Here is a 416630-nt window from a genome sequence, read left to right on the forward strand (position 1 = left end):
CCTCCTGGGAGTTAAGAATTTTCCTGTGAGCAGGGCTTGCCAACGGCATAGGAACACGCAAGACAGAGAAAAATGTTCCTCTGTGGCGCGTGTTTCTGGGGAAGGACGACGCCAGATTCTGCGTCTCTCGCTGACCTTCACCCCTTCGCCCCCTCCTCCCCGGTCCCCGTTTCTTCTCTGTTGTTTTGCTCACAGACCCACGGTTAGAGTAGGAAGGGCCAGCCCTGGAGGAGTCTGTCGGGTGCTGCTCAGCCCACCCGGCCCGGTGACAGCTGGCTTTCCCGTGATGTGGGAGCGCAGAGCCGCTTCGCGGTTTTTCAGATTACGAAGATAAACTTCACTCCTCCTGTGACTTGAGCACAGGGCTGGGTGTGGCAGGAGCCTGGGCCCCCAGCTGCTGTGTCCACCTGTCTGCTCGGGGCCCTGGGCTGCGCGCCCACCCCGCGGACCTGGCCACCTCTGGGGTTTCCTGTGTCTTTTCCCAGATGTCGTGTCACACGGTGAGGGCAAGACACGGTCCAGGCACGTACAGGAAAGTTAGAAACAGCAGACAGACTTAACTGGGGGATTCGCCCCAGGAGGACCCTGTGAGCCAGACCGAAGGCTCCTGTACACTAAGTCAGTTTTCCTCTAACCTCAGACTCACTGTTGCATGAGGTGTTGGGGACAGGACTGCATCCCCGTCCCAGAGCGCGGAGGCTGCAGACCCCACCTGGGGACAGCCCCAGACCCAGGTGGCCGGGGCGCGAAGTCCGCTTGGGAAGGACCAGGTGCCCTTCCCCCCGCTGGGGCCACCGAGGCGGCCCTCTGCACCCCAGGCGCCCTTGGCCTGTCCCTGCTTCTGGGGCAGCGGCCCCTCCGCCGCTTTGGACGGGGTCTCCTTCCCCCTGCCGTGACGACGGGGTGCAGAGCGCCCGCAGCCCTGGCCCGGCCGCACTAGCCATGAGGACGCACTGGGACCCCCCGCCCAGGGCGCAGGGCCCACCGTCCCCCGCACTTCCCCTGGCTCCCCCACAACTGTGCTTTTTCACATTTGAAGAGACCCCAGTGAATGCTGGAAGACTGCTTAGAAACATCACGTGAGAATGATGTTCGGGTCCGTCCCACACTGCGGGCTCCCGGCGCCTGCTGCGCCTGCAGCAGCAGATGCACTGCGGTCACCGCGCACGGGCCAGGGCGTGGCACCTCACAGGCCGTGGTCCACCTGGCTCAGCAGAATGGGGTGCCTTCACGCCTGCTGCGTTCGCCACTGTGTCACCCGGGGTGTCGCCTTCCCATCTGCGAGGTGAGCTGGTTGAGGAGAGGACACAGGTCTTCCTCCTGGCTCGGCGCCCTGACTCTCGGGCCCCAGCCTCCTGTGGCACCTCGTTGCGGGGGGGAGCACTCACTGGATTAAAGCTGCTAAACCGCAGACTCAGGGCTCTTCCCGCTTCAGGTCCGACGTGTGACTCCGTGGGCTTTCAACCCTCAGCGTCCAGGGCCGGGACACATTCATTCAGGTCGTCACGGGATGTAAGCCCAAAGTGCAATCATGGTTGCAGAGTTGGGAGACAGAAAAGCCATCCCACAGCTTTGTGGCTGAAACCCAAGAACGTGACCCTTTTTTTCTGATTTTCGGTCACCCTCCCTTCTCCCTTCTGTGCCTCGCCCTTGGCCTCGACGTTTAGTTCTCGGGTCTCCCTTGAGCAAAAGCAGAAATGACACAGAGCTGGGCTTTACCAGGCCTTTGCCTTGCGTGTCCAAATTGATGTTCACAGCAGCCACGCAGGTGAGTGGGGGGTGGTGGTGTTTCATCTTTTTCTCGTTCTGATAGAAGAGCCAGTGGAGTCGTGCAAAGCTCACGCTGCTAGGAAGTGGCAGAATTCCGATTCAGACCTGGGATCCTTCCACTGGACCTGAAGCCTTCCCTTTGAGCCAGTGGTTCTCAGTCCCGGCCACGCAGTGGGGTCCCCCGGGGAGCTGTTTGAAACACTGAGGCCCGGGCTTCGGCTCACACCAATTAAGCCCCAGTCTCTGCAGGTGCCTGTCAGTGTGTTTTGAAAGCTCCCCAGGTGATCCTCAGGCGCACGGGGGCTGAGAACTGCGCTGTGTCCCGAACCCTGTCCCTCAGGGGACGTGCGGGGGAGACACAGCCGCTTGTGCGGACGGACGCACGGACAGCCAGGGGCCTGTGGGCCTGCCTCGGCTCCTCGGCCTCCCGGCCGCTGTGCACGTCTGTACGTGACTGGGCCGCAGGGACCCTCCTTCCTCGTCATCCTCCTGCGTACGCCAGCGCCGTGCTTCCTTACATGCAAGGCCTTGGCTCGCACAGGCTGGGCTAAGTCCACTTGGTCTTGCCTCACCTCAGGTGTGGTGAAGCCGGCACCACGGCTGCCCTTGAGCAGGGAAGAACTCAGAGGTCACTGAGGCCAGCGTCCTCCAAACTTCGGTTAAAAAGTTTACCTGTAAAGAGAAGAAAGCAGGTGAACTGGATACCTGGGCCCTGGACCCCCTCCCGGCTCTGCCCCAGCGGCCCGGGGGCACACTCCGGGCTGTCCTCAGCCAGGGGCCGGACGTGACGGGGGGCACGTGGGGGTGGACGGCGTGGTCTGGAGGCCAGCATTGGAGGTCTTGTTTTACTCTGGAAGAAAATGAGCGCAAGAAACGGATTGCACGCCAAGCGGAGGGGCCGAGCCCTGACCCGAGGCCTCTTGACCTGCTCTCCGCCGCCTCTCGGCCTGCGCGCCGTGGCTCGTGGCGGTGTGGCTGACATCACACCCCTCCTGTGGGCGGTTGTGCTGGTGGGCTGCCAAGCCAGAGTCAGAACATGAACCTTGGCTCCCAGCGGGGACCCTGAGCCTGACTTGGGGAGCAGGTTGCCCCAGGGAGCAAATTTCCTTCCACTGCACACTCTGCCTCTTGTTTCCTCCACCTCCAGGGATCCACCCCCGGGACCCTCCTGGCGCTGGGCTGAGAGGGAGGCTGTGTTTGTGCCGTGACGCAGGTGAGCCTGGGGCTTGGGAGTTGCTGACTCTATAGGCGATTAATTGGATCTCCGTCGAAATCTCATTTTTTTGTCTCCTTACGTGATGCTAAGAAAGTCGCATCATTTCTCAGATATCAAATGCTTGAAAAATACCCGTCCTGGGCTCGCCCCTTTCAGAGAAGCTTTTCGGTCTGTCGCTTGGCCGGCTTGTATTCTGTGGGCAGTGCCGACAAGTTACGTTTCCACGGCAGAGCGTGAGCGAGGGCCCGGGAGCCCCCACAAGCCGCGCAGGGAGACGGCTGCTGAGGCTCACATGGCAGCTCGCTGGCTGCTGGGATGGTCTAGTACTGCCGCTGCAGCGTGTTGCTATCTGTTCGCATACTTGAAGATACCTTGTATTTACTTCTCACAGCCCAGCTTTTCCCTAAGGTGTACGTGGAAGTTAACTCGCTAAATGAAACTAGTCTGGCCTGAAAAAAATAATAAGCTAATAGTGCATTTTTTAAAAACTTAGAGCATGAACCACTGTACGTCTGCCGGACCACCTGAAGTGCGGGGGGAGGTGCTGGGGGCTGAGAATGGCAGGAATAAACAAACGGAAGGACACAAAGAAGCAAAGTCTTAGGCTCCTGTGCAGAAAAGCCCCCGCCCACCTGCCAGCACGAGATGGAGCAAGTCCTCGTCCACAGGCGATGGCACGGGTCTCAGGGTTTCTCAGTTACGGGACAAACAGTCGTCCTTTACACTGTTCGGTCCACTCTGTCTCCAGTGGCGTCTGTCTGCCCCGACAAGCGGCCGCCCGTGGGGGAGGAGCCTCCACCTGCCTCTCCTGTCGAGGCCACAAGGCCTGCAGGAGAGCAGAGGAGGGAGCCCGTGGTTTCTATCAAAACACAGTTTTTAAAAGTGTCATTACCTTGGAGGAAATGCCTTTTGTTATTAACCGACTTTGAGTTAAGAAGCCGTGAGTTTTAAGAAGAACATAACCCTACCGTTCCTGAGCCTGGACGTGTTGTGCTGACCTCCAGCAAGAGTGTGTTCGCTCTGAGCATTTATCCTTGGCTCTGTTCTGATAAAAATCCAAAAGGTAGCAGACCATAAAATTAAGCCGATAAGGGAGACTCCGGATCGGCCCTGTCCAACAGGAGTTTAACGTGAGCCACGAAACTGTGTGTGTGACGTGACCTGTCTTGCCAACAGTAAATGGAATCAAACTAAACAGGTGGAATTCATTTTAGTGCTACCTCTGACCTATAACGTCATGTCAGTGGGCAACCAGCACACATTCATTGACGAGATACTCTGTGTCCGTCCTTTGTGCCGTCATGAAATCCGGTGTGTATTCTACATTTATCGTGCGTCCCAGCTTAAGCTGACCGGGTGTGGCGTGCGCAGGCGCCCGTGTGGCCGTGTCCTGGCACGCTGGACTGCAGGGCAGCAGGTGGTCCAGGCAGCGAAAGTCCCTCATCCAGCTCTTCCCGGGCCTGTGCTCTGTCTGGGTGTGCGGCGATTTTGTTTAAGGAGAGTGAGCTCTGCCTGCACTGAGGACCTAGAGTGGTGCTGAGAGCGTGCGTTGGGGACTTAGCTTGCCGGGGTTCAAGTCCAGCTCTGCTGTATTCTCGAGTTCCTGACCTTGGCCGGCTGCGTGGCATCTCTGTGCCTCGTGTTTGCTTCTGCACAGTCAGCGTTAGGGCGCGCCTGCCGTGCAGCGAGGAGCTCATCACGGCGCACGGTGGCCTCTAGTTTCAGGTCATTGGACACGTATCTTCCTTTCTCCAGAAATGAGCCACAGTGCATCAGAAAAGGAGACAGGAAGTGTGACTGACGGAAAGTAACACTGCAGTGATCGTGTTCGGGGAAGCTCTCGAAGGGGACAGGGAGACGCTCCAGCAAGAGCCCGCGTTGCCAGGAGCCGCGCACGTCGGACCCGAGGGCTTCGCCTCCAGTGTGCGCAGCTGCACGGCTGGAACCGAGCTGCCGGGTTAGCCTGTCTATTGAGGTTTCAGTTCCATTGTTACTCTTTCCACAGAAACGTATCGCTGTTCTTCTGTTTGAAAGCGCTAATGTCGATGCAGAGATAACGACGACTTTGTGTGTCTGAAGACTGAAATAATCACTCGGTAACTGGAATATTCGTGTAAGGTAGAGCCAGCTCCCTGACGTGCTAGTAGCTGAAGCCCAGTTGTGGGGTCCCGAGGCTCTCAGAGGTCGCCCCGTCTGTTGCCCTCCGCGTACAAACGGGAAGGTCACTTCCGAAGTATGCTGTCATTTTCTCATCCGCAGTAAACAGATGTTCCATAGTCTTAGGCAGACTTAAAAAGAAAGGTTGGGAGGGACCCACGCTACTTAACGATCCTGTGAGGCCCTAAGTTCTGAGCGTTTGTGTAAGTTCTGCGCTGGGGCCTGGATGCTGGCTCCACGGGGTGTAACAAAGGTGTGAAGGATAGTGGACCGAGTAACTCAGTCATTTTCCCCAGCGTTTTAAAATGCAATAGTCTGTTTTGACAAACCTGAAATCGTGTAAACGTCTTCCGATTCGTTGAGGTTTTTAGAAAGAAAAATCTTGATTAAAACCAAATCGGAGCAAGGGCAATTTTACGTGAGAGGCGTGTGCGGCGTGCGCGCGTCAGCTGGCTGTGCCTGCGACTCGGGTGCAGAGACGGCCTCGTCTGCCCCGCCCGAGCCGGGACCCTCCAGGGCCATCAGAGCCGCCAGAACGCTGACCGACGGCTCACAGCGGCTTGTGCGACCCAGGCAGAAGCCGGAGTTGCCGGCACTTTCGGTCACACCCCCCAAGGCCTGAAATTCTCCTAAGTGTCTTCTAATGGCTTCTTGGTTTTATTTTTCCCGTTTATTAGAAATCACCAGGCACTTGATACCTGCTCCACTCCCTTTAAAAGTGTATCTATATTTTATTGATCTTGAATGCTCTCAAATGGCCTCCTCCTTTCAATGATGATTACATTGTCTTGAAAGAGTCGCCAGTACCATCTGCAGAAGGCTGTTTCTGCTCTTGGGCCAAAGCCAGCCCGCAAGCCCTAGGGCTCAGGGCCGACGGGTTAGAGGGTCTGAGAAGCGGGAGGGCGACCTGGAGACGCAGGGCGAGGCCCTGAGTCAGGACGAGCTGGTCTGGACGCCTAGCTGCGCGTCTCAGCGAGTGGCGTAGCGCCTTGAGCGAGTGGGAACAGAATGGCCTTTCCTGCCTTGGAGGAGTGAATGGCCCGGCCGCCGCAGGGCACTCGGCTTCCCGGGAGGTGCTCAGCAACAGGAGGGGCCGCCTGCAATCGCCCTGCTATTAGAACGGAGGCCCTGCTCTGGCCGCACCCCGCCCCGGAGGGAGGGAGAGAGGGAGTGTGCTGCTGGGCAGGCGGGGGCCGGGCGGGAGGGCATCTCAGGCGGAGGGAGAAATCCGTGCAGAGCGGGGCGCGTACGTCTCGTTTCGTGTCTCCTCCCACAGAGCTGCTAAGATGGGAGTGAATCAGGTCGGGGGTTACAAAAGTGAACTCACGTTCCCAAGGGGTCCTTTTCCTCAGGCAGCCTGGAAGACAGGAAAATGCCAGAAACTTCCTTCTTCCCCCGTTCCTTCTTTCTGTACTCTTATCATTAAAAAAAATATTTTCATTGCTGAGTTAGTCCTGTCTGGCCTTCCGTGAGCGATCTGTGAGATCCTCGTTTGACCCGGCAGCACTGCTGGGTGTATTTAAGCCCAGATGCGCGCCCTGCCCTGCGGCCCAGGACCTTCTGTGGATGGCGGACTGCCCCCTGACAAGCAGGCGGCGCCCTGGGCGTCTGAGCTCATCTCTGAGTCAGCTCCCTTTGTTGGTGTCTTTGCAGGGAGGCCAGGGACCTAGGGACTGACTCAAGTTTCACACACCTGCCCTCGTTCCTTAGTTTTTACTAAAGAACAGACTTCTGTTTTGAAAGCACTGCCCCTTGGATGACACACGGCAGGGACGTGTAGGGCCAGGCCTCTTCCCCGGCTGCGGGGCAATGAGTGTAAATGCATGTGTGCACAGCCTCCGCTAATTTAAGGAGAACAGTTTACACGTGGGGATACCATGCGTCCTCATCGAGTCGAGGGCCAGCCTCAGTTCCACTAACCCCTTGTCCTGCTCTCTCTCACATGCAGAGAAGCCCAGTCGGAGGCGGAGCCGGAGTGCACGCAGCTGCCGTCTGGACACCTGTCTGCTCCACGTGGACCCCTGAGGAGTCGCCGAGCATGGTAGGTTAACATAGCGGGGCTGTGGTCCACTAGGACCGCATGGTCACCTGAAACAAGCAGACCTCGCAGTGCAGGGACGCCTGCTGCTAGATCAGGCCCCTGGAGAAAGGGTCTTTTCTACCGGTGTGTCCTGTTGTTTGGCTCTTTAGATGCTTCGATTTCATGCTTTGTTTAGTTGATCAAATAGACCTGGGTTAACTGGTACATCAGCCATGACTCATTTGGAAATCGTTACATCTACAGAGCCTCGCACGTAACGCAGATATTTCAGAAACGAACCGAATCAAGCCAAGGGCACCGACCAAGCAGCGTATCCACATCTCTGCACGGTGGGTCTAATCTCTTCACTTCTTGTTCCTGACACTCACGTGGGGTCTGCAGATCTCAGACGGCTTCCGACTCTTCCATGCGGCCTCATGACAAGTCTTAAAATGGACTGGTGGGGAGTCCTGACTGAGCCTGTCCTGGAGCGCACAGGTCCTGGCACCCACTTTGTCTTTCCAGTGGGCGTGTGGCAGACTTACAGTAGGGGGCAAGGGGGATGTTTGTTCAAATGTCATTCTTCTGTCAGACCCCTCTTGACCGCTGACCCGCACACGGAGAGGGAGACTGTTCACGGCCGGCTCGTGCTGCCAGCGTCCTTGCGCTTTGTGAGCCTCCTCCAGTCTGTTTCAGTCCTCACCGCGCTCTCCGAAAGGAGGGAGCCTCTCCTCCTGGCAGACGTGAGGACCCTGGGCCGGGCGAGCTGGATGGCCAGCCCGGTCACACTGATTTCGAGGAATCCGCCCGGAGTTTCCGCCCTGAGTTTCTTTTCCCCGGGGTGGTGCATCCTAGGGGGTCATTTGTATGCCTTTCCACATCTATCCTGAGATGTAATTTCATTAATTTCCACCTCTGTAACGGGGAGCATTTCCTGACCAGAGCGTGTTGGCGACCTCTGCCCTGACCTGTGACCTTGAGGCAAACCCAAGACTTTCCCTACTTTCCCCTCGGACCATGAGTGGGGGCGTAGGGGGCTGAGAAATGCTTCTCTTACAAACAAGACAGCTTCAATCCCCTTCAAGGCTGTGAGACATGAACCTGTGTTCTCCATTTACCAAACGATTCGCTTTTAATTGTTCAAAAATGGCGCATTTTCCAGTTCGTCTGTCTGTCCTCTCCCTCGCGTTTTTGTGGCATCGTCGGAATCCCGTCTTCAGAATGTTGGCCTTCCTGCTGACACTGAACTGCCAGCGAAGGAGGCTTAACTTTTGTTTTCTTTACCTGATTAAGATACGCTCATTGTAGAAAAATTAAAATATTAGAATGCAGCCATATAATAAAAAAGTTAACACCCTGAAAAAAACAGAATTCAGCGAAAACCACAGCCAGTGCGACTGTTTCCTGGTTTAAGACGGATCATCCGTACACCTTGTTCTTTCCTCCTTTTCACTTGGCGGATCGTGTGCTGACATGTATCTAATCTTCTGCTGTCGCTTTATCAGTCGGCGTTTTAAAATTCTGCTTTCCAAAGAAAGCTGTAATGGCCAACATTTGACCTTCACTTTCGCACGCTGTCACGTCCTCACGTCAGTTCACAGCACAGTGGCTTAGCCAGAGGACGTGCACCTTCTAAGGCGCCTGAGAAGGACATGCTTTCAAGGTGCGCCCTCTCTGCGCGTGTGGCTGTGCTTCCAAACGTAGCCAGTGTCTGTGTTTCCATGATCTGCCGCTCTGCACGCAACTTCTATGAGTTTGACTTTAAGAAAAAGTAATCTCGTCGTATGAGAGAAAAAAGGCTGACGTTTTATTTCTACATGATTACAAATTCCCGACAGCTCAGCTCCAGATCCTACACTTTCATTCTCTTGTTCGTTGACGGACTCGTCATTTGAAGTCCCTGCTGTGCGTGAGACGCAGCGAGGACACCACTGATCAGTCAGTGGACAGGGCACAGCCCTTCTGTCGAGGCTCCGCCCTCGCCCTGGGTGCCTGAGCGGGAAGCGCTGCCGTGAAGTCGCTCTGAGAGCGCAGTCTCGTCGTCAGCTTTTGCGCTGGTGACCGCGGCTGTTCTCCGGGCCTCACTTGGGGTTCTCTGAGGTCCACGCCCATCAGGGCGCGTCTCCTCGCGTGCATCGCACTGCGCTGCAGGCTGTCCCGTCCGACCTCTCTGTCCCCACCCAGCCCCAAGGGGAGCTTTTCTGCTGCGCTGTGAGTGTTCCCCGGAAGGGCCAGCCTGCTCCCGGGCGAGGTGGCCCGTTCCGCTGTGGGGCTGTGCGAAGGGCTGGGGCAGTATTCACGGTATTCCCGAGGTGAAATTACTGTTTGGAATTTTATATTATGTACCTGCTGTTCCGAATTTCAGCCTCTGGGGAGATAGAGAATCAGTTCCCTTCAGTTCAATCCAATTCAAGGGATTTATGTTAAGAACCTGCTCTGGTCAGGAACCACTCTAGCTGTAAGGGACTGACTTCTGTTCCATGTGATAGCGTTTTGAGCATTTGATGACACTTACTATGTTTTCCTAAATGTACAAGTTAAGTGACTTGCCCTATTCAAGGTGATGAAGTGCCGCCGTACCAAGCCCGCCGCATTTCTCGGCCTCACCTGTCGGCTGTGCTCATAGCCGGTGGGAGGGGCTCCCTCGTAGGGCGTGAGGACAGCCATGCTCCCTGCCCCCATGCAGGTTCCCGGAGTTTTGTTAAAAAGTAAGCAAAGGCACTTGCCCTGAGCTTTTGTAGCTGTGCCGTGAGAAGCTGCCGTGTGCACAGATCGGAGGAAGAGACAGGCCTGAAGGGAACGGGGGGAAAGCTCGGAGCATGTGCCCCACGTCCGCCTTTTCCAGCCCCTCCACCTCCTGGGGCCTCGCTCTCTTTGCCTCCAAGACGGAGGACAGTGTAGCGTCCGCGGGGCTCTAACCTCAGACCCGTGGGACGGCTTCCCACGCCGGAAGCGCCCACGCCTCTCAGGCTGGGGGTCTGTTTTCCGGAAGCTTCCGCTCACTCAGGCCGCACGCCCGTGGCACAGTCACGGACACGTCTGTGGAGGGACGGTGTCCTGCCAGGCCGACGACTCCGCCAGGTAGGGAATATCGCCGTCGCACTTCAAAGAGGGGAACGTTGAGGCAGAGGATGTGTGGGGCGCCCCAGGCCGAGTGGGGGGCAGAGGCTGGTCGGGGGCACGGAGTAGGGCTCCCCGCCCATGCACCGCACCACGGGGTCGGGAGGCACTCGCTGCTCCGGGTCCGCCCTCGTTTCTCGGCCACCCGGTTGTCTTAGAGGTGAAGAGCGGCACCCAGGCTGATGACGTGTGCGGGTGTGGGAGCGACGACAAACGCGCATCCGTCTATAAACACGCGACCCGTGCAGCCCAGGTGTGGGGGCGACGTGTCGCCAGCGCCTTTAAGGCTGGTTCCCGGAAACGGCCAAAGCTGCGGTCCGGTGGGGTCTCTCTTGCCTGCTTAAACCCCCCTGTGGGAAGAGAACCTTCTTCGCAGGTTCGCACTTGAGACCGTGGACGTGTTCGGTTGCTCGTGAATCTCGTGTTACCTCTAAAGCTTTCTGACCGGTTCTGTCATTTTTCACTTTCCCCCTTTTCTCATCCTTCTTTTTGCTGCTGCTTATCTCCTAACTCTTTCGGATTCCGTGTAATCTTGCCGTCAGCGTGCGATCGCTTCTCCCGGGGTCCCTTTGTCTGGGTCTGTCGGCTGGTGGGCTTTGAGCTGAGTGCAGGGCCTCCCTGTCTCTCTCTGTCTCTGTCTGTGAGGGGTTTTGTTTATATTGTCAAACGGGCAGAAGCTGGACACACATTTCCTTTCCTCACTTTTCTCAGAAGCTGTACTTGATTAGTGCGGTTTCTCCTAAAGAAGCAGAGTCAAGCATGGAGCCAAGTGAGGGATGGGATCGGAGGTCGTGGATGCGGGACTGTTGTGACGACGTCGCGTGGTTGTGACGGGGCGTAAGCGTGGGGGCTCTGTGTTCCTCACACGTAGACGGCAGTCGCATTCGGGAGCAGCCCTGCAGGATAGGAACAGCCCGCACCGTTGGCCCTTACAACTTCCCAAAGCACAGAACAGACTTTTGTCATCCGTGCCCAGACCAGAAGCCCGTGGGGGGTCCACGGTGTCACAGCTCTCAAGACACTATGAACCAGTCAAGCACTGGACAGGCCTGAAAAGGAAGAGTCACTTGGGAGGGACCTTCTGAGATACCCCCTCTGTCTTCACCACCGCATGTAAGTGTCTGGGGTCAGAGATGATGGCTGAGATGGTCCCGAGTCCCGTCCCCCAGTGACACTCGAGTCACAGTGATGCAGAGTTGGGGGAGGCAGAGGGGGCCAGGGAGCCCGGCAAGTGGCCAGCACAGCCCCACGGCCCCCACGCTGGGCCAGGAGGAACCGTGGTGGACGAGCCCAGGCCGTGGGCACGTTGCTGAGACAGTTAGAACGAGGGCCGGAGAGGTGCCCAGCCAGGAGCGGCTCACATGCAGCAGGGCCCCTGCACGCGCCCCCGTGGCTGCGTCGTCAGCTCTGACGGGGCCGGAACGCGCCTGCTTACTTCTCATGTGGAATTTCCTTTATCGCAGCCCCACGTGGGAGAAGCCCTTGGTTTTGTGTGAAGAGCTTTCTGGAATCAATAGTCACCTTTTCTATTTTACAATCAAAAGCTGGATCGATTTAATAATTAGTGACATTCCTGTGACTTGTAATACTGAATGCATTTTGAAAAGTATTTCACGGAACGACATAAAAATGGACATTGACACTTGCTGGGGCTAGAGTATGAGTTTTTCCCTTCAGCGCACTGGAGCTCAGTGGATTTGTAGGTTAGGTTAGCCACAGTCCAGACTGTATCTTGGATATTTAATTGCTTTTTATTTCTTTTTCTTTCCTGGTGCAGAGGGTAAATGACTACATTTTTTTCTGTAAATACAATCCCTGAGTTGCACTTCTGTCCTCGCCCGGCACTTGGGCGGTGGTAACTTTGCAGACGCGTACTTAAATTAATGCTCTTTTCCACGTTGCTGAACACCCAGCCCACAGCTGTTCTAAGGACGGGATCAGCACTGGGAATTTGGACAAGTGCTATTTTCTAGAGAACACACTTTCACTGATAGACTGAGTAGAGGCTTGCGGGCGTGGACGTGTGTGTCGCCGTGGTGTGCACCGTTCTCTGCCCTGACTGTCCATCCTCCGCGTGTGGTCTGCTTGTCCCTTCCCTTCACCCCGGGATGACCTGTACACCCCCCGGAGCCCAGCCGTCCTTTCAGTGGAGGAAAGACGGCAGGAGTGCTTCCCACAGGGTCTGTCTTGGAGTGGCTGCTTTGTGCAAATCCCTGAGCTGGATAAGAAGACGGGCGGAGACTGAGCGTCCTCGAAAGTGCCTTATGACTTAGAGGGGAACAGGAATAGTGAATGCTGGGTGCCACGGGCAGTGCTTAGGCAGCTCCAGGGGAGGGATGTCCACTCTGATGGGCAGAGCTGGGAGGGCTTCCTGGAGGGGGTGGCATCGAGCGTGGAGGACGGGAACAGTCAGGAAGAAGAGACAAAGCGGGGAAACGTGGTCTGTGAGTGGCGTTTGTTGTGAACGTCTGTGGGGGGTGAGAGTCCGTCCACTGTCAGCCTAAAATGAGTAGATGGTCATGTGGAGGTCCGCCTTCTCAAAGCCTCTCCTGTGGCTCTTGCTGCAGGAGGAGCCCCAGCCTCAGAAGCGTGCGGAGCGGGATGCTGTCAAGGTGAGCAGTGGAAGTGGCCGCTGGTGGGCAGCGCAGAGATGACCGGGGTCCCCCGCGTCCCTCCTGCCCCCCAGTCTCGTCCTCAGAGCTGTGCGGTCGCCTCTGTGTGTGCTTGCAAAGGGAGTTTTCAAAGTACCCAACACATTGGTGAAAGCCCCAGACGGCCCGAGCCACATTGGTCTGTTACGTGGTCAGGGTCACCTGGTTCCCCGGCCCGCCTGTTCACGGTGGGTGAGGCGAGCAGGTCTGCAGGGCCGGCTCTGGGGCCCCGTGCACAGGTGCCGCGTGGGCGCGGCAGGTGTGTGCACTGCTTAAGACCACGTTCTGTGTGGCTCTCGGCACGACGGTCGCGTCTTCCTAACTTCAACCATCGACACCGTCCAGGAAGACAACACCCATTCTCTTTAAAGGCAGCCTGACACGGCGTGTCTCACAGATGCTGAGGACCTCCTGCAGCCCAGTGAGGTGAAGGGGGAGGACGCCCGGCCACCTTTGGAGACCTGGGGACCTCGGGGAGGAGCACGTGCGTTTCCAAGACGTCACCTCAGCACAGGAGGCGCGCCCTGTCCCAGCTGTCCCAGCCGCCCCACCGGCCTGTCCCCAAGGAGACCACTCAGCCCCTCGCACTTGGTGGTCCTCAACCCAAAGGCTGGGCCGGCACCCCAGATCGGAGGACAGATTCTCGAGGCATCACACGGACAGAAAGTCAGCTCCCTGGGACCAGAGGGAGCCCAGAGGGCAGAGCCACTACCAGATGGCAGAGTGGAGCTGAAAGCAATTAACCGCACAGTGTCTGGAGCCCACTGACTCTTCAGGATGGAATTTCTTGATGTTCCTGTGTACTTAATGTCCCCAAACACGTGGTTAACTTGCACCTCCCTGCTGTACAACACACACACGTGTGCACACAGCACACAGCACACCCCCCCACTACACAGACGCATACGCACATGCACATACATGTCATGTGCTTACATGCTCCCCCTGACATGAATACACTCTCACGCACATCTTTATACCCTTTTTAAATTCCCTTTCCAAATGCATCCCCCCCGTGGGGCCCCAGGCATCCTTAGCGCCCACTCGTGGGGACACCACCTCCAGGGCCCCAACTCTGTGCCCCACCCTGTCTGCGTGGTGCCATCGCACAGCCCCGAGACGTACTGACCTTGTCTCAGTGAACTTGCATGGTGACCGGCTTCCTTGTTCAGGCCGCCTCGTGGTGCACAGTGGGGTCACAGCCTGGCCGCCGGCCCCCAGCGTCTGATGCAAGGACCGCGGCACAGCGGGCGCTCTGGCTGAGTCTGCCGCGGATGACACCGTGGGCACCACGGACAAGGCTGCATTTACCACGGTGACTGAGGGCTTTGGTGAGACCGTGGTCATAAGGAGACAGACACACAGACACGCCATGACGTCACCGCAGACGTCGCGCACCACAGCTTTGTAGACAGAGTGAGCATTTACTGTTTATTTAAAAACACACTTTAATTGCACTAGACCTTCCTTCTCATCACACTCCCCCTTTGTCTCAGAATTTCTGTTATGAAAAATACTGAGCGCAAACCTCCTAGCGCATAGACACCCACAACTCAGGGCCACTGAGACCAGAAGCCGGGAGTTCGCGCTGTAAGAGTTCTCCCAAACGGTTTTGGAAGAAAATTACATTTTCCCTGCAATTAAATTGTGACATTTGAGGACTTTGAATGCGTGAGTCGGTCTTTATATCGTATTTTTATTTTAATGGAAAAGGCCAAAGGTTCAGAAGCCCCCGAAGAGCATGAACACTGACTCCCCCACAGTGGTGCTCCTGTGGGGGATGAAGGCAGCCAGTTCCGGTTCTGGGTGGCAGCTGCCTTTCCCGGCATTTTCCTTCTTGTAACCCAGACCCTCCCTAGTCATCTTGCAGACTCGCAGTGCCTTAGAGCTCGCGTGGCCGGGGCAGGTTGCAGCACGGCTGGTCCAGGGCGGGTGTTTGCCGCGAGCCCCGACGTCCCGCCTCCCCCCAGCACCTGGCATGGGTCTGGCTCCAACGGGCCGGAAAAGACCGATCCTCAGAAGCATTGCTTTCTGGGTGGATGAAGGCTCCCCGATGAAGCCTGGAGTCTTTCTGGCAGGAACCCCTTAAAAAGCTTGAAAACAGCGCAGCCCCACACCCCACAGGGAAGCGAGCGCCTGTCCGACACCCCACTTTCCGTGCCGGCCGCTGGTGTTTCCAGAAGTTGTGTTCATCAGTCGTCATCTTTACGTGTTTTTAATCCTTGTGTGAAATCTCTCTTTTTATTATTTTTCCTGTCGTTTATTTGACATTTTCCTCAGTGCTGAATATTACCCACTTCATACAATTCGGTTTATTTTGCTCAAAACATGATCACATGAACTCCAAGGTTAGCGCAGCAAGTAAAACAAACCCTTGCCTTTTAGGAAAGAACATCTTAGTGTGTATGTTTGGGAGGGCAGACAATAGCGAACAGATAAAGACACACTGTTGGACAGAAGCCGGAAAGAGGAAGCTCAGAGCTGGGGCTGGAAAAAGCCAGGGCTCCTCTGTATGTGGCAGTTTGGAAGGTCTGGCTGGTAGGAGAGTTACAAAGCAACGAGACAGGGAGCATCCCAGCCGACAAAACTGGTGCAAAGGCCCTGGGGCAGGACCCCGCAAGGGGACTGCCAGGGGCAGCATGGGGAGAGGGGGTGAGGCCAGGCCAGGGGAGGGGCGGGTACTGTGTGGAACGCTGCAGATGGGTGGTGGGCGGAGAGCACTGAGGAGCCACCCTTGGCCCTGGTCACGTCCAGCTCATTGGCACCTGGGACCACAGTCTGGCTGTGGGGATGAGGCTGCCCTGCTGGGGAGAGAGAAGGAATGAGAGGACCTGCACACAGCGAGCGCCGACAGCCCCTGAAGGAGGCGGGCGCTGGGGCAGGAGCTGCAGGCAGATCCAGGCTCCAGGAGGCTTGTTTTTACTGTGTTTTGAAGGCGGGAAGTAACAGCCTGTGAGCATGAGTGGGAAGAGCAGCAGAGACAGGAGAATGAGTGACGCGTGCAGCGGGAGGACCTGGGAGCTACTTCCTTGAGTCACGGATGAGAAAGGCAGCCGGCGCCCGAGCAGAGTGGTGCCTCAGAGGGGGCCCAGGGGGCCCACGAGGTGTCGGGGGGCGTCCTGGGTGCTGAGTTCTCAGGGACTGGGTGCCTCCATGGATGGAGAGAGGAACAGAAGAGACGAGACAAGACCTTAGACGGGGGACGCGGTCCAGCCTGGGGGGCCGAGCCTGGGGACAGCAGGGCAGGAGGGCCGGGGCTGGTGGCCCCGGGGGAAGGAGCTTGAGATGCAGGAGGAGGAGTGAGCTAAGAGGTGGCAGCGGGAAACAGATGAGGCAAAGATCCAGCTGTGGCTGTTGAGGGGGTTCAAGTGTGACAACGGGAGGCGAGTAAGCATGTCGTGGAGATGCCCAGGCTCCGGGGGGCGAGGAAACATCCGCACGGAGAGTGTGGCTGGGCGTCCAGAGGAGCCGAGAGGTGGCCGAGCCCAGGGGCATGAGGCCCAGAGGCGCCAGGCTTTATCACCTCAAGATGGAGACGCAAGGGTCTGCAGGCAGTGGGGAAAGTGAAGACACCCACCCCGCAGGGCGGGAGGGACCTCCCAGGGCAGCCCGACTTCAGGTCCGGTGAGAGGAGGGCGAGGAGGGGGATGGGTGGTGAGACCCTGAGCCCAGAGGGCAGCCGGGGGACAGGAAGGTGTGCCAGGGCGGGCGGTGCTGGGCAGGCTGGGGGTGGCCTGGCCACACCTGCCTTCGGGCGGGAAGGGGTCGCTGCCCTCTGCCAAGAGCCAGGAGGCCGGGCAGGGCCTTGCCAGGACCCCTCGAACGCAGCACCGACGGTGCACCCGGCAGCACCGTGAGTGCCGGGACCCGAGCTGTGGGCGGACTCTTGCTCCCACCTCCGGATGGCTTTGTGTTTCGATGCCTCCCTTTAAAGTGGACACCGTGTCCCCCCAGTTAGTGGGACCGTTGCAGATAACAGACTGAACCGTGTCCCTCAGATCAGTACATTGAAGCTCCAGCCCCCGAGGAGAGTGGCTGTGGAGGCTGAGGCCTTCGGGGTGATCGAGGTTAAACGGGGTCACACGGATGGGGCCCTGAGCCACAGGACTCGCATCCTCACAGGAAGAGAAAGAGACCCCGGAGGTTTCTGTGCACACGGGAGGCCAGGGAGGACCCAGAGGGCCGTCCGTGCGGTCGCAGGAGGGGCCTGGCCGGAAACCTGAGCTCCTGCCCCCCATCTCAGACTCGGCCTCCAGACCTGAGAAGGCAAACGTCTGCCGTTCCCGGCCCGGCACCTGGGAGGCTCAGGGCTGCGCACACGTGCCTGAGCGCGCGACCTGGCGGGGGCCTCCGGTGGCCCTGAGTGAGTGAATGAATGAATGATTTTTTTTAAAGGGAAGGGCATGTGGTTGAGGGAAAGCGTTTGATGTACTTGCAACGTTTTATTTCTTGATCTGGGTAGTGATTACAATAGTTGTTACAATTATTCATTAAAATGCTCACGTTTTATGTGAAAAACAATAAAGCCCCACGAGCTGCAGTGCGATTCCTCGTGCTCATGCGGGCCGGGGCCCTTCCCGCTCGCCGGGCTCCCGGGTCCTGTGGTTCCTCACCTGCGCGCCTCGTCTTAGCGGCACAGGGTGCCGCGTTCGTGGCCCGGAGCGCGCGCATCTAGACGGAGCGCCCGGGCGGAGGCCTCAGGGCTCTCGCTCCGTGTTGGTCACGGACTCTTCACATCTTTTTTAATTGAAATACAGTTGATTCACAGTGTTGTGTTGGTGTCTCAGGAACAGCATAGTGATTCAGTTACACATATACATTACTTCCTATTATAGGTGATTGCAAGGTGTTGACTACAGCTCCCTGTGCTGTGCAGCAGGGCCTGGTGGTTCATCTATTTCGTATACAGCAGTGTGTGTCTGCAAACCCCAGACTCCTGGTGTACCCCTCCCCCTCCCCCCAGGTGACCGTAGTCAGCGCTCTGTGTCTTGAGTCTGTTTCTGAAGAGCCCCCCGAAGTTCTACATCGGAAATCCACATTCTAGGGCCTGTGTTCACTTGGGACCTGAATAAGGACGGGGAAATAAAACAAAACCGAAAGAGGTCAGCTGTTCATACCCGGCTGCAGGTCAGAACCCTTCACGTGGGATCTGGCCTCCGGTGGCGCAAACCCTTAAGCAGACACGTGCACACAGGCCGGCCGGGGTCCCCGGGTGATGCTTCCCGACCTGACCCCGGGATGGTGGCCACCTCTAGGGGGCCGAGGCCTCAGGAACCTGGGTGTCTGTCCTGACAAGTCACCAGGTGACCCAGTAGGGCAGAGACATGAAAAGGGGTTCGCTTCAGCTCGTTTTCAGACGAGGAGGGTCGTTGTTAGCAGGACCCTCGGGGGCCTGTCCCATGCTCAGCGCATCTCCGCAGCCTCTGAGCTGGCCTGGAGGGTGTGAGGCGTGGAGTCACGGTGCAGCTCCGGCCGGGCTTCAGGCCCTCAGCAGGCCGCACCCTCCCTTCTTTGTTAACTGCTTGTGCGTGATCGCACATCATCTGTGATGTCCTTTCATTGCTCTGCTTAAAGAAGTTCCGTGTACATTGAGAACCAATTAGGGAGACTGCTTGTCACCTCCCCTGCGCCTTTGTCACCTCTGGGGCCGACCCCCGATGTGACAGAGCTGACTCAATGACAGCTCTTCCCTCCCCGCCTCCTTACTCTGTCCCCGTGTGCGCTGCCTGGTCGGGGCCGGGAAACATCCTTTGGAAGGGAGTGGATCATTGCGTGTGAATACAGAGGTGCGGCCCTACCCGTGGAAGGCATGGGGTGAAGAAGACTCCAGAAGCTCACTGGCTGCTACTGTCTGCACACATGCGGGCTTCTAACACATGCTGACGTGCAACGTCTCGTGTTGGATGGAAAGCCGCAAGGGCCTTTGCAGGAGCTGATGAAGGACTGTGTGACCTGGGGGTAGCAGGAGACGGCGCTGGCTGAGGGAGCCAAAGAGAACTGAGCTCCTGCAGGTGGAGGAGGCGTCCGGACAGCAGGTGCTGTGGGGCTGGGGGGCGGAGGTCGGCCGGAAGCCACAGGGTCACTCGTTCAAGATGATGGGGCTGTGGGGCAGAGGAAGAGGAGCAAGGGGATGGAGTGTTCAGTGTTGAGGAGCTCTGAAGGCCAGGCTAGGCTGGGGGACTTACCTGGGGTCACTGGGGATCGCCCAGCCGAGGTCTGAGAGGACAGAGCGGAGATCAGAACAGGGGATCTGTCAGGACCCCCGTGGGAGCTCGAAGGCAAAAGCTGCTGGAGATACAGTCCCGTGAGAAGTAAGAGATGCAGAGGAAGAACCAACTGGGGTGGCGATGACCCGACCCCTGCCTGGACGCAACGCGCTCACATCATGGTCTCACTTAACCCTCCCAGCACCAGTGGGGAGGAGGGTGTTTGTTCCTCATTGTAGAGAGGGAGGAGGTGGAGCGAGCATGTAGCCAACCGCCCAGGCTGCCGTCTCAGCCCAGGCAGGGTCACCCGTGCCGAAAGCCAGAACGCCAGTCTTGAAACGCCTGTGGCCACCCGGGGGCGTTCAAGGGCATGGCCATTTTTTCAGAAATTCTTTTGATTGTATTTTACAAAATACCTGGACTGGAATTATTTTTAGTCTTATCCTTCACCTCCGGACAGTTTGGGACGTACCCAGCAGTATTCCTGGGGCAGGACCGCATTGCTGCCCGTGGCGGAGCTAATGTGCTGGTCACTGGGCCCAGACCCCTTGTCGTCCTGACGGCAGGGAGCACAGCTAGGAGTTCCCACGCCTCCTGCCTAACGTGGGAGCACCGCGGGTCGCCCTGCACTCCGGGCGTGGTTGGGCTATTTGTTCCCCTCCCCCGCCCTCCAGATGCATCTCCATAATTACGTTCCACTTAGGCTAATAATTAAACGAGTGTGAATTCCCTAAACATACACCGCCTGGTTTCAAGGCCGAGGTGACGTTAAAATGTTGAGAAGGGAAGCCAGTCCGAGACCCAGCTGCAAGGTGTCCTCAGGCTGAAGCATGCGTCGTGGGGAGCGGACGCCACACGCCGGGAATCAATGACAAAGGGCCTTCCTGTCACGATTTCCCAGCAGGACTCGGGGACCGTTGGTTTCCACTTGCCAATGCATTATTCACCCTCATGTTCTCCAAACTTCTTGAAAAGTATTTGTGTTAGTGTTAAGCAGTAGTTTTTGTTAGACCTCTGGCTATTTTTTGAGTTAAAACGTTCAAGAGCTGTTTTCACTGGCCTTGGCTTGGCCTAAATGCGGGAAATCAGGCCCTGAAGTCATACATCCTGTGTTTCAGTCACAGGCGTTTCCCACCCCATGTTTTTCCCACTGCTTCTCACTTTTTTGCTGCCTCCTCTGTGTGGGCAACTGGTCACCTTCACGTGTGAATTGACAGCGACCTCAGTCCCCTCACCTCTCTGGTCATTTACGCAAAATGTATGGAAGCTGAATGTCTGTGTTTCGGAGATCGATTACTTTTCCCCATACTTTCGTTACCTTTTATTCTTAGTTAATAATGACAGAGAAACTGATTATTTGCAGTTCAGAAAATAAAGTAGTTCCGTCCAAGTAGGCGCACACATGGACCAACATACACGGGCTTTTGGGAAATTAGAAAATGCCCTCGATTTAAACTCAGCAACATGCTTCACATGTCTGTGTCTGTGTCTGGCATTTTGGAATTCCCATCCGCTCTCCCGCAACAAATCTCATCCTTTATTAATAGTGATTAGAAGCCTGACTCTTAAGCGAATTTTCAAGTCAGACCTTCAGAGCAAGTATTGGATTGACGAACGTACAGGGCACTGAGTGTGGTGGGATCTGTGGATGCTGTTCTGACCCCTCTGTCCTTGGTCCTCGTCCTGTCTTGTCTCCTCATGCTCGCTTTGAGGGTGGTGTCCACTCCACAGTTTCAGCTCTCATCTTGGCAGCTCCCTGTCCGAGCTCATGGGATGCAGACACTCGCATGTAACCCTCGGCGGGACACTCCACCCCGTGGACAGCTTGAGCTCAGCGCATGCCCTTGCACCCAGACACCTCCCCCCGAACCTCTTCCTCGGGTGAGTTCACACTTGCTGGGCTGCGTCTTCCTTCTCCAGCTGGTCGGGTGTGGCGCACGGGGCCTTTGGGGCTTCCAGATGGGACCCCGCTGAGCCCCTTAGGCTCTTGGGCGCGTTCGTCTTTACTGCACAGTCTGTAAATATTGAGGTCTTACCGTGTGAAACCACCTGGCGTCCTGAAGGAGGGTGCGCTGGCTTCCTGTTGCACACAGGCGGACGGTTCCTGTGGGGAGCCCGGTCGTGTTTCAGGGCAAGCACAGACACTGGAGTTAGATCTGAGTCTCACGCCTTCTCTGCCGTGCGCTGACTCTGCGGCTTCCCTGAGGACCACTTGGTTAACCTGTGAAGTGGGTGCAACCCGAGTACCTGCCTTTGGAGCTGCCGGGAGGTGAACTGTGCCGCTGCTTGTCAGCCTCTTAAGGTGATTGCTGAGACGCGCCCAGGCTGTGAGGGCGGGGCTGCGTCAGGGTCCCGCCTGGCCTGCGAGACGCTCTCCGGAAGCCCAGCACAGCCCCGCCTGGAGCCGGCCCCCCGCCCGGCCCCACTGAGGGCTCTTGATGAGCCACTCCCTGTGCTTCAGCTGCGGATCTCACGCCCTCCGGCTTTCCACTCCCTCTACCCACCAGCGCCTTCGTGAGGTGCTCCCCTTCCTGTCCGTCCCCACCGTGGTCAGAAGAGAGTCCGGTTGCTTTCTGTGCACCGTGGGCTGTTCTGTGCGTCTCACTCTCACTCAGCATGGTGCTTGCACCCCCATGAGCTGCAGGCCCTCACGGCCACTAGCCCACAGAAAAGGGAGCCTCCCTTAGAGGTGGAGTCACTCGTCCGCAGTCAGGGAGCCGTGCAGCCTGTGCTCTTGAGTGAGGACCTCCTTCAGATGGTGAACTTGTGCTGCCTGGAGCCGCCCGGAGCCCCGGCTGCACTTAGGGATGTGGGCCCAGCTGGGCCCCCACAGGGCGCACCGGGCCCGCTGGGAGCGCGCACTGTGCGCCGCTTCGAGTGCCCTCAGGCATTTCTCCACGCGCCGCGGACTCTCTGTTGCTGAAGTAACAAAAGCTCCCATACACTGTATTTCCTTTGTATCAGGCAACATACTAGGTGTCCCACTTCACCCTAATGACGACTTTAAAAGGAGACGTCATTATTCTTATTTTCAAATAAGCTGAATTCTAGCTGCCCAAGATTTTATTGTCGTTAAGTTGTAGAGCAGGAATTTGAACCCAAGTCTGACGCCCTACAGATTTCATGATTTTAGTATCTTTTTTCTCATCTTTGTGCCCCTTCTGGCATCTGGCCTGGTTTCTTGCACATCAGAAATGACTTTAAAAACAGTTTGCCAGCTTAGTTTGGGCCCCCTGGGTTCTGCTGTGCATCATTCTCCCCGCCTTCACCACAGAGCTCGAAGCTCCACCAGCCCTTTGGTGACTCACCGCCACCTGACGTCTGTGCTTGCAGCGACATCCAAGGCTGGGCTTCACCGTGTCACCCAAGCACCCCACTTCGCAGGGTTCCTGGAGGCATGGGCCGCAGCCCAAGCATCACCAGTCCATTCAAGGAAATGATCTCCAACCCCTCCATGGTCTCTGGTCAGTGTCATGAGGAATCTGGACCTGAGCCCTTGAAGATCAGCCACAGCAGAAGCACTGCGTGATCCACAGCAGAAGTGCCACGTGATCCACAGCAGAAGTGCCACGTGATCCACAGCAGAAGCGCTGCGTGATGGTTTCCTAGGCTGATGGTTTCACTAGGTTATAAGAGCGCTGGGTGTGCCCTGATGGTCCAGCGCTCTTCACTCTATAAAGCAGCATTATCATTCAGTACAAAGAATGATTCTTGTTCGCCTGGGGATCACTGGGTGTTTGAGGGGAAGTGGGGGGGATGCTCCTTTCAGTGTCCCAGCCACTGTTAGACGTGAATAGAGAAGAAGGAATCAGACCCTGGGCGTTCAGGGCTCTGGGTGTGGTGGTGGAGGTGGGCAGCAGGGACACTGGATCTGCACACCAGGGTAGCTGGAGGGAGGGCACAGTGTGCCAGGCAGGCTGGGATGGGTCCAAATCCAACACAGGACAAGTGCACAGGACTCCACGTGCGGGGGTGGAATCCCAACGTTGTGCGGGGATGGCTCTGGGCTTCTGGATTGACTGGATCCAGGTTCGGATTCTGACCTTACTGCCCACCAGCCAGGGGGCTTTGGTCAACCAAGTTAACCTCCTTGAGCCTCAATTTTTTCAAGTAAGAAACAAGGATATAAAATTTATGTCACAAAATTGTCACAAGGATGAAATCACACAGGGTACACACGGTGCACAGCCTAATGCTCAACAAACTGGGAGCAGGTGCAGATACTGCTCCCCTGAGGTGTGGCTTCCTAGGACTCAGGCGCCTTTGAGAACCTGGGAGATCTAGGCAGGAACAAAGGACTTGGAGTCAGGATCAAGTTAAAGGGTGGAGGGGTCTCCTGGCCGCGCCCGCCGGGGCTCTGGGATGTGAGCTGCTGTCTGCTCGAGGGTCTGCATGTAAACCCACTCTGCTGCGCGTCCCGCTGCCAGCCAGCTGCCCACTGTGCACGCCCATGCTCTGTGCGCGCCCACGGCCTGCACGTGCCCACGCTCTGCGTGCAAGCAGCCTTTTCAGAAGCAGAGCTCACACCACGGACAAAAGTTCATCTGCACCACGCAGCGTGGTGTTCACCCGTTTTACGTCGGGAGGGTCCTGCCGTCCTGAAGCTCCTTCTGGGATGGATTTGCATGTGCACGGTGGCCCCGCTGTCTCAGAGCTGAGTCAAGGCCAGTGTGGGTCTTCGAACTGGGTGGGACGTGTGCTCCAGGCTGGCGCCTCAAGCTGGCAAGATCCTGCTTCTCTTTCATTTTCAAGATGCGTGTAAACGCGCTATCTGAAATACTGAAGGAGGGAGGGTTCATGGGAACAATCACTTAATTAGCCAAAAAAAGAGCTGTGCTGGTCGTTCAGGGAAGAATAAATGTCTCCACCCTTTCCAAGGGCAATGGCGATTCTCAATTAGGAGTTACTAGTTTCAGTTTGTTTTCTGTTTAAAAAAATTAAGTTGTGCTTTCCACGTTGCCTTTTGAGAAAAAGAATTACACTTTTTATGCTGTTCTCAGTTGAAGAGATGGATTATTTATTGCTTATGATGTATGTGTTTGTGCCTGTCATATAGGTAGGACCTCGAAATACTTTCCAATTCACTAAAAATAAAAAAACCTCTGCCCATAGCATAACCAATGAAGAAAAAATCTTGTGTACTAAAGAAGTGTCTATTTGGATTTGAGCAGAAAACTTATTTTGTCATTTAATTTGCTAGAAAATTCGAGTCAGTAGCAAAGAAACTCAGATCAACTGTTACAGTTGCAGCTCATAATTATTAATGAAAAAGTTTTATTTGGGAAGATATGAAAGCAAATCGGGAGGTTTATAAAGAATCTCAAAACGTCAGAGTATCTGGGAAATGCGTGAGGCACTGGAGGCATTTGTTCATGATTTTCCCCAAAGCTCACTCTCCCTCCCTCCCCTCCTTCCTTCCGCAAAACAATTTATTCAGTGCCTACTGTGCGCCAGAAAGCGTCTGTTCCAGGTGTTGGGATTCAAGAATGAAGGGAAGAACAAAAAACAGCCCAGCCCTCAGTCTCCTGCTGTGGCTGCAGCGCAGGCCCAGCCCTCAGCGGGCCACAGAGTTGTCAGTGCCCCACGTTGAGCTGGCCCCATGTCGTCACGTGGCGACGTTACTCAAAACCACTCTTGGAGGAGAACAAATATTGGCGGGATGTGTCCCAAAGGCTGTGTGTGAGTCTGTGCGCTCGAATTTGATCTCATTCCAGTTTGTTTCCGTGTGAATTTTGTTGAATTTATTTTTATTCTTTTAAGGCATAAAAGGGGTTCTCCATGCATACTCCTTCTGGCTGGCCCCAGAGGAGATTATGATAACATCTAGCATAAATTTCCCGAAGTCGGTTTCCTTTCTGTCTCATTTTACCAGAGTGCACCGTAATCCAGCCACTCCCTGCACCGGTGACGGTGTCACCGACCTCCGTGACTCCCTCACGTCTTTAACTGTGGGTTGTGCTGGTGCCTGCACAGCTCTCTTCTTCATTTAGTTTTAGTTTGCTTCACCACAAACATGCTCTGTACCTCGTTCTGCTTTCTGCCTCATTGGCCAAATCCGAGGTTCCTCATCAGCCAACGCCCACTGGTGAACTTTTTGAGGGCTAGGCAATGGGAGGCGATTCCGTTTCATACCCATCCGGGAGGGGGGACCAGGATGTGGCTCTTGCAGGCACTTGTTAATTCCTGTCTTGTTCCAGTCAAATGACTCTGTGCCTGCTGAACAGTAGGAGATGCTGGGGTCATGGTCCCAACCGCTGATACTCCTTCGCCTTCTGATCTGTCTAAAAGACTGTAATCAGATTTATAATGAAAATAAGCAAAGATACCAAAAGACATGTGTCTACCTGCATTAGAAACGTAGTTTTCTGTTTTGACAGTTTCCAAGAACAATGAAATGGGAAGGCATTGCAAAAAGCTGTGTTCAAATAATTAAAATGAAAACAATAAAAAAAAATGAGCAAAACACCAAAACTGAAAGAAGAGTGGGAGACGCCTGCAAGATGTGTTTTGGAGAGACCAAGAAACAAACACACACACACATCCGGGGAGACGGGCGGGGAAGTGAGGGAGGGTCACTGAACAGGGCGAATGTCGCTCTGCCAAGATCTCCTGAGACCAGACGCCAAGAAGGCCAGTTACTGTGAGTCACATAAGTACTTGGAGCTGGGAAGCAAGATGAGTTCCTAGAATGATAGACTGAAATTTTGGAGAATCACGTTGTAACAGCAGATCAGGGAAGGCTCCTGGGAGCAGCGTGTGTTAGTGTTTGGCGCAATTTCCCCTGAGAACTGATGTCCCTGAGGTTGTTAAAGTGACACCACAAAACAGAACGAGTCCTCCTCCTCCTGCACTGGGTCAGGTGAGTGATCTGGTGACAATCTCATTTCTGGTTCTGAAGAAACTCAGCGGATAGTTGCACCATTTAGATGGGAGAACAGGTTTCCGTTGTGAATTAGGAACTGTTAAAAGGAAACCTAAAGGTGTTTCTTTTAGGCAATTTCAGTAGCCGCGTGTAATGTAGTAAAAAAAATAATAAAAATTCTGCTCATTAAGCTTCTGGAAGATAGAAACATGGAAGAAGATAACAAAAAATAAATTCCCGAATCCTTCCACCTGGACAGAGGACGTGGGCTGGACCGCAGGATGACTCTGTGTTCATCATTCAAACTTAGAAGCATGAACAATGCGAAGCGGTGGAGGTAAGTCACAGGCATCGCCTTCGCTTTCCGGTTCTAAGCTGCGGCTCTTTGTGAGCCCTGTCGATTGCACTTGCCACACAGCAGCGTTTCTTAGCGACGTCTTCCAGCAGCTCGCGCCGAGGTCCGCACACGCCTCGAGAACGTCGCTGTTCCACCCACAGGCGTGACCTAGTTCAACCCTCGGGAGCAGAGCGGACGTCTTCAGGGCTCCCCAAACGCCCGCCTTGTAGGTGGGGTCACCGAGGCCACCGAGGCCACCGAGGCCAGAGCTGGACAGTCGTTTCCTGGGTCCCTTGTTGACGAAGGAGCAGCCCCCGTCTGTGAGCCCCATCCCCGCCCCTCATCGCACGCTCGCTCCTGCCGGTGGAGCAGGCTGGGGCGCCCGGGGAGGGGCTGGGCCCGGAGTGCGTGGGGAAGCAGCGCGCGGGGCTCGTGCCGAGGGCGGAGGGAGCGCCGCGCTGGCCCCGGCTGGTCCCAGGCATTTTCCTCATCGGTTGACTCCTGGCACCTTTCAAACAGCCCTTGACAATGTTACTGACAGTTTTTTCTTGAGAAAGGAAGCTGGGGCTCTCGGAGGTGGACGCCCTTGACCGAGCGCAGCGGCCAGGGACGGGCGGGCGCGGGACGACGGTCCCAGGGACCCCGGCTCGGAGGCGCCGGCCCAGCCCTCTGCTGTGATCGGGAGCACGACTAGACGGGTTTCCCACAAGGCGAGCGGTGGGTCTGGATGTGGAGCGATCTCCCACTGGTTCTGACGTCCTAGAGGCTTTCAGAGGGCTGAAGTCCCACTGAGGGCGCGCGTGCCCGACCCGTAGCCTTGTGAATATGACACCTCAGCACGAACGTCCGCCCCTCGAATCTCCAGCCTCGCGGTGGCGCAGCTCCTGACGGCTGGTGCTTCTCTCCAGGACTCACTCCTCCTTTCTGGCTGGGACTTCTTTCCTGCTCTCCTCACGAATGTGCCCTTAGACGGCACAGGAATCGCTGGGTCTTCCAGGCCAAAAAGGCCACAGAAGCCTGCAAGTCCAGGAGGTGGCCTCCTGCAAATTATAGTGCAAAACAGCTAGAAAGAAGAAATGTCACTGTGCAGGGGGGGCGAGCGTCTTTCTGTAGATTGTTTTTCTGATGCAAAGGTCTCCTGTGATACGTTGATTTTCACGTAGGAAGACTGGTTCTGCATTTCTGAAGAGGGCGCCTCTCTGGAGGTCTTTCAGGTATTTTTCAGTGGGCTCTTGAGCCTGAAAAAGAAATTCAAAACCATAAATTGTTTCAGTTACTGAGGAGACCACCTGACGCAATCTTGTGTAAAGATGTGCAATTTCTTACTGATTCAAACCATTTTGATTTTGCAACTATTTCTTTACCATCCCTATGGGCTGCAAATCAGGAGTCAATCAACAAACACAACTTCAGATCTGATTTGAGATCTGATCAGTGCTCTGACATTAATCAGAGAAGAAATAAACATCAAAGAACATGAGGATTTTATCTCAGCAGGAGCAGAGCATCAAAGGAAGGTGTTACTTTTTCTCATTAGATTAATCAGTAATGTTTTCATTTATACCAACTTCAAAAAGTTTGATCTGTGTGAAGCATACTTTGGAAATGCTTCCAAACTGAGAAGTTAGTTTTCTTAAGAAACGAAATTATGTAAAGCTATGGAAATAAGTCATGAGTACAAGGTGCAAAGAAATTTTAGTGCAATGAATTTATGTGTTTTTTCTAACATTTTGTAGAAATCCTGGATCTGTCATCATATAACTTGTTTCATGCAAAACCTACGTTTTAGAGTCAGTCTAATCTGCTGGATGTCACATACAGGATTTTGGCAACATGGCACCCACAGGGTATCCACGCAGACCAAGACAGAGCCACGGGCGTGGCATGGACGTAGACAGCAGACCCGGAAAGGATCTGAAGTCCCTTAAGGCTGACCTTCCCATCTTCAGCCATGAAGAGAAACTGAACAACTGTTGGTTAAAATATAAGCCCCCAAGTCAGAGTCGTAACCACAGATCACAGGGGCTGCTTTTCACCTGGATGAGTCCCTGCTCTGTAGGAAGCATCAGGAGGGTTTACTAACTTAGTAACTGTGGCTGTTCTTTTAAGCAGTGTTCTCAGCAGGGTGCTGAAATCAGTAGGAATAGCGGGGAACTTGTTAGAAAAGCGTATTCTGGGCCCCACCGCAAATCTGCAGATGCAGAAACTCTGGGGCTGGGGCCTGGCCATCTGCATTGTGATCATCCGTCCAGGTGAAGCAAGGTGAGGTGTGAAAGTCACGGCTCTTCAGTAAGGCTGGGGAGGCAGCAATGTGTGCACGTGTGGTTGCATGCATATTGGTGAGTGCGTGCTTGTGTTTGTGGACGTGTGCATGAAGTTGCACAGGCATGCACACGCACACCCATGAACAGACACTAACAGAAGGTGCCTGCGCATCCCCTCGGCTCTTTCTCCCCGTCAGGTCCTCAGACGTCTGTCACTCCTGGCGCAGGGTGCTATGCCTTTGTTTCTTACTACGGCTTTGACTGCTCACATCGGCGTTACCTGGCCATACAGTGCATTTGTTTCTCTCTGGCTTTTTAAAAATGCAATTTTCACTGTCATGCAAATCACAAATGCTGTTTATTGTCTGGGGCTCAGCCTCTCTGTGTTCCCTTTATGCTGTGTTCTCAAGGCTACAGCCTCTCTCTGGGCTGTTTCTTAAAGAATGACCAAAAGCAGGAGTTAGCAAACTTTGTAAAGAGTGAGGTAGTAAATATTTTCCACTTTGGGGCCATGTGGTCCCTGTCACAACTATTCAGCTCTGTAATTATGATGCTAAGCAGCACAGAACATATGAAATTGATGGGTGGGTCTGTTTCAAAATCTTTATGTACAATGCCAGGCAACGCCCAGTGTGACCTGTGGTTGTGATCTGCCAGCCCCACTGATCTAAACCCCTACTCACTTTCCTAAGAAACCCCGATCTGTCTACTGGGACAAAAAAATGTTACTTTTCATGCATGACCTTCAAGGTGGCCATGGGGGCCTGGGGTCTGCAGGCCAGCTTGGCCTCTCATCCCTCTGAAGGTCAGCTCTCCCTCAGGCAGGCTCCACTGCATTTAGGATACTCCAAGTCCAGCTGCCTTCGGAAACCCATCTGCCCACTCCTGTGTTTTGTCTTTGACCAGAGGAGTTAGAGAGGGTCAAAGAGGTGATCACCAAAAATCTTGACATCCAGAGACACCAGGAGGATGCTCTCTTAGAAGACAAACTGACCTCTTGCCCTGATATGTCTCCCTCTTTCATGAGTCTCCCCAGTTGCAGAAAAGTGTCGGGGAGCAAAGCTGTGCTTTTGTCATGAATTAATACACAGTCAGTAAAGTAAAGGATGTCCACAACTTCTGACACAGCAGCTGGCGCTCCTCCCCGTGTGTGGCCGCCACTGCTCAGAGCCCAGACGAAGGGCCTTTCCCACCATGGGCAGATAAATACACTGCAGCCCCGGGAACAGCTCCCCGGAACAGGGCTTCCTAACTGGCAGCGGCCCCTGCAGCACAGTGACAGGTCTCACGCGGGTGAACCAGTTTCTTTGCACGTCCTGGTGGCACCTGCGTGGGTGTGTGCTACAAATAACTACAAAAACTGGAAAACTGACCCGGTCTTAGTTCTGAACATCTCTTTTGCTCAGAAGATTCATATTGGGGAAAATAAAATTCTCAATTAAAATCTTGAATTTCCAGTAACGCATGGGGACTGACTTCATTATTGCTTCCAGAGTGATTTGAATTTCCCATGGAAGCAGCAGAATTCCCTTCCTTGTCTGGCTCCTCTCCTTCCCACCCTGGGGCACAGCTGCCCTTTCCCCGAGCAGGGGACGTGTGTGAGGAGACCTCTGGCTGGGCAGAAAGGTGGAACTTGTGCTTGAAAATAATTAACCCCCAGTACATCCTCTTGACAGTTGCATCACGCGGACTAAGTAGCCGTGGATGAGCGCTGGGGGTTGGAGGGGTTACAGGTCACCAGGAGGCAGGGCTGCCTGGAGGCTGCAGGGAGGAGGGGACATGGGGCGAGCCATCGATGGAGGCAGTAGAGGGAAGGGCGTCCTATGTTTAGGAGAATAAAGACTTTAAATGCGTCACCGTTGTTTCCCTGCAAACTTCTCTCTCACCCTAGCCGTTTCCCTTTGATCTTTTATTAATGATGAATTGTTCGCATCCCTCACTTCAAGTTGGCTCACGTGTTTCCTGAAAGTAGATGAGTTAAAAGTCATCACAAAGAACACTGAATTGGAAATGCAGAAGCAGGCAAGGGCGGGCATGTGGAGACTGGAGCAGTGGGAGGGAGAACCTGGAGCGGCAGGTCGAGGCCCCCAGCAAGGGGAGAGATGCCGGCAGGAGTCAGGCGGAGGGCGGGGGGGGGGGGGCCACTTCCTGAGGCAGAGGAGGAAGCTGTGCTTTTTGTAGCGATGGCTAACCTTTCTTAAGCAAAAACCGAAGCAGGAGATGCCAGTCAGCATTTTCACTGAAAACCTGAGAATTTCTCATCCTGGCGTTTTGCTTTGTAATTCTGTACCTGTATCACTTCTGTGGGAGTTTCAGCCGAAATAATCCCTTAATGATAGTAATGGCGCTGCGATTCATTGATGCAAGTGCCCTGAGGGCTCTCAGGATTGTCTGCGTGTCAGTTCATCTCACCCTCAGGACATCGCCGTTTCCGGACGGGGAAGCCGAGGTCGCCGGCCCCGGGGTCAGCGCGCAGCGGCCCGCCCGCACCCTCGTCCCGCGGCCCCGCCCGCGGCGCCCCCAGCCGCCCCCACGCCTCCCGCAGGGCCCGGCCGACCGGGCGGAAGCGCGGTTTCCCGCGACCCGCTGACGGGCTCTAACTCAAACCCTGCCGTCTGCTCAGCCGTCGGGCTCGTGCCTTCGGGCAAACACGTGCAGAACTGTGCGCGGGGGTGCGCACTCGAGCAAAGGGGGCCGCACGTGCTGTGAAACGCACGCAGCAGGGACCCGCGGAGGAAGGACCCGGGGGAGCGGACGGCCAGCCTGAAGCGAAGGCGGCGCCCCGCCCGCCTCCCGCTGCCTGCGGACCCCGGCCGCCGTCCCCGCCCCCCCCCACCGCCAGGCCCCCGGGCCCCGCGTGAGCCCCACCCCTCTCTCCTGCTGCCCCGCGGCTGCTTCCCCTGCGCGTCCGGCGGCCGCGGGGTTTGGCAAGCTCCCGCCCAGTCCTCCGTTAGCGGAGTCCGCTCGCCCCACGGGGCGCCGGGCGTGGCGGGCCGTCACCCGAGGAGCCCCCGCGTGGCGCTGGCCTTGGCGGTGGTTCAGGGGTCCCAGGGGCCCACTCAGCCCGAAGTCGGGGGCGAAGGGGCAGCTCTCACCCTGCAGCCAGCGCCGTCGTGGCCCCTCCTTCACGGGGTGCCGGCCCTCCCTCCCAGTTACCGCGCAGCGCGGTGCGTCCTCGGGGAGGCGGCGGTGACAGGGCCAGGGCGCCAGCCAGAGCCGCAGCCCCGGGGCGGGAGGCTGCCTCTGGAGTGCGGTGTCCTACGGCTTTCTTCATTTCCTCCTCCCTCCCTCCCTCCCTCCTTCCTTCCTTCCTTCCTCCCTCCCTCCTTCCTTCCTTCCTCCCTCCTTCCTCCCTCCCTCCTTCCTCCTTTCCTCCTCCCTCCCTCCTTCCTTCCTCTCCCTCCCTCCTTCCTCCTTGCCTCCCTCCCCCTCCCTCCCTTCTCCCTCCCTCCCTCCTTCCTTCCTCCCTCCCTCCTTCCTTCCTTCCTCCCTCCCTCCCCCTCCCTCCTTCCTCCCTCCCTCCTTCCTCCCTCCCTCCTTCCTCCCTCCTCCCTCCCTCCTTCCTCCCTCCCTCCCTCCTCCCTCCCTCCTTCCTCCCTCCCTCCTTCCTCCTTTCCTCCTCCCTCCCTCCTTCCTTCTTTCCTCCTCCCTCCCTCCTTCCTTCCTCTCCCTCCCTCCTTCCTTCCTCTCCCTCCCTCCTTCCTCCTTTCCTCCTCCCTCCCTCCTTCCTTCCTCTCCCTCTCTCCTTCCTTCTTCCCTCCCTCCCCCTCCCTCCTTCCTCCCTCCCTCCTTCCTCCCTCCTCCCTCCCTCCTTCCTTCTTTCCTTCTCCCTCCCTCCTTCCTCCTTCCTTCCTTCCTCCCTCCCTCCTTCCTTCCTCCCTCCCTCCCTCTTCCCTCCCTCCTTCCTCCCTCCCTCCTTCCTCCTTTCCTCCTCCCTCCCTCCTTCCTTCCTTCCTCTCCCTCCCTCCTTCCTTCCTCTCCCTCCCTCCTTCCTTCCTCTCCCTCCCTCCTTCCTCCTTTCCTCCTCCCTCCTTCCTTCTTCCCTCCCTCCCCCTCCCTCCCTCCTTCCTCCCTCCCTCCTTCCTTACTTCCTCCCTCCCTCCTCCCTCCCTCCTTCCTCCCTCCCTCCCTCCTTCCCTCCTTCCTCCCTCCCTCCTTCCTTCCTCTCCCTCCCTCCTTCCTTCCCCTCCCTCCCTCCTTCCTCCTTTCCTCCTTCCTTCCTCCCTCCCTCCTCCCTCCCTCCTTCCTTCCTACCTCCCTCCCTCCTCCCTCCCTCCTTCCCTCCTTCCTCCCTCCCTCCTTCCTCCCTCCTTCCTCCCTCCCTCCTTCCTCCCTCCCTCCTCCCTCCCTCCTTCCTCCTTCCTTCCTTCCTCCCTCCCTCCCTCCCTCCTTCCTTCCTCCCTCCCTCCTTCCTCCCTCCCTCCTTCCTCCTTTCCTCCTCCCTCCCTCCTTCCTCTCCCTCCCTCCTTCCTCCCTCCCTCCTTCCTCCCTCCCTCCCTCCTCCCTTCCTCCCTCCCTCCTTCCTTCCTTCCTTCCTCCTTCTTCCTTCCTTCCTCCCTCCCTCCACCCTCCCTCCTTCCTCCCTCCCTCCTTCCTTCCTTCCTCCCTCCCTCCTCCCTCCCTCCTTCCCTCCTCCCTCCCTCCTTCCTCCCTCCCTCCTTCCTCCCTCCCTCCTTCCTCCCTCCCTCCTTCCTCCTTTCCTCCTCCCTCCCTCCTTCCTCTCCCTCCCTCCTTCCTGCCCTCCTTTTTTTCTTTCTCTTTCTTTGGTGCCATAGTAGCACTAGCCAGGCTATTTTTATAAATTACTCTCTTTGACTCTAAAAAAGTTGCAGAAAAAGTTACCTTTTAAACTAAGGTGTGGAAATTTGATTTAAATACATACATGATTTTTATTTTAAAACTTTAAAAGACATTTCTTTGTACGTAGAAATGAGAATTTAGGACATGAGCATTAAGAATTTGTCCTGAAGAAGGGAATGATCTGGTATGTGAATTGTTTAAGCAGCAAAATGTTCTAGAAAGATTCAGATAGAGGAGGGATAAAAGCAAATTTTGGAAGCTAGGGCACTGCACAGAGCACACTCAGAAGCCCCCCTGGGGGGTGGGGGACAAACAGAAGGGAGAGGGGCTCTTCCTTTGTCCTGAGGACACGACACTGGTGAGCTGGGGGTGTGGACAGGACCTCGCCCCGTTCCCAGCTCCTGTCCCTCCTCCTCACTCCCATCCAGTCTGCCCACAGAACACCTGCCCTATAATGCGTGCTCTCGTATTTAAGAAGCTAGGAATCAGTTTTAAGAGATACGGCACTGGCCCCCAGGCTGCAAAGCTGAGGAGATGCCCGGTGTCTCCTGGAGCTAAAAACACCGCCCGCCCCTGCAAGCTCACCAAGGGCTGTGAGCGTGGACGGCTGAGAAATCACTCGGGTTCAGAAAGAGGCCCTGGAAGGGGTGAGCCTTCACCTGGAATCTGCAGCTTGGGCCGGAGGGAGAGGGAACAGGCTGCCCTGACGAACAGTGAGGTGACAGGAGGTGGGAGAGGACGGCAGACCCTTTGGTCCGGGACAGGGAAGAGGGAGCCAGAACGGTGAGCCGGTGGGGGCTGGGGTCCGTCTTCCTCCCAGCCATCCGACACGGGGATGAAGTGCCGATAACAAAAGGGGCTGAGCCTTAGTTTACATTTTGCCCCTAACTGAGACTGGGGTAACTTCAGACAAACCTCTTTTCATGTCTTGGGTTCATTGAGTACCTACTATTTTCACCAAATGCTCAGAAGAAGCTCTCGAATCAGTCGCGGGTCAGTTTGCTGTGAGGATAAGGCGTTCTAGAAAACGCTCTCAGACCCTGGTCACACAGCTTTCATCCTTGGGCCAGCTGTTCGCTGGTGGCTCGGGTGGTCCAGTTGCACGTGCGTTTCTTGGCCCTGATGGAGACACAGTGCATCTCGGCTGGCCGAGGTGCACCTCTCCTTCACTTCTGCGTTTCTCCCGAGTGCCCTGCTTGCAATGACTGGACTTTACAAGAAGGAACAGAGAATGCTGGTCTGGGGAGGTGGGGTCACCACCCGACGGCAGGCTCCCTCTGTGGTTGGAGGTATGGTGCGGGCCTCCTCGCCTGGTGACACTGGCGTCCACGGGGCAGACACTGAAGGGGCTGCCGGAGGGACGTCCATCACAGGGCAAGAGGCAAGCCGCATGCGGAGTGAAGCCTGAAACATCAGGCATATTTCTATTTCTGGTGCATTTAAAATGTTTTACTTGGTCTTTGATAACAAATATAGGCCCATTGTAAGCAAATTATAGTAAATAAGGAAAACAGAAGAGAAAAATAAGAACCGCCTCTGGTTTCACTATTTCTAACATCTATAAACATCTACTAGGTTTTGTTTTGTTTTGTTTTGTTCTTGTTTTCATTTTTAATTGAAGTAGAGTCAGTTTACAACGTTGTGTCAGTTTCTGGAGCACAGCATCATGGCTCAGTCATACGTGTGCATATGTATGTTCGTTTTCATGTTCTTTTTCACCACAGGTTACTACGAGATACTGAAAATACTTCCCTGTGCTGTACAGAAGTAGTTTGTTTTCTATCTACTACATATAGTAGTTAATATTTGCAAATCTCGAACTCCCATTTACCCCTTCCCACCCTCTTTCCCCCTGGTAACCGTGAGTCTGTTTCTCTTTTGTAGATGAGTTCATCAGTGTCTCTTTTTCCCTTTTTTTAGATTCCACGCATGAGTGATACCATGTGGTATTTTTCTTTCTCTTTCTGGCTTACTTCAGAGTGAGGATCGACAGTTCCATCCATGTTGCTGCAAATGGCATTACTTCATTCTTTTTTGTGGCTGAGTAGTATTCCATTGTATAACTATACCACAACTTCTTTATCCAGTCCTCTGTCGATGGGCATTTAGGTTGCTTCCACGTCTTGGCTGTTGTAAATAGTGCTGCTATGAACTTCGGGGTGCGTGTATCTTTTAGAATTACAGTTTGCTCTGGATATATGCCCAGGAGTGGGGCTGCTGGATCATATGGTAACTTTATTTCTAGTTTTTTGAGGAATCTCCATGCTGTTTTCCACAGTGACTGCAACCTACTAGGTTTTGATGCCTCACTTTGTTATGTTCCTTCCTGGTGGCATTGAAGTCCTCCCTAAACACTATTTTAAGAGTCTGTACGATGCTTTATTTAGTAAACTTATCCTAACTTCCTTAACTATTTTCTAAATTAAAACATTAGATCAGTTAAGAGTTTTCAATGGTAAATAAAACTATGACTTACATTTTTCTTCGCATTTTTGTCCTGGGTGCCAGTGTTTTCTTTGTAGAGTGGGATGTTTAGGGGAAAACGTGCTAGCGATGCTATGGATGAATGACTTTTGAAAAGGTCACAGCAACAATCCTGCCCCCTTGGGAAGCGTGTGGGGTTGTCCGAGTTGGACAAACCTTTGCTGAGTCACAGACTGTCCCCCAGACACACCCCGGCCTCTTGGGGCCACCAGCGGCCCCCTCACCCTTGGGAGTAACCACATGGGCCAGAGCTCAGGCCCTCGGGCTGCCGAGCCTGCCGTCAGTCCGGGTACGCAGCTTTCGCCTGCAGCGGTAACTCGAGTTGGGCAGTTTGTAAAAACCCATCAACCCTCACCTGGCAGAAGAGCTCAAGCTCCTTCTGGCTGATTCCCACGCAGGCACCGTGATCGCTCACGTAAATACACGGGAACACTGATGACGACTGAAGGAGGCAAAAAGCCCGGAAAGCCCAGCACGGTGGGCTCCCTGTAGGAGGCGCCCGATGTTCGGGGGTCAGCTCTGCGTAGTCGGGCAGCACCTGGGACGTCGGAAGGGAGGCGGGAGACAGGCTCCCAGACTCGTGCTCTGAGGCTTGGGAAGTTTCCCTCTCCATCCACCCCTGGAAGGAGGGGTCCTCTCCGCAGACCTTGTGCACACCCGGTCCTGTGCCCGCCAGTCCGGCCCCAGCGCCGCTCCATCCACCTCTGGGAGGAAACAGAGAAAGCTGGGGCGGGGCCTGTGCGGGAGGGGCTCCTGCAGGCGGGGACCCTGGCAGATGCAGGACAGGCCTCCCTCCTGAGGCTTGATGGTTCCGCCCTCGGGATGTCAGCGTTTCCAGGAGCCTGCTGCACTCATTGCCACCGCGGTCTCTCTTCCTGCCTCTTCCCTAGATGCTCAAGTTGCGCAGAAGTAAGCCAGGCGCTGCAGGTGGATGTGGCTGCATGAGGTCTGCGAGAAGCCAGGGATTCATTCGGGCGTCGTCCCCAGGGCTGCTGTAGCAAAGTAACGTGCTTAATGACCAACACAGTGACCTTGCCGCTCCGTGGCTGGGAAGTCCAACACGAGCCCACGCGGACGGAAGCCGCGGTGGGTGGGCTCCTCCTGGAGGCTCGGGAGGCTCCGCCTTTGCCTCTCCAGCTCCTGGGGCGCCTGTGCTCCTCGGGCTGCAGTCCCTCCTCCAGTCTCAGTCGGCAGCATCTCCCGCCTCCCTCAGTCTCTTCTAAAGCCCCTTGTGATGGCACTGGCCGAGCGGGGTGACCCAGAGAAACCGCCCCATCTCCTGCCACGTGAGGTTCCGGGGATCGGGGTGTGGACAGCTCTGGGGGCCGCTGTTCTGCCCTGTCATCTCCGCAGACCCTGTGTGTCAAGAGCACAGTGTGTCAAACAGACATGTTCATCAGATTGGAAGATGATGTCAAGAGTTCAAAGATAATTCTTGTTTTTCCTGTAGCAAGCTTTCTACCTTCATCTTTATTGGGTCTATTTCTTCACGGCGTGTTTCAGGACTTTTTTAACGGTAAAATGTCGAAGTCCAAGGACACGCGTTGTCAGAATAAAGCGGGACGGCCCACCCCACAGAGCACCAGGAGGGCAGACCGCTGCCCTCGTGTGTTTACGAGGGTTTTCTTTCCTCCTCTTACGAGTCCGCCAACCAAGTCTGGCAAATGTTTACTGTTTAGTTTTGCAAATGGAAACAAAAACCTGAAGGCTGTTGATGGGTCTTTGGGAAACCGCCCTTTCCGCAACAGAACCGCAGCTTTTCCCAGCTTTGCCTTTCCGTAGACGTCTGTGTGCATGTGTGTGCATGTGTGTGCGTGTGTAGTCTGATGCATACGCGGGATTGAATGAGCTTGAATGTTTTCTTAAGTACTGAATACACAATACCATGAATAGCAGCATATCTGAAATGACTGTCTCCAAGGTTCTGCGAGTGTTTTATTATGAAAACCGCATTTAATTGCTCTCGGGCGTGTCCGAAATTTAGTTATTCAAAAAACTGAGTCTGCTGGGAGGTACTGTGGGTCTTGCACGTAGCCGTTCTGCTGAAGCAGCTGCTAACAAGGTTGCCAATTAGGGTGACTTTTTCTGTGATGTGAGCATTTTCTCACCAGAAACTAACTTGAGAGGCATAGTTATTCCACATCCTGAAGCCCGTGGTGTGACTGCTGCTTACAGCTCCCACCAGAGTCCAGAAAACAACTGAATTCCGCTTAATCTCCTTCCAAAAGTGGAAGGGTGGTCATTCGTACAAGAAAGATGCGATCTGGGTTCCTGCATGCTCCCCCCCGCGGCCTGGTGCGGCCTGTGGACAGAGACCGGCGGCGGAGCGTCCGCTCGCACCAGCCTTCCTCCACTCGCCCCACTGGCTCTTTGAAACTAGACACGCCAAGTACAGGTTCAAATGTTCTGCTCTGCATCGTACGTAACTGGTCACCAGGGACGTGGTGACTTCCCATGACGTTTGTCCGCCGCCGGCTTTAAACAATAATTTTGCCAAGTCTGTAAGTCTGTGCTTCTCGGTCCCTGTGTCTGTGTCTGTGTCTGTGACTGTGTGTCTGTCTTTCTAGCCCTGAGTCCCGCTGTCCTGATCGTGGACTAGGTTATGTGAGGCCGTGGTCAGATCTAAGCAATCTTAAGATAGGTTTGTGCAGCAGATAAAAGAACATCACAGTGGGAGCTGCTCTCATCGCTGATTTTAGAGACCAGGAAGCAGGCACAGGGAGCACTGATGCCTGAGTCACCCCCCACCTCGTCCAGGGCTTTTCCACGCCCTGTCTCCCCACCCTCTGGCAGCCCAAATCTCAAAGACCAAGATGAAGGTCAGCTCCGGCTCCAGGCAGACTGGGATGCACATGGCTCTGGGCCTCTGGGTGGGGCTCGCTTTGTCCTGTCTGCTCTGGGAGCACCACACGTGCAGCCTGGGCGTGGAAGTGTTGCATCTGCAAACAGTCTGTGCATCAGGGCATCTCTGAGGATCTTTAACACGGCGCTCTGACCCAGTGATCCAAAGCCTGGAACCTTCGGGTACATGCAATGCATGGCTTCTGTCCAGGGCTATGATTTTCCTTGAAGATGCTAAGCCCTCTGCTCCCCCAGTTGCAAGGGAGGGGACCCCCATAAGGAAAGTGACGGTCCCCCTCATGTGTGAGCACACACGCTGATTTCAGACACTTGGTAAACACTCATCTTCGGAAGCCTTTTCAGCAAGTGTGGGCTGAAGCCTGATGCGGGTTGCAGGTGAACCGGTTCCTGCACTGGCACATCATGTGGGCTGCCCGCCTCCACCCCTTCCCGGCCAGAGGGCGGGCATCTCCCTGGGGCCTGACGCCGCACCCTGCAGGTCAGAGACTGAAGTCCGCGGACACACAGCCACGGGTGTTCTGGCAAGGGCGCCCTTAGCACCAGTGGGTCTTGGCCTTGATTGACCTTTGCTCCTTTAAGACAAATGCAGCAAATTTGATTTTCCCCGTGTTCCACGGTCCAGAGGAAAACCCGGGGTCCAGTGATGTGGGGAACAGTCCAACTAAGAACCCACAAAACGTGCTTCCTTCCACATGCAATGTCCTCATCTTTTTCTTGCAGAGAAATCATAACACAGCTTTTGGTCAGAAGGACCTGAAACAGGGAAATAAAAGTCTGCGGACGTTTGCCTCCATGCCGTGTTCTTTAAACTCATAGCTGTCGAGGTGGGGTGACCAGCGGGGCTTTGTCCAGACAGCAGGGTTCCCCGGGACACCCTATCCGACAAGGTGGGACCTAGCTTTAAAAGTAACCCCTGCCACTCACAGACTCCACCTGTGTGACTCCGGGAAACAGCTTCAGCTCCTAGGCCTCCCTGTCTGTCTTCGGGGAAGGACTTTCCGTCCACCCAGGTGCTGTGAGGAGCTGGCTCGCCGAGGGCTGGGCGCGGGGACCTCAGTCGTGTCCACTTGTCACTGCACCTCACAGACACTGCCTTCTGAAGGGAGGCCGCTTCTCCTTGACCTTCTGTGGGCATTCAGAATAAAGGGGTCGTGGAGAGAAGGTTTAGTAAAAGGGGACCTGCAGGGTCACAGTTCAAAGCACTTACCCAAGTGACTGTGGAGAGGAAGGAAGGCAGTGTTTGAGGGACTGGACTGCAGACCTCGCCCCGCTGCCCTCATCCAACTGCCCACACGGTGACGGGGGAAGTCTGGGCACTGGCTGTAGAGGGGGGCCCTTTCTGCCCTGGTCTCGCCCTGGCTTCTGTGTGACAGTGACGTTTGGGCGGACGGCATTCCTCCTGACAGGTTCCAGCCGGCTCCCTTGTGCCGTGGTAACAGCTTGGTTTGCGGTTCGGTGGGGCCATTCCAAGGCTTCAGGTGGAACTGGGTGGGGCTGTGGGAGTGAAGCAAGGCTTGGAGGAAAGGAAGAAAGCCAGGGAAGGGTTTGGGGACAGGGCAGGGAGCAGGGGCAGAGGATCTAAGAAGGGGCCTGTGGCACGGGACTATGCCGGCACCTCCTTCCAAAGTACCTCCGTTTAGAGACGGGAAAGCCCATGAGTCTTCAGCAGCTTAAAGAGGCCGCAGGACAGTTCTGAGATGGCCGCAGGGATGTCGCGCTGCAGGGAACCTGCGGGTTCTTGGGTCCTGAGGGATGTGGAGGCGTTAACGGTGCATCGGGCGGGTTCACTCCGCAAATTCAAGTGCAAGGCACACAAGTGATTGGTCCTTCTCCGCGGAAGAGAGTCTCTGCTTCTGTCCCACAAGCAGGGAAGTCCGTCCACGGCGGCTGGCCGTGAGAGGGAAATCTTATTTCATTTAGAAGGAAGGCTATTTGCTGGGGGCACAGGGAGGCACCTTGTAAAAAATACGTAAGTTAAACAGTGTGAACTTACGATTTCCTCATTAACAAGCTGGTTTTCTGAGGTTTCGGTGGGTCGCCTGGACGGGATGGATTTCGGTGCGGAAGCGGAGGGGCCGGCGAAGGCCGCGCTCTGACCACGCCCGCCGGGCCGACCGGGTCGTGGCTCGACGGTGCGGAGCCCCCAAAGCCCGCTTGAAAGACGGTCTAGACTGGGGTCCTGAGCCCTCCAGCCTCCCCCGCCCGGCTGGGCGAGCGCCCGCCACCTTCTCCCAGAGACCTCAGCCTCAGGAGAGCCTCCCTGGTTCAGGCCAGGACGTTCCTTTAAAGTCACTGCTTCTTGGAATCCACTGACCTGTGCGTCCTGGAGTTCCAGGTGAAGCAGACCCTTGAGGAACGAGGTCCCGCACACTCTGTGCACAGGGCACAGGAGCGCCACCAGCCCCAGCACCAGAAGGTCCCTGCCAGGCTGGCTTTCTCCTCGGGCCGAGTCCTTTCGTCTCAAGTGCTAACAAGCAGCCAGTGTGTATAGTGTGGATCCAGAAATAATCTCTAAAGCTCTTCAAGATTCGCCCCCTTGAGGACGTGCTGCCTGAGGCACCTGCGGGACAGCCGAGAGCCTGGTGCTCGGTCCCCTGTGTGCCCCTCTGTCTTCTCCACCTGCAGACTGTCATCGGGGCCCCTTCCTGGATTTATGATCTTCAGAGCAGGAAAGCCAAGATGGGTATGAAATTGTAAGCTCATCCAGCACTATTACTTTTAATTGAAACGCCCTGGAAAACAGCATTGTGTGTGAGCTGTGCTCGTTCCCTGCTCTGTGCCGAATTCCAATTTGTAATGAGCAGAATGATGTGAGCCCATTAAAGTGACAAAGATGCCCTTGCATTTCACAAATCTTGCTTCTTGACCTGATAAATACAAGCAAGCTGCCACTTAGCACGTACAGAATAGGTTTCCCTGGCAGATTGATTTCACAGTTTATTATAGAAAGAACATGTGGACTTCTGTAAGGGCTACGAGCCTGGTTATGAGATTGGTGCCTTTGCACACCCAACTCCATCCCAGCCTCATGCAAAAGACAAACTCTCCAGAACAAAAAACATTTCTGAGCAGGGATGGTTTCTGGCTGCTATTTAATATTTAATACAACAAAGTGCCAAATTATTAGCATGCTAAACCAGTATCACTCTGGACCCCTCCTCGCAGCCTGCTATGGACTTTTTTCTGTTCGAGGCAGTTGCTAAAACTAATTTCTAATCACCCAAGAGCTCTGTCTTTTGGGTTCATGTGATACAAACAGGAACTGTGACTCTGAGGAGTTCATTCTATTGGGTGTGCCAAAGGCTACCACTTTTTCTGCTTCTTACCTGCCACGTGCACATCAGTGGTCTCAGGCGCCAGTGGCCATCCAGCCAGAGGCCAGTCTGCACTAGTGTGCGGACACCACCAGGCAAAGGGAATGCCCGTGGTGGCACCACAACGCAGTGACTCCTGAGGTGATAACTCCGCGGACACCACAAAGTTCTCAGAGCGTGTGGTGTGGGCTCACAACCCCAAGAGCAAGGCAGGACATTGTTCCTGCGCCCCAGTCATTGCTGTCCTGGAATCCTGGCCATTCCCTTTGCTTGTCTCCCCCTGGGACCCCCACTTGCTTTTGCCTTGCTAGGGTTGGGTGTGGGGGCTGCTTGTATGCCCAGTATGACCCTCGACCTGAGCAAGTTTCAATTCTTAAGTGACCCAAGAAGAGAAAGATTGCATACCTCCACGTCAATGTCTGATTGCCTTTCATTCTTTTTAACGTCTGCTTCAACTCAAACACAAAATGAGAAATTCCAGTGAGAACAACACTGAACCAGGAGCTGGAACTGGTCTGGTCCTAACACTCACACTGAATGACCTTGAGAAAGCTCAGCTCTGTAAAATAGTTTCTCCAAGGTTTCCAAGACATGAGATGTGAGGACTTTTTAAAATCACTATTCACTCATTCATTCAAAAAATATTCATTGATCACTTAGTACATTTAGGGAATGAGTGAGTGATATTTAGTGAGCACCCGATGTATGGTTGTGCGAACATTGTCCAGCCCAGTCAGCCCAGTGGTTCTGCAGACTAACTGTATAGCTGTCTGTTCCACAGAGGCACCCTGAAGGGCCAAAGGCATGGGAATTACGGCTTAGGTGGGAGTGTTGGTCCAGATGATACAGAGACAAGGAAAAGAGGAGGAACTAGGCTTTGAGAGGTTAAACCTGCAAGGTCACAGTGACAGCAGGAGACCTCAGGTCCACATCTGCCTGCCCCGCGGTCCTGCCTCTTCTTCATTGCACAGCACCACATCCTGTTTCAAACACGTGTCATCTTCCTTAAACTTCAACAAAGGTGCTGACTCTCCCTAAAGTCGTCACATCTCCCAGGAAGTCACTTTGTCCAATGAGTAGAACCAAGAACTGTTTCCCTTCCTCGGACGGGCACAGTGACACTGCTCTCAGCACTTAGCTCTGCGCCCCGTGTGGTGCTTGTAGCTCAGAAGACCCTCCCAGCAACCCCAGGAAGTAGCCGTTATGCGCGTTTCACAGGTGCACCTACTGGACCGAGAGAAGTCATGGGGGAGATGGAGGCGGGGTCTGCAAGTCCAGCGCTCCTTGCACCAGGGAACCCTGGCTGGAAAGTAAAACCAGGACTTGTACCCGCAGGGCGCTGTGACTGCTTCCTCCCGTCTGCTGCCACCACACCAGCTGGGACCCGCGCTCGCCCGCAGTGAGGGGGCTGCTCCCAGCAGGGCGAGTCTGTCACCCACGCCTTCCCTCTCCTTGACGCCAGTTCCCCCTCCTCCCTTAACGCACGTTTCTCCACTGCTGAGTGCACCCTCCCCGTGCCCTTTCATGAAGGAGTCTAGCCATCATCGATTTACATCTTACGTGCGTTTGGCACTGTCTTCTCTTCCCTGGGGAGGCCAGTGTCAAGCCTGGGCGGTCACTGTGGAGGGAAAGCCTCCCTCTGTTGCTGAGTGGATTTGCAGCACACATTTTCAGGTGTTCCTGGTTCAGACAGAACTTGTGTGTGTCTCTGAAAAGAGCCGTCAGAACCAGTTGCTTATTCCCGTTACTTTAAAGATCAAATCAAACTAGAATATAAAGGACAAAAAAAAGACTGGATGTGAGACTCGGCGTGATCAGAGGAGGTAATTAGCAATGCAGTTGTGCGGATCCCCAAACCCACTGTCAGTGTTTGGGCGTGGTTTTATTTTTATTGTTTTTCCCCAACGAGCCTTGAACATCTTGAGTAATGACTTAGTCAACCTGTAAAAGTTTATTGAATTAGTCAATGGAAAATGGAGAGATGGAGATAGAGAAATACGTAGAGATACTGAGAGAAACGGAGATGGAAGAGAGAGGAACAGGGAGGCAGAGAGAGAGGTGAGCGGATGGGAGGTGAAGAGTGGACGGCTCTCCACCGCGCTCCCTCCAGCCCAGCTCACCACAGCATGCACATGGCTGGGGATCAAAGGCAAGTTGGAGAAGGGCTTCCGGAGGATCCTTCAGCGCAGGGAGCCCGAGCCCCAGCCGCATCCAGCTGTCAGCCTCGCTGCCTGGAGGCCGCTGGCGCCCCATCGGCAGCCGCTCAGCGCGGCATCTGGGCCGGCAGCTGGCTCCCGTCACGTGTCACCTCGCGGGCCCTGGGATCGCCGATGGAGGTGGACACAGCTCAGGGAGTCTCCCGGGGCTGCCAGCACAGCGCGGTTAGCACGGCCCAGACAGTCCTCTGACCGCACGCCTGCGCTCCGGGGACCTGAGGGCAGCTTGGCAGGTACGTCGCAGGGAGGGGGAGAAACGCAGTGCTCAGCGCACACGCTCGTGAGTTACCCTCAGAACTGGGGCAGCAAGTTGGGTCCCTGCCGCGCCGGGCCATGTCCCTGGGTGCTGGAGAGTCAGGCCACTGGGGGTGCGGCGGCCGCGCCGGCCTCCCATCACCGCAGACGGCTCCTCCTCCCCGCCGCCGCACCCACGGCCTTCAGCTGCCTGGTTGCTCACGTTGAGAAATCACCGCTCGCTGTATGGAAGCACGAGACGCGGGGCTCCCTCTGTGACAGGTCGCCGTGCAGTGCCAGACGCCCTTCGGATGGAGGAGCACTGTGAAGTCAAAGCCACGTGAGGCAAACAAACAAAACCAAACCAAAGGTCGGGTCCACGTCCACGCTAAATAACTCCAGTGTTCCGGAAAAACGTGTTACAGCTCGGTTGTGACAGCAACCTGGATCCAGGCGAGAGACCAAGCAACACTCGGAGAGCTGGAAAACTCAGGTTTATTACGCCAGCGAGCCCAAACGAGTTGATACTTCAAACTCTGGACCCCCTCTGCAGCTTTACACAGGCCTTTTATAGGCTGCTAGTTTTACACTTTGTAACATCGTATGCACATAAAGTACAACCAGGAACAAACTTTGTAGAAATAGACCAATCAGGAGTGAGCTCCATGCAAGTACAGTACTACAAATGGACCAATCAGAACTTAGGGAAGTAGACCAATCAAAAGTGAGAGTAATAACCAATCAGAAGTGGGAGTAAAAACCAATCAGGAGTGAGAGTAGTAACCAATCAGAAGTGAGCGCAGGGAACCAATAGAATTCTAGGTGTAAGTTAGCCGCTGTAGAGGCTAAAAGTGAGAGAAAGCCGCTGGGTCAGGGAACCGGTCGGTGCTGGGAGGAGCGGAGCGTTGCTACCTAAGGGTCCTGCCGGTCTTTTTATGGAGCTTCCCGCCTCACGAGGACTGTAAAGCAAGTTGCTTTTCTCCAGAGAGCTCTGAACTCATACGTTTGTAAGCCCGTTCTTCCTGTTTGAACTGAGATGAGCTATCATGTTGCTGGGGGAAGACGAGGGTTCCGGAGGCAGGGGAGCTTGGGCCCAGAGTCGGATCCTCTCTCCTCAGCCGGGCGACGGGAGGTACCTTGGCTCCCACGTGAGCCGGACGTGGGACTAGGTGTGCACACCTGGCTGGGCTGGTGTGGGGTTCAGGGAGGGTGCAGATAAAATGGTGAACACAGCGCCTTGCCGGTGTGAGCACCATTCCTCCCATAGAAGCTCCTTATCCGGCTACCACCATGCACAGAGCACAAGGATTTGGGTGTCTAGTTCCTGCTTGTGGGAGTGCAAGCTGGTGCCACCTTTTCACTGATAAATTTGGCAAAGTCAACCAAACAGTAAATGTGATTGCCCTTTGACCTGGCAATTTCATTGTTCCACTGACAAAAACGTATCCTCTGGAAACAGCTTCACTTCACGACATCCAAGGGTACGCGGCTAAGGATGCTCACTGTGCTCCGTTTGCGGTGGCGAAACCACGGAAACCGGCGCAGTGTCCCCGTGGAGGGAAGGGTGACTGAGTATGGATCCAGATTGGGGGTGGGGGGTGCTGTGCATTTAGAAACATGGAGAGATCTAGAGATGCTAATAGAGACCCACTGCCACAGGTCTGCGTCGTGAGTCCATTTTACTGGAAGATGGTCGTGTTAAATGTGTGTCACGGCCTGCGTCTAACAGAGACCCACATGCGTGTATACTTATGTTTTCACGTGTGTACATACAGACACATTTGCAAAGGCTCAGAACCTCCCTAGCCGACTTCCCAAAAGCTGTTTTCTGCACAGAGATGGGACTGAGAAACCCCATCGGGTCCTCGAGAAGGTTTCTGCGTTTTACTTTGCTCTCCTACCTGTTGCTTAAGTTCTTGTTGTAGCTTGCACTTGTCCTACAGTTCTTAAAATTGCATAGTTGTTATGTACAAAGACATAGCACACCTTTCCTGTAACGTGCTACTGTCATTAGTGTTCCTGAAGATCGACGTAACTTGCCTGTGTTGGTTGAGTAAATATTCAATCGTTATCCGTTACCTTCAAAAGAAAAGGCTAAAATGACACGATATTATGTCAATTGTAAGGTGTTTGGTGGAAGATGATATGACGTATTTACAACTCATCTAGGTAGCGTTAAGGCTGAAACCTTTTCTGTGCTAAGGAAATTACATTTATGAAGGCAATTTTAATGTTTTATAGACGCATGTGTTTCTAGACTGTACGGTATATTCTTAGCTTAAAAAGGTTTAAATTTTTTTCAACTCAAAAAGATTTATGTAACGATAAATAACTTATCTGTAAAATAAGATTTACCCAAAAAAAATCTCTAAGCTCCTTCCAATTTTGAAATTCTCTATATTTGCGATTTGGGCAAGAAATCCTATGCTGATGAGTAGCAGAATCGAAAATGTTTGGTATCATTGAGCCAAGACCCACGCTCACGGGATGGGAGTTTTCTCCTCCACTTGACTGTGTTGAAAATCTAACTCAGTGGCGACCTAACTGTGTCGCTGGTTAAGTCATTGTTTTAAACCTGTTGCAGAGATTTTAAATGTATCCCCTTTGATGATTTGGAAGCTTTACGGCGGACTTCTGCATGATTATACCCCCAACGAATTCCGAGGCTGGAGTCCCTGCCGGGCGTCACCTGTCGGAGTGCGGGCTGCGCCCCTTCCCCATCGCTGACACTGTGCTGGCTGTGGTCGCCAGTCCTTGCTCGGGGAGGTACCAGGTGTGAGCATCAGTGCCCTGGTGTCCAGTCCCAAGTGCTTGCTGGTCCTGATGAGTGATGTGACGCTGGGCAGTTAGCTGATGTTTCTCAGTGCCCATTTCCTCAGTTGCAAGATGGGGTCAATAGCATATGCCTCCGGAACATCTGGGGGATTAAATGAACAAATATGTGAATCAGAGAGCACAGGATCTGACGAACAGTCGTGGTTCAATGATTTTTGTTCTGAATGGCAAAAATTATTTTAAATAATTGAGTGCGATGTTCTTGTAGAAAGTATGTGATGCTGAATTTTAACTTCGTGGGTAGCCTCATGTTTTGAGATTATTTCAGCCAGTTTTAAATCAACAGTGCTATGGATTATTGTTGAAATCCTATCCCCTCAAAGGAAAGCGTCTTTTCCTTTGCTCGAACAAGCAAGCCAGTGAGGGGCAGTGGACTGGGAGCCTCCTTAGCGGGTGGCCCGGCTGACTCCCCAGGTGAGCCTGTGTGCCCCCGGGCAGGCGGGGGAGAGGTGAGGTCCTGTGTGGGCTCCTCCTGGAGGCACTGGCTGGCCAGCACCGTCTGTACTGGACCCTTGATGGGCTTCTCAGTCCAACATCTCCCCGGCCTGGCAGCCGGTCCAGGAGGCACACGTTTGTGGGAAACCCAAGGGGCTGCAATGTGGACAGAGAGATGCCAGAGACATCCTAAGTGGAGACGCCAAGCGGGGAGTTGAGGTCGAGGCACATGTCAGTCTGGAATGATGCTTCTGGGGTCATGGGTGTAGAGACAGCCCTCGATGCTGGAAGACTGGATGAGAGCGGGAAAAAAGAAAACAGAGAAGGGAAAAGTCCTGAGCCCTGAGGCCGGCAGCACTGCAGAGTCCGCACTGCAAGGAGGGCCCAGTCCAGACCCCTGGGAAGGAGCTCCCCTTCAGGTGGGGGGACACCCGAGTGGTGGTGCCCGGCGTCAGGAGAGGAGGGTGTTTCCGGGAGGAAGGCGTGAGCTGCTGCTGAGTCAGTTGCTGGGAATCAAACTGGTGAAGCACGAGGAAGGCGAGGGTACCTGTCCCTGAGAATAATTCCAAGGCAAAGCGGGCGCTGAGTGGAAGAACAAAGTATAAGCGTCATTTTTACTAAATGTGGAGAGGGCATTCCTTCCTGCTCTCCAGGAAGACGCAAGGCGTTACAGTAGGACCTGGAAGTCCGCCTCTACCCGCAGAGTGTCAGGGAGACTGTTTCAGAAAAAGAGATCCAGTTCCACCAAGACAGAGGCGGTGGGAGAGGAGGGGCGTGCAGCAGGTTGACGCTCCGGGTTGAGCCGGGCACAGGGCAGCTGCTGCCAGAGAGACAGAGGTCCCACCGCGGAGGGCTGGGGAGCCCATGGGAGCTGCACTCCGCCCTGGGTGTTGGGGGAACACTGGAGTCGGAAAGGTCACAGGCAGGATCGCCTGGGGCACACTGCCTTCCGGAGAACAAGAGGGCATTAGCTGGAAGTGCCCAGAGGCGGTGGGTGCAGCACTGTGGCTGTTATGAGGACATTTGAGTTGGACGCTTTGAATGGGTGCATTTTGTTGCAGGTAAATTGTAGGTCATTCACCTACCTTTTATCTTTTATTATATAATTAATACATTTTATTACTCATTATTTATGATGTTTAAAAGGCACTGACAGAGGTGCCCCTGGCTAGTCTTGACTTTCAGAAGTGATGGACAAACTGACACATCGATGACCGTACAAACAGCCCTCACTAGTGTGACTGAGTGTAACGCGTCCCGGCAGTGGGCTCTGGCGCCTACTTAGAGCTCTTCCTGCACCGCAGCCTCCAGGTCCCAGCTCATGGATGACCCTCAGGAAGACTCAAGGCTGACGGGACCAGAAGTGGACACAGTGGTCAGTCCCACTACCTCTCGCCTCCTCATAACTTAATGCACGAACTTGGGCTCTGGAGCCAGACCAGCCCCGGGTCAGGGCCCGGTCCATCCTCACCCTCGGGCCGTGCAGGCTGCGAACCTCTCGGGCATGCAGCTTTCCCACCTGCAGGATGGAGAACTCCGACCTCTCGATTTGTCATGGGGACCAGCGGAGCCCAGACGGGCGCGGAGGCGAGCACCACGGAAGGCTGGAGACGCACACGTGCGCCTTCCTTTCGGTTTCAGAGACTTAACTCCTCCTCGCGCTGCTCTTTGGGGATGCTTTTCCCTCTCAAGCCTCCCATGATACGCCTTTAGTTTTTAATCCGTATTCCTAGTCAATACATGCTGGTCAAGCAGCCGTGCCGGACTTGGCCTCCATGGGGGACCTTAGCCTGAGAAGCAAGTTCCTGTTTGTTGGGGAGCGGCTGAGCTGGAGAAGAGGGTCCAGCATCAAAGACCGGGTGAGCGTGTGCACCGATCAGCGGCTGGGAGGTGGGGCGTGCCGGCTGCTGACCCCGGCCCCGAACCCAGAGGCTGCAGAACACCTGTTACCCGCTCAGGGGTGGCGGGCACAGAGCACCCGCTGGACTCACACAGGCGGGTGGGGCGCCCGCTAAACTAGGATCCTCCTGTCTCTCACCTCCCCCTCCGCCCCTCCCTCCAACCCCCGCTCTCCTCCTCCACCGAGCAGAAGGGAATCAGCTATTTGGGTGACTTCAGGGGTCCCGGGGAGGAAATACAGCACGGTGGGAAGTGAAGAAATCCCCAAGGTTACCTGAAACTGCAGTCGCCGCACCGCTGGCTGGGAAGGCGCCGGGCTCCGCGTGTGTCACCTTCTCATGGAAACTAAATCCAGGGGCGCTAGTGTGGGCGCGGTGCTGTGCACACCCTCCTGTCCCCACCCCGCGCCCCCTCCTGTCCCCGCCCCGCGCCCCTCGGGCCCCGGGGCGCCCCACTGTGCAGAGCCTTGGCGGCAGGGCCGTCCCCAGCAGCTTTCAGGGCTGCTGAACGCCGTGGAAGGCAGGCTCGTCGTGGATGGTGTGAGGACCGTTCTGGTTTGGTCTGTGCGTGGAGAGGCTTCGTTTATTCCCGCCACTGAGCGCCTGCTCTGCACGTGGTGGGACCGTCAACACAGGGACCCAGGCCTGTCAGGACAAGCGTTCTCTTTCCTCGCTCCTGGTGATGTACTGGGGAGCTTACTGGGTCCTCCTTCCAGAGCTGTGCCCCGTAGACCCCGGTGACGTTGACATCCTCCTGGTCGGAGCCTCAAGTCCCCTTACTCAGTAGGACGGCTCTGCCTCCACATGGGGCGTGGCTGGTGCAGGGAACCCCGCTGCAGGGCTGCTCTCCTTCCAAATCCATGCGCCACCCCAGGGCTCTGGAGCCCGACTTCCTCCAGCACTGGGGTCCCGCCAGCCCTCCTTTCCTCTCCAGTCTGCAGAATTCTCTCAGATGTGTCTGTGGAAGTGCCTTCATGCCAGCAGTGTGGGAACACTCGGGGTGTGTTACGGGATGTGAACGTGTGTGCGCCAGGTGTACGTGTGTGGTGGCGAGAGGGGTGGCCGGGAGAAATAGTACCAGCACCGTCACTGACCACTGACCTGTGCTTGAGCACAACCATCGGTAGTAGATGCTGGCTGGGGCCGGGCCCCCACAGCCCAGGAGCTCACCCTTCTGGTGAATGGACAGCTGTTTCCCCTGAGATCAGACTGATCCCTTTCTTGGGGTTCCATGAGAAAGCTGGGCACTGTGTCCTGCTACCCCAAAGACCAGGCAGCATGGAATGAGGGTGTCATTTTTCACAGTATCTTTGCTTGAATTATGGAGAATGAATTGGGGGCAGCAATGCTGGAGTTTCCAGGGTCTTGGACTAGCCCCTCATGGCATGAGGGCGAGCGACCTGGCGGCTGCTGGTGGGGGCAGAGCTCTCAGTCAAGAAGGGAGAGGAGGATGGATTGGAGGCAGGTGCACAATGTGTTACCTTTGAGCTTTCAAAAGGGGGAGACTGCCGATTCCCACCCCCACCTGTGACTCAGACACTCGCGGTGAGCATGGGAGGGTAATTACGACCCTCCCTGGGCTGATGACCACTGATTTACCGGGGAACTGGAGAAGGTGGCTCTGATGAGGCGAGGGAGTGAGGGAAGGTGAAGGCAAGGGCAGATTCGGGGCTGAGTTGGCTCACCATCCAGAGGGCAGGTCTGATTAGCAGCAAGGAGATGGGGAAAAACCTTTTAACTGTATCAAAAAGCGCATCTCTCTAAAGGTGGCTGCCTGAGCCAGGACCAGCTGCGTGGTTTTCAGGGCCCAGTACAAAATGAAAATGCGGGGCCTCTTGCTCCAACATTATTAAGAATCCCGAGCCCGCAGCAGCAGGACCATAAACCAGGAGCGGGGCCCTTCTGCGCACCGGCCTTCTGACTGTCCGGGTCACACGCCTGTGAGCCAGGTGCTCTAAGACCTTTCTCAGGGGTCCTTATTTATTTTCCTAGTGCAAAAAATAGATCGAAGCTGCTCCACTTTCCTTCTCACCTGCAAACACTTAAAATTAGGGAAGAGCAGTGTCGGAGTCACCTAATGGCCTCTCCGTCTCTCAGGGACGTTGACTTTGCACAGTTAACACCGAGCCACCAACCCTCATCCGTTGCTGTCTGTCAGAGACCCTCAGCTGCGCTCCTGTCCCAGGCGGCCATCGGTTGCTATTACGCTTCTATTTTTAAATAAGGGGGCGCACAGGAGGCTCCTGGGGAGGCGAGGAGGGAGAAAGGTTTTCGCAGGTGCTCCCTTACAGTGAGGGCGGAGGACGCAGCTCACCGGACACCGGTCTGTTCTCCATGGGCGGCTTGTCTTCGCTCGTCATCCTTCCTTCCTGGCAGCGGGTTTAGATGAGTTTCTTTTAGATGGTACGAGAGCATCACCTCTCAACACAAAGCAACAGGAGAGTCTGCTGGTGTCCCAGCATCCTTGACCTTGACCTCCCCATGAGGTCACTCTGTGTCCCCCGTCACTGACCCACTTGGAGTAGGCTGGTGGTGCATGGCTTCAACTGTGAGCTCGTTTTTTCACACAGAGCCCTCCTGTGTTTGCAAAGCTTTTGCTGAAAATTCTTTTTTCTTTTCCTTTTAGGAAACATTTGCACTTCTTTTCCTTTTAGGAAAAGAAAAAAGAAAACATTTTAAAATGAAAATGAATAAAATTATCATTATAAAACATGGTATCTTTCCCATCTGAAGGCTAAGTGCAAAACAGACTTTTGGACTTTGAACTTTCAATTACCTTTTTGAATCTAATCTTATAAAAACAGGAATTGGCCTATGCATTCTTGTGAAAATGTATAAAAGCAAATGGTGAAGGAAATCATTTCAAAATTAAAAATTTCCTGCCACCTAATAAATCAGCTATGTTTAGAAATGCCTAATGCCACATGTTACCAGAGAACCAATCAATAATTAAATTTTTATTTTTAAAACCACAAAAAGGTGGCCACTCTTTGTAGAAAGAATTTTGTGAAAGTTTATGAATCTGACTTCATTTGTGCCTGATTTGACTCTGAAATAAATAAATTCACTCAAATTATTTTTTAACTTTCTTTTTTTTAACTTGTTATTTTAGTCTTTTTATCTTATTAATGTACAATTGACACATAAATTGTATATATATTTTTTCAGTTTCTGTTTATTTTATTCATTTGCTGGAATTTAAGAACCATTTTAGATTTTTGATTGTTACTTTTTTGTATACATGGTCTTTATTTTTATTTATTTTTAAAAATTCTTTTACATTTTTTATTGAGTTATAGTCATTTTACAATTGTGTCGAATTCCAGTGTAGAGCACAATTTTTCAGTTATATATGAACATATAGCACAAGGAAATATATACAAGATCTTGCAGCTCACAGTGAAAAAAATGTGACAATGAATATATGTATGTTCATGTATAAACTGTGTATTTTTGAAGTGTGTCACTTCATGTTCTGATTTATGGATTCACTGTGAAATGATTACCACAATGAAGCTAGTTACCATATTCATCACCTCAGTCACCTCTTTCTTCCCTCCCTGCTTTCCTCCCTCGCTCCTTTCTTTTTTTCCAATAGTTTTATTTTTATTTTTGTATTTTTGCCATTATTCTTTTTTTTACGTTTTTTTACTGAGTTTAGTCATTTTACAACGTTGTGTCAAATCCCAGTGCAGAGCACGATTTTTCAGCCACACGTGAACATGTGCACGTTCATTGTCGCACATTCTCGCTGTGAGCCATCACCAGAGCCTGTATACATTTCCCTGGCTGTACAGTGCGGTCTTGTTTATCTGCTCCAAACGTGCCTGTCAGCATGAACGTCCTTTAACAGAGAGGCCACCTGCAAACGGCCTGCAGGGGGCCGTTAGTCTGCAGGGCGTGGAGGGGCTGATGCTGGGCTTGCTCCGCGCTCCCAGTCTTACTTTCATTACTGACGTGTAGCTAATTTGCAATGTTTTGGGTGTACAGCAAAGTGATTTAGTTATATACATACATGTTCTTTTTCAGATTCTTTTCCCTCATAGGTTATACAAGATACTGAATGTAGTTCCCTGTGCTCTGCAGTAGGGCCTTGTGTTTATCTGTTTAATATACAATAATATGCCTCTATTCTAATACTTTCATTCATTATCGCTTTCGCTTGTCTTGATCCAGAAAGGGGCTGACTCAGGTCTGGCTTTCAGAGGTGACACAGGTGGAGGCAGGACGCCCAAGGCCATCTCTCACCCGCAGCTGCCTCACTGGGAGGGAAGGGAAGGGAAGGGAAGGCCACATCCACCACGCGCACTGCGGGCATGGGGGGCGCAGGGAACGCCCCCTCGCGGGCTGACAGAGGACAGAGAGGACGCCCACTCTTTGTATGCAGCGAGAGCTACGTCTTCTAGATTCTATCTCTCATTACGGTACTTTTTCTTTCAAGTCTGTTTTATAATAATTTCCAGTACCGTTTTTGAAGTGTCAATTGTAGGAATTATTTTGTGGGAAAAAAACTAAAGTTTTACATTCTCTTGCCATTACATCAGATTAGGACCTCGTCATGACCAACTGAAAGTTACACTTTGAAGTATCAGCAGGTATTGTGGAATTAAAGATCCCTCCTCTCAGGGCAGGAGAACAGCTATGAAAGCTGGGTGTGTACGTCTGGGCAAGACTCACCTCACACCCCCCGCCAAACGTCTTCATGAACCAAGAAGGGATCAGCTCTCTACTCTTTCCTTACAAACATCTGTTTAAAAACACTCAACCCTACAGATGTTCATGAATCCACAACTTGAGAAAAATGTAGGAGACAGAAACGTATTTCTAGAAAGACACTGAGCTCTTCCTCATTGAGCTTGGAGGCTCCAAAGTGTATTATGATCCTGTGTGTCCTATATATTGAATACAAAATATTCTATTAAAACAGATGTATAACTTTAAATATTATATAAAAATATAAAAGTACATGTTCTATACATACATGCATGCACGTGTATTTCATGGCTCCGAGGTGCAATAGCCCCTAAAGCACAGCAGGAAGGAAACGTGCGTCTATCCGTGAACGCTGGGAACAAGCATGTGCAATTAACAAGACAGCGCGTAGTGTCGGTTGGTTGACTACAGACAAGGTTGGAAGCCCCAGGGTTTCTGCCTCGCTTACTTCTCTGCGGGGGAGGGGCTGTGTGTGTGCTCCTCGGTGCTTCCTGCTGCAGCCCTGGCTTGTAAGGCAGCATCCACAAGAACCACTGTGTATTCTACAAAAGGATTCTAATGCTTTCACCCAGGAAGTGTGTCTTTAAATCGGCACTCTTTTGGAAGTTCGAAGCTTTTTTCTCTAAACTCTCTTCTTTGACGCAAATCTCTCTAAGCTGTTCCTGTTTCAAGGTGTGTCTGTTTTGATCAGACACAGTCTCACTGCAGCTCGGCTAACAGAGGAGGACAGGCCATAGGCTGCACTTGCAGAGACAGAGCTCCGGTACTGCAGACAAGGAGCCCGGTGTCTGCCTCTGGGGGGGGAATCTGGTCCTTGCATTCTCTCTCGCTCTCATGTTATTCAGTAGCAGTATTTTGTGCCCTTTCCTATGACTTTTTTCTCAGTGGCTGTGGATGGACACGGTGGCTATGGGACAGGCTGGTCCCTAAACAGGGACCTCAGACACATCCTGCACCTGTCATAAGCCCTTAACAGTCTCTCTCTCCACCCAAATCAGATTTCTGGTGCCAGTCCTTATGACAATATTGAACCTAAATTTTTTGTTTTGCATTTTAACAAATATATAAATATGTATTTATTCATTGAATAGAAACATTTTCTTAGTTATTTGGATGTAAATAATGTTTATACATTTTATTAACTATAAACTTTAAGTGGTAAATGTTCTAACCACTCAGGTAAATGCTGTGTATATGCAAGACATTTGAATTTTTGACAGAGACATCTTTTACATAAACATATACAAATAACATCAGAATCACTCTAAAGATGTTGATATTAATCCGGACATCCTTAAAATTCTGAGTGGGGATGAATATGTCATAAACTAGTCAATTGAACCTAAATTTATTAAGCTAGAAAAAGTCAGCAGGCTCACACTGATAATTCACCATCAAGGAAGTCTAAGAGATTCACACACCCAACCTGTGACAGTCTGTCCTCCTTGGGGGATTATGACTTAGTCCCCAGTCCTTCAGGAAACGTCTGACGTGTCTCTACTGTTGCTTGAAAAAGAAAAAACCCTCAGAGCTTTAATGAACATCTCTGGAAAGAAGCAGTTTAGCAGAAGAAAAGTGAGGGTGGGAGGTGTTTACCAAAAACACGTATTCTAAGGCACACACTTCCATGGCTGGCTCTGCTAACAGGTGTCTATCCAGTCACTCTCTTTTTATCATGTCTGTTCTCTTCTTCAAATTCCTTCCTCTCCTTCCTCTCAACACTGTCCTTGTTGAGGTCATCATGGCCGACTGGCGCTGTCCTTGGTACTGGAGATAACCTGCACTTCCATTTTCTCTTTTCTGTGCCCCCCTCTCACCACTGGCCCACTGACAGGCACTGTCCCCTGCCCTGTGTCCCTTCATGTCGGGGCTGGCCTTGAGTGGGACAATCAGATCACATTCTGCAAGGGAGTGACGGCTGGAGGCAAAGTGTCTTTTGCACAAATTATGGAGAAATCCCACTTTGCAATTCTAAGTCTTTCTCCTAGTGCTGTAACCCAGGTCCTGTGCTAAACTGCGTATGGGATTAGCTGCTGACTACATAAAGAACTTCTGCCCAGAGTTTTCTCTAGTACCCTGGGAATGAGAAGACACCAAGCACCGTGGCTCACCAAGCCAAACCGTAAGACGGTTTCCACTGCCCTCAACCTCTGCATTTACCAGCCACTCTTCCCAGTGAGACAGCATCCTCCTCACTCAGACTCCCCTCTTTCCATTAAGACAGGAGATGTCACTTCCCCTTTACCAAATGTATCCACTCGTGCAGATGTTGTCTCTCAGGTAGTCAAGTTTGTATGCTCTTTGTTTCACATGGTGGAATGAAAGACCCTGCCTCTTGATCTCCAAATTCACCTGAGCTCTTACAGACGATGAACATTAGAGACGCGGGGACCCCATCACTGTGTGCTCATGCCGAGCCCCGCACCACATGTCTCAGGTCCTCGGAAGGACAGGAGGGACAGACTCTGCAGATAAAGTCGAGTGCACTGGCTTTTTCCTCTGCTTGAACAACTCTTCTTGTTGTTTTAACAGATCAATTAAGTTGCAATTGATGTAACATAAACTCCCTACGTTTAAAGTATGTAATTTTAAAACTTCTGACGTATGTGCACCCCTGTCCAGCACCACGGTCAGGATGGTGACCGCAGCACCACCCCAGTTTCCTCAACTTCTCCAGAGCCCCCTCAGTGTCCTCCTGTCCCCATCCCCAGGGATCCCCTGAACTGCTTTCTGTCACCAGAGATGAGCTTGCATTTCCTAGGGTTTTGTGTACATTGTATCATACAGCAAGTGCTTTCTTGTAAGTTCTTCCCTGAACAGTGGAGTTTTGAGATTCATCCGTGTTGTTGTGCATTTCAACAGTGTATCAATAGTGCACTGACTTTTACTGCCACGTAGTATTCCATGGCATGGATGTTACACAATCTTTTTATCAAATCACCTTTTAATGAGTATTTGGGTCATTTCCAATTTTTGACAGTTTCAAATTAAGCTGCCATAAAACATGATGTAAAATCTGTGTGTGGAGAAAGCTCTCACTCCTCTTGGGTAAATACCTGGCAGGGGACGACTGGGTTGTGCCGTCGGTGTAAGTTAACAATCTGAACGCTGTTTTCCAAAGTGTATCATTCCACATTCCCATCAGCAGTGTAAGCGCACTCTGATTCCTCCACATCTTCTCCAAGACTTTGCACGGTCAGCCTTTTTATTATTAGCCTTCTAACTCGCGTGTAGGGCATCACATCAGGGTTCTAATTTACATTTCCCTAACGTCTAGTGATGTTGAAGATCTTTTCATGTTCTTATTTGCTGTACGTGCCTTCTTTGGGGAAGACTTGGCTCAAATCATTTGCCCATTTTTTTGAAAATAGCTGGGGTATGTGCTAGTTATTACTGAGTTAAGAGCCACTTGTGTGTTCTAGATACACATCTTTTGTTTTCTCTTGAATACTTCCTTGCAGATTGTGGTTTATCTTTTCAATCTCACAAGTGTGCCTTTTGAAAAACCAAACCTTTTTAATTTTAGTGAAGTTCAAATTGATAATGTATTTTTAATAAATTGTGTGTTTTATGTTGTATCTAAAAAATATCTGCTGACTAGTCATTAAGATCTTTGGTGTTTTCTTCTAGAATTTTTGGTGTTTCATTTTTTGCTATTGGTTTATAATCTGTTTTAATTTCAATATGGTGGGAGATATGGATCAAAGTTTACTTATTTTACTTTTATTATGGATTTCCAATTGTTCCAGCCCTGTTTGTTGAAGAGTATCCTTTCTCCATTAACTGCCTTTTGACCTGAGTCAAAAATCAGTTGCCATGTATGCGTGGGTCTGTTTATGCCCTCTCAGTTCTGTTCTGCTGGTCAGCACGGGTGTCTTTATGTCAGTACGGTGCTGCGTTGATTTCTGTAGCTGTATAGTAAGTACTGAAATCAGGCGTGTTAGTTATTTGACTCTGTTCTTCTGCAAATTTGCTTTGGCCAACCTGGTCCTTTCCTTTCCCACGTGAACTTGAGAGTTGGCTTGCCAGTTTCTTTAGCAAATGGTGGGGAGGCTTTTGACTGAGGCTGCCCTGAAACCGTAACTGGAACAATTGGGAAGACCTGCTGTGTTAAAATACTGGATCTTCTGAACCACAGCATGGTATGTGTCTCCGTGTCCAGGTCCTCTTTAATTGCTCTAGAAGAGGTTGAAAAAATTTTTCAGTGTATGGATCCTGCAGAAAACTGTCTATTTTCTACTTATGCAGTCAATATTTTTGATGCTGTGATAGTTTTATCTTTAATTTCAGTTTCTGAATGTTTATTGCTAGTGTAGAGAACTAAAATTGACTTTGAATGTTGAAATTATATCCTGAAGGATAATTTACTTATTTGTCCCAGTATCTTTTTTGTGGATTCCATCATATTTCTACATGTACCACAATGGCATCTACACATACAGTTTTCCTTTTTCTTTGTCAGTTCAGCTCAATGTCTAGTATAATGTTGATTAGAAGTGGTAACGGAAGCCATCCTGTCTTGTTCATAATCTTAGGGATAAATTAAGCTACGGATTTTATGTAGATGCACTTTATCGAGTTGAAGAAGTCCCATTTTATTCCTGATTTGCTGAGTGTTTAAATCAGAAATGCATGTTGGATATTTCCACATGATTTTTCTGCATTTGTTGAGATGATAACATGCATTTTTTTTCTTTCTTGGTTCATGTGTGGTGAACTACTTTGGTTGCCTTTTAAATGTTGAACTAATTTTAATCAAATTCCTCTTGGTCATGGCATACGGTACCTTATTCACATGGATTTCCTTTGTAATTTTTTTTTTTAGAATTTTTGCATCTATTTGTGATGCTCTGTATTTCTCTTAACTTGTAATATTTTATCTGTTTTTTTTTATGTGAGAAATGCTGAATCATAGAATGAGTTGGGAGGTATTCCCTTCTCTTAAAATTCCTGGGAAAATTTGTAAATAATTGGTACTATTTCTTTCTTAAATGTCGGTACAAGTCACCAGTGAAGCCGTCTGGACCTGAGCTTTCTTCGTGGGCGGACTCTTAGCACCTTTCCTTCTAGATACAGGCTGTCCGAGACATCCACCTCGTTGAATGAGCTTGGCAGTGCGTGTCTTTCAAGGAGATGCTTCCATTCCATCTAAGTTGCTGAATTTATTGGCCAAGGTTGTCCGCATGCTCCTTTATTATACTTCACTGTATGTGTACTCGGTATTGATCTTCCCTCCCTTTATCCATTTAATTATCTCCCCACCCCCAGTCCCTCTCTCCGTCTCTCCCCTTCCCACCCCCTCCCCCCCACGACAAGCCTGATTGGAGATTCATCCATTTTATTGATCTCTCTAAGGACAAGCTTTTGATTTCATTGATTATTCTCCATTTATTTCCTCTTCTGTATTTCACTGATTTCTGCTCTCATCTTCATACTTTCTTTTCTTCCACTGACTTTGCGTTTATTTAGTTTGCTCCTCTTTTTCTTGTTGCTTAACATGGAAGCTGAAGTCTTTTCGCCTGTACTCTCTTCTGGCATAAGCTCTTAGAGTGCCTGGTCCCCGCTAAGCACTGCTCCGGTGGCGATGCGCACCCTGATGTGGGGGGATGGTTTTTTCATTTTTCATTCAGTTCAAAGTGTTTTCAGCTTTTTAATTTCTTCTTTGACCCATTGGTTATTTAAGTTCCAAATATTTGGAGATTTCACAAAGAAACTTTCTATTACTGACTTCTCTTTAATTCCACTGTGGTCAGAGAATATGCTTACATAAGCTGAATCTTTTTAACATTTTTTGAGACTTGTTTTATGCCCCAGAGCTTGATTTACCTTGTCAGTGGTCAGTGTGCATTTGAAAGAAAATTTACTCTTCTGTTGTTGGATGGAGTGTTCTGTAAATGTCAGTCATGTCTGGTTGGTGATGGTGCTGTTCAAAACGACGCCCTTACTGATTTCCTGTCTCCTTGTTCCGCCAGTCACTGAGCAACGAGGTTGAAATGGCAGTGGGTTTGTCTGTGCAGCAGTGGAGTTCTTCCAGTCCCTGCTTCACGCAGTTCATAGCTCGGTTCCTGGGTGCGTTCGTGTTTGAGAGTGTTTTCTCGTTACTCGCGTGCTGTGACGAAGTGGTCCTCTTCAGCCCTGATAACGACAGGTGCTTTGCCTGCTTTCTTCTCACTGGTGTTAACACCTGTGTCATTTTCATCCTTCTATTTTAAACTGTTTTTTCTTTATACATAAATTGTGTTTCCATAGATAGAATATAGTTGGGTCTTTTATAGACTCTAATTCAGCAGCTTCTTTTCAGTTTGCTCTTTAGACTGTTTAGGCTTAACGTGGTTACTACTGCGGTCAGATCTAAGCCCACCGTCTTGCTGTATGTTTTCATTTATCCTGTCTGTCTTTTATTCTGTTTGTCCTAGTTTTTGCCTTGCTTGGACTGAGCTTTTGTATGTAACTCCATTCACTTCCTTTTGGCTTCTTAACTGTTGTATTCGTTGTGGCTTTGGGTTTATAAAATACATTATTTTACCGTTTACAATTTGCCATCAAATGACACCATCCCACCTTCATACAGCACAGGAGTCTTAGCGTGTATTCTCCCACGCCTTCACATGTGACCTTGGTGCCATCGCCATAAAGTTTAGTTTTGCCCGTGTTATAAATGGCACACTACATTATTATTTTGTCTAAACTGTCATTTATTTTTCAAGAGCTTTGCATAATGGGAAAACTATGTATATATACACACACACACAAATATACGTAGAAAACCTGCCATTTCTGACGTTCTTTGTCACTTTGTGAGGATCCATGGTTGGTATGGCTTGAATAATTTCTTTAATATTCCAGCAGGTCCAGTCTGCTGATGATAAATATTATTTCAGCTTTTACATGTCTGAACAAGTCTTTATTTTTGAAAGGTACTTTCCCTGGGTAACGAACTGTCGGTTCCAGGTTTATTTTTCCTTTAAGGACTTGGCGATGGTGATCTCTTGTCTTCTTGCATGTGTTTTTCTGATGCTAAATGTGGTCTTCCTTATCTTTCTTACTTATAGCATGTGTTTTTTCCCATTGTCTGCTTTTACCATTTCCCATTTACCCCTGGTGTGAGCAGTCTGATTAGTATCTGCTGGTATTCTCTCCATGGTTCTCATCCTTGGGTTTTGTTGAGTCATTTTGGATCTGTGGGTTTGAAGTTGTCATCACATCTGGACAATGTTAAGTCATCAGCTTCATAGTTTTTGGCCCCCTGTCTCTCTCCTTTCCCTTAGTTACTCAGTTACATGTGTATTAAGCCACCAGAGGTGTTCATGTTTTTAAACTCTTTTTTCCCTGTGTGTTTCATTTTGGATGGTTTCCATTGCTAAGTCTTCAAATCTACTAACCTTTCATTCTTCAAGACCCAGTCTGTCATCTGTCCCATCCTGTGCATTCTTCATCTCTGACATGGTAGCTGGCACTTGAGAAGGAGGACTCGGGGTTTTGTAATCCCCTGCCTCCACTTCCCCCTTTGAGTGTGGGCTAAGCTGTAACTGCTGTTTCTCACCCCCGTCTGGTAGCTCTGACGCCTGTGTTGGCTCGGCAGCAGTTTGACTTGCCTGATTCTTCTCGTCACTGTGAGTTCATTGTCCTACTTCCTTCCATGCTTGGTGACTTTTAACAGGACCCCAGATGTTGTGAATTTTGCCTTTTTGAGTGCTGGGTACATTTTCATTGCTAGAAGTATTTTGGAGCTTTGGTCTTGGAAGCAGTGAAGTTGCCGACTGATCCGCCGCAGTCTAGCTTTTGAAGTTTGTCGGGCAGCGTCTAGAAGCTGTTGGTCTCCTTGCTGTTGCGTTGGCGTTTTTCTGAGTACTCAACCCAGTGCCTGTGAGTTACGAGTCTGACACCGGGCTGATGGGGCCGGCGTCATCCCTGCCCTACGTGGGTGCTGCCTCCGGCTCTGCAGGTGTTTTCAAGGGGTGCCTCCCCGGCCTTAGGGAGCTTCTGCTGTGCTGACTGTCACCCTAGTGGGCACTCCTGGCGACCCTCGGCAGACCTCCAGGGCTCGCTCTGTGTGGGGCTCTCCTCTCTCCAGTGTCCCGACCGCTCTGACCTTTCTGGTGCCCTGGACTCTCAGCCCTGTCTCCTCAACTCTGGGGTCCGCTGGGATCTTCGTGGGTCCCTCCTCCTGCTCCCCATCCTGGAAGCTCTCTCAAAGCAGACAGTCAGTCTGTGTCTTGCTCCCATCTCTCAGGGATCACTTCCTTCACTGCCGATGTCTAGTGTCTTGGACCGTTGTTTCATGGGATTTGTCTGTTTCTTTGCTCTTGGTTGTTCCTGGTTGTGCGAGAAGGCCAGTTGGGTCACTGTTACTCCACTGGAAGCAGGAGCCCCACTTTAATTCATCTGTTTCAGTTCTTCCATCCCAAAGTCTCCAGCTGGTGAGAGTACAAAGCCCACTCTCCTGCTGTTCCCCACTCCCCTTTGCCATATGTGTTTCCCTTTATTCCTTCACGAAAATGGGATGATCAGCCGACTGTGACTCTTGGAGCAGGGAGACAGTGGACACCTGCCCGGGGACCTCTGCTTCCCCGGGCAGTCCAGCCAGGGCCCCCAGAGAGTGCAGATAACGTCCTCAAGGTCTAGGATGGAGGGTGTGGAACTCGAGCTTTGGAAGAAGAAAGGGACATTGGCCCTTTGGTGGAGAATTTCAAATTCTTTGTGTTTTAAACTTTGTTGACCTGAAAAAAAAGTTTGTTGACCTGTGTATGACAGTGACTACAACCAGAGAATACAGTACATGATACTAGAGGAATGTTAACTGTTAAGACTAATTATAGATGATGGGGAAGTTAGAAAGCGAGGAGGGAAAAGATGCATATCTGACTTACCCAACAATGATATTACTAATTAATGCTAATTCCATCCATGCAACTGAATGGTTATCTTTGCTAAGCAACAGAGCAATTTTGGAAATTAAAATCAAAATGTATGCATGTGTACTGTTTCATATACAGACACATAATTATGTAAACAAAATGTGTTATTTTTACGTATATAATTTGCTACTTTAATTATTAATCATGACTTTTACTCATAACTTAAGAAACAGTGGGTCTCAGCTGGGCACTAGCTAATCCTCCTGAATTATAAACTGATCCTGGGTGATAGGTTAAGCCATCTTGAGGGGGTCTGAACCCTAGCGTGGGAACCTAGGACTGGGCTTCAGAGACATGCCCGTGTCTCAGGATTCACGAGCTGTTGGGATGTAGGAGAGATGTCTGAACTTGGCTGTATTAAGAGGGATGACTGCAGTAAGTCCCCCTGGATGGGCACAGCCCCGCACCTTCCCCAGACCGGACACGTCACGACGCCACCAGAGGTCAGCGCACCGTGCGCAGTGCTCCGCAGACTCGGCGAGCAGCGCGGATCGTGGCCTTGGAGCCGGGAGCCTCACACTTCCGCCGGCCACCGGCATGTGCTCCGTGGTGCGCTTTCGGAGGGTCTCAGTGAGCGGACCTGTGCCCTGTACTGCAGTGTCTTGTGATGGAATGGGACACTGACACGAAAGTCCCTTGTACCCCAAAGGTGTCTGCTTGGTTTTATAGTCGGGTTCTTAAGGTTGTCAGCCTTAAAAAAGGTGAGCGAAGTTGTTCTTTTGTACAAGGACACATGCTCCAGATTTGAAGTTTACGGTACCAGGACAGTGGCTAAATAAGCACAGAACCCGCAGGTGTTTGGGGGAAATCAGTGCGTCTGATTGTGCTTGAAAGTGAAGATGACATTCTAGCACTTAGTGAGACTCCCTTAGAAGGAAGCCTGTCCTGTGAAGGGGGCATTTGAAAACGGAAGCTTAGGACCGTTGTCTTTGTCGTGTGATTTGTAAATTTTTGCTGGAAGTGATGCATGAAACGAATTAAAAACTGAGATTTACCCACTTTGCAAACAAAAATGCTTAAGCGATTTTCTAAAAACTGACAAAATAAATGATTTCAGTGGGTTTTGAATCCAATCATTTAAATATATATATTTCAGACCTTCTGATTGGTTTGCAGGAGCAACTCAAGGCATTTGGGACCAATGGAGACTTAGTAGCCCAGTTTCAGTAGGAACCTCAGCATCCTGTAGAAATCACTGAAAAGCAAGCCTCTGGAGAGAGCTGGTCTTCTCTCATTTTACGTGAATTCTTCTTTGTGATGTAGCTTTTCAATTGTGACAGGTTTGAAAAGCAGGTATCAATATAAATTTAAAAAATAAGTCATATTTAAAGATAATTTCTCTCACTTTAAATATAATAAGCACTTTAAATTTATTTTTCATTTTTATTGTTGTGTGTATTCCACAATTATTATATGTCAGTACATAATTATACACACACACACACACACACACACACATATACAGTGTAAAGGTCATTCCCTTTTGTAAAGTTTTTTGCTGAAAAGATACCTGAGCAGTGAGTGAGGTCGGGAAGGCTGCTGCAGATGGACCATATGACGGAGCGCCAGCTGCCCCGGGGCTGGCCTGGACGGTGACGCCTGGACCGTGACCGGCCTTGTCTGAGCACGTGGTCCTGTGTGGTCCTCACCCCAGGGCTGAGGACAAGCACCACCATGACGTCTCACCAGAAACCTTGGCTCCTTAAGAGATGCAGCTGAGCCCACACCGACGGCAAGTGCAGGGCTGGGGCTCGCTCAGACCCCGGTCGGCGGCCGCAGGGTGCCTGCCCTGAGCCACGCACCCTTCCTCCCGGGGAGGATGGCGTGTCAACAGCGAGACGGACGGGGAGAGGCCTGCGTAGACTGGCGACGCGTCTGTGCCTCTCCTGCAGAGGGGGCCCTGGCCTCACAGCAGTGCACGCGGATGGTGAAACTGTCCAGTCCACTGGGGCAGTGGGGCGCAGTCGGAGTGGACAGCGGGAAGCTCGAGGGGGCAGATGGTAGGGGTGTCTGGGGCAGGCAGGGCCAGAGCGCGACATCCTCCGCGTGGGGGCCAGGTGCCCCCCACTCGAATCCCGGTCACCACGGCTCCTGGTCTAGGATTCAGGTATTTTCAGGGAAAATGGACATGCTTCAGAAAGTGTACGGTCCTTCGAAAAATGGATGTGAAGCTGTGTGGGTCTGTGCACGCACGTGTTCTCCATGAGGAAGCCCGTGGCCTTTACCAGTTCCTGGGAGAAGCAGGGCCCAGAACCGCCTCATGGCAGAGCCTGCCACCACTGGCAGCAGCTCTTGGTGGGGCTGACGGTGCCGCCCGAGGCTCCCTGCTGCGCAAAGCAGACGGGCCGCGTTCTGTCCGGGCTGGGAGAGGAGCGGCGCTGGCACATTGGATGGATGTGTGCTCAGAGCAGAGGAGAAGACGCCGTGCTGAACTGTCAGCTGTACTGCACAGGACCAACCCAGCGCAAGCCTGGCCCGGGCTCAGGCGGCCACCCTAGGACATTCCAAGACGTCTTTCTCCTCGACCACCAGAAAGATGGGCAGCAAAGGGCCACAAACGCTCCTCCACGTGAGTGAGCTGGGCTTGAAGCAGGGAAGGGCTCACTGCGTTCTCCTCCGTGTGAGTCCGCAGGGCATGGCTGCCGCTTGCTGTCCACAGCTGCTGCGTTTGTGCAGCGTGGTTGCGCACGCTCGCTCGGATTCTGAGCCACTGCTCCTGAGGGAGACAGGCTTCGGTTCCGGGGAGCCTCTGGTCAGTTTCATCAGTCAGTCAGTCCACAACCTTGGTTTCTGTGTGTGTTTCTGTGTAAAGTGTGTGTGCTGATTCAGTAACACTGAGCTCACACCAGCAGCACGGAGCTTGGTCCTGAAGGAAGCTTCCCGCCCATCACAGCCCCGCACACTCAGGACTCCGGACGGCACTGCGGCCCCGGGCTTGGGGCCAACTTCCCAGAGAAGTCACGATCAAAAGCATAACGATGTGAAACAACGTGACACTGCTATGGCAGCAGAAAGGGCACGTATTTGCAGCATGAGGGCCGGAAGGAGAAGGCAGGGTGTCGCCTGAGTCGGCCTCAGCGGGGACGGTGAACTTCAGGTGACTCAAATTTTTTGTGGTTCCGTTCATGCCCACGAGGGACGGAGAAAGCACAGAGAGTGCTGAACTTGAGGTTACAAGTGAACTCGAGGGAGAGCGGCCCAGGCAGCGGAGTAGAAGGCCACTCGCAGCTCGCCCTCCCCCACAAATACACCAAGGCTTACATCCACGGACCCACCCAGCCAACCAGAGCGCCTGCCGAACTCCAACAGAACATCGCCCTCTTCAAAAGACAAAGACGCCACGAATCTGGTAGGAGAAAAGGAAAAAAGAAGACACGGCAAAACAGTGCGGGACAGGTCCCATGGGGAGGAAGCGGCGGAGGAGGACTGGCGTTCGTTCGCCGGGTCCCCCCTCCAACGGAGAGGTCAGCGGGACGGAGGGGGAGCCTCGGAGGCTCGGATCTGCCCGTAGCAGCCCTTGACTGACAGAACTAAGTTAAACGGGCACAGAGGGTCCCCACGACACCCAGCCTGAGACGCGAGCTGGCAGCTGGGGCCGGGACAGGCTGCCGGAGCCGGGCAGAGGACGGGGGCGGCTGCACTGAGGCAGCCCCAGGGGACTGCAGGAGGCTGCGCGCCGTGGATGAGTGGGTGCACAGGGCGGAACAAGCTGGGCCTTCCATGAAACAGCACGGCTGAGGTCCCCTGGGGGAGAGGGTGCATACCCCCGTCTCTGAAAACCTGCCTAACCAGGTTTTGGAAGAAGAGAGGCAGGGCTCAGCCACGGTCGCCATATTCTCCAGTGCTCGAGCAAGTCAGCGAATTCACAGACGTGGAGTCACGAATAACGAGCACCAGCTGTATACTTACTCTAGCAGCTCTGTGTGGGGGGGGGGGGTATCAGAGAGGCAGCGCGGCCTACCGTGCATACTGAAGGATGAACCAAGCAACGTTCTGCTTTTTCTCTTACCGTGTTGCCGTGTTTTAATTTGGTTCCTGAGTTTCTGCAACATTCCAGACACTGTATCCAGTGATGAGGCAGGAAGATCTGGGAGACACAGTCCTGCCCCTTAGCTGCTTGCACCCCAGGGAGGGACAGACAGATAAATAAACTCAGTGCCGTGTGAAGGTGGACTGAGATGTGGACCCAATAACCCTTGGGTTTCCTCTCTGATCCCACAGAAGTGGCACCAAGAGAGCTTCCACACGGGCTGGTCTTGGCAGACGGCTACGGCTTCCTTAGGTAAACAGCAAGGGCAGGAGAAGGGGATGGTGCAGACAGCTGTACACAGACGTGCGCTGTGCACAGACGTGAGGATACGGCTCAGCCGAGAGTGTTTCGGAAGCCACAAGGCCATGGCCCTGGCTGTGACGCGGAGCACTAGGTGGGGACGGAGGTGCTAGTGACCAGAGCATCGGCGAGAACCAAGTCAAAAGGCTGCGCTGACCACCGAAGGGTTCCGGACACTGCCCTAGAGGTGGGGTGGGGGTGGAGATGCATCATTGAGAACGTGCTTCAGGAGGTAGAGCCCAGTGGCACGGAGCAGAGGGGAGAGAGGTCCGGGGCGCGAGCAGTACTGGGGTCGGGGCTCCAGAAGGGCTGGTCTTGCCTTTGTCCAGTGACGCAGGGGGACACCTGAGCTAAGGGCATGGCTGCCAGTGGACAGAGGGAGAGAGACGTCTCACACAGGCCGCGCTGGAAGCGGACGGTCTAGAGATCCGAGAACCAGTACCATTCAGTTTGGATTCTCCATTCCATGCACCACGTGCTTCGTTCAGTCTTTCCCCGCCTTTTTTTATGAAAAACAGACCTGAAAGAATTTAGGGAACATTAACGACCTGTAATTTACTTGAATCAAAAAAGAGGTAGGTTAAGATTTGCTTAAGTTTCACGTGGTAAGAAATGAACAAAATACAAGTGAAGAACAAGAGAGACAACTGTGGTGTGCAGGCCCCGCTTCTGCCTTGTTTACACGCTTGGTCGCTCTGGCTGCTCGCTCCCCTAGGAAGCGCTGTTTCTTGCTTCTCAAGTGATGCCTGCACGCCGTTAGACAGGCTGCAGGGGGTGGTCGTGGAGGCTGTTGGTATTTTCCACACCTAAAAGTTAGTTTGTCATCAGTGGTAAACTACCGAGTAAGGACTTTAGCTTAACATACCACTAAAAGTTTAAATTTGCTTAAAGTTAAAAAAAAAACAACTAACCATTGATGGCAAACATGCAAGATTGTTAGAGTTTAGATCGTGGTCAAGTTGGAGAAATGAGCTGGACCATCTGGACGGCAGGCTCACTCTCCGCCTGTCCTGAGCAGTCCCCCGGGAGCAGCTGGCCAAGTCGGGTCCCTGGACCCAGGTCGCAGCATCCAGTAACTGCGTCTGCCCAGCTTTGTCAGCGGGGTGCTGGCGCGCCTGCTTCACCACACCCGCACCGCCTTTGTCTCACAGTCAGCTCTTTTCAGAATTTGGATCTACTTTCTCTGCCTCGGTAACTGGACTGACCCTGGGTCCAACTTACTTTAGGTCACTCACAGGGGCTCAGGGTGTTCGTGTGCAGAGCACGACCTGCCGTATCTTACCGACTGAATGTCAGTGTGCTCTGCTGACGTCTCCAGAGCACACTGGCCTTGAGTGGGTCCCCCCTGGTGGGAATCAGCCGGGCCAAGGCGGGGACTGAGCACACCTGACACACGGAAACCAGCTGGCCTTTCCCCTACGGCTCAGCGCGAGAGGGCTGAGTTCACTGACACCCCAGCTCTCGGCCCGGCCAGCACAGGGGCCACCTCACTCCCCTTGGCTGTTGCTGGTGTTTGAGGAATCCCCTCTCTGGACGAAGCATCGCTGTCGCTGGACAGACATGCCCACAGAAAGCCCGGCCTCTCCGCCCCGTCCAATGGTCCACTCCCCCGGCCACATATTACACGCATGTGCAGTGTAGACGTGTGAGCGGGGCAGGAAGGGCGGTGGCTCCCGAAGCTGCCCACATCCTGATCCCCAGCACCTCACACCACAGGAGGGACTTTGCAGACGTGATCCAGCTAAGGATCGCGAGGTGGAGACATTACCCTGCGTCACTGGATGGACCCAGTGAGCTGTCAAGTTCTTGTGAGAGGGAGGCAGGAGGGACGGAGCCCGGCGGGGCCGTGGTGATGGATGCAGAGGGAGGAGTGGCGTGAGGAGGGACCGGGAGCCCAGGAGCGTAGGGGAAACAAGGAAATGGATCCCCGGAGACGGAGGAGCACGGCAGCCCTGGGCTCCTGACCTCCAGGACTGCATGATGATAGACTTCTGTTGTTTCCAGCCACTAAACTCACACTGAGTTGCTGCAGCAGCCGCGTGAGCCTAACACATTGGCGGGTGCTGGCCCCCTCGGTCCGTCTCGTCAGCTGGAGACGATCGCTGCCTGCCCTTCCTGGGCGCCCCTGTGGGAGCTGAGCCACAGCGTCCAGAAGTGCACGTCGTAAACCGTAAAACCCGACACAGGCGTGAGGGCTCGGCCTACGTGAAGGCGCAGCCCGGGGGGAAGAGCGTGGGAGCCGCGTTTGCCTGGTGGTGAAGCCAGAGAGCTGCACGGTGACACCGTGGGTGGGAAGTGACATCCTCTGAGTGTCCTCTGACTTCTGGGAGGCCCGCTGAATGCCCCTGCGCCGCCAGCCCGTCGGAGGGGCCCCGCGGGGCTGAAGCGTGTCTGCCTTGCCTGCTCCTCCTGTGGCCGGGGACTCGGCAGGCGGTGACGTTCCTCACTGGACAGCTCCCGGGGGGAGGGGAGCAGTGCTTTAGAGGGAGGAGGGCGCGGGGTCAGAGAAGGGGCTGGGTAAAGGGAACCGCGCCGAGTGCTTCGGTGACGGGGAGGGGGTTCTGCCCCACATAGCCACTCTGGGTCCTGCACTCCTCCCCTCCGTGGCCCCACCGTTCTCCGTGGACCCGGGGATGGCACCCTGGAGACGCTGGGGAGCTGGCTGGACACGCGGCCCTTCACTCCCGCAGCAGCCTCTGCTCAGCCGGTCCAGGACCACACCCGCCGCGGTCAGCTGTGTGGCCGGAGGACGTGGAGGGCCCAAGGTGGCAGTCTGTTATGCTCCTCCATCTGCTCTGAGGCACCGTTTCCCTGAAAACGCCGTTACCTTGAGAACTTGGCATTTCAAAATATCTCACATCACAAAGGGTATTTGCTTTTCAAAGCAAAGGCTGAGCACCTTATGAGTAGCAGGCCCAGAGCTGGCTTTGCTGTTGAGGGCACTGTTTGCAGAGAGCTCGCTGTTGTGACCTCCCCTAGCTCTCACCCGGCTCAAGTCACCCGGCTCTTTATAATCCGGGTGAAAAGCCCTTCTTCTGTGAAGACTAAGTGGCCCCCTGCGCACCCGCCTCTCTATTCTCTAACTGATGGGTTGCTCGTCCCTTTTCTAAGGTCTTTTTCCTTTTCTGTCTTGTTTCATAGTCATTTCTACACTTGTATTTACCGCTTTGTACAAGTGACGAATTAAAGAAACATACTTCGTCATTTAGCTCATAGTAGCTGACCCTTAAGTACTGAAGAGATCGTGGTTGAAAGGGTTTGATAAGTCGTTTTCTCTTCCAGCCTCAGTCTCCTCATGGCTAAGACGACAGTTCAGGCTGCATGACTGTGTCTCAGGCACACCGTTCGTCAGACCCGCTGCACGCAGTTCTGACAACACGGTCACACCTGCCGGCCAGGATTGCTAACTCCGTGATGACCAAGTTAGACCTCGGTGTCCGTATTTTTACGAGTCTGTAGGAGACTGTGTGCGCTGGCATTCGCATTGTCCTCACCCTTCTGGGGACACCCTGAGCCGAGCATCTAAGGCGGGGCTGCTGACAGCCGCGCGTGGCTGGGGGTGGTGCCTGGGGCTTGGGTCTAGGCTGAGCTTTCACAGCTCAGCGTGTAACAGGGCGCGCTCTCCAGTTTGCTGTGGCTCTGTATTTTTTCCACCACTTGCATGAGTTTCTTCTCAAATTTATTTGAATTTAGGACTTTATACTCTTCATTTTTACCTCCATTAGCTTGTCAGTTATACCTCCTTCGACTGTGCTTCACTGGTCACTGAAGTCACTGTGCGTCTTGACCCACTAACCGCGGTAACTGTTGTAGTTTCACTTCTTTCTGCAAACTCCGCAACCTCACGGATACTTTAACTGCATCTCTGCTCACCTAGTTCACCTTGTAGGGGAGGTAATGTATGTAGCGTATAAATACGTGTCATACATAATATTTTTTTATGAACACAGTAACTCCTAAAATGTATTGTTATTATCTTACAGTCAGTGATCACTTAGATTTCTTCACACATTCACTGTTTTGATTGATCTTCATTTCTTCATTAATCTCTGAGCTGCAATCAGATTTTCTTCTGACTAAAGAATCTTCTAACATTTTCCTTAATCTGAATCTGCTGATAAAAGTCCCTTTATTTTTCACTTGTCTGAGAATGTCTTTTCTTCACCTTCACTTTTGAAGGACCTTTTTTACAAAATTGGTGTTTACTTCCATTAAGCGTTTTTCATATAGAATTCCATTGTCTTCTGAATCCAGTGCTTCTGTTAAGAACTTAGCTGCAAGTACCTGCTGGCGATTGAACTGCTTTTCCTTGGTGTGGTTTCCAGCGGCTCTGCCTGGAGGCGCCGGGCGCAGGTGTCCTTGTGTTCATCCCTCTGGGGGTTCTGGTGCTTCTTGAGTTTGTGGGTGGGTGTCTTTCATCACTTTGGAAAATTCTTCCTCTTGATTTTAAAAATATTGTTTTATTAACTTAATGTTATTTTTTCTCTCTGTATATTAATTATGATGTTGTCTTAAGACCTACTTTCCAGTCCGCTAATTTTCTCTTCATCCAGGCAAATTCTATTAAAACCATCAGTTGAATCTCTTATTTCTATTGTTATCATTTCCACTATAAAACTTCCATTTGATTTTTAGAATTTTTATTTATCTCCTGAAGTCCAACATTGTGTTAAATTCCTTAGGCATTTTCATGATAACCAATTTAAATTATTGTCAGGTAATTCCAACATACTTGTTTCTATTTTTTGTTATTTCTCCCCCCTGGGTTTTGGTGAACCTACCTTGTTGAATGCCTCTCATATTTTGTTTTAATTACAGACATTGTAGATAAAAATTGTAGTTCTGTGTTGAGACTGTATGTTGTGTTATCTTCCTCCAGAAGGTATTTGCTTTTGCTCCCTCCAAGCATGTAGATTAGGGAAGATCTCTCCAATCAAATCAGGGCTTGAGATGGTTCTCCAGTACCCATGACAACTATTTCCAGTTTACCTTTGCTCCTGGGGTGCGACCCTAAAGGGTCATGATTGGAGATCTGTGGTGTGGACCAGGAAACTTCCTCTCAGCGCGCCTTGGGCTCCGTCATGCAGTATCATCAGCCTCTCCTTTCAGGTACTCAGATCCCTGTGGGTTACTCTAGCTATCAGTAAATGTCTCAAGGTAGACAAGTGGTACTAAATATGGGCCCCATCTCTCTGGCCTCTTTCTGCCTGGAATCTTGGCTGTGCAAATTATGATCACTCTCCAACGCCTCCAAGCAGATTATATACATAGAGTCTAGTCTTTATGGTTGTTACTGGCAAGGGAGTTATTCTGAAACAAGATTGCACACCATTTCCCCAATCAGAACCACTCAGTTCTTCATCTACCCTACGTGATTGTGTTAGTTACCTTTGAAAACCATCCACTGGGGTAGATGATTTCCAGGATCCTTTCCAGCATCGAAGTTCTAACATTCCATAGGTGAGTGTCCTGTGAGGAAGGTGACAGTAATAATATTCCACGTCACAGTGTCCATTTACCCCTTTTAAAAACTAACAACACAGTTCTTAGAGTTGTTGGTACAGAATTGAGGAGAAGGTCTGGTCTGGTTGGAAGACCTCTTCACAGCCAGCCAGGACAGCTGTGGAGCAGCTGGACAGACGCCAGCCTCCTGGGGCACCGTGCACGGAGGCTTCTCCCTCCCAGTCCTGATGAAGTAGGCGGGGCAAGTGGCAGTTACAAGTAGTCACTGTAGTCACAGCCTGGTCTCCACCAGCAGCACAGCCTGTTCCAGCAGAAGGATCACCGTGTGGCTTGTTTGCCTGCCTCCCTACTTCCCTGTATAATGTTACAAAGCAGTTTAACTGTAAATTTCGGTTTCAAAGTGATGCAAAAGTTCTCGGCATTGAGAAGTTTCTGAAATGTTCTAACGGAAGATAGAGCATGATTAACAACAACAAAATGCCAATCATTAATCTTACGGATCATTGGGGAAAACATTATTAATAAATGAAAGAAAAAAATTAAAATCAGTATAATGGTTCAGAGAACCAAAATAAACCTTTCATTATAAATCATTTTATATACATGACACTCGAATCTTTGACTCTAAGTCATGAGTATGAAGTATAACTCTGGCCTTCTTCATATTCCGAGAAACCCCTCCACCTCAAATGGCATCCAGAGGCGGGATCCACTCACAAATCTCTAGAACCGCCTCCACAGCCTGGGGCTCACCATCTTCTTGTCCAAACATTGACCTATTCAACCCTGCTTCTGTTTCCACATCTGACGGCATCACGGCCTTGAGTGATGCAGCACCCAACTGCCCATTAGTTTATTTAAGTTCTTACTCTTTCGTCTTTCTTCAGACCTTGCCAGATGTGAAGAGAAGACCAAAGATTATAAACTGTATGGGTGATGTTCCAAACCCAGCACAGATTGGTAACACATCCTGAAGCTTCACAGATGGGGATATGCGGAAAAGCTTCATGTGTTTGTCCCATTTCATCAAGTTAAGAAGCGAAACTACACGAGCTGTGTGTGGTGGAGTGTGCCGCAGCACCAGGAGGGGGCCCTCTGGGTACATCATTTCACTGTGTTTTCAGACATTCAGGCATTTTCATGATTATTAATAATTGAATCTTTTTGGCAAAGGCATTGCTTTCATTCTTGAAGTCCAGAGAGACTTAAAGATTTTTCCAGTCCAGACACTGACTTGAGCACCTGAAGATGGTGGGAGGATGTGTCTCTTGGGGTGAAACTGGCCGTTGTGACTTTATGAAAGCAGGCTTCCCCAGTGCATTTGTGTGACCCGTGCACTTCCGTGTCTCCCTAGTCAGGGGTCTTGAGTGGCCCACTGTGTCTTTATATGCAGCTGGTGTTACACCTGTTCACTGACGTGGACGCTGGCCGGTTCCCCTCACACTGAAGCAGTGGGCACCGCCCGCCCAGCCCCGACTCTCGTCAGCACCGTTTTCTCTTTGCTCCAGAGACACGGAGGTCTCCACCTCCGGCAGAGGGCGAGGAACTTGCTTTACGACCATCAGTGTGGGCAGCTTTGGGTTGGCACGCCCTTTGTTTAGTTAGATTAAAAGTACATCACAGGATGATCTCACGTATTTTTCATAAGGGACAGGATTCTGCCATTTTCCCAGGGTCCCTAATCCCAGTGAAAGCAGATGGTATTTACGTGGCAAACTCAGACCTGACCTGCTAGTTTGATCCTTTCCTGTGACCCGTTCTTTACAATCTGGCACCTAAAAGGCACCCGAGACGCACAAGGTTCTGGGGCTCCCTCATGTTCGTCCTTTCTCCATCCTGGATCACAGGGGAACATTCCCTCAGCTCCCAGGGTTTCCAGAAGCCTCCATGGCAGGACACAGCCTCCAGTCACCTAGGAAGACCTCACTGAAACGTACTAGACAAATAGGAATCTGCCAAATACTTGAATATGGACAAAGAAGCTTCCAAACACTGATGGTAGTGGTCTCTCCTGAGATGTCACAACCCTTTATCTGGTCCATTCACCTACACGCTCGTTTATCAGATCCTCACAAGTGCCTCCCATATGCCAGACACCGTGAAGACAGCAAGGAATGTTACATGAGTCCTGGTCTTCAGTGAACTTTCTTCCCATAAGAGAAGAGAAAAATAAATAACCAATTAAAAATTGGATTATAAATCAATAAAAAATGTTTTAAAAAAAGACTAAAAAAATTAAAAATCGAGGTCCTGAATAAGGTAAAATTGCAGGGCTGTTGCAGAGAATGAGGCATTAGCTTTAACGAGGAAGAGGTAACATGTGGGTGTGGAAAGAGTGTTCCTGGCAGAAGAAACAGCATGTGCAAAGGCCCCGAGGCGCAAAGACTTCAGTATGTGCGTAAGTGCGACAAACTGCAAAATCAGTGCTTTTGGTCAGTGATTCTCAAGGGTGTGGTTCCAAGGGCCTGGTACACAATTCACATTCTGAGGCCTCACAGAGATTCCATTTATGAGAGTTATTTACATTTACCATGTTAAAAATTAAAATTGAGACTTCTTACCATGCATCTATTTAACTCACAATTAAAAGAAAACATTATGCATTATTAATATCATTTTATGAAAAGTAACCATATTTTCTATGAAAAAGAAAAATCATCAAAACAGAGTCACTGTTTCACACTTAGCAAATCCCTTTGGGGACAGCTGAACTCTCTTCTGCATCTGCAGTCAACATCTGGCATTAAACTGCTTTGACTGAAGCATGTGAAGATGGCTGGATGAGGGAGGACCTCACAGACTCCCTGCAAGGGCCTAAGGAACCCCTAGGGTTCTTTGAAAGCCACTTTGAGAACTGCTGCAGTAGACCATCGTAAGGAACCTGAGAGTTACGAGAGGTAAGAAGGGTTAGTTCTCATGACACCCTGTAGGTTTCGAGCCTGTGATGCACTAGGGAGCCACTGAAGATCCTGGGTGGGGAGCAGAGCCGTCTAATTTAATCTGTAGGGAGATCGTCTTGCCTCTGCTGGGAGGGAGGATGTGGAGCGACCAGTGAGGGTTTGCCTGTTGTACCTAGAGTACGATCTGACAAGACACCCTCTTCGTATTTGTGTCTTGACTGCTGGCGAGCACAGAGGCCACAGCTGAGATTTATTTTCTCCGTCGTGGTTTCCAGTCGTTAACGTGTTTGCTTTCAGGCGTGTGTAACAGAATCTGCACTTCCCAGGTCTTCAGTAGCCAAGGAAACGGGAGGAATTCGAGGTCCATCTGGGGCAGAGCAAGGCTTTTATCTTTTCATTGACCTTGGAGATGGATTACAAGAATCACATCACTCCGAGGTCTGCCCACTGCGCCCCACAACGTGACCAGCTCATTGGCAAGAAAGCTTCCCTCTCATTTCCTTAGGCTCCTACCATTGACACCCCCCCCCACAAACAATGATCCAGGAGAACTGGGCATCTGGCCACCGCAGTCCCAGGAGAATGAAAGTCTGGAACAAGACGGATGGGCAGGGATTTGTGGAACCTGGGATTTCCTGTCCTGATGGAGCCCAGTCCAGGCACATGGGGGCTGCTTCTCTAGGTCATTTAGAACAGCAGGAAACGTGAGCCCCTTAGAGGAATTCAGCTCTGTAGTGCTCCTGAGTGACTCCAGCCTGCGGGGTGTGTGCCTCTGGTGAGCACTTCCGAGCTCCCTCCCAGGCTGACTGGGCGCTGGACGTGTGGACCCCTACCCCCACAGGACTGCACCCCACCCCGTGTCCAAGTGGAATCTTCTTTAGAGCCTTGAACATGGGAGCTCTGAGTCATGCTCTCTTGTGGAGCCGTCAGTTTTGCAATGAAATTTTGGTAATACTAAGGAATACTAAGGTAATACTAAGGAATATTTTGTGTTTAGTTTATACATAAGTATGTGTTTTGACATAGGACGTGTGCGTGTGTGCACAGACGCACAATTCTTACCAGTAAATAGAACGTTTGTTTTGACTGCATAGGCTCTATTCAAAGATGGTTAGGCTTGCAATTAAATGTCAATATCCCAGTCTCTAGAGGACATTTTGAACTGAACTTTGATATTTTCATGTGGACAGAAGCAAAGTGTATAATACAAATATTATACACATATGATACCTAGACGGATGAGTTGGGAACTTATTTTAGAATGCTCTCGAGTTGACTGCAGAAAATTAGGAGTAAAAACAAAGAATGTACTCAGGATATTGGAGCTGGGGCAGGGGTCTGTGGGGAATGTTGCTTGGAAAGACAGGTTGCCAGGGAGCCAGCAGCTCTGTCCGGAGCAGGTGCACCTGCGTTGACTTGAGCGCCCGGCGAGCCGGTAGTTACTGGCGGGGCCGTGCTTCAGCTGGTTCTCAGGTACTCAGCCCCCTCCCTTTCGAAGTTATTTTTATTCCCCGGAGCATGTCCCCTCTGCCTGTTCCTTTTCATGGGGCCAAGCTGGCTTCCTCTCTCTGCGGTCCATCAATACAGAGCTGATTTGGAGCTGAGCTGTGTCATAATCAGCCTTTCAGCAGCCAGCCCCACGCTCGCCTTGTAATTAAGGCCTGATGGGTGTGTTGACGGCAAATGAAAGAAAATGGCTTTGTTCTCCGTCCGCGGGCTTGATTGCAGTTCTCGCTCTCACCTGAATTCGACCCGCTCCGCGTTGGGCCTGATTGCTGCGGCGCCAGTAATGGCCGTCCTGGACGGTGACATTTCCATGAAGCGCGCTGGGCACGGCTCCAGAGGGAACGGGCAGGATTGATGGCGGGGCGAGCTCATCAAACGTGGATTTAGGAAATGCCTGTGAGAGAGGGGAGCCCGCGACCAAATACCAGAGCTTTTCCTCTGACATTTGCTTTGACATGAAGGACTTGTGCCTGCAACCTGTTCTGCCTTCTGTCTCTGTCCAGAAACACGGTAGATTCTGTGATTAGGGGTTTGCTCTCTGGGGGCATTAAGGCCAAGTCTGGGTAATACCTTTAAAAAAAATCTTCCTTCCTTGTTTCTCAAAAGAGGGAGGATCGGGAGCAAATAAAAATAAATTCAATAGAAGGGGACTTTCCAGACAGGAAAAGACACACTTTGTTTTGTCTATCAGGTGCATCGCTTAAAATGTGCGCATAACTTTAAACGAACTTAGCCAAGTGCCACTGTGCGGATTAGAGCTCGCTGTGGAGAGGGGTGCTTCAGCTGCAGCCCTCCGCAGTCTCGGGCTGGCAGGGCCACGGAGGCCACCCAGCTGAGCCTGGTATTTAAGCATGATCAGAGTTGCCCCTGGACTGGAGCTTTGTCCAAGGTCATAAAGTTCGCGAGGAACAGAGCCAGAGCAGATCAGGGAGTGCGAGGATCCTCCATGTCACGTCTTCCAGACGCCGGCTGACTCCAGCATCACCTGCATCCCTGTGCCGTGTAGATAGTCGTCCCATGCGGTTCAGCGTTTCCTTGCATGCGTGCCGTACCTGCTGGGCCCACATTCCATCACTGCTGTTGTCACATGCACAGTCAGGCAGCCCTTCATCTCCCAGTGGCTCGCTGTGAGCACACGTCACCGTGGATGCGCTGAGCACACGGTGGAAGGGACTTAACGTCCTGAGACCTGGGTCAGAGCCTGCTGTGTGGCCTTGGATGGGTCACTTGTCTGTCCTCACTTTCAATTTTTTTTCCACCACAAAGAAACTTTAAGTGTATGACGGTACAAACTGGTTGTCGTTTCTTTAACTTTTTTCATTTTTATACAAATACACTCAAAAGGTTGACACGTGTCCATTGGGTTTTACTGTACAAATGGGCATTAACAATGGCTGCGTGACGTATAAGACAAGGTTCTTCACAAGCTTATTTACCAACAAATAGGTTGACATACCGGTGTGCCTCTGACGTGACTGCTGTGACTGCACACACCCTCCCTTGCTTCCACACCGGTGACCTGGAGGCGCAGTCCACAGGGCACACACTAACACACGGCAAACGGTTGTGAGGCAGACCAAAGTGGATCCCTGCTCAGGGACGCCAATTTCAGAGGAGCCAGAGGATGCTGTGACGAGGCTCCTCAGAGCCCACGTCCCCCCTTGCCCTGCCCCGACCACCCGCTGTGCCTCCGTGGCTCCAGGACAGGTGCACACGGGTCCCCCCCAGAACCCCGACCCGGCTGGGCCAGGCGAATCCTCCCTCGGGAGGAAGCCGGTCGCTCAGGCCTGCCGTGCCTCATGCCCCGCCTGTGCCTGAGTGCTCAGCGAACGCCCTCCTCGTTGTTCCCGTGAGAGCCACGGAGGCTGGCTGCTTCTGTGCGGCTGCTTTTCTGTTGGATTTAACCTACGAGCCAATAGAAGAATGAAGCAAATCACCTTACTAGCACCTGCCTGTTCTTCCCCTCAGAGTAGTTTCGGATTATTTTAAGTAAATCACCTAGACATTCAAATGCGGGCGGAACGGCTGTTTTTGCCAAGTTGTTTTGGTGGAAAGGTCTTTGCTGTGGGCGGGCTTTACCTCATTCGAGTTGGAGATCTTTTTATCGACTAGTGAAGAGCGAGGTGGAGGTCCGTTTGCGCTACAGGTACTGATGCTAACTTGTAACTGGAAGTTTACAGTGTCTCAGAACTGGAATGTACGAGTTTAATTGCTCCCTGTAGAATTGTATAGCAATCTGTTCATTGTAGATTTTGCTTCTGTGATATTGATGCAAATGTCCTGTGAGATGTGAAAAGGAGAGACCTGAGGCTCCTCAAGGACTAAGAGGAAGGGAGGGGGCGGTGGGCAGGTCCCGTGACGAGCGCGATGGGGCTCCAGCTGTGAATGCGACCCTCAGACAGGCTCGCGGGACTTGCCCCACGTCTGTCCGTCAGGATTCATACTTCTCGGGCGTTGTGCTACCTTGGCTTCAAAGGCTGATGGGAAATTCCTCTCCAGGAAGGAAAGTGGGGTTCAGGTTCAGGGAGGCCTGGCTCATCCCTCCCACGGTGGCACCAGTCACATGAATACATTTGCACACAATACAATTTATTCTGAGTCATTCACGTTGTACAGAGCTTTTAAAATACGAAGAAGTTTTAAAAAGGCATAAAGAACCGAACAACTAGTAAATTTTAATGAAGTAATTCCTGGGTATGATAGAAACTCTGCGTGTTCAAAATGCCCGAATCCCCCCCCAACTCACCTTCTGTCCCTCTGCGATCATTATTTTCTGAAGTCATACGTTTTATAAGGAGCCTTATAAGGGTGACATGCTCACTGGCCACTGCTATGGCCTGAATGTCCCCCAAGTGCATCTATTGAAACTGCAACCCCCTGTGTGGTAGCATTTGGAGATGAGCCCTTGAGGGGTGATGGGGTCAGGAGGGTGGGGCCCTTGTGTCGGGATTACTGCCCTGACAACAACACAGGAGCACTCGCTTCCTCCTGCTCCCCTCTGCATGCGGATCCACCGAGAGGACAGCCATTCAGCCCACTGTGGGATTTTTGTCACAGCGGCCTGAGCTGACTGAGACAGAAATGGATACAAAATGCTTATTGGATGCCTGTAAGACAGTTTCCGGGAAAGCTGACTGGATGGCAGGGACCCCTAAATGCTGCAGCTGTGCTGTCTCACGTGATCCTTCTTGTGGCCCTTCTAAGGCAAATGCAATCACCAGCACCATTCCCATTTCACAGATGACAAAATGCAAAGTCACCAGGTGGTGACAGGCAGGCTGTGACCCGTGTGTCCGTCGCTAGGCCTCTCACTGCAGTGCTGAGCCATGCCATCTCCCTCGGGTCCCTCTGGCATCCCGTGGACCTCAGGTGCGGGGCTGCGTGGTGAGGACTTGCCCTCTGAGTCAGGCTGGGAGTCCTGTGATCACAGCTGCGGGGGAGGGGTGGGCTATGTCATCACAAGGAGAGAGCCCAGCCTCCCGCCAGCGGCTGAGGAAGCCCCGCAGGGCCTGGTGGGCGGCCCGGTCCCGGCACGGCTCACATCTGCATGGTGGGTGGGGTGCGGGCAGCAGCCCCGTGTCTCGCTGCCTGGAGGAGGTGAGCCCGGGTCTGCACCCAGGAGGTCGGCTAAATTGGAGTGTCTGGAGATTCCCTGTTTGTAAAAGTATTCTTCCAGACAACTTCAAATTTTTTAAGTTAAAAGACATACTACTTTGCCACCTAGACTCTCCGTTTAAAAATGAATAATTTCAAACGTGCCTTTTCGTAAAAATAAACACCAGCGGGGTGGAGTCCCGTTTCCTCCTGCCCTCCGTCAGCAAGCTGCTCGCTTTCATCATCTGCTCGCTCTCACTGTCTCGGCTTCTGTTCTGTGCTCGACTCGCCATGTCTTTTGAGCACTTACGTGTGCTTCCTCTGCAAATGTATCTATCGCTTTGTTTACCGTTATTAGTAATTTTATATTTGATGGTATCAAAACACAGTGACTTATGGGGTCCTCCTGTAGGTGGGTAACAGCAGTGTTCTCCAAGTTTTCAAAATGTGAACGTGTTTAGCTCGACCAATATTGTTCAGATTGTTTCCTTCCCTCCCCCCCTCTCTCCTTCCTGCCTTCCTCATTTCCTTCTTTTCCACTTCTTTGCTCTTACCCCAAAAAGTGAAATTATTCAGCAAAGATATAACATCCATAGACATTTTTAAATTGAAATTTATAAAAAAAAGGAGTCTCGTTCCTCAGTGCGCGCCTCCCCAGTCCCCAGATGAGCGGCTGTGAGTTCCAGGGACCGGGGAGCACCCCCAGCCCTGGGCACTCCTCTGGGAAGACGCAGCACGTCCACTCTGCCGTCTGTCAAGAGCGAGGTGCACGATGCCGGCCCCTCAAGGTCAGAGTTCCCAGCTGGAACGTGCAGCCGTGGTTCAGGTTGAACTGATGATGTATTTATTTATTCATTTTTAAAATTTCTTTTCCATTTATTTTTTTCTTCCTATTTTTTGGTGGGAGGAGGTAATTAGGTTTATTTATTTATTCTTAGAGGAGGTACTGAGGATTGAATTCAGGACTCCACGCATTTTTAAGCATGCGCTTTACCACGTGAACTACACCCTCCCCCCGAACTAACGACGTGTGTAAGTCACGCTCTACAGTCGTAACCTGTGACAGACGGTGACTCGCGTGCATCCTGAGAGGGGCATGCTGCTGCAGTTCTGGCTTCTACCCAGGACCCCTGGCACATTTTACAGAGCTCAGTGAGCAATTAATAGCGTCCTTCAGTCCACGGAGACACCGGGAGTGAGGAGGGCGACGGCGAGTGGGCGCACACGCCTGCAGCATGTTATCTCCCTGACACACGCGCTCACTCCCGAGACAGGCAGCAGGTCCGGGTGGGTTTGTGCTCCGTCCACGCCTTCCAGGACACAGGTGGTTGCTTTGTTCCCCCCCGCCCCAGTTCACGGGTTGAAATCCTAACCCCCGAGGTGATGGCATCACCTTTGGAAGGTGATGAGGTCATGAGCATGTAGCCTTTATAATGGGATTGAAGTGCCCCGATGAGCGACCCCAGAGAGCTCCCGGCCCCTTCCGTCCCGCAAGGACACGGGGAAGAGTCTGCAAGTCAGAGACGCCCTCACCCAGTGCTGCACCCCGATCCCAGCCTTCCGGCCTCCGGGGCGTGGGAAATAAGCCTCAGGTGTTGGTAGCCTCCCCGCCCCTTACGGTGTTTTGTTACAGCAGCTCAGACTAAGACAGATGGCTTGTGTTTTCCCAGCTGATCAGGAGACGGTTCAGGCGTATGCAATACGTGCTGAGTGCTTGCTGTATAAACATGAGGAGGTCACAGGATAGTAACTGTCTCCGGTGTCACCACAAGCCCAGTCTATACTTATTTCTGTTGTCATTAAAATTCATTCGCTTCACAAATCCCCTCTCTTCTGACCGCTGGTGATTCACAGATGAACGACGGGATCCCTGCCTTCAGGGAACATACCGTCTTTTATAACAGGAACAACAGCTCTCGCTGACTGAAGTCCACCGTCCTCACCTGAGAAATGGACAGAATCTACGTGTTTGTGCGTGAAGCGCTTCTGACTTTGAGCTGGGACACGCGTGTCAGACACTATGACGACAAGAGCTGTTGTGGCTGTCGAGCAGACTTGTGACGGAGCAGTGGTCTGACGTGATGGAAGCCAAGGTCAGGGATCTTTGCACACGGCGGGAGGAGGCGCAGGATGGAGGAGGAGCTGGGGGTGACTGGGATGTGGAGCCGGGGGTTCTGAGGAGACAAGCCGAGGTGGGCTGATGTCTGGGAGCCCATGGCTGGGGGTTACGGGGGCTTGGCCTCTTGGGTAGATTTGATTTCAGTGCCACCTCCAGTTTCCCTGGTGGGCAGCAGACACAAGCCTGAAAACCTTGGGGGACGGATGTAACCCGTGCTGGGGCGAAATCCTCCAGCGGCCTGCGGGGCTGTGCACATGAGGGCTCGGTCCCAGTTTCCCGAATTCACTCCCGAGGCCTCCTGACAAGTGACACTGAGGGATGTGAAGCCTGCTCTGTGGTGGAGCTGGTCCCTGCGTACCTGCCGCACAAACAGCTTGTCCGGGTGCCCTGAACACTAAGCCTGCATTGCTGATAAAGATTAACAGAAACACATTCTTAGATTTCCCTAAGACAGTTTCTGTAAGTGGGGGCCTGTCCTGGACCCCCGACTATTCCCATGTAATTCTGGGCTGATAACTCAGCTTATAGATTTCAGGGTCCCTTCCGAAAATGGAGGGGCTAAGTGATCAACAAGGCTACGTTCAGTTGTGTCCGGTGAGGCCAAGAGCTGTTGTACCTTTGGCGATAAATTCACGGTCCCCACGAGTGGCCTCAGGCTCGCAGCTGACCTGCGTGGTGGCCGAGGCTGCAGGGGTCCCCCTGGCCCCGCCCTGGGGCCCGGGCACCGCGGTCAGAGCAGCCCCTCCTTCCTGACACAGCCCTGACGGCCTTTGTTTTAACTGTCTCCGTGTTTAATTGCTTTTCTGTATTATTTTGCTTAATCTGGAAGAATTCCCCTAATGGGCTAGAATGATCTAATTGGACTAAATGTGATTTGCTTGTGGCCTTGTTTATTGGTGCAGAAACAGCCAGAGATGTGTGCTGCGAGGGGCGAGCAGGCTGGGTTTGCGGAGGGTGCAAGTTGCTTGTAGTTACTGTGTGACTTTGGAAGCATAATTTTTTAACTTGAGTCTGTGCATCATTTTACAGCAATTGATACATAACTTTTGAAAATCATAATTGCTGAAATAATTATCATTTTCTTCTAGTTTTTGGTTACATAAAATGTATCAGTTTGCTTTGGCAGCAAAGCATTAAACAGAATTACTCAAGTCAAAAGGTGAAAGTCCTTCTTAGTCCTCAAAGTCCACTGCTTTTCCCGAAGATAATCCCTGTTATCCATTGGGGCTGTGCCCACTCTGAATGCTCGTCCATGCTGTGACCAGTGTCCACATGTGAACGTACCACATGTGTCCATGTGGGAACGTAAAGTCTGTAACCAGGCCCTTGACTCGCACTGTTGTGCGTGGATGGGGTGAGCCGCACCTGCTGCTCTGAGACAGCTCCTGTATCACTTTGCTCTGCCTTGTGGTGGCCCTGGCCCGTCAACACACACAGGCCAGCCTCAGTTGTCTATGACAGTGATCTAACCGGTCCACCACCGATGGGTTTTCATTTTTGACTATACACAATACAGCATCGAACTGCATCTCTGTGTGCATGGGACCGGAACGTGTCTGGGGGACACCAGGAGCGGGGGTGGTCAGGCTGGAGCCTGCGTGACCGAACGTGCCTGGGGGACACCAGGAGCGGGGGTGGTCAGGCTGGAGCCTGCGTGACCGAACGTGCCTGGGGGACACCAGGAGCGGGGGTGGTCAGGCTGGAGCCTGCGTGAACGAACGTGCCTGGGGGACACCAGAAGCGGGGGTGGTCAGGCTGGAGCCTGCGTGACCAGAACGTGCCTGGGGGACACCAGGAGTGGGGGTGGTTAGGCTGGAGCCTGCGTGACCGAACGTGTCTGGGGGACGCCAGGAGCGGGGGTGGTCAGGCTGGAGCCTGCGTGAACGAATGTGCCTGGGGGACACCAGGAGCGGGGGTGGTCAGGCTGGAGCCTGCGTGACCAGAACGTGCCTGGGGGACACCAGGAGTGGGGGTGGTTAGGCTGGAGCCTGCGTGACCGAACGTGTCTGGGGGACGCCAGGAGCGGGGGTGGTCAGGCTGGAGCCTGCGTGAACGAATGTGCCTGGGGGACACCAGGAGCGGGGGTGGTCAGGCTGGAGCCTGCGTGACCAGAACGTGCCTGGGGGACACCAGGAGTGGGGGTGGTTAGGCTGGAGCCTGCGTGACCGAACGTGTCTGGGGGACGCCAGGAGCGGGGGTGGTCAGGCTGGAGCCTGCGTGAACGAATGTGCCTGGGGGACACCAGGAGCGGGGGTGGTCAGGCTGGAGCCTGCGTGACCAGAACGTGTTTGGGGGACACCAGGAGCGGAGGTGGTCAGGCTGGAGCCTGCGTGACCAAACGTGCCTGGGGGACACCAGGAGCGGGGGTGGTCAGGCTGGAGCCTGCGTGTCTGAAGCTCATCACACTGCCCGGCTCCTCACAAGCCGGCAGGGTCGGCTCCCCTGCCCGTCACCGTGGCAGGCTGCAGCCTCCAGGTCCTCTCCCCTGGTTGGGGTCCTGCCAGCTCTCCCTGCAAGCCACCGTGGGGAACATGGTTAGTTTTGAGAACCACGAACTGCCCGCTGTAGCTCTTGGTCCAGGCTTGGGGTGGCCAGCGACAGGAGGAGGCTGCGGCCTGCAGCACGCGGGCGACGTGTTGTCTGCAAAGGCCCCAGACTGCAGCCGCGTTTTCTGGGGCACTTCCGCGTTGCCCGGGAAGCGGCTGGGATCGACGGCCCCTGGCCGAGAGGTTCAGCTGAAGGCCGCGCTCTGCGGGGAGATACCGCGCGGCAGATCTCGGAGGAACGCGAGCCTGGGAAGTCCGGGTCCGGGGCGGAGAGCGGACCTTCTTAACTGTCAGAAATGCACCCCAGCCCTCTGGGCGATGGAAGTCGTCGGAGCAACGTGTGTGGGTTAGACGCGAGCCGCACACACGAGAAACCTGTGTGTGTGGAAAATGAAGAGTGGCCTCAACGTCTGCACCCTCTCTGCCGACTTGGGTCATTTCTTCTGAGGCGTCCTCACTCATCCTCTTCCCTTAGTACACGTTTCCTCTTCATCTTCCTTGTCATCTCGGCCTCATGAAAGGCTCATTTCTCTTCACTCTGAAAAACCGGAAGTGGACGTCTTCTCGGCTCCCCAGCCAAGCAGGAGCCCAGTTATCCCCTCGTGAGCACGATCTGAGACGAAGCTCGCTTGCGGGGAGGGGCCCTGAAGGACCAGGGAAAGCCCTCTCTAGGGAAGCAGGAGAGAGGGACGGGGACCCCCTGCAGACACGCGACGCGTCATCCCTACCTGGTCTCTGAGCAGGGGACCCGGCGTCCACGCTGCCCATGGGGCACCGGTGGAGACCAGGTGAGGGCGAGGGCCGGGCCCCCCAGCATGGGGGCTGTGACACGCCATGGTGCATCCCTGAGGTGCCCGCCAAGCTGCGCAGAAACCTTCAGGAGCATCTCCCCATCCAGACAGCCCGGGGGCAGGGGGCAGAGAGCCGCACGGCCGGTCAGGGGCCTTGGATGCCGTCCGGGAGGCCCACCTGAGGCGCCCAGTCAGCTCCCCAGGGAGGGTCTCCTTCCAGCCGAGCGGGGCGGGGCTGTCTGGCTCTCGGGGCTCAGTGTTAGAAGTCTGAGGAAGAGGCACTGTCAAAACATCTCTCATCTTTTAGCCAATCTCCCGGAGAACTTTTAGGGGCGGAAAAAATAAGCCAGAAACACTGCCGCCGGCAGATGAGCCCACAGCAGTGACTCAGGCTGCCGGGAGGGCGCATGCCGGTGCCCTCTGAGCAGAGTTTAGTCAATCAGAAGTCCCTCTGACTGCAAGGCCCTCGGGAAAGCACTGACAGCGGGGAGGTGACGTCCACAGCTCCGCGTGCCAAAGCGGGCCGGGCGGGTCACCAGGAGCCAGCCCTCCTGCCCCGGGGCCAGCGGGGCAGAGCGTGGAGCAGACAGACGACACTGCCCCCGTCTCCAGCGGGGTCCTGCCGGCCCCAGGAGCCCTTCTGGGAAAAAAAGGCATTCGTAGAGGAATTCCTAGTGTCACTTAGCCCACATTACCTGCACTGATGGTGGGAAGGGAGTTTGGTGCGGTCATTATGGAAAACTGGAGATGCCTCAAAAAACTAAACATAGACTTGCCATACAATCCGGAAATCCCAGTCCTGGGCATACATCCAGAGAAAACTAATTTGAAAAGATATGTTCACCCCAGTGTTTACAGCAGCACTATATACAGTAGACAAGACATGGAAGCCACCTAAATCTGTCCACCAGCAAGTGACCAGATAAAGGAGCTGTGGTATATTTATACAATGGAATACTACTCAGCCATAAAAAAGAATGAAATAATGCCATCTGCAGCAACATGGATGGACCTGGAGATGGTCATTCTAAATGAAGTAAGTCAGACAGGACAAACATATGACATCACTTATATGTGGAATCTAAAAGAAAATTATACAGATTCTATTTACAAACCAAAAACAGATTCACAGACATAGAAAATAAATTCTGGTTACCAAAGGGAAAATGGTGGGAAAAGATAAACTAGGACTTTGGGATTAATAGACACACTACTATACATGAAATAAATAAACAAGGACCTACTGTGTAGCACAGGGAATGATATTCAATTTCTTGTAACAACTTCTAATGGAAGATTCTGAAAATACATGTGTGTGTATATGTATAACTGAATCACTTGGCTGTACACCTGAAACTAATGTCATAAATCAACTACACTTCAATAAAAACTAAAATTAAAAAAAAATAAAAGCACACCTGGCATATAAACAAACACAGAGGAGAGCTGAGCGTTCACAAGGTGGTGGGGCACACTGCCCATGCACACCGCCGTGTACACTGCCGTGCACACCGCCCGTGCACACCACCCACTGGCAGGGAGCTCACCCTCAGCGCCACAGCACTGGGCGCTCTCGGCTTTTTGGTATTGGGAGCTAAAGGAAGTATCTCACATTTGTAGTCCAGCCCCATCATTGTCAGAGAACTGAACTTCAGAGAGGCTCATGACCCCAAAAATGTTCCCACCAGTGCTGCCTAGGGAGGGTCTCACTAATCTAGTAATAATGCATGAACTTGGGAGCCCATGTGTTTAATAATAGTTCGAGAAAAGAGTAGTTTTGGTTTTAAGCCACTATATTACGATTTCGAAATCAATCATGTCAAGTCTGTACGTAACCTCCTTAACAGAATCTGGAGGAGAAAGCAAGGTCGGGTTTCAGGGCTAAAACAACGGGGGCCGATGCAGTGACGCCACCTTCACCAGCCGTAGCTCCAGGCTGGCACCCTCGGGGGGTGCGCACACGCCTCCGTCTCGCAAGGGCTGGGCTCTGACTCCAAGCGCGGGGGGTCAGAGTGTGGGACCAAGGCTGTGGAAGGCAGTGGTGTCATCCCACTCTGAGTCTAGACGGTTTGTGGGAGCCGAGCCTGACGTGAGGATGAGTGGGGACATTTCCTCTGTCACGTAAGAGTTAAGTTTCCAAACCACACTGTCCGCAAGAGAATCCCCAGGGCTGAGAAGAGTTTCCAGCACGTGTGCGTATGCATGTGAGCGTGTGTGTGTCCGTGTGTGTGCGTGTTGAGTATTGGCAGACAGAAAATGGCCACAAAACATGCTGTCCTCAGGACTTTTCAGTCTCAGTGGCTGTGTTCTGCTCTAAATGAAACCATAAATCGTAATTTTTGTTGAAAGCATAATAGATTAAAATTTGGAACTAGCAGATAAAAACTGCTATATACGAAATAGATACCAGGGTCCTACTGTACAGCACAGGAAACTATAGTCAATAGCTTGAGATAACCTGCGATGAAAAAGAACATAGATGTGTGACTGGATCACTGTGCTGTACACTAGAAACTAACACAACATGGTGGACCAACTCGACTTCAATGAAAAAAAGCTACAAAGTAACTCCAAATGAGCGATCCTAGATGCAGATACACAAAAAGTGTACCCATTCTCATGCTACTTTTCAAACTTGATTTTTCGGGGTAAATGTAAAACCTTTCTAGCTCCGTGTGTGTACTTTTTGAATTGTTCCGTTCTTTATGTGTTTGGATCTTCTTAGGGAAAGTAATAAAATCTGTTACGGTTGCATTTCATAGGCTGCCTGTGTGTTTCATAGGAAGCGGTGTGCTGTCTTACTTCAAATCCCGCTTGCAAAGCAGCCTGAGTGTTTCCTCTACTTCGAGGTTCCTTGCAGGAAGCGGGGGTGGAGTCTTTTAGAGGATTTACAGTAATGGGGGCTGTGGTTGTCCGTGCCACATGGAGCCCCTCGGGGTCTCTTCCTCTGCTGACACACTTCACTGCTGCCCATTAACACTTCCTCTGCTGAGGCTCGGTTTAATGAGCGTCTCTGGACCTGGAGGTTTGCTCCAGAAACAAGAGCTTCGGCAGCTGAGACACCCGGCTCTCTCCACTGCCCGATGCTCTGGTTCAGCCTTTCTTTCTTTTTCTTTCCCCAAGATTTTCATCCTGTATTTATTTATGTATTTGTGTATGATCAATTTTTTTCCTTTGGGGGGTAATTGGGCTTATTTATTTATTTATTTATAATTTTATTTTATTGAGTTACAGTCAGTTTACAATGTTGTGTCAATTTCCAGTGTAGAGCACAATTTTTCAGTTTTACATGAACATACATATATTCATTGTTGCATTCTTTTTCACTGTGAGCGACCACAAGATCTTGTATATATTTCTCTGTGCTGTACAGTATAGTCTTGTTTATCTATTCTACTTATGCCTGTCAGTATCTACAAATTTTGAACTCCCAATCTGTCCCTTCCCACCCCACATCCCCCTTGGCAACCACAAGTTTGTATTCTATGTCTATGAGTCTGTTTCTGTTTTGTATTTATGTTCATTTGTCTTTTTCTTTCTTTTTTTTTTTTATATTCCACATTTGTACGACCTCATATGGTATTTTTATTTCTCTTTCTGGCTTACTTCACTTAGAATGACATTCTCCAGGAGCATCCATGTTGCTGCAAATGGTGTTATGTTGTCGGTTTTTATGGCTGAGTAGTATTCCATTGTATAAATATACCACCTCTTCTTTATCCAGTCATCCGCTGACGGACATTTAGGCTGTTTCCATGTCTTGGCTACTGTACATAGTGCTGCTATGAACATTGGGGTGCAGGTGTCATTTTGAAGAAGGGTTGCTTCTGGATATATGCCCAGGAGCGGGATTCCTGGGTCATACGATAAGTCTATTCCTAGTCTTTTGAGGAATCTCCACACTGTTTTCCATAGTGGCTGCACCAAACTGCATTCCCACCAGCAGTGTAGGAGGGTTCCCCTTTCTCCACAGCCTCTCCAGCATTTGTCATTTGTTGACTTTTGAATGACGGCCATTCTGACTAGTGTGAGGTGATACCTCATCATAGTTTTGATTTGCTTTTCTCTGATAATGAGTGCTACTAAACATTTTTTCATGTTCCTATTGATCATTTGTATGTCTTCCTTGGAGAATTGCTTGTTTAGGTCTTCTGCCCAAATCAATGGAGCTAGAACACTCCCTTACACCATACACAAAAATAAACTCAAAATGGATCAAAGACTTAAACATAAGACAAGATACAATAAACCTCCTAGAAGAAAACTTAGGCAAAACATTATCTCACATACATCTCAGCGGTGTTCTCCTAGGGCAGTCTACCCAAGCAATAGAAATAAAAACAAGAATAAACAAATGGACCTAATTAAACTTACAAGCTTGTGCACAGCAAAGGAAACCATAAGTAAAACAAAAAAACAACCTACAGAATGGGAGAAAATATTTGCAAATGAAACCAACAAAGGCTTGATCTCCAGAATATATAAGCAGCTCATACGACTTAAGAAAAAAAAAACCAACCCAGCATTTTTTTCTTGAACAAAATACATTCTCTCCTTGACAGTAGGATTATTCTGAAATAACCTTGGTTCTTTTAGTCAGTAGTTCCTAATACTGAGACAATCGTGCAGAAGCCTTGATAGAATGCTGATAAATTCCAAATTGACATTAATATAGAAATTGTCTCTCGTTGTTCTCCTAAAATAGAAGTGAGCTGGCATTTAGAAACACCCTTGTCATCAACAGACTGTATTTTGTTATGAATGAAATCACGTTATTTCTAGGAAATAGTTACACATCTAAAGTATTCCAGACTTACCAAGTTGTTTCATAATTGCATCAAAGTGTTAAAGAAGGCAGTGATCTTACAAATTGGTGGCAGTTGATTAATATAAATATTAAGTGCACTTCGTTTTACCTTCAAACCTAGACATGTATTTAAACTTGTTAGATATCTTGGATTTCAAAGTAACTTAACCAAACATGTAAAAGCACATTCTACTTGTCCGTTCTGACCCTTCCTATCCGTGTTTCTGAGTAAAACCATGTACACATTCCTTGGGGAGGAGTTGCCTGTTTGTACAGCTAAGTCCCCGCTGGAAGTGTAAGCTCACAGAGAAGCGGGTTCCTGTCCTCCCCCACCCAGGTACTTACGTGCTGTGTTATCTTCTTGTCCTTCAGAAAATGGTGAAGCCACGTCCAGTGGGCATCTCGGAACGCTGACCGACTGAGGGAGAAAGTCGGCTCCAAAGAGCAACCCCGGGCGACTGATTTCAGGTACCTGCCGTCCGCTCCCTGGGGGCTGAGGACAAGGGTCCTCTCGCCCCAAGCCCCCAACGTCCACTGGCACGCCCTCCCATCTCGGCCTCCCGCTGCTTCCAGACCTCCGGGAGGCAGTCAGCACCCTGTGCTGCGTCCCCTCCAGACAGACAGCTTATGCTAAAAAGAGTCATTTTCAGTTAAGTTAGGTGATGCTCATTGTTCCTGCTACTAAAGCTGTGTAGTGCGGGACCAGCCTGCAGCCTTCTGGGCGCCGTGAGGGGTGCTGGGATCGCTGGTGCGGAGTGCGGGACACTGGGACCTTGGATGGAAAGGCGTAATTGTTGCCCCCAACCCCACACCGGCTGCAGAAGTAGCTGGTCAGAGAGGGTCACTAATTATGCCTCGGAGAGCTGGGGGGAGGTCGGCAAAGACCAGATGATCGCCGCCCAGGCAGCACAGGTTTTAGGGACTCTCACAGGCTGGCATCCGCTTGGCCGTCCTGTGACTCAGTTCCCACCTCCGCAAAGCTCAGCCTCTGACCGTGGGCAGGACACGGACCAGAAGCTCCAGTGGTGTCTTCTCCAGACCCACCTGCAGGGTCCACCCGGCACAGGCTGCTCGCTGGGGGGAAACAGGAAGGCTCTGGGGCACCGGTACCTGCTTAGGACGCCACGCGAGGAGGCCTTTCCAGGTTCACTGTGCCAGTCATTTCTCTGTCTGCCAGCTGCCCTGCTTGCCCGCGTGATGGCAGAGTTGCTCGCCGTCACGTGGGTGGGACCTAGGGCTCGGCCTCTGCCGCGAGCCGCGCCGTGCGCGCTGCAGGCTTTGGGAGCTTTAGGAGCCGGCCCAGCGGGTCACACCTGCTCCAGTCATTCTCTTGTCTGGATCCCGACACTTTTCAAAGACGTCTCCTCCTTGGTTGGGGTTGGGGAAGCCATTATGTTTGTCATTTCCCTGGAGCTTGGGGAAAAAGAAAAAAAAAACTGCATGCTGAGTGCTCAGCTGGCAGCTGACTTTAAAGTAGTTAAAGTTTCTGACACGTGGCTGTTTCCTCACGTGCAGGCGGTCGCTTCGTCCAGCCTCGCTGAGTTTTAGTCATAAATGGGTTGTGTTCTGTGGGTCTGAACTGACATGTCTGGCGCGGGTTACGTGCCCCATGTCTGAGTGGTGGCTGGTCACGCGGTGTCCCGCGCAGCGTCTGAATGCAGCTCTCGTCGGAGTTCAACACACACACGTTCCTACGTGTGTGAGCCAGCGTCCAAAGGAAAAGCCACGTTCACGCCTGACAAACCTGGCCTTGAGCAGGCGTCTCACTTGAGGCAGAGCATTTGATTTCGAGAGATGTGTATTCTCAAGGCGGGCGGTTGGACTTATTCAGAATAGATGAAAAACATTCCAAGGTGCCAGCAGGCCCGCATCTGGTGCCGCAGCCCACCGGTCCTCCCACCGTGTGTCTGTCACAGCCCTGGGGACGGTAGGCTCTTCTGGGGGGAAGATGAGCTGAGGGCCTCCAGGTTGATCGGGTAATAGTTACAACACAAGAGCCCAACCACACCTGCGATGGTCTCACCCCATGGTCACCGTGCACCTGCCGCCCCCCTGCGGGCTCTGGTGACGGCGCTGTGGCACCAGGGGCAGGGAGCGCAGCTCGCACCCGACTTCTGGGTGTCTTTACCCATTCTCCTGTCCTTCCAAGACCCGTGCTTGGCCCTCAGGGGATAATCAGTACATATCTGCTGTAAGCATGTCGTGAACACTTTGGTCCTGGGAGAGGAAACAGAACAGCAGATGAAAGCAAAGGGCTTAGCGCCTTGACGTGGGGAGTCTCCAGTGCCACAACCCTAGCTCCCGGGATGAAGGCCAGGCCTTCACGTGGTCACCTGTGAGAGACTGTGTGAGGGTCAGATCGCTGAGACCCGGTGGGCCCGCGTCTCCTTGCAGGGGTCCGGCAGTAAGTGTCTTGGTCTCCCTGAGGCCTCCCCGGGAAAGCAGCCGGGACTCCCGTGGACGAGTGCACGTGACCGTGTTCCAGGAAGACTTCACCCGCGAGGCCGCAGCACGGGGTCTGGCCCTCAGGTGGCAGTTTGCCAGTCAGCGGTGGACATCTAAATGAAGCGTCCTAAACAGCCCCCATCGTTTTTGGAAAATAGAATAAAACTCTCACTCTTTTCTCAAACTGTTACTTGCAGACTCGCCCAGTGGGCTCTACAGTTATGGCCCCAGGAAGTCGCTCCCAGCCTGGCTGGCGCTTGGCCAGTGCGGGCGCTGAGCAGCCGGGATGGGGCCCAGCCAGGAGCCATGGCGGCCAAGACACCTGCGAAGGCAGGGCGGGCCCACGGAACTCGTGAGGTCTAAACAGGAGCAAATAGCAAATTTTCTTAACGACTCTGCCTTTACCAACCTGCTTGCCAAGAAATATCCTGCAATCATCCTGAAAGTGGTGTCAGAATAAAATCAGATTAAAACCAACACCCAGAGGTGTCACTCCCCCTGTCCACACACGGAGTAGCACGTGCCAAGCCCCAGTGCCGAGGGGGAGCTCTTCCAGGGACTCGGACTCCAGTCAGCGATGCGGACGCTGGTCACCAGGGCCCCGGGGTAGGGGCGGGGCTTCGGTGCGGGCGACACCGTGGACTTCAGTAAAATGTGATCCATTCAGTCTGTTTCTCCAAATACTCTGCAACTCCAAAATGCATGTACACATAATGTGGAACATAGGGATTAAGACGCTGAGTACAGAAGGATGACTTTGAATTGCAGCGGAAGCTTTGGATAAAGGGGTTAATCCTGGAACACACTGTAGATTCTTTTCTAAAAGGCTAGTTTGTGAACGTCTCAACCTTTCTGCCTTATTTGGGATGTGAATTAGTAGTGTAACTCACTTAGTTAAAATGCAGAACATTGCCTGATACTTTCAACTGAAATTATTTTTTTTTAGGATATGTGTACCTTTAAAACCGCATTTTGACAGCAAGTTATTTCAGAGCAGATCTGAATGGGAGAAAGCGGGCTGAGGAAGCGCAGCCTGCATGACACCCTAAGTGTTTAGAGAAGAGTGCCCAGCTGGGCCCGCAGCGGCTTGACGCCATGTCCGAGTCTGAGGAGCAACTGGCAGGCTTCCAGGCAGGGAGCAGATCCCAATTCTGCCGCAGGATCTGCGTGACTTTAGAGAAGTTGTTTAACTCCTGGGCTCTGAGCCTCGGTTTCCCCATCAGTTAAACGGGCATAGTAAGTTCTTAACAGAAGTGCTGTAAGGATTAAGTGAGATACAGAACGTGCAAAGCACTAAATTCGGTCATTGAAACACAGAAGCTATTTTAGCGTTTACGCAGCTGTGCTGCGTCTGAGACGGGCAGTGGGCTGCCCGTAAGTCTCAGACAGACGCATCCGATTCCCTTCCAGACTGCAGCTCCCCGAGGAACAGCAGGGCCAGGCGATGCCCCGTTCCTGGGCCACGGGACTAGCGTGAGAAAGGGTGAAGGCGAATCTCCCTCCCTGTTTCTTGGAAGACGCAGCTCTTGGAAAGGGAGAGGAGCTGGTAGGCAGTGCGTCCATGAGCAGTCCAGACACGCCACTCCTGGCTTAGAAGTGGCACCTGTTCAGGGTCCTCCCTCTCCACCTCGGCGTCTTCTACCCAACGCTCTTTGGTGTCCGCTTGGCATCCAGAGGACGGGGGCTCCCGAGGACAGGGGTGCTGTCCTGCTCGTGCTCCCAGTCCTCAGCGCAGCCGGGCGGCGCGCACCGGGATGCAGCTGTTGGTCTCATCCGTGAATGAACGCACCTTCGTGCCAAGTGAAGGTCTGTGACGTAGAGCCGATTCGCAGTGACCTCTGCGGAACGTGACTGAGGGTGAAAGGGAGGGACAGAACTTTCTTTTTCCTTGTGTCTCGACATCTATGTAACAAAGGTGTGCATGTATTTTTTCTGCCAAAGGTGGCAGGAGTGTTTACTTTTCACTTTATGCCACTGCTTCCACTCGATTTCCTGGCACGTGTGTCACTGTATCACGTGCAGTGAGACGCACTCACCCCTCCACCCACCGGCCTTTCCCCTCAGACACCCCACTTCCGTGGCGCCTTCTCAAACGTCCATCTTTACTCGTGGCCCCACCCCTCCTGCAAAGTGTGGATGTCATAAATCCGCAAACACTAACCCCACTGATTGGAGGCTGTTTTCTTGAGGGTCTCTGAGGCTATGTTTCTTACAGGTACCATGAAGGGAGGATTTTTAACCTACATTTAAAGGAAACAAATGCCTATTAAAACAAAACAAGTTATTAAGTAAATTGCTGCAAACCTCATCTATACACTTAAAGGTATAACCATGTGCATTTCTGGAGCATTGTTTTGAATCAGCTGCTACCCACCAGACATCGTAGATACACACACACACACACAAATGGAATTAGAGAATTGTGCCATAGACCAGTTCACATTTAACCATTTAACGGGGAGGAGGCATGTATACCCCCAAAACCCACGCACTGAAAAGGGCTAGAAAAGGGGTGTGGGTAAGGCGATCGGGTGCCACGCACCCTAAGCGTGGGGGAGTCTGAGCGTTCCTGGGGAAGGCGGCGGGAGTCCTGGGTAGTCACCGCCAGGCCGCCCTCCATGGGCACCTCCACGTTTTTCAGACAGATGTGGGTATTTCAGACGTGGCACTAGCATCTGGAAAGACCCCGCAGCGTGAGGGTGGGAGCAGGAGGGGACGCCAGGCACAGCACGTTCAGAGTAAGTGCTGTAGATGGGGAGGAAACGGGGTGAGTTTAAACAAGGGAGACCCGAGCTGCCCCTTCCTTCATAGGACGGTTGAAGGGCAGCCTCCCCGGATGGTCCAGCCGAGGCTGACGGTCTCAGGGAGGGAGGAGCGGGCGGTGTGGAGGCAGGAAGGATGGATGGGGTCAAACCCAGGTGAGACAGACTTTGTCACCCAACCAGCTGGGAAGAGTGGTCGCGAAGCACTTAAAACAACACGTGTGACACACGGAGCTGAGTGTCTGGGGCACGGCTCGGTCTCTACATCACGGCTACGACTGTGATTCATGAGGAACCGGGACTTGCCCACCCCGCCAGCAAAGGCGGAGGCGACCTGGCTCACATCCGCGTGGCGCCGCTGCTCCCCGCGCAGCTGTGGGCGGAGCGCGGCCGCTCCGCTCCCTGGGCACCGGCGTCAGGAGCTTTCAAGGATACTTTGTTGAAGGAAAAAGCAAGATACACAAGGGAAGCAGAAGCAGGACCCACACCTGTACTTGCCTGTATTTGCATGAAAGCTTCTGGAAGGGAGGGCGGGGCTGACAGTTGTCTGCGTGTCGTCACCGTGCAGAGCAGGCGGGGACAGGCGGGAGCTCTCGGTGCGTTTATTCGCCCTTTATTCAGTTTTACTTATTTTTGCACCAGGCGAATGTAAAGGAAGGAAGGGAAGGAGGGACGGGAGAGGAGGAGGGACGCCAAGGCTCGAAGGAAGAAAGCGGTCGGGCGGGAGGAGGCGGGCGAGGAGGCGGCGCGGCACTGTCCCATCAGCGTCCCCCCGCGCGGTCACCCCCGAGCAGCTTCCGGGCTCCCCGCGTGTCTCGTGAGCGACATGTGCCCTTCTTTCCAAGATCTTCTAGTTTAAAATTTGTCTTACAAAGTCTGAAACCAGAAGCCGCAGCACTGTTCATCCACTTCCTCCGTAGTAGTTATCGTTTTAAGAACGACTTTTCAAAATAATTAAAAGAATGTGTTTTCTCCAGTAACAGTCAGGAAATGCCGGTCGGTGACAAACAGTGGGAAGAAATGGCAGTGGTCAAACGCTACAGAAATCCTTCAGAATCCGGAAGGAGAGTGGTTTTATGTCTTAGTCATGTTTTTTTTTAACACAGCAAAAGAGTACAAAGAAGATGTTATGTACCAGTGGGGGAGACGTGAACATGGCCTGTTTCCTGACATGATGGAAGCAGTAGGAAGTACCTTTTTTGTTAAAATCACACTTCGATTATGCAGAATTTTTTCTCCCTTAGGAGATGAACGCTGAAGGGTTTATTTAGGTGTGAGGAGCGGTGATACCTACAGCGTACTTTCCAAAGGTTCAGAAGGACGTGTGAGCGTGTGGCGTGTGTGTGAGAGCAGTGTGGGGTGTGTATCACATATGCCTGTGCGTGCGTGTGTGTGTGTGAGATTCGTGTGCCCGCCGGTAGTAGGCGGCGTGGACAGTGTGGTCCAGGAAGGCGCAAGGCAACCTTCCTGCATCTCTTTTTCTTAAGTATTTATTTCCTAAACGTTCATTTCTGAAACATCCTTATACATGTTACAGATTGAGAGTAGGAGTCACAACTCCTTCCCCATTTAGGTGAAGATCAACTGTCTCCTGGGTGCAGTTTCCTGAGCCCCGCTCCCAGCACCCGGGACAGCTGGCTCCCCTCCATCAGAGGCGTCCTGGCATCACCCGATGAGCAGTGACGGCCCTTTCGTTTACAGAGGAGGAGGAAACTCCCCTCCTCGTGGAAAGACTTTTCTGAGGCCAAAGCGTTTATTCATGACGGAGCTGCAAATGAACTCTGACTTCAGGGCACCTTCCAGCCTCTCACACTGCAGTGGCTTGCTTGCATCGGATTAATTAAAATAGACTTTCTCCCAAGACACTCAGTATGAAACGTGTGTACGTGGGAGTGTGATTGTGAATGCAGGAAATCCCTCCTTCTGAGAAACAGGGTGTATGCGCTCCTGAGAATTTCATCCATCATCTGTAAACAGCTTATCTCTTTCCTTCACATGCTCCGAAATCACTAAGCAAAATGTCAGATTTTGTAAACACCGTCTTTCTTTCAATTCATCCTCACGCAGAAAACAGAAGGGACTGTTTGTCACTGAGCTCTTCTCCCTAGAGCCGCTATGCTGGGTGCCCATTACAGAAGAGGAAATAACGCAGAAGAAGAACTCGGTCACCCCAGAGTCGGGGGCAGGGGTCTCGGGGAGCCCGGCCCTGCGCCGATGCCGCGATGGCCGGGTGCTCGGCTCCGTGGGGCCCCGGCCAGCTGCAGCCAGGCAGGGTGTGGAAGGGCCTGTGCCAGCCTGGAGGGGCGTCTGTTCCAGGGTCTAAAGAGCAAACCTCTGGAAGGAAGGAATGAAAGCGGGGGGAGGACGAGAAAAGAGCAAAATTCGAACCTAGTTCTGTAAGAATTAAAACGAACAAAACCGTCCACCTGCCCAGCCTCCAGGCTCAGTCGGTGTCACTGCGCCATGACGATAAGGTGAAACGATGGCCCTAGCTGACCACGCTTACCAGGACGGCTAAGTTGTGTTCGCTCTCCTCTGTCCGCACCCAGAAGGAAGCTGTGTTTACATAGAGTGTGCACGTGTATCTTTAGCTTATAAGAGTATGTGCATTGCTGCAGAGATCGCACTGAGGTCATCTTTGCTCCGTTAAATGCTGGCCCGCCTGTGAGAATCCGTGAGGGGAAGTTCACGCCTCTCCGTGAACAAGACGAGCAACCGGGCCTTTCTCCCCCACACGCACCGGGAAGTGCACGCCCGGCCACACCGTCTTTGTCGCGCTTTTCGGCTGATCCCTTGGCAGGTTGCGCCCGAGGATGGCCGCCCAGGACGAGAGTCGGTTGGTTTGTTGGTGGTGTTTGGTGTTTTACTTTTCACGACCACAAGCAGAAAAATAAGTTCCATTTCAGTTATAAATCTTCAAAATGCTTTGTCAGACACTTTCAACTAATGATCTGCTTTTATGGAAAATGGAAATAAATGGCACCCGGGCAGGCCGCCGACTGCCTCAGAGCGGGGGTGCTCACGAGGCCCCGCCTCCAGAGCTCCAGCAAACCAGGTCACCCCGAGCGCCCATCGAGTGGAAGCTCGCAGCACAGCCCGAGGCCACAGGAGGCTCCAGGTGTCTGTGCGGGGCCCTGTCGCCTGCGTCAGGCAGGATGCACTGGGCTGTTTAACAAGTGAACTCGGAAATAAACCCAGGATGCTCAGCACGCAGAAGTTTTCTTCTTGGTCACCTCACAGCCCTGATGCAGGCTGGGCGGCCCCTCCAGTTGGTGCCTCTGCCGTCTGGAACCCAGGGTCCTCTGGAAGGAGCGGCGCCTAGAGACGTGCAGGATGAGGGGGGCCAGGTGAAGCCTCCCATTACTCGGAGATCGGATTTCAGGTCCCAGCCCTGCCGGAGGGAAGCTGGCAAGTACAGCCCTCGGTGGGGAATGCAGCCCTGTGCCCTCCCTCCCAGGTGCATCAGCGGGGCCGTGGGGACCGTGGGCCACCCGTGCCTACACCCGCGTCCCACCAGCTCCCCTCACCTTGCTCTGTTCTGCCCCGTAAACGTCGTGGGCACAGTGGGGCCCCGGGTCTGCCTCCCGGGGAGGGACGTGGACTCAGGTTCCAGTGTCACTGCTCTTTCCCGCAGACACACTCAGAAGCGGCTGTGGGCCCGGATCGTGCACTGTGACCTTCGCGGCTGGCCAGGCTGCCTCGTGTGCATGCGCACTCGGGCTCGCTTCCCCAAACATGGGTTACTTTGAAGCAAATCCGAGTCAGTGTGAAATTTTATCAAAGATACTCCAGCATGAATTCCTAACATAGGAAGTTTCTCTTCTGTGAAACCATAGCCACCCATCAACCCTTTAATTATCACCAGACATCCAGGCCCAGCTCAGAGTCCCCAGACTGTTGCACAGATTTATTTTCATAGTTTGTTTGGATCAGAATCCAAACAGCATCTGCAGGGCTCCCTGCTGACGGGACTTGACCCTCTCCCGGACCTACGTCGGTTCCCTCCCGCCTCCGCCTTCACCCCTGCCTCTTGTGCCCGCTGGCGCTGAAGCGGGGTCCCTCGTGCTCTAAAGGGTCCCGCAGTCTGGACTTGGCTGGTTTCCCCCCTGGGGTGTCACCTACCGTGTTCCTCCGGCCCCTGAGTTTCCTGCAAACTGGCAGTTGGATCAGAGGCCTCACCGATTCAGAGGTGACCTGTGTCTTCCTACGTCATCACAATGCAGGGGACGCACAGAGGTCTGCTCTCCCCTCAGTCATGGTGCTGTTGGTCAGAGTCACCAGCCACCCCATCTGTTAGAAAGTCACCCATCAACCTTTCCAGTCAGGGATGCTCGTTACCTAGACCCGACACCTCCTCAGCCTTACGAGGTGGCGTCCTCCTTCCTCCCTCACCGACGAGCAGATGGGTCATGAAGCAGCAGCTCCTGCTGCACACAGGACCGCAGGGCAGCAGGACAGCAGGACCGCAGGACAGCAGGACCTCAGGACCCAGGACAGCAGGGTAGGAGGACCTCAGGACCGCAGGACCGCAGGACAGCTGGACCGCAGGACAGCAGGGTAGGAGGACCTCAGGACCACAGGACCGCAGGACAGCTGGACCGCAGGACAGCAGGGTAGCAGGGCCTCAGGACCGCAGGACCGCAGGACCAGTACTTCGTGCCGCCCACCCCTTTCCCAAGCAGGGATGTCCATTCTCTTTCGATGAGGACTGTGGGTTCTAAGAAGTGAAAAGGCGTTTATTGGAGGGAACAAGTGGTGTCTCTTGAGGTTTCCCTTGTGTTTGCTGAGCGCACAGTCTGTCTTTTGTGCCCGTTAACACTGGTGACGTCAGGAATAAGAGCTTTCAGTGAGCACGAACAGCCCTTGTGCTGTGGGATTGGCACGTGCGTTCCCTCTGGTCAGTTTCTCAGGGCCTGGAAGTCGATGCCCTGATGATTTCTGCCTGCGGTAGGAGCCCGAGGTGTGCAGAGGGGTGGGCGGTGTCTTGCCCATGGTCACCCACGAAATGGTCACCTGTAAGATGGTAGCCTGGGTTACCTGGGCCCTGTGACTGGTGGTCCAGCCTCTGAGCGCATCGCAGGCAGCTTCCCACGTGTTCATGGTGCAGGCAGAGGACAAGGAGGCGGCACACGGAAGGGCCTTCCAAAGAAACGCAAGTTCTCAGCCACTTTGTGTGAAGAGCATAGCAGGTGGTGGGCCAGGGGGTTAAGGTCATCTAGGCGGGGGTTAGGTCATCTGGTTGGTTAGCGGAGCTGAGGGCTGCTGGGGGGTCAAGTCCAGAGGTCGCCCCTGGCTTTTCCGTCCTACACGGGCAGACCTGGAGCCCGCAGCTTTGCGCAGGTCCGTCAGCCCCACGCTGACTGCCCGCCAGCCTCCCCACGCGCTTCCCAAGGTGGATGTGCTGGATGCTGGCTTTGCCTGGCGTTGGGGGCAGAGGGCTCAGAGCACCTGCAGTCCCCACCCTGGCCATCTGCTCCAGTGACTTCCCCTTGGGGATCTGAGACGCAAGCAGCAGGATTCCTTTCGTGGTAAAAAGGAGCTCTTTCAGCTGTTAGGTGACCTTTCTTCCACTGCAAATGCTATTTATTTCCCTGGCCGCGGTCCCAGGACAGCCTGGAGGTAAGGGGACACTCGCGAGACCTTCAGCTCCCAACGCCCTCTGCACCCACCCTTCCACAGAGCAGCTCCCTGGCCCCACCTGCTCCATCCTGCTGTCACGGGGAGACCCAGGTGACGACTCGCCACCACATCTGCCTGTCCCTCCACATTGATGTCGGTGCCTTATATGTGGTTTCAAGTGTGCGTGTGCACGCATGTTTGCACACCTGTGCATGCCTGTGTGTCTGCACGTGCACACCTGTGTGTGTGCGTGTGCGTGTGTGATGCGAGGACAGTGGGAAGGAGAGGGGAAAGCAGAGCCCTAGGGGAGGAGGGAGCCGGTGTGTCCTCACACGAATTCCAGTTCGACTCAGCACAGTGCCCAAGCCCGGCCGAGGGTGTGCACGCCGGACGCGCGCGGGGAGGAGCGGGGCGCCAGGAGCCCCCTTTGACAGGCCCTGCGGGCTTTGCGGGGAGCAGCCCTGAGGACAGCCTGGAACATGAGGTGACTCGTGCCAAGAGCTGTCTCACAGCTCCCTGTGAATCCGCCAGGCGTTTCCTTGTTGCATTTTTTTCTAGGAAACAGCGGCAGGGAATCAGAAGCCTTTTTTAAAAATCTGCCTGGCAAGAGCCGAAGCTCGTTTAAGATGTGGCTCACTGATTCCGCCCAAACCCCCGGCGGGGGCGTGCTGTGCTCCGGGCCAGGTGCTCGCTGCTTGGCTGACGGGACTGACGGGACGGAGAGAGAGCTTCTGAGACCAGAAGCAGCCAGGTGCGGGCGTCAGAGCGGCCGGTCCGCCCCGACTGTGAAGATGGCTCCACGGGAACGTTGCAGAGTGGCGAGGCCAGGGGCCCGGAGTGAGGACGTGGCTGTGAAGTGCGCTCGGGGCTCCGTGTGCGACTCGAGTCTGCAGCTGCATGACCCTAGAGGTGCGTCCTCTGTCGGCTGTAGTTCAAGTTGAGGGAAGTGAACCCACCGTGCTCCTCAGAGAGGCCCTGCTGCTGCTGACAAAGCCTCAGGCTCGCCGGGGGCACAGTCTTGGCATGGAAATGTGTTTCCAGAGCAACAGGCACTTCCTCTTAGTGAGAGCCGAGCAACGCAACCCCCTCCTCCAGGAAGAGCAGGTGCAGTTGGGGGGGGGGAGTGGCACTTTGCTCACGTCGTGGTGCTCCCAGCCGCCATCCGGTGTCTCGCCTCGTCGGCCCAACACAGAGGTCGTCTGAGCTGCTCATGGGCCTCCGACTTGGTTAATACAAACATATTAAAAATAGCGTTTTTTGTGAAAATGGTAGTGGAACCGAAACAAGAACCATTAGATGAGGATGAACTGGAGCTCCCTTCCATCCCCGCCGTTTCCCTGAAAAGTGGCAGGAGACTCTTTTGGAATAAGAGACAAGGCCGTCGGACGGCTGACCTGTGGAAGCCCAGCCCCTGAGCGATTCGGGTTTGCCTAATCACCTGGTGAGACTGTGAGCCACCTGACCTGCTCTTGTCAAACTAAGGACGCAAAGTCACGAGTAATAAGCGTGCTTCCCGCGTTTGCACGCCGCGGCTCCCCGTGCCTCCGCTCCCGCGTCGCTGCGTGGTTCCCTGCTGTACCTTTAAGGGCCGAGATAAGGCCCGAACTCAGTCATTGTTCTCACCACCTGAGACAGTGCGTGCGCTGATCTGCTCTGTTTTGTTATTTTACGAAAGGGTCCCTGAGCCCCTCGTTCCTAAGTGAGTAAGTAACCAGAGCGACGTCAGCGGAGCAGCTGCTTCAGCTCTTCAGCGGAACACGTGTTTTGCCAGCCCAGCTGTGCCGCGATCGAAAGTCTGTCCTTGGTGGACTTGAACGAAATGGCCAGATTTTCCCCCAAACTGACGGAAACGAATGGGGAAGAAAAGCAGCTTTGCTTTCATTAGAAACCTTGACAAAGTTCAGTTAGAACCTCTTGTTTTCGCTAATCTCCCCAGGACGGTTCTGCTGCCCTCATGTCTCAGCAGGGACCTCCTGGCTCAGGCCAGGACCACCTGCTCCACCCAAACTGGGTCCCTCCTGTGACGTCAGCCTCTCCCACGGCCCAGAAGCCACCTCCGATACCGCGTCACCTCGCCCCATCACCTTGGCCAAGTGAGGGGCAGGTGTGAAGGGAGGAGAAGCAGCCTCGTGCCGCTCTGGGAAGGACGGAGCACTGGAACGGCTCCGGTGAATCCAGCTAAACCCGCGGTGAACCTCTAGTCTACGTTTCCGCGTGATCGGCAACTCGAACGTAGTGCGCAGAGAAGTCTAACGAGTAAACTAGACTTTTTCCCACACTTGCTCATGAGAACTGAATGGTCCGAGTTCTGCTGAAAGTATTTTACATAAAAATAGGTGATGCTCGGTGTGTTTGCATGCGGCGTGTGAGCTTTTGGGGAGTAGGTTCCTCTTTCCTGTCTGGTGGTGTCCGGAACAGCAGAAGGCCAAGTCCTGAGGAAACCAGATTCCCGTCCGGTGAGTGGGCGCTTTGCGCTGTCCCGGCCCGTGGGGAGCTGGGTGCTGAGCGCCCCGAGGTGGAGCCCCACGCCGTATTTCCGCCCGCACTGGCAGGGGCCGAGGCACCACTGCCCTTTCAGTCTCGCTCCCGGGGAGCCCCCCGCTCAGCCCACTTCCCTCCAGACTGGAGCTGAGACTCGGAGGCCCGGGGGTGCGCACGGCGCCACACGACCAGACAGATGTCCATGAGCTGACCTTCACACACAGCCCCCGGGAATGCTTTCTGGCCTGGTTATTCCAAATCAGCTTTTTAAAATCACATTAACAGGTTTTATTGTGCAGTTTATAAATCCACCTTGTACTAAGGAGCGACACATTGGAAATAACATGTAAGTTGTGTCTGTGCACCTAACCTCTGCTCCAGACGCCTGCCGAGTGGTGTGATGCTTGGCCCCGCCTGATCACTAGACCTGGTGTCGTCTGTTTCTTGTAAACGAGGAACGTGAGGGGGAGAGAAGCCACGTGGTCACACAGCGCATAGCGAAACGAGGTTTGAACCACCGGATACCTGACACCAGCGTCACGGACAGAAGTGAGAAACGATACGGACAGAAAATGAATGAAAGTGTAAACAGTTGCCATCAGAGCTTAGGAATCAGGCAGTTTGGGATCACGGAGAAAAAGTGCAGAAGCCCCCAGCCAGCCCCGTGGGGAGCCCTCGCTCTGCAGCACGGCCGGCGACGTGCCAGCGGCCCCGAGTAGGTGCTCAGTGCGTGGTGCTCCGTGTGTGCCAAAGCCTGGAGACGGAAGGCCGCGGACTGCCCTGGGGAGACCAAGCGCGCTGCGGCCACGCAGGCCTGGGCCCAAACCTGCGTCTCGGGCAGACTGGTGTGGGCGAGGCTGACCCAGCCTGCCGTGGGGTGGCTGAGGGTAAATGAGGCAGCATGTGCCCTCCTGGCTTGTGTCCACACAGCGGCCTGTCAGGCAGTGGTGGAAAGGTGCTTGCATCTTGCATTCTTGCCTTAACAACAGGACTTCACGAGGACGTGTGGGTTCTGTCTAAGTGTCTGAAGGTCAGAGACTCCTCTCTTGTCGTCAGTAAGTCCCATCCATGTTACCCAAGGGCTTCTAGCACCTGATGGTGACGTTGGACCATTTCCAGGAGAGAAGGGACCGGCCTCAGATGCTGCGGATACACAGTGATTACAATGCAGATTATTTTTCAATTTACCAGTTATAAACATCCAGCCCAGTGCTTTTTGGAGAAAGTCACCCCAAGTTACGAGTTACTCATCCGACTGCACTACTCACTTCATTCTTCAGGGAGTAAATCGAAGCCTCATTAATTTCAAGCACCAGAATGGGTTATTTTTAATTTTCCTGGCTGTCAAGTTAATAAATCCTGATTAATCTAAGCATTACTTAGCAGAGCAGCTCACCCAGCAGGTGGCGAGTGGTCTCACCCCGGGGCTGAGAAATGCACACCTGGGGAGACTTCCTCCCCGACGGTCTGACCAGCATCAGCCCTGCCACGGAGGCACGTTCGCAGAAGGCAGAACATAGTCCTCAGACAGGGGCGTCCGTGAAGCTCTGATGCCCCCACCGCACGTGCCTACAGTGGAGCGTGGACAGCGGGACAGTGTTCCAGGCCCTCCCAGGGTGCAGTCCACCTTCACAGGCGGTCCCAGAGCCTCCCGTCTCTGCTGCTCTGACCACCTCTCCCGTCCTCTCTCACCGACGCCATCCCACCTCCCGCCCTGCCTCTCCCGACCTGATGCTTCTCACCCACTGCTCCCTCTGCGTGTCCTCATGTCCCTCGTCCACCTGTTCTCCGTCTGCCCCAGGTGCCGGCGCTGAGGGAGGCCACTTCACAGCCTCCTCAAAAGGTGGGCTTCACGCCCTCACTTCCTGCTGGCTTACCCACCTCTCCAAAATGTCGCTAGCTGAGTTGTGATTTCCAAATCCAACTCACATTTTAAAACCCCATCCTGCTGGGCTCTGAAGCGCATCTGACATCGCTGGGCACATTCAGAGAGACCGCTCCCTTCTTCCCTCTCCGCTCCTCACATCCGGGTGTCCTGCCCTCCACCTGCGGCTCCCAGGTCTGTGTGCTCGCCCTTCCCATCCTGCCGAGGTCCCACCGCCACGTGCTGAGGACCCTCGAGCCGGCACCCAGCTCGGACGGTTTATCGAAGACTGTCTTGGCCTCGCTGCTGCCCGAGCAGCCCTGAGCCCTGAGCGTGGTCGTCCTCCCCGCGGAAGCCCCGTCCTCCGTATCCTGCTCGTTCCCAGCTACACGCTAGCATCACAGACGCGCCTCCCCCTCTAGTCTGTGTTCCTCCGTCCTGGGACTGTCATGCCCTTCTGACATCAGGTCCAAACCCCTCCTCTCCACCCCCGCTTCCTGCCGTCCACACCTCGAACAGAGGTTTATCATCGCTCAGCTGGACCACGCCAAGGGCCTCCTGCCCGGCCTTCTTGGCTGTAGCTCTGTGCCCCCCACATCCACCCTCCACACGGCCTTTATAATCGTCTGCATGAAATCTGGACACACCCGTGCCACCCCTCCTCCACGTGAAGCCTTTCGTAGCCCTCCCATCCCTGTGGGGTGCATTCCTCCAGGTGCTACAGTTACTGGTCCCCCTCCCACCCGTCCGGCTGCCCCTGCGCACCATGGGCTGACACGTCGGGCTCGGCCACCCGGAACACCCCCGGAGAGCCCCGACGTGGCTCCATGTGCCTCTGCGCGCGGTCTCTGTCTCCTGCCTGAAAGACGTCTTTTGTTTGTTTGCTTACCCATCTGTCTGGACTTGCCGTTCAGCCCTCAGCGCCCCCTCCAGGCCCCACCCCTCTGTCCGCCCACCGCTCGGCCTGGGTCTGCTCTCAGCAGTCGTCTTCTTCCTCAGCACGTACTTCAAGTAACAGAGCACATTTCCTCTAGGATCTTTCACTTGCCTCTTTTGATCCTAGATCCAGGTCTTCAGGGTAAAGGAGAAATCTTATTTTCAGTGTTTACCCCAGGGCGTGCCTGGTGCCGAGTGCTGAGTACTGAGTACTGGATGTACTCGGAGCGCCGACTCCACGGGGAGAGGCTCCCCGGCCGTCCTCCCTCTGGCGAAGCCAGTGTACACGGCGGGCACCACTGGCGGGCTCCGCGGCGGCTCCTCCTCTGGTCCTATTCAGGAGAGAGGACTTCCTGAGTCCAGTGTTCAGAAAAGCAATGGTGTGTTCTCTCTTTGGGGTTTTGGGGCTCTGTACAAAAGTCTTAATTTTTCTGAACGACAACTGGTTTAGGCATTGAGTTCAATGAGAAACACTCGAGCTGGTTAAGCTGTAATTTCTTTGAACATCTTCAAACAATAATTTCTCCTGCGTTGTCTTAGATAGACTAAACCTTTCTATCTTCAGTTTACTTGCCTTATGAGTGTGAAGGAGGGTGCAGTACAATGCTCTCTCCCCTCGCAGGTGTCCAGCATCCTGCCTGACACCAGCCTCAGAGCGGCCCTCAGAGGCCCTGGGACTGCCTCCCTCCTCCCTCCTCCCTCCCTCCCTTCCCATCTTCCTCCCTCCCTCCCCCTTCCTTCCTTCCTCCCTTCCTTCCTTGACGGCACCTCCCCCACATCAGAAGCCTGGTCGCACATCTTGCATCTTTGAGGGAAAGTAAGACGGCAAGTGTGAAGCCCCTGGGATGACTCAGGGAACCTGAGGTGTTGGAAGGAACAGACACTTCGATGTTTTAGGTTAACGTTCAAAACAAGTGCGCATCACCTGTGATGTGATTTCTAAGAAAAACTTCAACTGTATCAAACCCTTGTGGGGAAGAGGCCAGTGTCACCAGGACAGAGGAGGGACAGCTCTGTGAGGGACGCCTCCAAGCCGCACTTTGCAAGTCAAATACCGGCGTGTTTTCTCAAGTCCCCCCACTTGCCGCAGTAGAGGGACACCTAAGACCTGAATTGAATTTTCTTACCAGTACGAGGGATGACTCCACTTGCTTTGGTTTAAAATACGTCAAAAAGCTAAGCTGAATCCTAAGTTATCAGCAGGGGGAAGTGTCGGCTTGTCTGTTTCCTGAGCGTTTTCTCCACTTCCTGCAGGAATGAGCTGGTCTGAGAGCAACATGCTCTCTGGGAATCCTTACAACACTAGCCTCGCATCTTCCTTGAGATGGCAGTGCCCGACGGCTGCTTCCGTCCCGCTCCCTTCCCCCAGGGTGAGGGCGCGCCTTGCCCCAGTAAGGGGGTGGGCAGGGAGCAGAGAGAGGAGAGGAAAAGTGCAGGCAGGCAGGCAGCGGGCGTGAACTCGGGCTGTCACCATCCAGGCCTGGATGCTGCAGAGGCTGAGTTCATGGCGGCGGACAGCCGGCGCGGCCTGGGAGGCAGACCCCTGGGTGTGAGCTGGTGACACAGCAAACCCACGCCGTGAACTTGGAGGTGGGCAGTGTGGGCAGGTCTCTGGCATGGAGACATGGGGGGAGGGGGTCTGTAGCACGATCTGGGCTCAAATCTCAGCCCTCTGCCAACAGCTGAGTGTCCTGCCCGAGTCTAGCACCGCCCTCTCCTGGAGCCCTCTGCAGCTCCTTCCGCAAACGGGGGAGGTGACACCTCTCCCGTGGGAATGTTGGAGGCAGGAGCGACGTAGCTCACAGCTCATGTGGAGAGCCCCGCAGGGAGGCCAGCGGAGGGCCGGGCACAGAGCAAGTCACTGGACGGATGCAGTTTCAGGCCCCCTCCCCGAGGTCTGACGGACTTCCCATGAGGGACTGGGGCGCTGTTCCCCCGAGCGATGCCGATGGCACTGCAGAGCCTGACATGGAGACGGCGTTCAAGTGACGTCCGAGCCACGCAGGCCGACGTGCCCTCCGCGCAGGAACCCGCTCGCTCCGCCTTCAAGCCCCACTGTGCTGTCGGTCCACGTGCGCAGCACGGCACGGGGCCCGGGGTGGGGGGACCAGATCCACGCCTCCCCTCCTGTTTTGTAGACACTGTCCCCCACACTCACCCAGCCTTACTGGCAGCTCTGGGGTAATTCCCTGTGATTTTGACATGTTGCTGCATTCGCTCTGCTCAAGGATATAACTGGGAAACAAGGAAGGGAAGGCAGAGCAAGAGGGAGGGAGGAAGGGAAAATAAACCTGCAGAGCACAAACCCAGGGAGATGGTCGGTGGGACTGGCCCCACAGGTCACGCAGCCTCAGGACGCAGCGAATCCTAGAGGGAGCGTGTGGCTCATACCAGCTAGTGGAGCTGAGTGGACCAGGCAGGAGACGGCTTCCCGGCCAGTCTGTGACTCCGAGGGACACAGGACATTGTCCCAGGAACACACGTGCCACCAGGCAGCTCGCGGGGACTGTCTGGCCACACCGCATCCCCGACGTCTCTCTGTGGTTTCATTCAGGAACCAAGGGAAGCGCCCGCTCTTTTCAAGCCTTTTCTTTGTGTCTTCGGTAAAGAAGCCGTTAGCAGACATCTCTGCCAGGCTCCTCGGTGCTCCAGAGAGCTGATCCAGGCCCTGTGCACCGTGGGACGGGGGGCCCCGGGTGTGGGCGGCGGGAGGGGTGCCCTGCGTCCTCTCAGACTAGAGGCGTGCTCTCCACTGAGGTGGCCGCTCGCTAACTGCTTCGGACAGATTTTCTCTCCGGCTCTTAAACCCAGAGACTGCGCTGGAGTCTGAAGCCTGTGGTGTCTGTGTTTCTTGAAGGGAGACTGAAAGGCAGAGTGTGTTAAAATTCAAAATGGGAAAGGCTCTGGTAGCTGGAGACAGGGCAGCAGGTGGACGCGCGTCTCTGAGTGACAGTGATCTGCTGTCTGGCGCGGGCTCCCAGGTGGGCAGGGCGACCTGCCGTGTGCCCCAGCTGTCCTCGCAGGGGACGCGGCCATCCCAAGGCCCTCGCAGCGCTCAGAAGAGGCCGGCAGCCTGTCTGCAGGCCGTCAGCCCTGAACCACACGCCCCCTAGTCCTCTGGGAGGGAAGAACTTAGGCTGCTGGGGAGTCACTCTGAGGCCACGAGCCGAAATTTCCAGGGCAGAGTAGGTGGCTCCTGCCGGAAAGGGCTTGTACCCGAGCAGACTTGGCTGTAGCTTCTCGTGACTCACTCACCCTTCAGATTCCACAAGGACAGCCCCAGCCTGGGGCACCGCTGAAACGGCTCGCAGTGGGGATTCCATCCTCTGCGGCCGCCGGCCCCCCTCCACTCCTCTGGAGCGTACCGGCCCCAGGACGTCACTGGCCGGCAGGTGCCACTGTGCACTACGCAGGGACGCAGCCTGAGTCCTGCCAGGGTTTCGTGTGACACTGACAGTGTGCAGACTGAACGCGCCAGGCTGAAGTGCTGTCTGATTGTGCTCTTCATCAGCAGCAGAAGGGGCGTTTCCGTGGAACGTGATTTGGTCGTGGTACGCTCATCTCCAGAATGCCTGTCGGAGCGATTTGCAAGGCGCCGGCTCTTTTCAAGCCCGCCGGCAGCTGGAGTTCAGCTGCAGCTTCGGATGGGCTCTGAATGCTGATAACTGCAGCACCCACGTGTCGCCAAGTCCTACTGCTGAGAACCGCCATCGTGAAGCCGTCACTGGGCTGAGATGGCTTCGGATGGGGAGTCGCAGACACCCCCGGCACTTCCCTTCCTGCTCTGTGCGGCCCGCTAAGAGCCATACGTTTCGTGCCGGTGTCTGTGCAGGAAGCTCAGGGTCCCCCGGGCGGTGTCTGGGGCTTTGGTGCAGAGGCACCAGAGGAAACCACTGCAGTGGCCGCGTGTGTAACGTGGTGGCTGTCTGGGTGGGTGTCAGTTCCTTGATTAATGGAGGACAGAGGCAGGAGGGAATTAAGAGAAAGCCTGGGGCAGTGGGAAGACGGTACTGCTCAGATGCGCTGTTCTGCTGGTGGGGTCAGAGCCTCCTGAATCTGGCCACAGCTCTGGGACCCATGGAGCCAGGCTTGGATACGGGCAGCCCACGGCATTTAGGGATGTGCCTTTTTGCCCGTCTGGCTCCTGAGGTCCCGTGTGCCTCCTGGGCAGGTGAGCAGGTGCCGTGCTGGGTGTGGCAGGTCAGCTGACCCCCCTCATCACCGTCACCCTGGGGAGAGCGGGGCTGCGGTCCACGCCGTGCGCTCCTGTTAGCACGTGTGGCCGGCGGGTGACAGGGCAGTGCTGTCACTCTGACGCTGGCACACCCGTCACGCCCACTTCCTCGATGTTGAAAGGAAAAGGGTGCGCTAGTCTCTAAGCCAAGCTGCAGGACACTTTCCAAACATGACTGGGAAAAGCATAACGTGCACTCTCCACGTGCTCACTTAGGCTACGGCCCTCCGCGCCCCGGCGCACCTCAGGCCAGGGAGCAGGGCCAGCGCAGGCGCTGCCCGGTCCCCCGTCATGGTGCCAGCCAGGGCGGTGCCAACGCAGGAAAAGAAGCTGGTAAACGTTCCAAACGGTCACCATTCGTGGTGGGACTGGGCATGACGTCAGGTGTCCTTAGTTTCCAAGTAGAAAGGACGGAAGTTCCCTAGACAGCGATTCATTTTTTGAAATGACCATTTTATAAAATCCTTTCAGGGCTTTTAACGTTCCCAGGTCACTGTCAGTCTTAAGCCTGTTTATGTAATTAATGCATATTTATCAGACCCTTATATTAAGTTTTATATACTTAGGATATATACACATTGAATTTACATATTGTACATAATTAGATAAATGTTGGCATAGTATTGTGTTACGTTGTATTAAATAATTTCTGCGCACTTACCCAAGTATTTTTAAAAATTTACCCAAACCGCCATTGGAAGCCTGCCTTTCTGACAATATATGTATTTTTTTTTTCAACTGGGAGACTGAAGGCCTCTTTCCTGTCTGTGTCGTCTGCCCTTTCCGTTTTAAACCTGCCTCAGCCTCCCTGACCTTCCTACTTGAATCCGGCCCCACAGAAACCCACTTTCTCCGGCCGGTGCTCCAGACCGGCCTCTCAGGAGTGACAGAAGGGAGGCCGTGAGGACAGGGCTGTTGCTGTGATCTGCCTTCTCCCTGCTCCACACACAGGGCCGGCCTGCCGGGAGGGCTGCTCAGCCCCGTCAGACGAGGACGTGCTGTCGGTCCTCACCCCCAGCACCCTGCCCGCGGCCGGGGCCACAGCAGCCTCCCCAAAGGCCGTCTGTCCAGGTCGCAGGGTGGCTGTGTGTGCGGGAGGCCACACCGGCAGCTCCGTGAAGTGGCTTCAGGGGCCACACCCCGGGGGACGCCTCACAGGTCCTCGCCCTGTACGTCGAGTGCCTCTGGGTGTGTGTGTACGTTTCTAAGACAGAAAATACTACGGTGACTGCGCTCCGAGGTCTCACCCTCACATGCTTACTGTGTTTTCTATCCAGCACATTTTCTTACTGTTTCCAGAGAAAATTCAGGCGTGATTATATACTGAAAGGTGCAGTTCACGGCGACGTTCTTCAGAGTCTGCAGACCCTGAGAAGCGCACGTGTCACTGGGGCTGTGACTGCCTGCACCCCGCTGGCCTCAGCACAAGACGCCGGCTCGCCCGGGACAGTCACAAATGCAGAACGTTAAAGCGCTTTGTAAATGTTCTCCCTCCCTCGGCCCTTGAAAAATTATTCCAGCGACTGTAGCGCCGAAAACGGGGCCTTCCCAGCCCTCGGCGGTCGAGGTGGGGCGGGGCGAGCTCGTGGGGAGGCGGCGTCTGGAGATGGTGAGGTCGCTCAGAGGCTCCCAGGCGGCAGCCTCGCCCTGCCCGCCCGCAACTCGCGTCGCTTCCCGCAGCTCAGTCCTGCTGGGCCAGGGTCCCACTCTCCAGTCCCGCTGTTCACCGGCACTTGCTTACGTAATTACGGACCACGCCTTCGCTTGCACAGGAGCAAGAAGCTCTTCGTTTATTTATGGCTGCAAAGTACACAGTGTCCTTGAGGCACGGAACTGGGCCCGTCCGGACAGACCCAGACGGCAGGGCAGCTGCCCGACAGGCGGAAGGAAGCCTGGGACGGCGAGGCTGAGGGTGAATCCCCTTTGCAGCTTCCCCTCCCTTGAGAGGGTGGGGTCCGGTGGTGGTCGGGGTGTCGGCGCTGGCAGAGGGGCTGAGAAAGATGCTCCCACGTGCGGGGCTGAGTCCCGGGCCTTCGGGGAGGAGGAGCGGCAGGAGGGAGCCCCGCCCGCTGGTCCCCGCATCCTCACCCACAAAGCCAGGCAGGCTGCAGGGTCACGACAGCGAGTTCAAGGTGGACTGATCTGTTAGGCACCCCCACCCCACGCTGCCCCCCTGCTCCTTCCTCCCCAAACCTTCCCCCTCGACATGACTGACCTTGGACCCCACATCGCCCTCAGCCCAGCGCGTCGTTGCAGGAGAACCGTCCCTCACTGTCTGGCGCATGAGAGCGTGGCTGAGGCCTGGGAGAGGGCCTGAGACCCTTTGGGGGAGCTGTCCTGTCCAGGGGCTCCTCAGTGTGAGGCAGACGTGGACTGTGTCAGGAGCCGTTCTTCTGGCCCTTGCCATGGGGGGGTCTGTCCCCAAGCCCGTCCTTCCCCCATCTCCCCAGCAACATCTGGTTTTCTACCTTCAGAATCCACAAGTTGTTGAAAAGCGATGAGATTCTTAGGTTGCTGCTGTGTGAACATGAGCTTGCAAAGCGGTGGGAAGGGGGTCCCCAGCTCTCTGGCGCAGGTCGGGTTTCTGAGCGAGTTTGCTCACATAATGGAGCACATGGGGCAGTGGGTTCCCCACCCCCGACGTGCTGCGAGTCCCTGATCTGCCTGGGGCATCTGCACTTCACGCCCACGCCTCCCCTGTGACCGCCGTCCAGCAGAAGTGCCCCATTCAAGTGTCTGCGGGGTGAGTGGTCTGCTTGGATGTCTGGCCCGTTGCAGTCATGAGCCAGGAGTGACAAGGAAGGTGGTTCACGGAGAAGAGCACGTTAGCGCACGGCACTGCCTCCAAGCGCCCGTGTCCCTCCACATCTGAGGTCGCTGACTTGGCTCTTTGGGCTAGGTGACTGCAGGTGACAGCACAAGGCGACATCTGAATCCAGCAGGGCAGTCACATCGCCGTGAGACAAATCCTGAAGCAGGCGACGGAGAGACACCGCCATCACGTCAGGCTGTGTGCTGTGCAAAGAAGGCAGAAACGATGTTAACTCTGAACTTTCAAGAAAAAAATAGACAAAGATATTTTTCAGGAAAGACGTTATTTTCCTGTATCGCCTGGGAGAAGAATCACTGCACTTCACAGGGGAGTAAAACCTCAGAATTCAAAACAGCAGATGAAGCCACACGTAGGCTTTTTCTTACACTTTTTAAATCCTCCAGCGTGAGTCCCTGGCTCTCCCTTTCCAGGAGTCCTGCAGTGCCCTAAAGTTTCCCTGCGGCCCTTCCAGAGTCAACAGGCCTCTGAAGTCAGATCTCACCCTGGGTCACAGTGCACTTTCCAGCGTTTGACTCAAAATCCTGGTGCTTGGTTCCAGCTCTCAACTCACTGGACTGTCTTGGCCCCTGTGACTTACGGCTGTTTGTGAAAATCAAACAAAATGCGAAAATCCTCAAAGACTAAGGATTCGTGACGTTCCAATGGATATAATTAGCCCTGAGGGGTTTTTAAAAACCATTCTACGAAGCTGTCCCATCTCCTGATGTCAGGGCTTTGGTCGGCGTGCCCCCTCTGGGGAGAGGCTTGTGTTGTCCATCAACATTAAGAAACAGGACATCCCAGGAGAACATGACCCAGCAGCCCGAATGCTGAACCGTGTCCCAGCGAGATTCTAGAATGCGTATGTAAACATGGGAAAGGGGGGCGCACTGATTTGAAAAGGGGGGAGGGGGCGTCCTGAGCATCTTAGGAAACAGATTGGCTATGGAGCAGGCATTAAATGTGAAAATAAGTTTAAATTAAATTGATTGACATAAAAAAACACCTGTACACGTTTCTAATGGAAAGTCAAGTTACAGAGCATAGCCACGTGTGATCATTTACATATAAATATGTATTTCCATGCACACGAGTGCCTGTGTGTGTGTGTGTGTGTGTGTACACGAGGGGGTGAATGCAGCCACGCCCTTGAAATTAGAACAGCAGTTACCGCCTCGTGGACGCGACCTCACTGACTGTGGTCCTCCTCCCGACGCTTCTGCACCGTGCTTGGTGTCTTACAGGGACACGCCTCACGTTTACACAGAAAGCAAGTGGTCCTAAAACAACATAAAGGTTTCTGAGATTTTTGGGGGGAAACTAGAAGTTGTATAAACACATAAATTTTGGTTAATTTAGAAAAATGCATTTGATAATCTATTCCAACGTGGAATTGCCTGATTCTGGACACACAAAAACGGCATTCAGAGACATCGGTTCATCAGCGTCCTGGCTTGAACTAAGCAGAAAGAGCAAACGCGCACGAAGGTAGAGCAAGGGGACGACTGTCTTCGGCCGTCCTGCACGTGGGCGGCGTTGCCCTTCAGAAGTGCCTTGTCAGTTCCTCGTGACCTGGATTAGGTCGCCGCGTGTCTGAGGATGGTCTGCAGGCGTTTATCTAATCCCCGTCAGAGACGGTTTTACACCTAGGCAGCACTTTCCCATCCTGAAGGCACTGGAGGAGTCTCTCAGAGCAGAGATGCGGGCCTGCAGGTGTGCCTGTGCCGCAGCAGATGCGTGAGCGCTGGGAAGGAAATACGGCAGCTGAGGGAACACCGTGCTGTGGGAGGCCCCTCCTTCCGCCAGTGTATGTGGCACTGCACCTTGCACTGTATAATCTGCACCATGTGATGCACAAGTTTGACTGGTCCTGGCTCCCTGGTGTGAAATGCTACACTTAAAAACAGAACAAACTCAGAAGAAACCAACAAACCTGAGCCGGTTCAAACACAGGCTTCCTTCTTGAGAAGACAAGTGACTTCAATCAGGAAAACATTTTTCCGTCCTGGTGATAGAGGGATGGACGGTCCTTTCCGACGGTCCCCCCGCTCTGTCTTTACCCGTGGCGCTGCGGCAGTCTCCTCTTCCGTGCGTGCGCGTGTGTGCGGGGGCTCTGCCGTCCCACCCGCACCTGCTGGTTTACACACGCAGATTCTCACCTGCGGTCTTGGCTCCGCTGGCTACTGTGAATAATGACAATGAAATTTTAGGGCTAAAATTAAGACTGTAGAATCCACATCTCCCCTTCCCGGCAGTGGCCTTGACTGGCCTGGACACACATGAGAACAGACACCCTGGAGCGCCCTCTGGCGCAGGAAGTCCTCCCGGACCCCCACGCCCTCCTGGGGGCAGACGGGACGCTTCTCTCTGGCGCATCCTGACACCTGGCCTGCAGCTACCTCCCACTAGAACCCGAGCTCCTGGTGACAGCAGTGTGGAGACTTCCACATGCTGCACCCAGCCCGGGTCCCAGCAGATGGAGCGAAGGCATGACCGGCCCGCAGGCGCAGAGCCGTGCGTAAGCCCTGCCGTCCAGGCTGCAGGAGGCTCGGGGAGGCGGGTCTGGTTTCTGATTGGCCTGTAAGCAGCAGACAATGCGTTAGAGGTGTCTCTGGGCGCGGCGGAAAACCTAAACTGAAAATTACGCCGATCTGCTACAACTGAAGGTTTCATGACCAAAAATGAATAGAGAGCGAGCACGTATTGATTTTAAACCAGCAAATAAGCCGGGGACGCCAATAGACGGGGTTCCCCCATGACGACTGGCGGGGTCCTGGGAGGGAGGAGTCGGCCCCATCTCCTCACCTCTCGGCAGATGTTCCTTAGAGCCGAGAAGTGCATTCGCCTGTCAAGAAAATTCTCAGCCTGGGTTTGAAGAATTTAACAGTTTCCTGGATATCAGACGCGATCTGGTTGGCGAAAAGTGGAAGAATTTAGATTCTCCACTCTCTGGTAACACGTTAACTCTTTCAAGTCGCAGAGCCATCTGAACCCAGCAAAGCGCAGCTTTGGAAATGGTTGCAGAGACGTGAAGCAGCCAGTTGCTTTCTGGAGCAAAGAGGCCACTCTCTGAGGCTCCGTGGGCACATTCGTCCCGCTAGGGTCAGATTGGAGGCCGCAGGAACTGGGAGCCAGCAAGCAGCCTGGAGAGGACCAGGCCTGTGGGGCCCTCACGGCTGCTGCCAGTGCAGTAAAAGAGGACTTACCTCTTTCATTCTGGACCCTTCATAGCTTACCGATGACAACTTGCTGTCACTGCCACGTTATACAAGTAAAGCTTTCCCCACAGAGTAAGAGACCCAGCATCCTTATCTATGCATCCAGCCTTCCATCCATCCATCCGTTAGTCCACCCATCCATCTGTCCATCCATCTGTCCGTCTGTCCATCTGTCTATCCATCCATCCATCCATCCGTTAGTCCACCCATCCATCTGTCCATCCATCCATCTGTCCATCTGTCTATCCATCCATCCATTAGTCCACCCATCCATCTGTCCATCTGTCCATCTGTCTATCCATCCATCCATCCATCTGTCCACCCATCCATCTGTCCATCCATCCATCTGTCCATCTGTCTGTCCGTCCGTCCATCCATCCATCCTTCTCCTTTGTGTATTCATTCATTCATCCATCCATCCACCCATTCATTCCTGTATTCAATCAACAAACACATTTTAGGACTTGTGTCCTACTTGGGAGAGAATGGTAGGCAGAACGGGAAAGCCCTACCAAGGTAACGAGTTCGTAGATCACACAGACATCTCGATAAATAGAACAAACCCACAAATGCTACACCAAGGGGAGAGCAGGTGCTGTGAGGACGTGGGTGGAGGGAACTTGACTCGGTCTGGTGGACCGGAGACGTTCTAGGAATTATGTGTGGAGACTAGAAAGCAGGAGAGCTGATGGCCCCTTTGAAGACATGCAAGAGGTCGGCCCCGGCCAGATGGCTGCTGTGATGGGGATGGTGAAGAGCGAGGTGGGAGAGGTGCCCCCTGGAAATCCACGCTGAGGAGTTTGGACTCTTCGCCCAGCATGAGGGAAGACGTGGCTGATTTTCATTAATTCATAACACTCCAGCTTCCCTCTGGGGAAGTGGACCTGAGGATGCAGACTGGAGGTGGGGGCCCCTGGGGGACGTGCAGCGCTTCGGACGGTATTCAAAGGTGGTCTTGACCAGGTACAGCAGGGAAGGCGGAGATGCCATCTGATGGCGGACGTTTAAGGGACACTGAACATTGTGGTGTGGAGGTGAGGAGAGAGGCAGGATTCCCAGGTCTGAGCACCCAAGGTGAGGTGAGCCCTGCACCGATGAGGCACACAGAGGCGAACGGATTCTCGGGAAACAGCAGTCAGTTTAGTTTTGGAAATGCCGACTCTGTGTCTTGTTGTTACACAAATAACAGGCCCCCCAACTCGGGCTGAGGGTCTAGGTGGGGTGCAGAGTTTGGAGGGGAGCAGCCAGCCCTTTCCAGAAGAATTGAAACTTCGACTTGACTACAAAGCGAGGAATATTGTGATGCAAAATTTAAAGAAAGTCTTCTCATTTTTTTTAACTCTTAAAGCATTTGTTTTGTGCTTGTCCAGTAGGGGTGTGTCCGTAAGCCCAGCTGCCTAGTGGGGGTTCAGGAGTGGGGGCGCCGGACCCCAGGGCCCTGGTGGGGTCGGAGTCCCTCCTGGACACCGGGCATCCCTGCTTCTTTCACTAAACCAGACGAGCACCACGTCAGGACACTCAAAAATCGAGGTGTGCTGTGGTTTTGCAGATTCGCTGAAAAGGCCATCAGCACTCTGCCGTTTAAAATGCATGTTGAGATGTGAGGGAGGGACTGGCCCAGGAAAGGTGCTGGGGCGTGGTGTGTTTGTGGGCTGCTGGTTCGAGGAAATTCATTCCCGTGGGATTTAACCAAGGGAAGTGACTTAGAATCAACAACGTGAAAGATAAGCACCTGTGAAAATTTTGGGGGAACCGCCTTTGTTTCAGCTGCATTTTCCCCTTTTCTTTCTGCTCAGTTCTCTGCTTTGTTACGTACCTCATTCCACCTTTTTTCCCCTAATTTGTGAGTGTTGAGTGAAGCCGGGCTCGGTTAGTATTACCTGGATGTAGGAGGGTCACGCACTAAGCTGTAATGAGCCCGCTCGAGACGTCACTTTATGCCACATGCTGTGATCTGCGGAAGCTCACGGGAGCGCCTCTGGAGATCAGCCCAGTTGGGTGAGAGTCACGCTCTTCCTCAACCTTCAGAATCGCCGTCTTCTCACGCGTGGACTCCGCCCCAAAGAGACAGGAATCCCAGGAGAAGCAGGAAGAGACGAGAATGCCTCTCCCCTGTCAGGACATTTTTCATGATTTAGCGATTGTTGATAGATATGGAGAAAGAGAGTTGTGGCCAAGAAGACGGACATCGGATTCCTTCTGAGCTGAGTTATCAAGAGACCCACTAAGTCTCCAGCCACTGTGAGCACTTCTGATGACGGTAAATGTCTTGAAGGGACTTTTTTTTTAGTTCATGTATTTGTAGACTTAGCCTCTTAGTCTCATCCGCATAGACTGGCTCCTCAGAGGCCCCTCGGCTGTGCATAAAAATGGCAGACGACCGCAGAGCCCCATTCCAAATCGGAGGTGCCCTGCCTTCTGCAGGGGACATGGCGTCTCAGCTGACAGTTCTCACGCAGGAAGCTAGGGAGCCTGGCCCTCGACATCCCGGCTCGGTGGCGGCTCCAGTTTCACAGTTGACTCTGGCAGCCACTGCCGCTGACGGTCGCGCCGTTGTCCCCTTTCAGGGGAGGCAGCTGCTCACGAGTGCGCTCCATCCCCCACACGCCCCACGTCACAGGCTGGGCGTGCGTCAGCCCGGCTGGGAGCCTTGTCACCTCTGCGTCCACCAGCCTGAAGGCTGACGGCGAGGCCCACGTGTGTAAATCAAATCAGCCCGCAAATAAATTCTCTGTAGCTCCTCCACCAATAAAACGTTGTCTTTCATAAAAAAGCAATTTTGAAACGACAAGGCGAGGTCTATGCTGCCGATTATGAATCTGCCTGAGTTTGCTCACTGCGATCTGGTAGCCGCTAGCCGAACTCTGCCCTAAGTGCTGGGTCACAGGCCGTTGGTTCATGCGCACCCGTGCGCCGAGCGCGTCTGCTAAACCGTGTGCGCTCAGCCCGCCGCCGGCCTCCTGCCCGCTGCCCCCCCACCCCGCCGCCCGGCGGCCAGGCTGCCTGGCCCCGCACTCGCCCGGGCAGGGCAGGAGCGCGGAGCAGCCCTGCCCTCGTCATGCGCTGTGCTCGCCAAAGCCACTGCCCTCCACTCACACAAGGCTGCCCCCACGCAGATCACACCCCTACAAGCTCAGGCTTCAAAGGATGTTGAGAAGTGAGACATTTTCCCCTTTAAATGTGGAACACTCCTTTTTAGCATTTTTAATATTGAAATTTCCGATTGGACTCCTAAACATTAATGAAACCTGCTTTAAAGATTTTTCTTCTACCTGAATTTGTTCTTTTGAATTTGCAAAACTATGATTATAAGAAACCAAGGAAACAAAAGCGTATAAAGACAAAGTTAATGCCATTCTCCTCACTCTGCCCCAAAGTTCAGATTTCATCGCATCCGCTCACAAAGGTATGTAGGCTGATAGAAAACGGTGTTTCCTCGTCAAGGGTCGCATTACCACAAAGCTGTTCTCCTACTTACTTTCCTCTCTTGCTTAATCCTGTGTCGTGGACGTCCGTCTGATCAGAACAGCTTGGTCTACTGCTTGTTTAAATAGCACTAGAATGTTCCACGGTGTGGTTTAGCCTTAACTTACTCTCCCGCTCCTGGGCCAGCAGACATTTGGGGTGATCCCAGGCTTTCCCTCCAGAAAGTGCCATCATGGGCATCCTGTGCACTTGTCCCTGCACACCTGTGCTTTTACGTCTGTAGGAGAGGGTCCCATCTGTTGGGCAGCTGGGCTGATGGAGCACCATTCAGAGTTTGAATCCATGATGTCAGCCTTCTGCAACCACATCAGAGGGATCTCCAGTCTTGCGAGCTCCTGCCAGGGTCCGCGGTGAAACTGCTGCCTCACTTCAACACACGTGCACCCGACTGCCTTGCAGGAACTTCGGCTCCTCGTGCTGACACGTGTGACTTGTCTCCTGTCTTCACCCTTTCTCTACCTGTTTATCTTTGTTTTCAAATTTCAGCTCTTTAGATTCGACAGAATATCCACTCTTTTCCTGTCATATATTGTAAATACTTTCTCCGAGTCTATCAATTGCTCACTCCACTTGTAGAGCCATATGGGAATTTTACATTTTTATGTAGGCAAGTCTGCTCATTTTGTGGCTGTTTATTTTCTACATGATTTAAGAAGCTCTGCCCCATTTTAAACTAAGAGCCACGTAATCTCTTCCAGTGCTCTCACAGCTCTGCAAGGACGCAGGTCTCTATTCAGCGTGACGGTCACACGTGTGCCCACTGCACGCTGGTCCCGTGTCCACTCCCATGGGGCGCAGACTTGGCGGGCGCCCTGCTTTGCGGAGCCGCTTTTCTCTGAGGGGGGCGGCTGTCTTTGTCTCCTGTTACTTGCTGTAGTTTCTAAGCTCTTTGTTCCTTTTAGATGATCTGGTTTTTTTTCCAGTTCTGTGTCAGTAACACACTGGTTTGATGACTTTAGCTTTACAGTGAGTTTTCATTATCAGGAGGGCCTGAGCTTTACCCCATCGTTCAACGAGTATCGCATGTTCGTTTTTCCAAGTGAACTTTGAAGTAAATTTGTCACACACTGCACCTCCCCGGGTTAGCCTCCCTGGGGTGGAGGGAACCGCCCTGACCTGCACTTCCAAGTTCCGTCGTCTTCAGTCACCTCCCCTCCGGGAGCTGCTGCGTCTGTCTGCGCACCAGGACCTTCTTCACTCCCGTTCCACTATTCTGCCTTCGGTGTCTGTGTCAACGTGCTGACTGCTGATAACACGAAAGCTCTTAACTGCAGCACATTTTCTCAAATCTCACTGCCTTATTGAGTTCTTATTAATTCTAATATTCCTTAGAAAAGTTTCTCCTGTTTCCTTGGAATGAAATCCTTTCATCTGCGAATAAACATCCCCTTTCAATATTTGTGCACGTAACGTGGGCAATTATCTCCCGTGCTGGGAGTCGCCTCCTGGGTGACGCTGACTGCAAGTGGTGGTGGTGCCGCCTTTTCCTGGTCTTAGTTCGGGGCTGCTGACGCTCTGCCGTTGAATCTGGCCCACGCTGTTGAATGCTGGTGGCCACTGTGTGTATTTTAAATTGAAAACTGCTAGAGGATTTTACCTGTTGCTTTTCCATCTATAAATATATATCTTTTTTAATTTTTAAAATATTGTAAGTTCTCTTTCTCCATTTTATTTTTATTTATTTACCTATTTTTGGTCAGGGGGAAGTAATTGGGTTTATTTATTTATTTTTAAAGGAGGCACTGGGGATTGAACCCAGGACCTCATGCAGCTGAGCACACACTCGACCACATTAGATGTTTTTTGCACAGAATAATCCTCACCCACTGACTGTACTTTAACAACTGCTTTTATAAATTATGTCCACGTGGATTCTTGCTGGAATCCCTAAAGTCAGGCACTGTGGGTAATACTCTATTTTGAAGGTGAAGGTTTAGAGGCAAAGAGATTTTTCTGAAATGTCACGTCTAGAGAACTGGGGTCAAATCCCAGACCTGCTGATTTTTCTGGTTTCTGTTACTGTCCTCTAAACCTCCAGAAAGGATAGATTTATTTTTGGGTTTTTTTCTTTTTAATAACTAGCAGTTTTATGATACTTTTCTATTAAAGCCAATTTCATGTATTAATTGATTAATCCAATTAGCACAGTGAATCTCTTAGGTAGAATTATTAATACAATTATTTTGGAAAGACTCAGGATTAGTAATTTACTTAATACTCATGAAACTTGTAAGTGGAAAAACCAGATTTAAACTCCGTTCTCTGACTCAGAATCCCAAGATCTCCCCGGGACACTGCTCAGCGGGCGCAGGTTGTACCGTGGGTGCAGGAAGAGTAACCGAGGGCCCGGCCTGACCCTGGGACCTGCAGGCGGCGTGCCTTCCCCTTGTCCCCGCGCTCCGCCCGGTGCGGGTCCCCCGGCGGAGACCCACGCGAGGGCCCCGCCGAAGACAGCCCGGTCCCACAGAGGTTACGCCGAGGGAAAGAAACAGGGCACACAGCACGTGTGTGGTGCGCCTCCGTCACGTGAAGTTCCGAGCCGAAGGCCTGGACGCCAGGGGAGTCCGGCGGGCTTGGGCAGGAACATGCTGGGATGCGGACAGGGCCCTTTCTGGCTGGAGGCTCCCCGGACTGCGCTGGTGGTGATACGGGCACCACACGTGCAAAACTTCGTCACTTGTAGGCGTGTGTCAGGTCACGTTACCCAGTGTACCACTCGGATGCTAAGTCCAGGCAAAAGAGTCCAAACAATGACTTGCTTTGTAATCAAATGAAAGGCCTGCCTTCAGTGAGGGGCCCCGCGACCGGCCGCGAAGGAGCGATCCCTGTGGCGCGTGTGCGCTGACGGCGGGCTCAGTGCGCGCGGCATTCAGGCAGAACCGCTCGCCCGGGTACCGTCGCGCTCCGCGGCAGCTCGGCCCCTTCGAAGCGCGTGGACGCGGGGGCGGGCGGGGCGGAGGACGCGAGGCCGCTGCGCGGAGCGCGGGCGGCGGGCGTGGAGGTGGCGCCGCGCCCCAGCTGCCAACGCTCCGGGCGGCGAAGCGCCGTGAGCCACCGCGGGACCGGAAGCCAGGCCAGACACAGCCGGTTCCAGAGGGAGGAAGATTTGCAGCGCGAAGTGAGAGCTCACTGTCCTCGTCGCGGGGCACAGCCGTGGGAGCGGGGACCCGGACTCGCCGTCCTGCTGCGCGGCCCCGGAGGGGAGCGCCCGGCGCCTGCGGCTGCGGCGGGCGGACCCCGGCGCCGCCCCCCGGAACCCGGCCGCTTTCCCTCCGGGGAGTTTACGGGGAGACTTGATAAAAGTGAGTGTCCAGCCCCGTTGTTCTTAATGCCAATAATTTCTGAAGAATTAGGTTGTAACCTGAGAAGACCCTGACAGTCGGTCGGTCGGACTTGAGCGGAGGCGATTTTCCTTTCCCCGTTTCTTCGCTGGAGTGGAGGCAGTTTGCAGCGCGGGGCGCCCGGTGCTGGGCCGGACGTGCGCGCACGTGCTTCTGTCCGGACTCTTCTCCGCCGGGTGTTGCTGCCGGGTCCTGAATGCAGTGCTGTGCGTTCTGCTGAAGGACCTTGTCTGTTTTGTGTGTTTCGTACAGCGTGTGTCTGCAAATCTCAGACTCACAGACATGCGGAACAAACTTACGGCCACCAGCGGCGAAGGCGGGTGGGAAGGGGAAGTTGGGTGTGTGAGATTCGCAGATCAGAGGCAGCTCAACTTCCGAAATAAACCACTCCGTGTGGGTCCCCGTGTCACCGCCGCCTGGCTGGACGTGGCTGTTGCCGCCACCTGGTGGCTGAGGGTCTGCAGTCCAGCAGTCAGAGCTGACTTCAGGTCGACTCTGCAAGAGGGATGGATGGATGACGACCCCAGCAGGCAGGGCAGGTGAGCCGCGGGGATTCACAGACCACCCGTGAGCTGGGCCCTCGCTCTTCAGTAAGAAGGGGTAGGAGCGCTCCGCGTGAGAGAGAGAGAGACGCGGTCTCGTCCACGTGCAGGGAGGGCAGCCGTAGCGGCCGCAGCGCACCGATTCCCCAGGTTCTAGATGGCCAGCACATTTGTTGGCGCTCCAGCCTGACCTGCGTTTGTGAGGACACTGCCTGAAGCCCCCCACTTCTTCTCCAGGCTAAGCCCCTGCCTTCAGGGCCTGATAATTCCGGTTTAAGAGAGTGAGACGGAGAGCAGATGCTATACTTTACAACTATTTTATAAAATAAGAATCAATAACAAAGGCCTTAGTGGAAAGTTTAATGTAATAGAAAGAGGAGAAGAGCAGAGAGGCAGGTGCTCGTTTTCTGAACCAAGTTAAGTTACAGGCGAGCCATTGGGCGTGTTACCAGCAGGAAGTGATCTAAGCCTCATCACTCAGAGACACGGGGCCCCAGGTGTCCAGGATGCTGCCGGCAGTAAACGGCTGACCGTGGCCTACCTGAGCTGGGCTTGCAGGTGCACGGACCGCACACCGACGGGGACCAGGTGAGGAAAGCAGGGAGCGTGGCAACCAGCATCTGTTCCTCGTAGGAAACAGGCCTATGGAATTGAATTTGACTACAAGCGAAATCACATTTTAGTCTAATTAGAAAAGATACGTGCACCCCAGTGTTCACAACAGCACTATTTACAACAGCCAAGACATGGAAACAACCTAAATGGCCATCAGCAGGTGACTGGATAAAGATGTGGTATATTTATACAATGGAATACTACTTAGCCATAAAAAAGAATAAAATAATGCCATTTGCAGCAATATGGATGGACCTGGAGATCCTCATTCTAAGTGAAGTGAGCCAGAAAGAGAAAGAAAAATACCATATAATATCACTTATATGTGGAATCTAAAAAAATGACATAAATGAATTTATGTACAAAACAGGGACAGACTTATGGACATAGAAAACAAACTTGTGGTTACCGGTGGGGGGAGGATAAACTGGGAGCTTGGGATTTGCAGATACACACCACTACATATAAATTAAACAACAAGGTGCTACTGTACAGCACGGGGAACTATTTGATGGCTTGTAATGACCTATAATGAAAAATAATACAAAAAGGAATATATATATATGTGTGTGTATATATATATGTATATATAAAAACTGAATCACTGTGCTGTACGCCAGAAACTAATGCAACATTCTAAACCAACTAGACTTCAATAAAAAAAATTCTAAACTAACTAGACTTCAATTAAAAAAAAAAGAGAGAGAATTAGGAATCTAGCAGACCCAATCACACTCATGGAGCAGACGCCTCGGCCCGCGTGCGCAGGGCTGCGTCCAGGCCTGATCTGTGAGGAGCAGGGCGGCCCCACAGACTCACCTGCACTGTCCTCCCCTGTGGGACGAGCCCCTCGAGGTTCTCCTTCTTCCCCTGGATACACACGTGCACACACACACACTTCTCTAGTCTGCAGGCACTAATCGTTCCCCTAAAGTGACCAAAATAGTCATGATTTTTTCAAATGCACACTTTATGGTCAACACGTGTAAAAGGCAACGTAGGTCAGCTTGCACACTAGAAATAGTTCACCATGAGAGGAAAGAAAACGCACGTGTAAAAGTGTACATCCTCCAGTCTCATCCCAACATGGTGAGACTGGTATCAGGTGTCCTGGGGTCCTGCTCCTTTCAGTGTTGACCCTGGTCACCAGCAAGGGACACAGGAGTGGACGGACCAGTCTGAGCCCAGGCTGGCCTGGACTCGGGGCCCGACCCCCAGTGCCGCTCCATGCTGGGCTGGGGAGCCTTTTCTTACAGTGTGGAAAGATGGTCATTGAATCCCCGAAACACGTTTTGGAATTCAAAGACATAATCCAGTGTCCTGCTCCGAGATAGATTTTTAATATCTCCATTACACAAAGGCTGGATTTTTAGTTGCCCTTAATTGCTTGGTGCCTAACGACTTCCAAAGAAGAGGAGCTATTTAGCAGTTTTCCCCTCACACCACATCTTTCACACATTGCTATTTGTCTCTGGTAAGCATGAATCCCTAAGTGTCTTTACGTGGGTAAAAAGCACTGTGTGATATTAAAGCACTGTATTATCACGACTGTTGTCTCTGCCTACTGCGTTGCTCTTACAATCCTCACTCCTTTACATCTGGCCATGTCCAACACCCCTTCTACACCATGGGAAGCTGTGTGTGATCGTTTCCTGTTGGCGTGAGCTGGGACTCCGGGTTAGCAAAGCCTCCATGGTGGTGCACTCTCACCTCTTGGTGGGTATATCGAATTCTTTTCTTTAAATTTTTAAATTTTTATTGAAGTAGAGTCAGTTTACAATGTTGTGTCAGTTTCTGGAGCACAGCATCGTGTTTCAGTCGTACGTGTACACACATATTTCTTTTCATGTTCTTTTTCACCAGAGGTTACTACAAGATATTGAACGTAGTTCCCTGTGCTGTGCAGTGTAAATTTGTTGTTTACCTATTTTATATATAGTAGTTAGTATCTGAAAATCTCAAACTCCCAGTTTATTGCCTCCCACCCCTCCCCACTGGTAACCACAAGTTTGTTTTCTATGTCTGTGAGTCTGCTTCTGTTTTGTAAATAGCTCCATTTGTGTTTTTTGTTTTTTATTTCTTTTTAATTCCACATATGAGTGATATCATATGGTATTTTTCTTTCTCTGTCTGACTTACTTCACTTAGAATGGTCTCCAGTTCCATCCATGTTGTTGCAAAGGGCATCGTCACATTCTTTTTCATGGCTGAGTAGTATTTCACTGTGTGCAGGCATCACACCTTCTCTCTCCAACCTCCCATGGAGGACACGCAGGCTCACTCCTCTGAGCACTGGGCTCGCCCTCTAATTCTTGTCTCCACCTCAGGACTGACTGTCTAACCTGATGGACACACTGGCAAGAAAACTGGGGGCAACTCAGAGCCATGACACGTGCTTCTGACTGTACACAGGTCTCCGCATTCACTCACCTCTCTCCCCGAAGGTGACTCGTCTTCCTGTTTACCTTCTTTTGCTTTGTTGTGGAAATGCCAGTGTTCTCAACCTGACACAGCTGTTGTAGAATATGTATTTGAAGGTGTTTTTTGCAGTTTATTTTCAGTGGGGGGCAGTGGGAGCTGACTAACGATCAATAAATTCAGATCATTTTACCTTTTTTCATAGCAATTCAAATTTCATTTAAAAAAAACTCCAGGAGAAATGGTGGCATTATTTTACATTGGCTGATAGTACCTGGGGGCTGGGCTTAACCGAATTTGTTTTTATTTCGTTGTAGCATTTAAAATCCGAGGAATTTGCAGGTATTTCCCATGGCCGCCCACCGTAAGGCCGATTTGCAACCTTTTTCATTTAAATCAGGGCCTCCTTATGGGTGGTAAGGCCACCAGACACCGGGTGGAGCTTCTCTGGGAATTTCCTGAGTCACTGATTTTAATCCCTTTACCCAGCCTTCCTTAACCTTCCTCATAACAGGAAGAAATAGATCGTGTCAGTTTTCACGTCAATTATTTCGCTTAATTTACCTGCAGTCAGGCCTGCAGGTTCGGCTATGATTATCTCAGTGCTTTACCGATTAATATAGTTGAACACATTCTGAGCAACTCTTCACATTCAGCGTCTTGCCTGTGGACACCGTGCCGGGCCCCTTTCCAGCTTCCTCTGGCCTCGCTCAGTGGCGGGGGTGCTTCTGCGCCCTGAAACGTCTGTTCTGACTCTCCACATGGCCTCGGTGTGACAGACACTCGGACATCACTGTAACTGACCGGACACAGACAAGGAACAAAAGCCTGACAGTCCACGATTATGCCAACCCTCCCGCGCGTGTGTCTCGATGAGTCACGTGTGTGTGTCTGTGGACGCAAGTATAACATCTGGTCACCGTGTCAGGTTCCTGCTCCAAACACAAGCAAAATAATGGTGACGAGCATCAAAAGATGAGAATCATTTGTTACTTTCAAACTGTCCACGTTCCCCACGTGACACTTCTCCATCGTCTGGGGAATGGTCACCACTGTCTGGGTTTCAGCACTGCCCCCATCATGCTCTGGCTCTGAATTCCAGTGTGTTTAGTGTTTTTTTACTTTTTATCCACTGATCCTCTTCCAGTCATGATTTTCTCATTCAGTTCAGTTCATATAATTGACTAAGAGTAATTAAGGATTAAGGAAAGTCCGCATCCACAGGAGTGCCCACAAGTCGTGCTTGTGCGTCTGAGGGTGCTGATCGTGTCCTGCCAGGGACTCAGGCAGGCGGAGCCTCCCCTCAGCCCTCTCGGGATTTGGGTCTCTCCAGGGCCTCCGTCTGCGTCCAGCCGTGCTCACGGGGGCCTGTGGGCTCCCGGGACGGGGCTCCAGGGATGGGGAGCTCTGGGCCCACTTCTCCACTGCAGACAACTGGATCTGGTTTATTTCCTCATGATGGTTCATCACGTCTTTTACCAAAAGCATTTGTTTTTGTTTTAAAGCCGCAGGATGGTCACACCTTGTGCTGTGAAGATAGTGGCTGTGTTTCACCTGGACCAGAGGTAGAAAGCGCTGTGATGCCGGCTGCTCAGAGGGAGTCTAGGGGCTTCGGTGCAGGTCCAGGCAGGGGAATGGAAGGCAGGCTGTGAGGAGCACTGCAGAGGGAGGGGGTCTGGGGTCTGCTGCAAGGGAAAGTGAGGGGAGTCCACCCAAACGTAGTGGCCCCCACGGCCTCCTGCTCTCTCACGGTCCTGCGGGCCCGCCACCCCCTGCGGGTGGGTCTCCCGTGCAGCTGCGCCTGCCTTGCTGACAAGTGGCGGATGTGGCGAGGTCACCTGAAGGTGCCTGGCTCCACGTCCAAGGGCCCCCTTTACTCAACGTGTGTCCGGCCGCTAAGCTGGGGAGCGGTGACCGGCAAGGGGTGGCTGCAGCCCTGTCTCCACGTGGCCTTTCCGCACGGCTGTCCTGGGCTTCCTCAGGGCGGGGGCTCTGGATAACCAGACACTTCACCTGCCCTGGATTCCTTGGGAGCAGCTATTCCGTGTGGACCCACCTGGAGGCAGCAAGACGTCATGTGACCTAGGGCTGGAAGCCACGCAGCGTCAATCCGCGGCATCGTACTCATCAAGAGAGGATCCGTGACTGGCACAGACCCAGGAGGGGGCTACACAGGGCAGGCAAGGCTCATGGGGACCCGCCTTTGAAGTCTGGTTAGGTGGTCTGCAGAGGAGTTGCGTACGGAAGAGAGGGGATGGCATGTGACTCAAGGACAGCTGGCCTGGAGAACTCAAGCCATCGCCAGGGCTGAGGTCTCCCGGAGACCAAGGACCAAGAGTGAAGGACACGGGTTTGAGGAACATGCCCACATTTGAGGAAAGGGCATGAATGGGAATAAAATAAAGATTTCTTCTGGAAAGTAAGTAAGATGGACTTGGGAGAGCTCCGAAACCTGAGGTCCAGTCAGCTTGGAGATGGCAGCTGAGGGCAGTCTCCTCCACTGGAGTCTTGGTCCCTGGTGGCCCCGAGCTGACCCAGTCCTGCCCCCACCCCAGCCCGAGGCCGCCGGGAAGGGAGGCAGCCCGTGCACGCTGCACTGAACAGCTGTGCAGGTGGGTCTGGGCCCTCGGGCCCCTCCAGCGCTCACTGGCTTGGCGTGACACACCGGCTTCTCCAGGTTTTTTCAGGGCGGATGCTCTCAGGGCAGCCCTCAAGTCGTGGTCCACACAGACCCCAGGCTTGTCTTCTAATGTCACCACACACAGGCCCGCGAGCTGCAGGAGACGCCCTGGCTTCTCCTTACGCTTACTCAGCCCATCACCCGGGGCCCGCTGCTGGTGGGCACTCAATGAACATTGGGCAAAATGAACAGAATCGGCCTCTTCGGTGTAGGTTTAAATATTGGGCAGGAGTTGCAGCCTCTGCAGCGCCTCCGTTCCCCGAGTCCTGGGACCGCCGGTGTCGAGGTACAGGCCTCTGGGCTGAGCCCCTGGCTGTGTGACGGGTTTATTTGGGACTGGAGGACCCCGCCCCTGCCCTGATGGTGCGAAAGCATTGCCGTAGAGCTTCTGTACGTCAATTTCTTAAGAACGAACACATTTAACACCTACTATGTGCTGTCTGTTCTGGGTGCCCGGGAGACTTCAGGGACAAACTGGCAAAAACAGGGCTTTCCTGGAACTTACACCCAGTGACACTCAGACAATGGCGGGATAAATGGCTAAATCCCTCTGCATTTTAGAAAGGTTTCAGTGCGGAGAAGTGTGACGGAGTGCTGGCCGAGGGGGCCTGGTGTGGGACTGTGGGACAGTCAGGCCGGCTCGCAGGGGGAGCTGGAGCAAAGCCAGCCCCGTGTCACCCGGAGACGCGTGTTCCAGAGGGGACGGGCCGGACAGAGACCTCGAAGCCCCATGTGTGTGAAGAAGGGAAAGAGGGAAGAGACCACACATATGCTGACTTAAAAAAAAATAAAAAGATGAAACAGAAAGAGGTCTGGGACTCCAGGAGGACAAAGAAGCAAACAGCTGGGGGGTGGAAACCGTGGGGCTGTACGCACGCGACGTGGGAGGCCGCGTGTTGCCCAGCGGCTGGGCTGCGGCTCCCTGGCCTCTGCGCCTGTTCCTCGGCAAGACTGGCGCCCTGGGCACACACGCCACCCACCCACCCACCCACGCGAGGAGCACTCGCGGGGCTCGTCTGCAGTTTCAGACTGGGCGGAGGACGGTGGTCTCGACGCGTGGCCCCTGCTGTAAGAACCTCTGGATCTCCTGAGTGTGGCCGGGCGAGAAGGGAGGAAGGTGAGCGGAGCCAGGGCTGCAGGAGCCCGTCCAGAGTGGGTGAGGGTCCGCGCTCCCCGCGGGGGCGGCGGCACCTTTGCTGGCATCACCCGGACCTCCGGGGAGCAGGGCGGCAGTCTCGCAGTGACCTTGGGACCCACCGGCTTTCTCTGGTTGGGGAGGATGTTCTGAGATGAAAGTCAGCACAAATGTTCCCTGTTTCTGTCTACACTGAGAAGGGGCACTCGCATTTTAGGAAGAAATGACGTTCGCCCCACGTGTGCTACACGCCGAGTCCCAGGAGGCCATGCACGTGGACATGCCCCTGAGAACTCCGAGCGTCTCCTCCTCGTCTGAGTATTTGAGGCGATAATGATTCTATACCTTTCATGAAGGTTCAACGGAACAGTGCCTGAAACCACCCAACCCAGAACATCGAGCAGCTTTTCAGCCTGACACGGGCCAGAACTTGGGTTCTTACCAGCACTTACGAGGGGACTGTGGGGGTGCGGCCGGCCAGGCTGGGGTGCCCACATCCCTCCCACCTCACGTTACATGGGGCGCTCCTGCTGGGAAGCTCGTGCAGGTGGAGAGCCGCCTCGCTGCCCGGGAAGGCGGAGGAGTGGGTGCGATTTGGAGAAGCCACCCTCGCCGACGGGGGTGACACAGCGGGCTTCCGGGGGCAGGTGTTGCCCTGCAGGCGTCAGTTTGAATTCTTGGAGCGTTAGGACGGGTCTAGCTCCTAATCTAAAAGGGAGACAGGGAAGTCATTCTCCAGGTCTGCTCCAAAGACGGAGCAGCATCCGTCTCCCCCGTGTCTCGTCTGCCTGTCATTCGGGTGCAAACCCAGGAGGAGGGCTCGAGACAGCAGCTCCTGGCTCCCTCAGTCCCCACGGGAGAGGACTTCATCACGCCGTCCCCGCCGTGACCACCATGGGGACAGGGCAGCCACACAGCCACAGCCTGTGTGCACTGCGTGGCGCAGGCCGTCCAGGCACCATCCAGGGTGACCGCGTCAGCCCCGAGCAGCAGGCAGGCACCACACACGGTCTGTGGAGGACAAGACGTGGTCCGAGCGACATGGTGCAGCTCCCGGAGCTCCAGTCACCTTGTTCCTGATGCAGCTGCTCTGGGAAGACAGCCCCCGTGCTCACCCTGCACAGACGCCTGTGGAGTACGCCTGGCAGGGTACGCGGGTCTGCTCAGCCCCCGTGCAGCCCTCAGGGCTCAGGCCCTGCCGCTCAGCCCGGTTCCTCCACCGACTTGCTGTCTTCCCCCTGGATGGTGCGTCTGTCAGATTCTCTCTGACGGCGACGCGCTCACCCCTCATGCAACCGGAGAGAAACAGGGTCCCCGAGTTCACATGCTTCAGGGAACGTTCCAGAGCAGGCTTCCAGATGGGAAGGGGGCACTCCTGCAGTGGCGTTTCACACGACAGAGCTGACCAAGTGAGGAACTCCCAGCCCGGCCCAGCATCCCGGCAGCTAGGAAGGAGTGTGTCCCCTCGCAGCCCCACGGGCCGGCTCTGAAGCCCAGGCCAACGCGCTTCCCCAGGTCTAGCTTTGACGTTCCCAGACATTCACCCACAAGTGTGCATGAAGGGTGCGCACCCACATGGCCCCGCTCATCTGGGCCGTCCCTACTCAGGGCTGCTCTCCGTTCCGGTGGGTCCCAGCGCGTCCCTGGGCGACGCACAGTCCCGAGCCCCCCGGGAAGGCATGTGGGGCGCTCACCACGGGCACAGCTCCTCGTGGTTAGGAGTTCTCCACATGTCTCAGAAGCGATGCCTGGACGTGGCTCCCGACTTCTAGGAGGCACTGCGCCAGGCTCCCCCCCCCACCCCTCCCCTCATCGTGGATTTGCTGAATCCGCCTCTGGGAGGGGGCCTGGGTGTGGGGGCGCGGGGAGGTGGGAGGGACGCTCCGCTGGGCTCCGTCCAGGTGAGGACGCCAGGGGGCAGCTGTCCACCAAGGGCAGGAGCTCTGTGCCGGGCAGAAGCCTAGGTACCCAGCTTAGGCTCATTTTCCTGTCGGTGTGACTCACAGCCACGGTCCTGGGTGCATCCCTGCGGGAGGGGACACACAGCACTGGGCCCCGGTGCTGCACCAGCTGCCAGGAGTGCGGGCTGCTCAAGGCTCACAGCGTGTCCCCCAAGGGACACGTCCTTGGTCAAGGGACATCCCCCAGGGTTGTGCCCCACCCCCCGGGGGGGCCACGGTGGGTGGGTGGGCGCTGGGTGAGTCTCCTCCCCGGCCAGCGTGTGCTGCTCCGGGTGTGGACGGTCCTGGGGCACCATCCGGAAACAGACGTTTCCTGCCGCAAACCCCCCCGCGATGGGGCTGGCGGGGCCGGGCCTGAAAGCACTCACAGATTGCAAGGACTCACTCTTTGTAATTAGGACTTTGCAATCAAAGCTTCCCCACGCTTATCCGTGATTATTATAATTACCCCAGAGGGGCAGTCAACATCGGTGGAGTGGAATCCGCAGACTTCCGGCGATTAGGGGTTGACCGGTTAGAGCCGCCCCCTTCGCCCTTGATGTGATCACTCCGTGAACAGACGAGGAACCGTCAGATGCTGGCAGGACGGGGGGAGAGGCACACGCTGTGTCAGAAAGCGCGTGCATTTAATAATCAGAGCAGGACCGCGGTGACTGGTGATGCCCAGTGTCGCCAGGAGTGTGGCAGGTGCGCAGACACACCCCCGGGTCTAGACAACAGAATAGGTGGTCGACATCCATGAAGAAAGAACAATGCTGCAAAGGGTATAAAATCAGATGGCTCAGACATTTAGATAAAGCAAAATTAAAATGGCGATGACGGACGTGAGAAGCAGTAAGAAGAGACGTGTTGAGTTTGTCTCGCGATCTTTGTGGTGACTTCGGGTCATGAGAGGGCGGCAGTGCCGCTGCGGATGCCTCTGCCGGGAGTGGCTTCTGCTGCCCTTGTTGTCGCCGCTGTGGTTGGGGAAGGCGGGGCGTGGCAGCTGCCGGCCCCACGGGGCTCTCTGGGTGGAGGGGGAGACGGTCCTGCCAGGAGAACCCGAGTACACAGGAGGTGGTTGGGATGGGGGTGCCCGACAGAGGAAAGTGTGCGGAGAATCCGGTGGTGTTTTGTTTGCCGTGACCCCACACAGGCACCTTGCTGAGCTGAAGCCTGGCTGCTGAGTCTGTTCCGAAAAACCTGTTAACCTCCGGTGGTGCTGAAGGAAGCGGCAGGCGGTGGAGCCAGGCTCTGTCCCTCCCCTGCAGGCCTCCCCGTCGGGCAGGCAGCACTGGGGTGCGGGCTTCATCCCCCCGCCCGGGCCTTCTGAGCTCCGGGCTTCGCCCTTCGGAGTTTGCTGCTGAAACATCGGAGGCTCTTCCCTTATCCGCTTCCTGAGCATCCGGGCGACAAGCCAGCGTGCTGGTCACCTGGGCAGGAACGAGGCTCACCTGGTGTTGGACGGGCTTACGGCACCGTCTTCCACACGGAGCTCAGGGTCGGACCCTGAGAACCTTTCAGATGCCGTGACTCAGGTCGGGTGGCGCCTCGGGAGGCCTGGTCCGGGCGGGTGTTTCCTGTTCTTCCACATGTGGGGGCGCAGCTGCCTTCACTCTCCATCCTCACCACGGCTTCCAGTCTGCTCTGAGCACCCCTCTTCCTTCCAAACTAGAGATAAATGAAACATGGGCCTTTATTTGCTGAAAACTGGCTTTAATCCTATGGAGCTAGAAGACACTGTTACTGCAGTTGCTGTCGTTCACAACGGGGGCAAAAAATTAAGAACCGCCAAGAAGACCCCGCAGATTAAAGCTCTTCTGAGCGTCCCGAGGTCAAGGGCTCGGCAGCTGTTCTGGGCGTTTGGGATGCTCAGCTCTTCTCAGAGGCGGCAGACCTCCCTTCAGTGGGTCAGACGGAAGTGTCTCGAGCCCTGCAAGTCAGATGGCCTCCATGGCAGCTGCTCACCTCTGCCATCACAGTGCCCAGTCAGTGCGTCAGTGCCTGGCGCGGCTGTGTGCCAGTAAGGCTCTATTCACAGAAGGAGGCTGTGGGGCGGCTGTGGCCCATTGACCACCATCCGCGGGCCCCTGCAGGACTGCACGCAAGGTGGACGGCGTTTCGCATCGCTGGTGGGGCTTCGTGGTGACGGCCCTGCCGAGGCTGCACTGCCATCTTCGACCTCCAAGTTGCGTTTATGATTCGTTTCCTTCTTTGCTGGCACCGGCTGTTCCCAAGGTGGGCGTCAGGTCCTGGGCTGTGCTTCCCACGCTTTGTTTGTGGCTCTCAGCACAGCTGGGGGAGGTCGGTGTCCTGCGCTCTGCTTCGCAGACGAGGCACCTCGGGCTCCCAGAGGCCAGCTACCCAGCCAGGGCCACGGCGGGGCCGACCCAGCGCAGCTGCCCCACGCCTGCCCTGCCCTTCCCCGCAGCCTCGCTCTCAGCCACCCCGGCGGACGTCTGGGCAGGCAGGCTCCTCCTGACACCAGGAGAAGCCCCCAGCTGCAGGAGACGGGGCAGGCTTGGGGGCACATAGTAAACCAACGCTTGGGCATCCTGAGTTTGAAATGTCTGTGCAACCTCTGGTGCTTCACTGTGTGTGTGTGTGTGTGTGTGTGTGTGTTTTAAGACACTGAGTGGGCATGTCCGCGTGCGTGAGTGTAGCTGTGTAAGCCATGGACGTGGTAGCTTTCACTCCTGGGGTGGATTTTATCTCCATCAGGGTCTTGTTTGTAGAAGCAACACTGAATGTACCACCCAGTGTAAAGGGGAAAAAGGCAGCCGGTCGTGGTGAGATCTTTGTCTGGCTCCCTCCAGCATATTTCCCTGCAAAAACAAACCAGAAACTACATATTAAAATGGATAAACAAGTTTCTACTGTATGACACAGGGAACTGTATTCAATATCCTGTAGTACCCCATAGCAAGAAGAACATGAAAACGCATGTATGTACGTGCATGTGCGACTGAAACATGATGCTGTGCACCAGGAACTGACACACGGTAACTGACTGTACTTCAATTAAAAGAAAAAAGTGAAGGTTTCTGAAGGAAGCAGGTGCACACACGGTGCTCGCTCAGGGCTTCACACCAGCCCTGCAGGGGTGTAGACTGGCTCCCCCCCGTGTGCCGTCCATGTGGAGTGTCACACCTCTGGGCAGGTCGAAGCCCGTTCAGGTCCCAGAACTGGCTCTCAGCTGGAAGGCGCCGACTTTGGCTTCAATCAGCAGTTGCTGTAAAGAAACACACGGTCCCTCGTTATCTTAATGAGTCCTCCCGTCCTCGGCACAAAAATGCATCCGGCATCTTTCCCCTAATCTTTTTATTGAAATTCATTAAGGTGTTGGCTTGTCTCCCCTGAAGCGAGCCACGGGAGGCACACAAGCCCCGTCTTATTCCGCGTTACTTCGTAAGGTGATTGGCTGTATCCCTCGGCTCTGGCAGTAGTCTCTGAATAATTTACCTCGCCAAACAACTATTCATTTTGCAAATGTGCCGAAGTACTGAAGTGGTTCATAAGGAATTCTTGAGAGCATATCATACCTTCCTGTTAAAAAGGTTTGAAAACCCTGTAAGCAACATGCTGTCCAATCTCTATTAAGTCTGCTCCCACTAGTGCAGTCCTGCTTAAAAAGAAATAACATCCTGTCACAAGAAAAAAATTCCAAAAATAAGAACATAGTGAACATAGAAAGAACACACCTGTCCATGCGCCACAGGTGGAAATGAAGAGGAGGAAAAGCAGAGAGTCAACAAAGGGTTCTTATTCCCCCAAAGTTCAGGGTAACAGACGAGGGAGAAGGCGGCGTCACCCACCCTGGAGCAGCTGAGGTTTTGTTTTCTCGTCTCCTCTCGCCGTGCGTGGCGGCGGCAGTTCCTGGTGCGGAAGGTAAGCCCCCCTCGTGAGCTCTCTGAGGCCCTGGTCTGGGTGGCCCACGGAGCCCGGAGCTTCAGACCCGCCGCCGCCCGCGGCGACGCACATTGCCTTCAGCTGGCAGCGCACGGGAGCTTTGCAAAACTACCCCAGAAGATCGCATTTTCTGAAGATTAGTTGAGTCATTCTTGTCTCAGGCATAAAGTAAATGAAAGTAGATGATGCTGCAGAGCATGCGAAAACAAGCAGCTAACTTCCCAGTTATGGAAAGGGCTGCAGCTGCGACACAGTGGACTGGTTTTCAGTGCCTGCAGTGGCGGGTTCTGAAGTCGGGCTGAATGCCCTGCGGCTCTGCTCTGGAGGGGAGGATCGCTCCTCTGAGGAGGGTGATGGTGGCTGCGGGCTGAGAACTTTGGTGGGGTAAGGAGCCTTATTGATTCTCCAGGCGCAGGGTCACAGACCTGCCCCCTGCCCTCCCCCCCCGGCCCAGAGGACCCTCAGAGCTCCAGCCAGGCAGGCCCTGGCCTGGGGAGAACGGGGCCCAGCGGAAGAGGATGGGGTGGGTGCCTCTCAGGTCACACTCAAAGGCTTTGCTGTTGTGGCTGCAGGAGGACGACCTGAAACTGGACAAACCGTGAAAAGCAGCCGGTGTCAAATACGTAACAGAGTGCAAAGACCTGGCATGTCTGTGGGGTCCGCTCGGGTCCGCAGCAGCCGGACAGTGTCAGTGCCGCTGCGGGGGAGGGGTGGCCGCCTGCAGCACCGCTGGGACGTCCTGGCCACTTGGGTGTACGTGGTGGCGCTCACTCGCTAGGATGCCAGTGTTTGACTTTCCCTTCCAGTCCCTCCTTGAGCGTGTGACTTGACTCCTGTCTGAAGCTTTCACTCTGATTCCATCCCTAACACAGTGGCTGGTCCGTCCCTTGGTATGACTTGGGACGGAGTTCTTTCCACCTTCAAAGATGTGACTGTAGACGGAGGACCGCGCCTCGTGGGTGTCACTGCACTTCGGGGCCAGGCTGACTCATTTCCGTCCCTGGCTGTTTCTCCCGTTTTGAGCTTATGCTTTGCCCCGGGGCTGCTCTCTACCATTTGCCGCTTTGGAGGACGCGACGAGGTTTCAGGCAACTCCAACAGCGCAGTTGGTTTCCGTGTTTGTCATTTAATATGAAGCCCATCAATGACTGGCAGGTGGTGTCAGGTCAGAGGTTCTAGCCTCTCTTGAGAGGAGACGCACACCTACTTGAAACAGACTGTCAGAGGGCAGGGGTCACCCCATCCTGTCCCTCTGCCCTGGGCTGAGGAGCCAGGAACCCATTTCCCACAGGCACAGGGTGGGGCGGTTACGTGGAAATGTCACGTCAACCACTGGGCCCACCCCCTCGCTGCCCCTTCGCTTCACCTGAAATCCAGTGTGCGATCTCCTTCTGTTCCCCTGGTGGGAGGAAGCCCAGGGTCTGCAGAACGTGTGCCCCCAGGGGAAGGGGGGACAGGAGGGGACGGCCGGCAAGGCGGGGCCGGTGCGGCCTGGGCTCACAGCCTCCGTGTCTGGATGCTGGGGACGCACTCGCGCACCGCGGACCCCACCCAGCACAGGGGAGGCTGCGGACGGCTGTGATGGGGACGGCAGGTCACTTACCATAACGGGTCCATTTCAGCCAATAAGGCAGCATTCAGAGTATCAGCCGTGCCCCGACGTCTCGCTGGCCCGCGGCCAGGCCATCACTCGGAGGCGTCCCCGCCGCCCCGGCCTCAGGCTGACTCAGAGCTCTGGGCTAGCATCCTCTTTTGGGGAGGAGGAGGCGGCGCTGCCGGGGTTGGGGGGCTGCCACTGCTTCATTTTATCTCACAGGGTCTGCCGCAGCGACTGCGAGGACCGCAAGGGTGTAGCCCTGCAGGGGGCCCTGGCACAGGCGGGGACAAGCTCATTCTGGCTGGCGAGGGGCGATGAATGTTTTAAATTTGGGTCCTTGTGGAGGACATGGTAAATATATTTGTCTCGTGGCTGCTTTGATGCGGTGGTGGGTGAGCTTTCTTTCCACCCCAAACATCGAAATCCTCACATGTAAGTCACCACATGCAGAGATTTCTCTGAGAATTAAAGGGGAAATATGCACACTGGTGAGCGTGTGGAGGAATTTCTAAGCCTCCTCGTGGGGGTGGTGTCCATAGCAACCACAGGCCGTGCTGCGGAGGAATCTCAATTAGCACCGAACACACGGCTGCTGCGTGCGCGTTTCCATGCACAGCCTCCATTTTCACAGGGATCTTAAGATGCTGTATGCTTTATGCAGTTGTATGATATCAGTACAATTTATTTTTAGGCTGTCTACGTTTATTAGGGGCTGATGCACAGTCAGTCAGCTGGAGAGCCACCTGAGGTGCTGTAACTGGGTCTGGACTGAGGCTAGAAGCAGAGCAGGGACAAGAGCTCCTACTGAGATGAAAGAAACCTGGGCTCCGCTGTGACCCTGGGCAGTTGGCTTAGCCTCCCTAGGACGCGGTGCTGGAGGGCGCAATTAGTTAGATGATCTGTATTCCAAGATGCACTGTCAGGCGAAGAGTGCAAACCGGGAACAGTGTGTAGCAGACAGGCCACCATTTCTGCGACGGAAGGAGGGGGTGGGAGCCTTTTGTGTTTGCGTCTGCAGAGAATGTCGGAGGATCCCTAGGAAACCCGGAACGACGACGTTTGTAAGAGCGGGAGGGCTGAGAACCGGGCAGACGACAGGAGACCAGAAAGCAGGGAGGGGTCCCAGGCGCTCCCGCCACCGCCTGGTCTTCAAGCCCGTAAACGGCTTGCCTACGAACACGTAATTTAAGAAGAAAACACACATGCGCGTCGTCAGTGGCTCAGGATAATCAGCAAGTGGCAACTCTCGGCATGGTCCTGAGGCGTCACCGCGTCCTCTCTGGACCGTGGACTGCGCAGCTGGCCCTCTGCCAGGCTTGTGCAGCGACAAGTAAGCGTTCCCGTGGGGAAGGTCAGGGAGGCGGCAGCAGGCACAGACGCAACTGCAGACCAGTTCCCGCAGGGGTGGTGTGGTCCCAGCCTCCGGGGATTCAGACGAGCTCAAATGACAGCCACGGTCAGGGAAGGGGAAGGTTCCTTAGGCATGCGATCTGGGAAGGGACCCCCGAGGTGAAGAAACTGTGCTCAATTTGTCCGGAGTCAGGAACCACCCAGTGTCCGGAATGGAGAAGCTCCGTCTCAGATCCTGTGTTTCTCGGAAGGTTATGACTGGTGACCCCTCTCAGGTCCAGTCACACAGGAATAGCTGCCACTTCACAATTTACAGAACAGACACAGCCCCAAGGGCAACGCAGGGAGCACTTTGAGTGCATGATCTCCTTTCAACTTTAAACAACCCCATCAGCTGACGGACGGGTGGACGGATGGGTGGACGGGTGGACGGATGGGTGGGTGGGTGGACGGGTGGGGGTGGACGGATGGGTGGGTGGGTGGACGGGTGGACGGATGGGTGGATGGGTGAGTGGATGGGTGGATGGGTGGACGGGTGGATGGACTTAATGCTTGGGAAAACTCACAGCTGCTTTATTAAAGTTTTGTTTTACCGATATTAAAACTGGGCCTTAGAGGGGAGAAGCAACCAGGATGTGGTACAAGAATCTCGCCCAGTGGAGGAGGACTGGGTCCTTGACGCAAAGCCTCATACCCGACCACCAGAAAAGTGCATGCTAGCCTCTCACCCTGCCAGTGGGTGAGAGAGAATGTTTATTGTATACACGTAGCCTTTCTAAAACCTCCGATGTGGAAGTTGCTTCCTCTCCAGATCTATCCAGAGACCTGTACACAGTGTATAAAATGCCGATCAGATTTAATCAGGAGTTATTTACGGTAGCGATGGCTCTACGTCCAGCCCTTCCCTGAGATGAACGCCTGAGAGGCCCAGTCTCCCGAGTGACGGAGGGCTTGGTTTGGGTTAGGAGCAAGGGGGCCTTTAGACCCACTCAGCAGATCTGCTGTTTCTTACTGATCAGAGGTCTTTCCAACGCCCCTCGGCTCCCAGACTTCCTGTCCTCGCTAACGGGCAGCTTGCCAGTCAGTTTCTGGAAGGAAATACAATGGAATGACTGAAGTAGATGCGCGAAGGTCCCTGGTCTGACTGAGATTCCAGGTGGGTTGCAAAGCCCCCAGCATCAGCTGCAGCCCCTCACACGTGTAGCTGCCTTGCAGGGAGGTGGCCTTGACCTTGGCCGGCTGTCTGGTGACCTGGGGTTGTTGCAGACAAAGGCTGCACTATGTTCGCTCTTTGTCGGGGTATTTTAATCAGCGCTTGAAGTGAAACAAGATGGGTTTTGGTGAGTAGCCGTCTGTGCGCTACCTTCCCACCACTTCAGAGAACAATTAGCTCCTAAGCCTGGATGTGGACAAGCGCGGTGCTAACCCCCCGTGTGCAGAGACGTGCCGGACCCCCCCGTATAGGAAGCCCGGGTTTCTTTGCACTAATTCTCCAAAGGAGATTCCCTTTTGAGACCTGTTTGCCTTGAACTTTTCATAGGCTTTTGTGCATTATTAGCCAATGGTTTCCTAATTTCTTTTATCATGTATCTTTTTCTTTTTTTTCAAAACTGAGCAAAAACAAGTGGGTTCAAATTGAAGCCTCAAATCCCCCGTCAGGCCTGCAAGTGAAATATTCAGCTTTATTTTGTGATGGACAGAGCTGGTTCCCTGATAAACAGGTCCTGGTCTGCGACACACGGGAAGGTCATGAGAATCTAGGACAATGAAACAGGCAGGGCTGTCGGCCGCGTGGCGACAGGAACTTAAGCCACGGGAGTGGTCGTTTCAGCCAAAGGACCGTGTTGTTGGGGAGAAAAGGGAAGTGAACCAAGGAAGCAGGCTGAGACCTTTGGCAGGAGCAGGGCTGCTCTGCGGCGACCGTCTGTGTTTCCAGACTGATACGCCTCTAATCAGCTGCCCGGTGGGGCTTGCGCTAGAGTCCCTGGTCCCTGCTGGGCTGCCTCTGTTCTGCGGAGCCAGATCCTGTGTCTCTGCCCCACCCCTGGGGGGCTGCTGGGGGCGAGGCCTTCGGTGGGTGGCCCAGCACCCGGTGCCCTCGCTGCAGACCCCGCCACCTCCCGTTAGAAGCTTCCAGTGTTTTCGGCGCAGCGTGGAGGCGCAGACAGAGGCAGGTGCGAAGCCTGCTTCCCCGCTGCCTGGGCTCTGATGCGGTGGGCGTCCCGACCGCAGCAAGCCAGACCTCAGACCAAGACTCTGCTCTGGTTCTTCTTGCTTGTTTGTTTCCACAAAGGCTGGCACGTGTTGTGCCGTGAGGCTGATGGGCCAGGTGAGTCTGTGGCGGAAGCTGTGCTGGGCTGTGTAGGGTGCTAGCAGAGGTCTTGGCTGCTACCCAGCAGATCTCAGAAGCCCCCCACCCTGACGTAACACCGTAACATCTCTAGGTGCTGCTGCGTGCTCCTTGGGAAGCGCAGCCACCCCCGGGCCTGGGACGCGGCAGAACTCAGGGTGCGGGATGGTCTGATGCAGTAGCTTATCTGAACTCTGCCTTGATCACATGACTTGGGACGGGCACAGACATGGGGTCGGTCTCCACATCACATTCTTTTACACCCTGTTGTTGAGGTCAGAGGCACAGCCTCACTCAGGTCAATGATGCTCTAACGGAGTGAACATACGCCGTGCCTTTCCTAACAGTACCTCCAGAACTCACTGCCACGTGTTAAGTCGGACCTGCTCTAACTGCAGATGGGACGCGGCATCCTTGCCCCCACCGGACTCTGTATACCTCTTCCCTGATCCCGAAACCGGGGTGTCCGTGGACCAGGTGGGGTGTTGCATGTGTGGAGCTGACCGCTCCCCTAGCCATGCCCAGGCTGCAGCCGCTGCGAGCTTAGCGTCCTGAACATGGACTCGGAGCTGGGACCGTGGATCACACGGCAGAATCTTCTAAAATAGCATTCTTGACTGTGATTCTTTCTCTTGGTTTTTATGTGGAACTTTCTCAGGGGACAGAGTCTTGCGATGGTCCAGCTGCCTTTCCCGTTGGCTCCTGACCTGGTTTCCTGGTGCGTTTTTCCCCTGCCTTCCAGAAAAATTGTGGTCATTCATCACTTTACCTTGTGGGGAGCCCCTGCTGGAAAAGGCCAGTCTTCCCACAGAGGGCTTCCCCCTCTGGTCTCGCGACTCTCAGGCTGCATGTGGCTCTGACCTTTGTCACAATAAGTCATGTTTATTCACCGCTCGCCACAGGCTGGCCGGCTCCCCCAGGTGTGTTCAGGCCCTTTATTTCTTGTTCACTCTTCATAACCCTCCTGAAAGTAAGATGTTTCCACCTGCATGTTTTGGAGTAGAAACGAAAGGTCAGGAAAGCCGACCAACTTGACCTTGGTCACGAAGCTGGGATGCGGCCAAAGCAAGGTTCCAGGACCACGCAGGCCTGTCTTCAGAGCATCGTGGTTTCCATGGTGACACACTCCCACCGCATGTTGAGTGTTTAAAAGCCACCGTTTCAGACTCATTTCGGACTCCACAGTTTTCCTCTCCTCCTTTCCTTCGACTCACTTCACTTGCTGTCGCTTTTTCCGGAGAGGCACCAGTTTACCAGGTAAACGGCTCGTGCTTGTATGGTAGGAATGATGCCCAGTTCGCTGGCACATTTAGGAAAAACCAGGACCAGTAAACAGGTATCAGCTTTTATTCAGCATCAAGCCCTGTGCTGCACAGTCTTCAGACAGTTGAAAAGCTAACCTGTACGCGGCTTTGCTGTTAATTAAGGAAAAACTCGGTTTGCACCACACCCTCGGGAACCACGGATGAACCTGCAGACCCAGCTGACCGTGGTGATGCCCACCTTCCCCCTTTACCTGCGGCCCCCAGCCCTTCCCCAGTGATGAGGAAATTCCGAGCAGAATGGAGGGAAGACGGTAGTGCCAGCAGGAGCCAGGTCGGACCACGGAGCCGTGTCTGGATGGGGCGGAGGGGCAGGGACCCGCTTGGAAGGGGTCAGCTTCCCCTCTCAGTGCCCTTCTGCCCCCGCGGGGACGTGGTCCCGGCGAGGAGGGGGCTGCTCGGCGAGGCGGGCTCAGTGTGTGCTGTGCAGGCGTCCGGGAGCTCCAGTCTCACTCCCAGCCGTGGGACGATCCTCCCCGTCCCTGTGCGAAACCCCTGGAGAGGCCGCCTGGCCTTCTGGAAGGTGAAAACCAGCCTTCCCTGGGCGAACGTGCTCCGCGAGCCGCTCTGTGACAAACCACGGAGTTGCTTCCGGAGCCCTGGCTTCTCGCAGCCTGACTGCTGGGTCTTCTGTGCCAGCAAAGCACCTTCACCTGGTAGTTTCACTATAAACGCTAGGACGGTACAGACGACGCAGGGTGGGGACTGTTCACTTCCTGTGATTAGTTCTGAAATAATTTCTGAACGATTTCTGAAAAAAACCTTGACGAATGGCCGCGGAGCACTGGTCAGCCTTCTGGTGAGTCCTGGGTTAGCTGGAGATGCTGGTGACCGAGGTGGTTTCCTGCAGAATCTTTGCTGACGTAAAACTTGAAAAAAGTACGTGAATGGACCGACAAACGGCTAATGGAAGACCCGCTTGGTTCTGAGCCCGAGTGTGGTCCTGAGTCCACCGTGGTCACATCTGCGCTGTCAGGGAAGCGCTTTGTCCGGCCGCCGGGGGTCGCGCCGTTTCCCTGGGGGGCACAGTGGGCCTGGGGGGCAGAACCACTGCCCCTCCTGGAGCGTTTTTGTGGCCACCGATGCAGTTTAGAGTTGAAATTGAAGACACCACCGACAGGAGAAGGAGCCCACTTCCGCTTGCTCCACAGCGGAAACCCGCCGTTTTAGGCCGCTGCTGAGAACTGTTGAGTGGTGGTACATTCACCCACTGAGAGTATGCAATCCGATGATTTTTAGTGAATCCACAGAGCTGTGCACCTCTCACCACAGTCTAGCACAAGAGCTTCTCAACTCTCCAAAAAGCAGCCCCTGCCCTCAGCCTCACTCCCTCCGCTCGTCCCCCTGCCCTCGGTAGCCGCCTGGGGCTCGGCCTCTTCTCCACATCTCACGTAAATGGGATCACACGGTGTGAGACGTTGGGTGACGGGCTCGGTGTCATTCAGCATGGTTTCCAAGGTTCATTCGTGGCCCAGCCCGCACCAGGACGTCATTCCTCTTTCTGCCTGAATGGCATTCCCTGAGACGCGTATGCCACCTTCACTTACGCCCTCATCAGCCGATGGAAACTGGAGTTCTCCCCACAGTATTGGAAATTATGAATAATGCTTCTGTGAACGTCTGTGTGCAAGATTCTGTGTGGTTACGTTTTCATTTCTCTTGGGTAGAAGTGACATTGCTGTCATGCTTCCATTCTGTGTTTAGCATTTTTTGGAGCTGCCAAAGGCTTGACCAAAGTAGCTACAATATTTTACATCCCCGCCCCCAATGCATGAGGGTTCCTGCTGCTTCACATCTTTGCCACCACTTGTTCCCTTTGTCTTTTTCCTCTCTTTATTGTATACAATAGCCTTTCTAACGGGTGTGAAGGGCTGTCTCACTGTGGATTGGGTTTGCATTTCTCTGGTGGCAGATGGTGTCCAGCATCCTCTCGTGTGATCTTTGGCCGTTTTTCTGTCTTCTCCGGAGAAATGTCAGTTCGAATCCTTTGCTCATGTTTAAATGGCTGGCTGTCTTTTCACAAAAGGATTATTTCCATTTTCCAGATACAAGTCCCTTGTCTGATTACGACTTGCAAATACTTCTTCCCAGTCTTCGTGTTTCTTCTTCACTTTCTTGATGGGGTTTGAGGTAGTTCAACTTACATTTCTGTTTTTGTGTTGCTTGTATTTTGATGTAGTTTGAAGCCCTGCCGCCCCCAGGTCATGAAGATTTACTTGTGTGTTTCTTCTAGGAGCTTTAAAGTATTAGCGCTGCATTTAGATATGCGACCCATTCTGAGCTCATTGTTGTGCTTGGTGGGATGTTAGGGTCCAGCTCCACTCTTTTGCACGTGGATGTCCAGTGAGCTGTTTCACACCGTTCGTTGACGACTGTTCTTCCCCAGTAACCAGCTCTGGAGCCCTCGTTAAAAACAAATCACCCGTCAATGTTGTGATTTATTTCTCAATTCTCAGTGCTTTTCCACAGACCTACACGTCTGTCCTTAAACCCGGCACCACGCTGTCTTGTTGCTGCTTCAGTTTTCTTCGTAGTTGTTTTTGAAGTTAGAGAATTTGACTCCTCCAACTTTGCTCTTCCTTTTCCAGATTGTTTTGCTTTTTCTGAATCCTTGCATTTCTGTATGAATTTTGCAATCAACTGAATCATTTCATTTTGAAAAACAGCTGGGCTTTTGATGGGGTCTGCACTGAATCTGCAGATCAATTTTGGGAGGATTGATGTCTTAATAATATTACATCTTCTGATCCATGAACATGGGATGTCTTTCCATTTACTTAGATCTTTAATTTCTTGAAACAATGTTTTGTAGTTTTTAGTGTACTGTCCTTGCACTCTTCTGTTAAATTCTATACACTCTGTATACCCTGCACTGGGTGGCCACTGAATTCTTTGCTGTCTTTTTTTTTTACATTCTTGGGATTCTTTTGTTTGTTTATTCTTACATTTGTTTTTATACCTGTCTTCCTAGGCGTCACACCTGGTCAGTATGAATTATCAGTCAGGACAGGATGGCCCAGATTTTCCTAAATATATGGTGTGAATGTCTTCCACTCCCTGCCAAGGGGTCTGTGCGAGAAGTCACCCCATCAAGCTTCAGCCCTTTTACAAAACATGTTAATTCTGTCAGAGAGGGAGAGTTTCACCCTCTGCCCATCTTGAGTTCTTGTGGCTGGATTAGTAGCAAAATTGACACCAGGCAGATTAACAGGAGAAAAAACAAACAGATTTTAATTTGTGTGCACAGAGGTGTCATAGAAATGGGACCCAAAGTGGCCAAAGCAGACAACTTTTATACTTTTTAGACAAAGAAACAATAAACTTGAGGAACTGACAGGACAAAGATTGGGTGCTCCGTTAGTGAAAGCTAAACAGAGCTAGGGCTTGGGGCAGTGAATTAAAGGCGTGACAAGCTTTGTTTTATACACGCTTCTAGGCTGAGTCCCAGTCTGGCGACAAGGGTGGAGGCAGGGAGGGCACCTTTCCCAGCGGAGATTGAATTCCTGCTTTTCAGGGAGACAGAAAGGAGTGTCCCTCTTGCGTTAGTCATTTCTTAAGTAACTTTAACCCAAAGTAATCAGTATGCCAGCAAGGCACATTTCAGGCCAGCCGGCCCTGGGCCCCCGCGTCTCGCCCCCTGTGTGCAAGGCCCCCGGTCACCACAGGCGTGACGGAAGCGTCCCGTTGCCTCCTCACTCCTAGGCGTGCACGCAGCCTCCCAGAGCCCTGGGGCCTGCCGGAGCTTCCCGGAGGTCACGGTTCTCCCCCAGCTCGCTAGGGTCTCTCACAGACGGCCTTTTACGCTCCCAGCCGGGCTCCTGCTGGCCCGCCTGCGATCACAGCCTCAGGCAGCGGAGCTTTGCCGGCATTTGTGGTGGTTCTGGTGACAGCCCGAAGGCAAGCCTCCCCACCACTGCACTCAAGAGCAGAGCTGCCCGCAGCAACGCGGTGGACCTGGAGGTCATCATTCTAAGAGAAATGAGCCAGACAGAGAAAGAAAAACACCATATGATATCACTTACATGTGGCATCTAAGAAAAAGACACAAAGGAACTTACTTACAGGACAGAAGCAGAGCCACAGACACAGGACACAAACATGGTTACCGGGGGAAAGCGGGTGGGAAAGGACAAGTGGGGAGTTCGAAATTTGCAGATCCTGACTGCTCGACATAAAACAGATACACAGCAAGCCTGTCCTGCACAGCAGAAGGAACTATATTCAGCCTTGTAATAGCCTGTAACGAGAAAGAAAATGAATGTATCTATGTGTATGTGTGTGAACATCGTGCTGTGCACCAGAAGTTGACACCAACGTGGTAACCTGACTGCGCTTCAATTTAAAAAAATAAAAGGGCGGGGAAGGAGCAGAGCTTCCGCAGGGAACGGCACATTCATACGAAGTGCTGACCGTGCCCTAAGCGGGGGCTTGCGGCGGAACCTCGAGGCTCGCCAAGTCTCCGCGTCATCCTCGCCTGCTCCGGGCCGCTGCTCGCACGCCGAGCCGGGAGGCGGCGTGGGGGCGGCCCCGGTGAAGACGTCACAGACTCTCACTCTCTTACCGAAATGCGGTGCTTCCTCTTGGTTAGTGGGGCAGTTCTCAGTTTGTTCTGTGGCTTCGGTGAACTGCCGTGGCTCTGAATGGTTGCCCTTATTGTTGCGTCAACCCACCGATTTTTAAATCTCCAGGATTTCACTACTTCTAACAGTGTTGTTCATAGAACAGCTCCAGCTGCCGTTTGAATCACGTGTGGCTGGATAACTGAGGCACTTGCCTCTCCTAGAGTTCGTACAGTTTGCCTCTTACGACCCGGTGCCTGAGGTCCCACTGCCTTGCACTTCTCCTCATGGCGATGGAACCCGTCTTTCCCCACCAGACGGAGCTTTCCTCGTGAACCTGGTTCCCACCTAACCGTCCCCTCTCACTCCTACAGCCTTGGCTGGAGAGTCTTAATCTGGGAGAATGTTGCCCCCAGGTGGCTGTGGATTCTCTGGGATCATCTGCACGGTCCAAGGCGATGTCCTGTGAATACTGTGTATCCATCCGTCGAGACACTCTGGTCTTGTCATATTTTCAAAATAAGTGACCCACAAAAGGTTAAAATCCTCTGATAGAACTTCTGCATTAGAAAAATATTCTTCCTTTCTTTGTATCTCCTCTTCTCCAAAACAGCCAAGAACTTTAGCATCTCACAGACGGCCTCCCACCCCGGCCCCTCCTTCCTCCCCCCGGCCTGTGCCCTGACACAGCTTCCACCCTGAACACACCAACCCTGGACGGGGCTGAGAATGTGGACTCTTGGCCCAACTGGCCTGGTTTGAAACCAAGGCCTGGTTCTGCCGCTTAGAGCCCACGTGGTCCCGGGCACGTCCTTAACCTCATAGCGCCTTAGCTTGCTCAGCTGCAAGGTTGGGAGCCCTCGATGGTGCTGTTGTCAAAATTAAATAAGGTCATGCCAGTCACAGGACGGATGCTCGGTGAAGGTCAGGTCCGAGTATCAGGTCGCCTCAGAGTTCAGGCCGCCAAGTGCCCCTCACAGCCGCCTGCGTGAATGGAAATTGGTCCGACTGCCTCCTTGTGCGCGCAGTTAGAGGCCTGTGCCTTTTCTGTCTACACCGCTTCCTGGGCCCAGTTTAGCCGTCTTAGCCCAGGGCCCCTGAGCTTCACGTCCGCCTCTCTGCCTTTGTTTTCCACGTTCCCTCCAACGGGGCTGACAGCGTGTTTCTCTCTCACTTCTGACCTCAATTGATCCACCCCGTGGATCCCTCCACGCCTTCCTGAAGTTCTGTCTGTGGTTGACACTGCTTCCTCTGGGTTCGTCTCGAACGTGGTCTTTCCCACTCCTCTTGCAGAGCAGTTACTTAATGAAGGCGTGAGCATGTCCCACGCACGTGGCAATCTGCCCGAAGCCACGGGGGCTGTGACTTCTAGGGCGGCTGATAGAAAACTTCAGGAGAGTGTTTGTTATTTCTATTGATTAAGACTGAATAGGCACAATTCAAAGGAAAGACCTTTTGTGTGAAGCTAAAAATACAATAGTTGGCATGTTTTATACAAAAAAAATTGGTTAAGAGGAAGAATTGTGAACTGACTCAGGTTACAGAAGGTGAGAGAGATTTCTATCATGGTTCAAAGAAACATTTTCCAGTCACCCACAGAACAAGTGAAATGATTAAGAAACTGGTTTATTCTATTTCTGTTGCTGTTAAGCTTTTCAAACCGAGTAAGGTTTCTTTTTCATCTTTTTTAATTGAAGCATAGTCAGTTTGCAATTTTGTGTCAATCGCCGGTGTACGGCATAATAGCCCAGGCTTACATATGCGTACATATATTCCTTTCCATATTCTTTTCCATTATAGGTGACTGCAGGATATTGAATATGGTTCCCTGTGCTATAGAGTATAAAATTGTTGTTTGTTTTATGTATAGTAATTAGTAGGTCTGCCAATCTTGAACTCCCAGTTTATCCCTTCCAACCCTCTTCCCACCTCCAGTAACCTTAAGTTTGTTTTCTGTGTCTGTGAGTCCGTTTCTGTTCTGTAAATAAGTTCATCTGTGTCATTTTTTTAGATTCCACATATAAGTGGTATCACATGAGATTTGTCTTTTTCTGTCTGATTTACTTCATTTAGAATGATAATCTCCAGGTCCATCCATGTTGCTGCAAATAGCATTAATTTATTATTTTTAATGGCTGAGTAGTATTCCATTGTATAAATAAACCACAACTTTTAGGTTTAGACATTTAGGTTGTTTCCATGTCTTGGCTGTTGTAAATAATGCTGCTATGATCATTGGGGTGCATGTATCTTTTCGAATTAAAGTTCCCTCTGGATATTTGCCCAGGAATGGGATTCCTGGATTACATGGTAAGTCTATTTTCAGTTTTTAAAGGACCCTCCATACTGTTTTCCACAGTGGCTGCACCAAACTACATTCCCACCAGCAGCGTAGGAGGGTTCCCTTTTCTCCACAGCCTCTCCAGCATTTGTCATTTGTGGACTTTTGAATGATGGCCATTCGGACTGGTGTGAGGTGATACCTACTTGTAGTTTTGATTTGCATTTCAGAATAGAGTTTAATAAACATTCACTGAGTGATTTCTTCTCATTAAGCCTGCGTCTTGCTTGGAGCTGAAAGCTACCACGTTGTCGGGACCTTAAAGCTCATGTGGATAAGCTGTGTAATTACTATAGAAGGTGAGCAGACGCAAGTCAGGAGGGCGGAGCTGCAGGAGCGCAGAAAGCAGCCCTGCCCTCTGCCCATGAGGATCGGGGAGACGGAGAGGAAGGCTTTCCTGGACATGGAGATGACACCTCAGCTCAGTGCCGAAGGATGATTAGATAAAAGGGAGAAGGACGGAACATTCCAGGAGGAAGGAAAACGTGGCGAGTGTGGAACCAAAGTGTGGAACAACAGGGAGTGTCCAGCGGAGTCACTGACATATGTTGTCTGAGACGGTGGAGGCTGCAGGTGGGGACTGAGAAGTGGCTTTGGTCACACGTGGAGAAGCCTGGATCATGAGCGTGGGTTGATTGATCAATCGATTGATTGACTTTTGTAGTCAGTGGGAACCCAGTAAGGGGGTTTAGGAGAGGACAACCATGTTGATGACTGTGCTGGCTGTGCGGAAGGGGGTGAGCAGGAAGGCCAGGTGGGCACTGAGGTGAGAAAGTGCGGCCTGGACCACGGCAGGAGGGAGGGAGTGAGGAGATGGGTGGCTTGGAGAACCGTCAGTTTGAGCAGGAGTGTGAGGAGGAGAAGGACCTGTCTCCAGTGTCTCGAGAGGCTGGCCCTTCGCAGGTCCGAGGGCAGGAGGAGGACCCTCTGCAGAAAAGGCCACGGGCCTGACCAGCTCAGCCTTGGACCTGAGGGCGCCGGGAACATTCCAGGAGATAGTTCTGGACGTTTGGATCCACAAACGTGGAGCTCACTGAAGTGCTTGGGACACACTCGCGAGTTGTCAGCACATCAGTGGCAGCAAAACTCTGAGAGGCGGCGCTGCTGCCCAGGGAGGCTGAGAAGACCCCCGGCAACCACCCGAGGGGCTGGGTGCGCACGGGTGGGGGGTGGCGCCGAAAACACATCAAAGGGGAGTGGCCAGCACGGGGGGAGCCTGGAGAGTGGCCTCTGGCTGACCATCTTCCAAGCTGACCATGCTCATCTTCCAAGGGAAGCTTGACACACTTGTTTGGAGGACAGTGACGCCCGATGGTGCGACGGGAAACCCGAACATTAGCATCTGCATCTGCGACTCTGTATCCGTCTTCCAACCGCACGTCTCCGCCTGGACACCCCAGCTTCATCTCAGAACCAAGCACAAGCGAAACAGTTGAAACCCTAACCTGCGACTCTGGCGTTTCCGGTCCCTGCGAATCTCTAGCCCCAGTTTGCGGTCCCGATTGCCTCCTGCCTGGGACACTGGAATAACCTCCAGGTTAGTCTGCCTCCCTCTGGACTCACTTCCCTTGTCAGACTTTCACATTCCAGCCAAAGTGAACTTCAGACACTGCAGAGTCTCTGCCCTAGGCAGAGACTTGAGAAGCTGCCCGCTCAGTCTGACTTGCGTCAGGACGGCGGCCGCGCGCCCGCCCCGCCGCCGTGCTGGCTTATTCCGGGGCTGCCTTCTGTGGGAAGCGCCCCCACCCCCGAGCTGAGGAGCCTGTCCTTGCAGCCTGTGCCCCAGCGGCCTGTGCTCCTGGGCCGCAACGCTGTGGTTTCGTGTGCGGCGACCTGTTTGGTTGCCAGCAGTGCACACTGGACCGCACGCTCGCTGAGGACGGGCTCCGTTCCTTGTCTCTGAGCTGATAACGCACAGGAACTTTCAGTGGATACTTGGCTGAAGGAACGCCTCCTGATGGCTAAACATTATCCTGGTCTAGCTGTGGATGGAGACCCGCGGCACAGTTCTATTAACCAGTGGCTCCTGTTACTATATGCATTTTAAAGTCAGAACTACATTCCCTTTAAAACCGTTCAGACATTCAAATTGGCTTTCCCCCAATTAGCCAGGATTTGTGAGGTTTTACTGCATATTAACATTTTTATTTGCGCGGCATAAATCAGAACGCCACCAGAGGATCAGGGTTTATCTGTGCGTTGCATTCTGAAGCACCGCTCTGCTCTTTTTTCACGCTTTAGCCGCGTCTCCTTTTCCCACTGGCGTTGTGACTGCTCCACTGCTGGTGTTAATCGTCCCTCCATTTGTATCGGGGTCATTTCATACTTTCTAAAGCTTCTTTTATCATTTCTGCCTCATTCTGATCTTCAAAATAATTCATTAGGAATGCAGGTTAAGTATAATTGTAGACATTTACCGCATGGATATTCAAATAGGTGTCAAATGACTTTTCCTGGGACACCCAAAACACAGCCGTGAGGGAGGACCCGAGACACCCCGGGCTCAGTCCACTCACGTCATCTTTGTCTTTTTCTTAAAATCAACATTTGCATCATTGATTTCTTACTTACTTGCAAGCTGATAAATTGTCATAACTGCCGTTTGACACCTTGACGTCTTAGATTTGTGAGTGGTGCTTCAGATTTGACCCACACGAGCAGACGTGAATGCACGTGTGGTGCCAACACAGTCTCAGTTCTTTATCTTGCTCCCCAGGGTAAACTGAATTGAATCTACATCAAATCCCAGAAAGAGACTGCAAGAAAAGTACAGTCCTTCCATATCCAGCCAGACTTCTCTCAGAACCGCCTCAGTGTCCTCTCATCACTTCAGGCGCTTAATTCCCAACCAGGCTGTGAGCTCCCTGGGGGGCAGGACTGGACTTGGATTCTGAGCCCTGGTACCTGTCCCTCCGCATACAGGGGTGGGAGGCGAAACCAGAAAAGGTTGGACAGAGAAATGGGTGGGGTGGTGGGTGGGTGGATGGATGGGTGGACAAACTGATGAGAAAAGGACAGATGGATCCCTGTGAAGGGAACTGTGAACTTTCTTTCTGGGACTAGTAAAGAAGGATGAACTTACTATTAAGGCCGGTACCTCTCACTCAAATTAGCGTTTCCTGCTTCTCTTAAAAGACACAGAGACGGACCAGCAGGGTGTGTAAGAGGGGCTTTAAATCTGAAGGGAGGCCTTCTCCTCCGAACCACAAGGCGGGTGGTGATAGTCGGCGACTGCGGCTCTCATTCTCTCTGTCTCTGTCTTCCTTTCTGTCTCACACACACATCAGAAAAGGGAGAAAGAACACAGGTGCTTGTCTCCAAAACGAAAAACAGGCTCAGTGTTTGACCATAAGAGGCCAGCCGTAATCTCTGAGATGTGGTGTGTTCGGCCCGTGTGGCAGCATTTCAGGAATATCTTCTTCCCACAAGGAAATGAAACGAGGAGGGAAGACAAAAGCCAAGAGCTTCCAGACAAGCATCAGAGTCAGGCCCCTTCCTACAGGGCACCCTGTCGGCGCTGACATCGGCTGGAGCTTCTGCCTGGTGAGCGCCCAGCCCTTGAGCCCTGGGGGCTCCCGAGAGCATCCTCAGAAAGCGCTGGGCTCCCCCCTGCTCACCCAAGCTGACCGAGTCACAGAGCCCTAGGGGTCTCATCCGCCCTGTGTCCAGGGATCTGGCCTTTTTTTCTTAAGGCTATATATTTATTGAATTTTTTTATTTGTTTTTTGTTTTGGGTTTTGTTTTCTTACAAGCCACCCTTTGTTTGGGAGGCAAAATACTTGGAGCTCTGACTTTATAGGCAACTTTATTAACACATCCTTTTAGTGGATTTGTAGACCGGAGAACTGATTGGAAATCACCACCTGAAACTTGTCTGAGAATTAGAAACATCCTCTGGCTGAGCCCGTTTTCTTGATAAATGCAGTTCTTTTCCAGTTTCCCACTGGCGTCTCATTTCCACCTTCCCCTCTTACTGTCTGCTCGAGATGACGACTTTCTTCCACGAAACCAGCGGGGGTTGCGTCTGGGAGGAGAGGTCCCAGCAGCCAGACGTGACGGAGCCGCCCGTTGCTGCGTGTCCTGTGTCAGGACAGGTGGAGGTGGAAGAGGGGCTCTCCGGCTTCTGAGTCAGCTGGGTCCCCTCAGGAGTGTCTGCACTTGATCAGCAACTTGTCAAACATGGACGTGATCGTGCTCTGAGTTACTGTTTGGCCGAGTGTTGTGTCCGTTGGCATTCCTGCTTTAACCCAAAATGTGTGTTCCTTTTAACCAAATACGTTTGAAGATGAGAATATAATTTTCATCTTCAGGTTATTTTTATGATTTTGTAGTGTTTTAGATGACAGGAAATACTGTTACCTTTCAGCCATTTACTTTAAGGTAAACTGTCCTGGAATATGTTTATTTATAGAGCAAGGAATGCATTAAATTTATGTTTGTTGAAAACACAGTGCTCACACTTCAGGATTTTGTCACTATGGAAACCTCCAGGAAAGGCTGTTTCTTTCTTTCAGTGAACACCCCCCTGGAAGCACAGGAGTGGACTGTGTGGAGATAGGGTGTCCGGAGGCTGGTGGCGGGTCGCCGCCCTGCTGTGCTGACCCGCTCTGTGACTTGGGCCCGGTGCCGGCTTCGGTCTGCTCATCTCCGCAGGGCATATGTTTTCACAGATGAGTGCTCAGGTGTTTTAGCTGGGGGACTCCCCTTTCTAACAGGGGAAGCTCTTGCTCTGCAGGCAGGAGTGGGGTCCTCACGGGACCCACACTCACCACCCCTTCTCCGTGTGGTGGCTCCTGAAATCTCCCCTCCAAGCCACTGGGGCGTCAGAGATCACGGTGCGAGGTTCGCTGGGCCAGGTGACTCTGAGACCCGTTCAGGTTTCAGCGTCCTCTGATGCTCGTCTCTGGATACAAAGTTAAGCCTCTAAGAAGCTGCTGGCTGTCGTCTTCCCAACCCTTGGCTTTGCCAGGCTTTCGAAAACCCGCCGTCGGGTGGTGGAAGAATTGTGTCTCATCTCTGCGTATCTTTGATAAATAGCTAACAGCCTTGCGTGTGTTCATGACGAACGCATTCCCTCTTTGGCAAGACGCTTGTTAACGTTGGCTGGCAGTCTCTCAGTGCGCTCAGTGTGCTGCTCTTAGTTTTAGTTCTGTATGCTCTTTATGCAAATCAAGGACACAGCATCTTCCCTGAGGTTGTGATCTGACTTCCCACTTCCGTCAAGGTGTCTTCTGATAACAAGGTCTTAATTTCATATTGTCGCATTCATCCATCTCTTCTTTTGTTGTCGATGCTTTTGACGTCTTGCTTAACTTCTTTCTTACTCAAGATCTAAGGATATAGTCGTTTGTATTTCTCAGGAAGAGTTTTAAGGTTTTGTTTTTAATATTTCACTCTTCAGTCCACCTTGAATTTGCTTTGTCTAAGACGTAAAGCTCCAAATTCAGCCCCTGGATAATCATTTTCTTGGTTGGTTCTATTCATTGGTGCGTGTTCCTCCTTCCTCCTCTGGCAAGACGTCTCTGTTCCAACGTCCCACCACATGACGTGCACCGGCCTGTTTGCAGCTCTGTCCTGTTTCGTGGGGTGATTTGCCAAACCCCCATCCACGCCGCACAGGCTGAGGCGCCACAGCTCAGGGCTCGTCCTGAGGGGGGCTAGCAGTCTTCCCCTCCCTGCTTCTCTTCTACACGAGGGTCTCGGATATCCTTGACCCATTACTGTCCTGTATAAAAGCTTCGAGTTTCTTACAAACCCCACTTGGCGTGTTGGTGGGAACTGCGCGACCCCTCGCTCCGAGGGGTCCTGACATCGTCGCGGTCGCAGCGCGGCTCGTCTCTCCATCAGTGCAGAGCTCTGTGACTGTCTCTTAATGAAGCGTTACTGTGTTCCCTGGGGACGCGTGGCGCAGCTCTCGTGACATTTGTCGGCCACTTTACGTTCTCTCACGCGGATATAAACACGCGTCTGAACCAGACTCCCGAGAGCAGCTCGGTGCACACGCGGCGCCTCGCTGAGCTCTGCATGTGCGTCTGCCGCTTCTCCTGAGGCCGGTGGCGCTGGGGGCGAGACCAGGTCTCCAGTGGCTCCTTCTCTGCTTCCTCCTCCCTCGGCTGGGAGGGCTGCCCCCGACCCTAGGCCAGACCACCCACACCGGCCATTTCTGGATCCCCCCTCCCCAGCTGACTGCATTTCTTGCTGACGTCCCTGTGTCCTCCTGGACTTGGTCCTGCTGTAGACACAGTGGTCTTTCTAGTTCAGCATTTTGGTAAAAATGGGAACTAAGCATTGTTTACATTCACAGTAAAGGTAGAGACTGTTTACGGACAACTGTTTTGACAATGAGGAAGCTGAGATTCAGAGAGGTGGTGTCCTGCGGCTGCGGGCACGCAGCAGGTGAACGGCAGAGCCCCCTTCGGGGTCTGCCCTGTGGGGTGAGGTTCCAGCAGCCCCTGCCTCGGGGGCCGAGGCTGGCCTGAGTTGCTTTATAAATTACCTAGAACGTGCCTGGGACTTCGTGTGTGGCCTTCTGTCATCATCAACATCTCTATTACTCTGCACCAACTTTGACCACAAGTACCAGCTTAACAAGAGAAACAGGATGTCGATCGAGCCCTGGTACGAGGTGTAATTCTGGTGTTGGGGGAAAGTTTAAAAGTGTTTTGGGATTTAAAAACTATAGGTTACATTTGGGGGAACTGAAAGAAGGTCTTTGAGGGAAAGTGGCTTTGAGCTGGGCTTCCTTAAGTGAGCAGAACTTAAACTGGTGACTTTAATGGAAAGGGGATGAATTTACAGAAGAGATTGGTTTGAAAAAAACACGAGGCAAGGAAGCAGAGGAAGCACTTGTTTTGCAAAGGAATAGCGTGTTCCCTTGAAACAAAGAACCTGAGCTCTCTTGCAGGTCTTTGAGCCTAAAACCTTCCCGCTGTTGTAACGTCCAGCTGGGGCTCTAGATTTGTATGTGTGCAGGTGTGCAAAAGAGTCAGTTTGATAAACCTTGGCAAATTCTTAAGGTCTGAAAGAAGCGGCATTTTTATAAGTTCATTAAAAACCAGTGCCGACTGTGCAATTAGGTAAATGAATACAGCCTCTCGCTGGAATGGAGTGGAGCAGGGAGCTTGCCTCGCGGATGTCAGCTCACTGAGAGGAAACAAGACGTTGCGCTCTGGTGAGCCCTCCCCTAAGGGCTAGTGCAGGACCCGTGCACGATTACGGGGCTCAGAAAATTCAAGCTGGGGGACGGTGACTGGAACCCAGGCCAGCCTGGAGGGACACCCAGCATGAATAGCTTTTCAGTGCCAGGCAGGTTGAGGCAGGTGACCAACCAAACGGCAGTTCTCTAGGAGGGACGGACTCCCTGAAAGGGTTACCGCAGACAGGGGGCGGGGGCTGTGGAGGTTTGCCCTGAATGTCTCTCTGACTCGGCACACGTGTAGCTCTGAGTTTTGAGGATCATACGCATTTCTTGTTCATCATGTATTTGAATGTCGTAGCTGTTACGGCAATTTGATGAGTTTTGAGAAGTCTGTTTCTTTACTAATTTTGATTTTATGACTGCCCACCGCCAAATATTTTCATCTAGAATCCTCTGATGTTTTTATAGTGAAAGACAATGGGGGAAATTCTCCAACTGAAAACATTTACTTTTCAACAAGCTTCTCTGAAATGTGTCTATTTTACTACGAAAGAAATAGCTGTATCTCCATCTACCTGAGCTCTATCAGGTGTCTGGTGTGTTCTGTAACATGGCCAGTGATTTTCCTTAAAAAGGTTCATGGTTATTGAGAGCTGAGGTTACGTTTGATTTCAGGATTTTAAGAGGTTATTCTGGTGGAACAGAGATGGCGATCCACAGTCCAGCACGCGCTTCTGCTAGAACACGTCCCGCCCTCCCGCAGCCGCGACAGCAGCGCTCTCTCCCCGCTGCTTTTTTATAATAATATACTTATTATCAAAATGCATAAAAGGATGTCATGCGCTTTAACTAAAAAAGTTAAAGCTGAGTTTCCACGCAGCTGGTCCCACCTAAGAAATTGGCACCAACAGTGGCCATGGTTATGCAGTAGATACATACATGGAAGGTTTTTCTGAAAATGAAATAAAACTCAGCTGGAGGTGATGTGAGGAGTCATTATCACAGTAATAAATACATATATGAGATCTAAGTCCTGAAACATTAGCTAAGTATAAACCAGGAAGCTGAGTAACGCCAGACAGTTCGCCCGCCACCAAGAAGGGAACACGCCCCCCGTGGCGACACTCCTAAGGGTGAGGTGACCAGGAGGGTCTGGTGAAGGAATGAAGGATGGGACTTGGGAGCCGACCGAGCACCCCCCACCCCCGCCTCTCGTCCCCTTTGCAGCTGAGGGTTCCTTGCCATCACCCACAGGGATTTAAAGGTCGGCCCCCACCCGGCACACCCCCAGCTCTGCCTGAGTAACAGGGCCATTCAGCAGCGGCATCGGAGCCCGGATCTTACACAGGCGGCCCCAGAGAGCCCTGGGAGAGGCCCCCACTCGGCTCCTCAAACAGGCCTCAGGTTTCCTCATAAACTGGGAAACACATCGGGCCTCAATTCATGGTGGGGAGATGGTGGTCTGGAGAGTTCAGCTCAGTGAGCTGCCGGAGAAAAAGGCCCTTGTCTCCTGGTCCCTATGCTAAAATCAGAATGCTTTCTTTTCCTCACACACCCGAATTCAAATTTCTGGGGAAAAAATTCATTTCTGATACGTTATTCTGCAAGCCTGTGCCATCCCTGTCCCAAATTCCCATTCGGAATTCATGCTCCCCAGATCAGTGCCCCCGAGGTGCTCACTGTGCCGGGGACGTGTCCTCTGCTGTCACTGACTTCATCAGACCCCCAGGGGACCAAGGCGCCGGGCTCCGGGGACACCCTCACCTGCGCGGGGTCCTCAGCACTGGCAGAAGGCAGCCTTCTCTGTCTGACTCCAAGCACAAGCCTCAGACTCCTTCCAGTCCCAGCCTTTCGCCACACTTTGCTTCTCCCTGACGGGCTCCCAGAAATGCAGAGTGGGAGCAATCGTCACCTCCCACAGGATGCGCGTCTCCATCCAGGCTGTGGTGTGGGGGGTCCCCAGGAGGCGACCAGGCGCAAGGACAGCACGCCTGGAAGTTAAATACCGGCGAGCATCAAGACTGACGTCATCTGTACTTTCTCTGAAGCCAGCACTGAACAGAGTCGGGGACACTCGGGTGTCACTTCTAAACGCCTGCTGAAGCCCTGCAGACGGGGGGTGTCTGGGGGACGTTCTCCGAAGAATCTTCAAGGGATAGAAGACAGCGGAGTAAAACCTCCCAGCCTCTGCGGGAGAATTATTCCCAGCTAGATGCTTTGCTCAGACAAGTATTATGGAAATAGGAAAAAAAAAATCTCCCAAAACCTTTCTTCAGGATGCAGAGGCAGGGAGTGGCTTGGAGCTTCGTCTCGGGAGTCAGAAAAGCAGTTACAATGTGTCAGGTCAGGACAGAGACGGTTTGGGCACCAAAGTCCAGGGAACCGCAGAAGAGCCCAGGAGACAGGGGCCCGAGGGGCTGCGAGGGAGGCCAGGCTCGCGCTGTGCCTCCCAGCTCTGCACCTCGCAGCTGCTTAAGTGTTGCCGAGCTGTTCTTGGTGGATTACTTTCCAAAGCTACAGATCCAAGCCCCAGCTTCCCCCTGAGGAAGCTCATGTTCGATCCTGTGAGAACAGCCCCGGGCGGGGCGGGAGGGGAAGGAGAGGAACCACACCCAAGGCAGATGCATGAGGGAAACCAGCGAAGCGACCGGAGAGGCGCAGGAAGAGGGCGCTAGAAGGGAGGACACTGTTGCCTCTGTCCTCTGAGCGCAGTTCTGTACAGAGAGGGTGATAGGTGTTCAGTTAAAAACGGCAAATTCAAGCACGTTAGCTTCTGCTCCCTCCCGAAACCCACGGAAATGACAGGAGAGTAACACTTACTTAGAAAAAGAAAAAGGACGGAGAGGGGACGTGGGCAACACCACCTGAGAGCCGGAGGCAGAGGTGACCACGTGACACAGCGCAGCCCAGGGAGGTGGACAGACGGAGGGAACCGGACGCCGAGATTCATGCTCGGCACCCTCACGGTCCCAGGATGGGCAGGGTCAGGCCCCCGGGAGGGGAGGTGACCTGGACTGAAAACTGGAGAATTGGTTGAAAGGTTAAAAGCCACTTAGACCCCAGATCTCCCTTCTTTTCAGCCGAAAACTCCAGGTTTACTCTTGGGGGGGAAAGCAGAGAGTCTCTTGGGGGCGGACAGACCGGGCGGAGCAGGTACGGACAGCAGGGGTGAGGAAAAGCAGACCCAGGATCCTCCCCTACCCGCCTCCTGGGTGCCCCTCCAGGTGACAGAGCAGTGTTTTCCCCGTGATGGTTCATCAGCTGACTTACCCTGGAAACACTTCTCTCTGCGTATCAGGCACAATGGCACCGCGCTTCCATAAACATCTTTATAAACTCACCCGCGTAACCACTTTACAAATGAGGAAACTGATGCAGAGAAAAGATTCAGTAACTTGCCAGAACACCCAGGCAACGAGTGTAGAGGTTGGAATCCAAGCCCACCCTGTCTGGCTGCAGAGGCCACTTCTCACCCGCCACGCCCGGCCACCGCCCCGGGAGGAGCCCAGCCAGCGCCCAGCACAGCAGCCCGAGGGCTGGACGCGCCGCCGCAGGAGCGGGGCTTCCGAGGGACTTCCTGATGCCGCCCCCGGGAGTCTGAGCAACCGCCGAGCATCCCCAGAGGTCTGAGAAAGTCCTGTAGTGTGAAAGAGACCAACACAAGCAAACAAACAAAATGGAAAAGGGATAAACTCAAATTGGAAGGAACAGGAGCTGTACCAGAAGGAAAAGGAACCTGCCACGAACGTCCCCAGGTGACGGGGCCGCTGCTGCGTTCACCAGACAAGAACAAGTGCTGTTTTAAGCAGAAGGGAGAGAAGAGGATTCAGATAACACGAGCGCACTTTGAACGGTAGAGGGTGGGTGTTGGGATTTAAACTTTAAAACGTGTCCCTAGGAGGGCGAGAAGGTACAGCAGAGCAAACTGGATCAGGACAAAAGGACGGGGAGGTGGAAACTGGACGAGAGAGGCCCAGAGGCCGCGCGGGGAACAGCAGCGGTCCCTGGAAGAGCCGGCGGAGGAAGAGACCCGGGGAAGGAGGAGAAGAGAGGGTTCCGGAAGCTCTGCGGGCGCCCAGCGCCACCCTGGAAACAGACCCTGCTCCCGCCCGTGGGGGGACATCCAGACGCGCTGGGAGAGCCCTGTCTTCCCGGGCCTGCGCGTCTGGGGGTGAGGGCTCGACGAAGAATCCTCAGGAGGCAGGAGACAGTGGAGTGAAACCTCCCAACCTGTGAGGGGCAGTGACTCCCAGCTAGACTTTTTCACTCAGACGAGTATCATGGAAATAGTAAGAGCCCCCAAGAAGCTGTCTCTAGGAAGCCATGGACGATGCCTCCATCCAAGGAAGAGGAAGGCACGGTGCATCAGCAGGAGACGGAGGACCACACAGCTAGGGCAGTGGACAAGGAGCCGGCTGACGCCTTCAGGGGACCTGGCGTGGCCCGGATGGGACGGGGGCACATGGACCGGCGCTCTGCGGAGACCTCGTCCAGAGCCCAGGCTGACACCCAGTGTGTCTGCTGCAGTAAGAGGAGACTTCTTGGTTGGGAGAGTTTGGGGCTAAATTCATGAGAAGCACACAGGCCAGCATACAGGGGCCTCAGCCCAGCTGCCGGCTGCGGGGAGGAGGGCAAGACGGCGGTCCCCCCCGTCCACAGCACTGTCATAGTTACCACAAGGAAACGCTCATCTAACACGAAGTCCCACGTGCCTGCACTGGGGGCAGGGAGCGTGCGAGGCCGCAGGGCACGGTGTGCGCTGTCAGGGAGCATCGTGCAGCCCTCCCCGGTGCGGGGTGACGGCGCGGTGTCCCCGCGAGAAGCGTGCACTAGGGGAGGCCGGGCTGTTTGTTGAGGTAAATGTCAGAAGACACGGCTAAAGAGGCTAAAATCCTTTCCCTCCGGGGAACTAGAAACAGGATGGGGGCGGTATTTGGGGAACAGTTTTCCCGACAAGCCACATACCTGACCCTTCAACTGTGTGTCTGTGTAACTTTGGTGAGAGCACATACTACGTTTCTTTAAGTCTAGTCTCTGCTTCCTGTTCGTCACCGAGAGGGCTGGTACCTGCAGCCACCAGCCCGCGAACGGTCTGGAGTCTGCAGTCGGAGGCTGGAGGCTCTCAGGTTCTGGAATCGGGGAGGTGCTTCCCGGAGCCCAGATGTGAACAGAAGGCGTTTTCCTGGCCCTCCCTGGATGGGAGCGTGGGCGAGCTCCCACCTCCCTCCTCCCCGCTCCCCTCTGCCGACAGCACATTTGGGGACTGACAAACGCTCACCCCTTGATGACAGCGTGTTCCCACAATAGCTGACGGATTCCCAGGGGTTTTCAAGGTCGCAGGGGGTCCGCATTAGCAAAGCCCTGAACACAGCCACAGCTGTTTCAATGTCTATATTTAAAACTGGTCAAACAAAGATACTCTAGGTTGCCAACAGAAGTGTTCTGTGGGGCTTCAAATGGGCTCTGCTTTGCTGGAGGTTCAGGGATCCCTGGGGGTCCCCAGGGGTATTCAGAGCCGCCTGCCACCTTCTTCCCACAGCCACGGGACTGGAGGGGCCAGGCTGCCTGGCTGACGCTCCTTTAATGTGCAGCCATGTACTGTTTAAGCCATAGGTCCACAGTGAGCCGTTAGTAAAAACAAGAAGTGCAAGGAACACTGATAACAAAATGCAAATTAGCAAAGAGCAGCCTGGCCTCAACACGGTCTGGGCCAGCTCCACAGGCCACATGAGCAGGGCCAGAGTTCTCGTGTTGCCCTCACAGTCTGTCTGATATTCTTTTAAAAATGTTGAAAGGAGCGGGGAGGGTACGGCTCCAGTGGTAGAGCAGAGCGCATGCTTAGCAGGCACGAGGTCCTGGTTCCAACCCCAGTCCCTCCTCTAAAGAGAAATAAACCTCATTACCTCCCCCTACCCGACAAAATAAAATAATTAAATAATACAATAGCAAATAAATATTTTTTAAATAATAAAATGTTAAAAGGAAAAACAACATGGAGGGAAAATTATACCAAAGTAGGTTTTTACCTCCGTCACACGTATAAGGAGACTAAAGACACCTGCTTGTAACATTACACACGAAGGACTTACGAGCGTCAGGCTGGCGTACTCTCTCGCACCTCATCATTTGGAAACACATTTTAAAAAGAGCAAAAGAAAGGAGGGAGGGGGAGGGACGAAGCAAAGACTCTTTGCACTTTGCACTTTGGCCCTAAATGCAGCCATTTCAAACAGAAGATCGTTTATCTTTATTTTTCATGACAAGATGTATTACTCAATTTCAGTCTTCCTCAATATGTAATCAGTCTCAAAACCAAACATGAAGGAATCAATCATTCTTGAACTGGGGACAAACAGTGCTTTTTATTCACTGCATAACTAATCTAAAAACTAAACAATATGCACTCTTGTTAAATGTGGAAAGTCAAAATCAGTCTTCTTACGTCATGCGTGTTAATAAAGTTTAAATGAGTCTTACAATGCAAGCTCTTAGAAGGCGCCAATCTAAAACTGAGTTTTCACTTAAAATCACTTCTTTACTATATACTGTGTTAAACTGAAGAAGTGGTGTGGGTTCCTGAGAACTCATCAGCCCCAAACTGAAGCCCGGCTCGGGCGCAACCCCCGGCAGCCCCGTCCTCACCGCCGCCTGCCAGCCCTGTGCCTGGCTCTGGCCGTGGGCGGGGAGGTGCTGGGCAGAGATGTGTCTGCTAGTTTGGCTCGCCGGTGCTTCGCTGTAACATCTAGGAGGTTCTGCTCGGCACGTGCCCTGTGTCTCCATGGCTCTGCTCTGGGGTGCGGAGCTCTGCAGCCCTGGTCCCCGCCCTAAAGACGCACAGCAAAGTCAGGGGGCCCGGGAGGAATTCTCCAGAACAGCTCCTGCGGTGAGTTCTGGGGGCAGTCGAGAGAAAGCCCCACCTCGAAGGGGCTGCAGCCCCAAAACTTTCTGGAAAATGTGCCTGTTTCTGGTGAGAACCGTCAGCCCAACAATATTCCTCTAAAGACAGTGCCGTCCGCTCTGTGCTTCGGCTGTTTTCTTCCTTTCTTTCTTTTCAACTGCAACGGTTTTGAAAGGAAGAGCCTAACACGTTATCAAGAATTTCGGGAAAGAGGCTTTTCAGAAACGCCATCCACCCGGCGAGTGCCCGGGGAGCCGCAGACCCCGGTTTCTTTCTCTCCCCGTGGGAGGTCCCCCTGTACTCACTGTCCACGCGGAGCAGAGGCCAGAGCCCCCCAGCACGGAGTGCTGCCGGAGGCGCCAGAAGGTTCTAGGCCTTCACACACTAATGGGAAGGAAGCCGGGGGCCTCTCAGGACAAGATACCAGGTGCGTTATAAAGAGGCCCCTGAGAATAACACAGCGACTGCTCCCAGGGCGGTGTTGTCCCCTCAGTGTCCTCCCGACAGTGAGGAGCTGGGCCCGGGGCACACGCTGTCCCCGCCACTACGCCGGGAGCCCCTGTTGCAGAGCACGGGGTCCAAGCCCACACTCAGCGATGGCACCGATCTCCTGGGGATAGCAGGGGCAATGTCAGCGAGATGAGGTGGCTCTCGCCTCCGGACGTGGCCCGGCGTCTGTGAGCTTGTGCGACCTGTGATCAAGCTGATGGTGGTTTCGGTTCGTGTCCCACTTGTAGGTTGTTAAGTTCCACAGCTCTGTTACGCCTGGAGGAGTCGGCACCGCCTGTTCCTCCTCGGTCACCTTAAACGTAACGGGAATACAGAGCAGCAGCCCTGAAGGCACACTGGGGCCCCACTGACCACGTGCCTCAGACCGTCTGCAGCTCATCTCTCAAGCAGCTGCAGGACACCTGACCCGCCCCCTCCCCGGGAGTCGCGGAACTTGAACGTGCAGCATACAGAGCACATGCGGAACGTGGATATGCCGTTATTTACTGTCCTCATTCCCAAGTGCTAGAAAGAAGGCTTATTTAAAATAACTTCACACAATCAGCTTTTATTTATGTATGTATTCATTTCACACATGTCTGTTGAGCACCTGCTGGGGCCCGGGCACCGTTCTAGACTTCGGGACTCAGAAGTAGGTTACGTAGCGAAGTCTCTGCCCTAAAGGAGTGTCATTTTTCAGTGGAGGAAGACAGAAAATAAATGCAGAAACAAATTTATGACCCATAAAGGGAAGTTTGATAAATTAGACTTCAGAAAAATTAAAACCTGTGCTGCTAATATACCCTCAGGCATAAAAGACGAGCCACTAAACGGGAAAAATGCCTGCAAACCACATTTTCAGCAGAAGGCCAGTGTCTAAAATGTACCTGAGCTCTCAGAATTGAACAATAAAGAAAAAACCCAGTTAGAAAAGGGGCAAAAGACACACATTGACTGCAGAGGACACACAGACGGCAAATAGCACATGAACAGATGTTGAGCACAGAGGATGCACGGACAACAAACAGCACATGGACAGATGCTGGCGTCGTTGCCCGTCAGGGGAAGAAGGTGGGTTCAAACCACAATGAGGCACCACCACGTACCTATTAGAATGGCAAAAGCGAAGATGGTGACAACGAATGTTTATAGCAGCTTTGTTCGTAACAGCCCCAAACTGCAAACAGCGCCGATGCCCTTCAGCAGATGAACGGTCAAAAAGTGTGGTCCGTTGCATCGCGGAAACCCTCAGCAATAAACGCACCGAGTGTTGACACACATGACAACCTGGTTGGCCCTTCAAAGAATTAGTCTGAGTGAGAAAAGCCAACCCACGCAAGGTTGCAGACTGCATGGTTGCATTTAGAAGCCGTTCTTATTGTTACTGAGATGTCATACAACGCTACGCAAGCTTCAGGTGTGATGTTATAATGCTTGTGTACCTGTACGCTGCAAAATGATCACCGCAGTCAGTCGAGTGAACATCGTCACCAGAGTTACAAATTTCTGCGTGTGTGATGAGCTCTTAAGGTCCACTCACCTAGCAACTTTCAGGTATACAATACAGCGTTAGAAATTACGGCCACCATGTTGATTATGACATGCCCACGACTTACATATCTTACAGCTGAAGTTTGGAGTTTTTGACCCCCTCACTCATCTGGCTAACCCTCCTCCATCCCCACCCCGCCTCTGGAAACCAGCAGGCTGTTCTCTGTGCTGTAGAACATTCTCAAAATGACAACATTATAGAAACGGAGGGCAGATTGGTGGCTGCAGGGAGCAAGTGGACGTGGTTACACACGGGCAGCGTGGCCCTCGTGGTGATGGGCATTCTGTGTCTTGGCTCTGGCGGGGCACGCGTGGACACACCCAGCAATGAAATCACCTGCAGGTAAACACACACAAGCACATGAGGACAAGCAAACCCGGGCGGTCTGAGCAAGGTCAGTGGGGTGAGTTGTGAGTCGGTGTCAATGTCCTGGTTGTGATGATCCATGTCTTGGAGTCTGGGGAGACGTTGGTACTGGAGGTTCTGGTTCAAGGGCACGGAAGGTCTCTTCTTTCTTCCAGCTGCATGTGCATCACACTTAACCTCAAAAGGAACAGCTTAAAGCAAAGAAACACGTGTAACATGACTTCACAGAGTGACAGATGTCACACAGCACGCCCTGTGGGTTCCCTGAGTGACGGTGGGTGAGAGGGTGCCAGCAGAGCTGTAGGTGAGGACGGCATGTGGGTGTGGCTCCCGCTCTGCCTGTGTCATCTCTGTGATTTGTGCTTTGCAACTAAGCTACCCGCTAAACACTCCATTTAAGAGCTCATCCTGGGAATTCCATTATCAATCATCACAAGCAGTGTATGTGGTAGGAAGCTGTAAGCAGCCAGAACAACAGGCACGTAACCCTCCGTCCGGTACCCGAGCAACCGGGACAAGATCATGTCACTGGCGGGGCTCACCCGCCAGGAGGTGGTTCTGTGAGCTCCTGCAGAGTGAGAGGTGCTTCGTGAAAAGAACAATCTGCTCAGTTTCTTTCATTTTATTTTTTTAAATTCTGCCTTAAAGAAGAAACTTCTTTTTTACATCTCAGTTATCTTAAATCAGAATATATATACATTTAGTAAGGAACATCAGATACCCTTCAAGGGCACGTGGTCTGCAATCCGTGTGACAGTGAGTTTTAATCCACGTCTGATAAATGACTCCAGGGTGAAAATTCCTCTCGCAGAAGAGGCGTGTTTCTTGCTGACAGTCTCCCTAACGTCCTGTCTTCCAAGACGGGGCAGAGCTCTCGCGCTGGTGGGCGTGCCCGCCCCCGTGCTGAGGGAGGCGGGATAGGGTCCGCCCCCTGTCAGGGCGCAGGGGAGGGCAGACACGGCGGTATTTGGAGGAGCAGCTTCCTGTCCACAAAGCTCTATTTTCCAGCCCCTTCTCACCCGAATGGGAGCCTGTCACCCTCCTGCCTGTTTGCAGCCGTGTCTGTCGTGGCCGCACCACAGCCCACCCCTCGGGGCGAGCCCCAGGGTCGTGCTCCTCCCCACCGGCCAGGGCCCTGGAGGACTCCCCAGAACGAAGGCGAACCATGCGATGAGTCCATGGAACTTTGTGGAATGCCTCAAGTGACAGAGGTGGATTCCTAGGATGACAGAAGAGCAAAACATTGTGTAAATGAATATTGCAACATTTCATTAACATGATTTTTTAGCAGAGTGTTGGCAGTACCTCGGATGGAGGGGCTTTGATCATTAAGATCTGATCCTGTTCGTGTATTTTTCAGTCACTTAATTGTTTTGCTTTGCGTGGGTTTATTTATAAGATTTATTTAAGTTTTTCTATTTGATGTTCTTCATATGAGAATTAAGATGCATTTTCATAAAACCACTATATTGAATACCGTCCAGGCCATTCTTAGCCAATTTAGGAATATAATGTCTCAGAACATACTCAGCATAACTGTACCCACTATGTAAATACTCATCACAGAAGATCAGGCATAAAGGCCATTTTAAGCACTACATTTGGTTGTTGCTCGGTAGTTACAACAAATAAAAATTTTTGATTATTACTTAAGAGATTGTCTTTTGTTTTCCTTTTTTTTACATTTTTTATGGAGTTATAGTCATTTTACAATGTTGTGTCTAATTCCAGTGTAGAGCACAGTTTTTCAGTTATATGTGAACATACATGTATTCATTGTCACATTTTTTTTCGCTGTGAGCCACCACAAGATCTTGTATATATTTCCCTGTGCTACACCATGTAATCTCGTTTATCTGTTCTAGATATGCCTGTCAGTACCTGCAAATTTTGAAATCCCAGTCTGTCCCTTCCCACCCCCCGCCCCCTTGGCAACCACAAGTTGTATTCTATGTCTATGAGTCTGTTTCTGTTTTGTATTTTGTTCTTTTTTTTAAATTGGCAAATAGCATGTCCTTGTAAACCTTTCATACGGAAAGGACTATAGCTTAGTCACTGTCCTTTGACAGAGAAGGACAGACTGAAAACACACATGACAGTCGATGACGGTACAACCTACCTACAGATGTGTGGATGCACTATACGTGCCTCGCTAATTACCTTCTAAGTATTTCATGCTGTCAGTATTTTTCAGATGTGATCAAAACAGCGCTTGCACTTTGTTTTGTGAGAATGTATTTACAGTTTTGTGTAATCTTGTATCACAAGCAGCCGTTTAGTTTTCTAAAGGGAGTTTTGTCCGAGGGGTCGTCGATCAGTCACTGATCAGGAGTCATAGGTCAGAAATCAGTCAGCTGTGGTATTGTCTCCATGTCCCTCCCTGGAGTGTCTCCGAGAGTCCGCGCCCCCAGCCGGGGTGTCACTACCCCTCTCTCCTCAAGGGCGCACCTCCCTGGTGGCCACACCCCTCAGGTGGGACCTGCACAGTATGGAAGCCAACCTCGCGTCTTTCCCTTTTGTTCTTCTCTAGAGCGGCTGCATCTCGTGGAAGAGGGAAAAACATGTAGTCGTCAAATCCAGCCAAGTGTTTGTGTCTCTGACATTGTCAACGGCGTTGGGTCAAGAGAGGTTCTGGGCGGTCCCCAGACGGATGGCTGTCCAAGGAGCAACTTAAAGGTAAGGTCTGTGTCACACTGTAGGCTCTCGGTGCAGACATACGGTTTCCATATTTCCTTAGCATGTATTTGCAAAAGCATAAAGACAGGTTTGTCAACGGAGGGTTTTGTATTTGATAAAGAGGACAACTTCCCTTAATTTTAATAAACACACAGCGTGAAGTCAGAATTTATCATCTGTTACTAAACACGGGCTCAAGTAGTCTTCTCTTATCCAATTGCATGACCCCCAGAATAAGCTCATGGCCACATTCATCTCTGGCAGTTGTACAGACCTGCTTCGTTCGTACTAACTCCTTTAAAGTCAGACATCTGTTTCTACTGCTGGTCTGTTTAGGGACTCTGTCTTTAAGGAAATTAAGCGCGTTTTTCATCAGGACTCATTTGCATAGCCCAAGGTCCTCCCAGGTTGCTGTCAATTACTTGGGTAAGCCTCCCTCCAGGACCTCCAGAGCCACGCTCCTTGCAAACCTCAGGTTATAGCTGATTTTATTTTCCAAGAATTTCAAAAATTCTGCTAAAATATATGCAGCATAAAACTTACCACCTTCACCATTTTTAAGCCTACAGTTCTGTAACATCAAGTACACTTACATAGCCGTGTGGCCGGCCTCACCACCCATCTCCAGAACTGCCTTCATCTTCCAAAATTACAGCTCTGTACCTTAAGCAGTCACTCTCCACGTCCCCCCACCCGCCCCAGCTTCAGGCAACCATGATCCCACTTTCTGTCTCTATGAATTTGACTGTGCCAGGCATCTCACATGAGTGGACTCATACAGTATTTGTCCTTTAATGACCGGCTTATTGCACAAGCATAGTGTCGTCAAGGTTCATCTGTGTTGTGGCAGGTGCTGGAATTTCCTTCCTTTTTGAGATCAAATAACATTCCATGATATGTCTAGACCACATTTTCTTTATCCACTTTCCATAAATGGCCACCTCTGGGCTGTTGTGAATGCTGTGCTGTGAACACCGCGATGAACATGGGTGTGCAAATATGTTTTTGAATCCCCACATTGAGTTCTACTGAATATACCCAGATGTGGAATTGTGTGATCCTGTGTTACCTCTAATTTTTTAAGGAACCTCCATGCTGTTGTCAGTCATGGCTGCACCGCCTTACATTTCCACCAACGCTGCACAAGGGTTTCCGTTTCTCCGCGTCCTCACCAACACTCGTTCATGTTCAGTAACAGCCGTCCAAATGAGGGTGGAGTGGGATCGTATTGTGGTTTTGGCTTGTATTTCTCTAGCGATCAGTGATGTCGAGTGGCTTTTCATGTACTTATTGGCCATTTGTGTGTCTTCTTTGGATAATCGTCTGTTCAAGCCCATTGCCTTAACCCAGTTGTCTTATTGGCATTGTTGGGCTGTAGGGGTTGTTCATATATCCTGGATATTAAGCCCTTATTAGGTAAGTGATCTGCAAGTATTTTCTCCTACTCTGTGGTTTATCTTTTCATTTGGTTGCTAGTGTCCTTTGATGCACAAAAGTTCTTAATTTTGACATAGTCTCGTTTATCTATTTTCCCTTTGTTGCCTGTGTTTTGGGTATCATATCCAAGAAATTGTTGCCAAATCAAATATCATAAAGATTTTTCTATGTATTTTCTTCTAAGAGTTGTATAGCTTTAGCTCTTATGTTTAGTTCTGAGTTTTGGTCCATTTTGTGTTACTTTTTGTATATGGTATAAGTTAAGGTTCCAACTTCATTCTTCTGCATGTAGATACAGTTTTCCCAGCACCATTTGTGAAAAGGCTACCTTTTCTCTGTTGAATGCTCATGGTGCCCTTGTCAGAAATGATTTGACCATATATGCAAGGGTTTATTCAGAGGCTGTCTTCTATTCCACTTGGTCTGCATATCTGCCTTCATGCCAGTGCTGTGCCGTTTTGATTCCTGTAGCTTTGTAGTGAGTTTTGAAATCAAGATTTATGAAACTTTCAAATTTGTTTTAATTTTTCAAGATTGTTTTGTCTGTTGGAGGGGGTTTCTTGAGATTCCATATAAATTTTAGGATGGATCTTTCTATTTCTGCAAAAAACGGCCATGAGGTTTTGATGGGGATTGTATTGAATCTATAATTGCATGGCTAAGGTTCTTAAACAAGAAGAGAGATTTCCATGCTTTATTGTAGTGAGTTCCCCTATCCAATATGAGCATGTACCATTACTTTAAATAATTTTTTTCAGTGTGAAAAAATTCAGAGTTTATTTTATCTTTTCTGATCCTGGTTTGGTGAAAAATAAGCAATTATATAGGAATGTTAAATACACAGCTTCACAAAAATCTGCACTGAGGATGAAGATACAGTTTCTGTTGAATTTCTTAAAACTAAGAATTCAGAAATCAGAAGTTCCTTAGTAGAAGACCACCAGTGTCACCCAAGGTCAGCTTGTCTGGCAGTCAGAAGTTCTTTATGCATCACGAGAGGCTAGAAGACAGAAAACCTTAGGTATCGTGGGGCATCCTCCAAGACCACAGTCAGTATTAATGACGTGGAGACACACAGCATGTTTGAATGTGTGATTGATCAGCCTCCAGCGTCATTTCTGAAATAACAGAACTTACCGATGATTGAACCCTGCCAAACACGCCAGCACCGGGCAAGAGCTAAATTCCTCCCAGCGCCGCAGGTCTGCGTGATTATTCTTCCCACTTCACGGCGCAGTAAAGGGAGGGTGAGACAACTTGAGATGCTGTCTGCGCTGTGACAAGCTACGCTGAGATGCTAGGATGACGTAATTAATAAGACAGAGGTGGCCTTCAGTGGGACAGAAAGGAACTTTGTCTAGAGATCTACATTTGACACAAGTCACTAATTCCAAGGAGCCTTCAAATTTCCGTCCTTAATCCAAGTCTATTTCCAAGCCGCATAAAACTACTCAGAAGTTAGCAGAAGAGACACGGCAGCAAAGTGCCCATAGGGGAGGCTTTGTCCACAGCTGCCCCTTCCTGCCATCAGCACCAAGGAATAAATGTGTGCAAGTCAGTTTTTCCATCCTCTTCCCTTTTGTTCAACACTGTTGAGTATCTGTTTTGTGCCATGAACTCTTCTAGACCCTGGAGGTATAAAATGAGTGAGGCACGGGGTCACTGTCCCTAAAGGGTCCCCAAGGTGTGGTAAGGACCGTGGGGAAATAGGCCCATAAGGTCCTCTCTTCAGCGCAGAGCACGTGCGCGGCTCCTCTCGGTGTTCCAGAGCTGAGCCAGCTCCCTGGCCCCGGTAAGCGGCTCATTCACTTCTCCCAGTATCAGCAGAGGTCTGGGGAAAATGATTTAGGAAGAGAAAGAAGAGATGGTAACTCTGATTTGAGAGGGCAGAGGTGTCTTTGAGAGGAAGTGACCCCAGGGTAGTGCATTAAATGGACAGAGCTGGGAACAGCTTCGCATAGTAACACGGGGAAAAACATGAAACCCAGAGACAAACTCAAGGCACAGACACAGACGACAGCCACTCGGCAGGTGCGGCTGCTCACTAGGACAAGGGACTCACTCCTCCCAGCTTGGGGTTCATGTTCCCAAAACAAGCATGACTCCTGAGGTCCAGGAGAGACTGTCAGGCGGCGCCACCCCCGACCCTTCCTGATGGAGTGTGTGGCCTGGTCCAGCCCGGGCTCTCTGTCCCAGGGATCGGTTGCCAATGCTCTCACCGTCTGCCCACCACCTTGCTGCCCCCCGTGGCCCCCATGACTGTGGTCGACTGTCCAGACCCTGCCTCGGCTGCTGCTCTGCAGGCATCTGAACTAAAGATCCCAGGACTGCTCCTCTGCTGGTTCCACCCTTTGGATGACAACTCGAAGCCAGAAGGAGGCAGTGGACGGGAGCGCAGCACCGTCGGCCAAGGCTGGACACGCAGGGCTGAACACAGCCCTGTCCTGCAGCTCTTCCTCCCCCATGAGCCCCCCGGCCCCCGTGAGCCGTACTTCCTGTCCGCAGCCCCTGGCTTCCCTTAGCATCCCCAGTGAAGAAGGACTTCGGGGCTTGCTCTGCAGGAGAATAAAAGTGCCGTAGAACGGGACTTCACTTTGGGGCACCTTCTGTCCCGGTGTGTCCCACTTAGCTGCCGTGACGCCAGGCCTGAGCACCTGTGGCGTCCCTGAGATGGCCCTCAAGGAGATCCAGTTTCCCCTGAACCAGAGCCAAGGAGAAACTCACACTGCCATCCAATCCCCACGCTAAAGAGCTCACTCAAAATAAAATCAGTGTCTGTTTCCCGAAAACTTTGCGAATTGTGTTCTGAATGGGGACCATTTTAAAGAAAAGTGTGTCCTGTGCCCAGGAGGAATCTGCTGAAGCGGCTCCAACTGCATAAATCCGTGTTCTTTGACCCTTTGAAACGGATTTATTTAAAACAGCTGACAAATACCATTAGTTTCGATCTAGCCCTGCCAATTACCACTTATATCCCTTTGGGCAAATCCCCTCAAAGTCTTAACTTCCATGTTCTGTAAAACAGGGATAAAGGGCTCGATAAAATGGGATGGATTACAGGAAAATAATGTAAACCACAAATGGCGGTGACAGTAGCTAAGCGTTAAATCGAGGGTCCACGACACACCCGCCCCGCCCCCACCCCCAGCAAGTCCCCAGAACACCCTGTGTTCTGCGTCTTGTCCAGATAGTTACCTGTAACGTGCATCAGAGGAAACGAGTCTGCAGGGAAGGTGGGTAAGTCGTCCAGCGTTGCGCAGTGAATGGCACGGACGGAATTCACACCTGGGCGGGCGTTTTGGCTCCTGGCAGCACCCTTCAGCTCGGGGTGCTTCTGCCACGTCCCCAGGGCTGTGCGCACATCACACGTGGCCCTCCTGTGTCTCTTCCACGTACATTCACCGCGGATATCATCTATGTGTGCATGTGAAGTATTGTGCATCTATGCACACGGACACACCGAGAATTCGCCAACCTCCCGGATCGCCCCTAAACCTCAGGGTTTTGCCTAAAGGTGCCGGGCCGCGAATACAATCCTGCTGTTGGCACGCTGGTACAGCCTCCCCCGGAAAACAGCCCGCCGTTCTGAGTCGTGTCTTGTCAAGATCGCCCCCAACTCAGGACGTAATGCGTGAGCCATCAGTGTGGCTTAAGTCATCATTACAACTCGGTTTACCTGCCCTGGTAGCGATGTTTATTCAGTGTGATGTTATAAAATGGTATGGATAGTGAAAAATGAATAAATGAAAGGGTTTGAGCCTTTTGATTTTTTTTCTGTAATTTAGCTCAAGAAATAGTGGAAATTTGCATTTTTCATGACTCATCTCGAAGGCTTGGATCACTGCTCTCTTGGAAAGTGAGATACAAATTACTAACCCCTCTCTCCTCCCCGAGGGTGTGAAGGAAACTGCAAAGCGTGGCATTTCCTCCCTCCCAGCAGAGAAGCACCACCTCAGTCGGGGGCGTTCTGATTGCAGCAAAGCTGGGAAGTAGGTGAGGCCGTGTGGGACCCTGGTTACCCCGGTGACATGGAGGGCCCAGCGTGCCAGATGCTGGGAAGGCCCCTGGGGGGACGGAGCTCGCCGGAGAGGAGCGGCTCTTGGCTCAGGGGAGGGTCCTGCTGCCGTGAGTGAGGTCGGCCCCACGGCCACCTGCACCGTGACCTGCCGCCCTCACTCGTGGGTGACCGTGAGGCGGAAGGCCCCAGCAGTACCTGAAACCCCAGGTCCGTGAAGGCTTCAGGGCGACGTTTCAGAGTTGGAATGCCCTTTCCTCTGGTTCCCCTGGGAGCAGGACTAGCGAAGCTTCACGAGCCAAAGATGCCGAGAGAGCACAGTGCTTCGCTGAAGGCGTCTGGTCAACCCCGGGCAGCTCCGGCAGCCCCGACCCCATCAGGACCGCGTTGTAAGTTTCGAGGCGGGAGGGTCGCAGTAGTGAGGCGCTGAAGTCGCCACTGAGGTGACTGGTACCAAGAGTTCTGACCGTTGGTGCACGCCCCCGCGGCCGAGTGTGCTCGGGACAACCTCGCGCTCACAGCAGGGACCCGGGCAGACTCCCTGCGGAGGCGCAAAGTGCGGCGTCAGCTGAAAGTCTGTGCCTGGTGAGAGGTGTGTCCCGACGTCGTGCTGTGGGGAGGTTTTGGCTGAATGCTGACTTTGTTTACCATTTTCATATTTCCTCCTTAATAATAGTTTACGTTCTTTCCTTGGGTCCAAGTGTGTGTTTGACAAAAAGGCCGTGCACCATTATGTTTATAACAACCTGCCGTCATTGGTACGTTTGGAGCCGCACATTCTGCTGAAATAACTAGTAACGTCTCCCACTTAAGCTTCGATCATTAAACCTCTTCATCTGCTGACGTCAACAGTTCCTTCTACGTGGCGTCAGTGGAATTTTTATCATAAGAAAGTAGCATGTTGACCTGTTAAATTTCCTTCCAAACAGTGGAAACCTGTCGCGTGACTCAGTAGATCAGCCTTGCGCAGCGTCTGCCGGAGCAGCGGTATTTAGTGGTGCATCATCTTTGTCCTCGCGCCTAGAAGAGTGATCTCAAGCAGCCACATTGCGTGGAAGCTTCTAGGACAGCTGTTGGAAGCAGGTGTATTTTTTCCTCTCCGGAGAGGAAATACAGTTATTAGCCTTGTGACGTATTCTCGTCTGACCGAGCACGTGGCGAGCGTGGCCTCTGCAGAGAGGCCGCAGGTCCTGTGACCAGGGTGACCGCGGACCAGCCGTCGTCTCTGTGGGCCTCCGTTTCCCTCTCTGGCGCCAGGAATAATCACACGGTCTTTACCTTGGGGGGTCGAGGTGAGGACCGGAAGCATGAAGTGGCGTCTGTCACATAGTAAGCGTCCGAGGAGAGCGGGCTGTGGCCAGACCGCAGCACGTCGGTGAGCGGAACAAAAAGAACATTTCTGCCCTCTCCTCTTTGACTTGAAGCGGCACGCTAAGGCTCACCGTGGCTTCTTAGGAAAAAAAATACAAAAAACACACATTATAGGCTTGTTTGTAAGAGCAGGATTTGGGAAACAACTTAACTCTTCGTCCATTAAAGACCGGCTGAATAAATTATGTTGTATTCCTGCAATAGAACACTATAAATTATCTCTTTTCAAAGAGGGAGCTTGTATGAACTTGGCCCAGCACGTGCTGTGAAATGAGAACTCACAGGGTACAGAGTCACATGTGCCGCGTCACCATCTGTATATTCCGAAGGCACGTTTACGTTCAGGTGCTTGTCAGTGTGTGGAACAGCAGAGGGAGGGCGGTGAGGGTTGCCCGGAGTTAGAAGTTAGATTTCTCCTCCTGATCGGCCTTCAGATGCCTTAAGAAGGCGCCTGGTCCCATGGGTAGGTGCGTCCCCTTTGAAACTGCTGATGGAGGCTTACATTCACCTGATACTGGTGGAGAGCCTGTTGGGGGGGGTGACACCCTGGTGCAGGTTCCATGTGTCCCTTGGGAGGTCGGCAGAGTGGACCCGGGACGGATTCCCGGGAAAGGAGTGGGCAGAATGATCGACATCAGTGTCAAACTCAGAGGGAGAAGGGAGGGGTCCTGGAGACCAGACAATCCCACGGATTTGAGAGGCTGGTGGAGACGGAGTCCCCCACACCAGCATGAGCAAAGGCACTGCAGCAGGAAACACGGGTCCCCTCTGAGAAAGGGGCGGTCTGTCCAGTTTCCGCACAGCCACCTGTGCAGGGGACGGGACAGTTGGGGCAGTTACTTGCCAGGAACATGTTTTAAATGCTTTGCCCGCTGTCCTCAGAGAACATGTGAAACTGCGGGGAAGAGGACTCCATCCACATGACGTGGATTATCCACTTCATTTGGCCCCGTGCATCGTGAGCGGGGCGGGCGCCGCCCTGAGTTACTCGGCACGCTCGCAGATCTGCGGTCTTGCCCCCTTGCTGCTCGCAGGAGCCCTGCTCCTCCCAAGGCCTCTCAGGCGCCTGCTGCTTCAGCACTTTAGGAAAAGGCAACAGAACAGATCGCAGCCGAGCAGCCTGCCCGCTAGAAGCCGGCCCGGAAACCGTGTCTGCGCCGTGATGGATGAAGCCCGTCTCCCGTCGTTTCACGGGAGATTTACACGCATAGCTCTCATTAGTGCTAATGGGGTTCTTGCATAAATCTTACACGCGCGGAGGTTGGAGAAGACGGCCTTTCTTTCATTCCTTCTGGGTTTCCTTGCTCCGGGCTGCCTTCCTGCAGTCGGGGGCCGGCCCTGCCATCCTGCCAGGAGCCTTGCACTTAAGCTGCGGGCGTTCCTCGTCTACGTGGAAGTGGACCCCAAGCAGGGCCCTGAACTCCTGTGTTTAAACACCGCCTACTTGAGCCATCACCCTCCCATTACAGACACCCAATTAGTGCTGCCGAGCCAACGGCTCTGCATGTGTCAGCTGTACCTGCTGTGAATGTCACTCTGTGCTGTGATGACAGGGCTCGCGTCCCAAAATAGAGGTGGGGGGAGAGGGAACAGAACGCTGGGTCCTTGTTGCGAACAGAATTGTTTTCAAAGTGACTGCAGACACCAGTGCTGTTGGAAAGCCAGCCTGTGCGTGGAGCTAGGACTGGGTTCCCGGGGAGGGAGGGAGGCTGGACTGGCCCCTGTCGCTCAGCTGCTGCCCTTCCCTCAAGTCTGTGAAGTCAGGGGTCCGTTTATAATGTCAAGGCCGGTACTTGCCGGAGCCCGAGGGTCGTTCCCAAGGGGACGAGGAAGCGACGAGCATGGGCTTAGTGTCCCCCGACATTCACTGGACACGCCGGCACGTTTCTAAGCCTGTTGAATGTTTTGTCATTATTCTGATCGTCGGCCACTCGCCCTCATGTCCACACTCGGGGCTGCCGTCGGGAGGGAGGAGACGCCGCGGGCGACTTCGACCTTACGTAGGTTCGCTGTATTTGTGTTCCGACAGGTGCGTGTGTGGCTACTGACCGAAGGCGGCCCTGACCATCCCAGGTACCTCCGGTCCTGATGGCGCTGTGGGTGCGGTGGCTTGTGGTGTAAAACCTTGTCACTGTAGCTGACGTGGCGTGTGACCTACAGACAGGTATTAGCAGGCGATGCTGTCTCGCTGTTGTATAAATGGGTAACACGCTAACGCTTAGGAACGACGTGGGTCCGCGCAAGGCAGAGGAGTAGGAGGCCTATGTGTCTTCGCAGAAGAGAGATCATGAAAGAGCAACTTTAAAATTTTCATCCAGAAAACCAGTATTTCAATTAATCAAGTTAACAGTGGGATAAAAGTGCCTTCCTGGGCTTTTTCTCTTCGTTAGTCCATTTTCTAGAACAAAAGCCTGCTTGATGGACTTGTTCTGTTGACCAGAGCGGTACCAGGTGTGTCTGCCTCACTGGTCAAGTTCAAGCCAGACTTTGGCCTTATCTTTGGCAGAGGTTCATTTTAAGCGGATGCGCGCAGGCACCATGTGGATGGCTGGATCCTCTCCGGGGCCACGTTCACGCCTCCGCTCACTCAGCGCGCACAGCTGAGCGCCTGTGAAGTGCCGGGACGTGACGGGGGGCAGGGCTGAGCCCCCGGCTCCGGCGAGCTCACCTGCAGGAGGACAGGTGCCGGGCAGAGAGGGATGCGGGGCACGTGGGAGACCTTCTGGGGTCTCCCGAGCAGGAGGGGAGTGGGACCTCCCACGCACAGGTCCCGTCGCACCTCCAGGCGGGAGGAGGCAGCGCCAGGGCTGGGGCGTCGGGAAGCGGGCCTTCTCTGATGGTTCCATCTTCTTGCTGCTGCGGGGAGTCGGGGTGTCTGTGGGGTGAGAAGCAGGAATGGTGCAGGGAGGGCCCCGGTGAGAGGCGAGCCCACATGCCCTGGGCTGCGTCCTCCCTTCCAGCCGCACTCGGCTGAGCTCACAGAGCCAAACAAACTGAGGACTGGACTTGCCGGGGGAGGAACTCACGTGAGAGGCAGGCAGGTGGTTCCTGGAGCAGAAGGAGCCGGAGCGTCACCCTGCCCCGCCCGTGTCAGAGCACGGGAGGCCGCGAGGACGCGAGCAGGGTCAGGGAGGACACAGAGGGGCCGGCGGGTCCCACGCTGGGCCCTGTGCGGTTGTTCAGGGGGTGGCTGGAGGCAGGGAGGCAGAGGGAGGAGCTGGGAAGCGCCCGGGAGCAGGAGAGGGGAGGCTGCAGAGCCGGGGCTGGAGCAGGAAGAGGTGGTCAGAGAGTCAAACGGCCAGGATTTGGGCAGACGGGTGACAGGTGACATGCCAGCCAGGCAGAGAGCCCCCGGCGATCGCTGAGGGGTGAGATGAGGTCCCAGGGTCTTGGTGACGTCGGGGCATCTCTGAGTCTCGGGTGAACTGGGCCCTGAGCTGGAGGAGTCGCAGGGACGGAGGAGCTTGGTGGCAGAGCAGGGGGACGTGCAGGGCTGCCAGACCCTGCTTCCAGGGAAGTGGGGGCGCGGGATGAGGCTGCCTGGCCTCCCAACTCCAGAGGCCGCCACTGGGAGGATTTCAAAAGTGAGGAGTAAGGGATGTGGTCAGGAAGGGGACAACGCCCAGCGTGGGAGGCTCAGGGACTGAGTGAGGGTCACTCGACAGCCTGGGCGGCTCATGGTCATGGATCCTCAGGGAGAAGCTCGCAGGAGGCGCCGACCCCCAGGACCCCGCGGGGTGAGGCCGGAGGAGCGGAGGTGGGGGAGGGTCTGCAATGTCCCGAGACCCTTGTCTCCTTCCGCCAGCGGTGTCATGGATGGGGAATGACAAGCAATTTCATGGGGCCCTCTGATTTAGCAGGAATTGCAGGTAATACATGGAAGCTGGGCTCCTAAGATGGTAGGAGGGTCAGTCTGAACAAACATGATTAGTGCAACATCGTGACTGAGCACAGAGAGCACACGCAGCGTGCATGACCACACAGGTTATTTCGAGTGTTTGCCCTCCGGGTGTCCCACAGGGCTGACACACGATTCAGCACAGCCACCTCGAAGCTAAGTCCACAAGTCAGGTTGACGTCAGCGAAGGCTATTTGGTGACAGGGCGGAGAGGAGCTTCATGAAACCGTTTCCTTGTAAGAGCTTAGATAAGCAAAATACGTCTGCGGTGCAATCTCCCCGAAGGGAGACCTTTCCTCTGCAGAGAACCCTCGGGGTCTGCTACCACACACAATGGTTAAAGTAGGAACACGGTCGTGAAGACAGATTCTGGCTGGACACGGCTGCCGAGGAGTCACTTCGAAACCATCTCCTTCAGCTGCAAGACGCAGGCACCAGCAGCCGGTCCCCTCCTCCCAGAGCGCCCAGAGGGACGGCGTGGGGAGGTCGCAGCGGCTCAGCCGCAGAGGGGAAGGACCACGGCGCCTGGGGGTCCAGCCGCTGAATGGCAGCCGCTCTGAGGGCTCCTGCTGCTGGGGGTGACACCCCAGTGCTCTGCCCCGGAGCGTGAGGACTCAAGTCTGGCGGAGGAACCACTTGATAAAGGACAACAGATATGTTTGTAAAATTGAAAGCAGTCACCGCGTGGTCCAATCAGCACGATCCTGTTGGCTTTCCACGCAGAGCTCCAGTCCGCGAGCAGAGCGCTGCCCGAGGTTCTCCCTCTGGCGCCCGAGCCCTGCAGGTGTGCTTGCCCCGGGGTCCGGCATCCACACCCATCAGCCCCACCCACAGGGAGTCCGTGCGTGTACCCTAACTCCTACCTTTCTTCAAAGCTTTAGCTTCGTTAAGAGGATCAAGTTACCAGCAACAAAGTCAGCACGACGGTCGTGAAGTCTTAGATTCACTTGCTGGGTGACATCTGTGCAGAATGAAACCCCAGGCAGTTTGCATTTTCAGAGAACCACACTTTCACGAGCAGACGAGGCCTCCAGAGAGGGTGGTGCAGTCGGCATCATGCTAGTCTTCACCGAGACTTACCCCGTTTCTGCTTTTGCCTTTTCTGACTGTCCCCGTTTCTTCCCCCTTTCTCAGATGTTAGTGGCAGTGGAGATGCTGAAAGCATTAGTGATTCAACAGATGCAATAAAAATCAGCTGATCGTTGAAAGGTTTTGGCCTGAAACTGACAGAGTGACAGGTGAAAGAGAAGAAGAAATTTACATCTGACAGGAAAATTTCACTTCAGGGTTGCAAATAACTACCTGCGACGTGGCCACCCCCACAAGTGACTTATTCTCTAGGAGCTGACAGAAAATAAAGTGACATTGATATTTGTCCCCAAACGACTACCGCACATTTCAGTGCTCTCTGAGAGAGGCCGAGTGACTCTGTACAGGAGCGTGTTTCACGTGCCTCCTGGAACTTGAAAATGTGAGTTAACAATGTGTTTGCATCACTTGTCCTGCCTGAGGACACACAGCCGCACCTGATAAACAGCTCCCTGCTGGGGCGGGAGGGCGTCCCCGAGGGGCCGAAGTCAGCATTGCCCTGGACCCACTGACGGGGGGAGGTGGGCTCCTCACAGAGCCAGGTGCTGAAGAGTCCTCACGGGGCTCCGTCCCTGGCCCTTCCTCCTTCCGTCTCCCCATCCCTCCCGCCACCCAGGGGAACATTGTTCTCGGGACGTGTTGGATGGACAAGGAACGTTCAGTGAGCGTATTGGGCGCCCGTGGAAATTCACTCACTCGCCGAGAGTCCAGAGGACTCAGATTAAGGGCTAAAGGAGATGGTCACGCTGCTGATGGGTCCCGGACCGCCACGCACACCGCCCAGCGGGGACCGTTCCCCCCGGAGACCAGGACAAATGCAGTGAGACTGGGGTGGCCCCAGCTTGTACTGCAGACAGGGCGCCCTGCAGAGTCCACACACGCACACACTCACATGTGGACACACCAGACACACACACGGTCATGTGCACACCAGATGCACTGACACACACACACCCTCAAACGTGCACACACAGATACACTTGCACACGTGCACACCAGACACACACTCACACGTGTGCGCATACACTCACACAACTCACATACACCCACACACACACTCAAACGTGCACACACACACATATGCACACACACATGTGCACACCAGGCACACACACACACACACATGTACATAAGTAACAACAGCCTGGCTGAGCCGTCCTCGTGCTCCACGCGTGCAGCCCTCCTGGGGAACAGACCTCCCGGTCCTCCCTCACGTCTCCGGCACTGCCCTCGTGACGGGGAGGTTTAGGAAGCGTGAGCAGCTTCCAGCGCCCCACTCTTCGCCCAAATGCACCTTCTCTCTCTGCAGAGCTCGCAGCATCCTGGAGAGCTCCCGTCTCTGGAGCATCCACGGGTCCAAAGCCCCGCCTGTTGCTTAGTGGTTATCAGGCTCATCCTGAACGACTCACGTCCACAAATTCACTCCAACCTTCCTTCAGCTGCTGCACCGCCCACTCTGTAGCAGGAAGTGCAGATTCTAAGTGACTGACGTACGTAACTGAGAGTTTGTCCAAACTTGCAGATTCGCACCAGACAGCTGCTGCGATGCCGTGAGCATCCAAGCCACGGCGTTTGGGGGAGAGAGTGTGAGGACTCACCACAGCTGTGACTTACTAACGCTCAGTGAAACGGTGTTCTCTCGGCCAGCCTTCAGGGCCGCCGTCCACATGCGGTCCCAGGCTGTGAGGACGAACGGGACGCGCAAAGGGGAGGCTCCCGTGGGCGGGGGTGGGGGTGGATGACAGCATCAAGCACTGAGGGCGGGGTGGTCACAAGGTGCGTCTAACAGGTGAGCATGGATCCGGTGTGCAGGTGGGAACAGTGGTGCCCGAGCGTCAGCCCCAGGAAGCAGGTCACAGAGGGGCCGTGTGTGGTCAGTGGAAACAGGGAGCTAGTGACTCCGGGCAGCTGGTGTGTCTTGGGAAGGAGGCTGGTCTGAGTGGGAGCTGAACCTCACCACGAGTGACCCTGCGGGACACGTCAGCGTTTGAATTTTGCTGTGAAGGCTGCAGGAGCGTGCACCTGGTCATCCCGGTGACTGACGCCACCGCAGGCCAGACCTATGAGAAGGAGATGTAAAGATGTCAGGGCCCACCACTAGGAGACACCACGGGGACAGAGTCAGGGAGACATGGCGCCCTGACCCAGCCTGCAGGCGCACAGACAGATGGGCACTGGGGGGACGGGACGCCAGGGAGCCCAGCCGCACGACAGGCCACTGTGGAAGGGCGGACGGAGGCTGGATGGAGGAGGGGAGAGCAGGGCCCACTGAGGGGCGACAGCCCCTCCTCCAGCACCGGCTCCTGCACCGGGGAAAAGTCACCGAATGGAGTCTTCCCTTTTCCTAGTGGTTTTCAAAAAGGTGACCAGTCGGATCCAGTCGGATCAGTCTCGAGTGCCTCTCCCAGGGCCTTCCTGGCTGCTCTGAAGTCTCGAGTATTTGGAGAACCCCCAGCACTGGTGCCCAGATCTCCGTGAGGCTGACAGGCCCCGAAAGCTATGACAACATAAACTTAATTTGTAAAACTAAAGGTGTTTGTTGGAAATTAGTGGACAAGACATGCTGTTTTTTGGGGCTGGTGATGAAAGGTTCATAAATTCAAAAAGTAAGTTATACAAATACTCAGTACGAAGCCAAAATAGTTAAGTAAGAGCTGTGTCCACACACGACGTGTCTTCACGATGCGACACTCATGCTTTGGTCAGAACTTAATTCAGACCTTACAAATCTGATTTACTTTTGGAAAGTGAAAACACTTGGGCCACGCATACACAAGCCCCCAGTTGTACAGTCACTCTCGTTAGAAGTCAAACAGACACACGTCTTAAGACCCACTGAATGGACAACTGCACTGCTGCACAAATCGTGCCGGTTCAGATGCGACGGGGCTTCCCAGTGACTCACACTAGATTCTCGGAGACAGCACTGTGAACTCACCAACGTTCACCTCTGCGTACTTCAGGAGGAATCTCCGTTTGTAACTCCTGCATGATCTCCAGGGAGATCCATTCAGCTTACAAATACATACATGTTATAAAGCTAAAACGAAAATGTCTGAAATTGACATTCTATTTGTCTAAATTTCAGTGAAGTCAGTTGCTCTCTCACTCACTGTCGTGATCTCCAGCATCCAGAACCACCGCTGGCAGGTACTCGCGTTCGGTTTGTATCGACAGAGGGAGAGGGAGCATCGCTGAGTGAGGAGGCACCAGAGGGCATGGTCAGGCCTCTGGAAACCGAGCCTGCAGGTGCACGCTCCCAGGGACGCCAACCTGTGCTTTAGCAAATGGTTGCGGTGGCTGGCACTCCACTGAGAACCCTTGCCTTCGAGGGAAGAAGTGAGTAACTTATGAAACCTGCAGATAAGCGTGGTTAAATGTCAACTAAGCAATTAGTAAGTCGTGGTGAGACGGTGTGTGTGTGTGTCTGTGGCTTCCATCCAAATGTGTGTGCGGTCAGTATGTATTGACTCGCCCACCATTGTCCAATGCTGGTGATTCCTGGATTACATGTGACCTCTTCAGTTGGCAGTTTTGAAGATAATTGATTAGACTTTTTAATGAAATACGGCCTGGATAATTTTATGCACATGAAGGTGATTCCAACTCCAAACCACACCGTGAATGGAGAACCAGCTCAGAGAAGCTGGACCATGCTCGAATGTGTGTGTGCGTGTAGGTGCTCACACGAGTGTGTGTGTGCATGCATGCACGTCTGTGCATCCACACATGGGTGCGATCTGGGCGTGGACATGCATGTCAACCATGATGGGATGTATGTCACTTTAGCCTGAAGTGGAAAGGGCCGCCTGTGTAATTACAGGTCAATGCAACGTCGCCGTCTCTTTGTGGCACATTTAGAGTAGGACCCTCCATTCTGAGTTACTGAACAGCAAGAAGGTTTCTAAAAGTTCTAGACTTTTAGAGCTGGAAAGAAATTTTAAAAGCATAAGTTCTAAAACTCCATTTTATGGATAAGGAGACTGAGGCTCAAAGAGACTTGCCCAAAAAGACCCCGTTTCTTCACTCTCAGAAGGCGTCCCTGACGCACACACCCCATTTTTCTGGTTCAGGTGTCCCTATTTGGTGCTCCTTGAACAGAGCAGTTTGGCTTTTGTCTCTCGTTGGACTGTGGGTTGCTTGCAGGTTTCAGTGCTCTGCCCCACGTCCCCAGTAGCTGCCGTGGTCCTGCCACCACTGGGGCTCTGGTAGAAGTTGTGGAAGGAAAGAAAGAAGGTTCCGTGAACAAGCCCAAGGTTGGGAGCGGGCCTCAGAGCCACGCCTCGTCTCTGGATTACGCCACAGGTCTTACAAGAGCACATTCTGGAGCCAGGTGCTAACTTTTCTTCAGCTACCGACAAAATATTCCTTCCGTCGGAAAAAAAATTGTCTAGAGGGCAGACCTTGGATAAGACCGTTTCAGTGGTCCTGCCTGACCTTCCTCTTCTTTTTCTGCTTGTCACGCAGCCCAGATTTACAGCCTCCTTTTCATCACCTTCTGATCTCCGCATGATTGGACCTGCTGGATCTGTCTTCCAGCCCCTTCGATTCTGCCCCATAAATTGTAATCTGGCAGAGCTGCCCACGGTCACTGCGGTGCGCAGCCCATGTCCCCCCAGGGCGCCTGCCCCTCTCAGCCCCGGCCCCCCGCAGGGTCTCACACCGGCCTCACCTCCCTCCAGGCCGACAGGTTCATTCTTCTCATGCTCAGAGAGGTTGCTGTGTCTGGACCCGGAGCAGCGTGGAGATGTGGGTCTCAGGCCGAGGCCCTGGGCCGAGCGCTGCGGGGGGTTGTCAGGAAAGGACTGTCCTGCCTAACTCAGAACCCGGTGTTGTGACCCCAGAGATGAGAGGTGCTCGGCTCCCTAAGACAAGGAGATTGGCTACAAGGAATGAGCCAAACAGTAATGCCGCTGCTACGCTCTTCCGTTTTCACGTTTGCTTTTGGTTCCCGAGCTCGGACCGCGTGTCCCCTGGGCAGCTGCGGGAGCCTGGCTTCCCCGGGAGCCTCCCAGGCTCAGACCCGTTTCTCTTCCTGACGGTGTCCTTCCGGGTCGGCCTCGCCAGCCCCTGGCCAGCAGTGTCACCTACCTGGGGTCGTCCCACAGCTGCGGGAGCTCTGGGCTGGCTACTGTGGACGGTTCTGTGAACCAGCCTCTGACCAGCGCTGCTGGCGACCCTGCGGTAATTCCCGGACATGGCGTTACTTTCTCGCTCCTCCTTCTCGTAGACTGACCTAGTCAGTGCCGATCTGACAGCTGCTGCTCGTTCTGTAATCCTAACAGAACCATTCGACAAGTTGGCCGAGTTCGCAGAAGCTACCTTAGTTTGCCCTCTGCACCAGCATGCGAACGGCTGCTACCTGTCACGCACCACCTGTGTTTCCACAACCAGGAGCCTGACCCCATCTTGGTGCTAGTAGGGGGCGGGTCTGTGTAACCTACAGACGTGCTCCCTCCCTCCCACCCCGCCTCCCGGGTCTGGGTTCTCCTTGCTCTGCTGGTGCCAGCTGGACCGTTCGTGCTCCGTGAAAGCCACGTGCCATCCCAGAATAAACCCACAAAGGCCGATTCTCCCCTTCCTAAGAGGTCAGGGGAGGGGGCTTCCTCAGAGCCCACCCTTGGCTGGGCCAGCCCAGATCTGTGATGGCTAAGAGCATTCCGTCTGGGACCCCCCTGAGGGCAGTGGGTGGGGGCGGACAGTCGACACCAGACCGACCCCCAGCAGCAGGACAGCACAGAGACCCCCACCTCGGCCTCAGGTCAGGAAAGGCTGATGTGGATGATCAGCGGTGACCCAGCCAGGGCACCTGACCCTGGGACAGAAGAGGGACCCCAGGAGCTGCCCCTGGGAGGCCAGGGAGAAGCTGCTTTTCCACTAAGGCCCCGAGCTTTCAGGGGGTGGTGAGAAATTAACCACTGGGGTCGCTCAGGATGGGCTCCCGCGTACCTGCCCTAAACCCACCCCTTCCTGACCTTCCCAGTCAGGTCAGGGCTGGACCGCCGAGCCCCTCCTGTCCCCTCCTCCAGCTCAGCTGGGGCCGGGTCCACGTCCCTGAGGAGCAGGCTCGCCCGGCCCTCCCCGACCTGGGAGACCTGCGACCCGGCCAGGAGAGCCACAGGGGAAGCAGAGTGATCTAATGCAGCTGAGCCTCGACAGGGCCGACCGAGATGGGCGGATGGAGGACAGCCGCCCCTGTGCAGCCTCTGCTGGGGGTGAGGCTGGAAGCCATACGTTACAGTCAGACGCACAGCCCAGCTCGCCGGGCGCCCCGCGAGCCTCTGAGGACAGGGAGCCAGCCTTCCAGCCCGGGTGCCAGAGGACTCCCTCCCGCCCGCCTCTCTGCTTCTCCCTGGCGCTCTGCCTGTCTTTGTCCCGATCAGGCATGTGATTGATTGGTTTAGATTTTTGTTTCGCTTCACGGGTCTTGTTCTGAATACTGGGTCTGAAAATAACCGCCGCAGGTCACCCTTCCTTCTTAAAACGAGTGTCCCGAGCGCAGGTCTGCAAGTGAGTGCCGGGAGTGTTGTATGCAAATGTATGCTAATGTATGCTGATACATGCTAATGTCCCTTGCAGCCGGAAGGTGAGTGAGGCTTCTGTCACATCCTCACAGGCTAGTCCTCGGGGACCCCCAGCCCTGCCAGCTCAGGACGACCGCGGCATATTTATCTCCCCGTTGAAAACAACGCGGTAGCTTTGCTCAGGTCTCAGAGTCCCCCCAGACTATTTCCGTTGACGAGAAGAACTGCGTCCGCGATCTTCCAAGTTACCTGCGCCTTTTTATATAGAAACCAGCCTGGATGTTCTCATCTGTGCTGCTTTTTAAGCCAGTTTCAAACCAGTGAAAACCATCGGGCACGTTTCTGAGTGAAACCCTGTGCTGGGTGCATGAAACGCAGCCCTCGCGTTCCGGGACCTCGCGGCTTAGTGGTCAGCCCTGCCCCAGCGTCGGAACTCAGATCCCCCGACGAGAAGCACCCGCTGAGGGGAAGCACCCTGGGTTCCGAGCAGGCAGGACGGCGGTCCGCTGCACTCCGCTAAGCCCGGAGCTTCTGGGGTGCCAAGGCTGACTCGCAGAGCAGGAAGAACCAAGCAGTCAGGACCATGTCCCTCAGCCCACTTCATCCCCCGGGATCTACCTTCCATCCACCTTACATGTGGGGTTTCTGCGTAAGATGTAGAAAGCAACACATTTCCGTGGTGTGACCGACCACGGCACACAGGCTGGCTGGGCTGTAGACAGACCCAGGGGAAGTGCTGCGGGAGCCCAGACTCAGGTGGTCGTGCTGAGAACCTCGGTCCTCCCCGCGCTCAGACAGAGGGACTTCCAAACCTTGCCGCTGCTGCAAGACTGAAGGGGGAGGACCGTCAGAGGTGACTTCCTGCTCAAGGAAAGCGGGCTGAGATGGCACCGATGGCGCCGAGGAAGCGGGAGTCAGGATTGGTTGGGGGCAGGACGAGGCACCACTGGATGCCTGGGCGGGGAAACGTGGCAGATGCTAGAAATGCAGGAGAAATGTGATGCAGAAACAGGCTTGGAGGTGAAGCTGGATGAGCTGCTTAATTAGAGGTAAAAGTTAAACTCACGCAGTGAACGGAATTGCCCAGATGAGACTAGAGGCTCAGGAACAGACTCTTGGGAACGCCCTACTTTGGGGGGAGAAGCAGCAGCTTGAAAGTTAGGAAGCAAATTGCAGGAGAAGAAGGGGCGTCAGAGCAGCGGGAGGACCGATGGTGCCAAACGCTGCCCGAGAAGGCGCTCGGGATCCGGCGGGGCCATGACAGCGATCCTCACGAGAGCCAGGGCAGCATGTAGACGCAGTGTGTTCATCTTTGTTCATTACAGCCAAGATCGAAGCTTCCAGAATTATTCAAAGCCGGCATTGGTTTTGAGGGAAATATTTTTAAATCCATGTAAAATATCTACTCAGAAGAGTGTCCAACTTTTCCAGAGACAAAGCAAGCAGGCAGGCGAGAAAACGCCTGCCCTGAGTTTTCTTCTAATTAAGAGACTGTAAAACAACCAGGTCCTACCGTACGGCACAGGGAACTGTATTCAACACCTTGTGACGGCCTCTAATGAAACGAATACGAAGAGGAATATGTGTGCGCGTAACTGCTGTTCCGGAAACTAATACCACGCTGTAAATCGACTGTACTTCAGTGAAAAGAAGGAAGAAAAGGGAGACTTTAAAATTAGGCGGTTTCAAAGATACCTACGGCAGCAAAGCCTGTTCAATTTCGTCACCACTTTATGTTTCTCTTCAAAGGAAGGTCTGACTTCAGGAAATATGTTCCACATTGATTTTAATGTTTGTGGTTCAAAGAGTGAGTTGCCGTGAGCCTGACCGTCCTCTGTGTCAGAGGCGGCCGGTCGCAGGACCTCGGAGGAGGAGACGCCAGCTGAGTGGGGGGGCTCCCTCTGCAGCCCCCACCTCCTCCTGATCCACTGTCTGGAAAAAAACAAAAAACAAAAAAACAAAAGAAAACAAAGCCTTGGGTCTTCACGGCAGGACCGACTCGGCCAGGGTCGCCACTGGACAGTGAAGGTGGAGGCCCTCTGAGCTGGGTGCTGGGAACGCCTTCCACGCCCTGGGGGTCTGGAGCACCGCCCCCACTGGAGAGGGCTTTCTGCACCTGCCAGAACTGATGACAGTGGGAAGACCGTGCACGTGGTTTTGCACGGAGTTCAGCGAGGTCCTGGCCTGCAGGCCTCTGGGGGTGGAATCCACAGGCCGGAGCCGGCAGCCCTGGTGAGACACCCTTTCTCTTAGCAGAAGCCGTGTGCACAGCGGAGACCCTAGCAGCCCCCAGGATGCTGGCGGCATGGTCCAGCCTGTCCTGGGGGCCATAGTTGGCGCCTCCTGCAGTGCCCCAGGCCCCACGCTTCCTCGCCAGGCCCCCCACTGCCCTTCTTTTCTGCCCAGCGGCGACCTGCACCTGTCTCCCCCACTCCCTCATGCAGGTTTGAAACCACCCCGCTCACTTTCTGTCCCGCTCTCAGCTCGTTTCTTCCGCGTCCTCCCTCGTGAGACTCGAGGACGTACTGCAGGGGTCAGGACACCTGACGGTGGACTGGTTCATCGTCATCCCGGATTCCAGCTGGAGCGATCTTGGTCCTCCCTCGGGTTGCGGGGCAGGCTCAGGTGGCATCCCAGGAAATGTGGAAAAGAAAGATTAGAAGATGATGTTCCAACATAGTTACTGTTCATTGTCACATCCCACTTTGCCACAGGGGCAGCTGGACAGTGTCTGGGGCCTGATCTGAAGGGCAGGGGCAGTTTGAAATGGGCCCTGGGAGGCTGAACCAGGGTGAGGGCCTCGCGGTTGGCATTGGCTGTGACCCTGGACCTCCTGCCTCATCCAGATGAACAGCCCTCAGAGAGGCTGTTGTCAGCGTTGAAGTTAGAGTCAGGAGGGGAGTGAGGGGTGGGACAAGAGCCCCTCCCAGGGACCCCCAGTGTAAACACTCGACCCCTCGGGCTGGCCGGGGGCAGAGCCTCGGGGAGGACAGAGGCACAAGGTTCGAGTGACAGCAGTGCAGACCAGGCTTCACCGAGATCCCTGTCTCGGGGGCTGGAGGGTGGACTCAGCGCCCAGGTGTGGGTGGGGCTGCTTCCTTCAGAAGCCCCCCCTGCCTGCCTCCCGTTCCCCGGGGTGTGCTGGCAACCTCAGTTCACAGGAGCATCACCCGCCCCTGAATAGTGGTCACAAGACACACTCCCTGCCAGCATTCTTGCATCCGAAGGTCCCCTTTGTGTAGGGACACAGTGACACCAGATTAGGCCCACCCTGTCTGTATGACCTCACCCTGTCTTCTTTATCTGCAAGGCTCCAGTTACAATAAGGTCACATTCTGAGGCCCCGGGGGCCAGGACTCTAACCTTCGACTTGTTGAGAGACAGTTCACCTGTCACCATTAGGTCGTGAAACGGCGTTTACTGGTGGCCCCGCTTTCACAGCACAGGAGCCAGTCCCGGGCGGCTGTGGGGCTGCGTCCCTTCCAGGAGGTGGGGAAACCACGGGTTCGTAGGTCACCCCCGGGAGCCCTGGGCGTGCGTGACATTGGAGCGTGCTCCTGTCGGTCCGTGTTGTCAGCTCTCGACAGCAGCAGTGCTTGAAGATGGAATGTCCCAGTCACTCTGGTCACACGTGAGCGAACGACCTATCTTCTGTCACCTTTGCCCCATTTGACCATGTCAGCTTGCGGGCTGAAAAATGGTACTTTGGGATCTAGAAATCAGGATGGATGTCACCCTAATGCATCAACACTTTGCATCTGGTTCTAACCCCGGAGAAGGTCTGATAGATTTCACAAGAGGCAGAGGGAAGATTGCAGAGTCTCCCAGACAAGCTCGAGCATCTTTGACCTGGTTGAACATGTGTTTCTCTTTATCTAAAATTATTTCAAATGAATGCTCTGGAACTTTGAGTCTGACAAAGAAACTGCTTTTCCATTAAATAAAGGGCATTTAAATTTATATGAGAGGACATTAACCAACCAAGAGCTTACCCATGGTTTCAGACCACCTGGAGGTGGGTGTCGGGGCTCGGGGTGGGAGCCGGGGGGCAGGCCCCCCTCCTGTCTAGAGAGAAGGCTCCCAGCTCGTGGTCCGACGCGGGCAGACCCGCATGTTCTCGGGGGGCTGTGCTGTGACCCTGTTAACCAGCACTCTGAAGCTGTTCTGTCTAGTACCAGAGCTCTGTGCAGGGCTGGAACACCTGCAGGGTGTCTCCCTCGCAACACCCAGCCCTGAGGCAGGAGCCCAGCTCCTGTCTGCGGAGGCTTAGAGAGTTTCTGGAAGTACGATTGTGTGGCCCTCTGCTCTCAGGATCTCAGGATATGGACATCCTCAAACACACATGTCCAAGCCGTATTCCCAGTCCCCCGAGGTTCTGTCCGCAGGTCTCAGAGGAAGGGCCTATTTCCCAGGAGGGAGTCCCATCTGCTGTCCCCCGACTCTGATGCCAGACGGAGCACCGACAACCAGGCACAAGGGGCCGGGTCCGAACTTAACTGGATCGCGTGACCCCCGCCTTGAACCCAAGGACCGTCCGCCATGCTCGGCACAGGACCCGCTCTGTCGGGAGGGCATCAGGGGCCCCTGAGGACCTGGCCTGCCTGCGTTGTCCCTCTGACCCCCGCCTCCTTCCCTTGCTGGCCTGGGCGCCCCTCGCCCCTCAGTCCTCAGCCAGCTGCCTCTTCCCTTGGGTTGGACCCCACACGGCCTTCCTTGGGGGAGCAGAGCCCCAACCTGGAAAGGGCCCCCCACCCCCCACTGCCCGAGAGCCCTGGCCGCTTCCCTCCAGGCACTCATCCCCTCCACCCCCGTTGTCCACCTTCACTCAGACCTTGTCCTGCACACGGGGTGCCTCCAGCACCAGGCGGGGCTCTCACAGGCTCCTGAAGCCGGTCGTCATCCAAGGCCAGCTGCTCCAGGCAGCAGTGGTCCTTGGACTGAGGCACATGCTCACAGACATGAGCTGGGAGGGCTCAGGAAACACCCCGGAGTGCGTGCTTCACCTCCGAGTTGGGGGCCCTCTGAGACGCGGCAGGGAAAATGGAAGTTTCACCAGGAGAGGATGATGAGTGTAACCACGTCCAGAGCTAGAACAGGCACCAGGAACGTTTGCAAACAGGGCTGAAGACCAGGGAGAGCCTGGGGAGAAGCGTTTGCTGAGTGTACAACATGGAAAGCACAGATATCCAGAATACACGTAAACACGGCAGGGGAGGGCACAGCGCAGCGGTGCAGCATGTGCTTCGCACACACGAGGTCCTAGGTTCAGTCCCAGCACCTCCGTTACAATAAATAAGTAAATAACTAAACCTAATTATCTACCCCCCCAAAAAAAACCCGAATAATAATTGTCTTAAAAACCAAGCCAAAAATAAACAAAAAGAATTATTTTAAAAATTTTTAATTAAAATATAATCCAGAAGGTAAAGGGTATAGTCAGCTAAATCACAGAAGACGAGAGAGACATGCATGGAGAGATGGACTCCAGTCATCTGTCAAACACAAGCCAAGCGGGGCAACACCAAGCGCTGCGAAGGTGGGGGGTGCGACACCAACTGATTGTGGACGGATTCAGCCACTTCAACGTGCAAGTTGCCGGTATCTGTTAAAATCTTAAATGTTGAGAAGTGCAGGTGCACGTGCCTGAGGAGGAGATGCAGTCAAGACCGTTTGTCAGAGCATCATTTAGCGAAGCACAGGAAACAAGCTGAACTCACGTGAAGACCTTTGTCAGGCTCGCAGGTTACGTGGAGCCGTGTTGTGGAGCAATTACCCCAGTTACGGGATTTGAGGGAGAGCTTATTGCACTCACGTGGAAATGTTTCCGACTCTAACCAAAACGAAAAGTTTGTAGAAGGTGTAAAACGTGATAGCATTTATGTTTAACAGTGAGTAATTCTGTGCATTTACATATGTGATAGGGCCAATCCTATCTGGGTAAGTTGTGTGTTGTGTGCATGTGTTTAGATGAACCTGGACGTTCCAGCAGATACAAGCAAAGCTGATACATGTGTCTGTCTCAGCCGATGGACTGGGAGAAAAATATTTGCAACAATGCGACTGACAAGGGCTTACCTTCCAGAATATACAAACAGCTCATACAGCTTAATAATAATAATAATTTTAAAAACCCAATCCAAAAATGGGCAGAAGACGTAAACAAGCAATTCTCCAATGAAGACGTACAGATGACCCATAAGCACATGAAAAAATGCTCAGTATTGCTAATTATCAGAGAAATGCAAATCAAAACTACAGTGAGGTAGGTATCACCTCACACCAGTCAGAATGGCCATCATTAAAAAGTCCATGAATGATAAATGCTGGAGAGGGTGTGGAGAAAAGGGAACCCTCCTACACTGCTGGTGGGAATGCAGTCTGGTGCAGCCATTAAGGAGAACAGTATGGAAATTCTTCAAAAGACTAAAAATAGGCCCTGTGACCCAGCAATCCCACTCCTGAGCATATATCCAGAGGGAACTCTAATTTGAAAAGACACCTACACCCCAGTGTTCACAGCAGCACTATTTACAATAGCCAAGACATGGAAACAGCCTAAATGCCCACTGACAGATGACTGGATAAAGAAGCTGTGATATATTTATACAATGGAATACTACTCAGCCATAAAAAAGAGCAAAATAATGCCACTTGCAGCAACATGGATGGACCTGGAGATGCTAAGTCAGAGGAGAAAGACAAATATCATATAATATCACTTATATGAGGAATTCTTTTAAAATGACAGATAAACATATCTGTCTCAGTGGAAGGGCCTGAAATGGGAGGTCCAGTCTACAGGAACTGATGATGTCTGAACTCCTCCCACTGGTAACATATTCACATATCCCTTTAGAGCCATGGACTCGGGGTCAGAACCCCTGGGCTTGGACATCAAACCTGAGTGACCTTGGGCATGGGACCTGACCTTGCCTAAGTCCCCAGAATCAGTTCCTTTGTGGGAGAAGTGGAGATAATAAAACTGACTTCCTACTGAAGGCAGAGTTGAATATTGGGCTAAAGTAGGTTGATATTTCTAACCCAACTCAAAACCCATCCTCACCACCATCTGAGCAACACATCAGGGGCTCCTCCGGACACTCGTTCCCACACCCAGCACGTGCAGACGTGCTGCGAGCAGCACCCACCCCAGGAGGTGTCCTCTCTCTGCAACTCAACTTCCAAAATGCAGAAAGCCTTGGGAACCCTTCCCAGCCGCCTGCAGGTGGGCTCATCTTCAGGCGAACAGTAGGTGACAGGAGGGTCCGTCTGCCCACGCTGTTGGCAGGGGTGCAGTCCAGGCTCCAGGGAGACTTTGCTCTGGCCTCCTTCCTACTTCTTGAGGGTTTGAAGGACAAATAATTAGGCATTAACTCTGCGCACATAACAAAAGGTGTGTGGCAGAAAAGTGTGGAGCAGGTACACTGTCTGCTAGACCTAATCTGAGCCGATGTGTCTAAGCTTTTCTTGTACCGAAAATTAAAACGACAGTTTTAAAACAACCTGGCCCTGGTCTGTCCGCCCCAGAGCCTCCCCAGGTGGAAGGGTGACTCCCCATCCAGCCCAGCGGTCCTTGTACGACTAGTGACTCATTTGGGTCTAATTTCCATCTCCTGCCCAAAGTAAGTCCTCATTAATGGGAAGTTAAACAGAACAAAACAAAAATCTCCAATATTGTCGTGAAAGACAGTCAGCCTAGCCAAAGACAGGTCTCCTTTTGTGCTCAGAATTTATTTATTAAAATGAATATAAGTTTATAAAACTTTATTAGCCAGAATATGCGTTTAATGTTTGAGGGGCTACCTGGCCACCCCACTAGCAGGTCGGGGATGCGTTGCCACAGTAGGGAGAGTTTGGAAGCTAAAAAGTGTTCCCAAATCCCCACCCCCGTCACAGGTATTATCAACATATGGACTCACGTCCTGCCAAAATCTGTTCATTTCCATTGCTTTTTGGACAAGAGCTTATCATAATTTTGCAACTTAATATTTATTTCCAAGTTACACCGTAAGCCCTTCGAACGTTGCTGCGAAGCCCCGTCATCACCCGCTTTGCCCGGAGAAAGGCCTCCTGCGCGGGCGCCGTTACGTGCGGGGATTCGGCGCGTGGCCTCGTTCCACACGCCCACCACCGAACCGGCGGGAACGAGCCCCCATCGGGAGGGCGTCTGGGACTCAGCAGCCGGGCCACACAGAAGAGAGCGGGCCGATCAAGGCAGAACCCAGGCCCGCTTGACAAGCGCGGGCGGCCTCCCCACTCACCCGGGCTGTGGGCACGCCGCGCCCCGAGGAGCCGGCCCCCGGCCGCTGCCCTCGCCCCGTCGCGGGTGACGCGGGCCGCACGGGCGTGGGGGGCGAGCCGGAGGAGGAGGGCCGTCCCTGGCGGGTGCTCGGGAGCCGGGGCCTCAGCTGTGCGGGAGGAGGCTGAGGGAGGCCCCCAAGGTGGCCGCCCTGGGGCCTGGGAGCCTCGGAGCCTCGGAGCAAGGCAGCCCCCAGCCCACCCTGCGACCCCCGCTCCGCTCCGGCTGCTGGGGCCGGGTCGGGGGCTCCGCTGTCGGACGCGGTGCTCAGCCGCTGTGCCGCGGCCGCCTCCGGACCGCAGTGCACGCGGCTGGGTGCTGGCTGGCGGCGCCCGGGCGGTGCGGGTCGGCTTCAGCCGCTGTGAGCGCGCGCGGCCGTCCCGCAGCCGAGCAGAGCTCCCCGGCAGCAAGCCCGCTCCGCCTGCGGGCCCCCGCCCTCCGGCCTCTGGGCGCCGAGCAGCCCTCCGTCCTGCGTGTCTCCGCCGGCACCAGAGGGGGCGGACGGGGCGGCGGAGACTCTAGGCTTCCCGCGGCCGGTACGGCCCGCCCCCGGCGCCTCTCGCGCGGAGGAGCAGCGCGGGGACCCGGCAGGAGTCCCCCCGCCCGGCCCCGCCGGCCGCGCCCCACGTGCGCCGTGAGCGCGGGACGCGAAAGGAGAGCGCGAGCCCCGCTTTGGACGGACCAGGAGGCGGGGCCGCGGTGCACGGGGTAACGTGCTTTCTGTCTGAAATGAGGGAAGACATGAATGGAACGGATTCATGTGAACAAATACGACAGGCTTTGATAAAAAGCAGCACAAGGCGTGTAGCAACGTGGAGGAGGGGCTGAGCCAGCCGGGGGGGCTGGGGTGCCCCTCAGCTTCTCCCAGAGGTGACGGGGACAGAGTCAGAGGGAGAGACATGGTCCCCCAGAGGGCTGTGTGCGGACACACCTGGGGAAGAAGCCCGGGCAGTGCCACCTGGTGTGACAGTGCGGTGGGGACCATCGCCAGGTGGGCTCCGCAGGTGGGCCGGAGCCCCGACTGGAGACCTGAGGGATCCACCCGAGAGCCTCACCCTGGTTTGACGGAGGTGGGGCAACACTGAAGGCTTACCAGCGAGAGGAAGCTCTGGCCATCTGACCGGCGCTGATTTGAGTCGCATCTTAGTGTAGAGAGTGGACGGATTCGAGCTGGGAGCCCTTACGGGCATCAGGGAAGACGCCGTCAGGCCGGGTCGCGGTCACGTGTGTGGGCTAAGGCGACACGGGAGGAGTGGAACACGCTTGGACAGACATTTGAGAGCTGGACTTAAGTGACCCCTAATCATCTGGGTGGGGGACCAGGGGAAGTTGCAGGGAAGCGTGACTGACGGTGCCACGCGCGACATAGGGAACAGGGTCAATGGGTGTTTAGTAAGTTATCCTCCAACCTGGTGATTTTTTTAATGCTTTGTCTGGAAGATCTAGAAAAATCCAAAAGGCATCAGGAATGAAATGTGAGGCTGAGCTGATAGGTGTAAGCTAGGGTCATCGATGTGAGTGGTCCTGTCACGTGTATGGTAGTGTGAAAATCGGTCAAGCCTGAAACAGGGGTGAGGCACTCGAGAAGAAGGGGTTCACATTTTGGAGCCATGGTGCCTTTACTTTGGGGTGGCGTGGAGGCCTAGGTGGGTTCGCAGGGCTGGAGTCCAATATTATTCCTGAAAACCGTTCTTCTAGAGTGTCTGTGACTGCGAGTGCTCCCTCCCTCCCTCCTTCCTTCATTATCAACCAAATGCTGACCCAATGCCTGTTACGTGCCCCGTGGTCTGCGAGACGTTGGTGCCTCAGCTGTGAGACATGCTCTTTACCCTCTTGCTCAAAGGCACATAATCACCAAGGTCAACGCAGGTGTGTAACTGTGACAGAAACTGATCTGGGCCCACAAGATAAGATTCTTGAAATTGTAAACTATGATTGAAGAACTCAAAGATTAATTTCAGAAACCTTCCAAAAGCTGGAGAAGAAAGAAAAAGAATAATATGTATATGTGAAAGCTGTAGGGTCCACTTATCAGCAGGATAAATTTAGACAATTCAAGTCCATTTAGTAGATATTAAAAAAAAAACAGTAAAGAGAAGAAGAAGGGAGAAGTTATCCAGAGAAGGGAGAAGAGCGTTCTCAGGGGACGGCGGGCTTCAGGGTGCGCGGCCGCCCTGGTCTAGCAGTAAGAATGAGGCCAGATTCCCGCACCGACACACAGCAGCCCCAGGGAGCCGGGAGGAGGAAGGTGCCGAGAGCCGTTTGGGGAGGACCTTGCTCCGAGGAGAGCAGAGCAGACTGGCCTCAGTGGTGGAGGCTCCAGAGGAAGCGTTGCCCCTCGTCTTGGCGAGACAGCTTACGCCTCAGAAGTGGCAGGAGAGGGTAAAGTGAGGTACGTTCCACCTGCAGGCTCGCGCAGGGACCTTTCCTTGCAGGTCCTCGTTCTGAAAAGACGCCTGGGCTGAGTCTACGAAGTGGAGAGGAAATCCAGCAGGGAGGCTGTTCCGGGACCCTGAGAGCAGACCGCCCTGCCCCGGCACCTCTTCCGCTCCAGAGGGAGGAGGGCAGCCAGGCCGGCGATCCCGCCGTGAGCCGCCAGCACCCAGCTGGTCTCTCTTCCTTTCAAGTTCTCAGACACTTTTGATGCACGTTCTTCAAAATCAAATGAAAAAAAAAAAAATAGGTCTGAGACCTTGATTTCCTAAAATAAATATCCCAGAGAGAATTTCTGCCAGTGACTTTTTTTTGATTGAAGTATAGTCGGTTTACAGTGTTGGGTCAATTTCTGCTTACAGCTTAGTGACTCGGGCACACATATACATACATATATTATTTTTCATATTCTTTTTCATTATGGAGAATTATATTATTGTTCTATTACAAGGTATTGGATAGTTCCCTGTGCCACTGCATTTTAATGTTAAAAAAAGAACTGGGTTCCAACAAAGAGGAACTATGATAGGTCCTGAGTCCTGATGGCCCCTGGGCAGGACGCCTGACCACCCACACCGGTGTGGCCGCAGGGGCGAGTGGGACTCAGCCTGCCTCACCCTGCCTCAGGGACAGGACTTTAGGCTTTGTGCAGTGAATATTCTGCTCTGAGTCACAGGAGCCAAATTCTGATTAAACAGGAGAACCCGCGGCTTCTGGGCGGGAGCTCGCTCTGTTGCACTGCAACCCCTGTTCTGCATGCTCTCTGTGAAGGGCGTTGTCCTGCATGACTTTGTTGTCAACAAAACACAGAAGCCACAGACGAAAGTGCTCAGGTTTATGTGACAACTGGATCTCAGATCGTCCAAGTTAGTTAATGCTGAGGGTATGAGCTGAATCATAGTTAACAGTTTGCTTGTCGCTTGTTATATATAACTTAATTGTTTAATTTTTAAATATTATGAGCTGTTTGTAAGTGTATTTCTGGATGATATTACTAATACAGTTGAATATTTGCTGCTTGCAAAATGCTGCTTCTAGCTGTAGCTTCATGAAATAATTTATTTTAAAAAGGCCAACATCCCCATATGTCTCAGGATCAAATCTGAGCACGTTGCCAATGGAGCCACTTGTTTTAATTTGTATTTTAGTAGATTGCGTTGTATTTTCTCAATTATTGGGTTTTTGGTAAGTTTCATGGTGACCATGGTATTTCTACTCCGCCCAAACAGTGTTCTATGATGTTTTTCTTTTGGTTCTTTCATCTGTTCTCTTTTTCTTTGCATCCTGAATAAATTATTTTCTGCATATTTAAAGTTGCAACTGCGTTAATCCTAATTTCTCTCTATTCTTTCTGTTGTCCTTTCTTTGAGTTTATGCAGCAGTATCTTTTCTGTCCTGTTTTATACCAAGTCACGCAGCCCAGGCGAGGGCAGCAGGTGGTGAACCCTCAGTCACTAACGTCTGAGTTAATTCGGGGGCTCCTACTTAGGGAGCTGTACCATCTTCATGTCATAGGCGAGAAACGGAACCTCGGAGTTGCAGGCAGGCGTGCTAATAAACGTCTATTCAGTGGTAATAACATACAAGCCACTGCCATTCAGTGAGCTTCTGTGCTTTGCTGGCTCCATTCTGAGTATGCTGTCTAACTTAGAGACGGACAGTCGCAGGAAATGAGCGCTCAGATGGGGAGGGGCCGAGTGGTGGTGTTCCTGTGGCCCACGTCCGTCTGAGCTCAGGTCTTCGGACCGTCACACACTTCCTGGCTGGTGGAGTCACTTGCATGGCACAGCCTGGTCTGTTCTAGACTCCCAGATCCTCCCACACGGTCCGCAGGAACGCTGTCTTCTTTTTTCTAGTTCTCTCTTTTTGTCTTTTTCTGTTTTCTTTTCTCTGTCTTCCCATCAACAAAGCCGTATTAGCCAGCACCTAAGACACAGGCAGGTGGAACCGGCTGCTTTGGAGCCTCGCGGCCCAGAGGGTTGAGCTGTGAGGCAGGTGACCTGCTCACAGTGAAATTGGAGGGCCGTTACCACAGCCCAGGAGAAGGTCTTTTGTTTTAAATGGCAAAGTTGAAAAGAAAAAAGACAAATCTGGTCTAATTCCTTTCTGTTTCTGGGGATTTATGATTTTAAGTCTCTGTGGTCTGTGTGCTTGTGTGCCTGGCATGACACAGACGTGCAAACACTTAGCCCTTGTCCGGGGATGAAATCGTGCCTTGGGAAAAGTCAGTGTATGAGGGAAGGCTTTGCAGCTCAGCCCTGGGTGGACAGAGGTGGCCGGATGCCCGGGGCCCAGGGAACACGAAGGGATGGCTGACTTCCACAGAAAGCGGCCCTCATGAGTCCCGCGGCTTCTCATCTGACTCAGCTGTCCAGTTGTCTGCTGTTCACGTGAGCAGTCTGGTCATCCAAGAAGGCTGACGTTACGCTGGAGCGTGGTGCTGGCGTCTGTGCCGCGGGCTAGCTGAAACGCCAGCACTGCTCGTGGGCCCCGAGGCCTCATGGGCCCCGAGGCCTCATCTCTAAGCACTGCCAGGCTCTCCGTTCCCTTGACCTTCTGAGGTTTAAAGCAGCCCAGAGATGCTCCGTCCCAGCAAACCTCACAAGCCCGAGGCGCTGGATCCTTTCGAATGAGTGAACCCATTTGAATGAATATCTGTGGCGTGTGTGGAGGAAAGCGCCCCGTGCCTCCAGCTGCAGGCTCGTCCAGGACCCGGGACCCAGACTCCTGCCCCGGGTCCTCCTGGGCGGTGGCTGCACAGCCCAGCTGCACTGGGAGGCATCCTCGATTCACGAGCACGAGGGAGCAGCTCCAAGCATGCTCTCCTGCTGGCGGGCTGGTAGCTTTGAGCCCATAGTTCAGCCTCTCTGAGTGTCAGTTTCCTCATGTGAAAAGTTGGCAGATGACGAAATGGGTAAGAAACTGGTGCTGTGTGCACTTTTCCTGCTCCGTCAGCTGCGAGACCAGCCTCGTCCTGCAGCCCCTGAGCTGCCTGTAGAAATCACACGAAGTGCGGATCCCGTGCGAACTCTGGAGTAACCCTGCCATGCTGCCGCGTAGGCTGCTTCCACCCCAGATCCAGGACGGACGGTCTAGGAAGGGTGCCTAGAGGGAGACCGGTCCCCCCGGCCCAGGAGTTCGAGGACCTTCCCGGGGGAGCAGAATGTCCCGCAGCCTGTGTAGCCTACTCTCCTGGCAGGGAGCCACACTTCCCAGATAGAGCTTGTCCTGGACGGGACCCAGGGAAGACCTTTCCTCTGGGCCAGGCAGCAGCCCCAGGTCCTGGAGAATAACCTCATGGGGACCATTGTCCAAGGGTGGGACAGAGGACAGCCGGTCCCAGGGGAGCTGTGGGTGGTACTGATGCCGAGAGAGTCTCTGTTTACGCTGCTTCCTCATGTCAGAGTGAAACCAGTAGGCGCCTCTCACTGCTGTTCTATTTTGCAGATGGAGAAATCGAGGCACAGAGAAGTTAAGTGACTTCGCTTGCAGTCCCAGGCTGGGGAGGACCAGGATTAGAAGGCAGAGAGGAGCCCTGGCCCTGGCCTGTGTCCTGCCCACGGAGTCACGCTGCCTCCGTTCCTAGGAGAGAAGGCTTCCTGCAAGGTAACCCTCCCTCTGTGGCCCCAGGCTGCGTGCATGTGAAGGGCTGGTGGGTCAGACGGCTGTGTAGACCGTGGTCCACAAACTGCATCCCTGTGGTCACAGCTGCCCGCTCCCTGACCTCTGCGCCTCACTCCTCCGTCCCCACGTCCTGCCCTGAGGTCCCCACCCCTTCCTCCTCCAGGCCCTCATCCATCCGGGCTCCTCTTCCTTCTGCGGCTCTCCTCTCTGCTGGGCTGCCCGGCCCCACCCTGGGGTTAGAGAAGACAGACAGAGAAGCTCCCAGTCCTGTCCTCAGGGGGCCGGGCCTGTCCAGCGGAGTCTGTGGCCCCCTGGCCACTGCCCTGCCTTCCTGCAGGACTTCTCTCCAGAGGCCCAGCTTCGGTCTCCTGAGACCAAACCAGGCAGTGTCAGGGCCACAGGGGATTTCAGGGTCACCCAGGCCCACGACCCATCATCCAATGGACAAAACTCACGCACGTTGACCCACAGCCACCTCACCCCTTCCCAGTGGGGTCAGTGTGAGACTGTGGGCTGCACTCAGGGTCCCCTCACAGCCCCTGCGCCCAGCCCAGCGCTCCTTCCTCCCCACCTCCTTCTAGAACTCTGTCCCCTCCTCCTCTCCCTTACATGCTCTGTCTCTGGGGCCTCCTCCTACCATTTGGGTCACTTGTCTGCCCTGATTTCCATCCTGGAAAGCTCCTCCAGGTGAGGGTGTGTCTCGTCTGGTGCGTTTCTCCTGCCAGAGAAGGACATGCCGCCATAGGACAGAGCATCAGTGCGGCCTCGTGAGGCCCGTCCCCGGGCTGAGGTCACTGGATGAGTCAGGGCACAGCGCCCCCCCTTGCATGTGCGCAGCACTGCACAGTTTACAAAGTCGCCCCCTCCGACCCCACTAAGCTCTTGGGAAACATTTGTCTCACTGCAGTTTGTGCCGGTGATGTAACTGAGGCTAAAGGTGCAGGAAGTGGGAGAAACAAAATTCCGAGCCAGCCGTTCTCTCTGAGCTCACGTCTGTTCCCATTTAACAGCTCCTGGGACGGTTTAATTTCTGAACGTTTTCCGCGGGATCCTGTACGTCACCTCCGCTGAGCACAAACACAGCTCACAGATCGCACCTTCTCTCACTCCTAGACAGAAGCTTCTCTAGTTTTTCTTCTCTTTACTCTTTCAGAATGTTCCTCCCTTTAAAAAAAAATTTTTTTTAAACTGGATTAAAAAATTATGAACTAGAAAATCACTAGGATAATTTCAAATCCTTGTATAAATGGACATTTCTATTAGTATTTTATGTCAAAACATACTTGAATCTTTGAGTTTTACTTCTGTGCTGCCTCGTCAGAATTTAAATTAGGTGGAAGAACTTGGAAAGTGCTAACACAGGCCAGGGGCCTCGGCGGTGGGCTTTCTGCTCTGCTTGAGAGTAGAGCGCAGCCGGCTGCTCGGCAGAGCGGGTCCCCGTCACGTCGCTGGGTCATCCCTGCCGGAAGGAGACACGCCTTCCCTCTCATTTCCCTTCCCCTTGGGGGCTCCCTGGCTGAGGCAGGTGTGGATCCTCTAGGAGCACCCCTCCAGGCCGGTCACACACACACAGCCGAGGATACAGAACGGACCACAGACGTGAGCCCGACAGCCAGACAGGAGGCGCCAGGCCCGCCGAGGGCGCGGGGCACTCAGCCTGGCGGGGCACGGGGAACAGGGTGGGCACCTGGCGGGCAGCTGAGAGCCGCTGGGCGGTACAGGTGGTGAGGAAGACACCCGGGCTGCAGGCGCTGGCCTCTGTCTGCATGGCTGTGGGATCACCTACATTTAGCACCTCTGCTTGGGAAAAACACCACCAGCAAAGGGGGAAATGAGACAATACTCACAACAGATAAGCTGTGTAGAGGGGTCAACACCTCAGACATGCAGAGACCTACTTCACGTGGATGGGAGAACAGACAGAGGGTAAGATGGAGAACTTCCCAGCAGAAGGGAGGCCAGCAGCCAGGAGACACTGACCCTCGTCCGTGGTCGGGGATGGAGACACGTGCGGGCTGGAGAGTGTGACAGTGACTTCACTCGGCGGAAACAAAAGACCAGGGAGCTGTGGCGATGGGCACAGACATACGTTACCAACAAGGGCATGCACCCTTACATTTTCTAACAGCAACCTTTTAAGAAAGCCATATCGGGAAATACGCACAAAGATGTGCGTGATCTGGGTCGCACCTCTTCTTCGCTGGAAGAAAATGAAATAGAAGAGCGTAACTATCCATTCGTAGGGGAGCTTCCGGGGATGGTTGGATAAACGATCACATACACATTCTGGGGTGTATTATGCAGCTATGCAAAAAATGAGTTTACTCCACAGGCATTGACCTGGAGAGAGAGCTGTGATTTTTAATAAGTGAAAAATAGCGATTTACAGGAGAGTTTGTGTGTATGGGAGCCGGCTTTTGTAATCAGTAAACACCTGGGGGGCAGCGGCTCTGCGCCTCACGTTTCAGGAGTGAAGAGAGCATGGCCTCCTCGGGCGGAGGCAGGCGGCTGGAGGAAGAGGCTCTGCTGCTTTGTTGCCACTGCTGAGCTGGTGGCACTGTCTTTTGATTTATTTTCCCAACCAATAACGCAGAAGAAGTAAAGAAAAGAAAGGCAGACACTTCTGAGACTCGAGGAAGTCACAGGGAACCTTTCTGGTTGCTCAAGCGTCCTGCATGCTGTACACACAGTGGGGTGACGAGGGGATAGGCGTCGACGGGGAGGTGGCAGTGACTCAGGCTTAACAGGAGAGGATTTGAGCTAGGGGTGCCCAAGGAATCAGGAGCAGTAGGAGGAGAATGAATACCACGGCAAAGAGCAGAATGGGACAGGTGATGCGACAGGTGATGGGACAGGTGACGGGATAGGTGGTGGGACAGGTGGTGGGACAGGTGATGCGACAGGTGGTGGGACAGGTGGATAGATGGTGGGACAGGTGGTGGGACAGGTGATGGGACAGGTGATGGGACAGGTGACGGGACAGGTGGTGGGACAGATGGTGGGACAGGTGACGGGACAGGTGATGGGACAGGTGGAGGGACAGGTGGTGGGACAGGCAGTGGGACAGATGGACAGGTGGTGGGACAGGTGATGCGACAGGTGATGGGACAGGTGGTGGGACAGGTGATGCGACAGGTGATGGGACAGATGGTGGGACAGGTGACGGGACAGCTGTTGGGACAGCTGACGGGACAAGTGGTGGGACAGGTGGAGGGACAGGTGGAGGGACAGGTGATGGGACAGGTGGAGGGACAGGTGGAGGGACAGGTGGAGGGACAGGTGGAGGGACAGGTGATGGGACAGGTGGTGGAACAGGTGATGCGACAGGTGGTGGGACAGGTGACGGGACAGCTGACGGGACAGGTGGTGGGACAGATGGTGGGACAGGTGACGGGACAGCTGTCGGGACAGCTGACGGGACAGGTGGTGGGACAGGTGATGCAACAGGTGGTGGGACAGGTGGTGGGACAGGTGACGGGACAGGTGGAGGGACAGGTGATGGGACAGGTGATGCGACAGGTGGTGGGACAGGTGGGTAGATGGTGGGACAGGTGGAGGGACAGGTGGTGGGACAGGTGATGGGACAGCTATCGGGACAGCTGTCAGGACAGCTGACGGGACAGGTGGTGGGACAGGTGGTGGGACAGCTGACGGGACAGGTGGTGGGACAGGTGACGGGACAGCTGTTGGGACAGCTGACGGGACAGGTGGTGGGACAGGTGATGGGACAGGTGATGGGACAGCTGACGGGACAGGTGGTGGGACAGGTGATGGGACAGCTGACGGGACAAGTGGTGGGACAGGTGGTGGGACAGGTGATGGGACAGCTGACGGGACAGGTGGTGGGACAGGTGGATGGACAGGTGGAGGGACAGGTGGTGGGACAGGTGGACAGGTGGTGGGACAGGTGATGCGACAGGTGATGGGACAGGTGGTGGGACAGAGAAACAGGAAAGGGAAAAGCCACGTGTGACTTCAAGGTTTCAGATGGAAGGAGCGGCCCCTGCACCTGCTCAGTAAATGACCGCTGAGAAACAGTGGGCTGAGGGCGGGATTTTACCGGGTTCCCCCCACACGCACCCAAGAGCTTACAAAACAGGGAGGGGCTTATTCTTACCATAACGCATAGAAACAAGTGTAACAAAGAGTTTACTAAGCATGGAGGGGACAGAAGTCAGAGCAGTAAATAACCTTGAGGCAGGAAGAAACGGCGTAGCTCCGGGGAGGGCCCCCGGCCGGACGGAAACACGCGAGGAGGGTCCTCAGATGAACTTGCTGTGCGATGGTGAACGTCTGGAAGCAGCCAGAAGTGTGGATCCTTCAGCGGCCCGTCCAGCCCCCGCATCCCACACCTCCGGCCTCCACCGCCCACGGAGGCCCTGATGGTGGATGTGGGGTCTGGAGCCGGGACAGGAAACTCTCCCTACAAAATAGCAGGAAATCCCACAACGGTCACGTGTCGTAGGTCCAGCTTCTCCTTGACCCCTCAGAGGCCCCGGGACCTAGAGGTTCCACTTTGCTGTCCTCAGACTCAGTCCTCAAGGGCTGAGGTCCCTGGACCAGAGCAGGGAGGCCCAGGGAGGCCTGGGAAGGTACCCAGGCCGCAGCCCCAGGCAGTCTGGACGCACGGTCAGCACTGTCAGAGTCCGTCTTCTGAGCCAGCGGGGACCAGGCCGAGAGCAGAACGGTTGCCCGAGGGCTCGGCAGGGGTCACACACGAGGTCGGGTGGACCTGGGACCCCAGGTGGCAGGGCTGCTTCACCAGCCAGCTGTGGTCGAGAGAAATTGAGTGGTGTTTCCAGTGGTGTTTGCAGAGGCCGGTCCCAGAAAAACCAGGATTCAGCTCTGGGTGCAGGCCCTCCAGACGTGGGGTGGTAGCCCGACGTGTTAGGAGTTCGGAGCACCGCAGGGCAGCTCCGGGCGGGGTGCCGGCTCGCTGGCCCCGGGGTTCGTGCGGGGTTCCGGCGCTCCGCGTTTTCTCCTGGGACTGGCTCAAGGATGAAGCAGCAGAGAAGTCGTTAGAAACACACTCAGAGTCAGAAGATCAGACTTTTGATGCAGACACAGGCTTATTTTCTAACTTTCCCACCTGGGGTGAAGGAGCAGCAGCTGTTTTACTCAGAAATGTCGTCGTATTTGGAGGGAACACAGTGGGGAATTTCACCTGAAGTCCTGGAAGTTCCACACTCAGAAGTAAACATCCCTGAGCGGCCGAAAGCACAGGCTAAACGTGAAGGGAGCTCCAGCGATGGCCGTTAACCCCGGGTGACCCATCGCAGCGGTCGGCATCTTCACCGCTCCCCGCCACGGGCCTCCCCGCCGTCCTGAGGGGCAGTGCAAGCTGAGAAGCAGGGCTTCGTGGGTGTGAAACTGCTGGATCTCCCCTTATCTGAATGAAATTGCACGCCGATTCTTTTGTTAAAACCTCACCTGCTGGTCATCTTGGAAGCCTTTGAGATTTTGCTTCAGTTTCAAATGTTCCGTTAGGCCCCAGGCTCCAAGTTGGTTGTGAACAAAGGAAGCCTAGAAGGCCCTGACAGGCAAGTCCCCTGTGGCATCTTCTGAGGTCCTATGAGGTTTGCTAGGGGGCTTGTCAGAACCTTCCAGGGGGACGTGGCCAGTCACGCGCAGACCTACCCTGTTCTTCTGCATAACGTGCACCTACGAGGGTCACATGCCTCTAACCAGAGCCTTCCTTCCCAAATTCTGAACTTTCTTGTCACAAACTGCAGAGGAAGTGAACTGTGCGCACCTAGCACTTCAGGGTGTCCCCGTCTTCTGCCAGAAGGCAGCCCTGGCCACGCTGGGCGTTCGGCAAAAACAACCCCATATGCACCTGTCAGGGGAGCGGTCGGCTCGCTGCTCAGCTCTGCCAGCCCCTCTGACACACACACGGGGATTCTCCTGCCATGCGGGTTTGCTGTGTGTGAATTACTCATGTGTCGTCGAAATATTCCGGGCACAAACACGCTGGCACGGATCCACCTGCCCAGCAGTGTGTTCCTGCAGCTTAAGGGGAAGGGTGGACAGACAGGGGCTGCTTCAGGGTCCTGCCCGAAAGCTCCCGCTCGGATGGTCTTGGGCAAATCACACCTGTGAAAGAAGTGTAGAAAGATACCTCCTTGCAGAATCGTGCGAGGATCACACAGGCCGTGGTTGGAAAGACTTGGTAACCCCTAGTGGCCATGAGCAAAGGCCTGTGTCCCTGGAAAGCATCTTGACAATTTAGACCAAGGTGGACACAATTGTAGCCCGGGAACGAGGCCACCGTGAGGGTAGCCCCCAAGGTAAAATGCGTCCTCCTGTGAGACCCACCCCCTCCCCACTAACCCCCGGTCAGGTCAGACGGTTCAGCTGCGAGGAGAACCCAGACACCGTGTGTGCGTGCTTCATTCTCGCAAGCCCCAGTGCTGTCTGCAGCACTACTGGGACAGAGCACAGCTCAGATCGGCCCCGATGCGTCCAAATCAGTCTTCCCCCTCCTGATGCAGTCCCCCCAGATCCCGGTCTGCTTCATTTTTAAGCAGCACACTTAAATCGCCTGACCCTCCCGGCGGCGCCCCTCTCAGAGGGAAATGGGTTTAAGACACTGTCCGAAACTGCTGGCCCGGGATGCACGCTGACCGCCTTCCTCTCTCCCCAGATGGAGGTGGACACCGAGGAGAAGCGGCATCGCACGCGGTCCAAAGGGGTGCGAGGTACGTCCGGGCTTCCCGGCCCCCGGGCCCTGTGCGGGCTCCCCTCCGCCCTGCAGAAGCCGGCTGCGCGGTGCGCTCCGAGCCGGCCTTTGAGCCGCGCTCCCGGGGTCTCCTGCGGCGGGCCCCCCGTGGACGGTGAACTGTCTGTTCCCTCTCTCCGCAGTGCCCGTGGAGCCGGCCATCCAGGAGCTGTTCAGGTGAGCGTGCTGCGGGCGGGGGGCCCCATGGGCGGGCACGCAGAGAGCCCGCCGGCCAGTGGAGACCGTGCCCTCGGCTCCGGGCCCAGGCCCTGCACCCCCGCTCTCCTCCTTCCGGTTTCCAGTCCTGTCTGTCTGTCTGTGTCGCCTGTTCTCTCTCCGACACCGAAGAGGTTCTCGGGGCCCCTGCCCACAGCACCCCAGTGACTCACCCTCCTTTCTCCTTGCAGCTGCCCCACCCCGGGCTGCGATGGCAGTGGCCACGTTAGCGGGAAATACGCGAGACACAGGAGGTAAGGCCTGGCTTTCGTGCCTGCTGTCTGGGCGCCTCCCGCGGGGCAGAGTTGGGGGGTGATGGGGACTCCGAGTGTCCTGCTGGCCTTCTCTCTGCGGACGAGGGCTTGGCTGTTGGTCTCTGACTGGGCCTTCTAAATGCCTCTTGAGGCGGAATTCACCTCACACATCAGACGACCCAGATGAGGTCCAGCCTCACACGCTGGCCCACGCGGGGACACAGTGCTCCGCGCACACAGCTGCTGGGAGCCACCCCGCCCCCTGGTCCCTGGGAGGGTGTGTCCCTCCACCCCGTACTTCCCCCTAGGAGCTCAGGAACCCCAGGTGGTGACTTGCAAGCTTCCTCCCTGGCCTTTCTGCAGGGGCTCAGCTCGTCCTGGGGGAAGAAGCCCCCACTGGCGCCGGGGCAGCTCCCGGGAAGGCTGCGCAGGAGGGGGTGTACAGGACACATAGGCCCCTGAGGCTGGGGTCCCAGACGATGGTGCCCTAGACACTGGGCTCCAGGTCCGTGGGCTGTGATGGCGCGGGAACGCCTAGACCGCAGGCGGGAGGGGGGATTATTGCAAGATGAACCTAGGCAGAATCATGGCGCTCGCCCAAGGCCGTGAGGCGCCTGCCGCTCGGGCTCCAGACTCACGCCCCCAGGGAGCGTCTCCCCGCATATCAGCGCAGCTTCGCGGTTCAGTGGAAGGCTGTGGTCACGATGCGTGAGAAGCATTTACAGGCTACCGCCCACCCCTAGCTAATTCCCACAAAGCAGGGTGTGAGGACCAAGGTCGTGCGGCCCCGCGCGCCAGCGGGAGCCAGGCCACGCGGCCTAAGCGGAGGCTGAGCGGGTGCACCTGCAGCCCTCGGGTGACCTTCCTTCCCTGCTCTTCCCTTTTCAGCTGAACACTGATTTCTGGGTGAAATCAAGCAATTATTTTGATTGTCCTTTAGTAAAATCAAGAGAAAAATTACAAACGAGTCCAAAATCCCCAGGCTAGCTTTTAAAGAGGCAGGAATTTGTAATGGGCGTCCTCGAAGAAATGGTTTCATGCCAGAAAAAGGACAGGCCACTCTGAAGAGTATTTTGTGGTTTAAATGATTCTATTTAATTTATCATATTATTATTTGTATTCTGTAAAACAGTAAACTGTTGAATTATGTCATTTAAATAAGTGGTTTATTTTAAGTCTTTGTTATTTTATGAAGGCGTACGTATGGAGATTCATTTAAAAATCCAGGTTTTAAAAACTGGATTCTTCGTGTTTACAGCGGAAAAGAAGTCAGCCAACCAGGAGAGAATGTCTTCCCCTAACCACCTCTCGATTAGTCAACACTTAAACATTGTTGTGTTGCTATTAGAGGAAACGATTGCGTTTGGCTAAAACGTTTTAATGAGAAGTCAGGTAGTGTAAACGAGGTGTCACAACCACGTTTTTCCGGGGGAAGTGGGGACACTCCCACCCAGCTGTTTCAGGCGTTTGCGTCTCCACCCGAGGTGAGCCCGTTGAGCCGGGACCGATGGGCCTGTGCGGTGCGCTATGCACGCAGCTGTTGGTGAGGTCGCCTCCCTGCTCACAGAGTGGCACTGAGGCTGGGAAGACCGTGAAGACAAGCAGGCTCGCCTCTGAGCCAGGATGCTGGTGAGAACACAGCTCCTGAGTCTTAGAGGCACTCAGTGGATGGAATTTGAGAGAGCATACAGAGAGGCAGCCAGACTGGAAAATTCTACCACAGAAAGTCTACCTTTTTAATTTAAAATAATGTATTTTTTATCATGAGACGTGGGGAATGCAGTGATTGGAGTTCTCACTGTTGTAGCAGGAAGAGCGTACGAGGAGACACCCTGAGTACCATGGAGGAGCGCTTCCCGGGACACAGACGTGGCTCCAGCCACCACCCCCGATGCCACTGATGGCCCCAGGGGCTTTGGGCAAGTCAGTGAACCTGTACTGCCTTCAGTGTCCTCAGTGTTCAAATGACAAAGTCGCAGACTTTGCTATGTAAGCTCACAGCACTCGGACTTATGTCCCAGATGGCCTTCTCGCTGAGGGGTCCCCTGAGGCTTCCTGGCTTCTGTGCTGATGTCCACATATGACCAGGAACTCTAGCTAAGGGCTGACAGTTGAATTTCTCAGACTGGAAAAGGGCCCCTTGGAGGAGATGAGGCCCGAGCACACGTGGGCGCCCTTTGACGCTGCTGCATCAGATTTGTGAGATCTCAGCGATACCTGGCTTTGCTTTTCTCTATTTTAAAAGGATTTCCTGAACAAAGTTTACCCCCTCGGACAGCTGCTCACACGCCTAAATACCTGCAGGCCGCCCCCCAAACACACGCAAGTGCCACCTGCTCTCACCTGGTCCCTGCCGCGACGCGAGCACACGAGCCCCTGCACCATGACAAGAGCGCGGCCTCAGCTCCGGCCTTGATGAAATCTCTCGTTTCTTTGTTTCTTCAACGTTAAATTGCTCGATGAATGTCTTCCTGTTAAGCCTGTAGTTTCACTTGACTCACACGTCTCCCCAGTTCACAGCGGAGTGAAAGGCGTGGTTTTAGTATTTTGACGTATCCATTTATTTGAATGAGCAAAAGTCAGTCTGAGGCAGGTGTGGGGGATCAACAGTGTATGAAATTAAAATTAAGATGGTTAGGAAATTTGACACCCAGGGGTCAGACGCGGCCACCAGTTAGCCTTTGTTGGAACAAGGCAACGTCCAGGGACGGCAGACAGCAACCACAGTTCCAGGGCAACGTGTGTCACCTCGGAGGACGATCACGGCTGGCCTCGGTGGCTGCTGCTTCCACAGGGAGTTGGCTTTCCACGGTAGCTGCTGGCACTGATGGCTTTCCTTTCCCAGTGTAATCGAGGGAGGGTTGTGGACTTGTAAGAAACCGGGAGGAGAGGGTGGGGCCCATCGGCCGCAGGCTCACCCCTGTGAAAGGAGCCGATCGTTGACTTCCCAGGGAACTCACAACTCAAGGTCCTGGTTAGAGGCTGAGGGGTAGGAGTTAACATTACGAGACTTACTTTATCGGATGGTCTACCTTACTTGAAAATTGTGTCCTTGAATGAACAACAGTCTGTCCACGGGTGTTTGTGTTCATGGTTCACAGACAATCAGAGGTGGCTGATCAGCACACGCACAACAGCACAGGTAAGAGTCAAATCAGAGAGAGCAATTAGGAAACGCATAAGGGAAATGGAAGCACAGCTCTACCAGAGCCCCAGGATGTGTGTAGTTTAGTGTCGCTCTGAGCCTCCTGGCAGTCAAGGTAGAGGCGAGCAGGACGGGTGAAGGAACTCCCGGCGTCTGACGCTGACCCACTCCAGGCCCTCGGAGAAGCTGCCTCTCTGGGCACTGAAGATGGGTCTTTCTGGCTCCTGCACACTGACCAGCAGGGATCCAAGCTCAGTCAACACTTTTGTGCCCTGAGACGTGTCAAGCCTGTCAAGTAGCTAACATCACCAACCTTTATCTTCAGAACCATCATGAGGCTTTCTATTATTAGCACACACGTGGAGCAAAAGCATCATGGAGTTTGCATTCGGGCCAGGAAGTGAGTCTCCTGTCTGAGCCAGAATGCTCACTCAGTCCTCTCTGTGCCCAGCGAGTCTGGCCTCTGCCTTCCACGTGCTTCTTCCGTCTCATCGCCGCACACCTGGCCCTGCTGGCCCCTCCACTCTCCTCTTACTGATACCTATGAGTAGCTGGAGACACGTACATATCGCAAACATGGGGGCCGATCCTAGCTTCCTTTGCAAACTAACCCTTTGTCACGCTAAGTGAGTCTTCCAGGCGTCCTGGAACCTGCCTCTCCCATCACCGCCTTCCCAGTGTGCAGGCAGGCTTGTGAGCCGAAGGTGTTTAAAACCCCTGTGGCTGAACTAAGAGCGTTTCCCACGGGCGTGTTTTCAGTGTGGATGGCGGGCAGGAAGATCCAGAGCACTCGGAAGCCACAAAGGTGGAATTCAGGGAGTTGCTGGGCTGTGGGTCAGCTGGCTGGGAGGCTCCAGGCAGGCGAGGTGTGAAGTGCGCAGATCCAGCTGGAAGCTACGGGCTTGGAGCCGGCAACGCAGGGCCAAGTGCAGGGCGTCCCGGCCACGGAGCTTCTAAACACCAGGTCCTGAGCTGGGGGGCGTCTCAGGAGGGGCAGCCCCCAGCAGAAGGGGGACCTCGTAAGGCGGAGACGTGGGGAGGACAGGCCACATGACACTTGACCTATCATTGCTTCTGTTTGGTTCAAGTCCCTGAAGAAGAGATCGGTTCTTAACCCGGAGAATTACACGAAGGACACTAAGATGACGGCCAAATGTGGAAAGTCAGAACATTTCTGCAAAAACGTACTCTTGAACCTCTGACTAAGAATGAACGTTCTCGGGCCTTCCAGTCACAAGCTGTTTCTCCCCGTGCGGATGTAAGGTGCTGTTGGTGTGAGGACACAGTGCAAGGTGAAGTTTAAAGGGGCACTTACATGGACACGAGGCATCGTCAGAGTCAGGGCCGGCTTATTATTCTTAGAGTTTTTTTTTAAATGTTTTACTGAAGTGTGGTTGATTTACAGCGTCACGCTGGTTTTGGGCACACAGCAGTGACTCAGTGACACTCACCGACACACGTGTGTTAGGAGGGGCTGGATTTGCTCTGGCTGGCGGCGTGCATCCCTTCTTCAGATGCTTCCCATTTCGTTCTTTCTCAGACTCTTCCCTTACGGTTTATTACAGGAAACTGAACACGGCTCCCTGTGCTGTGCAGTAGGTCCTTGTTCATCTATTTTATACATAGTAGTCAGAATCTGCAAATCCCGAGCTCCCAATTTATCCCTTCCCACCCCCTTCCCCCCTGGTAACCGTACGTTTGTTTTTTATGTCTGTGAGTCTGTTTCTGTTTTGTAAATAAGTTCATTTCTGTCGTATTTTAGATTCCACATAGAAATGACATCACATAGTACTTGTCTTTCTCTGTCTGACCGACTTCATTTAGTATGATAATCTCTCAGTCTTTTTTTTTAATTTGCCCAATGAAAATTAGAAATAGGAATAATAAAAAATTGTTAATAGAATATAAATTAATATTAATGAGATTAATAAATATTAAACAACATAGAGGAATTTGAATTTCTTCATCCTTCTTTATAATAGTTTTATTCATAGTGGACCATCTGGAATTAATTGGATTTACTTCCTTCCTTCTGAATAGTGATTTTTGTGTGAGCCTCCAGTGAAAGAGAGAGAGCCCCTAATGTGGATACATTTTTCACATCATCTGTTCTGTGAATCCTCTGAATTTACTTCCGAAATTTAATGGATTTTATTTACATTAACCTTTCACTTTTTTTTTAAAGATATTTGCTGAGCATAGAGTTCTGGTGAAATATTTGGCCCAAAATCTAGCTTTGGGGTCTTTTCACATGTGACGACCACCCAGAAGCCAGGTAGTGAGTTTGGTGTCCTATTTAAATCTCCCCTGAATTAGAAAATTCAGGGTCAAATCAATTCATCTTGAAACTCTAAAATTAAAAGCTCCGAACGGTGGGTTTCCTTTTTATTAGAACAGGACTGGGCTCCCTCTGGCTGGCGGCGCACACGCCTCCGTCAGATGCTTTTCCGTGTCACATACCTTTGCACCCAGCAGTGCGTGGCCCAGGCTGCGCGGCCGCGGGTGAGTAATTGCTTGTCTTTGCGGGGGCTGGTTCAGGAGCCGAGTGAGGGCTTGCTTCCTGATGTATGCAGCCTCACTTGGGTTCCGCCGACAGCCTCGGGCTGTATTATTCATGCCTTGACAGCAAGCACTCACTGAAAGGCTTGGAACAGAGCCAGGACTGGGGGAGATGGTGGAGCATTGCAGCCTGCAACTGAGCGCAGCGTCTATAATCAAAAAAAAAAAAAAAAAAGGCTGGAGCAGGAGGAAAGAGGGAGAAGTAGGGATCCCTGTACCTCCCTGCTGCTCGTTTCACCTTGACAGAATTTTCATTTGCGTTAAAATAAACCCTCAAAATAATTGCATTTTTTCCCTAACCACGCTTGAAAGTTTAACACAATTTTCCACATTTAATTGCAAAGCTGATTTTAATTAGTGGGGCCCCGCATGTGAAAAATGAAGATCCACTTGGGTGCGTGGAAACATTGCAGTGTCTGCTGAACGCTCTAATTAACGTCTGGCTGCGGTGCGGCAGGGCACACTGCGGGGCGGGGCGGTTGTGGGGAGGCATCTGCGCTCGCACGCACGGATGCAGCCACCCCGCAGCCACACTGGGCTCCGCTTCGGGAATCCACACGGATCAACAGCTCCCCCTTGGTTCGTTATGACACATCGTTGTGCATCACGCCATCCGTAAGCTACGGCATGCCCGCCCTTTCTGCTGTTTGTCACTAATGTTGTAAGTCAGAACTCAGCGCACGCCTACTATAGCATCAGTTTGATAGCTTGCAGAGTTGCGCATCGAGCAAACATTTGAGATTGAGGGACGCATCTGTGTGAAGAGGGGATTCAAAGCAAGTGGGCTCCCAGACGCAGCCTCGCTTGGTGCCTTGCTGCTCATGGCGTAGGCACAAACACAAAATCCAGGCAGTCTTTCTGGACCGTGGTGGTGTTAGCCTTTATTGTCACAATAAATCCTCTACCAAAAAAAAAAAAAAAGCTTCCTGTCCATTATCCCAAGGAACCAATTTGCCTGCTGCTTGTCTGAGGTCTGTCTCCTCACATGGATGGATCTCTGGCCCTGGCCTATTTTGTTATGTGTTTTAGAAGTCAGTGTGACTGATTCGGTGTATTTAAAACTGCAGATAAAACATGTGGGGCCTTTCAGGGCATATTTTTGACATTTGGTAAAATTAAACATACTTTAAAAATAATGCAACGTTTGAAGAGAAGGAATACAGGTAATTTTCAGGCAGGGAGCTAAAAACAGTAAGTGCGCTTACAGGGAAGCTCTGATGTTCACAATCTGTGTTGGTGGAGACTAGACGTAGCAATTATAATCTCGGCCTGGTTTCGTGAGTAATGATTAAAAATACATAAACGTGGCTTTGAGCGTCCGTGGCACGCACACAAGAAACGGGTATGTGGTACCGCTGCTGGCTGGGATCTGCCGGTTCTTGCGAGCAGGCCTGCGCTGGGGCTGCAGCACGTACACTTCCCAGAGCTGACGCGCGGGGAGGGTCCTGACACGATGGGGAGGGTGTCAGAGGGGGCTGACCCTGCTGAGCGATCACCCACGAGCGCCACCCACCTGCAGACAGCTGGCTCTGCAGCCAGGCCTGCCCCGGGTTGGGGTCCGTGCCTGCTCACACCCCAGGGACCAGGGACAGAAGGGAAGGGTGATGTCCGAGTCAGTGGCTGCTGGATGGTCTGTGGACTCCATCCACCAAAGGGGCACACTGTCCCCACTTGTCAGAGGCGGGGATGGGGGGTGGACCGATCGGACAGTGGGAGGTCCAGGTCGCCTTTCCAGGCAGCAGCTGCTTGTTCCTGGAATCTGCAGTCAGGACCGGTGATCTCTGTGAAGCCAGCGTGATGGCGGCCTCGTGACCCAGCTTGGGGACAGTCACGTCATTGGTGTATTCGCACTTTGAGAAGCGGAGGAGTCCTGAGGGTGACCTGGCTCCTCCTGACACGGGAAGTGGTTGCTTCCCCTCCTCCCGGACCTTCTGTCCTGGAGGGAAAAGAGTGCTTCCAGGATGAGACCCCAGGACATCATCAAAGCCCAAACTCCAGAGCCTTCTTCCTGCAACACTGGTGAAAGTCACAGGACGGGACCTCCACCTCAGCTGGAACAGAAATTTGATGAGATTTTCTTGTCTGAAAATTTCTGTGTGGCTTAGAATCTTTCCAGCTACAAAAAAAAAAAAAAAAAAAAAAAGAGGAAAAACCCACCTCCAAGTGGTGTAAACAGCACAGAATTAACTGTCTGCATAAGCTGGAAACTGAGGTCGACTCGCTGGGCGTCTGCTCCGTCCTCAGCCCGTCACGGCCCCCCGGCCTGGCTGCCCGGCCCGACGTCCAGGGAGGCTGGAGCGGTGGGGTCTGGAAGCTTCTCAGAAGAGGAACTTTCCGGGAAGCCACCCGCACCGCTGTGGGAGCTCCGGTGCTCCAGCAGGTCCACGCCGAGGCCTGGGCCCGCCCGGGACTGCAGGCCGGGGCAGCGTCCCTCAAGGGGGCTTCTCACAGTCGGGTCCCCTCACCTAGAACATCAGCGTCACCAGGGACTTCTAGAAGGGCAGCTTCCCAGCTACTCCCCAAGCCAAGACCCGCCTCCACCAAGACCCGCCCCCCTCGCCCCAACCCAGACCGTCCCCGCCTCAGACCCGCCCCTGCCCCCGCCCCAGACCCGCCCCCACCTCAGACCTGTCTCCACCCAGACCTGCGGACTCAGGATCTGGGGGGAGGCCTGCTGTCTGTGTGTCCCTCCAACCCCCACCGGAGGACTCTGATGCCCTGAGTGTAAGGTCACTGACCCTGAGGGCACGGGTCTGTATGTGCAGAGGGCAGACTCCAGGTCTACGGGGTTTAAGGTCCCCGGTGAGCACCTAGCAAACCAAGGCAGGACGTGTGTGAGTCTGAACACCAACCCAGCAGGCACGGGTGACACCTGAAACCTTGGTCTGAGTCCCTGGGCGCCGGGAGCCACCTTGGCACCTGCTCTGGTGTCTGCTGCCCTATAGGTCCACGTCCAGCCCAGGAATTTCTAACCGGGGCGGATCCCGGCTAGAAGCGTTTCCACCACCCAGACCATAAGCCCACGTGGAGGCACACCCCCCCACAGCCCCAGCCATGCTCCCCACGTTGCTGACCCCCAGCTTCACTCCTGGGCCCCCAGTGGCCAGAAGGACAACTTCTAAGTGGGGACAGTGTCACCTTCCACTTCACTCTGTCCCCACCGTGGAATTGCCCTGAAAATGACAGCCATGGAGACATCTGAGTGGCTGGTCTCTGGGGAGAGACTGGACGGCTGTGTGGAGGGAGTCCAGGCTGAGGACCAGGCAGCCCCTGCAGATTCAGCCCTGTTCTCCGAGGGGATCCCCTCCCCGAGCCCACACGGGTAGGCTCAGAGCCCTCAGCCAGCCCTGCCTTGTGTGTGCCCCTGGGCCAGGAGGCTCGAGGGTCACCCGCCACTGTCTGCTCTGCGGCCTCAGCCTGAGCAGAGCCTGGTGGTCAGGAGCATACGGGCAATAAAGGGCCAAAGCAGCTCGGCTGAAAGTGACTCCGGGCGCATCCTGGAGCTTGTGCACAGTCTGAGGGGGGCCGTCTCCCCACTCACGCAGGACCGCGGGGCCTGTGCACTGGGAACAGAGCAGGAGGCAGACGCACCTTCCCTCCTGCGAAGCGAGCGCTCTGAGCCCCACCTGTGTAGTTCAGCCAATTCTAGGAGATCCACTAGCTCTGCTTTAGTAGCCACTCCGCGCCCGTGAGTGCTACCTGACTGCGTCCGTCGTCGCCAGAGATACGCTTCCTCTACGTGGATGCATTTCCCAAAACTCTGGGAGGAGCGGAGGGGGCGTGAGCATCTCAGGAGAAGTTCTGTCCGCCAGTGATGCGTCGCGATACAGTGAAACGCTCGACTCACCCCGTCAGCCAATCCCGTGGCCGCTGAATGGCCTGCCGTGCTCCCTGAGAGCCGTGGGGACCACCTGCGCCAGGGCGGAAACTGAGCGCAGGGAGGCAGCTGTCGGGGCAGGACCCAGCAGACCCGGATCCTGGGCTAAGGTCTCCATGGCGGGCTGTGCTTCACTCCGTGTGACCCCGGGGTCCTCCCACGGTCACGTGCAGGTGGAGGAGTTAGTCACAGAGCAGCCATGTGACACTGTCCCGGAGCAGAAACCCACCCTCAAAGGGCCGGAGGGGCAGGAGTGCAGTCACTGTGGCCCCAACCCCCCTGTAGGAACAGACTCTCTGGACCTCAGCCCCCTGGCCTGGCGGCCCCTCCAGCTCCAGAGCCCCCCACCGCCTCCCCGACCTCAGGGGGCACCAGTCAGACACTGCAGCGGCCATACCACCTCGAGGGACTGACCAGCTGGACTCTCCCCAAGGCAGCCTGGTTTTTGTCAGAGACGCTTCTTCAGTTAACCCAAACTGGTCTCTAACAAGTGATGGTGGAGGCAGAGGGGAGGTCTGGGGGCTGGGGTCCCGCCAGAGCCCCGTCCGCCAGAGCCCCGTCCGCCCGGGAATCAGCAGCAGCCGGTCCGTGTCTCCAGGCCTGGGCCACCCGTGGGAGCTGCCCCGGGACCCCACGCGCAGTGCAGGCTGCCAGGGGCAGCAAGGCCTGGGCTTGGCGGTGTGAAACTTCAGAAAGTGAAAAGATAAAGGGGAGTTTGCGTTTCAGACCGTCTCAGCCGATCCTCTCGGGGAATTTTATGGCAGCTGAAACCAAAAGAAACACTGCACTGGGTGCAAAGGTGACGTGGGATTAAAGGTGGGAAGTGCTCGTGTCCTTAAATAAAGACGAAAACCGAGGTTAGGAAAGCAGGAGCAACAGCGGGGGCCGCCTTCCCGGACACCTGTCGCGCTCCTGTGACTGCTCGGCTCCGAGGGGCGGCACGCCTTCCCCGGTCGTCAGGGTTTTCCTGGTTGCCGATGCACTTTACTCTTTGAATTAGTCTCACAGATGTAAACTCGCGTTTTCTAAATTTTTATTTCAGGTTATAACATGAGCCACTTCTGAGGCCACTGAGTGTTTTCATTTTAGTTGTCACGGGGACTTCCGTCCTGTGGGGAGACTGTGATTTATGCCATGTTCCTCTTACTGGAAGTTACTGGGGTTCACGTCTCACTTTTCCATGTTGTAGATCACATGCAGTTAAGTGTCTTTGCAGAGCGTTTTTACGGCTTTGGCTCTTTCTTTAGGGGAGCCTCGCACAGGAGGAGCCCTGGGTGGAGGGGTGTGAGGACGTGGGCCGTTCTAAAGCTTCTTTCCAGCAAGATGGGACCCGTTTGTGTTCCCACCAGCAGAGGGGAGGGTGCCCGTTTCCTACTGCAGATAATGCAGAATAATTGTTCTTAAAGGACTTTCTTCTTACTCAAGAGAAAATTGTTTGTATAAGGGTATATTTTTATAAGATTGATCATTTCTTAAACAATGCTATTGCTCGAAATTTAAGCCACACTTTGTACTTTTTAAATGAGCTCCATTACTAGTGCCCAGGCAAGCTTCCCCCAGCCACCTCCCCCCAGGCCGGCCCTAGGGTGGCCCTCCCCGCGGTCGAGTGAGAAGCAGGCTTCCAGGCAGACGGCGATGCTCCGTGCCAGGCAGGAGGTGAAGGGCTCTCCTTCTTTGCCCTGGTCCCCTGGTCCCCACTCCAGCCACCCACCAGCTTTGCGCGCCAAGCACGGGAGCAGGCGAGAACCCAGGGGCCCGGGTCACCAGGGCCATGAGGGTGGGGACAGAGCCCCTGAGGGAGGAAGCTGCGCCCGAACGTTACATGAAAACGTCTTAGATCTTTATTGTATCGAAATAGGGTTGACTTACAACGTTGTGCTAGTTTCTGGTGGACAGCACAGTGATTCAGCTGCACACATATATATTCTTGCTCACTGTAGGCTGTTACGAGATATTGAATATAGCTACCTGTGCTCCACACTAGGACCTTGTTTTTTATCTATTTTACGTATAATGGTTAGTATCTGTAATCCCGAACTGCCAGTTTGTCTCCCCACGCCCCCACCCCCCCGTAACCGTAAGTTTGTCTTCTGTGTCTGTGAGTCTGTCTCTGTTTTGTAAACAAGCTCACTGCGCTTTGGCTCCAGTAGGCAGGACCCTGGTCCATCGCTTCACCTCCGCGGGTCCATGTCCTGAGTGATTCGACCCTCACCTGAGGCTTCACTTTACACGAGGATCCATCACAGCTGCCCGTTAAAGAGCAGCTTTCTCTTCCACACTCAAAACGCAGTATCTGAAGCAAGATATTTGATCCGCTGGCCACTGAGGCACAGTTTCTGCCCGTTTATAAAACCTTCTCCCCAGGCAGATTGTCATCGAGTCCTCTGAAGTCAGAGGGCCCTCCCCCTTTGCCTCACTCCGCGGCCCACGGCGGCCACTCCTCAGGCGCCTGCGGGAAGATGCTGCTGCCGATGTAACAGGACACCGAGGGGGGGGGTGCCTAGGGGGGTGGTCTCTGCTCTGTGGACACGTGGGCTCCACTTTGTCCTGTCCCAGCTCAGAGCCCTTAGTCGGTCTTACTCCCTCCCTCACAGGAAGTATTCTTGGTTACTGTCTGACACCTGCGGCCTCCATGCGAGTCAGGAACGTGGCCGTGCCCAGAGCATCATTGGAGGGAACAGGGCCCCCAGCCCCCTGTGGACTCATGGACTTGACAGGGTGTCCCAGGTGCCCTCAGAGTCACGGTGGGGGCCAGGGATTGGAAGAGGAGGGGCAGCGTCCCCCTGGGTCAGCCAGCCTTCCTGGGGAGACTGTCTACCTGGCCAGGGCGGGGACGTGGGCCCTCAGGGTGGGGAGGGGAGTGCTGCTCATCTGTCCGTCGCCATTCAGTCCATGAGGCCAAGCTCTTTGTGAGGCTGTGCTGTGTCAGGGCGAGATCCACGTGGTAACAGGTTGGATTCCTGGCCTCCGATGGGCTCTGCGCCCGAGCAGAGAGGGCGGTGGGCCCAGACTTAGCGGCTGCAGTCAGCAGGAGGCTGAGAGGCCCCGAGCCCCTGCGATGGAGGTGGGAGTCAGCCCGATGGACCCGGACCCGGCGCTGGAGGGGCCCAGGGAGGCCAGGGGACGGCGGCCGCCCCTGCGGGGGAGGGTCAGGTCTGGGAGGAAAGTGAGAAGGGAGGCTGTGGCTTGAGAAGGCCTGGATCACGGGCGGTCCCCACGTCGGGCAGGAGATGCGGGAGCCCCGCCCTGGGTCTGACCCAGCGTGCATGCTGGGGCGTTGGGGAGGGGAGTGAGGACCTCTGGAGATCAGCGGCCGCCTGCAGTCAGTGTGTCAGAGGAGGTGAAAGGCGTGCGCTCTCTTCGCGACCAGGTGAGCAGCGGGCAGATCAGCGAGAGAGGTGGAGAGACCGCTGACGCCCGGGGACGGACGCAGCGGGACCCAGAGCTGACGGGGGCAGGAGGGGCGGGGGGAGGAGGGTCCGGCTTGATTCAGGCCCCGCGGTTCTCGGCCGTGGTTCAGTACAAAGCACGGAGCGCAGGAAGGTCGGCATCTCAGGACACGCTGAACGTGGTTTGTGTGCCGCAGCCGACGATTTCTCTCATCTCAGCCCTCCGTGGAACGAGGCAGACTCACTCCACACGTGTGCACTGCACGGGCCTCGCCGTCACAAGAGCACCCTGACCCCGGGCGCGTGCTGGGGGCCTGAGTGCGGGGAGGCGCGAGCTTTGCTCGGGTCACAGTGGCAGGAGCCAGTCGCTGGCTGGCAGGTCCGGCCTCCCCGTTCTAACCCCGTCCTCTCGCCATGATGCCGACCTGCCCACAGCCGCTTCCCAGAGCGACATGAACACTCCTGTGCTGGGGCTGCTGCCAGCAGGGCACGTGGAGCCTGGACCCGGTCCCGGGAGTCTGAGATACTGTGGAGGTTCTTCCTGATGAACTGAAGCTGAGGTCCCACCGTGGCCAGGCCCCCCCCTGAAACGAGGGTGATTCGTGGGTGAAGGAGGCTCGTGGCAGCAGCCACTTGAGGACCCCGGTCCACGCTGCCCAACCCAGCCTGGGCTCCGGCCAGGGAAGCCCAGCTGCTCTGCACAGCACTGTGCAGAGCTGGAAGCACTGGGGCTCACTGGTTTAGCTGTTGGGGGCTTGTCTCTGGGGTCAGACCCACCGCTCTGCCTTGGAAGACATGGGACTGTCAAGGCCAGGGCATCGTTCTCAGCCCTGGGTGGGGGCGTCATTTTCACACAAGAGTCACTTTTGGAGAAACCAAATTACCGTGGGCTGCAGGACTTCACCCAAAGGTGACGTCCCTGGAGGCGGGACGCCGCGGTGCTGGACTCGTCAGAACACACGGAGGGCACCCCTCCCCTCTGCGAGGCCTGGGCCTGGCCTCCACCGTGACCTTTCTGCTCTTGAGACCAAGCAAAGGGAGGCCAGGACTGGGAGCCGGTCACCTCTTCTCCCTGCAGACCCGGCCTTCAGACCCAAGCCTTTGCCCCCCGGAGGGAGGAGGGGGCAGGATCGGGCGGTCTGAGCAAGCTGACAAGCAGCCCCGAAGGGGGCTGGCATTAGTTCCGGGCTGCCTCCCAAGGCACGTGGCCCCGGGAAGCCCTGCACCTGTCAGGTGAGGGACCCCGCTGACCGGCCTTAGGGCCACGTTCTCTGCTCTGAGACGCAGCCTTTGGTTCAGGTTCTGCAGTTGCTGCTGCTTCCCAGCAACGCGGCTCCGGGACACCCATGCGTTCCCTTGTCATCAGTTGTCACGTTAGCATCCGTCAGGCTCTGAGAAGCCAACACCCCCAAACCAGTCCACGCTCTGTACACGGATCTTCACTCATTTCTTTTTAGCACCTGATAATTTTTACTTGATGAGAGTGACCTATTAAAAAAAATGTGAGGAACCCGACTGTAATAGCAACTGTGAAAGGAAACTGAGCAGAAGCCTGGGGGGGGGGGGGACCTGGCAGCCAGGCAAGTGGCTGAGCCCCCAGCCCCTCCCCAGCAGGAGTCTTCCTTGGACAGAGAGCCCCGCGTGACGGAGGCCCCGAGACACCTGGCCTCTAGCCCGAGTTCCAGAAAACTTAAAGACCCTGGAAATCTGATCGACCCCTTCCTCCCACGGACAGGGACCTGGCACTGATGGAGGGACCCACTCGAGGTCACACAAGTGAAGAGAGATTTCAAATCCAGCTCCTCTGGTCCAGGCTCGGGTTTGGTTCCATCTGTGGGCTGAGATTCCTCTCTCTGCTCACAGGGAGGGGAGGCGGGCAGCTCTTAAGAAAACCAACAGAAAAGAAGAAAAACCGTCTGTTTAGTATCACTAAACGTGGAGACAGATAAAACGGAGCAGCGTCGTGGACATTCAGCCAGGCGCTGCGTTGGAGGCCAGCTGAGTTGGATTTGACTCTGAAGCCGGGGAAGCACCTGCCTCCTCTTGGGTAGGCCCCTCAGCGGACCTCCTGCCACCAGAGAGGAGCAAGACTGCCTTTCTTCAGAAAGGAAGAGGAGTGCCTCAGATCTCACCCCAGGGCTGACCCCAACCCCCGGGCTGACCCCAACCCCAGGGCAGTGAACGGAGTGGCTGGCGGCGTTTGCAGGGCCCCTCCCTGGGGGTTGTTGGACACCCCTCACCAGCCCTCCGGGGAGGTGAGAGCCTTCTCCTCGAGAGCCTCTCAGTGCGTGTGAGCTGTGCGCCATGAACCAGGAATGGACAAGTGGAAACCGTTCTGAGGGCAGCTGTGTACTGGGCCGACTCTCCCACGGTCCTGCTCCCGTGGCCTGGAGACCCGCGCAGCATCTAAGGAGTCGGGAGACAGGAGGAAGAACCGACATCCCAGAAGCTGGTGTGAGGGAGACGGAGCCCAGGGGGCACACGCTCCCCGGGGCCGCAGACCCACCCGGACTCCCAGAAATCCCACCCAAGTAGGGCGGCGTGACTGCCCTGGCCGTGGCACCCCCGCCCACACCAGCCACTTCTGCCGCATCCTTTCACCCTTTCTGACCCGGAAGTCTGGAAGGCCACAGCCGCCATCACAGCCACGCTGGGCACGTCCCCTGAGGGCACCTCCCTGCTCAGGGACAAGCTGGAGATGGAGCACACGGGGACTTGTATTCAGAGGACCCGAGACAGACCCCGAAGGGAGGAGTGCCCTTGTCCTCAGAGCATCTCCCCGGGCTCTGCTCCACCTCCCCTGAAACGAACGGAGGAGAGAGCCCCGTTCTTTGCACCAGGACTTCTGTGTGAAAAGCAGAGTTGCCTGTTCAAAACTAGTGTTTTCCGTCACAAGAAGATCTTAACACCTCTAGTCATCCGAGTTCAGAAGGAGGGCAGTGGTGCCAGGACTCACAGAGACCCGAGCCTGGAAGATGGAGTCGTGTGACGAAGTGCAGCCCGCGGTGGACTGAGTGCGTCCTGAGTGGTGCAGCGCGTGTGGGGGCCTGACGACTGAGCGGCACACACGTGAAGGGACTGCTTATGCACTTTCTTACGACAAGTGTTTCTGGTGGTTGTTAGAACTGCAAATAACTGCAGTAAGAGCAGACGAGCCCGGGTGGGAGTTATGCAAACTACCCATTGCCAAGGGAGTTAAAAGCAAGGCAGTCTGGTGGAGAAAGCATTTTTAATCCCCTTCAGAATGACCAGATTTTGCAGCTTAATACCTGTAGCCTGGTGCCTGGTAAAGTACAGACCCGCCTAGGGCTGTGCCACCCTGGACACGCCCGACCCCCTCTGACCACAAACCACAGAGCAGCTTCAAAAATCTATGTGGTGTGAGAGCTTGTATTTTGCTTGCAGTAATTGGTTAGAAAATGCATATTTAAAAAGCTTCATAGTTCCTGTGAGAGGCACGTTTTGCCTGGAGTGCGTACACCCACGTGCGTACTCCGCGTGTGTGTATGATGTACATACAGTTGTATTTCTGTCACGTGGCTGTATGTGAGCATGCAAATGGTCACATTTCTGTGAGGCAGGAGCGTTCAGGTGCGTCTCCTCACCCCCAAGCCAGCTCTGGAGGCCTCTCGCCGCATCAACTACCAACATCATAAATATGTCACAGCTGAGCGACTTCTCACCTGCCACGTGAAGACAGCGCTGTCCTAGGGCGTCGGGAGAGGAGGGCTCTCGTGTGTATTTGAGGAGGAGTGAGAAGTCTCTAGCTTTTGGTTTGCGTGCATTTTCTCACACGTTGGTCCCGGGGGCAGAGGTGTCACTGGCAAGATCACGAATCCTTAGGCAGCCTGCTTCTCGGTTCCTCCTGTCAGCCTGAATCGCCGTAACTCCAGGTCGTAGGCCTGGTGCAGCCGCAGGGCTCGACGGCATCGCTGCGAGGTAAGCGTGGCTGCAGTGCTAAGCACTGCCCCGGTGCTACGTGCCACCGCAGCGTTCAGTGCTGCTCAGCACTCAGCGTCCTGCAGTGCTGAGGACCACAGCCGTCCTCAGCAGCTCTCAGGGTCAGGCACCCACCTCACGACAAAGCGGAGCAACCCCTCGCTAATGACGCGGTCATCACTGCTGCCTCGGTGTTGAATCTCTTCGTCTGGACTAAACACAGACCAAGTGCTCTGTGTTGCTCTGTTACTGTTCAATGTGACCAGCACCTTTCTGACCCAGAGTGCTGGTGTCGACTAGTAAATATTCAGAAAGGACAAGTCGAAAGTAGTGTGCTGTCGCAGTCTAAATGCACAAGGGGCGCACTTCCGGCCGTCCCCTCCCTGGATGTGTTCTATGAGCCGCTGCAAGAGTGATGGCCAAGAGGCGGCGAGCGCTAGGAACACAGAGCGTCGCGATGGCCTCGGGAGAAGGACTTTTTCTGACTTATGTTCATTTCTGGGGGCCTGGCCCACAGAAGACCACTCACTTAGTGGGTGGGAGGTCCGGTTGTGTGCTGACCTCCTACCTGTCGCTGACTCTCTCTGGCCTTGGTCTCTTCCTTTTCTGGGTGAAGAGGTGGATGGAGTGAGTGAGCACTGAAGCGCCTGTCTCCTCCGGAACCTGCCGTTCTGAGGATGCTGTCTCCTGGCGCCTGGGTAATCACCAGTTGACCACGTCAGGAGCCCTTGTTAACCATCTGAGATTTTTAGCTCTAATAGAAAGAGCCAAAATGTGTTTACTGAGCAGTTTAATTTGCCTATCTCACTGCCAAGAGGCAAATTGGCTGTCGGGGTCATTTTATCCAACAGTCTCAATGTTCTCAACCTTCTAGTCTTAGAAGTGGCAGGCGAGCACATGCTGTTCTGCAGACGGAGAGGAGGCAGTAAGCGTTTCATTGAAAGTCAGGTGCTGGTGGAGCCAAAGCTGAGGGCCAGGAGGCTCTGGAAGAATCATCAGTGGCATCAGCCAACAGAAAGCAACGCACTGAACGCCCCTCCTTCCCTGACACGGCGGGGACTTAGAATAACTACCCTGCTCGTCCTCAAAGAAGAGGAGGACTCAGGCAAACCGAGATGATGTGATGTGCACACGTGAAAAGTCAAGAACAGTAGGAAGAGGTTTACAAAATGGGTGCAAAATATCGAATGGCACCGAGTTCTTAAAGACCAGAGGCTCGGTTCCAGACTGACGGGGAATGGCCGTGGAGAAGGTCGTACTGGAGGTGGGTCTGGAAGGGCCAGCACGAGGGGCCCCAGGCCAGTGGATGCAGAATTGTAGGGTGAGGAGGACGGGAAATGGGTGAGCACAGCGCAGGCTAAATGAGGGCTGGTGGTGGGATCTGAGGGTACAAAGGAAGGACACGGCCAAATGTTCCAAGTTCTTAAAAAGCGAGTGGATGATGTCAGAGTTCAAGACACAGCTGAGCACACTTATTAGCCAGCACTGCCTTGGAGACAGACCCCAAATGACAGCAAAGAGTCTGATTCTTGAAGGCAAAAGGGCACTGGGAAAACAATGGGAGAGGAGGGAGCACCCAAATTTTGGAAGCGGGCAGAGAGAGTTGAATGCCGTCCTATCTATCAGGTCCCCCGCCCCCAAGAAGCTGCATCTCCGGGGGTACTGAGGACACTGGGGAGGCAGCTGATGTTGCTCCAGGACCACCTATGGCCCCGGGGGTTTCTGAATTGCTAGGGACCACGGATCGGAAAGCTGGAAAGCTGGAAAGCTGGGTTTACATTTCTGTGGAAAGCAGACACGCCGTCCACCGCTGTCTAGAGAGAACAGAGCACAGGGCTTATCGTGGGGGTCACCGGACAGCGGAGGGCACATGGGGGCTTCCTGGGCATCTGTGCCCTGAGTGCAGAGACCCTGGGCGTCTCCCGCACTGGATTCCAAGCATGCTCTCTGCCAGGACTGCACCGCTCCCCTCCACTGGGAGCTTGAAACAGCCTTTTCTAGGCAATCTGACCAATCCAAGAGGGAAAGCGAATGCCCCATGGTGTGTTATCTGCAGAGCGGCCCCATCAGATCGCCACACCTGACGCTTACAGCAACCCAGACAGCGTGCCTGAGTGTGAGCAGACACGGAAAATGCCTCTGAGATGGAAACAATACACAGAAAAACAACTTGGAGAAATAGGTTGTGTACAGAAGAGACCTTAAAAAATTACAATAGTATTGTCAGAGAGATGGGAAGATAGTTTGCTTAGAAAGCAACATGAGCTCTAAGAAATTTAGAAACATCAAAGATAGTAAGAAATAGAACCTCAAGGGGAGGTTTGAAGATGAAACTGAAGAAGCCTCCTAGCTAGAAGGCCACAACTGTGGGAAAATGGGAGGAAAAAGACAGGGCAGTAAAGGAGCCAGCCCGGAAGCACAGCGTCCGAATAGCAGCCATCCAGAAAAAGGACGAGAGCAAGTTAGGGGGGACACCGCAAGGAGCAATTCAAAACATTTCCCTGAACTGCCTTTCCAGGTCAGCGCGGCCCGCCCAGTGTCCCCAGGAGGTGAAGACCCCCCCGCAGGAGAAGCCTCAGAGCCTAGCGACAAAGGTCCTGCGAGCTTCAGGGAGAAGGAGAAAGCTGGGTTTCGTACAAAAGATCAAAAATCATAACAGTGTTGGACTTTTGACACAATCGCAAGAAACTGGAACACAAAAAAGAAAACAGCTTACGTTCTGAGGGGAAATGCTCCGCAGTTTTGACTTACAACTGCAGACAAACCAGCAGTCCAGCGTGAAGTTAGAACAGAGGCGTTTTCAGTCGTGCAAGGTCTCAGCAATGTCCTCTCAGCGTACCCTTCCTCAGCGAGCTCCGGGAGCGTGTGCTTCACCCTAATGGAAGGCCCGGAGGAAAAGAGCCCTTGGTCTCACAGGGAGACCCCAGCCGGGAGGAGGGACGGCATTCTTGGGAAGGTGGTGGGCATTCCAGAGGGACCGAGACATGGGTAGCCCAGATGACTGCTGGAATGCCTAATGGATCTGAACTTGGGCAGAGTTTTATACACCTGGGGAGAGTTTGGGAATCAAATACATAGAAATGCAGAAAACTCAGAATGTGTCAATACAGGGACAATTAAGTTATGCAGGAAAGAAAAGAACTGTAGTGCGTTTCCTGGCTCTGCCACTCTGTCGCCCTGGCATCATGTCGAACGTGAGCCCCGCACTGAACAAGATCACAGTCCAGCCACATGGGAATTTCACGGCGCTGACGATGCACTTGTTTACTTGGGCGGTGGGTGGCGGGAATCTCTGATGCGAAGGGTGAACTTCCTTTGGCAAGAAGGCAGTAGGAAATGCCTGAAGCTAGGGTATCAAGACATAAGAACACAACCCCTTGTTAGAGACAAAGGAGTGGAAACCAAAAGAGTGACCAGAATTCTGATGATGGTTCCTGTGGGGAACGGACATCCATTGAGGGTGAGATCTGGGGAGCTGCGGCTTTCCAGCTGGATGCCTCTTCAAACTGCGTGCAAATAAAAGCTAATTTAAAAAGCAAACAGAGGAGGGTGACTACGATTCAGTGTCGAGGAGCTATTGAGGAAACCTGAATAGAGAGTGGACGTGATCTAAGTTGTGATTCAAGAAACTGGCTTGATTTCAAGCAGGGCAACTGCCGTGGGAGGAGAAAGGTTGAGAAAAGTCTGCCAGGAGGAAACGGGGTTGGGGCTTGAGAGCCAGGAGGGGCAGCAGAAGGCGCACCTGTCCGATCTTCATCCTGCAGCCCCAGCCGTCCGCAGCCTCCAGAGCTGCCCGCTGCCTTCCCTGCACCTCGGCTCCCCGCACCCCTCCAGTGGCTCCCTTCCCTCCAAGGGGTGTTCCCTGAAGGGGGCGTCAATCAGACTGAGTTGAATCATGAAAGACAGTTCGATTCGAGGTAACCTTTGGGACCAGACCCATGTCCTCATTCCGGAGGTGCTTCGGGAAAGGAGTATAATTGTGAAAGTCCTAAGTATCTCCCACTGAGTGTGGGCTTTTGAGGCAAACTCAAGGGTAGGGTTGTTAGGGATGCATGGCTGAAATAGAGAAGCACCTCTGGGAGGCAGGGTGAGCACTGGTGCTGCTGATGGTGCTGGTGCTGGTGATTCAGGTTGTGCCGGTGCTGCAGGTGGTTCTGGTGCTGGTGATTCAGGTGGTGCCGGTGCTGCAGGTGGTGTCGGTGCTCCAGGTGGTGCTGGTGCTAGTGATTCAGGTGGTGCCGGTGCTACAGGTGGTACCAGTGTTGCCGGTGCTCCAGGTGGTGCTGCCAGTGCTCTGGGTGATGCTGGTGCTGCTGGCGCTCTGGTTGGTGCTCCCCTCACACAGTGTTGCTTTTAGCTGAACTCTTTCTGCTTTAAAGGAACAGAGACACACAGGCTATCATAGGTGAAAAGAAAAGGGAGAGGGGATATTGTAAGGATTTTGAGAATTATTTTAAAAATACAAGAGACCACCTCAGCAGCCAGAGAACTAAAACTCCTGGAAAGCTAGTTGGGAAACAGTGCCGGCTCCTGTATGTCTCCATCCACGCTCCCCAGGGATGCAGGGACCCGCCAGGCTGCTGTCTTTCCTGGGGAAAGTCTTCTTGAGTTGAAATAGATTACACAGTGATTATTTTATGTTTTATTTGAATCTTGAAGTTGCCATTCAAGGCAGTAAATACTGAATAACAGGCTATATCATTGAAAATGATAAAAGAAGAAAAGCATAAAGCATATCTCTGCCTTCCGGAAACAGATTTTTTTTTAATTCTCTGAACAGTAAAGTCAAGAAATATTTTTTAAAATTTTTCATTGAGCATCTTACAACATTGGAACATTTATGTCACATTTAATTTAAAAATACACACTTTTCAAATCAGTCTGACTTTTGTTTACAATAGTCTGCAGAGAATAGAAGAACAAAATTAAGGAAATATGTCAATATATATTTTAAACTGAATTGGTTTTATTAATATACATGTTGTTGAAGAGGTATCACAGAGGAGTCTGGAATTCTAGCTATTTAATTCAGTGAATTACATTACGTCTGAAGTTTTTTAAATGCCTTTATATATTCTAAAGACATGTAGGAATAACCCTTTAAAAGTTCAGTGGTGACAAGAGATGTCAATTGTACATAAGACGGGAGGAGGGATAAAATAAGAAAAAGAGAATTCAAATTTCTGAAGCACCGCCTACATGCTGGTCACCAGGTGTTTCACATGGACTGTGTTTTGCATTGGCTGCCAACAGTCTGAAATAGGCATTACTGTGTCCATCTTGCAGATGGGGAAACTGAGGCTGGTAGGAATTAAATAAGTTGCCCAAAGTTAAATAGCCGTGTAACTCTGAGAAAGTTGCTGCACTCTGCACTCTCAGCAGAGTCACATCTGTGTTTCCGTGGTTGTGAGGAGTCTACAGGCGCCCCACCTGTGTGATCCTCTGACCCTCTTCCGTCTGTGTGGACACGGCCCATCCTTCCAGGCAGGGTTCAAAACCCCGCTCACAGTGTGACATCTGTCCTGGCCCAGGTCCCTCTTCTCCCCACTCCTGTGGCCTTCTGTGTCCTCTGAGTGCCGCCCCGTCCCGTGTTCACACCCACTCCAGCCAGGCTGGGAGACCCAGGGACAAGCCCTGTGCTCGGGCCTCCTCCAAGCCCCGGGATACTTAGCGCCTCCTCCGGGCCCCGCGCCTCCTTCCCTCGGCCCCTCCTCCCCCCTTTCCTGAATCCGGTGTCCGAAGCCCTCTCCCCCTCCCTCTCCACTCTTTCCAGGAAGCCAGCTCCATCCCACGGTGCACTGGCCACCCCTCTCTGAGGCCAGCCCCTCTAGCGGTCATGGACACTGGGATACCTTATGTGTAACCCACCCCGATCAGCCTGGTCTGTCTGCCTCTCTCCCACCAAAGATCCTCCACAACACCCCGAGTCTTCTACATCTCCGTATCCATGGATACGACCCCGTCTCCCCCCCCCCATCTCCCCCGCTGCAGCCATGGTCAAGGGTGCTTACGGGGCAAGTCCAGCCAGGCTGGTCAACTCCTCAGGGGCTTCCCACCGCCCCCCTTAGGATGGCCACCTCCATCTGCAGACCGTACCTCACTGTCCCACCGACACGGTCACACTCACACGGCTCTCTCTCTGTCTCCCTCTCTCTCTCTCTCTCTTTGTCTTTCTGTGTCTCTCTCCTGTCCACCCGTATTGGTTCCTCTGTGCAGCTTTTCCGATCCTCCACCCTCTCCACCACGGTAACTCTCTGTCCCGTCCCATGAGGTAGGGGCGGGTCAGCACTGCTCAGTGGAATGTTTCTCGAACAAACAAATCAATCTGTTCATCCAGCAGAGGCTCGGAGCGCCTCCTCCCCATACAACAGACAGTCGGGACGCAAATGCGCTCCAGCTTTAATGGGCCCTCCCTGAAGCCCAGTGAGATAGGGCAGCTGCTCCCCGTTAGGGATCAGGCAGCCAAGACACAGGGGACGGGGTTTCAGATGCCTCGTTCAGACTTACTCGGCCTTGAGGTTTTCAGCAAGTTACTCAGAGTCTCGGCCCAGAAGTGGGCGTCCGTCTCACAGGGTCGCTGTAGGGTCCAGACCCCTAAGACGTGAGGAAACAGCAGGCGCATAGCGCGTGCTCTGAGCGTGCTGCTGTGGCCGACGGGGAGCAGCACTCGGGGCCCCAGGCTCACGTCCGCGCCTCATTCCTGCTGCGCCCCGTGCTTGTGCACCCTCGGCTCAGCCGGGGCTGTCGAGGCAGCACGAGACACATACCGCCACCAGAGACCCCGGGGCTCCCCCTCGGCGGGGCCGGGCCGGGCCGGCCCACGGCCGCTCCTGCCAGACCCTCCGCCCGGCCAGCGGCTGCACGGGACCTGGCCCGGGGCACATACCACCAAACTTGGTTTTCCATTTCTGAGACCCTGTCCCCTGGATTAAAATCGGATGAGGGACAGGTCAAGCATTTAAAATAGCATGGAAACTGGCCTTGAGAGCTTGGAATACACTGAGATGTGTGTTGGCTGCACCAGCTCCGGGGCAAGTAGCCACTTTTCTAGAACAACCTGATACGAAAGGCCGAAGCTGGTTGAAGTCAGGTCAACACCAGAAGGCCTGTGAAGGCCATGGCAGCTAAGGGGCGCGCCGTGGCGTCCGCGAACAGCGTGGGGCTGGGGCTCCCAGCGGCAACGGAGGAGCCTGGGGCTTGCCTGCGGTGCCACTTGTCACTTTGAGTAACTCAAGCTCGAGGGACGAGCTACCGAGACCCTTGGAGTCAGCATACTTGCCGAGGCTTCGAAGTTCTGACTGTGTGAGAAAAATGCAAAATGCATTCACTGTCACATTTGGATGGTGTGTGTTGTATAAGATGGTGAGAATGTCGGAGAGGGGGCCTGAAACAGTCTGTCAACACGTCGCAGACCCCGGCCCGGCACCCGGGCCCACCGCAGCCCGGAGGTGGGCAGAGGCTGCGGCCATACCTCCTGAGCGCCCTGGAAGCGTCTCGTGTGCAGGGGTCTCGTTTGCCCCGCGCTGCCCTGGTCCTGCAGGGACGGCGAAGACTAATTCTGCTGTGGTTGTGCAGGGTGCACGCCCTGGAGTGGCTGGGCCGGAAGACTGCGCTTTCGTGAAGTCACATTTTTGGAATCTTGAGCTGCCCCCAGAGCTCAGCCCACCCCCGGCCCCCTCACCTTCCTCCCTCAGCATCCAGTGTCCTCATTGCACAGGTGTTTATCCAGCTCCTGCCATGTCCAGTGTGGTGGCCACTAGCCACGTGTGCTGTTGTACCCTTGACATGTAACTGGGACATCTGAGGAATTAATTTTCAACTTTCCTTTAATTGTGTTAAATAACTACGTATGACCAGTGGCTACTCCGTTGGGTCCTGCAGCTCGAAAATACAGCCATCGGTTGAACACGGGGCATTTTCTTAATCTCGGAAGGAGAAAGACTGTCAGCCATAGTCACACGAGGACGTGACAAGTGCTCTCATTCTGATAAACAGGCAAAACTGTGGTTTGGCCCTTCAACAAAGATCACGGAGGGGCCTCAGACGCAAGGCTCCAAGAGCCGCCCTGGGAGACGCGCAGCCGGCGGAGGCCTGGCGACAGTCTTGAGAAGCATAATTGAGGAAGGGGACGTGGACATGACTTCGAAACCGCAAGTGGGGCCTGGACCCTCCCGCGAGTGGGAGACATAGATGAAGGGCCCACCGCGGCACCTGCCGAGTTCTGCAGCTGGGGTGTCCCTCGGCACCGGGATCTCTGCTTTTCCTAAGACTCACTCCAGGGACGCCCCAGGCTGCGGGCTGTGTTGTTGTCAAGGAAGATGCGTGTGTGTTGATAGACGTGAAGCCGGTGTGAAGCAGTGGCTTTTCCCGCCCCTGGACCGCCAGCACCTGCCAGGGGCTAGGGGTGGAACAGAGGTGCTACCCACCCAGGTGGGCACATTCTCTCCCGCCGGCCACCCCACCAACGGACACGATCTGCACACGTGTGGGCTTAGGAGGAGCCACGCTCCCCAAGTGCACGTCCCAGAATCGCCTCCTGGGGCTTCACTCTGAAATATTCCAAACCATTCGGTCTTGTAGATCAGGAGGTGTCTGTGGATCTGAGCAGGGTCTTGCCCCACGAGCTGTTTGACACAGGCAGAGTGACCTCTGTCCAGTGGGCTTGAATTTTGTTGTCGAGTTTAAAGGGGGCGCCGGACACTTGCAGCCGGTAGAAACGGATCACCCAGAGGAGGGGCCTGGCGGGACTTGGCTGCGGCTGGTGTGCAGTCTCATTTGCAGTTCACGTCGGAAGCTGCGGAGACAGCCTGAGAGCATCAGCTGCGTGAGCGGGCCCGAGAGACGCCCGAAGTCCGAGGCCAGCTAATCCCAAAAAGTTGGGGAAAAAATGAGTGTGAGTGGTTTACACAGCGTAGTGTAAGAAAGGAAAACTAGCCCCAGTTAGGACAGAAGGACGGCCTCCGTGCTCCCGCTCGCAGCTCTGGGCACCGCCTCAGCCGCCGTGAGGTTCTGGGCAGCTGAGTGCGGTGAGCGAGAGGAGAAGGGGCCGGGCCGGAGCCCACCCTGGCGCTGCGCTTGTACCGTCGCGGACGGTTCCCAGGGCCGAGCGGGGCAGGGGCTGTGCTGAGTGAGCTCCCAGCACAAAGCCAGCTGTCCCACGCCGTGTCCTGGCAATCTGGGTGAATCTGGTGGCTGAGACAGGACTGCTCATCCGCCCCTGGGCTGCCTGAGGGGCGGGTGGCTCGGTGCAGAACAGACGCAGCAAACAAGCTACTGATAAGCCGAGAGGAGACAGGAGATGCGGAAGGTCCCACCGCTGTGCTGAGCTGCAGGGTCGTGGGCAGCAGTGCTGTTGTTAGGCCTACTAACTCATGACTCGGACAAACACCGAGTGGCGGCGTCAAGCACACCCACTCCCACCCGGGGCCGCGCCCTGAGAAGCCCGGCTGGTGGAGAAGCCAGACCTGGCTACTTGTCGGTTCAGCGAGATGGAGCGGCCGTGGGGGGCCCAGTTTAGCACCTGGAGTCTTTGTGATTCTTGACGCAGACCCTCCCCCAGCCCGCGTGAACGTGCGCACGACGGAAGTCGCAGCTGTCTGTTCACTTCCTGTTGGAAACTCTCCGTAGACCAGCACTTAAACAAGAAAACTCTTCCGTTCTTCTCTAATTACAATGAGCGTTACTCCCGTCTTGCTTATTACGTTTTTGAGAGACGGTGGCTTCCCAAAGGCGGAAGGCCCGTCGCCCTGGCGTTTCCGGGGTGGAGGCCCTGCCCGCGTCTCCGCCTCAGGCCCCTCGACTCTGCCTGTACCACACCTTGCCGTCACCTTCCTGACATGCAGACGTGACTGTGTCACTGATTGCTGGAAAGAGCTCAAGTCACTCCCTGCTTCCTGCATAAAACCTGGAGTCCCGTGATTAGTCCCACCCCACGTGGTTCTCGCCACCCCCCACGCTCCCACCCCACGTGGCTGTCGCCCCCTACACACACTCACTCCCAGACGCCCTGCCCTGTTCATCACCGTCAAGACCCACCTCCAGCGTGGTCTCTTCCTGGGGACCCGCCAGCCCCTCGACGGGCTGCCCCTCTTTGTGATGACATGACGCCCTGCGGGTGTGTTTGTCCTGGTGTCGCCACACTCTGCTCGCTCAGCAACCACCGACTGAGTGCCGGTGACTGGCCGCGGATCGGGTGCAGCGAGGGGAGTGGTCCTGAGAGGCTCCGAGCGGAATCACCGACACATCTAAGCCCCCGGGACCATAAGTGCCCTGAACTGCGGATCTCTGTCTCTCCCTCTGACTCTGCACAGCACAGGCTCCGGCCCAGAGGAGGCTCCCAGAACAGACACACTCTGGGGCCCGAGCCGGGCAGGGCCTCCCCCTCCAGGCCCAAAGGGAGCCGTCTGGCCTGCAGGGGCCCCCGACGTGCTCGGTCAGTGAGGGCGCTCACACGGCTCACTGCAGACAGCGGAGCAGCTGCCCGCAGTGCTGTTGCGTCTGTGCCCACCATTCCCGGCAGTGCGAATACACAGACAGACAGAGAGACAGACAGGGTTTCTGGGGAGAAAAGAATTATAATCGGCAACAAAGCCTTGGAAAACTGTCCTTTCTCAAAGAAAGGTTGTGAACTCCGCCGTAAGGGTCTTACTCAGGCCTGGGCCAATTTCAGGGAGATTCAGTGCCGACTGCCAAGTGCCCCGAGTCTGCTGCCTGTGGTGCCGGGCGGGGCTGACGTGGGACTGACAGGTTGTGCAGAGCGTGAGCTGTGCACTTACTCTCATGAGCAGACGTGTACGGTGAGTGGGCCATCATGTCTACGGATACAGTTTTATCCCCGGAGGATTCAGATCCAGTACATCCAAAGCCTTTCCACAGCGTGTATATGCTTTTCCTATTTCACATGAATGTCCACGTGTTGATGTAGTCTGCATGGACTAACCCTTAGTTTAAAGCGTGTGTTTGTCAGACGTTAATAAGCCTGTGCGGTCGGCCGCACGGTGTGTAAGTGCTTCCCAAGCCGTCCTCGGGGACACAGTCAGGGTCTCCGTGTTACCATGTGGAATGGTAGTCATAGGGACTAGGCGATGAGGCAGAGCGCTGGTAGTGAGCAGACAGGTGCCAGCTGCACGTCCCTGTCACTGCGCTCCTGGCCGGGCACCGCGTGCGCACGAGGGCCTGGCGCGCTTCCATCTCCCGGCGCCTGCGCGGATGGCGTCCGTGCCCACGCTTAGCGCTCTTCGCCTGGGCTCCTACTGCCCTGATGCCCAAGGCAGTAACACAGATCCTCTTTCTCTCTTTCCAACAGCGTGTATGGCTGCCCCTTGGCTAAGAAACGGAAAACACAAGATAAACAGCCCCAAGAACCTGCTCCCAAGCGAAAGCCGTTTGCAGTGAAGGCAGACAGCTCGTCTGTGGATGAGTGCTATGACAGCGACGAGACGGAGGACATGGACGACAAGGAGGAGGAGGAGGAGGAAGAGGAGGAGGAGGAGGAGTACTCGGAAGACGAGGAGGAGCAGAGGGACGACGAGGACGAGGAGGCGGACCGGGAGGAGGAGGAGGACGACGAGGAGGAGGAGGAGGAGGACGGCGAGGACGTGGAGGACGAGGAGGAGGACGAGGAGGAGGAGGAGGAGGACGAGGAGGAGGAGGAGGAGAACGGTAATCTCTCAAGCACTACCCGGTGTCACAGGGGGACTCAGGCACGTTTTCCAAGGAGAGCGGCCTGGGGTTCGGGCCCAGGACGCGCTAATTAGCGCCGGCCACGTGGCCGGGCTGGCCAGGCCCTGCTGGGAGGAGTAACTGCTCGTGCGTCTAACTTTCTTTTGAAGAGTTTCTTAGATTATCTGCTAGACGTTAGATGTTATCTCCGTCCCGTTGCTATTCAGATTGGTCGTCACAAAAATTTGCTGACATATTTATGGCATCCGTATGGCTTGTCTTACAGCTCTTCTACAGAGAGGTGAGCTGGCACACTGGGACCTTAAATTTGCATTTTCTCCGATGCCCTAGCCAAGAGGTCCTGTTACTGTCCACCCCAGTGGCGTTGGGCTAGCCTAGCCCACACGCCTCCCCAGAGCTGGAAGCTTTGTGTGACCACTGGTGTGTCAGCTGGGGAGGCAGGTTTTGTCACCGATGGCCAAAGCTCTACTTTAGTGACTGTCAGAGGTCGGGACCAGGAGGGACGTAGCTGAAAGGAAGTAACTGGTCGACCCGCCATCTGTTTCCATGTTCGAGAAGGATGTTTCTGATCCAGCGTTGTGAGCGAGACAGACATGTGAAAAGCCCACTGCAGGGGTAGTGGCGCGTTTGGGGCAATCAATTCAAGATGACTTTGCTCTGATAGCCAGTTTTCTGTTAGTGTCAGACTCAAAAATATGACCTTAAAGCCAGTCCTTTCACAAGAGTCAGTTTTTTTCTAGAAAGAAGGGGGAGTTTTCTGGAGTCTAGTTAGAGTCTCTACTGGCTTGGAGTTTGCCTCAGAGAAACGCTGAAACAGGCTTAAAAAGTGAGGAAGGGGGGAAGGAAATAGCTCAGTGGCAGAGTGCATGCTTAACATGCACGAGGTCCTGGGTTCAGTCCCCAGCACCTCCGTTGAAAAGAAAGTGAAGGTAATATTTCTTCCTCACTCTTCTTCCTTGGCTCAGAGCTCTTCACGACTGAATCTTGAGGAAGACGACTTCTCTACACAAAGGGCAGTAGTTTCAGCCAGAGAACTGAGTGCTTTTAGGTCCAATAGGTGTGAGTTACTTGTTGCTAATTTTGTGTGGTGGGCACATATGAACATTCCTCCTTCAGAAGCCACACTAGTTGGTTCCAGGAAATCTGAATTTTATGAAGTCATCCCAGATTGTTATGGTGGTTTAAAGCCCTTATGAAAACAATCAACTGTTACATTTACATGGGTGCAAATGTATACACACACACATACACACACACTGTGAATTAAAATTGGCCTCCCAAGGCTGTTTTTCTTGTCTAATTGCTATGGAGCCTGGTGTGGAGACGGCCCAGGCAGGAGCATCAGGGTTCCCCCTAACACAGGCACCACGGGTTCTGCTGAGCAGACGGTGTCATTAATGTGATGTGGGCGCTCAAACCGAGAGTTCAGAACAGCAGCTCCGTGTAGTCTGTGGCAAGTTGGCGAATAGACCAATTTGGCAGGTTATTTCTGGACACTGTATTGAATGTAGTTCTGGGTGAAATCTTCATTGTTGAGGCTGATTAATGATTTGCAGCTTAACCATGGCTTATGATTAAGATGGCGTAAAGCACTGCTCCTTCACATGCTCATTCTGTGTTCGGAAAGCAGTAGACTGTGTGTTTGAAGTTATGGATATTCATGTCTGACGGATTAGGGTAGGAGATATTTGCAAATATGCATCATTTAACCCGGAGTCTTAACCAAAATTCAGGTTCTGCTCTCCATTTGCTAGAATTAAACTTTCAATTTTAGTTCACTTAGGACCATATTTTAAATAAGCTACTTTCGAAAGTACAAAGTGACATATTTTGAAAAGCAGTCAGAACCTTATTGAAATAGCTTTAGAATGTGACTGTCTTGGGTTTGTTCACTCTGACTTAAACACTTAGGATTGTTTTAAAAAATGAGAAAGCCAATCAAACTAATGACATTTTTCTAGAAAAACTCAAATAAGTGGGCTTAATCAATGGATGAATGGCAGAACCATGGAACAATTGTATAATTATAATGTCAGCCCCAGAATGTGACCCACGCAAAACAGTGACCGGCATTCAGGTGCTCGGCAAATGCTGACTCGGAAGTCTTTGGCATGTGAGGAAGTTTGTTCCAGAAAGAAAATCCCCAGAAGGAGGACAAATAGCCAACTGCTGGCTCCTGGTTTCAGAATTTGTGTTAGCTGGAGCACCCGCTAGACACCTGCAGGAATCACGTGCTACAGGAACTTCTAAGGCATCAGCCGGAACTGCAGAAGGGAAGCTGGGCCGTGGGGGCCACTCCGGGGTTGTCAGGCCGCTCCTCCTAAGACAGACAGCGGCGGCGTGTAATAACTCAGTCCCCCGAGGGAGCCTCTCGTGCAGATCCCAAGTCCCCGGGAGCCACTGGGATCCCACGAAGGTGGCCCATCTGAGGGGCCCTCACTGTGCTGCTGACCGCTCTAAGTTCTCTGCAAGGAGCCACCGAAGTCTGACTTGATTTCCAAGTCAAACGAAAGTATCCCTCCAAGAAGAAACCGCGTCTCAGGCCCAGTTCCTGGAGACACTGTCACCGACCCTTGCTGTCACCGAGCCTTTCTGCCACGAGAGCGTCTGTGGGAGAAGCCCCTGAGCAGCTTCTCCAAGACACGACTAGCCCGCACCACGTGCCACCTCCCAGGTGGAGTGAGCCGTAGCCCCGGGCCAGGAGCACCCAGGAACGCCCCGGATGCAAAGATGCGTGGCTTTGCTGAGCAAGCACCCATTTTGCGCGATCAGACTCCTAGCTGCGTGTGGTTCCGCGCAGTGACACTTCGAGGGCACGTGTCTGTCCGTCACTTTGGTCGCGTCCTCACCAGATGCGCTCTGTCTTACCTTACGGCTGAGACTAGTGCCAAAATCACTATCACCCAATGTGAGTTTCCACCGGCCGTAGTTACGTCTGTGACAGGAGAAAGACAGTGAGGACAGGACACGGCACGCAGCGTGCCTGCGTCCGCTCTGGTGTTGGCAGAAATCGTTCATTGTGTTCTTTTGTGTCTGGTGACCAGAGTTCTGGGTCAGCATCTTGAAGTTGGTCTTTCACGTCCCTCGGCTGATGCTCGTGGTGACCGTTGTTGCAGGGCCGTCAGCAGAGTCTCTTCGAGGGGGACTGTGCGTCTTCCTCAGCAAATCGAAGCACAGACAGTGACTGATCGTCAGCAGAGGAGCAAAGCAGTGAGGACGCGGTGAGAGGGGCCGCTCAGGGCATGTCTGCAGCAGCGGACAAGCGCTTCACACGGGGGGACCGGGGCGTCGTGCTGGAGCCGCGCAGGTGAACCTAAGCTGGCCTCAGCCTTGCTGGTGGGTGTGACGTCTCAGCTGTGCCCCTGGCAGGATGCAGCTTCCTCCTCGGCCTGTGCTGTAAGCTGAAGCATGGGGCCTGCTGAGAGGTTTGCTGTAGGTGAAACCATGGTACGCGCACCACCGCACGATGACAGCAGGCGCCCGGCCCACAGGAGGGCTGACGTCCGTGACAGCTACATTGTTTATAACTGCTGTCTAGGTGTTTATTTAGTTTAGGATCCTCTAGCATCGTCATCACACAGGACCCAAAATACTTCTAATAGTGCACATTTCCGACAAGCACAGCGACGTCCAGCCCTACGCTTGCTCTTCAGGCCAGTTGTGTAAGGCAGGCGGGTAAAAACGATTTCACTCCCATTGCACTAGTTAGAAACTGAGGCTCAGGGGGTGGGCCTGTAGCTCAGCGGTAGAGCACATGCTTGGCGTGCATGAGACCAGGTTCAATCCCCAGTGCCTCTGTTAAGGGGAAAAAAAAATTTAAAAAAAAACTGAGGCTCAGAAAGAGTAGATGATTTTCAGTAAGGAGCAGATGTGTGGTGGAGCTCCGCTGGTGGTTTTCGCACCACAGAGTTCGTGCTCTTTGTGTCACTTTCTGCTCTTTTCAACACCAGAGGAAAATATCTGAGCAATTCGTTTCAGATTACATTAAATTCATAATTGATTTATCAAAATCCGATTTTGTCCCGTCGACCTGTCACAGGCTGGTCCTTTGCATGGTTTTATTTTCAAGATGCATGGAATGGTCTGTAACTAGTCCGTAAGCGTTCCCTTGTCATCCTGAAGCTGAGAAGGTTAGTACTCAGGGGGCACAGGTTTTTCTGATGGCAGATTGTGTACGTGGAATAGTATCTTTTCAGATTCGTGTGGTTTGAGAAATCTGGATCAAATGTTACTTAATGCCTAATAGTTTCTGGCTCAGGTTCATGCTGTAGCCCACGAGAAGGAACACGTCTTCAAATAATAGAAGCACACGCTTCCGTGTGGGTAGATAAGTGTGTGTCTGTCTCCTTACACGTATACAGTACCGCTGCCCACCGACAAGGAAGAAGTCCCATGAGGAGGAATCTGGCAACTTGCCGTCCAGACGAGAGGGAGCGTTCGCGTTCACTGCCGTCTCTGACACAGAACGGCTTCTTCTCTTTAACTGAAGTGAGTCAGTTCACTGCGTGGGGTCACTTTCTGGTGGACAGCGCAGTGACTCAGGTGCACACACATGCTCCTTTCCATTGCAGGCTGCTACGAGGCGCTGAACAGAGCTGCACTCACTACGCAGCGGGACCTCACTGTCTGTCTGTTTTGTGCGTAGTGGTCAGTGAGAACACTTTCCTACTATATCCTGGTTCTGAGACGCATTTGCAAAAATGTGAAGTCCTTTCTTTGCTGCTCTTTACTGAATCTTGGGACTTTCTTGACAGTTTGACTTTGAAGACAATTCACTTGATCGTTGGATTAAATTAAATGGTTGAGTGTGAAAGGCTTCCTTTTCTGAAGGTTCTCTGGCTTCACGTGAATCAGTCAGAGGTGTGGGGGGCAGCTGTGGAAGTCCACTCTGCGGAGGACGGGGTGGTCTGAGGGAAGACGTGAGCTTCCCGTCCGGCAGGGCTGCTGTGGGGCCGCGCCAGCTGCCCCTGCAGAGGCAGAGTGACAGGTGTCTGGCGGGGTGCAGCCTGCTGGGCCCAGGTCAGAGCTCCCGTCCCGTCTCCCACCTGTGGACCCCTCCGTGGTGCGGGTGGGCGGTGCCCGTCCCTCCCTGACTCCGGGCTCTGCTCAACCCTCCCTACCAAGAAGGGGCCCGCCCATAACCGAGCTTCTCTGAGGCACTCAGCTTTCTTTGAGGGGAGCTCAAGACGGTACAGATTCTCCACAGAAACCATTTTTTTTTAAATCACAAAGTTCCCAGGGTGTTTTTTCTTTCACACTCAGTGATGCCCTCGGCCCCACGCTGTTTAAGCATCCTGACCATTTGCAGTGGGGGGCTTGGATTTTCCTAAGACAAGGACAGAATGAGGAGAGGGGTCTGCACCGTGGCTCTGCGCTGCGCGGACTCCTCTCCGGACTCAGTGATCACCCTGATTAGTCAGTCACCCTCTTACGTCGTCCTCAGGAAATGCCCCTGATGAGGGACGCGAGCTGAGACGCAGACAGACTGCGGAAATCAGAGTCAGCCCGCTGGCCTTCCACTGCAGTCAGCAGCAAAAGCACCGCGCTCCGAGCCCGGCACAGAGACAAAGACGTGCGCGGTGTGCAGGGCTTCAGCTGCACGCGGTTGTGAGAGAAAGCATGCCGGCTGTTTATCTCTCACTCGGTCCATGAACGTGTTATTTTAGGACGTTTAGTATTTGAACCCCCTGAGGTGTGTGCCTCTACCACTCAGAAATGAGTAAGGGCAGAATTCGGCATTTCTAGGTAGCGGTCCGTGATAAAAATTAAACTTTCTTCATGCATGCTAATTTTGCACAATTATAAAATATAATCATATCTTTTATTTCATGAATTTTCAGACGCTTCAATACAAACCAGAAAACTTGCTGGCAAGGTAAAGCCACGTACATTTGAGAGGCAAGCAACACACATGAAGTGTGGGGAAAAATTGCTTCTTCATAATAATGAGAAATAAAAGATGTGAGAGAAAAGCTCTAACACATTTTTACTCAATTTGTTTTTAAAGTCCACTTGCAGGGATCACTGGCTTCTTTCCTTGTCTTAATCACATTTTTATTCCCAGTGCCAGTCTGGCCGCGAGGGGGACCCAGGCCGGGCAGGTGTGGCTGCGGGCTTCGGCTGCACCCCAGCCTGGGGGACTGCTTGCTCTCCCTGCACTTCAGCTTGGCGTCCAAGGGTCAGGATGGTAATACTTGCCCCTCGTCCACCTCCTGTCTGGTTTCCCAGCTTAAAGCAGGTGCAGCACAGAGGAGCTCCCAGAGAGGAGCTCCCAGAGAGGAAGGAGCGCAGCTCAGGGCTGCCGTGCAGCAGCTGTCACTCAGGAGGGCTTTTGCCTGGCACTCCCCCCCAGGCACTGGCTCAAGCTCTTCTGTAATTCCGAACCCCAGATCCACGGTGAGGCACAGCAAGTGCATTATGTACGTAAGGCTGCATTCATTTAAAAGGCTCCGAACCTGGAGACAGCTCATTTTCAACGAGGGAAAGTATTTTCTACATCAGAAGCGTGCAGGGTTCCCTGCAGACACAGAAACTCAGCAGACATCAACTTTTGCCCCAAAGAGATGCAAACAGTATGAAAGAGGAGTGTGTGCATGAAAATACATACATTGTGGTCCTTTCCACAGTGCAGAGTTAGAAGCCGTAAGCTGAGATTGGAGGCTTTAAAGATTTGAGTCGAAAACAAGAATAAAGTTTTCCAGATACTGAAGATTGGTTGAGCTGTAAGTTACCATAGAAAGTTGCAGTGTTTCTGGAAGGTCTTACCTGTCTGAGGGGGATTGAATTTGGCTGAAGAGAACAGAGCCCGAGTCCTCCCGGGCTCCTCTCGTTGGATCAGCCACTTTGTATCAAGCTGTCCTGTGAGACGGAAGGACCAGAGTCTCCACAGACTCTTTTCCGCTCCCTGATTGACAGCATCTGCAGCAACAGAGAAAGCCTTACTCTGCTGCGGAGAGAAGTTCGAGGGCCTCCAGTTAGCTTGGAAGTTGCTGAGCTGCGTGTGCCTGTGTGCGTGTGCTGTGTGTGGAGGTGTGCACGCGTGTGCTTTTGTGCATGGTGTGTGCACGTGTGTGCTTGTGTGCCTGGGGTGTGCACGCGTGTGCTTGTGTGCATGGGGTGTGCACGTGTGTGCTTGTGTGCCTGGGGTGTGCACGCATGTGCTTGTGTGCATGGGGTGTGCACACGTGTGCTTGTGTGCATGGGGGTGTATGTGTGCGTGGGGGGGGTGCGTGTGTGCTTGTGCGCTTTGGCGGGTATTTGTGCTGGTATGGAGCCATGTGCAGTTAGTTAGTGTATCTCAGTCCATCTCCGCCGGGAAACTGTTGGCCTCAAATGGCTCCTGTCTGGGTGGGAGGAAGACTGTCGTTCAAATCCCCAAACTCAAATAAGCCACAAACCTAAAATGTCATCAAGTAGAAAGGTCCTCAAAACTTAATGAATAAACGGAACTTTATTCATTCACATTCCTTTAATTTAGATCCCTAGTGAGTAAAAACTTTAAGAAAGAAATAAAATTTACAAGTTCTACGTAAAAGTTATGCAGCTTGGACCCTGTGAGAAAATTGCTATTTTCTCCTGCTGTTTATCTCATTGAGCTTAAAGGAAGCTTTTAAAGTGTGTTTCAGCTTGTGAAATGGACAGCCTCTAGAATCAGTCAGCCAATCCTCTTCAGGCATTTTGTCGTGATTGTAGTGTGTGCCTCTGACCCCATTGGGGGGCGCCCACGCCCCCACACCTCCAGCTCGGGGTCCCGGGAGGCTGACTGTGGTGCCCACCTGTGCCAACGGCAGGTGAGAGGGAGGGTCGCACAATAGACGCTCTCGGGCTCCGGGCAGACATGGGTGACCCTCCTCCACCACCCAGAAAGCCGGGGCTTCCTCTGGCGATGACGCAGCAGGCGTGCAGGACTCCGTCCTGCACGGCAGATGTGCCCCTGGGAGAAGGCGTAGCTGTGGCTCCCGGGGAGTCAGGAGGACAAGCCCTGCCCCCGTCTCAGGGCCAGATAAGGGCTCGGGCCAGAGTGTCACACTCCAAACCGGGGCCCAGCGCCCACAACCCTGCCACAGGACCGAGGATGTCATGGAGCTGTTCCTCGCTTGTGCAGTGGTCTGGTGGTAGGTGGTTTATGTAAAATCTGTTACTTAAATCCACATGTAAATTATATATATACACATATATATATGTTGTGTGTGTATATATATACATATATATGTTATATGTGTGTATATGTGCATATAACATATATATATGTTATAGAAGTTATAGAAGTCACAATCGGAGTTCAGCTCCTACTGGACTTCCATGCACTGACCCTGGGCTGGCTAACCTGGCAGCCCCCAGCTGAACGTGGTCGTTTAAATATAAATTCACTGAATCTAAATTTAATTTAAATTAATTAAAAGTGCAAATGCTGAAAATACCGTCCTCCATCGCACCAGCCTCTCCCCCGCGGCCTCCCCTCCTGGAGGGGCCCTGCATCTCCTCGAGTCTCTGTTCCAAGGCCACTCTCCCAGCGAGGCTTGCCCGGCTCTTCCTGAAGTCACCCCCGCCCTGCTCTCCTCCCGTCCCCTAATTCTGCCTCATCTTCCGTCACAGCGCAGGTCACTCCGACATCACAGTTTGTGTTTATTTTCTGCCTGTTTCTCTCTCGCCGACTGCAAGGTGACTTCCGTGACTGCCCACATGCTGCCTCTCTGGTTCGGCGTTTTGCTCCAAACAGGGCTGGATAAAGAGTTGTTAAGGGAATACACAGCAACATCCTGTTCGTGGTCCCCTGGCCCTGCAGAACTGGCCTAAGCAAAATCATGACAGAACACCCCTCTGGGGTCTGGTGATTGATGTTGTCCTCTCCAAAGTGTTTGCTTGCGAAGTTTGAGGAGGGTGTCCAGAAACGCCAGTGTTTGACCCAGGTGAATAAGAGGCGTGGAACCCAGAGGCCTCAGTTTGCTGCGTGAGAGCTACGCGGCTTCAGCTGGACCAGCTGCCCCGACCCCAGCCTTGGTCTGCACGTCTCGGGTCACCCTCACCTGAGACGCGGGACACCAGGGCAGGCTGGGGCTCGGCAGTGCAGGGGGTCTCTGTCCTGCCTGGTTCACGTGGGCTGAGGAGGGCCTTCAGGCAAGGACAGGAGCGCAGATCAGAAGCCTTTCAGATATGCCGGACTCGGTGGAGAGCCCTGGCGGGTCTGTGACGGGAGGCCGAGCCCAGGGTGTGGGGCCTCCCTGAGTCTGCGGGCAGTGGGGACACGGCGCGCTCCTCACTGGGCCGGAGGGAAGCATTTGCTCCTGCTGCACGGAATGGGGTGGTTTACAAAGATGGATACAAAGACAGCAGCAGATTCCATAGTACCAGCGAATCCAAGTCCAGTAAACCCACTCCTTCGGTGGGGAAGCGGGCGAGCTGCTCAGAGCACAGGCTGTGTGGCAATGAGACCAGAGCCCACCAGTAGCCACGGACAACACAGCACACAGCTCAGAGAAAAGGGGCTGGAAGCGTATTTGGGTGGTTGCCCGTAATTCACCAGAATCGTCTCCGCAGGGATTAGCACCAATGAGACCAAAGAGCCTGCTGTCTGATGTGAAGCCACAGAGATGGGAGGCCGGGGTGTGGGTGGCACTGGCGGCGAAGGAAAGGCCCTGGAGAGGCTGTCCGTCTGCTGTTCCAAACCTGAGCGGTGGGCCGCCCTGCCCGGAGACGGCACAGCAGGGCAGCTGGGCAGAGCGCCAGGCCAGCCTGCGGGGGTGCTTCCTGAGAGCAGGACCTGCTGCGAGGCCCGGCTGTCCACGGACAGGGCACGTGCGGACAGGACCACCCGCACAATGGTGACACTGGCCGGCTGGAGTGTCAAGTCCAGAGTCTCACGACGGCGCAGGGGCCCCAGCCCCTTCCCGCAGCGCTGGGAGATTACCACTGCCCTGCAGGGTCTCTGCTCCCCTTAATTAGAAAACAGTAACAGCTAATTCGAAGCACTTTCTCGCAGTCAATAGGGAAGTCTTACTCCAGAGAGCAGCCGTGCACCTTAAGCCACTTTTAGCAGAGATGTTAGGCACTTTATCAGTCCGTGGAAACAGTTCTGGGCACCTCTTGAGGCCGCCGTGGCGTGAGCACGGTTTTGGGCACCTGCCTGTGCCTGGCGCCTCGGGCCACACCTGCCCTGTCTGGTGTCAGGGACGCAGCTGCGCACTTTACATGTAATCGGCGGGTCAGTGTCAGTGGAACAGTGAGGTGGTCAGTCGGTCCTCCGGTCGGTCCCACTGTCCTCTCCGTGTCACCTCATGCCTGGTGTCCCCTACGGTCCTGCCTTCCTGCCCACTGTCCCTCGCGCTCTCCAGGAAGCTGGGGCTGTGAACCCCTCCAGGGTATTCCTAATTTCCATCCTTTTCCACATCAGAATGGACTGCTGCACTGGTCACCCAGGGGCAGAGTAGGCCCTGCTCGTTCAGACGCTAATCCACCTTCCGGTGATGTTCAGATTCCTCCTACAAGTAGGCTGGTTCCGGTGAGACCCACCACAGGTGTGCAGAGCGCCCTCACTGTGGGGGTCTCTACAGGCGCCGTTTTCCTGTGACTCCGGTCCCAGCTCCCCAGAGCGACCAGGCCGGGGTCCCCAGCATCACGCGGCCAGCGAGCAGCAAAGGCGCAGCCCGGACCAGGCGGCATCGCTTCTGTTTCCATTTTCACCCCGCGTGGCCACAGCAGTGTGCAGAACCCCGCGCCGGCGCTACGCCGGGGCGGCCTGCGGGCTCGGGGCTTTCAGGAGGGAACCACCTCTCAGCTTGCTCTCTGCGGTGGGGAGGCTGTGTGAGCCTTTGTTTTCCCTCCTTCAGGGGAAGCAGTTTACAGGTGGAGCGGGGAGGCAAGCAGGTGTCTGTTGCACAAGTGAGACGCGTCCCTTTCCTGTGTGACGCTGAGGGCCGTGTGGGGCCCCTGGGAGGCTCAGAGTCACAGCAAAACCCGCTTCCTGTTTGGGGCAAACGGATGAAAGATGATCCTGAGATTCCAAATCGGAAGAATTAACGCGTCACACGGACACCAGGTTTGGCAGGAGAAGGAGGGTCCCCTAAACCGTGGCTCTGGGTCTTTCTCCCACTGACCCCCCCCTCCTCCGAGCTCCTGGGGGGACAAGACGCGTCTCCCAAGACAGTTAAGAGGAAGTCGTGAAACGGGTGCCTCTCACCTGACTCTGGTTTCTTCTCTGACTCAACTCTCAGAATTTTTCCCAACGTCACATGTTCTGTCTCATTTCAAACCGTGACTTGTAGATTCATCTTGCGGTTGGTTCTTGACAGGTGCGGGGGTGCTGGCTCTCAAAACTCCAGTTTAGTGCGGAGGTAACGTAGCCTGGCTACCCAGAGGCTGCTTCTCTCATCAGCCCTCGAACGTAAAAAGCAAAGTGTGTGAACTGAGAGGAGAACATAAGTTAATTTTCAAAGATTCATGAGGACAGACAGGATTGAGAACAGGGTTGCCGCCGCGTCTCAACAGCTGGCCCTGGGGTGCGTGTGTGCGTCTGGGGGGTTTCTGGTGCGTTCGCTGGCTTTGTCTTCCTTCCTTCTGCTGCTCTTTGGGAAAATGTGTGTCTTTACACCAAGGAATCTGACTCACAGGAATTATCCAGGAGCGAGACAGTATGTGTTCGTACAGTGAGTGATGCTCTCTGACCGAGAGACGCAAATCTGATCTGCGGTTGCTCAGGGAGCTGCATTAGGTTTCGCACGTGCTGACGCGGGGTGCGGCCAGCAAGGGCGCTGTTCCTGCTGCTGACCTGTGTTGATAGGGGCGTATCCAAACCTGTTTCACCAGCAAAAGCTTTTTCTGAGGAGGCAGCACAAAACCCATAAGGGCAACACTGAGGCACCTGACATAGCTCCAAGTCAGCTGGTGTCTGCGAATCACGGTGCTTCCTTTCCTCATTAATAAGCCTTAGAAATTCCTCTTACTCTGGCTTGTTTAATCATAGAACAAAGAGTGCATTCCAAGATGGCAGTTAAGCAAAGCCAGCCTGAGGCGGGGGTCCATTTGAGGGTCCGTTTATTACTTGTACATTTTGCAGGACACACAGCAGTGACCAGGCGTGTTTGCGTGTTCCAGATACTCCTTTAGTGTTAAACAGAATGCGCCTCGGATGAAATGCAGAGGTTTCGTCTAATTTTTAATGAGTTTTCCTAAGTTTTTCTGAGATTGATCACAGCCGATTCCCAGGTCACTTCCACCAGCTCCCCCAGATGCCCCCGCGGCTGTGGGCTGGACGGCCAGTCACAGACGCTGTCCGTGGGCCGTGGCTGCGCCAGCTCGCTCAGTCCTGTTTCTTCAGGCTTTCGGTCACCGCGTAGCTTCCCCCGCCCTCTCTCTCAGCCTGCTGAGATGCGTCTGAGAAATCACAGTTACCAGGTTTCATTTCTGAGTGTTTGCCAGGGCATTCCTGTTGCTTCGCTGCGCACCCTGACAGGTTATCTCTCAGGTAGAAAACTCAAAACCGCTCTCAGCCCAGACACGTACTCCTGAACAGAAAGCCAGTGCCGCCCCTCCCTGCACCACCCTCAAGAACCTCGGCTTTGTCCTGCGCTGCCTGGACATCGCTGTGGGCATCATTTAAAAGCAATGGCTGTGACCATCTGCTTAAGAGCCCGCGACACGTAAAGTTCACAAGTGCTGAGAAAGCCTAGTCGTATGCTGAGCACATTATTATGCATCTGGTTGGGCTGCCCATAAACAAAGCCAATAAAAAGTAATTCTCAAACTTTAAACGTAATGAAAAATTAACATTTAAAGGTGCATTTACCGTATGTACTGGTTTCTTTGAACGTGCGTGAAGAAAGTGCATAGCTCACGGCAAGGATGTCCAAGGGCCCCCGTCTTCCTGCACGTTCTGTTTCCTTCACTTCCACACGGTCAGTGCGCCCGCAGGTGGTCCGGGGGTTCGGCCGTGCGACAAGCAGGGCTTGGCGGGCAGGCTGCTGCCGTCAGCGCTGGTGCAGCCGCACCTCGAGTGCTAGCCACGTTTCCCTCTTCTTTTCTGTCCTTGTCTTTAATTGTCTTTGCAGAGGCCCGCCAGGGGAGCTGCCACAACCCTCGCGGCACGCAGGACGCGGGGAAGGATGACGACAATGACGAGTACGACAACTACGACGAGCTGGTGGCCAAGTCCCTGCTGAACCTGGGCAAGATCGCCGAGGACGCCGCCTTCCGCGCCCGGACCGAGTCCGAGATGAACAGCAGCACCTCCCACAGCCTGGAGGACGAGGGCGACAAGCCCGAGGGCCTGGGCCGGAAGGCCGAGCTCAGCCTGGACCTGGACAGCGACGTGGTCCGCGAGACCGTGGACTCCCTGAAGCTGCTGGCCCAGGGCCACGGCGTGGTGCTGGCGGACAGCGCCGCCGACCGGGCCTACGCCGACCCGCTGGCACCGCCGGACGCGCGCGGCCTCAACTACGTGATGCTGGGCAAGCCGGCGGGCGGCGGGCTGGCCGAGAAGCTGGCGGAGGAGAGGGACGAGGAGGCGTGTCTGAGCAGCCTGGAGTGCCTGCGGAACCAGTGCTTCGACCTGGCCCGCAAGCTGAGCGAGACCGCCCCGCAGGACCGGCCCGCGCCGCCCAACCCCGGCCTCCGCCCGCTCGGCCGGCAGGAGGATGACTTCCCGGGCCGGACACCCGACCGCAGCTATTCTGACATGGTGAACCTGATGCGGCTGGAGGAGCAGCTGAGCCCGCGCTCCAGAACTTTCTCCAGCTGCGCCAGGGAGGACGGGTACCGCGGTGGGGACGACGACGCGGCCTCCGTGAACTCGGACCGGTCCGAGGAGGTGTTCGACATGACCAAGGGGAACCTGACCCTCCTGGAGAAGGCCATCGCTCTGGAGACGGAGCGGGCCAAGGCCATGAGGGAGAAGATGGCGCTGGAGGCTGGAAGGCGGGACAGCATGAGGTCCTACGAGGACCAGTCGCCACGACCGCTCCCCGGGGAGGAGAGGAAGCCGAAGGCAGGCGACAGCCACGTCAAAAAGCCATACTATGGTAAAGGTAATATTTCTACCTCACGTAAGTTGCCTCACGAGACCGTGAGCTAGCGAGGCAGGTGAGCGCAGGCTCGAGAGAGGCCGCCCGCCCCACACTGCACCGTCACTCATGCATGCGTCTCAGCGTTGACTCCAGGTCTCTCGTTTGTGGTTATGCTTCTGACGCACAAGTCAAACGTCCATCTGAGAAATGCAGAAAGCAGCCCGAAGTCCCGTAGTCAGAGCGGGTGGACAGGGGGCTGGGTCCGTGGGAAAGGCTTGTTGGGGAAGGAGGGCCCAGGCAGAGGTGCGGCGTGTGATGCATGTTGTCAGGACCAGCCTGGGTCCTCACAGAGAAGCCCCAGCCTGGGAGCCGTGGCCGGGGCTCACGTGACAACCAGTCCCCTGGGGTGAAGCACAGATTCCACCCACTGCGTTGAGGCGGTGGCACCGTGGTTCACAAAGTTACCAGCACGTGGCAGTCACTGGTGAGAACTCCCCACAGGAAGTACCCCCGACAGAAACCGACCAGCGACGGAAGGCGAGGCAGGCGACCGCGCGTCGGCGCCCTGAGACAGGAAGCCGCGCGGCCCTGCGGCGCCCGCAAGGCGGCCCGGGCCGAGCACGGCGGCCGTCTCCTTAGTTCTCACCCCCGATCCGTCCGTGGTGGAAACAGCCACGGTGCTTGCTTTATGGTCAGACCCTCAGAGCCGCCCGCCGTGGTAGCTGCACCCAGGTCTTCCCCGGCAGGGGACGCGGCACAGGTCTGCACGCGTCTGTGGGTTTAGCCGCATCCAGACACGGCAGGCATGTGTGTTTCCAGCCTGAGCGGCTGCTTCGTGTTTCCAGGGTCAGTCATGTGTCCCCGCTCAGCAGGAGGTGGAATGTGATTCAACCTCGGGCGGGACCTTGGCAATGTGGGTGTTCCAGAGTGAAGTGAGAAGCAAGAAGTTGGTGGTTCTTAAATCTTTCCAAATTAGTACCAAAAGGACCTCCTGTTCTGCACATTGCTCCACGAATACTGTTTCCTGATCATGAGGGTCAGGATTGTGGTTTGAAAATCGACTGCTGCGCAAACGCCCAGCAGTCAGAGCCTCTTTTCCCTGCTGTGACGTCGGCGGGCTCTCCTCTCAGTGTGTGCACACACCTCCAGGGGCAAGTCAGGCCTCGCTCTCACCAAACCCCGATCGGAGGCGAGCCTTAGCCAGAGGCCCCTGGGCTCCCCGTGCGGCAGAGCTCGGTGCTGACCGTCGCTTCCCCAGGCAGGTGCAGGGCAGACCCCGCGAGGTGCAGCGTGCAGGGCAGGGCCGCTTCGCAGTGGCGCTCCAGGCTTGCTGTGGGTGTTTGAGGACCAGGAGCCTCAGCGTGTGTGTGTAACTGCCCTGCCACCTCTGAGGGCTCTCTAGCTGGGTGTCTGAGAATCACACGGGAACTAAACACGTTTAGGAGGACGTGGTGTCCCTTCTCACGGGACGGCTCAGGTGGACAAGCACATCCAGCTTCTGTCTGGAGGTCTGCAGAGTGGGCTTCAGGACGGAGTCTCGGCCTTGAGGAGCACAGGCCCACTTTCCGGGGAGGCCGCGGGCTCGCCGAGGGGGCGACACTGCGGTGCCACCTTGGATTCTGTTGTTCCTTCGCACCCAGCAGCTCGCTATAGATTTTTACTCATTTTGTTTTGCTATTGTTATTCTGTTGTACTTTGTTTTTGGCAAGAAGTGGAATTCAAATCGCTTGCTTCCCCTAAATGAACAGGAACAGGATGAAAACGAACAGTAAAACCCCAAACCGAGGTGTGCTCTTCCCCTGGAATGGGGAAGGGCTGGGGCTTTGGACTTCCCGCGTGAGCTGGGAGGCACGGCTTCTGCCTCGCCCCAGTGCTTCCGGACCCCTCCTCTGGTCAAAGCCCACCTCTGCTTCTCAGCGGTGCGCTCACATCACTCCCCAGGTTCTTTTCAGACGTCTATAGTTATTTTCAGAACCAAGTCAGTAAAGCCAAGCAAGGACACCAAAGGGCGGCAAAGAGATTAACGCCCTCCTTATTAAAATAAAAAAAAAGTGTGTCCTCCCTTACCAGCATGGCCGCGGACAGCTCCCCCGACCACAAGGCACACCCACCATCTGTCCTCAGCTTCCCTGCTATTGTGTTAAAGACAGAACATTCACTCCAGTTCTCTCCTACACATTTATATCTTCTCGAAGTGATGTAAGTTCTACCTGAGTAGCCGTTCCAAAATCTGGAGCAAAACCAAACTTCATCCTGCATTCTTCTCCTCAAGCATCTACTCGAAAGGGAGGAAGGGGAGGGAGCAAGCTAAACGAGTTTTTCTAGATGTCACCAGGTTTTCAGTTGAATTGTTGCTTTGTTTGCTTGCTTGCTTCCTTGTTTGATGTTTGCTCAGATAATTTGCTTTCAAGATGAATCGGGGCTGCAAGAAGTAAGAAGCGGAGGGAAGGAATGATGAAAGCAAATGGCACACCACCCCAGGGGGCTCATGCACCCAGAGGAGAGGGCACCCTCAGTGTCTCCAAAATTGTGGGACCTGCAGCCACACAGTCTTTACACAGATCTGCACCCAACCTCTGGACACTTTCCAAATCTGTGCAATAATATAATTTGGTAGGAAGTTGTCAGTATGCTCTTGAAAAAGAGTCAATGATTAATAATAGTTATAAGCTATTTTTTCACCCTTTAAAAGTTCTTTATGTCTGGTTTATGATTTTAAATTGTATCTCATTTATGACCTTAAGTGATCAATATTTTCCTTTGAAACTGCTACTGCGCACTTCCTAACTTATGTTCACAGTAGGTAAATTGTGCCCACGCGACTGGAATTGCTCAGAAGGCACTGGCACACCAGCCCCTTGACTGCACGTGCAGCAGCCGCCCCAGGAAGAGCCTGAGGAACGGAAGTCGCCACCAGCCACAAGGCTTAGGTTTGCCTCCAGACAGGCTTGCCTGCAAACAGGGCTAGGAAGGAGCTGAGCGCCGCGCCCAGGGCATCTCCCTCAACGCCCGCACGGGCTTGAGAGATTCCAGGACCCGGAAGACACATCTTTCAGGACAGAATGTTGGAGAAAATTGCAAGGAGGGGTTTTTATATAAACGTAAATCCTTCATATATTCCCATGAGTCCTCCGTCTGTTTCAGGTTCACATGAATGACTTGAGAAGAAAGCCCCAAAAAGTTTCAAAATTTTTAAACCAATCTTTTTTCTTGATATAAAATGAATCCCTAACCAAAAGGAAACATGTATTTTCTAGCCACCGTAATTAGCCTGAGCAGTGAGACAGCAATAAAAAGCACTGAGGCCCTGCAGAAACTCCGACGGCGGCGCCCCTAGACCAGACCCGCCGCAGTCCCTCCCCGTCGACGGGCGGCCTGCGCGCCTGGGTCTGACGCGGCTGCGAGGTGGTGTCCACACACCTCTCCCTTTGGTCTGGGCTCTGCCTTAGTAGTTGTTTCTGGGCTGGTTTCCTGCACATCTTTGAACCTGTGGTCAGTCTGGGGACAGAAGTAATTTTGTTAGCCGTGTCATTGCCTTGCTGGCACCTGGCATTCGAGTTTTGCCCAAATGCCTGCTGCCCCTCCCCGTCGGTGCTCAGGGGCCCATGGGGCTGCTAGAAGCATCTTGCATGCACAGCTGCGAGAGCCTTCCTCTGGTTCCAAGGACAGACGAAGAGACCAAAACCAGTGACCGCTCCAGCAGCTTCCGGCACAGTTTTGACTGCCCGTCTCCTCTGTCGGGTGGGGTCTCCACCGTTGGGCCATCTGCTTGCAGTGCCTTCTGAGAGTTCAGCTTGTCTTCAGAAAAGCGCTGAATTGGTTTGCTAAGAGACAGAGCTGCAAGAGAATTCAATTCATTTCAGGAAAATTCTGCAGCTTAGAGTGTGTACAATCAGTTCTCTCAGTAAGAAAGAAATTCTGCGCCAGAGTGTTTGGCGTTACGTTTTCTGGTCGAATTTCACGGAGCCGTTGCCGAACGGCCATGGAAACACTTTGTTCTCTGAGAAGGCCACTGTCTCATCACAATTTCCATTGACTCTGAGCAGCAGAGCTCCCCATGTAACACACGGGAAAATAATGAGTCAGAGTTCTGGTAGGGACGGCCTCTTCTTGCTTGAACGCAGAGAGTGTTGGAAATGTGTTATGATTCATGATTACCATTTAAGGTAAAACATTCACCCCCAATCAGCAAGCCACCTGCGCCAAAGCCTGACGTCACAGTCCGCCCCCGACACCTGCTTTATGTCTTTATTTATCAGAGTCTCTTTGGATTGTTGAATAACCACGTTTGTCTTCAGCTGGTAAAACATTCACTCTCTTGACACCTGTTGTCGCTTTTAGATCCCTCGAGAGCAGAAAAGAAAGAGAGCAAGTGCCCCACCCCAGGGTGCGATGGAACCGGCCACGTAACCGGGCTGTATCCGCATCACCGCAGTTTGTCCGGATGCCCGCACAAAGATAGGGTCCCTCCGGAAAGTAAGTCTGTGGGCCCCAGCGCCCCGGGGCCCACACGCCTGCGCCCTGTCCTGTCGTCCTCCGCGCCTCGTCACCTCCATCTCCGGCTCAGGGCAGCCCGCCTCAGGGAGCTCCTCCTTGTGCCGACGGCAGCCTGGTCAGGACCAGTCCCCACCCGCCCCACCCCAGCCCGCGGTGCTTCCTGGGCCTCTCCCCACAGATCGGCCCCGGGACCCCAGCCCCCCGTGGTGCTGGCCCGAGCAGGCCTGACCTCCGGTCCTTATTTCATTGCTCCCTCCTCTGTGACCCACACAAATCACTTCTCCCCTTCCCTCCCCTCAAGTTGCAGACGGAACTTAGACAGTTGCAAAGACATCCATCCAGCGCTAAACTGCTGGGAGCCCCTGGGAGAAGGGGCCTCGAGGCCTCCTTTGCCCAGTTACCCGACCTCCTCTGTCTCCGTGAACCACTTTTTAAGTTCGACTGCATTTTCCTCATAGACCCTTTTTCATGTCATGGTCGTCTCAACATTTCTACACAACAAAATCCTAAATGAGGAGGTCTAAATTGGGTAGGTTTTGACCTTACACTTCATTTTAGTTAGGTTTTAAGACTATGCATGACCTTTATGAAAAAGCTACATTTCTCTGAGAACTGAAACAACGCACACATTCGTCCTCACCTTTCCCTCAGCCCGTAACACACGCCCACTGTTCCAGTCCAGCTAGAGTTGACGGCTCAGAAAAAAGGTCCATTTTCAGAAATGACGACCTGAGTGCAAGATCGTGATTCTGAGTCTGGGGTCCGTGAAGGGTGCTCCTCGCTCTGTGGGGCGCAGTTTCTAGTGGGGAAAAAAGTCAGAGTTCGACAGGAGGTGTGACCACGGCCACCTTCTGAGGGTGGTCCCACCTGGAAGGCCACCCTGATGGATCCCGTGAACAGAGAGCAGTGCACAGTGGTAGTCGAGGCTTAGAAAGCCATCTGGCTGAAAGAGTGTTTTCAGGTGAGACCTCAGTGGAAGCGATCGTGGCTCCAGGTCTTCGAGGGCCTCCCGGAACCCTGTGCTTCTTGCTACGGTCCTGCGGGTGGGAGCTGGCCGGGCTGTGAGTGCCAGGCCCGGGGAGCCCGGCTGAGCCCGTGTGTTACATGAGCAGGAGGCAGCACGCTTCCCCTGCAGCCGCTTCCGTCCCGAGCGCACCCTCTGCCGGGCGCCCGGCCCCCACCCGGCAAGCACGGCCTCACCGAGCCCCCGCGGACCCTGCGGGGTGGTACCGGCCCCGTTTTCAGATGAGCAATCTGAAGCCCAGACTCTCAGCCTCCTCTTCCCCGGGGTGCGCAGTGCTTTGTGAACCCGTGGCAGGCGCTCCCTCGCTGAGCAGAGAGCAGAGCTGAGCCCGAAGCCCGCGCTGTCCCACTTGCACGCCCGCCTGTCTCCGCGGAGGCCTGCGTGTGACGTTCCGGGTCAGTGCTAACGAGCTGTGTGAGGCTGGGCAGGTGCACGCTCTGCACTTCGTGGTCCTCATCTACCGAGCAAGGCCTGAGGACCAGGCACTAACGTTTAAGAAGGAAGAGCTTTATGCAGTTTTCCTTTGAGGCATCGGAGTAGGCTAGCAGCTCCCTCCCATGGCTGAGCGCCCTCCTCACTCCGTGTTTTCTCCAGAAAAGTCTAAACACAGTGAAACCCGGCCTGTGCCCCAACACGCTGCTCCTGGTACCTGCTCACACAGACCCCGGGGTCAGGTCATGCCGGGCCTCACCTTCACCCACGTAACGTGGGCATTCAGCTCTGCCCCTAGTCCTGCAGGTGCCTTCCAGAGTATCTCTAAAAGTCATTTCTAAAGACTGACTCATGGGATTTTTTATAGCACCATAAAAGTGTGCAAAAACTTAAAGGGCTCCGTAGAAGGCACGTCTGTCCTTTTCTCCTTTTTGTTTTTTTAGCTTGTTTAGGCTGGCTTCCCCCAGTCATTTCTGTCCAAATTCAGCCAAGTAGCCTCCACCCCAGTTTGCAACACACGGTGTCGGAGACACAGAGGACACACTGCTGATGAGACCAGCCCTGGTCCCCCAAGAACCCCCCGCCCACCTGAGAAAGGGGGCACACGCACAAGACAGTGACCGCGTGTGACCGAGGGCCAGTGCGTGCCGGGGCCTTCAGGCAGGACCGCCCCGGAGGGGCCCGCGGGCATCCCTGGGGCAGCGGCTGAGCTGGTCCGTGGGAGAGAGCAAGCCCCCACTGCGCTTTCTGAAAGCTGTGCGGATAGTCTGCACAGGAGACCAGGGGGTGGGGTGGGGGCGGGGAGTAGGCAGTGGGATGGAAAGTCTGGGACAGACTCGAGGAACCTTCCGAGACAGGCTGACAGGACGTGAGGATGAGACAGGGAGGGAGGCCAGGAAGACACCAAGGAGTCTCCCTGGGTAGATGGTCAGGATGGTAAACCGACAGCCGAGGGCAGACTGCAGAAGCAGGGCCACATCTAATGGGGTAGTGAGGGCTCCAGTGTCTCCAGTTTAACCCGGGATCTCTGTGTGTTATCCCAGCAGGCGGCCGGGCCAGCCTGGAGACCTGAGGAGGGTGGGGCCGCCGGACTCTGTCCTCTGAGCCGTGTCGGGGAAACGGGGCGCAGTTGCCCGGGCGGAAAGGGGACCCAGATGGAGGGTGGGCAGGAGCCCAGACAGGAGGTGTGGACACAGAAGAGGAGGGGCAGGCAGGAGAAGTCTGAGGGGATTTCCAGAAGGTTCTGCAGGTGCAGGGGTGCCTGTGGAAGAGGTCTGGTGGGGGGAGCTGTGCACAGCAGGCCTGACGGCTGCATGGAGGAGCCAGAGGGCCGTGTGGACACGGGCGGCAGTGTGCATCCCCGGGACCGGCCCCCGGGGTTAGGCCGGGGCCGGTAGAGAGGGCCGGCCTCACCGCAGGCAAGCTCGGGGGTGTGGGCCACCTCCAGGGAAGATTTGGTATTTGAAGAGTTTAGCATGAGAGGGAAGGAAAGACAGATATTAACTTGGGGGAAGCTGAGTCCCCGGGAGGGCTTACCGAGGCGCTGAGAGGGTGGCAGGGCAGCCGGGAGGACTTCAGAGGGTGACCTGGCCCTGAAGACATGGGAAGGGGAGGAAGGGATGCCCCGGCAGGAGACCCTGAAACCCAGGCCAGCTGGGTCCCAGCGCGGAGCAAGTGGAGCTGACGGTGCATCGACCCCGTTGGGTGATGGGGCTGTGACAGCTACAGAGACGAGACCAAAGCGGACCTGACCGCAGGGAGGACCGGGGTGTGGACCCCAGCAGTGACGGCATCGTGTGGAAGCAGGAGGGAGACTTCGGTGGGGGGAGAGGCTGTTCTAGAGACGAGAGAAATCGCAGAAACCATAACTAGCTTGGGCGGAGTGTGTCTCGTGGGCCCTTATCGCTCACCTGGGGCCAGGTAAACCTTGCGGGCAGAGAAGGACCGAGGTCGTCCCCTGGATTTCGTAGACAGCTGTGCCTGGGTTAGGTCTCCTGACCGGCCAGCACTGCTTGCCCCCAGCCCAGCCATCCCCACAACCCAGAGCAGTGGAGAGGTCCCCAAGGACAGGAGAGAAGGGACAGGCTCGTTGCCACCACGGGGACACAAACACAGTCTCCCGACACAGGCGGCGGCTTCCTGTCTCTGCACACCGGGCCCTGCCGCCTCCCCCTCGCTGGTTTCACGCGGTGGCCCGCAGTGCGTTGTCTCTCCTCTGCTGTGTGAAGAATGAAGTACTTAATTCCTAAGTGAAAAGTCATTTATTTTACTCGAAAGGAAGACCCACCCGTGACCACCGTGCCTGCACAGCGCTGTGTTTCAGGGCGCAGGCAATGCTTTAAGTGTCTCCAGTCGATGTGATGTTACGTGGCCAGTCAGTGCACAGTGCTTCCTCCAGGAGACGTGGCGGGGCCTCGCCCTCCTACCCCGGCGGGGTCGGTTCTGCCCCCCCAGCCCCCCCCGCCCAGCTCCCCGCTTTGCATGCCAGTTAGAGTGAGGGTGAGGCAGCCTTCCTCCCACCGTGTGTGTCCCCCCCATGCCATGACCAGTGTTCGTAGGACCGTCTGTTGTAAAGTAACCAGCCTGTGTTAAGATGAGCGCGTGTTCTTGTCCTCGGACCACTGCTGTGTTTTAACGCTGGGCTGTTTTCTCCTCGTCAAGTTCTTGCCATGCATGAGAACGTTCTCAAGTGTCCTACTCCGGGCTGCACAGGGCGAGGGCATGTTAATAGCAACAGGAACTCGCACCGAAGGTAAGCAGAGCTCCTGCGTCTCGGCTTTGGCGCGCAGACCCCGGCGGCCGTGCTCCCGCGCCCTCCGGAGGGGCTGGCCCCTGCACAGCCCCTTCCCGCCCCGAGACAGGCGTCCTCGCTGCCGCTCTGGGGGGCAGAGCCGAGCCGTCCCGGCTGCACGGCACGCCCAGTGCTCACACCCCTCTTGGCAGGTTGGACTTCTTGGTGGTTCGCCCACCTGGTGGTGGTGGAGCGGCAGCCCCCAGCAGGGCCCTCCCCAGGGTGGCAGCCCGGGTGGCACCCTAGCCGCTTGCAGTGACCTGAAGGAAGGAAGGAAGAGCTCCGTCACCTTCTAGGGGTTGGAGGGCCCGTCCTGGGTGCATCCGGCAGGACAGACATTAGCAAACAGTACGACTGAACGGTGTCTGACCCCACTCGGCTGGCCCCTTGACCCGCTGCCGAAGCGCTGGTCGTCAGGGTGGCCGCCACCCAAGTGCCAGCAGACGTGCCAGGTGCTGGCGGGGGACACCTGCAGGACGTAGACCGGTCTGGGCTGCTGCTAGAAACGCACATGCTTAGAGCCACGCTCTTGCCCAGTTCTCTCTCCTGTCTTATTCTTTCACCGAGTTACTTAGAACACTCAGTTCCTATCAGACGCTTTTTTCTCAGAAGCCTGAAGTGATTCTGTTAATTTTTTTTCTACTGCCTATAGTTTCTGCTTCACAAGTTTATGTAAAATTACATCTAAACAGAGGAACCTGTTGTAAGTGTCACTTTAATTTTTGCTTGTCTGGTAAGTGTGGTGACTTGTGACAAGTGTGCCGTGGAGGAAGCCATGAGCCTGTGCCCTTCAGAGGTTTTTCTGGGCTTCCTCTAAAAAGGCACTTGCCGGATGGAGGGTCCCACTGAGGCTGCTCACAGGGCTGGTGACGTCCGCTCCTCCACCAAACCTCCGCAGAGTCTGAGGCGTCGTGGGCGTGAATTGAGCACCTGTACCCCGTGTACCCCATGGTTTCCTGAAAAATCAGCTCAAACACAAAAGAGCAAATCTGTCGTCTCTCCCATAAGCACTTAGTCACAGAGGATGCCTGACGGCAGCCTGAGACCATTCTGCTTTCCCCCCACTCCTCTTCCCTTCCTGGGGACGCGGACGTGCTGGTCAGCCCATGGGCCGCCACGCTGGGGCCAGCAGCTCCGCGCCACCTCTCGGGCTCCTTGGGGACCCCTCCTACCCACACGGTTAATTCCTCCTCTCCAGAAACTACGGGCCTCCCAGAACGGAATCTGTGTGTAAATTTTCAACTGGCTTGTCGTCCCTTGAATGACACACCTTTGTCTCACTGTCATTGGAAAGGACGGCGTGTCCTTTCCACCCGGCGTGGCCCCAGCCCCACTTGCGGGACCAGGAGGCAGGCAGTTCAGTCCTCGCTCCCTGCTCATCCCCCAGGCGTGCCCCGGGACGGGCTGGGGACTGACGGAGGGCCAGGAGGGGGTGGCAATTGTGCAGGGCAGCCTTGGGGGAGACAGTGACTCCCCTGTCTGTCCTTGCAGCCTCTCTGGATGCCCTATCGCCGCAGCAGAGAAACTGGCGAAGGCCCAGGAGAAACACCAGAGCTGTGACGCGTCCAAGTCCAGCCAGGCCTCAGACCGAGTGCTAAGGTACCGACGCAGAGCGCGTCCCCTGACGGGCCGCCCACACCTGCTCCCAGGGGCTGGCGCCCGGGGCGCTCAGTGCGGGGCGGCCCGGGTAGTGGCCTGCGGGGAGGCGGGCGGGGGCCGGTGCAGTTAGACGTTCTCCCGCAGGAGCCGGGCGCCCGGGGTGGCCCTGGCGGGCAGGGGCTCTGTGAGGGCAGGGGCCCCCCACCCCCGGGCTCTCCCTGCCCCATGGGAACTTTCGTGAGAGAGAAGCAGAGGGAGTTGCTTCTGGTTTCCTTTCTGGCCCTGAAGTTTCCTGGTTCTGTAAATGCAGCTGAAAAGGGAGCTTTAAGAATTAATGAGATGCCATTCAAACAAACATATGAACAAACCAACCTAATTACCTCCCCCCAAAAAACAAAAAAGCAAAAAAATTTTAAAAAGAATTGGAGATGCCCAATGTGATTTTCTTGTTTTAATTTCACTAAGTGAAATCTCTTTATCTCATAAATTTTGCACTTGGATTTTTTTAATTCACTTTTCTTAAAGTGCAGACTTCATGTTAAATTCCAAAGTGATTTTATCTTAAAGTGGAGGAGAGGGCGTAACCCCAGCCTGCAGGACGGCGTCACTGCCCCGAGTGGCCGGGGTGATCCCACCTCCACCGGCCCGCGTGGGGCGCCTCTGTCCCCACGTGCCCCTGGGAGGCGGGCGGGGGTGCTACCACTCCTGCTTAAAGAGCAGGGGTTAGATGACTTGCCCGAGACCCTCAGTCACGGAGTGTGGAGACGAGGTCGGCTGCAAAGCCCGCCTGGCTCGACCCACTGCCCAAGGTCAGGAAAGGACGGCCACTGGGAGGGGAGGCGGCGGGAGAAGGCCACACTCTGCAACCCACTCACGTCAGCCTCCGTTCTGCACGCACCCTTCAGACCCTCATCCATGTGGGAACTGTGGTGAGCTCTGCAGAGTCTGCGTTTCCAGGCAGTACTGTCCCCGATGCGGGCTTCCAGGTCTGTCTAAGGACCATCACTGCCGTCTTAGGAGCTGTGGTGTCCTGCGTGGGGAGGACCACCAGTCCCGGGGCTGGGTCCCAGCCCTGAGGCATCGGGCCAATCCCAACATTTCTGTTAAAGGGAGAGCATTAAGTACACACACACACGCACACAAAAGCACACACAAGCACACATGCGCACACACACACTTTCCTCCAGGCACGTTGTTTCTTTGGGATGAATCACTTGGAAGGAATCACTGGGCAAATGGCTGAAAACCTCTCTGGTTTTGTCGTTATTTCCCGTCTTTCGGGAAGGACGTCACCACCCTCATTACACTTTCGTTCCCCTCTCAATAGAAAAGTTACAATCTTTCTAGAAAGTGAGAAATACTTAACTAGGCAAAAACAAGAAAATAAACACCGCCCATGGTCCCACCGCTTAGAGAGAAGCCCGCCGTGCGCGCTGGTGTGTGCATTCTTCTGGCGATTCCTGCGTGTGGGCGTTACCAGCCCAGCACGCCCCAGCGTGCCTGAGGGTCACCCACCTTGCAGGAGAGCTGGCATCAGTAACAGTGGGCCCCACGGGCCCCCCTCAGCCCGCTCCTGGTTCTGGGGCATGGGATGGCTTCCCCCTGAAGCCCCGGGCTCTGTGCGTCTGAGAAGGAGCGTTTACTGTCCAAGGGGACTTGTGAGAAAGGGGCGGGAGACTGAGGCTGAGGGCTCCCGGTAACTCCCCTGACCTACTTGGGCCAGAGCCCTGGGAGCCGCGAAGAGCTGAGTGCCCACATCCTTCTTAAAGGCCGCGGGGTCCCTGCTCCCTTCCTGGGGTCGGTACCAAGCCTGCTCCCACTGAGAAGCTCCATCGGCTGCTTGAGATGGACAAGCCTCGTCCGAAACCGCGAGCCTCGCTTGTTCAGACGGAAGCTCCCGCCTGGTCCAGACTGTTCGCTGCTTCTGTGGCCCTGCAGCCTGGGCCCCTCTCTTCACTTGATGCAACGGGGAACTAGTCAAGTGACAGCAGAACAGGAGCCTGGGACCCACAGCTGCATCTGCAAACAGCTCTCTGCACGTGCCTCGGGCTGGGACGACCAGCAGGAAAGGAGGACCCTCCCCACCTGAAGGGACGGCACCGGGGCCAGCCCAAGCCTGCAGCCCTGAGCGCTCGCCCCAGGCACGGTCCCCGCCGTGTCTCCACGCAGGGGAAACTCGTTCCAGGGGTGAGACGGAAAAGCGGGAAGGAAGGGAAGAAAAGAGTAATTTAAAGCTACGTGTATTCAGTGAAGATTTGACGCCTTTGGGTAGATTGTGTAGCGGGAACCTAAGACTCAGGTGAGGGCAGCAGTCCTGTCCTGTGTCCTGTCTCCTCTGCGGCCCCCCACTCATGGGCCTTCGTCACCACCTCCGCTTTGCCCGCAGGCGTTCCTTCCCCGCTGTCCCTGCGCCAGCGCTGCCCCCTCCGCCCCAAGCCACTCCCAGTCTTCTGGAGGTTTAGGGACTCCGACTTTCGGGGCCAAACCCTCTGGCCTTGCCTGCTGAGCCAACGGAAAGACTCCCAGCTGCTCCCAGACCCCCAGGCCCCTGCACCCCGAAGATGCGCTCAGCTTTCTCGCTGCCCGTTGTCCAGCTTTCCTGGCCTGTTTCCTAGCCCACCTGGACCTTCACCTTGACCACCCACACCTCCAGGAAAGCTGAGCTGAGTCTCAGAGCCGGGGATCCTCCCTCCCAAGGGTTCTCAGAGCAGCGCCCCTTCCTGTGGTCTCTGAAGGCGAGACCCAGGGCTCCATCTGTGTCTGGCCCCGGACTGCCTGCAGAGGGCCTCCCGTCACAGACATCTGACTGATCCTTACACAGTTTGGTTGATTTGAGAAGTAAATAGGCTAAGTTGATGGAACCAGAGCGAATGTGCTGCTGACTGAGTAACAGAGTCAACATAAAAGGGCATTTGGGTGCAAACACTGAGGGAGCCTCCGCACCTGCTCCTGTAAGTCGAAAATCATTTCCCAAAAGAGAGTTTGAAATTCCCCTCTGAGGTACATGTACAGATGGACACACACACACAAAACAAGACCGAATGTTAGTGAGTGTCTGACTGAGCGTTCTTCCATTTTAGTATTCTATCTCAAGTCTAGAAAAATGAAAGGCCACCCGGTAAAGATGTTGGAAGTGCGTGTTAGTATTTGTCAAAACACACCACTGCGTGTTCCGTTCTGCTGTCGGCTGGATAAACAAGTGTCCGCCTGGCCTCCTCTCTCTGCGCCCTAGAGAGCCCGTCTCATTTCCTCGCGTGCTGGGAAGGCGGTTCTCACGCGCCCTTCCCGGGGCTGGTTCTTGCTCTGAACCGCCGCAGAGGAGACGCCCGGGGTGAGGCTCTTTCCCGTGTTCACCTGCCCGAGCTCTAAAAAGAGAAAGGGAAAAGTGGGGAGAGCTGAGTGTTCCGTCCTGTGCTTTTGCATCTCCCAGGCTGGCGCCCTGGCCGCCCCCTCGGCGCTGCGTAGCTGCAGCGTGGGTGGCCTCTCCTCCGGAAAAGGCTGCTTTTGGTGAGAGGCTCCGGCTCCGCCCGCGGCCAAGGAGCGGATGCTCGCATGTTAACCTGTGACACTGTCGTCTCTGTTGCTTCCAGGCCCATGTGCTTTGTAAAGCAGCTCGAGATCCCTCACTACGGCTACAGAAATAACGTCCCCACGACCACGCCTCGCTCCAACTTGGCCAAAGAGCTGGAGAAATATTCCAAGACCTCGTTCGAATACAACACTTATGACAGCCACACTTACGGCAAGCGGGCCATAGCTCCCAAGGTGCAAACCAGGGATATATCCCCCAAAGGATGTGATGGTAGGAGGTGCTCACTCTTCTACGTGAGCGTCACGCTTGCCGTTGATAATGTTGTTATTGTGTATCCATTTCCTGCAAACTGATCCAGCATGTGGTCGCTTGCCGGGCACCGAGGAGGCACGCGCCCGGGCCGGGCCGGTTGCCCGCGGCCCTGGGTCGCACCGGTGTGGGCGCACAGGGCTCGTGGAGGGAGGCGCACCCTTCCCTCAGCACTCCCCGAGCAGCACCTCCGGCTGCTCGCGGGACGTGGAGACAGAGAGCCCTGGGCTCGTCTGCTTCCTGCTGTCCCTAAGACAGCGCTCTCGTCTTCACCGGCTTCCTTTACGAGCCGCCCCAGCACAGACCAAGCCGGGGCCGGTGGCAGCTGCCCGGAGTGCTCAGGACTTCTGAGCAGCTCCGTGTCCCCCTCCCCGTGTTCTCAAGCCGGGACGCTCATTACATTCATCTGGGGAGGTTTGAAAAATGCCAGCACCCAGGGCTGCACCCCAGACCAGTGAAGTCAGACTCCCTGGAGCTCTTCGCTGTGTGTGGCATTTTTAAAAGGCCACCGCTGATTCTCTGGGCAGCCACCTCTGCTGGGACCGCCGGCCTCCTCCCGGCAGGGCGGCCCGGGTGCGGAGCCCCGGGTGCCACTGTCCCGGCGTAGCTCGGTCCTTGGCCGTGCTCACAGCTGCCACCGTGGCCACCAACAAAACAGACCCCGGGGAGCAGACACAGGCCCCGTGCTTCGCAGGAAAGGTAGTTCACTTTCACTCACGCGTGCCTGAACGCACCGCCGCGGCGTGAGCGGAGACAGACTAGCTCCCAGGTCCCCGCGGGGCCGACGCGGTAAGTAGCCGAACCGCAGGCGGGAAGGCTGCGTGCCTTCGCTGTTCCTTGCTTATCTAACCACGTTTCTGCTTTAACTTCCAGGAGGCAGGGGCTCGGTCGGCACGTGTCACCGACAGGGTCGTGGGTTACGGTGGGGGTAGGAGTCTCGCCTGGGGGTCTCCGGCAGAGGCCAGGAGACAGGTTTCTGATGCTCTGAAAACGGTATTTATTAAAATCACGTCATACCAGCAACTCCCACGTAAACTGAATGTCTGGGGACGTCCTAGCCCTTCTGCCCACTGGCACGAGTCGCTGCGCGTCCTTCTGCGTCGTTTCAGCTGTCTTACCTTAACGCCAGTTAATCCGCGCAGTGAGGACGCGTCACGTCGCTTGATGCACCTCGTATTGATCATCCTTGCGCACGTCATCCTTAGAATATCGGACAGAGACGAAGGTGGGAAAGAGGGGGCGGTTTAGGGTGTAACAGAAATTAATAATTTGGGGGTGTTGCAATAATAATTTGTCATAACTTCATTCGTCTGATTGCAAATGAAGGCCCGGGAGAGCCTGGATGCAGACTTAAGAACTCTGCTGACGGGTCCCGTCACTGGCGTTGGGTAGCGCCGGACGAGCAATCTACCGGAAGTTCACGTCCACACGCCTCCTGGCTCCCTTCACCGGCGGGCCTGGTGGGACCCCGGGTGACGTCGCGCGGGGCAGGGCACGTTTTACTGGCCGCAGCCTCTTCCCCTGAGGAGCTGTGGGACGCGGGCGAACGCCTCCTGTGTGCAAGTCTCAAGAGCAGAGGTGATCTGGTGTCCACCCTGCCGGCCCCACGGGGCTGTGTGCAGACGGTGGGCTGGTCCAAAGGGGCGTCCGTTAGGGGCATCCCCTCACCTGCCCAGAAGAAGTACCAGCTGACCCACAGATAAACAGGGACACGCGACAGAAGCCTCGGCGTCGGGGCATCCAGAGACCACGGAGAAGCAAAGCAGCCTTTGCCGAGAGGAAGACGACAAGTCTGTTTCTCTCCTGCTGGATCCACCTGACGGATTTTAAAACCTCAAGGGAAGTGCCCGCTAAGGATGAGGTTGGCTGGGCCAGTTTCCTGGGGGACGTGAACCGACAGGAGCCACCCCCGGGTGTGGGCACCAGGAGCAGTCACCCCAGAATGACCTGCACTGGCTCTCACCCCCCAGAGGGCTCCCCAGGTCTTGCCCCCCGTGCACGAGGAACTGGGTCGCTGCTCCTGAAGAAGGACAGTACAGTTGGCCTCCTGGGGGGGCCAGGGTGCATAACGTCTAGGAGCGAGGGGCTGGGCCCGGACATGCAGGACAGGATAGAGAAGTGGCTGGGTCTCACGCCTGGCATTCCAGCAGCTGGGATCAGAAACACTCAACAGATGCCGACTTAACAACCACGTTCCTCCAGACACTCCCCAGCTGCTGTCTGTCTGTCTCTCTGTCCACATGTCTGTCTGTCCCTCCCCACCTCCCTCCTTCCCTCCGTCAGCCCAGCCATCTGCCGCTCATCCCTCTGCATCGTCGGTCTCTGCTCCCCTCCTCGCAACAGGCCGCAAGGAGGGACTGCGGCAAATAGGGGACAGTGAAGCGGGCACCCACCCCCGTGAGCCACGGCGCCCGTGCTGCCCGGAGGACGCTGCCCGAGCTTCACAGGAGAGGCACGAAGCTCGGGAGGAGTCACTGGAAGGCGGGAACCCCACAGGCTGGTGGGAACTGCCGGTGGGCTGGTGAGGCTGGACCTGGAGACGTGAGGAAATAGCTCTGTGTCCCCTGCCGTGGGGAAGGGACGCAGAGACCCGTGAGCACTGCCGGCCCCTCCCCTGCCTGCCCCGGTGCCGGTTGTTTTGGGTGAGCCCTTACAGTTTTAAGTAGTCGGGAAAAAAGAAGATTATGTGACCTGTAAATGCGACGTGGAATTCTAACGTCAGCGTTCGTATGTGGTCTCACCGGCACACACCCGCTCCAGGTCCTGGCAGAGGCCTCCCCACCAGGCCTGGACCACAGCCAGGACCTGGGCCCGAGACTTTCCCACCCAGGCTGCGACATCCCCGCTGTGTCTCCGGGCAAGTTGTCACCATCCTCCAGGTTTGTTGAAAACCCGTACGTTCCAGCCCGAAGTGGCGCCTCTCAGGAGCCTCCCTTTGGGTTATTGCCAAATTGTAAATCATCCTGAGCTTAAAACTTCTTGACCATCTTTGAACTCCCTCTTTGCTTCACAAACACCTCACTCTGACGTGCCCACCGCCCCGTCTTCTGCGCCCGCCCTGGCCAGGCCTCACCCCCAGGTGCCTCTCACGGACCTGCCCCCGCAGCCGCCCGCTGGCCCTCCGCACCCAGCACTGAGCCTCCGGACCAGGGCCTCCCTCCCTGCACGTGCCCTCGACCTGCCACTGGGCTCTCCCACTCTCTGCTCTGCCTCTGGAAGCTTCTCCGCCGCCAGCTCTGTCTGGCAGATGCCCACCTGCTCTCAGGCCTCTGGCTAACTTCCTAGGGCTGTTTGTGCGAAACAGGGTGCCCAGGCCCCGCCCCGCAGCTCTGGGCCCACCTCGGCCCTTCCACACTCGCCTTCCCCTGGACCGCCTCCCCTGGGGTCAGAGGCCTTGGCTTCAGACTCAGGCCCACAGGCCGGTGCCCAGGCAGACAGGGCCGGGCCGAGAATCGTCCACAAGCGAGTGGGTGGGAGCCGACCGAGAGGCCCGACCTGCGCTGGACACGTCAGGCCTTGCGAGCAAACTGTTCAAGTGTCACCTAACAGGCCTCCTCACAAGGAAGCTCCGTCCCTTCCACTCAGGACTCCGCGTCCAGATTCCAGGTTACCTGGGGAGAGCACCACTGTGAACCCACGCCAAGCCCGGGAGCCAGGGCTACGGATGACGGACCAGGCCCGAGGCGCGGGTCCCACCCGGGGGGGGCGAACCCTCGTGAAGCAGCCCTCTGGGCTGATTTCCTTGTTGTCTGGCGGGCGTGGAAGTCAGATGGGGAGGACACACTTACCTGCCCCCTGCAGGAGAGAGTCAGCACCTGAGGGGGGAGAGAGACACGCTTAGTAAGACTCCTGCAGGCGGGGAAGGTGGTGGTTCAGGTTCCAAATTTCTCACATTTCATCACTTTGAATCCCATGTAGCGTTCGTTTTCCCACACGAGAGGGTGGAGAACTTGAAGAAGTATTTCTCAATGTGGTGTACGATCCGGTGGACATCTGACACTATAAATCAAACAGTCGCTCTAGGGTAAAAGCAGTTTTATCTTGAAATTTCAGGGATGTGCTGGCTCCTGGAGGAACATTAGCAGATTTTGTCTGAGGAGTCATTGGAAAATGATTTGATTGAAAATAGCTCTGTTTGCCAAGAGAAAAGGTGCATTTTGACTTTGATAAAGGGGGGCTCTCCTGGTGCTGGGGAGGCGGGTGGGGGGCATCCACCTTTCAGCTGTGTAGACCTTTATTTCCACGTGGAACAAAACAAGGCGTGATTGACTGCTTTCAGTGAAAGGATGTGTGTGAAACGGATGTGGTCCTGGCTTTCCTCCTGGGTCGCTCGAGCTGACGGGCCCATCAGTAAACTGTTCGCAGTTCTGTCACCTGATGAAGTCTGCACAAGTCCCATCAACTCGGCAAAATCCAGAGGAAGCAGAGTCTTTGGGTCAGAACATCTGGAAAAGCAGAGCCCTTTACCAATTTGCTGCAACCGGTTACTTAGACATACACGTCCTATTTCCTTTCTCTTAGAAATTGAAATGCCCTCATTTCAAAACTAAACTTACTTTTCTTACTTATTTGGACCACATTTCTCTTCCTGAACCAGTGGCTAGTCCTCACCAGGGAAAAAGATCCCTCATAAGTATTGTTTCATTTTCCCCAGTTTTTACATTCCTATCTTTACAACAAAATTGTAAACGATGTAAAGCCACAGACTTTGGCCCACCTGGGGAGTCTCGTGAGCTGTATGTAGGTGGCATCGCCGCCTTAGTTGGTTTACAAAACCCACTGGGCAGGTCCTGTTGGAGAGCTCTCCCTGCCCTGTGGCCGTCTCTGCTCAGACCCCGGACCACTGCTACCCACTGCTCCATCTGCCGCTTTGACAGTGTGCATTCACAGAGGAGCTTAGAGGAGGGGAGGCCAGACACTGGACAGGTGTGGGGACGGGTCCTCAGGGCCCAGCTAACTCCGATTAGCAGAATGAAAGTAACTCCCTTGTAAGTTAACCCTCGTGCTCAGCGGGTTTGAGGGTGTAGAACTGACCCCCGTCCATGCAAGGAGCTGCGACGAGGCCCGGGAGCCAGCAGCCTCCCCGGGGCCGCCTTGCACTCGGAGCACTGCTGAGCCACATCCTCAGAGCCAGGGAAGCTCAGTCTTCTGCCAAAGTCAAAGTGTATCAGCGGTGAAAGCTTAGGTCTTCTTTCACTTGTATCCGAATAAGGTGCCTTGGGGTAGTTCTTGGTGGTGCTGTGATGACTGACCACGTGGGCTGGAGGCTGTGTTCACTTCCTCTGGTCGGAGGGCACCTGAGGGTGGTGCCCAGGTCGCAGGCACGGTAATGACAACGTGGGGACAGGAGAGCAGCAGCAGGCTGCAGGGTCCCTCCCCCACTTTCAGCAACGGGTGGCTCACCCCCAGCGTTACCCAGGTGGGGTGAGGCCATGAGGACCCTGCCCGAGCACCCCTATCCCTGGCTCCCCCTCGGCCTCGAGCTGTCACGGGGAAGGGGCTGAGCTCCCTTCAGGAAGCAGATGCTGACAGAGGGGACAGGGTGCTGTGGGGAGAGGCATCTCCCGGTGGGGGGGTCTCCAGACACCCTCGAGGTTCCCCTGGGAGCGATTCCTCCCACTGCAGGGACAGGTGTGCCCCCAACCTCTGGGCCAGGTGCCCTCTGTGCCTTTAAGGAGCTGTGCCCATCTGGACCAGTCCCCACTCTGGTGCTAAAGGGGGTTTTTAAGCTGCTCTGGAGACCACACTTGCTCCTCGTACCTGTCTGGCTGTTAGGGAGCCTGGCTGTGCAGAGCCAAGCTGGTGCTGCGGACAGCCCTTCCCACACAAGGGGTGGGGCAGCGGGCCACGCAGACGTCTGCGCACCATGAGTGCCTTAACACTTGTCTTGGTTTTCCTGAGCTCACAGGTGTGTGCGGGTCTGTGCCCTTGGGCTGTGCCCCTTCACCCGGGTGGCCGTTTATTAGAATCAGAGGGAAAGGGAGTTTCAGTCCCATGGCCTGCCCTTTACCCTTGCCAGAATGCCACTTCCTACAGTGCAGGAGCTCATGGGTCCCCAGGGGGCCCAGGACCTGTGCAGCTCGGTCACCTGCACAGGATGGTGCCGCCTCCTGGCTGCAGAGAGCAGCCAGCCTCCAGAGGAATGCGTGGGCAGCAGGGTCCTCATACCGCTCACCCGAGAGCAGATGAGCGGTCATGATGGGACCCTCCCCCGGGCCGTGGTGACCAGGCTGGTGCGGCCACTTACCCCCCACATCCTGGGGCCCAGCCCCAACCAAGAGTGTGCCTTTAACGGATTGCGTAATGTGCCCTGCACCCTGCTGGAGACACGGTGCGCTCTTCCCGCCAGTCCCGGCTCTGCCCATCCAAAAAGACACAAGTGAAAAAAGGGAAAGGGGGGAAGGCAGGCTTTTTCCCCTAGGACCGAGCTCTGGGTGGCGCCCTGTCCCCCTTGGCACCGTCGCACAGGTGTGGACGCACAGGGCGGGCGGGCGGGCGGGCGGGGGGCTCTGCTGCTGCTGCGGGCCTGGGCGGGGGCCCCGAGTCATCCCGGTCCCCTGTCTCCCCAGCGAAGCGCTACTGCAAGGACGCCAGCCCCAGCAGCAGCAGCACCAGCACCTACGCGCCCAGCAGCAGCAGCAACCTGAGCTGCGGCGGCGGCAGCAGCGCCAGCAGCACGTGCAGCAAGAGCAGCTTCGACTACACGCACGACATGGAGGCGGCGCACATGGCGGCCACGGCCATCCTCAACCTGTCCACGCGCTGCCGCGAGATGCCGCAGAACCTGTCCACCAAGCCGCAGGACCTGTGCGCCGCGCGGGTACGCACGGCCGCGGCGCACCCGGCGGGCGGGGCGGGGCCGCGGGGCGGGCGGGGCGGGGCCGGGCCGGCCGGGGCGGGGCCTCCGCGCATCCCCTGCGCTGGCCGCGTGGTGCCGCCCCGCCCGCAGCGCCGCCTGCCTCGGGCGCCCCGCGCCGACCGTCCATCCGCCCACCCGGCTCTTCCCAGCTGAACGTCAGCGCGGCTCCGCTCGTGGTCCCAGGGACTGTCTCTAGGTCAGAAATCGTCAGGTCTTTTAGGAGGACGTGCCCATTTAGGACCCCCTCCCCGGGACCCAGAGTCACTTCTGGAAACCGAGGCCCCCACGCTTGCCTCCTGGCCTGTCAGGTGGCTGCGCAGAGACTAGGGAGCTCGAGCAGCGGTGTGCCCTGAACTTGACCCGCCGCGGTCAAGCGGAACGCAGGGTGTGCCGCACGCCCAGAGCCGGGAACAAAGGGAGCGAAAAGGCGCCGCTTCCGCGCGGGCTCGCAGTCATGCGGTTGCGGCCGGCGTTCATCACGCAGAGCGCCAGAGAGGCTCAAGCGCTGTGCAGTGCTTCTGGCGGTTCTGTGCCTTTGACGTCCGTGTGCGCGGCCCCTTGCTGGTGCTGAGCGCAGGGCAGCGCGTTGTGAGCCCCGCAGAGCTCGGAGCTGCCTGGCGAGGGCGGCCGCTAGGTGGCCGGAGATGCGGCGGCGCGAGCGCACTGTGCTCTCTGGGCACAGGACAGTGAGCGGCAGGCTGGCCGGGCGCCTCCTCTCCTGAACAAAGGGTCTCTCCCCATTGCCGAGCGCTGCTCGCCGTGCACCCGAGCTCCCAACACTAACCGTAGTTGTTACAAATAAGTGTAATTTGTATGAATGGAGAAAGGTCAGTAATTTTACGTTTTGCCAATGCTTTCGGTCCTATTTATATTTTTATTCCTAGATTTTGGAGACGTGGCAGGGGCATGCAGTTTCCATGGTAATCAGGGCAGCTAAAATGCAAGGCTAGCACGGAGGAGATCCTGTGGCAAGGGGAAAGAGACAGTAACCCCTTCCAGTTTTTTTCACTTTATTAAATTTGAACTAAGACCGGGAGAATTATCATCAATGTGAAGGCTAAATTAGCCTGAAAGCTTGAAACCAGGGGTGCACTTTGACAAGAAGAGTTCAGGCGGAATAATACGCTGTAATTTATCAAGGTAACAGCCCAAGATGGGGCTTTCATTCCAAGCGTCTTCCCTCTGCTGCTACATTCAGAGGAAGGAGCTGCCAGGCATCCGAGTAGGCAGCGGCTTTCACGCCAGCTCTGGAATCAAATTTATGCTCAGGGGAGTGTAATTCTCTGCTTGAAACTGAGGCTTGTCAGGGTATTTTGGTTTTTCTAATTCTGCCCTCCCTGTGTCCTTCCTTGTCTCCCTCCTCCTGAGAGGCAGGCACTGAAGAATTCTTCATCTGTTTAAAGCAGCATTAAAAAAAAAAAAAAAAACCCTCGCCCTGCACCTCTTCGGTCTTTTAAATGCTGGTTGACTAAACTGCAGGTTTGCTGGAAGCTGGAGTAGGTGAGCCTGTGGTCACTGCCGCAGGGGTGTTCTGGACTGGGATTGTACCTCGCCTGGCTTGACATGAGAGATTTTCTTCGTCATAGGATTCTGTCTTGGGAAGTAAATTCTGGTCCCTCTCCTCCCTCCATCCCATGGGATTCTTGTATTCTCCTCCCCTCCGAGTCTTGATGTATTAGCATCAGCAAAACCACAGGAGAATTTGAAGTCCATACGTTTTAAGTACACACAATCCATACACATATGCACACATACATTGCTGATCTCTTAAGATATATTTGAGCTGGAACAGAATTGAAATTAGGCACTGGGGTTTCCTCGTGGTCAGCTTGTTTCTAAGAGCAGAGCTGCATGAGGAAAAAGAGAAGATACCGATCCATGGTAGTCAGTGAGGGATGATGCACAGGTAGGTGAGAGAGAGGGACTGGTGATGACAGGTAAGTGAAGGGGTGGACCCACGCACCTGCCGGCCGGCAGCATAACAAGGTGGGAGAGCGGCTGCGTGCAGGGACCGCCACGGGCCCCGCTCTCCTGGGAGCTCCTGCAGATGACGCTGCAGGGAGGGGTCTCGAGTCTGGATTCTGTCCGGGCGGAGGGCAGGGCTGCGGCCGGGGGGGTGGACTCGCAGGCTGACTGTGTCCTCTGTCCGCAGAACCCCGACATGGAGGTGGATGAGAACGGAACCCTGGACCTGAGCATGAACAAGCAGCGGCCGCGGGAGGGCTGCTGCCCCATCCTCACGCCCCTGGAGCCCATGTCCCCCCAGCGGCAGGCGGCGATGGACAGCCGGTGCTTCCAGCTGGGCGAGGGGGACTGCTGGGACTTGCCCGTAGACTACACCAAAATGAAACCCCGGAGGGTGGATGAGGACGAGTCCAAAGAGATTACTGTATGTCCTTTTCGTTGCCCCGCTCTGTCCATGCAGCATGCGAAGCTGGCATCAGCTGAGGGAAATAGTGTTGGCATGTACCCTAACAGAACGTGTCTTCTCTTTAAACACGGCCTTTAGCTGCCTAGGGCTTCTGGTCCACCCAGGAGAGATTTGTGACGAGCATTGATTGGAGTGAAACCAAACCACGGACTCTTCCAAATAATGAATTTTCTTTCTTACCAAGTGCGTTTATTACAGACGGTATCTCTAAGAACATGTGTAAGCAGCTACCAGTTTCATTTTTCCACGGCTGACGTATTGACACGATGTGGAATTTTTCTTGCAGATAGAAAATGATTATGAGGGTCTTGAATACTTAAATGGTCCCCTCTGTGCTATAAATCCGCTGGCTCTCTGAAGCTAAGGACAGGGTCTGTTCTCTAAGAAACGTGAAGTATTCAGGAGAGGATCCTCCAGCCTGGGGTAGATCTTTTTAGCACAGTCACCTACACCTTTGCTGCCTATAATACGACCAAAGCATCTGTGCCAAGAACATATTTTTGAAGTAGTTACAACTTTCAAATCCAGATTATCAAAATAGTTATAATAGCCTGTAGGCTAAGAAAAGAAATGGGAAAAAATGTTCATTATTTGACTTTTTGTCCAGTGTTCAAGTCTGCAAATTATGACGTCTTCTTTATTCCCTGAAAGTGGAAATTCTTTTTGAACACAGCAGAGACCCCATCAAAGCCACAACAGCTACAGAAACGGGGAGGTGGGGAAACGGGGAGCGCTGGCCGTTTGTGGGAACTGGCAGGGAAGGCACCTGCTTATGAGGCCGTTGCTTCCAAAGACTGTTACCTTTATCTTTCAAATTGACTTCAGTATCCAGGCGCCTTAGAGGAGAACAGAATCTGAGTGGCAAGCTGAATTCCTAAAGTATTTTTGCCTCTCCTGCAGCGTTAAGTCGTCACTACCAAATACGGCATGGTAGCTGAATCTCTGAATTTATTTTAATGAAAGTTAAGCCCTCATAAAGCAACAGCAACGTTTCTATCCAACGAGGGTCACACGGGTGCAAAGTCGGGCTCTCAAAGCACTTTTGCTGAACACCGCCACCTACAGGAATGCCTAGGTTACTGCCAGGGGCCCCGCTTAGCCAGAGCACCCGCTTCCTGCAGAGAGGAAAGTGCGTGAGGGTCCTTTGAAGTGGCAGCGCGAGTCTAAGCTGGCCTCCCCTTGCCTGGGGCTGGCGCACGCGTGTAGAGCACTCGCCAGGGGCCTGAGGAGCCCCGTCTGAGGTATCTTTGGGTGAAGTGCTTACGCCCTGCCCTCCGGTGGCAGAAAGTACCGTGTGTGGAACCCGGGTGAGTGGTTGCTGGTTGCCAGACCACTTAACCTGTCCCTCCAGTCAGTGCAGCTGCAGGAATCTAAAAAACGAGTTTTGAGTTTGCCCACCAAAATGCTACCCTCATTTTAGGAATTTAGAGCAATGATGAGAAATTAAAGTCCACCATAGACGAGATACTCTGAACAGAGTTCGGTGTGCATCTTCGGGACCAGGGTGTATCGTGATTTCACGGGTGAGGTTGGGGGAGCTGGACGAGGCAGAGGCAGCCACCCCCTGCCTCTGGGGGGAGCGGGGATGCGGCCCCTGGTCTGTGTGTCGAATCTTCGTCTGTGTGGCCCTGAAGCTGTGTTTCGCCTGCAGCCAGAAGACTTGGATCCCTTCCAGGAAGCCCTAGAAGAGAGAAGGTACCCGGGGGAGGTGACCATCCCGAGCCCCAAGCCCAAGTACCCACAGTGCAAGGAGAGCAAAAAGGACTTGATAACGTAAGCACAACGGGAGGTGAAATTAGCCTCTTCCGAACGTTCCCTTTATTTGGCTTAATTTTAAACCGGGTCTGTATATGCCTTGCCGTTTGAGCATGTGACGTGCGCAGCGTACAGTGTCCCCAGCGCAGCCGAGTAGAGTGAGAGGCGGCCGTGGACGCTTGTTCTGAGCGATGCTCTGTGCTGTGGAGACGCCACCCTCGTGTGACCCCGTGCCCCGCAGCTCCCCTGCAGGTGTCACCCCGTGCAGACATTGCAGCTAAACTGGAAACAATGAAACTCTTTTAAAAGCTTTTTATTTTTCTGAAACCTACTTACTACTTTGGCTGTTTTTGTTTTTGTTTGGTGGCAGATGTCCAACACCCAGGTGTGATGGGAGTGGTCATGTGACTGGTAATTACGCCTCACATAGAAGGTGTGCCTTCATTTCCCTCATGGTGGATTCTGTCTTCTCAATTTATTGTTTTCAGCTTACCTCAACAATGCTGTCCAAGTACCAACGTGAACTGTGTGTCACCCCTGAAGTGCTCTATGTTGACCTCCTACAGCATGCTGATCAACGTGTTGTATAATGTCTTTTATTTGGAAACAAACCCCCGAAATTTTTTTTACAAAATTATTTACAAACATTTCAACCAAAGAGCTCAAATAGTTTAATCTCATTTTTCAAATGGTTTATGAACAGACACGTTTTCATAAATTAATCTGCAAATCTTAATAAGTTAATGATACCAGAGAAAAATTCAATATACAGCACTTGCCCCATTGCTTTTCTGCATTAAACTTTTTAATTTCGGTTTTATGTTGTGTTTGTTCGGGAACTGAAGTGGGGCCGAGGGGCTACTCACCTGACTTTCCTGGCCTGTCTTACAGTCTGTCCGGCTGCCCGCTGGCTGACAAAAGCATTCGAAGTATGCTGGCCACCAGCTCCCAAGAACTCAAGTAAGATTTAACAAAAATCATTCTCTTTCTGAAATCGATGCAGCTAGTAGTAACAAAAAGGACGTGTCGCTCAAAAGGGAAAATGCCTCTAGAAAGCCACCTGCGCCCATCAGCGCCTCAGCTCAGCACCCGGGTCGGGGTTTCGGGGCTGAGTCACTTTTCCGGACAGCGCACTCTGCCTTTTCCCTCTCGCTCACCTCCAGCTTTAAATCCCATGTAGCCTTTCCGTCTTGAATCGTCCGAGGCACAGGCGTTTTCTCTCCGGATGCGCCCGCTCCGGAGGGGAAGGCTTTCAGACGCGCGCACAGGTTTAGGAAGTCACTGTAATGTCCAAAGTCAAAAGCTGATTTTTTTTAAAGTCAGTAGTTAAGATAACGATCTAAAAAATGGGTATTTAAATGGCACTGATGATAAAAAAAAACACCCAGATCTGATCTGAGCTAATCCCTTCGGTCCACGTGGCCACAGCCGCCAGCGACCCCAAGGCAGCGCCAGCCCACAGCTAACGCAGGCTCCCCCGCCCGCAGGCGCCACAGCTCTCCCCTCCTCCACGCCTGCCATGTCCTCTGTGTTCTAAGCGTGAGTCTGGTCAGCCTCGTGTGCACTCCCGGTCTAAGGTGCTGCTTCTTCACGTGTGGACACACGTGTGCACGTGGTCATACTGGGTTCCTAGGCAGGTTTTGGAGGAAGTCACTGCAGACCAGGGGCAGCGTGTCAGCACCTCCAGGAATCTAGTTGGAACAGACTTGCAGGCGTATGTAAGGGAAAGGGACAAGGCTTCAACGTCCTACAACACGAGCACCCAGAATCCCCGGTAATTGTCTTTAACTGCCTGGCCTGTTGCAGATACCGTCACCTGCTTGGCTTCCATCTTGTCTGGAAATGACTTTCTTACCAACGCAGAGAAAATTCTGTTTTCAGACCCTGCTTGACCCCTTCCCCAGGCCCCCACCCCGTGCCCCGATCCCACCGCGTGGACCAGGGCTGGCGCAGGGTAGGGGCTCCGTTTCACACCGTGTCATTTTTTGCAGGCTCCCTGTCCAAGGTGCTGGTGCCATAGACCAGCTGCTCACGTTCAGAGAGCTCCTGAACTAGCCCTTCCGTCGCCCGCCTCGGGGAGTTTTCTTCATGGCGTGTAGACACCTGCAGGTCACGCCCTTCCTTAACAGCTTTAACGTCCATAGCGTGTCCACGCGGTGCCTGATGGACCAGTAGCTTTTAGAGCCACAAACGGACAGGATTAGCAAGGACCGCTCAGCCCGCTCTGTAGAGACATCCTTTTGCATGGCTTGAAACCATGTCTTCCTCACGATCAAAGCGTGGTCACCCAGACCTGGAACCTGGCCAGCACATCAGACGCGGCGACTTCCCTCTGAATTTCTTGCTGAGGCGCCCTTTGCACATCTCCAGTTCCCCCGGGCCAGCTGCAGGCAGGAGAGCAGCCTGTGGACAACTTGCGTCCAGCCTGGCTTCCCCTTGGCTGGCTCCAGCCCCAGGGAGCAGAGCAGGCTTCTGCCCGGTCTGGTTTTCGCTGGCTTGCATCCGCTGACCTGGGCCTTAGAAGGCCGCGTTGGCCTGAAGTTCGGGCAGAACTGCCCCTCCTCCCGCATCGGCACTCTCTTCTTGTCGAGTCTCATCTTGGAGGATGGCGTGGCGGTCCTCACCGTCGGCATCTTCAGAGGTGATGGGGTGCCCTTCACGTCCCCCAGGGCGGTGCCAGCAGTCAGTTCCCTCCCGCCAACCTCCTCCTGGAGGGGAGGCTGTATCTTCCAGAGGGCAATGGCCTCTCCTGATTTAAGCTGATCTAAAAGCTGCAGTTGCTTCTAACCTGTCTTTGTCACAAGTAAATCCCAATTCGATTGGTTCTTTTCCTGGGAAATCTCAACTTGACAGTTTTCTGAAATGCTTTGTTTTTATGACTGGATCTTCAAAACTAGGGACTTCACTTCAATGTCTACCATAAATAGTTTGATATTTAAATGAGCAGTTTTTCCTTGATGATGAGTCTCTCTGCACTGAGGAAGCCCTAGGTTACAAAGTGGGGTTTTGTCCTCCATCTTGTCTTTGGTGACACCCCTCCACCCATCCGCTGATTTTTGCCGTGGGCCACAAAGTTCCCATGCCCGGAGCAGACCCTCTAGGACCGGCAGCAGCTTCCTCTAGAATAACTCCTGCGCGTGCCCTTTCCAGCGGGTTATTCTTCGTACGCGTATGTGTTTTTTAAAGCTTTGGTCGGTTCCCGCTGCAGCCGCGCGGAGCCGCCGGAGAGGCCGCAGCCGCGCTGGTCGCCGTGTCAGGCCGGGTGCCGTGGCGTCCACTTCACAGAGGCGCACGAGGAGGTGGGTCCCAGGCACCACGCGCATCCTTCTCTCACGCGCATCAGCCAGGAAACGGAGCCCTCTGGGAGCGCTCCCCTGCGCACCTCCAATGCCGGGTTTTGTTAGCTGGCTGTTCGCAGGGCTTTCTTGATCTCAGGTAGACAGCGAGGTCCGCCAGATTAACTCTGGGTCTTGGCTCCCCAGTCCTCTTAAACCTCTTGAGATAAGGCTCTGCTCCGTTCTTATCCAGAACAACACATACGGGATATTCTTAAAAAGGTGTCGATAACTGTCCCGTTCTGTACCACGTGCAGACTGAACGTGTATTAAAATGGAATGTGCCGGCCAAGATCATTCAGACTCTGGAACTTCTGCTTCCTCTGGGCTCGGGTCCATCTGACGCAGAGGACAGGTCGGTGTCTGGGCAGTGAGGCGGGGGACGCCCAGGGAGGGGGCGCCCAGGGGGAGGGGACCCCTGGAGGCAGGCAAGGGTGACCAGAGACGTCTATAGCCCAGAGCCTGAGACGGGCAGACCCTCCCGGGCTGATGCAGGCGCTCTGGGAAGAGCCGTGTGGGGACTCCTGACTGTGAGGATCCCTGAGACCCCAGGCCAGGGGGAAAAAGAATGAAATTGTCCAACTCAGCGTGCCTTTTTGGTGAGACTTCTGCCTAACGTGTGCTCTGACTCCCAAGGGAGATTTCTCTAAAATTTCACTGGCAAAGATTTCCTGAAAGTGGCAACTGGAAAGAGACCGTCACCCCCATCGCTGTCCGCCTTTCCCTTCTTCCTTTTCTTAACAAGCTGCGTCCTCCCAGGAGCTCTTTCTCCGGCTCCCGGACGTGTGATCGGAGCAGACTCGGGCGTGACGTGGGGGCTCTGCTACCTCAGCGACCAATTTAAGCCAAATCAGAGCTGATTTCAATCAGAGGCAGTTAGCTCTAAAAATTGGCCCCCAAATTGGCTTCCATTTCTATTTCGGTCGGCCGCGTTTAGATACCCCCTTATTAGTCACATCTTCTTCCTGTGATAATACCACGACGCGTGTCATTAGCGCACCTCCTGCAGGAAAAGGAGTTGTCAGTCACTGGTCCGCCTTGACTTCTCGATGTTCGATCCAGTCATCGTGGGGCGGGTGGGGCCCTACTTCTCGGTTCTCTGCGCTTGAAAACGTCCTCTTGTGTACTGTGTCCTCGCAAAGCCTCTGTCCTATGTGTTTTCATCTCAAAACTAGAGGAATTTTAACCACAATATCAAAGAGCTTTTTTTTTCAACCTGCCCACATTTATTTAAAGCAAAGATTTAAAATTTTGAGCTTGACTGGCCAAGATACTACTTTTCTCTAAAGGCTGCTTATGTCTAGAACTTCCGAGGGCTTATTTCTTCAGCTGTGAGCGTGGTGCGGTCTCTAGGGAGATTACTTACTGGGGTCTCACAGAGATCCCCCCCCCGCTTCTACTCTTTGGGGCGGGAAGTTCACCCACGCTCACTGCACGCCCAGTTCTGAGCAGTGACCTGACTTCTGTCCTCTTCCGCCTTCACTGTTGACGATAGTAAATCCAGGGGACTTTGTGAACTGCAGCTGCCCTCGGCGGCATCCTGGTTCCCCTGAGCTGGGCGTGTTTCTGTGTGGAGGGACGCAGGGACCTGTCTGCAAGTTCGACTCCTTTTTGACCGAGTTATCGTGAGGCTCTGGCCCTCACACTGGGGGAGGCGGGGGATACACGATCGTTCACTTCGAAGAGGACTCCCACGGACGCCCTCCTTTAGCTGGAAATCATCTTGCTCTGTGACTGGCCCAGCCGCCTGAGCGTGCCTGGCTCGTGATGTGATGTCTGTTGGGGAGAAGGGGCGCCAGCCTGGGGTGTCTCAGGGCATGTCATGATCTGCTGGGATGTGGTAAGCCACACACCCCCCAAGATTTAGCTGATTCCTGGAGCCTTCCACAGACCCATGGTGGCACCACTGTTACAGAGGCAGGTCACACTTGTTTACAAAGTGCCTCTACACTGACCTCCCCCCATGAGAGGAGATGGGGGCTTGGACCCATCTCAGGGATGTGGAAACTGAGGCCAGGGTGCTGAGGGGCTCCATCAGTAAATGGTGGAGTCCAAACTTGGCCCAAGTGCCTTTTCCACACTTCATTCTGCCTTCTCAAAGTTAGTAAACCTGTAGGTGTGTTGCTTTTTGATGGAGAATTAAAGGCGTATGCTTCACTACGTGAAAAGACACGCGAAGTCCGACTGTCCTTCTCTGACGCTTTCAACTTTGGGTCTTGGGCAGTGTCCTCTCCTAACACCCTGGCTCGGTCACGATGGGGTGAGGGGGCCCGGCGACGCCGCGCTTCTGGCTGTGACGCCCCGGTCAGTGTGCCGAGCTGCGCACGCCCTTCTTGCCGCAGCCTGCTCGGTGCATCCCGGGGTTGCCTGGCGAGGACCCAGTCCTGCCTTCTACATTTCAGCATCTGGAACAGGTTTATAAAGTTCGCACTACAGTGGTTTTCAGAAAATACCCTAAGAAATGCAGCTTGTTGCAGGTAGAGTTTTATTTTACCATAAGTAGGGCCAATTTAAAATAGGCCCAATATAGGAAATTTGGTTAAGCACAGTGTAGCCAAACTTCTGCAGTAAGAATGTTTGAGGAAGATGCCAGTGCACGCTCACACTTGCTTACACACGTGCTGACACGTGCTCACACGCACACACTCACACGAACAGACAGACAGATGACAAGGGAAGCGCAGCCCCAATGCCCGGCCGCGGCTGGCTGAGCTCCGTGCTGGGGCGTCGGGGAGTGAGGCCTGAGCCTTCCCTCTGTGTCTGGAGGGAGGGCCCCCCCCCAGACACCTGCCCACGGCGAGTGCCACTGGTCTGCTGTTCTCGCTGGACCCCGCCGCGAGCCCCCCTCCACCCCTCTCTCCCTCGTGGTCGGCATTAGACCCGGATTACTAACGGAGAGTTCGAGGTGTTTAGGTTTCAGGTTATATTTTAATCACCTGTAACTATATTCACACACAAACCAACCAAAAGCAAAACAAAGCAAAAAAAGAAAAAGAAAAAAGAGAACAAAAATGCAGGTGCTCAATTCCCTAGTTCATCTGTGTTTACGAAGCTCCTGCAGGCTGTCTGGCGATGTTTGAGGTGCCACCTGGGGTGTTTGCTTTTCATTGTTTGTTCCCTGCCATCTCCCAGGATGGGGCGCAGGTATGAGGAAGTTTCCAGAATGAAAACTCAGACTTAGGTCAGGAAGGGAGGGCAGAGGTGTAGGCTGGAGGGCGAATAATCCAGACGCAGCTTTTGTGTGAAGAGACTCTGTGCAAGATAAGACGCAGAGCCAGGCCTCCCCCTTCAAGTGGCGCTGAATCGTCCGTGCCTCAGTTTCCCTGTCTGTGACACGGGCAGCCCCGGTGCGCGGCTCACTGGGGCAGTGGGTTTAACTGAGCGAGTGTCACCACCCCCACGCGGCACGCCCAGGCCTCCCGGCTCGCGGGCTTTGCTGGGTCTGTGGCGACCGCGGGCAGAAGCCCAGGAGGGAAATGCAAGCTCAGTGTGGCGCTCGCCGAGCGGCTCTGCGCCGGCAGCCCTCTGCGACGGACCTGAGGTTAGGGGAAAGCAGTCACTCCTAACCTGCCGGCCTTCTGGCTTTGGGGGGCGCTAGAGCAAGTCCTGTCGTTTAGGAAGAAAAACCAGGAGAAGAAAGACGCTGTGGCAGTCACACTCGTTAGAAGGCTGAGGGGTCGTTCCAGAATGGGGCGCCCACACCCGGCTCCTCCCTGCCGTGTTCCTGCGGTGCCCGTGTCCCAGCACGTGCGTGGGTGTGCACACGCCTGTGTCCATGTGTGTGTGTGTGTGCACACGCGTGTGTGCCTGTGTCCGTGTGTGTTCGCCTGTGTCTGTGTGCACATGTGCGTGCATATGCATGTATGTGTCCATGTGTGAGTGTGTGCAGATGTGCTTGTGTACGTGTGTGCACTGTGTGCCTGTGTCTATGTGTGCGCACGCCTGTGTGCGCACATGTGTGTGCGTATGTGTCCGTGTGTGTGTGCAGATGTGCTTGTGTACGTGTGTGCACTGTGTGCCTGTGTCTATGTGTGCGCACACCTGTGTGTGCACATGTGTGTGCGTATGTGTCCGTGTGTGTGTGCAGATGTGCTTGTGTACGTGTGTGCACTGTGTGCCTGTGTCCATGTGTGCATGTGCCTGTGTCTGTGTGTCCACATGTGCTTGCGTATGCATGTGTGTCCGTGTGTGTTCGCCTGTGTGTGCGCATGTGTGTGCAGATGTGCTTGTGTACGTGTGTGCACTGGGTGCCTGTATCCATGTGTGTGTGTGCACATGTGCATGCATATGCGTGTCCGTGTGAGTGTGTGCAGATGTGCTTGTGTACGTGTGTGCACTGTGTGCCTGTGTCCATGTGTGCATGTGCCTGTGTCTGTGTGTCCACATGTGCTTGCGTATGCATGTGTGTCCGTGTGTGTTCGCCTGTGTGTGCGCATGTGTGTGCAGATGTGCTTGTGTACGTGTGTGCCTGTGTCCATGTGTGTGCTCCTGTGTCTGTGTGTGCACGTGTGCATGAGTATGCATGTGTGTGTCCGTGTGTGAGTGTGGGCAGATGTGCTTGTGTGCATGTGTATACACGTGTGCCTGCGTACACGTGTGCCTGTGTGCCCGTTTGCACAGCTGAGCACAGGTTTCACGTGTGGTTGTCGTGGTCGGCATGTGAGCGTCATCACACCCGCATCGTCACGCCCGTCTGTGCTCACATCCCTTCAGTAAAGGGGGACCATCTGGAAAGACCCAGGGCTTCCAGGTGGAAGCAAGAGCCAGGGAGGGCATTTCCAGGAAAACCACAAACCAGGCTGTTTTTTTCATTTGAGTTAAAAACGTGGAATGTGCACCCAGAGATGAGGCAGTGTCTGCCCTCAGGGAGCTGGTGGTCAGGGTTTCCAGGCCACAGAGACAACCGTCCTGTTGTCTGCAGAGCATCCCAGAAAGGTGACTGGCCTGGCGGTGGATGATCAGGGGAGGCCCCCTCCCCACGGTGGGCAGTGGGCTGGCTGGCGAAGCAGCGGGGCCTGGTGGGGACGTGTCCTGGCAGGCTAGGGCCTGAGCTCAGCTGTGCCCAGGGTGTGGGCAGCAGACGGACCTGCAGAGGCCAGGGCTGCCCTCAAGGGCAGAGTGCCAAGTAGGGAGTCAGAGGCCAGGCAGAGCCGGGGGACAGAAAGTTTCGGGCTGGGAAACCAGACGCTGGGTCCCTGCTCAGCTGCAGGGGAGGCCGGGTGGAGTCAGATGTCCAGGTTGCCGTCCTGGGCACCGGGTGGATGGCCCTGCCATCCCTGCACGGGAAGGTGTTTCCAGACCTCGCCGCGTGCTCTCAGGGTCAGCTCCGCACCCTCTCTTGTCAACACGAGGGCTTTGCTGGGTGGACTGGAGGCTTCTCGGAAAAGCAGGTCTTCGTTTGCATGTGGAAATTGACATTGTTAACTTGTTCACTGGTGTTTCTCACTGGTGTTACATCACCCAGTTTCCTCAAAACTAAATGAAACGTGACGAACATGCACCGTCCCTGATCCATGATCTCTAGGTTGCAGAATAGCTAAAGGCTGGGGTCCAAGCCCGTACGTGTAGACGGTCGTCATTAGCACCTGTGGTCACGGTGGTCACCGCAGAGCCCTCCCCCCGGGAGGCTTGTCCCTTTCCTCAGGGCCAGGGTGGCGTCCGCGGGCCCCACGTCTCAGCTGCCTTCCCCACAGTCCCACTGGCTAAGCCCCCCACCTCTGCCCCTCAATGGGCCACACAGCGGCCGTGCAGAGCGCGGCCCGCCGTGACCGCTGCCCTCGAGCTGAGTCGGGAGCCTGCCCGTCCTGGGGTTCCAGGTGAACTTCTAGCCTAATCCACGCTGGCCCCGAAATTTTTACGTTTTTTATTGTAACAAATGTGCAGAATGTTTTAGGTCCAGAATAAGGCTGTGAGGAAGACCTTTCTTGTGAAATATTTCTTAGCATTCCATTCCTCCATTTAGAAACAATAAAATTTTATTTTTTTAATTGAAGTATAGTCAGTTTACCATGTTGTGTTAATTTCTGGTGACAGCATAGTGATTCATTTATACAGATAAATATTTCTATTCATATTTTTTTCATTATAGGCCATTGCAAGCTATTGAATAGAGTTCCCTGTGCTGCACAGTAGGATCTTGTTGTTTATCTATTTTATAGACAGTGGTGTGTATCTGCAAATTTCAAACTCCCAATTTAACCCTCCCCACCCTCTTGCCCCCCCCCCCCCGGTACTGTGAGTCTGTTTCTGTTGAAATGATGAAATTTGAATGCAGACAGTGGAAAGGACTGAATGATAATAACCATCTCTAAACAAATAAAACACGATTTGCTATATAATCAAGCTGAAATGATACATCCTATACAAACCATTTAAAATTGCTCTTTGAATAAGTTTACTCTTTAACTGCTAGGTTATTTATGTTTCTTCATAAAGTAAAGGATATAAAGTACACGGCATATTTGGTGCATGTGAACAAAAGGAAAAAATGATTTTCCTTACAATTTTAAATACTGCAGTTTTACTGGTATTTTGAATGTATGTACACACGTTTACATGTACTGCGTACCAATGTACAAACACACGTGTGTGTGAATACGTGTATTTTGTGCTGTCTATGTTGTTGGGCCAGGATTCAAAGCCACATGCCCGTCCCTTCCTAAAACACGTTGAAGCGTCTTTGAGTCTCCCGCAGACATCGCGCCTCGGTAACTTTGGCCTCCCCTAGTTGTTGGGGGTCTGGCCCGTTTTCTTCTCGTTCTGGGCGCCTCGGGGTGATTCTCAGAAATGACGCTCCCGCAAGCTCACGGGAACGCTGCTGTCCACTTGCGGCCCCGAGCTGCAGGAGGGGCTGCTCCTGTGGTAGAGATGAGTGTCTGGCCAGCAAGGACTAGACTAACTGGCCTTTAAGTGTAAATTTGAGGTTTTATTCCAGTAAACACCTCGCTAATCTATAGTTCCCTGGAGCAAAGTGAGTGAAGTTGGAGGTAAGGTGGCCGTCCCCTTCGGGAAATGATTGGCAAGGACTTTCGAGGGCATTTTTGCCCTGGCCATTCTCTCTGAGTGTCTTTCTTGATTGGAAAGGCTGCCTCTGAAGGCGAGGAAGGGGTGCGTGGGGGCCGGGGAGGCCAGCGAGCAGGGAGCTGGTGAGGAGCCGTCTCGCCTGTCGGGTATTTGACCCACCTGTACGTGGAACCTGATCCGGGCTCTCCCCAAGCAACACGTCAGGGAACAGCACATCCCACCTACTCTGTTCCTTTTCTGCGTTTTTACAGGAGGAGACAAGCCCCAGGCATCAGCCAGCTCTAGCTAGTTGTCTACACATTTACGTCTCCGGCGGTGCGGGTGCTTAAGAGAGGGAGGCCCCTGGCTCCCTTCAAAGGGAGCTCCAGAGAGTCTTGGCAGTACAGGGCGACAAGCAGTCCCACCCTCACCTGACATTTTAAACAAAGCAGAAAGCAGTAGCTGCCAGTGCATTCTGAAAATCACAGTGCAGATGTGATTTGACTCTGTGACACGCTTCTGCAGGACGGTCCAGCAGGACTTTCCAGGACAATGGAGTGTTCTGGACCTGTGCTGTGAGCAAGGCCACGGGGCTGAGGAACTGCATTTTCAATTGCATTTAGCTGTATTAATTCTCATGTAAATAGCCACACGTGTCTAGTGGCTCTCAGCATTGGACCACTCACCTAGAACCTCAGACTTCGTATATATACACTTACTGCATTTTAATAAACATTCAGGAATATTTCATTCCTACAACTGAAAAGTCTGATTTGTTTAGCATCTGTGTCCTCCACATTTCTGTTCTATTATTAAGCCATTGACAAATAGGTAATCCTTTTATTTTTGCACAGTGTCCTCTGTTTAAATCTAATGCTGTTTGTAGACAGATTAAAGCTAAGTATTATGTAAGTTTCATGATGTGACCGTTTTCAGAACAGAATATTTGCATACTGCACCGAAACCTCACTGTTTTGGGCCATTCAGGCAGCGTTTAATACAAGGTGGTGGGAAGCTTCAGTTACCTTACTTTCAGAATATATTCGACTTTCTTATTTCCAAATTTGTAGAGAAAATCAATTTAGGGGAGCAGGCTATCAAAGAGGGAGCCTCAGACCGCCTTCTCAGACACTGAGTAAGCCTGGCTGATAGTCAGCAGGCGCGCTGTCAACACGGGGGCGGCAGCGTGGCCAGCAGCCTGCTCACTGTGGGCGTCCTGGCCGTCCTGGCTCCAGCTGCCTGCGCTCATTAGCCACAGCTCCAGGAGGCGTGCCGCGTGGACGTGACCTTCAGCCTTCCCTTGGCCCAGTTACTGGCAGCGTCTGGGTTCCGAAGATGCCACCGTGAGGCATGCCTCACAGCCCGGGGTTCAGATCGGTGCCTTGTGTTAGCTGGTTTCCAATCCCAGGGCCAGGAGCAGCCCGGCCTGCTTCCAGGCTCACGGACACGTGGCCTCGCCCCTTCCGAGTGTCCCCCTCCCTGCTCTGCGCCCCCCGCTCGGACGGGCGCGTGGCGGTTTCTCATTCGCTCGCGTTACACTCCTGTGGTCAGGCAGCGACAGTCCTTGTGACACACTTTCATTCTGTCACCAGGGAGCAAGCCTGCTGGAAGGTGCGCTCGCCCACCCCAGCATGTGGCGGGGGGGCTCTTGTCTAAGAGGGAAGCAGTGTGCCCTCAACAAGACCAGGGAAGTTTTCATTGACTAATAGCAGCTCAGAAAGTTGAGAAAGCAGGGAGACAAACACGGTGCGCAGCCGCGTCTGAGACGCGTGTTAACTTTCATTTTCTCCGCGTCTGCCTGGGGTCTTGCCGCCTGGTTTTGTGTGTAACGTGTAGGTTATGGAGTCTTATCTTCAGCAGCTGCGTAATGGCTCTGGGGGGGTGGGGAATGTTTCTGTAGTTCCCGCCTTGACTGAGAGCAACAAGGCACCGCAGAGCCCAGCACCAGGGCTGCGCGGCCCACCAGGCCCCCCCCGCCGCCGTGGGCAGACTCGGGCGGCTCCGCACGGGTGGGATCGCGGGGCGTCACAGACGGGACCGCGCTCTGAGAGGGTGATGATGCGATCGGCACGCGCGTGGTTTCCTTTATAGACCTAACAGCTCAAGTATCGGACTGTGCAAAGAAGCGGAGGCCCAGAGCGCGTGCTGCTCACTGAGGTCAGCAGGCGACCCCCCACGGCTCTGGGCTCCCGCATGCCGTGGGCAGACCTGGTCCCTGGCCTCCGCCACTCCCTGACCCCTGGGAAACTGCCCGCTTACGGGGACACCAAGGAGGTCAGAGCAGGGGCAGCCGGGGAGCGCCCGGGGCGTGGCAGTGTCCGGGCTGCAGGGACTGTGGGTTTTGTTCCCAGTGACCGGCCAGGCGAGGCCAGGAGCGGAGCTGGGCGTGAGCAGAGGTCAGGTTCTGGGTGTCCTGTCGGCGGGACTAACAGGGCCTCCAGAGGAGTGTGAGGGGGCCGGCATGAGCACCACCCGAGGTGCCCCCGCCGCTCGCGTCCCAAAAAGAGGCAGAGCCTGTGGGGGGTCGGAGGCCTGCCCAGGGGCCGTCGAGGCCTGAACGCACGAGGAGCCCAGGTCAGGGTCCTGGGTGCGGGGGTGGGGCTCAGGGGAGATGGGTTCTTCAGCAGACAGGTGGCGATTAACGCTGCTGGACCAGAAGAATGAATCACCAGGAGTGAGTGCGGACGGGGAGGACCGGGCCGACCCTGCTCGGCGGCTGGGTCTCCTCCATCTTAACTGAGCGCAGGAGCCCAGGGTCACCTCATCACTTCCTGGAAATGGAGACAGACGGGGCAGAACTCTGCAGTCCTGCCGCAAGCACCTTCCCTCCGCATTCTGGCTGTCCCTCCACGCAGCCCCTCTGAGCAGCCCGCCCCTTCCAGCCCGCAGAAAAGCGGCAGCCGAAAGCTGTCCCCCTGGCTGACGTGGCGGCCAGTCCACAGGCCTCACGGGGTGACGGGGCAGACGGACGTTCCCAACATGGAAAGGGTACACCTGGCCCATGACGGTGGCGTGACCACAGGGGATTATCTGCACGGGGCGTGATGGTGCATTTTTTCTTTAAGACCTTGTCCGAGCAACGGGACCCCATCCAGGGAGGGCTTCACACGGCCCCCCTTCTCCCAACGCTCCCTCCTTCTCCCAGGCTCCCGGACAAGTCAGGCCAAGGCCACGCCATGGGAGACGGTGGAGAAACCCTGACAATGAGGCTCTCGGTGGAGACGGTCCCAGCAGCGGCCTGGGTGTCACTCAGTGTCGCCGCCATCCTTGCTGGGGGGCCACACCCACACTGAAGGCGGGGTCCCTCCAGCACCGCTCCGGCCGGGGAGGATGGTGAGGCTGACCTGCTCTCATGGAGACGTGCCTCGGTTTCACCTTGAACGTAGACTTGCAGACCATTTCGTCTTGAGGCTTAAAGATGGCTTTCGAGATCCTAAAATGCGTATTTCTTAATTCTTCAAATAACTGTCTCTGGCGTATGCCTATTTCACCGCACAGGAACTTCGTGGGGCCCTACCCTCTCGGCGCTTTGCAAAGCAGGCCCCGGGTGCTTGAGGGGACCTCCTTGACCCTTCTCTCTGTCCAAATCCAGCCTGTCTCTGGAAGCCCAGCCAGGGAGCCAGGCCAGCCCCTCGCCACCTTCCGGACCCCGTCAGCTGGGCTTCGTCTCACAGCCGCCGTTCTGGCACCCTGGCTTCTGTGCACAGCGACCTGTTTGGTCTCAGGCTGTGCGGTCAGCTGCACATCCACGTGGCTGGCAGCCCTCGGCACTGAGTAAACAGTGAAGGAAAGGATCAGAAGAAGCGCTTGCACAGCACAGCCTTGTAAGGCGCCTGTGATTCTGCAGGGGGACAACCCAGGGAGAGCAGAGGGGTCAGGGGGCTGGCTGGCCAGGCGGCCTCGGGCAACTGCAGCCACATCTCTGAGCCCGGCTCTGCTCTGTGAAAGGCAGGGATTAGGCCAGACTGTCCGGGAGGTTTCAGGAAACTGGAAGGCGCTGTTGCTTCAGGTGGAAAGCGGGCCATGCTGGTCGGCGAGGTCTGTGTGCACGGGGAGCCGCCTGTGAGCGACATCGGTCTGGAGGCAGCATCACGGGGACATGAAGACGTGTGACTCGGGCACGCGTGGCTCCAACCCTGCTCTCCTGCCATGTCCCCCGCACCCAGACTGTGACTTCTGCGCGGACAGCACAAGAAAGACACAGGTTCTTGGCCGCTGGATGAAAGTTGGTGTGGACAGGACCGCGGGCCACCTGGGCTTTGAGCCCTGATGCCGACTCACAAGCAGCCTCACGGGAGGGGCATCGAGGTCCAGAGCCGGGGCCAATCCGGTGCGGCCTGGAAGTCAGCAGAGTTCGAAGACATCAACCAGTACGAGCACAGTTAGGAAAAGGTGGAAAAAAAGCACTTTTCCTCTTGCCATCTGTCACCCACTTAGTGTGCGCCTGGGGCAGGGCCCCTTGGCAGCTGGCGGCCCTAGGCTTACTGAAAGGAAGAACCTGGGTAGGCCCAGGTATGTCCACCCCTCGTTTAAAATTCACGTAAGAAAATGAAAATGAGAAAGAAAGAAAGAAAGAGAGAGAGGGGGAGGGAGGGAGGAAGGAAGGAAAGAAGGAAAGAAAAGAAAAGAAAAGAAACAGAACAGGAAAAAAGTCACGAAGACCTGGGCTGTTAGTGGAAGGAGACGAGAGGCGTGGGGAACCGGGGGCACCTCCCGGGATCCGGCGGCAGGCCTGCGCCTCCTCTGTCTCCACCTCCTCCCTCCTGACTTGACAGCCTGCCCGTTGCTGCTCTCTTCCTGTGGACCCCCGTCCACTCCGACAGCCTCTGCCAGCACTGGCCACCCCCCTCCAGCACCTGTGATGTTTCTTAGATTGAGAGGTTTTATTTATTGAAGCAGAGTCGGTTCACAAAGCTGTGCTAGCGTCCGGAGCACAGCACAGCGGCTCAGTCACACGCGCACGTGTCCTCCTCCGCGTTCTTTTCCACTACAGGCCGTTACAGGTGTTGCTGCGGCTCCCGGGGCGGCACAGCAGGGCCTGGTCGTCTCTCTGTCTCGCCGAGCGTGCTAAGCGCGCACACCAGCACCTGCTGTTTCTGGCCTCCTGAGATTCTCGGCTAGTTCACCGTCAGGCCAAATGCTGTGGGTGTGCGCCGCCTCCAGATGCATTCCCTCCCAAGGAGGTTGGCGTCTATTTGCTGGACTTTCCGCTTTTGTTTGTTGTAAACTAAATGTGTGGTGTTTTCCGTTCAGCTCCCTGACTTAGCTGGGCCCCCACGCATGGGTTCAGGGCTTCCTCGGAACCCGCTGGAGGGGGTCGGGGGCAGGGCTGGGGGCAGGTTTGTTCACTGCTGTTTGCACAGCGCCCAGGACAGTGCTAGCTCACACTGGGCCCTGGACGCACCCTTAGAGAATGTAATTGAACTTTCAGGCATTCTGATTAGTTCTGGCCTTTCCCAGGGAAGCCCTGTTTCGGCTCAGTCACGCCTTCCTGCCGGAACAGCCCTGCAGAGACGTGGTCGTGCTTCTCTCTGTACGTCTTGGGGTCTTTGCTTTCTCTCTAAGGAATTTCTGCTCTTTTTCCATTTCATGTCATGATGAGATTTTTCACCCTTGAAAATGCCTGTCTCTGGCTCTTATTTCCTCAGGGACATGAAGTGAAGCTGGTTTTTAGGTTAAGTAGAAATTATTTAAAATTTTGTTTACTGTTTCCTAGTGAGTATTTGAGATCTGTCTACCACTTGCTTTCCTTGGAAAATTCTTTTAAAAATCTTGTCAGGATATTTCAACTGCATGAATAAGGACCCCCACCCCCCAAAGGCTTTTACAGATCTGCGGGTTTTCAGAGACAGAAGACAGACAGTAGTGTTGGGAGGTGACCTCTCCCCACCTCTCGGCGGTCCGGATGAGCTCTGTACCCACTCCTCCAGGGTCAGCAGCGGAACAGCGAGGACCCCCATGCAGACTGCCTGGCTGCACACCCTGGCCCTGCCGCCTACAGCTGGGCAACCTTTTGAAGGTGTGCGACATCTCTGATCCCCTCCCTGAAGCAGGCCATGCCACGCCCACTTGGCAGTGCACTGTAAGGATGAAAGGGACTCGTGTGTGTAATGTGCTCAGAACGGCACTGACTCCCTGAGTCAGCAAGACGGGCTTCCCAACGAGGGACTGAGGTCCGAGACCAGACAGACAGAACGGCCCGAGATGGCCCGGCGCGTCGGGCCCAGGGGCTTCGGCAGATGGGAGGCTGGCTGGGTCAGGGGCGGGCGGAGGTCGGGGACAAAGACAAAGATAATCAACACCCAAAGTCTGACCCAGTTCCAACAACAAATGAAACGAAGCTTCTTATGCGTGAAAGTCCAACAGCCAAGATCAAAATATTTCAGTGATGAAAGGATTCCACTCTCCTAATATGTCTTTTTCTCTCTCTTGTCTAACACAGTATTATTTTAAAATGCTCGTCTCAGACTTGCAAATCAGGTTTAAAATCATGAAATAAAGATGTCCGCCAGCCCATCAAGCTCGCGTCAGACCTAACTCCCTCTTACTGACTTCACTCTCCTCTCCCCGCTCTCTGGATTCTAAAGCCTCTTCCCAGCTGGCATATTTTGATCATCTTTTTCTCTGTCATTTCTTCATTTTTCAATCTGCCTGGAATACGTGCGCCAGTTCTCTTGCCTGTACTGGATGACACGTGATTTAAGATGAGAACGTGGTGGAACAGGCATCTCATTCCCTGTGCTTTGTGGTGGGTGAGAACGTGCTGGAGGTGTTGAGGAACCCCGCGTCTTCTTCCTGCCCCTAGAGCTCGGAGCCAGACCAGGCCCTCGGCAGGCCCCGCGGTCTCTTCCGCAGGCGATCACGTGACAGCTGTCCAGTTCCGTGCTCCTGGCTGCCTGCCACGCGAGGCTGTGCGGCATCTCCGGGCTGGTTTTCCCTCACGGTGCGTCGTGGGTGGGGCTGCATGTTCTCCACAAATCCTGCATCTCGTGCAAAACCCGCTCTGATTCTTCCTGATCTTCTGTCTGGGACATGGCCTTCACCTCAGCTCCAGGGAGCCTCTGCTGTCGACTTCCCGGTATCAGTGACGACTGTCCTGGCTAAAATCGAAGTCCTCTCTGACTTCGTGGCAGCACTTGTGCTCTCCGGCCCAGCTCTCTGCGGTCATTCCCTCCACGGTCAACCCTCTCAGCCCTCTTGGTCTCTGGCACTGAGATGCTGACGGCAGACCCCACGGAACGGGGCTGCCTTAGGGTGCGAGGCCGGCGGGGCGGCTGGACCGGGGAAGGGGGAGGAGGAGGGCCACAGGGTCTGGAGTCACAGAACGTCAGTTCAGACCCTTCACCCTTTCTAGCTGCATGGCCTTTAGTGAGTCCATTAAACTCCTCAAATTCAGTTTTCTTAACTAGAAGAAGTGACAGTAACATCCCCCACCCCCAGGACTTTTGCTGTGTCTGGGTGCCGGGGCGGGGCTGGTGCGGCCAAGCTCAGCAGAGGAGGTGTGGCCCTCCCTCCACGAACTGGGACCCGAGGGGCCGGGGCGCTGAGGGCGTCCCTGGAACCGCAAAGCGATGTAGCCGGCAGACAGGATTCAGAGGGCCTCCCGTTGGCTCGGCCAGCGCCCCCCACAGCTCTCAGCAGACTCTCCATCTGGGCATGTGGAGATTTCCAACTCGCTCTAAGGGGGTCGGCCTTCAGGTTTAAGGAAGTTGCCTGAGAAGAGTTGACGATTCCATTGAGATTCTACGTCACGTGGTTTTCAGTTCATCAGAAGAATGACTTTTGGGTGCGGCTTAGTTACACACTTCTGGAGGCACGTCAACTGATTCCAGAAGCCAAGGAGGGCTGCGGAGTTAATAACGGACCACCTTAGACTCAGTAACTCCCCGTCTGGAGGCTCCATCTGACATCCACTTCCTGCCCTTTCCTCGTCCTTCTGTGCGGACTTTGTGATGCGAGCAAAATGCCGAAGGCGTCCCTTTCTCCAACAAAGAGCTGTTGCAGGGGCAAGGGCCGGGGGGGAGGGGGCAGTGAGGCTGGTGGAGAGGGGACGGCCATCCCCACCTGGGCCGTTGGCTGGAGGGAACAGGCCTCCACACACACAAACTACTCCACCAACAGAAATCAGCTCCATCCCACGCCACTCCAAAACCTGAGCATCGCCCTTCAGTGGAAGTGTCAAAGCTGCTCTTCCAGGCAGGGTCCAGCCCCATCGTCCACACCCAGAGGGGCAAATGTGCACTAACGTTCCCAGTGTGCCGTAGGCGCCGGTAAATTGCACAATCGCAACATATAAATCACATAAAAATCGCACAAACTGCCCCTCCCAGAGTCTCGCCAGAGCAGGGAGATTCAGAGGTGACTGTGGACTGGTCCCAGCCCAGTCTGCCCGGCGTCTGAGTCCTGGACATTCATTTCCTTCTGCAAAGTGGGCTCATCTGGTCCGAAGGCAGCTGAAGAGACGCAGGCCACAGAGGTGAGGTTCGGGGACACTGCTGCCCAGCAGCCCTCCGCCCCCCGGAGCAGGACACTGTGCTACTGCGGAGGCTCGGGGAGGGCCCCGACCTCTCCGGGGCCCTCGTGCAACAGGGAGAGTAGAGCTGAGGGTGTCCAGAAAGACCGGTCCCAGGGAAGAAGCGGCTAGGAGGGGCGACAGAGCGTGACTGCCTGGCGTTCTCAGCACCGCTCAGCAAGGTAGGCCGTCTTCCCTGGATGGGACGCGACGTCAGTGAGCAGCCTCTGTGAGGAAGGTCTTATTATTGGGGTGCAGTACTTCCAGCAGCCTCTGGGAGAGCGGGCACCCCAGGCAGGTGGAGAGGAGCGGCCGCCGTGCACGACCCCGGAGCCCAGAGGCGTGAGGCCGGCGCACAGCCCCTGACGGCAGCACAACAAGCAAAGATGACGTTCACGTATTTTTAACGTCCTTTAAGTGTAGACAGCTTTTAGGGCGATAGCCTTTTCCCGCTGTAAGTGTGAAAGTGCCCGGAGTGGCACGCGGCAGACCCACGCCCCAGGCTCACGCGAGTTAGCCACACCCCGGCTACTTGTGAGCGGCCTCGGCTTGTCACTTGGCTTTTTCTGAGCCTCTACCCGTTTACCTCTGGAACTAGGTAGGAGGTCACCATGGTGAACGTCTAGGGATGGCTAATGGAGGAGGGAACATTCCCGCCCAGGGAAACGCGGGTCCCCTCTGTGGAACACAGGCCGGAGGCCGGGGCCCCACGGTCCTCCCCTCTGCAGAGCAGAGGGCCTCCCCCATCCCTGCGCAGTCTCTCCATGGCGGGCGGTCCTTGTGCCCCGCCTGTGCTCGCACGGGGAGGAAGGCTCCCAGCAGCACGGGCTTCTGGTCGACATCCTGGGACACAGATGTGCTGGCTGGGCTGTGAGTCATGGTGACTCGGCTCTCCCGGTGGCCCTGCGGCTCTCCGGGGTCTTGGGGCCATGCTGGGTGAAGATCTGCAGGCCGTCCAGGCAAGAGACTGATCGCACTGAGCCTCGCCCTCCCTGCTCAAAAGCCTTCCCTGCCTCCCCGGGAACCCTGACCACCCTCGCGTCAGGCAGACACCCACTCAGCTCCCCGCGACTCAGAGCCAGGCTTTCACAGTCCCCTGGGTGTCGCAGAACCAGCAGCACCACAGGGATGACTGAGGGAGGCGGTTGCCGTAGCAACTCACTCCAGTCCTGCAGTGCCTCCCAGTGGCAGGCGGCCCTGCAGTGCTGCGGGGAGCCGGAGCCGGGCAGAATGTCCTCCCCGCCCTGCAGGACCCCAAGGGGCCTTCCTTCCAGCCTGGTGACCCTGCCCTGCGCCTGCCAAGACTTCCCGCACGACTGCTGGTGAAACGTGAACGCTAAAGCTCCCTACACCCCTCTCGTCCTCTGACATTTCCCAGTCGGCAAGGGCCCCTCCTTTCTCTCTCTCTCTCTCTCCTTCCTTCCTTTTTCCAGGAAATGATTCCTATTCTTCCTTTCTAGCTTACTTAACGAAGATCGTCTTTAGATGCGATTGGGTTCCACGAGTCCCACCTTTGGTGTCAGGCAGGTGGCGTTCCGTTGCAGCATTCTCTGGCACAGCCACGTTTGGAAATGATTTTCTTAAAAATCAGATCCAAAGCTACTTTCCATTGACAAAGAGAGATATTGTTAATATTTACTTTTTCCACAATCAGCAGACTCCATTACCCGTTTTTATTTGGAAGTTTCCCACACTCATAACAAGGGAGACGGGTGGGTAGTGTGTCAAGGTGACCTGGATGGTGGGTCTGTCCCCCCACGAGTGACCTGCCTCTGAACCCCACCCCACCCGGCTCCGCAGGCGTCCTTGGCGTGAGCAGAACCACACTCGGAAACCCCTGCGGCCTCAGGCCTGCTCCCAGGACAGCCAGGGGCCACGCGGGGCCCTCTGTGGGCAGAATGCAACACCCGAGGGCAGGGACGCCTGTCCCCACTGGTGACCTGAGCACAGGAAGACCTGACGTGTCTGAGCCAAACCCCGTGATCGGAAGGGAAGGTGCGTTTCAGGCACCGAGACTGTTGGGAGCTGAGGCAGAGGGGCCTCCAGACGGCACGCAGCCGGTGGTTGTGTGTGGCCCTCCAGGGCCGCTGCCCGCACGGGCCCAGCTTGCCTGGGGCTGGAGGCAGGCACCTGCGCCCGCACCTCCCTCTTGGCCGGTGACTGGGCCTGGGAGACGCGTTCTTTGTGCCGCTTTGCCTGCTGTGAGCAGTCCCTTCCTCTCCCCGCCTGGGACTGCACTGTCCCCCGCCAAGGTCCCAGCTGCCCTGTCTCCCCACTCGGGCTTCATATCCCCCTTCACTCCAACTCCTTCCATTGTCCTCACAGGGGCTTCTCCACCGTGGGGACCCCGGTCTGCCCCCCAGGCTTCCTCCAAGCTGCAACCCCCCCCAGTTTCTTGTCTCACCTTCCCGTCTGTACCTGCTGCGATGGTTCCACGGGCACATCCCCAGCAGGGGACCCAAAGGTTAAACCCCCGGCCCTCGAGCCAGCAGCCGGCATCGAGCCCAGCCTGGGACCCGTCCTGGGCTCCTCTGCGCCTGTTTCGTCCCGGAGGTTGGGTGAGGGCAGCAGAGTCCAGCACCCGGGACTCTTGTGGAGTGTGGGTCAGCAGCTGGGCTGTCCCCTGCTGCGTTCGAGGCCTTCCTGGCTGCTCTGGTGGCCTTGGATGTGAGGGGTCAATGCGAGTAGCTGTTCCTACCAACCGGCCTGCATGGAAGTGTAACTGGGCCTGTGACCCGCCCTCTGAGCAGCGGGGCGGCAGGCTAGCCCCCTCCCCGAAGCGCGGGGTCTCTGTAGCGGGACCGCCTCCTGAAAACGCAGAGCTGGGTTGTGTTGGTTCCTTGCCCCGACAAGGGTCCTGAGTGCGGGCACCATTCATCCTGTTCTGTGGCTTCTGCAGCTGAGACAGGTGACAGGATGTCCAGTCTCGTGCTGTGTGTGGTCCAGCCCATGGCCGCTCCCCGCACTCCTCTGCCCTGGAGCTGGACCTCGGCCAGGGCTGGGGAGATGGGCCGCGGGGCCTGGTGCCGCGCTAACCTCACCTCGAGCAGACAACCCCGACCTCGCCCAGCTGGGCGCACAGAGGTGCTCACGACCTGGGACCTGTCGGTGTCACCGCCCAGCTGGTCAGCATGCTGGTCCCACCCTGGACCAGTGCCCGGGCCCACACACCAGAGAGGGAAGTGCAGCTCCCCAGCCCCGGCTGGAGAGAAAGCCAGCGCTGAAATGGGGGACACGCTGGCTTTCTGGGACATGGCTAAGCAGTCGCCCTGGGACTGAGACGCAGCTGAGAGGAGGGACGTTCAGGACAGGCACGCCCGTGCCCCCAGCCCGCACCGAGGCCCCTGCACCGGCTCTGCGAATCCCGCACCTAGTTCGCCAGTCATAAAACTGAGAAGCACAAGAACCGCCCTGTTACGGGCTGCGGAGGTCCGGCGGGGGGAGAAACCAGGCCCGGCGTCCGAGGCACAGACAGACGCGGGGCTCCAGGAGGAGGTGCCGCCTAGGTCCCCGCTCAGCCCCGTGCTCCTACACTCGGACCTGCGAGAGCCGCGAGTGGGAGGTCAGCGCCCTGCTCCGTGGCAGGGGGACTCCAGGCGGGGGCCTCCTGGGGGCTTGGACAAGGGCCTCCCAGTGGGAGTCCCAGCGCCTGGAGAGAGGCAGTGGCTCCTGGAAAGCCCTGCACAGGTGTCCTGGCTTCCCCGGGGAGGGGACACACGAGGCCTCCTGTGGACCACCCCAGGCTGGGACAAAACCTGGGCTCAGCCCTGGAGGCCCCTAGGGAGGTCGCTGGCAGGCACGGCCCAGTGTGCCGTGTGGTCACCCCCAGTCCCCAGGGGTACCTGTGCCATCTGTCCTCTGTCAGCGGCCCCGTGAGAAAGCTCTTCCTGGAAGTTTAGATGAAGAGGTCCGTCCTGCTCACAAAGCCTTTCCGGCATCTTAGGGCAGGCTGTTTCCTTGAGTCTCTGCCAAGCACGGTGTTTCCAAGGGCTTTGTTCTTTTCCCCAAGTGACCTGGCTGGACTCCCTGTGCCCTGTCACCCTTGAGACACATGGAGCACCCTGTTCCCGCCTATCCTAGAAGATGGGTGCAGACTCCAGGCCTTGGGACCTGTGGGAGTCCCACTGCTGGGCCCACAGTCTGGCCCCGTGGAGGGCGGTCAGCAGAGGGGTGTTGCAGTCCTGGGCCGGGCACCCTGCCCTCTGGTCTTTCCCACCTGTGGGCTGGTCTCAGGCTGCTTCTCTCTTCTTCCTTCTCTCCATCTCCTCCCAGCTTGCTCTTCAGATAAGTCCAGGAAAGGGGCCTTCTCCTCTGGCAGGTGCCCGGCGTGGACACCTGCCCTTGTCTGAGTGGCTGTGGGAAACAGTGGACGGATGTCGCTGACACTATGTTCCCACGGCAGGCAGGCGTCTCCCACTCCCCTCCACAGGGTCAGTGACCTTCGGTCAAGGCCTCTGATGGGGCCAAAGGCAGGCGCTGCATCACTGGGTCCCCACCAGGGGACACAGGTGGACATGCCGCTGCGTGTCCACTCCCGCACCGACCGCTGGCTGTGGTGGACGTGGGCTGATGCGGGAGGGCCTGGGCCTCTTGGGCCATAAGTTCACACCTGTATCATCTCCTGCTCGACTCCACCTCCCTCTCTCTTCTGTCTCCTGGCCCTGCCGGTCTCAGCCCTCTGCATCTTGGCTTTTCCGGGAACATTCCCGCTGACTCTGGGCTTTCCCCATGGGAAGTACCTTCCTGACTCCAGACCTGCCCTCGGGGTCACCACATCCAGGCCACGCTGGCTGCCGGTGTTCTGACGCGCCCTCTGCTCCCTTGTCCCAAGTCGTAATCATTGCGGCATCAGGACCATCTGTGACTTTTAGAAACCGCTTATGGCTGTGCCCTTCATACAGAAATCTAAAGAAACTGCCTTCCACTTTCCAAGTCTCCTCCGCGCCCCCCGGTTTTATGAGGCACTGGGCAGTCCATCTGGGTCAGTGAGTAAAGATTGCCAGCAGAGGAGCAAATGAACTCCGGTGTCTTTAAAATCAAATGAACTTCCCCTAGACAAGGACTAGACCATACGGTAGATTCATAGGCTAGGAATTGCTGGTGAAAAGGGGACATTAAAGGGTCCAGTTGAGTAACAAGCAGAAGAGGAGACAGTTTGGTCTAATCTCAGCTGTCCCTCCTTGTGTGACCTTGAACATGTGACTCACCTGTTTGGGTTTCTCTCCCTGCCTTTAAAGGGAGGATATCTGATGAATCTGTTTCTAAAACTTTCGCAAAACTGTGTGAATAATTTAAAATTGGACCAAAAAACAAGATGTGAGGTGAGGAAAAGGCAGATTCCACAGAGGAAGAGAGAAAGTGCCAGAAAGACTGCAAGAGGAGAAAGCTGAAAACAATTTGAAAACCAGAGAGCTGTAAACAAGAGGATAGGGCAGGAGGCAAGACTGGGGCGGGACAAGAGGTCCCGCAGAGAGGCCGGGCGGCCAGGTAGCAGGGGGAGCATGAGTCTCAATCTCTCTTGCTTAGAGTAACAAGCACTTTCTTGATGAGATGAGATAATGTAAGACCCACAAACATGAGAACCGTGGGAAAACAGACATGAGAAACAAAGGTGGAAAACGCACTGAAAGCACACGATTTCAGCTTAAAGGGAGATGCCCCCCTGCCAGCCCTGGAACCTCCTCTCCTCCTGGAAGCCTAGCCTCCCCTCCTGCTCCTGTGGTCAGCAGACACAGGACACGGAACTGCTCCTAGTGATGTAACCCTCAGATGGGGCTCGGGGTCCTCAGACGAGAGAAACCACACGTGGGTGGTGATGACAGATGGGCCTGGGGCAGAGGGAGCCCTGGGTGCCTGCCTGGGGTGGCCCCCAGACACTGCAGCCACCCGCCTGTCCCAAGTGCCATTCAGGGGGCTGGTGGGGTTGGGCAGATCAGCAGGGTCAAGCCAGCAGCCTCTGCAGAGCGTCCCCCTCCCCTCCTGCCCCTCCTCCCGGGTCGACCGCCCACCACCCACTCACCAGCCCAGGGTCAGCTTCTGACCACTGAAGACCAGCTGGACATGGTCGCAAACGCCTTCTCACCCTGAGAGGCAGGGGACGGGTGGGAAGACATTGGGGCGGTAGAGGTGACCCCCATCCGTCCGGATCCTGCTCCCTGGCCAGGAGTCCCCTGCCCCGCGGGCAGACGAGTCTCTAACGGCCCGTGGTCCACTCCTTGCGAGTGGCGGCCCTGCCTTAGCGCCCGTGCCAGCGGCGGAAGGTGAGTACCCTGTGCGGCCCGGCCCGCGTCCGCCCCCGCCCCTGCATGCGGAACGTGAAGCCCCGGCCGCGTCCCAGCGGCGGCGAACGCGGCGGCCCCACTGCTGTGTGGACGGCGGGGTGGAAGGGCGGCTTCTCCAACAGTCACCTTTTGTATGTTTTCTTTGCATGGGTCCTCGAGTCCATCCCAATTCTGAGCGCGGCTGCCCCAGCCTCTGTGCAGCCGCTCCACTGCTGCTGGACGTGCATGTGCTCCGGCAGCAGTTCCCCATGGACACACCCCGTTATTATGGGACGCCAGGATGTGCTAGGTACGTGGGGCCGCCCGGGGCCGGAGCTTGTTCCTGGACGCACCTGGGCCGCCGGGCAGAGGGCAGCGGTCAGTGTGGCGCCAAGGGGTCCGAGTTAGCTTCCCCGGCCCAGGAGGCATGGTCCGCACGAATGAATCCGAGGCCGAGATTCGTAGGCTGCATGATCGGAAAGCGAAACCTGCAACCTGCATGCAGCATGACAGCAGAGCGGGCGTCCCGCCCCCACCAGCCTGCGCAGACAGCCAGACCAGAACCTGGAGTGTCCCGTGGGCGGGGCCCGGAGGGGCGGGGCCTGGAGAGGGCGGGGCCGGAGAGGGCGGGGCCCAGCCCGGCTCTGCCCGGGCCGCTGCCCAGAGCCCTGCGGTCCAGCACCGACCTGGGCAGTGGCCACCCTCCAAGGGCACCCTGGGGGCCTGAGCTGGGGGACGGACAGAAGGGGGTTCACACGTGCACATTGTGGGGACCCAAGGCTGACCGCAGGCGTGTGAGCCCCTCAGTCAAAATCTAAACCGACTAGCAAACACCGTCTATCACCGGGTTGTGCAGGAAGCACACCACCCCATGGGCTTGACGAAACACAGCCTGCGCTCCGGCCAGTAGGGTCACCGGGCGTCACGGCGCTGGTGAAACCCTGCTGCCCCACACCCCCGCGTCCCCCTGCTGGCCCTGACCACACAGTTCCCCGGCTGTTCTGTCGGCCCGGGGCGCCCTAGAGACACAGCTTGGAGTTTTATCTGCAGAATGGCTGAGGCCTCGTGCATTCCTAAAAGTTGTCCGAATCGTCAGAATGAAACGTCTTTTTTGTATCACGTTAAGGGTACTTTTATAATTCTTTTTCACTTATTTGTTTGCATTTAAGTGTAATTTTAAAAGAAACGTGCTTGGAACCAAAAGAAAAAGGAGGTCTCCGTTCACACTTCATATCTGAACGCAAGACTTTCAAAGTCTACCAGTATCAGAGGGTCTGCCCCACACTTTGAAGTGGGCAGGGGCTCAGGCTCCTGGCGTGGCCCGAGCATCACGGGCGAGGCCCTCCCCTGGCACTCAAGTTGTGGAGGAGAAAGGGAGAAACTCTGGGATGTGTCTTGGGGGCCAAGGTAGAGGCCAGTCTGCAAATGCTTCCCGGGGTTGGGGGGCTGGCGCGGGGGGGGGGGGGGGGAGCTGGGGAGGGAGAGGTGCCCGCCAGCCCCTCTGCAGGCGGGCGGCGGAAGTGCGGGCGGCATAACCTGGGCCAGGGACCCCGCCCCTCCCCCGGCCCCATCGCGCAAACCCGCAGCAGCGTTACCGGGCTGGGCCCCTGGGTGCGCGTCTGCCATACTCATGTGTGACCTGCTATTCTCGACGGGAGGCGGGAAAAGGGACAGGCCGAGGTTCGGGGGCGGGGCCCGGGGAGGCTCCACGGCGAGACGCCAGTGAAAGGGGGCTTGGTGGGGTTAGTGTGGGAGAAAGTCCAAAACGCGCACATGCGGTGCCGAAACCCAATAAAAGAGAAAATCTCTGTAAAGCTGGCAGACCCCTTGAGTTTCAGGCAATATGCCTAAGAATTCGAGCAGAGGTGATGTGTATTGCTTTCAAGTGACCCGCTTTCTCTCTGGGGAGGAAATTGCAGAAGTGTAGCATAAGAAATCAGCATGTATCAGTTTTCTATTTTTAAATTTCTTTCTTTTGCCCTCCACATTTCTTTATCATTTCCCCTTTGTATGACAAAAAAGTCAAAATAAATACATTTTTAGAACCACATCTCTTTAGGCAGAAAAAAAAATTGAACTTTTTATACAAATGGGATGAGTCTCTCACATAGGTGACCCGAATCATTCCAATTTACAAATACGTGTTGCTGCTATAGATAAGGCCTAATTTAACGTTTTCATGATTTCTTTTAAAATTGAGAGTATTTTGTGCTTTACTTAACAAGTTTCCCCAGTAAAACGGTTGTGAAAGAAAGAAACGAAAAAGGCTATTAAGGAAGCCACGAAATTCTTTAAAGAACTCCCAGCCTATCAGTCTGACGTTTCGTATTAGTTTCCCAAAAGTTCAGTAAACATGTCTCTGCATGTTTCAGCTCCTGTGCTCAAAACCGGGGCAAGTCAGCCCTTTAGGGTGGGTTCAGGGAGATACTGGCCCCAGGGACGGCTCACACAGGCCGGCCGTACTTCCAGCCTGTTTGTAAGATTTAAAAAAGTAAGTACTTGACTTTATCAGGATGAGAGATCACAAGTCTCTTCAAAGCATTTTCCCTGCAGACTGCTTCTAGGGGGAGCGGGGCTGCCCTCCCTCCATGCCAGGTGCTCAGAAAGACGAGGTTGCACGCTGACTGTGAGGACTCTGGCCCCAGCACCTCAGGGGCTCGTTGGCTCCCTAGGTGGACGGAGAGATTGACCACCTCCTGTCCTGGCCCACATTATGCCAGCAGCATGCCCTGTCCCCTGAGAGTAGAGCGAGGTATCCCCGCAGCTGCCCTGGACGCCCTCCCGAGGAGTCAGCAGACTCACTGTCCCTGGGCCGATGCAATGGGGCGCACCTGTCTCAGCCTCCCTGCCCACGTCTGCAGTAACTCGGACTCACCACGAGCATTCCCTGAAGGAGAAGGCTCTCCTCTCGCGAAGAGTCATGTTTTAAACATCTTACTTAAAATAACTCTGAACCAAATCCTCATATTTATTTTCAAGAAAGAGAGGGTGTAGAATATGGAGGAAGCCCTTTAAAGATATTCTCATGAGTAATTAGGCGATAACGCAACCTCTGTGAGTAGGTTCAAGTGTCTCCGTCCCTACCGCCCCGTCTCAGGGCAGCGGTTTTGTAGATGGAGAAGAGCTACCGTAATGGGCTCTATGTCTTGAGAAGCAAAGTGTGGCCACGTTTTGTGAGGTATGCCGTGCGAGGCACAGGAAGCGTGCGATGCCTGTTGTCACGCACAGACAGCAAGCCCGCATTGGAGGGCACGTCCCCCGTCCCCTGGAGGTGTGAGCCACAGTGAGTCTCTGGGGGCAGACAGCTAAGAAAAGTCATGAGCACAGAGGACCTTCCCTGTGCAGAGGCACAGGCTCAGAGCTCGCTCTGATGTCTTAGATCTACAAAAGCCACGGACACCAAGCCTGAGAAAGGCTACTTCCACGAAATTAGAAATCCAGAAGCTTGTGAGTGGTCCAGATTTTTCCTTTTTTTAGATTTTACCTGGATTCCGCAAAACATAAACACAGTTTAAAACGTTTTATTAAGATTTTTCCACTGACATTCTTGAATGTCTATGTAAGACCAGTTTTCCAACCAGAAAAGGTCAGGTCCTAACCGAAATCACCTTCCCTCGATACTACTTGAATCCCAAGGCAAATGCAGGGTCACAGCCCAGGCACGGGACCGGGACTGTTTCTGTCTGGAGAGTGTCCCTGAGGCGCAAGTGTGGATTCTAAGGTTACGTATTCATCACCTTCTCAAGAGTGTTTTTACCAACAGCACCTTGGAGTGGCAGGGAAAAAAGACATGAAGCAAGTGTTTTATTTAGCCCAACTCTACAACTCCAACTACAGGAACTTAGACTAGACCTGGCGTGATTGTCGGTGCCAACTGACAGGAGCGAGGAGGACCCCCGGCTGGGGTGGTGGGTCTCCCCGAGGCCTGAGCACGTGAGCGCTGGGCACCGGTGCCTGCCTTGTCGGGAGTTTCCATGGAAACCAGTCAATCTCTGCTGTCATGTCTAAGCCCAGACTGCAGCACACGCTGTTGTCTGATTTTATCCACGGGGGACTTGGATGATCCCACACGGGCCTCCCTTCGTGGCAAAGACGTGCTCTTAGATGGATGGATGCAAATCGGATTTTTGTGCATCGGTTTTACACCGGCCTGTTGTCAAGGGTCCTGGAGCGGCTCTGCCTGGGAAGCTAAGACCCTTTTGTTGGATGAATCACTTCTTCACTCACTGACTTCAGAAAACTGTACTTTTGAATGTTGAGGTTTATTAAAGTGAGGGAATTTGTATGTAAAGCTACAGGTTTTTAAAAGCCTTGAAGTCTTCACCAGTGACATAAAACTGAGCACTTAGAGCTGGTGGGAGGGAGCATCCCTGAGGAACCATCCTGGGCCACCTTGTGTGGTCCAGACGTGCCACCTAAAGATGAGAACGCCAGGTCACTGCCCCTGAGAGAACCGGAGCTGGCAATGCCAGGGTGGGTGCTGGGCCTGCCTTCTCAGCCCGGGGGGAGCCCTGAGAGCTGGCCGGGCACTGGGTCAGCAGGTACGGGCAAGGGACAGGGCAGAGGGGAGGCCCCGCCTGTCTTTCCTGCAGCCCGTCCCCTTCCCCAGGGGAGGGTTCAATTGCCCCACATTCACGCGGCCAGCAGGTGGCAGACCGGGCATCCGACCCCAGCTGCCTAACTCCAAACCCTCAAAATAAAAACCCACCTTTGAAGAAAGCAGGGCCTCCTTCTGGGAATGTTTTTGTTTTCCGACACAGTGAGAGCTCTGAAAAGGAACCAAATCAGTATTTTCTGTTTTCATGATGACGAAGAACATTTTAAATGACTCTTTTTTAATCAGATGATGTATTTGTAAATGGCGTAGACACCCAAAAAATGCCCCCAAAATCCTTTTCTCTTTTTTTTGTAATTAGTAAAATCTGGTTTTCATTTGCATGATTGAGGTGTAATGCCTCACTTTAAATCTGAACAGAACGTGACAACCTCCTCCCGCCCCCACTAAAAAAAATAAAAGATACAGAAGAATTTCTACTCTTGCCTAACGGAATACATTTTAAATAAATTTGCACTAGGCACTTAAATTAGGAAGAGTTTAAGGATTTTTTTTTTTTTTTGAGCAAAAAGCAAGGCCAAATGTGTATTATTGGCTGGTAGGAACCATTTCTGTTCCTTGATACATTTTCAAAACAGAAATGTGCGTGGAGATGAGCTGCTCTTAGAATGACTTCTATTGCTTTCAAAGTCTCCTCCCCGCATGAGGGCTCTGGGGTCGGGTCAGCCCCACCTGAGGTCCCACTGGGAAACCAGCCAGTTGAGTTACTAACGCAGGAATCGTCTTGTGATCAGACTCCAGGTTTCTTAGAGCGGCCACTTTCATGACAGGTCAGCAGCTGGGCCAGGCTGTCGTTTTTGGTTCGGGGACACTGCTACACTCGTTCTGCCTCAGACTCCTGCTTTTGAACCCCAATTCCGCCTCCACACACCAAGGGCCGCTCTCCTTCTTTTCCCTCAGTGTCTTTTTCATTGCCCCCAACACAGGCTCTAAATTAGACATCCCTCCTTCCTGTGGCGTGCCCAGTGTCCACGCTGCCCCCGAGCCCTGTGGCCCCTCTCCTCTTCCCGGGACTGAAGGAGAATTAGGCAAGTTCTAGATACCAGCGGCTGGCTCCACATCCAGGTGTCAAGAAACGGCATCTGTACACTCGAACTTAGCCCCGGTTCACGAGTGCCCATCTCATCCCGGACCCGCCCCTCCGGTCCTGAGAACGTCTGTCTGCAAGCGAGGAATTTGCTGACCTTGACCCAGCAGCTAACACCCCGGGGGCTTTCCGAGTGGAATGCGAGTTGAAATCTCTCAGAAGCATTAACATTTATTAAACACTTTAAATCTGTGATTTTTGTCCTTGCCAGGAACTGAGGTGCCCACTGAGTAAGGACGGGGGCACAGGGCATGGTCTGAGCGTAACTGCTGGTAGTAATATTGTTACTAACTCATTTTATCCTTGTTTCTGGCATGTTAAAATTTAATGAAAATTTTTTCTTAATTTTTGTCCTTGATTTGTACATTCCTGGCGGGTACAAATGCAGCAGAAGTGGCTCAGAGTGAAAATGTGTCAGTGGTGCTGATGGCTCCTGAGCTGGCAGACGGAGGGAGTTACGTGGGGGCCGTGACTGTCAAACCCTTCCAAACACACTTCCTCCCGGTAGCAAACGGCGACGTGGTAGTTAAGAAACGATGAAGTCGCCTGGTGAGGTTTAAGCCCAGGCTGTCGGCATCGTGAGCTAAGCTGTCCCGGCTGACCTGGCCTAACTGACCGAGGGTGATCCGTGCGCTGCTCGAGGTGGCTAAATGGACCAGGGTTTTAAGGGAAATCAAACCTGCCTGAGTGCCGCAGGAGGGCCCGGAAGCCAGTTGATCTGATCCGCAGGGGCAGGCCCAGGCGGTGCCCACCCTGGCCTCGGGGGTCAGCAGGCACAGGACGGGGAGGGGTCCGGGTGACGGGGCCCGCAGTCACGCCGGGGCTTCACGTTTAGACGAAGACCAGTCTCAGGCCACCGTGTGCATCTCTTCCTGCCAAAATCTCGCATCGGGTGTGGGTCTGTAAAACTCGCCCTTAAAGCGATGAGATGGGCGGGGGACGTGGGATGCTGGGGGCACAGAGACCTGGGAGAGTAGCCCAGGCACCGAGGCTGTGGCAAGGCTGATGGCCAGAGGTCCCTTGTCCCCCGACCGTGCAGTGGGCGGGAGAGGAGGAGGGGGACACACCGCCACCTGCCGGGTGAGCAGCCCGACCTGCCTCCTTCCCCAGGGGCGCCCCGTGTTAAAGGGTGTGTCTGAGCAAATAGGAATGCTCACCGTTTGGGGGTTTTCTTTCTTTCCAGTAAATGCCAATCTGCACTTGTGATTGCAGGTGCCCCACCCCTGGCTGCGACGGCTCCGGGCACATCACCGGCAACTATGCGTCCCATCGGAGGTACGTGCAGCTCCCGAGACCCTCCCCTCCTCCGCCCCCGCGCGCGGGACCGCGGGCCGGCTTCCGCACTGGGCCGAGCCGCCGCCACTGGTAACGTGAGGGCCAGGCGCCCTGGGCACAGAGCACTGTCCCTGCCATGGGCCTCGCCCAGAACTCGAGCTCAGAACCACGGACCCCTCCGAGGCTCCCGCCCTAGTGCCCCGGCTCCTTCTGCAGGAAACGTTTCTCCGTCACCTGGTAACACATCTTTCTCAATTGGAAAGGGGCAGGAAAAAGACGCGGGACAGCCTAAGGTCCCTGAGGACAGCCATCGAGCGGCAAGCGTCCTAATCCCACGGGGAGCTGATCTCTTAAACATTGAAATTTGAGCCCCAAGCCTGTACGGTTCTCACACACAGAGACCAGCAGAGCCTGGCACAAGGTGCCTGGCCTCGCGATCCCCAGGCCCCGCCCGCCCCTCCGCGCGCGTTCCTAGAGCACAGCGTGGAGAGGCAGCCGCATGAGAACTCAAGAAGTCTACGCCGCTGCCACTCGCTCGACATTTTCTGAGCATCTGCGTTGCACCGGGCCCTAAGCTAGAGGTGAACTGAAAGAATCGTTTGGCACAATGTCTACGCAAGGCGGGTCTAGACCCTGTGGCCTGGAGCGAGAACTCCTTGTCGTGCTTGGTCGGGAACCACAAGCCCAGGTAAGGACGAGCGCCCGGATGAACCGAGATGCCCTGGAGGTGACGTCGTCAGCGGTGGAAAGCAGTGCAGCGTCGAACAAAGAAATAAACCGCCTTACGGGGTAGCCGTCGCCTCCCTGCTAAGATCAGATTATAGCATGGGCAGTCGGGGCAGGATGAGCACCTCTGCTCTAAATGCTTCCTCACCAAGGGGAGGGGAGAGGAGGGGAAGAAGGAGGAGAGAGGGGAGTCAGGACAACGGGGGGGGGATCAGCCCCACAGGCTGACCCCTCCCCCCAGCAGGGGGACCGCGTGGGTCAGGGTGGCCCTACACTGTGTGGTCACCGAGCCAGCAGGTCCCAGGGTCCAGGGGCCGCTCCCTGGCTGGCCGGCCCTTGTGGCTCAGGGACAGAGCTCGCATGGGGCTCAGTTCCCCACTAAGGTCCTCCTGCCAGTCTTGGCTTCCGTGTTCGCTTCCCACCCGTTCGGGGGCACCGGTTACATAGCACAGGTCAGGGAAAGGCATGAACTCTGAACAGCAACAAGGAGAACTGGAGGATGCGACTTACAGGCGGCTCTTCCCACTCACCCGATGAGAACGCCCCACTCTCTAGGCCAGCTGTCCATCTGGGCATGGTGGCGCTGGGGCCGGGTCAATCTTCCCTGCGTGCGCTGCCCTGTGCATAGCTGGGTGTCAGGCAGCAGCCCCGGCTCTGCCCACTGGACGCTGGTGGCGCTGCCCTCCCCCTTCCTGACAACCAAAGATGTCCCCGGGCGCGTCTCCATGTTCGCACTGGCGACACCAGAGTCAAGAAGGGTCGTGCTGGTCCCGCAGGCAGGTCAGAGCCAGCCACTGCGTCATGAACGAGGAGGACAGTAAATACCTCAAAGCTACCGCTGGGGTGGGACCGCTGGTTCTGAGAAAGTAAAATAAAATAGCGCAAAGCTCTAGTTAAACGTCTGAGTCAAGCACATTTTACGCCACTCTTAATTTTAGTTGATCTCAGAACTTACCTCAGTCCTCACACAGCCAGAAATTCCACCGCAGAATAGTGTCTGCAAACTAACAGTGAACATTTATGGGCTATTTCATCTCCAAATGTCTGTTTTCCGACTGATTTTGAGGGGAGGGTGGCATTCTGGAAACTTATTCTTAGTTTCAACATCTGTGCGCATTTAACTTACAAATGGTGGACGTTGGTGTAGCAGAAACTTGTGAACACGAGGTAGTTTAAGCTTGGATTCAAGCTGCACTCTGTGCCCAGCGTGCACACTTACAGGGTTAGTCTGTAGAGCTGGTTTTCAGCAAATGTGAACACTTTAAACAGCCCTGCAGGGGTTGGCACGTTAAAAGTCGAGCACATTCCTCGATATCGCTTGTCGTAGAAATAACTTCCCGAGCACAGATCGAGTGGGGATGAGCCCTTGGCTGAGCAGAAACGGGGCCCAGGGTGACAGGCCCCGGGCACACCGAGCACTGGCGACGGACACAAGGGACCCCCAGGCCTGATGACTCCTGAAGGTCTTAAGTACCTTTCCCGGTTAATCTCAGGCTGTCCACTTCCCGGGGTCATGAGGTGGTGCCGCCGGCATGCAGACCACAGGGAACCGCCTCTCAGGAGCAGGCGCTCCCCCTGATGGATCCTCGGAGAGGTACAGCGGCTCACAGACTTCTTGGTTTCCTGCGCGCGTGGAAGTGTGTTTGCACCGTGCTGTGGCCTGAGTGCGCAGTAGCGTCATGTCTGGAGAGCAGCGTACAGACCCTCATTTAAAAACGCTTTGCTGCTAAAAAGAGAGCCAACCATCCTCTGAGCCTTCAGCAAGTTGTCATCTCTTTGTAACAGTAACACCAAGGGCCACTGACCACCGATGGCCAGAACAAACACAGGCCCAGCGGAGAAGCTTGAAACACGCGAGGACGGTTCAGAGGCAACACAGAGAAGCGAGGGGAGCAGACGCTGTTGGAAAGCAGCTCCGACAGACCTGCCGGACGCAGCTGCCCAGAGGCCTCACCTCGTGCACGTGCAGCGTCCACCGGAGCGCAGTGCAGCGACGTGCGGCCCACGGAGGTCTCCGAGCCCCTCCTGGGGCTGAGGAGGGGAGCAGAGTCGCGGCACTGGGACCCCCGGGTCCAGGTGAGCAGCGTGGCCGTGGCCCCCGCCCTCCCCCTCCGGCGGATGCACACGTTCAAATTCCGTCCCCGGCCCGGGAGGGCCCCACTCCCTCCTGCAGCTGAACAGCCCGCCCCGGGCACCACCCGGGGACTTTCGGAAGTCTGCCTTTCGCCACCAGCCTCAGCGCCACACCGAGCAGCAGGCAGCCTCGCTTCTCTGCACTGGAGGAAGCCGATGCTGAGTGGGTCGCTACCTGTCGGAGACAGAGCCCAGCCGGAGTGGCCGCTGCCAGTGCCAGGTCTCGTGTGGAGCCCAGTGCCCCGACGGCCCGTGGGGGGGCCTGCAGTCGGCCCCCAACAGGATGGGGGGCCCAACCCGTCCCCCCGACGAGGTCTGATGTGTGTCTGCTTTTGTCTGCGTGGTGATGGGGGAGAGGTTTCCTGTCTCTGTGTCGTCTCTGAAGCTCTCCTGATTCACTTTCCTCCATGCGGCTGACCGTCTATGATGTCCTATCAAAAGCCCGCCACCAAAAGCTCTGTCCTCAGTAGTGAGGCCTCCTTGGCCACTGCGCAGGCAGACGGGGCCCAGCTGTGTCTGCCTTCTCACCTTCAGACGACAACAGAGAAATCTGTCTCATCAGCTCTCCCTCCAAGACCCCGTTTCCAGGCCTCTTTTTTCTTTTCCTGACTCTTCTCTGGGCAGCTGTTTTCTGCAGTTTCCACACCTGCTGGTGCGGTGACGGCTCAGCACGACCCTCCCACACAGGACGCCCAGGAGCATCTCTCGCCCTGTCACCCGCTACGCATGGCGACAGACCCAGAGCCGGGAGCCGGCGCACCAGGGCAGAAGTGGCCCAGGTCTCACAAACGGTGATGCCGCACGAATCTGCCCCACCTCCACCCGGGAGTCCCTCGCAGCCCCACAGAGCAGCACGGCCCTAGGGCTCCGGAATGTTCTGTGACAGCCGAAGACAGCTGCACGGAGCACGTGCGACACACCCAGAGCGTCCCTGAGCACACGGCACGTGCACCTCACGCCCACAACCACACGTGAGGGGGTGGGACAGCGCAGAAAGCCTGCGTCCCCCGCGGCCAAGCCCAGTTTCTCTGGGGGCACCTGCCCTCCTGACAACACCTGCCCCCAGGGAACAGCATCCCACTCTGCCAGCCTGCCCGCTGCGCCCTGGGACACACAGCAAGGGCCCCAGGGGCCCGGCTGCCGGGAGGCCAACCGTCCCCTGTCCTGGGAAGATGTGGAAACAGGCTTGAGAAGACACAGACGCCCACAAGGAGTGTGCCCCCCTGGGCTCCCATCCCAGGCACAAAACCCAGACATGAGACAGTCTCAGGGAGCGCTGGCCTAGCCCACCCGCGGGGCTCTTCCTCTGGACAGTCTCCCATCCACCTCTGGCTCAGCTGCGGACACCGGCCGCCCCCTTGCTGGTCAGGAGGCCGCAGGGCCCAGGCCCTCACTGCCGCCTACTCTGCCCCGCCCCAGGCTGCTCTTCCACCCGAGAGGCAAGGCTTCTGAAAGGGCCCCCACATCTCTACCCCTTCAAGCAGAGGTGCAGACGCACGTGGCCCTGCGTCGATGATCCAGGACTTGTGGGCAGGGCGGTTGCTATTGCGGAAACTTAGCCGTTGAGAACAGAATTGCAAACCTCAGCCCAGAAGCCTAGAACCCTGGGAAAGCCAGTAAATGTTTGTCAACTGCCTAATACGTGTCAGAAGTGGTGACAGTGAGGGGCCCAGTCTTCAGGGAATAAACAGTCTAACGGAGCAAAGGCATGGACGAGTGAGACAGAGGTGGAAACCGACACGGCAGCGGCCAGGAAAACACGCGCATGGTGACCGAGCAGGTCTTGGTGCCAAGGACGCCGGAGACAGGCCATGATGTCTGGGCCGAGTGCTGAGGGCGCCCGAGAGTTTCCAGGAAATCGTGGGAAGGCAGGGTTTTCCAGGCCAAGGGACAGAATCAGGCTAGTGCGGCCACAGCAGTCAGTGTCCGCTTGGCAAACGGTGCAGAATTCAGCTTGGTCAGCACCTTGGGTTTAAGCGTACGGAAGTGGTTCTCTGTGGGACGATTTCAGGAGTCTTTAGGGGTTTAAATGTCATTCTGTAGAAACACAGAGAGTGACAGGGTGGCCGGTCAGCAGAGGACCTGCTGCTGAGATGTAAGAGGCATCGGAAAGCGCCCAGGGCTGGGCTGGGATGGGGAGCATCCAGGAGAAGATTCTAGAAGATGGAAGCCTCAGTGGGGACATGACACGCAGGGCCAGGGGGAGGAGAGGCAGGAGGGCACCGCACAGGCCGAGAGCCCAGCTTCTGCCTGGACGGAGGCAAGTGGGGAGGCTGCTGTGTGCTGGCAGGAGGCCATCCGCACGGTGGGGTAATTTCTGCTGAAACACATTAGCTGGGAGATTCTCACTGTCCGTGCAGGTTACCAAGGGGGTGCGTCTGGAGGAGAACTGGGGTGCAGTCCCAGGACAGGCACTGTTTGAACTCATTGGAGATTCAGCAGACAGGAAAGAGGACCTCACCTCTTAGAAACAAACGGCAGGTCCAAATGTGGAGAACCCAGCTTCCCGGAGCCCAGCGAAGACACGGGCCACATTGTGGGGACCGTCCCAGGCTCTGCAGAATGGATTCCACGTCACTCCAGCAGCAAGAGGAACCAGGGCTGAGGACCCTAAAGAAGGAGTCACAAGTTCAGACAGAAGGGGAGGGTCTGGGCTTCCCGGCACCCTGTCTGCCAGCACCACACAGACCCCTGGTGCCCCCTGTTTACGTAGAGCGCACGCCCTAGGCATTGTCACCTAGAGCAAGGACGAGGAAGTGGAGGCTGCGGGCTGCCCCGGGCTGGGGGAGCCCCGGGTGCCGCAGCCCAAGGGCCCTCACCCCGCGCGCCTCCAGTGGGACGGCCTTTTCCCTCTCGGGGCTGACTCGGCGGGATCGGCCGCGCTGGGTGACCACATCCATATTTTCAGCAGAAGAGACGTCAGGGCTGATGGACCCCGAGGTGCGTTATTCCCAGGCTCCAGTGCCCAGCTGGCGGTGGGAACCTTCAGGCATGAGATCAGCCAGAGGAGGTCACAGAAACCCACCCGCCCAACAGTGAAATGCTGCCGCGGGAACAAGGCCCCGCAGCCCTGGATCTGCGGGGACATCAATGGTGATGGGGACCCCAGGCCACCGCTGTGCGGGGACAGGAATCTCACTGAAAGCTGGTGCCGGGGCAGGGAGAGGACCCGGGCATGAGGGGCCTCGTCCGCGGCGCCCACCCCCCACGCACGGCTTCTCGGGGGGCAGGGGGCCAGCACCCCAAGCCCCCACAGGGGATGACAGTGCCCCTCCGACCCACGTCCCTTGAGCGCTGGCTGCAGAGTCCTCACCCTAGGAGAGGATTCCAGAATCGCAGCCCAGCCCTGGGTCAGGGCTGTGGTTTCCTCGGAGTCGAGTTAGGTCCCGGAGGGCCCAGCCGAGGACTCGGGGAGGCGGGGGAGGCAGGCAGAGCACGGAGACCAACCTGCAGGCTTCATAGAGAGCGGGCCCGGGGCGAGGCCGGATGGCTCCAGCAGGAAGTCCCAGGACGGCAGCCGTCACGCTGTGCGGAGACGCAGCCCCCACCCGATGCCACAGCGACCTGGGCACAGCTGTCCTCATGAGGGACCGCAGTGGGGCCAGCGGGCTGCGGAGACAGAGCAGGGAAGTGCAGCCCCCACTTTCTAAACTTTTACCATGAAGCGGGGGGAGAGTGAACGAGGCACGCCCTGTGTCTTCTGTCACCAATAAAAGGTGACCGGGAAGCAGCGGAGGGAGACAGGTCGCGTGCGAGGGGAGGTGGAACAGGTGAGGATGGACACAGGGGGGCCCGACACCCCAGCCCCAGGGCTCAGGCACCGGGGCGCCAGGCCCCTGCACCCACCTCTGCCCGCGAAGAGCGGCCTTCCACGAGGGGAGCCAGGCAGCCCCACAACCTTGGGGAAACGCTAAGGAAATGGTAGTGATGGGGCGACGGGGACCGTCCCCTCTTAGGACAGCCGGCCCTCCGCCCGAGGACCAGGACGCTCAGAGAGAAGCCAGACCTGTTGGGGAAACTAGTTCGGACACTCGGGACTGTGACGCAGAGCAGTGACGTCCCACCCGGACGCAGCCCTGCGCCACGCAGGCCTCCCCTCCACGTGTCTCCGGGCATCTGTAAGGGTCCCGCACCTGGTTCTTTAGTTCTGTGCAGAGAGACCCGTTCATTCTGTATATTCTGACATCGCACAGCCTACTAGCTTATTGCTAGCTGTTGCTGAACAGAAAAAATACTCATGTGTATGTGTATATATAAACACATTCCAGCTGGAGAATGTCCTTTAGATAACGTGACCCCTATTTCCAAATATTTCAAAATTAAATAAAATAATCATGTTCAAATTCCACGGGATCGCCTGCAGGGACACAGGAGGCTGTGCTTCACATAAATCAGGACAATGACCAGCATACGGTCCCTCCCAAGACAGAAGGGCTCTGGAATCTGGGGGCAGGCACGGCCCCCGAGAAAGAATGGGGGGCTCCTTACTGTCGCCCTTTCTGTGCAGGGAGCACCCCCTCCCTCAGCGAGGCAGCCCAGCCTCTCCGGCGACTCCCAAGGCTTCTGTTTCTACACGGGGCTGTTTCTCCACCAGCCCTGGGTGCCCTCCTCGCAGGGGACCGACAGGGTGTGAAGGCGGCGGGTGCGCAGAGGGGCTTCCCCCTCGGGATTTCATTTTCCTCCAGGAAGCACCAGCCTCTGGAGGGAGCTGAGTGGAAGTGGCACCGATGGCGATGCAGGGGGAGGCCTCCAGGGAGAACAGTGCGGGGTGTGCTCTGAAACCCTGTCTCTTCCTCAGCCTTTCAGGTTGCCCAAGAGCCAAGAAGAGTGGCATCAGGATAGCGCAGAGCAAGGAGGACAAGGAAGACCAGGAGCCCATCAGGTGCGCGGCCGGGGCGTGGAGTGGGAGTGGGCAGGGCTGCAGGCGGGGTGGGGGGGGGGCGGGGGTCAGGCTGGGAGAGCTCCGTCAGCTGCGAGGACACAGCGTCTGAGCTAAGACCAGGGTTCACCTGCCACCTGGCCAAAAGCGTCCCCTGAATAGCAGGTGAGGTGATGACCCGGTGTCCCCCCAGCCAGTGTTCCAGTAAGCAAGTGATGAGAAAGCTCCCTCTACCCCTTGGTGGAAGAAGCAGCTTAATTTACTGGGAGAGGCATATTCGGCAGCACAGCACTGAAAGTGGACATTTCCCTGACGTCCTAGCTCGTGAGAGTCACTCAGCAGCACGTGCTCTGCCTCCCACTGAGGCGGGACGGAGACCGTCCCCTGGGGAGAAACCAGCGTCCCACTCTCCCCCAGGTGTTGGCCCCGAGCCCCTGCCCAGAGAGCCTGGCTCTCAAGAAACTGTGAGATAAACCTGTTGCCAGCTTCCTGAAATTTTAATCTCACTCAGTGTCTCTGGAGAAAAATTCTGATTACAATGAAAATGGCAATTAAAATGCAAACACGATTGCAGTCCCGCGGTGAGTCGGCCCCCTGCCACACCCACGACGGGAAGTTTCAGAAGGTGCACGAGCTGACTCGCCTCCTGTCGACCTTCAGCTGCAGCCAGTGATGTTCCCGTTTATTTAAAAAAAGTGCTGGCGAGGTCTTAGCTAAATGTCGCCTCTGCTGCGTAAAGTCCTTTCCAGCTGGAAGGGTGTCCTCTGGTCTCAGAACACACAGCCCAACAAACAGCCCTTGAGAAGAACACAGGCTTATAAAATAATCTACTAAAAATAATCCTCCAGTTTCCCACTGACTTTGCATGTTTCCTCCACAAAGATTGTGACTCTGCCCAAAAGTGGTGTCTTTGAAACAGACGCCTGCGTCGCACTTGCTTCGACAGCGGGTTCCTTTCTCCACCGGCCGGCGTCCTCGGTGCTCACTGAGCGTGGACGTTCTGCTCCGGGACACCTGCGGGTCCGGGTCTGGGAGGGCGAACTACTTCACGGCTCCACTAGGTGGCGCACGTCAGCGGGTTTTGTCTTTCCCGTCTTTCCCTCCTGCCGGAGCAGACGGTGCCGGGTTTCCCACGACTTGGCCGCAGAGGCCGCCGGTACCGGCAGCAAGGCAGTCACGTGCGTCTCTCTGTCTGCCCAGGTGCCCCGTCCCCGGGTGTGACGGCCAGGGCCACATCACCGGCAAGTACGCCTCCCATCGCAGCGCGTCCGGGTGCCCGCTGGCGGCCAAGAGGCAGAAGGACGGGTACCTCAACGGCTCCCAGTTCTCCTGGAAGTCGGTCAAGACGGAGGGCATGTCCTGCCCCACGCCGGGATGCGACGGGTCCGGGCACGTCAGCGGCAGCTTCCTCACGCACCGGAGGTGAGTGCGCCTGCCCGGCTCCCAAGCGATCCCCGGGTCGAGGGAGAGAATGCCGGAACCCGCGGCGCCAAGCGCACGGCCTCCGTGAGGTCTGGGGAAAGAGGGGGGCGCACATCGATTTGGGAAGGCGCAGACTCGCCCTGGCCCGGCCGTGCGCGGGGCGGGTTTCCAGGGGCTCCGATCAGGGTCCGCGGGGAGAGAGGCTGCGCTTCGCACACGTGCACACGCACGCAAGAGCGTCTGTGGACTTAGTTGCTCGTTTCGGCTGAAGACTGCAGGCAGGCCCCCCTCGAGGAAGGTGGGTGCAGCTGGGCTCAGGGCCTCGTGAGGGACACCACAAAGCCTCCCGGGGAACCAGTCGTCATCGCTTAACTTAAAGAGGAACGTGGGGCGTCACACTGCCTACCCGACGGCCTGCCCTGTTGAGTCGAGTGGCCCCTGTAGGAGTGAGGACTGCGGGTGTGGGCGAAGCACAGAGGTGCCCTGCTTCCTGCGAGGGGGGGGGGGACACAGCGTCACACACACGACGCAGCCCCTTGGGGCTCGTCGAGCTGGACCTCTCCGACCTCCGCCTTCCGCGTAAACACTGTGCACCCGCCGCAACCTGCAGAGCCCTGCTGAGCACGGGATGAGCCGGGAGGAGTGACGGGTGACCACGGGCCCCAGCATTTGTGGGAAGGTTTGTTTTAGTGTAAAAGAAGTTCTTGCCCAGGTAGCAAACTCAGACGGGACCAGCGGGCCTGGGCAGGGACGAACGTCTTTCCCGGAGTCTTTCCAAGCGGAGTCCCCGCTTCGCAGGAAGTTCCTTTGAACAGAGAGGCACCCAGCCCTGCTGAATGCGTCCGGGGGGAACAGAGGCCCCAACCCCTACCCCACGCCCGCTTTTCCCTTTGAATGCAGGCAGGTCTCAGTGTGTCGTAGGCACCTGCAGAGGACACGGTGTAGTGCCTTCGGCAGGATTCCCCTGGCCCAGCTGGCAGCAGGCAGGTGCGGGCTCGGCGAAACATCTCCTTCCACTCAGAGCCCCCCTGCTTCCCAGTCACGGGGTCCGGTCTCCGTTCCAGATGCAGCGCCGCCCAGGGCCGGACAGGGAGCTCCCTTCCGCAGACACCTGCTCGTCCCTGCGCAGCGGGCCCTCGGGATACAGACCTAGAGGCAAAAACCCTTGTCCCAAATTCTGATAGGCCGGCCCGAATGCCCCCCAGAAAGCTCCGGCTTCCCTAACTCTTCCGTGGTCCGCGAAGCTTTCAGACGACGGTGCACCCCGCCCACGCGGCCCCTGAGGAAGGGCGGGCACGTGCTGCTGAGCCGGGGCGCGTGGAAGTGGGTCCACTTCTCCGAGTAACGCGGAGCGCCCCTGGGTTCCCGAAACCGCGCAGGAGCCGGGCGTGCGCGGAACGCTGGAGGTGTGGCGTCCGCCGTGCCCCCGGACCTTCGCCGCGTCAGTCAGGAGAGTAATGGCCTCCAGGAGCCGCGGGCAGGCGGGACCCCTTCCGCGGGCGGGCCGCTCGGCGCGTCCTGCGGCCGCGCGAGGACGGCGGCCCCTGACTCCCGGAGCCGCTGTGGGCGGGGCCGCCGCCACCTCGGCCACGCCCCCGCCCTCCCCCCGCCCTCCCCCCGCCCCCGCGCACCCGCTGGCTGACACCCAGGGGCCAAACTTAGGGCCCCGGTGCAGCCTCTCCCGGGTGTCTGGCCTTCCTGTCTCTGTCCCCGGAGGGACCCACCTTCCTGGGGCCTCTGGCTGAAGAGGGAGTTGACTCACACGCAGCCTCGTCCAGGCAGCTGGAGCGACCTCAGGGCGCAGGTGCGCCTGGTGAAGACAGCTGGTGGCTCGCTGACTCGGACAGAGCCTCTCTGCTCTGGAATCCCTGTGATGAGCCCTGTGCTCTGCAGACAGCTCACCCAGGGCGTCGAGGGGGTCCCGGGAGGCGCCCCGAGTCCAGGGCACACCCGACAAGCCAGCCGGCCGCGCCCACCCGGCCTGCGCGGGGCGGGGAGGCCGGGGATCCGGGCGGGGACACCGGGCTCCGCGGGGCCCAGAGCTGGAGGGCAGAGCCTCGGAGCAACTCAGAAGCGGCTCTGTCCCCGTGGGGCCCTGCCTGAGCGGCAGATCTTTGATACTTCGCTGCGAGAGCGTGTCGCAGCCATCTGAGCCCCCGCCTCGGCGCTCTGAGCAGGGGCGGGGGCGGGGATGTCATGTGGAAAGTGTTCAGACCTCCCTGGAGCCCCGTGACCGGCGGCCACCGTCCTGGGTGTGACCGTGTGAAGAGACCCAGGGCGGGGACGGGGGTGAGAGGGGAGGACAGGACCCTGAGAGCCTGGACCTACCTTCTTACAGTTGTGTAAACACACGGAACAGCGAATGCACCATTTAAGCACTTTCACGTCCAGCGCAGGGCCGATCAGCACCCACGCACCGTCCAGCGGGCATCAGACCAGCCTCCCCAGAGCTCTCACGGGCCAAGCACAGCTCTGCCCCCCAGCGCTAGCTCCCGGCCCCGGCCCCGGGCCCGCCGTCCAGTGGCTCCAACTCTCAGGGCCTCACAGGAGTGGGTCACAGGGCTCCAGTCCGTCTGCGACTGGCTCATCCCCCTGAGGGGCCCAGGGCCCGGCCGCCCACCCAGAGCTGGCAGGTGGTTGTCCAGACCTTCAAGGCCCTGGTGAGCCCCAGGTGAGGCGCTGAGGTGAGGCTCCTTGTGCATCGCACGCGCCCTGAAAACAGAGCAGCTTTCAGACTCAGAAGAAAGACCAGACGAAACAGGTGCCTGTTTATTGTCCTTTTCCCGGAAGCTGTGACAACCTAGTGATACAGAAGGTGATGGGGAGCCCCTGCCACGGCTTCCGGGTCCCGGGAAGCCTGCTCACCCCGATGTCCTCCTGGGGAGGCCACCACACAGGTGTTCAAGTACAAGGACACAGAGGTGGCACACGCTCCAAGCGCCCTGTTTGCTGCACAATCATTTCCTCCCATTTCACATTCATCCCGGTAGGGACGGGGCAGGGTGGGGGTGCTGTTCCTGAACAGAGATGCTGTAAGGACGTAGGAAAAGACTTTACGGTCAGAACTGGCTGGTCAGAACCCGCGGGTGAGGTGGGAGGCAACCCCTGCGAGTGCGCATCGCCGGCGAGTGCTCAGGGGTCGCGGACAGCTTCCTTTAGGAGCATGAGAAAGGGGATGCAGCTGGGTGAGATGGGGGCTGGAGGTGCGGGCCTACAGCAGACAAGTGACTGTGCACTGGGCGCCCGCCGGGAGGCACCTGGGTGCATCGGTCATCAGGAGCAGAAAGAGAAACAGGGTGTCGCCCTGCTGCAGGACACACAGGGAAGGATGCAGGCTCGGGGGCACCAGTGGTGGAGTGGACGCTGAGAGCAGGGTCCAGGGTGGCGGGAGAGCAGAGAGGCGGGAAGGGCCTCACTGCCTGGGAAGTCACATCTGAGTGCCGGGTGGGCACCCATGCTTCCTGACCTGACCTGCTTCCGCCCGGGGGCCAGCACCCCGTCCTCTGAGCTAGCCTTCCGGAGCTGCCACAGCAAGGCTCCTGCAGAATTCGGTACCCATCAGAGCAGCCCAGGCCTCTGCGCCTCCCCATTGCCCAGAACACCCTTCTCCACGCCCTCACCTGCCCAGAAATGCCCCCTCATCCTCCAGATAATGCTGCTTGATGAGATCAGGGCTGCCTGAGCGCCAAGCACCTCTGTCCTTAGCTTCACACAATCTGATGAAATAGGTACCCTCATGACTCCTGTTTGAAAGATTAAGATTTAAGTCAAAGAGAAGTGATGTGCTGTCCAAGTTCATGGAGTTTGTAAGTGACAGAGCCAGGGTTCAAACCCCGGCAGCCCAACTCCTCCGAGCCAGGGCCCCCTCCCCTGAGCCAGGACCCCCTCCCCCGAGCCAGGACCCCCTCCCCCGAGCCAGGGCCCCCTCCTCCGAGCCATCCTGCCTCTTCTCAGCACTGATGGTTTTGCCAACTTGGTGAAACGGCCCTGACTCCTCTCTCTGCGTGGGCAGTCCCATCCCTTCACGTCCCACGACTGCATCAATGCAGGAACCCTGGCTCTGATCTGAGCGCCTGCGTGGATGGGACCACGTCTTAGCTCCCGAGCACCCACACGCTTCGCTCGTGCTTGCACTTGTAGCCTCTAGGGAGTGTTTTCCTGCACCAGTGACTTGGGGCATTTTTTATAAAATTGATCAGAGCTGTGTCTAAGACTGGGAGCAGCTGTGTGTCCACCAGATGCCGACCGAGGCACTGGAATCTCAGGAGAGACAGGAGAGCTTCAGCAGGTGCCTGAGGGTCCAGTGACCCGAGAGCCCAGGGCCAGGGTCAGAGGTGTCAGGCGCAGGGACAGGGAGAGAGGAAGGAGAACGCTCCACCGGGGCCTCACCTGACTTGGGGGTGATGGCGTCGGGACTGGTGCTCGCCGTGGGGCCGGCAGAGGCGGTGGGGGGGGGGGATGGGGGTGGGTTCTTACCTGCTGAGCTTCCTTACGTGCAAGCATACCGATTGTAACTCGCCGTCACCTCACTCCTACCCAACTCTAAGTAAAATTAGGAAGACCCTCCAGAATTAAAGGCATGATTCTAACACTAATGTGTAAATAAGTAAATGATCTCAGAAGAACGCCATCTCTCAGTGGGCGCCACCAAGTAAACTTTTTAAAAATTACCTCCCAGACCTCCTTGCACTGCTTCCGCCCAGACCGCATGAACTAACGTATTTATTTTCAGTTTCACTCCAGTCCTCTGTAAATGGGATGCTGCCTGTCCTAGAATGTGGACATTGCTTGATACTTCCAGGAAAACGGTAGTCAAGACACATCACCGTACTGAGTACTGACCACGAGTTGTTTTCTTAATCAGTCGTCTCGTGAATGTGAGCATGCGCTGGGACGTGCTCACTGCCTTAACAACACTCGGACTGGAGCCAGCCCTGGATGGGCGGGCAGGACAGGAGGCCTCCAAGGTTTGTCTTCACCCCACAGCAGAGCGAGGAAAGGAGGCTGCAGCATCCAGCTGGGGACGGGGCTGGTACCGCCCCCTCACATCCCAGGGGGAGCCCAGTCCACAGCATCACCGAGTGCAAGAGACGCTGGGAGATGCAGCCCACGTGGGATGCTGGGGAACGTGTCCACCCAAAGTGCCGGGCGATGCATTCCTCCCGAGCCCAGGGAGAAGGGGAAGCGTTCATTTATGCACCTGACCCTCCGTGATGTCGAGAAGCCATAGTTTTTACCAAAACCTGGTACACAGGTGACCACAGCACCTTGAGGTCCACGTCGTTCCCATTTTAGAGATGAGAACAATAATGCAGCCAGCCAGCACGGAGAAAGTCAGGATTCAACCAGGGACTACCTCGTGCATAGACGGCCTGCATCTCAGTCTGTCTGTCTGGATGCCTGCAAGACTGAGCACAGGACTGTCGCAGGGCAAGCACTGAAGAAACCGTGGCCACTGAGGGCATGCGACCAACCTGCCCCAGCTCCTGTGGGGTGGACGCCAGTGAGAGGGAGGAAGTGGGCAGGCCTCTCCCCACCCAGCTGCCCCAGGAGGAGCGCCCGCCGCCCTGGGCCTCCCCGGATGGGTCCCTGTCTGCCTTCTGCTCCCTCTCAGGCTGCGACCACGGCCACTCGCCAAGCCATGCGTGTGGACGGAAGACACCGAGGCAGCCCAGCCATTTTCACTCAAGAGTGATAAACCCAGATTCCAGCCCAGGAGCCCGGTCCCAGCTGCAGACCAGCCGGGGCCCGCCGCCCCAGCTCTTCTCTTGTCCTTGGACACTCGACTCTCCCGCAGGGACAGCCTGCACCCCTCCTGCCCTCCCTGGGCCCCGGCGCCCCGCTTCTGCTGCCAGGGGGCAGGTCGGAGGGAACAGGAGGGGTGGCCAGGGCCCTCCTCCAGCTGTTGGCTTCTGTCTGACAAAAGCACACTGGAAACGCCCTCCTTCCCTGTACAACCTGAGAGGAACACCCACAGCCGCAGCTTCTCTGGGACCCGCAGGAGAGGAGAGGGCTCAGGGGACCCCCCTCCAGCACCTTGGACGACCTAGCTGTTTGACTGAACTCCAGAGTTCAGTATTTGTCGGGAAGCAGGAAGGAGGGAAAACGCAGACCCATCACCTGTCCCAGACTGCGACTCGCATGGGGCCTGCGAGAGCTGGCTCACAGCGGCGGGCCCACCGGGCTGAGGCCGCCACGGCCGCCCACAGCCCTGCCGGGGAGCACCCCCCAGGTGACGTTTGCAGACTCTCTCCTCCTGGGGCAGGCGCGTCCAGCTCCCCGTCTGCCCTGAGTCTGGGCACAGCCGGCAGAGGGGACACCAGCCCACCCAGCCTCCCCCGCGGCCTGGACTGAGCGCCCCCTATCCGGTCTCCTAGACAGCGTCTCACCAGGTCTCTAAAGAGCCAAGCACGCAGGGCTCGAAGCGACACCCAGCCGCTTTTGGATTCTGCAAGTGGGAAGCCCGGCCCGGCCTCCAGGCCGCTGCTCGGGCCCCACTGCCTGGAACCAGGTTTCTGCAGGCGCCTCCCCAGCTGAGCCCGTGGCCCCCTCAAAGCTCAGCCGGAGTCTTGGCAGGGTGCAGTTCCTGGAGCTGCCAGGCCCCGGGCCCATGTTCTTGCTGCTCTTGGCTGGGGTGCCTCTCGGGGCTGCTCTCGTGGCCCCCTCTACCAGGCAGGCAGGCAGGCTCGCTGTGCCCGCCCAGGGCTGTTCTATGCACTGGCCCCGAATCGAAGGCGCGACCGCCCCATCACACGCACCCCTCCTGCAGGACAGGCTTGACCCAGCGTGGGCACCACACAGGGACCCCCGGGTGGCCCCAAGCTCCGCCTCCCACAAGTATCCTGTTTTAGCCACAGGGCAGGGGTCTTTGGAGAAATAAATCTCTTACTACAGCCTCTGCCCTGAGAAGCTTAGCCGGCCGTGATTTTACAGGAAAGAGCAACATGCAGACAAAAAATTAACAATAGGAGCAAACAAGAGACTGAACTTTTCAGAGCTTTCCAGTCCAGAATGTGATGTAATCTCCATTACACACACGGGCACACAGACACACACGACAAACACAACACACATACAACACATGGACACACAGACACACAGACACACACAAACAACACACAACACACACACAGACACACACATGCGTGTGCGCAGCTGAGACCCTCTGGGTTTGCCGCCTCCAGTCACTCCTGAGCAGCACAACATCACCCTCAATTCATGAGCAAACAGGAGGTTTTCAGGAACACGGCAGTTTCTAAAATGTGACGGACGGTAATAGACACAAAGTCCGCCCATTTTCTGAGGCTGCGCTGACCCCGTCCTGCCCCGGCTGCGGACAAGAACCTGGTCTGGGGCCTAGGGCATCCGGGCGCCCGCATCCATCCAGGGGGTCCATCCTGGTGCGCGGGCAGCCCCAGAGGCCTCCTGGGCCTGTCCCATCTGGTCACCCGCCCACACCACTGGCCTGTGTTTTCCTGGGGCCGCCAGGCCTCTCCAGCCACTGGTCCCCAGCCTTCGACCGCGCCAGGCCTTCGGCCAAGGCGGTGGGGCTTCTCCCCTCTGCCGGGCTGCTCGCGGGCCGGAGGGGCGGGGGGCCTGTCACCCCCAGCGTGTCGGGGGCCTCCTCTCGGACCAGCAGCTCTCGGCTCTCTGTGCTCTTCCTTCCCCTTCCAGGGACTCTCCTTCCACACCCACGGCCTGTGCTCTGACTTCCTTCTGCCTCTGGCAGCTCCCAGTCTCGAAGCCTTTGAAACTCAAAGCCTCTTTCTGCTTTCAGCTCTAGCAATGGCTTCCTAAGGCGTAAATGCTCTGGTTCTAGCAAAACCAGTGGTGAAATTAAGAGGAAAACAGAAATGCATCACTGAGAAGCGCTGACTCCCACTCACGAGTCCCTCACTGACCCCAGCCCCCCCCCACCAGGACGGCATTCGGGGGGGCGCCTCCTGTGGCCTGGCCTCCCCAACCCTGCAGTCCAGTCACGGGGGCCTCAGAAACGTGAGGGACAGAGAGGAGCCCCCTCGATGAGGGGGGAGCACCCTCCTCACCCGCCCGGCGCGCTCACGGGAGACCCAGGCAGCTGGGAGTTGCTTCCCTATGCCCCTGAGCGGACAGCGAGGACCTCCTGCTTCCCGGCTCCTTCCTGCCCACACTGTCCTGGGGACGTGTGTTGTGACCCTCCTGCTCTGGCCCTGTTCCTGTCTGAGAAATGCTGGAACGGGGCTGTCTCCGACGGTGTGTCCCCGCCCAGCTGTGCTTGGAGGCAGCGCCTGCCCTGAGACTGCGTTGTGAGGTCACCCCTCCCGGCTCGGCGTCCTCCCTGGGCGCTGGCCCTGCTCCTGCGGCCTTCTGTCCAGGCCTGCCCCTGCCCTGCCTCGTCCTCCGTCCTGTCCCCTCTGAGCAGCGAGGAGTCGGAGGAAACACCCTGAGAACCGAGAGGCCGGAGCCCTGCGTGCTGGCCCCGCAGACGGTGTCACCTGGTGCATCGTCAGCCCCCGTGACGCTAGCGAGACGGGGTGAGACACCCCAGGGACCCCACAGGCCGCCGAGAGTGCCCGCGAGGCCACCACGCCTGCACTGTACTTGGTCAGAGGCTTGGACGTGAGGACCGGTTTACCACGTCCGCCCACTGCTGTCAGCTCCTCCTTGAACTCCCTCTGTGGGCAGACCCTCCCTCCAAACTAGAAAACGCTCGGGCCCCAGGGGGCAGGTTGCTTCCTCTGGAGACACCCCTTGGGGGCCTCCCGGCAGCCCCGCCCTGTCCTGCCCTGTCACAGAGCACGTGCTGGGCACCGCGGTCCTCTGTGCAGCCCCCTGGTCACCGCACGTCCGAGGCTGAAGCTCAGCCCCCATGGCCAGCCCGGGGCTGACGGTTTAAAGAGGCTTGATTTCAGTTGATACAGTTGAAATGTGACCCCCACATGTGGCTGGGGGCTCCCACCTTTGCCAGCCCAGGTCTGAACTCCGTCCTGAACATCGCACAGACCCCCAGCCACACCCCGCTGCCCTCCTGAAGCCCTTACCAGGACCACTGCAGGAGCCCCTGGGTCTCCCTTGCTGGCAGGGGAGAGATGCCAGCAATCTGGTGGTAGCTGACCAGGACCCCAGACGCTCACAAAGGCCTAACTCACCATGATGCTGTCAAAACGCCCTTCACTGAGTGGGACACAAGCAGAAGAAACAAAGTGATTGGTTTCAATGCCTGCTGACTCTGCTGTCTTACCCACAGCCCCCTGCTAATTAACACTGACAGCTGGGAGAGGCCCCGTCTGCCCTGAAGGCCCCGACGGCTGAGCACAGAGGCTCCTGCCCTGTGCTGCCCTCTCTGCAAGGCTCAGGGTGTGCTTTTGACACAGAACATATTTTGGGAGAAACAGGATATTTGGGGGAAAATCTCCAAATTCGTATCCTGGACTGAGAAGGGGCCTCAAGGACACCCGGTCACACTGAGTTAGGGGCAGATTGGATGAATAATCAGAGGTGGGAATTCCTTGGGGGCCAGAGGACACCCTGTGCCCCCAACACATCTGCCCGGGCCCCTCTTGAAACCCTAATTCCCCAGGAAGCAGACACAAAACTGGCTGCTCCCGCGCATGTGGCATGTCCTCTGGGTGTTAGTGCCGGTTTGTCAATGTCTGCAGACCCTGTCCAACACCCAGAGCCAGCTGGACACTCCACGGCGTCCGCACGTGGAGGGCGGCATCTGTGTGCCGTGCGGCGCGCTGCGCATTGTTACTGGGAGGGTCGCGACGGCACAGGTGAAACGGAAACCAGTGAAGCGAACAAGGCATCGTGACAGCGAAACCCGCTGCAAACGGCTGTCGGCACCTGGACGTGTGTCCCTGGGAGGGGAGCGGTCACAGGCCCTTCACGTCGGGGCCCTTTGTTCCCGGTTCGCGGCCCACCCGGCTGTGAGCAGGCATCTGAGCAGCGCGTCCCCGCACACGCTGGGATTTCCTGTTCTCGCCGCGGACAGTCACACCACCAGGTCTTTTGACAGCCCCTGCCCACCGGGAACTCCTACTAATGTAGCCATTTTCAGCAGCGATGTTCTCCTGGAGGAGGTCCCTGTTGGGTGGATGTCCTGATAAAGCCCTGGGCCTCCCGTCTCCTGCTGTCTCCTCCTGAAGCCCTAGCGGCGTGTGCCTGGAGCCCGCCCTGGAATTCCTGGTGCGCGGGTGCTGCCAGACGTCTGGGGCCCCTGGCGGGCGCGCTGGGCAGGCACGTTAACCATTCACTGCACGGGGTCTAGATTCTGTGGCCTGTCGCGTCCACGCTCAGAGACGTTTCCAAAGGGCCTCTGAGTCTCCACTTCAGAACTGCACTCTGGAGTGGGGTCGCTCCCCGGCAGCACCCGGTGCTTGGCCTTGTCCCCAGTCCCCGGACCAGCGCGGACCCCAGGCGCTCGGTGCCACGCGAAGCGAGCTTGGCACGCGCTGCCACTAGGTGGCACTGTGTCCTCGCTGGGGCTCTCGCCACCCACGCCCTGCCAGGCCGCTCTGCACACTTCCAAATTTGACCCGTGCTGGGATGCACTCACTGGATCGGAATGGGAGGGACCGAGGACAGGCGTGTCTGCACAAAACGCACCGTTCCGTGGGCCTGTCTCCGTCTGTCTCCTAATTTAGTTCCTGACTCAGGCTGCAGTCTCCCTCCTGAAACGGCACCGTTATTTGTCATTCCCAACTGGCAGTGCAGTTAGCTGGAAACTCAGACGAGCGACTTAAGACTGAAATCTGGCTCTGACCCTCAGCCCGGGTCTAGGGATCTGAGTTTTAATCTGCTTCCAGGTCATCCTGCTGCGTGTTCTGGTCTGGGCGCCAGCCGCCTAGTCACGCGTGAAACACCTGGCCCCTCACCCTGCCAGCCTCTGCATGGAGGCTTCCTTCTCGTTGCCGTCCACCCTCGCGCTGTCCTTAACCTCCTCTGACCACTTCCTGTTCAAGGGGGACAGCAGGGTGGGGAGTCACCCCAAGAGCACAGCATGCAATCTGCAAGTACCTGGAGCACCTGGCGGCACGCTGGGCCCAGGGATGATGCCCGGATGATACAAACAGGAGGCAGGTCCTCTGGGCTGGCGTCCCCGCTGCCCCTTCCCCTGTAAACCCGGAAGCTCCCTGAGCGGGCGTGGACCCCGGAGGTGCTGGAAAGCACGGCAGGTGCGGAGGCACCTTGGCACCGTCACCAGGTGCACCGTCTCGTCAGACCAACGGCTCGGAACTTCCTTGCAAGGAGCAGAGGAGACGTGTGTTGTGCAGAGATAACGTCTTCCCTAAACCACTGCTAAAATCTGCATCTGAAAAACGTGTTAGAAAACCTGTGCGAGGAGATGCCCGAGGCCTCCTGCCGGACTGTGCCAGCCGTTGCTCATGGCCACGTGACCTGCACCAGCACTGGGCGTGCGGGTGTAGCTACGGCGAACCCCAACCCCGCGTCATGGCGTACGGACGGGGTCCTGGCCCTGGAGATGCAGACGGAGCACCAAATTATACATAGAAACTTGACACGTGTGAAGGAACATGCACGTAGGGGCTCTCGCGCCACGTCTATGAAGGGCCAGCGGGCTGCTGACGGAGGTGCAGGGGGACCATCCCGTGTGGCTCCTTGGGATGGCGGCCGGGTGGGGGGGCCACCAGGGGCAGGTGCGAGGACACCCAGGCTCAGACGCTCAGGCCCAGACTTTGTTCTCAACACATCCCCAGAGGGGAAGAAACGGGGAGGAGCCGTCCCACCGAGACGGGGGTCGGCCCCTTGTGCCCAGCCCACGCGCACTTGCAGACCCCCTGGCAGTGAACCGCTGACAAAGTCAGGAGACGCCTGGGGGTCTGGACCCTCCCTGCAAGGTGCCGGCACACGGTGCAGGCGCTCGGGGGAGGTGGGGGAGCTGAGGCTCCGTGTGGGGTCCCTCAGCTGACGGCAGTGGGACAGCTGGGGCCCCGGGCGCCAGGCTGGGAGTCTGGCGGGAGCTCATGACTCTGCCCTCTTTACTTCTGTCGTTGGAAATTAAGTTTTGAATCCAACCCTTGTACAAGTTGGAAACTTTCTGCCATAAAGCAAGATGATTACTCCGTAAGTGTCCCGGCAGCCCTGAAAGGCTGATGCGGCCGTGAAGGGGCCGGTCTCCGTCCCGGCCCCGAGCCCCGGCTGCTGGACCTCACCTGGGCCACGCAGCAGCCCAGGGCTTGTATCAGCCCGCAGGGTCCGTGGCGCACAGACGCCGCCCCAGGGCACGGCGTCCCTGCCCTCCCGTCCGTGTGGTCTGCGTCCCACCTGCAGCTCACCCTGTGCCGGGACCGACGTGGCCTGGTGACTAACGCCATCTCGTGTCTCGTCCCCAGCTTGTCGGGGTGCCCGAGAGCCACGTCGGCGATGAAGAAGGCGAAGCTGTCGGGGGAGCAGATGCTGACCATCCGGCAGAGAGCCAGCAACGGTAACCGCGCCCCGTCACCCTGACCCCTGACCAAGCCCACCGTTCCTGCCACGCCCCTCAGGAAGCAGCCACAGAGGGCCCTCTGGCCTGTGCAACGCCCACCCACTGGGGAGGAAGCAGCCTCCCCACGGCCGTCCCCCGACTGTGGCCCCATCCCCTCCCCTGTGCCCTGGGGGGCCTCCCAGGGGCTAAGCCAGGGTCCCTCGGGCTGCACGTAGCCCGCCCACCATTCCCCGCACTGTCACTTGGGGGCCAGGCCCCCTCCAGTCCACCAGCCCGTCCCTCCCTGCAGATGCCACGTGGGGCCACGAAGCTGCAGGGCCGGCTGTGGGGGCTGGAGGCCTCAGAGATCCCGCCAGCCACCCTCGGGGGCCACGTCTGTGAAGTCCCTGCTCACTAGGGTCTGTGTGTAAAAGCACGCCTGGTGCTTTCAGGGCCAGTCAGTGCAGAGCAAGTCTGAGTGTCCCCCAGCCACCCTCTTGCGAGGCCCCCCCTCCCCCCGTTTCAGCTCATCCCATAAATCGGGGTCCTCTTCACGGTCTACTGGGCGCTGCGTTTTTCGAATGTTCGTGTTTTTCTGTTGAGGACGTCCCTGTTGAGGAGGCCGGAGCCAGGGCGACAGCGCTGCCTGGTGTCCTGACTGAGGAGGCCGGGAGGGCGGGGCCGGAGGGAGGCAGCGTCCCGCTGTGGTCGTAGGGCTGTCGGCCAGGAGCTCAGTGGTCATGAATCGGCAGCATACGTTAGATAAGGCGTCCTTAACAGAAAGCCGGGTGCTGATCCACTGAAGACAGAGGCTCCCGGGGGCGTCCCCAGTGTGCCCCCAGGAGCCGAGGGCCAGCAGTCACCAGGGGTGTTTGCAGAGACTTCAGAGAACAGAACTCCACCAATGAGGAGCAAGCTTGGACCTCCCCTCCCGGCCCCTGGGAGGACTTCGTGAGGAAGGCGCTCCGGCAGAGCAGGCTTTCCCACGGACGGGGTGGCGCCGGGCTCTGGCCAAGGCACTGCCCTGATTTTGTGTCCCTCCAGGAGCCGAGTGCCAGAAAACAGGGGTCCCCCTGGAGCCGTCACAGCTCAGGCCCCCAGAACTGGGCGTCGGGTGGAGCCCAGGCCCCAGTCCTCCTACGTTCTGGGGCTGCCCCTCCCTGGTGGGCCCCCACGGGCCAGGACACAGCCCTGAGGAGCTCGCGGTCTGCGGGTGCGCGGGCCCCCGGCCTCGGCCTGGAGGCTCCTGCTGCTCGCTGGACGCTCATCTTCGGTCCTGAGGACAGCACGGGCAGCTCGGGGAGAAGCACTCTTAACCCGTCGGTCATCATTTACCAGGAAGACAGCCGGGTCTCCACCTCGAAGGCTCAGAGCCCAGTGTTCTGCGCCCACCTCTGCTCAGGGCAGGGCAGCTGCCGGAGCCGTGGGGACGAGCTGACAGGCCCTCAGCGTCGGCCCGCATCTCCCATCAGTCCTCCAGCCAGCCCAGCGTGCGGAGCCGGTCCGAGACCCCGGGGCCACCAGCGCCACCTCCCGCTTGCTGACGAGGGCTGTGCTCATTGCCAGGAAGGAAACAACATTCCCTGAGCTCGTTCCAAAATGTTTAGCCTGACACCTCACCCCCAACACAACCCTGGCTCTGAAGCAAGAATCTCAGGCAAACTGATCTGAGTCTGTGCCAGTTTATGACTCATGGATGGAAGGCAGTGCAGGCCCAGAAAAGAAAGAAATCAAGACAGCAGGCCTCCACACCCGGCGGGACGGCCAGGGAGAGGGCCACTGCCCCGTTGCCATCTCTCAAACTGCCGTCTCTGTGCAAAGGGCAACAGAAATTCAGGGCCCTCCTTCTGTAACCGCCAGACATGGCAGTTGACCTGGAAGGACTGGTTCTCTCTTGGAAAAGTAGATGTAAGTTGGAAGAGCCAGCCCCCAGCCTTCACCGTGGCTGGGCACCCGCACTGCCCTGGCTAGCAGGGCGCCCGCTGGGCGGCCGCTGGGGACGTGTGGCCATGGGGAACTCTAAGGAAATTTGTTTCCAGACCCTCAGATTCCACCTGACTGTCTCCGGAATCCGATGAACTGAGAATCAGTCTGTCATCTGCCAGCTGTTCCCCCACCTTCCCCACGGCCACCCAAGAAAGGCTGCCCCCCCACCAGTCCTGGACTCGCACATGTGCAGGCGCCTAACCAGGAACCACCCACGAAAGCTGGGCTTCTGAAGGCACGTCCGGGGAGAGCTTCAGGACGACATAGTGGAGCGGTGCTGAGCTCTTCAGTTCATCCAGGCAGAACCTCACATCTCCACCCACCCACTCATGCGTGCTTCCGCCCGTCCACCCTCCATCCACCCACCCATCCACCCACCCACCCCCTCATCCATCCCTCCACCCACCATCCACCCACCATCCACTCATTGCTCCTAGAATAAAAATTAGGGACGGAAAGTTCGTCTTGGGGGGCCTCGCTGCTGCTCTGATTGGCTTCAAAGTGGTAGCGGCCTCTGTCAGAAGGCCGATTTGACCTACAGGTTGTTTAGATAATAAATCTTGATTTGCCACTTAGTTTATACAGTAGACTTTTTTCATAAGTTTTGTCAAACACCTGGTCCAAGGTTTTGATAGAAATATACTGAAATAACTCTGCAACATATAATTTCCTACAAATATACCTTTTTGGCAACTAATTTAAGTCACAATAAAAACCTTTAGATGATAATTTCAGGACTTATGAGAGAGAGGCATGTCTTCTTTTTAATTCTTTAATTCAACAAGTATTGAAGCCCACTGCACTAGACCACGTACAAGATTTGGCTTTTCTTTTAAGTGTGTGTCAGCGGACACGACTGTCCTGGGTCAGCAGGACGACATGAGTCTGTGCTGCTTTCCGGCACACAGAGATACGCCCGCAGACACGAGCGCCCCGGTACTGTCTGGGTGCCCTAGAAGCAGGACTGTTGGCGTCTTCCGTGGCCCCCGTGTGGGGAACCTCGCTGCGGGGCGGGCATCTCACATAGCTCACTCGTTTCTTACACCCACTGTGTAGGAGAGGGACCTGTTTGCAACGGAGGGATTTGAGGTTCCAAGGCATTAAGAAAATTGCTCATCACGGAACTCTCAAGTACCAGGATACGGATTTAGATTTGCCGCGTTTCAAAGCCTGGCACTAAACCCCAGGCTCCCGAAACCTCTCGTCAAGGCCATTCACAAATGCTTCCAGACATAACGCAGTCTCTGTCCCCTGTTCAGACACGGTTTTCCATGAAAGTCAAACAGAACATAATTATTGTTGGACACGCTTTCCTCAAAATTCAAACCAGTGAAATGGCCCTCCACGGTCGCACCTGTATTCCAGAGACGCCAGCTTCTCTTCCCATGACTGTATCAAAATTCTTCTAAGTTCCCATTGGCCAGAATCTAGCCCCAAGACAAAGATGCTGGAGCTGGGGGCGTTCTGTGTGCCTTGCTGTGTATGAGAGACCATTGATGGAGCGCCTCTGACAAGCCAGTTGAGGGGACGTAGTTGGAGTGTTGAGGCATGCTGGCCTTTCCCATGGTTCTCTGGGGTTTATAACAGTGGAGTGATCTTCAGACTGCCAGCCCTGAAGTGGACTCTTTTGCCTACAATTCCACTCACTTCTCAAGGGAAACGTGAAGTCTTGGTGTTGGAAGCAGCTGTGTAGGGCATTTTTCACCCTTCCTACCATGAGTTATCTAAAATCCAGTATTTTGAGCAGCTAGCTCTGGGGTCCGCAGCAGGTGGCCCCCGGGAAGAGCTACACCAGCTCCGTGTGCGAACCCTGGCCAGAGCGGTCTCTGTAAATGCCGTCAGGCTGCTCGTTGGCAGGTTCGCGTCACGTGCAGGTAGAACCTGGACGTTTTAGTTAGCACGTGGAAGGAGACTGCTCCTGGGGGTCTCCCTCGCCCGGCGTCTCCCCAGGGGGAGAAGGTCCGCCTGGGGAGCCGAGCCGCAGAGCACTAGGACGTGTAGCGGCGGCTCCAAGCCCAGCCTGCCCCCGAACAAGGACCAGGACGCCTCGCGAGGCCGCTGGACCTCGGGACAGGAGAACCGGGGAGATGCTCTGTGCTTCCGAGAAGGGCGTGAGGCCCCTCCCTGCACGTGGTTCGTCTTCAACAGCAACTGCGAGACACACCTGGAAAAAGGGAGGTTTTCAAATCATCCAAACTTAAAAAACTGAAGACCTGTGACATTCAGAGCATGCTCAGAAATCTTCGTGGAAACTCACCTGGAAAACCCGACGGTCACAGCCCGAGGAGCGAGGGGTTGTGAGTGTTCCTGGTTTGCACGAGAGGTGCTCCCAGTGCGTTCGGACCGCTTGCAATGTAGCTGAGTGCTGGGACGCATCTTCGTGAAATAATAAATTGACTGCTGATTTGGTTGCTTTACAAATCAGGGTTCTCCTGCCCTGGGCAGTCTCACCTCGAAGTGCGTCTGAGCTGTTTCTGCAGAGGAATGGCCACACTGCCCGCCCCCGACAGGCACCTCCTGTGTGCCAAGCGTTAGGGACATTAACTCAGTCGGTTCCAGCGCCCAATTTTGGAAGGTTGCCCTAAAGGTCTAGTCACGTATGAAAAGGGGAAGCAAGCCACTGAACTGCAGTGCTGGTGGCTCCCCAGCGCCCCTCAGGCTGGGAGATCCAGGGACAGGATCCCTGCCTGCCTGGGAGGGGCAGAGCCGTGATCACATAAACTCGCACACGGTGCGAATAAATAAACCAGTAATAAAGTAAACGGGGGGAGAGCAGCCCACACCTGGGAAGCTCCTGGCGGTATTTCTATCGCATCCTCGGCTGCTTTTCGGGTGCGTTTGGTAAATAGGGAGGCTTTGCAGTCGAGGTGCCAGCGGAGGACGCACCCTGGGGACCTGAGAGGCCGAGCAGAGCTCAGGGACGCAGAGGCGTGGCTCCTGGTGAGGCCACAGCCATCCCTCGGGTGGGGTGGTGGCCAGAGCAAGGCGGAGGCGGAGGGCAGCCCGTGTGCGGGGGAGGCCTGCTTCCACACCAGAGCGGGTCAGCAGGAGAAACGACTGGGAAGGAGGGCTGATTACGTGGGCAATTAGATTGAACACAATGGCACGCTCCTCCCGAGGGCTTTTGTGAGGACAGGGGACGTCATGGAAGAAATGCAACTCTGCAGAAGGCAGCTTACTCCTTCCAATCTTTTTTTCATTTCACTAAAATCGGCAATTAAGACCCAACCCCGCTGATCTCCCCAACTCTCTTTTCTTTGTCCCCTCGACGTCTCGTTGAGGGAGGACCCCGTTCACCAGTCTCTGGCTGTATTTCAGGGATGTCGGGGTCTTCCGCCTCGGGCGGACTGTACCCCTCTGTCTGCAAAGCTGGACCACAGTGCCTGCCCCCCAGGCCCCTGGGTGCCTGGGCTGCGTGTGTTTTCCTCCAGTTTTGAGTGCAGATCCCTGGCTGAGCTGTGTGAGTGGTGGGGGCAGCCACTCCGCACCCTTAGTGGCAGGAGTTCAGCCGTGGGGGACTGACTGCCAACACCAGGAGGATAGAGACCTTTCTGACCCCAGCAGCCACCGGCAGAGCCGGCCTTGAAAAGACCCCTTGTAAGCGCATGCTCTGCAGGTGCAGCTCCCCCAGGCCCTCGTGGGCTGCACACCCCTCAGGACGCCGCTCGGGCAGGATGTTCCAGCCAAGCTGGGCAACCCCGCAGGTCTGAACGAGGGGGTCGTTATTGGTCAGATATTCAGGGGGCCCTTCTGGGACCTGTTGTCTGTCGCTGCCCGACGCTCCCTCCCACGGGAGGTGGCTTTCTCAGCTCCCAGGAATCAGGGGTGTGGTTACATGTCTGTTGTCAGGTCACCTTCCCAACTCCTAGACTTGGTGAGGGCGGGGGCCCGCTGGCTCATGTGCAGATGTGTCTGCAGAGCCGGGCTGATTCTCAGAGTGATGGACGGGGGGGATAGAGACAGAGAGACCAGAGAGAGAGTGAACAAGGAGGCCACTCATGACCTGCACAAGGTAAGTCCGTGTCCAGGACACAGCTGTGGCCGGAGCCAGAGGCCCTGGGTACCCATCCTAGGGAGAAGGACCCTTCTGGTTTGGGGTGGGGGTAGTCTGTGTGCCCTCCGTTAACTTCTTCGTTTTTAGGAGCCTTAATTGTAAGCAGGATGGTTGTAGGGACAGAAGACACACAGGCTGTGACGATGTTTTTAATCCCAGAGTACACTTGCCCAGCAAATTTGGTTCCAAGTCTAGAAGGAGCTGAGACAAGGCTCTGACTGCCCAGCCCCGCCTGCGGGCGGTCTGACTCGCGCTCCGTCGTTCCAGGCATCGAGAACGATGAGGAGATCAAGCAGCTGGACGAGGAGATCAAGGAGCTGAATGAGTCCAACTCCCAGATGGAAGCCGACATGATCAAGCTCAGAACTCAGGTAACAGTGTGTGAAGCCCTCAACCAGCGTCTCGAGTGCTGTGATGCCAGGAGACGCTGGGGCGGCACCTTCCTCGTTCTTCACCCCTTTTCGCCTCGATTGGCTCACCTTTTCTCTTGGTCTCCTGCTGAGATCATTTAGGGGGCAAAACCTGCTGGGGCCACTGGACGCTGGCTTTCTGTCCGGGGTCGGGGTCGGGGTGTTAATGACACGCCCTTCCTGAGCAGCCACTCCTGGAGGGCCACCCGGCGATGCCCGCGTGAGCGCTGTCCCACCAGGATTTGAGGGCCCCGATGTCACTGACTCGTGTCAGTGAACTGAGTCGGGCGACAACCCTGGGACTTGAAAGGCACGCCTGCCCCTTGGGGCTCCCAGGAGCCCCGGTCTGTGTGTGCAGGTCCCCAGCCCCACACGTGGGTGCAGACGCCCAGTGCCCTGTGGCCAAGTAGGTGGTGGGCGGGAGGATACGGGCCTTTCTAAGCATCGGCCGGAGGCCACACCCCAGGGGCTTTGGTCCTGTAACCCCATGCGCTCACAGCAGCCCCCCGGTAAGTGTCCACACCTCGTGCTACACATAAGGTTAGGTTCTGAGCAGTGACCTCTGTGGCTGAGTCAAGGTCACAGATCTGGCAGTGACCAGCTGGCCTGGCCCATCGCTGGCCACACGCCGGCCGCCTCCCCGGGGGCTTCGCAGGGCCCGACGCCCAGGTGGGATCTCCCTCACGTTGCCGTCACTGGAGAGGCCAGGGCTCCTGTTCTGTTAGCACCCACTCTGCCTGGGGCCTGGACCCCCACCCACCCACAGTGGTCCCCTCCCGGGCAGTCGCCAGCCTTGCTGGGATTCTCAGGCCCGAGGACTTACCCGAGGGCTTATGAGGCCAGGGACCGTCACTGCCGACCCCCGTCCACCGTCCACCAGGGCACAGCCTCCCTGCCAGAGGAACCGCCAGGATCCCAGAGCTGCCCTTTCGTGACCTCGGGCAGGTGTGAGGTCTGAGCCTTCCCTGCCCACCAGGGCTGTCCTGTCTACTTGTTCGGACGTCAGCCTCCCCACTGACTGCAGCCTTGGCCCCAGCTGTGCTCCGACTGGAATCTCGTCCGAGGCGAGCGGGAGCTTTCCTTAACTTTCATCCAAACCCCCAGCTTTTCTCCCCGAGGCCAGGCCGAGGCCGGGGCAGGGGTGGGGCGCTGGCCCGGGGAACTGCAGGGCCCTGCTCAGGCAGACGCGCCCCAGGACCCGGGTCACGTGGGGACACCCGCCTGGAGTCTGTTCTGCGGCAGAAGTTGGGGCACCAGATGGCCCTGATGACCCCCTGAAGGGCACATCTCTCAGCACTGTCCTCCTCTGGCAGGGCCTCATCCCCCGGCGTCCTGGAGGGCTCCCCCACCTCAGCCCCCACTGCAAGCATTTCCCACGTGCCTGCTCCCCTGTCCCTGACCAGAAGCAGTCTCACCCCTGAGGACAAGGCCGGGCGCGGGGGCCCAGTTCAGGACGCGGGCTGGACTGGGCTCCCGGGACGCAGACATAGAGCATTCCTGCCCGGAGCCCGGGGCCTGCCTGCCGTCCCCCTGTGACCTGTCATCCCTATGGGGGCCCTGGCTGCCCATTTGGGTCTTTTTTGATGTCACTGTGACTCTTGGGTCCTGGTGGCACCTGTGCACGTTTGATGTCACAATGAATTCTAAGGGTCTTGTCCCTGACCTGGCTGTTGAGGGGTGACCACCCAGACGGTGCGGTCAGGCCGCTCCAGGGCCCAGGCTCCACTGTGCTCGGGTCGGAGGGTGAGCTGCAGGCTGGGCGAACACGGCCCCCAGTGAGGAGCCGGCCGGTGGGCATCACAGGAGGTCCCGGCTCTGGTGAGCGGGTCAGCACCTACGCAGAGCTCACGGGAAGCCTCCCGCTGACACCCAGCCAGGCGCCCTCCTCCCACGCCTCCCATGGCCCGCTCGCGTCTGGGGGCACACACGTCTGCAGCCCGGCCCTCCGGGGCCACACGCTCCCCATGGATGCCTCTGCCTCCTTGTCTTCGGCCAGAGCCCACCATGGAAGACCCTGGAAGGCTGGAGGCCCTGCTGCCGGGCTTGCTGGCACCTCGAACACCCCAACCCAGTCAGAGACCCCGGGGAGGGACAGAGCCGCACGGCTGCGTCCCTGCCACCCGTGCAGACGGGCAGCTCTCCCGCTGAGCTGAGGCATGAAGTGTGGGTGTCCAGTGGTAGGTGGAGGCCAGAGGGCAGCACACGAAAGCCCCTCGACCACAGCAACTCTCCCTGGGGCGTTAGAGGGAGGAAGAGCAGCCGGGAAGCCACGGCAGCCTTTACGCCACACAGGGCGGAAGCCATCACGTGCAGGCAGATGTGCCCACCTGGTGCCCACGGGGCGACGTGACGCACCTCACAGGTGACTAGCTCACAGGTAATTTAAGCCTTACCTGTGCAGGATCAGATACAGACGAAGGAGACGTCTGAGCAGCAGCCATGACCCTGATCCAAACAAACAGCCCATCACACAGTGGAAGCAGCGGGTCAAACGCACGGCTGTCCTGTGCTGATCTCTGCGCAGGCGCCGGCAGAAGCTGACACAGCGGGAACCTACCCTCCTTAGCTCCTTCTCGGAAAGAGGGCCCTCGTCGTCCAGTCGCCAGGTTTTCAAGTGCGATGACTCAGAGCATCGAAGGCGAGCCCTGAAAGCGACCAGCTCTTAGCCTGGAAGCCTCTTCCTTTCGAGCGAAGGGCTCCGTCTCCACCTCGGTAGCTGAGTCGCCGCGCGGCGAGGTGCGCGCCCCGCCGGCTTGTGTTACATGTCGCGCTGCCCTGTGTGTTTCAGATCACCACCATGGAGAGCAGCCTGAAGACCATCGAAGAGGAGAACAAGGTGATCGAGCAGCAGAACGAGTCCCTCCTGCACGAGCTGGCCAGCCTGAGCCAGTCCCTGATCCACAGCCTGGCCAACATCCAGCTGCCGCACATGGTAAGTGACCGAGGGCGCAGGACAGGGCTCGGCGGCGCCCCGCCGTGCGCACCGTAGGGTAGCTCTCTCCTTTCCTGTTCTCCTGGTTCTTCACGCTCTGGATGCTTGCGGTCACCTCCCCCAGACCATAGCGCTACCCGCTAGAACCTCGGTGGGGAGGACCCAGTGAGCCCCGTAAGGTTAGGTTGCTCTGGACAGGCCTCCCGGTGTCACAGGGACAGAGGCGCTGCGCTGCGATGCTGTTGTGTGCTGATGTGAGTCTCCTGTTCGGAGAGTACAAGTTGTGTATGAACTACTATTTAATATCTCGTAGGATCCAATCAATGAACAAAATTTTGACGCATACGTGACTACTTTGACGGACATGTATACAAATCAAGACCGTTATCAGAGCCCAGAAAGTAAGGCCCTGCTGGAAAGTGTAAAGCAGGCTGTGAGAGGAATCCAGGTCTGAGCAGCCGCCGCAGCGGCGGGGCCTTGCTTAAAGAAGGACGCCTCTTGCCGTCTGCTGCTGTGTTGCCAGGAAGTGTCACACACGCACTTCTGTTTGAAGCAGTGTTATGCTCACCAGACTTCATGATGATTTCATGTCTTGCTCTGAAGATAGTACCTGCAGAATAGTTCTGAATCCATTCACATTTTGTGCGTTTCATATAAGCTGGCTTAGTGGACGTGCCATGTAATGTTTACAGCTGCTAATGTCTGCACACTTGGGGCATATATATTTCTGAAGGGGTAAGCTGATCCAAGTAAATAGAGTGTACATTCTTTTTAATGCTTTAGTGATTAAATGTTTTAGTGTTTTGAACTGAAATGGACAAGAAAAAAAAGCTTTGAACGATCGTTTGGTCCTGCAGCCACTTTTTAGATGTTATCATTTTGCCTCATGTTGGAGGATTTTACGGAATTTAAGAACTACATTTTATGTGCATATTGTTTCATAGCAAGAATTGGTTGCAAAAAAATGCTTTATTTTTGAACAATGCTTGGAAATATTATGTGATTTTTTTGTTTGTTTGTTTTAGGAGGATGGTGTATGGTGGGGGCAATAAATGAGGTTTTTTGCATTCCAAGGAAATGGCATATGGATTAACTGTAAGAAATGAGATAAGTAATTTATTGTAAGACAACATCAAGCCATGGAAATTTGGCAGAAGATTCAAAGCAGCTTAAACAGCACTTTTAAATTAACTCCTGAGCATTACATGGTGTGACTGTGGGAACTTCAGTTAAGACAGGGACTCAGGAGAGGTGGATGTGACCTGAGGACCGCCTCTTCCATTTTCAATAAACTTTGGAACACGCTTCTCTTATCTCCCCGAGCCCCGTGCCCCCCGAGCTGTCTGTTATCGCAATGTGCTTTCTCTAACAGAACCTGTGTGTTTCCTTTAAGCTCAAAGACCGCGGGAGACTGTTTGTTTCCCCTTTCCACCTTCAACAGCTATGGTAACTGTCGTCGTCGGTATGATTTTACGCGTGGGGAGACAAGCAGATGATCCGAGAGGCCTCCAGCTGCCGGGCCGGCCTCTCTGCCCGCCTGGGTGGGAAGCAGCCCCGTAGCGTCCCCCCGCCCCCTGTCACTTTTGAGTAAGCGTGGGTCCCCCCCAGAGGCAGGACGCCGTGTCCTGCCTTCCGCTGGAGACCGCTTGACCACGGACACGTGCAGAGCTCTGTGTGGTTTGTCGCGACCTCCTCTGAGAATGAATGCAATCAGAGTTTAGGAGTAACTCAGTGTACTTCAGCACTTTCTGCTGCACACTAGATCATCGCGGACGCGTTTACACCCTGGAGACCCGCTTGTCTTCTCCCGCCGGCTGCACCATGTGTACGCGTAAGGCCGCTTCCCGCCGCTGCATCCCCGCCCCAGCGGTCCCGAGGGCGCCGCGCGGCCGCGCTTTCTGACTGACGTTGACCTGATGTCCATGTGACAGCACCCTTCCTTCCGTGTCTTGATGTTATGCAGGAAGTACAGAAGTACTTTAAAATTTTGTTATGGAGAAAAAGATGGGTTTTGTAAAAATAAAAAAAAATATTTTTAGCAGAACAGGACTTACAGGGTCATTGTCCCCACAACGTGCCAGTCGACTATTTGCACTTACCTTGCCCTATATATCCGTGCGGAGGTGTGCAATTCCCGCGTCAGTAGCCTTGCGACCCTGGCCCTGGAAGAATCTGAGGAGGCCGCCCGCTGCCCCGCGGGTGTCGGGGAGGGCGCTCACAGGGACCTCACAGCAAACGCTGACACGGTTCTCCACCTCGGTGTATATATGTGTACAAACACGTGTGCATCCCAGCAGCACTTCACACAGCTCGCTGTACAGAGCTTACAGTTCTCCAGGAGGACTTTGATAACGAGCTGGGAGAAGACGGTGTGATTCCTGGGGCTCCGCGGCACCTTCTCGGGGCCCTCTTCCTGTTGTGCGGTTAGTTGCGGCTGCCATGCTCAGAATTGCCTTCTCGAGAGCTGAAGCAAGGTGCTTCGCGTTCCGACGCCATATATACCACCGGGGCCCCCGGCCCCGCAGGGCCCCGCTGTTCATATCGGCATATGCATCCCCTCCCCGTGGTGTCTGCAGCTTCTTTGCCAATATAGTGATGCTTTCAGTAGAGTAATAGGTAGTGTCAGTTTGGGATTTTTCTTGTCATCACCTGTGTACAATGGAAGGGGGTTTTAAGCACAAATCTGCTGCTCATCTAATGTTGGGACATAATGTCAAGTCAGAAGCTATCTGTCACTGTTACCTAGGGAGTCACAGAAGTGTCACACGTTAGAATGCTGCCCTTTCAGAGGGAGTTGTCGTGAGTCATCGCAGCTTATTTATGATACCTTCTTGTTCACGTTCATTTCTCAGTTAACTTAAGTGATCATTTATGAAGACAGAATTTTGTATAAATATTTATTGTGCTCTCTGTGGAACTGAAGTTTGATTTATTTTTGTACTACACGGCATGGGTTGGTTGACACTTTAATTTTGCTATAAATGTGTGGAATCACAAGTTGCAGTGATATTCATTTTTAAATTGTGAACTTTGTACAAATTTTGTCATGCTGGATGTTAACACATCTTACTCTAAATAAAAAGGTGTTACCACATTTGTAGTACGAGAGGTCTCTGCCTGGGTGAGCATCTTCACTGGGCTCGGGAGGCGCCGGGCGGGGCCCCCAGGAGCGTCTCTCCGCCAGTCGCTCCAGTTTGCGGTTTGGGGAGGTCCGGTTCCCTGCCCCGAGGCACGTGAGAGCAGATGAGTCTTTAAATGATGTGATCAGCTGGGGAGGCCCGCGGCACCCTGCTGGTGGGGAAGCCATCCTGGCTCGTGAGTGAGTGTCTCCCCTGCTCTCTCCCCGGAGGTCACGCCACTCCCGGACGCCCGGACAGGGACGTCCCCACTCCCACAGCCTCCTCCTTAATGGACGTCACCGCTCAACACCTTCCACGCCCGAAGTCCCCAGTGAACCAACAGCGTCCATCAGGGCTTTCCCAGGTCGGGCAGGTGTCACAAAGGCTCACAGTCGCTTCCAGGCACCACGCCTCTTGGGTCCGGCTCTGGGCCCCGGGCTCCTGAGCGGTTCCCCAGCCTCCCCATGTGTCCAGGCCACGGAGTTTAGAGAAATGTCCAGGTAGTCAGCTTTGTCGGATGGACGCCTACGGATGGCTCAGTTTCGAGGAAGACACTGTGTCCTTCTCAGCACTTCACACCCGGGGGCTCTGTGGTCACTCGGCCTGCGACCGGCTCCCTGGAAGGGTCCTCACCATGTCACTTCCCCGTGATCCACAGGGACCACCCACAACACTTAAGTACCTTCCACATACTACTCGACAGTGGACTAGCCACCTGCCCAGTGTCTCAGATTCCAGAAAGACTCACCTATAATAGACACACTCTCAAAATATAAAATTGGAGGAAGAAACGTTTTTCTTTGTTAAACAATCTTTGTTAAAGCCAAAACGTAGTCCCGGGGCGTCTTCTGCTCCGAGATGCAAGGCCATCAGAGCACCTCTGCCAGCACACGGGCTGGCCTCTCCCCTCACTGCCTGGTCACGGGCGTCAGTGCTGACGGGGGAGGGCAGGGCGCGCCCGAGGCTCCCGCCACGCCCGTCTCTCCAGACCACGGGCTCCCCCGTCGAAAGCCTCGTCTGTGGGGCCAAATGAAGTCAAAGTGGACGCTGGTGTGTCAGGGAGCGGCTGTCAGTGGCTTGGTTCCTTCAGCTGGATTGTGAAAAGCCGGCTACCCCTTGCCTGAGGATTGGTATAAACATTTTGGAAAGTAGTTTAGCAATAATGTCGAAAATCTTATAAAATTCAGATTTTTGACCCATTAATTCCAGAATTCCCTTCTAAAAATACCAAAACAGCTGTAAACACACTGAAATACGTGAAAACAATCCAAAAGTCTTATTCTAGAGGAACGCTTGAGCAACGGATGAGAAATGCACTTTATGGAAGACCATGGAATTTACGGAATCAGAAACAACGGTTATAAAGGCTCGTTAGGGAGACCCTGTGATACAGTAAGTGAACAGGACAGAAGACAGAAGTATAAAAACATGAGGAGGCAGCCGAGCAGCAGCCAGTTTGGGTCAGACTGACCTGTGTTGGGGGCTGAGACGCACATTCCACGTCTGGGGGGGGTCTGTCCAATCCTGTCCTCACCGCCCACCCCCGCCGCCCCCAGAGCAGCAAGCCTGGGTGGAAAGTCAAGGCTGGGGGAGGCGCACAGCTGGGAAGGCAGGTTGGAAGCCAGCACCTCCAGGTTCAGGGTGAGCCCGGGGAAGGCGGTGGAGAGACGCTCAGAGGTCCCCCAGGGCCCCGTCTAAAACCAGCCCACTGCGCAGATCCTACGAGGGCCAAAGGGGAGGCTGTGACAGCACTTCCATCACCTGGACAAAGAAATGAAGTTTTTAAAAAGTAAGCAGCCCAAGTGAGGGTTCCAGAGGGTTCAGGGGAGAGGCTCCGGGACTCCCAAGGTGGGCACCGCCTGGTCCTCTGGGCACTGAGGCAGAGAGGACCTGGAGCACAGCCGGGCACCAGGACTCCCCCGGGGCGTCCACCTGGAGCCCAGCCCAGCGCGCAGCCTCCGCCCCGAAGCCCCGGCCCCACAGAGGTGGGATGTCCGGCCCCGCTCCCTCCTCCTCGGGAAGAGTCTCCAGGAGCAGGAGACACCCTTAGTGAGGACGGGGCATCGCTCGGCTGCCCAAGAGCCTCGTCCCTGCAGTCTGTCCAGGGCTTCCGTCCGTGGACCTCCCCCCGCTCCGCCGTGACCGCGGTCGCTGTCACACAGCAGAGCGAGACAGGAGAGCCCAGGCCATAAGCAATTTAAAATCAAGGACAACAAACTTTATTCTTTGTTTTTTTGATCTGGAAGTTTATTCACAAAAGCCATCACATTGTTTCTCTCCGTGTGATCAGATTAAGGGCCTTGTTCATTTCCTTCTTTGTGTGGTTTTTCCCCCCGCAGTTTTACTGAGATGTAAGTTATCCCCGGGCAGGTTCAAGGTGCACAGCCCGATGGTGTGGTTCACAGACGCAGTGAAACGGTCACCACTGCAGCTTTAGTTAGGATCTCACCTCCCACGGAGATGCAGGAAGGAGAGAAAGCAAAGAAGAAAGGGGAACAATTTTTCCTGGGACGAGAACTCCCAGCGCCTGCTGTCCTGGTGCCTTCCCCGGCCGTCCTGCCGTGGTGCTGCCGTGGTGGACGCACGTCTCCGGCCCTTCCTCACCCAACTAGGAGTTTGTACTTTTGACCACCTTCCTCCAATGACCCTGTCCTTTGTCCTTAGAGCTCTATTACCAAAATACCCCCCAAAATTGCTGGTTACTGTACAGACTGAATGAAGACCGAAAACAACACAAAGGGCAAGTCCCACCGCAGTAAATGCAGAGAGAGGACACCTGTCTGTGAAGGACGGCGCAGACACGTCCCAGCTCTGGGGGCACCTTCCTCCTGTGTCTGCTGCCGTGGCCTCGCCACGGCCTCCCGGCTGGTCCCGAGGTCACCTGACCTGCGCGAGGCCACACATGGTGGGGGGGGGCTGCTGGAATCTCCCTTGCTTCCACAGATTGGAGTCACCTCCAGATTCTGACCCCATCCTCAGTTCTAAATTTTCTTCCCTCTTTTTTTCCCTCCTAATTGACATTTTTTTTTCGGATTAACACAGATATGTTCCTGGCCACAGAGGGTCAAGGGACCGAGAAGGTGGTAGGTTACCAAGAGGAGGTTCTGGAAAACGAGAGCCTGGTAAACTCTGTCGGCTTCATCTGCTCCCTTGGGCTGCGCCCGCGGCACCCACCCCCAGACCCTGCCCTGAACTCGCCCCCTCTACCTCCTCGCTCTCCGCCAGCTCAGCGCGGGGTGGCCCGGTCAGTGATCGCACTGGAAGCGACCAGACTTCCTGCTTCCTCACCCCGACCTCAGTGTCAGAAGAGCTGGGAGTCTGCCGGTGGCTCAGGCGCTCAGGGAGCCCTCGCTCTGCGAGCGGCATCTTCTCGGGTGCCGTGTTGCCAAAACGATTTCCTGGAATCCAATGAAGCGTTGATTCGAAAAACGCCCGAACTACTTTAGGCTTATCTGATGCAAAGTACGAAAGCTAAGGTCGTGGTCACATTTTTAGAATTTTCATTCCTGCAGAATAAGGCGAGAATCCCATCTCACGTCCCTGGATGAGAGCGCTGTGAAGCCTGGATCTGGCCTTCCACCTGTCTCCTTCTCTGATAAATGAAAGAGTTCGGGCTTAGCCCTGCCGAGGCCGCCTTACTTCCAGTCGCCAGTCCTCCCTCTGGTCAGGGTCCTCCCAGCTTCGTCCTCAGCGTCCCCGACCCCGGTACACAGCGATGCTCACAGGGTCAAGTGAGGTGTCCCCGAGCCCCAGCTGCCTGTACGTGAGCGAGTCCGGTGTCTTTCGGTCAGAAGGTGCTGTGAGGATCTTAGAGCCAAGGGCAGGGTCCGTGGGGAGGGCTACTGGGCTCGGGCCGGAGGGCGGAGGGGACCAGCGGTGACCAGCGGCTCTGCTTTTGAGGGAAAACACTGGGAGCTGGTCCACAGGCCTCTGTTCCTCCCTAACAAGAGGACGTCTCCCCTCACGGGACTGGCGGCCAGGCCCCCAGCTGCGTTTCATTAACCACTGCTGGGTGCTCATGCTGGGTGCCGTGCAGACCAGAGTCCAGAATACGCCAACTGAAATGCGACTCTCTGGCGCAAGGGTTATTTGAGCTGAACATCTGGAGAAACAGCAGATGCTGGAGCAGCTCTGAAGACATGCTTTGAAGACAAGCAACCCCTTCGCAGGAGAACTTCACCGCTTGCGGGAAACCTCCACCTGGGAGGGGGGCTTCTCTCTGGGCAGGAGAGAAGGGTGTCTGCAAATCACCGGAGCCCCCGTCAGCGGGAAGGCCTGGCTTAACTCTGCGCGGCGACCGCATCTGTTCACCACACGGGGCCCCCTTCCCGTACTGGCCTTCCCCTGCTTTTCCTTGATTTAGCTGAAGACGGCATTTAAACCCGGATTCTAAGCCACCACTTTGAGACCTTCAGCTCCCGGGCGTCCCCCCGGTGCGCAGGGGGTGTACTTGCTCACGGACGCCTGTTCTTCCCTTGTTCATCAGTCTGTTGCCAGGGGACCCACAGCACAGACCGCAGAAGTGACACGGAGCAGGACCCAGCGAGGCCCTCCTGGGTACAAACGCCTTTCTGCGTCTCCCGTTTCTTGTCTGTAGGAAAAAGGCTTCAGCCTCCTTGACCTTCCCCGAGTTCCCAAGGGCAGACTCCAACAGCTGTCATCAGGGAAGGGAGGGGTGCAGGGACAGAAGCGTGCGGCCTCGGAGAAGCCCTGGCTCCTCCCCGGGACCTGCACCGCAGTGTCTCTGAGCTCTTCCTCAGGAACTGAGGCCCCACCCAGCTGAAGGATGCAGCTTCGGGCTGAGCACAGGAGCCCTGGAACCTCCCCACCGCCAGTCGGAAGACCATGCACCCCTGCAGCCCTCCCCTCGAGTCCCGCCCGTAAAACGTGCCCCCAAACCACCGAGGACCTGGGCTTCCTGAGCACCAGCCACCCCCTCCCTCGCTCGGCCCTGCAATGAGCCTTCCTCTGCTCCAGGCCCCAGCGTTCTGGTTCACTTGGCACAGGAACCTGCGTTCAGCCGCAGAGCAGCAGAGGGAAAGCCACTCTAAGAGCAGGCCCTGCCCTGGGCCCGGGAAGATCCGGGCCCACAGCACAGGAAGGGGAGCCTGGGAGCCCGAGGAGCTCCGCTCTAGGCCCGGCCCCCTGCAGCAGGAGGGGCACCGTGAGCCCTGCTCAGGCCACGCGGCGTGCTGCCGCCGGGCTGGGTGGATGCCGGCCCAGCCCCAGCTCAGACCTCTGCCCACCGGGCCGGGGCCACTTCCGGGCCCGGCCTCGGGAGCGGCCCCACACACGCTGCTGCAGTGCTCCCATACTTGGCATTCCTTCTGGAACATTCCTCAGGTGACCCAGCAGGGAGGGGTGCAGTGCATTCCAGCCAAAGGCCTGCGTTCCCCCCGGGGCAGGTGAGGGAGGTGCAGGCCGGGCCGGCCCCTGGGGGCCTCAGTGACGCAGGGCAGAGTGCAATGGGGTCCCTGCTGTGACGGGTGGAGGGGCGCGAGGTGGGGCCAGAGGCTTAATTCTTCCTGGGAGGAGAGGCGACTTCCCACTCCCTTTTCTTCAGAAACCCTCTCTCTGTCCTTTGCAAACGTGGGTAAACTTCACGGCCAGAGTAAGTCTCCAGACTCTGAGACTCCAGCAGCTTCCCGAGGACCTGAGAGCACCCTCTGGGCTTTGGGTCCCCCAGGACCCAAGCCCCACCGTCCAGTTCCCTGGGAGGGGACGGGACTCCAAACTGTCGTGGGTTGTGCCCCCTGGCCGCAGGAGCTGAAGTCCTCCCTCCGCTGTGGGGCAGGCTGCCTGTGCCATCAAAGCTGGGGGCAGGAACGCCGTGTACCCGCCCTCCCAGCTACGAGGGCCAGTCTGGGAAATAAACTGACCACAGGCAAGTTAACAGGAGGAGAGACACAGACGTCGTTAACGTTTATATGATGTGCACAGGACGTCACCGGGCAGAAGACGAACCCCCCACATCGGTGGAACTCGACAGTCTAGGTAGGTACACCGTCACTGGGGAGGGGAGAGGACGCCGGCCCCCTAGGCGACATTCTTTAGGGAAGACGGCCTTAGAGGGCAGGGTGGAAGGGCTGCCAGTTTGTGACAGTTTCCCCTGCTCAGCCACCTCCCCTTCGGTGCTGTGACAAGTCATCCTTGGTAAAACCCTCGAGCAGGGGACCATGACAGTGGGGTTCCTGTTGGAGGACCCCTCTGGGCAGGTGAGGGGGGGACCATGATATCCTAAAATTATTTGAATTATTCGGAGCTGAAGGCAGCCAGGACCCCGCAGATCAGGTCTCCAGCCGACCCTGGCCCACCACTGAGTGCGTGGGTACCTTGTGCCCTTTGTTCAGCCCTGGGCGGGGCGACATGCTGCCGGGGGCCGGCTCCTCTGTGCTCAGATGCTGGTGGGGCTGCGTGTGGACCGGAGAAGCCTGCAGAGGACGTGGGCCGCGTGGAACCAGCACCCACAGAGGCCACGGAGGATCTGTCGGGGCTCCAGCTCCCGAGAACGGGCGGTCAGCCCCAGGGCTGAGCCCGCATGCGGCCGCGCTGATCTCACTCTAACAGCTGTAAGCGAGTGTGCTCAGTCAGCTGCCTCCTTTCCGAAATTTAAATTAAAAAATTAAGGCTTCAGATGGTCTGGGAGGAAGCACTGGAACTCACTGACTGAAGATTCAAGGTAAACGGGTTGCAGGACAAGGCAGGCGCTGTGCGGGGTCACGACCGAACACTGGGGCATTTATCAAACAAACCCAAGCTCTGGCCCAGAGAAACCAATCTCCGCCCACCTACGTGAGAAGTGGTCTTCCAGTTCATGACAGCGAAATGACACCGTGGGCTTAAGGCTGTGTCTTCTCCCCTGGAAGGGGTCTCGGACGTCCCTCAGGTGAAGAGGACCCGGCACGCACGCACCGGCGCGCTCAGCGGCAGGTAAAGTGCAGCACAGGTGTGCCTGTGTGTCTGCACGCACTGCTTCCAGAGAAGACACGTTCCCCACCGTGGCACTAATTCTAGAACTTTGAGTGTAGGGGCTGAACTGCGGGCGCAAACCAGGCTCCGGGTCGCAGACACCGCCTGGCCCCGGATGTAGCCACACCTTGCCCTGCACTGACCCCCTAGCCCCACTTCATCCCTTCAGGGTTTGCTGCAATCCAGACCGCCTCCCGGGCCCTCCCCCTCCTTCAGCCTGGGAGCAGCCCAGGAGGAGGACAGGCCTGCAGCGTGGCTCCGGGCCACGGTGTCCCGGCCCCTCACCACCCCTGCCCGCTGCCCCCACCCCCCAGAGCCCAGGCCCTTCCTGGCACGCTTCTCCTCTGGGCAGAGGCTGCTGCGGACGAGGTCAGAGTCGGGGGGAGGGCAGCAGGGCGTCCCGAGCCAGCACGTTCCCAGGGGAGGAGGAAACACCTGGTGGGGACAGACACGGGGAAGGGCCGCGAGGACGCGGCCAAGGGCTGCTGAGGTGGCCGCAGCCCTCCGGGCCACACCAGGAGCTGGATGGAGGTGGGTGGGGCTTCCCCCTCTGAGTCTGCAGGAGGAACCTCGACCTCGGACTGCCGGCCTCCAGGACTGCGGTCAATACGTTTGTGTGGGTCTTGGCACCCAGGCTGGGATGCTCAGGGGCAGCCACCCACAAACAGCAGGTCCCGTGGCTGCAGTGAGTGAGCAGGGCGGGGCTGGGTGGGAGGACGCCGGCGGAGGCTCCGGGACGGATTTGCCGGGGAGGCTGAGGGCTGCCTTAGGCACCGCCAGGTTCTGGAGGGGCTGAGTCATCGTCTGGGAATGGCCGCTTGGCCGCCCGACTCCGGGCCCCCCAGACCCCGGGCAGCTTCCCGGGAAGGAGGACACTCGCGCCCCGGTGTTTATGGAAGTCTCCGGTGCAGGCATCTCCACAACTTCCCCATTCAGCCTGGGGGAGGAGCTGGTCTCCTTGCCTGACAGATGGGGAGCCTGAGGCCAAGAGGGGGCAAGGAAGTCTCCGGGCGGCACACAAGAGTTGGCCAGCCTGCCTCCCAGTATGTCCTGTCCCACAACCCAGGATCTTTCCTCAGAAACCCACCAAGTGCGGGGAGACAGACGAGCAGACAGGAGGCGCTGTCCCACTGGAGGGGCAGAGAATACCGACCGTACCTGGGGGCCCGAGGGCACTAAGGGCGCAGGTGCTCCCTCAGGTCCCCCACGGGCGAGTCTGACGTGTCCAGGGGCTCTTGGGGCGGGCGGGCAGCCAGCTGAGCAGGGGGAGACCGGCCGCTGACGGCCTGAGGCCAGGAGGGCCTGCAGCCTGACGGCCAGAGCTCTTCAGCCTCCACAGGCCAGCCCAGGGCGGCAGCTGTGACAGTGTTGGGGAGCAGAGGGCCTGGAAGCCCCAGGAAGCGGCCCCTGCAGCTCCAGTGGTCCTCCGGCAAACATCAGCAGCGCCAGGTGCAGGCGGCAGCCCAGTGAAGCCTGGGAGGGTCCCCAGCACCGTGGCCGGCCGCGCATGGGGCACACAGCTCAGTGCTGCCGGGCGATGCCGAGTCAGGCCGCATCCCCGCCCTCCCTGGACTAGCGATGGGTCCTTGGACAGGCTGCTCTCTTCTCTAAGCTTCCGTTTTTTTCATTTGCAAAGTGGAGACAAGAACACCTACTCAGGGCCGTTGTGAGGCTCGAACAGCAAGGTGTGTGTGCACCAGAGGTGGTGTGCTGAGCCAGCATTCAGACGGGGTAGGACTGCTCCAGTCTCTACAGCCCAACACCTGTGGCGTCTGTGCCAGCAGCACACAAACGGGGGAGCCTTCTGTGTGGCCACGGGAGCAACTGAGGCTTGTCAGCGAGCACAGTCACCCTGGAAGGAACGTCCGCTGGAGGACAGATAACAGGGCTGGGGCAGACAATGTGGTTTGGAAAGTGGTCATCGGGGGGACATGGGAATACGTCACCTGGGTCTCGGGCAACAGAGGGGCTCTGATGTCCACACGGCCCACGGGAAGGCGAAGACGGGGGTGGGGTGGGGTGGGGGGCGAGGCTCCCGTGGGCCTCTAGAGGGCAGAAGCAGGAAGTCCTGGACAAAAGGTGCCGGGAGCACGCAGGGCCATTGGAAGGAAGAGCTTCATGGCTCAAGTATGGATCCTTTCAGGCTTGATCATTGCACCGGCCTCCCACACCTCCACCCAGGCCGTGCAGACGGCCGTGTGCCTGACTGATGTCTTCAGGGAGACAGCACAGTGGGACAGATGGTGGACAGATGGGTGGATGGAAGGATGGGTGGAAGGAAGGAAGCTGGGAAGGTTGGGTGGATGGAAGGATGGGTGGATAGATTTTAAGGAACTGGCTTGTGCAGTTGTGGAGACTGGCAGGTCCTACCTTTTAAAGGCGGGTCAGGAGACTAGAAACTCAGGCAGGAGTGGGTGCTGAGGTCTTTCGGCACAATTTCTTCTCCGGGAAACCTCAGCTTCTGCTTCTAAGACCTTAAACTGATTGGATGAGGCTCATCCACATTATGGAGGGAAGACTTTACTCTAAGTCAGCTGACTGCAGAAGTTAACCAGTATTAATCTCCCCGCAAAATACCTTCAGGCCAACGCCTGCATCAGAGTTCTATCAAATCACTGGGTGCGACTGCCCAGCCAAAGGACACAGGAAAGCAGCCGCAGCTGCTGCTGAGCTGATGGCAGGCAGAGGTCGCGTGCTGCTCAGAGACGCCCGCCCCCCGGGGTGGCGGAGGTTGGGGGTGAAAGGTGGCCTTTACCACTGAAACCGGAGGGGCTCCAAGGCACTGGGATGAGGGAGCGTCGGGGTCAAAGCAGTGACACCTTCTCTGTCCCTTGCAGGAAGGGTGGACGGGTGAGCCAAAGAGGGGATCTCAGTGGTGGTCCAGGGGTGGTGGGGAGGTTATGGGAAGGAGGTTGGAACGAACAGAAATTGAGCACCAAGGAGTAACTGAACCAACAGGATTTCACTGCTCCTTCCACATGGGTGAGGACTAAGGAGGCAACTTCTGGGTTGGGGGGCATGAGAAAGTGGTTTGAAGCATCAAATTAGTGACAGTGTTTTTTAGGGAGAGTAGCATTTTGGGTTTCTGACATAAATTTGAAATTCTCATCAAAAATTTGGGGCACCCAGACAACAGCTGGAAAAGGGTGTGTAGCCCAGGGGTGTGCTCTGGGGGAGCCATGTGACTGGTTAGAATGCAGGGCTCCCGGCTGGTGTGTTTCAGGTCCCTGGATGGCTGGGGAGGCTGCTCCATGTGGTAGTGAGGACAGGCGCTTCTGGGACAGACGTGCAGTCTCCGGAGGGGCCTCGGGTCGACCACCACTCAGCGGCTCCTAAACGTGACCCTAGAAACCCTGCAGGTGCCGCGGTTTGCTGACACAGCGGCAGGAAAGCTCCGTTGCCCCAGCCCCAGGCAGCGCGCCTCGGGTAGGTGCCCATCCCGTCACCCAGCAGTCTGGGGGCCAAACAGACCCAGGCTCCACACTGACGCTGGGTGTGGAGAGCGCACAGCTTTGGACGAACGGCTGTCTGGACCTCCTCAGCTGTAACGTGCAGAGACTGGGGCCCTGAGCGAGTTACCAGTCAGGGAGGAAAATGTGAGTGAAGTGTTAGCACGCTGCTGCAAACACATACGGGAACTGTCTTCCCCCCGTCCCACCTTTCTGCTGTCTTCCCGTGGCTCGGCGCGAGGCCCATGGCACGGGGGGAGGCCCTGGGGGCTCTTCACGGTGGGTCCACGAGGGAGGAAATAAAGGACATGGAGTGTCCACCTGGCCCAGCTGCGCCCAGGACTCTACCCACAGGCCTTCGTCCCAGCAGTGCCCTGGGTCCACGGTGCACAGAACGCGGGCAGTTAACAGGCCTCGGGGGCTCAGGCAGGGGAGCCTCACCGCCTATTCCAATCCAATCCGCTGCAGTGTGTGTGCGTGTGCGTGTGCATGTAAGACAGGGCCGGTGTGGGGCAGGGTGTGTAGGGAGAGGGACAGAGAAACAGAGAGCGAGCGCGCGAAAGCCAGCAAGCAAGCGCTTGGAACCCTGCCTGGAACTTGGTAAGCGTTCTAAAAGTGTTTTACAAAACAACAAAAAACCCTATTGCACACATGTGGAAACGGCGGCTAGGCGAGGTTGGAACAACTTGGCCAAGGCCCCAGATTGTGGGCGCAGATCTGGGATTGGAACTCAGGGGCCCAAGCTGACCTCTGCACCCGGGGCAGCCCCGCGGCTGGGAAGGGGGCGCGGCGGCCGGACGCCGGGCTGGAGGTCCTCGCCCCGCCCCGGCCCTGGGGGAGGTGGGGGTGGGAAGGGAGGAGCCGCGCGCATGTGCACAGCTGGCGCCCCCCGCCCCCTGCGCACAGCTGGGACGTGGGCCGCTGCGGTGCGGCGGGCGGGCGCAGTCCGGAGCCGGCCGTGGACGCGCCGGGCCCTCGAGGTCGGTCCGTGCGTCCAAGCGTCCGTGCGCGCCGAGGGCCATGGCCGTGCGCCCCGCGCGCGCCGCGCGCCCCTGCTTGCTGGCGCTTGTGCTGTGCTGCTGCTGGGGGCCGCTGGCTGCGGTCGCCCCAAAGCCGGGTAACGGGTGTCCGAGCCGCTGCCTGTGCTTCCGGACCACGGTGCGCTGCATGCATCTGCTGCTGGAGGCCGTGCCCGCCGTGGCGCCGCAGACCTCCATCCTGTGAGTGTGGCGGGGGCACGGGGCACTGGCGGGAGGGGCTCCGGGGGCTCGGGGCTCGCTGGGCGATCGCGAGCCGGGGGCCGGGGAGGCGGATCGGAGCGGCGGGGCCTTTGTCCGCCCTGGACTGGGCGCGGGGGGCGGACCTGAGCGCAGCGCGCGCGGCCTCGGTAGCCGCCTTTGTTTGGAGCTCGGAATCCCCGCTGGACCGGGAAGTTGTCGGGAGCAGCTGGGGAAAGCCCCGCCGCCCCGCGCGGCCCGGTCCCGGTCGCTCCCCTCCTCCTCTCGCCTTTCTCCCCCTGCCCGCCCTGCTCCAGCCCCCTCTCCTCCCCGAGCCGGCGCCCCCCTCCTCCCGTTTCCCCTCCTCCTCTCTTTCCCCTCCCCCTCTTCCCTCCTCCTACTCGGCGGTTCCCTCTCCCCGTTTCCCCCTCCTCCCCGGGGGGGCCTCCCTGGCGCCCCGTCTGTGACCCGCGGCAGCTGCACCACCACCACCACTTCCCCGCTCTTGCCGGGGCGCCGGGAGCCTCCTGCCGGGATTGTCCCGGGCCCCGCGGGACGCACGGTTCTCTCGGGCTTCCCTGAGCCGCGGGCGAGCCTGGCCGAGTTCCGGGAGGGGCCGCGTTGCGGGTCCCCGAGTTCTGGGGCGGCGCGGACGGGTCGGCTGGGGCTAGAGTCGGGGTCCGAGCGGGTTTGCGCCCGGGGTCTGCCTCCTCTCTCATCTCCAGGCAGGGCGCGCCGCGGCGGTGCCATCGCGGGGACCCGGCGCTCCTGTTGGCACAAAGTATCGCGCCCTCACTGGCCAGTCCCCTCTGTCCCCAGAGGTTCCAGACCCGGGATGCCACGAGTCTCTTGCAGGCCTCGAGCTATTCGGATACAGACTGATTAGAAATTTTCACAATCCGAAAAGGCAGCCTGCGTTTCAGGCGCCGACTGCATTCAGCGTCCTACAGCTGCCCTTCGGAATGCCAAAAATAGTTTCTACTTTTCTTGGCTGGGCCAGAGTACTTTTGGCACTCTCGAAGAGCCTGCAAAAGTTGTAAAATTCTGAGTGAACTATTCAGGAAGTGGGCGGTCAGTGTTTGTAGTTTTAAAACGAAGTACACGACAGACCACTCTGGCAGCGTCCTTCAGGGTCCTTGAAGGGACTTAACACTCAGCCCCGGAAACTGTGCCTCTGGAGAGTGTGGAGGGCCAGCCAAGGCCGGGGTGCCTGAGGGCAACAGGCTCTGAAGGAAGGGGCTGTAAGGCAGGCAGAGCGAGGGCTTCTGGATAAGGTCATTTTAATTCTTTGGTGAGTCAGTGAGAACATCTTGGATCCTGAAGCCTTTCTTCGCATCTGCCGGAAGTCTAATGCTTGTGCCGGGTTTTGCCTTCACATATTAATGGGTTTTTGAAAAGAACAATATTTAAAAATACAAGTGCTGTGAAACAAAAATGGAACCCCACTCCCCTGTGTGGTGAGGTTCTCCACAAAACCTTACAGGGTTTGGTAAAATAGCTGAGCGCAGGACTGAAAACGCCAACGCACACAGGGATTCCAGGGAGCGCTCGCTCACCTTGCACTTTCACGGTGTTTTGCAGTTTTCAGAGCTGTGCTCAGTGACCTGGCTTGGTCTCATCTGTTCTGTGAGGAGGCAGGCGGCACCGAGCGGACAGAACAAGAGGGTTATTGGTGACATGGACACACACGGTGGGGCTGGGGGGCTCCCATGGCTGCCGGTGTGGACTGGGACAGTGTAGAACTGAGTCTTGGTGTGATGGGGTCCAGCTGGGGACTTGGAGAGGTAGCAGTCTGAGGGGGATAGGGGACAGCCCTGCTGGAGGAAGGAGGCCAGTTCTGGGCTGTCCTGTTGCCCTGGGCCCTGGAGTCCAGTCTGGTGCGTCCTTGCTGGGGCTGCTCACAGATGCCACTCATGCAGAAGTACTGGGTTTCACCTCAGCTTTTCTCCCAGGTGTCTGTCCCCATGCATTTGCTCTCATTTTCTACCTAAAAAAATGATTTGGTGGAAATTGAGGACTTAGAAGATAAGAGGGTAAGGAAGGAGCCTGGCGCCGGGGTCCAGCCGTCGCATCCTCCCTTTGCTTTCAGGACTCTCCCCTCGGCCTCCCTGGAGAGGCTGAATGGGAATCTCTGGGGACATCAGACTTCTCTCCCCAGCATGTTGTTTTGGGAGTGTGTTCCAGTGGGGCCCCACAGTAGATTGTCTTGCCTCATGGTTGAGGCGTCAGACATAACGGTCCAGGAGCATCTTGTGATTCAGGTTGGCCCTTGAGTTCGTGCCAGCTGGACAGTAGAAGGTGGTGTTCCAGAGCAGGGCGGCCGGCGCCCTGCGGGCCGTCTGGTCCTGCGGCTCGTGGAAGCTGTGCAAGGTCGGGTGTGCTACTCTGTTCAGCTCGGAAGCATTTGTAGGAGCACTTAATTTCTGAATATTTTACTGCCTTGGCACTACAGTAGACATTCGTTGCCACAGTAATTAAAAAGCTGGTTTTAAAAGATACCTTGTGACAATTTTCCTTGCCCTCTTACTATCCTCCTCCCACCTTGAACATTTTGGGGGGAGTCACGTTCTAAACACATTGCATCGGAGTCACTCGGCACTGGGGCTCCGGCCTTGGGCAGCGGAACCTCTGCCCTCCACACCCGCTCCTCTCTGACCCAATTCTTTTCCCTGTAGCCTCTACTGTGAGGTCATGGGAATCAACTCTTTAAAACTGACTTCCCTCCCACAGTCCAGGCCACACCAGAGCCACGCAGTTACCCCATGCCCCCGTCCAGGGGACAGGAAACCATGTTGTTGGAGGGAGTCTGGGGTTGTGGATGGGCCCCACAGCCGTGCAGGGCTGGTAAGCACCTCCCTTGGGGTCACAGTCAGCCTGCCAGACAGCTGTTCCCAAATCCATCAACTTCTGATGACCTGTGTTTTGGACTTGTGCCATATTCCAGCTCCTGCCTCTCGGAATCCCTGGTCTGCTGGGGCGCTTGGGAGTGAGCCCTGCCGTGCCGAGATCAGGGTGACCGTCCAGGTGCCCCGGCCAAGTGTGGCTTCGGGAAGGCTGCCTGGGCACCGTCACCTTTGGTCCGGGCGAGTGGACGCCCCTGGTCCAGCCCCGATCCACACTTGGAGAAGGTCCCGGCTTTGCCACTTCTTGGGTTGGGGCCCCACCTTCCTGCAGGCTCCCGTCGGGGATCAGAACCCGTCGATGGAGAGGGACAGTCTTCAGGCCACTTAACTGTTTGCCTTCGTCCTTGAAGACTAGACCCCAAATCACAGCTTCTCCCCATTCACCAGCCTCCAGTGGGTTTCCTCGGTCTTGGCCCAGGGGAGAATCTAATTTCCCTTCAGCTTCCCTTTGTACGGAAATGAGGCCTCCTCCTCACAGGTGGGTGGGTGTGGTCCTGGTCGAGAGACGGGGCAGGCCCTCCAGCCGGGCTCTTGGGTCTCTGCTCCCTCTCCTCCTCTGTCACCCTGGAGCTGGGGAGGTTCCCTTCCTCTGCTTCATCCTGCGGGGACACCCTCTGTCCCATGGGAGGGCTGGCCTCTCCTCCCCTGGGTGCGGTTTAAGAGGCCAGCATCCGACTCTGCCTCTGCAGGACCTTGTGCAAGCCAGGGACGGCAGCCTTTAAGCCTCAGCCTTTGGCTTATGTGAAATAAATTTCTACTTTCAAATTCCCTGTTAGGATAAAGTCAAAGTCTTCGTTCCCACAGCTCAAACCCATTTGAAAAGTACCAGGGGAATATTTTTAAAGTGTTTGGATATTGGTAGTTTATTTTTCCAATGTGGTGGTGGACCCAGTACTTCTTCCCACTGCTGACCGCCCTGCGGTGTCCCGAGCCCTCGTGGAGGCGGTGGGCGCTCAGCTCTAAGGGGAGGCCAGCGACTCCAGGAGGTTTCCAGAGAGTCCGCCTGCACTGCTGGGCCTGTGACGTGGGCCGTCAGGGAGCCAGGCTGGATTTTAAAACTTGACATTTGAAAACGTGCATCTCCAAAAGGCGATGTCTGGAAAAGCTCTCCTTAGAAACTGGTCAGATTTCTTCTATTTTTTTCTAGCCTCATGTCTAGCCACCTCTCAAATACTGTGACCTCCGGCCAGAACTCTCCCCTGGTCCAACACAAGCTGTGCATTTCCACACTGCCTGGAGTGCCAGCACCACAGTTTGCAGGTTGAAACTCAGCATCTCTTAAACGCAGCTCCCCTTCTCTGTCAGGATGTCACCTAGGAGCCCTTCCGTCCCTTTGGTGGGGTTGCTCTTTGCACCATTTTGTCATTTAACATTTCATAGTAGGAAGACGAATTTATAAATTTTTATTACTTCCTATGGACAGCTATATCCTGCGAAGGGCCTTTGTCTGCTGAGGAGCCGGGCGATGCGGCGTGAGAGGTGGTGTCCGTGGCTGAGCGCGCGGACTGGCGTTTTAGCGGCCGCCGTCTCGAAGCCCTGCCGTGTCTCGGACTCGACCACCTGCGTAGTTTTTGTCACGCTACCTCACCTCTGTGCCGCGGTTTCCTCAACTATAAAAGTGTAACTGATAATAATAAAACCGAACCCTTTGGATCCTTCTGGGGAAAAGAAAGGAAGCTGACAGGTCAGCTGTAGATGGCAGCCTCCCCACCCCGGTGTTCATAGCAGATCAAGGGGATGGTTGTGAAGAGAAGTCAGCCCCTGTGACCGAGCCCAGGAGGCAGCTCTGACCTGTGGCTTGGCTTCAGCCAGGGCCCAGACGCCCCGGCCAGGGCTCGGTTTTCCTTCTTGATGGGTCCTTGGCATCCTCCTGGGTTCTGTGACTCACTGTCCTCCGTGGTGACCCCGTCAGCTGTCGGCCTCCCTTCCGATGGCCCAGAGTGCAGCAGACCCAGCTGGGACCCTTTCCCGGTTGCAAGCACAAGGTCTGGAAATTGTGTGAAGGGACCCATTGTCTGTCCTCAAGGCCACCGGGGCGGTGCGAGGTCTGGCCCGCCAGGCCTGGGCCCGGCTGGCTTCTGGAGCCAAGGACAGAACCTGCCCTGTGACGCGCGGGCTGGAAGCAGGCACAGCATTGTTGCCTGGAAGGAAAGCAGGGCTTTTCTTAGAAGAGGTGGCCATGGGGCAGACTGGCCACAGCTGTCCGCGTGGTCCAGTCCCACCTTGGGGTGTCGGCAAAACGGTGACAGGACCCCAGGGTCCAGGCCAGTCTCGTCAGCAGGGTGAGCACCGGGCGAAGGTTGGGAGCCCCTGCGCACGCTGGTTCCCGTTGGCTGAGGGGGCGTTCTCACCTTGCTGGTTGGAGGCTCTGGGCCCTTTTCTGCGCACTTGCCAAGGGGAGGAAACTGGAGTGGCTGCTGGCGGTGAAGGAGTGGGGCCGGTGGGGCCCCCGCCCGAGCTCCAGGCAGCACCCAGGGCTGGAGTCCCAGCTCCTCTGGTCTCTTCCCACCGGGTGCAGTCCTGGGGAGGCTGCTCTGGGCCTTCAGTGCGCAGAACGTCAGGTCTCCAACCTCAGTGTCCAGCTTAATGAGCTTTTAATCATAACAGCTTCACGAGCTTTTGGGGTACACAGGAAGATGTGATTTATTTAAAAAATGCAGTTTTGGGTGGACTCACTTAAAAGCAGTTAAACATCACTGAATTTGATGCTTAAACAGTCAGTTTGGGCACTTCCTGTGTCTCTGTGTCTCTTGGGGCCGGGAGCTCTTGGGGACCCAGGGGGGCCTTGAACTGGTGGCTACACGCTGCCTGTCACACCTGTGCAGAGCTTGGGCACAGGAGTCGGAGCAGAGGGCATGCTGCTTTGGTGTTTAACATCATCGATAGCTTAGAATCTTTCTACGTTGGTCATTCCAGCGACATATTTTATCTTGAAGTAGAGTTTGGAAAATAGCAGTGACACCTGTTCCTCCCCTGGTCACCGAGTCTCCGTTCAGACGCCGCTGTCCACAGACAACGTCGGTGAACCTCAGCGGTCGCTCATGTGACGTGAATCAAAGCTGGCAGGAAATGTAGGAAGAACGTGTTGGCTGCTTCACTAGGCGGCTCTTGGCGCCCCTTTCCTGGCTTGGGTGCAGGGCTGGCTGTCCTGCTGATTTGATTGGTTTCTTTATTCTGGGCGCTGTCTCCTGTCTCCTCCAAGGGGTGGAGAAGTGGGGCAGGGGCCCCCAAAGAGCTTCCCCCGAGGACCTTGGTGGACGGCCTGCAGGTCTGTGTGGGAGCTTAACCAGCAATGGTTCCCTTTGCTGACCTTCGGGTGAAATGCCACTTGGGAAGAAAAAGCCTTATCAAGACCCAGCTGACATGAAAAAGGGGGCTCATGTGTCTGTGTGCACTTGGGTGAGTTTTGACATGTCCAGTCGTGTGAAGCCGTGGCCGCAATCAGGATAATGAAGCTGGCGGGCCCCCCGCGGCCGCGCCCCCCGCGCTCCCGCCCGCCTTCTGCCTCGCTGGGCGTGATCGCATCTGTGTTCACCAGGGATTCTGGCCTTTGTTTTCCTTTCCTGGAATGTCTTTGTCTGGTCTGCGTATCAGGGCAGACCTTGCCTTGCAGAGAGGGTGCAGGGCCGCTGGTCCTGTCCGGCGTGGGGGGGCGGGGCTTAGCCCTCAGCCTCCAGCTGAGCCTCCCTGTGAGGCGCCTGGCTCGGGCTGCCTTCGTGAGCCGGTTCTAAGCTACCGCTGCAGGTTCTTCAGTAAACAGAGGGCTCTCCGGGTGGTTTCTTCCCACGTGAGCCTGGGTGGCGGTGCTTCCCGAGGAGCTGGCCGCGTCGCACAGGTGGTGGGGCTGTCGGCATCGTGAAGTGTTCCCCGGTATCTCCTTAGTGCCTGGGAATCTGCGTGCCACCAGGCCTCCTGTGCCTGATGTTAGAAATGTGTGTTTTCTCTCTCGTCTTTGCCTGGTCAGGCTGCCTGGAGGCTTCTCAGTTTGCCAAAACCCAGCTTTCGCGTTTGATCTTCCTCTTATTTTCCTGTTCTCTGTTTTGTTGGCTCTGCTCTGCTCTGGGTTGTTTGCTGTCTTCTGCTCTGGACTCGCTCTCTTCCCTCTCGCCTGCACACACAGGCCGGTGCTCTGCTGAGCGGTGCTTCGCGATCCTGCGCGTTCTCCACGGAGCATCCGGCCAGACACAGCATCGCCTTTTCTCTCAGGCGGTCCTGTGTTCACGCCCTCGTTTTCAGCCCTCAGAATGGCCAGCCGTGGGGGCACGCCCTGCTGACCGATGCGCAGTCAGGAAAGCCGTTGTTTTATGTTTGGTGCGCCTTTTGGTGGTTTCAGAGTAAGCCTGGCCCGCTCCCCCACCGCCCGTATCCCGTCTTATTCAGAAGTCCCCACTGTTTTGTTTTGTAATTTTGTAAAACCTTCGTTGAATTCTTCTGCAACTTTATAACAACGTGTGTTACAGAGCAAGTAATGAAGTGAAATAATGCATTCCCGTGCCCAAGTCTGGATTTTAAAAACCTTAAAAATGATTCAACCCGCTGTTTCCATTTGCCTTGGGAGTGCTGTGTCGGTCAGGGGAATTTGACTTCAGCTGCTGCAATAAACAGTTGCAGAGTCTCCGTGGATTAAAATATGTGAGTTCCGGCCTCCCTCCCGCAGAATCCAGGGCAGGCGGCCTCACTGGGCAGCTGTCACTGAGGCTCCACTCCCAGCCAGGGTTCTGCCGACCACGGCCGGCGGGATGTGGCCTGTGTGGTGGGCTGTCTGCAGACAGCAGCGCGCTCCGTGCTGCGTCCACAGCGTCTGTGGCCACCTCCCAACTGGGAAAGCAGAACCAAGTGGTCGTGATGGCCGTAAGACTTCCTGCCCGGCTCCTCCAGGTAGTAGTGCTCTACCAGGGACCCGGGCTCCCAGGCTCTGTCCACCCTTCCAGGCTGTCACGGAAGCGGAAATGGGGAGTGAGCAAAAGGGGAGGCTCAGTGCTTCCACTGCCCTGAGGGACACATCACCTCTGCTCACATTGCCTGGTGGGTTCTGGTCACCTGTCCCCACCTGGATGCAAGGCTCTGGGGAGTGTTGTTTAGTGCCTGCTCAGGAAGGGAAACTGCATTTGAGCGTCTCACGGTTTCTGCCACAGCCGCGCTGGGCAGGCAGCACCGGATTGCCGGACTCCGTCCCAGCTGCCTTCGAAGTTCACTCTCCTCCTCTGCACTCCTCCCCAGACACTGCTGTCACATGTGGAGCGTCTCCGGGTCCCCTCACTGTGCCAATAGAGAGGTCTGCCGGGCATCTGCTGTCCATGCCCCGTGATGTGCGGCAGCGTCACCGCCCCAGTCCCCTCAGTTAAGGTCGCACTGCGGGCTGGGACGGGTGCCGTCACGGGTCGTAGAGCGGAGAAACCGAGTCCCCTCCTAACCAGAATTGGAGCCGCCCGTGCAGTTACCCGGGGAACGGGGGGCGGCCTTGCTGACTGTAACCTGTAGGTCACAGCCAGATGTCTCATGCACCAGGTGCTCACCTGAAGATTTTCTCTGAGGACGAGACAGATCTGGGTCTGTGTGCATGCCAGGTGGTGGCAGGAGCAGCGGGTGAGGCGGGGAGGGGCTGGGAGGAGAAGAGCCGGGGCCCTGAGTCCTCGGGGGGGGTCACTCCCCCGGGACCCGGGCGTCAGCTGCACCCCTGAGGTTCGTCCTCGTGGTGTGACTTGCGCCTCCCTCCTGTGCTTCCCAAGTTGTTTGCAGGTCTGCAGGCTCTTTGAAAGTCAGCTCGCCGGCTTCTCTTGGGCCGCTCAGCGATCCGTCACTGCTGGCGGCGTTCAGTCGGATGCCCAGACGTGAGGCCGGCTGCCCTGCCGGGCGTTGCGCCGCCTGCCCTCCCACCCGCCGAGTGGCCTGTCCTGCTTGCTTCCCTTTACGACAAGTGCAGAAATGTTTCTGTGCACAGCGTGCGGCTCGTGGGAGAAAAATGCGAACTCACCAATGAAAACACCGAAATAAGTTACTCACATTTCTGCTGTGAGAGGAGCCCGGCCTGCTGAGCGTGGCCCTCAGGTGCACACGGACGGTCATGCGCGTGCTTGCGGGCATCCAGTCCCTGGTGGGTCTGCGGGTCTGTCGGCATCTGCGTCTCCATCCACCCGTCCATCCATCCATGCCTCGTCTGTGCGGCTGCGGGGTCCTGTGCACCCTCCATTGTCTCTCCGTCTGTCTGCGTGTTCTCTCTCTACCTACTTATCCGTCCACCGCCTCCGCCCCGTCTCCAGACGGCGGTTGGTCACCTGCGTCCCGCCCCCCCGTGCCCGCCGCCCGTGCCCCTCATCGGCGTCTGCACGTCACCGCTGGCGGCCACGCAGGATTTGTTCCGGGGCGTCGGCAGCTCTGCGGATCAGGTGTTTACGCTGGGCCACTCCTTCCTCTGCACTTTACTGCGCCGGCACCCGCGATGCCTGTGTGCGCGCTGTTCTGATCGTGCGCCTCGATCCCTTCGGGCTTCTGCCGCCTGCGGCGTGGCCTGCAGCGAGGACGGTCTGCTGGTGAGCTGCTCCTGCCCCGTTTGCTTCCTGGACACAGTCCGTGTTTACCTGAGGACAGGCGTCATCAGCCACTCACCTGCGCATTAGATGAGCTGCGTGTCCTGCAGGGGAGAAGGCTGCGTGGCGCCCCTCCGACACCTGCCCCTGGGGACGCCGTGCGCACCGCTTCCGTGCCCCGTAGCCGCACTCCTCTGGAGGCTCTGATCTCAGCCCGTCCTGGGAACCGCAGGGCTCTGGGTCGGCCCAGCCCCTGGCCCTGCACAGCCCTGTCTGTGTGCTGGTCCTGGCGGCTCCCGTCTGGCCTGTTTCTGGTGTGGCCTCTGCTCTGTGGTTAGCTGCTCCTCCTGGAACACTGGTCACCTTGTAGCCCCAGGATCTGCGTTGGGAGGAGCTGGAGCCCAAGTTTAAGGCTGATTCTCATTATTCACGGACTTCTGTTCTATTAAGTAACCATGAACACTGAGTTAGCAACCAGGGAAACCTTGCTTCTGGGAAATACAGGGTTAGGGTCCCACGCGGCACTGGTCACAACACTGTCGTCAGTGGGTCAGGGCATAACCTAGTTTGGGGTGTGCTCTGTTCAAAGATGTATGTTTTTGATTCATTAACGTGGAGCCCAGGGCACCAGCGCATGGCTTGTGCCTGGAGGAGGCGGGTCCCACACGCACGTGCTTCCCCGCAATGTCCTTCACACCCCACGCTTCCTCACCAGACCGCACGTCAGCACCGCCCTGGGAGGCGATTTTAAACAGCAAAGTCACCAACAAAAGGCCCCAAAACACAAACAATGTGGCACTAAGTAGAGCCTGAAAGGGACGCTTGTTTCCACATCCGGCAGTGAGGGTCCCCACCGCTCTGTGTCCCCGATGGCCACAAAGGCACCACGAGGGTCAGTTTGGGGGTAATGGGGAGGTTGAGCGAGGCTGTTATGTTCTCAGAGCTGGAATCCGTGGAGGGAGTGCGTCCCGTCTTCCAGGTTCCGTGCAGCGCTGGCTGCCTGCAAAGTCTGAGGCACTCACCCTGCGGCACCTCCTGGAGCTGGGGCCCCGCGGTTTCCTCGGTAAGAGCGGTTATAACAAGGCACTTAACATCTGAAGCAGGCTCTGCCCCATCTTCTCGGGTGCAAAGTGTCTTGCCTTTGAGGTTCTGTCAAGTTCACAGTCATTAAATTTCATCACCTGTAAGATGTCCCATCTCCTGGACCTGGAGCCGGAGCCGCTGAAGGCCACGGTGGGGGATGGGGGAGGCCGTCCTGGGCAGGACGCCCGTCGGACCGAGGTACCCAGAGCTCGTCCAGGGGGCTGCAGCTCAGCGTGGAGCCGGCCCCGAGCTTTCCTGACGTGCACCCGCGGGGTCAGGCGCTCCCCCTCGAAGCCTCACCCTCCAGCTGTGGAGATTTGCTGAGGCACGAGGAAGGGGATGTGTGTGCGATTCTGGTCGCAGAGCCCGCAGGGTGGGCGCTCTGGGGCGGAAGCTGTTTCATTACCACAATCTGGGTTTACTGAGCCTTGAGATTGGGCGTGGGCTGTGCCAGGGCAGTCGGGAGGGGAGCACGCTCCTTGCTGGGCTGGGAAGACAGCGGCTGGAGGCCTGGGTGGGGGGCGGCTGGGTTCCTCCCTCCTGGTGGCTGCAGGCAGGGGCTCCCGGGGCGGGGCTGTTCCCTTATCCTTCGCTCTGCCCTTAATTGAGCAGATACTTGAGATGCAAACAGGAAATACCGCTCAGCGTAGTTTTCAGTGCATTTTAGGTGGTCAGTTTTCTCTCCCACAGACCAAACCCGGATGTCCAAGAAGCGTCTATGTTCCTTTTGGGAGGCAGGCCTGGAAGGTGCCTTTCGTGGTCCTGGAATTGTGAGCTCCCACCCTTCCCTGCACACCCAACGTTAATTATTTGCTAAGAATTAAGGACTTTAACAATGGAGATTTGGAGTTACTCTCACTGAAAGAAAAGCCTGGATTGGCAGAGATGGGACGATTTTGCCCTTGACAAGACTGGGTTAATAGCCTCCCTTTCTGTGCAGAAAACGAGAGGACCGCCGTGCGCGGAGAGCTCCTTCCTCAGGAGAAGCAGGACTGCAGACGGCGCGGGAGAGGAGGGGTTCACCCGCGGGATGGGGGCTCCGCGCATCTGAAGTCCTCGCTCAGTTCCTGCTTCTCTTCCTGCTCACGGCTTCCTCTGGGGGAAGGGAGCCCAGATTAGGCTCGTCGCTTCCTGGACTGAAACAATATTTCTAAAAATCCATAACCAGCTGAGCAGCACTTTAACTTTTAAAAATAGCAGTTAAAGTGGATGCAGTTAGTCATCACTGTTCCTTATTCAGAATGCGGGATGTTTGTGTTGGCATGGCAACAGGGGGCTAAATATTAACCCTGAGCATCTGTTTCTTGTGCGTTTTCTGTTGTTGTCTAGTTTCCTTAGATCAGTGCTTGTGTCACCCCATCCATCTACCCATCAGCCCTTTCTTCCATCTACCCGTCCACCCGCCCATCACTGCATCTTCTACCCTTTGATCCATAACCATCCATCTGTCCATGCTTCCATCTATCCGCCTATCCATTCGTCCATCTGTCCATCCATCCATTCCCTCATCCATCCATCCACCCATCCGGTCATGCATTCCTCCTTCCGTAACCACCCACCCACTCGCCACCCCTCCATCCGTCCACCCGCCCCCACCATGTGTTCCTCCCTCCGTCCCCCATCCGCCCTCCTGCGCCCTGGTGTCTTTGTTAAGTGTCCAGCACTGGGGCTGAGACCGGCAGACCCTCCTGCTGTGAGGCACCGGTGGCGTGGGGAGTGCTGCGTGGTGGGGTGTCGCTAGCTGACGCAGCCCTGTCCTGCGCCCGCCCACCCACTGTGGTTCAGAGTGGGGCTGGCAGTCCAGCTGGAGGGTTGGAGAAAGGACACAGCTTGGGGAGAACTTTCTCAGACTCCAGCCTCTCTTCTCCTAAGCTCAGAGAGCACTGGCTCTAAAACCAGCTCTCTGGTTCTTTCCTGAGAGACGCCTCCTTCTCATTCTTCAGTGGTTCCTCTGAGACCGGTGTCTCGCAGCCTTTCTCAGCTGGGCCCTGCGCGAAGGACGCCCAACAGAACACGAGCAGAGTGCTTGTCTCCTCTGTTCTTTCAAGGAGCCTGTCGAGCTGGTATCTGGATGCTGGAAATGACCCAGCTCGTTACATGCAGTGGGCGCTGCTTAAGGCTTCTCACTCTGTCACTGGGAAGGCCTGTGAGACCATAAGAAGTCTGAACATCGGTGCAAGGAGGGAGGACTGTCCCAGCTTCCCCACCAGGGAGTGGCCGGTGGGGCAGGGCGGGCTGGTAACGTGGGAGGGTGAAGAGGTCCCAGCAGGAAACCTTCAGGAGGGACCACCTTGGCTAAATAAGGTTTATCTTTTTTTCTTTTTAATGGAAGTACTGAGGATTGAACCCAGGACTTTGTGCACGCTAAGCATGTGCTGTACCACTGAGCTCTACCCTCTCCCTCCGTAAGGTTTATCTTTATTCCTATGTGGGGCTCCTTTTTGTGTCCCCTCCCTCGGAGCCTTTCCTGATGGTTCCCCTCTGACCCATCCCTTGCAAGCCCTTTGGGTTTGTCACTTGCCCCTCGCCTCCTTGTCCTGTGGTATTTTCTGGTTATGAGACAGTCTCATGCAGCTCTGTGCAGCGTCCTCTCACTCAGTAAGTAACTCGGGGTATGCGTCCTGTCTTCCTAAAGACGCGAGTTCTGTGTCTGTGGGAAGCTTCTCCGGTTAGATACTCTCAGAGCCTCTTGGGTGGAGAGTAACTATTTGATATCAGTATTTTTTGATTCCATTTGTGATCCATTTCCTCAGTGGAGGTAATTAAAACACAGCCTGACTTGAGGCTCTTAGAAAAGCAACAGGCAAAAGTCAGTCTGTTTTGGTGGCGCCCGAGCGCTGCTTCCCGGGCTGGGTTTGTGCTGAGGGGCTGGACTCCAGCTTGCCGCTTGGCTGAGTCCTGGACGAGTGCCAGTGGATAACATGATTTATCCGTTTATTTTGCTGAACTCAAAGCACGAGCCCTGTCTGTCTCTGCAAGAACAACCTCAACCCGTTCAGTTGTTCAAATTATAATATTTGTTGTAACAAGTAGGCTACTTCTCAGCACGCAGGGCTGTCTGTGATGGCTGGCTTTGTGTGTCAACTTGGCTGGGCCCCAGTGCCCAGAAATTTGGTCAGACATTGTTCTAGAAGTTTCTGTGAAGGTGTTTTTAGAGCAGATGAACGTGAAGTCAGGGTAAAACAGAGTGCCCTCCACAACGCAGGTGGGCCACATCCCACCAGTCGAAGGGCCCAGGGGAAGAGCAGGACGGGACGCAACCGCGGACGGGGCGACCCCTGGACTGGACAGCGGCTCTTTCCTGGGTGTCCAGCCTGCAGGTTCACCCTGCAGATCTGGGACCTGCTGAGACTGCACAGTAAGTCTCTCCTTGAAGTAAATCAGCCTCTCCCTCTGTCTCTCTCCACACACAGACATGCTCACACATACACATGCTCACATGCACACACGGGCACATGCTCACATGCACACACACACGCTCACATGCACACATGCTCTCATGTATATGCTCACATGTACACACACACATGCTCACATGCTGTCATGTACACGCTCACATGTACACACACACGCTCACATGCACACGTGCTCTCATGTATATGCTCACATGTACACACGTGCACACATGCTCACATGCTGTCATGTACACGCTGTCATGTACACACACACGCTCACATGCTCACATGCACGTGCATGCTCACACATGTCCTGTTGGTTCTTTTTCTCAGGGGAACCCTGTCAGATGCAGGGTCCATGTCGAGTTTCCTGTGGCCTGGGTTCTCGGCCACAGCTGGCTGGATCTATGTGGATGCCAAGTCCAGAACAGTCAGTCCCAGTTCTGGCCAGTTTCCCAAGATCAGGCTTAGCTCGGACAGAAGTCTCTCTGGGGAAGAGGGGCTCGAAGACACTCAGGGACTGAACTTCAGGCTGGCAGTGGGGCTGAGACGGGCAGGCTGTGCTGCAGGGGGTCCAGGGGGCCAGAGGCCTGGGAGAGGCTCCACGCCCCGGGGGCAGCGGGGAGCGGAGGCCGTGCAGGAGGTGCCAGAGCACCTGGACGTCTGGCTGGGTGGACACGAAAGCACGTCTGGCCCGGGAGAGGGCCCCGCCGAGACAAGCCGGTGTCTGCAGCTGCCTCTGTTCCTGTTCGGGGCTGTTCTTGTTGAACGAGTTTTTATTCCTTGAGCCCAAAACTTGATTACTTTGTTTAAAATTATTTTTAAAAAGGAAAGGAAAAAACCCATCTTTTGGTTATGTCTGGTTACCTCAGTGAAACCATTCATTCACAATTTTTAAGGCATCAAGGAAAAGAAAAGGCCCGTAGTTCTTGGGGCATGTACACCTTGTCTTCCCTGCACAGTTTCCTAATTTCCGTGTTGCGGATTCACTGCCCTTCCACAGGGAGGGCCTCTGCGCCCCCGCCCCACCCTGCACTCCCCCACCCTCCGCCGCCTCTTCTGTGCCTTCTCCTCTGTGCCGAGGTCACGCTGGTGCACACCAGACCGGCCTCAGCGGCTCCTGTGTGCCGCTCCCTGCTCACCCGAGCTGTCAGCCTCTGTGCACGCGGTCACCTTCCTGACTCACTGAGCACCTGGTTTCCAGGTGAGGCCCCTGCACAGCTGCAGGGCTGATGTCAGGGCCCCGCAGGTGGCAGGTCAGGGGTGGCACCTGGAGCAGGCATGGTGTCTGAGTCAGTGTGGCGGCCAGTGCCTGGAGCGCGTGCAGGGCCCGGGAGAGACCCTCCAGCAGGGATTTCTCATCTCTGCTGGTCGTTCCTGCTCTGCGTGTGCAGCCGGCCTGCCGTCCTAATTCTGGGATCCCTCCTGCACGAGTCTCTCCTATAAATCGCCCCTTTCCCACATTGGCAGTTTCACCATCGGGGATGTGGGGAGTCTCCTGGGGCTGTTTTCCTGCAGGAATTTATGGATCCGGGGCTGGCGCGGGGGGTCCTTTCCTCTCTGATTCTGTCTCACCGGCCAGTCTCCTGCTCTGCTGGTCTCACCTCATGCAGCCCCCAGAGGAGAGGCAGTGGCACCACCCACTTGCTGTGGATGAGCAAACCGAGGATCAGAGAAGTCAAGGCATTTGTCCAGGATTGCACAGCTGGTGAGGAGCAGAGGAGGGAGTTGAACCCGGGCCTGCTCTGTGCTTCCCTGAGTGACATCCGCTACCTGCCGCCAGACTGGGACTGACAGACCTGCTCAGAGCACTTGTCGGGGTGACCCTGGCCTGGAGGGGGCGTGGCTGTGTGGACACACGTGTGCACACAAGTGTAAGGAGGGAGGGAAGTCTTCCAGGCAGTGTGGCGGCTTTGCGGAGGGGCGTGAGGCTCGTAGGGCCTGCTTAGGGCAGGACTCACGCCCCAGGCCCCGCTGTGCACACCGCAGGCTCTCGGGCACCACGGGAGAGGGAAGCCTGGAGACCCACCGGTGAGGCCCGCGGTGTCGCCCAGACTTCCCCGCACACGGTGCCCTGTCCTTCCCATGCAGGGCGGCTCACCTGCGCCGGGTCCCGCCTTGGCCACGGGAGGTTGTGGGCCGGCCCTTTGAGCGGAGGCAGTGCTGGGCTCCCACGGCCGCCGGGCTGGCGCGAGGCTGTTGTCTGAGGGCTGCTTTCTGGGCTGTTTCTAATCAGGCGGCCTCGCAGACACGCTGAGTCGGGCAGACTGGATTTCACGCTCGCCCAGGCTGCTGTTTTGGCGCCTCGTTTGCTGAGAGACAGGAGTGGGGCCCTTTCCCCTAATGATGCTGCTGTCCTCACCAGGCACCCCACGCCGTGGCTTCCGGGGGCGAAATGGAAAGGCCTTGGGAAAAGTCTTCAGTCCCAGTTCCTGGGATCACCGGGGCACAGGCAGGGCTGGGGTTGGCTGCCAGCCCCCTGGACAGTCACGGTCTGGTCCCGTGGACACCTGCGAGGCCGAGACCCGGCCTGGGAGATGCCCATGCTTGGGCACCGTGTTACGGTGACCACACGGAAGCCGGCCCTTGGGGCTGAGGTTGGTGGGGCCCTACAAGCTCACACGAGCTCCGGCTCACATCCCCTCTGGGCCCAGGACTGCCACTGTGGTCTGCGTCCCCGGACCTTGGACGGTCCCTTCGCTGCTCTGACCTCCCAGCCCCCTCGCCCTTGCTGGTGCCAGCCCCCAGGCTGGAGCCGCGCGCTGCGTCCACGGCTGCGTGAGGCTGAGGTGGCCTTGCCCTAAAGTCATAGTTTCTTGGCGCCCCTGAGGGACTCCTGCGCTGAGACCCTCTGAGTGTGGGGGCTGCACGACCCAGAGATGGTCCCCTGACACAGGCCTGACACACTCAGTGCCCGGTGGGGAGATCCCTGGGCCGTGTGTGACGATCACCACGGAGGTGAGGGTTCCTGGGTCACTGTGCATGCGCGTGGCCTCTTCTCCCTCTGCGACCGTGCCCGGGGGCGTGGGGGCTGTCATCGGTGTACGGAGCAGTCCCTCCCTGCTCGGCGAGCTCTGCTGCTCCGGATGAACACTGTTCGGGCGCTCCTGGGGCGGGGAGGGTGTCTGCAGCCCCCGTGCGCTGCGCCCACTTCCTGGGGAGTTTCCAGAAGATCCTTGTTTGTTGGGGAAGCCCGGAAGCCCTGGTGGTGACAGATGACCGGGCGGCACGGGCACGGGGGGGGGGGGCGGTGCAGGCGATGCCCGCGCGGCCCTGCCCCCACTCCCAGCCCCACCCCGAGGCCCGGCAGGGACGAGCTGAGGGAGCGTTTAGAGCAGGGGCTTTCCCGTTAGCGTTGTCTGTGGAGGTGTTGTGCTTGTGAGAGGAAACATCGCTCTTGGAAAGCAACCGAGCCCCCCGTGCGTGCGTCATAGCGCGGGAGCCGGACGATGCTCTGCGGCCTCGCCCTGTGGGTCGGGCCCCTCGTCTGCTCAGGCGCACGTGGACACTACTGTGAAGCTGAAACATGGGGGGCTTGGGGTACCCACTGAGTTTTAACTACCTTGTAATTGGTCTGCGCTTAGTGTAAGCTCTATGTCACAGGGACACGTGGGCTAAAGGTCAAGAGGATGTGGGGGGGTGCCCGCTGTGTGTGCGCGCGCAGATGCCACTCATGTGTCCACACGGCCTTGCACATACATGTGCATCACACACGCACCCACTGCTGCCTCCCGGCATCACTGAGAGCCGTGACCGTCAAACCTCACCTGCAGAGAGGATCACGGTGCAGAGTCCCGGGCCCCAGCCCCAGAATTTCTGAGTTTGCGGATTTGGGGTGGGTCCCAGAATCCCTTGTGTAACAAGTTCCCGGGGGACCACGCTGAGGACACCGCTAAGAGAGCTCTCACTCTGCGACTCAGGTAACAAATTGAGTGATGAGTAACAAGTAGGTTACTAAAGTAATACATCCGTCCAGGAGCTCCCACAGAGCAGGGCTGGCTCAGGTGGGAAGCAGCCCCCGAGGTCGGCGGCTGTGCCCCGTGTCCAGGTCATGCTTTGGAGTGACCGTGGCTCCTCCTCCCCACAGGTCGTCAGCCCCGGCCTGTCTGTCTGGGCTGAGGTCTCAGAGCCTCTGACTTTCTACTCCCCCTGCTGCTCCAGAAGACGCTCCTGAGTGTGAGTGTGTGTGCGTGCCGGGCATGCGAGCACCTCCCTCTGCAGAGGGGGGAATGATTGCTCGCGCCATGCGCTCGCCCTCCCCGCCGTGCACTCGGCCACAGCCGTGGGTGGGTCAGGCCACGTGGTGAGTCTGGGCCCAGCTCTTGTGTTTGCAGTTCTGGGACCTCAGCTTGGTGCTTTTTTACCGTGAGCCCCCTTCCGTGGGAAAGAGGCCCTCTGTGCGCCGTAATTGTGCGTCCCCTGATTTCTGGCTGAGACAGTGGGGGGCTGACGTGACTGCTTCTGAGAAGTTGTGAAGCGCCCGCTTCACAGACCGCACTGTCCGGTAGGAGCCGGATGTGACCCACGTATATAATGTAAACTTTCCAGCAGCTTCAATAAAAATTGGAAAGAAACAGGTTAATTTTACTAAGACTTTAACTGTATATAAACACAGTTCTGTTTCAGTGTAATGATCAGTGTGCAGGTTTATCAATGACGTATGTAAATTAGATTTTTCGTACCAGGTGGCTGAGACCTGGTGTGCGAGTCCCAAGGCCCCAGGCCCCCGGCCCCCAGCATTGCCGGCCGCCCCACGCTGCTCGGGGCCGGTGTGCGGGGCTGCTGCCTTGGCACCTCCCTCCACTGCACCGACCGGGGGACAGTTGGTCCAGAGCCTCTCCTGCCACCCACTTGGGTCTGATCTCACGGTGCCAGGTCCTCCCTCCCTGTCGGTCTGCTTTCTGGTTCCCCCTGTGGCCCCCTGTGGCCTGGGGTTTATGGACAAGGGGATGGAGCCAGGGGCTGCATGTTTTCAAGCCGCGGTCTTGACTCTGAACTTGAAACTCCGTTCTTGAGTAAATAGTGTTCTGGGTGACACGTCCGCACGGCTCCCACTGAGACGCATGGCCCAGGCCGTCTCGGGGCTTCCCCTCATGTGGGGTCTTCTGTGCAAACCCTGTGAAAGCTCAGTGTCCAGCGAGGTAAGAGAACACAGGTCGTCTGGTTTACACTGAAGTCTCGGCTGGCCAGAGTCCCCTCTACATTCAGACTCCAGAATCTGCGTCCCCCAGAGGTCCTCCTCATCTGTCCTCCCCTCCCAGCCCCTCCCCGGGGACGGGAGGGTGGAATCCGCTCTGTTCTGCACACGAATGTGAGCAGCTGTTTACTAGAAAACCAGGCTGTGTGTGCAGGGGAGGAGCACGCTGCTGGGCTGCAGGGTCATCAGAGAGAGCGAGCCAGGGTGAGGGTCTGTGCTGCCCACGATGGTGGCGGGGGACCCGAGAACCTGAGCCGAAGCAGGGAGGGAGATGCCGGGGCGCTGCGCGTCACTGCTGACCCCCGCGCCAGACGCTTGTCATTTTAGTGACTCAAACGCTCCCTGAGCTGCCTCTTACCGTGCCGTTAACTAGAACCCTTTCCGGAAGTCAGTTACAGTTACTAAACTAGCTCAAAATAATCGGATTCCTGAGAAGATCGTGACACTAAAAGCTCAGCAAACATCACAAGAGAGCTGTCCACCCGCTCGGGCCCAGGGCCCTGTGGGGGTCCCCGGCGCTGTCGCGACAGGGCATCGATGACCCGATTCGGGCAGAGGTCTCCTCCCGCAGCCCCGGAGGCTGCAAGTCCTAAGTCAGGGGTTGGTGGGGCTGGGGCTGGTCCCGCTGCGCCCCGAGGGCGATCTGCGCCCCCTCCCAGCTCTGCAGGCTCTCGGTGGTCCTCACGTGGAGTCCCCGTGTGCCTGCCTCCCAGTCTCCCCTCTTACAGGGACTCCAGCTGTGCTGGACCAGGGCCACCTGATGACCTCACTCTCCCGTGGTCACCTCTGTAAGGACTCTGTCTCCAAATACGGTCCCGTCTGAGGCCCTGGGGGTCGGGCTGCAATGTGTGAACTTGAGGGGGGTCGCAGTTCAACCCATAATAATCCCTGTTGGACTGTGACAGGAGGGGTCACGCCTGTGAGCGTGGAATTTAACTTCTCTAAGACTCCTTGGTAAAGAAAGTGGTCTCGTCTAATTCTCAGTGACTTTCAGACCTGTTAAACTGCTGGATTTTAGTTCAGGCCGGAGTGGGCGGGCGTGGGAGTCTCTGTGGACCACCTGCCCCTGCGCGTGGCCCCGGAGCCAGCGCGCCTCCCCTGCCGGGCCAGCGTGTGGCGGGCGCCCCCGCTGCCCCGGTGAGGCTGAGGTGCACACGCTGAGTAGCCCGGCTCTGCCGGTTTGCCAGCCGAGCGAGCTTTGTGGCTTTGAGCCCTTCAGCCTGAAGTCGCTTGCTGAGGACATCACAGGTGGTTGCTAGCCAGCCAGCTCCCGCCCAGAAGCCACGGGGCGAACGCTGCTGCGTCTCCACGCTGGCCCCGCTGCGGTCTCCCAGAGTCCCTGCAGCCCCCGGCGGCGCTTGCTGGCGTCACACTGACAGCCTGGAGTGCCCTGCTGCCCGGACGCGGGATCCGCGCTGCCTCTGGGTACCTGTTGCTCAGACCGGCTTCTGCCCTGTGAGGGGCCAGCTGTCGCCCCAACGAGTGTCCTGTTTTTCTCGCCTCCTCCTGCGGGCGGTTCACCCAGGAGTGAGCTGCGAGGCTGCGTGTCTCAGCTGCTCCACCAGCGTTTGGGGACGGGGTACTTCACAGGGACGCAGGGCTGGGATCGGCAGCAGATTCTCTCTGTAAACGTGTTTCTTGTTTCTTCACAGGGATCTTCGCTTTAACAGAATCAGAGAGATCCAGCCGGGGGCATTCAGGGGGCTGAGAAACTTGAACACACTGTAAGTCTCCCCGTTGTCCTGGGCACCAGTGCAGAAACCATCACGTCATCGCGTCCCCGTCCTTTCCCCTCCCCCTCCCGCGTGTCCCGGACGCTGGGGCCACCCCACTGCCCCCGGCAGGCAGGCGTGGCTGGCGAGGTGGAGGTGGAGCCTGACAGAGGGTCATGCACTCGAAACCCTGGATTCAGGGGCCCTTGTGGGGTCGTCCCTCTGTCTTGTGTGATGCCCAAGAGCCTGTCCGTCCTCTGTGGGTGTGTCCTGTCCCAGGCCTGTGCCGGTTCACATCTGCCCCCACAGCGTGGACCCCTGGGGGGTTGGGGTACCATCTGGCTGTGCCCCAGTGTCTAGCCCGCAAGGGTGGAGCAGTGCTGGGTGGTTCTGCAGCCGACTCCAGGCTGCCGTGGGCTGTGCCGAGCCAGGTGGGAGGCAGTGCTTGGGTTCTGCCCAGGAGGTGACCTTGGCACAGGGGGTGTGCGGGCCATGGCGGTCGGGAACTGTCACCACTGCCCTGTGGGCCTGGAGGGAGGGCGTGTGGCTCAGGACCGGCTCCCTCCCTGTGAATCAGGCTGCTTATCGGCAGAGACCCACTTCAGGGACACCCCTGGCCTCCCAGCGGGCAGGAGTGGGGACTGTGAGACACAGCAGGGTGGGGAGGGAGGGCTTCCTTCTCTGCTGTGTCCAGAGCTGAGGCAGGGTGGGCAGATGCAGACACCGGTTCCAGGAGAAAACTGGCCAGAGGGAGGGTGAGACCCCCAATGTGCTGTTGGCTGAGTAGGCCTGTGCTCGGCGGAGGCTGTTATTATGGCCCGTGGTCTGAGCATCCCGTGGCCTCCTCCACGGCAACCGGTGTGAGCTGGTATTATGGCCCGTGGTCTGAGCATCCGTGGCCTCCTCCGCGGCAACCGGTGTGAGCTGGTATTATGGCCCGTGGCCTGAGCGTCCCGTGGCCTCCTCCGCGGCAGCCGGTGTGAGCTGGTATTATGGCCCGTGGCCTGAGCGTCCCGTGGCCTCCTCCGCGGCAGCCGGTGTGAGCTGGTATTATGGCCTGTGGCCTGAGCGTCCCGTGGCCTCCTCCGCGGCAGCCGGTGTGAGCTGGTATTATGGCCCGTGGCCTGAGCGTCCCGTGGCCTCCTCCGCGGCAGCCGGTGTGAGCTGGTATTATGGCCCGTGGCCTGAGCGTCCCGTGGCCTCCTCCGCGGCAGCCGGTGTGAGCTGGTATTATGGCCCGTGGCCTGAGCGTCCCGTGGCCTCCTCCGCGGCAGCCGGTGTGAGCTGGTATTATGGCCCGTGGCCTGAGCGTCCCGTGGCCTCCTCCGCGGCAGCCGGTGTGAGCTGGTATTATGGCCCGTGGCCTGAGCGTCCCGTGGCCTCCTCCGCGGTGCTTGGCGGATGCTGGTATTATGGCCCGTGGTCTGAGCGTCCTGTGGCCTCCTCCGCGATGCTTGGTGTGAGCTTCTGACAGGAGCTCGGCAGTGTTGCTGCTCTGCTCTTCTCACGGGAGCTTCCTCTCCGCAGGCTCCTCAACAACAACCAGATCAGGAGTGTGCCCGGCGGGTCGTTTGAGGACCTGGAGAACCTGAAATACCTGTAAGTGCGGACCGGGCTTGGGCCGTTTGAGCGGAATGTCGCGCTGTTTGTGATTTACAGTAAATAACATTCACGTGAGGAGGGGGTCCTGTTTTCAGAGGGCGAGTGAAGTTGGGCTGGGGTTTCTCGGGGGAGCTGTCCTCAGCATGAAGCATTGCCTTCTGTGACGTTCAGTTTCTCCACTTCTTGAGGTGCAAGGGGGGGAATTCGTACTCAGCTGCCGACGGGAACAGCCCCGCGCTTGCTGCTCGGCTCCGAGCTGCTGTCCAGCTGCGGGCGGGGTGTAGGGTGCAGGCGCACGTCCCTCTGCAGTGCCAGGCGCTCCTGCTAACGTCCCCCATCCTCCTCCACGCGATTTCACCGCTTACTTTTCCGTAGTTCAGCGTTACTTTACTTTCCAAATTGACGTGAATTAATAAGCTTATTAGCATTTAAAACATCTGCTTGTGGAAGTCAGTTTTGCAGTTGGAAGATGACCTCGCCTGGCTTCATTCCTTCACAGGCACTCACTGTAAAGCTGGGAACTTTTAAGGAAACACAATGAGTGTGTGGCTGGTTCTGCACAGATTAGAAGTGCGTGCCGTGTGCTTCGAGCAAATTACTTTCAGGACTCCGGTAACTTCAGGAGCACTGTTTTAATGAGGGGCTTATCTCAGTGATTCTGGGGAGGTGTGTGAGCCTGGACGTCTTGAAGTCACTTGTGCTTCGATGAGACGGTGGTTCTGAACCGGAGGCGGCACTGACTCTGCAGGAGAAGACGTCTCCCCCCATGAAGGGTCTGCAGGTGCCGTGTCTGGACACGTTTGTCCATCATGCTCAGTGCAGTGTGTTAGGGTTTACTGAGTAATGTTCACACCATGCCATTTTGCTTATTTTTATTTTCTTAATTTTATTTATTCATGTTTTTTAAGAGCAAGGAAAGGTTTAATGGACCTGCTGCTGCAGACAAGAGCCGCTCACAGATGAAGTGCCTGCGCCTTGTCGCTTATTTTTGAAACAAGGGATGGGCCTTCTGTGTTTTCTTGGGTTTTTATTTACTTATGTGTTTATGTTTTGCTTTGTTGTTTTTTTTTTTTAATTTTAAGTGCTATGCAAGCTCCAGAAGAAAGTGTTTATTTTCTGGAAGGCAGATTCAGAAATTACCCGATAAGCAGTATTTGAGGCGTGTGTATGTTTAGACTTTAAAGGATTCTTTTGTCACTTTGTATTTTGCTTTTGATCTGAATTACTTAAGAGGACCTTATTGTTTACTCTGCAAATATATTTAGCGTTAAGTGATTGGGGTGTTTCATTTTTCACTGAAGACAGTTTTTTAAAATAATATTTTTCAGCCTGGTCTGTTGACCGGCTTGTTCTCAAGACGTCTGCGCTCCCACCTTTTCCCCTCCCTCCCGCCCGAGCCTGGCCAAGAGGCCCACTGGCGGCAGGCCTCGCAGGTCCCCGGGTTGAGCAGTGCTCAGCAGTAACCAGATGAGACGGACCGTGACGAGAAGGGGCATGAGGACAGGTACGCGGCTGTGGTGGGAGGGTCCCGGACCCCCTCCTCCGGCTGCCGTGGTTCCCGGCCCCCTCCGGTCCCCAGGCCTCGGGAGGGTGCGCCCCGACAGGCGCTGGTTTGGGAGACCGTGCAGCACATACTCAGAGGCTTAGGGAGCGCACTGATGATTTCAGCCTTGCGTATTTACCAGTGCCAAGGTGTGTTTCTAGAAGCTGAGTGTCCGTATCATCCCAGTGACTTCCGGTTAAGAAGTGAACCTCCTCCTTAACTAGTATTTCCTAACGGTGACGTTAGCCCTTGAGGTGGTGAGGACTCCTGTTCAAAGGGCCAACTCTGATAAAGCAGAGACTTACTTCCAGTTTATTATTAGAAGGTGATGGATACTCAGTTGTTCTCACGAAGACAGACCACTCTGGTGTCTCTGTCGACATGCATGGGTTTGTGCACGTATCCTTACGAGGACTCCTCTGCTCTGATTTCTTCGAAGTGCATGCAAGGTGGTGTCCATGGGCACAGAAACCTCCTGGGCTCAGGCTCACTTCCTACGGGGGTGCCCCCGGGGTGGTGACTCCCCTGAACGGGGGCTGCCCGCGGGGTGCGCTCGAGAGCTTTCTGTGTATCTGCTGAACTTGAGCCGTCCCGTGAGGCCCTGCTGCTCTCCCACTTCACACACGAGGAGACCGAGGCAGAGAAACGTTGATTCTTACTCGAGACCACGTGGCTGGTGAGGAGCGTTGCAGGGACCCCTCCCCGCAGCCTGAGGAAGTGACGCCGGGCCGGGCCTCTGTCAGAGGCCCCCAGCCTCAGTCTGGGGGAAGATTCTGGCTGGTTTGTGTTACGGCTTGTGGTTCTCCGTGAAGCAGCCTCAGCGGATTTGCACGGAGAGAAGGGGGGGCACTTGGGAGGACGGCGGCTCTGAGAGCACAGCAGGCCGTTAGACGGGCCGCAGCGCACACTAGGGCTCAGATGCAGGGACGCACGCCCCGGCACGCCAGCGGTGGAGAAACGCCCAGGGCGGGCGTCTCTGCGTCCAAGCGCAGGATTCCTCCTACTTCCAGCAGCCTTCTTGGGAGGTCGGCCGCTGCAGGGTCGTGTGATGAGGTCCAGGACCCAGCGCCTCGCGCTTTTGTGGTTCTGGGGGAATCGTGGTACTTTGGAGTGGAAGTCCTCACCTGTGGTAGGTTCCTTCAGGAGTTGGCCAGCGCTTTCTGTAAAGGACGGGGCAGGACCTACCTGAGACTTTGAGGACCAAACATCTGAGCACAAAACTCACTAAACGAGTGGCCATGGCCGTGTGCCGACAAAGCTGTGTTACGGACACTGAAGCCTGAATTTTACATGCCACTGAATACTGTGCTTCTCGTGAAATTTTTAACCATTAAAAAATGTAAGAGCCATTCACAGCTGCAGGCCGTGCGGAGACAGGCAGCGGGCCAGCCGCGGGGTTCTTCTGATCAGCCCTGGCTGCGTCTGTCTCAGAAGAACCGGATTCCGGCGGGTCAGTCTCCGTAACGCCTGCCCCTCAGAGGACTCCTGGGTGTTCTGAAACCGTGTGGGTATCAGGCGCAGAATCCTACATTCAGTGCGTCTCACGTGTTTGTCAGAATGATTTTATTTCCCTCAGGCTCTGAAGCAAGTGCCTTGTCAGCCACTCGCAAGCTGAACTCCGAGACTGTGACTTTCCGGAAGACGGAGCGGTGGTCTGGCCGTCTCCGGGGAGGCCTTCCTTGGTGGGGGGGGGGGCGCGCCTCGGTGGGAGGACCTGTGCTCCCCGTGTGAGCGTCCTCTGTAGCCCAGAGCGGCCCTGGCTTGAAGGCTGTCTCCGCGGGCCCACTTGATGCCTCTTCCCACCCGACGCCCGGCCTCGGGTGTGCGTGCTAACCCTCCCCGTGTTTCTTGTTTCAGCTATCTGTACAAGAATGAGATCCAGGCAATTGACAGGCAAGCGTTTAAGGGACTTGCCTCTCTAGAGCAACTGTAAGTGACCCCGCTCTGCAGCTCCTTGGACTTCGCCTGCCCTTGCCTCTCGTGGGGAGACGGGCCCAGCCTGCTGTTTGCACGATGCATGTCTGTGCCAAGGGGGACGTAGGGGCGTGCATGCAGGTGGAAGAGCAGCAGTCAGCTAGCGATCCCGCGGCCTGCCCGACCCCATCCATCCCGCGTCCGTCCATGCTTGCTGGTTCCCACCGCGCACCACGCCCTGCGCCCGGCATCCGGGGTACGGGGGCAGCGAGCTCGAGGGACCCTGGGGCCCTGGTGTTCCCTGTTTAACGGAGACAGGGTTGCTAGCAGATCTGAGCCAGTAGCGGTCTTCTGGGGAGAAGCGTGGGGCCGTGGGGCCGTGGGGCGAGGGGCTGTTATCATTGCTCAGGATTTCCTGTTTATGAGTCTGCACGCAGTTTACTTTCTTCATTCGTGACGTCACTGTTTTGGAGAAAATAAACGTTTTCCACGTGTCTCTAGTCAGCGTTCGCCAGATGCTGTTTCTCTGGATGCGTGTGAAGTCAGCATGTCCGTCTGAAGTAGAGTTCCTGGTCAGAGGAGCTTTTTGGACTTGCTTGCATGTCGGTCACCTTCCAGGCGATGGGCGGGAGCGCGTCCCCGGAGCACCCCGTGTCAGGCGGTGTTACCCCCGTGGACGCGGCAGCTGGTGATGCGTTCTCAGGGTTTGCTGGTTGGCCGGGCACGGAAGCCTCTCCCGAGGCCTGCAGGTGGAGCTGGGGAGGCCTCACCTGAACCCGGCGCTTCAGAAGCGCACGCAGGGCTCGTGTTTCTAAATACCATCCCTTTATTCGACCGAGAGCTGCTTTCCTGAGCCTGCTGTGCCCGGCGTGGAGCAGATTTGGGAAGCAGTTGTCTGTGAGGGTCGTGCCCTCTGCTTCAGGGAGAAGGACTTGGGGGTCCAGGTCCTCGCAGAGACACGTGGCAGCCTCTGCAGGGCACCTGGGTGGCAGGGGGAGGCACCAGGCAGCACGTCCGCGTCCCGCACGTCCCAGTGGAGCAGGGGCTGTGGCTGGATGCGCCAACCAGACTGCAGCTCGGTGGGGCCCGTCAGGTCTTGTGGGCGGAGGGGGTTCTTTTTTAGGAGAAAAGAGGTGAAGTCTGGAGAAACAGGAGGCAAAAGGAATGGCATCATCGGAGCCCTGAGTGGGTTGGGGGGCAGCCGTGTCAGGGGCTCCCAGCCCAAGACCTGGGGCTGGAGGGAGGGAGGGGGCCTCTGCTGCCCAGACGCAGGGGTGAAGGGATGAGGGTCCCGTCCCCTCAACCCCTGGGGGCACCGGGAGGGAGCAGGGGAGCGTTTCCTCAGGCCCGCGGGTGGACGCTGCCCCTGCCGTGTGTGGAGCGCTGCGGGTCCCACCACCTCCGTCCCCTCTCCAGACTCAGCACCAGAGGCAGGTGCTCCCAGCCAGAGGGGAGGCCGGCGGGAGGAGGGGGCTGTGATCCGGGCCCCCGAGTCTGCCCAGCATCTCTGCCGTCCTGGGCGTTAAAGACACGCAGAGGCGTTTGCGCATGCTTACCGATTGTTTGCGCTAAGTCTACTCCCGTGGGGTCTCCCTAACCGGCGGGGGCAGGAGACTGGACAGGCTGGGGGGAGGCTCGTGGAGAAGGAACTTGGTGGTGGCCTGAAGCCTGAGGCCGGCCGGCTGCCCTGAGTGCATCCGCAGCTCTGACTTCTGACCCAGAGGCACTGACAGGCTCGGGGCTTCCAGGTACCTGCAGAGCTGCCCTGTCCAGCAGCCTGGGGGGAGCCTCACCTGGGCTCCCTGGAAGGCAGCGGGCAGGGGGCAGGGACGGTGGACTGGGTTGGGGGCCCCTTTCCTGCCTTTGGCCTGGTTTTCTCTCTGCTGTCGGGAGGGGTAGCTGCACCCCTGGGCGTCCTCAAGGCCGCCCTCACGTCTGGTCAGCCTCCTCTTGGCCGCTTGCCCTGTTGGCTGTGGGCACGTCGATTTTTAAACAGCCACTCAGAATTGGGGTTGGCGTGACCTCCCTTCGTCTGCGCTCTCCCTCGACCCACCCAGCTGGCCCGCAGCCCCCTGAACGTGGCTGAGCGTGTCTCCACGTGCAGCGTGTCTGTGCCTGGCACGGGGGAGAGCCCCCAGGGGCTGGTCCCCAGTGGCCGTTGGGGATGTGCATCCTGGGTGGTCACTAAGGAAGGTGTCCCCTTTAATCCTCCTCTCAGGACCCCACTCAGGCAGAGAGGGCGGGGGACACAGGCCCGTCCCCGCCGGGCTGGGGGAGGGGAGGGTGGGAAGCCCTGTAGCCACGTCATTGCGGGCACGCAGACTCACTGGCTGGTTCTCCCAGCGAGCTGGCCCAGGGGACCAGGCGCGGACGGGACAGGGAGGGTGCAGGCGAAGCCGGGCGACCTTGAAGTCACCGAAGTTTCGGAGTTAGCAAGGGGCTCTGGGGATGGCGAGGGGCTCTGGGGACGGCGCGGGCACAGAGAGGGCGTGCTTGCTGGGTTGGCCTGCCTCGGCTCCTGGTGCTTGGGTCCCCACGCGCCTTGAAGGGGCAGGCGCGTGCTTGAGGGGGTGGCGAGGCTGTGGCCGGAGGGGCTCGTGCAAAAGCCCCTGGTGGAAGGTGACTTGTGTGTTTTTCTCAGGGAAAAACTCACAGATTTTCAAAGTGAGAGAAGCGGTATTCACGAAAATTAGAAGAAACCGCTTTTACCAGAGACGGTCAGTTATGGAAAGTGAGGAGTTGTGCCCAGGGCGGAGGTGTGAGCAGGGGGCGTCTGAGGACACGCGCGGCTTCCTGAGCCGGTGCAGCTCCCCTCCTGTTGTTCTGGGGGTGGCTGTCTCCGTGGGTGGCAGGCACCCCGTGTCGGCTGGAGGTGTAGGTCAGGCTCTCCTGAATTCGACAGTGAGTTAGAAGGTGTGGGTGAAGGCGTCCGCATCCTGAATGCGTGCTGTCGTGGAGGCCCTGCTGACTTCTCCTGGGAAGGTCTGCCTGTGCGGGAAGTGAGCGGCCCTGGCTCCTCCCCTCTGGGTGGGAAGGAGGCCGGTCGGAGCGCGTGGCCCTTAGCTACCTGCCCCGCAGACCCGATGGTCTGCGCTCCGTCTCCCCACTTGCTGACTTCACCCGTTGTCCGCAGGGCGCAGGGCACCCGGGGAGTTCCCTGTTGACCTGCAGATCTGAAATGACTTAGAGAAGAAATGTGGTCAGCAGAAAGTCCATAGACCTGTAGAAGGAAATTGAAATCATTGTAAATTGTTTCTTTTCCATCTTTTTTAAACCTTTTCTAGATACCTGCACTTTAATCAGATAGAAACTTTGGACCCAGAGTCATTTCAACACCTGCCAAAGCTGGAGAGGCTGTAAGTTGCGTTTCCTTCCTGACCTTCCCTCCTCACCTGCAGCGCCTGGGGCCCCGGCTCCGCGTTCGCGGCGATAGCGTGAAGGTCGCTCCTGCTCGCACACCCGGAGACGTTGGTAGACAATTCACAAGCGGGACTTGCCCGTCCCCTTTGTTGGGGAGCTGACAAAACGGGAAATGTAGTCGCGTTCTGCACTGAGTGACCCCCTCAGATTCACTTGTGTGAAACACGCGTCACTGAGACGGTTTTAAAAGCTGGCCTGGTTAACTGCTTGGGCTCTTTTGCACACTTTTAAGAAGGACTTCAAAGAGCTGTTTTGGTTTGTTACAGGTTTTTACACAACAACCGAATTACACATTTGGTTCCGGGAACATTTAGTCACTTGGAATCTATGAAAAGATTGTAAGTAGAATGACCTTTGACGTTGCCTTCAGCAAAGACTGACTCCTCCAGGCTGTGCGCTTACCTGACCTTTCTGCTGGGTGTTCTGAAGAATGTATTGCAAACTGAATATTCGTTAGGAAGGGAGCATGCACGAGGCAGAGGGGGTTAAACCACCAGAGCGCAGAATGGAAACCCAGGGGACCCAGAACGCACCGCAGACCCGTGCTCTCGTGGCAAGCAAGGCTTCTTCAAAGTCAGTTTGCTTTGTTCGGTTGCAGGGGAGGTGGCTAGCTTTAGTCAGTTAGTTAGTCAGTCTCTAACGGAGGTGCCAGGGATTGAACCCAGGAACTCGCGCATGCTGAGCAGGCTCTCTGCCACTGGGCTGTACCCTCCCCCTTAAATCGATTTTATATTCTTCAGATTAACCTTTAATTCCATGTTGCCTCTGTTACTGGTGGAAATAAAGTCAGTCTGCAAGGCATCTCTACACTGTATCCTGTGCCTTTGCCGTAGGCGTGTACGTAGCGGAATTCTCCTTGTTTCTAGGTCTCTCAGAATGCTTCACCTCCACGCTGAGTCATTCCTTATCGTGGGACTAGGGCTCCCGATACTGAGGGAGAAGGCCGCCCGACGACCTATTTGTGTTCTTCCTCGAGGTCTGGAAGGCCATTGTTTGTCAGTTAGGTATTACTGAGTGTGGACAATGAAGCTTGAGAGACAGAGGCTCTCAGCAGCAAGCCGCAGCCCACAGCGGCCTTCGGTTTATTGTTTTTTGCTTTAGCGAAGTAAGACACAGGCTTCTGTCACAATTTATGATTGCTTTTGGTTCTTCGGGATAAAGAAATCCCCAGCCAAACTGAAAACTGCGTTCTGGGTAGCAGATAAGACGACTGCTGCCCATTTGATAGTCGAGAGCGAGTAGATAAAAATTGCCAGCAGCGCCCGAGACGCTCAGGGCGGCGGGGGTTACCTGAGTCTGCAAGACACTGAGAAAGTTTTCCTCCGGTTCTCGCCTCCTTTGGCCAGCCCCTCAGCCCCGGGGTCTCGGTGCTATGCGCTGGCTGCCCCCGGCCTCCACTCAGTCTGTGAGACTCGGGTTTCTCCGCCTCATTGAGCCGCCCCTCACCCCCGGCCCCAGCGGCAGGGCAGGGGGACTTCCTTCCCCATCCGCTTGGCCTGGGCAGGGCTGGCCACTGGCACGCACCTGGGCTCGCCTCTCCTCCTCTGTCTCAGGGCCCACCCTGAGCACAGAGGTCCTGCTCCTTAACAATTTATGATTGTCAGAGAGGCCATCAGGCCAGGGGAGCCAGGCGGGTGCTGGGTCCCCCACAGCTTCGCTTGTCAGAGAGATGGCCATCCAGGCTGGGGGCCGGTTCTGCCTGCCAGCCGCTCCGAGCCAGCGTCCCAGGGTAACGCAGGTGGGAGGTGTGCATCGCAGGCCTCGATCTCCCGGGCACTCTGGCCTGGGGTGTGAATTCGGCCCTGTTCGGACAGCCCTGCCTCCACCTCCCAGGCGTGATGTGAGCGGTCACGCCCCTTTGCCAGCACGTGCCCGTCAGCCAGCCGTGTTCCTGGTCCTCCTGTTACAGAGGCTTTGCCGCAGGAACAGCCTCCTTCCCAGCGGTGGACGGACACCCACCTGGCACCTGTGGGAACAGGGGTTTCCAGACTCACCGGGCGCTTCCCCAGGAGCTTACGGGGTCACGCATTCTGTGCACGCTGTGCCCTGCGGGCCGACCCTGCCTTCGGGAATGTTTAGGGCCTAAGTGGGATACTGCTGGCGACCCAGCGCCTGCCCTGAAGAGGGCTCAGGGCCAGTTCGCTGGCTTCAGATAGGGCTCCTGTCCCGTGTCTTTCAGGAAGCCTTCCTGACTCGTCCAGCTCGTGTTTGTCCATCTTTTGAACCTAAAACAGACAATTTGATTCCTCCTTTTGGCATCTTTCATTTGCGTCACTTGGGTTTCCCCGCTTCTGGGCTCCCCCTCTGCCCAGGGAGGCCCCCGGTCGGCAGGAGGGGTCTGAGCTGGTCACCGCTCGTCCGTGGCCTCACCGGCCGCTGCCTCCTTCTCAGGCGCCTGGACTCCAACGCGCTGCACTGTGACTGCGAGATCCTGTGGCTGGCGGACCTGCTGAAAACCTACGCCAGGTCAGGGAACGCGCAGGCCGCAGCCACCTGCGAGTACCCGCGACGCATCCAGGGGCGGTCGGTGGCAACCATCACCCCGGAAGAGCTGGACTGTGGTGAGCGAGCGCAGCGCAGGTTCCGGGAGGTAGTGTGGACCGTGCTGAGTCTGGGGGGCTTTGTGATGACGGCCGCGCAGTAACAGTGATGCCGACCACGCTTTGGGCAAGAAGACGTCAGGTGGTGAGGGCGGCGAACACACGTGCACACACGCACTCATTCGCTCGTGTGGGTGGATGAGTACGTTGAGACCTGGAAGGGTCAGTTCTCTGAGTTTCCTAGTTAGTGAGTGACCAGTCTGCGTGGCCGTGGGGACATGGAGAAGACAGCTGCCCAGCAGGCCAGAGGGCAGGAGGGCGGCCTCTCTGCAGCCAGTGACTGGGTGGCCTTAGAGGCTGGAGCGGGGACCCTGGAACTGAGTGAGGGGCTCGGGGGTAGGGGAGCCCTCTGGCCGGCCTGACTCCCGCAGCCTGCTGCCCTCAGGCGGCTTCTGCTGAGAAGTACCGTTGTGTGTCCTTTCCTTCCCTGGACACTGTGGCCCTGGCGTGTCCGGCTCTGGGAGGAGTGCACCCACTCAGGGCGGGTGGTCGCCAGGGCTCTGGGCGGGTGGGCTCAGGCGCGAGAAAAGCTGTGTGATTCGGCTTTAAACCATCTTCTCCGTGGAGAATCGCACCATCCTCGTGGGAATGCTTTTGGGTTGAACGGAAGCGGTTTTCTCTTGAACTAAAGAGATTTGCTCTGGGTTCTCGTTCATGTGACGGTTTAAGACCAAAGAGGCCTGGTTTCCTTTCTGGTGCAGAAAGACCCCGGATCACGTCGGAGCCCCAGGACGCAGACGTCACCTTGGGGAACACCGTGTTCTTCACCTGCAGAGCCGAGGGCAACCCCAAGCCCGAGATCATCTGGCTCAGGAACAAGTAAGTGGTTCAGGGCGGGAGGCCGCCGGGCGCCACCCGACAACCCTCGTCCTCCACGAAGAGCACCAAGGAGGAGGTGTCTTTCCTGCTTTGAAAAAGCCGCCGGGCCGGGGCGGCACTTCTGCTGCCTCACGGCCTCTGTGAGGCGCTCGGCCTGAGCTCCCCCGTGGGCTGGGTCCTGGCTGCGTGGCGGTCAGCATGTCGTGCCCCTGCCGGGCTGCTGAGCGGAAGGAAAACTGCACCCCAGGCCCACTGTCTCCGGCGGCGGCTGTGGGGGCTGGTCCCTGGGGCTTCTCACCTGGAGGGTGGGCTCGTCCTGACAAGATGGCGTCTTCCCCGTGGGGACAGCGTCTTCGGGGAGCACATGCACTTTGCTCCTGGGCATCTGGTTTGCCTCCTGCAACAACGGTCTCCCTTCCGTCCACAGTCATTTTGGTTGGGGTGGGGGCGGCCGGGGATGGGGTCAGACTCCGACGGTCGTCTGAGTGAGAAGATGGTCCTGCTGGCCGCACGCTTTGAACTGAGTCCTGGAGAAGCCTCAGCCTGAGACCGCGTAATCATTGCCCCTGTTTATTTGCTTGGGAACCGGCACCACTTGCTTGCTAGCAGGGCCCTGCCTGTGGGTTCAGGGTTTCCACACGGCCCCAGCCGTGCTCAGTCTCGGTGGAGTGAGGAGATGGGAGCCTGAGGCCCGCTGAGCCACCGCCCCTCCGGGCCTGGGCCAGGCTCCCAGCGGAGGTGCGGCCCGGCTCCCGGGTCCAGCAGTGTTTGCAGAGCAGACGGGCAGGTGGACAGCGGGCCTGGCGGGGGGTCTGCCGAGACGCGGTCTTGCTTGCCGGGACATGGGGCTGGCCCTGGGCCTGGATTTGCTGTCATGACCAGGGTGACGTCAGGCTGGGGCCAGGGCTGGGTGCAGAAGACTGGAGATGCTGTCCTCAGTCTTAGGAGCTCGGGCTCTGGGACAGCCCTGAGGGGCGAGACCCACAGTCCAGAGCGGACGCTGGAGGGATTCCTTCAGGGCGTGTGCACTTACAAGGCAGAGAAGCGTGAAATCTGCTCAGGCCCTTCCCACCTGCATTTATGACGAACACACTGACACTTTTAGCGTCAGATCGCAGAGCCCGTCACTGCAGTGAGACCCAGAGCCCAGGCCCGACGTCTGGTGCGGGGCTGTGTCCGCCTCCTCTGCCGGCAGCCCCACCTCTGTGGCCTCGCAGTGTCTATGGGAGACCCGTCGGCGAGTCTCACCCATGGGACCTGAGACGACGGTTGCTTCCATCTGGACATCCCTGGGCAGGGGTCACCGGGCTGACACAGGAGAGGAGCAGGAGGAAGGTGGCTGGGAAGCCCACAGCGTCTCGCATGCCAGGGTCTTTCCCTGAGGCACCTGGGACTCTGAGCCTCGTCCTCGGAAAGCTCTGGGACAGCGGCTGATTTGTTCTGTCGGCGTTTGTAATCTGCTTTCAGTAACTGAAGTGTTTCTACCTCATTATCTTTAATGAGTTTACCAGAAACAAGGGAAAGGATTTCCTGCGAATTTTTCCCATTACATCATTTTTTCCCTTTGGAAAGAGGACCACCTTAAAACATTTATAGATTGAACGTGTACATGATAAGAGTAAAAATATGAGTTAACTACAGATGTAAATACCTGGACACTTTTCCCAAAAATGCTGGCTGATTCGGGCTGTTTGGAAGGAAAGCTTCCGGGAAAGTGAGGCCCGCACACCACGCATCTCCAGGTGCCTTGTGCCTCCAGGCTGGGGTCCCGCGCCTGGACCAGACCTCCCGCCGGGGGCTGGGGTGTCCCTGTGCTTTCAGAGCTTGAGCCCACCGGCTTCTGCCTTTACAGCAACGAGCTGAGCATGAAGACGGATTCCCGCCTGAACCTGCTGGGCGACGGGACCCTGATGATCCAGAACACGCGGGAGACAGACCAGGGCGTCTACCAGTGCATGGCGAAGAACGTGGCCGGGGAGGCGAAGACGCAGGAGGTGACCCTCAGGTACTTCGGCTCTCCAGGTGCGTAGAGTGTTCGCCAGCCAGCTGCTTGGGGGTCCTCCCGAGACCATCCTTGCCCTGCCCGCCCCCTCGGTCCCCACTCCCACTGGTGAGAGGCAAATGAACACCACGGGCTCCGCCCGACGCCTCTGCCGCAGGGCCGGCGGAGTTGTCCGCGACTTCCGGCCATTGCTCTGGCTCACGGTCAGCCCCCACTCCAGGACGGTCTCTCAGAGTGGACAGTGGAGGCCGGCCATGCTGTGCACAGTCCAGGTGGAGTCTCTCTCACACCTGGAGAGACGTGTGCCCCGGCCCTGGCACCTCCCACTCGCTGGCCTGAAGGGACCTGTCACTTGTTGCTCTTTGGCAGTGGAGACTTTTTCGTGCTCAGGGCTTTGGTTATTTTAAAAGAAGGCAAAAATTTAGAATTTTATGCAAAATTCCCACATCTAAAATATTGGCACCTGGTCTGAAAAGACTTCAAGCCAAAGGAAACACAGCTGCAGCCTCGCACTGGCCTGAGTCCCGCCAGGTTACAAACCCTGCCCTTGTCAAAGTGTTGACTCTGCGGGCTTTGGTCAGAAGAGGAGCAGGGCCTTGGAGAAGGGTCCAGTGGGGAGGGCCACGCGCCCCGCGGTGCCAGAAGCAGCCCAGTGGCTCTGGCCCCTCGTGGGTCAGTGGCGTCGTCCTCCTGCTGGGGGCCGGGCTCTGTGTCCCTCGCGCTTTGCAGTTCAGGGCATTACAGCCCCCTCGATGGCAGTGGAAGGTTTGTGCATTTCTGTGTTTAGGTTTTTAGTACAAGATCTTTGTGTCACTTGATACAGCTCAGCCTGCACACAGTCTGTGCTTACCAGCGAGCGAGCATTCCTGGCTGTCAGATTTCAGCTCAGAGAAGACCACGGGTCTTATACCACAGCCAAGGCAAAGCCCTTTAATCCCAGTGTCCCCGAGGGGAGCAAGGCGTCCAGCATCTTTGTAAAGTGACATTGCTGTGAACCTGCCACAGACAGGACACGGCTTCTGGTCCCAGCGGAGCTCTGCTTTGTTTGCAAGGAACAAGGAAACCCACAGAACACTGTCCAGAGTGTGCAGCGCGGAGGTGTGTGTCACAGGACACAGGGGACAGGAGAGCGTGAAGAGTGCATTTCCTTAGCAGAGCTGCCGTGTTAGCAGGTTAAATGAATTCCTAAACAGGAATACCAAAGTCTTACAGCCTGAGAGTTCCAAATCTGACGCCTTTTGATCTGACTTTTTGTTTCTCTCTCAGGAGCAAGAGGCTTCTTTAGTGTGCTAGGCGAGCATGTCGCAATTCTCCCTGAAAATGCACCTGGAGGGTCTCCCAGGTCCTGAAGGGAGGGTCACTTCAGAGCGAGGGGCAGCCCCTCAGCCTGCACCAGGGGCTGCCAAACCTGGCCCACTGCCTGTTTTTCGAAGACCTTTGAGCTAAGAATGTGTTTCACACTTTTACGTTGACGGAAAAGCTTCAGAGTGGTATTTTAGGATACTTGGTAATTATATGAAGTTCAAACCTCAGTGTCTGTTAAGTAAGTTTTATTGGACCATGATCACACTCAAAGATTACGACCTTAAAGCACAAAATAAATGCTCTGTGGTCCTTCACGGGAGAAGTTTGCCATCCCCGCAATTCCTGTAATGACCACGACTCAGTGTGGGTCTCCGTGAGTTACAGGGGGCTAGATGCAGTTTATCTTTTCTGAAGCCGTGTTATTTGGGGCCTGTAAGTTTGCAATTCTTACCTTCCTGGCAGATTAAACTTTTGATCATTGATACTTCCACCTCTTATTAGCGCCTTCTGCCTTCAGAGTAATTTGGTTTAATACAGAGGCAACCAGCTTTCTTTTGATTAATGTTTGTCAGATGTACCTTTTCCACCATTTTGCTCTGAACCTTTCTATGTTAAAAGATTTGGAATGTTATAAATAGCATAGACCTAGATTCTTAAAAACAATCAGACTGACTTTTAAAATAAGCCCATTTGTATTTATTATAGTCAGCAATATATTTAGATGTATAAATTCTCCCTCTTATTTTGGACTAATTATCCAACCTTTTCTGTGTTTTTTGCCTTATTTTGAAACACTTCTTTTCACCTTTTATTTTCTACTTCTAGTTTGGAAGTTAGAGACCCTATTTCTTTTTTTTAAGCGGCTGTCCTAGGGAATTTCAAGAGCATTCTTACATCATCGAAGTCTGCAGTTACTGTCTCTGCATTTGTCTCAAGCACAGTCACTTACCTTAGTTTATAGGCTGAGTTCTGTTTTTTAACATATAAAAGAACATTATTTTGTGCTGATGTTCATCTGTCTGTGCTTACATGCTGTCACTTCCAGGTCTGCTCATCTCTTCCTGCGTCTCAGCTCTTCTCCTGGGGTCACCTCCTTTCTGCCTGACGTGGGGTGAATAGACAGCAGACCTACGTGAGGATGCACTTTGGCTGATAAAGCTTAATATGATGTTTATTTTTCCGTCTGCCCAGCCCAGTCCCCGGGGTGGGGTAGGGGGGGAAGCACTGACTTTCTCTCCAGCTTTTTCTCATGCTGATGGCGGATGCGCTGGGGACGGACCATCCTGAAGTTTTCTGTCTGACTCATCTTGGAAAGCCCTCACTTTTCCGTCTCCTGAGGCTTTTAGACAGCACGTTTACGATCGCAGGGCCTGGGGGTGCCTTCAAGACGGGCTTTGACTTTGGTGTTCTTGTCCCTGTGGGCAGCTCTCCAGTCTCTAGCTTGCCTTTCTCACAGGTGCTGATGCTAAATGTCATTTCTGCATTTTCTGCGATCTCCTGTTACTTCGGCATGTGACGATGGGGCTTAAGCATTAACAAATAGGCAAAGATGTAAAGACGTCTCTTTCCTGACTCCTCGCCTCGTCCACGGAATTCCCACTCCCTCCCACCTCCTCAAATTACTCATCCTTCTGGAAAATACTGTCAGTGCCTGCAAGGGAAGAGGCAGCTCATGTCAGCTCTCGAAGGGCTTTCTTACCCTTTTCTTTTTAATGATCGGCTGCACAGCGTCATTATCCGGGTGACACACCTGTTTAGCTACTTCCCTTTGCAGTACATTAAGTCTTTTCCAGATCTTTTGCTGCCACAGGTCCGAACCTCTTTATACAAAACCCCTTGGGCCAGATGTTGTTTGACATTCAGAAATTTGGGGATTTTTTTTAGAAGTGCACACAGAGCATAATCTGTTTACTGACTTGTGCTGTCACAGAACCTTGGGTGACACCCAGTAATCAGTACATAAACTACAGCAAACTGTGTGGACGCTCACAGCAAGTGGGTAAGTGAAGACTGGGTAGTCGTACGCTAGGGACGTCAAGGTACTGAACAAAGAAGTTATGAAAAAATACTTTATTTTTGGAGCTTCTTGAGTTGGAAAATTGTGGATAAGGATGTCAGCCTGAGTTAAAAATGCAGTAATAAAAAAAAAGCCCCTCTTTGGTACTTATATTGTTGTACAATCTTGTAAAATTATGCGTAGGGTAAATTCTTAGTAGAGTAATTTCTGAGTAAAAGGGAGAATGAATTTTTAGTTTAACCTGTGTGTCCCCGTTACTGTCCAGGTGGACCGTGGCACTTTGTGCTGCCGATGTGTGATGCGTGAAAGTTCTGTTTCTGTACAAACTCAGCTCACAAGCCCGATAATAAGTGTATGGGGTTTTTTTCCCTCTGGATTTAGAGTTGAAAAATATTTTCTCAGTATAATATTAATTTGCATTTTTTTCTATAGGGAAATTTGTTATTTCTATATGTTCTAAATACCCTTCAAAAACAATGTTTTATAACAGTAACAGCTAGCTGCATGGTTTATTATGAAACTGACAGAATGCAAGCAGAATAAACAGAAGTGTGACTTCTCCACAGAGCTCAGTCCACTTTTAAAGAAGAAACCGGCTCTGGCCGGTCAGTCGGAGCTGCTGATGGTCAGTTGACCCCAGGCAGTGGCCCATATTTATTGTCTGCATGTTTCTTTAAAAAGGAAAGCAGACAAAGTGTGCAGCTGAATTGCGTTTGTGTTACTTACGTTAGAGGTCCCTGGGTAGGGGCGCAGCATGAAAACAGAAAAACCTAAGCAGAAGCCGTTTGCTAACCCGGAGGGTGTTAACTGAGAATCTGTGTTTCCTTGTGACAGCCCGCCCCACTTTTGTAATCCAGCCCCAGAACACGGAGGTGTTGGTCGGGGAGAGCGTCACCCTGGAGTGCAGCGCCACAGGCCACCCTCCGCCGCGGATCACCTGGACGAGGGGCGACCGGACGCCCGTGCCCGCGGACCCCCGGGTGAGTGTCACCCCATCTGGCGGCCTCTACATCCAGAAGGTGGAGCAGGAGGACAGCGGGGAATACACCTGCTTCGCATCCAACACGGTGGACAGCATCCACGCCACCGCCTTCATCATCGTCCAGGGTGAGGAGCCGGCCATGCAGAGACCCTCCCTCCCCACGCGCCCGCCGCACGGCCCGGGCGCCCCAGCAGCCCCCCCAGGGCTCCATCCTGGTCCCACTCCTGGGACCCCTTGATCTTGTCCATCACATCTGACCTTCTCTGCGCGACTCGGCTTTAAATTTAGTTTCCAAATGGAGGCTTGAGGAGGTTGGGGAGTTGTTTTTGGCTGTGTTCCCGATGTGAATGCGGATGTGCACACGGCCTTCGTGTGTGTAAGAATTAGTCAGTCTTGCACTCCTCGTGGAGTTTCCCGAGGATCGGTTTTTGGACATTGGGTGCTGAGAGTACGTGTGGTTGTAAGACTTACTTATGCTGTGTATTGCCAAGTTTCTTGACTTTATAATGAGTCTGTTAGTTTTTAAATAAATTGTGGAGCGGGTCATCGGCTGGGAAGCGCTAAGACAACACAGAAGTGCAAGAAGCAGAGCAATCCGTTCTGTCCCTCCGCCTCTCGCCCCACCAGCTCCTGCTGCCTCCACCGGCAGCCACGCCACTCACAACCTGTCCTTACTTCGCCCTGCAGCTCCTCCTTTGCATGGATGATCATGTCCTTTGGTTTTGGCCTATTTTGGCTGTGGTTGTAGCTCTTATCAAAATGGAGTTGTACTGGCTGTGTTATTCTGCAATTTATTTTTCACCTAATAATCATCAAGTAACGCTGTCACTATTCACTAGGTGACATTTCTAACCATTTGCAAATACTAAGTTCGGCTGAAGAGTCGGATGAATCCCTTTAAGTCAGGCCCCTCCACAAACCGATATAGGTGGCTGTCCGTGTTCGCTGCGCTGTGGCCCCGGCGTTGCAGGGCAGGCCTCCTGCAGGGTCTCCGTGTGCGGCCGAGAAGCACCCCGCATTCCCTCTTCTCCTGCCTCACCCTTCCTGCTCGGACACTTCGCCCCCGTCAGGGACCTGGGGGACCATCCTCTTCCTCTCTGAGAGCAGTGTGCCTCCCGCCAGCTAAGGAGGGTAGCATTTTCACCCAAAGCTGTTGTCTAAACACCCCCTTCCCAATGTCTTTCCTCCCGGAAGCTCTTCCTCAGTTCACCGTGACGCCTCAGGACCGAGCTGTCACCGAGGGTCAGACAGTTGACTTCCACTGTGAGGCCAAGGGCTACCCTCAGCCAGTCATCGCCTGGACGAAAGGAGGTGAGACAGTGACCAGAACAGCCCCCGCTCCCCTCCCTCAAGATGCAGACCCTGAGGCCAGGCTGTCGATGGCTGAACCTGGTGGGACCCTCCCTGTCCCATTCTGGCGCCACCACCCGCGGGACACTGAGGGTCTGTCCTTCCTGAGGGGTGGGGGGTGCCAGGCCCGTCTCCTCCCAAGTCGTCTGTCCTGCCTTCAGGGTGCACTTCCTAGAACCCTGAATGAGATTTAATCAAGTGCAGGAGAGAAACTTCTGGACTGGTAGCAGAATATATAAATATATTATATATATATATATTTATATATTCTTTTCTCCCTTAACTTTCACTCTCACTTGAATTCCCAGCATTCTCTTGCTGTTTCTCCAGAAGGTGCTGTGACTTGATCACATTAATTCCCTGGGTGTGGCCCCCGCCCCTTTTCTCCAGCTGCCAAACCGCTGGGCTCATAATTTGATGAAGGTTCAGACCGTGTTCCCTGGGGACTGACAGTAGCCTGGCCGGGGAAGTTGGGGAGAGGCCGATGCTGATGCTCGTGGACCCTCAGGGTCTGTCCCAGAACGGAACGGCGACTCCAGCCCCAGACCAGAGGGCAGCCCTGTCCCTTCCTCCACCAAGGGGCCCTTCCAGGAATCCTCATAGCCCTCTGGACGAGCTCCAAACTCAGGAACTCCCTGTTTTCAGAGGAGAGGTCATCCTTGCTGGGGGTGCCACTTGTCTGTAAATAGTGCCCCCCCAGCCCTCTGCCCCTCTCCGCCCAATGTGGGACCAGCCTGTCCCAGGTCCCCTGAGCGTGTGCTGACGCTGCCTGAGCCCTCTGCCGTCCGGGTTCCTGCCTCCTTAGCACTCACCCCCTTCACGGAGTGTCCAGGGACAGGACCCTGAGCTCTTTACCCCTGAGCTGCCCCAGACAGAGCTCTGCCCGACACCACGATCCTGTCCCCCGTGTCGCTGACTGCACCCCCGCCCACAGGGAGCCAGCTGTCAGTGGACCGGCGGCACCTGGTCCTGTCCTCGGGAACGCTCAGGATCTCGGGCGTTGCCCTGCACGACCAGGGCCAGTACGAGTGCCAGGCTGTCAACATCATCGGCTCCCAGAGGGTCACGGCGCACCTGACGGTCCAGCCCCGAGGTAGGTGGGGGTCCTGCAGATGGTGCAGAGTGGGTAGGGGTGCGGCTTCCTGCTCCTTCACTCCTGCAGCCTCAGCTTCAGCAGGGGAGGCTGGCGGGGGCGCTCAGTGCCCTGACCGAGGCGGGGCCCACGCTCTCTGGGAGCCTGGGGACAAATCACGAGTCCTCTGGGCTCTCCACGTGACACGGGGGACAGGACCATGGTGCCAGCCGTGTGCCTTGCCTTCCAGTCACCCCTGTGTTCACCAGTGTCCCCAGTGACATGACGGTGGAGGTGGGCAGCAGCGTGCAGCTCCCGTGCAGCTCCCAGGGGGAGCCCGAGCCCGCCATCACCTGGAACAAGGTAACGGCCGCGGGCATGTGGCTGGTGGGTCAGCTGCGCCCCGGCTGCTTCCCCAGACCTCCTGTAGTGGAAGAGCATCCGAGTTGTCAGCAGGAGGGAAACGATTTTGTGGTGTCCTTACTCATAAAAGGAAAACAAAGCAAACCCAGAACATTCTCCTTTCCACGTCTTTCTTGGTGACAAAAGCAATGAAAACCCTCTTATTAGATCCTCGGCCCTGTAATCACCAGAGAAGATTTTTTGTTTCATGTCTCTGTGTTGTTTTTATGAAGCCCAGTGGAGAAACGGGTAAGCGTTTAATCACAGACAAGAGCTTTGACATGAAACGTCCAGGAGCACAGAGGTTCCTGGGAAGGAAGCCGTCGGCCTGGCCTCTCTGGCCTCCTCCCTCGGGCTGGGGCGTCATCTGCCTCACCCTCTGTGTCCCAGGCGTCCTGGCCTCTCCCCCACGGGCGCCCCAGCTTTCTGCCTTCCTCGTCCCTTGCATGTGCCTTTTGTGCCCCCTCCCCGGGGAAGACCCTATAAACTCCCACAGAGCAGGGTCAGTGTCTTAATCTTTTCTGGGTGCAAACAGGTAAAAATCCTTTCTGGCGTCGGGTGGGTCTGAGCCCAGCCGCTGCGAGTGTCCATCGTGAGGTCCTGATAAACGGGGCCCCACTCCCGGGCCAGCGCCTTTGCCCCTTAGTCTCATCTCCACTCTAACTGCCTTTTATTTTGCTCCAGGATGGGGTTCAGGTGACGGAAAGTGGGAAGTTTCACATCAGCCCCGAGGGATTCCTGACCATCCACGACGTGGGGCCTGCAGACTCTGGCCGCTACGAGTGTGTGGCCCGGAACGCGATTGGGCAGGCCTCTGTCAGCGTGGTGCTGAGCGTGAACGGTGAGACCGGGCCCAGGCCGCCCGCGGGGTGCGGGCTGCGGGCTGCAGAGTAGAGTGTGGGCCCCCGGGGCCAGCGGGTTAGGAGTTCGAGGTTGTCCTAGACCTGCGGAGAGGGTGGGGGGGGCAGGGCTGCCCTTCGTCCACTGCTCTGGGCTCTGCAGCCACTGTGCTCGGGCACTGGGAGCAGCTGTCCTCGACCTGCGTTTCACGGTTGGTTTAGCGGTCATCCAGAGTGCTTTAGATCCACAACAGGCAATCAGCAGTCACCATTTTGCAGAACCACAGATGCAGTTACTGTGATGAAGGAGGCTCGGCCCTTCACCCTGCTTTCTCTCTGCTCTGGGTGTGTGGCCTTGTGCAGTCCTGGGTGTGCTTAGTCCTCAGTATAAACACCCCAATCACCATGGACCCCTCCCTTCCCTGGGTCTGGTCGGTGCCCTAGAGCCAAGCAGACGCCAGCTGTCCACCAGGCCCGCATCGCTCAGCCAGAGCGTCCAGCCGGGCCCACCGTCTGGTCTGTCCATGGTCACCTCCACCTTCCTAGAACAGAAATCCCTGATGCCGCCCCAAGTGTTCCAGGGCCATCAGCCTCGCAGAGCCTCCTGCCCCGCCCCCAGCCTGCATTCCGTCTCCGGCCCTTTGTGCCCCACGGTCAGGCGTGCCCCTCGGCACAGGAAGCTGGCCCCCAGGGGGAGCCCCACACCCACACCCCAGCTCTTGCCCGCTCCAGGGACTCCGGAGCACCGACACTCTGCCTTCTCCACTTGAACACACCCAATCTGCCTTCTCCTCAGGCAGCAAGTGCCCGGACAGGACGCTGTGCGACTAGTTTATACGCCAACCCCCACCCCAACCCACGTGTGGGCACCTTGACCTGTGGGCACCCGCAGGCGACAACAGTAAAGGAAAAATGAAGCCCTTCGAGGCTTTTTTTTTAAGAAAAAATTTTAAGTGACGTAATTTTCCCATTATATTAGAGTGTGAAGTGAATACAGCTTAAATCAGTGAATCCTTTGACTTAAAAACAGTGTTTTTTCCAATTAATGTTTATTTTTATACTTGAAAATAATGTTACTTTAACATGACTTAGTTATATAGGAAATTTAAATATAATTTCCCACCCATAACCCTACTCCCAAGAAAGAACCACCTGAACATTTGAGTGAATTTCCTTCACCTTTTTTTTAAAGGCGCACAGAGAAGTGTTTTTGAATTATTATTCTGTGCTTGGAGAAAAACAAATTCAATTTAAATTGTTGGTAGTAATGAAATACTAGGGTGATAAAATTATGTAAGATTGTCTTCATTGGTCTAACACTTGGCATAAAAATATTAGGTTCTAAAACTTAGTAAATTCAGGCTCTGTCTGAGATCAGAGTCGGGAGGCAGTACCTTCCAGGCAGGAGGGAGGGTCTCCTGGGACCAGTGAAGGCAACCATTCAGTAAAGGTATTTTCTGTAGAAAGGTTGAGCATTTTGAGAGAAAAAAATACCATTGGGTTTATTAAAATGCATGTTACTGGGGACCTGGCATGAGGCTTTTCAAAAGACAAAGGTCAGAGATTGATTGGAGCAAACTTACCTTATTTAGCAAACTCTAAAGCTAGAAAAATGTCAATATTAAGTGAAGAAGAAATGAAAAGAGGGAAGCAGGCTTAGCCGTGTATGCCTTGTGTGAGGACACGTGTGCAATGTGTACAGTCACGTGCGCGTGCACGCGTGCATATGTGGTCGTGTCACGTGTGTGCGCTCGCGCGCACTCTAGGTGTGATGTCTGATCGTCCCTGAGGACAGGGTGTTGGGGGAGCAGCGTCTTGGAGGGTGAGCAAGTTGAGATCCGGGCGTCCAGGGGAGGTTCGACTCTGATGGGAAACACACAGAACCCACCGGCGTTCAGCCGTCACACTCTCCACCCAGCACGGCACAGGCGGCACCTGCGTTAGGGATGCTCCGGTGGAAGGTCCTCACTGTTTCATGTTATGGCTGCTCTTTGCTTTTATCATCACATGACTGTAAAAGTCAAAAATGCCTGTCACTTTCATACCGTTTGAAAACGTCTTCTGTGGGATTTGTGATGCAGTCAGCAATTTAAGTTTGGTGTGAAAGTTAGGAGTAACCTTTGGAGGGAAGTCTGCCTGTGTCTGAGTGATGTGGTGTCTAGACACGGCTTTCGGGCTCATTTGTGTGTGGTTTTTCTGGTAATGTGTGACCTCACTTTTTCCAGTTCCCGATGTCAGTCGTAACGGGGACCCGTTTGTAGCCACGTCCATCGTGGAAGCGATCGCAACCGTGGACAGAGCCATAAACTCCACGCGGACACACCTGTTTGACAGGTGCGTGCGGGAGCAGATGGAGACTCAGGGTCTGGGGTCAAAGAGTGCGTGCGACTCTAGGAGGCAGAGTTTTGACCTGTCTTCTCATCTGAAGAAAAACTTTTCCTTTAAAAATCATAAACCATGTTAGCAACGACTTTCTGGGGTCAAGATAACAGAAGGATAGGTACTTTCCCAGTAGAGGCTGGATGGTGATTCACAAATATGACATTTTAAAAAATGTTGACTCATTCTTCTGGCTCACCACTAGCTTGGCCCAAACAAGATACTTCATAAGCTGTTAGTGCATGTTTCACGTTGGCGATTCCAAAGTGCTTTTTCTGCCTCTGAATTGAAATAGAATAAGGATGTTTCTTCTGCTGTCATTAGTCACTTGTTTTTAGTGTTTTTTGGTTTTGTCCGTTTGTTCTGTTGCCGCCCACTTGCGGTAAGGAAGACACCGTGTCGCACGTCTGCAGAAATGCGGCCACAGAGATTTTTAACAGCAACGATTCTCTTTTTGGATACGGGGACTTTTGCTCCCAGTAATTTGTTCTGTTCCTCCCTTTTTGCCCCAAACGCCCGTTAGCCGCCCTCGCTCCCCGAACGACCTGCTGGCCCTGTTCCGGTACCCGAGGGACCCCTACACCGTGGAGCAGGCACGTGCCGGAGAGATATTCGAGCGGACGCTGCAGCTGATTCAGGAGCACGTGCAGCATGGCCTGATGGTTGACCTGAACGGAACAAGTCAGTGCCCCATCCCCCATCTCCCCAGCCAGGCGTCTGCACCTGTGGTGGGCGCTCCCTGGGACGAGGGCCAGCATTCCTGGCCCAGTGTGCGTGATGGTCATTGTGACTGTGTGCGTTGCGTTGAGCTGGGACAGTCCTGTGGTCCTCACCGGGTCTGATGGGAGGCCCATTGGTGACATGAGGTGAGCTCAGCACAGGGGGCCGTGTGCTGTCCTGGCCCTCAGGCTGACCATCGGGTCATGGACAGAGGAGGGTCCGTGCGATGCCGTGGGATGCAGGTTGCAGCTGTTGGAAAGCTGTTTCTGGAGCTCCAGCAGGTGCTGTGCTGGTGGCAGGGGTGACGGCCCCCTCCTCTGTCCCTGGCCTAGGCTGCCCAAGCCTCTGCCAGGCCTTGGGGCGCAGTGCCCAGGTGGGGTCTGGAGGAGGTCTCTTGCTTGCTGGCTGGCTCCTCTACTGCTCAGGATCGAGCGGCTGTGAGACTCCAGAGGGCGACTGTGAACAGAGCAGGTGCCTGGTGTCGCTGTTCCGTCCGGGCAAGTGGGGCTGCTGGGCATCTAACTCCCCCGAGGTCCCTCCTAGCAGAGCTCTTTCCTTGGGGAAGCCACCTGCTCTGGTGTCCCTGGGGGCCCCTCCCTCACCTGGGCAGTTTCACCGCCAGCTCTTTATTTCTGCTGTTGTTTAAGTTGAAGTGTGGCTGATTTACCATGTTGCATGCATTTCTGGTTTATAGCTGTGATTCAGTTACAGTGTGGAGCTCTCTGGGGCCCTGGGGCCAGGCCCAGGAGAGCTTGGAACAAGGAGCAGGTGCTGGTGTGTCAGGCCTGCCCAGCCCTCCTGCTGGCACCTGGGCGCTTGGCTGCAAGAATCCTGGGCTTGGCCGGGAGGGATGAGGGACGGAATGGTGCTGGTCCCCACCTGACAGCCCTGCTCTCCTGCTCTCTGCCCAGGTTACCACTACAACGACCTGGTGTCCCCACAGTACCTGAGCCTGATCGCCAACCTCTCTGGCTGCACGGCGCACCGGCGCGTCAACAACTGCTCGGACATGTGCTTCCACCAGAAGTACCGAACCCACGACGGCACCTGCAACAACCTGCAGCACCCCATGTGGGGCGCCTCGCTGACTGCCTTCGAGCGCCTGCTCAAGGCTGTGTACGAGAACGGCTTCAACACGCCGCGGGGCATCGACCCTGGCCGGCGGTACCACGGCCACCCGCTGCCCATGCCCCGCCTGGTGTCCACAGCCCTCATCGGCTCGGAGGCCGTCACCCCGGACGAGCAGTTCACCCACATGCTGATGCAGTGGGGCCAGTTCCTGGACCACGACCTGGACTCCACGGTGGTGGCCCTGAGCCAGGCCCGCTTCTCAGACGGCCAGCACTGCAGCTCTGCCTGCAGCAACGACCCACCCTGCTTCTCCGTGGCCATCCCGCCCAACGACCCGCGGGCGAGGAGCGGAGCACGCTGCATGTTCTTCGTGCGCTCCAGCCCCGTGTGCGGCAGCGGCATGACATCCCTGCTCATGAACTCCGTGTACCCCCGCGAGCAGATCAACCAGCTCACCTCCTACATCGACGCGTCCAACGTCTATGGCAGCTCAGAGCACGAGGCCCGCGCCATCCGGGACCTGGCCAGCCAGCGGGGACTGCTGCGCCAGGGCATCGTGCAGCGCTCAGGCAAGCCGCTGCTGCCCTTCGCGGCCGGGCCGCCCACCGAGTGCATGCGGGACGAGAACGAGAGCCCTATCCCCTGCTTCCTGGCCGGCGACCACCGCGCCAACGAGCAGCTGGGGCTCACCAGCATGCACACGCTCTGGTTCCGCGAGCACAACCGTGTGGCCACCGAGCTGCTGGCGCTGAACCCGCATTGGGACAGCGACACCATCTACCACGAGGCCCGGAAGGTGGTGGGGGCGCAGGTGCAGCACATCACCTACCAGCACTGGCTGCCCAAGGTGCTGGGCGAGGTGGGCATGAAGATGCTGGGTGAGTACCGCGGCTACGACCCGGGCGTCAACGCCGGCATCTTCAACGCCTTCGCCACTGCCGCCTTCAGGTTCGGCCACACGCTGGTCAACCCGGTGCTACAGAGGCTGGACGAGCACTTCCAGCCCACGGCGCACGGCCACGTGCCCCTGCACAAGGCCTTCTTCTCCCCCTTCCGCATCGTCAGCGAGGGCGGCATCGACCCGCTGCTCCGCGGCCTGTTCGGCGTGGCCGGCAAGATGCGCGTGCCGTCGCAGCCGCTGAACACGGAGCTCACGGAGCGGCTCTTCTCCATGGCGCACACGGTGGCACTGGACCTGGCTGCCATCAACATCCAGCGGGGCCGGGACCACGGCATCCCGCCCTACCACGACTACCGCGTCTACTGCAACCTGTCGTCCGCCCACACCTTCGAGGACCTGAAGAACGAGATCAAGAACCCTGAGATCCGGGAGAAGCTGAGGCGGTGGGTGTGGGCCCGGGGGGGGGGGGGGGCAGAGAAGTGGAGGCGGGGCCGGGGTTGGGCGGTGGAGAGGTGGGGGCGGGGCCCCAGGGGCGGGGGCGGGGCAGAGAGCTGGGGGCGGGGCTGGGGTTGGGGGCGGCAGAGAGCGGAGGCCCCGGGCTGGGCGTCTGTTGGCTGCTGGTTCCCGTCCCCGGATTGGAGTCTGCAGGGGAGGAGTCAGGAGCGGAGGAGTGGGGGACCACCCGCAGCTGGGTACCACAGCCACGCCCCCAGTGAGCGTGAGGAGATGAGGGGCTTGTCTGCAGGGCCTGGCGGGGAGGGGGAGGGGAGGGATCAACTGGGAACAGCGTCAGGACTGAGCCTCGGTCTGTCGGGGCTTCGGGAGGAGGCTCTGCTGCGGCCGCAGGAGCCCGGGCGCCAGAGCGCCTGCAGGCAGGGCTGGTGGGTCAGCGGCGGGGAGTCCGGAAGCCTCTCCCTGAACTAGCTGTCACCCAGGCCTGGCCGGTCTCCGCGCCCCCTGGGCTCCTGCCCCGCGGGCAGCGGCTTCGCTCATTCCCGGGAGGGACCTCACTGGGCGGGGGTGGGAGTGTGAGGTCGCCGCCCTGTGGGTCAGGGCCCCTTCCTCTCGTGGACAGAGCGGAGGCTGCGCTTGGTCCCGTCAGGGGCCGAGGGGCCGAGACCTGGTCGCGGGGGGCTTCCCGCCAACAGCAGCCTGCCGGCCCTCGGCTCTCACATTGCTAACCAGACCTCGGGGCCTCCGGGACTCACGCCAGCTCTCCCCGTGTTGGGTCCGCCCTTCCTCCTGAAGTCCCTTCTCCCGTGTTGTTTATCCGAGGCTCTTAGGGAGCCTTTAGCCACTCGTTACTCTTTCCAGAATGACCCCTCGTGGTCCTTGGACGGAGGAGTTAGGTCCACAGGTCATTGCGCATTTACAACGTGTGCTTTCACGTTTGAAAGAGTTGTTTTAGAGAGAAAAACCCTCTCTCGTGAAGACTCACTCGGGGTCCTTTCCTGGCTCTCCGGGTCGCGGAAGGGTGCCTCGCCCGTTCCTAGGTTGTGCCCTTAGCCCTGCAGCTGAGGCGTGTTCCCCTGGGACCCGCCTGTGCCTGTGGAGAAAATGACTTTCTATTCATAGTTTGTTTCAGGTTGTGAATAAGTGAACTTCGTGCTCTGGGAAGTTTACTATGTTCCAGCGTTCCTTTGAATCAGTGTTAGGTTGCTGGGTACATAAACACACCCTCCAGCAGGACGGGGACCTTGTGCCGCCGTGATGCTCAGCCAGGGACTGTGAACTGTCTGTATGTTTTGTGCTTAAGTACCCTCCGAGGTTCTCATCCAGATGGATGCAATTACTTTCCTGGCATTTCTCTCCTTTGCCCAACTTATTTCAAAACAGTTTAAAGAACCCTCTGTCCAGCTTAGCACTGCTAGCAGGGCAAGGGCCCCTGGGGGGACGTCAGGGAGACACACCCACAGGAGAACCACGCATTTGCTGTCTTCCGCGTCAGCCCTGGCTTGCAGGCTGGGAACGAGAGCAGGTGCCAGGAAGAGTGAGGACACAGGGCAGTGAGTTTGAGACATCATCCCCTGGGAAGCCATAGGGAGCCCAGGGCTTTGAAGCGGGGATCTGGGAATCACATGGTCTGCCTGTTTCGGTGGCGCCCGGTCAGGTCTCCTCATTTCTGGGAGCATAGTGAGGGGGTAGGGCCCATGCCTGCCTTTGTCCAGGGTCTGCACCCCCAGCGTGGGCGGCCCGCCCCTGTTGGCGGGTCACTCGGGCTGGGGCAGACGGAGGGAACCCTGCCTGGGAACGGGTTGTTTCCATTGGGAAAAGCCCCTCAGGCAGAGACCACACTGGCCGGGCTCTTTCCAATTGTATTTCCGTCCAAACTAAAGTTCAGTGTCACCATTCTTGACCTTGGAGAGCGAGGGCAGCGGCTCCGTGGGAGGGGCTCCCCCGTCTAACACCACTGTGCACCCTGCTCCTGAGCTGAGGGACCGCAGACGGGCCCTGCACCACCTCGTCCGCTGCCCCGTCCCTCATCCAGGGGCTGGGGAAGGCGCCTCCGCTGTAGGACGCACTTGAAAGATCGACTTGAGCTTCATTTGAGCAACATTGAAACTGACCACCGGCTGCTGTCTGGCAGGTGTCGGAGGACGGCACGAGAGCTTGGAAAAGAGTGTGATAGAGAGGGTCAGCTTTTTGCTTGTTCATGTATTTTTAAGGAATTGGAAATTTTTGATGAAAAGTTTGTTCTTGAACATTTAAGCTCTCCCGTCTTAGTCTTTTGCTCTATTTCCACTTAGAAGCGTCTTCAGAGCTGATGTGTTTTCAGTATGTGGCAGAACCCCAGTAATCTTCGCGAAGTGTGTCTTCAGCTTATATCGCTTATAAAAGAATATTGGACAGGTGTATGTTAAGATGTCAAGGTGTCTCTGAATGGTCAGGAAAGGCGTGGCTTTAATTTCCTTGCTTTCTGGACTGCTCTAAACTGCACAGTCAATGTATCTATGTGTCTGTTTTCTGCGTGTATTTAAGCAGAAAGTAGGACGTTTCTTTAAAAGATAACGGGTAGGTAAGGTGCTTTAAAGAAAGAGCAGTGAGTTGGATGTGTTTCGTGAAGGTCCGAATGATGCAAATAATGACGGAGAAAATGAACCCTTGTCCTCGTCACTGGGGGGCTCTCCGCCAGCTCCAGCTCCGCCCAGTGAACCGAAGGCCCCGCTGGGTTTTGCAGGCTGTATGGCTCCCCGCTCAACATCGACCTGTTTCCGGCCCTCGTGGTGGAGGACCTGGTGCCCGGCAGCCGCCTGGGGCCCACCCTCATGTGTCTGCTGAGCTCGCAGTTCAAGCGCTTACGCGACGGGGACAGGTAAAGGCAGGTGCGCCTGCCGCTGGGTCACTCGGCGGGTGGCCACGTGCCGGCAGTGTTTCTGGAAAGTGGCCTGAGTGGGCTCTCAGGGGGCTTGCCCTCTGCAGCTTTAGTCCGGACCTCCTGGTCTGTGTTTTCTGAGTGGGGCTTAGAGCAACGTGTGCGTCCACCGCTACGTGACCCTTAAGTGCGCCACTGCCGTCTGCACCGTTGGTGGGGCTTTCGAGTCCCGTGCGCGCTCTGAGCTCGCTCTCGCCCTGGGGACGCAGGCTGTGGTACGAGAACCCGGGGGTGTTCACCCCGGCCCAGCTCACACAGATCAAGCAGACGTCGCTGGCCCGGATCCTTTGCGACAACTCAGACAACATCACACGTGTGCAGCGGGACGTGTTCCGGGTGGCGGAGTTCCCGCACGGGTACAGCAGCTGTGACGAGATCCCCAGAGTGGACTTGCGCGTGTGGCAGGACTGCTGTGAGGGTGAGCGTCCCCGGGCCGGGCCCAGCGCCCCCGCACTGATGGCGTGGGTACAAGTGCGGACGGGAATGGGCTCGGCAGGGCAGGCGGGCTGGAGGGCGCTTGTTAAACCACGGTGAGTCCGCACGGAGCCTGAGACAAAGTATGAGTGTGAGGGATCTGGGATGCCCAGGGACTGGAGTCAATATGACAACTAAAATACCAAGTAAAAGGCAGAACACGAGGCTTTCATGGCGTTTGCCCGTAGTTTCTTTCCCAGTTGGGCGGCCTGTGTATCTGTGCCCCACAGACGAGAGATAAGCGAGAAACACAGCCACAGAGCATCAGACCAGCTGTGACTTAGAAGTGTGTGCGGTCTGTTCTGCGTCCGCAGTCACTCGTGCAGCCAGAGAAGCGTGCTGTAAAACTCCTTCTGGGGAGCGGAGGGGTGACGGGACGTTCCTGTGGGAGGTGGCCTCGAGCTCCGGAGCCTGGAGGCCCTGGGAAGTGGTGGGGCAGCCAGTCCTGCGGCTTTGCGTGGTTTCTGGACGCACCATTCAGGCCGCCCGTGCGGCTGCTGCCCCCACATTGTGGCTCCTTCTCGACATTCCGAAATCCCGCCCGTGGTTAACCTCGGCTTCGTGTTCTGATTTGAACATGGTTTTGGTTTTATTCAAACTATGATCAGAGACCCAGGAAACATTCAATCTGGGGGACATTTAGGATGCACCCCGTGTAACCCTGCTCTTCTGTGGTGAGGGAACCGAGGCCACCAGCATGGGGAGACCCGCACGGACCATGTCCGAGCTGGGCACCATGGGCGAGGGGGGCCTGGGCCCTGGACCCCCACCCTCGCCCCGCAGGCCGGTGGCCACCAAGTGTGGAAACCAGAGTTTTCTCTTCCACTTCTTCCCTGTAGAAATAGTTGTGGTCAACTTGCTTCTACTGGGAACCTATTTAAGAAGCTGTTATTTTCAATATTAAGTATTCACGTCTTGGTGTGTGGCGTGTGTGTGTGATCTGGTCCTGTGTCTGCCTCTGTGGGTTCTCCTCTCTGTTTATGTATATTATACACATAACATAATACGTAAAACGTGTCCTGTGTTAAGCGTGTACATGACATGTGGTTTGTAACCTTGTAGGAGAATTCACGTGAAATTAAAATTTTCCTAGCCGAGTGCCCAATTTTCCAAAGCATTTGCATTCTCATTTTTATAGTTTCGGGGAATTTTTGTTTGTTTTAGCTTTTTTTACATCTTCTGACTGGTTTCTCAGAGTCACAGCACTTGACCACACATATGACAGAGAATTTGATTCTTGGATTTGCAGAAAATTGTTCTCTTTGAAAATCATTAGGAAAAGCCAGTTCTGTTCAGATGCAGAAACTCCGTTTTCTCAGAACGTGGGCAGATTCTCGTAGTTGCTTAGGAAGGCGCAGACAGGTTCCCTGCTCTTTGCTCCCAAATCTGAAGCCCTCGAGGGCCTGAGTCTTCAGTCCAGGCTGAGTCCCCCGTGGCGTCTGACAGGGCCTTTCCCGCTGTCGCTGGTGGCTGGTCAGAGAGATTCAGGCATCCGCAGCAAGACAGCCTTTCCTGGGTACTTTTCCTCTTAAAATAGCAGGCATGGCCCTCAGCTCATAAAATCAGAGAATGCTTTGTAAGCTTTATCTGTTTTCATTTTGGCCTAAAAGCCGTACCCAAAAAGTAGCAGGAAAAAAACGAATCAAGGGTTTATAGGACCAGATGTTGATTGCTATTGAGTTTTCAACCCAACTTTTATAAAAACTCACTCAGCGCAGACTTTGCTAAGCTCACGTCTCAGCCACGCCAGCGTGTGTTTCCGAGCAGGACTCCCGCGCGTCTCCAGAGAAGCTAAGGAGCGGTTCCAGGGGGCGGACCTGCTGCTTCTGAGCAGAGTTGTGAATTTAGCTTCTTTGTGGAGGCTGATGAGTCACAGGGGAGAAGGCACACACATACACACAATTTTGAAAATTTTTGGAATAATTGTGGAAATTGTTGAAATAGTACAAAAACTCCCAGGACTCGGGGGCCAGCTGTGCATGGGGACCCTGGGAGGAGTAGTGGGAGGTGGGAGGCCCCGGCCAGGCCGCCGCCCCGGTCAGGGAGCGGTGAGCGCAGGGCCCCTCAGCCCCGCGGGCGGGAGCATCAGGGTGTGTCCCGTGGGAAAGGCTGCGATACTTGCCGGGGGACTTGCTACCCCCTGATGAGAGCCACCGACCACTGACCTGCCTGCACTTTGCTCTCAGACTGCAGAACCAGGGGGCAGTTCAACGCCTTTTCCTATCACTTCCGAGGCAAGCGATCCCTTGAGTTCAGCTACCAGGGCGACGAGCCTGGCAGGGATGCCGGACCTCGGGAGATGTCGAGGTAGGGCCGAGTCCCGCGCGGAGGCCGTGCACCGTGCGCGGGGCCTGGGGCGGGGGGGCGTCCCACATGGCCCCCACGTGGCGTGACCACTCCGTGTCCCCCAGCCTCCGGCAGACTGCGGCTAGCACCCTGTCACTGGCTCCAGCTGCACCGCGGGTCTCACCGCGGAGTCTCACTGGTCTCTCCCCACCTGCCCGTGCAGAGTTGGGAAACAGGGGAAGCGTCCCAGCAACGCCACGGCCGCCGCCTCCGAGCGCCCACAGGTACCGGGGACGAGCGACTTCAGGGAGTTTGTTCTGGAGATGCAGAAGACCATCACGGACCTCAGGAAGCAGGTGAGGGCTCCTCGTGCCTGTAGCTCAGCCGTCCTCTGAATCCTCATGTGCAGGCCCCATGTGCGTGTCTCCCAGGGCTGTGGAGGGAAATTCTGCCCAGACAGCCTGGGGTCCTCGGTCATGGACCCCCAGGGACGTCCCTTTTGTCTTTTTGCTCCTGTTTGTCTTGTCTCCGGCCTGGCCCAGAGATCGGGGACCCTAGCCATGGGCCAGGGTCAGTGCCATTGGGGAGGAATGCTGGGTCCCAGGGATGCTGGCTGAAGCCTCCATGGAGCCATGGGCTGTGAGCGGCTCAGAGTCGGGACACGGGTGCAGAATTCAAACCTCAGTCCTGCCCAAAGCCGCTTCTTCGGGAAAGACGGTCAGACCTCTGTTCCCGGGGAGGTCTGGGGGCAGCCAGGTGCCCTTGGCTGAGGGAAGGGCACCGGCACGTCCGCGTCTCCCAGGGCCTGCAGGTTTGCAGGCACGAACGCTGTCTGCTTCCGCATGTCTGCACTGGGGTCTCAGCGTAATTCCACGTAAGCAGGAGGGGGGAGAGAGGTCTCGGATTAGCAGAGAGCATGCAGACTACAGAAGGTCGCATCTGCAGGGATTCCTGAGCTCTGGAGCCGTCCAGAGCCAGGCCTGGAAGCGGGGGTCTTAGCGCAAACCCTTGCTGCTCTGGGAGCCCCAGCCCTCAGGCTTGGCCGACTTCGTGTCCCCTGCCCCAGGTGTGGTGCTCGGCCTCTGCACACCTGCCCCATGCCTGCCCTGCACCTCCTCCTCCTCAGGGCCAGGGACAGGGTGGCAGCTCAGGTGCTGAGCGCGGACACGCGGGGACGGTCAGGCAGAGAGGGCGGGCAGGCCGGGCACCCTGCTGGGCCACAGCCGGAGACACAAACCCAAGCACATCCCCCAGAGCTGACGGCCCAGGCGTCTTGAGGGCCCAGCCTGGGGCGGGGGAGCGACACCCTAGGAGGAGTGCGCAGATTGATGGCTGGACCGATGGCCCGAGGGTCCCCCTGCGAGTGGAGGGCGCAGGTGGGGTGAGGTCGCCGCACAGATGGCTCAGGTGACCGAAGACGGAGGGCGGCAGGGCGGAGCGATGTCACGCCCGGGACCCCGGCCCTATTCAGACCTCACTTAGCAGTCAGCTGAGGTGTGGGGACGGTCTGCACGAGGTGGGGGTGTGCTTGCCTCTCACGTGCTCCAGAGGGACCTGGGGGGCTGCGGGACCCTCCACGGTGCAGAGACCTAGGGATTTCCCGCCTCGGCACCCGGTCAGCACCACTCGGCAGGGGCCGCCGTGCCGCCAGGAGCAGCAGCGGCACGGCCTCGCGCTCCTTGGAGCAGCTGGCGCCGTGTGTCCCCGCCCCCGGTGCTCGCGCTCACCCCTGAGGCGGCAGCGTCTCCCCTTCTCACGAGGTAACCGCTCAGCGTGTTTGCGGTAAGCGCGTTTCTCGCATCAGCGCGGCAGCAGTCAGGCCGTGGTCCTGGAGCTCCCGGGCAAACAGCTGTCCAAGGACTATGCTGGAGGTTCCTTAGGAACATTTGTCTCAGTCCCTCTTGGTCGCCAGGCATCACTTCAGTGAAGGAGCAGCTGTGACCCTGAGCTGACCTCTTCCTCGGTGTGACCCACGCCTCCTCTGCTTTGTGCAGATAAAGAAGCTCGAGTCCCGGCTCAGCACCGGGTGCGTGGATGCCGACGGCAACCCTCACGCCAACGGAGCCAAGTGGAGACGGGACCCCTGCACCGCCTGTGAATGCCGCGTGAGTGTGGACTCTGTCTGGGAACCGGGTCACGAGTGCTTGGCTGCGGACGGCTGGGCAGTCAGAGCTCTGCTGTGGCAGAGAGGGCGCTGTGTCCCTGGTGGTGGTCTGCGCTGGGGATGATGGAGCCCTGGCCCCTCCATCTTCTCGCTAGTCGGCCCTCCTTCTGGTCGACGCCCAGGGACAGGGTCCCAGGGTCCCCAGTGGGCAGCGTGGAAGAGGTGCAGCTGTGGTCCGGGGACGGTGGCAGAAGACGGCGGAGGCGGGCTGGAAGGAGTGGGGTGTCTGCGCTGTGAACCAGCCAAGAGAGTCAGCTGCTCTCTGATTGCAGAGCCCACCCAGCAGGCCAGACGGGGAGGGAGAGCGTGACGCAGGCCCGGCTCTCCCGGGGACTGACCGGCTGGCGCCGTCTCTCCTCCAGGACGGGCAGGTCACCTGCTTCGTGGAAGCCTGCCAGCCTGCCGATTGTCCAGCGCCCGTGAGAGCCAGCGGGGCCTGCTGTCCAGCCTGCCCGAGCGACTCCCCAGGAAAGAAGCCTTAGGTGCCTGGAGGCCCAGCGCGTCTCCGTGCGTCCTCCGCGGCCGCGCTGGTTTGGGGAGCGCAGGCCAGGAGCGTTGAGGCTTGGGGGTTCCAGGCCGCGGCTCCGGCTGTGTTGGAACTAACCCAGGATCCTTGCTCACCAGGAGGCCCTGGAGCAGACGAGGGCGGGAAGCAGACACATGTCCTAACTTCATGTTAGATTTCTCAGGTTTTTATTTAATTTTTTTAATGAAAAATTGGTGCTACTATTAAATTGCACAGTTAAATCATTTAGGCTCCTAAGTTGATTTCAGCTAATATCACCATTTCTCCTCAACTGAAACTTAGTCCTGCTGGTTCCTGATTCCAAGAGCTTGCAGGCCCGTCGCCCAAGGGATGGGCGCAGAGCGGAGCTGCTGGCAGAGGGCGCGGGATTTACGAGAAATTCAGTATTTGGCAAACGGAATGGAGTCTCTGTGGAGCACGTTGGGTGACGCTCTTAGGGGTGACACAGGCTCTCATACCCCGTCACCCCACATCCGCCAGACCACAGCCCCTCCTCCGGTCCTCCGCAGCCTCCCGGGGCCTTGCCTGCACCGCAGAGCAGACGTCCCTGCCGCCCGCAGCCCCAGCACATCGTGCAGCTCGGCTCTCCTTTCGCCCAGATCATGAGGTTATTAAGCCGCATTTAGGAACAAGTCTTGAGTTCATGTCCGACCTGCATATGCACTGCCTAGTGTGGACCAGAAATGAAAACCCTCCATGCTGTAGCGGACGGGGCCTACTGCTCCGTGCACGTGCCAGCTCGTGCTCCGCTCCATCGCCGGACTCGGTCCCGCTCGAGCCCATGGAGAGTCACGACGCCCTAGATTCTTCTGCCGACGGGAGGAGTTCGAATGTGGGGAACTTTCTGACTGCAGGTTGTGTGAGTGAGTTAAAGCAATCCCTGTACCTCATTTGTATTTTCAAAATGCACGACGCTTTATGAAATTTTGCCCACGTTTTAGTGTTAGACACGGCAGGAGTCATTTCTACTCTGCAGAAGTTCTTACAGAATCCAGTGAAAAGCAACTTTCATACCTCATGGTCTGTCTTTTTAATTGACCAAAATCCTCCTGTTTTGTTCCAAATACAAAGTGATCTGTGTTCTGAGAAACATGTCCTGCACATTCTGTTCAGTTCTGCAGACGCTGATTAGTGTCCACTGGGAGCCAGGCCTTGTGCTGGGCACAGACGCAGGGCCCGCCTGCCCGTCCCAGCAGAGACCCAGGAGGACCTGGCTGTCTCCGTCCCCTGGGGAGTCCATCACGGGGGCGGCGGGGCTGGTGGCGGGGAAGGCCAGTCTCCGGCAGTGTCTGGCGCATAGTGAGCAGTTGAAAGCCTGGGTTTAGCCCGGCACAGCCTCCTTCACCTGCAGGAGAGCCCAGTGCCTGCATGTTCATATTCCAGCCTGAGCAGCTTTAAACAGTCCGCTTGCCTTCTGCCCTCATATCACTGAGTGATGAATAAAAGCCCCACGTCCCATGGGGCACAGGACTTCTTTTGAAATTGCAAGTCGAATTGAGTAACCAAATCCTGAAACAGATTTCTGTAAACAGAAAGAGGAAAACTCCGTCTGAAAGTCCATGGTTCTGTAAGTTGCTCAGATGTGAAAGGACCACGGAGCCCGCGCTCTGCAGTGTTGGCGTCTGGAGGTGCCCGGGAGGCCTGTCTGCGGCCCCGTGCGGAGGCGGCCGGCTCGCGGGTTAAGGCTTGTGGTCTGAGCGGTTGTGGAAGGATGGCACCGTCTCAGTCGACCGGGCGGTCTGGTGCGCGGAGCAGCTCCGCGGTGCAGCTGGGATGTCCGCAGAATCACCGGTGGGGGTGGGCAGAGCGGGTTTCATTCACTTCTAACGGTTTGCAACAGCAAGTGCCTTTCTTATGTTCATTGTAACCAGTACATCACCAAAGAGACGTTTGCACTATGTAACGATGCCTTTCGGTTCCAATAAACGGGCCACGTTTTCAGATGGAGATTGGACTTGCTTCTTTCACGGGCCGACCGCTGGCGGCTGTGCCTGCCCAGCCCAGGGCTGACAGTGGGAGCGGGCGAGGGGCAGGGCCCAGAGGCCGGAGGGAGCCCCGGGGCTGCGAGCACCACATCTGTAGGAGCGAGGAAGGCAGGTGGAAGGGGCTAGTTAAAAGGGAGTCCGTCCTCACGCAGAGCTGGGGTGCTGTCCTGGCGGACGGGGCTGGTGGGAGCGGAGCTCTCGGGAGAAGCCTGCAGCCCCGCCCTGTCCCTGACGTTTCAGAGTGTGAAGGGGACGTTTGTCAGGGAGAAGCCAACACACACAGGTGGGAACGGTGGGGCCTGCTCTCCCAAAGCAGGGGACAAGGGATGAGCCACTCCCCGAAGAACTGCCCGAGCACGGCTCTGTGGCCAGAAACGTGTGACCGTGTGACGGCTCTCCATCCTCCGGTGCTCTGGGCCCCAGGAGGAGAAGGTGCTGTTCTGAAGGGGCCTGGGGGCGGTGTGAGGGCACCTTGTGTAATTATCCAAGAAGGAAAGTGAAGTATCTGGGGAAAATGGTCTTGAGTTTTTGGAAGTTGTCAAATCATTTCAAAATTCGCAGTGAGACACTTGAGCTGCTTCCACTAGTGCGCGCCTCCTTGCAGGAGGCGACGAGCCTAAACCCTCTGGTGTGTTCGCGGAGGCTCCCCCGGGTCACAGGAGTGGGGACCTGGACACATCCCAGGGCTGAGTGTACAGACTGCAGCTGTCTTCCCGCCGAACGGCAAACGTAAAGTACATATGTGCGTAATGTGAGTCAGCGTTCACTGCACATGGTCGGGTCTCGGGGTGCTGTGACCGGGGGCTGGGGGCCAGGTCCCCAGGCCACGCGCCTGCAGAAGGTGCGTGGGCCGGAGGGGATAGGCCCTGGGTGAGGTGGACGTGGGACCAGCCCCTGGGACGGGTGGCAGCTCCCCGGCCCCCGCAGGAACCAGCAGTGGCTCTGAGCTGGGGGTGGGAGAGGGGCCCCACCTTGGGCCAGGTTCCGAGCACGTGCAGCGATGGGGGTGGTGCCCGACCCCTCCCTGGGGGACCCGGACTCCACATCCACTCCACGCGGCTGGAAGCTGCCTCGAGCCCGGGGCTGCAGCCCTAGGGGCAGAAGTTCAGCTTGCCTGGCCCACCAGCTGCTCACCTGCTCTCTGCCCCTCAGTCAGCAAAAGACAAGCTACATTGGTCTTGTCAAGTAAATTGGTCTGAACTTTCCTGGTCCACAGTTGACCCAGGTCGACACAGGGCTGAGGGCCATGCACCATTTTAACTCAAATGAAATGGGTGATGTAAAATCAGCAAACATCTCTGGCATCTTGTTTCTGAAGAGGAGAACGCGCAGACACGTGTATCGCCTTGCAGAAATGCCCACCTGCCTCCCGTGTGCAAGAGGCTATGCCAAATGGGGTACCTAGTTGCGGGGCTTTTGCAAAGAGTCTCAGTCTAGTGAATGTCCCAGAGCCATTTTAAATGTATTTTACTTCGGAAAAAAAAAAAAAAGTGTTTTCTGACCAAGTTTCAGGAAGTCGTCTGGTTTGCCCAGAGTTTTATGAACATGTTTTTTCTGGTTTTAACCGCTTCATCACCACCCGCAGCTGCAGCCCTGAGACCCTAGACCCTTAGAGTTGAGACAGACAGAGGACAAAGCACTGAGCCGTCAGGGTTGTCTGTCCCCAAAGCCACCAGAGGCTCAAGTGTCCTGAAACCCCCACCGTGGGTGGACGGGAGCCTCAGCTTGAGCAGGTGTGAGGCTGTCCTGCAATTCAGATGCGGGGAGGTGGGTCCCGAGGAGGGGACGGTGCCCCAGGGCGCCGGGGAGGGAGGGGTGGGCCGGGGCAGATCTGGACCTAATCTGGCCCTGTGCCCCCGGCCAGCCTGACCCGGCCCGCGGCTCCATCACGTCACCCCCAGGCTGCGCTCCCTGGAACAGGCTCCTTCCCGCGGGCGTCCCCCTGGGCTGCCGGCCAGTCTTCGTCAAAGCCCTGAACGGACCACACTGCTGCTCTGGGTACTGAGTGTTAACAGATTGTGGGTTTGCCTTCTTTCATGGGAACAAATACTCTCAAACCCCAAGCCTAGAGGCCTTGACGGTGAGGTAGCAGGTTTGAATTTGGAAGCTTCCAGAAGCCGCAGTGGTGCCTGCTTTTA

General features: G+C 55.7%; 2 protein-coding genes and 1 long non-coding RNA gene across 5 annotated transcripts; 2 read left to right on the forward strand and 1 right to left on the reverse strand.

The window, feature by feature from the left end:
- The first annotated feature begins 45406 nt into the window (after positions 1-45406).
- MYT1L (myelin transcription factor 1 like) lies at positions 45407-341629 on the forward strand. The gene is made up of 25 exons (XM_072938278.1): positions 45407-45520; positions 91741-91836; positions 170298-170448; positions 202957-203115; positions 209777-209831; positions 209995-210028; positions 210259-210321; positions 238536-238891; positions 251956-252930; positions 257251-257385; positions 261524-261614; positions 263145-263252; positions 266843-267054; positions 268716-268718; positions 273663-273913; positions 276105-276341; positions 278035-278156; positions 279030-279098; positions 310162-310224; positions 317882-317965; positions 319163-319384; positions 331720-331811; positions 338101-338204; positions 341032-341175; positions 341489-341629. The coding sequence occupies exons 5-25, from the start codon at positions 209777-209779 to the stop codon at positions 341627-341629; spliced, it is 3561 nt and encodes a 1186-aa protein (XP_072794379.1). The 5' UTR covers positions 45407-45520; positions 91741-91836; positions 170298-170448; positions 202957-203115.
- On the reverse strand, positions 113926-124640 carry LOC140685953 (uncharacterized). 2 transcript variants are annotated; one of them, XR_012059424.1, is made up of 4 exons: positions 124587-124640; positions 116455-116701; positions 115693-115801; positions 113926-114724 (listed from the first exon to the last, which is right to left on the reverse strand). It is a non-coding gene; the product is annotated as an uncharacterized lncRNA (long non-coding RNA). The 2 variants fall into 2 exon arrangements; XR_012059423.1 differs by having other exon boundaries at positions 116455-116704; positions 124587-124638.
- A 13899-nt stretch (positions 341630-355528) lies between the features above and the next one.
- On the forward strand, positions 355529-414448 carry PXDN (peroxidasin). Of its 2 annotated transcripts, XM_072938271.1 has the most exons (23): positions 355529-355932; positions 376687-376758; positions 378274-378345; positions 381749-381820; positions 385090-385161; positions 385492-385563; positions 387617-387786; positions 388527-388644; positions 390497-390666; positions 394803-395075; positions 396145-396261; positions 397235-397393; positions 397623-397735; positions 398459-398615; positions 400839-400947; positions 401516-401673; positions 402624-404127; positions 406863-406997; positions 407267-407475; positions 409718-409838; positions 410041-410173; positions 411812-411922; positions 412344-414448. In XM_072938271.1, exons 1-23 carry the CDS (start codon positions 355733-355735, stop codon positions 412461-412463), a joined length of 4437 nt encoding a protein of 1478 aa, XP_072794372.1. In that variant the 5' UTR covers positions 355529-355732; the 3' UTR covers positions 412464-414448. The 2 variants fall into 2 exon arrangements, with proteins under 2 accessions (XP_072794372.1, XP_072794373.1); XM_072938272.1 differs by lacking the exon at positions 381749-381820.
- Positions 414449-416630: the final 2182 nt, after the last annotated feature.

Source organism: Vicugna pacos, chromosome 15 (genome assembly GCF_048564905.1).
Source record: "Vicugna pacos chromosome 15, VicPac4, whole genome shotgun sequence".
Classification (NCBI taxonomy): Eukaryota; Metazoa; Chordata; class Mammalia; order Artiodactyla; family Camelidae; genus Vicugna; species Vicugna pacos.

Bases quoted from the DNA above. Each gene is read 5' to 3' on its own strand.
- MYT1L (XM_072938278.1), top strand. From the start codon at position 209,777: ATGGAGGTGGACACCGAGGAGAAGCGGCATCGCACGCGGTCCAAAGGG. The intron at 238,892-251,955 runs GTAATCTCTCAA...TTGTCTTTGCAG, and splicing joins GGAGGAGGAGGAGGAGAACG to AGGCCCGCCAGGGGAGCTGC. The intron at 331,812-338,100 runs GTAACCGCGCCC...CCGTCGTTCCAG, and splicing joins CCGGCAGAGAGCCAGCAACG to GCATCGAGAACGATGAGGAG.
- PXDN (XM_072938271.1), top strand. From the start codon at position 355,733: ATGGCCGTGCGCCCCGCGCGCGCCGCGCGCCCCTGCTTGCTGGCGCTT. The intron at 378,346-381,748 runs GTAAGTGCGGAC...TTCTTGTTTCAG, and splicing joins CTGGAGAACCTGAAATACCT to CTATCTGTACAAGAATGAGA. The intron at 396,262-397,234 runs GTGAGACAGTGA...CCCCGCCCACAG, and splicing joins CATCGCCTGGACGAAAGGAG to GGAGCCAGCTGTCAGTGGAC.